The sequence below is a fragment of the Macaca fascicularis genome, chromosome 9 (genome assembly GCF_037993035.2).
Source record: "Macaca fascicularis isolate 582-1 chromosome 9, T2T-MFA8v1.1".
Lineage (NCBI taxonomy): Eukaryota > Metazoa > Chordata > Mammalia > Primates > Cercopithecidae > Macaca > Macaca fascicularis.
Window position 1 is genome coordinate 112507394 of NC_088383.1, and position 498901 is coordinate 113006294.

At 49.4% G+C, this 498901-nt stretch overlaps 4 protein-coding genes and 1 long non-coding RNA gene across 32 annotated transcripts; 1 reads left to right on the forward strand and 4 right to left on the reverse strand.

Moving 5' to 3' along the window:
• Positions 1 to 14139: 14139 nt before the first annotated feature.
• Positions 14140 to 37205, reverse strand: CALHM3 (calcium homeostasis modulator 3). Of its 8 annotated transcripts, none has more exons than XM_074002638.1 (5): positions 36695 to 36873; positions 34566 to 35398; positions 21075 to 22326; positions 17637 to 17790; positions 14140 to 15047 (listed from the first exon to the last, which is right to left on the reverse strand). In XM_074002638.1, exons 3-5 carry the CDS (start codon positions 21359 to 21361, stop codon positions 14556 to 14558), a joined length of 933 nt encoding a protein of 310 aa, XP_073858739.1. In that variant the 5' UTR covers positions 21362 to 22326; positions 34566 to 35398; positions 36695 to 36873; the 3' UTR covers positions 14140 to 14555. The 8 variants fall into 8 exon arrangements, with proteins under 8 accessions (XP_073858739.1, XP_065377444.1, XP_065377446.1 ...); XM_065521372.2 differs by having other exon boundaries at positions 17535 to 17790; XM_065521374.2 differs by having other exon boundaries at positions 34234 to 35398.
• On the forward strand, positions 36158 to 197469 carry NEURL1 (neuralized E3 ubiquitin protein ligase 1). 9 transcript variants are annotated; one of them, XM_065521363.2, is made up of 7 exons: positions 36707 to 36840; positions 109081 to 109204; positions 113899 to 114140; positions 114513 to 114834; positions 127580 to 128269; positions 132912 to 133058; positions 133526 to 135924. In XM_065521363.2, exons 1-7 carry the CDS (start codon positions 36751 to 36753, stop codon positions 133762 to 133764), a joined length of 1854 nt encoding a protein of 617 aa, XP_065377435.1. In that variant the 5' UTR covers positions 36707 to 36750; the 3' UTR covers positions 133765 to 135924. The 9 variants fall into 9 exon arrangements, with proteins under 9 accessions (XP_005566415.2, XP_073858735.1, XP_065377435.1 ...); XM_065521364.2 differs by lacking the exon at positions 36707 to 36840 and adding an exon at positions 98141 to 98437; XM_005566358.3 differs by lacking the exon at positions 109081 to 109204 and having other exon boundaries at positions 36158 to 36840.
• On the reverse strand, positions 137541 to 393402 carry SH3PXD2A (SH3 and PX domains 2A). 6 transcript variants are annotated; one of them, XM_005566352.5, is made up of 15 exons: positions 393049 to 393402; positions 340309 to 340389; positions 306767 to 306842; positions 276004 to 276080; positions 265533 to 265624; positions 234756 to 234784; positions 209835 to 209879; positions 202514 to 202645; positions 168278 to 168391; positions 163661 to 163744; positions 158392 to 158509; positions 154094 to 154431; positions 152820 to 152869; positions 149251 to 149370; positions 137541 to 147277 (listed from the first exon to the last, which is right to left on the reverse strand). In XM_005566352.5, the coding sequence occupies exons 1-15, from the start codon at positions 393118 to 393120 to the stop codon at positions 145304 to 145306; spliced, it is 3402 nt and encodes a 1133-aa protein (XP_005566409.3). In that variant the 5' UTR covers positions 393121 to 393402; the 3' UTR covers positions 137541 to 145303. The 6 variants fall into 6 exon arrangements, with proteins under 6 accessions (XP_005566409.3, XP_005566410.3, XP_015312127.3 ...); XM_005566353.5 differs by lacking the exon at positions 163661 to 163744; XM_015456641.4 differs by lacking the exon at positions 209835 to 209879 and having other exon boundaries at positions 393049 to 393272.
• A 1256-nt stretch (positions 393403 to 394658) lies between these two features.
• LOC141407737 (uncharacterized) lies at positions 394659 to 396159 on the reverse strand. Its single transcript, XR_012418192.1, has 2 exons — positions 396090 to 396159; positions 394659 to 395210 (listed from the first exon to the last, which is right to left on the reverse strand). It is a non-coding gene; the product is annotated as an uncharacterized lncRNA (long non-coding RNA).
• A 30301-nt stretch (positions 396160 to 426460) lies between these two features.
• STN1 (STN1 subunit of CST complex) lies at positions 426461 to 463084 on the reverse strand. 8 transcript variants are annotated; one of them, XM_045361475.2, is made up of 10 exons: positions 463000 to 463084; positions 462360 to 462554; positions 455416 to 455511; positions 450101 to 450166; positions 445089 to 445250; positions 443902 to 444025; positions 442570 to 442741; positions 436850 to 436972; positions 433800 to 433872; positions 426461 to 427236 (listed from the first exon to the last, which is right to left on the reverse strand). In XM_045361475.2, the coding sequence occupies exons 2-10, from the start codon at positions 462490 to 462492 to the stop codon at positions 427079 to 427081; spliced, it is 1107 nt and encodes a 368-aa protein (XP_045217410.2). In that variant the 5' UTR covers positions 462493 to 462554; positions 463000 to 463084; the 3' UTR covers positions 426461 to 427078. The 8 variants fall into 8 exon arrangements, with proteins under 8 accessions (XP_045217410.2, XP_073858750.1, XP_005566418.2 ...); XM_074002649.1 differs by having other exon boundaries at positions 426461 to 427378; XM_005566361.4 differs by having other exon boundaries at positions 462982 to 463084.
• Between the last annotated feature and the right edge of the window lie 35817 nt (positions 463085 to 498901).

The following is a 498901-nucleotide window of genomic DNA, read 5'->3' on the forward strand; positions in this document are numbered from 1 at the left end:
GGAGTTTGGGCCTCAAGAGTGCCTGCAGAAACCTGGCCAGCCCTCCTTCACAGACACATCAAAGAGGAGGAGCTGAGTGTGCTCGCTCTGATGCCCAGGGCTCTCCCTGACCTCCCAAGGGCAGGTCAGATCCAGCTCCAGCGGGATGTCTCCTGTCTGGGAAAAGGAGTGGGGTCTGGGGCTGAGACAGAGCCTGGCCAGGACATCTCCATGGGGCCCACAGATCTGTGCCTCCCCATGTGTATGCCCACGCGTGAGCTCACTGTGCCTTTGGGCCTCTGCATCTGTGTGTCAGTGTGTGTGTGTGTGATCACGTTAGTGGTCTTTGTGTCTGAGGGTCTCTGTATCACTGACCAGAACCAGCAGTGACCCAGGCTTGCCCTGGGTGGAGCCCTATGCCAGGCACTTACAAGCATTGCCTGTGTAACCTTCGTACAATCCCATGGGACAGGTACTACCATCCCCATTTTACAGAGGTGGGGACTGAGGCTTGGAGAGGTTAAGTTATCAGCTGAGAGTTACCCAGCTGGTAGGTGGAGGAGTGGGATTGGAACCCAGGCTAGCCCTCTCGTGGGAGTGGGAGTGGGGGGTGGAGGAGGGGTCAGGAAATGTTTTTTGGCCTTTCTCTTCTGGGCGAATCAGGTTCCTGTTCTGCTGGTCTGGGTGGAGATGCTGGATTGTCACCAATAGGATACAGTGGGGAAGGATGTTGCTCCCCTTGCTGTCAGGCTGGGCTTGGGGCAGTTGGAGCCCCCAGGCTGGGAGCCTCTGGAAGACCCTCGCAGAGGCTCCCCATGGAACACCATAGGTGGATGGCAGGATGAGGGAGGTCCAGTGATAGAGGTGACCTACCCTGCACATCTGCAGTGTTCGTATGCGTGTGAGCTGATGCCAGAGCTGGGGTGGGCTTGGGGTGGTCCAGGAAACCAGGAGGGGTGGTTTCAGGGGGCTACCTGGAATTCTGTCTTGTATATTGCACATAGCTCCCTGCTTGTAGATAGCGTGCCTTTCTAGTAGCTCCCACACTGCCTGCTCTAACCACATATACACATTCTGCAAATTCTAAGTGCAGTGTTATTTTAAAATACTTGAGGCTGGGCACAGTGGCTCACACCTGTAATCCCATCACTTTTGGGAGGCCAAGGTGGGAGGATCACTTGAACCCAGGAGTTTGAGGCTGCAGTGAGCCATGATCACAACACTGCATTCCAGTCTGGATGACAGAGCAAGACCCGTCTCTAAATAATAATAACAATAATAAATACTCAATATAAGACAGTTTGATTAGATTATCAATCAATTGTTCTCATTATCATAAGAATTTTGGTTGCAGGGTGGGCACTGTGGCTCACAGCTGTAATCCCAACACTTTGGGAGGCCAACGAGGGAGGATTGCTTGAGCCCAGGAGTTTAAGACCAGCCTGGTGGCCGGGCGCGGTGGCTCAAGCCTGTAATCCCAGCACTTTGGGAGGCTGAGACGGGTGGATCACGAGGTCAGGAGATGGAGACCATCCTGGCTAACACAATGAAACCCCGTCTCTACTAACAAAATATAAAAAACTAGCCGGGCGAGGTGGCAGGCGCCTGTAGTCCCAGCTACTCGGGAGGCTGAGGCAGGAGAATGGCGGGAACCCGGGAGGCGGAGCTTGCAGTGAGCTGAGATCCGGCCACTGCACTCCAGCCTGGGTGACAGAGCGAGACTCGGCCTCAAAAAAAAAAAAAAAAAAAAAAAAAAAAAGACCAGCCTGGGCAACATAGAGAGACCCAGTCTCAATGCCCGAAAAAAAAAAATATTACAGTTGTCATTGAAAGTAGAGTGAGGGTTAGTTTTTTTTCTGAGACAGGGTCTCACTCTGTCTCCCAGCCTGCTGTGCAGTGGCATGATCTCAGCTCACTGCAACCTCTACACCTCTACCTCCCAGACTCGAGCCATCCTCCCACTTCAGGCTCCCGAGCAGCTGGGACTATAGGTGTGCATCACCATGCCCGGCTGATTTTTGTATTTTTTCCTTATCTCAAAAAAAAAAAAAAAAAAAAAAAAAAAAGATCACCTACTTGGGCTAAGTTTTTTTGTGGGTGGTGTTTATCCAACATTTGAAGAAATCATCATTAAAGAGCCTTCATGAGGCCGGGCGTGGTGGCTCATACCCGTAATCCCAGCACTTCGGAAGACCGAGGTAGGTGGAGCACAAAGTCAGGAGATCGAGACCTTCCTGGCTAACACGGTGAAACCCCATCTCTACTAAAAATACAAAAACTTAGCCGGGCGTGATGGCGGGTGCCTGTAGTCCCAGCTACTCAGGAGTCTGAGGCAGAAGAATCACTTGAACCCAGGAGGCAGAGGTTGCAGTGAGCCGAGATCGCGCCATTGTACTCCAGCCTGGGTGTCAGAGCGAGACTCCATCTCAAAAAAAAAAAAAAAAAAAAAAAAAAAAAAAAAAAAAAAAGGCCGGGCGCGGTGGCTCAAGCCTGTAATCCCAGCACTTTGGGAGGCCGAGGCGGGTGGATCATGAGGTCAGGAGATCGAGACTATCCTGGCTAACATGGTGAAACCCCGTCTCTACTAAAAATACAAAAAACTAGCCGGGTGTGTGGTGGCGGGCGCCTGTAGTCTCAGCTACTTGGGAGGCTGAGGCGGGAGAATGGCGTGAACCCGGGAGGCGGAGCTTGCAGTGAGCCGAGATCACGCCACTGCACTCCAGCCTGGGAGACACAGCGAGACTCCGTCTCAAAAACAAACAAACAAACAAACAAACAAACAAACAAAAAAAGAGCCTTCATGAGCCGGGCATGGTGGCTTACGCCTAAAATCCTAGCACTTTGAGACACCGAGATGGGCGGATCACTTGAGATCAGGAGTTCCAGACCAGCCTGGCCAACATGGTGAAACCCCGTCTCTACTAAAAATACAAAAATGGCCGGGTGCGATGGCTCACACCTGTAATCCCAACACTTTGGGAGGCCGAGGCGGGTGTATCACTTGAGGTCAGAAGTTCGAGACCAGCCTGGCCAACATGGTGAAACCCCATCTCTACTAAAAATATAAAAATTAGCTGGGTGTGGTGGCGGGTACCTGTAATCCCAACTACTCGGGAGACTGAGGCAGGAGAATCACTTGAACCTAGGAGACAGAGGTTGCAGTGAGCTGAGATCATGCCACTGCACCCCAGCCTGAGTGACAGCGCGAGACTCTGTCTCAAAAATATAAATAAATAAATAAAATAAAGAGCCTTGAATAGGAATTGCCTGCAGCATTTCATGCAAAAAAAACCCCTGATATTAAAAAGTGCTCACCAAAGCAAGCTCATTTCTCATTTTGAGAAGTTTAGGAGGTTTCATTTGGATGTTTTACACAAATCTTTCCTAATACTTTATATTTCATTTTTTTCCTATCATAATTATATAAGATAAAGAAACGTAATCTTTTTTTTTTTTTCACCAGGTATCCTACGGACGTCTCCCAGTTCCCTCCCTGTGGCCCAGTGTTGTATATCAATGCCATCATGGATACACCTCCTTTGGGAGGTGATTAGGCCATGAGGGTGGAGCCCTGGTGAATGGGATTGGCGCCCTTATAGAAGGGACCCTGGACCCTGGACCTCTACCCTGCAAGGATACAGTGAGAAGGCAGAACCCAGCCTCCAGTACCCTCATCTCAGACTTCCAGCCTCCTGAACCATGAGAAATAAATGTTTGTTGTCTGTGGTATGTTTTGTTACTGTGGCCAAAGCTGTTGGACACAGGGACACCCCTGGGCTCCCGGGTACCACCCTTCCCTCACGCTGCTGCTCTCCTGGAACACGGTCGTGCCTCACTGCCCATCCAAAGCCACATCCAGGCCCCACCCACTCGCTCCTTGTTTCTTCCACTCGATGGTCAAGTTTTTCTCTTACCAAGAAGCCGGCCGGGTGTGGTGGCTCACTCCTGCAATCCCAGCACTTTGGGAGGCTGAAACCGGTGGATCATTTGACCAATACAGTGAAACTCCGTCTCTACTAAAAATACAAAAAATAAAAATAAAATTAGCAGGGTATGATGGTGTGTACCTGTAATCCCAGCTACTCAGGAGGCTGAGGCAGGAGAATTGCTTGGACCCAGGAGGCGGAAGTTGCAGTGAGCGGAGATCATACCACCGCACTCCAGCCTGGGTGACAGAGTGAGACTCCATCTCAAAAAACAACAAACAAACAAACAAACAAAAGAAGCCGTGTCACAGAGCTAAGAGCAACCCAACCAGTGACCTGGGTTCAAGTCTCAGCCCGGCCACACACTAGCCAGGGACCGTGGGCAAGTCATCTAACCTCTGGGCGCCGCAGCGTTCTCATCTGTGAAATGTGGGGGATGATAGCGCCTGCCTCCCGGGTGGTTGTGAGGATTCAATCAGCTGGGCAGGTCAAGAGTTTCGCAGTGTGCCAGGCACACAAGGAGTGGTCATGAACCATCCTTACAACACTGTAATAATAATAGTGATCATCTCCACACCTGAGCTTCAGTAGTGCATTTTCAAAATTTGTATTAGTATTCTATTACTGCTGTAACAAATGTCCACAAATACAGTGGCTTAAAACAACACGAATTTATTCTCTTGTAGTTCTGAGGTCAGGAGCCTATAATGGATCTTGGATGGCTAACATCAAGTGGCTGTCAGGCTGTGCCTTCTGGAAGCTCTAGAAGAGAATCCATTTCCTCGTATTCTCTACTGTGTAGAGGACACCCGCATTCCCTGGCTTGTGACATCACATTCCTCCAACCTCTGCTTCCCTCATCACAGCTCTTTCTCTGACTCTCACCCTCCTCCTACCTCTCTCTCTTTTTTTTTTTTTTTTTTTTGAGATGGAGTCACTCTGTTGCCCAGGCTGGAGTGCAGTGGTGCAGTCTCAGCTTACTGCAACGTCCGACTCCTGGGTTCAAGCGATTCTCCTGTCTCATCCTCCAGAGTAGCTGGGACTACAGGCGTGCATCACCATGCCTGGCTAATTTTTGTATTTTTAGTAGAGACAGGGTTTCACCATGTTGACCAGGCTGGTCTAGAACCCCTGACCTCAGGTGATCCTCCCCCCTCAGCCTCCCAAAGGGCTAGGATTATAGGCGTGAGGCACCATGCCGGGCCCTACCTCCCTCTTATAAGGGACCCACCTGGCTAATCCAGGATCATTTCCTCATCTCAGAATCCATAATTTAATCACATCTGCAAAGCCCCTTTTGCCATGGAAAGTAACATATTCACAGGTTCTGGACGTTAGGCGGTGGACTCTTGAGGGCTTATGGTTCTATTTAACTTCAGTAGGGGTCTTTGGTGGTGCACTTATCAGTGCTTAGTGTCTTCTCAATCTCTCCCCTATAACTCCCAGGTCACGACTAAATAAATAAAAAGCAGGATGTCACACACATTTTGGAGCATGGTGGCAAACTCAGCCATGGTCAACACTGGGATGTACACTCGCCTCCTGCTTCCTGGCCTTGGGGCTGTTGTCCAGGCACCCAGAGGGCACAGCTGGTGAGTGCCCTCTGGTTTGGAGGAGTTAGGGGTGTCATGAAAAGCAGCATGCAAAGGAGGCTCCTGGGGAGAGCGAGTGCCGTACTTTTAGGAAAATGCACAATTTGCGTAGGAGAGTGTGAGTGTGAGGTGCTCCAATGGGCGCTGCCCTCAACCAGAAGCTGTTGGAGCATCCAGAGATTGGGGCAGTGGAGGAGGCAGGAGCCAACAGCAAATGGGGCTGCCAAGGCATCTCAGGTGCTGGTAGGCTGGGTTATCAGAGGTATGAAGTCTCTGCCTAAGAAAGATAAAATGCTACATTCTCCACCAGCCAAACCCTATGGGGGTGTATGCTGTGGCAAAATGGTAGCACTCACCAAGTCATTCACGTGTTCCCTTATAATTCTCAGCCTCTGTGCCAGGGAGGCTTGGGCCTTGTGCCTGATTTCTGGTGCAGAATCTACCATCACCTCTTACCATCTTCCCACACTTCTCCGAGGGTGGCCCTGGATGTCAGGTGTAACAGACACCTCTGTGCCCCGCCCACTCCCCTCAGCCCTCACCACTATCTTCTTTTTTTTTTATTTTTTGATATGGAGTCTCGCTCTGTTGCCCAGGCTGGAGTGCAGTGTTGTGATCTCAGCTCACTGCATCCTCAGCTTCCTGGGTTCAAGCGATTCTCTTGTCTCAGCCTCTTGAGTATCTGGGACGACAGGTGCCCGCCACCACGCCCGGCTAATTTTTGTATTTTGAGTAGAGATGGGGTTTCACCATGTTGGCCAGGTTGGTCTCAAACTCTTTACCTCAAGGGATCTGCTCGCCTTGACCTCCCAAAGTGCTGGGATTACAGGCTTAAGCCATCACACCCGGCCTTTCACCACTATCTTTTTTTTTTTTTTTTTTTTTGTTGTTGAGACGGAGTCTCGCTCTGTCGCCCAGGCTGGAGTGCTGTGGCTGGATCTCAGCTCACTGCAAGCTCCGCCTCCCGGGTTTACGCCATTCTCCTGCCTCAGCCTCCCAAGCAGCTGGGACTACAGGCGCCCGCCACCTCGCCCGGCTAGTTTTTTTTGTATGTTTTTAGTAGAGACGGGGTTTCAATGTGTTTGCCAGGATGGTCTCGATCTCCTGACCTCGTGATCCGCCCATCTCGGCCTCCCAAAGTGCTGGGATTACAGGCTTGAGCCACCGCGCCCGGCCTCTAAAGGCTGTTCACTAAAAACAGCTCAGACTGTCTGCCTGAGGGCTTTTTTTTCTGGCACTGGGTTTACATTTGGCCCAAGGAAACCTGGAGGTGCCCAACTAGTGCCCCAGCCAGTGACAGCCAGAGATTGGTGGAGACATGCCACCTCCTCCTTCCTGGGGAACGGTTACTCGTGTTGTGCTCTCCCCGAGCTCCCCAGTGGGATCAGGCTCTGGTTGCCCATGGTGGTAACTGGCTGGTGGCTCTACCCTTGGCTGGCTTTCTTCCCTCTCCAGTATCACTTCTGTTCCTTGCAGGGTTCCCTGGAAGCAACTTCCTTAAAAGCTATGTGCACTCATTTCTTTTTCTCAGGACCTGCTTCTGGGAAATACTATGGGTCTTTTTTATTTTTGTTTGTTTATTTAGAGACAGGTTCTTGCTCTGTCTCCCAGACTGGAGTGCAGTGGCACAATCATAGCTCACTGTAACCTTGAACTCCTGTACTCAAAAGATCATTAAGTCTCAGCCTCCAAAGTAGCTAGGACTACAGATGTGCACCACCACCATGCCTAGCTAGGGTTTTTTTTTGTTTGTTTTTTTGTTTTGTAATTTTTGTAGATATAGGGTCTTGCTATGTTGCCCAGGCTGGTCTCAACTCCGGGCCTCAATGGATCCTCCCTTGCCTCGGCCCCCCACAAAGTGCTGGGGTTATAGGCGTGAGCCACTGTACCCAGTCATATCATGTGTCTTTATGGTGGCATCACAAGATGGCAGTGTCAGCTGGGTCCCCAAGTGACTGTGTGGGGCAGATCCCCCTTCTTCAACCTCCCTTCCCTGTTTAACTATATCAGGTTTTGCTTGAGTGAGAAATACATCTTTATTGTGTTAAGCAACTGACACTTTTGTTTTATTTTTACTGTATTTTATTTTATTATTTATTTATTTATTTTTGAGACAGAGTTTTGCTCTCTTGCCCAGGCTGGAGTGCACAGGCACGATCATGGCTCACTGCAACCTCCACCTCCCAGGTTCAAGTGATTCTCCATCCAGGTAGCTGGGACTATAGGCATGCACCACCACCCCCAGCTAATATTTGTATTTTTAGTAGAGATGGGGTTTCACCATGTTGCCCAGGCTGGTCTCAAACTCATGACCTCAGGCGACCCGCCTGCCGCGGCCTCCCAAAGTGCTGGGATTACAGGCTGAGCCACCATGCCCAGCCTAGTGTATTTTATTTTACATTCCCAGCCTAGCCTAATATAATGTTTTTGTGTGAGATTTTAAGCAAGACACCCGGAGTCCATTCTAACTCTGAAATACCTCTAATCTATCGATTCTCTCCATTTCCACCCCAATCCAAGCCCCTTCAGTTCTTGCCTGCCTTCTGCAATTCTATCAAGACACTCCCAGGCTGTGGCCAGGGGGATCTTTTAAAAGTGAACATCTGACAAATTACTATTTAATTCCCTCCAATGTTTTAAGTCCAAAATCCTTAACAGGGCCTGTATGACCGTGCCTGTATGACTGTGTGACAGCTGGTGCCAGGGCCACTCTCCTCCCGATGCCTCCTCCCCAGCTGACCAGTTTGCTTTCAGTTTCTCAAACAGGACAAACCCCTTCCCATCTCAGGCCTTTGCACAGGTTCTGCACATTCCGGCAATACTTCTCCCCCTATTATCACCAGAGAATATTCCTGTGAATCCTTAAGGTCTCAGTGTAATGATTGTATTGGGGCTCAGATAAACAATACCCTGAAATGAAGGTCTCAGAAGCAAACGACTCTTTCTGACCTTCACCTGTGCTCCTGTCTCTGGCCCCTCATTCTCCTCCAAGGTTAGCCATAGAAACCAGACTCCCTCTTCCCCAGGGTGGGTCATAGAAACCAGAACCCCTTTCTCCCCGAAGCCAGCCATAAAACCATAAAACCTAAAAATATTACTCTAGACCCAGCGGGTGGTGGTTCACGCCTGTAATCCCAGCACTTTGGGAGGCCGAGGTGGGCGGATCACCTGAGGTCAGGAGTTCAAGACCAGCCTGGCCAACATGGCAAAACCCCGTCTCTACTAAAAAATACAAAAATTAGCCAGGTATGGTGAGAAGCGCCTGTAGTCCCAGCTACTCGAGAGGCTGAGGCAGGAGAATCGCTTGAACCCGGGAGGCGGAGGGTGCAGTGAGCTGAGATGGCGCCACTACACTCCAGCCTGAGTGACAGAGAGGCTCTGTCTCAAGAAAAAAAACAAAACAAAACAAATTACTCTAATCCTCACCCCCAACATTTCTGCGTGAAAACTCGTCATAAAGAAATGATTTGACCTGCCTTGTTAGATTGCAGGTCACAAGATCCCCTTCTCCCGTCCCATGGGAGAAAGAAGTGCTGCCCAGAGAGGCCCGGGAGAACCTAAACGGAAGCCTTGCTGGGCTCCCCCCCAAGTCTATAGCATCAGCTCAGATCTTTTTTTGTCCAATCGTATTTCTGCGTGGTTGTTTCCATACTCTGTTGAACCTAAGCATAAAAATGGACCATTTCCTCTGTGTCTTTGGGTCTTCATCCTGAAAACTCTGGCATCAAATTACTATGTATGCTTTTCTCCTGTTGATCTGCTTTTTGTCAGTGATTTTCAGTGAACTTTCATTGGGTGAAGGGGAAGTTTTCCCTCCCCTACAGTTCCTTCTTTAGAGAAGCCTTCCTGAACCTTCTGCTGAGACCAGTCCTGTGGACACAGGCTTTCAGAGCCCCTGGATGTACTTCCACTTCCAGCACTTAATACAATTGTAATTACTTTTTGAGGTGGGTGGGTTATTTAATATCTAGGGGCTCCCATTGTACCATAAAGGCTTAAAGTCCTCATCTGTTTTATTCACTACCATATGCCCAATGCTTAGCAAAGTGCGCCTAGTACATAAAGGATGCTCAGTAAGTATGAATGAAGGAATACACGAACAAGTGAATGAAGAAAAGAAGTGAACCTTGGACCAAGATAAATTTGTAGGGAGGCAAGAATTCAGACACAAAAGGGAGACAGCACGCACCTGCACAGCTCCGTGAGAAGAGAAAAGACGGTGCACTTCTGAGACGGTACAGCTCTGTGAGATGAGTGGGGGGCGAAATGCCTGTACAAAGCTCACTGCCATGGCAGCTGCCACCAGATCACCTCCCACTGGCCTCCTCTAGACCCTCAGGGACCTCTCCCCATCTCACATGCCTCAGCCTCCCCATCAGAGCCAGTCAGCACAGGCGGGGAGAAGTCATTTCATGTGACTCCAAAGGGCTGGGCAGAGCTGAGCCCCAAATAGAGAACTCCCTCATTTTCTTCTTCTTTTTTCTCTTTCTTTTTTTGAGACAAAGTTTTGCTTTTGTTGCCCAGGCTGGAGTGCAATGGTGCGATCTTGGCTCACTGCAAAATCTGCCTCCCGGGTTCAAGCGATTCTCCTGTCTCAGCCTCCCAAGTAGCTGGGATTACAGATGTGCACCACCATGCCTGGCTAATTTTGTATTTTTAGTAGAGACAGCGTTTTACTATATATTGGCCAGGCTGGTCCCAATCACCTGACCTCAGGTGATCCACCCACCTCGGCCTCCCAAAGTGCTGGGATTATAGGCATGAGCCACCGCACCCGGCCATCTTCTTTTTTTCTTAAGAGATGAGGTTTTGCCATCTTGCCCAGGTTGGTCTTGAACTCTGGGCTCCAGTGATACACCTGCCTCAGCCTCCCAACATGCTGGGATTACAGGCATGAGCCACCGTGCCTGGCTGGACTCCCTCATTTTCAATGAGAGCCTTGGAAGTGGGAGCATGTTAGTGTGGACATGATTTCTCTGCTCCCATCGTAGTCTTTGGGTCCCAGTGCCCTTCCCCATATGGGGATGCTGAAGGTCTCTCTTGTATCATCGTCACAAATTGGGGCAGGTGCCCAGGGATTTATATGAATCACATAGAAATCTACCCATCTGCTTGGCCAGGACTACCTCCCTGGGAGAGCAGTCCCCCCCCGGGAAGTTGGCAGTGACCGGTGACTTTCCCTCTGTCCTCCCCCGATCAGTTGCTCAGAAGCACCACTGGATTTGTTGGTCCTCCTTCCCCCATCTAGGAATTTTCTCCTCCCTGGCCTGCCTCTGGACTCTGCCTCTGTGATTAACCCTTTCTCTCCCTTGTGGTCTCCTCTTCCCACTCCAAAACTAAAAGTCTTAGTCCTTCCTCTTCTCACACAAGCCCCGCTTCTTGATGGCCCTATCCATTTCTGCAGCTGCACCATCCTATCCACATGGGTGAACCCCAAATATCATCACTCTTCCTGACCTTGCACCAAGCACTTGTCTCTCATCCCCAAATGCCAGCAAGATAAAGTCAAAGTCCTGAGCTAAATCCTGGAGTCTCCTGCCATCTTCCCCTTCTTTTGCAAACCTAGCTGAGATGGCGACTGCAACTGCCCAGGCTGCATGAGGGTGGGGACTGGAACAGCCAATGTCCATGCTTCCAGTACATTCCTGCCTTGTCTGGCTGGCCACTGTGTCTCCTGAAGAAGGTCCACATACAGGACACGGTCAGGGGTTTGAAACCACACTGGGGACAGAAGAGGATGAAAGATACATTTGAAGGCTGTCAAGGACAGAGGATCAAGAGAATGTATTCCCAGGTACCGAGCTCAGGGAACGTGGCTTGATGGGCCTCCTGGGCCCTCTGGCCAAGGTCTTTTACTTTTGCCAGGCTGGACTGCACGCCTCTCCACTTGGCTCTTCGTTCACTTGTTATATCTCTGTCTCCACTTCCAGACTCGAAGCCCCATTAAGACAGGACCATGTGTCTTGCTCTCTGGCCACTCTAGGCATTCAGTGAGCATCTGCTGAATAAATAAATAGAACATGTTCTGCCCCTTGCCCAACTTGATGTCTTTGTTCTTTTTTTTTTTTTTTTAGACGGAGTCTCCCTCTGTCGCCAGGCTGGAGTGCAGTGGTGTGATCTTGGCTCACTGCAACCTCCGCCTTCTGGGTTCAAGCAATTCTCCTGCCTTAGCCTTGCAAGTAGCTGGGACTGCAAGTGTGCTCCACCATACCCAGCTAATTTTTGTATTTTTAGTAGAGACGGGGTTTCACCATGTTGGCCAGGCTGGTCTCAATCTCTTGACCTCGTGATCTGCCCGCCTCAGCCTCCCAAAGTGCTGTGATTACAGGCGTGAGCAACTGCGCCCAGCCTATGCCTTTGTTCTTAATTCTTCCCTTGAGATGCTCTGCACCCTCCCTCCATCTTTCTTTCCACATGTCAAAATCCTTCCCATCCTTAAGACCCATTCAAATGGTACCTTCATTGTGAAGCTTTCCCTCAACCCCCACCGCTGAGAGCCTCCTTCTCCCTGCTAACTCCCCATGGTACCTGGTTTGCCTTTATTAGATCACTTACACCTTATGCTTTGGATTATCATAATTTCTGTACCCACCTCTGTCCCCCAGTAGAGCCTTTGCTCTCCTCTAGGCCTCTGCCCCTCATTGGTGACTCCCTCTCTCCCCAGCCCCTGCCCTGCAGACACCCTGCCATGGCCTCCATCAGCACAGATGTTGGCCCCAGACAGCCGACCCGGGTTCGCCCCATGCTTTTCTACTTCCTCAGCACAAGGAAGCACAGCTCCTTGAGGGCAGGGGCAGGCCATTGGTGTATTCTCTTCCCTATTCCCTGGCACAGTGCTTTCTATGCAGTAGGTGCTCTGTAAGTGCTCAGTATAGGAAGGTAAGAGTCTCGATTGCAGTCGGCGCCTTTTTACTCCAGATGCTGCTTCCTTGGAGCCCAAAGCACCCTTCCTGAGCCTCCTTTCCCCAGACTGGGAGCTCACTCATGCAGACCGGGCCACCTCCAAGGTTTCCCTCCTTCCTCCGCACCCTATCACTGCTACAGCTTTGCCTAAACCAGGTCCCAACCCAGCGCTATTTCAGACATTTGCATGGCCTGACCACAGCCTGTAGGTGGGGAGGAGGCTGAGCTGCAGGGATTTTCTGGTCTCACAAGGCCTCTTGTCAAGAGCCCAGGAGCACAAAAGTTGCCTGATGAAGGGGGCAGGGCTCCAGGGTGGGGGGCATCCAGGGGCCCCTGCACTTCCTGGGGTGCTGAGGAAGTAGAAAAGCATGGGGTGAACCCGAGTCTGCTTCCTGTGGCCACCATCTGTGCTGATGGAGGTGACCGCAGGGTGTCTGGGGGTGGGGGTAGGGAGCGGGGGCTGGATGAGTCATCAGGGAGGGGCAGAGGCCCAGAGGAGAGCAAAGGCTAAATCTTCCCCAAACCCTTCCTGTTTGGGCTGCCAGAGATGGAGTGGCAGTTTTGGTTTTTTTGGTTTTTGACACAGAGTTTCGCCCTTGTTGCTAGGCTGGAGTGCAGCGGTGTGACCTCTGCTCACTGCAACCTCTGCCTCCTGGGTTCAAACTATTCTCCTGCTTCAGCCTCCTGAGTAACTGGGATTACACATGCCCACCACCACGCCCGGCTAATTTTTATATTTTTAGTAGAGTCAGGGTTTCACCATATTGGCCAGGCTGATCTCAAACTCCTGACCTCAGGTGATCTACCCGCCTCGGCTTCCCAAAGTGCAGGGATTACAGGCATGAGCCACTGAACCAGGCCTGGAATGGCAGTTTTTCCAGCAGAACTAACACCGGCATTTCAGGCGTTTTTGTCCCTGAGCTAGACCCCACACCCCTACTTTGCTCTGAGGAAATCCTCACCAGGGTGCCAACCTCTTGCTAAGGGCAGCAGTAGATACCCCTGGGAATTTCTAGGGGAGGGGGTCATCTTAGGAAGGAACCTTGCTGAGCCCAGGGCTCAGGCTAGCGGTGGGGCAAGGGTGCGTGGAAGGTGAAGGAGGAGTGCCTGCCCCCGCTGCAGGAGAGCAGAAGGCTGAGAGGAGCGGCATCTTGAAGGAGGAGGACCCAGGCAGGGCTGCTTGGCCTTGGTTGGCTAGAATTGGTGGGGCCTGGGAAGGCTGGAGCTGGGAGAGTCAGCCCCTTGACATTCAAACACAGAAAAATCCCCTCAACAGGAAAATATAAAAGTAGTCATCTGTAGTAGCCAGCAAGAGGCACTAACTAGTGGTTTCAAAAGGAACTCAACTAGCAGAATTTGCTAGAACTCACTATGAGAACCTTGGTATAAGCTGCGAGAAACCCCAGAGAATTAAAGACAATTACACAGCCTGCACATGGTGGCTCACGCCTATATATCCCAGCACTTTGGGAGGCCGAGGTGGGCAGATCACCTGAGGTCAGGGGTTTGAGACCAGCCTGACCAACATGGTGAAACCCTGTCTCTACTAAAAATACAAAATTAACTGGGTGTGGTGGCGCATGCCTGTAGTCCCAGCTACTCGGGAGACTGAGGCAGGAGAATCGCTTGAACCCAGGAAGCAGAGGATGCAGTGACCCGAGATCGCACCATTGCACTCCAGCCTGGGCAACAGAGCAAAACTTCATCTCAAAAAAAAAAAAAAAAGACAATTACACAAATGAAAGCAGGCAAGAGACTAAGGTAATTATTATTATTTAGAATTGACTTCTAGAACCCAGAACCCATGGCAGATCTATTTAGACTTTTGCTACTCAAAGTTTGGTCCACTGACCAAAAGTACATCAGTATTACCAGGGAGCTTGTTCCAAATGCACAATCTCAGACTCGGTCCTGGCTACGCCGAGTCTGCGCCTGTAGTTAACAAGGCCCTCAGTGAAGCGAGTCCACATTAAAGTTTGTGAAGCACACTGGAGGCCACACCCAGAAACTAGGCAGAGATTGGGCTACTTGAAAAAGGAGGCTAACAAGAGTTAGGGTGCCTGCTGTGGGGTCCCTATGGCCTGGAAAGCCTCCAGACCTTTGTCAGAGCGGCATTTCACCTGCGAACACTGCCGCTTCAAGCCTGGCCAGGACCCTACACGTCGGTGTGTTGGGACAGCCTCGTGCCCAGTGCGAAGGTAGGGGCGCGGTGGCTAAGGCCACCCCCACAGAGCCCGGGGGATGCAGCGAGGTCCAGCGGGGGCTTGCGGGAGTACCAGGTGCTCAGGAGGTGGTCCACCTGCTCCCGGCTGGAGATTGCGCGCAGGTGGGCCTTCCCGCTTCCACTGTCCAGGACTTCCGGGGGCTCAGGCACTGCGGGGGGCTCGGGGCTCCTGCATGCATTGTCCCGGTGCAGCCCCCGTGCCTGCAGCTCACTCTGCATGCTGGCGAAGAAGTGCAGCACGCAGCGGTGCGCGAAGTCCCGCGCATGCTCACAGCAGGTCTCGTCGAAGAGCTTCTGCTCCAGGTCCACGTAGTTGCTCCAGTATCTACGCTGCAGGAAGCCTGTCTGGTCGAAGCAGGGCCTCAGGCAGCGGGCCAGAAAGGCCGCGATGATCAGCAGCAGGGTGACACTCCAGCCGATGGCCTGCAAGGTAAGAAGGCCCGAGGTTAGGTGTGAGTGGGGCCTAATCCTATACATATGTATTTATGAATACGTATGTGAATGTTGCAAATTTAATTTGACCATGTCTACATAATATTCTTCATTTTCCAATGGATTCAAATACTCCTTAGATAATTTAACTGCAGTATACCACTCCAAACATCATAGTTCATTAATCAGAGTATTGAATGAAATGGGAAATAAATTGAGAAGAACGAACACAAAGAAAACTGTGTGATCATCAGATTACATGTCCTCTTTTGTATCCCTGTGGCCTTGTAAAGTGAATTAACTCTTAGAGCATCTGCTACTTGAGGAATTGTCCTGTATAGTGTGGCAAAGGTATTCCAAAGTCCCTCCTTTTACATTTCCCATCCATCCTTCCTCCAATCTATGCACTTTCCTATTCAGTCATCCGTCCTGCCAACCATCCTTCATCCATGCATCTATTCTCCCTTCCATTCATTCTCTCATCCTTGTATCCATCCACCCATTCAACCATCTCTCCACCCATCCAATCATCCATCCTCTTGTCTTACTGTAAATCTGTCATCTTCCCATCCAGTCAAGCTCCTAACTATCCTTCCATCTGTCCATCATCCATCCATCTCTTTTCCCATTCATTCATGCTCCCATATGCTCCTCCTTTCTTCCCTTGATCTATCTACTCATCCACCCCCTATCCAACCATCCATCATCCGTCCTCTCATCTTTTTTAAAATTTATTTTTATTTTTTGAGATGGAGTCTCGCTCTGTTGCCCAGGCTGGAGTGCAATGGTGCGATTCAGCTCACTGGAAACTGCGCCTCCTGGGTTCAAGCCATTCTCCTGCCTCAGCCTCCCAAGTAGCTGGGATTACAGATGTGCACCACCACGCCCAACAAATTTTTGTATTTTTAGTAGAGACGAGGTTTCACCATGTTGACCAGGCTGGTCTCAAACTTCTGACCTCATGTGATCCACCCGCCTCGGCCTCCCAAAGTCTGGGATTACAGGTGTGAGCCACCACGCCCGGCCCCCCTCATCTTTTTATCCAGTCTTTGTCATCCTTGTGTGTGCTTATCTGTCTGTCTTCCCATCTAGGCATCCACTGTGTTATACTTGGTGGGAGGCACTATGCTAGGAAGTGGGGGCTCAGTCATTGCTCTCACAGAGCTCTTACCTTAGTGGAGGAAATAGACGATTAAATAGGCGATGACTGGGTACGTGTCATAGAGAGGGAGTCCAGAGGAGGGACACCCAACCTGACCTGGAGGGCGGAGACTGAAGGCTGAATGACAGTGACACACAATAGGAACAGGGGACAGTGTTCGCAGCCAGGAGTGAGGACAAACTGAAGTAGTTCTCTAAAGCTGGAGCGCACACCTGGCAGACTCCTCTCCCTCCTCTCTACCTTCCAAAGCCATAGTCTCTTTAAGGGCCAGCTTGAGACCTGGGGCAGTTGTGTGGACCTGGAGCAGGGAAGTCACATCTTTAAACCACAGGGACATATTTGAATCCTTATCATTTACAGAAGTGATTTCCACAATTTACAAAGCTCTCTCATTTGGCATTTCACTAGACTCCCCCCAACATCACTAGATTTAAGGTGAGTATTTTATACACGAGAGCAGAAAAGCAAACAACTTGATAAACTTTACATGACTGATAACTTACAGCTGAGTAAGGATTCAAACCCTGGTCTCACTGCAAATTCCATGCTCTTTCCACCGAACTAGGAAAAGCCTAGAGTGTTGAAGCCTGCAGGGACCATCAAGATGGAGGAGACCAAGCTCCTCTGTATTTTGCATGAGAAACTGAGGTCCAGAGGGGTAGTCCCATGGCCAAGGTTACAGTCTGAGCCAGAATCAAGTGCATCCTGCACCCGGGTCCTCCCTCCATTGCACTGCTGGCCAGCCCATGAGCCTGTCAGCCTCCCCAAGGGGCAGGGGCTGTGTCTTTATTATCTATAGGTGGAATCTGGAGTCTAGGCTGGGGGCAGAGCTGGGGTTTGTCCCCCAAGATAATAGAGTTGGTGCCTTTTGGGAAGACCGGCATCTGGAGAGAGCCTACATTGTTGGAAGGTGATTAAGAGGAATGATGACACTCCTTCGGATCCCTGCTCTGCCTCTTATAAGCTGTGTGACTTTGGCCTTACGAACTAAACTCTCAGAGCCTGCTTCCTCACCTGGAGAATGGGAGGATAATGGTTGTTCCACAAATGAAATGAAATAATACATATAAAATGCTCACTGCAGTGCCTGGCACATAAATGCCCAATAAGTGGAGATTAGTATTATTTCTCACGGGTGGGAAGAAGGTGTGCAGTGGGCGCAGGCAAGGCAGAGCAGTGGTCTCCAGCGCTTCCCTGCCTCCTGGGAATGGACTGAGCCCATCATCTGCTCCTCCTCACCACCCCCCACCCCACTCCAGAACCAATGCGGGGGATTGGTGAGGGTGCAAGAGCCAGGGGAGGATCACCCCAGTTACCTGTGACAGGCACCGCAGGTAGCGAGACACTGCCTTCCGAGCAGGGCTATTCCTGACCAGCTCATCCTCTTTGCAGGGAACCTTGGCCAGGAAGAACTGTACCTGGCTGGGGGTCATGTTGGCAAAGTCCAGAAACTTCTCAGGGTCCACAGAGTTGCTGAAGGCACACACGAAGCACTTCCCATCAAGGAGGGCCAGCAGGATCCAGACCAGGGGGGCGGCCAGCGCCCTCTGCAGCACAGAGGAGCACATGTACCTGGGAGCAGAGGAAGGAGGGGGGTCACAGGGAGCAGCTGGAAGTCAGCTGCAGCAGGGGAGATGCAAGGATGGACTGCTGGGAAGTCCCAGGCCGGGTTACATCAGACTGCAGCTCTCAGTGTAGAGGTCTCAGCGACAGACGCAGGGAAGAAGGAAGGCTGGGGCCCCTGGGATCCCCAGGACTGGAGCATTGAGGAGTTGGCATTCCTCCTGCTCTAGGTCTTGCCACAGACACTGCTGGTGCCCTGCCCATGCCAGAGGCATCTGTGGCTGCCGCGTCTGGTTCTATTCACAGGGAGGGCCCGAGGGCCTCCTACCTCGAGCACCTGCATTGTTCTGCCCCTGGGGCTTTGGAGGATTTTTTGCTCCAGAGAGGGGTAGGCTGGAAGCACTGAAAAGTTAACCCCCAAATCAACCTTCAACCCCAGAGGGCTGGGGCCTTGTGGATCAATATCCCAGCTTCTTAAATCCTCAGTGGGACAATTCTGAGATGTGTTCTATGTATGCCCTTAGGGGGTCCCCTGAAGGATTGAGCCCCAGTTGCCCACTCATTATCACATTCCTTCCAGAGCCTGCTTTTGGAGGAGAGCCTAAGCTAAGACAGCCCTGCCCAGTAACCCTCCAAAAGCAGCACCTCTAACACCCCCACCCACAAAGCATCCCAGGAGCCCACCCTCTGACCGGCCTCTGGCGCCTTTCCTGGTCAGCTCTGCCCCTGCCTGCAGTGACTTCGACTGAGTGTTGGCCACAGGACAGGAGTCCATTGGAGCTGTGCCCACTGGACCCCAGAGGAAAAGGCCAGGGACACACCCAGTGCCTGTGACCACCCTTGCACAGCTGAATTGCAGGCAGATGTGATCCCTGAGAACATGGAACAGAGGCTGCGTGCAGGTGCACTGGATGCAAATGTTGTTTCTGAATTGGATTGTACACAAAACATCCAATGGTGTATGCCAGGCATGTGCGTGTGTGACCTATCCAGTGTGAACTGTAAATATGTTCTAGGCAGTGGTAGCTTTAGCATTTTCTTTTCTTTTTTTCTTTTTTGAGAGGGAGTCTTGCTCTGTCGCACAGGTTGGAGTGCAGTGGCACGATCTCGGCTCCCGGGTTCAAGCGATTCTCCTTCCTCATCCTCCTGAGTAGCTGGGACCACAGGTGCACACCACCACGCCCAGCTAATTTTTTGTAGTTTTTAGCAGAGACGGAATTTTGCCATGTTGGCCAGACTGGTCTCGAACTTCTGACCTCCGGTGATCCACTTGCCTTGACCTCCCAAAGTGCTGGGATTACAGGCGTGAGCCACCATGCCTGGCCTTGGCTGTAGCATTTTCTATGGAGGGTAATGTGGTCAGAAGATGCACCTGGGGACTCGTTATGAAGTTACATTAGATATGTTTGACAACACCTCTACCATCCATATCAGAGAATAGGGGAGAGGAGGAGATGGTGAGTGAGTGAAAGCCCACCTAGCCCCTTCCGTCACTGCCTGCACATCTAGAGCACTTAGAGATTTGTCCCAAAACAGGAAAGGCAGCTGTTCCAACTTGGCCTGTTCAGTCAACCTGGGTTTGAATCTGAGCAGTGCCACTTCCTGGCTGTGGGAGCTTGCTTGGTACAGTTACTTAACTTCTCTGTGCCTCAAGTTTCCATCCTTAAAAATGGGTCCAATAAAGGTGCAGCCTGAGAACTCAGGTAGAATTCAGAGAGGCCATGCACTCAAAGCACTTAGCACAGAGCTTGGCCCTGCATGGTATACAATGAATTACTCAACTCCAGCGGACTTTGCTACAGAGTGCCATGCATGTGCTGGGCTCTGAGGACATGGTGTGCAGTAGGTAGGGTCCTCACTCTAGGGAGCTTACAAGAGAGGGAACACAGCCTTTAAGCCAATCATTGCCTCTCACTACATGCAAAAAACTGCTATGCATGTCATGGGATGGCCCTTCAAGCATGTGGTGAATTATATTCCGTGGCCAGTGTGACAGATGTGGAGATGTGGTATTGGAGCACAGAAAACGATACCCCAAAATGAAGACCTCAGAAGCAAAAGTTTTTTTAACCTTCTCCTGTCCCCTCACCTGCTCCCCTTCCCCTTCCCCCAACCCAATCTCTCTTTTTTTTTTTTTTTTTTTTTTGAGAAGGAGTCTTGCACTGTCGCCCAGACTGGAGTGCAGTGGCATGATTTCAGCTCACTGCAGCCTCCGCCTCCCGGGTTCAAATGATTCTCCTGCCTCAGCCTCCCGAGTAGCTGGGATTACAGGCGTGTGCCACCATGCCTGGCTAATTTTTGTATGTTTAGTAGAGACGAGGTTTCACCATGTTGGCCAGGCTAGTCCCGACTTCAGGTGATCCGCCGGCCTCAGCCTCCCAAAGTGCTGGGATTACAGGCGTGAGCCACCACGCCCATTCCCCCCACCCAATCTCTGGCTCCTTATTCTCCCCCAAGGCTAGCCATAGAAACTAGAATCCCTCTTCCCCAAGGTGGGTCATAGAAACCAGAACCTCTTTTCTCCAAAGCTGTCACCATAAAACCTAAAAATATGACTCTAACTTCCCCCCGCCTTTCTGTCTAAAAACTGGCCGTAAAGAAACGATCTGACCTACCTAGTTTCACTGTAGGTCATAAGACTCCCTTCTAGAGGGGGTCCTGCCCGTGTCTGGGAGAAAGGAACGCTGTATAGAGAGGCCAGGAAGAACCTAGATGCCCTTGCTGAGTTTCCCCACTCCGTCTATAGCATTAGTTCATCCCTTTTTTAAATCCAGTTCTATTTCTGCATGGCTATCCAGACCTTGTTGAACCTAAGCATACAAATGGACCATTTCCCCTGTATCTTTAGGTCTTTATTCTGAAGTCTTCTGTGGCACATAAAATGATAATCAAATAAATTTGTATGCCTTTTCTCTTATTAATCTGCCTTTTGCCAGCTGATTTTCAGCAGAACTTCAGAGGGCAAAGAGGAAGTTTTCCCGCAGCCCCTAGAGTGTCCTGGGTAATTGAGAATTCTGTGTCATTCCTATGTTTACAGCACTGGCCATGGAAAGGTGACAAATGATAGAAACAGAAACATGTTTCCGGAGTGGAAACTGGCAAGTGGGTCTCTGTGAGCCGATAATTCCTAGTTGGGGAAAGGAGAGGGTGCACCTGGCAGTACCTATAGGGTGGGTGGAGAATCCCCTGATAATGAGGATAGTTGGGGTTTGGGGGTGCACTTGGCAGTGCCTGTGGGTGGCTGGGGAGCCCCTGGTAAAGCCCATGGGTCACTGAGTGGTGTGGGACCGCACCTGATGATGCCTGGGTCCTTCCTCCGGTGCCCTGCGGGCCGGCGCCACTCCTCGACCATCACCACAGACTGCCGGTTGGCGAGGAGGCCGCAGAGAAACAGGGCGAGCGGGGGCGCGAGCAGCAGACCCAGGCCGTAGAGTGCATTGTAGCGCGCCAGGCAGGGACAGTTGAAGTCAAAGGAGGAGTACAGCTTGACGGTGACCACAGCCAGCAGCAGGCAGATGCCATTCATCACTGACTCTGAGCTTGACTGGAAGTGCTGGAAGAGCATGCGGAATTTATCCATGACTCCAGCCTGGGTGGGTGGGCAGCCGTCGGGTGGGCTCAGTGAAGCTCTGGCCACCTTCCTTGTGTCTGCAGCACTGGGGATGAGCCTGGGATCTGTAAGAGGGTCTCTCTCGGCTTCCAAGGGCCTGAGGGGTCAAGGAGGAAGCAATGTCCAGGCCCCAGCCCAGACTCCCGGGGTCCAGCAGGCACTTAAGGCAGGGACAGGCTCTCTCCACAAAGGCTCCCCTCCCCAACCCAATGGTCCCCTGGTGCCACTCCCGTCCTCTCTGGGGAAATGAGTCACCCTCTGTGACCAGCCAGCTCAAAGCACCTCTAGGCAAATGGGCCCCGCCCTGTCACTCCATTCCTCCCGGCCCATTTCTCTTTGCTTTAGGGTCTGGACGCTCAGGCTTAACAGCTGTCGGGGCTTCCTTTGGGGCACAGGCAAATTCTGGGTGTGGTGAGGCAAAGATGCCGATGGAGCCAAAGTATATTTTCTGGTCTTGATGAAAAGCATGACTTTGAACTTGTCTCAGAGACGAAGTAAAACAACAGCAACAACAACAACAAAATATGACAACTCAGCTCAGCCCAGAGAGATTTCATATTGGCTTTCAGGCTAGCAGGAGCCAGAAGGGGCACCTATTCTTGCCTGAAGGCTTCCTGGAAGAGGAGACCCTTGAGAGGAGTCTTCAACCATGTTCCAGCATTTGCCATGAAAGGGATAGCGGAAAGGGATGGCCTCCCTTGGAGACATGCTAACCATGTGCATTAACCACTGGGTGCCCATGGGAGAGGCTGCTCAAGTGCCACGCCCACACCTGCATGGCTTTCCCCCCGCCCTTCTTCCGTGTGACGTGTGACGGACATGCATTTGAAATCACTGTTTCTCCTAACTCTCCGAGGTCACTAGGTCTCTCCTTGTGTCTCAGTTCCAGCCTCTCTGAAGGATGACAGCCCAGATGTTTGAGGGACTCCTGAAACCTGCAAAATGAATTTTGTAAAGGTTACTTAGCCCATATTTTAAGTCAGATCATCCCAAATAAGTCTTGCAAGTTTCATGACCATCTGTGTGGTCTGTACTTCTGATGAAGACAGCCAGAAACCTGGGTCTTACTTCTTCTTATTATTTTTTTGAGACAGAGTGTTGTTCTGTCACCTAGGCTGGAGTGCAGTGGTAGGATCTTGGTTCACTGCAGCCTCTGCCTCCCAGGTTCAAGTGATTCTACTGCCTCAGCTTCCAAGTAGCTGGGATTACAGGCACCCACCACCACGCCCAGCCAATTTTTGTATCTTTAGTAGAGACGGGGGTTTCGCCATGTTGGTCAGGCTGGTCTTGAACTCCTGACCTCAGGTGATTCTCCCGCCTTGGCCTTCCAAAGTGTTGGGATTACAGGCATGAGTCACTGAGCCCAGCCACTTAGTTTTTTTATTTTCCATATTTGTATGTTACTCTGGGTCCTATGAGACAGATTTCCCTGTGTGAGGGAAACGAGGAGGCACTGGAGAAGATGGGGAGAGCCACCAGTGGTCCTGTGAGTCTGACTCTGAGTGAAGGAGAGGGCGGGGCAGGGGTGAGAAACCCTTCAAGCCAGGAGGACAATCACCACTACCTCTTCAGGTGGGTACAGCCCCAGAGGGGCTGTCGGAGCTCACATACCCTGGTGGGGACAGAGTCAGGGAGGAAGCTGGGATCCTCCGTCTGTGCTTTTCAGCCTTAGTCCCCACCGGGCTGCTGACCAGAAAAGTGGACTGTTCTGGCCCAAGGCCAGACTTCATGACCCTGAACCAGCAGGGCTGGTGCGGAGCAGACGGAGAGCGAACTGGGCTGCGAGGGTCATGAGCACCCCTCAATTCCATTCTAGTCTCAGGGAGGGATAGAGTGTCCTGAGGGTCCCCAGCCACTCTAACCTTGGGAGTCTCCAGAAAAGAATAGACAATGCTTCTGGAAGAACACTTTGAAGAAAACTGGGTCAAAGACTCCGGGCCAACCTTTTCACAGCTCCAGCCTTTGAGAGAGAATACAGAGCTACCAGGTCAACTTGGGTCCCTGGAGCCCTGCAGAGCAACAGGTGCTGAGTGACTGCAGTGGGGCTGGCCCTTGCCAGGTATTTACAGGAAATACTTCAGCAAAGAAACAGGCCAGAAAGAAGCCCACTACAAAAGGGATATTATCTGTCAAAGAGAGGGGATGGCTTAATTTTTTTTTTAATCTCCATTTTCTAAATTGTCTACTTTTATAATAGTAGACATAATAAATCATTATTATAATCATAATAATGATTTTTTTTTTTTTTTTTTTTTTTTGAGGCGGAGTCTTCACTCTGTCGCCCAGGCTGGAGTGCAGTGGCACCATCTCGGCTCACTGCAAGCTCCGCCTCCCAGGTTCGCGCCATTCTCCTGCCTCAGCCTCCCGAGTAGCTGGGACTACAGGCGCCCGCCACCGCGCCCAGCTAATTTTTTGTATTTTAGTAGAGACGGGGTTTCACCGTGTTAGCCAGGATGGTCTCGATCTCCTGACCTCGTGATCCGCCTGCCTCGGCCTCCCAAAGTGCAGGGATTACAGGCGTGAGCCACCGCGCCCGGCCCGTAATAATGATTTTTAACTATTTCTAGTAAAAATCATAAAATATTTTAATTGGAAAAACATAAAAAGATAAAAGGACAAGGCAAAAAGGAGAATCCCATTTTGTTGCCTGGAGCCTGGCCCTGCTGAACGAGTAGGGGGAGAAATAGAGGGAGCAATACATGGAGAAAGGCTTCTTTTACTCACACATAGGGAAAGATATTAAATTGCAGATCTGGCCTGGTGCGGTGACTCACGCCTGTAATCTCAGCACTTTGGGAGGCTGAGGCAGGCAGATTGCCTGAGCTCAGGAGTTTGAGACCAGCGTGGCCAACATGGCAAAACCCCATCTCTACTAAAAATACAAAAAATTAGCTGGGGGTGGTGGTGCATGCCTGTAATCCCAGCTACTTGGAAGGCTGAGGCATGAGAATTGCCTCTCTTGAGACTGAGGCACGAGAATTGCTTGAACCCAGGAGGTGGAGGCTACAGTGAGCCCACCCAGATCATGCCACTGCTCTCCAGCCTGGGTGACAAAGAGAGACTAAAAAAAAAAATTACATTTTTCTTTTTTTTTGAGACGGAGTCTCGCTCTGCCGCCCAGGCTGGAGTGCAGTGGCCGGATCTCAGCTCACTGCAAGCTCCGCCTCCCGGGTTCACGCCATTCTCCTGCCTCAGCCTCCCCAGTAGCTGGGACTACAGACGCCCGCCACCTCGCCCGGCTAGTTTTTTGTATTTCTTAGTAGAGACGGGGTTTCACCGTGTCAGCCAGGATGGTCTCGATCTCCTGACCTCGTGATCCGCCCGCCTCGGCCTCCCAAAGTGCTGGGATTACAGGCTTGAGCCACCGCGCCCGGCCACATTTTTCTTTTTAAATAATGATTTACATCTTAAAAAAAAACAGTTATAAATATGTGTTAATTTGCAATTGGAAGATATTTATAGAATAAATCTTTGGTTCTTTCTTCATGTTATTTTGTTTTATTTTCAAATTGGAGTCTTGCAGATGTATTCTTGGGGGTCCTCCAGATTTTCTTTGATCTTTGCAAAGTAGTCTGGATATTGTTTGAGAAACACTGGCTTCATCATTCTTGGAGTTCCTATTATTGACAGGGCTGTTTAGGACTGGATGCCCCCTATTGGAGAAACTCATTGTATGTGATGTGTGAGAGATGTGTCTATGTACTTGTGTATGCATGTGTGTACACATGTATGTGTATGTGTGTAGTGCATGTGTACATATTTGGTGTGTGTATGCATGTGTGTTTTTATAAATATGGGTGTGGCCATCTTCCTACTTTGTATATGGTGAGTATGCCCTCCCCTGACGGTTCTTTCTCTTCTTTTTCCTTCACAGGGAAGGCATTCAACATTGAATATCCTGCCAAGTCCACTTCTCAGGACTGGGAGACTATTGTTTTGTGTGTCTAGCAGAGTGCGGTGCCTTTTCTGTCTCTCGGTGGCCCGATTCTCTGCTTCCCTGAGGACACAGGCCTTGGAGGGGTCCTGGCAGACCCGGGGAAAGCAACGTGGCACTTCTGTGGGTCCCACTCTGGGGACTCCACAGAGCCGTGTAGCCCTGAGGGTGGAGAGAGGCTGGAAATGAAATGGGGCCTTCTAACAGATGGCACTGGAACAACTGGCTAGCCATTCGGGAGCAATTTCTACTTCATGCTTCATACCAAAATAATTTTCACATGGTTCAAAGATTCAACATAAAAATTAAAATCATAAAAATTCTACAGGAAAATGTATGTGAATTTATTGATAATCAGAGGCTAAGGAAGGCCTTTGGGAACCGACCCCAGAATTTAGTAGCTGTAGAGGAGAAGATGGACAAAGTAAGAGCCATAAAAATTAGAAGCTTCTATGGGCAAACATACCAATAAACAAAATAAAAATAACAAACTGAAAGAAGGGTATTTGCCACACATAAGCCTCTTTTCCTTAATTTGTGGAAGGCTCATATAAATCAATACAAAAGATGAACAATCCTAAGAAAAATGGGTAAAGGATTCGAACAGGCTATTTGAAGAAAAAAAAAAAAAAAGAGAGAGAGAGAAAAAAGTGACCAAACATTCTGGAAAAATTCTAATCCTCATTCATAATTCAATAAGAAACGAAACCACCAGGTGCCTTTAAAAATTTCCAAGTTGTTAGCAACTGAAAGATTGATCATTCCCAGTGTTGATGAGGCTTAAGGAAATAGCTACTTGCATACATGTATGGTTGGAGTACAAATTGGTAGGTTTTTTGTGGAGCAGTTTGGCAATACATTTAAAGCAAAAATTTAAATACACATGCCCTTTGACTTAGTAATTACAAAGTCTGAATTCATCCCGTGGGTAGCTTTGCAGAAGTAGCCACTATAAACAAACAAGAATGTTCATTATAGCTCTTTTAATGACAACCAAACTGGAAACAATCTAAATTTCATCAACAGGGGACTGTTTAAATAAAATATGACACAGTCATAAAATGGGATCCATGCAGCCATTAGAAGAATGAAGCAGGCCAGGTGTGGTGGCTTATACCTGTAATCCCAGCACTTTGGGAGGCCGAGGTGGATGGATTACCTGAGGTCAGGAGTTCGAGACCAGCCTAGCCAACATGGTGAAACCCTGTCTCTACAAAAAATACAAAAAAATTAGCTGGGCATGGTGGTGTGTGCCTGTAATCCCAGCTGCTCAGGAGGCTGAGACAAGAGAATCCCCTGAACCCAGCAGGCGGGGGTTGCAGTAAGCCGAGATCCAGCCACTGCACTCCAGCCTGGGTGCTACAGAGCGAGATTCCATCTCAAATAATAATAATAATAAAATATTATTATTGACGTAAAACAAAATAATCAGGTTTAAATCTTAACATTGTTTCTGACTGAGGAACAGAACATGGAACTGTTTTCCTGGTTGATAATACTTTTTTAATTTTTTCTTTTTGAGACAGGTTCTCACTCTGTTGCCCAGGTTGGATGCAGTGGCACGATCATGGCTCACTGTAGCCTCAGGCTCCTGGGTTCAAGTGATCCTCCCTCCTCGGCCTCCCAAAGTGTTGGGATTGCAGGCGTGAGCCACGGTACCCGACTACAATACATTTTTTACTCCTGTTTCTCTAAGAAGTGACAAATAAACCTGAATTTTAGAATGTTATTTTCTCTTCCCTCTCTTACATGACTAAGAAACTATAAAGGTAGATTTTCTGCCCAAACAGAAATGATGCTCCAAGACCATGAAGAGCGGGGCTGGTGCTCTGGCTAGGAGATCCTGCGACCATCGCATGTGACACTACATGTTGGGCCAAATGCAGAGACCTAGGGGCAAAGACAGGCAGGCTGCTTTGGGGGAAGAGGGCACCTGGATAGTTTCAGCTCTGAGGGTGATCGGGTACACAGAGGGCCAGGCTAGGAAGCACCTCTGTTGTTGACCACACACCCTCAAGCTCTGGCCATGTAGTGACAGATGTTCCCTAGACATCTGCAGAGTGCCAGGGGCTGGGCTCGTGCAGACGCCCGTACTGGGTAACTGGCCACAGTCAGAGGGGGCATCCTGGTGTGAGTAGGGGCGCTCTGGAGGACTGTGACTCAGCTGAAGTTTGGGGACCCTTGGCCTCAGTCCTGGGAGAGTCTCTGCAGGGAGCTTTGGCCTTCTGTCCTATGGTCACCATGACAGGGAGAGCTCCTCTGCTGCCAGAGACCCCATCTCAGGATGAAAGGTGAAAAGTGGCCTCAGTGAAGGGCACATACTCAGAGAGGAGCATCTCAGTGATTGAAGACGGGGCCAGTTTCCTCAATGATATATTTTCTTTACCATGAAGTAGCTGATGGAAACTATAAGGGTATATGTTTTCCCAGCAAAACTCTTTTCATTTTGAAAGAGGAAAAGAGCAATCCGTAAACATGTATTTATTTATTTTTGGTTTTGAGACAGGGTCTCACTCACCTAGGCTGGAGTGCAGTGGCGCGATCACTGCTGGTTGCTGTCTCAATCTCCCCAGGCTCAGGTGATCCTCCCACCTCAGCCTCCTGAGTAGCTGGGTCTACAGGTGCACACCATCATGCCTGGCTAATTTTTGTTTCTTTGGTAAAAATGAGTTCTCACTATGTTGCCCAGGCTGGACTTGAACTCCTGGGCTCAAGCAATCTGCCCACCTCAGCCTCCCAAAGTTCTGAGATTACAGGCATGAGCCACTGCATCTGGCCTCGTAAACTTTTTTTTTTTTTGAGATGGAGTTTCGCTCTTGTTGCCCAGGTTGGAGTGCAATGGCACGATCTTGGCTCACTGCAACCTCCACCTCCTGGGTTCAAGCGATTCTCTTGCTTCAGCCTCACAAGTAGATGGGATGCACCACCCAGTTACTTGGTGGCATGCATGGCGGCATGTGCCACCACGCCCCACTAATTTTGTATTTTTAGTAGAGACGGGAGTTTCTCCATGTTGGTCAGGCTGGTCTCAAACTCCCAACCTCAGGTGATCCGCCCACCTCGGCCTCCCAGAGTGCTGGGATTACAGGTGTGAGCCACCGCGCCTGGCCCTGGTAAACATTTTTAAGGTGTTTTGAATGGCTTGAGGGCTCCCCAAAAACTTTTGTCAGAGACAAAGGGGATTCCAATGGAGTTCTAGTGTCACCTAGTGGTGGCTGGAGGGAGGAACTGGGGTGAGAGGAAGGGAGAGGCGGGACACACAGCAGGTCTGCTCTTTCCACTGAGAGAAACCTTCCTGGGAAGAGAGCTGCCCTTGGGTGTGCCTGGGACTGCTCTGGGGAAGGGTGCGTGAAAGGGAGATGTCACACTGCCAGCAGCAAGTGGAGAAAAGTCTGCTCGCTGTCCTGGGTCTCACGCTAAAGGCATTTGGTGTGATTTAATGCTGCTGGCTTCTTGGAGAGATGCCTCCTATTTGTCTTTCAACTTTGGCCATGAAGGAGTGTTACATTTTTATGTGGTCATATTTATGATACTTTTCCTTTATGATTCTCTGGTCTTTGTAACATTCTTGGAAGAGTCTGCCTGCCAAGTAAAGGCCATTTAAAACATCTGTGGGAGAAAAGAGGATGCTGGGGGTACTGCAGCCATTTCGAGCATCTTTCTTTGATTTTGTTGTTTTTTTACTCTGTTTTGTGTTCATCAGTAGCTGTGTGCTCCCTGGCTAACTTCCAGAAAGCTGAGCTGAAGCCACCAGGCATCTTAGGTGTCCTCAAGCAGGAGGGGCTGGTTCAGGAGCTCAGTGAGGAGGCCTCCTCTGCCATAGGTGTCTCCCTCAGGCTGGGGACGTGAAGGAATTCCACCCTGGTGCATGCACAGTATCAAGGGAATCAGGACTCAGGCTGTCCTAAGCTGTGCCTCCATGCCTCCCCCATCAGCTCCTAGGCAAGTGACTTAACTTCCCCAAGCCTCGGGATTTTTATTTGTAAAATAGGAATAATAATAGTAATAATAACAAGAACAAAATTAGTACCTATCTCACAGGGTTGTTTCTGGAATTAAATGAACTAATGCATCTGAAGTGCTTAGACCAAGGCCTGGGACATATGCATAAGTGCTTCATAAATGTCACCTGTTACAATTATTTGAGCAAGTGGCCCTGGGATAGATCAATTGATGCTGGACTTTGAAGTCAGTACACAAGTTTCTCAGATGGAGACACACTGTCCTCTTTACAACACTGGGCATTATTTTTTCCTTTTTTTTTTTTTTTTTGAGATGGAGTCTTGCTGTGTTGCCCAGTCTGGTGTGCAGTGGTGCAATCTCAGCTCACTGCAACCTCCACCTCTGGGGTTCAAGTGATTCTCTTGCTTCAGCCTCCCAAGTAGCTGGGACTACAGGCATGAGCCACCACACCTGGCTAATTTTTCGTATTTTTAGTAGAGACAGGGTTTCACTATGTTGGCCAGGCTGGTCTCAAACTCCTGACCTCAGGTGACCCGCCCGCCTTGGTTTCCCAAAGTGCTGGAATTACAGGCGTGAGTCACTGTGCCCGGCCAACATTGGGCATTTTCCTTTCTGCTTCATGGAGGAACCTCCTTCCGTCCTTTCAGATACAATCTCGGGAGTGCTTGGCCTCAGGTCTGGATTTTTTCCATGGGTGCTATGGGTACTTAAGCCTATGAACTTTTAAAGCATCTGCTTGAGACCAGAAAAAAAAAATTACTGTCCTCAAATTATGAAAGGAAAACTTCAAACCAAAATTAATAAATGTTCACTTAAATGCTTTTGTAAATGCTTTTGTTGTATCAATGTCATTAATTGCTAAATGTAGTACTCATAAACATTTCATTATATTTGAAGACAAACATAGTTTTTTTCTCAGTTGGCAAGACATCCAACACATGCATGATTGCTTAGAAATAAAACCAGTTGTAAATTCAGTGAGTCCCTTGTTGTCCGGTGATTCCAAAAGCCAAATTTGTAAGAATCATTTCAAAATGTTTACTGCAAGAAAATTATGTTTAATGTGGAATGTGGTATATTTTAGTACATTTGGCCTGACGGGGTTGGGCTCCAAAATAAGAGTTTGGGAGTCTATGAAGACCTCACAATTGATCCTGGATTCAGGGACCACCTCCCAGAGAGCAAGTCTGTCTGTGGAGCAGAGGAAGGGGCTGGGATTCATCCCTGCTACCTCCCTGCACAGTCACCTCTTCCAATAAGTTAGCCCTGCTTGGGTGGCAGCCAGCACTGGCCTGGTCCCTGTGGGGTGTCCAGCTTTCCCCAAGAAAGCCTGTAGGCCTTCTTCAAGCACCATCCTCACAACTAGAACATGTGACCATGTGGAGCGGTTTCCTAATGTGTAATCAATAAACGACCTGTATCAGACTCCACTCAATCTAAGTCTCTCAGGGTGAGGTCTGGGAGTCCGCATTTTAGTAACTTTCTCCCCCTCTCCCCAAGGCCTCATAGATGATTCTGATGCACGTTTAAGTTTGAGAATTATTAGTCTAGAGTGTGTGTGCACCCCAGGAGGAGGGCAAGATGATCCATTTTACGATCTCGTTAGTCTATTTAGTCTATGTTTCATAATATAGACAATATGAATACAGTAGTGCATATATAGAAATTATAAATAAAGAAATATACATATATTGGTGTACACGCTTTAAAAATTTATTACTGCTAGGGGTGTATGATCAAAAAGGTTTGGCGCTCAGAGCGACCTGCCCAGTCCAGCTATGTGGTCAGACCTGCTGCATGTTCAGCTCTGAACCTGGGCCTGGGAGGTGGGGAACTGGGATTGGAGTGTACAAAAAGCAGAGGACAGGCTGCCCCACGGTGGTAGCAAGGAAGCTGCACCTCACTCAGCGCCAGGGATGCAGGTAGTGCTCAATAAATGATCACTGGGCAATGAGTGAAGCTGAATCCCAAAAATACCTGGGAAGAAGATGGCACAGAGCCCATTCCATGCTAAAATGGGCAGCACAGGCTTCCATCCTTCAGAGGGAGGGCCCGACAGGTTAATCCATCCATTCCTTTATTCATTCATTTATTTAATAACTAATTATTGAGTATGCACTAAGTACCAGGCACAGGCACTCAGGGATCTACCCCTCCAACTTGTCCAGCCACCCCCTGAAGTTCAGGCAGGACACCACCCCCTCCCCCAACAGCTTTTCTGATAGCCTGATTAACCATGGGCTGGTGGCTGGGTGGACACGGTGGCACATGCCTATAATCCCTTTAGGAGGCCTAGTCGGGACCTGAAGCCAGGAGTTCAATACCAGCCTAAGCAACAAACTGAGATCTCATCTTTTAAAAAACATAAATAAATAAATAGGCATGCATGGTGGTGCGTGCCTGTAGTCTCAGTTACTCAAGAGATTGAGGTGGGAGCATCGTTTGAGCCCAGGAGGTCGAGGTAGCAGTGAGCTATGATCACGCTACTGCATTCCAGCCTGGGTGACAGAGTGAGACCCTCAGCTCTAAACACCAAAACCAGGCGGAGCGTGGTGGTTCACGACTGTAATCCCAGCACTTTGGGAGGCCGAGGCGGGCAGATCAGTTGAGGTCAGGAGTTCAAGACCAGCCTGGCCAACATGGTAAAATCCTGTCTCTTCTAAAAATACAAAAAATTAGCTGGCCGTGCTGGCACACACCTGTAATCCCAGCTACTCAGGAGGCTGAGGCACGAGAATTGCTTGAACCCAGGAGGGGAGGTTGCAATAAGCTGAGCTCATGCCACTGCACTCCAGCCTGAGCGACAGAGTTAGACTCTGTCTCAAACAAACAAATAAACAAAACCCAAACCAACACAATGGGCTGGGACTTTGGGAATGGGAGGGTGCTACTTGTCGTAGCCAGGGATAGTTGTGGCTGTTTCCCATTTTAAGGTTAGTTTCTCTGCATGGAGCGAGGTGTCATGCCATTGACGAGGGTGATCCCAATTCAGGGGAGTCCAGCTTGGCCTAGAGGCACCCCACTCTTGTCTGCCTGAGGAAGGGTCATCCCTCTGGCTGGTTCTGAACTCAGCATCCAGAGGCTCAGGGAAGGAAGTAAGACTCTCAAATACTCTCAGTCAAAAAAAGACTCTCAGTCAAAATATTATTTTATCAACACGGTGACTCCAAGACTTGAACTGATCTGGAAGCTATGGAGAGAGAGAAAGAGGAAGATAGGTAGAGAGAGGTGAACCAGGCAGGAGCAGACAGCCAGGGTGGGAAGAGCAGAGACTGCAAGGAGAGAAAGTGACCAGGGTGGGAAAAAGCAGAGAAGGAAGGGCAGGGAGAAAGATGAGAAGGGGTGGGAAGTGGGTAGACAGTAAAAGAAACCAGCAAGGGCCAGGCGCAGTGGCTCACTACTGTAATCCCAGCACTTGGGGAGGCTGAGGCAGGTGGATCACTTGAGGTCAAGAGTTAGGGACCAGCCTGGCCAACACGGTGAAACCTTGTCTCAATTACAAATACAAAAATTAGCTGGACATGGTGGTGTGTGCCTGTAGTCCCAGCTACTTGGGAAGCTGAGGCTGGAGAACTGCTTGAACCCGGAAGGTGAAGGTTGCAAGACTGCAGTGAGCTGAGATCGTGCCACTGCACTCCCACTGGGCAAGACTCTGTCTCAAAAGAAAGAAATCAGCAAGAAGAGAGCAACAGGGAAGGAAGGGAAGGTGGGGAAGGTGGGAGTGGAGCTGCTGTTGAAGGAAGCTTCCCCAGGTCCCTGCCCGCGGCCTCCCTCTCCTGCGTGCCTGTGTGTGCACTCAGAACACCGACGCATGCACATACAAGGACACAGGTTTTCGCGAAAGTGCACACGTATGCACTGACACCCACCCCCTCAGGCACTGCTCACAGAATCCGCACTGCTGGGTGTGTAGGTGTTGCCACTGTGACTGGTGCTGGAGCACCACCTTGTGGGTATTAATAGTTTCCCTTGAAGCCATCAAAACAGAGACTTCATCAGCCCCAGTCTCCCTGGCAGTTTCCTTCTTCCTCTTCCTTTCCAGGATGGGTCTGGGAAGGGTCCTCTGGATCAGAGCTACCACCCAGCCACCCCAACTCCCACCCCCATGTTTCCCAGCAGCTGCCTTGGGGAAGGATGGCAGGAAGGCCTCCGGGTTCTGCCCCAGGTCTGGGAATAAGGAGACTGCTGGCCTTCTTCGACCCTCTGAGTTGGGTCTACCCTAAGTCCCTGCCAAGGAAAAGTTGCTGGGGCACAGGACTCTTCAGAAGGGCCGCGCTCAACTTCTCTGAATCCTATGCAGCCACACCAACCTCCTCTAGGTCCCTTCCTGGCCAGAGACCTAGTTGACACTAACAGTGGTGTCCCCTCTTCCAGTACAGAGCTCCCTGAAGGACTAGGGTGAGGGTAGAGAGGAGCCTAGTGCATGAAATGTAAGAGGCCCTCATTCCCAGGCTCGTGTAAGTGCAAGGTTGGTATCTGCATGACCTTGACAGTGGGTGCCTCCTTCAATTTTGCGCCAGGGATGCCTTGGCTACCTCATCCTATCCCAGCCCCACTGATACTCCCATCAGCTCCTCAACCCTTAGTTCCCTGCCTTTGTCCCTGATGCCTCTCACCTTCCTTTGGGACTCCCTGGGATCACGCTGCCCTGAGCTGCAGAACCTGGGCTGCCTCTGGACTCAGATGAGCACAAACCTCTGGCCCTCACTTCCCTCCTTCCCTTTGACCTTCCTCTCTCCCCTGCTTTGCCCATAGCCCCAGGTCTAGGCCATGTGGGGCCTGTGACATCCCCTTGTCAGGCGAGGTAGCTCATGCCTGTAATCCCAGTACTTTCGGAGTCTGAGGCGGGTGGATCACCTGAGGTCAGGAGTTCGAGACATCCCCGCTATGCTCTGCCTTTGGGGCCTCATCCCCTCCCCCATTCCCCTGCCCACACCGGACTTACCCGGAGCTACATCTGTAAATCCTTGCAAGGCCCTTGTACTTCACACACACTCCAGCAGAATGAGTCTCAACTATGCAGAGTCCTCCTATTTGTTCTAATTTGTGAAAGGCCTGATCCTAGCTGCCACTCACAGTGACTTCATTCCAGCAGATTTCAGGGGAAATGTAAGTGTGTGTGCTTGTATAGGTGTGAGTGTGTGATAGTGTAGTGGTATGTGAGCGCATGTGTGAGTGTGTTGCCATTCAGAGCCTGTGGATTTCTGATGCATGAGTCATTAGCTGGGAGTGAGCCTTGGGAAGATACTGCCCATAAATAAGACAGCCATCTCTGACCTGCTGTGGCCATCTGCAGCTGCCTGCACACGTGATCCTGGGCATCTGGGAGGCTGGAGGCCGGGGTCGGAGCTGTCTTTCCCTCCAGATTCCAGAGAGAGAGCGGCTGTCACAGATATTTCCAGCTTGCCTGGAGTCCCAGACATTTAAGGGTGTGATGCCTGGAATGGGGATGGGGCGAGGAGAGCAGGAGAGGAAAATAAAGGGTGGTTCAGGAGGCTCTGCTCCCAAGGATCTCAGTGGAGTCTCCTGGCCCGCAGTGGGAAGCATGCATTCCACAATTATTTTCTGAGAATCTGTCACGTGCCAGGCACTCCCCCAGGGGGTAAGGACACTCTGGTGAACATGACTGACCTGTGCTCTCCCCTCACAGAGCTTATGTTCTAGCGGGGAGGCAAAAGATAAACGACGAAAGGCTACTCGTAAGCAAATTACATATAATAGCTACGAAGAAAATAAAATGGAATATCGTGGAAAGTGACTGAGAGTGGAGGGGTCCTTTAGTTGGGACAGTCAGGGAATGTCAGGACTCGAATTGTACCTAGATAATGAGGAGCCGCCAAATGGAGACTTGCGGGAAGAACCTTCTATTATAGAAAAGGATACATGAGATGTCCCCCTGCCCACCCATGTCTTCACTGGACTCTGGATCAGAGTTGCTGAAGCCAGATCAGGGAGCTAGAGATGACTCAGAGGAGCAGGAAGGCTGATTCCCTGGGGGGAACCTTGGAACGTCTTCCATCCCTGATAGACCAGGAGAGATGCCCCAGGTCCAGGTAGGAGAAGAATGGCTTCCGTTTCGCTTCCTGCAGGCTTCTTGGTGCAGTGCTGATCTACAGGAAGGCAATAGCCACATGAGTAGGGCACTTGCTGAAACCCCCTTCCTCCAGGAAGCCTTCTTTGACTGCCATAGGTTGCATAGGCTCCTCTCTCCCACCTTGTTATAGCTAATAGAACCACTCAGTTCAGAGCTGGTGGTCTTCTGATGCTGTCCCGGAGATCTGTTCCCTCAGCTTGGCCAGAGCTCCAGGCTTGTGGGTCTGGTTCGTGGGCATTTAAAGGCCCTCAGTGGCACCTATGCATCAGTGAGACTGCTCGGGGTTCCAGCTCTGAACCCTTGCCTAGCGCCCCTACCCTGGCTGAGAACGGAGGGTCAAGTGCCAGGGTCCTAATCTCAATTACTTTATCCAAGCATCCGCTCGTCCATTTACATGTTTCCCTGGGCTCTCCACTCTGCGCCAGGCCTGGTACCTGGAGCTAGGGAAACCGAACATGAGCGCTGGCTCGCCCGCACCCGCATCCGGGGAGCTCGGCGTTCTCGCGGCCCTGCTCCCCTTGTTTTCAAGTGCAAGTTCCATGGTTCCGTGCTGGGAATAAGGCCAGCCCCGAAGGCCACCATCCTCGCCTGATGTCTTACCCGGACCCGCGCCGCCGAGAGCTTGCGGCTGCGGGAACGCGGCGCGCCCCGGGGTCACATCTGGCCTAGCGGGCGCGCGCGTGTCACTAAGACGCTCATTCACCGGCGCAGCTGTCACCATAACAACCGGAGCGAGGGAATCCTGGCGACTGCCGGGGCGGGGGGCGGGGGCGGCGGTCTCAGGAGGGACCCGGCGCGGGCGGGACCGCGGCGGTCGGGGGACACCAGCCTCGCCGGGAGCACCCAGCACGCCCCGCGCTCCGCCGAGCCCCGCTCCATGCAGACCCGCGGGCGGGAGGGAGCCAAGCACATCGCCGCCGCGGCCGTCCCCGCGGGGCGGTGACCGAGCCTGCCTCGGAGCCGCCGAACGCCCACGCCGGGGGCCCTGACTCTATGGCCCGGGGGGAGCGCGCCGGAGCCGCCGCGCCGCCCACCCCCAGCCGGAACCCGAGCGTCCCGGGGAGCAAGCGGGGAGCCCCGGGCGGCCCCAGCCCCGGCCCAGGGCCCTGCTTGTGGCCCCCGCTTCCGCCACGGGGCATGGGAGGCAGGTAGCCCCGCTCGCGCCAGGACACCCGCGGCGGGCGGGACCCGCCAAGGACCGCGAAGTCCCGAGAAAGGAAGCAGAGAAGAGGCCCGCCCGCCCCCGGCCGCAGCCCCAGCAGGGCCCTCCCCCGGCGGCGCGCACCCGCGCGCGCACACTCGCACACCGCACCTCCGCTCCTGCCCGGCCTCGCCCCCACCAGCGAGCGCCGAACCCCCTGGGGCCGGATGCCATGGGTAACAACTTCTCCAGTATCCCCTCGCTGCCCCGAGGAAACCCGAGCCGCGCGCCGCGGGGCCACCACCAGAACCTCAAAGGTAGGCTCCCCGGCCGGGCGCAGCTGAAGGACTGGGGCGCAGGTGGAGGGCCAGGGAGGCGTGGTTGGGGAGGACGGGCACACGCCACCTGTTGTGCGGGTCTGGAGGCCGGAGATGCACCTCTGCCTGTGGAATGGGCTGGGGGTGGAGGGCAGCCGGCGATGATGGTGATGGAGGATGGCGTCCCGCGGGGTCTGCGCAGTTCTGTCTGCTGGCACTGGGAACGTCAGTGGAGTCCCCTTAGGCCATGGTGTTAGGCGAGCCTGAAGAAGTGGGAAAGGACGTTTGCCAGGTCGATAGCGGAGTGGGGAGTGAGGAGGGAAGCTTGGGTCGTCCGTCTTCAGGGAGGCACCTCGGTCGGTCTCCTTTTCATCGGCCCTAGGGCTGGAGAGACCAGGCTGGGAGCACTAGTTGCATTTCCAATGGGAGAGTTTTAAAAATTCAGGACAGGCTTACAGCAGACTGGAATAAAGGCTCAGAGCTGCTGGTTCCTGGGGTCTTTGTAGCCGTTGGCTTTTCGCATCCTTTGAATTAGTTTGATTTCTGGTTTTCCCAAAGACCAGATATCCAGTCAGAGCCCTAGAAAAGAGGGGCTGGCAGCCTTGAAACAGAGGGACATTTACCAGGAATGTCCTTGCTCTCCGTCGGCCCAGATCCACTCAGCACCCTCAGGGTGGCCCTAGGCCCAGTCTCCCCGTTCCGAGCCTGCCATTCCTGTCTTGGAGCTTCCAATGCTGTTTCTGACCTCTGGAAGATACTGCTGGGTCCTCCTGGGCCCTCAGACCTACTAAATTCCTTCAGGAAGGATAACAATAGTGCCCTTTAACACAAGGCATCGAACTTTCTCAAACACGTTTTTAGCGAGCGTGGACACTGCTTGGGGTAGTCAGCAGAGCAGACCTAATCACACTATACCCATTTTACAGATGAGGAGAACCAAGGCTGGCTTCAGGTTCCCAAAGCCAGTCAGACCTCGGCACTAGGTGCTAGGCTGTAGACCCGTACCTCTTGACTTGGAATCCTGTCCCTTCTTTTGCTGAACAGTTAACTTTTAAGACCAGGGAAGAGAAGGAGAGACGGGACCACTGTCCTGCATTCTAATACTCCAGCTCTTTCAAAACTTCAGCTCTCACTTGGCTCAGGAAAATCAATGGGTTTGTTGGGTCTTTCTGGAAATTAATATGGCAATGTATGTCAAGATGCTCTAAAAGTATCAATTTGTTGGCCAGGTGCGGTGGCTCACGCCTGTAATCCCAGCACTTTGGGAGGCCAAGGCAGGTGGATCACTTGAGGTCAGGAGTTCCAGACCAGCCTGGCCAATGCGGCAAAAACCCGTCTCTACTAAACGTACAAAAATTAGCCGGGCATGGTGGTGCGTGTCTATGATCCCAGCTACTCGGGAGGCAGAGGCAGGAGAATCCCTTGAATCTGGGAGATGGAGGTTGCAGTGAGCTGAGATCATGCCACTGCACTCCAGCCTGGGCAACAGAGCGAGACTCTGTCTCGCAAAAAAAAGAAAAAAAAATCAATTTGTTGACCTTGTAATTTTACTGAGAGGAATTGATCCTAAGGAAGTAGAGATGCAGGCATATATACTTATGGCACTAGGCTAGGATGTTCATGGCAGTGCTATTTATACTAGGTGGATAACCTAAATGCTCAGTAATCGTGGTATGTACTCTTGGTAGAGTACTATGCAGTCGTTAAAATTATATTTGTGAAGAATATTTGATGACTTTGGAAAATGCTCACAGTATGATGACAGAATACAAAGTTGCGAAGACTGTATGATCCCAATTTTGTTTCAAAAGTGATATGAATGCAAAAAATCCCAACAAAAACAAAACAAGCAAAAATGCTTGTAAAGTTTCCAGAAGGTTAACAGTGATTTCCTCTGGATATGCGATCGTATGGGATTTTTTTTTTCTTTTTTATATTTTGCTTTTTTTCTAAAATTTCTATAATAAGCAATATTATTTTTGTAATCAGAAAGAAGCTTTCAGTGTTAGCAAGTATGAAGACTGTTTCTGAGCATTGGAAACAGATTCCTAATGAACCTATGAATATCGTTCAGCTCAACCTTCTCTGCAAGTGAGAATAATGAGGCAAAAGAATAATTGCCCAAATTAAAGTGGGAAAACTGGGCCCTGTCCTTCAAGGGGCAGGGGTTAGCTGGGGGCCAGAGGGTTGACTTGGCCCTTAATAGTCACAGACTGTCTTCCTGAGAAGGACTTGCTCCATCCTTGTCTCTATGGAAACCCAGAGAGCTCCCCACTAATTGTATCTTTTTAATCTAAATTTGGAATTGTGGGGATCTGAGGTCTCTGTGGCTAGGGTCTTCGGCAGAAGGCCAGGATTGGGGCCCCCATCCACACACCTACTCTAGGTGACCATGGGAATTTTGATCCCACTCCTACTAAGCCTGAAATGAAGGACAGAGTGTGCCCATGAAGGCCACCCGTTGTTGGCTCTGTCCTTCACCCAGGGTCCACTGATCCTCCTTCTCAGCTTGACTTCTAGGGACTGCTTCCCATCTTTCTACTCTAATAGAGCCATCACCTTTATTCTGTAATTGTTTAGTGTTTATTCCCAATTCCCTTCTAAACGTGTCAGCATTGACTTGCGAGTCTTCTCTGATGTATCAGTGGTCAGCCAAAAGTCCATTCTAATTGTGTTGGTGTTGACCTGATAGGCTGTGATGTTAACTGCCTACCCAGAGTTCTGCTGGGATGGTGTCTGTACTTAGCCAGAATTCATCTCTAATTCTTATCAGTGCTCATCCAGAAATTTGCTGGGAGTAGGGGTGGAGTGACTGTCTTGATTTTTTTTCTCTCCTTACATAATTGCAATCTCTTGATTCCTCACCATTTTAATTAAAACAACTGGAAGGGACCTGGTATAATAGGGATCCTGGGACTGATCAGAGATCTAAGATAGGTCTGGCTGTCAGACTGACATGACATGGGACCTCACCATCGCCTCTCGGGTGGTAGACTTTGGTCTTCTTCCTGGGAACACACTGACCCCACTGTGCTGCTGGTGGTTCCCACTGGGTTCTGAACAGCGTTGGTCTGGGAGTGTTCAGGGGAGAGGTCCACGGTGTAGCTCTGGGCTTAGCACCAACAGGCAGTGCCCGAGGAGCTCCTATGTGCCCAGCTCGGAGGTAAGACACCCCTGGCCTTTCCCAGGCTGGAGATCTACTTGAAAGGCATGAATGAGGGAGTGAATGGAATTAAGTGTTTGCTTGGTTGGACTGTCGAAACCCAGATGTGTGGGCAGAGGTCAGAGAAGGGGTATCGGGGAGGATCTGAGCTGGACATGGAGGGAACTGCAGGAACTGGATAGACAGCAAGGGATGCAGCAGAGTCCTAGGGTGTGGGAGAAGGAGGAAAGGCACAGACAGTAAAGGCTTGGAGGGGCTCGAGCGTATATGTATATATTACATGTAATAGAAATTATATGTATATGGAAGTTATGCATATATTTTCAGTGAGGGGCACAGAGTAACTGGGGTAGCGTGCACAGGAGGTTCATGCCTTGTGGAGAAAAATACAAAGAATAAAGATTTTCCTCCTTGCCCAGGTCTTTCTGAGTGCCTGCCTGCTGAGTGCTAAGTGGTGAGGGACAGGCATCCTAGGAAAGCCCATGGAGGGCTATTCAGCCCCAGTGGTTACCCATAGATGGAGACTGGATGGGCTACCTCCCATTTTTTTTATTGTAAAATTTACATAACCTGAAATTTGTCATTTTAAAATGTAGAATTCAGTGGCATTTAGTACATTTACAATACTGTACAACCACCGCCTCTACCTAATTCCGGAATATTTTCATCATTTCAAAAGGAAACACCATGCCCATTAAGCAGTCACTCCTGTTACCCTCTCGCCTGAATCCCTGGCAACCACGAATCTACTCTGTGTCTCTATGGACTTGCCTATTCCAGGCATTTCATATACATGGAAGGATACAATATTTGTCCTTTTGTGTCAAGCTTCGTTTACTTAGCATAATCTTTTCAAGGTTCATCCATGTTGTAGCGTGCACCTTTTTTCCTTTTGTGGTTGAATAATATTCTATTGTAAGAATATGCCACATTTCACTTATCCATTCATCAGTTGGAAGACTTTAGGTTGTTTCTACCTTTTGGTTTTCATGAATAATGCTGCTATGAACATCTGTGTCTAAGTCTTTGTTTGAACACCTGTTTTGGGTTCTTCTGGGTATACACCTAAACGTACACCTCCCATCTTTCAAAAGGTGGTGCTTCTTGAATTGGATACTTCACAAAGTCACTGGTTGTGACAGCTGTAGGAAGGCTGTCCCCCTCCATGTCTGGCTGGGTGTGACGCCAGCAAGACACCTGTTGTTTTCACTCTCTTTTCTATGATGGCTGAGGCTCCTGGGGGGCTGAAGGAGGAGCTGTGAAGGTTGACTAAGGATCTTGATTCTTGTGGTGGGCCAGAGTGAGTCATGAGAACTTGTCTGTAGACCCTGAATTTCTTCACTACTCTTTGGGGATGAGAGCGGGGTGGGGGAAGGCTTATCCGTGCACAAGGTCTTAGCTATTTTTCTTTTCCTCTCTCCCTCTCTCCCTCCCTCCCTCCCTCCCTTCCTTCCTTTCTTCCTTCATTCCCTTCTTCCCTCCCTCCCTTCTTCCTTCCTTCCTTCCTCCCTCCTTCCCTCCCTCCCTTCCTGCCTGCCTGCCTGCCTTCCCTCCCTTCCTCCTTCCCTTCCTTCTTTTCTTTTCTTTTGGCTGGAGTGCAGTGGTGTGATCTTGGCTCATTGAAGCCTCAACTTCCTGGGCTCAAGTGATCCTCCTGCCTCAGTCTCCCAAGTAGCTGGGACCGCAGGCACACACCACCAGTCCTGGCTTATTTTTGTAGGTTTTTTAAAACATCTTGCCATGTTGCCCAGGATGGTCTGGAACTCCTGGGCTCAAGCAGACCTCCTGCCTTGGCCTCCCAAAGTGCTGGGGCCACTGTGCTCAGCCCCTAGCCATTTTTCTGCACTCGCATTCTCGCAGCTACTTCCCTGATCTGGGTCCTCATCTCAGATATTGCCACAGCTGCCATCCTAATTGGCTTCTCTGCCTCTGGTCCCTCCTTTGATGCTGCCGGAGTGATTCTCCCAAAGTACTATCTTCATCATACCCTTCCCTGCTTCAATTACCATAATGGGATATTCAAGGTCTCCATTCTTTGGTCAACCCACAGATCTTCCCTCAGCTCTTGTCTGGGCTCCTTCCTTGGTTGTCATGACGCTTGCAGATTAGGTGAGCTCATCCAGCTCTCCGCCCCCGGGAATGCAGCAGATGGATCTGGGGGGTGCCTGGTGGCCTCCTCAGAGTGACTGGCTGCATCAGCCCCATGTTGAACCCAGAGCACCCATCCTGCATGCCCTGTTGGTTTTCAGTTCAGTTTTACCTTTGAACCTTGTTATGTTAATTATCGTGATAATATTTACAATAGCTACCATGCACTGGGTGGTTACTATGTACCAAGTTCTTACATGTGGATTATTTCCATTAATACCCTCCCAACAACCTACGGAAGGAGGTAGCATTGTCACTGTTTTACCGATGGGGGAAAAGAGGCTCAGAGAGGTTAAGTAACTTATCCCAGTCCACACAGAAGCTGATGGGGCTGGGATTCAAAGCCAGGGCTCTCAGACTTGAGAGTTTATTACTGTGATTGCTGCATTATCCTGCCCCTGTAGCATTTAGTCTTGGGTGGGCTCTATCTTTCATTGTGGGAGAGAGATGGGGGAGTAATTTTTGAGTCTCTGGACAGAGCCCCAGGGCTGGGAAAGGGCACACCATGGGGTTCTTGATGCTTTCTCCCTTGGCTAACCAGAGGATCAGGAGGGCTGTGCTAGTCTGGAATTCCCAGCCTCCTCCCCTTACGCTTTCTTCAGGGTTTTAGACAGTAGATCCATCAGACATTTTGGAGGAAGCTTACAGTTCTTTGGGGCCAGTGTTTCTCAGAGTGAGGTTTTTCTACTGCCTGCATCAGCATTAGCTGGAAGCGTGTCTACCCTGCAGGTTCCCAGCCCCCAGCTCAGACCCGCTGACTCAGAATACACTGGGGATGGGGCCCTCAAACCTGCGCGTTTAACAAGATCCTCAAGATCTGAGAACTGTTGTGACTCTGGGACCTCAGAACAGTCCTACTCTGGCAAGGTTGGAGGAGGTGGGACTAGGCTTCTCAGAGGAGGAGAGCCCAGAGTTGGATGGGGGAGATTTGGAGGGGAGCTAGAAGGGCTGTCAGCAAAGGCACAGAGGTAGAGAAACACAGGGTGTGTTCAGGGATGGTGAGCAGTCCTCTTGCTTGGATGTGGGGTCCCCAGTGGGGACGTTAACAGGTCAATCTTTGAAGGTAGGCTGGGGTCATATCTTGGAAGGCCTATGATATTAGGACGAGGAAGTTAGATTTTATCCTGTAGGCATTGAGAGCCATGGACGGCTTTTGAGCAAGATGCATGTAATGATTTTATTTCAACAACACCAACGGCGGTGGAAGGCAGGCTGGGGAGAGGAGGGGATGAGGCATCTGGAGCTGCTGAGAGGTTCACAGAGGCTGTCAGTCTTCTGTCCTAGGCCAAGCTGAAAGGGCTGGGCGTGACAGCCAAGCTGACCTGCTCATCTGGGGTTCCCATGGGCAAGTCTGGAAGCATTCCCAACCCACAGCTATGGGCAGTAGGACTATTGCTCACAGGCAGAAAAAAGAAAAAACCAGCAATGAAAGGATTTCTAAGAAGCCCAAGTTCTGATGCTAGGAGTATTAATGTAAATAAATTCATTTAATCTCCCCAAAAGGAGAGGTAAGTATTATTCCCATTTTATTATTTATTATTATTATTATTTTGAGATGGAGTTTTGCTCTTGTCACCCAGGCTGGAGTGCAGTGGCGTGATCTCGACTCACTGCAACCTCTGCCTCCCGGGTTCAAGTGATTCTCCTGCCCCAGCCTCCTGAGTAGCTGGAATTACAGGCACCGGCCACCAAAGTCCAGCTAATTTTTGTATTGTTAGTAGAGACAGGGTTTCACCATGTTGGCCAGGATGGTCTCAAACTCCTGACCTCAGGAGATCTGCCCGTCTCGGCCTCCCAAAGTGCTGGGATTACAGGTATGAGCCACCATGCCTGGCCATTATTTATTTATTGTAGCGATAGAGTCTCTCTATGTTACCCAGGCTAGATTCGAACTCCTGGGCTCAAGCGATCCTTCTGATTCAGCCTCCTGGGACTGCAGGTGCACACCACTGTGCCAGGCTCTTATTGTTCCCATTTTATACATGAGAAAGCCGAGACTAAAGGATGTGAAGAGTGCTGCCCAGAAACACTGAGCTAGGAAAGAGCAGGGCTGGGATTTCTACCCAGGACACCGAAGGTGATCAGGGAGGAAACTGATCTTGGGGGAGAATTTCTCCACATTAGGACTCTTTTCCTGGGCCCTCTGGGATGGTGTCTTAGTCTGCTTGTTCTGCCATAACAAAATACTACAGACTGGATGGCTTAAGCAATGGAAATGCATTGTCTTAGAGTCCTGGAGGCTGGAAGTCTGAGATCGAGGTGCCAGCACGGTTAGGTTCCATTGAGGGCCCTCTTCCTGGCTTTCAGGTGGCTCCTTCTTGCTGTGACCTCACATGGCCTGTTCTTGGCGTGTGCGTATGGAACGAGAGTGATCTTTCTCTCTTCCTCTTATTATAAAGCCACTAATCCTATCAGATCAGGACCTCACCCCTCTGACCTTATTTAACCTTAATTACCTCCTAAAGGCCCTATCTCCAAATATAGTCATATTGCATATTAGGGTTTCAATATATGAATATTGAGGGGCGGGTAAAATTCAGTCCGTAGCAGATGGCATGTGCTCGCTTCCAAGGTGTGCACAGGGAGGCACAGGCATTGGTTCTAAATCACAGAGCCCAAGATGGAGGCAGGATGAGCAAAAGCGGTAAGAGAAGGAAGAAGAGTGAGGTTAGGAAGGTGGGTGGGAGCTAGGCACTGCCCAGGGCATGCTAGGTCTGCCTGTTTCCTGTTAGTTTGTGCCTGTCTCGTTCCTGGACCTGCACACCCAGGGGCTAGAGCTGAGGGGCTGCTTCACGCTGAGCCGGTTGCTTTGGCAACCCTGGGCAGGATGCAAGTGGTCTCCTTGGTAACGCCTGGGAAACCTGCCTCAGGGATGGAGGGAAGTGAACTGGCCAGCATCAGGCTGGGTGGCACGGGCAGAACTGGCCCCGGCTGCTGAGACAAGCAGGCGGATAGGAAGGCCAGCTTCAGAAACAGCCTGGGCCGCCTTTTGGCCATTTCCAGCAAGCCTGAGTCCAAAGGCCCTGTGGAGCCTGTGGGTCCCACCTGGCCAGACCAGAGGCACTAGTGGGCCAGCCCAGGAAGTGGGAGGTGGTAGGGGGGCTGGGGAGAGGGAGAATATAGCTTCTGGATGACAGATCCAGCTCCAGAGTTTATTAAAAGATGCTTATCAGGAGTCATTCCCCGGATGGCTTTGGGAAATGAGCAGGTGTTGACACTTGTAGGGGGTAAGAGGGCAGAGCTTAGAGAAAAAGAAGGGCTAAGAGAAGAGGAGGAGGGAATAAGCAGGAGTCACTGGGAGGCAGGTGGGAGGCCTTGGCTTTTTCTCTGCTCTAGTAACAGTTCCAAGGGGAGGCGGGGCTCCGGCACTGGGCTTGGGAACTGAAGTTCTCTGAGGATGAGAGTCGGGGTTTGTGGGATGCACTAATGGGGAGGGTAACAGGTGGGTGGGAGAGCTCATTTCATTGTTTAACAAGCTAAGCATCAGCTGACTGCCATCAGCCATGGGCCAGACACCCTCCTGGGCACGCGGATATGGTGAGAAATGCAATAAGTCAGTGCTCACCATTTCCAGCTTACCCTTTAGTGGGAAGGCAGATGGGAATAAAAATGACAAACGCATAAAAATGAATCTGGAGATGACAATTGCTAATATCTATGTGCTAGAGCTCATGCTGTGCTCCCCTCCCCGCCACCCCCCGCTTTTTTTTGAGACAGGGTCTTGTTCTGTTGCCCAGGTTGGAGTGCAGTGGCATGATCACAGCTCACTGCAGCCTCACCCCCGGGCTCAATGGATCCTCCCTCATCAGCCTCCTGAGTAGCTGAGACTACAGGTGTGCACTAGTATTTTATTTTTTATTTTTATTTTTACTTTTATTTTATTTATCTTGTTGGAGACAGAGTTTTACTCTGTTGCCCAGGCTGGAGTACAGTGGCGCCATCTCAGCTCACTGCAATTTCTGCCTTCCAGGTTCAAGGGATTCTCCTGCCTCAGCCGCCTGAGTAGCTAGGATTACAGGCACACACCACCACGCCTGGCTAATTTTTGTATTTTTAGAGAGATGGGGTTTCACTATGTTGGTCAGGCTGGTCTCAAACTCCTGACCTTGTGATCTGCCCTCCTCGGTCTCCCAGAGTGCTGGGATTACAGGCGGGAGCCACTGCGCCTGGCCTTTTGTCATGTTTTCTTAGGCTCCTCTTGGTTGTGACAATTTCTCACACTTTCCTTACTTTTGATGACCTTGACAGTTTTGAGGATTACTGGTTACGTATTTGTAGACTGTCCCTCTTTTGGGATTTTTGTGGTGTTCTTCTCATGATTAGATTGCGGTTTTAGGTTTTGGAGCGAAAGACCGCAGAGGTAAAGTGCCATTTTCCATCATATCAACGGCACATGCTGTCAACATGACTCATTGCTGTTGATGTTGACCTTGAGCGCCTGGCTGAGGGAGTGCTGGTCAGGTCTCTCCATTGTGCAGTTAAAGTTACACTTTCCTCCCTTTCCATTGCATTCTTTGAAAGGAAGTCACTGTGTGCAGCCCACACTTAAGGGGTGGGGTTTACGCTCCACAAGGGGTGGGGTGTTACGTTCCACCTCCTGGAGGCCAGAGGCCCCGTCATCTTTAACTGTTCTGCTCCACTATATCTTTAATTTCTTACCCAAACAATTATCTCTGGGTAAAGGCTTTGAAGGAGAAACTAGGGAACTATAAGGGGGGAACTTGACTTGGTCTTGGGGTTCAGGGAAGGTTTCTCTAGGAAGTGACCTGAAAATGAGTAGGAGTTGGCCTCAGTTCCCAGATGGGAAGCTACTAGCATATTAGGCATGAACTGTTCATTTCTCATCCTTGGCCCCTGCCGATTAAATGCCACTGGCTGCTCCAAATGCCAATGTGCCATTAAAAATAATAGCTCTCCTGTATCTTTTTGTTTTTTTTTTTAAAGAGACAGAGTCTTGCCTTGTTGCCGAGTCTCTAGAGTGCGGCGGACATGACCTTGGCTCGCTGCAGCCTCAACCTTCTGGGCTCAAGTGATCCTCCCACCTCAGCCTCCTGAGTAGCTGGGTCTACAGGCACACAACACCAAACCCAGCTAATTTTTTTTTTTTTTTTTTTTTTGGTAGACAGAGTCTTGCTCTGCTGCCCAGGTTGGAGTGCACTGGTGTGATCTCAGCTCACTGCAACCTCCGTGTCTGGGTTCAAGCAATTCTCTCTGCCTCAGCCTCCCGAATAGCTGGGATTACAGGCACCCACTACCACACCTGGCTTATTTTTGTATTTTTTAGTAGAAACGAGGTTTTGCCGTGTTGGCCAGGCTGGTCTTGAACTCCTGACCTCAGATGATCTGCCCACCTCGGCCTCTCAAAATGTTGAGATTACAGGTGTGATCCATTGCTCTCAGCCCCAGCTAATTTTTTAATTTTTGTAGAGACAGGATCTCACTGTATTGCCCAGGCTGGTCTCAAACTCCTGGCCTCAAGTGATCCTCCCACCTTAGCCTCCTAAGGTGTTGGGTTTGCAGGGGTGAGCCACTGTGTCCAACCAGCTCTTCTGTATCTTAAAAAGCATCCTAGAGGGGGCAGTACTATCCTAGTTGAGCTGGGTATGGAGACCACATGAAGGGTATTCTTAGGAGGAGGAGCTCAGGACTGGCTCAGAACTGCTGCCGGGTACAACGGGGCTGAGCCCTGGCCAGAGTCACCCCAGCCCTCCTAGCCAAGGAACTTTCAGCAGAAAATCATCAAGTAACTGCTTCCTTGCTTCTCAGAGGTGTCCCACTCCCTTCTCACTCATTCTGTCCATGTAAGTACATTGCTGGTCACAGACTGTCTGTGTGGGGACAGGGGAGGAGGAGGAGAGAGGACACTTCTTGGGATGGGGGCACAGAGGAGGGAAGTATGTCTGCTGGGTTACCTGGATGGCTGCCTTCTTCGTTTTTTTTTTTTTTTTGAGACGGAGGGAGTCTTGCTTTGTTGCCCCGGCTGGAGTGCAATGGCTTGATCTTGGCTCACTGCAAGCTCCGCCTCTTGGGTTCACACCATTCTCCTGCCTCAGCTTCCCGAGTAGCTGGGACTACAGGCACCCGCCACCACGCCTGGCTAATTTTTTTTGTATTTTTTAGTAGAGACGGGGTTTCACCGTGTTAGCCAGGATGGTCTCGATCCCCTGACCTTGTGATCCGTCCGCCTCGGACTCCCAAAATCCTGGGATTACAGGCGTGAGCCACCGCGCCCAACCCCTGGATGGCCTTCTTTAGCCTTGTTGCCCTAGAATGCCATCCTGGCTGCTCCAGCGGTTGGGGTGAGGATGGAAAAGGGAGAATGTTGACAGGCGAAGTTGCTAGGATTAAGATGATGGCAGGTCCACATGCTCTTGGCTTTCACCTTCATCCTTCCCACTTGGCTTGCCCCAGCCCCTGCCTGGTGTCTGCTGAGAGACTGATGTTCTCCGGGGCATGGGGCAGTCCAGAATATGTGTGTCCAAGTGTGGGTGTCCAAGTGCCCCTGAGAGGGAGGGGGGGAGGCACTCTGGCCCAATCAGGGTAGAATGAGGCTGTAAGGATATTCCAGCTGATTCATTTCATGTGTTGGTACCTGCTCTGAGCCAGGCATAGTGCTGGGTATGGAGAATTGAGAGGTGAGTACTGGGCATGGTCTCTTTCCTGACGTACTCACGGCCCTGCCTTGTCCAGTTCAATCGGTCCCTATTGGCATAAGGGTCCTCCCTTCCTCCTCCTCCTCCTCCATGTCTGCTGTCTGCTTTCTTTTTTTTTTCTTCTTTTTTTTCAGACGGAGTCTCACTCTGTCGCCCAGGCGGGAATGTAGTGGTGCAGTCTTGGCTCACTGCAACATCCCCCTCCCAGGTTCAAGTGATTCTCATGCTTCAGCCTCCCAAGTAGCTGTGACTACAGGTGTGCACCACCACGCCCAGCTAATTTTTGTATTTTTAGTAGAGACAAAGTTTCACCATATTGGCCAGGCTGGTCTTGAACTCCTGACCTCAAGTGATCTGCCCACCTCGGCCTCCCAAAGTACTGGATTACAGGTGTGAGCCACTGTGCCCGGCCCACTTTTGCTTTCTTTTCCTTTTCTTGCCATGCTCTTTCCAGCTAATGTTCCTTTAAACACATTCTTTCCGAGGGGAGAAGGTGTGGCAGGTGGTCAGGCCTGTGCTTGGTGCCTGGTGGAAGGGCTGGTGGCCACTGATTCAAACATCAGAACCTAAATGTATCATGGAGATTGTTTTGCCCTACCTGCTTTCTCATCTCAGGTCCCCTTGGCCCCAGACCTGCCCAAGGTCATACAGCTGGATTGGACCAAGCAGTAACAAGATCCCGAGGCTCAGACCTTGCAGGGTGATGCTCTTAGGAGCTGCTGGAAGCTGACTCCAGAGGAACACCTGAGGGGGACAAGTGCTGGCCCCAAATGTGATACAAACGCTCTGCTTGGAGTGTGACACCTGAGGGGAACCATTGAAAAGCCTTAAACAGAAGAGTGACAGGATCACTGAGATGTGCTAGCAGGCTCTTGGGGCAAGAGATGGGGAGGGGTGGAGAGGGGCTAGGCAGGAGTCCACTGCAGTCCTGTATGCAAGGAGAGAGGTGTGGCTTCTGTCAGAGTTGGGCAGGCAAGCAGATTGACTTGGGAGATATTTTAGAAGGTCGACTTGAAGCTTTGGAGGTGGGTCCAGGAGAGGGAGCTGCTGGGGAGCTGCTTGTGCCATCTCTGAATGGCAGTGGTCAATGTGCACCTGGGGGCTCTGTGGAAGGTCAGTGTATGCACACTTGGGACTTGTGCTCCTGCCACGGGTGTGAGGTTTTAGAGCCAGGAAGAGAGACAGGTGACCAGGCTGGGCAGGCCCTGAGCTGTTGGTTCCATCCCTACCCCTTGGGATACCATCAATTATTAATATCCCCTCTGCCTATCACAGGTGGCTTCCAGGAGGGTAGAGGCAGCACCTGCGGTGTGATGTGCACCTGGCTTCTTCTCTGCCAGGGACCTGCAGCCCTGCCCTGGCCAGGCGTTCTCAGGTGGCTCCCCTCCCTGTGGGTGCCAGTTCCCAGCCACACACACACAAGCCCCTGAAAGGTGGCCATAAATCAGCCGGGACAGGCCAAGGTTGCTCTGGCTTTCCCAGAGTGGAGATCAAAGGCCCAGACCCCCACCCTGGGGCTCAGCACTTATTAAATTATAAAACTGTCAAGAGATGGACAAGCAAGAGCGACTGGATGGATGGCCCTGCAGTAAAACAGAATGCGGAAGAGTGGCTCAGAACCAGGCAACAGCTGGGAAAGTGGCGAGAGGAGGAAACGCCTGTTTGTCTCCGCCCCTGGGCTTGGGGACTTCTCACAGGGTCAGGTCCCTCGAATTTGAAAAGCACATAACCAACCCCCTCCTCTCCCATGACAGGATTCACAGCACACTTCACAGAGGAGACACTGAGTCCGAATTTCCACAGGACTGTGAAAGTCCAATCTTCCAAATCTTGTTCAGATTCTTCCTGGGCCTCTTCCTGGGGCCTCTTTGAATCAGCATTAGGGTGACATCCATTCTCGAGTCGCATCCGCAGGATACAGCCAGGACCTCTTTCTGTCTCTGAGCGCCCTGACTTCTCTTCCAGCCCCGAGGGACAAAGGCAGACCTTGGACTCAATGGAGTGCCAGCCCTGTCTGGGTGGACAGACTTCCTCACCCACACCTCCACAAGTCCCATGCAGGAAACCCCCTCTTTGGAGGGTTGAGAGGGGCAGAAGGGGTTTTTCCTTTCTGAGGCTAGCGTTTGCAGATCTGTGGGACTGAGGAGACCAGCCAGACATGCAGACCCTGATGTGGGCCCAGGGGTTGGAGGAAGCGGTTGGGATAGGTCATGCGGGAGCAGAATGCCACTCACGTGAACATTTCGGCCTCAGAGGGCAGCCCGCCGGGAAACTAGGGCTCTGCGTGCATGAGGGAGTCCTGCCTCCTTCACTGCAAAATGTAAAAGAAGCTGTTTTAGGGATCTTGGGTTTCCTCAACTGATCCCCCAAGTTGAGGTTGTGTTAAAGAAACCAAATACAGGGTTGGGCGCGGTGGCTCATGCCTGTAATCCCAGCACTTTGGGTGGCTTTGCCTTAGCTTCACCTCCTTAACACGAGGCTGAGGCGGGTGGATCACCTGAGGTCAGGAGTTTGAGACCAGCCCGGCCAACATGGCGAAATCCCATCTTTATTAAAAATACAAAAAAAAAAAAAAAAAATTAGCCGGGTGTGGTGGCGCACACCTGTAGTCCCAGCTACTCAGGAGGCTGAGGCAGAAGAATCGTTTGAACCCAGGAAGCAGAGGCTGCAGTGAGCCAAGATTGCACCACTGCACTCCAGCAGCCTGGGTGACAGAGCAAGACTCTTGTCTCAAAAGAAAAAAAAAAAGAAACCAAATACGGTTGTGTGTGGCTTAACAATGGGGACACATTCTGAGAATTGTGTTGTTAGGAGATTTCATCATAGGGGAACAGCACAAAGTGAACTTACATAAACCTAGATGGTGTAGCCTCCTGCACATCTAGGCTGTGTGATGTGGCCTATTGCTCCTTGGCTACAAACCTATTTAGCATTACTGTGCTGGATACCACAGGCAGTGGTAACACAAGGGTGAGTATTTATGCATCTAACCATAGAAAAGGTAACGTAATGCATTGCACGATGATGTTATCATGGCTACGACATCAGTGGGTGATGGGAATTTTTCAGCTTCATCATAATCTTATGGGATCATTGTCTTATATGTGATCTGTCATTGAACAAAATGTCATTGTGCGGCTCAGTAGTATATAAGAAGAGGCTGGATTGACTTTTGAAGAGGTAAATCCCTCGCCAAGATTCAGGACTTGTTCTGAAAGTGGAGGTTTTCTGTCTGGTGCTAAGGTTCTCAGTTCCTGAGGCATGAGGTGGTATTTTGGGGTAAAGGTGCTATTTCTGAAGGCAAGATTCTGGGCTGATCTTGAGGCTCCCGTTTGGGCGTGTGGGTTCCAGGTTGAGGTGAGGGTTCCATTCCTGGAGGGCAGGTTTCCATTTCAGGGTCCAGGATTTGTGATTGTGTTTGAGTCTTGTGGCCAAGAGTCCATTTTGGAGCCCAGTATTCTAGAATTGGGTTGAGGTTCCCTCCTTGGGTGGAGTTTGATGATCAGGGTGGAGGTCTTGTACCCTGGGAGGAAGGGAAGAGCTAGACCTCCTTCCTCTTTTAGAGAAGACTTCCTGGGGCCATCAGCAGATGAAGAGGCCAGTAGAGCAACCTCTGAGCTGACACTTGGGAGGCCCAGGCTCCAGCCCTGGCCTGGATGTAAGACTATTTGTGGATAAGTCACTTACAAGCTCTAGGTCTCCGGCTGCAAGCTTTGGCCAGACAGTGATGTTGACTCATAAAGCACCATCCATGTTCACTTGAGCTTCCCAAAATGACACTAATGGTGGGCTCCGTAGACACCCACAGCCATTGCTTGGTGAGTCAAATCCATGGTGACAGGACTCAGGCTGCCCTGGGCACTGCCAGCTTGGTCCAATTAGTGCCAATTGGATCTTAACGTGTGCTGAGCGGCCCCTGGGGAGAGTGAGCACACATCGAGTGGGACATGTTAAATCTGGGTCCCTGGGGGTTGGCGTGTGGCTCTGTGGGGTGGGAGATGGGCCAACAGCCCCGTTCCTTGTAGGCCAGCTCTTACCTAGGCCAGGCAGTGGGCAAAGACATGTGGCAAGCCAGGATCTGAAGCGGTGCGGCTGTCTCCCTTGTGCTGTGCTGAGGGGCTGGGACCCAGAGGGGCTGTCCTTCACCCCTGGCTGGGTTGACCTCTGCCTGAGAAACATCTGTGTCTATATAGGGCTGCCACCCACACCCCTCCTCTTTTTCCCTCTTGCTACCTCCAATGTGGATCCTTCTGTTGGAGAGCTAAAGTTGCTGGGAAGAAAAAATTCCATTCCATTTGTCCTGGGCTTTGAGCTCTGGGAAGCCCTCTTCCTTCCCGGGTGTTCCTCAAGACCCCCTAGAAGTTTCTGAGGCAGGTGGTCTTGGCCTTATTTCCTGGATGTTTCCAGGGCCTCCCCACCCCGCTGTTTCCCGTTCCCACTGCCCTGGTCACACCGTTGCCAGTGGGCCTTGAATGGGGGCGCTCCTGACTTGGCCTCTTAGCCCCCATCCACCCTGCTGCAGGTGGACTTCCCCGTCTCAGAGGTCCTCCTTTGTTTTACCAAAACAGGCGACAGGCAGGAGTGAGTGGCGGACATGCTTTACAGGTCTAGGGCAATCTCTTCTGTGTTCTGAAAGGACATCTTTGGGACAGAGTCCTTTCCCTGCAGCCCAGGAAACTCAGGTGCTTGAGAAGAGGGGGAGCTTTCTCCACCAGCCAGTCTGTCCCAGGGACACACGGGGAGCTCTGTCTGGGTCCACAGGGACCCCCAGGCCCCCTCTCTCGGCCTGGCTATGGAACCTGAGAGGCTGAGAGGCCTGGGGGTCCCACTGGGCTATGGAAACCCAACCCACATGCTGACGCTGGTACAGCCCAGCAGGCCTCTGGAATTCTCCAGCAGCATCTGGGGGGACCTGGAGTGCAAGGAGGGAAGAGGAAAGACAGGCAGGATAGAATGCACTGTAGCTGAGGCATAGACTCTGGAATTGGACTTTGTCTTGGCTCCCTGGGCCTCAAAGCTTAACTTCTCCATGTCCTAATTCCTTATTTGAGGTAATGCTTGAGTACTATGGTTGCCATCGTTGGGCTCATCCTTCAGGTCTTGGCTTAGCTTCGCCTATTCTAGAAAGCCTTCCCTGACCACCAGGTGGGTTAGATGGCTTCTGCTGTCCCTCTCTGGCTGCCCTGGGCTTCACCATCCTCGCACGGATCACACTAGCTGCCAGGCCTGTTTGCTTGTCTGTATCTTTTACTGTCTCTCTTGCCTACTGCCGTATCACTGCCACTAGTGCCTGGCACACACAGTAGGCACTCAACTATGTTTTGAAATTAATGCAAGAATGGGCTGATTCTGGGGAATTCAAACTTTTCTTCTATGGGCTCTTCAGGACTGCCGCAGCCACATCCAATCAGTTCTCTATTGAAATGACATTTTCTGAATACCAGGCTCTGGGGCCCAGACAAGAGCAGGATGGAACCATTGCTTCATTCATTATTCATTGATGGCACAGATGTTCTTTGGGTGCTCTTTAGGTGTCAGGCCTGTGCCAGGCTCTGGAGACAGACATGGTTCTGCCCTCATAGAACTTGTGCTGCTGATCACTTGGGCGGAGGGAGGTCAGAGGTCAGAGGAGAGAGTGGTCAGTTAGGCTGAATGGAATCAGGGAGAACTTCCAGGAGAAGGGGTTTGTTTTGAAGAATGGTGGAGAAGTTTGGGTGGACAGAGAGGGGCTTTCTCTTGGGAGTGGGCAAGGAGCTGATGGAGGAGATGGAGCCACCCGTGTGTAGCCATGAGGCAAGGCTGACCAGTGACAGCGTGGCCTGAGGCTGTGGAGCCAACTCACAGGACTCAGAATCTGTGGGGACCACTGGTCCTGGCTCTGCCAGCCACAGATGGGTGACCTTGGGCAGGGCACTTCCCTGTCCCTCCAAGTGTTAGTTTAGTTGTTTCTAAGATGGGAACTATGGCTGGGTGAGGTGGCTCACGCCTGGAATCCCAGCACTTTGGGAGGCTGAAGTGGGTGGATTGCTTGAGCCCAGGAGTTCAAGACTAGCCTGGGTGACATGGAGGAAACCCCGTCTCTACCAAATAAACCTAAAAAGGATGGGAGCTGTGCTGCTTGGCAGTTCTCCCAGCGCCCGCAGGGTTGGGCTGGGCCCGAGGGCAGGTATGTGTGGAGGGAGGCTTGTGTGGGAAAGGGGACGGCAGTCTTGCTTCAGGTGTCTCTGTTTTGTAAATAATTAAATTCTTATCTCAAGCTAGTTGTGTCCACACTGAGGGAGGCCGGAGGGGGCCTGGGAACAAGGTGCTGTGTTGTCCAGGAAGTGACTGGGTCCCTTCTCTCCCCTCTTCCCTCCCTCCTGGCCTCCCAGTCAAGGCAGGTGGGCTTCTAGGGTCTTCTAGGGTCTGCGGCTGCCTCACTCCTTCCCTGCGTCTCTTTCTCTCTCCCTCTACCTTCTCGTTTCTGGTTCCCTGTCACATTCCCACCTCTACAACACAAAGAACCCCCTGCCCCTCTCCACTTACACCCCCCTAGACCACCGTGGCCACCATCACCATTGCCCACCCCGCTTTGCTGCCTGCTGAAGTCTTGCTCGCTTCCCAGCAGCCCTCCCTAGCAGCCCCCAGGTCTGCCGAGCCTCTCGGGAGGTCTCAGGGGAGCACTGGCCTCTCCCTTGCCCCAGTGCTCCGGAGACAAGCAGGCACGTTTTCATTTTTAGTGCTTACTACTGGGAATGTGAAGGTCTGTTTAGTCTTGTCCAGCTAACATAAACCAGCCGGAACTGGGCCGTGGCAGGGAACTTTGCTGTAGTTCCCTTATTTGGAATGAAATTCATTGTTTTTCACTGGGAGACACTGGGGGCTTTGGGGAGGCCCCACTGGGCCCTGCCCCAGGCTGTGGCCTGAGTGGCCTCTCCAAAGGTCACCAAGGTGCCTGTGCCACAGAGGCTAGCCCTGGGATACGTCGGCCCCCGCCAGGTTCACAGACTGCGACAGACGCGAGCCACGCCTAGTGCCTCAGGAATGGAGAATGTCTGGGGTCATGTCAAACTCTGTCAGTTCACAGAGGAGAAACTGAGGCTCAGAGAGGGGCAGGGACCTACCCAGACTCACAGGGCAAGTTGAAGCAGGTGGAGGTCTAGAACCCAGGGTCCCTGCTTCCTTGGTTCTCAGACCTCTATACTGTGGGGCCAGGGTACCTCTGGCCTAGGAGCTGGTGAAGGCCGGGGGTGGGAGGACAGGGGCGCTGATGAATCTGGTTGGAGTGGTCTGCAGCTTGGGAATCCCCCAAGACCTCTGGGGCAGCCTAGTGTGAGGCCTGGGGCAGTGAGGCCAGGGGAGGGCTGTGGGAGACGAGGAAGGGGAGGTGAGAGGAGAGGGAGAGGTGTCCAAGAGGCTGGGAGAGCTGGGTCTGGCTGTGACCCCGCGGTTGTCAGTGTGACTTTGGCCTTGGTTTCCCCCATCTGTCCCGGAGGCTCAGTCTTTTTTCATTTTCTTTTTGTTTTTGCACCTCTCCCAGGAGGTCTCCTGGATGAACTGAGTTGGGGAGTGTTTCTTTTTCTTTTTTTTCTTTTTTTTTTTTGAGACAGAGTCTTGCTCTGTCGCCAAGCTGGAGTGCAGTGCAACCTCTGCACTCACTGCAACCTCTGCCTCCTGGGGTTAAAGTGATTCTCCTACCTCAGCCTCCCAAGTAGCTGGGACTACAGGCATGTGCCACCACGCCCAGCTAATTTTTTTTGTATTTTTAGTAGAGATGGGGTTTCACCATGTTGGTCAGGATGGTCTCGATCTCTTGACCTCGTGATCTGCCCACCTCGGCCTCCCAAAGGGAATGTTTCTTACCTGCTGTGGACTGCGTCCCTGGGCTAGTTTCTATCCCTCTCTGTGCCCAGGTTCCTCTTCCTTGTCAAGCAGGATGTGGACTCTCCTTGAGGCCTCTGCTCTCTGAGCCCTCCTGCCCCAGCCTGGGCCATCTGCCCCTGGGCTTCTCTTCACTCGAGACTCCTGATTCTGCAGAGTCTGGCCCCTCAGACCCAAAAGTTTGAGGAAGTCCTCCTGCTCAGACCCCCAGCCCCGCGGAGAAGGGCAGGGCTGGTGGGGAGCAGAGGGAGTAGCCCCTGGCACTGTGGCAAGGGAGTGAGCTTGACAGGCAGATCTTGGGTTCAGACCTTGACTCTGACACTTATTAACTGGGCTATTAATTCGGGGCAGCTACTTCAAAACCCAGGGACCCTAAGGGCCCCATGCGTAGGGTAGGGAGTGGGGCAGGAAGCATGCATGCCCAGGGCCACCGACAGGGGTGTGCTAAACTCTAGGTGCCTCAGCCCAGCCTCTCTCTGGACAGCTTCCCCCTCCACCTCACCACCCTGTGGCCTTAGCTGTATCTCAGTCCCCTACTCAAGAAACATCAGGCTGGGCAGGTGGCTCATGGCTGTGATCCCAGTACTTTGGGAGGCTGAGGCCGGTGGATCACCTGAGGTCAGGAGTTTGAGACTGGCTTGGCCAACATGGTGAAACTCCGTCTCTACTAAAAATACAAAAATTAGCCGGGTGTGGTGGCGGGCGCCTGGAATCCCAGCTACTCGGGAGGCTGAGGCAGGAGAATCACTTGAACCTGGGAGGCGGAGGTTGCAGTGAGCCAAGATCGTGCCACTGCACTCCAGCCTGGGTGACAGAGCAAGACTGTTTCAAAAAAAAAGAGAGAAACATCAAGTGTGTGTTTAGATATTCTTTCCAGAGGAAGTTCCCCACTTCACGTCCTTTAAAATAACTTCTCATTTACCCTCTTATTCTTTTCACAGGAAACACACAGCTGGGACGTAGGAAGCTGTAACTGACCAGTGTGGGCTGGAAAAGGAAAGAGAGATGTTAGAAAGTGTGGGCCTGGGGAATCCTGACTAGAAGGCCCCTGGTGCTGGGGAAATTAGGGCAGGAGATGCTGCATTGTTTACTATGAAAATTCCAGTCACTGCTCTTTTAGCAGTCGTGCTAGTACATTAGCCAAGCCTGTTTATACAGGTGTAGTAAACTTTCACTTCTGCAAGGTCAGTGAGACACCCATTTACAAAAGATCATCTTGTTGCCAAGAACAAACCACCACCTAGTGAAACATTTATCTCAGCCGTGAAAGTGAAAGTGGCTGACGAATGAACTAGTGTCCACACAGACCCTAGGTGTCTCTGGGGAGTGGGAGCTATTGAAAGTTTTAGATTTGCTTTTTGGAAAGATCACGCTGGCTACACGGTGGAGGATGGAGTTAAGAGGGACAAGTTGGGAGACAGGGACACCACTTATGAAGGAAGTGAAGTTGTCTAGGGGAGGGATGCTGAAGCCTGAACTACAGATGTGGTCCAAGAGAGGAAGGAACTCCTTTGAAACACATTTAAGAGGCGTGCTTGGGCCGGGTGCAGTGGCTCATGCCTGTAATCCCAGCACCTTGAGAGGCCAAGGCAGGTGGATCACTTGAGTCCAGGAGTTTGAGACCAGTCTGAGCAACATGGAAAAACACCATTTCTACAAAAATATAAAAAAATTAGCCAGATGTGGTGATGTGCGCCTGTAGTCCCAGCTACTTGGGAGGCTGAGGTGGGAAGATCGTTTGAGCCTGGGAGGCAAAGGTTGCAGTGAGCCAAGATTGTGCCGCTGCACTCCAGCCTGGGTGACAGAGTGAAACCCCACCTCAAAAGGAAAAAAAAAAAAAAAAAGAGTTGTGTTTGGCAGCACTGATAACTGAATGATGCAGGTGGTGAGGGTGAGGGAATAATCCAAGATTATTCCTGGTGCCAGGTTTTCAGGTGACTGGGAGGATGGTGATCTCATCAGGACCCCAAGCAGAAGGGTAGGGCTGGAGGGAAAGATGATAGGTTGAGTTTTGGCTGGTGTGTGTCAGAAGAGCCCTGAGATATCCTGGGGGAGACGCTGAGTTGGCAACTCCATGTGTGAGCTTGAATCTCAGAAGAGAGATCAGGGCTGCAATGAGTTGTCAGCAGTGGGTGTCACTTAAACCATGAGAGTGCTTGAAATATCACAGGGTGGATTGAAGGAAACCATGAAGAAGGGTGTGGGAGTGGTACAAGGAGAATCAGGAAAGGTCAAAAGGCCAGAGAGGCCAAGGGAGCAGAGTTTAGAGGTGTGATATGGCACAGTGCAGTGGTTCTCTAAGGACCTACAAATTGCCTGGGGAGCTTGAAAAAATGTAGATTCCTCCTCAGGGACCCGGAATAACCAAAATAATTCTGGAAGAAAGAAAAACCTGGAGGACTTACACTTCCTGATTTATTTCCTTTCCTTTTCCTTCCTTCCTTCCTTCCTTCTGTCCTTCCTTCTGTCCTTCCTCCCTCCTTCCCTCCCTCCCTCCCTTTTCTTTTTTGAGACAGGGTCCTACTCTGTCACCCAGGCTGGAGTATAGGGGCATGATCTCTTCTCACTGCAACCTCCACCTCCTGGGCTTATGGGATCCTCCCACCTCAGCCTCCTGAGTAGCTGGGACTACCGGTATGCACCACAATGCTCGGTTACTTTTTAAACTTTCTGTAGAGATGAGTTCTCACTATATTGCCTAGGCTGATCTTGAACTCCTGGGCTCAAGCGATCCTCCTGTCTTGGCCTCCCAAAATGTTGGGATTACAGGCATGAGTCACCATTGTGTGACCTGCCCTATGCCATTGCTCACCTTCTTCAAAATAATAAACAAGAAATACCTACTGTTTAATGACCTCCTACTGTGTACCAGGCCCTGAGCCCCATGACCCACAGCTCTGACCTCATTTAATCTACACAATGGCTTTGTGAGCTAGGAGCTAGGCGGGTCAGCCTGAGGACCTGGTTTCCTTAGTGAGTCCTCTCCTGCCCACATCTGGCCTTTGCCTGAGCTGGCCCCAAATTTCATCTCCTCTGTGTCTCCTCTGAGTTGATAGGACTGGAAGCCCCTGGCTCTCTGTAATCCACAAGTCCACAAAGATTTATGAATCAAATCAGAAGTCAATGTACTGTTTCCCAAAGAGACATTTTTCTGTCAGATGAACTTCCTGGCACCTTCTCCCCTTGCAGCAGCTCTTTGAGTGCTGAGTGAACTTGCTCCAGGCCTGGCAAGTTGAGAACACAATCTGAGAGTTCAGTGCCCATGGGCTCTGAGCCTTGCCCAGGCCACTTCACCAACAGGGAAATGCCTGCCAGGAGGACCCAACACTCGGGCCTGGCAGGCCACCATTTCCCTGGCTCTGCCCCCATGGGCCTCACTGCAGTGTGCCTCAGTGACATCTCCTTTTTACCGATCTTTGGCATCCAATGAACACATCTTTTCTTCACCTCCAGCCAGGTCTCCTTTATGTCTCTTGAGGGTAACTTTGCATGACCTGATTCACAAACAGTCAATTTCCTAGACTGAAATTTGGGAAAGCTTATTGCCAAGAGCCATGAACTGGGGGTACCTTATTTTGCCCCTTTCTCCACTTACTGCCTACACAGAGTTTCAGGAAGGAAGGAGTGGGTTAAGTAAATGATGACATCTATTCACAGAAATACCTTGCAGCTTTTCGCATTAATGAGGTACCATGGTTTTTAAAAAGTCTGCTATATTATTAAGAGAAAAGAGCAAATTCTGTAATATGTATAGTATGGGCCTGTTTGCATTTAGAGTGCTACATTTTTCCTTCCCCCTCTTCCTCTCCCTTCCCCTCCCTCCTTCTCTCTCCCTCTCTTCTTTCGTTCCTTTCTTTCAACCAGTATTTAGTCAGTGCCTACTGTGTGCCAGGCACTGTTCTAAGTACGAGGATGCAGCAGGGAACAAGTTCTCTGTCTCATGGAATTACATTCTTATGAAGAGAGACAGATTTTTAAAACCCAAAAACATGACATACGGATGTCAGATGATGAAAAATGCCCTGGAGAGAAAGAAACCATGAGTGAAGCAGATACAGGGATTATGAGTTGGGGGGTCTGGGGAACAGCACTTTGAATAGGTTGGTCAGAGAAGACCTGATGGCATTTGCAGAAGGTGAGGGAGTGAGCGGTGCAGGTATCTTGGGGAACAACTCTATTCTGTGGTTCCATACCTTGATATCTGCCTGTGCATCTAGTTATCACTCAACCATATTTACTTTGTTTGTACACACACAGACCAAGGCTGAGTGGATACCCACCCAACTGTTACCAGGGGCTACCTCTGGAGAATTGGCAGGAGTTGAGTAGTGTTGAGGAACAGGATGTTTTACTCCAGACAAATCAGTACTGTTATATTTATTTATTTTTAACAATAAGCACATATTGCTTTTACAGTTTAAATTTTACAGGCGCGGTGTCTCATGCCTATAATCCCAGCACTTTGGGAGGCTGAGGCGGGTGGATTGCTTGAGGTTAGGAGTTCAAAATCAGCCTGGCCAACATGGTGAAACCCTGTTTCTACTAAAAATACAAAAAAATGAGCTGGGCATGGTGGTGGGTGCCGGTAATGCCAGCTACTCAGGAGGCTAAGGCAGGAGAAGTGCTTGAACCCAGGAGGTGAAGGTTGCAGTGAGCCGAGATCGTGACACCACACTGCAGCCTGGGCAACAGAGCAGGACTGTATCAAAAAAGAAAAAAAAAGAAAAAAAAACTTAAAAAAAAATGAACTTTTATAGCCCTGTCCCCTACCAAAAGAGAGTATGGTCAGCAGAGTTGACTGGCTGCTTTGACCAGTTGTATCGAGGAATAAATGAGATAATTGATACATGATTGCCAGTGGTTGTGCCTATGTCTAGAAACGGTTAAATTTTGTTTCCTTCTCATATTCTTCCCTTCAGTGCCCAGGGCAGGGCTAGGTGTCCAGAAGTGCATAATATAACCATAGTGGAGTCCTGGGCTCACCTGCCTTAGGTCCTGGGAGTCAGTGCCTGGGCTCCACATCTTATGCATCTGAGGGCTGGTCGGGTCTGGTTCCCTCCATAGAGATTCAGGAACCCCTTAAGGGTTTATCCAGAAGATGCCAAATCTCCCTTGAGCCTGTTGTTTTGGGCCACCTGTCCTGGAGATCACATTACACCATCGTCATCACTTTTGTCACTATTTTAAACTCTACTACCATCAGTCTTTTTTTTTGGAGACAGGGTCTTGCTTTGTTGCCTAGGCTGGAGTACAGTGGTGTGATAATGGTTTACTGCAGGCTTGACCTCCCAGGGCTCAAGCAATTCTCCCACTTTAGCCTCCTGAGTAGCTGAGACTATAGGCATGCACCAGCATACTCTGGCTAATTTTTAAATTTTTTGTAGAGATGGGTCTTACTATGTTGCCCAGGCTGGTCTCACACTCCTGGCCTCAAGCAATCCTCCTGCTTCAGCCTCCTGGAGTGCTCAGATAACAGGGGTGAGCTACTGCTCCTGGCCCAGATAGTTGCTTTAAAACAGTTTATTGCTTAAATTTTTATAAAGGTTGTCTCATGTGTCCCTGTGAAGAGACCACCAAACAGGCTTTGTGTGAACGACAAGGCTGTTTATTTCACCTGGGTGCAGGTGAACAACTCTATTCTGTGGTTCCATACCTTGAACTGACTCTCTTTTTGGGCTGAGTCCGAAAAGAGAGTCAGCAAAGGGTGTTGGGATTATCATTAGTTCTTATAGGTTTTGGGATAGGTGGTGGTGTTAGGAGCAATGTTTTGTGGGCAAGGGTGGATCTCACAAAGTACATTCTCAAGGGTGGGAAGAATTACAAAGAACCTTTTTAAGGGTGGGGGAGATTACAAAGTACATTGATCAGTTAGGGTGGGGCAGAAACAAATCACAGTGGTGGAATGTCATCAGTTAAGGCTATTTTCACTTCTTTTGTGGATCTTCAGTTGCTTCAGGCCATCTGGATGTATATGTGCAGTTCACAGGGTATATGATGGCTTAGCTTGGGCTCAGAGGCCAGACAAAGGTAACATATACTTTTAGGAAAATCTAAGAACATATGAAGAAAAAAATAGGAACTCACTTATGAATGATTAACGTCAGTGTCACGCATGTCCGTGTGAAGAGACCACCAAACAGGCTTTTTGTGAGCAGCAAGGCTGTTTATTTCACCTGGGTGCAGGTGGGTTGAGTCTGAAAAGAGAGTCAGCGAAGGGAGATGGGGTGGGGCCGTTTTATAGGATTTGGGTGGGTAGTGGAAAATTACAGTCAAAGGGGGTTTTTCTCTTGCAGGCAGGGGCAGGGGTCACAAGGTGTTCAGTGGGGGAGCTTCTGAGCCAGGAGAAGGAATTTCAGAAGGTTAATCGCTCAGTTAAGCTGGGGCACGAACACATCACAATGGTGGAATGTCATCAGTTAAGGCAGGAACCAGCCATTTTCACTTCATTTGTGATTCTTCACTTGCTTCAGGCCATCTGGATGTATATGTGCAGGTCACAGGGGATATGATGGCTTGACTTGGGCTCAGAGGCCTGACATTCCTGTCTTCTTATATTAAGAAGAAAAATAACATAACAGTGTTGAAGTGTTGGGGCAGGGAAAATTTTGGGGGGGTGGTATGGAGAGATATTGGGTGATGTTTCTCAGGGCTGCTTTGAGCAGGATTAGGGGCGGTGTGGGAACCTAAAGTGGGAGAGATTAAGCTGAAGGAAGATTTTGTGGTAAGGGGTGATACTGTGGGGTTGTTAGAAGGCGCATTTTTCATATAGAATGATTGGTGAAAGGCCAGGCATGGTGGCTCATGCTTGTAATCCCAGCACTTTGGGAGGCCGAGGTGGGCAGATCACGAGGTCAGGAGATCGAGACCATCCTGGCTAGCATGGTGAAACCCTGTCTCTACTAAAAATACAAAAGAAATTAGCCAGTCGTGGTGGCGGGTGCCTGTAGTCCCAACTACTCAGGAAGCTGAGGCAGAAGAATGGTGTGAACCTGGGAGGCGAAGCTTGCAGTGAGCTGAGATCGCGCCACTGCACTCCAGCCTGGGTGACAAAGCAAGACTCCATCTCAAAAAAAAAAAAAAAAAAGAATGATTGGTGATGGCCTGGATACAGTTTTGGATGAACTGAGAAACTAAATGGAAGACACAAGGTCCTAATAAGAGAAGGAGAAAAACAGGTATTAAAGAACTAAGAATTGGGAGGACCCAGGACATCCAATTAGAGAGTGCCCAAGGGGTTCAGTGTAACTACTTGCTTGGTTGGTGAGTTTTTGGGCTCTATCCTTGACAGAGTCCTCCTTTTTAAGTTGGAGGCTGAGCTTGGTGAGGTGTGTTTTTAAAAGACCATTAGTCTGTTCTACCTTTCCTAAAGATTGAGGACAGTAAGGGGTATGAAGGTTCTACTGAATACCAAGAGCCCGAGAAACTGTTTGGGTGATTTGACTAATAAAGGCCAGTCCGTTATTGGACTGTATAGAGGTGGGAAGGCCAAACCGAGGAATTATGTCTGACAGAAGGGAAGAAATGACCGCGATGGCCCTCTCAGACCCTGTGGGAAAGGCCTCTACCCATCTAGTGAAAGTGTCTACCCAGACCAAGAGGTATTTTAGTTTCCTGACTTGAGGCATGTGAGTAAAGTCAATTTGCCGGTCCTGGGTGGGGGCAGATCCCCAAACTTGATATGTAGGGAAGGGAAGTGGCCTGAACAATTCCTGAGGAGTAGTAGAATAGCAGATGGTACACTGACAAGTGATTTCCTTAAGGATAGACTTCCACGGTGGAAAGGAAATGAGAGGTTCTAAGAGGCAGGCTAGTGGCTTGTAACCTACATGGAAGAGGTTATGAAATGATGATAGAATAGAATGGGCCTGTGAGGCTGGAAGGAGATATTTTTCTTGGTCCAAGAACCATTTGCCTTGTGTGGGAAGAGATTGATAGGTGGAAGTTTCAGTGGGAGAATAGGTAGGAGTGACCGATGAGAAGGAGAAAAACTGGCCATGAGGGACAGAAGTTGGAATGCTAGCTGCCCGGGTTTTGGCACCAAATGTCACGCACGTCCGTGTGAAGAGACCACCAAACAGGCTTTTTGTGAGCAGCAAGGCTGTTTATTTCACCTGGGTGTGGGCGGGTTGAGTCTGAAAAGAGAGTCAGTGAAGGGAGATGGGGTGGGGCCGTTTTATAGGATTTGGGTGGGTAGTGGAAAATTACAGTCAAAGGGGGTTTTTCTCTTGCAGGCAGGGGCAGGGGTCACAAGGTGTTCAGTGGGGGAGCTTCTGAGCCAGGAGAAGGAATTTCAGAAGGTTAATCGCTCAGTTAAGCTGGGGCACGAACAAATCACAATGGTGGAATGTCATCAGTTAAGGCAGGAACCAGCCATTTTCACTTCATTTGTGATTCTTCACTTGCTTCAGGCCATCTGGATGTATATGTGCAGGTCACAGGGGATATGATGGCTTGACTTGGGCTCAGAGGCCTGACAGTCAGCATTTTGGTGTGTTTTTTTTTCTAGGTCTTCATTTTTATGTTCTTAGAAGTTCTCTTGCCGGGACAGTGGCTCATGCCTGTAATCCCAGCACCTTGGGAAGCCGAGGTGGGCGGGTCACCTGAGGTTGGGAGTTTGAGACCAGCCTGACCCACATGGAGAAACCTCGTCTTTACTAATACTACAAAAAAAAAGAAAAAAGAAAATTAACCAGGCATGGTGGCACATGCCTGTAATCCCAGCTACTTGGGAGAATCGCTTGAACTTGGGAGGTGGAGGTTGTGGTGAGCTGAGATCGCACCATTGCACTCCAGCCTAGGCAACAAGAGCAAAACTCCACCTCAAAAAAATAAAATAAATAAAAAATCCTCTTTGTCTCATGCAATCAGAATGAAGCCTTATTGGTTTGTTAGGTAAAACATCAATGTAGGGAATAGTAGTATAAAATGATACATATGTAAATATTTTCACCAAAACACACAAATTTGCATTTACTAGTTGGTGTCTTGATGTAGAGCCATGATCCCCTGGTTGGAATTCCCTGAGTACCTCTTGTAGGAACCCTCCTAAGGCATGCTCTCCAGTAGTCAGTTTCGGCTGCTTTGAAGTGCAACAGGAGACTAAAGATCCTTTTGAATTATTTACGGGCAAAATCCTTCTAGTTTTTTTTTACTGAGGATTTTATAGTTGTCTTGCCATTATATAATTTGACAGTATTTTTTGGCCTTTATTAATTGTCACATAATAATTGTATATTTTATGCGGTACAGTGATATTTTGATACATATATTCAATGTGTTATAATCAAATCAGGGTAATTAACATGTGTATCAACTCAAACACTTATCATTTATTTATTGTGTATATTCAAATACACTTTCCTAGCTATTTGAAAATATACAGGACCAGGCTTGGTGGCTCAAGCTTGTAATCCCAACACTTTGGGAGGCTGAGGCAGGAGGATTGCTTGAGGCTAGGGGTTTGAGACCAGCATGGGCAACATAGTGAGACCCCCATCTTTACAAAAAATAAAAAAAAATTGCCAGGCATGTTGGCACACGCCTGTAGTCCCAGCTACTCTGGAGGCTAAGGTGGAAGAATCACATGAGTCCAAGAGTTTAAGGCTGCAGTGAGAGACGATGGCACCACTGCACTCCAGCCTGGGTGACATAACAAGACCTTGTCTCAAAAAAAAAAAAAAAAAAAAAAAAAGAAAAAAAAAAGAAAAGGAAAGAAAAGAAAAAGAAAAAAGAAGTACAATAAATTGTTGTTAGTTATAGTCACCCTATAGTGCTATAGAACACTAACACTTATCCCTCCTATCTAGCTGTGCTTCTGAATCTGTTAACCAACCTTTGGTTATCCCTCTCCCCCTTCCTTTTCCCTGCCTCTGGTTACTATGCTGTTCTCTACTTCTATGAGAACAACTTTTTTTGTTTCCACATATGAATGAGAACATTTGATATTTATCTTTCTGTACCTGGCTTATTTCAGTAACGTAATGTCCTCTGAGCCCATTCATGTTGCCATGAATGACAGAATTTCATTTTTTAAATGGTTAAATAGTATTCCATTGTGTATATATACCACATTGTCTTTACTCGTTCACTTGTTGTTTGACACTTAGGTTGATTTCATATCTTGGCTATTATGAAGAGTGCTGCAATAAACATGGGTGTGCAGCTCTTTGACATAGTGATTTCCTTTCCTTTGGATATATACCTAGTAGAAGGATTGCTGGGTCATATAGTAGCTCTGTTTTTAGTTTTTCTGAGGAACTTTGATACTGTTTTCCATAATGGCTGTACTAATTTACATTCCCACCTGCAGAAAGAGTTCCCCTTTCTCAGCCTCCTTGCCAGCGTTTGTTGTTATTATCATTTTTTTTTATAATGGCCACTATAACTGGGGTGCAATGATATTTCACTGTCATTTTGATTTGCATATCCTTGATGATTAGTGATGTTGAACATTTAGAAAAAATGCTTGTTGGTTTTTGTCTGCCTTCTTTTGAGAGATATCTATTCAGCTCATTTGCCTGTTTTTTAATTGGAGGATTTTTGTTTGTTTTTTGCTGTTGAGTTGTTTGAGTCCTTTGTATATTCTGGATATTAACCCCTTGTCAGATGAATAGTTTGCGAATATTTTCCCCCATTCTGCAGGTGATCTCTTCATTCTGTTGATTGTTTCCTTTGCTATGCAGAAACATTTTAGTTTGATATAATTTCTTTTATCTACTTTTGCTTTTGTTGCCTGTGCTTTGAGGTTTTCTTTATAAAATCTTTGCCCAGACCAATGTCCTGAAGTATATCTTCTATGTTTTCTTCTAGTACTTTTATAGTTTTGGGTCTTACATTTAAGTCTTTAACCAATTTTGAGTTGATTTTTATATATGGTGAGGGATATGGCTCTAGTTTCATTTTTCTGCATTTGGATATCCAGTTTTCCTAGCACCATTTATTGAAAAGAGTGTTCCATCCCCAATGAATGTTCTTGTCACCTTTGTTGAAAATCAGTTTTGCTGTAAATACATGGGTTTATTTCTGGATTTCCTATTCTGTTCCATTGGTCTATGTGTCTGTTTTTTTTGCCAGTGCCATGCTGTTTTGGTCTTTTTAATATATTTTGAGGTCTGGTGGTGTGATATGTCCAGCTTTGTCCTTTTTGCTCGGATTGCTTTGGCTATTTGCGGGGTGGGGTCCATACAATTTTTAGGATTGCTTTTTGTATTTCTGTAAAGAATGTCTTTGGTATTTTGATATGAATTGCATTGAATCTGTAGATTGCTTTGGGTGGTATGGTCATGTTCACAGTATTAATTATTTTAATCCATAAACATGGATGTCTTTCAGTTTTTTTATGTCCTCTTCAATCTTTTTCATCAGTGTTTAACAGCTCTTATTGTAGAGATCTTTCACTTCCTTGGTTGAATTTATTCCTAGATATGATTTTTTGTAGTTATTGTAAATGGGATTGCTTTATTGGTTTCCTTTTCCACTAGTTTGTTGTTGGTGTATATAAATGCTACTGATTTTTGTACGTTGATTTTGTATTCTGAAGTTTTACTGAATTCATTAATTAGTTCTCAGAGTTTTTTTGGTGGAGTGAGCTAGCTTGCTTTCTCTCTTTCTTTCTTTCTTTCTTTCTTTCTTTCTTTCTTTCTTTCTTTCTTTCTTTCTTTTCTTTCTTTCCTTCTTCTTTTTTTCTTTCTTTTTTTTTTTTAGACAGACTCTCACTCTGTTTCCCAGGCTGGAGTGCAGTGGCATCACCTCGGGTCACTACAACCTCCTCCTCCTGGGTTCAAGTCATTCTCCTGCCTCAGCGACCCAAGTAGCTGGGATTACAGGTTTGCGCTATAATGCTGGGCTACTTTTTGTATTTTTAGTAGATATGGAGTTTCACCACGTTGGCCAGGCTGGTCTCGAACTCCTGTCCTCAAGTGATCCACCTACCTCCTCCTCCCAGAGTGCTGGGATTACAGGTGTGAGTCATCATGCCAGCAAGTCTTTTGCTTTTCTATATACAATAGTTTATATGCAAACAGGGACAGTTTGACTTCCTGTTGTCTAATATGGAGGCTCTTTATTTTTTTCTCTTCCTTAATTGCTCTGGCTAGTACGTCCACTACTGTGGTGAATAAAAGTGGTAATAGTGGGCTTTCTTGTCTTGTTTTGGATCTCGGAGAAAAAGCTTTCAACTTATCCCCTTTCAGTATGATATTGGCTATGATTTTGTGCTATGTGGCCTTTATTGTGTTGAGATATATTCCTTCTCTACCTAACTTGTTGAGAGCTTTTTATCATGAAGGGATGCTGAATTTTATCAAGTCCTTTTTGTGCATCTATTGAGATGAGCGTGTGGTTTTTGTCCTTCATTCTGTTGATGTGATGTATCGTGTTTATTGATTTGTGTATGTTGTATCCCTGAAATAAATTCCGCTTGATCATGGTGAATCATCTTTTTGATGTGCTGCTAAATTTGGTTGACCTGTATTTTGTTGAGGATTTTTTGCCTCTATATTTACCAGAGACATTGCCCTGTAACTTTCTTTTTTTCTTTCTCTCTCTCTCTCTCTCTCTCTTTTGTTGTGTACTTGTCTGGTTTTGGTATAGGGTAATGCTGGCCTCATTGAACAAGTTTGGAAGAATTCTTTCCCCCTCAATTTTCTGGAGGAGTTTGAGAAGAACTGGCATTAGTTTTTCTTCAGATGTTTGGTAGAATTCAGCAGTGAGGCCATCGGGTCCTGTGCTTTTCTTTGATGGAAGACTTATTATAGATTCAATCTTGTTACTTGGAATTGGTCTGTTCTGGTTTTCTTTTTCTTCTTGGTTCAATCTTGGTAGTTTTCATGTGTCCAGGAATTTCTCAATTCCTGCTAGGTTTTCTTTTCTTTTCTTTCTTTCTTTCTTTTTTTTTTTTTTTGAGATGAAGTCTCACTCTCTCACTCAGGCTGGAGTGCAGTGGCATGATCTGAGCTCACTGCAACCTCTGCCTCCTGGTTTCAAACGATTCTCTTGCCTCAGCCTCCCAAGGAGCTGGGATTACAGGCGCTCACCACCACGCCAGGCTAATTTTTGTATTTTTAGTAGAGATGGGGTTTCACCACGTTGGTCAGGCTGGTCTCGAACTCCTGACATCATGATCCACCTGCCTTGGCCTCCCAGAGTGCTGGGATCACAGGCATGAGCCACCGTGCTGGCTGGTTTTCTTTTATTTTTCTGCATATGAATGCCAGGTTATAGCCACTAGGTTCTCTAATTTGTTTATGTATAGTTGTTTGTAATAGTCTCTAATGATCCTTTGTATTTCTGTGGTATCAGTTTTTTTTCTTTTTTTAAGTAAAAGCAAGTTTATTAGAGAAGTAAAGAAACAAAAGAATGGCGACTGCATAGGCAGAGCAGCCCTGAGGGCTCCTGGTTGGCTATTTTTATGGTTATTTATTATCATATACTAAATTAGGGGCGGATTATTCGAGTGTTCCAGGAAGGGGGCAGACAATTCCTGGAACTGAGAGTTCCTCCTCCCTTTAGACCATATAGGGTAACTTAGGGATGTTGCCATGACATTTGTAAACTGTTATGGCACTGGTGGTAGTGTCTTTTTAGTATGCTATTGGCACTTTCGTTGCTTTCTTGGTTTTGGTGGGTTTTGGCTGGCTGGTTTTTTCTATTGCACTTTTTTTTTTTTTTGAGACAGAGTCTTACTCTGTTGCCCAGAATGGAGTGCAGTAACACAGTCTTGGCTCACGGCAACCTCCACCTCCCAGGTTCAGGCGATTCTCCTGTCTCAGCCTTCTAAGTAGCTGGGATTACAGGTATGCACCACCATGCCGGGCTAATTTTTATATTTTTAGCAGAGATGGGGTTTTACCATGGTCAGGCTGGTCTTGAACTCCTGACCTTAGGTGATCTGCCCACCTTGGCCTCCCAAAGTGCTGGGATTACAGGTATTAGTCACTGCACCTGGCCTATTGTATCTCATTTTATCAGCAGGGTCTTTGTGACTTGTATCTTGTGATCCCCTATCTCATCCTGTGACTAAGAATGCCTAACCTCCTGGGAATGCAGCCCAGCATGTCTCAGCCTCATTTTACCCAGGCCCTGTTGAAGATGGAGTGGCTCTGATTTGAACACCTCTGACATATTTTTCCCTCCTTTTTACAAGGGGACCCTTAATCCTCTGGGTTGTAGACAGATGAATATCTATCTTCTCTAACTTCTTCTGGCTGAATAGGGGTGATGATATTTCTATCTATTAGGGTCTCTTGTATTTAGAGTAGAGAGGCACTCAGTCAGAAAACATTGGTATAAAGGCCGGGCACAATGGCTCATGCCTGTAATTCCAGCACTTTGGGAGGCTGAGGTGGACCAACTGCCTGTGGTCAAGAGTTCGAGACCAGCCTGGCCAACATGGTGAAACCCCATCTCTAGTAAAAAATACAAAAATTAGGCCAGGCATGGTGGCTCACACCTGTAATCCCAGTATTTTGGGAGGCTGAGGTGGGTGGATCACCTGAAGTCAGGAGCTTGAGACCAGCCTGGCCAACCTGGTGAAACCTCATCTCTACTAAAAATACAAAAATTAGCTGGGCCTGGTGGTGGGTGCCTGTAATCCCAGCTACTCAAAGGCTGAGGCAGGAGAATCACTTGAACCCGGGAGGCAGATGTTGCAGTGAGCTGAGATCGCACCATTGCACTCCAGCCTGGGTGACAGAGTGAAACTCTGTCTCAAAAGAACAGAAAAAAAAAAAAAAAAAAATTAGCCAGGTGTGGTGGTGTGTGTCTGTAGTCCCAGCTATTTAGGAGGCTGAGACAGGAGAATCGCTTGAAACTGGGAGGCAGAATTTGCAGTGAGCTGAGGTGGTGCCACTGCACTCCAGCCTGGGCAATAGAGCGAGACTCCATCTCAAAAAAAAAAGAAGGAAAGAAAAAAGAAAATGCTGGTATGGTGAGGGTCATTCATAACTCTGACTTCTGATAAAAGGTGATATCAGGAAGATTAATAAGTGTTCAATTTAAGAAATTGTTGAGTAAGCTTATCCTCCTTTCCTACACAAAGAGTACAACAGCAATATGTTTCACAACAACAAATCAATATAAGTAAAGCATTCCAAGTAAACTAAATGAGAAGTCTTTCCAGGAACTGGGCAAGGGTTGGAACCAAGCTGATTTGGGGTTGCTACCCAATTCTAATATATGCCCAGAATTAGAAGACTGATCCAGATTTTTATATTACCTGTTTCTCTTGTTTCTTCTGAGCAGCAGCCAGAAATCACTAATTGATTCACAGAAATAAGCAGGGTCAATCTAAATTGCAGAAAAAACTTAAAAACAACAGACAAGACTAGAATCTAATAACAGGTGTTCCATAGTTTTTGAAACACAAATTTTCTCTCTCCAGTCTTGCTTTTTATTAAAACCAAATCATGGTTTCGTTTGCAAAATAAGCTTTAGTCATATTATAATTGTCTTGATTGTTTGTAGAAGTGCAGCAAGAATAATTATTTGCCATATAGGCACCTTTTAAAACTGCCTTTGATGGATCTTAGTTCCATAAGGAATCATGGATTAGACTTTTTAAAGCCTTGAGCCAAGCCATGGGTTTGTGACTGCAAATACCTGTATGAGCTTGGTAAATTTCTGTCCTCTCGAGGTCCCAAGATAACTTGGGTCTCCTAAGCCTGTCAGAAAATGACATTCTATACTTACCATAGGTGAGGAACCCTGTACAGGGACTGTGCAGACGAGATATGAGGACAGTTTTCCCAAGGGGCTTTTATTCCTTAAAGGAATCTGTTTATATCTGAAAGAATGCCATGCCAGTCAAAGCCTTGGTAAAAGAGCCAGTCTCCAATTGTGTTCTGTTACAAAAGAAAACAGTTGCTTTTTGCACTCATGTAAATAACTATATTGCCATAAGTTAAGAATACTCACAAATAGTTCCCAAATTCTGGAGAAATCAAGTAGAGAGAAAGAAATATGCTCCAAATTTTGCTTACAGGAGGATTCTTTACTCAATTGCTAAAAGCTATAAATAATTGAAAAGTTTTCTTGACTCCAAAATTGGCCGATTGATGCTGCAATCTATTTTCGTTGGGTCAGGGGTCTCTTCAGTATCATCCCTTTGTGATTCACCATGGAAGATGTTACTGGAAAGCAGTCCCAGTTCAGACCCCAAGAGAGGGTTCTTGGATCTTACGCAAGAAAAAATTTGGGGTGAGTCCACAGAGTAAAGTGAAAGCAAGTTTATTAGAGAAGTAAAGAAACAATAGAGTGGCTACTCCACAGGCAGAGCAGCCTCTGTGGTATCAGTTGTAATGTCTCTGTTTTGATTTCTGATTTTATGTATTTGGGTCTTTTATCTTTTTTTCTTGGTTAATCTGGCTAATGGCTTGTCAATTATGTTTATCCTCTCAAAAAAACCAACTTTTTTGTTGATCTTTTGTGTTTTTTTTTTTTTTTTTTTTGAGACGGAGTCTCACGCTGTTGCCCAGGCTGGAGTGCAGTGGCGCGATCTCGGCTCACTGCAAGCTCTGCCTCCCGGGTTCCCGCCATTCTCCTGCCTCAGCCTCCTGAGTAGCTGGGACTACAGGCGCCCGCCACCGCGCCCGGCTAATTTTTTGTATTTTTAGTAGAGACGGGGTTTCACCGTGGTCTCGATCTCCTGACCTTGTGATCCGCCCGCCTCGGCCTCCCAAAGTGCTGGGATTACAGGCTTGAGCCACCGCGCCTGGCCTGATCTTTTGTGTTTTTTAAGTCTCAATTTGTTTTATTTCCACTCTGGTCTTTACTATACCTCTCCCACTACTAACTTTGCATTTTGTTTGTTCTTTCTTTTCTAGTGCCTTGAGATACTTCATTAGATTTTTTTTTTTTACTGTATTGATTTATTCCTATAAACTTTCCTCTTAATACTGCTTTTGCTGTATCCTATAGGTTTTGCTTTGTTGTGTTTCTATTTTTATATGTTTCAACACATTTTTAAATTTTCTTCTTAATTTCTGTATTGAACCATTGATTGTTCAGGATCATGTTATTTAATTTCCATGTATTTGTACAATTTCACAAGTTCTTGTTACTGATTTCTAGTTTTGTTTAACTGTGGTCAGAAATGATAGTTGATATGATTTCAATTCTTTCTTTTTTTTTTTTTTGAGATGGAGTCTTGCTCTGTCACCCAGGCTGGAGTGCAATGGCACAATCTGGGCTCACTGCAACCTCTGCCTCCCAGGTTCAAGCAATTCTTCTGCTTCAGCCTCCTGGCTAGCTGGGATTGCAGGTGTGTGCCACCACGCCCAGCTAATTTTTGTATTATTAGTAGAGACATGGTTTCACTGTGTTGGCCAGGCTGGTCTCTAACTCCTGACCTCAGGTGACCCACCTGCCTCGGCCTCCCTAAGTGCTGGGATTACAGGCATGAGCCACCACACCTGGCCATGATTTCAGTTCTTTTAGAATTGTTGAGACTTGTTTTGTAGCCTAAAATGTGGTCTATCCTGGACAATGTTCCATGTGCTGATAAAAATAATATGTATTTGCCTGGGCGTGGTGGTTCATGCCTATAATCCCAGCACTTTTGAAGACTGAGGTAGATGGATCACGAGGTCAGGAGTTCAAGACCAGCTTGGCCAATATGGTGACACCCCATCTCTACTAAAAATACAAAAATTAGCGAGGTGTGGTGGTGTGCACCTGTAATCTCAGCTACTTGGGAGGCTGAGGCAGGAGAATTGCTTGAACCCAGGAGGTGGAGGTTGCAGTGAGCTGAGATTATACCACTGCACTCCAGCCTGGGCAACAGAACAAGACTCTGTCTCAAAAAAAAAAAATGTGTTCTGGAGCTGTTTGACGAAATGTTTTGTAAGTGTCTGTACATAGTGCAGTTTAAATTTAATGTTTCTTTGTTGATTTCCTATCTAGATGATCTATCCAATGCTGAGAGTAAGGTGTAAGTCCCCAACTATTATTGTATTGGGATTCTATCTCTACTTTTTGAAACATTTTTATTTTACTTTTATTTATTAGAGGCGGAGTCTTGCTATGTTGCCCAGGCTGGTCTTGAACTCCTGGCCTCAAGCGACCCTCCTGCCTTGGCCTCCCAAAGTGCCAGGATTATAGATGTGAGCACCGTGCCTGGCCCCCACTTTTTTTGAAACAGGGTCTCACTTTATTGCCCAGAGTGAAGTGCAGCAGCATGATCATAGCTCACTGTATCCTCAAACTCCTGGGCTCAAGTGATCTTCCTGCCTCAGCCTCCTGAGTGCATACTACCTTTCCTGGCTTTTTTTTTTTTTTTTTTTTTTTCAGTAGAGATGAGTCTCACTATGTTGCCCAGCTGGTCTTGAACTTCTGGCCTCAAATAACCGTTCTGCCTCAGCCTCCCAAACTGCTGGGATTACAGGCATGAGCCACTGTGCCTGGCCTTTGTTTCTCCCTTTAGATCTAATAATTTATGCTTTATGTATCTGGGTGCTGTATTGTTTGGCACATATAATTTATGATTGTTATATTCTCTTGCTGAATCGATCCCTTTATTATTATTTAATGACCTTGTCTCTATTTACCATTTTGACTTAAAGCCTGATTTATCTGATGTAAGCATAGCTTTTCCTGCCAATTTTGGTTTCTGTTTTCATGGAATATCTTTATCCATCCCTTCATTTTCAGTCTATATGTGTTTTTACAGGTGAAGTGAGTTTCTTATAGGTAGCATATAGTTAGGTCATTTATTTTCTTATCCATTCAGGCAGTGTATATCTTTTAAATGGAGGAATTTAATCTATTTATATTCAAGATTATTGTTGATAGGTGAAGACTTGTCCCTGTCAGTTTAATTGTTTTCTGATTGATTTGTGTATCCTTTCTTTCTTATTGTTTATGATTGTGGTTTGGGTTTTTGTTTTGTTTTGTTTGTTTTTTTGGTAGTGATAAGATTTGATTCTTTTTCTCCTTTGTGTATTTGCTCTACCAGTGAGTTTTACACTTTTATGTTTTCATAATAGTGATGATTCTCTTTTTTGCTTCCAGATGTAGGACTCCATTGAGCATTTCTTGTAAGGCTAGTCTAGTGGTAATGAATTCTTTCAGTTTTTGCTTGTGTGGTAAAGACTATTTCTAACTAATTTCTGAAGGATAGCTTTGCTAGGTATGGTATTCTTGGCCAATGGTTATTTTCTTTTAGCACTTTGACTGTATCATCCCATTCTCCACTGGCCTGTAAGGTTTCTGTGGAGAAATCTGCTCTAGTCTAATAGATATTCCTTTATATATGACTGAATGCTTTTCTCTTGCTGTTTTTAGAATTCTCTTTTTTTTCTTTTTTTGGAGGCTTTCTGTGTGAAGTCTCTTTGTCTTTGACTTTTGATAATTTCACTATAATGACCTCAGGAAGGGCCTTTTTGGTTTAAATCTATTTGGGAATCTTTGAGCTTCCTTGATCTGGATGTCCATATCTTTCCCCAGACTTAAGAAGTTTTCAGCTATTATTTCATTAAATAGGTTTTCTATACTTTTTTCCTTCTCTTCTCCTTTTAAAACTCCTGTAATATAAATATTTGATTGCTTAATAATGTCTCATAAGTCTTGTAATTTTTCTTGACTTTTTTGTTCTTATTTCTTTTTTTCTCTGACTGGGTAATTTCAAATGACCTTTCTTTTTTCTTTCTTTTTTTTTTTTTTTTTTTTGAGATGGAGTTTCACTCTTGTTGCCCAGGCTGGAGTGGACTGCTGGTGCGATCTCTGTTCACTGCAACCTTCGTCTCCCAGGTTCAAGTGATTCTCCTGCCTCAGCCTCCTGAATAGCTGGGGTTACAGGCATGAGCCACCATGCCCAACTAATTTTGTATTTTTAGTAGAGATGGGGTTTCTCCATGTTGGTCAGGCTGGTCTTGAACTTCTGGCCTCAGGTGATCCACCCACATTGGCCTCCCAAAGTGCTGGGATTACAGGCATGAGCCACCACTCCCAGCTCAAATGATCTACCTTTCAAGTTCAGAGAATCTTTCTCTGCTTGATCAAGTTCTGCTGAAGCTCTCTATTGCATTTTTTATTTCATTCATTGAACTTTTTGACTGCAAGACTTCTGTTTGTTTCTTTTAAAATTATTCCTATCTCTGTTGAATTTCTCTTTCACATTGTGAATTGTTTTCCTGATTTTTATCAGATTGCCTATCTGTATTTTTTTGTATCTTGTTGATTTCCTTAAGATTCCTTTTTGAATTTCTTTTCTTGAAATTTGTGGATTTCCTTCCCATTTGGGTCTCTTACTAAAGAGTTATTATGTTCCTTTGGTGATGTCATATTTTCTTGATTTTTGAGTTTCTTGTGTCCCCATGTCCCCATATTGATGTCTGTACATCTAGTAGATCAATCACCTCTTCCAAACTTTTTAGAATGGCTTGTGTAGAGAAAGGTTTTCATCTGCAGCTGGGTTGTAGTGTGCCAGTTGGAAAGAGTGTGATGACTCTGTTTCTGGATAGGTGCAATGGTATAGTCTCTGTGCAGCTTCTTCAGCTGCACTGGACATCAGCAATAACTGTGAGCACCCCCGTGGCCTAGGCTGTAGATGTTTGTGCAGTGGCATCATAGGTTGTTAATGTCCTCGTTGTCAAGGGTACTTGAGGTCCTCCTATTCTCATTTAACCCACAAGGGGAAGACTTAGCCAAGGGGATCTCTCTTGGTATCAAGTCTGACATGGCCTAAAAGCAGCTGTAGCAGCCCTGGGTTCCAGGTGCAGGTGCTTAAGAGTGGCTGTGGGGCGGGGGTTCCAGGGTCAGGGTCTTGCAAGCCTATTATGCCACCTGGGTCATGGGGTGCAGCTTTGCTCTCTGTGGCAGGGTTGGATATATGTTGCCCAAAGAACCAGCATCTGTGACTCCGAAGCACCCCTTATCAGCTCAGACCCACAGGCTGGGTTATACCTGTGATTCTACTGCTGGGAGGGACAGGGCACAGTACTGGCCTGACTCCTGGGAAGAAGTGCTCTGAAGATTTGGGCCTGGGAAACAGGGTATGGCTGCAATTCAGGAACTTAAGCCAATAGGGTTCAGCGGCAACTCAGATCCCAGGGGATGAAGCATTGTGTAGTGTGACTCTAGAACAAGAGATTGTGGAGCTTGGCAATATTCCAGACTGTGTGATGCCAGGTGCAGCGGCAGCAAGTATCCCAGAAAGGTGGAGCATAGCTGTTGTTTGGGCACTGAGGGGGCAAGGAACAGCACAGTGATGACTTTACTCCCCAGGGAGAGGGGTATGTCAGTGGCTCAGACTCTAGAGAGTTAGCCCAGCTCTGGGGAAACAGAGTACTAGGGTTGTTTGGCCTGTAGGGCAGAATGTCAGTTCAGCCACAGCTCTATTTCCCTGGGACAGGGGGTACTGGGTCAGCTCAGTCCTGGGATGCACGGTTGCTCAGCTTGGCCAGGGCACTGATTCCCCAGGGACTGGTATGCTGCTTTGGCTCATGCTTGGGGGTAATAGGGGACATGACTGTCCTGGGAAGCCCAGGAACTATTTCTCTGGGATGCAGGGCACCATTTTAGCTTAGGCACTGGGGTGAGTGACTGCTCTAGGCAGCCAAGGTACTGTTTTCTGGGATATAAGGCACTTCTTCAACTTAGGCACCAGAGAGATGTGACTGTCCTGAGCATCCAAGGTACTGTGTTTAGGAGGCAGGGTGCCTAGGAAATCAGTTAGGCTCTGGCCCAAGGGGGCAGAAGGAGGGGTAGGTGGAGAGGCTCTACCTCTACTGGGCCCTGCAGGGAAGGGTGTAACTGCTGCCGGCAGCTTACCTTGGGGATGTTGGGCCACTGGGCTGGGGTGCAGGGTGACTTAGCTTCAGGGATGAAGGGGACCCATGGCAACTCACCCTGGGAACAAGATGCTCTCTGCCTCTTGTCCCAATTCCAAGATGGCATAGCAGAGTAGCCATGTGGGCACAGGGGGCACGGCACAGCGTTGGCTTCTTCTTTGGAGGAGTACTGCTGTGTGGACTCCAGGCAGCTTCCTCAGCTGAGCTTGGTGTCTGTGAGAATTGCAGGGAACTCCAGAGGTAAGGTCTGTAGGTGGCCAAGGTGTTGATGGGGGTTGCTGGCACCCTCTTGCTTACCTCCTGGTTCCCAGTTGATCCTGGTGGGGGGTTGGAGTGGTAGAGTCCTAGCATTTTCTTCTGTTCTCTGTGTAGCCATCTCAAGTTTCTTTCACCCATCTGATGAACTCTGGCACTCTCGTCAGTTATTTTTGTTAAAATAACATTGTTGGCCGGTGGCGGTGGCTCATGCCTTTAATCCCAGCACTTTGGGAGGCTGAGGCAGGTGGATCACCTGAGGTCCGGAGTTTGAGACCAGCCTGGCCAACATGGTGAAACCCCTTCCCTACTAAAAATACAAAAATTAGCTGGGCATGGTGGTGGGCACCTGTAATTCCAGCTACTTGGGAGACTGAGGCAGGAGAATCTCTTGAACCCAGGAGGCAGAGGTTGCAGTGAGCCGAGATTGCGCCATTGCCCTCCAGCCTGGGTGACAAGAGCGAAACTGCATGTCTCTCTCTTTCTCTATACCTATCTATCTATATACATATATCATTGTTTATTCATTGTTTAGGCTATCTTTGTGATGGGGAGGAGCGCTAGAGGGTTCCAGTCTTGTTCTCCTCCCTAGTGTGATAGCATTTTTGATGGACAAGCCTTTAGGGCATCTTTCTAAAGCTTTCAACTCAGTTTTTGTTTCTGCACTTAAAAAAAAATTGTGGTAAAATACACATAACATAAAGTCTAAACATTTAATTTAACCATCTTAACCATTTGTTAAGTGTACAGTTCAGTGGTATTAAGTACATGTGTTATTTTGCACCATCCATCTCCAGAATTTTGTTCATTTTCCCAAACTGGAGCCCTGTACCCGTTAAACACTAACTTTCCATTTCCCACTGCCGCCATCCCCAGGCAAGCAACATTCTACTTTCTGTCTCTGTGAATTTGAGTACTCTAGGTATCTCAGATAAGTGGAATCATACAGTATTTGTTTTTTTTGTGACTTGCTTATTTCACTTAGCATAATGTCCTCCAAATTCATTCTTGTTTTAGCATATATTAGAATTTCTCAGCCTGGTGCGGTGGCTCACACCTGTAATCCCAGCACTTTGGGAGGCTGAGGCGGGTGGATCACAAGGTCAGGAGATCAAGACCATCCTGGCTAACATGGTGAAACCCTGTCTCTACTAAAAAAAATACAAAAAATTAGCTGGGCATGGTGACGGGCGCCTGTAGTCCCAGCTACTCAGTAGGCTGAGGCAGGAGAATGGTGTGAACCCGAGAGGCGGAGCTTGTAGTGAGCCGAGATTGCACCACTGTACCTCCAGCCTGGGCGGCAGAGCGAGACTCCATCTAAAAAACAAAGAATTTCTTTCCTTTCTAAGGATGAGTGATATTCCACTGGATGGATGTGCCACATTTTGTTTATCCATTCATCAGTCAATGAACACTTGGGTTGCTTCCATGTTTTCGTTATTGTGAATAATGCCGCCATGAACATGGGTTTATGAATTCTGTTCAAGTCCAAGTCCCTGCTTTCCATTCTTTTGGGTATGCACCCAGAGTGGAATTGCTGGATCATATGGTAATTCTATTTTTAATTTTTTGAGGAACTGATTCATCTTAGTTTTTATAGAAGTAACACTTTTTTCCCCCTACTCCCTCCTCTCACACTCTTATATATATTTTTTGAGACAGGGTCTCACTGTGTCACCCAGGCTGGCATGCAGTGGTGTGATCATGGCTCACTGCATCCTCCCAGGCTCAGGTGATCTTCCTACCTCAGCCTCTGGAGTATCTGGGACCACAGGTGCACACCACCATGTCCGGCTAATTTTTGTATTTTTTGTAGAGACGGGATTTCACCTTGTTGCCCAGAGTGGTCTCGAACTCCTGAGTTCAAGCGATCTGCCTACCTCGGCCTCCCAAAGTGCTGGAATTACAGGCATGAGCCACCGCAGCTGGCTCACACTCATATTTAATAGGTTTTAAAATACAGCTTTATTAAAGTATAACTGACAAAAATATACTGCACATATTTAAAATGCACAGTTGATGTGTTTTGACATATGCATATACCTGTGAAATCATCAGCGCCATGAACTTAGTGGACATTTCCATCACCCTTAAAAGTTCCCTCGTGCCTTAAATAATCCCCCTCTTCTACTCCTCCCTGCTGCACCCACTGCCTCTGCCATAATCAAGTAACCTCCAGCTGCTTTCCGTCACTATAGATTAGTTTACAGTTTTTAGAGTTTATATAATGGAAATGATACAGTATGGTCTCTTTTTTTCTCTAGCTTCTTTCACTCAGCATAATTAGTTTGAGATTCATGCATGCTATGGTGTATATCAATAATCTATTTATTTATTTATTTATTTATTTGAGACAGAGTCTTGGTCTGCCGCCTAGGCTGGAGTGCACGTGATCTCAGCTCACTGCAACCTCCACCTCCCGGGTTCAAGTGATTGTCATGCCTCAGCCTCCCGAGTAATTGGGACTACAGGTATGAGCCACCGTACCCGGCCTAATTTCGGCACAAATTTAGCCTCAGTTAGGCTGAGCACAGTGGCTCACACCTGTAGTTCCAGCACTTTGGGAGGCCAAGGCAGGCAGATCACCTGAGGTCAGGAGTTCAAGACCAGCCTGGACAGCATGGTGAAACCCCGTTTCTACTGAAAACACAAAAACTAGCCAGGCATGGTGGCACACGCCTGTAATCCTAGCCACTTGGGAGGCTGAGGCAGGAGAATCACTTGAGCCCGGGAGGCGGAAGTTGCAGTGAGTAGAGACAGTGCCGCTGCACTCCAGCCTGAAAGACAGAGCGAAACTCTGTCTCAAAACAAACCAAACTTTTTTCTAACCACCTGCTGTCCATTGATGAGCATTTTTTTTTCCTTCCTTCCTTCCTTCCTTCCTTCCTTCCTTCCTTCCTCCCTCCCTCCCTCCCTCCCTCCCTTCCCTCCCTTCCCTCCCTCCCTCCCTTCCCTCCCTCCCTCCCTCCCTCCCTCCCTCCCTTCCTTCCTTCCTTCCTTCCTTCCTTCCTTCCTTTCTTCCTTCCTTCCTTCCTTCCTTCCTTCCTTTTTGATGGTGTCTCACTCTGACACCCAGGCTGGAGTGCAGTGGCATGATCTTGGCTCACTGCAACCTCCGCCTCTGGGGTTCAGCCAATTCTCTTGCCTCAGCCTCCTGAGTAGTTGAGACTACAGGGGGATGCCACCTTGCCCCACTACTTTTTGTAATTTTAGTAGAGGCGAGGTTTCACCATATTGGTCAGGCTGGTCTTGAACTCCTGACCTCAGTTCATCCATCTGCCTTGGCCTCCCAAAGTGCTGGGATTAAAGGCGTGAGCTACCGTGCCTGGCCTTTTTTTTCTTTTTCTTTTTTTTTTTTGAGACAGGGTTTTGTGCTGTCACCCAGGCTGGAGTGCAGTGGTACAATCATGGCTCACTGTAGCCTCAACCTCAGCCTCCTGAGAAGCTGGGACTACAGGCATATGCCACCCCACTTGGCTGATTTTTGAGCTTTTTGTAGAGACGGGGTTTTGTGATGTTGCCCAGGCTGGTCTTGAACTCCTGGGTTCAAGCAATCCTCTCACCTTGGCCTCCCAAATTGCTGGGATTAAGGCATGAGCCACTGCACCCAGCCAATGAGCATTTTTTTCATGTGCTTACTTGCCATTTATATATTTACTTTGGTGAAGTGTCTGTTTAAATTTTTGCCCATTATTTTTCATTAGGTTGTTTTCTTATTTTTGAGTTTAAGAATTGTTTATATATTCTGGATTCTGTATTAAATATGTGCTTTGCAATGAATTTCTCCCTGTCTGTGGCTAATCTTTTCATTCTCTTAAAAGAGACTTTTGATACTTTTTATGTCCTATTTAAATAAATCACACAGTTTTCTGGCATACCAACCTGTCATCAAGTTTAGGAACAACACAGCTTCTCATGTTGGGTGTGCAGTTCAGCTGGAGGGAGCAAAGGGGTGTATGGGGACACCAGGGAAGACACCCCCAGCTTTGAAGGTTCCATGTACTAAGGGCATCAATCAGAATGTTCTCCAGAGGAAATGGAGCTCATCATATGGCTGAGGACCCTGTTTTTAACTTGAGAGGGCAATGTGTCCAATGAAAAGACCACACATTTCAGCTTCTTGTCCAGCTTGGTATAGGCATGTGACTACATTCTGGTCAATGAGATGCAAATTAGAATTGTTGGCTGGACTTTGAGTAAGACTCCTTTAAAGAGGGATAGGTAGCCAATGTATGTCCTTTGGTTTTGGTTTTCTGTGTTCTTTCTGTTTCTTGCCTGGAATGTGGGCAAGCTGGCTGGAGCTTCAGCAGTGATTTCAGACTATGAAGCAACTTTGCGGTGTTATGTGGAAGATGGGATAGAAAGATGAAAGAAACCCAGGTGCCTGATAATTACAGAGCTGCCACACTAGCTAGCTATGTCTGTGTACCTGCAGACTTCCTATGTTAAAGAAAACACTTAATATATTTTAAAAGCTATGTTTTTTCTCTTTTTTATTACTAGCAACCAAATGCAATTCCTAACAGACACAGTTGGTTAACACAGCAGTGCATCAGGAGGAAGTCAGCTATACTGCATATATGCTTATATCACTGAGATCATAACATGAGAACATTTTAACCCCTGCTTTTCTGCTTTACATGCTTTTAAAATTTTCTTTTATTTTCAGACTTCTTTTTTTTTAAAATTTTTTGAGATGGAATCTTGCTCTTTTGCCCAGGCTGGAGCACAGTGGCCTGATCTCAGCTCACTGCAACCTCTACCTCGCGGGTTCAAGTGATTCTCCTGCCTCAGCCTCCCGAGTAGCTAGGACTACAGCCGTGTGCCACCACACCTGGCTAATTTTTGTAGTTTTAGTACAGACAGGTTTCATTATGTCAACCAGGCTGGTCTCGAACTCCTGTCCTCAAGTGATATGCCTGCCTTGGCCTCCCAAAGTGCTGGGATTACAGGCGCGAACCACCACACCTAGCCTTCACACTTATTTTTATCACTACTTTTTTCTCCAATACCATCACTATCTTCAACTTTATCATCTTCTGCTTAATGTCATTATCATTATGAATAAGAATCATTTTTGTTATCCTAACCGTTTTTAAAGGATTCTCTTCTTGTTGATGGAGGGAGATTTGTGTATAAAATGTATTTTTTTTTTTATTAAGTATTCCATTGGGGCGAAGGGAGGGGAGGCCAAGGGGGCCTTTGTCATTGAGGAACATCTGTGGAAAGGGATGGAATTGGTACTCAGACTTAGGACAGCTTCAATATTCATTGGGCATGGGCCACATCAATCATTTCTGTGCTGCCAGTGGCCAGGATTGCTCCCACATGGGGATGCCCTGTAGGCATGTAAGTGAAACAACAGGGATGGATTTCAGTCTTCTGCCAGAGTTGGCTGGTAGGGCAGGTCAGGGTCAGTACTGCTTATAAAGAAAGGCAGAAGTAATTGAACTTGATAGTATAAGAAATAAGAAACTGTTGGAGGGTCTTGAGTTGGGGAGTAGCGTGGTTTGTGTAGGAAGGATTATAGATGGAGTGGAAGGGACACACAAGTGGGTAGGCCACTTGGGAGGCTTTCATAGTAGTCCAGGCCTGAGGCGATGCAGGTCATGTGTTAGGCAGGTCATGGGTTAAGTAGACATCAAGAGAGGATTCAACATACATATGTACATGCCTACATACATACATAATCAGGGGAAATGCCTGTGTGGAGAAAAATAAGGAGGAAGCTGGGGGAGTCTGGGGGAGCCATCAGACCTTAGTGCAGATGGGACCCTGAGTGAAGGAGAGGGGTAAGAAAGGAAAGAAGTTTGGTGGGAGCATATCAGACTATAGTGCAATTCTAAGAAAAGTTCTGCAAGACTTTGGAGTGTCCTCCAGCCAGAGCCACAGTCCCTGGCAGTGGAGCCCTACATCTCCCAGGAATGGGTCTGCCTTAATATTCCTGCCACACGTATCACTAGCTGGGGTGCACTGTGGGAGGCATTGCCTTGGAGCAAACATGGGATGGACTTCAGAGCTCCACAGCCGGGGCCCTCAGTCAAGTGTGCACGCTGCAGTGGAAGATCCAGAGGCCCATTTTCCTGGATGACATGGGGATGACTGGGATGAGGGACATGGGAAGGTAACTGCTGTTGTCTCAGGCCTATCTGTTGCAAATAACAAATGCTGGATTGCACTGACTTAAGCAGTAAGGAGCTGTACTATGCAGAAAACAGGATGTCCCAAGGTGGGTGGCTTTCAGGGGTGGTTGAGTCAAGGCTCTAGGATGAGGTACTTCCCATCTCTCTACTCTGCCATCCTTGGGTTGGCTTCCTTCTAGACCAGTAGTGACATGGCCATGGCGGTCCCAGGAATTACAGCTGGATACAGTGATATCTAGAGAAAGGAGAATGACCCCTCTGTTCTGTGGAGCAAGGATCCCTTTCTCAGAGGGGTCGCAGCACATTTCCCACTGCTGGGAAATCTATGCCTCATTGGCCAGAAGTGGGTCACATGGCCATTCTTGACCATGTCACTGGGAAGGGGAATGAAACCATTATGATTGGCTTATGCCAGGGGATGGTACCCTGGCTGCGTGTGAGAACTGCTTGGGGAGCTGGGCCCCAAACTTGAGATTTCTCTATGAATTGGTCTAGCGTGGATACCAATTTTGTTTTTGTTTTTTTGAGACAGGGTCTCTCTGTTGCCCAGGCTGAAGTACAGTGGCGTGATCTCCGCTCACTTCAGCTTTGACCTCCTGAGCTAAAGCGACCCTCTCACTTCAACCTTCCAAGTAACTGGGACTACAGACACGCACCACCATGCCCAGCTAATTTTTAATTTTTTTTTTTTTTGTAGGGACAGGGTCTTGCTATGTTGCCCAGGCTGGTCTCAAACTTCTGGGCTCCAGCGATCCTCCTGCCTCAGCCTCCCGAAGTGCTAGGATTACAGGCGTGAGCCACCACACTTGGCTCTACCAGTAATTTTATTACCTCCTTAGGTGATGCTGATGTGCAACCAGGGCTGAGAACTGCTGTTGTCTTGGGGTGGTGTAGATGTTGGGCATCAGCCACCATGCCCATTACAGTCACTTACTAGTTTTTTGTGGCTTAGACAAGTCATTTACCCTCTTTCAGCTTTGGTTTCCTCATCTGTCAAATGGGGTCTGGCAATAGCTACCTCCTGTGCTTCCTGGTGAGACTGAAACAGTTCATGAGTGCTCATAGGCTTTGCAGACTGTAAATCACTGACACCTGGGGGATGGCTGCTTATCATTCTTATTCAATTTGGAGGGAAAGCACAGCTCCCTCTGCTGCCAAGAACAGCCAGGGCAGAGATTTCTCTTGAGCACAGCTTCCTGTCATTAAAACAAAAAACGAAGGAGAAGGGAAAACGACAGACTGGGAAGCCACAGGCAATTGCAGTGGGCTTTTTTCTTCTTGGAAGGCGTGGGTTTGAAGGCGCTGCTATAAATGGTTTATGCAAATGAGCTGGAGGCGCTCTGTCCCCCGCCGCTTTAATCCGGGAGAAGCTGGGAGGGAGCCAGGCACAAGGTTTTCCACCCCTCCTCCCTGTAGTCCTGCAGTGGGGTGGCTGGGGGCAGGCGGATGCTCTTCTGCTGCCTCCAGGGAAGATGGTCAGATAAGGCTCGGCATTCTGGCTCCCCCATGTTCCAGGACACACCTGGCTGCGTGGCTTCCTGGCTCTTTCTGCTTGAGCGAGCACAGGCTGATGCTGCCAATAGTACTGCAGGAACAAGGAGGGCCCCCACTGGTGCTGCGAGGTCACGGCCAGGCAATTGGTCACCTTTGGGTCTCACTGGGTCCACAGGGACCTGGGGCACTGTGGCTGGGAGAGTGACCTCAGAGCTGAGGCCTAGAGAGGAGCAGAGCGGGGAAGAGTAAAGAGCCCGCACCATCGGCCCCAGGCTTTCATCGTCCATCCCTCCTCCTCCTCTCCCCCTTTCCTTCCTTTCTTCATGAAATCTACTTTGAGCACTACGGAGTGACCACCTTGTCACATGCTAAGGATGTAGAGCTAAAAAGATACCTTTCTGCCCTCAGGGTGCTCCCAGTATGGGAAGGGCCTCCGGCCATGGCTGCAGGGCTGGGGCTGTCCAAGCCTTGGAGAGGGAAGGTCTGGTCTATTCCATCCCGGGGCGTTGGGATGATCTCAGAGGAAAGGCTCTTGTGAGCTGGGGGCTGAAGGTGAGGTGGAGTGTTTGTGGGAGCAGTGCTGGGGAGAGGCACTCCAAGGAGAGGGACAGTGTTCAAAGAGCAACAGACAAGCGATGTGCCATGTTCTAGAACACAACTGGCTTGTGTGCATGGAGCATAGGTACATGGGGTAGGGTGTGGGGGGGTCATGGAAGGTGAGGCCAGATATACAGACTGGGGTCAGTTCACAGAGGACCTTGAATAATCCCCACAGTGGGGGTCAAGTTTATTCTGAGGTGCTTGGGAGCCACAGGAGCTAGAGGGATGAGTTGGACAGAGAGGCCGGGCTGGCAGCCTTGCGGAGGGGGACGGAGGCTGGAATGATTGCCCAGAGCACGATGATGCTGGGGGCCTGAACCGTGGGCAGAGCCAGGAGAGGGAAGGAGGGGATGGATTTGAGAAGGACACAGTGACCTCTTGGATGGGGGAATCTGGGCTGACACCAGATTTCTGGCCTGGATAGCAGAACTCAAGGGGTAAACTGGGCCTCAGAACCTTGGGGGTGCCCATGTTGGGTGGGGCCAGGGGGACTGAGAAGCAGTCACTTCCAGTGAAGAACATGCCACTGGCCCATCCTGGGTTTCCCAACAGACCCTAGTGGAAGGGGGAATGGGAGAAGGAGTTACTTCTTCAGACAGTTTAGAAAGTTTTGATTGCCTCCCCCTAAATGATCCCCATCCCACATTCCTGATGCAGGGAACTCCTGGTTCAGAGATAAAGTGAACCAGAGCAATGCCTCCATTTTACAGGTGTGAAAACTGTGTCCCGAGAGGGGACTGACTTGCCCAAGGTCACACAGTGAATTATGGCAGGCAGTGTCATGGTTATTAATGGACCCCCAAACAAAGTCTAATGAAGCCCACCTCCCTCACTTGCCCTGAGAACAAAGAGCTCTGTTCCCTGGAGGGAAGTGGGCTTGGCTAAGCAGGGTAGAGGTTGTGAGGGGTGCGGCATTTGTTTTAGAGAGGGGAGGGGCTCCCAGGGAAGAGACCTCCTGCCCCTGTTTTCCTGCTGGTGGAGCCCAACCCAGGAGCTGCATTTGCTGCCCACCTTCTGGATCCCTGACTGCCACCACCACGACTGCCACCACCACGAGGGAGAAGGCGCGGAGACCTAAAAAGCCTCCCTAAATTCCAGAGCCTCAGGGCCTGCCTGGAACTCAGGAGTTCTGACTCCCAGGGAAGGCTTTGCTTTCTCAATGTTGACCCTGCACAGTGCTCTGGTCTCTGAAGGAAGTAATCCCGAAGAGGGAGGTGTCAGGGGACAGGAGCCTGAGAGAAGTTACTGGAGAGGGAGGAAAGGAAGGCGGCGGCAATGAGCCACGGATGAATGTGCAAACTGCGAGATGGGGCAGCTGCAGGGAACAGCTAACAGCTACAGCAGTGGGTTTCTGTCACTGCAGTCACCCTGGGGTGGCTCCCCTCCTTGGGTTGTCCTTTGTGCAGGAATCCCACAGTCTTGACAGCCACCTTTGGTGGCCACACCTGAACTCTTGTTCAGGAGGGTGGGGCAGCCAGCCCTGAGCCGGCCACATGCCCACGGTCCCCAGGTCTTTAGGGACTAAAAGTCCCTGTTTGCAGAGCTGTGAGATGTGAGGTTGTCTGGGGTTGGGGTCAGGGGATCAGTCCAGGGCTAGGACTGGAGGCGTAGCAGCAGGGGGCAGAGTTCCTTCCTGGACTCAGTGGGGGTGAAAAAGCCACTGGCCTTTCCTGAGAGGCACTGCATGGACCCCATTACTCACAGGTACCTCTGTGCCTGGGGATCTTGCCTGTGGCCCAGCAGCTGGCATGGCCGGTGTCCTCTGGGCTCTAGGTCATGGCCCATAGTGGTGGGCACAGAGCTGGCATAGTGCAGTGGCTGGACTCAAGTCATCTCTCACCTTTGCTATATAAGAACAGAAGTTCCTGTTTTTTGAGCCAAGCCAAGCTCCCTGCTCCTGAAAGGGACCTGCCACCCACTTTTTCTTTCTGGAGCATTTTCAGGTTTATGCCTTGGGACCTGTGAGAGCTGGCACTCCCTGCCTCATTCCCCACTTTCTCTTTTGGAGACCTCTGTGGTGCTGAATCTCTGACCCCTACTGTGGGAGTGGCCTAGAGCCTGGCTGGGGCAAGGCCTGCAGGTGAGTGCCTTGATGCATGGCGGGGACTCTGGCAAAGTAGGATGGTGACTGTGGGCACACTACAGCCAAAGTCCAGGGCAGTCCACATTGGGATCAAACTTCACTGTTTTTTTTTGTTTTTTTTTTTTTTAGAGACAAGGTCTTGCTATGTCAGCTAGGCCAGGTGTATCATCATAGCCCTCTGTAACCTCAAACTCCTGGGCTCAAGTGATCCTCCTGCCTCAGCCTCCCAAAGCTCTGGGATGACAGACATTTGCCACTGTGCCCAGCTCAAATTTTAGATTTGTGGCTGCAGTAGCCCTGGGTCCCTCTGACTGACGCTGTGTTTATTGAACCGAAGGTGGCTGTTCTCAGGGGCAGCACTCTGCAGTAGACAAAGCCCTGGGGCCTGTGCTCCTGAGTCTGAAATCTGGGTTCTGGCCCAGCTCTGGCACTTTATAACTTTAACAATTAATTTCCACCTCCTTGAGCCTCTGTTTTTCTCTTTCTGTGCAAAGGGATGAGCATCTGTCCTGTGGTACCTGATAGGGTACTTTTGCAGATCCAGTAAGACATTGGTGACATTGTTTCATAGCTTTTAAGAGCTGAGTCATTATTCTAAGAGGCCACATGGCAGAGGGGCAGGTGTTGGGCTCTGATGTCCAGTAGGTGTGTGTCTAAATCCCAGCTTAGCTGAGCATTAGCTGTGTGACCTGGGCAAAGTATTCAGTGTCCCCAAGCCTCAATGTTCCCATCTAGGGTGCTGAGTTCCGCCCCTTCTGGCGGCCCAGAGCAGATGTTTCAAGATGCTGGCAGCAGATGTAATTTTCTGAATTGGTTTGGGTACTTATTTGTCAAGTTCCTGCCTAGTTTTTTCAGAGCAAGAGGTGCCAGGACCCCCTACTGACAGGTTAAAGGCCCTGTAGGGCAGCCAGGTCAGAGGGGGAGGGGGGACACAAGGCCTCTAGGTCTTTTGGGGCTAAAGAGCTTTGAGGGGAAGAAGCTCCCAGATAGAACAGCTCTGGGCAGACCGACTTGAGATCAAATCCCAACTCTGCCATTTCCCACCTCTGTGTCCTGGTTTCCTCATCTGTAAGGAAGGGTAAGGTCACGGCCTTTGTATAGAGGTCAGGAGTAGCTCATCACTAGTATATGGTGCTACCACATACTAGTGCTTCCCATGCATCCCACACTGTTCTAAGCACACTACATGAATGAGCTCATTTTATCTCCCCAGTAGCCCTAGGATCTAGGCACTATTACTGTCAACCCAATTTTTCAGAAGAGGAAATAGACACTTAGAGATGTTAGAACCAAGGTGTGAACCTGGGAAGTCTGACTCTGGAGCCTACTCTTAACTGCCACCTGTACTGTGAAGCCCCCAGTGTAGACAACACTGGTGGCATTGAGTAGTGTTTGCTGTGTCACAGCACTGGGATCCAGCTGCCAGTGGCCATACTGGGAGTACCCCGGCCAAGGGCCTGAGCCCCTGTGGGGTCCTGTACTGTCACTTTGTTGTAGCTACTGACACCCAGTATCTGAGCCCAAAGGTTGGAGTGAGAGGCCCCAGGAGGGGCAGCAGGCAGGGGCAGGGCCAGGGCATGGGAGCAGAAGTGGAGGCCAAGTCAGCTGGTCCTGGGCTTGGCCATCCCTCTGTAAGCTGGACCTGGGAGGGGCAGGAAGCAGGCAAGAGCCAGAGGAAGCAGAATCCCCAGAGGAAGGAGGGGGCCTCCCAGCTTTGGGGTGGCTTCAGCTAGCTGGGGGCCTGACACAAGAAGGAGTGGGCACCAGGAGCGTAGGCTGAGCTGTGGTGCTGAAGATGTGTATGTGAGTGTGAGTGTGTGCGTGGGCTGGAGGTGAAGGGAGGGGTGGATTGAGGGGATCTCTGCCTGTGGAGGAGGGATTTAACCTCCTGTTATCAGCTGCCAGCTTTTCTCATAATCCAGGCAGGCCCAGCAGGGATCAGCAGAGTGCGTTTCCGCATCTCAGATGGACGAGGCCCATGGCTTGTTCCAGCACATCCCGCGCTCCTCCTGTCTCCTGCGTCACCCTGTGTCTCCTCATTTTTCTGCGTCTCCTCTCCCCATGAAGTCTCATTGCCTGCCCCTCCTCACTCTCCCCATCCAGGTTCTGGTGTAGGGAGCAAATCTTGTGCATTCAGCCCCTGCTAATTTATCACTTGTGATTGCTGGGACAAAGGCTAGCTTCCAGTTTAAAATTCATTCTATTCCTGAGCAAAAATGCAGCACTAACCAGGTGACAAGGGACTGTTTAATCTACTTCCTTAAAAGAACTGACAGCTACCCAGGACTCTGAAATGGCATTTGCATGTGAGGCACGCATGCAATCATACATGCAAAGCTTAGAACGTGCCTGGTGCAGGGTAAGCGGGTACTGAGTAAATGTTTCTTATTAAAGCAGGTCTTCTATTTCTCCTCCTTGGGGTAACATGTATTTTTTTTGAGATAGAGTTTTCACTTTTGTCACCCAGGCTGGAGTGCAGTGGCACAATCTCGGCTCACTGCCACCTCCGCCTCCTGGGTTCAAGTGATTCTGCCTCAGCCTCCCGAGCAGCTGGGGTTACAGGGGTGTGCCACCATGTCCTGCTAGTTTTTGTATTTTTAGTAGAGACAGGGTTTCACCATGTTGGCCAGGATGGTCTCGAACTCCTGACCTCAGGTGATCTGCCCACCTTGGCCTCCCAAAGTGCTGGGAATACAGCCACTGCGCCTGGCTGTATTCTTAGCGCTGTACTCATATCCTGCATCCCAAGTCATTCCTTTCCAAGGCTGAGACAGAGACCTTAGTCCTTCCAGTTCTACGTGGATTCCCAAGTTCTCTGACTCTCCAGCGTTGCTGTTATGGATGGAGCCAGGCAGCAGCCCTCACAGGTGTTAAGTTATTCAGTTTTCACAAGTTTCTGGGCCATGTGATCTCCACCATGGAGAAGAGATGGTGGAGGCTCAGAGAAGCTCAGTAGCTTACCTGTCTGACCTGAAGACCAGAGCTCCCACCCTCCACATGGGTGGGGTGGGCACATCCATCCACCCTTCCTGACCTGTGACACAGATCTTATCATCGGCAAATGTTTGCCTCCAGCTAGGGGCTCAGTGGGTGTGGGCTCTGTCTGGCACACTCTGTCCTGGGAATAGGAACCTGGTTTCTTCCTTGTTCTATCCTTCCTGCCTGGCATGGATGGTGACCCTTCTGTCCAGTCCAGGCTGGCCATGCTGGCCCTGAGGCCTGGAACTGGGGAGCATGAGCAGGTGTGTTTGTGTCTCGGAGAGGCAGAGAAAAGGCTGCTTGGCGGTGGGCCTGGGCAGGGAGGGGCCTCAACTTCGTCCAGGTTCTGTTTGCTCAGATTCCCTTTCAGTCTCCACCCCGCCTCTGCACCTGTTGTGTTCCCATCCTCCTGGGCGGCTGGCAGCTGTCACGGCTGGGGCACCTGTCCCAGCCCCTGAGGACGCCCTCTGGGCTCCCTGGCTCCAGTTTCTCTGCAGCACACAGCTTGTGCTCTCCGTCTCTGGGTGCCTTTATCCTCCTGTCACTCCTCATCTCTCACTCTTCCAGACTCGAGGCAGCAGCCTCCACTCTTGTCCTGGCTCTGGCCATAGGAGGAAGCTTTCAGCTGGGGTTCCCTGCTTCCTTTTCTCCAGTGCCAGGCCCAGCCTAATGGGTAGAGAGGATGGGGCCCTGGCAGGATGGCCATACTCCTCAAATGCTGATGAGGCGACTCATCAGCTCAATCAAATTATCGCTTATTCTTGATAAAGGAAACACTATAGCAGCTAGGGGCTGCCTCCCAGCTTCTCCACAGCAGGGTCACCTCCTCTTCCTGGCCTCCCCAGACCCTAGTCACTTCCCCCTACCTCATAAAAAGAAGTTACCCCCTCCCTTGTCCAGTGCTGTCTTCTGTACCTCCTGATGCCCGGATTTGTGTGTCATATTAGGCATAGCAGCAGAAGACATTACTCCTGGGTCCCAGTCCTCTTTGTATTCCACCCACTGTGTGGCCTTGGGAAAGTCTCTATCATTTGCTGGGCCTTCTTTGCTACACCTGTAAAATGGGCTCAGAACTTCTTTGCCTGCCTGAAGGTAGGGGCTGGCCCCATTGCTCTCTGGAGGCTCTTCCCCCTTAGAGAGCTTGGTGACTGGACTGATGGTTTCTATTCCCCAGTGAATTTGTTCCATGTTTTATTCTGGAGTTGCTGGCTCTGCCTTAGACTTTGAGTTCTGAGAGGGCACGTTTAGGCTGGGAATAGGTCCTAGGTCCTAGACCTTGGGAAACCTGGATGAGAGAGGACTTGGTGAGGAAAGCCTTGAGCTAGGTAGACCATCATGGAAACCAAGATGGCACCCAAGGGAGGAGGAGCTGTCGGAAAGGGGTCAGGGGACAGGAGATGGCAGGGAAAGGAGGGACAGCTATAGTAGTGGGGAGGGCCTTGGGAGCCGAATGGGTTTAGAGAGCCAAGGGGTCTAAGGTTCCCTAGATGGCACGAGAGGACAGATGTAGCTGGGGATTCTGTCAGACCAGGCCCCCAAGGGCACAGCCAGCCCTGCTTCCTGTCGGCAGGCTTTGAGGTATTAAGTTTCCAACCAGGCCATATATGAGTCTGTTTTCTTCACAGTTTCCAGGATGACATCTCCAGTGTCTGTCTGGGTCACCTGTTAGCAGATGAGAAGTCCAGCCTTACTGCCTGTCCTCTGCCTGCATTTAGGCTTCATCCCTGGAATGTCACCTTCTGTCCACTGGAAAACGTCTAGGCTCTGCTGCCACACAGAACCCTTCTCTTCCTTAAGGAGAAGGTCCACTGTCCCCTTGTCTTCCCTCCTGTAAGCAAGAGGGGCCCCTGCCCTTTGCCCTTTCCTGGATAGAACATGAGTTTTGATGTCAGGCAGGTCTGGGTTTAAAGCCTCGTTTGTCTTCCCTTCAGAATAACCTCTCTAAGCCTCAGTTTTATAGCCTGAAAATGGGGATGATTATAACTCCTGAAGGGAGGTTTTGGGATTGGCTGATACATGAGATACTTAGCACAGTTCCTAGCACACAGTAAGTGATCAACAAATGGTAGCATTTATATATATTTGCTTATATATTTGCTTATAGCTTCTCCATTCCCCTTTCACATCCTTTCCAAAGTGTGGCTATAGAATGGAACACAGATCATTTACCCAGAGCTGAAAGAATCTCATTCCTCGATCCCAGCCTGGCTCCTGCTGGGATCTGGAACTGCCTGTTTCCCCGTCCATGCCCGCTTTACACCCCTGGCTTCTGCAGGGCAGGTGTTGGGTCCTGCTTACCAGTTGGTGCATAGTGGGCAGTCAGTGAATGGTTGATGAATGAATAAGTGAATGAATGATGTATGTTAGTGATTTTCTCACCCCTTTTAGTAACAGAATCCTTTGGCCAAATGAATTTTTTTTTCTTTTGAGATGGAGTCTCACTCTGTCGCCCAGGCTGGAGTGCAGTGCACGATCTTGGCTCACTGCAACCTCCGCCTCCTGGGTTCAAGCGATTCTCTTGCCTCAGCCTCCCCAGTAGCTGGGATTACAGGCGTGCACCACCACACCTGGCTAATTTTTTATATTTTTGGTAGAGATGGGGTTTCACCATGTTGGCAAGGCTGGTCTTGAACTCCTGACCTCAAGTGATCCACCTGTCTCAGCCTCCCAAAGTGCTGGGATTACAGGTGTGAGCCACCGCGCCCGGCTCCAAATGAGATTTTATGGGATGCTCCAGTGAATAAAACAGAGAAGGGATGCAGCTCTTCTGCCATATCCTGGGGCTGGCTTCCCCTCTAGAGGTCCTGGACACTGCCTAGTGAAGTGACAGGAGAGGGGAGCCTCAGACACAGGACACTGCCACATCCTATTTGGGGAAGTGATTGTGGGAGACAGGCTCATACGTCTGTGGGAAAACCCTTTAGACTACAGTGTCGAAGGCCTGGGGGCCACTCAGGCCACCTCCCAGTTCTCTGTTCTGTTTCACTCAAGTGGCCAGAGTTGGGGCTGCTGCTCACCTGAAGGACTCCCAGCTCGCGGAGCCCCCAGCCTGCCCCTGTCCCTGCTTGTTTACCACTTGGCTGCTTTCCCACAGTCCTGTGTCTGAAAATCACATGATTTCAGGTCTGTTTGTGAGATGTTTTCTGAGTGCCTGCTCTGGGCGGGGACGGGAGTGATGCGACGCCCGAGGGGAGTAAGGCTAAGTCAGGCAAGGCCCAGCCCTGCGGGGTGTGGGATGAAGGATGCTGCTTCTGCTGCTCCCACCCCTGGAGCCTCCTGCCTCCTCCCTCACCCTTCACAAGCAGATAGGACAGTGACTTTCTGAAATGTGGGTCTGGTCTGTTGCCTCCCTGCTGCAGGACTTCCCTGTTGCTCTCAGGAGGAAGGCCAGAGTCTTCACCCTGCTCCTGAAGACCCGTCTGGTATATCCCTGACCCAACCTGCCTGGGCAATGGAGCATTTCCTGAGGCTCCTCCTGCTCACCCTGCTCCATGCCAACCTTGCTTCCGAAACGTGCCAGCTCCCAGTCCCTCCTTGTTCTCCTAACCCCTTCCCCAGACCCACTCAGTAGTGGGAGCTCATTTCTTTCAGACCTTTTTTCTCGGGTTGTGATGATATGCTCCTTAGTGAGGCTACTTGATAAATGTTTGTGTCCCTCTGGACTGGAAGTCCACGAGAGCCAGGACCTGCCACTGAGGACCACCCTTGCACCCTTAGTATCTGACATATAGTAGGGTCATCAATAAATGTGGGTAGAGTTGAGTTAAATGGTTGAGGTGCACCCAGGAGAAGCTGGGGCAAGCAGATAGGGCCCCAGCCAGGCCATGGCTCTCTCTGTATCGGATAGAGTAAGGTAAGGGTTAGGAGATGCCCAGCTCAGGAGCTCAGAGGAAAGATAAGTGCCAAGAACAGGGACTTACTCTTACCTGGGGCCCTAGGGAGGCTTCCCAGAAGAAATGTTCCCAGTGCTGGATGATGGGAAGGGGGCATTCCAAGTGAGGAGAAGGCAGGAACCAAGGTGAGAGGGAGGCTGGTATCTGGGTGTGGGGCCATAGGAAGGCCAGGCTGGGCATGTGCGAGGGGTTGGTGGGCAAGGGGCCAGCTGGGTGTGTTAAAAGGCAGGCAGGGTGCGGAGGCTGACTCTGCTGCTACAGGAACAGCCTCCAAAGCATCTTCTTTTGGCCTCAATTTCCTCATCTGTAAAATGGGCATACACATACACTGATCTCTTAGGGTTGTCGTGAGGATTGAACAAGTTAAATGCGTCACATGATCAGGGCAGTGCGGAGCACGCAGTAAGGCCTCGTGTTTGCTGTTATTATGATCATTATCTGTCAAAAAGAGTTTGGCTTACTTTCTCCTTGTCAGACTGACTTAGCTTCCCGCCCCCATGGGAATTGGGTACGTGTGCCAGGAAGTGTGTGCGTGTGTGTATGTGTGACTGCACAGCCACAAGCTGGCATGTGCCTGTGGAAAGTGGGCTGCCTTGTGTGGACTCGGGTGTCGTGACTTCTCCCAGAAGTCTTGGGCATGCCTTTGGCTCGGAGGAGGTTCGGCAGGCTGGGTTTGCTCTCCCACCCAGATCCTGCCCAGCCCTCTGCTGATGACTCTAGGTCAGGCCTGAATGGCCCTCCTTGTTCTCCTAACCCCTTCCCCAGACCCACTCAGAAGTGGGAGCAGCAGGATCTTGAGCTGTGGGCTCAGGACCCAGTCCAGTCACTTACAGGGCCCAGGTCTCTGAGTTCCATCTGCTGTGGGGCAGCCTCTACCTTTCCTGTGGCTCCTTCCTCAGCCCCTACCCCTCTGTCTTCCCACCTGCCCACTGGCTTTCTCTTCCCTCCCATTCCTTTCCCTGGGGTCCAAGATCCCAGACCTTGAGGACAGGGGCTGGGGTCCAGGCTAGGGCCAGGGAGGAGGGTGCTGTCCTGGTGTCCTGGTAGAGGCCCCTGAGCTTGTGTTGGATGGTGACATTGTCCCTCAGACATGGCCTGAATCCTGGTCCTACCTGTGACCTGCTGGGTAACCTCAGGCAAGCTCCTTAGCCTCTCAGAACCTCCACTTTCTTCTCTGGAAAACAGATATCATCATAGCCGCTGCCACCCACACAGTTCCTGGTGCACAGTGCATGTTCACTGCATGGCAGCTGCTCTCTTGATGATGATCTGGGCTCCTGGCATCCCTGCCCAGGGCTGGAGGGGCCTGCCATCCCAGCCTCCCTCTTCCCCCTCTGTCTGCACCTTTCCCTCTTCCCTGAGTGTGGGGTGCCGTGTCCACCTTAAGATTTCTCTAGAAACTTTGTGAGTCTGTGGAAGCAGGCATGTGTTGAATGTGTACATTGAGAGCTGTGTATGTAACCATGTGAGTACATGTCTGGTGGGCAGTAGATGGCTGAGTGTGCTCAGTGGTGAATGCTCCCAAGTGCCTGTGAGCCCACACTGCACACCTGTGTGACAGGATGCAGAAGAATAGTGCAGGTCTGTGTTGGGGTGTGGTGTGTGTGTGTGTGTGTATGTACATGATTAAAGGGACTGGTTGGTGTGGGGGGAAAAGCCTGGATTCTGGTGCTGTACTGCCTGGGTTTGCATCCCAGCCTTGCCACCTTTTAGGTGAGCAGCCTCTCTTTGTCTCAGTTTTCTCATCTGTAAGACCATCATCATCATCTTAGAGATGGTACCTGTTGATAATGACTGTAATACTGACCTCATCATTCAGCCTGTGAGGACCAAAGGAGTTAATACTTGCAAAGCCTTTGGAACAGAGCCTGGAAGAAGACAGAAACGGTGTTAGCACTTGATGAACAGCTCCATCAGCTTGATTGTGAACCTCTTGAGGGCAGGGACAATGTCTGTTTTGCCTCCCAGGGGGTCTGCTCTCACCTAGCCGGACCTCTGCATATAGTAGGTGCATGAGGCTGGTGAATGAATGGCTGTCGGCCTGGGCGTTCAGGGAGGGGTGTGTGTCACTGCATCCCTGAGATGGGGCTGTGTGTGATGGGGATGTGTGTGCGTGTGCGCGCCTCTGCTCGCTTTCTGGAGCTCGCTGCTATTTCAGGAAGCCTCCAGTCTCCTCCTCCTTATGTAAATAAACATGACAGATCCCATCGGCTGTACCAGCGCGGGAGGTGGGGAGGCTGGAGTGGGTGGGAGCGGGGAGGCGGCGGCCGGAGGGGTGTGCGTGCTGCGTGCGCGTGTGGCCGGCTGGCCGCGGGCGGGCGGCGTGCGCGTGTGCGGGAGGGGGCGCGTGGGGGCGCGTGGGGGCGCGGGAGGGGCCTCGGCCCTGCCATGCCGGTCTCCGCCCGCGGGGGAGGAGACGGGGGAGGAGGAGGGGAGCAGCCGGCCGGGGCGACTCAGTGACCAGCCGGCCGGCCCAGCAGAGGTGGCTGCACTGCCCGCCGCCCGAGATGGGGGGACAGATCACCCGGAGCACTCTCCATGGTAAGGCCCCGCGGATGCCTGCGGGCCCGCCCACCTTAGCCCGGAGACCGCCTGGGGAGGCCCGGCGGAGGGGCGCTGGGGCTGAGGGCTTGGTCATGCCCCTACCTCTTCACTCCATGGGGGTTCTGGGGCTGTGTGAGGGACACCTTTTGGTGGTGGGCACTGGGGTGGGGGCAGCAAGGGAGCTGGGCAGAGCGGGAAGAGGGGTGCCTTCCCTGACAGTGGCGCCTCCCGCTGATGGTGGGAATCAGGCAGCTGAGGCTCCCCACAAAGTCTCCTTGTCCTCTTACCTCCATGTCCTCTTACCAAGGTGCTGACTAGTCCCCAAGTGGGATGCGAGGTCCTGGGTGTCCCTACCCGCCTCTCCCGGGACAGAGGCAGCCAGTTAGATAGCTGGGGGGACCTGCTTGTCGGCCCTGGGATGTGGGCCTTGGAGGTGGTGCTGTGTTCTCTGCTGGAGCCCCGCAAAGACATATGGGCACCCACATGTGTGCCGAGTGTGCATGAGTGTCTTTGCTCGTGAGTAGGCACTGAAGGTGCCTGTGGGTGTGCACCTGTGCTGGCTTGTGCCTAAGCACACGGGTGTGCAAGTGACAGCACCCCACAGTGCCTGACCTCGCTTCTCCAAGTGTGTGCTCTGTGGGGGAGGCCAGCGAACTTCTGAGCCCTGCAGGTCACATCCACAGTCAGACAGACCCACAGCCTGGAGCTGAAGGGGTGAAAGAGAGGGGGCCACTGGCTGGCTCCCCATTTGCAGAGCTCCTGCTTGCTCCAACCCCTGTTCTCTTGTTCCCCTAGCTCTAGTACTGTGGTCTGGGGAGCGCCGTGGCCGATGTGGCAACAGACCCAGAGAGGAGAAGCCTTCCTAGGGACTTGTGTGTCTTCCCTGGGCCCTGGGAACTGGGGTTCCTTTACAAACTGGCCAGAACAGCGCGGGCTGACCTTGGGGAGTCCCTGATGCACTCCCCTATGTCCCCTGCTCGGACGGGGTATTAGGAGGTGGGACAGTGTCCATCTGCCGAGTCCAGTGGGCACTGAGGAACCTGGGAGAGGCTCAGGAAGGAAGGAGGGTGGCGGCAGGAGCGCGTGGGCATCTGCAGCCGGAACTGGTGACCAGGTGGCTTCTCCCTTCCAGGCTCTGGACTTTGGGAGAGTAATTTCTAATTAAAAAAGAAAAAAGACAGGGAAAGATGTAGGAAAAGCAAATGATTGGCTCTCTTAAAAGGAAATGAATTCTATCCTGGGTTTGGAGGGCTAAGTGACAGATGGAAGGCCCTGGAAGACACATAATCCGGAGCCAGGCCAGGGGCACTGCCAGTGGCCTGGGCCTTGGCTGGAGACTTGGATTGGACTGATCTGGGCCTGGTCTTGCCTGTCTGTGGGGTGGGGGTTCTTCTCAGGGCTTGCTGGCCCTGGTGGGGCCTGTTGGCAGAGGGTCTGGAGCCGACTGGCATTTTCCACTGGAGTCAGACTTGGGCAAGCCTGTGGTCTGTGAAGGACAGAGAGGCCCTCAGAGCAGGCTCGGGACACACTACACTGTCCTCCAGCTGGAGCACAGGCTCCCTAGAGGGTGAGGACCTGAGACCACCCTAGCTCATGCTCTGGGAGTGGGTGGATGTGTTTTGTAAGGAAGGCAAATGTCTTCCTGAGCCTCAGTTTTCTCACCTGTCAATGAGACTAGTAATAGCACCCTCCTCCTAAGACTGCTGTGCAGGCCAGGTCCGGTGTTCACGCCTGCAATCCCAGACACTTTGGAGGCTGAGGTGGGAGGATTGCTTGAGCCCAGGAGTTTGAGACCAGCCTGGGCAACATAGCGAGACCTTGTCTCAAGAAAAAAAGAAAACAAGATTATTGTGAGGATTACATGAATCATGTGAGCGGAGAACTCAACATGGGGAAAATCAGGAGGGCTTGGAAAGGCATCCTGGGCCCAGGGTCATATTCCTTCCCTCTCATTTGTCCCATTTCCCTGGAGGCAGGAGGATCACTTGGGGTGCTCTGAGAACTCTAGGAATTGGGCCTCCAGGCTAGGTGGCCATCAGTGAGCGCTCATCAAATGCCCCATCTGCCTTGGCCTCCACCCTTTTGCCAGCACTGCCCTCCCAGGCGGGGCCTCCCGTAAGCTGGCCCTGGCCTTTGCCATTGCACAAGTAGAGGGGACAGGAGTTGGAAGGTCTGGAGAGGGAGTGTTTGCCTGTGCCCACACAGCCAACCCCCACCCCCATCAGAACCCTTGCATATGCGTCCTCACGCATCCACACCCATGTGTGCCCACAGCTGTACACACGCCCTGGCTGCCCCAGCAGCTCTGGTTTCACCTTCTTCTGGGAAATGAGCTGGGGCCAGCGTGAGACACAGGGGTTTGCTCCTTCCTAGGGGTGCCGTAGCCTGTAGCTGGGCTCCTGAAGGCACATTGAAATGGTCCTGGATTGTATTTTTCTTCTCTTTTTTTTTTTTTTTTGAGACGTAGTCTCACTCTGTCGCCCAGACTGGAGTGCAGTGGCACGATCTCAGCTCACTGCAACCTCCGCCTCCTGAGTTCATGCAATTCTCTGCCTCAGCCTCCTGAGTAGCTGGGATTACAGGCACCTGCTGGCATGCCCGGCTAATTTTTTGTATTTTTAGTAGAATGGAGTTTCACCATGTTGTACAGGCTGGTCTTGAACTCCTGACCTCGTGATCCACCCGCCTCAGCCTCCCAAAGTGCTGGGATTACAGGCGTGAGCCACCGCGCCTGGCTGATTGTATTTTCTTTAGGGCCTTGGACTTTCGGCTTGTTTCAGGTCAAACATTTTGGATTGCTACGTTAAAGTGGGTGAGGGGAGGGCGACAGAGGAGGACCCAGGACTCTGTATGTGTGTCGGGGGTTATCTAATTGTGTGTTTTGTTTGTGGACGTGTTTTGGCTCTCTGAGCTTCTGATGTCAACAGATGTGTATCTGTGTTTTAGATCTCTGTGTACCTGTGTGATGTGTCTGTAACTGTGGATTGAAGCGACTGTGTGTTGCCGTGCCTATGTTTCCATGCGGGGGCAGCCACATCTATGGTCCTCTGTGCCTGTGCCATGCCTCTGTGTGTGTGTGTGTGTGTGTGTGTGTGTAGTGCAGCTGGTGGTGAGGAGTCGGGTTCCTCTGGGACCAGCCTGGCAGGACACCCATGGGGAAATGAATTCCCGTTTGGAAAATGGTTTCAGTGGTTACACGCTTGATCTCTTCCATCCGGCAGGTTTCCAGAGCTGCTCCCAGTCTTGAGGGCAGGCTGACAGGGGTGGGAAGGGGAGTGCGAAAAGGGAGGCAGCAGTGACACTGGGAGGCCTCCCTCCTCTCGCCTCTGCTGTCCTCTCTTCTTCCTTTCCCCCCACCTTCCTCCTTCACCTCCCTTCAGTGCTCCCTCAGGGCAAGGAATGGACCCCTTGCTGACGGCTGATGTGTAGGTGACACATGCACATGCACCCAGACATACATGTCACCCTCAGGTTAGTCTCTGGATTTAACAAGCCTGAGTGTCAGAGGATGCTGGTGTACAGGGACCCGAGACATTGGCTCCCACCCCCTCCTGTCACAGAGGGAGAGGCTGCGGCCAGAAAGGGAAATGGCTAACTGAGGCCACACAGCTGGTGCCTCAGTGGGGAAGCCAGGCCTTCTTCCTTCTGCAGCCGGTCCACTACTTACCCTTCTTGGGTTCCTTAATCCTCAAGCAGGCAGCAGTGGAGAAGGCATCCAGTGGCCTTGTGAGATTAGCAGAGGGAGCCACCCATCTCCTGGCAGCAGCTCTGGGGGCTTAGGCCAAGGGGAGCTCCGGAGCTTGAAGGTGCACACCCCCACACCCCGTTCGTGCCTGTGGACTCCAGGGAGGTGGGCATCGGGTCACTCTAGCTCTACGTTCCCTTGCCTCAGCCTGGCGCCTGGCACACAGTGGCTCCCAGCAGATGCTGGCTTAGTGGGTAGGGGGGAAGAGTATGGGGTGGACAGAGGCCCTTGCCTGCTGGGCGGCAGGGCAGTTGGAGCTGAAGGTGGCCTGAGGGGGTGGGTGGGGGAACCATCAGGGAGGGGAGGCCAGGGCTGGGCAGTGAGGCCAGGCAGTATTTGGAGAGGAAGGGAAGGAGGAGCAGTTATTCTCTGGGAGATTTTGAATCCTGTTCTGCTTTTGCTGGCTGTGTGACTTTGGGTCAGTCCCTTCATCTGTCTGCGTCTCAGTGTCCACTTCTGTAAATTGGGAAGGGTAAGTTACATAGTAAGCACTCCACAGAGTGTGCTTTTATGAAGGTTTTTGTGGAGGCTCCTCTAGGCCTGTGTGTGCTTGCCAGCGCATACACACACACGTGCACATACACACACGTGCACATGCACACACATGCGCACACACATGCACACACATACATGCGTGCACACACACACATGCACACGCAGGTGCACACACATACACACATGCATCCATCCATACACACACACATATATACACACATATGCACATGCACACATATACACAATGCATGCACACATTCATGCACACATACACACACACATACAGCCACAAGTGCACACATAAACACACTCACACATATACATACACGCATGCACACACACATACACACTCACCTGCTGCCTCTGTGTCCCCCAGCGCTTCTGGGCCTACACAACAGTGCTTGTGTCTGCCATGAGGCACACCTGCCATCTGTGTGTGTGCACGCATGTACACATGCATGACTATGGATTTTATATGGGGAACTAGGGGTGCTGATGTTACTGGGCTGTGCTTCCCCCCATTCTCCAGGCCTGGCCTGGAGGGCTTTGGGGAGGTGCTGGGAGGACAGGGACAGGGATTGGGAGCTGAGCCCTGAAGAGTTAACATTTGGAGTCCCCTCCTGGGATCTTGAGGTGGGACACAAGAGGGAGAGGAGGAGGATGGTCCTCTTCCCAGCAGTGGGGAATTGGGAGTCACAGCTGTATACACCTCTGGCTGCTAGAAATGTCAGTATGGGGATGTTGCAGAGTGAGTGAGAGCAAGAGGCTCAGTTGGGGATTAACTTGGCTATGAAGGTGCCTGTCTTGCCCGTTCCCTACCACTTTCTTTCACCCACCCTGTCATGATAGGTTCATTCATCTTCCAGGGAGCAGCAGGACCTACTGTTCCCACGCCAGGCGCTCTGTGGGAGGTGCTAGGGTGCTAACATGGCCCCCACCCTGGGCATGCATGGGGGCTGCGGTGTTCATGGAGAAACTGACTTAGGAGGAGAGAGGGGACTGAGCATGCCAGACAGCTAGCTGGGGTCCATGGAGGAACCTCTGCACAGTGCGACAGATCTGAGTTCAGAGCCCAGCTCCGCCACTTACCAGCTATGTGACTTTGGGCCAAGTTATTACCTCTCATAGCCTCTGTTTCCTTATCTGTGAAATGGAACTATTGATACTGTTTTAGTCATCTATTGCCGCTTAACAAATTATTCCAAAATTTAGCAGCTTAAAACAACAAACATTTAATGCTCTCCCAGTTTCTGTGGCTCAGGAATCTCTGTGCTGTTTAGCTAGGTGCCTCTGGCTTCATGTCTGTCGTGAGGTTGCAGTCACATTGTTGGCTGTGGCTGCATCAAAAGGCTTGCCAAACTTACTCATGTGGCTATGGGCAGTCCTTGGTCCCTTGCCAAATGGGCTTCTCCATGGAGTGGCCCTACACCATGGTGACTGGCTTCCCCCTGAGGGAGCAATTTAGGAGAGGCAAGAGAGTAACCAAGATGGGAGCCACAGTCTTTTTATAACCCAGTCTTGGGTGTGACATTCCATTACTTCCTCTGTATTCTTTTTTTTTTTTGAGATGGGGGTCTCACTCTTGTCACCCAGGCTAGAGTGCAGTGGTGTGATCTCAGCTCACTACAACCTCCACCTCCTGGGTTCAAGCAATTCTCCTGCCTCAGCCTCCTGAGTAGCTGGGATTACAGGTGCCCGCCACCATACCTGGCTAATTTTTTAGTATTTTTAGTAGAGACAGGGTTTCACCATGTTGGCCAGGCTAGACTCGAACTCCTGATCTCAGGTGATCCACCTGCCTCAGCCTCTCAGTGTTGGGATTACAGGCGTGAGCTGTTGCGCCGGCCACTTCCTCTGTATTCTATTCATTCGAAGCTATGTGTTAGGCCCAACCCACGCTTAAGGGGAAGGGGTCACACAAGGGCCTGAAGGCCAAGAGGTGGATGCAGGGATTGTTGGGGCCATTGTAGGGGTTGTTCCCATAGACACCTGCCTTGCAGGGATTGGAGGGTGTGATCAGGTTGTGTTTGAAGGGCAAACTCTGCAGCATTTGATACACAAGAAAGAATCAACCCTCATGGCCTTCCTTATCTGATTCTTTTCTACTGCCGGCAAGTGAGGAGCTATTGAAGGTTCTTGAGCAGGCAGGCTGTAGTCAGGCGTGCTAGGCAGGGAAGGGAGCTGCTCCCTTTATTCCATTCTTTTTCTAATTTCTCCACTGGACACCAGAAAGGGCAAGGCACAAAATGGGTGCTGCCTGAACTCCTGCCAATTCATCAGTAGATAGAAGAATCAAACACTAGCAATTCATTCAGCAACTTTTATTGAGGACCTGCTGTGTGCTGTGAACTAGGCTATGGGGAAACAGCAGTAAAAAAGACAATGGGGCTGGGCGCCGTGGCTTATGCCTGTAATCCCAGCATTTTGGGAGGCCTAGGTGGGCAGATCATGAAGTCAGGAGTTTGAGACCAGCCTGACCAACATGGTAAAACCCCGTCTCTACTAAAAATAGAAAAATTAGCCAGGCGTGGTGGCTTGTGCCTGTAATCCCAGCTACTCAGGAGGCTGAGGCAGGAGAATCTCTTGAGCATGGGAGGCGGAGGTTGCAGTGAGCCGAGATTAGGCCACGGCACTCCAGCTTAGGTGACAGAGCCAGACTCAGTCTCAAAAAAAAGAAAGTGGTCTCTGTGCTGGGGAGGCTCCCAGTCCATCAGGGGGAGAGACAGGCATAAATAACCCTGCAGCCTTTCCCAGTGCAGTGCTACTCTGCAGAACACAGAAGCTGATGGGAGTGACTTCTCAGCTCTCCTGAGGATGGCATAGAACCAAACCATTCTGGAGGCAGAAGAGACAAGTCAATGCATTGCATACAACAAGTGCCTTGGGGTATCTGGGCTTAATCTTGTGTAAGAACCAGGGTTGGGAAAGGCTGCTTGGTGATGGGTGCTCCGTTAGGGGGCTTATGGGGTCCTCAGAGGTCCATAGTAAGGCCCCTAACCTAGTCTGGAAAAAGTCTACTTCTGAAGGATGTATGAGAAAGGCATTTTATATAGGTGGGAAGGAGGAAGGAAAGGTTCCCAGCACAGAAGTGGGCTTGGGCCAAGCCTGGAAATCAGAGGCAGGTGTGGGAGGTAGAGGCCCCTTTAGGGAACCCAAAGAAGTTTAATTCTGCCCAGTTTTACAATCATCTCTGTCCCCCAAGTTCCATCCCCACCTGTCCATCTCCCACCAGGAGTCAGGCATCCCCAGCTTTCCAGCCGTTCTCCTAAATCCTTTCCCCCAGAGACCTGTTCAGTTAATGCAGATAAGCGAGTCCAAATCAGGACCACCTTGGCAATCTGAGATTAGGACGTTTGGGGTAAAATAGGACTGAAGTTCCTGGTTTCCCACTGGGCTGAAATGAGCCGATCACTTCCTGCAGTAGTTATGTTTGCTTTTATGTTTTTAAAAAAGACCTTATGTTGAGATCAAGTGTTAAAGTTTGCAAAATTCTTTCACATCTGTAAATTTACCGGGACACCACTACAGCCTAGAGAGGTGGGCAGGGCGGCTATGATGAGCTTCATTTTACAGAGAAATAAATCAAGGTCCAGAGAGGTGAAGCAACTTGTCCAAAGTCACACAGCAAGTCTGTGGCCTGGTCAGGGTTTGAACCCAGGGCCTCTTGCCTCCAATGCTCATTCTCTGTGCCTCGCTCCACCGCCCAGAAAGTGAGACGAGACTGTCTCTTGGATGAAGATGATGATGCCAGCACTGGTATTCAGGACCATGGGTTCAAAACAAGATGATCTTGGATGCAGTGGGCTTTAGCTGGGCCTTGAAAGCTGGGTGGGGTTTGGAGAGGCGCAGGTGAGACAGAGGGAATGGCTTGAGCAAAGGTGTGGGGGTAGAAAGCAGAGTGATATAAATAGGAATAATAATAATAATAATAATAGCAACTACTTACTGAATTTTACGTACACCATCTATCTTAATCCTCACAAGAATCCCATGAAGGCCTGCCATGACCCCATTTTACAGATGAGGAAAGTGAGGCTCCCAGAGGTCTTACAGTTAGTGACAGAGCTGCCTCGTTTGGGGGCAGCCAGCCCTGGGTTCAGATGTGGGTTCCTCACTCAATGTGTAAACCTAACTTCAGAGGATCTGTGCCAGAATGGCGTTGGGGGCATAAATCAAGACACTGCCCTTGAAGCCATGAGAGGCTGGGCACTGGCATCAGTATCAGTGCCTCTGCTCTTGGCTGGGGTGGTGAGCTCCCCCCATCTCTCCTTGGCAGCCCAGCTGAGACCAGCCTAGGGCATCTGGGGCTCTGCCAGTGGTTCTGGGGCAGAGCTTGGTGGGGGCCATGGGGAGGTCACTCCGGAGGCTATGTGTGTCCAGGCATCTGCCCCGGGACCCCGCTGAGAGGCAGGAATGTGGTCCACCAGCTGAGGGTCACCCAGAGGGCTGGCCAGGCTTGTGTCTGGCAGCTCATAAATGCCCAGGAGGAATGGGGCTGTCGGAGTTTCCACCATGTCAGCAGCAGCCTCGCCTGAGGAGGATGCCCCCCCTGGGGCTCCCAAGAAGCCTGTAAACCTGTCACTTGAGGGCCCTCCCTGGGAGCTCTGCTGAGAGCCAGGTGGCACAACTGGGGCTCCATCCAGTTGTGTGTGTCCCTGGTGGAGCAGCTGTGCAGCCCCCACACACCCCCTTTTGAGACCCTTTGCTACAGCTGCTCCCCCAGCCCCCAGCCCCTCCTGCACACAACCTTCCCCGAAGTGCCTGCCGTCTTGGACTTATGGGGAAAAGGAGCTCTAGTACCAGAGGCTGAGTAGGGTAAAGGACCCCAGACGTGGCCTTGGAAGACCAGGGTTCAAGTCTCAGTTCTGCCACATAACTGCTGTGTGACCACAAGTGAGTTGCTTAACAATTCTGAATCCAACTCCTTCATTCATAGAATAGGAACCTTAAAGAGTCATAGTCCCGGTGCTGGGAGGGACCCTGTTGGATAGTGTAGGGAGGAAGCCCCACCCCCTGCTGCCCCCTCTGGACCCTTGGCATCAGAGCTATGTCCAAGGTTCATTCTCATTTTGCTTTCTGCTCGCCACTCCACTCCCTGCCCCCAATATTTTAATGCCAGCCGGGATGGAGGAGGGGGTAGCAGGAGCAGGAGCAGCCGCAGTGGGGGAGGAGGGGGTCACCCTGATGAAGGCTTCACATTGGACACTCGTAGTCCATGAGAACAGCGCCCCCTAGAGGAGTGCTGGGCAGAGCGCATCGTGGCCCCTGCCCTGGTTCAGAAGAGTGGTGAGGCCTGAGTTAGGGCTGTAGCCGTAGGGTGGACAAGAGAGGACAGAACCCAGGTGTGCTTATTCCTGAGGCAGGATTGGTAGATTGAATGAGGGGTGCTCAGGGGCTCCCCTGGAGCCAGGAGCAGGGCAGAGCAGGTCAGGAGTGCTGCTGGGGCCTGCCACATGACAGGAGCCCACAGTCCATGGCAGGAAATGCCCAGCACACCAGAGAGGGTTTTCAAGTGGTCTCCCCAGAGGTGGCTTGGTAGGCGATGATCACACAGCGAGCTGAGTACAGAGAGAAGGGGCTGAGGATAGCTGCTCAGGGCGGGCCTGGCCTCCATGGCTGCCCCGACGACCTGTTCACACTGTTGGCAGAAGACAGGCACGGTAGTCAGTGAGTGGGGCTTTGCAGCTACCAAAGTGCTCTCTCTCCATACCCGGGGCAGGGAACCCCTGTTCTGTTCCATAGCTGTGGAAGGAGCTTAAGGGTTAGGGTGGCAGGCCCAACCAAGCACTGGGGGTCTTCTGGTAGATGGCCACCTCCAAGGCACTGCGCAAGGTGAGCTGATGGCGGTGCTATAGTGGTGAGAAAGTGCAGCCTCTCTTCTCTCTGTCTGAATGAAGATGTGACTTGTTAGTTGTATTATAGATTTTATTTTTTAATTTAATTTAAGTTTTTGTTTGAGACAGGGTCTTGCTCTATTGCCCAGGATAGAGTACAGTGGTGCTACCACGGCTCACTACAACCTTCCGGGCTCAAGTGATCCTTCCGCCTTAGCCACTTGAGCAGCTGGGACTGCAGGTGTGCACCACCATGTCTGGCTAAGTTTTGTAGTTTTTTTTTTTTTTTTTTGTAGAGAAGGGGTTTTGCCATGTTCCCAGGCTGGTCTCGAACTCCTGGGCTCATGTGATCAGCCTGCCTTGGCCTCCCAAAGTGCTGGGATTACAGACCTGAGCCACCGCACCCAGCCAGCTATAGCTTTTAAATTGAGGTATAATATGTATATAGTAAAACTTGTCCTTTTCAAATGTGTAGTTTTGTGAGTTTTGACAATGTACAAGTTGTGTAACCACTACCCCAATCTCAAGATATGGAACATTATTTCTTTCTTTTCTTTTTTTTTTAGAGACGGAATCGTGCTCTGTCACCCAGGCTGAAGTGCAGTGGTGCTATCATAGCTCACTGCAATCTCAAATTCCTGGGCTCAAGCCATCTTCGCGCTTCAGCCTCCCAAGTAGCTGGGATTACAGGTGCAAGACACCATGCCTGGCTAATTTTTTATTTTTATTTGTACAATGAGATGAGGTCTGACAGTGTTGTCCAGGCTAAGAAATGGAACACTTCCATCGCCATAAAAACTTCCTTCCTGCCTCTTTGTAGTCAAATCTCTCCCCTGCTCTCTTTCTCTGATACCTACTGATCTCTGTGTCTCTCTAGTTTTGCCTTTTCCAGAATGTCTTACGGATGGAATCGTACAGCATACAGCCCTTTGCATCTGGCTTCTTTTACGTAGCATACTTTTGAGAGCCATTTGTGTGTGTGTGTGCATCAGTGGTTATGCTCCTTTTTATTGCAGAGTAGTGATTGCATGGAGCTGCCACATTTTTAACTGTTCACCAGCTGAAGGACGTTTGAGTTTTTTCTAGTTCAGGGTTATCATGAATAAAGCTGCTGTACATTTGTGTGCAGGTCATGTTTTCATTTCTTGTGGGGAAATGCCCAGAAGTGCGAGTGCTGGAGACATATGTTAGGCGTTTTTCGCTTCATGAGAAACTGCCAAACCATTTTCAACATTGGTTTTCCAGGTTGTGTCGCGTCCCAGCAAGAATGCAGGAGGGCTGAGGACATGGTTTACATTTCTGTGTTTTGGTGGCATACATATAAATACATGTATCAATGTATTGCCCTGTATGTATGCTACATGAGATGCTTTTGGGTGGTACATGAAAGAACCTTTTTTGTTTTCTTTCTTTTTTGAGACAGAGTCTTGCTCTGTCACCCAGGCTGGAGTGCAGTGGTGCCATGTTGGCTCACTGCAACTGTCTGCCTCCTGGGTTTAAGCAGTTCTTGTGCCTCAGCCTCCCAAGTGGCTGGGATTACAGGTATGTGCCACCCTTCCCAGATAATTTTTGTATTTTTAGTAGAGACGGGGTTTCACCATGTTGGCCAGGCTGTTCTCGAACTCATGACCTCAAGTGATCCACTTGCCTCGGCCTCCCAAAGTGCTTGGATTACAGGTGTGAGCCACTGCACCCAGCCTGAAGGAATCTTTGTTTTTTTTTTTTTCATAGTTTATAGGTTATGAGTATTTTTTAAATTTGCATTTTAAAAATTTATCCAGCACACCAAATCCATGAATTCTTGGCTATTAATGCCTTTTAATTTTTTTGAGACACAGTCGCACTCTGACCCAGGCTGGAATGCGGTAGCATGATCATGGCTTACTGCAGCCTTCAACCCCTGGGCTCAAGGATCCTCCTGCCTCAGCCTCCTGAGTAGCTGGGACTAGTGGGACTCAGTACAGGCACGCACCACCACATTCAGCTAATTTTTAAATTTTTTGTAGAGATGAGGTCTTGCTTTTGTTGCCCAAGCTGGTCTCCAACTCCTAGGTCTGAAGTGATCCTCCTGCCTTGGCCTCCCAAAATGCTGGGATTATAGGTGTGAGCCACTGTGTCTGGCCTCTTAATGCTTAATGGCCAATAACAAAGATTCTGCAGTCAGATTGCTGGGTTTGGCTTCTAGGTCCGTTTCTTACTGGTTCTGTGACCCTGGGCAAGCCACTTAATCTCCCTGAGGCACATATTTGTCGTCTGTAAATTGGTTGATAATAAGTTTAATAGTTATAAGTTTGCCATAAGGGTGAAACCAGTGTGTGTAAAACTAGTTCAGAGTTTGGCAAATGGCTGCCACTATTATTTGATGCATATGACCCATGTGTGATAGGTGTGTGTTTTGTATGTATTGTTCTGCACATCCATGTGTACATGACTGCGTGTGTGTGTCACAGTACATGTGTAAGTATGTGGTTCTTGGTCTCAGGGATACGGGAGACGATGAATGGCCTAGGGTTGGGATTACTTTTGCGTGCTCACAGGTGTATGTGTGTGCCCATGAGTGTGTTTTTGGAGCCCACATGCCTGGGTGCACATGGTACCCCTGGCCCAGAGTCCTCCTGGCCCCACCTCCTCTGTCTGTTCTGCTGCCAGCCAGGGTGCTGGGCCTGTGCTGCCCCAGCCCCACCCTCAACCCCTTACCCAACACTGGGATTGGCAGGGGTCCTCTCTGGAAGGGAGCCTTGGGGAATGTCTTCCAGGGGCTGGGTCTCTGGCCCCTTGTGTCTCCACTATATTTGCCCAGAGTCAGTGTTTTCTGCGCCTTTACCCAGGGCCCCAGGACCTCGAGTAGGATGGGTGGGAAGGAGAGGAAGCATTTTGAAGAGATTGGTGGCCCTGCAGTTGCTCCATGGATTCTGAGTGGAGGCTGGGGAGGGGGAACCCCAGAGGAAAGGCTCTCAGCAGCAGCTGGGCTCAGCAGGGTTTTAAAAACTGCTTCAGGGAGGTGTAACTGACATACACTAAACTGCACATGTTTAAAGCATCCAATTTGATGAGTTTTGACATAGTGTACCCCTATGAAATCATTACCACATCAAGATAAGGAACACATAGACCATTGAAAACCACCCATTAAAAAAAAAAAGATAAGGAACACAGCCACACTGCCAAATGTCGCCTTGTGCTTGTTGGTAATCCTGCCTGTCTCCCCCGACCATCGCAGGCGTCCACTCATCTGCTTTTGTTTTTTTGTTTTGTTTCGTTTTGTGTGTGTGTGGTTTTTTTTTTTTTTTTTTTTTTTTTTTTTTTTTTTTTTTTGAGACAGAGTCTTGCTCTGTTTCCCAGGCTGGAATGCAGTGGAACGATCTTGGCTCACTGCAACCTCCACCTTCTGGGTTCAAGTGATTCTTCTGCCTCAGCCTCACAAGTAGCTTGAACTACAGGTGCCTGCCACCATGCCTGGCTAATTTTTATATTTTTAGTAGAGATGGGGTTTCACCATATTGCGCAGGCTGGTCTCGAACTCTTGACCTCAGGTAATCTGCCCCCTTCGCCCTCCCAAAGTGCTGAGATTACAGGTGTGAGCCATCGTACCCGGGCCACTTATCTGCTTTTGATCATTACAGCTTCATTTGCACTTTCTAGAATTTGATAAAAAATGGAAGGAGAGGAAGGGTTTTGAAGGGAATGGAAGCCCTGCAATTGCTTCAGGAATCGTGTATTGCTTTGTTTTTAACAGGCTAATTTCACTCACATAGTTATTTTGAAATTCACCTATGTTGTTATTCATATCGGTAGTTCATTGCTCTTTACTGCTCAGTAGTATTCTATTGTGCAGATGCACCACAATGTGTTAGCTACCCACACAGCAGGGGTGATTTTTCTCTTATGCTTCCATTTCTACCTCTGGATGCAAACCTCAATAATGTGTGATGTTGCCTTTCACCAGCACATATTTTATGAAACAAAAGTCAAGCTGTGTCTGAGGCTGGCCGGAGCCCAGTGGGCATCTTTTCCAGGCAAGGCACCTGTAGCCAGTGCCACTCTCTGCCCTTCTTCCCAGCGTCCCCTTCCCTGAAATGGCCTCCCCTCCTCTGCACTATCCAGAGGCCATTCAGCTTCTTCCAGGCAGCCTTTCCAGACTATCTGGGTCTCTTCTGAGCATTTCCAGCCTTCATAGCCTGACGGCGTCCAAAGCCCTTGCACTGTTCAGCCGTTCCCGTCTTGTCTCCTTGGTGAGGACAAGGTGAACTCCTCCTCGTACCACCCCTTCCTAGTGAGCCTGGCAGGCAGGAAGCTGCTCTAGAGAGGCCCGGGGGCTCATGCACAGGGTGTCCGGCTGGCCTGGGGCTTTGGAGACTGTTGTCTGGGGCCTCTGGAGAAGAGGGGGATTGGAAATGCAAAGTGGTACAGAGGGATGCAGACCAAAGCCAACACAGCCCGGACTGAGGGCTGGGCCTCTCCCTCTCCCTTCTCTCCCTGTCTTCCATCTCCTTCCTGGAAGCTGCTCCTCCTCCTCTAGGGAGTGGAAGGGTCTGGACAGGCCCAATGCCGAGCTCTTTGCATCATTAAATTCCTGCCTTGGAGGACCAAAATTTGAAACATCCCAGAAGGCCTCTGTCACGTTTTGTGGCTTTCTACGGCTCCACCCACTTCTCCTCCATTCTTCATTGTTCTCTTTCCCCACGGTGACAGGATGGGCGGGCTCCACCTCCTGAAGGACAGGGCGTGGATCTTGGGGGCCCCACCAGAATCCCCAGCCCTTGAGGCTGTGTGTTAATTAATGCTGCCTGTGCTGCTGAGACTTGTCTTGGAGCCACAGAGTAGAGGCCACCCATTGTGCCAGAGAGGGAAGTGTTGTCTTCCCCAAGGTCACAGAGCCAGTTAGTGACAGCCCCGAGGACAGGATCCATGTATGTTTCATGTCTGTGTCTCCAGTGCTCAGGACAGAGCTTGGTTTTCAGCAGATATGTCATAAATATTTATTGAATAAAATAAATAAACAAACCAAGGATGGTGGAGTGCCAGTGAGTGGTGGTGGAGGGCAGTAGTAAAGGCGATGTGCTACCATGGTAGGAGGTGAAAGGCAGAGGGTGTTAAATACTAGTGGGGAGAGGAGGTGGGAGAGGGTGGGGGTGGAAGGTGATGGGGAAGGCTGAGGGGAGAAGTGGTGGGTAGTGAACCAGTAGAGCATGGTGGCAGATGGTGGAGTGGGAGATGGTGAGAGATGGTGGCAGAAGGATGGAGGCAAGGGGTGGCAACAGTGGTGGAAGAACTGAGCTCCGGGTGACTTCTGGTCATGCCCAGCCTCCTCCCTTACCTAGGGGACTCTGGTCTGGCTCGTGGACCCGTCAAGTTCTCTGACACTGTGGCCTGTTCCTTTGCAGACTCCATCGGGGGCCCCTTCCCCGTCACTTCTCACCGATGCCACCACAAGCAGAAGCACTGCCCAGCGGTGCTGCCTGGTGGGGGGCTCCCAGCCACGCCGCTGCTCTTCCACCCGCACACCAAGGGCTCCCAGATCCTCATGGACCTCAGCCACAAGGCTGTCAAGAGGCAGGCCAGCTTCTGCAACGCCATCACCTTCAGCAACCGCCCGGTCCTCATCTACGAGCAAGTCAGGCTGAAGGTGGGCCTGCCCCCGTCCCCGCCCCCGCCCCGTGCTTCCTGCTTCCCTCACGGCGTTCCCTGGGCCTCTGGACTCTGCCTGCTGCCACCCCCACCACCATACCCTGCCCCCGCCTTTTCTCTCTGGTGACCCTCTTCCCTCTTCCTTATGCCTTTCTCAACCTCCCTGTGTGACAAGGAAGGAACCGGGAGGGCAGTGGCTGCGGGAACCCCTTGCTGTCTTCCCAGCAGGGAGGGCTCCTGGGAGGGAACCGTGCTGGAATGGTGGGCAGGCTGCTGTGGGATGCTCCAGGGAGTCCACCCGAGGGGGGCTACCCTTGGTCCGATTGACCAAGTGGGAGAGGGTGGGCTGAGGCCACCCCCTGCCACCCAGATCACCAAGAAGCAGTGCTGTTGGAGCGGGGCCCTGCGGCTGGGCTTCACCAGCAAGGACCCATCCCGCATCCACCCTGACTCGCTGCCCAAGTACGCCTGCCCCGACCTGGTGTCCCAGAGTGGCTTCTGGGCCAAGGCGCTGCCTGAGGAGTTTGCCAACGAGGGCAACATCATCGCTTTCTGGGTGGACAAGAAGGGTCGTGTCTTCCACCGCATCAACGACTCGGCTGTCATGCTGTTCTTCAGCGGGGTCCGCACGGCTGACCCGCTCTGGGCCCTGGTGGACGTCTACGGCCTCACGCGGGGCGTCCAGCTGCTTGGTGAGTGCCTGCCCCTCCGGCCCCTTGGTGCAGGGGACACCCCTCAACCTCTGGGCACTGCAGCCTGGCGCTGTGCAATCCCATCAGGCGTAGGGACCCCTCTCTGACTGGTGCCGAGGGGAACAGGGGCAGCCCTGGGAGCCTTGGCATGAACTGCAGAGAGCTCCTTTCCTCTAGGCCCATTGCTTTTCAGTGGAACCTGGGTGTGATTTCTGCTCTCTGCAGCCTCTCAGGTGGTGCCTTGGGCAGTGTGCAACCTTCACAATCATAAACGGCGACCTCAAAGACCACCACCCCCAGAAGAAATTAAATTAATCATCACAACCACAGTTCATAGAACACTTACTATGTGCAAGGCACTTCATTCTTGCCTGTTTTCATAGCAACCCTGGGAGGGAGACCCCGTTATTGGGCAGAAACTCAAGTCCAGGGAGGTTGCATCATGGTCCCAGGAGCCATGGCGCTTGAGGGGTAGAGCCAGCCCTGAGTCTCCAGCTCTAAAGCCAGCTGTCAGGCCCTGGGCTCTGCAGCCTTCCAGAAGACTGGGTTCCAAGCCCACCCTAGTGCCTTTTGCAGGGATGTTGGATAAAAGGGTAGGATCCAGGGACAGAAGGCACTGGGGGAGCTAAGACTCTTGGCTGCTCCCTGGCCCCCAGCGTAAGTTAGGCTGTTTCAGGAGAGCGAGAGAGCAAGGAGGAGGAGCCTCGGGAAGCAGCCTGGCATGCTCAGGGGCCAGGCTTCCCTGCAATGGCACAAGTACCGGGGCTAGAAGAGGACAGGAGAATCTCTGACTTCCTAGGGTCACACAGCGAGTTGGTGGTTAAGGTAGGACTAGAACTCAGGTCACCTGACTCCCAGACCAGGCTCCTTCCCACCTGGCTCTCGTTGTGCACAGGCACTCAAGTGCACGTGTGCACATGCAGACTCTGGGTACAAATCAGGCCATCAGCAAACCGGCTTTGCTTCCAGGCAGAGGCTGCGCAAGCCTCAGCTTCCTCATCTGTGAAATGGGTTGGTGGGAAGATTAAGTTCCATCAAGGAGGCTGTGAGTAAAGTGCCCAGCACAGTCTCGGGTACCAAGTATATGCTCAAGCAACACTCTTTCCTTCTGCCATCTCTACCCGCCGCTCCCTGCAGAGAAAGAGGCCATGAAGGTGGTTGAAAAACGTTTTTTTTTTTTTTCCTTTATGACTTCAGAGCCTAGCCACAGTGAAGCTCTTCTTTTCCACAACACCTTTATTTGAGCAAAAAGTCAGTGATAGTAAAAACAAAGAAATGAGTCAGAAGCCTGTTTGTTGAGTTCCAAACATCAGGAAGCGGTTTTTATTAGCTAGTAGTTTGGGAACTTTCTGTTTTTCACCTCAACAGAAGTGTTTCTGCATTCACAATGACACGTTCAGAGCCTGGAACTGGGCAGTTCTGGGTCTCAGCAACTGAAGAAGGGAGCCCAGGTGCTTTGCATTTTCTCTGTGAAACGGGTGTGCCTGCAGCCGGGGCAGAAAGAGCAGTGTTCATGCCCCTGAGCTACAGAGACCGGCAGATCCTAGCCTCGCGCTGTACTAGGTGTGGGGCCTCAGTTTCTTCATCTGTAATGTGGGGCTAAATGCTTTCTCAGGGTTCTTTGAGAAGCAGCTGATGCACAGTAAGGGGTCCGTGACTGTCATTCGTCCCCACCCATCCTGGGGAGGGCAGTTCCCCACTCAAGGCTCGAGTGAATGCCGTGGTGCAGCTTTGGTATCCTCAGTGCCCCATACTTCAAGGCACTGGAGTCCCAGCGCTTGAGTTTGAGCTCTAACCTGACCACTTCTGCCTGAGCCTCAGGCTTCCCACCTGGATAATGGTTGTGAAGGCTCTGACTTAGCCCAGGGCTCAGCCACATAGTGGAAGGCGAAGTCTCTGCTCCCAAGAAAGCCACAGTCTTGTTGAGGGGTGGGCGGGTGAAGGTAGTGGGGTGACATTCTTGCTTTTCCCTAAGAAAATGTGCCCTTCCTCACAGTCCCCACTCTGGCTTCAAGGCCAGCCCCAAAGCCCCCTCCTCCCTGAAGCCTTTCTGGGCGGAATTCTCCTCTCCATCTCTGTGTGCCACCAAGTGGTGCTGGCGCTTCTCTCAGTACTGAGCATCGGCAGAGCCTTGGTCTGTCCGTGTGTCCACTTCCCTGCAAGATGGGGAAGAATCCACCTCTCACTCAGTCGGGCTGCTCTCCGGGTGGAGGCTTCTGCCTGACCTGCAGAGGATGTGGAGGAATATTTGCAGGGTGGGTGGGGGAGAGTAGTAGCGGGGGACGAATGAGAGGGCGGATGCCTTGTTAGATGAAGAAAACGGCAGGTGGGTGGGGGCCAAGGGCGACCCAGCCCTGCCCACAGATAGCCCAGGCTCACTGGGAAGTTAGGGAGATGAAGCAAACACTCCAGACGATGCAGGCACTCAGGGCACAACCCAAGAGAAGCCAGTAAATCGCTAACTGCTGTGGTCATGGGATGCCTTCCATCTGCCGAGATGGTTTCTATCCAGTTATCTCATTTAACCCCTCTGAAGCAGGCCCACAGGGAGGGGTTTTATCCCCATTTGGCAGGGAGATAACTGAGGCCCACTCAAGACCTGGCTTGCCCATGTAGGGATGTGGCAGAACCCTGACTTGAACTGGGCGTTCTGATGCCAAAAGCAACACCTTTCCCATTACCCTCCAGCTGGTTTAAACATAAAAGGAGGCAGGAAGTCAGAGGAGACTGAGGTCAGTGGGGGAGGATGGAGGCCAGGAGGCCTTCTTGGAAGAGAAGACTTGGGCTGGGCCTGCAAGTTCCAGGAGGGTCCTGGCACATGGGAATGAAGAGGAACACGCCAGACGGCATGGGGCTTCCCACCCTCAGGGGCTGAGGAGGGCTTGGAGAATAATCTGAAGGGCCCACCCTGGGCCACAGCCCAGGTGGCCTGACCTGGTCCAGCCCCATCCCCCTGTGACTATAAATGGGCTTGCATGCAGTGTTTTCAGTTGCATTTGGAGTTCCCGACAGGCTCCTCTCTGCCTCTCTGCACACCCGATAAGGTTAAGGCCCCAGCTGATTCCGTCCCAGCCGTAAATCACCATAATCCCTGGGTATTTTCAAACACTGATTATGGCCCCTAAATTCAATTGGCAGATAAAGATATCCCTTCATTTTATTCCTCTTGAATTTTTTTTTTTTTTTTTTTTGGTAAAGATAGAGAGGGAGACACAGAGATTCATCCAGAGATCTGCTGAGGTGGGCGTGATCTCTCCACCTTCGTTTAGTGCCTGTCTTCTGAGATACTCCCCTCTACCCCAGGTAGCCTCAGGGTCAGCTTCCTTCCCTGCCTCCTCTTTCCTCTCCGCCCCACTTCCCACCTCTCCCTCTCTCCATCGCTTGCCCCTTTACTGCACCTGTATCTTTCTGGGCTTTTCTCTCTCCCTCGACCTAGATCCTCTCACCCTTTTTGCTTTCCCTGGTCTTGGTGTCCTCCCCACTGCTGTCTCTCCTCTGAAGAAAGTCGCTGTCTGTCTTGGTGGCTCTGAAGCTGGGCCAGTCTTTCCTGGGGTGATTGTCCCCCAAACCAATGTCTGATCTTCAGGGATTTTCTGCCAGGCCTGCCCCTGTCCCCTTTGTCTGAAGCCTGTGGTCAAAGCCCTCCCAACCTTACCTGCTCTGTGTTTGTTCCTTAGACCAGAGGCTTCCCAGGGTAGCTGGCACATGGTAGGTAAGCAGGTCAGGCCATGGGTGGATGGGTTGTGTCCCCGGACAGAGTGGAGGCAGGGGCTGGTGTCTCTCCTCAATGGACAGTCCTCCCTGCCCTGACCAGAATCCAAGCCTACAGTGGTGCACATGCCATGGCCCTAGCAGGCCCTCCTCCCTGTTATGGTGCCCATGCCACAGCCCCAGCAGGCCCTCCTCCCTGTTATGCTGGAGTTCCGCAGATCACCTCTTTCTTTGGGGCGCCCTGGCTCAAGCCCAGGCTGGTATTGTCAAGAATAACAGCTTCCTTCCTCCAGGGAGAAGGGACCTGCCAGCAACTAAATAAACACAGATTTTATTGGGTGATTAATACATGGAGAAAGAAGCTCCTATCCCAGTGTCTCAAGATCTCCTTGCTCCTCTCAGAAATGTCGATTCAGGAAGAGCATCTGTGAGTCCCATCGGGAGGCTGGTGGGCCAAGAGCCCACTTACGAGGGAGCTCCAGAGCATCCCTCAGTGCCCACCACAGCCTAGGTACTATGTGGGGGCAGGTGGGAGACAGAAGAATTGAAAACCCAGCCCCTCTCCTGGAATAATGTTTTCCCTGGGGGACACATCATATAACTGATGCAAGGTGGTCCAAGTTCAATTCTGCAATCAAGTGTGAGCTGAAGAGTAAAACTGTGTGTATATGTGGGAGGGGAGTGCAGCTGGAGAGCAATCCAGGAGGACTTCCTGTAGGAGACAAGTTTTAAGTCAGGAACGGAGTGAGGTGAAAAAAATGGATTGGTTGAGGAACAATTTAGGTCAGACGGAGGGGTGTCCACAGGCACAGAGGTGGGGAATTGGCGGTCAGTAGGGGAGCAGATCCAGGAGGGGAAGGAATGAGGTGGAGAGGTAGTGGGTGACTTGTGGAGGTGAGGGATGTGCACAGGTGTGGGTATGTGTATGCATCACAGGGGAGAGAGCCACGAGAGCTGAAAGCTTCCAGCAGCTTTTGTGCTGTCAAGTTGTTCAGTAAGAGGGACTGGCTGCTTGACAGTGGAGAAGTACGAGACCCAGAGATGAGGAGGGGCCTGCCCAAACTCTCCCAGCTGCTCATCAGCCCCACCAGGCCTGGAACCCAGATCTCTCAGTGTGATCTGGGAGTAAGGTCAGAGGGAGAAGGCTATCAACACCTCTAAATGGTGGGGCTGGGTCCGGGAGGGTTCTAGGAGGGGATGAGGTGGGAGCTCCCAAGGGCTTATGCATTCTATTCCATCCCTTGCCATGCACAGGTTCCCAGGTCTTGGTAAAAGACCTACGCCTGCCTACTGAGGAGAGAGCTGTGTGGAGACTCCTAGGGTGGGCTTCCAAGGGCCACGTGCTGCTGGGTGGGTTCTCCAGGCCCCCGGCAGATAGGGGCTTGGGTCAGGTCCTCTATCCAGGGCGTGCCTCAGCTTGGAGGCGCTGAGCATGATTGATCCCCAGCTGAGGACCACACTGCCATCTGGGCCTTCTGCTTCCCAGGCTAAACCAATATTTACCCTCAGCTGCGGCTGCCAGGGGCCAAGAGGCAAATATTAGTTTAAGGAGCCGGAGCCAGCTCTTGGGCTGGGGGAAACGGCTGAGGCTGCCGATCATGATTTCTTCCTCTTTGATGATTTTCATTTCTTTTTGATTAAGAAAAATCCTGCTCTTCCTTCTGCCTCAGAGGCTCTTCTGGCACTTCCTTTCTGCTTACCCCAAATTCTGCCAGCTATATCACTGCCCCACACCAAACCCTCCCCTCCGCCAGGAAGCTTTCCCAGACCTCCCTCATTCAAAATGACCCTTCCTCCTCCTGACCATCGGCACATGGAGACCTAAGTAGTATAAGCAGCTCTGAGTCATGTATTGTCCTGCTCTTTAAAGATACAGCATATATCCTCTTTGTATATAAAGGAAGGTATTATTGTGCCCATTTTGTAGATAAGGAACAGAGGCTCAGAGAGGTCTGATAACCTGCCCAGGGTCACACAGCTGGCAGTTGGTGGAGCCGGGATTTGAACCCAGGAGCTTGGGCTACATTACCTTCCAGCTTCTCTAGATGTGAGTCCATCTGATCTCCTTATTAAGTCTGGATGCCCGACAAGAGCGGGGACAGTGGCCCTCCTGGCCTTCCAGAGTCGAGCTTACGAGAGTTCAAGGCATCAAGGATCAGCTGTGCATGTTGGGCACAGATAGGCCACCAGGGCCCCCGCAGTCCTGGTACACAGAAGAGGGGCAGTGCCCAGGATGCCGGATTCAGTGGGGAAGGTGGGTCTGCCTGCCTTGTAGTTCCCCGGAGGCTCCCAAGGGCTTTGTCTGGTTCAGTTGTTCCTGTGCACTCTAGTTTTCTACCACAATGAATATATATAAAGTTGAACCACATGTAATCGCCAGTATTGGACTGTTTTTAACTTACAAAATAGGCAATCTCATGTTTGCCCCTAGCATCTGTTGGGCTCAAGAGATTGTACTGGGGGCCTTGGAGAGAGTGGGGGGCTCAGGGTGGGGTGTATGTGGAGGGAGGAGCTGGGGCCTTGCAGTATTGGGGACAATGCCTTTATTTCAGATGCACGAGACCAACTGAATCAAGGCTTGACTTGGTCACTCACTATCTCTGGGCAGTTCTCAGCTTCTCTGTGCTTCAGCCTCCTCATCTATTATTTAGACATAATTATACACGCCCCACTTACCTCACAGATGTGGAAAGGCATTTACACAAATGAGAAGGGCTTTTGTCTTTAGGTTAAAAAGGAATACCTAATTTTAAAACACCACTCTCCCCCGCCAAAAAAAGCAAAGCCAACCCCTCAAACCAGCTCTCCAACTAGAAGAGGGAGCCTTGAACCCAGGTCCCTGTATCAGGCTGAAAGGAAAACCATGCAATCGAAATTGCTCCTTGGAACGAGATCTGTGGTTCTCCAGCTGGGTTCCTTGGAACACTGGGGTTCCACAGAGGTGTCTTGGAGGCTGCAGAGAAGGCCAGAGAGAGGAGGAGGGGACAGGTGCTCTGCCCACCTCCTAGACTTTGGCTAGAGCTTTGGGTTCTGTTGGACAAAAGGATTCCACTGCTTTTTAAAAAAGTTTGAGATCCACTAGACCAAATGATTCTATAAATCTATGAGATCCCATGGCTTGAAGATTCTCTGAATCTTAAAGTCTGTGACTGAGTAATTCTAGGATGTTCTGCCCTTCCCTCTGTGAGCCCCAGAAAACATGTTTGTTTCTCCTAAATTTCCCATGGTTGGTTTTAAAGGGAGAGGGTGGAGGTGGGTGCTGAGATGGGTGGAGAACCCCCTTGCCTGTCCAAGCCAGGCACCCGCCCTCCCCGGCTCCCTCCCATGCCCCGTGCCAGATGCGGACCAGCAGGAGGATGTTTGTGGAGACAGTAAAGGGCTGGCAGCACCTCCCAAACAGGGGCCAGCAGATACCCGCCAGCAAGCCGGGCGGCTGCAGGCTGACCCTTGGTTACAGATTAGCCAGTGCTCCGGATGTGAGAACGTCAACAAATGGGACTCTCAGGCTGATGGCAAGCTCTGCCTCAAAGGAGGCCCTGGCCTGCCCGAGGTCCTCCACGCCCAGGTCCTACCTTGGTTACCCTGCACTGCTGGCAGCGTATGGCAGGCCCGGGTAGCTTTCTGGGCAACAGCTGGCCCTGGGGCCCTCCTCAGTCTGTCCCCTCTCCCTCCCCATCCTGCTCTTCACCAGGTGTTTGCTAACAGTTTTCTCACCTGTCAACCCAAACCCTCCTGTGCTTCAGCCCAAGTCAAGTCAACTCCTGTGTCTTCCAGAATACCTTCCCTAGGCCACTCTGAAACAGGAAGGGGACTTCAGCCTTAGCTGGGGATCTTGATCCTAAAGGGGATATTTATTGTAAAGCAGAGAAGACTCAGAGGGAGCCTCAAGGAGGGTATGTGGGACACAGATGGATTCCCACCAGGAGAGTTTTTCTAAGTCATAGTTGTTCCAAGGTGGAGGGAGCCTTGGGAGATGGTAAACTTCCTGACCCTAGGGCCATTCTAGCTTCCAGCCAGGCTGAGAGATTGGCAGGGGTAAGTGGATTTCCTAGTTCCTTAGTTCCTCTAAGCTTCTGTCTAATCCTAGATGCCAAGACTCTGGTAATCAAATTGTATTCAAATATTTTCCTGACTTCGGGGCAGGCATGGTAGCTCACGCCTGTAATCTCAGCACTTTGGGAGGCCGAGACCAGCAGTTCACTTGAGCTGAGGAGTTCGAAACCAGCCTGGGAAACCTAGTGAAACCCTGTCTCTAACAAAAAATACAAAAATTAGCCAGGCGTGGTGGTGTGCACCTGTAGTCCCAGCCACTTGGGAGGCTGAGGCACAAGAATCGCTTGAACCCGGGAGGCAGAGGATGCAGTGAGCCTAGATCTTGCTACTGCACTCCAGCCTGGGGAACAGAGCAAGACCCTGTATCAAAAAACAAACAAACAAACAAACAAATTCCTGCCCTTAAGCCTTGCCCTTTCCACTGACTCCTGGCTCCTCCCTCTCCCAGACTCCCTGCCCAGGGCTGGGCACACAGTAGGTCGGTGAGTAGGGCCCCCAGCACCACCTAGAGGAGAGGAAACACATGGCCGGGACCTCCCTGCCCTGGCAGTGCCTGCTTATTTCTGCTCTGGCTCAGGGTGTCGGTAGAGCCACTGCCGGCCACCAGAATAGGCAAGAGCTGAAGACTGACAGGTTCTTTCCTGAATGATGGGACATGCAAGGGGAGTCAGCTTAGCAGCTTCTCCTCGTGGCCTTGTGCCGTCTCTGTTCCCATCATAAACACCTCCAAAGTAGGTGGGCACGTGTCCCGGCACCGATTATGTAACTTGTTGCTTCCGAATGTGGGGCCACCCCACTGCTTGGGGTGACAGGTTGCCCATCTGGTTTTTCTAAGCCTTATCCATCAAGTGGTGCAGCCCTGGGCCGAGGTTGGTTCCATGGTGTTCTCCCATGGCTTGGGGCCCCAAACACTGCCCTGACCTCTAACTTGGTATTGGCTCACTCAACTGTGACCTTTGCCGTCCCTTCTGCGGAGGGTGCTCTGACCAGCTCCTGAGTCTCGAGTTTCATCTATTTCAGGGCCTCGACACAGCTGGGCTCACTGATGGGATGGTTATTTTGGAGCTGCTGGCTGCCTGCAGCTGCTCCTGACCCTGAGGGGTGGAGAGGGAGAGAAGACAGACTTGGGCTGGGCACTGGCCCTAGGGATTCGTTCCGTTTTTAGCTGTTTCCTAGCAGCTTTCGTCCCTCCCCTCCCAACTCTAGCAAGATTTCAATCAAGGCTACAGGGATCCACTTCCTACCCCCTTCTTCTCTTTGTACATCCTCCACTGTTTCTGCTTCCTTTCTTTATCCTCTCACCTCTACATTTTAGCTGCTGCTTCTTGGTCTTTGGTGATTTCATTCAATGAATATTTCCTGGGTACCTATCATGACTGATGTGAAGTCCTGCATTAAGGTTCAAAAAGCCCCTGGTCTGAGGACAGGTGTACCTGACTTTTAGTTGAGACTATGCTCAAGCCAAGCAAATACTAATATCTGAAGTTATTGGGTAGCTTCTTGGTGCTGGGGATGGTCCCACTTTACCTCAGCTTTCCAACAACAACTCAAGGCAGGTATTATTACCCCTATTCTCTAGGTGAGCAATTTGAGGCTGGGAGGAAGGTTGTTTACCCAAAAACCATCAGCCAAGTGCTGGGTCAGACATTTAAACCTAGGCCTGATCCAGACCTGGATCACCCAAAGCCCATGCACTTTCTTCTGAATCATGTGGCATTTCACATGCCAATAACAATGGCTTATATTAGCCTAATGACTGTGCCAGGTGTCCTATTTAGGTGCCCTGTGTACCTTACTCCTTTTCATCCTCACAGCGTCTCTTCTAAGGGGAGTATTAGATACAGATTTTATGTAAATCAGTAGATGCTGATTTCACTGCTGAAGAGCCCCCAAGAAGTTCAGCTATTTGTAGCCTTGTCTTACAGGAAATGGCAGGGCCAGGATTTGAACCTAGACTGATGACTTCAAATTCATTGCACTTAACTGTGCTCTTGTCCTGCCTACTAGTATATGAATGTTGGTTACTGAAAAAACCTAATGTACTTTTAGGTTGCATTATTAGAAGTATAGCATATATACCAAGGGAGGTGATGGCCACACTGTGCCTTGAGCTGGTTGGTGCACATCTAGAGTACTGAGTCTGGTTCTGTTCATTGTCTAAGAGGTGGGAAGGTGTGTGGGAAGTCTGAGTATTCCCTGAGAATTGTCTTCAGTACTGGGCTGATAGGCAGCTCAGGAGGTAGTGGGTTAAATACAGGGAGGTAGATTTTGGTTTAAGAGAAGGAAATACTCTTTAAAGACAGATTAACTCCACAGTGGAACAGGTTGCCTGGGAGTTAGTGAGCACCTGGTAGTGTGCATGTTTAAGTAGAAGGGGACGCCTGAAGGGGCAGAGAGACCAGGATAGCTTACATCCAGTCCCATGAAGAGCTTTGTTCTGAGGGTCTGCCCAGCCCCAGGAGCTCTGGACTGATTGTCCTGAGGTGGTGGTGTGGGCCCAGTGACAGCTGTGTTCCTGGAGCTCTGGCTGGACATATCTGAGCGACTTGATTCCTCTTCTCCCTGCTGTTACTGCCCCTTCCCCTCTCTGTCTCCCACCCTCTGTAGTTCCCAAGGGCCAGTGCCTGGAATCCCGGAGGGGTGTGGGAGCAGGGGCTATTCCCCAGGCTTCAGGTCAGCCCACTGGCTTTCCCCAGCTCTGCACCATTTGTCTCCCACCTCCCCCCTGCACAGGCCCTCCTCGCCTCTGCCTTTCCCATTGTCTTTCCCACCTCCCCCTGCACAGGCCCTCCTGGCCTCTGCCTTTGCCTCTCCGCAGCCCCCCAGCCTCTCTGCACCATCACTGTCAGAGTCAATTCCCTGGAATAATCACATTTTCCGGCCGGCTCCCTCCTCCTCGCCAACATGATTCCAGGAAACCCCAATCAGCCAGGCCCCAGGAGGCTTCTCCAGAGCTTTGGGAGGCTTGGGGGGAAGGGCCCACACCCAGAGCTTTCTGGGGGCCAGACAACACAGTTCTGGGAAAGGGTGAAAGAAAAAAGGGAGGTTTAGTGACCATGTCTACATTCAGGTGGAGCTGAATTTTGGCCTCTGCTGTCCCTACCAGAGCAATCCCCCAAGCTTTGCTGTCATACCCGAGAACCCCAGCCATCCTTAACCCAGTTCCTGAGGAGACAGCACAGATTCTCCCTTGGAGAGGTTCAGAGAGAAGGCCTGAAGGAAGGGATCGGGGTCCACGGTGCGGCTTACAGTGGCACTAGGCAAATTTGGAGAGATTGACTCACACAGAAGGGCTTCAATAAACAAGGAGAGTCTGGAAGTGAAGAATGCGGCATTGGGAGTTGGACAGACCTTTTTTTTCAATCCTGGATCTGCCACATGGTGGCTGTCATAACGCCGCTGAGCTTTATCTGTAAAACAGGAACACTTCCACGGGCTGCTCTAAGAATGAATTGCAGGGGTAATTCATGGAACATGGTGATTACTTTTATTGCAAGTTATAGGACTCCATAAAGCAGAACATAACACAGCCATTAGAAGAATATGGTGTTGGAAACGGTTATTGGCATGGAGAGGTGTTCAGGTGCTGGGGATAAGACAGAAGGAGCCCAGGAATTAAACTTTTGAAAATTTTGAAAAAAGCTCCAAGGGTTCTTAGCCTGGAGTCCTTGCCCATGGATGGCTTCATGTAGTTCATGAATGCCGAGAAATTATCTACAGAATTTAGTGAGAATGTGCATTTTTCTGGGGAAATGGGTCATCACATTTTCAATGTCATCACATTTTCAAAGTGATGTAGTACATGTAAAAGGTAAAAAACAAGTGATGTTTATATAGCATGACACAATTTTTGCACTAAAAAAGTTACCAGCTGGGTGTGGTGGCTCACACTTCTAATGTAGTACTTTGGGAGACTGAGGCAGGAGGATCGCTTGAGCCTAGGAGGTGGAGACCAGCCGGGCAACATGGCGAAATCCTGTCTCTACCTAAAAAATACCAAATTAGCTGGGCGCGGTGGTGCATCCCAGCTACTTGGGAGGCTGAGGTGAGAGGATGGCTTGAGCCTGGGAGGCGGAGGTTGCTGTGAGCTGAGCTATCTCCACTGCACTCCAGCCTGGGCCACAGAGCAAGACCCCATCTCAAAAAAACAAACAAACAAACAAACAAAAAAACAAAGACAAAAACAAAAAAAAACGCCAAATAAACACACAAAAAAACAAACCAAAAATACAGCCTTTAAAAAGGCTGAAAAGTCATGCATACAGATATTAAAGATGTTTTTCTCTGGGTGGTGGGCTTACAGGCGATTATTTTTTCTTTTTGCTGAACTGAATTTTCTACAAAATACCGTTTTGTATAACTTGTATGATTTTAAAAAGAACGATGAGTTTGATTCCCTATTAAGCCACTTTCAAAAGGATATCTTGGATAGATCTACTTCTCTCAGCCTGTGTCCTGACATGGCAATGGTAGCCTCAAAAGGTAATTGTTAAGGTTAGATGAGACAGTGTACGCAAAGAGGGTGTCTGTGTGTGTTTGCTGGGGAGTGGTTGCTCCCTGGCTTCCCAGGATGTTAGGCCTTCATCACTGTTTGTCAACAGAGTGCTCGGCGCTGTTCTAGGTGCTAGGGATAAGACGGAAGGAGCCCAGGAGTTAAATTTTTGAAAATTTTAAATTATAAGGAGTACACGTTTACTGTAGAAAATGGGGAAGTACATATTTGCATATAGCAAGCACCTGTGAGTATTTGGAAGCACTCACATGGTTTAAGTTTCTGCTTCCCCCCACCTATTCCTCTGTTTAAACAGATGTTCTGCAAGAGCAGTTTCTTGACTGTGCTCGCTAATTTATGTCACAAGTATCGTGTGCGGCATTAGCCATCCGGGATTGTAACGGTGCGCGCGTAGGGACCGGGCAGCGAGGCGCGCCGGGGCCGCCTCCCGGGAGTCCTGCGTGACACCGCCCCGTGTCTCCCGCGCAGATAGCGAGCTGGTGCTCCCAGACTGCCTGCGGCCGCGCTCCTTCACCGCCCTGCGGCGGCCGTCGCTGCGGCGCGAGGCGGACGACGCGCGCCTCTCGGTGAGCCTGTGCGACCTCAACGTGCCGGGCGCGGACAGCGACGAGGCCGCGCCGGCCGCCGGCTGCCCCATCCCGCAGAACTCACTCAACTCGCAACACAGCCGCGCGCTGCCCGCGCAGCTCGACGGCGACCTGCGTTTCCACGCCCTGCGCGCCGGCGCGCACGTCCGCATCCTCGACGAGCAGACGGTGGCGCGCGTGGAGCACGGGCGCGACGAGCGCGCGCTCGTCTTCACTAGCCGGCCCGTGCGCGTGGCCGAGACCATCTTCGTCAAGGTCACGCGCTCGGGTGGCGCGCGGCCCGGCGCGCTGTCCTTCGGCGTCACCACGTGCGACCCCGGCACGCTGCGGCCGGCCGACCTGCCCTTCAGCCCTGAGGCCCTGGTGGACCGCAAGGAGTTCTGGGCCGTGTGCCGCGTGCCCGGGCCCCTGCACAGCGGCGACATCCTGGGCCTGGTGGTCAACGCCGACGGCGAGCTGCACCTCAGCCACAATGGCGCGGCCGCCGGCATGCAGCTGTGCGTGGACGCCTCGCAGCCGCTCTGGATGCTTTTCGGCCTGCACGGGACCATCACGCAGATCCGCATCCTCGGTGAGTGCCCGCAACTGCGCCTGGGCGTGTGCCTTTCCTGGAGGCGGGGACGATCCGGGTAGGGGACAAAGGGCGAGCTTCCCTTCCTCCAGGCTCATGATGATGTTGCTAAGGAATCACAGACACCTAAGGTGAGTTCTGGGCGGGACTCGGTCATCTAGTCAGTAGCCCGTATATGTCACCTGGGAGACTCACCGGGGGTGAGACTGGGAAAAGCGCGAATTATTGAGTTTGATGCCCAGAATCGGATCAACCCATAGTGTCACAGATACATAAACAATCCAGAAGCACACAACCCAGTGACCGCTTAAAAATGAGAGGAAAAGGCCGGGCGCGTAATCCCAGCACTTTGGGAGGCCGAGGCGGGCGGATCACGAGGTCAGGAGATCGAGACCATCCTGGCTAACACGGTGAAACCACGTCTCTACCAAAAAATACAAAAAATTAGCCGGGCATGGTGGCGGGCGCCTGTAGTCCCAGCTACTCGGGAGGCTGAGGCAGGAGAATGGCGTGAGCCCAGGAGGCGGGGCTGCAGTGAGCCGAGATGGGGCCACTGCACTCCAGCCTGGGCGACAGAGCCAGACTCCGTATAAAAAAAAAAGAAAAAAGAAAAAAAGGTTTCTCTCAGCAGTTAACTCTTTGAGTCTTGGTTACCATTTCTCCAAAATGGAAATAAAGGTCCTCACCTTTAAGGAAGTTTGTGAGTCCAAATGAGAAAAAGAGGTTGGAATGTCAGTAGTCAGGTGGTGCAGGGTGGTGTCTGATTGGGGGACTCTGGGGAATACCTGAGTAGGCAGCCTTGGGGGAAGTGGGGCAGCAGAGTTCTGGACCTGCCTTTTCTGGGGGGCACAGGGTGTGAAAGGCCTGGGGGATGTGTATTGAGTTAAGAAAAGAAGGGAGGAAGATTCTTTATTGCAAGACTTCTCAGAGCCTTTAATATGAAGTTTGATTAAGGAGACGGTGATGGTGGTTTTGGTGTACAGTTTTTACATACTAATTTGACCAGAAATCTTTTCACAAAGTGTCTCCTGGTACCTCTGTACCCCAGAGTGAGCAAGTATTCATGCTTTCCGAGTGCTGGTCTTTGAACCAGCTCTGTGAGACTGAGCTGGTTTCATTAGACTCACCTGGAGAACCTATTAAAGTGCAGATTCTTCGACCCCACCTCCAGAGATTTTAATTCTGTAGACCTTGGACAGGTTCTGGACATCTGAATTGGTTTTCTTTAGCAAGTATGCTTACCCAAGTTTGGAGACCCCTGGGCCTCACCGCCCCTAGCCTAGACCTCAGCCCAGGAGGCTTGATAGGTAAGATAATGTGTGTAGATGAGTGAGCATGAGGTAGTTACTCTATGAGATTGGCATACTGTGTATAGGCACATGTGAATAAATGAATACACATATGTTAATGTTTGTAATGCTGTTGGTTTGTGAGAGCATGCAAAGTCATATAAAAATCATTGGGGACTTCCAACTCTGGAAGGAGACCAAATGAAGATGGAGTGAAACATAAATAAAAAGGGAATGAAAGGGCCAGGCGTGATGGCTCACATCTGTAATCCCAGCACTTCTGAGAGGCCAAGGCGGATGGATTGCTTGAGGCCAGCAGTTCAAGACCATCCTGGCCAATGTGGCAAATCCCCATTTTTACTAAAATACAAAAAAATTTAGCTGGGTGTGGTGGTGGTGATGCATGCCTGTAAGCCCAGCTACTTGGGAGGCTGAGGCAGGAGAATCGCTTGAACCTGGGAGGTGGAGGCTGCAGTGAGCTGAGATGGCGCCACTGCATTCCAGCTTGGGCAACAGTGAGATTCCGTTTCAAGAAAAGAGGGAGAGAGAAAGAGAAACAAAGAAAGCAAGCAAGCAGGCAGATGAATCAGGCTTGGGTGAGAATTCAAGATGGAATAAAAAGAAATTAGGCTGGAATGCCAAAAAAAAAAAAAAAAAAAAAAAGAGTCAAGCTGATTTCACTGACCAGGATATACTATTCCTCAGGGTAAGGAAATTACATAAGAGTAAGGTACTTTCTTCCCTCAGCACCATCTAATAATAGCTAAGTAGCTTTCCAGTAAGGCTTCTGTTGCCCAAAGAGGTTTACTAGACTGGAGCAAAGGGGAGGCTTAAAAAAAAAAAATCCAGATTTCTCCCTTTCAAGAGGGAGATAGGCCAGGGTGGGTGTTGAAGAAGAACCACCCAGAATTCAATAGACATTCAACAGAGTGCTCCTGATCTGTTTGGAAAATTGGGCATCTCAACCAGAAAATTGGTGTTTGAAGATCCTGACTGACTTCAAAGGAATAACTAACCAGTGGCAATGTATGAAGGGTCATTATTAACCTTACAGAGGAATGCTTAGCTTTGTGGCTAGCCTAAGTAAACTAAGAATAGAAGGTTATTTCCTTCACTCATGTGTATCACAAAACATACAGCCAGTTCCATGCTTACTGGTGAAACTTTAGAAATATTCTCATGAAAGTCAGGAATATAATAGAGATGGCTTACAGATGTTCTAAAAATGCTGGCCAATGCAAGAAGGCAAGAAAAGTAAATAGGAGTTGTGAATTCGTGAAAGAAGGAGATGATAATTAACTTGGAAAAATATCAACACAGTAAGAGAAACCCTGTGGGCATCTATTGAATATCCTTAGAAATAATAATATCACTAAATGAATTAGAATTAATAACTACAGATAAAAAAGATCTCTTTGGGCACTTAGGTGTGTGCAGGGCATTATGTTAGGATTTGTGGGAGAGTCACAGGTGAATAAGATTTCCTGTTCTAAGAAAGCTCATGGGCTGGGCATGGTGGCTCACACCTGTAATCTCAGCACTTTGGGAGGCCAGGGTGGGCGGATCACGAGATCAGGAGATTGAGACCACCCTGGCTAACACGGTGAAACCCCATCTCTACTAAAAATACAAAAAAAATGGCCGGGCGCGGTGGCTCACGCCTGTAATCCCAGCACTTTGGGAGGCCGAGGTGGGCGGATCACAAGGTCAGGAGATCGAGACCACAGTGAAACCCCATCTCTACTAAAAATACAAAAAATTAGCCGGGCACGGTGGCGGGCGCCTGTAGTCCCAGCTACTCAGGAGGCTGAGGCAGGAGAATGGCGTGAACCCAGGAGGCGGTGCTTGCAGTGAGCCGAGATCGCGCCACTGCACTCCAGCCTGGGCGACAGAGCGAGACTCCGTCTCAAAAAACAAAAAACAAAAAACAAAACAAAAAAAAAATAAAAATAAAAATAAAAATACAAAAAAAATTAGCTGGGCATGGTGGCGGGCACCTGTAATCCCAGCTACTCGAGAGGCTGAGGTAGGAGAATGGTGTGAACCCAGGAGGTGGAGCTTGCAGTGAGCCGAGATGGCGCCACTGCACTCCAGCCTGGGCAACAGAGCAAGACTCCTCTCAAAAAATAAAAAAAAAAAAGAAAGCTCATGGTTTTACTGGGGAAACAAAGCTGGAGTCCTGCGCACAGAACAAATAATACCCCAGCCTTTGTGGTTTTATAGTCGTGTGTCTGTAGTGCGTGTGTGTGTGTACTTGAGGGAGTAATGTGGTCTGGGGGTAGTCAGGGCAGCCCGGAGGAAGGAGTTTGAGGACAGCCCCCAGAGGCTTCCTGGACAGCCAGCTCTTTGAAGGCAGGGGCTGTTTCCAGCTTTCTGTCTGCACAGGGCCTGGTGCTTGGTAGGTCCTCGGTAAGGATTTGTTGAAGGGAAGAAAGAAGGAAGGAGGGAAAGAGGTAGGCATGGATTGTTAAAAAGGAGAGGAAGGCCAGGCATGGTGGCTGACGCCTGCAATCCCAGCACTTTGGGAGCTGAGGCGGGCAGATCACGAGGTGAGGAGATCGAGACCATCTTGGCCAACATGGTGAAACCCCGTCGCTACTGAAAATACAAAAACATTAGCTGGGTATGGTGGCATGTGCCTGTGATCCCAACTATTCAGGAGGCTGAGGCAGGAGAATCCCTTGAACCTGGGAGGTGGAGATTGCAGTGAGCCGAGGTCATGCCACTGCACTCCAGCCTGGTGACAGAGTGAGACTACGTCTGAAAAAAAGAAAATATATATATATATATAAAAGGAGAGGAAGTGAGTGACAGAAGGAGGAAGGAGGGGAGGAGAGAATCTATGATCAGAACAAGGTGGGAAAGGGTGAAGGCAAAGGCATTGCAGAGGTGCCATGCAGAAAAGGTGGGTGATATCTGGGGACAGTGGTGAAGAGTGCAGGGCTCTGAACAGGAGGGTGAGGTTGCGGGGCAGGGGAGATGGTAACGTACATGCTCCGGCCCAGGAAGCTTTGCAGAAAGCATACATGGGGAGGAGCGGAGGTAGGTGCCAGGCAGGGGCCTAGTTTGGAGCTGCTGTTTTAGCAAGAAGCAAGCAGGATGTGGCCTTCCAGTTCATAGGTGAGAACAGAGGCCAGGCTGGATGCTGACGGGCGTCAAAGTCTTTAGCTGATTAGCTACATTCCACGGCAATAATATCAAATGATCCTCTGCACCAGCCTGCAAAATCCCGCTCTCGGCCCTGTGGCTGGTCTGTGTGGTCAAGCCTGGGAACCCACTGTGAGAGATGGAGCTTTCTCCAGTTTGGCCTGGACAGGCAGCTAGCGTGTCCTTCCCTCCCTCCCCTTTCACAGGCTCCACCATCCTGGCTGAGCGTGGTATCCCATCACTCCCCTGCTCCCCTGCCTCCACGCCAACCTCGCCCAGTGCCCTGGGCAGCCGCCTCTCTGACCCCTTGCTCAGCACGTGCAGCTCTGGCCCTCTGGGTAGCTCTGCTGGCGGTAAGTAGGCTGGCTTCTCTGTTCCATGGTGACTGTGTGGGACTGTGGCAAGGATGCGGCCTTTGTGTCTGGGCTGGGAGTGGAGAGGAGCCGGAGCTGGGCTCAGTGAACCTTTGTTGCGGGGTGATTTCTGGGGTCATCCCCTTCTGTCCCCTAGCTCGGCAGTGCCAAAGGGTAGCTTAGGAGGGACCTACCTTAAACGATTCGGGACCCTTTCCTTTCTCCATCTTGCCGTATTTTCTCTCACTGCCTCCTAGCCACTCTCCCCTCATCTGGGGGTGGAGTGGGTCAGAAGTGGGTTGCTCAGAGCTCAGCCTCTTCCCTTGTGCCCTGGAAGTTGGGTTGTCAGGGTGAACAGGCAGATCCTGATAAATGTAGGGGGACACGAGGCCGGGGAGCTCTCTTCCCATGAATCCAGTGCCAGGTTGGGCCATGTCTCCTCCTGACTGGTGCCCCCTTGTCCTCAGGGACAGCCCCCAACTCGCCAGTGAGCCTGCCTGAGTCGCCAGTGACCCCAGGTCTGGGCCAGTGGAGCGATGAGTGCACCATTTGCTATGAACACGCGGTGGACACGGTCATCTACACATGTGGCCACATGTGCCTCTGCTACGCCTGTGGCCTGCGCCTCAAGAAGGCTCTGCACGCCTGCTGCCCCATCTGCCGCCGCCCCATCAAGGACATCATCAAGACCTACCGCAGCTCCTAGCCCGTTGCGGTGGCCCACCCCGCACACCCATCTCCTCAGGCTTCAGCCCAGCCCCAGCTGAGGAACAAGCCAGTGGGGCCCCTTCTCTTCCTCATTTTGGAAACTTTTCCTCCTCCATTAAACATGGGAAACTGAGGCCCTTGAAGGTTTGGGGAGAGGGGGGTATCAGGCAGGGAGGGGGCAGAGGCAAATCGCCAGGCAGAAGGAGGGGAGGAGAGGAGGCCGCCCTCTCCCTGTCTCTCCCTTCTCTGCACCCAGCTCTTCTCTGCATGCTGAGGGCAATTGGGATCTCAGCCTGCCCTAATCTGTCCCCATCTGGGCAGGTTTCTAGGAGGTGTCTGTAGTCCATGTGGCACCTTTGTGAGATTAGAAAACTTGTACCTTCCTCGGGGCAGCTGCAGCCCTGAGCCAGGGCATGTGGCCTGGCTAGTGCAGTGTGGACTGAATTTTAGGCTCATTTGCCCCCTCAGCCAACTGCCCTTGAGGAGTGTACAGCCTGCTCAACAACCGCCCTGGGCAGGCTGCTCCTGAGCTGCTGTCTCCCTCTCTGACCTATGCCTACTTTCTCTTTCCTCGTTCCCTGCCCAATGGGCATGGCAGCTGGGGGTGAGAGGCTGGTGGATGCCTCCTGTCCTGGGCAGGCTGCAGCCTCATGCCATGTCTCTCTCCCACTGCCCGATGGGCACATGGACAGGCTGCAGAGGGCTCCAGGTTCTGGGCCCCTGGCTGAGAAGGGGAGGACCCTGTCCTGGCTGTAGCCTTCCTGCCCCAATCATCTCTCTGGATGCCGCTGCCCAGGGGTAGCCCTTCGGTATGGGCTGGGGAAAAGGGTTGGTCTTCTGCCATGGTCCCTGAGAACAGGTTTGCAGCTACCCTCTCAGACCTTTTCCCCACATCTTGTGCTGTCCAGGGCCTGGGCTGATAGAGCCTGCGGCAGGCCTGGGATGGGCCAGGGCCCCGGGTGGGGAGGTGTGCGTTCCCTGGGCCAAGACCAGCCCTTTTCCTCAGTTTAATTAATTTATTTATTTGGTTTGTGGTTTGGGTTTTTTTTTTTTTTTTTTTTTTTTTTTTTTTTTTGGTTTGTAGGTGAGTTCCCATCCTCTGGGCCCCTAGAAATACTGCCCTTGTATATGGGGTACCTGGGAAAGGGTGCGGCTGAGGCAGTCATCACTCAGTATCTTCCCCCGACTCCAGCCACAAAGCTCATACCCAGCCCTGCCAATCATGAATTGGAACTCCATAAGGAGGAGCTAAATTGGGAGGCCTTTTGGCAAACAGTGTCCATTTTACAGAGAGGCAAACCGATCCTCCTTAGTGCCGTGGGGCTGGTGGTCACCCAGAGCCACAGAGCACCCTTCCTCCTGGGCCAGAGCTGGGTGATCATGGTTGACTCAGGTACGTCAGGTGGCCCAGGAGGTCCCCCGTCCATAAGGACATCAAACTTCCAGGAGGGCTAGTGTTCCCAGTGTGGGCCAGGAACAGGACAGGGGGACCTTGCGATGGCAGGACAGGGAGCCTGTTCGTAGGGAAGATGAGGCAGGGGCTGCCTCTCACACCTCCAGGTTCTCATTCTAAGTTCTGGGGAGGGAGCGCCCCACCTGCTGAGGTTGGTCCTCTCAGCCCTGCCTGCCCTGGCCTGGGCTCTCCCAGCCTCCCAGCCCTGTGCCCCCTCAGATGGCTTTTTGTTTTTGTTTTTTTGCATCCATCAGAGACTGCTCCTCTGTGTGGCAGGCAGGGCATGGGTTTTAGTCCTGGCCACTAACCAGCTGTGTGTCCCTGGCTGAGTCGTAGCCCCCTGGAGCCCCGGCTTCTACTTCTGCAAAATGGTGGTTTGGGGAGAGAGGGGCAGGCTTTCTGTGTGACTGTCGGGAGTTCTTCCGTGAGGGCTGCCATGGGGCGGTGTGCCAGGACCTCAGGCTGGGCCTTTGTGGAAGTCACCGTCCCACTATGGGTCTCCACTACCCAGTCACTGACCATGGGAGACCCCTTTTGTGGGAGGGAGCGGGGGCTGGCTAGCGGGCCCCCCAGCCAGGGATCCCAGAGGCTGAGGGTTGGGGAGAGGAAGCCATCATCTCATTACCTCTGTCAGTGCAGGGGTGGCTGCTGCTTCCCTTGTGCACTCGGGTCGCTGTGATTGTGAATAAAGGTGATTTCGTACCAGCCTGAGGGCTGTGCTGTGCGCGGAGCACTGGGGAAGGAGGGCCAGCGTGTGTGTGCACATGTGGGGGCAGGCTGGGGTATGGGAGGGCTGGTGTCCTGGGTACTAGGGGAGTCATCAGGAGGTGTGGCCCTTCCCTCAGGGGTAATTGCAGGCCTCTGAGGCTTCAAGGTTGGCTGGGACAATCAGGGAAGACTCCCTGGAGTCAGGGGCTGGAGTGTGACTTGGGGCTAGAATGCCAGGTGAGCCTTGTAAATTGGGAGAGGCCACTGCATCTGTGAGGAGCAGGGTGTGGTGGGGAAGGTGCCCTGGGATTCCACGAGGAAGCTTGGCTTTCCGTTAAGGCTGAGCAGGGCTCAAATCTGCTGCTTGTGGGGGGGGGGGGGGGCGGGCGGGGGGGGGAGGGGGGCGGGCGGGGGGGGGAGGGGGGCGGGCGGGGGGGGGGAGGGGGGCGGGGGGGGAGGGGGGCGGGCGGGGGGGGGAGGGGGGCGGGCGGGCGGGTGCGCAGTGCCACCTAGGGGCTAATGGGAGGATGACAAGTGGTCGACTCAGGTCATCAGGGGCTGTGCTCTGAGCTCCCCAGGAACAAGGCTTCCACCCCTCTCCCCAGGCTCAGACCCCCACATCTGGAGGGAGCTCAGCTGGGTTCCCACTGGTGGGTGCAGAGGCCTATACCAAATGGGTGGTGCCACTGAGGAGAAAAGGGAAGCCTCTGGATAGAGTCCTTTAAAGAAGTGTTCTAGGTGCGCCGAGTGAGCCGAGTGGTGGGGAAGGCTGAGGGGAGAGGGGTGGTGGGGAGGAGGCAGCCAGACTGGCCCCAAGGTCTAGGCACAGTGTTGGAATTGAGCTCGTTTGGCAGCGCCAGGCCTCAGAGGCGTGTGGGATACCTGCCTGCCCATCCTATCCCCGGGAGGATGCTCAGGCTACCCAGCCTCTGCATGGCCTTGCACAGCCATGGCCTGTTCCTACCATCAGGGCTACCCGGTCCTGCTTACTGGGGTCCAGCAAAAGCAGGAGAGGGTCGGGGGCCGTGCTAAAGGGGCAGCTAGGCCTGCTGGATGTGGGTCCTTGGCCCCAAGATCTGCATCTTTCAAAGCCTTGGCCATTGCCCAGAAAGCCTCCCAAAATGGGGAAGAGGCTGGAGGAGCTTGACCATGATTCTCAGCAAGAGTGAGAGCTGGCTCATGTCTGTAATCCCAGCACTTTGGGAGGCTGAGGCAGAAGGACTGCTCGAGCCCAGGAGCTTGAGACCAGCCCTGGCAACATAGCAAGAACCTGTCTCTACAAATAATAGAAAAATCATCTGGGCATGGTGGTGCGCCTATAGTCCCAACTACTCGGGAGGCTGAGGTGGGAGGATTGCTTGAGTCCGGGAGGTTGAGGTTTCAGTGACCTATGATCATGCTACTGCACTCCAGCCTGGGTAACAGGGTGAGACCCTGTTTAAAAAAAAAAAAAAAAAAGCGAGAGCTTACCTACCTGCCCCCACCCTCCAGTGTCCTTTCTTTCAGAGGGCCCTGGGGTCCTGGAGTCCACCTTGCAATTTTAGATAATGGGACATCTGCTATTCAGCTGGATGGGTTTTTTTGGTGACAGGGAGAAGTAAGAGGTGATTCTGTTTGGTTAAAAAGGCCCAAAACTTTATTTAGTTTTCAGGGAAATATAAGATGCATGTAAACATAAACAAAATACAAAACAAAACCCAAATCTTAGTCTAGAAGCATGCCAAGACAGAGCATTTTCTGCAGACCAAAGAGTCCTGTCAAAGTGATAAGGGACACCTGGAAAGTGGCAGGCCAAGGGGCTGGTCCCTTCCCCAAGGGCACTGCATTTTTGTGATGAGATTAAAAACAAACCAACTCCACTATTAAAAATGTTAGAAACATGGAGATAGTTTAGCACCACCATTGATTCTGGAAATATTTCAGCACTCAAATTGACTGCACTGAGTTTAATGTCCTTTCTCCAGTGTCTCTGCTGAGGAGGAAAGAAGGAAAACCTGGAGGAAGGGCTCCTCCTGACCCCACAGAGCCCACTAAGAGCTGGGAGGGGAATTCCATGAGGAATTCTCCAAGGTTCTGGAGCTCCAGAGACGTCCACCAGTCCCCACCCAGCCATGCAGTCCATATGCTCATGCTTCAGGGATTACTGAAGTCTGCCTTGCCCCGGAGTCACTTCCTGCAGACCTCTGAGTACCTGGCCGGGAAACCCCTTTCCCATCCTGTGTCCTGGATTTAAAGAAAACCTGTTGCAGATAATGAGTTGTAAATTCAAGAAGGGTGGCTGTTTTGCTGTTCTCTCTCTGCAGTAAACTCATATGGGGAGTGTGCCTTGGTTATAAGGCACTGCAAAATGGCAGGGTATATCCATGGATGAATGTTCATCATACCCAGTCTAATTCATAGCAGGTGGCAGGCTCAGCAAACTGAACCACCACAGGTGTCAGAGATACTTGAGAATGACTGGTACCAACAGGATGACAAAGGAGGTTGCCTTCCTCCCAGATGTGCCCAATAGAGTCTGAACCCTGGTTCTAATTTGTGGAGGTGGGTCCCTACTGTATGACCCATTGTGGTCACTGGTCTTTGAGCTATACAACTTGAGAGGCTAGCTTTGGATTGGACAGTCAAAGGGAAGTGGGCAAAACCAGCTGAGAACCGGGAGCTGGATGCATGTATTCTGGAATCACGGCCTGCAAACTCCAAGATTGGTTTGTGGCTGGTGACTTCCCCTCTCTGCTAAGTAAATCAGTGACCATTCATTGAGAACCGATGGGGACCCAGCATGTGGCCCAATGAGTGGCAGTTTTTTTCTAGCCAGCTTCTGTGGCCAAATTTGGAGGATTTTCCAACCTGCTGTGGCTGGACCCTTGGGTGTTGAATCACTAAATTCCCTTTCTACCTGCTCTCTTCTTCCTGAAACACTCAGAGCTGACTTCTTCCTTCTTTCTAATCAACAAAGACAAAACTCCGAACCCCTTTTCAGCCTTCACACAACATTTCTTTCTAGAAGACATCCTCTTCTGGAAGCCGCCTTTCCTAGTGAAGGGCAGTAGGCCCCAGCTACCCCAAACATGCACACGCTCTTCTCACCAACGTGCCTCTCACTTGCCTCTAACGTGCTCGAGCCTTCCTTTTGCTCTAAATAATTCTTCCTCCCTCCCTCCCTTTTTCTCTTTCACCTCCTGAGGTTCAGCTTATTGGCCAGGATGGAACTGGGAGCAAAGCAGGGACCTTCAGTGCAGGGATCCCCATTCTCTAAGGCCACTGAGTTCTAGGACTGCAGTAGGAGAGGGTGTTGATTGTCAAGGTTAATTGCAAACTTGAGATTTTAAAAAGACAGGATTGGGGAAGGGGGATTGCGTGCTAATCCCAACCTTATAGACAGGCTGGGATCAAGGCCTTGGAAGGTAGAGCCCTCCACCCAGTCTGTAAGCACCAGTGTGCCCACCTTATGGCCTGGGGACCCAGGTTTGCAGGAGAGAAGTTAACAGTGGGGCTGTTTTTCCCCAAAGCTGTGGGTCACACTCCTGTCTTCTCACTGGCTCTGATCATGCACCTTGGGAACCACAGAGACATGAGACTGCACCAAACAGGGATGATGATTTAGCCAGAAACTCATGAAGGTCTAGCAGAGCCCTCCACACTTCCCAGGAAGTGTTCAGTCTGGCCCTGCAGTTGGGACTAAACTTATATGCACCTGCAGGTCTTGTTGGGTGCACCAAGAGCAAGTTCTCACCCCGACCACCTGACCCACCCTCTGAAACAAGGATGAAGGGACTGGCAGCTTTTATTATAAGGGGCTTCTCATACCCATGGCATGGCTGAGGGGTGGGAGTCAGCCTGCTCGATGACACATCTGTAGGGGTGACCTAACTGAACCAACCCAGTGTTTGCATACCCAGTGGCATCTCTTCATTTTGGAGATGCACATCTTCATTTTGGAGCCTGGGATGACTGCCTAGGCCGCTTATGTTAGACCTGTTAATGCCAGTGTGAAATTTCCAACTACTTAATAAAATAACTACAAAAAGAAAAAAAAAAAAAGACACATTGCACTCTCCAGCCAGAATGATGTGTGTGAATGACACACACACTTGCTGCCAGAAGCTGTGAGTCCCTTGGGACCTGCCCATTGCCAAGGACTTGTTCAATGGAGACAGCTTTGCCTGGTTTTTTTTTTTCTCTAACCCCATGTTATTTAGTTCAAGTGGGATGTTACCAACACTTGCGTACACACACATGCATTCGTACACCACACACACACGCGCACACGCACACATTCTCGACACATGGCCCTCAAAAAAGTGAGGGAATCTTAATTATTTAGCAATGTGGACAGTTCTCTTCCCAGAGAGCTCTGCATTGAGATTCTCAAAGACTGAATATCTAGATGGATATAAGCCAAGGGAGAGTCCCGCACAGGGCACAGTCCCACTCCGGGGCACAGAGATCCGTGTCTGTGCAGAAATTCACCAAATGGGGGTTGGAGCAGCAAGCATACAGTACTGGAGGTGGAGGGAACAAGCCACAGGGACATCCCTGTCACCTTGAGGGGCAGAGCTCTGAGGCTCAAACCCAGAGGAAACTTCCCATTCTGCTGCTTTCTCTACCGGTGCTGAGGAAGGAGGCCAGATTGGTACTTGTTGTGGGAAGTTCTGTCTGCAGAGAAACTTGAATAGACCCCCGACTCTTCCTGGAGCAGAATTTGTACGGACTGTCTGGGTGCGGAGCACAGGCAGGGCTCACTCCTCAGGCTGAAGTCGCTGAGATGAATGGACAGCCCAGGCTGCCCATTGGTGTCTCACTAGGGTGTGCACGGATCAAGGTTCTCACATCCCCCCAAGATTTGGTGACGTCTAGGCTTCCTGCCTAGAAACTGAACTGAGGGCACCCAGTTTTAGAAAGATTCAAACATTACACCAGAAGGATCACAGCTCTAAACATCAGGACACTGGGGTGAGAGAGGGCTGCTGGGAGTCATTTTTAGGCCAGGGCTGAGCAGCTGGCTGCACCACAACAGGAATCAAAACAAGGAACAGTTCCTGAGGGCCTGACTCTGCTCCAGGGCTGGGGCCCCAGAGGTCAGGGGCCCCAGAGGTCAAGGGCCTCATGCCTGAATCCCTTTCTGCTGGGTGGATCTGGCAGGGACCCCATCATCTTCCCAAGGAAGGGGGAGAGGAGAACGCTACCAGATCAAACTCCACCAACCCACCCACCTGTTCCACAGCTAGGATTCCTTCAGCAGCTCGCTCCCTGCCTCTTGCTGCCTGAGCACCACTGGTATTCCCTCCATTGTCCCCAATGAGCCCTGGCATCCATCTTGGTAATATTGCACTTTTCCTGTCTCTCAGATTGTTTCCATTTTTGATTGAGAATGCAAGGTATTTGGAGGGGGTAGGGGAAGTGAGTAACCTTAAAGAAATAATATATTAGTTAAATACAATAACAGGAAAAATAGGGGTTATTTTTATCTTTTTCCCCCTGAAAACAAAAACTACCAAACCAAGGTCTAAACTTAAATAGTCCTATACCTATTCTGCAAACACTAGTAATAGGAAAATAATGCCTGACTGAAATTCCCTTGTCTTTTTTCCTTAGATGATAAAAGTAGTAACATGCCTTGCTGGGGAAAGCAATGGATATAAATGCCTGTAAAATATGCTGCTCTAACATCTGAAAGTGATTACAATGATTCTATATAATGCCTTCGTCAAGATGGAAAATCAAGGAGGAAGAAAGAGAAACCTTTGGGGCCAGGCTGGGGGTAGACGGGGCTGAGGCCTGGCAAGACAGCCGGTCTACAGCCACTGGATGTAGGGGAAACCCACAGGGCGTGGGGCACACCTGCTGCTCAGGGTTGCCCCTTTCCAGCTCTCTCTCACTGCCCCCAAAGTCCCATGGCCTGGTGAGAATAGTGAGGAGGAGAGAGGCAACACAGCCAGGCCTGCTGTCACAAAGAGGGATGAGGTGGGAGGAGATGACGTTTTCCCCCCCCTGAAATACAAGAAAAAGGTCTTGAAATGGAAAGGAAAACAAAGCACCAAATGCTGCATCTTCGGGCATTATATGAACCTCAATAATGACCTCAGAAGGGCTCATTATGGTTAAAGTTGCAGTATACAGCAATACAGTGTCATTTCACATTTTCAATCGCAACTCATGGGAAACTAGGTTTGGACACTGCGGAGATTTTGTTTTTCTTTTTCCTTTTTTAGTCCGATCTGGTTTTCCTCCAGATGGGTCAGAGCCCTAGGCCCCCTCCCTCCTCTGCCTGCTGCTGGCAGTATCCTTCAGCATCACAAAGCAGCTCAGTAGCTCTAGGGAAAGGCCCTCTTGCCCTGGCTAGGGCTAGGAGTCCAGGGGCACAAGGCCTGGTATCCCCTGGCCATGTCTGAGAAGGACTGGCATGCACCCTTCTTGCTTCAAGTATTAATATTCTCTTTGGGTTTGCAGCGTTTTTGCTGTGAGTTAGGGGGTGAGGGGGCGAGGTGCGAAGACTGGGGCATGGCAATCCCTGTTCACTGCCCAAATCTACATGCTGTCACCAGGTGGCAGCATTCCCCACTTTTCCTGGATGCCTGAGCAACTCCCAGCCATCCTTGGGGCTGGATGTCACAATGTAAACATGACCACACAATAAACTATAATGGCGGTGAAGAGGAGCACGGAATTAATGTAGTGGGGAGATCTGCCATTAACTAGCTGTGGGATTTTGGAAAAGTCATTTCCTGTCCTTGGGCCGCAGTAACAGGAAGGGATGGGATAGAGTGACCTCTGAGGTCTCTCTCAGTTCTGAATTTTAATGACTATCACTTACAGCACTGGGGATCAAGGAGAGGAGGTCCTTGGGGGAGCTGGGAGGATGTGGGGGGCAGTGCAGGTGGTGGGGAAGGGCAGGAAAGGCAGGCTTTGGGGAGCACTGTGGTCCAGTCCAACTGAGATGCTCTGTGCTTGGCAGACACGCTCTGCACTCCCTCCTGGCCTGGCTGGCGCACTAGTGACTGAACTGGCTCAGTGCAGACATCTGAGGAGCGAGGCTGCAGGGCCCTCCCCCTGGAAGATAGCTACATTGAAGGTTCTTTACCTGACAGTCACTCTACTTTTAAATTTTATTTTAAATAGTCATAAATTACTTTTTTTCTCTTAATAAATATGTGCTGTTTAAAAATGAGAAAAGTATATACTGCATCTTTAAGTAATGCACTTTGCTCTCTGGGTTTTTTCCATTCTACCTTATTTAAAGTGCATTAATTAAAAAATAATGAACCACTTCTTTATCATTATTGTTCAAATAAGTACAAATAATATTAATATGAAGACACTAAACACTACCATTAGTACTGCAATCTAGCAGATTAACTCAACATCCTGCTCTATTTAATACTGTCCAGCAGAAGAAAATAACTAATTTCAATTTTAAACAAACTCACAAAACAAAAGGAAACAAAACAGTCTCACCACAGGCCTTCAACAAAGAACACGAGCCATTTGCTCTAGCTGCCAGGTATCAGTGTATGGCGAAGGACAGGGGCTCGGGGTTGCCCAGGCAAGGCCTCTGGGATGGGGTGTGGTAGGGTAGGGGTGGGGGTGGGTTTTGAAGGCACTGAGACGCTGGGTCCCATGCTGCCCTGCCTGGGTGGGGAGTAGGGTGAGGGAGGGCCTTTCCTCCTCTATAGAAAACACGAACCCCCAGTCCAGGGACCCTGGCAGCTGAATCGGTGGCTGTGAGGCCCGATCTGTCCAAAATCAAAGGCACGTGTGGAAATCCACTCCCAGCGAAGGGGGAGTCCTTGGGGGAAGCCGGCTAGGCTTCTGGAGGGTCCCCTCTGAAATGTCAACAATTGAAAAACACAACCCAAAGGTGACAGAGGACCTGCAGGGAACTTTATTCTCTTACTTCTGTCTTCACTGGGGCACTGCCCCTCGGGAAGACCAGGTTGGCTCCTGGCACAGGGATCCTCCATCTTCTTGGGCACCTGTGGCATTGCCAGCAGGCCAGAGGGGGTGGCTGGCAGTGCTGGCTCCAGTCTGACCCAAGGGGCCAGCCGGGTCCCCTCTGCCCATAGTGGGGGCAATGGCTGCTTCTCCACGCTTCATACGTAAGGCTTCCAGCCCTGCCCAGCTGGGGAACACATGCAGAATGGCGGTCACCCAGCAGACTGGGAGCTGCCTTCTCTCCAAAAGTGTGACTCCTGAACACCCTCCTCCTTCCTGGGGAGGGTTTTTGCCCCTCTGAGGTTGTGCAGGAACCAGAAGAACAGTTTCTCTGCTTCATCATGTCTGCAACCTGGGGCTTGCCTAGCCCCCAATTTTTCTGGCAGGCGCCAAGCTCCAGCACAGTCCACACAGTGGAAACCAAATGAAACAACTTTGGCTTGTGGAGGGGGAAGAATGTGAAACAAAAACAAAAGCAAAATCACCCGCCCACAAGATACAACAGAAACCCCATCCACTACCCATCCCCTTCCCGTGTGAGGCCGACCACCCAGGCCCCCAAACAACCCCTAAAATAAGACGCAAACCAAAGGCCTGACATATAAGCCCCAAATCAACAAACCTCTCCCGAAACATGCAAAGGAACTGCCCGCCCGGAAATACCCAAAATAGTCTGTGCAGATTATCAAGAGACCGGTGGCTTCGCCCACCCTCTGTAAACTCTGGTACTGTGTCCTCCATGGGGTGCCCCGCAGAGAGCGGGCTCTCTTCTCAAGGCCAAGACAGTGACAGCTATGGAAGATGGTCCTTGCTGGCACCTGGGAACTGCTTTTTCTTCAACTAACAGTGACAGTGGCCTGGCCCAGGAGCAGGCTTGAGCTCACAAGACACCCCCAAGCCCCAAAGCCAGTGGTGGCTTCTAATGTACCCACCTGTGGTATGCAGTGGCAATGCCTGGGAAACCAGCACAGTTCACAAATACAGCTTAGGACAATAGCAGGGCTACCTGGAGTGGCACGATGCCAGCAACCAAAACTGGGCCAAGCAGGGGCAAGACACTGGAGGCCCCCATGACCACGTCTTTTCCAGATCTGTAGCAAAGGCACAACTGGGGTCTCCCACATGGCCTGTCCCAAATGGCATGTAATCCATTGGTGAAGTCCCCATGGTGCACAGGGGATCTCAGCTTTCTTGGCCCTGGGTCCCAGGCCTGGGACTCCCTGGTCCATTCCCTTACTTACTCAGTGTGGGCACCCCCATCCTCTACTTTCCAGCTGTGGGATGGCTTGGACGGGGGGCATCTTTGAGGTCACCCATTCTGTAGGGTTGAATGTTGTCCACCCCCCACCCCTCCCGTTTTTTCCTTTCCCTTTTGTTCGTCTCACCGCTCATCCAGTGGGCGGCCAGAGAGGCACACTGAGGCTGCAAGAACCCAGGCCCTCTGCTAGTTCTTTTTCTCAAGGTAGTTGGAAGGCACCCAGCCTTTGAAGGGCTTCACACCATCCAGGATCTGGCAGTACCACCAGCCATTAGGGTTCCTCTCCAGAACCTCCATGGACACTCCCTCCTGGAAGCCTGCTGTCTCCTCATCCCCCTCGTAGTCCGCGATAGAGACATACACGTCTTTGAGGTTGTTGTGGATGAACTGAGACTTCTCAATGGGCTTGGGGCGCACGGGGGACACGGGGATGCCGTTGCGCTGGGCGGGCAGCAGGGGTGAGTCTGAACCCTGGCTGGCGGCCCGTTCGGCCAGGCGGCCCTTGGCCTCGGCAGCAGCGGAGCGAGCAGTGCTAAAGGAGGAGTTCCGTCGGACGCCTCGGAGGCCATCGGTGGCCGTGAGTGACTCATTCCTCCGCAGGGCGCAGGACAGGTTGTTGTCCTTGGGTGGTGGGGACACAAACACCGACTGGGGCCTGACCGCCACCTGCCGCACCCCGTTCCTCATCTTCACTGCTGGAGTGCCTGAGGTCTTGCCGAAGCCCCCGGGAGGTTTGGAGGGGATGGGGGGCGTGGCCTTCTTGCTCTGGTTGACGGTGTTCAGCGCTTGGACGCGCCTCTCGATCTTCTCCAGGCTGTCCGACTTGCCTTCGTTCTGCCTGCCCTTGGCGGGCACTGCGTCCGGCTCTTTGCCAGAGGGGTCAGGTTGCTCGTTCTCATCCAGCACCAAATAGTGGGAAGGAGCCCAGCCCTCCAGCTCCCCAAACCTCACGTACCACCACCCGCTCTCCTGCTTCTCTAGCACCTGCACCTCCACGCCCGCGGGGAAGCTGATCTCTGAGTCCTGGACCTTCTGGTAGGCACTGCATGTCATGTACGAGGTGGCTGGCCCTTCCCATTCCTTCTTGGTGGGACACGGGGGAGTGGTGGCCGGGAGGGTGATGAGGTCAGATGAGCCTCGCCTAGACCCCTCACCGGGAGCCTCGGAGGCCGTCTGCGGGGGTAGCTCTGAATCCTCACTCTTGGAGCCCTTGAGCCCTCCGCGGAGCTGGCCCGTGGGTCTCAGCTGGCGCCGTAAAGTGCTGATGTCCATCTTCTCTTGGCTCTGTGACTCTGCTCGGTTCAGGAACGGCTTGGGCCGGACCGATGGCTTGGCCCGGGCACAGGAGGTCAGCCCAGCATTCGCATCAGCATCCTTCTTTGCCCTGACCTTGGGAGTGCCGCGGATGCCTGCGTCCGAAGCAGAGCGGGGCTTCAGGTCGCCACTGGTTTTGGACAAGGAAGAGGAGGAGGAGGAAGAGGAGGAGCAGCAAGTGGTGTTGATGGTGATGGATGAGGAAAAGGAGGCTGAGGAGTGGTTCTTCCCCAGTTCTGCCTGGGCATTCTTCTCTGCCTTGAGCTTTAGGAGTGATGATGACTTGGGGGAGCCTGATTTGGGGGAGTTTTTCCTGGCCAGGGACAGCGAGGAGCTGCCTGGGGAGTCACTGTCCCCAGAGGAGCCTCTGGCTGACAGGGTGTCCTCTGCATATGGCCGGAAGCCCTCATTCTCATAGATGGTCTCCTCTTCCAGGGCCACGTCCTCAGAAGACTCACCCACCTTGAAGCGGGCCCGCTGCAGAGAAGAGGCCGGCGAGGGCCGGTGGGGCTGGGCAGGCCGCCTCTCCCCTGAGGCTCTGTCCTCCACGGGCTCCTCGCTCAGCTCGGGCTCTGAGTCAAAGCCGAATGCAGGGATGTCATACTCAGGTTCCTCATACTTGAGCTTCCGTGGGGAGTCCTGGCTCTCACTGGCCCCCGTAGGGCCCTCCTCAGCCTCCTTGGGCTTGCTGGGGGGCGCTGGCGGGGGCACCTTGGGCCGGGTCAGCGTGCTTGTGCGGCGGCTCAGGTTGGGCTTCTTGCGCTTATCGATGTATGATGCGGGGGCCCAGCCCTCCTTCTCACCGATCTGCACGTACCACCAGCCGCCTGAGTTCTTATCAATGACCTGGGGGACGAGTGCAGACAAGCCAGTGATTTGGGAGCATCTGGGACCCTATGACATCCCAAGGTAGGAGTAACATACTTTGGCTCTGGGATAAATTATCTCCATTATACAGATAATAAACCAAGCCACTGAGTAAGTGGCCCAAGACCCAACATAGTAAATAATGCACCAGAATTCAAACCTAGGTCTCTGTCATCTCATGATTGGTGGGTTCCCGCTTGCCAAGTTCCCTCCCTGGTCCTCCACGTCTGTGTTAACAGCCGGGTTGAGCTGGCCCACTCCTCCTCCCCATAAACTGCACTCTTCTCAGTCCCTACCCTGCCAGTACACTAAGGACACGTATGAAGAAAACACTGCCCTTCGCTGCCCCTTCCCTCCTCATACCCTCGATGTTGCTAGGTCCTCCCTTGGAGGTCCTTGAAAGGGTCTCTAGGGTCAGAAGAGAATGGGAAGATGCAGATGAAGTGACCTGGGAGGTACAGGCCTGAGGCCAGAGCCTGTCTGCAGAGCCTCTCCCCAGGGTCCATCCCCTGTGGCTATTTTACTGGAATCCCACTAGCTGAAGAGATTTCTTTGGGTTGAATGGTTTCCTGTAGGAAGGGCAGGGGGCTTTCAGTCATTTCCATGTTAGTATAAACTGGTTTAAGGAGCTTCTTCCTTAACTTTGGAGATCAACCAATGGCCAAAAGTGTGGCTGCTGGTTGTGCTGGGGTCCATTTGGACTGGGGAACATAAAGGGCACATAATTGGGGATTGTGGGACGCTCCTGGAGGAAAAGGTCCTGGGGTGGGGAAGGAGTAGTGTGAAAACACTGGCAACTTGGGAAGAGGGCCAAGGACGGAGGGAAAGGTGGAGAATGCAAAGGTAAGAAGAGACCAGTTCTCTGCATCCCCCGCCAAAAGAGAAAGATTTTCTCCTCCTTTGGGTCCTACATTCTGTCCTTCACCGTGCCCCAGCCCTGCACTTACAGTTCAAGCACAGGGGGCTCTTGAGCCTGACAGTTCTGCCACATTGTGCTCTTTACAGACTCCTGGAAATCTCAGCACTGAGAATGATTTTTCTGGAAAATTTAGTTCCAAGTTCCAGGCATGTGATTTAAAACATTCACACTGGAAATGTCACCGCTTTAGAGGCAGAGACTGCCCAATGAATCTGACAGGTTCACTTGTATTAGATGGAGTTAACTCAATTACTACACAAAGCCACTCAGAGAACTGACTGAGTTACAGCTCTTCTCTGCTGCTGGGAATGCCATGCTAAGCCCCAGCCACAAAACAGAGTGGCATGAATGCTGGAAGACAGGCTGCGGGGAGCGTCCCAGGATCTATCACCCCATTTTGCAGAGAGAAATGCTTAAAGTTGGGGGTGGCAGATGGGAGAAGTGACTGCATCAAAGGCCAAGGGTCATGTGGTGTGGACTTGGCCAGAGCCCAGGTCCCCAGTATCTCAGTCTACCTGCCTGGTCCACATCCTCCTAACAACACTTCCTAATGGTGGGTACTGCAGGATACTGGCCCCGAGGCGGTCCTGGGAGAGAAAGCTTGTGGGACGGGCAATGCTGCCTATTCTAGACCCCTTGTAGATGACACTCCCAGTGACATTCTTGTATCCTAGGCTCTGGGAACATTTAAAACAACAAATGGGTTGGATTTTGTTTAATCCACCGTCCTGCAAGCTCATTTGACCACAGAAGCCCTTTGTTTCAAGGCCCCCTGTCACAAGCTCCTGCACATGCTCTGGGAAATGTTGCTGTGAGACAAGCCCTATGAGCTCAGGGTGGAGCGTGAGAGCTGGGATCTAGTCCAGGCCGTGGCACTGGCCAGCGCCAGGCAGATGCTCATCTTTGTGGGGCTCGTTTCTGTACCTTTCCTGCCTGCCCTTCAGGAATCTTACTAGCAAGGCCTAAAATGGGAAATGCAGTAGGTCTTCCACCATGATGAGTAAAACCCTCAGCCTCATGGCCTGAGGCTTACCTCTGCCTTCTGTCCACCTCGAAAGCTGATGCCATCAGAAATGCACGACTGGAATTCAGCAATGGTGTAGTACTCCACCTCAACAGAAGGGGGCTCTGGTGGCTTTGGCAGTTGGAACCCCTAAGGTTAAGGAACACACAGTGGGCAAAACCCGCCCAAATCAGAAGAGTAACATGGCCAAGGGTTGGTTGCCACTCAGTCCCAGGGGGTGCGGATGGCTGTTTACACCAGCTGGACAGCAGCTGGCCTGAGTACGTATCTATCACCGGAGTCTCAGGGTATATATCGCCAGGGGACTGCTCTGATGAGGCTTTCTAATAATACTCAGGATTCATGGGAGACTTGTCTGAGCTATCAAAATGCTCACATTACTATTACTACTATTGTTATTATCATCATCATCATTATTACTCTGAGACAGGTGTCTTGCTTTGGGACCCAGGCTAGAGTGCAGTGGAGTAATCAGAGCTCACTGCAGCCTGCGTCTCCTGGGCTCAAGTGATCCTCCCACCTCAGCCTCCCCAGTAGCTGGGACTACAGGCACACACCACCACACCTGGTTAATTTTAATTTTTTTTCTTTTTTTTGGTAGAGATAGGCTCTCTCAGGATCTGGAAGAATTTGATAAAAAAAGAAAAGAAAAGAAAAGAAAAAAAAGAAGTAGAGACAGGGTTTTGCAATATTGCTTAGGCTGCTCTCAAACTCCTGGGCTCAAGCAATCCTCCTTGAGGATTACAGGCATAAGCCACTGTGCCCAGCACAAAATGCTCATTATTAATACAGTAATTTCTAATCTTACTTCTCTGGAGGTCAAGTTTTCAGATGCCTCAATAGCTGAATCTCAAAATGAGAACTAAAAAGCAAGAAATCTCCTGTAATCATAGTGCTTTGGGAAGCCCAGGTGGGAGCACTGCTTGAGGCCAGGAGTTTGAGATCAGCCTGGGCAAACAGTGAGACCCCATTTCTACCACACACACACACACACACACACACACACACACACAAATTAGGTGGACATGGTGTTATGCACCTGTGGTCGCAGCTACTTGGGGAGGCTGAGGCGGGAAGACAGGGTGAGCCCAGGAGTTCGAGGCTGCAGTGAGCTATGAACAGACCACTGCACTCCAGCCTGAGTGACAGAGTGAGACACTGTCTCAGAAAAAAAAAAAAAAAAAAAAGCAGAGAAATCATTCTAACAAAGCCCTTGCACACTGCCCAGTGGGAGAGGAAGGAAAGCCACTGTTCTGGAGTCTAGGGGCAAGGACTGCAGGTGGGACTTCTGGCAGCACAGGCAAGGCAATGGAGCACAACTGGTCTCTAGTCTGGGGGGGTGTGTAAGGAGGCAGTGCGGTTGGGTGAGCAAAGTCTTTAGCTGGTCATCATGACAAGGCCAGATAGGCAGGTAAGCACTAAATAAAACTCGCAATATTCTGTGGGCAGGGTAGAACTCACTGGAGATCCTCAATGCTTTTCAGACACTGGCACAGCAGCATCTAAGCATGACATTCAAGGACATTTAGAAGCTGGCCTTGGCCCATGGTTTGTGAGCCTCCCCCATTCATTTAACAACTGTTTGTTGTGCGTCTACTGAGTGCCAGACACTGGTCTAAGGCACCGAGCACTCACTAGGAAACTGAATGGACAACCCCTTGCTCTTGTGGATTGTACACTTTTGCTTCAATGGTCTTCTCTCTACTCTGCTAAAATATACTTTGTACACCGCTATTTATGTCCTCCCTCATGCAAAGGGATTCAAATAAAGCAATTGAGAAAAAAAAGTGGGAGGGATGACGGGACGGGAAGAAGCTTGGTGTAGCAGGAAGACCTGGAAAGACCTCAACCTTGGGGCTGGACTCCAATCACAGCAATTTACCAGCTGTGTGGCCCTGGGCAAAGCCCTTGGTCTCTCTGAACTTCAGTTCTCTCATCTGTAAAATGGAACTAATGCCAGCATCCTGAAGAGGATCCCTGAAATAACATACATCACTTTGGGCCCAAAGAGGGGCATAGGGAGAGCTCAATAAATAGAAGCTGGAGCTCAGCCCTCCTTCTGAACTTCTCCTTTTCTTCCCAGCCTTCCTCATCCTTCAAGGCTCTGCATGTCCTAACCCCACCAGTTGAAACTGAGCTGGGTCAGAGTGAGTGAGGTGTGGGAGGAAGCTGGTTTTGAGGGATTGAGTGAGAATCTGCCACCTTTCACGGCCCCAGGGCCTGGCTGTGCAGCCGTGCATGTGAGCAGACACAGCCCAGGCTCAGCCCAGAACACATCTCTGGCCAGGTGGGATGCAGCTGGGCCTAACTGGAAACAGCAGTCCTGCCTCAGCAATCCCCGCATTTGGTAAGTGTGGAAGGAATTACCCCATTCTTGCCAAAATCAAGTCTGCCTGAAAATAATTAGCCGTGGCTAGAAGAGATGGTCGGGAGGGAGAATTCAGTGTCTGGGTTTCCTCTGAGAACTCAGGAGGAAAAAGAGAAACTCCACTGGGGTCCACGGCCAGGGCAAGGAAGGTCTCATCTCCAGGGATGAAATCTTTAAAAACCATATTTTTATGGAGGGCCCACTCTTCCATAGACTGGTGCCATCCCCCCTAGCCAGGGCTGATATCACTGACCACAGGAACTCTTGGTGCTGAGCCCAAATGTGACTTCAGAATCCTCCTTAACCCAGTGCACCAGGTAGTACTACCAAGCCGGCAAGAGCTGACATAGGAAATGGAAACCCGTGTGCTAGCCCACCACATACATCATCTCATTTCATCCTTGCAACAGCCCTAAGAGATGGCTAGTACTATCCCATCTGATAAATAAGGGCACTGAAGCTTGTAGACGGCAAGTGGCTTACCTGCAGTCTCTCTGCCTCTAAGTGTCAGAAGTGGAATCCGAATCCATGCCTGGCACTTGAAGACCCACTCTTTCCACTACATCCCACTGCGCCTACTAACAGTTCTTTGTTCCAGGGCTCTTGGCCTGCCACCAGCATCGCAGGCACCCCAAGCCCTGGCCCCTGATGCCTATCTGCCTGCCCGAGGGTCTGGACACCAGGAAACCCCACCCACATGAGCCAGGGACCCTGGCAGTGTTAACCTCTTGAAGCTAGGGCATGAGCCAGTCCTTGCAACTCACACTCCTCCCTGGAAGACGTTCACTGATCTGCCCTCTGCCCTCCCAGACTCTGTCATCCACCACCTCCACTGGGCATTCCTGACCAAGGAAAGCTGAAAGGCTTCCAGGCTAGTATGGACAGCAGCCCCATTTCCAGCCCCTGGCAATGCCCTGGCTGGACACTTTTGCCGGGCAGTCTAAATGTTTATGTCTGCCAATGCAGTGGCTGGGATGGATTTATTTAGCTTTGGAGTGCAGTGTGTTTCCGATTATAAACTGTCCAGCCAGGCCCCCAGGAAGACCGGGATCTGCAGGCTTCCCTCCCTGCCCCCAGCCCCACAAAACTAGAAGCCCCAGCAGGGCCCTGGAAAACCCCTGGATCAAGAGGCTCTGCAGCAAGATAGCCAATTGATCGAGCGGCTATAAGTGCATCCACAGAAAAGGGAGAAGAAATTCAGTACGCATACCAGGCTGGATTCTCTGCGTGGTGGAGGTCTTGTCCGTAGGTTCGGGGAGCCTAAAGGAAGAGACATGGCTTCAGAAATCCCAGTCAGACGATGGGCAACAGTGCCCATACCTGCCTTCCCTAGGTGAAACTAACTCCTGATCCTTCAAGTTCATGCTTTTGCTCAGCCTTCATGAAGGCTTGACGCTCTAAGTCACTGTGGGCACTGTAGTTGGGCTTCTTCAAGGGGAAACTATAGACCTTTATCTTGGCTGTGCTTCCAGGGGATCTATGAACCCTCTAAAATTATGTGCACTTTTCAAAATGTGCAGCTATATGGGCATTTTTCAGGGTAACGGGTGTATAGATTTATCAGATTTTCAAAGTTAGAAGCAGAGACCATGTCTATTTTTTGCTTACTATTAAATCCGTAGAAGCTAGCACAATGCCAGGCAAGAGAAGGTGCCCAATAACTGTTTCCCAGCTGTTCCCTAAAAGATTTCAGGCACGAGAGCTAACTTAACCCAGTGGGGCTAAACTAAAGAAATAGCTTTCCTCCAGATTTTAAGAATGGCTGGACACAAACAAAAGCTAGGCTCCTATAACACAGAAGTTTTAAGCCTCAATAAAAGGCATTGTTGGGCCAGAGATGGAGGGTGCCAGACTGCCCAGAGTCTCCTGTAGAAATGAAGGTGATTCTTGAATAATGCCCTGTTGAAACTGCCTGTGCAGAGTGGTAAAGCCTTAGCTCCTAGGTCTTTTAGGTTTCCAGTAACCAGTGGAAAGTCACGGGAAAGGAGCTGCTAAGGCCCAGAAAGACGTTTCTCTACAGACTGTCGCTCTGTAGGGCAGCCCTGCATATAGCACCCACATTCAATAGCCCAGGGAAATGTGTTTTTCTGATTTTTTAAAAAAGTCAACTACACATCATCTATCTTGATTTATAAAGCCTTTACCATAAGGAAAAAAAAGCATTTCTTGCTCTTGGAACGCATGTATCTGCAGAGTGACCATTGCTGGCTCTCCACTAGAGAAGGAGGGAACGCTACCACCTACATCCTCATGTGATCTAGCTTCCGTGGAGCACCTGGGAGCAGTTGAGTCATCATACTCCTCTGTCTTCTCCACTCCTGTGATTAGCATGACACAAGTTGACAGAGTGAGGGTCAAAGGCCAGTCTGTAGCCCAGGAGGAAAACGCCATGGGGGTCCTATGCACCCCCCTGGCTTTCATGCACCCATGCCCATTCTCTAGGGAGCTTTGCAGTGAGGACCTAGAGGTCAGCGAAGTTCTTACTGATCTGGGCCCGCTGAGGGGCAATCCTGGCCACAGCTGGAGAGCCCTGGGCCAGCCTGGAGACAGTCCTGTCAGGAACGCCCACGGCGCTGCCATTGGAGGCATTGCAGAGGATGGGCAGGCTGATCTCCTTCTTGGTGATGGGGGCCTCGTGGCCCTCGCCTTCAGCTGGTGGAGTTTCTTTGTCCCCAGACGCCTTCTTGTTCAGTAGGTTGCTGATCTCCATGATGTTCCCGATGATCTCCACTGGGCCGGCTAGGTTCTTCTTCCGGGTTGGGAGGTCATCCTTGGCCTTCTTCAGGTAGGATGCTGGCGCCCAGCCCTCTTTGCCCAGGTATCTGTGGGGAGGAGCGGATGTGCTATTGTTAGAGCACTCTGACCTCACACGCCACTTCCAGGCCCTAGGATCCATCTGGCCTTGCCCAGTGGAGCCTTCCCTACCATGTTCTGCAAGGCTTGGCAATCCCACTACTCTGGAGAGAAATGACACCGAGGGTAGGTGGAAAAGACACCCAGAACACCAATTCCCATTGCCCCCCCCCGCCCCCACCCACCATGCTCCTTTTTCTTTGCCTGATCCCTCTTGGGGTGGGCTCTCACTCTCTGCAAAGTCAGGCAAATGTGGGAGCTTGGGATCAGATTTATCAACTTTTGGGTTGCCCAAAGGAGGATTTCATAATGGCCTGCTACTTCCCAGTCAGTTGAGGATAATTGGAAAGATAAGAAATGAGAAGGTGCGGATGTGGTAAGTAGAGTTAAATGGCCTGTAGGAAGGGGAGGTATTAGAGAGGGAATTGACTCTAGAAGGTGAGAGTCAGGCAGTCTGAGTTCTAGTCTATGGTACCTTGCACAAGTCCCTTCCCTGGAGCTCAGTTTATGTCTCTTCTGCAAGATGCAGAGATAGAGTCGCTGCTAAAAGTGTACCCAGAAGGACAGACACGTTGAGATCACCTAAGATGTCTCCAACATCTTAGTTGGAATGGCTCCTCCATGCCAGATGACTGAATGGGAAAGCTGTGATGCCACTGCAGGGAGAGTAGGTGGATCCTCTATAGACTGTCACAGACCAAGTTCACAAACCAGGCTAAACTTACTGTAGTGGAACAAGGATGCATTGTTCAATAAGTGATTTGGGGCTAGGCGAGGCGGTTCACACCTGTAATTACAGCACTTTGGGAAGCTGAGGCAGGAGGACTGCTTAAGGCCAGCCTGGGCTACATAGCGAGACCTCATCTCTACCAAAAAAAATTTTTTTTTTTTAAATTAACTGGGTGTGATGGCGCATACCTGTATTTCCAGGTACTCAGGAGGCTAAGGTGGGAGGATTGCTTGAGCCCAGGAGTTTGAAGCTACAGTGAGCTATGATCATGCCACTGCACTCCACTCTGGGAGACGGAGTGAGACTCTGTCTCCAAAAATGTAATAAGTGATTTGGGGAAAACTGATGACCCAGTTAGGAAAAATAAGACAGACAGACACTGGCTTTATACCATATAGCAGAATAAAAAAATATAAGATTGACATAATGTTGGGGGTTGAGAAAGTCTATGTGGGGCTCCAAAAGCAGAAACCGTAAGTGAAAAGACAAAAGCACATGACTAGATAAAACTAAAACCAAAGCAAAACAAAAACAAAACAAAAGGAAACAAAACCAAAAGCTCATAAACAAAGGCAAAAGGCAAATGATAGGGCTGACTTAATTTCTGGTGATTCGATGACTTCTGAAAACAAGCTTTTCCTTTTTTCCTCGTGGTGTTGAGTTTTCACCCAAACCCATGGGGACTTCACTTCCTGGTCCAGTAGTCGCTGACCAGTGCCCCCAAGTCTGGGTTGCAATGTCCCCGTCTGCTCTCTGGGATACATCTGGCTCTTTGGAATGGCTCCTCCACACCAGATGTCTGAAACTCCCCCCGCCCCGTCTTCCTGATCTGACCTTGTTCTTGGGCACTCTTTAGGTGGGAGAAAAGGAATATGAAAGCTGAAGTTTTGCGAGAAAGCTCAGGTAGGAGGTGGCTTCTTATGTTCATGTCACAGAAACATGCAGGCAGGCTGAGCCCAGCTCGCCTCCCCAGGGATTGGGAGGCAGATGTGAGTTAACACATGGGTGGGAGTCAGGGGCCTGTCTTGGCTCCCTGATGCAATGGGTGCAAACAGAAGCACAGAATTTTAAGAGTGGATGGCAGCAATGAGTAAAAATACCTAATCTTCATGTGAGCCAACAACTACGGCTCAGAAAAGCAAGGGGGTCACACAGTGAGCGCTTAGCAGCATCTGGCCCAGAGCCTGGTGCTCTTGCATCTCAGAGAAAAGACAAAGATGAGCCCACTGGCCCTCACTGACAGTTTTTCTACATCGACACTGTAGAGCTATGGCGAGAGGGGGCTCATGGAGGTGAAGGTCAGGCCTGCTTAGGGCCCCGAGTGCTCCTATTTGTGTTCCTTCCGTGCTATATGGGTAAAATTAGATTCCAGGAGGAGAAACGCGAGGGAATCAGGAGTGGCTGTGTGTGTCTGGGTCCAGCTCTGCTCACATCTGCTTTCCAGCTCTGGAGAATGAAATGACTCCAGCGGGAAGCAAGCTGGAAAGGGCATGATGGAGAGAGTGCAAGAGTGTGTGTGTGTGTGTGTGTGTGTGTGTGTAGGGGTGGGGGGAGAAGAAAGACAGGAAATGAGGATCAACGTAGAGCCTGGAATGTTGGGAAATGGCATATTTAAGGGGGTGTCTGGCAGCCTTTTTAAGGTGGAATCTTTTCAGCTGGGTTTTCTCTGTCTGAGCTCCTGCTGGCTGTAAGACTAGGCCATGGGGACAGGAGCGGACTAGAAGCAGCTCAGAGTGACTCTGTTGGTCATTTTAGAAAACTAAAACATAATAATAAAGCAGCCTTGTAGATAAGCTCCAGGCAAGTGAGCTAGGCCACCAGCCTGCCGGAATGTTTCCTGACTTTCCCATGTCAGACTCATGGCTGCTGGATTATTGGGTTGGCTCTAGTTTCCATTGCTCAGAGAACATAAAAGTCTAGGGGCAGTGGCTTTGGACAACACACGTCCAGATGCACAGTCCCATCCTGCCCAATGGGACAGAAAGGGACATATCAGCCCTCCTGACTGATATGCACTAGGGCTCCAGGGTGGGGTGGGGTGGGGGCAGGGTAGGGGTGGGGGGTGCGGTGCATGCCATGGAGCCGTGTTCCATCAGGTCAGACTAAGGTGCAATCTCCGCATGGCCAGTGACCTCAGTATGGACTAGCCTTTAATGCCATCATGTTGTGCCATGTTCTCAGCAACTGTCCCATGAGTACTCGCATCACCTGGGGCACATTGGTGCCACTGCACAATCCTCTGTGGGAGACCACCTAGAATGCATGTCCCGCCCACAGTGGGTCTGGGGGCCCCAGAGCCCATGGATATAGGACTATCCCTGTCAGCTGGGTAACTGGCAGAGAAGAGAGAAGGTGGGCAAAGTCATCACAGTGGAGCCAGTTCTAAGGACACCAAAAGCACTTCCCGAGATCGAGTCTGGAGCATTTCCTGAGAGCAGGGGTCTTGGAAGGGCAGGTCTTGGCTAGGTAATGGTGAGTGAAACCCACGGGATTGTTTGCTTCCAGAAAGTCAGGAAAGACCCCACTTCCCTACCCACACCATTCAATAGGATTCTAGGCTGAGAACTGTGATTAGGCCTGGGAGAGGAAGGGGCAAGAGAAGGAAGAAGCCTCTGATGGCCTGAGCCGAGGCCTGACTTCTGCTCCAGCCCTTGCAACCAGCCCTGCAGATTGGACAGCCAGTCCCCATCCACCAGGGACATGGCTGCAAGAGGCCTGCATCTGCGCCCGCGCCCGCCCCCGCTCCCAGCCCACCTCCCTGAGTGCTGAGCCTGGGCAGCAGAGGTTGCCTGCTGGGACTTCAGCAAGGCCTGCGGACGCCAGTGCTCCAGGCAGCCCTCGCTGTGGAGCAGGCCAGGCAGCCAAGGCCGGACACACAAAACCAAATTCAGATGTGCTGAACTCTCTTGGCAGATACGTGGGAAGGGATTGCACCACAGCCTGCAAGCTGAGCCGGGGCCTCTGTGCCCCGCTGGCTGTGACTCAAGCTCTGCTTTACGCGTCCCAGGAGAAAATTTGCGAGATGAGCACACTCTGGTTGAGCTGTTCAGCTGTGCAGAGGTGCAGCAGCCCAGCCCTGTGCCGGGGGCACAAAGCTGTCAGTATCTACCTGCCATCAGGTGGCTGCGGCCACTTTGCACTCTGCCCAGGGCCCAGGTGGGCGAGAAGCATCTCGTTCATACATGTAAGGGTTCCCTACCTGATATACCACCAGCCTTCCAGATTCTTCCGGATCACCTCCACTGTGACGCCCTTCTCAAAGCCAATCTCGTCCTTGCTTTGGCTAGTGTAAGGCTGCACGGTGACATACTTCTCCTCTGGGGGTGGGAGCAAGAAAGCAAGATTATTTGAGGTCAGGGTGCAGGTCCTGCTTCCTGTCCCCTCCTCCTGCCCTGGCCTGGCCTTTGTTCAGCTGCTTGCCAAGAAGGTGCACTAGGTCGGCTCTGGCTTCTCCAGGGGAGGGAAGGACCAGGCCCCAGAGGTAGCAGCAGGGAGACCATGGGAGCAGGGGTCACTGCTGCTCCCAGTGTGTGCCAAAGCCAGCCAGGACCCAGGTTGTCAGGCAAGGCCCTGGGAGTGGGGAGTCGGCTCTCCCAGCCTGATAATGGCAGCCAGGCTGCCGGGACCTTGAAGTCCACGGGGCTGCAGAAGCTTGCTGGGCCGAGGGCAGGATTAGGAGAAGCTGGCTCCTCATGAGGTGTCCTTGCATGCCTTGAGGCCCCATGGCATACTGCCTCCCCTCGAAATGTGCCGATTCCATCTGTGTCCCAGACGAACTCTCGTATCCCTGCCCCCAGCTCAACCTCTTGCATCCTTCCTCTGTCTGACCTTCAGACGCTTTAGGGACACCTTGGTGAAGCCTTCCCTGAGCACCCAGTTCATCCATTAACAGCTGGTCATGTCATCTCCCAAGAGGAGTCCATGGAACCCAAGTCTTATGGGAGCAGTTTTATGTGTTTTGTTAAGACAAGGGTTCACGGCCAAATGAGCATGGAAACACCAAGCACAGCACAATCAGGTAGCCCCCTGGGGCCGTTATTGGGCCAGTGCGCCCAACCGGCTTCTGCAGGAGAACATGCTGTGCCAACCACACAGCCGAGGCCCAGCCCCTCTGGAGGGCAGCCTGCTCTATTTTCAAGGATGTCACTTCAGGGTCTTGCCCAAGGTCTTCCCTAGGCACTGGGAAAGAAGTGCCTTGTAGACTCTCAGGAAGGCTTGGGAGGACAGGTGTTGGGAGAATGGGGTACCACGGTGCCTCCCCTGGTTTTTCTCAGCCTCTCTCCTGGCAGGAGACCTGGGTGCCTCCCGTTTGGGTCCTTGATCAGGCTTCCAGGAGGGTGTTTCTTCCATGCCTGCTGGGGTCCAGCTCTCTCTGTCCCAGGAAGCCCCTGATAGGCAGACCCCACAGCTGAGTACTCCCTGGCTCTGCTCCTAGCTGGCTGGCTAGAGTCCCTGCCTCCTGGCTGAGACACTCCGTAGAGGACTGCTCGGGGTGGAACACTCCCCACCTCCTCCTCTGGGGGAACAGGAGCTCAGACAGGAGGAGGAAGTGGCAGTCTGGCCATGCCCTTCCGGAGGGTCACCCTGGGCCAATGTTGTCCTCTCTAGTGTGGGTGCTCCCTAGGGGCTGAGACAGTGCCTGGCAGACAGCGAGAGACTGTTGACTGCATCACGACCAGGCAAGGCTGAGCAAGGGTGCTGATGGGAAGCGCTGTGAGCTCAAAACAGCAGGATGCTGGTGCAGACTACTGGCCTCTGGTCTCTGGGACACCCGCCCCTCCTGGCTCCCAGCTGTGACAGCCACCCCCTGGGCTCCTTGGCTGGACACTGACAGGCAGCCTGCCTAGGACTGGTGGCCGTGGGGGTGGGAGGCAGCTGCCACCCCAACCCCCAGTTGTGGGAGGGCCATCTGTCCACTCTCCCCTGGATTATCGGGGTCCTGTCTGCAGCCCTGTGCTGAGCTGAGATAGCAGCTCCCTTTGGGGGTGGTTGTGGCTGCCCTGCTGGGCTGTGAGGACAGAACAGATGGGCCACTAGCCAAATTCAAACGGCTGCCCAAAAGCAGAAGGAGGGTGATGACCCATGGGAGCCGGCAGGATTTTTCAGCACGCCCTTCTCTGCTGCAGAACTTGGTCAGCATCGACTCAGGGAGGGCCTTACTCCTGGAGGCTTTCAGATTCCAACCCAGCCATGCTTCGAACTGCTGCCAAGGCGGCCTGAGAACCCTGCCCAGCCAGATTCTGACTCGGCCCTTTGAGAAGTTCAGGGCCCCACAGTCCAACTCTCTCCGCTCTCCTGCCTGCTCCTGGTTCTGCTCCATTTTCCAGTGAGGCATGGCAAATCCCGGCCCAGCAGCGGCCAGAGGGGCAGCGCCAGGCTTCAGGAATCCAGGATTCTGAGGTTAGGATGAGGCGAGGCCTGGGCTCCACATTTTGCCTTTGTTCAGCTGGGCTATTTTTAAAAGTCTGTGGTTCGAGCAGGAAGCCATCATTAAGGTTTTCCTAGGCAAGGTTGCATTTGCAGGGAAAAATGACAGCCCTTCTCATGGGAAGATCAGAGGCGCCCTGCTCTGCCTCATGGCAGAGAACAGGGTCTAGACCATCACGCGGGCTCAGCCTCCTGGGCCACCAGGGCCCAACCCCAGCCTTCACAGCCTCCTGGGGTGCGTGGAAGACAGAATCCCGTGGGCCATGTAAGCTCAGGCTTTCTCCTGAGCTCTTGTGGGTGGGAGCAGAACCAGGGATATCAGTGCTGGCTGGTAAAGCTGAGCTGCTCCTGAAAAAGGTTCTTGGGGACTCTGGGGCTACAGCAGCCACAGATGTCCAGGAGTTCATGTGCTGCTGGTGAGAGCTCCTGGATGGGAGGCTCGTCCTGCCCCGGTCACTGCCCAGGTTGCAGGGATGAGAACCCAGAGCCCTCTTCCCTGGCAGGGCGAGGCAGGCAGACCAGGTCTTCCCAGCTCCTTTCCACCCAGTTGGCTCAGATGGCAGAGGCATGGACTTTCCATGTGGACATGGGCCTTGTGGGTCTCAGGCCTTCCAACTCACAGGTGTCCCGAGAGAGAGACTTGCTTGGGCCACAAACCCCATCTGGGGCTGCCAGACAAGAGAAGGCCCTCAGCGGGCAGCAGTGTGATTCAGGGTGGTCAGGGGCTCGGGAAGAGATTTCCCGTTGGAAATGGGGTTGAGGGAAGGGAGGCTGTGAGCTCCAGTGGGATCCTCAGGGCTTCTGGGAAGCACTGGGGCCGTGGGCACTCTGACCACGCCACCAGGAGACGGTGGCAGCCTGCCCTGGGGAGGGCTAGCCAGGCGGTCAGCCGGGTGGGTGAGGGGGACAGGCCTGCTTTGGTTTTGGAGGCAGGGGCTGGATGCCCTGCAGTTTCCAAACCACAGAAGCCTCCTCTTCCCCAACACTTTCCCCTCTGTCAGCAGTCTCCCCGCTCCCCTCCTGCCCCCACGACTTACCCAGCCCCACTGAGAGAGGCCTTTTGGTTCCAAGGGCCTGGCTGGCTGAGGGAATGGGGAGCGGAGGCTGTGGGGAAGCTCCGCTTTTCTCTTGTCTAGCTCCTCCACAACCTGCAGCCTGCTTCCCCCACCAGCTCTGCTGTTTGCAGCAAGCGTCTCCAAGCCAACTCTCTGCAAGTTTTTCTTGGCTGCCTGGTTTAACTTAGCCCGTCAGGCTGAGGCTGGGAAATTATGTTGTTTAGGTCTCTTATTTAAGAGAGAGAAAGAGAGAGAGCAAGAGCTGGGGGCTTATATTTGCTTAGGTATGGGTGACCAAGAATTAGGCATTTCATTGCATATTTGTGTCTCCACATATCACTGTATGCCTGTGACCGGGCTATATGTGGTGCAAGGCGTTGCGTGTATGAAGCTGTATGTGTCCTTGTGCGTGTTGCTGTGGAGGTACGTGTGGCGTATGTGTGTATGTTGTGTATATGTGTGTGTGTGATGGTTTTGTGACTGTGTATGATGCATTTGTGATTGTATAAACAGAAGACACATGGCACGGTGTACGCGCGGCTGCATAACTGGAATTGTGTACGTGTACTGTGAGTGGCTGTGTGCCTGGGACTGTGGATATGTGGGTATCGGGGAGGCTGGATGTGACAGGGCGTACAGTCATATCTGTGGCCATGAGGGCTGTGCATGTCTGTGGGGTTGTGGAGATGGTCGTGTTTGGGGCTCAGTGTGCAAGGGTGTTTGGAGCCAAACCTTCATCCCTGCTGCGCATTTCCAGACCTACGTCCCACTCTCTTTTGCCGCCAAGGCTTGAGCTACGTCCTAGCTTTAGCATGGCCTTCACTCTATGTCCGGCCTGTTCTTGCTGTTTCTACAACTTGGCCCCCAGCCCTGTGTCAGCTCACTGGGTCCGGCCCAGGCCCTGCCCTCAGGACAAGCTGGACTCCTCATGGCCAGTGCTCTGTGCCTGACGCTCAGCCAGCCATAGGCTGTAACCACCTTGTCCAGGCTTCCTGCTGCCTTGGGCCTGGGGCAGACACCAAAACATGCTCTTATGGTCATTTAGAACCAAGCTGTGAGGGTGGGGGACACTGGGTGTCCCCGCTTCCAGAAAGGCCAATGTTTTTGACATACCCCTCTCTGTGCTGTCATTGTGAGAAGCACACACACCCTGCTCCATGTGGGGCTGGCCAAGCCCTGGCCCAGGAGGTCTGCAGATGTTTAGGGGTTTGATCAGCGGCCCAGCCCTGGGGGTTTGTTCCACTTCCTTACCTCCCAAGTTCCTGGATGCTAGAAAGATCCTGGGTGAGAAAGCTCTAAACCCACAAACATCTGATCAGCCCATGTGCCAGGTCTGGGGGGCTCCCTGGACTCCCCTGGATCAGGCCCCTCCTGAAGCCCAGCAGTTACTGCTCCTGGCTGGACCTGACCCTCAGCAGAGCCTGTTGGGCTGCACCCTGGTACCAGGCTGGGTCTGGCTTTGCTCCCTTTCTAGTTTCCGTGGAGCTGGCGGGAGGAGCGTGAATGTGAGCCGGTCCTTCTTTCTGCTTTGTTTCCAAGCAACTGATAGAAGAACTTTGGCTGAGGGAGCCTTTTCTCAGAGGACAGGGGCCATGAAGGTTGGGGGAGTGGGATGGCCCAAACAGGGCTAGACATGCTTAGCTCCTTTAATCTGCAGCTTCCAGGGCCAATGTGGACTTTCTTAAAGACTCGAGACCCCCTTGTCCCCCTCCTCAAGCCCCTGTACCTTTTCAGGGAACCCACAACTGTGTTCCATGACCCTCATACCCAGGATGTTGACAAAAGCCAGAGCCACCCCCAGTGCCACCCCAGTTCCCAAGCAGGCCCACCCCACACCAGCTGCAGTAGCTGAGAAAAAAGCCTGGCCCGTGAATCTGGGTGAATGAGGAGGCCACAGGGCAGAGAGCAGAGCCCGGAAAGAAAGAGCAGTGTTAGCGAGAGACAGGCGGTCGCTGCGAGGGAGGAGAAGCCAGCTCCCGCAGTCACCTCGGCTGTGCTGCCTGTTGACCATCCCGCCCAGGGTCCACCGGCGATCCAGGCGCCGCAGATGGGCCTTGCGTCTCTTGGACACTGGTGTGGGAGATGGCGATGGAGCATGCGGCCAACAGCAACCGGCGGAGAGAATGGAGATGAGGATGAGATGGGATGGGGGCGGGAGGAAGGGGCACAGGGAGGGGAGGCCCACACTTCCAGGTCACCATCACGTGGACTGAACCAAAGGCACGCCCCTGTTGGATGGGGCAGTTATGACAGGTCATGGTTGGCACACAGGGAAAAATTCAACCAAACTCCCCAGTGTGCGCCCCTGAGCCTAGGAGTGGGTTAAAGCCTTTAGAATCCCAGCACCTTAGAGACAAAAGAGGGTCCCTAGCTCCAGCCCAGTGCAAGGCAGCCCCTCAGCTGCAGCCTCCAGGGATGGTGAGATCAGTGTCCCTCACTGCTGGGCGATGCTGATTCCCAGGAGGGTTTGGGGTCCTGCAACATCTGAGCTTATGTCCACTCGCTCACTGAGTACTGACTGTGAACGTGCTACCTTGGACAGGCACCACACTTGGAAGAATCGGTGTGCCCAAGAGAGACTTGGATCCCTTCCTTGCGGAGCTGAAAGCTCTTGCCATTCTGGGAACTTTGCCCTATGTCTCTGCATTCCCAGGGCCTAGCACAGGGCCAGGCACATAGCTGGGTCCCAGCAAGCAGCTGTTGAATGGAATGGCACAAGGGTGGGTGCCAGAGGCCCTGGCTGTGCTCCTCCTCTCAGGCCATGCATTGGGACGTCTGATGACAGGGGCCCCCCTCCCCAGCTTCTCACTGCTCCTGACCCCGCGCACTGGGCAGCCTCCTGCACTGCTCCTCTGGTGGCTGCTGCTCGGCTCTGAGCCCCCTGTGCCCTCTGCTCAGACCCCAGCTCCAGATGCCTGTCTTCCTGTGGGACTCCCAGATGAAATGGACACTGAAACAGGGCTACAGGGTGCCAGCTGGCCTCACTTCCTGGCACCACAGAAAGAAAGTGCCAGGCTGCCTGGGCCTGGGGATGGGAGGGGGGCCAGTGGCTGGAGTGAAAATAAAACCGTCCCGGACCACTGAGGCCCTGGGAAAGCATTTGCTTTCCTGGAAGGAGAGGGACCTGTCTGACCTGCCTCTGATAAGGAGGAGGGCTGGACAAAAGGCTAGGAGGTGTGGATTCCAGTCCAGGCCCCGCTGCCAGCAACCTGTGTCACTGGGAGGCTGGCCATTCCTCTCTAAGCCTGTCTCTCCTCATCTGTCTTAGAGTGACACCACCTGCCCTGGCGTGAGCCTAGACAAGGGGCTGAAAGGCTCTGGGAAACATGAATCAGGTCCTGTGCAAGGCCTCCTGGCGGGGCGGGGAGAGGTGGAGGAGGTGTGTAGGGCTTCTCTGTAGAGATGGATGGGTTCAGCTGATGGCCAGACCAGAGGCCGCATTCACAGTAAGGTGTTGATGTCGGCATTTACTCTGTGTGCCAGGCCCAGTTTAAACCACGTACAAGGATCATCTCACTTGGGCCTCACAAAAGCCCTATGTGGTTAGCATCTTACAAATGGGGAAACAGAGGCACAGGGTTTTAAGGAACACTCTGTGTCAGGCAGCATGTGAATCCAGGCAGTCTGGCCCCAAAGCCCAGACTCTTACCACAGACTCTACACCCCGAGTTATTGTTCTTCCCCTAACTCTGCTGCCCCTTGGGCTGCCAAGCCCTGGGAAGAGGGGGTTGTGGGGAGGGGACAGGGTCTGGGTGTTGGGGAATCTGCTCACTACCTGGGTACACGCCCTTGGTACAGCAGCACAGAAGACCGTGGTCTGTTCCGCATGGCCCACTATGCGCCCACTCTGGAGAAGCAGGTCCATACTGGTAGGTGTGGGACGCAGGAGCAAAGGCAGAGACTTGGGTTCTGGTCTTGGCTCTATCACAAATGAACCCGAGGGCTTGACAGAGGTGACACACCTCTCCTGGTTCACTGAAGCACCCCGCGAATGTCAGGCTTGGACCCGCACCTCTATCAGTGGTCAAGAAAGTCTCAACTCCCACCCTTACCACCATACTGAACTCCCACAGCATACCTGGGTTCAAGAGTAGCATGAACATACACCGGAGTGTCCCATGATAAGGACATACCAGAACAGCCAATCATCTTTTCTTCCCAAAGTAATGAAGCATGAGTATTAGGAAAGCTTTGATAGGATGCAGGCTTCCAATTTCTGTCTACAGGGCTCAGAGCACCTATGATGGGATGGCCATAGTGCTGGGGTAGAGATGGCTGCAGAGGGAACCAGGGTTGGCCAATCTCTTGGCCATGTGGCTGCAGGTGCAGAGAGACTAGTGGACACACCACAGCAGCTGGGGCCTTAGGCTCAGGGGACCCATCCCTGAGCCCTTCTGTAGATCTGGGTGGGAAATGCCCAAGATGTGATGGTGGAATCCACAGCTATCCAGAAGTTGCCAGGAGTATTGGCACACAGGCCCTGTCAGAGGAGTGCAGAGGAACCTATTTTAGGAGAATCACCCTGGGCACGCACGCACACACACGCGCGTACGCACACACACGCGCACACACACACACACACACCCTCTGAACGCAGAACCTGCACTGGCAGCCTGATTCTTCCTCCATCAAGGTCAAAATCCTGCACAACCCACTACTACTTGTTCTGCACGCAAAGCACCTGCTGTCTGTTCCAACCAGGCTGGCATCTGTGCTCCACGCCTCTCAGGCACTTTCCTGCCTTGGCCTTCTCCCCACTCAGTGCCTAAGTCCTCCATAATCGACCCAACAGCTCCGCTCTGACCTTCCTGGTGCAGCCTTTTCAACTGGGGCTCTGATTCATACACGCACTGCCCTAGAGCTGCCTGTACTACTTATAAGCAAAATGCCTCACAGAGAGGTGTGTGGCACAGCAGTGAGGACCACGGGACAAAGGAGGTGGACTAGGGTCCAAACCTGATAAACATCTTGAAGCCTCAGTTCCCACAGCTGGAAGGATGGGGGTGGCCATAGTCACAGAGTCCTCCCAGGGTGCGGGCAAGGACATTTCAGGACCTGGTCTAGTATCTGGTACTTTGCGAACTCCTGCTGTTTTTGAGAGGCCCTGGCATACCTTGTAGAATGTAGAACTAGGGGCTGGGCACTGTGGCTCATGCCTGTAATCCCAGCACTTTGGGAGGCTGAGGTGGGTGAATTGCTTGGGGCCAGGAGTTCAAGACCAGCCTGACCAACAGGGTGAGACCCCATCTCTACTAAAAACAAAAATTAGCCAGGCGTGGTGGTGGGTGCCTGTAATCCCAGCTACTTGGGAGGCTGAGGCATGAGAATTGCTTGAGCCCAGGAGGCAGAGGTTGCAGTGAGCTGACATTGTGCCACTGCACTTTAGCCTAGGAGACAGAGAGAGCAAGGCTCTGTCTCAACAACAACAAAAAGAATGTGGAACTAGGTAGGAGGCGAGGCTGGGGACTGCAGGCATATGAGGCCAGACCTAGCTCAGGGGCCAAGACTCTCCCCTGCTGTAGAGGTGCAATGGAACCAGAGGGGAGACGGGTGCAGGCTCGGCCCCAGGGCTCAGGGAGCAGCCCAGCCTGGACATGCGGACCCTTCCCAATGGGGCCTCGTCCCTGGAAACCTGTCACACAGAGGAAGCACATGGCAGGGGCCGAGGCTCTGGTCAAGGGGTTGAAATAAAGCCTCGACATAGGAGGAAGGGTGAGGCCCCAACCGCCTACCGAGTAACCGACATTTAGGGGAAGGATGAATAAGGAGCTGGCGCTTGGTGGCTGCTTACTTTGGCCTGGCAGCAGGAAGCAGGCCTGGAGGTGGCCGGAGCGCCGGGTGACGGCCTTGATCCCTCTGGCTTTCAGACACATCCATCTGGACCATCCCCACCAACCGTTAGGGAAAGAATTCCTGCAGCCAGGCCATGGGAGGCTTGGAAGCCACTAGAAGCAGGCAGCCAGGAACTGGGGGTGGCTCAAATGGACTGGGCTCAGGCAGCCTGCTCTGGGGAGTACAGAAGCCACAGATGGGTCCAGGCCAGTGCTGGCTTAGGGGGCAGGGGCAGGCTCTTTGAAATGCAAGGAGAAAGACCCTGAAAAACCTCACTGAGTAGTTTTTAAGTGTTTGGAATTTAAAAAAAAAAAAAAAAGAAAAAAGAAAAAAAGGAAGAGCTGGGTGCAGTGGCCCACACTTGTAATTCCAGCACTTTGGGAGGCCAAGGCGTGTGGATTGCTGGAGCCCAGGAGTTTGGCCAATATGGTGAAAGCCCGTCTCTAGAAAAAAATACAAAAATAAAAAACAATAAAAAAAAGGGGAGTGGATAGGAAAACAAACCTCACAGAGTTAAAGCTAATCAGAGAGGCTGACTGTGTAGGGGTCTGAGCCACCCCTCAGTTCCTGAGCCCCTGAGACAGAGCAGCAGGGGTCGGACTGGGGTGGGAGGTGAGATTTTGGGCCAGCCTTACTGAGATGGGATCCCAAGGGAGGAGGCTGGGATACGGCTCAGCTCACTTCAGGGGTTCCGTTGGTTTTAGGGAAGAGTGGGAGAGCTGCCTCCAGAGGCCGTGTTGCTTCCTGCCCCTTGGACCTGCAAGCCCTCACCTTCTCCAGTCTTGGAGGTGTTGATGTCGGAGTCATCCCGAGTACCATTCTGGGCCTCCAGGTAGGTGGCAGGGACCCAGCCCTGCTCCTCAGAGGTGCTCACGAACCACCAGCCTGCAGGGAGGACAAGAAAGAACAGGACTGTGAGAGACTGCAGGGTGACAGGCGTGGCTCGGGGGCCAGGACGAGGAGGGAAGGAGAGGCGCAAGAAGTGGAGCACGGAGCCAGATGGCCTGGGCACCCAGCAAATGGCTGGCCCAGCTCCAGCCTTGAGGAGCCTGCATCTGTTCTAAGGCAGGAAAGACCAGCACACTCCCTGAGAAGTGGGACGAATAAACTGCGACCCACACTAACAAATGTCTGATGGAAAATGAAATAGACATAGTGATATGTCCAGTGTGTGAAAATTCATCTTGTAGGAAAGGCCAAGGGAGCTCCGGCCATACAGAGAGACCATTTATGGTCTTTCAAACCCATTAGGATGCTGGTTTGCCTGGAGCTTGGCTGCCTTCTCAGCTTTCAAAGGCATCCAGACTAAGTGCCTCACAGACAGTGTCTAACAGTCAATGGTTGCCTTTTCCCCATCACGGGTCAGTGGTACCGTTGCATTGGCGCCACTCACAGCTGCCCTTTAAGTGTGTTGACGTTTCGGTTGCAGTCACACTAAGTGGGCACTGCATCCTCACACGATGCTTGAAGATCATGGCCAAGTGATAAAGCCTCATTCATACAAAGTCCTCTGAGCACCCAGGTCTTGGACTCCACTAACTGCCTTTGGTCCCTTCCGAGAAGGTCCTCTTCACACGGTCCTGTCTTCCTCCTCATCCCTTCTTCCCTGACACTTCTTTGCCCCCAAAAGTAATTTGGTACTGATTCTCTTTTCTGCTCATGGCCCAGTTCTCCATTTCCTGTCTGGAGAACTCAGGGCTTCTCCCTGGGCAGCACTTGAGGCCCTGTCACCATCCACTGCAGCGAGTGACCACCCAAGGATCTAGGAGGCATGTTGGTGGGGGGAGGCTCTCAGGTACCCCCACATGGGCTCAGCACTGGGAGGTGGAGGAGGCTCTGTGATAGCTGCTGTGAAAACAATGGAGAGGAGGGGAAAACTGCCAGGTACCACTGCACAGTCGTGGGGAGACCTCAAGGACTTAGAACCCCAGCTCATCTTCTAGGTCTTCAACTAGGTCCCCACCGTCCCATATGACAGGTCTGGGCTTGCAAACAGCCAGCAGTCTAGTCCTGAATGCCCTCTGTCTCCTACCCTTTCTGGGGAGTTCCACAGCCCTCTGCTTGCAGCTCTGCGAAGCCCATGAAACGCCCTGGACCAGGAGTCTGGACTCTTGAGGTCCAGGCCTCTGTGGCTCTGGCGCCTCAGGAGGGCCACTGCCCTTTTAGGGTCTCGGTGTCCTCTTCTCTGGAGAGGGGTTATCTCTGAGCTACTGGCTCAAACACCATGATCCAGGGCCCTGCGGGCTGCCTGGGACAGCCCACAGACTCTGTCCCTCTCTGCCTGGGACAGCCCACAGACTCCTCTGTCCCTCTCTGCCTGGGACAGCCCACAGACTCCGTCCCTCTCTGCCTGGGACAGCCCACAGACTCCTCTGTCCCCTCTGTCTGGGACAGCCCACAGACTCTGTCCCTCTCTGCCTGGGACAGCCCACAGACTCCTCTGTCCCCTCTGCCTGGGACAGCCCACAGACTCCTCTGTCCCCTCTGCCTGGGACAGCCCACAGACTCTGTCCCTCTCTGCCTGGGACAGCCCACAGACTCCTCTGTCCCTCTCTGCCTGGGACAGCCCACAGACTCTGTCCCTCTCTGCCTGGGACAGCCCACAGACTCCTCTGTCCCTCTCTGCCTGGGACAGCCTACAGACTCCTCTGTCCCTCTCTGCCTGGGACAGCCCACAGACTCCGTCCCTCTCTGCCTGGGACAGCCCACAGACTCCTCTGTCCCTCTCTGTCTGGGACAGCCCACAGACTCCTCTGTCCCTCTCTGTCTGGGACAGCCCACAGACTCTGTCCCTCTCTGCCTGAACAGCCCACAGACTGTCCCTCTCTGCCTGGGGTGAGAGAAGACAGGTAACAGGATCACTTCCGGAGAACCCCGGGTCAGGCCCTCTGGTCCCTGTGCCCATCTCCCTCCCCTAGGCTCTGCCAATCCTGGTGACCACAACCTTCTCTTATGACACAACCCATACACGTCTGAAAAAAGGCAAACTGGGCCAATGAGTCACAAGCCATCAGAGTCAGGAAGATCTGGGGATATGCCCCCACTGCAGGTGAAGCAATGCCACCGGTCCGATTCCTCTGCCTCCTGCTCTTGCTCCAAACCCTGTGTCTCCCAGATTGCCCGCTTCTCAGACTGTCTGTGCCCGGGCCACGTACTGCCACATTTATTTCATAAACATGTACATAGGTGAATGAGACACTGTGGCACCGAGGGGCTGTAGAGCCTTGATTGGAGCCTAAGCAGGCTGGCCTCTAACCCCTACACTCTGCTGTCTGTGCAGGACCAGGATAGGCAGGCAATCTCCAGGGTGAGAAGCCCACACCAGTTCTCAGGTAAACTCTCTACCCCAGGGCCCTGAGACCTCCTGCACTGGGACATTGGTCTGAGGCTGGAAGAGGGCAGGTGGGCATCATGGGCATGCTGGATAGGTCTCTGGATCACAGAAAAAGGTAGGTACCTCTTTGGAGAGAACAGCTGAAGTTACTGAGCAGCTTGTGGTTACAGGCAGGTGCTGGAACCCACTGGTTGGGGACAGGGCAGCAGCCACCGGCAGGTCAGAGACTTCTGGACATACCACTAAAACTTATTGTCATTTCCCTGGCCGCCGGGGCTGGAGGTGGTTATTAGAGCACCAGACATCTCTACTCACTCAACTTGTGGGTGATGAGACTGCTTCCAGGTGGGCTGTAATTATGGGAACTCAGGAAGGGTCCAGACCATGCTTGGGGCATGCAGTACCCTTGAGAGCTAGCTGTAGTGGGCAATGGATGCCCACACTGGGGCCAAAGTCAGGCTGGAGGAGGTGGACTTTGGCACCTAGGGAGCCCCCACCTGACCTCTACTTGCACCTTGGCTGTTCCGACATTTGGATAAACAAGAGGCACCATTCCTTCCACATTCGGCTATTGGGAGGAAAGCCAGTAGGACCCATTCGCTGACGTGGTGGAAGGGGTTTCACTGTCTACTTCCCTTGACCCAGGAAAAGCCCAACCTCCACTAGCTAGTCAAGGAGTCCCAGGGCTCTGTCTCCATGAGAATGCCCAACAAGCTTTCCATGTCTACCCTTTACAGAGACGTCCAGCAGAGGCAAAGGGCCTAGGCCTGTCTACCTGGGGAGAGGAGGGGAGAAGCAGCAATGGATGCAGGGAGCCTTTCAGCTGCCTTATGGCCCCGGGCCTGGAGTGGATATCTGCCTTCGCTCTCTCTGCCCGATTCAGGTTGGGAAAATATTACAGAGGCTTGCATGTCAATTCCCCTGCCTTTTGCCTGAAGGTGGCGGGAGGTCACCCTCATCTTGCCCACAGCCACTTGCACATTCTGAACCCAGCATGGGGCACTGAGAGGGCTGCCTGGAGAAGCACCCCCGTCCTCCCTGATGCTCAGGCCAGCATGGTTTGGTTGCTCAGAAGCTGTGGCTGATGGAGGCCCCAAAGCAGCCAGAGGGCATGGACTTCGCAAGGGGCTCTGCCTGGGATGTTTTTCCCCCTTCTTGAGCCTCTGGGGGAGCACTCTCAGGAACCCCAGCGGCCTCTGCCAGGAAGCACCAGTCCCAGCTGTTGTCCCACAGACACTGGCTGGAGGTCACAGAGCAGGGCTTTCCCGTCTCCCTGGGCTGTCATGTGACCCTGCCTCCTTTACCACAGACGTGGGCACATCTGGCCACTCATCTCCTAATTAGTCTGTCATCTCTCTGGACACCATTGATGGTTCCAAGCAAAGCTACTCAGGGGATTTTTTAGGAGCAAACATGGGTGCTTTGATGATCTGAAACCTGAGTCCCACAAAACTCAGGAATTGCAGGGGGCATAGGGGGTGAGAAGGCTTGAGAATTAAGTCAATAAAGCAGCAGCAGAGTCAAGAGATAAAGAGCCAGAAACGCTGGCTTGTGCCTATAATGTCAGCTGTTTGGGAGGCTAAGGTGGGTCACTTGAGGCCAGTTCAGCCTGGACAACATAGCAAGACCCCCACCCCCGTCTCTTAAAAAAGAAAAGGAAAAAGATAAATCCCCCTTATCCACATGGGATACATTCCGAGACCCCCAGTGGATGCCTGAAACTGCAGATAGTACCAAGCCCTTATATATTCTATTTTTTTCCTATACATACATGCCTATGAAGAAGTTTAACTTATAAATTTAAGGCCAGGAGTTCAAGACCAGCCTAGGCAACAAAGTGAGACCCTATCTCTACCAAAAAGTTTAAAATTAGCCAGGTGTAGTGGCATACACCTGTAGTCCTAGCTACTTGGGAGGCTGAGGTGGGAGGATCGCTCGAGCCCAGGAGCTTAAGGCTGCAGTGAGCTATGATCGTGCCACTGCACTGCAGCCTCGGTGACAGGGCAAGACTGCCTCTAAGTAAATAAATAATTTATAAATTTAATAATAAATAGAAATTTACAAGTTAGGCGCAGGAGATTAACAATAATAAAATAGAACAATTAAAACAATATGCTGTAATAAAAGTTATGTGAATGTGGTTTCCGTCTCTCAAAATACTGTAATATTTTCTGACCATGGTTAACCTCAGGTAGCTGAAACCATAGAGAGCAAAACTGCAGACGGTTGGGGGGACTACTGCATCTGGAGCTGGGTTTCAGTCATTTGAACAGAGACAGTCCTCGCTGATGCCACCCCTAACAATCACTAAGCATCAGGACTGAAGATCCCCCATCACGAACTAAATCTGAGGAACAAAAGTCAACCAGGCACCTGCCACAGACCTCAGGAGGGAAGGACAGAGCCCACCAAGCCATTCTGGGCATGTGGTCACCCCCCAAATTTCTGCTCACCAGGATGTAACCCCCAAGAATCCCAAAGAGCTGACACCACAATTCCCAACTCGGAGTCACTTATAGGAGGCTCTTGAAAGCTGAAGCTCTCACATGCCTTCGCAGGTCCAGGTTCTAATGTCAGTAGTGGTCAGGTGGGGGTGGTTCATGCCTATAATCCCAGCACTTTGGGAGGCCAAGGTGGGAGGACTGCTTGAGCCCAGGAGTTCAAGACCTGCCTGGGCAGCAGCATAGCGAGATCCCATCTCTTACCAAAAAATGTTGATAGCGCACAGTTCCGGTTCCCATGTCTCATCCTGACGCTTCTCGCACTAACCACCCTAGGTGGTGGTATGTATCTGTGGTCCCTGCTACTTATGAGCCTGAGGTGAGAGGATGGCTTGGGCACAGGAGGTTAAGGCTGCAGTGAGCCGTGATCACACCACTGCACTCCAGCCTAGGTGACAGAGCGAGACCCTACCTTAAAAAAAACCAACCACATACCCTTGTCCACACCTCCCCCAGCACACTTCCTGTCCACCACTGCACTCTCAGATCCTGTGGGAAAGAAAACGGTGTCTCTGCATGCGTTGGAGGGGCTCACTAGCTGATGCCTGAGCCCTTTGGGGGAGCTGGGCCACATCCAGGGGTTCAGGTTTTGCTTGCTCCTCAGTGGCGCACCAGTGACTTTGGTCAGGAGCCCTGGTTGCCACAATTGACGTCTGAGCTGCTGGCACCTGGCAGAGGCCTGTCAGCAGCCATGGGTGGGGTCAGCCCAGGAAGTCTTTCCAAGACGGCCAACAATGTGACTCACGCCAGGCTTCCTGGAGGTCTGCATAGAGCTGGGGTGGGCGCCTCTGCTCATGTTAACCTGTGCCCACCTAGGTGGTATTTGAGCCTATCTTTGCTCAGTGGAGTGCCCACAGCCAAGTTGGTGGCAGGCTCTTCTCTGCAGCTGTCATCTCCCCTAGCATCAACAGAGCCTGGGCCGGGCGTGGTGGCTCACGCCTGTAATCCCAACACTTTGGGAGGCCAAGGCGGGCAGATCACAAGATCAAGAGATCGAGACCGTCCTGGCCAACATGGTGAAACCCTGTCTCTACTAAAAATACAAAAATTAGCTGGGCATTGTGGTGCGCGCCTATAGTCCCAGTAACTTGGGAGGCTGAGGCAGGAGAATCGCTTGAACCCGGGAGGTAGAGGATGCAGTGAGCTGAGATCACACCACTGCCCTCCAGCCTGGCAACAGAGTGAGACTCCTTCTCAAAAACAAACAAAAAAAACCAAACCTCCCCCGCCGCCAATAAATAAATAAATAAAACAGAGCCTGACACAGGAAGGACCTGAGACCTGAAGCCACACAGCCCCACTCTGCACATGCTGGAGCTGGCACGGCAAGCCCAGGCTGTTGAGGATGCAAGTCTCAGCCCCGGCCGGGTGCGGTGGCTCAAGCCTGTAATCCCAGAACTTTGGGAGACCCAGGCAGACGGATCGCTTGAGGCCAGGAATTTGAAACCAGCCTGGCCAACATAGTGCAACCCTGTCTCTACTAAAAATACAAAAACTAGCCGGGTGTAGTGGCCCATGCCTGTAATCCCAGCTACTGGGGAGGCTGAGGCACGAGAATCACTTGAGCCCGGTAGCTGGAGGTTGCAGTGAGCCAAGATCATGCCATTGCATTCCAGCCTGGGTGACAGAGTGAGACTCTGTCTCAAAAACAAAAACAAAAACAAAAAAACGCTGGGCGTGGTGGCTCACGCCTGTAATCCCTGTAGCACTTTGGAAGGCCGAGGCAGGCAGATCACTTGAGGTCAGGAGTTTAAGACCGGCCTGGCCAACATGGTAAAACCGTGTCTCTACCAAAAATACAAAAAAATTAGCCAGGTGTGGTGGTGGATGCCTGTAATCCCAGCTACTCGGGAGGCTGAGGCATGAGAATCGCTTGAACCCGAGTGGTGGAGATTGTGGAGCCGAGAGTGTGCCTGGCACTCCAGTCTAGGCAATGGAGCAAGACTCTCTCAAAAAAAAAAAAAACAAAAAAAACAGACTGAGCTCAAGTCTTGATGGCACAGTGGGGGAATAGGATTCTAATAGGATCCTAAGTTGCTATTAAATATCTTAGGGTGAGGAGCTCCTGGTCAGCAGTTAATGTGGTCCAGCCACTGTAGAAGCTTCTGGTGCAGCAGAAATGCTGAGGTGGGAAGAACTCAAGAGACAATCCTGGGCACATCCCTGGGCCACCCACACAGTCTGAGAGGCAGACTGCCATGCTGCCCTGCCCAGTGGGCCCCTCTGCCGTACATTCGGCTCCACAGCAAGTTTTTGCCCAGCCAGCTCTCCTTGTGCGCTGAGGCCTGTGTGGCAGAGATAGGAGCGGGGGCCAGGCCTGCTCCACCCCCGGGAGCTTCCAGCTGCCTGTGAATGCAGACCCACCCGCCATCCCGGATCCCTGGCTCCTGGGGAAGGAAAGGAGCAGGACTTACATGGAAAGCTTGCCCAAGAATGAAGAAGAAGAGGAGAGGATGCCTCCAGTGGAGAAGAGACCCAGATCCTGGGATCAGGAGGCCTTTGGAGCCAAGGAGAAAGGCCTTGTGTGCTTGGACATGATATGCACATAGCACCAAGGCCATGTCTGTACATGTGTGTATCACACATATTTACAGCTGAACACTGAGCAGGGCGGTCTGTGTTAGGCACTTGCTCTACATGTATTACTTTATTCACACTTCAAGGATCTTGAGAAATAAATGTTCTTGTCATCATCCATCCCGCTTTGCAGATGAGGACTCTAGGCTTCACAACCAGGGAGTCCAGCTGCAGAACCCAGGTTCTTAGCCACCGTCAGCAGATAAGGTACAGGTCTGTTGCACGCACGAGGGTAAGGTGACTCCTTGAGAATGCATGTCCCTGAATATTGGTACTTTACACAGATACCTGAGAGTGGACACGTCTCTGAGCAGGAGAGATGCCAGCCTGCATGTACCTGGGTGTCAATGTGTACAGTTGACGGTCCTCTGGGAACAGAGGCAATAATTAGGGATACTGAGTCAGAAAGACTCGAAGTCAGGTCCTGGCTTGCTGTTTCCCAGCTGTGTGACCTTAGGAAAGTTACTAAACTTTTCCGAGTCTCAGTCAACCTCTTTGTAATGACAGTAATGAATGGAGCGTATTTCCTGAGGTTGTTGAGGGGAATAAAGGAGATACTGCAGGGCGGTAGCTTAGGTTGAGCTATTATCCACATGGCGGTAGTCGTTAATCACTAGAGGGTCAGCACCCATAGGTGGCCAGGTGGTGTCTGTGCCACGCACAAGCATAGGACAGCCTGCGCATATCAGGAGGCACTCGCTTATCTCGGGAAACTGACTTGAGCGTGTGTAGGCGTGTGCCCACGCATCTGCTCTAAGCTGGGGTTTTAGGGCTGTCTTCAGGGGTTTCAGAAGGATGGAAGGAAGTGGACTGAGAAAGTGGCCCTATCTGTGCCCAGGTTTGGGGGCAGCTGTTCTCTGGCTGGCTGCCACACCTGGCTTCTTCCCTGAGAAGTCAACCCTGGTTTCCAGGTACAAAGGAAGCAGGATGTTTTTGGGAGGTGGGGCAGGGAGCTTGGTGGCAGCAAGAGATAATGGGGACCCTTCCAAGGGGCCTGGGCTGGCTGGGAGCCCCCTTAGTGCACCCTCCAGCCCAGCCTGGCAGCCAGGCCCTCTGATGCCCACCAGGTCGTTTGATGCCTGCCAGGGCCTTGCTTAGGCAGGTCTTCTGGCCTGGAGTGCCTTTATGCTGAGATGACCCCTGCCAGACAGGGGCCAGGGAAGGGGCTACCACACTCATTCCCTTGAATGGGAAACTGCAGCCTGTTTTAGAGGAACCCTGAGAGACGACCCCAGGTACACATGGTGTGTGGCGGAAACCTTTATTCTAGAGTCTCTTGCCCTGGTCTTCAGGGCTAAACCCCAAGACCGGAGAATTTGTTTAGGAGAATCCCAAACTGGACAATACCCCGAAGCTGCCTCACTTGGCCTCTCCTCCCATCGGGCCCTGTCTCTGCAATGCCAGAAGACCAGGGCCCAGCCCTTTCCAGGTGGCAGAGGCCCAGAAAGAACGAACATGTACCCTGGCATTTGCAGCCAGCCCTGCTCTGTGGGCCTCAAGTAACAAGCCACTTTGCAATGACCCAGGGGCTGAGGAGAGGAGAAGGCAACATGGGGGGTTCTGGCCAGCACTTCCAGCTCAGGGCAGGGAAGGGAGGATGTCCTAGCCCCAGGAGGGAGAAGCTCGGGCCCAAGCACCAGGTCCTCCCTCTCTCCAGGCTGAGCATCTTCAGTGAACTGGCCCAGCAGAGCCCACCTGTTTGGCCAATTTCAAAGCTCTCTCAAATTGACTGATGCTGACACCAGGGGAGGGAGGGAAAGAGTAGAGATGGAGCCAGGCGTGGTGGCTCACACCTGTAATCCCAGCACTTTGGGAGGCCGAGGCAGGCCGATCACGAGGTCAGGAGATCGAGACCATTCTAGCTAACACAGTGAAACCCCGTCTCTACTAAAAATACAAAAAAATTAGCTGAGCCTGGTGGCAGGCGCCTGTAGTCCCACCTACTCAGGAGGCTGAGGCAGGAGAATGGCGTGAACCTGGGAGGCGGAGCTTGCAGTGAGCCGAAATCGAGCCACTGGGTGACAGAGCAAGACTCCGTCCGTGTTAAGAAAAAAAAAAAAAAAGGTAGAGATGGAAACTGAGGCAAAGATTGACACACACAGAGAGACAGAGGGAAATGAAAGAGTGAGCCAGACAGAGCAAGAGGCCAGGAGAGGGACGGGGGCCTTAGCCTCTCCAGGAATGGGGGAGCCTGGCTGAGGGCGGCAGGAAGTGACGGACACTCCGAGGCCACTGCTGTCCCCAGGGTGACTAGGCCACAATGGCCTCCTTAAGGAGGGAGAATAATGAGCTCGTTAGGGCCAGAGTGAGGCCAGCTGCACACAATTAGGATGTTAATAAAGTCCTCTGAGGTCAGGGCTTGGCCTAGGACAAAACAGCTGGTGTGGGGAGGGGAGACCCCCACTCCTTCCTCTCCCTCTGAAATCCTCTCGTCCTCCCGACTTCCCACCCTCCAGCCCTGTTCAGCCCAGGATTGCACCCAAGGATGCTTCTTAACCCCTTCTTTCTAGACAGACCTCGGTTAGGATCCTAGCTTTACCATTCACTGTTGGCGTGACCTGGGGTAGGTCACTGGCCCTCTCTGAACCTCACTGGCACACCAGAGTAATATTAAGTACCTGGGGATGCCCAGTGGCATCAGGAACATACAGTGTATGCAATACCCAGAGATTTTCGCCAGCGAGTATTTCCCGAGCACCTGGTATGGGCCAGGTCCTGTTCCACGCACGAGGACACTGCAGTGAACAACACCCATCCGGGACTCAGGCTCTCCTCCCCCATCACCCAGGCACGGCACATGTGGGGCTCGATTGCCACCTGTGCCCTGGCCCTGAGGCCTGCTGGAGAAGGCTGGACTTCAGGCTCTGGGCACAAACCCAGAGGATTTCGAGGCAGGATGAGATTCAGAGCTTGGAGTTTGGAAAAACCCAGGAGGCTTTAGGTGACTTCCAGGCTTCATGTTTTCTTTCCCCATGAGTTACTCTCACTCCTTCACATCTGGCCTAACACCAGGTAATTCAGAGCTCAGAATGTGGGCTGTGCTCATTTCATGCCCAGACCTATGTAGGGTTTTGGTGTCCAGGTGGGGAAGGGTGCATGGTGGAGCTAGGAAAAGAGGAAGAGAGGCCCTTCCTCAAACTCCTCCTCATACGGGCTCGGGGTGGGGGAACAGCAGCAGCCCGCTTCCAGAACCCTCAGCCAGCACCCTGACCAGCTTCCCAAAGTGCCTCTATTTATGATTTAAACCTGAGCTCAGACCTTGACCCTTTGGAAGGGTGATCTTCCTAGGCATTCCAAGTTCTTTGCTTGGTGCAGGTTTGGAGAATGGAACAGGGTATTTGCGAGCACCAAGTAGCGGAGGGCGGGGAGACACTGAGAGGAGGAAGGGGCTGAGGGCATCCTGGACAGATGCATAGCACCAGCACTGCCCACCTACCCATACCACACCTGGCACAAGGCTGGGTCCAAGGCAGTGCTTCTGTCCTGGACCCAGCCTGACCCCTTTCTCATGACCTCTGGACAGATCTAAGGCTTCTGCCTTTGTGGGACCAGATAAGCTGGAAATGCAGGCTTTCTGTGGGTGCTGTGCCTTTAAGACCAGCGAAAGGCCGCCCACCCTCGGCCAGGCCTCCCCTGGTCAGAAAGCCCCGTCACTGCAGCTCTTGCCAAGACACGCGCCTCCACGGTCCAAAGCAAACAGGAGCGAGCGAGAAACTCCCCCAGTCCCTCCTGTGTGCACCCACGCAGCCCCTGCCTTCATGAGCCACTCAACCGGTTCTACCTGATGCCCACCCTGCTCCATTGCCCAGGGCCTTCCCTCCCCTAGGTGGGCTCTGAGGCCACCAGGGACCCAGAACCTCCCCTGGGCGCCTGGGGCCTGGATTCCAAGACCATTAGCACAGGCTGCTACGTCACCATTTGGAAGGCTCCGTGGAGTCCGTGTCAAGACAGCCTGGGCTGCTGCCACCTCCCCACTTGGCTCCAGCCTGCCCACCTCACCGAATAGGCCCAGAAGCCAGTGCTAGGCTAGGTCCCTGCCAAGCCCACAGGGCTCTGGTGGGTCTGAGCAGACCGAGGTCATGGGTGAGGCACCCAGAAGAAGGCCTGACTGACAAGCATCACAGGCAGAGAGGGACACATGGTTAAATGACAGGTAGCAGAGAACGGTTTCCAGCGAGGGCTCCAGAGCCAGGCTGCCTGGGATTGAGGCCCAGCTCTGCTACTTGCCAGCTGCATGAATGTGGGCAATTGCCTCAATTTTCTCATCTGCAAAACCGACCCAAAGTACCCACATCTCAGTGTTGTTATGAGGATTAGAGGAGCTAATCCTTGAAAAGCCTTCAGAATAGTGCCTGATTGGAATCAGAATAGTGCCTTCAGACGAGTGCAAGTCACAAAGTGCCAATATGAAGTGGAATTCTAAAGAAGGAACCAAGACCTCAATGCACCTGGATGACTGGGGCTGGGGCTGGGCAGGGAAGTAGGTAGGTCTTAGGTGTCTGGAGTCTCAGGGGGAGACAGAGACCCTCGTGGTGTCACTGTCATTTAGCCTTGACCTCAGAAGGTCTCTGCTGACAACATGTGGGTCTGATTCTGTGCCTGGCACGGGTGGGGGTCGGAGACAGGTTGAGGTGGAGATTACAAGATGGCATGAGGCCTCCCCAGGAGCTGCAGAGCAGTGGAAGGATGAGAAGGGCGGCTGCTCGCAGGGGGGACTCGGCACAAGACTGCTTGTGCTGGGTGCAGCAGGGTGACCCAGACAGCCCTGTGCAGTGGACATGGCAGTGGGTGATACAATGCTTGCCAAAGAACTGGAGATACCCAGAGATGAGACTGACTAGACAGGGAAGAATTCTTAGAGGAGAAGAGACTTGAATTGAACCTCAGAGTGACAGGCTGCATGGGCTCACTCTAATGGCTTCATAGGGGATTATTCCAGATGAAAATGAGGCATTCAAGGCCGGGCACAGTGGCTCACGCCTGTAATCCTAGCACTTTGGGAGGCCGAGGCAGGTGGATCACGAGCTCAAGAGATCGAGACCATCCTGGCCAACATGGTGAAATCCTGTCTCTACTAAAAATACAAAAGTTAACTGAGCATGGAGGCGTGTGCTTGTAGTCCCAGCTACTCGGGAGGCTGAGGCAGGAGAAACACTTGAACCCGGGAAGCGGAGGTTGCAGTGAGCCAAGATCGTGCCACTGCACTCCAGCCTGGTGACAGAGTGAGACTCCGTCTTTAAAAAAAAAAGAAAAAGAAAAAGAAAATGAGGCACTCACCTCAAGCTGCTGCCCTCTCTCAGTCCCATTATTAAGCAGAGCACAGAGGTGTGAGCCCGCGCCCAGGTTCCAAAACAGAAGGTGCTCAGGAAAGATGGAAGATGCAAGAAGGTAAACTCTAATGTCATGATTGTAAATGATGTGGATGGTGAGAGAGATCTGCTGTCAAGGGTGAGACGATGGAAGATGGCAGTCAGGGAAGGAGAGTGGGACGGGAAGGGGTGGCCCGCTAAGAATCCATTCAGGACACTTACATTCCCAGAGGTGGAGCCCTAAAGACATGCTCAGGGGAACAAAAAGGGTGTTTTCCCTGCTGTTCCAGCAAGAGAAAGATTAAGAAAGGGTGAAGTCGGCCAGGCACAGTGGCTCACGCCTGTAATCCCAGCACTTTGGGAGGCCGAGGCGGGCAGATCACCTGAGGTCAGGAGTTCGAGACCAGTCTGGCCAACACAACAAAACCCCGTTTGTACTAAAAATACAAAAAGTAGCCAGGTGTAGTGGCACATGCCTGTAATTGCAGCCACTTGGGAGGCTGAAGCAGGAGAACTGCTTGTACCCGGGAGGCGGAGGTTGCAGTGAGCCAAGATTGCACCACTGCATTGTAGCCTGGGTGACAGAGCGTGACTCCATCTAAAAAATTTTTTTAAAAAGAAAGAGCTAAGTCTCTTTCCTGAGGAGGGTGTGTACAGGGAGGAGGGGTCTCCTGGGCTCCTGTCCGCTGCTCAGCGTTCACTCTCAGAAGGAAGGTTCGCTCTCAGAAGGGTCAGCCTGGCACACTGACCTGGAGAGGGTAAGTGGACCCCAGGCAGAGGTAGGGACAGCACGGACAGGCGGCCTCAACACACTCTCACCAGCTGGCTGCGCGGAAAGGTCCCAAGAGCACTTGACAAAGAGCCCTGCACTCCTCATCAGCAATCGTGGGAGACATGGAGATGGGAGCAACACCCAAGGATACAAAATGGGCAACGGTCCCAGCTTTTAAAGAAGAAGGCAGTGAATTCCAGAGTAGAGAAGGGCAGCGTCATTGCTGGTCATGGTTAAGTAAAACATGGACTCCCTGAGGAATGCTGGGAGAGCCTGGGAAGGGGCTCTGCACACTCGCCCAGGCAGTGTCGGACAGAGGGGTGCACCAGGAAGAAAGGGGGCCTGGCAGTGAGTGAGCTACTGGACCGGTAGGCCCGGGATGTGTCACAGCTGAGACCTCCAGGCCCTTGTGTCTCTCATGATCCCCCAGGGCCCTGGGGGCTACAGGGCGGCACTGACAGATCCACAGCTCGAGGGCCAGCACAGTCCAACAGGGCGGAGTGGCTCCAATGCGAACCTGTCCTGTTGGATGTTTTAATCAACCCAGGATAAGGACAGAGACACAGTACTGGCAGCACGATCTCATTTAGCAAAAGCTGTGCCAGGATTAGGAGCCAAAAAAGAGGTCTGAACAGATGGTAATGACAGCTCAAATCTGACAAGATGCAAAGTCTTAAATGGAGAGACAAAAGGACATGGCTTAGTACGAGGATCTTAAAATTCACTGTTCAAACTTTTTGGAGAAAATGGAAGGGCAGTATCAATATTAACAGCCATGACGCCAAAATCTTAGGTGCAAGCCGGGAGGGTCCAGGCAGCCTGAGTTGTACAGGTCCCCCTCCTGGCAGTGAGGATGAGAAAGGAGTTCTGAGGACTGTGTGTTCAGTATGTCTTGGGGCAGAAGTCTGTCCCCAGATCTGTGAAATCTTAGGCTGCCTTAGGAAACTCAGAATAGGGGACTTACCCAGGGAGTGTGGCTAAGAAGGGGAGGTGCCAGGATTGGCACTCAGGTCTGATATGCAGCACAGCATTCATTCGGCGACCCTGAACCACTCCAGCTCAGCTGTTCATTGCCTTCCAGAAGGAAACCAGCAATGCCTGCTCTATTATGCCCCAAATTCCCATCTGACAAATGAGCCAAGAAACCCAGTACCTCATCTGCTTCTCCTCCACTCCACTAGTGTCTACCGAGCCCTGAGTCTTGGAAGAGTCGAGGACGTGGCTTTTCCCACTCCTCGTGGAGAGGTGGTTTGCAGGCTTGCCTCCAAGTTACCTCTCCTCTAAGCCCACATGGTAGGGCAAGGCAGGGTCACCCAGGTTGAAAGAGCGTTCTGGCACGAGATCTCACCCAAGGGCTTTGCCAAGCAAGAGTGACTTTGAATCAGCTTTCCTCAAACCTCAGGTATTTCTACACCACACACAACCTTTGCTATATCCTTGAATTACATATACTGTGGTTCATATAACATACACAGATGTGCCTTGACTTACAACGGGGTTACGTTCTGATAAAGCCATCGTTAAGTTGAAAATATCCTAAGTTCAAAATGTACTAATACCCCCATTGACCCATCATAAAGCTGAAAAATTGTAAGTCACACCATCATAAGCCTGGAAACGGACTGTATTTTTAAAGCAATTTGCCTTTTTTTTTTTTTTTAACTTTAAGAAAAAAATTTGCTAAGGAAACTTCTGATCGCCACCATGAATAAACAACGAGGACCACTGGCTCCAACAGAAAAGCACACACGATGAAAACAAAGCTATGTAGCACATTTGAACTGTGCCACAAATGAAGAGGCTGAGTCTGTGGCCCGCTCCCTCTTTGCTACAAAGATTTACTAGACAGGGGTTAAAGATCATCGAACATCAAACTGCAACAAGTCAGAAGGCTTGGAAGAGAACTGCAGGGAGACAAACTTTTCCCACTGTGTGACGCAGAAGGATTGATACTGCCTCTCTGCCACCTGAGATCCTCCCATGTATCATGGTGTTGGGTGGACTACAGCTTTAGGAAGCCAACATCAGACTAGTATGGTGCCTGGTCCTTCACAGTGGCTGAAGGAAGAGGCTGAAGAATGAGGCTTAAGTTCCCGTTGGTGAGATGGGAATATGAAATAGCATGCATATACTACCAGTGTTGTGGTGAGAAAAAGAAAAGAAAAAAATGGAAAGTACCCAGCAATGTGCCTGGTGCTTAATATCTCTATTTGCAGCCTGGAGAAGAGAGCTGTGGTCACTTGAAATATAAAGGTTATCCTTATCCATTTAACTGGCTTACTCCAGTGCCTAAGATGCGTACATGTATGAGTTTGTATTTTTTTTCCCTTTCTCTATTTGCTAAAAATGGAAGCTTCTTGGCCCCAGAACGGAGTTGGTTTCAACTAAAAGCTGTAGGCTGACAACCATCCCCTTCCTCCCAGCTGAGTTCAGCCCCTCTTCAATTGGGCAAAAATAAAACGGGGACAATTTAGACTTTAAAGACCATCTCCATAAACAAAACAAACCCACTCCACAATTTGTCTAGGGCATTCCTCCCTCCAAAGCCTCCTTATTTAATTTCTGGGGAATTTTAAATAGAGGGCTTGCAAAAATCCAGTACCGCCTGACGTCAGCAGCTCTCTGACAACGTGGATTCTTCTGCTTGGTGTGGGGAGTAGCCACCACGAATGCCGATGCTTTTCCAGGCTCCTTTCCCAGTTGGAATTTGGGAGCCACTGGTGTCACCCTAGGAGACAAGAGACAGAGGGCACCCTAGGTGCCCAAAAGACAGAGTCCCACTTGGGGTCATTTAACTCTGCATTCCCCAAGCCCTCTGGCCAGGTGAACCAATGAACCTGAGTAATGCCTACACTAGTGTCATCTTAGTGTGTTTATTTAAATTGCCTTTATTTTTAAAAACTTAAACATGTATTTCAAAAAGACATTTTCCTATGCTACAATGGATGGAAAACCAGCATTCCTAGGTATAGATGGGAGATTCTGGAAAAACACATACAATGAAACAATGCCATGAAGTTCAACAAGAGATCAAGGCAAGTTCTAGCAACACTCTAAGCCTGGGTCAGATTTACTCTTGGTCAAACAAACAAATGACATCAGCCAGCGTTTGACAGATGTTAACAGCACAGGAGCCCCAGATGGAGATTTTCCCTTTGACCCAATGTGTAGTGAAAGAGAACTGAAAGGAAAGAACCTTCTCGTGACAGGATGCAATGCCACTCAATTGTGTCCACCCAGCACGTGTTTATATGACCTGCTCTCTGGGAACCACCGATCTTCTTCAGGTGAAGCCTTGGATAAAGAATCCACAGACCAGGCCGGGCGCGGTGGCTCACGCCTGCAATCCCAGCACTTTGGGAGGCCCAGATGCGTGGATCACAAGGTCAGGAGATCGAGACCATCCTGGCTAACACGGAGAAACCCCGTCTCTACTAAAAAATACAAAAAAAATTAGCTAGGCATGGTGGCGGGCACCTGTAGTCCCAGCTACCTGGGAGGCTGAAGTAGGAGAATGGCGTGAACCTGGGATGCAGAGCTTGCAGTGGGCTGAGATCGTGCCACTGCACTCCAGCCTGGGCGACAGAGTGAGGCTCCGTCTCAAAAAAAAAAAAAAAAGAATCTGCAGACCCTTGGTTCAAATCCAAGCCTGGCCACAAGCAAGCTCTGAGGTCTCAACTGTTTCCTCTGAAAAATGGAAACAAAGCCACCTGCCCTGCTTACCCCTAGAGTTACTCTGAGATAATAGATGAGAAAAGTGCTTTGAAAAGGATAGGCCAGGTGTGGTGGCTCACACCTGTAATCCCGGCACTTTGGGAGGCCAAGGCGGGCGAATCGTTTGAGTCCAGGTGTTCAAGACCAGCCTGGAAAACATGGTGAAACCTTGTCTCTACTAAAAATGTATTTTAAAAAATTTAGCTGAGCATAGTGGTGCACACCTGTAGTCCCAGCTGCTAGGGGGCTGAGGTGGGAGGATCACTTGAGCCCAGGAGGTCATAGCTGCAGTGAGCCGTGATTGTGCCACTGCACTCTATCCTGGGCGACAGAGAGAGACTAAGTCTCAAAAAAAAAAAAGTCTCCAGGCTATAGGCTGGTGGGGGCAGAGGGGTTACTATTCCAAGCAATGTCAGAAACCCAATGGACTCCTAACCATCCCCTAATAGAACTTACTGCCTAAACTGGATGGTAGCCCATCCCTGTCTATCAGAGAAAAGGAAAGGAAGGTGAATATGCCACTTGACAATTTTCTTTCACAGTTGGCCTTTCCCAATAGCCACATGGGTTTCAAATATTATGCTCATGTTACAGATATGGAAACTGAGGAGCAGAATGGCCACATGCTGGCCACAGAGTGGCTATTCAGTGGCAGATTTGAAGCCTTTCTTGGGGCCTGGGGCAAGTGCCCTCTATCTTGCTTTTTGACTGCACATGCAGCAGGGTTCAGAAGCCCCCAAATGTGTTGATATCTTTGATTCATTGCTGTATCCAGGTCCCGTCCTTCGAAGCTACCAACTTTGTGATGCTCCTCTGACTCCCCTGCCAGCCAGCGTTCTGCTCTCCTAACTCACGGCTCCCTCATCACCTTGACCTTAGGTTTGGATTGGCCAGTCCCCCAGCGAGATCAAGAGCTCTCTGAGGACATACGCTGAGTCTTGCTCATCTTGGCATCCTGTCAAGCTCAGGCTCTCTGCAGCCCAGCTCCTGGGGTCAATGCGGGATCAGCACCGGGCATCTTCCCTCCCGCTGTCTTCCGGCCGGCCTCCGCAACTTCTGCTCTGCAAGAATCCTGCGCGGTGACTCAGCCCCTGGGCAATGTTCCTTCCTCCAGTTCCCCACTTTGGGGAAATGCCTTTCACCCACAGCAAGCACCTCTAGCTTACCCAGGAGGATCTGCCTTCACGGACCCAAGGCACAGAAGTTTTTGTTGCTTGTTGCATAATTTGCTCAGGATCATCCAATGAGCTAATCCTTCCAGTCCTGAGAGCTCATGTAGTCTGCTTGGATACCTGACCTGGCCATTTCCATCTGGGCCTCTCCCTTTACAGGAATGGAAGATCAAAGCTCAGGGAGGCCCCACAGGCTAATCACCAGGAACAGGCCCACATTCCTGGAGGAATGCAGCCCACTGCAAGCTCTTCGTCCTGTGTTCACACCATTCTCCTACCTCAGCCTCCCGAGTAGCTAGGACTACTACACTAGCAGCACCTCCCAAGCCCATTCAAGGCAGCCCCCCAGGTCGTTTGCAGGCCTCTACTGGGAATCTTGGTGGCACTGCCTCTCATCCAGGGACCACAAACGAAGTCCTCCTAGGTGCAACTCAGGGCACTGGAATGGGCAGCCCCAGAGACCTGTTCTCCCCAACTCCCAGAGGACAGTGGGGAGACAGCTATACCAAAAATAGTTCCCCAACTAGGGCACAAGCCTCCAGTGGATTCACCAAGAGGCAGCAGAGTGTACAGGGGAGAACTGTGGATGACCTGAACCCTCTGGCCCTTGGCTTTCTTATCTGTAAAATAGGCATCACGATACCCATACTTTACAGGGCAGTGGTGATCATTATAAGAAAAAAGGTGTTTCGTTCCCTGCCTGACATATAGGAGGTGCTTCAATAACCTCTTTCTTGCCTTTCTCATCCGTTTCATCGGTTTCTGATATTAAGTCTCCAGAAAGCAGCAAATGGGTCTAACTTGAGCCCTAAATCCCCTTGTTCTGGGATAGCCATCCTGGGGCCTCAGCTAGGTTTGTGGTGACCTAGGATTAGGTTCTCTCACTGAGCGCCTTCCTGCCCCATTCCCTTCCTGTTTCTTTTACCTCTGGGAACCATCTTGTCTTCCTGGTTCCCAAGAATTGGTCTAGTACAGATCCCACCCCAATCCAAGGAGAAAAGGCCACACTAAAACCAGATACTCCGCTAGTCCAGATACCCCCCAAGACTGGCCCAGACCAGGTTTCTCATTCTAGAGATGACTGGTCAGGCCGTGGTGACTGACACCTATGAGTACCGGTGAGTGATACAGCTCTTCCCACACTGACCTGTCAATCTCTGGTGCCTCCCACCCCCAGCACCCACAGGGGAAGGGCCTGCAGAGAGTCAACCACCTTGTCCCACAACCAACCAGCAACCATGTCCCCTCAGCTGGGTCAGAGTAGGCAATTATCTGCAACCCCTGTAGACTGTGCTCCATAGAGATGGGGATCACGTCTTTCCTGTTCACCTCTGTGCATCAGTACCTGGCACACAGCAGGAGATAAAGGCTGGGAAATGAGTGAATTGCATGAACAAACGTCTGATTTCTAGCTCCTGACTATACACTTGCTTGGTTGCTGGGTTCTGGTTTTCTCCACTCTGAATAAGGCCCAGCCTTTGATCAATATCCTACCACCGTTTAACAGGAAGATCCCACTATCTGAGCGCAGAGAGATGGGTAGAAAGCTGGAGGAAGTCACTGACCTGGCCTGCCTGCCACACCCCCATCTCCCAGCCTCCATGGGGTCCTCCCACCACCTCTGGGGGGGCCCTTGCAGGGAGGCCTCTATGGGGAGGTCTAGACGGAGTCAGATAATATAGGAGTCAGTGGGGCATGGAGGTAGGGGACGGCTGTGAGTATTCTGCCCCTTTAAATATACCCTGGCTGTGGCAGGCCAGGATACCCCCGCTGAGTCCCAGCTGTCAGCCATGAGGAGCCACAGCTTCGCTCCCCAGGAAGTGGGCAATATTGCAATATCATGGCATCAGCTCCAGCTCTCCAGCTCTGGCATGGCCCTTAGATTGGATTTGGATGTCTCCATCTCTCAAATCTCACTGTCCTGTCTCTGGGTCAGGGTTCCTGCCTAACCTGGCTATGATTCCACCAGCCCCTTACCCTGGAACCACTTCTAGAATGGATTTTCTCCTTCAAGGGCCTTGAGGTGGTAGGATGATCTCTTGGGGGTGGAGAGACCAGGGTGTGGAGGGCAGGTCAGGCCCCTGAGGTCCAAATCCTCCTCTCACCTGGCACATGAGCACCAACAAGATGTTCTAGCTCCACTGAATGCAGAGGCCTTTTAAATCCAAGGAGGCAAGTTTGTGTCTGGTTGTGCAGTGAGGCCTGGGACATGGAGCCTCACTGGTGCTTGCACTTGGTGCTTAGAAACAGAAGAATAGGGTTAAATACTCCCAAGGGAGCCAGCAAGACAGGAACCCTGGATGCTCATTCTCCCCATGCAAAGCCCAGATGCTGAAGTAACTGTCCTTTCTCTCCTACAAGGAGCGGCCAGTTAAAATCCCACCCTGTGGGCAGTAAGGTTCAGGCCACCCCGGTTCTGCTCCAGTTATCAGCGCCGGGGAAAGCACGCCCCGCATAATGCCAGTGCTCCACAGCAGCGTTGTTCATGCCCAAGCAGGAAAGAGTCAGTCAGATGCTTGCCTAGGAGGCGCTGGTTAAGGCAGGGGGAGGGGAGGAGAAGAGGGTGCCCCAGGGGCGGGTTGGAGCCCCGAGGGATGAGAATCTCCTGTTCTGTTATCTTCAGGAGCTGGTTAAGGTCTGCTCCAATGTGCTGAGCCATCTCTTCGCCATCCCCGCCCAACTTCCTTCCCACCCACATATCCATGCAGGAAAGATGCATGGCAAGCACTCAGAGAATGCCAGGACACGGGCTGGTGGGCACGACCCAGGTGAGGCAGTGAGAAGGTCCCAGGTAGACAAGAAAGAGTCTGGGAAAACAGGATTCCCCAGTGCACACAAGGAGAAATGGGGCAGTAAAAGGGTCAGGCAAATCCCTACCCCGATACCAGTGGGGGTCAGGGGAGCCCTCCAATGTTTGGCTTTTGAGACCCCTGCACCAAGCCTCTCTTTAAGCGCCAGAGCTATTGCTTTCATGGATCTTGTTTAACTTGAGAAGGACGGGGGAGGGGGCCAAATAAAACTGCATTCTTCCCCATCAAAGCCAAGAGTCTAAAGTAATACTTCTGGTTGTAACTGATCCTGGCCTGTTTGTGATTACGGGCCCTTTGCTTGCTTTCTGGCAGGGCGGCCCTGGAACCCCGCAGCCCAGCCGACAGGGAGAGAGACACCCTCGCTCACTTGGATAATCTTGTCCTCATCTGACATAACCAAAAACGTCCATCAGCCTCTCTGCTTTCAGCAGTTCTCCAGGGCAACTCTTCAAAACATTACTTTATTTTAAAAAGGAGGGGAAGCCACCCCAAACTCCTATCATGAAATTCCATGACATTCATCATATTCTTTCTGTTCCCGGCACTGTCCTAAAAACCACGAAAAGCACCAGCTGGCCCACTGGCTATTGCACATTACAAGATCAGATCGTCTTTTGCTTCTGCCCTACCTCCTACCCTTATGTTAGGGGAGAAAACACAGATCCCCCTCGCACGCACATGCACACCCTTTCGCTGCCATAGTACAGAAGTGGCTCAGGGAAGCTCGAGACTATTTCTCAGCTGTTCCTTCTCCAGAAATTTAATCTGTGATGTATTTGGCTTCACAAAGCCCATTCCAAAGGTGTTCAGGAGTCCACGATCCCTGTGATCATCATTGCAAACCCAAGGACGTTTGTAGCCAGTGACCCATTTGGCTGCGGGGGAGAGCTGGCTGAAGGCTTGCCAACATGGTCAAATTCCCCTTGCCTGCTCCCTCTGAGCTGAAACTGGCTTGTTTTCAGGTCCCTGGGGGTAAGAGGGAATCTTAGGAGCTCCAGAACGACAGAGATAAAGTTGGCTTCTTGCCCAGCTTGGTAACAGCACAATGGTCAGGGGAATGGGGTGGCTTGGTGTCTGGAAAGCAACCATGGCCGCTGTCTCCACTCCTAATCACCCTTCCATGCTGTGGATGAGCAAAGCTGTGCTCAGAGAGGTGGAGTGGCTTGCCTGAGGTCACTTGGTTGTTTGGTAGCTGAGCTTAGAGTCTGGGTTGACCAAGCTCCTCTTAGGCAAAGCCTGGCCTTCCTCCCACGATGGTACGCCACTGCTCTGCCCATTAACATGACACTCTGAGCACCATGCCAAGTGGCTATTCCTTGACCCAATGCCTCGAGCAAGAAGTGAGTGTCTAGAACTGGCAGAAAGCCCCACCAGCGCACAGAAAGGTCATTTGGCCAAACCAAGCATGGGAGACTCAAGTAGCCAATGCTTCAGGTGCTGGCTTGCGGTCTCAAGTGCAAGACCCCAAGCCCTGTATCCTCGCCACACCTGCACGCTACCCCTGATCACAGCAGCTCAAGATCCTGCTGTAATCAAAAGATGGTGAGCACGCTGAGCAGAGAGAAGGCTGGGGCCTGTGAGAATGCCACTTAAAAGTACAGAAAACAAAAGAGAAAGACATCATGTCCAGAAACACCAGAGCTGGATGCCTGGCCAACCTCAACAGCGACCTCACCCCCTTCCTGGGGGAAGGGAGGAACACAAGGGGCTGAGGAGGCAGAGCCTCTGGACCTGACAGGGGACTCACAGCCAGCTGTAGGGCAGCCCCACCTTCCCTGGAGCGCACCATGCTTCCCTCCCAGCCTGACGCCAGCCCCCAGAAGCTTTGCTAGATGGGGAAGTCTGCATTCTCCAGTTGGGGCATGTGAAGCTGATCTTGCGGGGAGAGGAGAGGGGAGTTAGAAAAACAAAGCTCTTTAAATGCACAGGGGCGGTGCCTTTGCCTGGCTCCAGGCTCTAGCCCTAGTAACAGGCCGAAGGGACCAGGCCAGGTGAGCAGCAGCTCAGCAGTGGCAGCAGCTGGAGAGCCCTGCTTCCCCTCCTCCCATCACCTGGCACCTGCCACATCACTCCAGGCCTCCTGGGACCTCAGAGACAGCCACCACTGCACCAGCAGCCTGCAGATGTGCCACAGCCCTGCCTCAAACTCACTACGATGCTGGGCACGTGGCTTCACCCTTCCAGGCCTCCACTCTCCCTCAGCCCCTCAGCACAGTGGGGAAGAACAGAGGAAAAGCTTTCTTTGTCTATATTTAAGGCCCTTCAAAGCCCTTGACCAGCTCCTCCAGCTTCTCTCAGGCAGCCCCCAGGCACTGTGGCTGGATCACACCTGTCCACTTCACCCTCCACACCCCTGCATGAATCATTCAGGTTTACTCTGCTTGAAGCACCTTCCTCCTTCAGCTTTGCCGTCCACCTGAGGCCTGCCCCTTGTTCAAGGCCTACCTTCTCCAGAAGTCTTCCCCCACCCACCCAATCCAGGCCCTGTCCCTGTCTCTGAGCAAGCTTGACAATATTCATGAAAGCTCACAGTACCCAGAGCAGACTATGCCATTCTTCTGAGTCCTGTCTCCAGTCTTCAGCCACACCTTGCTTTCTGCCTTGCACACTGTAGGTGCAGAGTGAAAATGACTGACTCACTACATCTGGGCTTTTTACCTTGCAGGTAAAGAGACAGCCCTAGGATGCTGTTACCTTCAGCAATGGGAAGACAGGGACAGCTGCCTCTTGTCCACGTGCATCCTAGTACTGGGCATGCCACAGGGCACACAGTAGGTGCTCATGTTTGTTGACTGAATGAGCAAACCACATCCTGTGGAAGCAGCCCCTGCATGTAGGATTTCACTGAGGGCTGAGATGTGATGAATGCTGGGGTAGGGTGCAGCATTCATCACATGCAGAAAAGAGAGAGGGTGGCAGGTGCAGAAAGAGAGAGGGTGGCAGGTGACAGGTCTTCCTTAGGGGGCGTGTGTTTGGGGGAGTGGCCAGGATGGGTCTGCATAGTGAAAAGAAGAAGGCAGTGTAGGCTGCAGCGCTGACCAGCACCACCCTCACACCCTTGGTGCTGCCCACCAGGTAAGCAGGCTGACCCACCCACGTAGACCAGCCCCTCCCCAGGGACCTGGTGAGCCAAAGGTGGGAACACTCATGCAACTCTCTTGCGGGAAAATGAGTCAACATGCTTCTCTTTCCTTTCAGATTCCCTCTGACCTGCTGCCCCTGGCCTTTCTCCTGCCCCAGTGGGGCTTTTAGCACAACTGACCGCTGCTTTCCTGCTGTCTGTGGCCGGGGAACTCATGTGGTGAAGCATACTGCAGTTTGGCTTTGCAAAGAAGTGAAATCTACAATGCAAGCATCCAGATCTCCAAACCCCGGTCAGATGGCAATGACTGAAGCTCATGCCCCACCTCCCAGCTGTGCAACCTTGGGGCAAGTCACTTCACCCCTCTGGGCTTCAACTTCCTCCTTGGAAAGACAGAATGCCAACATCCATCCTGCCTCTTGCCAAGATGTTTTATAGACTGCATGGTTTTATATCTTGTAAAACATAAAAATACTGTGATTCAGAAAGAGATCACCTTTTAAAAAGTCCAAAATTCCCCCCTCTTAGCTAGCACAAGCAGGCATCTCTCCAGGTGGCCATGACCTCCTCAGTAACCCTCCTGGCAGGAGTGTGGGAGAACAGAACATGCAGGCTTCTGGCCACTGTCCTTAGAGCTTTCCAGGACGTGGGGATCCCAGGGCAGCCTGTGGCACTGCCAACGGGCCCTGTCACGAGAGGAGAGAGGGATCTGCTATCACACACCAGTCTCAAAACCCACCCACAGTTCACTCGCTTTACGGACAGTCCTTGGCAGACTTACTCTGAGTTTGGCCTTTGCTCATTTCCCATGGTGCTCCTGGGCCACTTCCCCACAATCTGATCCAATAAAAACTCAGGGGAGGCAAATGAACTTTAGCCTGAGCCTGAGAGATGCCCAGCTAAAAAGGGGAGTGTGGAGCTGGGGCTGAGACAGTTGGATGAAACAAAACCAATGATAATCATACACAGCATATTTCAGAGGGAAATGAACTCAGGGCTCCTATGAGCCAGAAGTTTCCCTCGGTTTCCTGGGATTCCACAGCTCAGCTCCCAGGACGGGGAGCCCTGCTGAGCCCTGGCTCCCCCAGACTTTGCAGGCCATCTGGGTAAACTGGGTCACCCCAGCTACGCCCCCACAGTGAGGCCAGGATTCTAGGTCAGCACTGGAAACCCAGAGGATGAGGTTATGGAATCTGAAAAGATGCTGAGAGGGACGAGGGCAGCCGTCCCCCACTCCCACCAGAACAATTACAGAAAACCCAACTGCTGAAGGGTGTAATATCACACGGCCACAGGATAAGCTGGGGAGAGAATGAGGAAGGGGCATTTTCCCAACCCAAATTCCCCAAGGTCTTGAAAAATTATACTCCCCAGAAAGTGTTTGCTTTACACTTTGCCGAAATCTGTTATGTAACAGTGGAGAAAATGTGTGGGGTGATCTTTTTCCCTGCACTTCAGCTGGGGAGGAGGGTGAGAGACCTGTCATTTCTACTGGGGACAAAGGCAGTGTCTGTGTGTTGGGGGCAGGCAGAGGGTCTCCAGGGCTGCCCACTCACAGGGTACCTGCGCAAAGGTACACCTGAGTCAGAGGCGGCAAGGCACCTCTGTCAGCTCCGCTGCAGGGCTCCAAGTAGGCACGCAGTGACAGCTATACCTAGAATAACACTCCTTGGCCTGGCACCCGTCTCTGCCCTTGCTCACTCCTGCCCTCCCAGAACCAGTGAGCCTTCTGCTGTTTCCTGCATTCACCAAGGCCCACCTGTCCCCAGCTTTAACAACACCTCAATGGCGTCTTTCCTGACCACACCCCCACCGCCTCCCTGCTGCTGACCTCTCCACAGCGCCTGCTTGTTTCCTGACTTGTGCTTGTCAACATCTACAATTACTTCCTTGGTTTACTTGTTACATGTCTCTTCGCAATATTTGAGCCCCATGAGGGCTTTGTTGGCCTCTGTCACTTCTGGATCCCAGTCTAACACTTAGTCAGCTCATACAGATTTACTGATGGCCGACCAACCAGCCATTGGAAGACTGGCTTCAGAGGCCCCTCGGTGTTCAAACTTGGAAAAACAACATTTTGGAGATGCTCACGGGCTCAGTCAGTAGAAACCTGTTTGTCTCCCAAAGGGAAGGCGGCCAGGTGTTGCCCTGAGGCTACAACTGGGGTGAGCAGTGGTTGTCACTCTGGCACTTCTGTGGGACTTCCAGGGCTGCATGCCACACCAAGGCCATCACTGACCCATATATATTGCTGAGAAATAACTATTCAAGGAAAATGGGCTTGGAGGAGTTTGGGACATGAGAGGTCCAGAGAGCCAATAGGTCCACAGAGTCAGGCCACAGCAACTGGACACTAGGCCTGTCCAACCTGGGCAGGGTGACAGTGTGGTGGAGGGAGCACCCCCAGGCTCACTGCCCCACCTGCCTGCCGGGCAGCTGGCTCCACGCAGGTGGCTGGCAGCACTCGGCGTTGACAAGCCCTTGGATGCCTTCCTGACAACAGGCCCTGTGGATCCAGCTGGAGGAAAGCACTATTTGCAGAGCCGCCCAGCCCCTGCCACACCTGTGCCTGCCACCCTCCTCCCCACACAGCCTGGAGGGCTTGCCTCAAGGCTTACTCTTCTCAGGGAGCTCTCCTGCTCACCAGCTTCCCAAGGCCCTATCCTCCCACCTCCTGCTGCCCAGCTCCCACTTTTCTTCTGCTTGGGGCACCCAGATGCCTGCTGTGCAGTCGCAGCCCCACCACGTCCCATACTCTTCACTCTGCCTGTCTAATCCCTTCATTCTCCCAGCCCTGCTCAATGCCTCTGACTCCTCCAGGAAGCCTTTCTCGACTATGCTTGTCTTCACCCCCCACACTTCAGCTCTGCACCATGCAACAGGGCTACTGAGGGACCATCAGTGTGGGGTTGTCACGAAAGCCCCTGATCCCATGAGGCCACCAATGGGACCCTGACTTCTGTCGCCAACCCTTCTTCCTGCTGGACTCTGTTGATTAGGCTGGGACAAGGATAGCTGCCCAAGCAAGAACTCCAGGGGAGTGAGTCTGGCCCCAGAACGGGTTGTCCTGGTCTCACTACCTGACAGTAAACCCTCTGCCACTATAGCCACCTCACAGACCCTCAGGACTGACAGTCCTCAGATACCACCAAGTCAGTTCTATGACCAGACGGGGAAATCGAGGCCACAAGAGAGAAACTGGCCCCCTGCAGGCCCCAGGGTTGATCTGTGGCAGAGCGGCCCCAATCAGTGGTCTTACTATTGGCTGTCACTTATTGAGCACCCACTGTGTGCCAGGCCCTGCATGAAGCACTAAATTCTTTTTGTGTTTATTATTATTATTTTTTATTTTTTGTAGAGACAGGGCCTTGTTATGTTGCCCAGGCTGGGCTTGAACTCCTGGCCTCAAGTTACCCTCCCACCTCAACATCCCAAAGTTTTGGGATTGCACGCATGAGCCACCATTCCTGGCCCTGAATTCCTTTTGAATTAGCATACACCAACCCCATAGCTGTGGGTACAATTATCCCCATTTTACAGGTAAGGAAACTGATGCTGAGAGGACCCAAGAAACTTTCCCAGGATCACCACAGGAAGTAACCAAATCAAGATGAAAAGCAGGCTTCTCTAACACAAAGTTCATGTTCCTAACTGCTAGGCTATCCTGCAATCTCATTCTCAACATAATCTTGATCCTGGAGTGAATAAAGCTGAGCGGAAGGGCCCGAGGCTGGGCTAGCATGCCTGCCTCTGCTCCTGGCTTTATCCTCCTCGGGCCTTTCCCCTCCAGCCAGCTCTGTGAAGTGGGTAACAGCTGTACACTAGAGATCGTCTTGGGCCAAAAGGGACTCTGCTGATGAGACTGATATAGCAAGAACACACACACAGGCTGCACTCCAAGAGAAGGGCTGTCGGTGCACAAGGCTTTCTGATGGCTAGGACAGGACCTCGTGGGCCAGGCACCACCTCTGTGGCACCACATCTAAATGGAGACTGGTTCATTGGAGCCAGCATTCTACTGTTGTAGAAATAAGCATGTTAGTTCAGTAATAAACCTGCCCTTCTAGAAACAGCCTAGCCTATCTTTGTTGGGACACTTCTTTTCCAGGAGCAGGCGAATGTGGAAGTCTGAATTATAATAGTAATCAGGTGGTTACACAGTAAGCACAGAATCTAAGCAAGATGTAGAAGATACACATAAAATCCATTTAAGACAATGCAGGCTGGGCGCGGTGGCTCACATCTGTAATCCCAGCACTTTGGGGGGGCCGAAGCAGGTGGATCATTTGAGGCCAGGAGTTCAAGACCAGCTTGACCAACATGAAGAAACCCATCTCTACTGAAAACACAAAAATCAGGCAGGCATGGTGGTGCATGCCTGTAATCCCATTTACACGGGAGGCTGAGGAAGGAGAATCACTTGAACCTGAGAGGCAGAGGTTGCAGTGAGCTGAGATTTGCACCACTGCACTCCGGCCTGGGTGACAGAGCAAGATCCTATCTCAAAAAAAGAAAAAAGCAAAGTCTGTAAGGCTATCCCAGGCTCACAATACAGTATACCAGAATAAGCACATCAATTAGACTCTAAGCTCCATAAAGGCAGGAACCTCATGGATGTATACACAATTAGCACAAAGTATTCAAGTATTCAAGAACTGTGAAATAAATGCATGAATAAATGAACCACTCCTACATAGAGTGTATTTCATCCTTACAGAAAGCCCATGTGGTATGTATCACTACCCACTCTTAACCATCAGAAAACGGACTGATTTCTACTTATATCACACAGTATAGACTTAGATCTTAAATCCGGTATTGGAATTCTGGATTCTTCACCCTCCCCACCACATGCACAGGTACTGAACAAGTAAAATGGCTGCAGCCACCATGTTTTTGGGTAACTTTTCTTTAAAACGTGCCCACCAACAGCCTCTGCTGAAGAGGTTGGTTAGGTAACCATGTTTATACTCTGTGATGCATCTCTGGGACACAGCCTATTGGACCAGGGCTGGACACCTGATCTAACATTTGCCAATCCATTGCTGGTGAGGAAACAATCAGATTCACACTTTGAATTCTGAACTCAGAGAACCAGAGGTCAAACTCAGTTGTTGGGAGAGATCTCAACTGAAAAGTCATGCAAGTCTGGTCCTGAGAAACCAGTGCCACTCAAACAAGCTGCTGTCATGGTCGGGCGAGAGGAGAAGGCAGGCTGATCTGCAGTTGGAAGAGCACAGCTGTGCTTTAAATCTGCATGGTAGCTGGGTGCGGTGGCTCACGCCTGTGATCCCAGCACTTTGGGAGGCCGAGGTTGGTGGATCACCTGAGGTCAGGAGTTTGAGACCAGCCTGGCCAACATAGTAAAACCCTGTCTTTACTAAAAATACAAAAATAGCCACCCGTGGTAGCAGGTGCCCATAATCCCAACTCCTTGGGAGGCTAAGGCAGGAGAATCGCTTGACCCAGGAGGTGGAGGTTGCAGTGAGCCGAGATCATGCCACTGCACTCCAGCCTGGGCAACAAGAGTGAAACTCCATCTAAAAAAAAAATCCACATGGTAAGTAAGACAGACAGAGAAGCTGCTTTGGCTTGTGCTGACTTTTGGTTCCCAGTCCCAACCCCCTGAGGCTGATTTACTTCTCACCTCTGGGTTTGGTGAGATTTTCCTTTATTGCTTCAATAATCTCTTGAGAAAGTCTGAGTGAATTTCTGTCCTCCACTCACAACTCAACTGGGACTAAAGCATTGACCCTAGAGGGGAGTAAAAATTCTCAAATTCTTCCCAAGGTTTGGTTTTCTCCCTTGTAAAAAAAATTATGGACCAGGAGCTCAAAATTCTTTGCTTCCATGGAAGTATAAGAACTCCCAATGTATTATGCTGGCGCAGGAAGTAAGCAAAGACTCAGAGAAGAAAGGTGAGGCAGGAAAAATTTTGTTGACTCATCTGCCCACTTCTTCCCCTCGCCTGCAGTCCTGAGAAGAAGGAAACAATCCTAGGAAGTTAGATGCAGCTTTGCTCAATGCAGAAATCAGAGTGACCAGGACCCTGATGTCATCGCGCTGCCAGAAATTATGCCTGCTGGAGAGGGAAGCCAATGCAGTATTTGAGGCATATGAATGTCCTCAAGAGGACATTCTTTAAAACCTGCCCACCAACTTACGCACTGCTGCTTATGTCAAGGGTAGAGGGGTTTCCAAAGACAAAGTAACAATGGCGGCTGCATGCCCTGGTATGGCTTGCTTGGTGGCAAAGCTACCAAAACTGTGAATCTTTCTGCTCTATGTATTCCTGTTGATCAATGGAGAAAAATAGTCCTTTTCTGATCTGGGCTTAGGCCCACTGGTTGATCACAAATGCTTTCCTTAAAGCTACTGAGGTCCCACTTTGGGTTTCTTTGACTCCTGTTCTCTGGAATAGGTTTGTTCTCAGTCCTAAGTACACATCACCTTCCTCAGATCCTCTCAGCTGTTTCCTGTCCCCAAGTTCAATGGATCAATGAACAACATGAATTCCCACTAGCTGGAAGGATGGATGCAGAGACAACCTTCCCCACAGATGTTCCAGGGAGCTCTGCAGCTATCTCACCCAGCCTGCGTCTCTCCTCAACCTACAGCATCGCCAACTTGGGCTTCCACCCTTCCCACCTGGGATGGGTCCATTCTCAGCCTCCCTGCGTGGCCTCTGTTGAGGGGAGAGATCTTACTCTTGGACTCTAAGGCAATTACTTAGCCTCTTAGCCTATTACTTCAGCCACAAATTGGTGAAACTGCCTTCTACTGCATGGTGTTGTTTCATGATATCCCAATAGAATGATGTATGTGAAGCATGTGGCCTGCCACTTGGTGTTTACTGACTCAGAATCACCTTCCATGCACATCTCTCTTTAGACCAGTGAGAGCACAGAGGGGCTCTGATGAGCAGGCAGAGTCAGAGGTGGCTGGGTCCCCCTGTGGACACTCTACTTGAGGCACTCCCAGCCAAGTGAGAGGGGACACCAGCAGAGTCCTGGCACCCTGTGGGCAAGGCAAGGCCCAGGGAGGTGAGGATGGTGCTGGCTGGGGGCCACTGCCCAACAATGCAAATGGAAATGCCTCAACACACCCACTGTGTCCCAAGGTCAAAGGCTTCACAATTGGGTCTTTGTTCCTGAGTTCAAAAGCCTCACTCACCACTCCTTCCAAAACCAGCTTGCAGGACGCACAAGACGCCTCCTCTCCCCCACCGTCAGGCCTCCAGCTTCCCTGAACGGGGAAACCACCCTCCCAGAGATCTGCAGCTTGGCTCTCTTCCTTTCTCCCCTCCACCCACTTCATTTCTCTGGTTAGGCTGGTTGTATACTCCAGGCCTCCTGGTAGATAGCAACAGATGGGTTTGAAGAGGCAGGCACAGCAGTCCAGGTCCTGTGCAAACATCTGCAGCTGAGCAGCTGTCTCCACCAAGGGTAAAGATACCAAACTCCCAGAAGTAGAAAAGACACGTTCAGGGAAGCTCTATCCGACACCTAGGGTCCCACCACGTTTCCCAGCCATGGAATTCAGACCCGAGAGAGAGCTCAGGGAGGTCATTTGCTCCAGCGCCTGCTTCCAATCAGTCACAAGCTTACCTCCATTTTATGGAAGGAATAACTGAGGCCCAGAGAAATTAAGGGACGTGAAGCCCCCAAGCAGGTAGTGGCAGGTAGAATGCGGCTTCTAAGAACAGTAGCTCCCTCACACGGTCTGTGTGCCAGACTGGCCTGCTCTGGCCACAGGTGGCCGTGGGCAGCTGGGGTGCCTGGGCCACCTCTAACAGCCATTGGCAGCTCCTCGGGAGAGCAGGCGTCTCCCCCTTTGTCAAAGTTCCTTCCCCCAATCCCAGGACTCCAGCGTCCCAGGGTCCTGTAGATGGGACAGGAGGGGAGAGGGCACACACGCCCTGGGAATCCTGGAGTCTTCCAGCAGGATGACTTCCTCTTGTGTGCTGTCTCATCTTCAGCCATCCTGGCCAGTGGCTGGCGGCCCCCAAAGACATGTGGGCTCACTACCTCCTGCTGCTTGAGGGTTAAATAGCTATGGTGTGACAGGCAGGCATGGTGGGAGAACCATGGTTCCTGCAGAACTTCCCTAGCCAGAAGTTCTGAGAAGAACCAACCACCTTTCCTGATGCAAGCTCTACAACAAACATCCCCCTCACCTGAGGTCTCCCATGTCACCATTAGAGATCCATTACTTTGGGTCTTCAGGTGCTGGGGGTTTCCAGAGTCAGACCCCCATGACATTGCCAGCTTCCTTTGGGGGAAGGGAGGTGGCGCCATGAGCATGACAAAGGCTGAGGACAAAGCTGCCCAGGGAGGAGCCCAGTGTGGGCACCTGGGACGAAGGGTTGAGGCCTCACAGCAGGGACATGGCTCTGCCAGGGAGGACTGTCGCTGCTGACCACCTTGGTGATGACTCCAGGCACAAGGGCAGACACAGCCTGACCTGAGAGGAGAGTAGGCACTTCGAAGACCTCAGAGCAGGAGGGCCACAAGTCAGGCCCTATATGCATATCACAGCCCTGCTCCCCGGAGCCACCGGTGGCAGGAGCCTGCACCCACCTCCCCCAGGAGGCCCACTGGGATTTCCTCAGCATCCCCACAGCTCCTGGCCACCTGGAGGCACAGGGTTCTGCTTCGGATCTCAGGAGACTCGCTTCCCCGCAACCTCCCTGTGTCTCGGTTTTGTCTCTACAGAGCAGGCACTGCCGTCCTAAGCATGCTTTGTCTTTCCTTTGGGGTTTAAACACTGGCAAGGCACAGAGTGGGACTAGGAGAGGAGAACAGGCTCCTGCCCTCTGGAAGTATCCACCAAACACCATTCAGAGAGGCTCTGAGCACAGGGGCCTTCCCTGCAGCAAACTGAAACTGAAACAAAACACCCCAGAAACCCATGCAAGCCCTGGGAGGCTGTGGGCTGATGGCTGTCCTGGGCTCGAGTCCCATGCCTGGCTCTGTTGGGGGCCGAACAGGCCTGGACTGACAGGCTTGGGCTCTCCTCTCTTCACCTGCCACGACTCCTGCTGCCAGGGACACCAAGGTACCTTTGCACCCTCCGTGGCACCCTGAGAACCAGCTGCCCTGGGCAGCTGTCCGCACAGCCCCTGTCAGTCTGGGACCTTGCCCGGCCCCGGCTGGGCCTGGCTGCATCCCCCTCACTGCGCTTGCTTTCCAGGTCCTGGGGCCTCCAGCTCGGCAGGGGGCAGTCAGCTCCTCAACCAGACCCCAGCCAACGCCCACAGGCCTGGCCCTTCCTCAGACAACACGCCAGGGACCTGGAGACCCTGGACCCCACGTTGACAGCAGGGCCTGCCTTCCCCATCAGCTGTCCTGCCCCTGCCTGGACCCTGGCTCAGAATGTGGCGTATGGAGGATGCTGTTGTTGGGCATTCCTGAGCTGAGAGCACACTGCCCCACGGGCCTCTGAGGGCACAGGGACCCCAGCAGGGCTGGTCACTTATTCCTGCGCTGTGCCTGAACGTGCATTAACACAGGCTGGTTAATTACCCGGAGCAAAGGAGACATTCTTCCACCACCAGGCAAACTGCTGGCCTGCAGCCCAAACCAACAGGGGGAAACTTCAACCGCCTCGGCCCTCTCTCTGCCAGATGGAAATAACGTATAGCTGCAGCGGTGGGGGAGGAGGGAGGAACAAAAACCAGCTTGGCCAGGGGGCCAGACCGGAACCCCAGTGGACGGCCAGCGGCCAGGGCACTCACCGCTTTCGTTCTTCTCGATGACATCCACCACCTCCCCAGCCTGGAGGCTCAGCTCCGAGTTCTCTTGCTTCTTATAGTTGGACACCACCACATACTGTTCCAGGATCATGGGCTCGGCGGTGGCGTCGGCACCTGGCGAGGGCAGAAAGCACGCGGTGAGCCAGCGGCCGGCCATGGCCCCGCGGCCGGGGCGCCCCCTGTCCATCGGCCTCCTCGGGGGTGGCTGCTCTGTCGCCAGCGCCGCTCCCAGGGGCAGCCCGCAGCCGGGGCTCGCAGCTCACAGGGCGCCAGGGACAGGCCATATAGCAAGGCCCCACACCGGCCCGCTGCACCGCGGGGTCCGGGGGACATGGGGAGCCAGGGGGCCGGGGAAGGGACGGGCAGGAGGAGGAGGAACGAGAGAGGCAGAGCGGAGGCGGAGGCGGAGGCGGAGGCCAAGGAAGCTCAGGAAGAAGCCTTGTGCTGCGATGAGTTAGTCACAGCCCGGCATGAGGGAGCCTGCGGGGAGGCCTGGGGCCCACGGGGTCTCTCCGGCCTCCCTCTCGGGCCGGCAGGGGCATCGGGGAGGGCGGCGAGCCAGCGGGTGGGCGGCCCATGAGGGCTGAGGCCAGAGGCAAAGGAAAGGCAAGCAGGAGGCTCCAGCCTCTGCCCCCAACCCCTGCAAACCCGAGAGAAAAGGCAGCCCTGCTCCCTCGGGCGGGAGAGGGAGAGGAGAGAGCGGGAGAGAGCTTCTCCGCAGCCCAGGCCCAGGCGAGGAGTCAAGAGGGTTTGAGGCCGCCAATCACTGGGGTTTACTCGCAACCCTTAAATAGAAACACATGAGACCCGTCAAATGAGGAGCCGGGGGGTGGAGGCAGGGGAAGGGGAGGAGGCCCAGACTGTTTACTTGAAACCCAAGAAGAAAGTCCCCGAGCCAGCGGCTGGCGAGCCCAACCCGCCCCCCGCCAACTTTTCTTCAAGTTCGCTCGGTTCCTACCCCTCGGACTCACCCAGGCGCTGCCACTGAGCCCAGGCCGGGTGCAGTCGGACCAGGCTCAGGCCTGCCCCCAGCCCTGCTTCCAGAGAGGGCCCTCTGGCTGCAGAGACTGACTCAGTTTCTCTCTGCCTTTCAGTGCCGGGGCTTGTGGTCAGGCCCCTGGCAGTTTGAGGGGCTTGAGGGGTCAAAAGATGGGTGCAGCAGAGGGAGGGCAGGCGGACTCCAAGGAGCAAGCAGTTTCTCTGTTCTCAGCCACCGGACCAGCACGACATTCACTAAGCAGGCACCAGGCAGGAAGGCAGACAGGCTGGGTGCTCTCTTAGCTTCCTAGCTGTATGGCATTGGATGCTGCTTAAACCTCTGCACTTCAACTCTTCCCATCACCATTATTAGGGTGGGCGTGGGGATAAGACACTTAAAATATGATGTGCTTTTAGCTAGGAGTGAAAAGGATCCACTAGCCAGAGATGGACTAGTCACCTCCTACAGGAAGCCTTTTCAGACCACCCCCAGCCCAAAGGGAATTCCTAGTACTTTTTTTTTTTTTTTTTTTTGATACAGGGTTTCTCTTTGTCGCCCAGGCTGGAGTACAGTGGTGCAATCATGGCTCACTGCAGCCTTGACCTCCTGGGTTCAAGCAATCCTCCCACCTCAGCCTCCCATGTAGCTGGGACCAAAGGCACACACCACCATACCCGGCTAATTTTTTTATTTTTTGTAGAGATGAGGTCTCACTTTGTTGCCCAGGCTGGTCTTGAACTCCTGGGCTCAAGTGATCCTCCTGCCTCAGCCTCTCAAAGTGCTGGGACTTCAGGCATGAGCCACTGCAACTGGCATAAACTATATGTCTGCCAATTTCCTTGAAGGCTAGGGGGCTTCATGTCACTAGCCTGGCTATAAAAATTGCTGAGGATCTCCAAGCTCCACAGAGCCCCCTTGGTGCTTCAGCCTACAGCCACATTTCCCACACGCCTGAGTTTGATTTGGCAAATGTGATGTGCCAGGCACATTAACTGCCCCATTTCATGCCCACAACATCCCCCTTATCTTTCCATTTCACACAAGACTAACCAGAGGTCCCTCTAGAGCAGGCAGGAGATGACTCCAGCTCCTACAGCTGCTATGAAGAACAGCACATTCACTCAGTATGATTTTGTTCAGGCCCAAGCCCATCTGTCTTTCCATTGAGGAATAACTGCCTCTGATTTGTTCCCATCAGTCTGGTTCTTCTAGCACAATAATCCTCAACTTGGTAGCACAGAATCACCCAGGGAGCTTTTTAAAAGTACTAATGCTGGGCTCCAGAGAGACAGGTTTCTTTGGTCTGGGACTCAGGCATGAGTAGTTTTTGGACATCCCCTCTGTGTCCCTATGGTGCTTGTGGGCACCCTGGAGCAAGAAACACTACTTAGATCTTTGGGGTCCTTCTGTGGGGGGAGGCTCCCTCCAACCTAGGGCAGACGGCAATGGCCACAGAACTCTAGGAAATCCCAAGGGGAGGCCTCCTTCCAGGGAAAGAAACCCACTGCCCCCGGCAGTTTTCTCCCATGAGGTGTGGGCCCTGCAGGGCCATCTCAGCCCTTTGGAGAAGCAGAAGGGACCCTGCACAGCTGAGTGTGCCACATACATTCGCACGTGCACAGTCCCGAGCAGCCCTGCTAAAGCAGGGATTATATTTCAGGCAGAAATGCAACCAACAGCCGGGCAGCAGGGCCTGCCCCGCCTCTGTACTTAGGCGTGCCAGCTTCTGTGCCTGCCCCTGCCAGCTGGGCAGAGGCAGTGCCGGGTGCTGCACTGGCGGACTACCTCCCACTGTGCCCCTAGGGGGACGGGCAGTGCCTGTTCCATGCCTGGAGTCTCTGTGGCCAACAGCACTTCTTAAGTGCACCTGGCACAAAAATGGCCATCCCTGCCCTATGAGAAATGGGGCCCCCTTTCCCAGTGTGGGGGTACTGGATGAGAAGAGTGGGAAAGAAAGGCTCCAGCAACAAACAGAAGAACAGAGAGTTCTGTGGCATGTTAGAGAGCCCGCAAGGCCTGAATGTGCCCAGATCATAGCAGGAGTGACAGCAAGCCTTCATCAGTGCTGACTTGGAGGCCCCCGACAGCATGTAGCTGCCTTGTCCAATCCTCAGAGCAACCCCGTACAGTAGGTCCTGTGATGGCCCCATTTTACGCATGGGCAAAGCAAGCCTTGTGAGGGTAAGTGAATTCCCTAAGGTCACACAGCTGGGATTGAACCCAAGCCCACCTGACACCACTGCTGTGATCTTAACTTCCGCACTGTATGTGGCCTACAATGGGCCACTGGCACCTGGTTCCCAGGGAAGGGCCCATTACATCCCAGATACCTGGGACACAGCTGCTGCTTAATAAAGACTAGAGTATGGGTTTCTTTCTCTTTTTTTTTTTTTTTTTGAGACAGAGTCTTGCTCTGTTGCCCAGGGTGGAGTGCAGTGGCACAATCTCGGCTCACTGCAACCTCCGCCCCCCGGGTTCAAGCAATTCTCCAGCCTCAGCCTCCTGAGTAGCTAGGATTACAGGTGCCCGCCACCGTACCTGGCTAAATTTTTTTTGTATTTTTAGTAGAGATGGAGTTTTACCATGTTGGCCAGGCTGGTCTTGAACTCCTGAGCTGAAGTGATTTGCCTGCCTTGGCCTCCCAAAGTGCTGGGATTACAGGCATGAGCCACTGTGCCTGGCCTAGAGTATGGGTTTCCAGTTGACTCTTGCCACCTCTACTGACCAGACCACAGTGCCTGTTAGGTGGCAGGCACTCAGTCAGTGTGAAATGAACCAGTGAAACGCGTGAACTGGCAGAAAGATGAACAGAGGGACTCACTGGTTTGTGGAGTCAATATGAATACCTCGACTCTGATATGGAAATACAGGAAAATGAGACAGCCAAACTCGAAGGGAGAAAGGGAGATGGGGAAATCGAGGTAAAGAGGAGCAAGGAGCCCCAGCTTTGTGGCCAGAAGATGCTAGGAGGACGAGCAGGAGGTGCTGGGGAGTGGACAGACATCAGCTCATTTTAATCCAAGCCAAGAAAATCTGAGGCAGGGTTTCAAAGTTGAGTTAAATCCACACCCCCACACCCCTTCCTCCAACCATTTTCCTGGAAAATTGGCCTGAGCTTCCTGAAGGCTGACTCTCTGGGACACAGGTAGAAAAGTTAAGGAAACGTTCTCTAGGTATTGGAAAGCACAGACAGGCTTTGGCCCCTCTCAGGAGCTGCTCCAAACGCTGTGGAATGGACACACGGATACTCTGTCCTTCTGACTGCCCTTCCCTCCCCTGCACAGGCAGGCTCCCAGCTCTTCCCTCTGGCAGCTGCCTCTTAGGGTGTTCCCTGGCCAGGGCAGCCGGGCGGGCGGGAGCTGCGAGCAGGTATCCAGATGAGAAACCACTTGCAGGCCAGGCAGGCAGTGGGCGATGATGTCATCCCACAGAGGCCACTCTGGATCCCCTTCCAGCCAAGGCCTGCAGAACTGGGGGCTGGAGGAGTCTGCCTGAGTGGGGAGGGGGCAGTGGAGGGAGCCTGGTGTCTTTAGATGAGGAGTGCTTGGCAGGAGCATGGAGAAGGGGTGTACCTCTTCTAGACAGCAGAGCCTCTCTGGGTTGGAAGGGGCCTTTGCATGAGTCTCATCCAGGGATGGAAGCTTATGCTTTATTACAGAGCCCCTAGTTGGACCTGCTGGGGTCCTGGGGGTCCCCTGGACCCCTGCCCCACCCTTGCCTCACATCTGCATTCCTTTAACTACCACCTGGATGGAACTCTGGCTGCCAACTTAAACCTCTCAACTGGGCTTTCGCCAAGTCACTCCCATGCTCCAACGCCTTCCATGGCTCCCTGGTGCCTATAGAATAAAGGCCAAATTCAAGCCCAGTCTTTCTTGCCAATCTGAGCTCCCCAAGTTCCTTGACCCCCGTCCCCCACACCACCATTCCCTGCATCACTCATGATTCAACACACATGTATCGAGCACCCACTAGGTGCCAACACCCAACACCACTGCTCCAGGCAGCTTCTTACTTTCCAAGTCTTTGCTCTAGCTGCTGCCCCCTGCTGGAATGCTTTCCCTTCTCTCTACCAATTCCAATTTCCCAGTTCTCCCCAAGCATCTCTGCCCTCCAGGAGGCTCCTGATCACTCTTGTTCCCTCTCTTCTGTTCCCTCCTCAACTTTATGTTGGGCATTGCTCCCCAACCAAACCATGTGCCTTGGACAAGAGTCTCTCGACACCCTAGGACTAGTGCCACAGGACATGACATGGGACATAGTAATTACCTGAAATTCATGATGGAAATGCTTAGAATTAGAATCTAAAGATCTGAGGTCCAGTCCTGCTTTGCCCTTACTAGCTCTGAGATCCTGGGGAGGACACGTAACCTCTCTTGAGTTTTAGCTTCATCTGGAAACAGGAACAATTAGCAGTTCCTACCTCACGGGAATTGTTCTGAGCGTGGAATGAAGTGATGGGGCTTCAAGTACTATGGAAACCACAAATGGTCATTTTAAAGCAAACGGAGGGAATGGGAGATCTGGGGAGCAGCAAAGGTGTTGGTTCCTTTGTGGGCTCAGAACCCATAGGTTCAGCAGGCAGCTCGGTGCCAGGGCTGCAGGTGCCAGGAGAAGGGTGGGGAAGGGAGGCCTGGGGTTGTGTCCCTGCAACATGCCCCTCCCAGACCCCACCTTCAGCAGGCAACGGGTACTTGCCAGCTGGATTGAGAGGCAGCTCAGAGCCCCTAGGCCTACTCGGGAGGGATGCCAGGCTAAGCAACCTGAGGCCCCTGATCTATAAGGATCTCCAGCATCAGCCCTTACCTCTGAGTTTCCTGTCTCATATCTCAAAGAACCCTCCAACACTCCAGATGGAGAAACCAAGGCCCAGAGAGACTTTGGCCCTGGACTCGCAGTCTGGCTGGGTTTTCCCCCAGCCCACACTGCCTCCCCTGGGCCTCTTGCTCCAAACAGCTGGGACCATCTTGAGACATGGTTAAGTGTCCTCCCCAGGGTCACAGAGCTAGTAAGACCCTGTGCTGGCCTCCACCCCAGGTTCCCCACGACTCCCCAACCCTGGGCATCCTACAAAAGTCCCTCTAGCCCCTTACAACTGGTTCCTCCCAGGCTGGACTGGGACTGCTGGCCCCTCCGCTATACGTTTGGTGAATAAAATGTATTGCTGTGGGCCAAGTGGGCTCTGGCTCACTGGCGCATGGAGAGGGGAAAAAGGGACAGGAGCCCAGTGATTAGCTCAGGCCCAGGCCCTTGTCACAGGAAACTCCAGAAGGACGATTGCAACGCCTCCGACCCACTGCCTTCTCTTCTCCTCTGGACTCCTCCCAACACGCTCACCTCCCATTCCCCGCCCACAGCAGCAGGAGGGGCTGAACTTTGGGCTCTAAACCCTGGGGCTGGCCCAGCCCCACCACCCCACTCAGTTCCCACCCTTCTGCTTTGTCCCCTATTCCCCCAGCCTGAACCTCTGCTCTCAGGTTTGGGGCTAGAGGGTTAGGGTGTGTAACAGTCTCAAAAACGGAGGGGCCCCATAGAAGACCCTTCTGGAAATTCCATCCCTCCTCCGACCATCTCCATCCAGAAGCTGAGAACTCTGCTGTCCAGGATTCTCTGCCATGGTCCCGTAAGACCAAAGGCTGAAGGCAAGTACCTGACTCCTGCCCAGCTCCTCCCAGACACAGGCCAAGGCCCTAGTCCCTGAGGGCCATCTCAGCCAGGCAGGCCAAGCTCTGGGCATGGGGGCTGCGACCCATCTTCAGTGAGTCACAGACCTGCCCCACCCCCTGCCCCAAATCTCCAGCTCCCCAGTGAGATCACTGGAAATGAGGCGTGGGTGCCAGGGCCCTCTGCTCTCAGCCTCAGTTTACCTGCCTGAAGTGAGATGAACTGTCTTTGGCTTGGCTCTCTCACTGGAACGGCCAATTGAGATAAGGCTGAAGATGGCGAAAGCCCCACCACTGCCTGAGCACTTTCTGTATGCCAGGCTCCCCACGAGGTGGGATGGCTTCCCCTTAAGGAGGTTACACACCCCACCCAAGGCAGCATAGCCAGGACGTAGCAGAGCTGGAATTCAAACCCACACAGCCTGGGTCCAGAGCACATGTGCGTACACGCTGAGCTACGTGGTCATCACTCAGCAAAGGGCCCCGCGTTCGGATCTGACCAGGGAGGCAGAGGGCACAGCAAGTGGAAGGCCCCCTGCCATGCTGGCAAACAGCTGCTGCACATCACAGGAAGCATGCACAGGGCCTGAAGGCACCGGCTCCCGCGCACATGGGCCTGGAACACACATGCTCACACACATGCACATACGCTGGGCAGTACCTGTCACGTCCTTCTTGGGCGACTCAGCCCAGCTGGACAGCCACACTTCCGAGTCCCCGAGAGCAAGCGGCAGCAGGAGAGGAGAACCAGAGAGAGAACGGTTAGGCAGGCAGGAGATCCACAGCCAGTGGCTGCAGGCGCTGCGCTCGGCCAGCCGCAGGCGGAAGGCGGAGGAGGGAGGAGAGTGATTTCCTGGCCCTGGGCTGTCTGTTGGGCGTGGGCCCGTGTGATTACAGAGGCGCTGGGACACAGCCGGCTGGGACAGGGATAATGAGGTGTCCGCCGAAATGCAGGACTCCTCTGGAGCACAGAGAATCCTACACGATCCTCCCTGGAATGGGGCCCGTGGTTATCACAGCCCTGTACAAGGCAGCCTGACCCTTCCTTTCTGGCCATGTGGGTGGCTGGGTCCCACGGGGCCTGGTGGTTGCAAGGATCCTCAAAGGCCAGCGGGCTCAGTGGCCTGGACCCGGAACCTCAAATGTCAGGGTTGGAGTGCCCAAGACCCATCTCTAGGCCTGGGGGCACCACACCCACTGGACCCTGATGTGTCATCCAGCCCTTCCTGCAGCCCCACCCACTGAGGAAGACAGATTGGCCCCAGCAGAACAGAGAGAACACTGTTTTAGGGAGTCTCACTCCCCAACCCCAATGCAGAAGGATGGGGACCTTGAGTGACCAGAAGAGATGAGGGCTCTACTCCAGGCTCAGACAGTGGTGTCCAATCTGACCCTCAGTTTCCTCACCTGTGAAATGGGATTTAGAGTTGTCTTCCTGCCAAGAGGAAGGAGGAAAATCAAAGCAGCATAAAGAACATATGATTGAGATGTGATACCATTAACATCTGAATGAGGCAGAAAGCTCTTGGTCTAATCAATGGTTTGTGCATTTCTAGAATAGAAGAGAAGAGGGCTACCATGTCAAGAGCACTGACACAGTTGAACTACAGTGACTCATTTAGTCCCCACGGCAACCCCATCAAGTGGGTAGGCATTTTTAGCCCCATTTTACAGGGGATGACTCTCAGACATGGAACCAGGTCTGCCGGCATCCCCAGGCTGCTGCTTTCTCTGCTGGGCTGCTCTTCACCTCCAAAGGAGCAAAGCACTGGCTGCAGTGGGGACAATTAAAAGAACGCTGGATTGCAGGTCTGAGAGACAAACCCTGGCACTGCCCACCAGGCGCTTGCCAGGAGAGGGGCCTCACCCATTCAGAGAGTACTGATAAACAGCAGCAAACACTTCACAGCATTTCCCCTCTGCCAAGCATCCGGCTGAGCACTCTGCGTATAGTAACTCGTATTTTTCCCAATAACCCTATAACGATGAGTTCTATTATCCCCTCCATTTTGCAAATGAAGAAGCTGAACCAGAGAGGTTAAATAACTTGCCCAAGGTCACACAGCTAGTACAGCAGTGTCCATCTCTTGCAGGGACACACGCCTGAGCTAATCAGAGCTTGACGCTGCTCTCTATTTAAAGCACCTGACTCTTTCCCTCACTCAGCAAGCCACCTTCCAATTGCAGGTTGGCTCCTGGTGTAGAACTGGAAAGCCTGGCCCCCTTCCAGTTCTATTGTAAATTAGCAGAGTGGGGCTTTGGTGGAGAGGTCTAGCAAGGCCTTTGGGGTCTGACTGCCTGGATTCAAATGTAGGCTCTGCTCCTTTGAAGAAGTGACTTACCCTCTCTAAGCCTGTTCCTGAACTTGTAAAAATCTGGATGACGTGATATACTTACCTTCTGGGTTGCTGTGAGAATTAAATTAGATAGTATGTAATAGTGCCCAGCGCAGTGCCTACTACATAGTCAGTGCTTGATAATGGTTAGCTGCCACTAGCAGTAACTCCCATGAGTGTGGTTAGCATGAGTTTGCCTCCCTGGGTTCAATCAGCTCTGGGGACACTCAGAAAACCATGCCCCAGGCCTGCAAGGACAAGAACTAGGCAGTGTTTAATACTGGATGCACCAAGAAAAAGCTGGCACCCTGTTAGAGATACTGCCCTACGGTCACTCTCAGACACCGGGTTATCTGGAATGGAAGGTAGAGGGACTCCAGGGGACCTCACTCAGAGACAAACAGGGCAAAATCTGAGGTTAGAGCCCCTCCCCAGGTTCAGCAGTCAGTAGCCTCCTTGGGGAGCAGAAGCAACGCTGGCCCAGCTTTCAAGCCCTGGTAGGGCTGAGACAAGGTAGACACACCAAGGGCCTCCACAAGGATTTAAGCTGGTATGGCCAAAGACGTCTGGGTTCAGAATGTGGGTGTTGCTGCCTGGTGCCCACATCTTGCTGAAGTTTCAGCTCCCTGCTGCTGCATCCCAGAGATGTGGCCAAGTGGGCTGCCTGCTGCAAGGCCCTGAAATGCCCCCGAGCGGGCCTAGTACCAGGCCCATCCCAGCCCCATCTCGCCCTCTCTCCACTCCACTCTCCACTTCAGTTTGCTTGACCACTTTGTCTACTTTGGGTTCCTTTTGGGTTCTTCATAAGGAGACCTGAGAAGTGCTAACCTCTTTCAGTGAGCCAAGGAAAGCTGTTTTGCCTGGGCCCGGAGAACCCAAGAAGACCTGTTCTGCTGGACAGGTGCTTGCAAAGGGCCAGATAATAAACACTGTAGGCTTTGGGGGCCAGATGGTCTCTGTTGAGACTACTCAACTCTATTCTTATAGTACAAAAGCAGCCAAAGGCAATACATAAAAGAATGAGTGGGCTGTGTTCCAATAAAACTTTATTTATAAAACCACAAAGGGGGCCGGATGTGGCCTGTGGGCAGACAACCAGAGCTCACACCTGTCGCCTTTAGTCCCCATAAGCAGGCCTCTCTCTCCGCAAAGGAAAATAGGAAGCAGACTAGAAGTAAGCCTGTCTTTTTAAAAAGAAGCCTCTCTCTAAAACATGATTTATTTCCCAGTCCCCTGACCTGCAGAATTAATCCAGTTCTGCTGCTCCCACTCAAAGTCCCTCCCCCTTCTCTCTAGCCCACTCTAGCAAGTTCTCAAGGGGTGGGAAGGACCCCTTCTTCCTCATTACAAGGAACAGAGAAGAGCCCCTGGCTCATAAACCCTAGCCCTCTGGGCCAGGAGGCAGACAAGGTTGTTGGCTAAGGGCTGGGAAGATGGGGAGTTGGACAGACAGAGGGATAGGGGTGAAGGAGCAGTGTGGGGGCACAGCCAAGTGAGCAGCTGTGACTGACATGAACCAACTACTTCCTGTCTTCCCCTGTCTCTGCCTCCTTCTCTGGTCACCCAGAACCAAGGGTCCTACAGAGCAGGGTCACGGGCCTGCTGGAAAGTGAAGGGCATCAGACTGGAAATCTGTACCCTGGCTCTTGCTGAGAACACACTGTGTGGCCTTGGGCAAGTGGCTTAAATACTCTGGGCTTCGGCTGGGCGGTGGCTCACCCTGTAATCCCAGCACTTTGGAGGCTGAGGTGGGTGGATCACTGGAGGTTAGGAGTTCGAGACCAGCCTGGCCAACATGGCGAAACCCCGTCTCTACTGAAAATACAAAAATTAGCCGGGCATGGTGGTGAGCACCTGTGATCCCAGCTACTTGGAAGGTTGAGGCATGAGAATCGCTTTAACCCGGGAGGCAGAGGGTGCAGTGAAACAAGATTGCGCAACTGCACTCCAGCCTGGGTGGCAGAGTGAGACTCTGTCTAAATAAATAAATAAATACTCTGGGCCTCAATGCTCACATCTGTACAGTTAAGCATTTGGGCCTATTGCTCCTGTCTGATGGCCTGCCTGAGGCAGTTGTCTGACATTCTAGACCTTCCCGGCAGAAAACTGGTAGTCTCCATAACGCAAGTGGACCACAGCAGAAATGAATCTTTCCAGAGAAACGGACTGTCCTTCCTGGGAAAACCACTTGAATGCAGGCTCAATGGAGGCAACCCAAGTCCAAAATAGCAGATGATTCAGGAGGCACAGAGGGCAGAGATCTGGAGCAAGAATAAAAGCAACCTTGGTTCTTGTGCTGGCTTTGCCACTTAGCTCGCTGACTCTGGGATAGTTGGCAAATCTCTGAACGTCTGTTCCTTCTTTTGTAAACGGTGAAAAAACTCCTGTCCTACCTTCTTTGCAGGATTAAGACTGAAATGGCGTAATGCCTGGGGGAGGTTTTGGAGGGCTGGGAATTAGGCCTCTGGACACGAAGAGGAGTAAGTGCTAGGGACGAAAGCAGTAGTTTCCTGAGAAATGGCAGGCATGCCATGTCCCTCCCTCACACGGCCCACAGTGCTCATGTCCCTGCCACGGCTGTCCCTCAAGGCATTGCTCGCAATACCAGCAATAAGCCAGGCCAGGAGAAAACCAGGGGACTGCAGATTCCGGCCAAATACAGGGACCCAAAGGCACTTAGATGCTGAACCTGATCCTTGACAGGCCCAGGTGATGCTGAGAAACCAAAGAACAACACTGCAGGTGCCCCTGACTTTAAGGACAACCTACCCCACCCAGCACACATACATCCAAGGACTTCATAGGAACACCTGGATAGGCCTAGGTTAGGAGAGGGTCCTTGGCTGCTCTGAAGATGGTGAGTATCTCAACCGTTCCCAGTCAGTTACATGTCAAACTTCTTCCACTCTTTCTCCCTGTCTCACTACTGCACTTGACTGGTCTTAAAAATAATAATAATAAAGGCTGGGCATGGTGGCTCATATCTGTAATCCTAGCACTTTGGGAGACCACTGTGGGAGGATTGCTTGAGCCCAGGAGTTGGAGACCAGCCTGGGCAACATAGTGAGACCCCATCTCTACAAAAAATAAAAATCTAGACAGGCATGGTGGTGCCTGCCTGTGGTCTCAGCTGCTCTGGAGGCTGAAGTGGGAGGACTGCTTGAGCCCAGGGCGATCGAGGTTGCAGTGGGGCATGATCATGCCACTGAAATCCAGCCTGGGCAACAGAGTGAGACTCTGTCTCAAAATAAATAAGTATAAAATAATTTTTAAAAGGGCCCTTATAGATTCATAGTAAGGCTTCTTTTAACCTTGAGTAACTCCAGAGCAGTGAGAATTGGGTTGAATTTATCCAAATCTAGTCTGAAACCATGCTTCCAGGAATGCTTCCCTGGTGTAAAGCAAGTTCCATCCATCCAAACTAATAAATCCAGAGCGGGCCATGAGCCCAGGTGGGAGAGACCGGAATGAATACAGCCAACAGCACAAACTCCATGGAGAATGAAAGAGAACCACAGGCTCAGGGGACCAGGGCTGGGTCACCAGCCTTGTCAGTTTCTTTCCACAGCCCCGCCCTGGGCTCCGGGGAGGGGAGGGGTGACAGGCCGGGGGCCCAATGGAATGAACACCTCCCTGTCTTCTCCATGCCCTTCCATCCTTCAGTATCTGCACACACTGGAGCACTCAAGCCCTCTCCCTCTTTGGGAATACTGTTCTTACCTCACTACAGCTTTGAACTGGTTTCTAAATAACTGCTGCAGTTTAGCCTTTCCTCTCCCATACAACTAAACTGCACAGGACTAGATTTCTTCGGTTTCCTGCAGACTCCACGTTTCTTTTCCTTTCTGGTTAGGACACCAGGAAATTTAGCCACCACTTTCAGGCCATCAAATAATTAGGGCCTAAGAGCTGCTAGTCCTATTATTCAGTAGTAACAGTCACTGTCATTGTTGCCATGAACAGGGCACTTTCTTGTGGTAGGCACTACTGCATAGGCACACAGCAACTCAAATCTTTTTTTTTTTTTTTTCTGGAGACGGAGTCTTGCTCTGTCGCCCAGGCTGGAGTGCAGTGGCCGGATCTCGGTTCACTGCAAGCTCCGTCTCCCGGGTTCACGCCATTCTCCTGCCTCAGCCTCCCGAGTAGCTGGGACTACAGGCGCCCGCCACCTCGCCCGGCTAGTTTTTTGTATTTTTTAGTAGAGACGGGGTTTCACTGTGTTAGCCAGGATGGTCTCGATCTCCTGACCTCGTGATCCGCCCGTCTCGGCCTCCCAAAGTGCTGGGATTACAGGCTTGAGCCACCGCGCCCGGCCTACAACTGAAATCTTTACAACAGCTCAACAGGGTTATCATTCCTTTACAAAGAAGTAGTTTGGCCTATGTGATACTCAGTTTAGAGGACCTAAAACAGGTTGTCATGCTCAGAGCAGCAGAAACTGAGGGGCAACAGTGAAAACCATGTGAATATCATCTGGGAAAAACATGGATGGCCAATTCGTAATTCTTAAAAAGTCTTAAAAAACATGGCACCAGGCTGTGTGCAGTGGCTCACGCCTGTAATCCTAGTACTCTGGGAGGCTGAGGCAGGCGGATCGCAAGGTCAGGAGTTTGAGACTAGCCTGGCCAAAATGGGGAAACGCCGTCTCTACTAAAAATATAAAAATTAGCCAGGTGTGGTGGTGTGTACCTGTAATCCCAGCTACTCAGGAGGCTGAGGCAGGAAAATTGCTTGAACCCGGGAGGTGGAGGTTGCAGTGAGCTGAGATCACGCCACCACATTCCAGCCTGGACAACAGAGCAAGGCTCCATCTCTTAAAAACAAACAAACAAACAAACAAAACAAAAAAACCAAAAAACAAAAAAAACATGGCACCAATTAAGATGATAGAAAACAAATAGTTCAAGTATGACTTCCAATCCAAGCACACCTGGGTGGAAGTCGTGTTTAGTGTGTGAGCTGCTTCTGACATGGGGAACTCTACAAAGCTTGTTCCAGGGTAAGCAGCAGCCAGCTGGTCAGAGATACCCACGGCGTGAAGAAAGAGTACCCTTGCACTGGAGGGCGAGGGGTGAATGCTGCTAATGCAGCAGCTTGGACCCCAGGCCTGCTCCTACACTCAGAGCCTCCAAGGCAGAGCTGGCTTCACGGAAGTGTGATCTGGGCAGTGGCCGAGGGTCCTAGGTTTAGAAGGGTCCCTGCAGCTGATTTAATGCTCTTCTGTCAGGGATTTCATTAATAATTTATGAATGAGAGAGTCTTCATTTTCATGTGGATCCTGCAAATTATGTAGCTGGTTATGCCCAAGGCCTGAGGGTTTGGGGCCACTGAGCTAAATAAACAGAAGTACTCAAGAAGAAATCAAGTAGAGCTGAATTTCTGATGGATATCTTCTTAAAGACAGAAAGCAAATCCCAAATGGAAAGCCAGGCCATTGTTTGTCTCCAGGTCCCCTCTCTCTGCTACATCTTTGGCTTCTTGGTGGTACCCCACAGGCTGGAAGGACTATTTAGGGACTCAGAACCAGAAAGGAGAAGAGACTTGCCTAAGATTGCACAGCAAATAAGCAGTAGGGCTGGAGCTAGAATAATTATACCAGTTTCCACTTACTTAACATTCATGCTAGGTGCTGTGCTAAACATTTATGAACATTTTCTTGTTTAATCTTCTGTAATTTACAGATGAGGAAAGTGAGGCTCAGAGAAGTTAAGGCTCTGCCCGGGCACGGTGGCTCATGCCTGTAATCCCAGCACTTTGGGAGGCCAAGGTGGGTGGATCATCTGAGGTCAGGAGTTCGAGACCAGCCTGTCCAACATGTTGAAACCCCATCTCTACTAAATATAAAATTAGCCAGGCGGAGTGGTGCATGCCTGTGATCTCATCTACTTGGGAGGCTGAGGCAAGAGAATTGCTTGAACCCAGGAGGCAGAGGTTGCAGTGAGTCGAGATCGCGCCATTGCACTCCAGCCTGGGCAACAGAGTGAGACTCCGTCTCGGGGGGAAAAGAAAAAAAGAAAAGAAAAGTTAAAGTTCTTTCCCAAGGCCCTACAGCAAGAAGTGATGGCATCAGACTTAAGCCCAGGCAGGCTGGCCAGGAATTGGGAACAAAGGGTCCTCATGGGGGATGTCATTTTCTGATCCTCCCTGGCCACTGGCCAAGGCTTTATTTATTTCTGCTGCTTTTTGTAAATGTAGCCATATTCCTATTCCTTTTGCTCTCAGCAAGAAAGGACTTGCCTCTGTTCCCCGGAATCCAGAACATGTGTGGGGGCAGCCCAGCCCAGAGTAGGAATGCACTATTGACCCTCCGGCCCTGGGTTATGCAGTCAAGGAGCAGTTTCCCTGCTCAGGAGGGGGATGGGGTGGGATGGTGTGCAGTGGGGGCTGGGCCTGGAGACCCTCCACAGCCCCTTAGGGACTAAGTCCAAGGGTGCTGGCCTAGGCCAGGCCTGGGGCCAGAAGGGTCAGCCCAGCCTAAGTGGGTGTGGATGGAGAAGCCAAGGACGCCCTAGGAGCACTGCGGCTGCCTAGAGGGGGCTGCCCTGGCACGGAGTAGCCGGTAGTTCTGTCACCTCCCTCCACCCTGCTGAGAAGACCCAAGGCTTCCTGGTTAAAGACAGGTGCTGGGTTAGTGAGAGGTGCTATGGGTGGAGAGAGGGGTGCTGGCCAGGGAGGCTGGCAGGTTCAGAGCCTCTGCTCCCAGCAGCTGCTGCCGCCCAACCTGCGGCAGCCCTTTGGGTTGCGGCCTCCCCCTCAGTTCTCAGGTCCTCACCTCTCCCCACCCCAGGGTATTTGTATGCAGAGAAGAGACAAACTCAAGTTTGTTCTGAGTTCCAGGATCCCAGCCACCCGCCTCCCTGGGGTGGCCTGCCTTGGTGGTCCTCCCCCACTTACTGGGAGATCCTCCCTCCAATTCCCCCACCCACCAGCTCCCCCAGAAGCCCGAGCCAAAGCCAGTATCTGCATTCACACTGAGAAGGAGCAGCAGAGAGGCCGGCAGCGGGATGAAGTCAGCAACCGCTGGTCTCCAGCCCCCAGTCTTGCAATCCGCCTCCTCCCTGGCTCAGTCTCCCTGAGAGCCGCGAGTGAGTGATGGAGTCAACAGCAATGGACTCAGGACAGACATTCCCCTCCCTGGACAATGAAATGTGGAATGTCTCCTTCTCTCCAGACTGGACTCTTGCTATCGGATTATCAATGAATCAACCGCCAACTATTTCGGGAGCATCAACGGCTCCTGGTTGAGACCATCTGACTCTCCACCCTCTGTCTAAAAGCATCAGACACACAACCACAGACACCCTCCCCAGCGTTCCTGTCTGCTTCTGGAGTCATGTAGGTTTGGGGAGACAGGCTGGGTCCCGGAAGGTCTGAGGGAGGAGACGGCAGGGCTGAGTCCTGGAGGCCTTGAAGGTATAACTGGACCCATCTTTGGGGGTAGGGCTTACAGAGCCTCGGGGACATCTGGCTGGATGCTGCCATCCACTGGTGCAAGACAGGGGTAGGGATTGGGGGTCAGGGGTAGGAGGAGAATTCATTCCTGGACTGAGGTTGAGGACACCCACTTTTCGAGGTTTGCTGTCTTCCTCATCATGCCCTGAGCAGGATCTTTGTTCACTGACTGTTCCCACTGGCTCCAAATGTCCGGTTAGGGCTGTAGTCCTAGCAAGCGCATAACACATAGTAGGTGCTTAATAAAGATTTGTTATGAGTCTCTTCAATCAGACCTTTAGTTCCTTCAAGGCTAACCCCGTCAGCACCCCAAACACCTTGAATGTAGGAGATGCCCAATTAACCCCCAGTGGCTGATGGAAAGATGAATACTGATTGCTCTCCAGCCCAAGGGCTCATGGAAAACTGAGGCCCAGCTACCCCACTGCACTAGGACCCTCTTGGTGCCCACGGCTCTGCCCTCTCTAGTCCAGGCTTGGCCTCTGGAACCACATACGGGCATACAGGCCTGGCTTGTGCTGGGCACAGTGGCTCCCATGCAGGCCTCTGAGCCTGCAGAACACCCTGAAGGGCTGCTGGCTCCCAGCATCTGCTTCAAAGCCCTTTAAAGAGATTTTTAGAAAAATTACCCCTAACCAGTATAGTCTCTGGCAGGATGGACGCTACAGGAAACAGGAGCCCGAACAGGAACAACCCGCTCATGTGGAATGTCTGGGGGGAGCAGGGCTTGGTGCAGCCCCCCATGGTGTTTGCTGGGAGCCCCTGAGCCTTTCCTTACCCCATCCCTCCCCTGCTCTGCGTGGGTCCAGGCCAATCCCCTGAGTGCTGAGATGCCACGTAAACAGAGCTGTGCATGCACGCAGTGCGCACGCACACACCACTGCTTGGGAAATCCCCACATCTGGCTCTCACGTGACCCAGCTATGCCCAGAAGGCCACAGCTGAGAGGGCCTGGAAGACGGGAGGGTCAGGAGTGTGCGGCTCTCTGGGGAGCGCCGAGTTAACCCTTCAGCACCACAGCTCGGGGGCTCTGTCTAATGCTAAGCTTCCAGAGAGGGGAGAAGCCAGGAAGGAGGCCTGGTGCTCAGTGCTCAGCCCTGGCCCTGGCTGGCTGTCCCAGCGTGGGAAGGCTGGAACACTTCTCTGGGCCTCTATGGTCTTGACCTGGGATGTGAAAGGGCTGCTCTTTCCCTGTCCTGTCAATCCTGGTCAATCATCAGCCTCTCGGGAGTTCTCACTGGAGGGAGATTCCTTCCCTGATGGAGGATATTTCATGCGCATCTCCTAGGGTCAGGAACCCGGCTGCGGGATGGTGATCTTGGAATCACAAGGAGTCAAGATTCATGCCCTCCTTTGTCTCCCAGGAAACTGCTGGGCTCTTCCTAACAATAAGGAAAAGGTGGGAGGTGGCTCCTGGGCCAAGTTCTTTCCTACCCAGGCACACTTATTAATTAGAACTTTTTAAACTTCAATGATTTTGTTGAACAAATAGCAATATGCAACAGCTCCTCTGAAACAGAACCACACAGTAGGTACTCCAGGGCTATGAAAGAGATGCCCACACGGAAGACGTGGCACCTGGGGACAGTGGCTGCTACCACTGAACAGATGTCCTCTGCACAGGTGCTGTCCTCTTCACCCAGCTGACCCAATTAGAAAGCTCAGTAAATTAGGCTCAGCAGCCACGGCAGGTCTGTGTGCCTTGCTCAGAGACCCCTATGTGGCGCGGCCCCAGCCCCGTGCAGCACTGCTTTAAAACTGCTGTTTCCTTGCCCACCTCCCCCATCTGGCCAGGAGTCCTCTGAGGACAAGGACCCCATTGTTTCCATCTTGGTATCACTGAAGTTCCATCACAAGACCTGTCAGATGTGCAGTAGACAAACCTAGAAGGCAGCCACAGCCAGAGCCAGAAAAGCCAGCTTTAGGTCTGGCGGGAGCCACCTCATCCCAGAAGGAAGGCCTAGTACCAGTGTCCATTCAGACACTTGCTTCCTATCCACTCAGCCTTCAGAGTACCCGCCCTGTGCCCCAGGAGAGAGCTGCCTAGTGTCCACTGAGCCATGGGCTTGGAGCAGGAGTGAGCCAAGTCATGGAGGAAGGGTAGGGGAGAGGGGAGTTCCCCTGACCAGAACCCTGTGGCCAAACGCAAATGAGCAACTCAGAGCCACCAGGCTCCAGGACTGTGTATGGCAGGAGCTGACAGGCCAGAAGAACTTGTCCCTGACAGATCTGAAATGAGGGATGTTAAAATCTGCATATTTGCAAGGTTCCCCTGGGGGTGCCATTGCCAACATACAAAGACAGGCTTAGTTTGGTCTGTTATCACCAGCCTGTCATCACTGCTTAGCATAGCAAGGATCTAACCCTCCCGCTGGGAAGTTATGCACCCAGACCTGATCCCCTTCCAACACTCAAAGAGTCTAAGGTACTTCAGGGCAGAGCTGAGGACACCCTCAGTCACGGGGATCTAGAAGCAGTGACGAGGGGGACGGTGGTGAAGAGATGGCCAGCTCTGCCTTCTCTTTTATTTTATTTATTTTTTTTGAGACAAAGTCTCGCTCTGTCATCCAGGCTGGAGTGCAATAGCGCCATCTCTGCTCACCGCAACCTCTGCCTCCCTGGTTCAAGTGATTCTCCTGCCTCAGCCTCCTGAGTAGCTGAGATTACAGGCGCCCACAATGACACCCAGCTAATTTTTGTATTTTTGTAGAGATGGGCTTTCACCATGTTGGCCAGGCCAGTCTCAAACTCCTGATGTCAAGTAATCCGCCCACCTCGGCCTCCCAAAGTGTTGGGATTACAGGCGTGAGCCGCCACGCCCGGCCTACCTTCTCTTTTCATGTTTTATTTTGAGACAGGGTCTTGCTCTCTTGCCCAGGCTGGGGTACAGTGGTGCGATCATGACTCACTGCAGCTTTAACCTCCTGGGCTCAACAATCCTTCTGCTTCAGCCTCCCGAATAGCTGAAACCACAGGTGTGTGCCACCACACTGGGCTAAATTTTTTTTTTTTTTTTGGGATGGAGTCTCGCTCTGTTGCCTAGGCTGGAGTGCAGTGGCGCGATCTCGGCTCACTGCAAGCTCCGCCTCCCGGGTTCACGCTATTCTCCTGCCTCAGCCTCCAAGTAGCTGGGACTACAGGCGCCCGCCACCACACCCGGCTAATTTTTTGTATTTTTAGTAGAGACGGGGTTTCACCGTGTTAGCCAGGATGGTCTCGATCTCCTGACCTCGTGATCCGCCTGCCTCGGCCTCCTAAAGTGCTGGGATTACAGGTGTGAGCCACCGCGCCCGGCCTTTTTTTTTTTTTTTTGGAGACAAGGGGTCTCAGTAGGTTGCCCAGGCTGGTCTCAAACTCCTAGGCCCAAGTGATCCTCCCACCTCAGCTTCCCAAAGTGCTAGGATTACAGGCGTGAGCCTCCACACCCAGCAAACTCTTCCTTCTGAGCACAAGGAAGCAAAGGGACTTTCTGATAGGACCCAGCTGTCTTGGTGCAAGACTTCATTCTAACAATAATAAAATACATCTTCAAGCCGGCTGCTTGGGCCACACGTGGCAGTGATGAAATCCAGGGGGCAAAGCAGAAAGAAGAGTCAGGGAAAAGCATGTTTTTCCTGTAAACTTCTAAGTTTTACGGAAACTCAGGAAAAAAATATTTTTTTCCTTCACATTTCGAAACAGACCAATTCTAAAAATGCCACATGCTGACTAAGTTACACACACCACTTCTCTGTTTCTAAACAAAGTAACTTTAGATTAGAAAAAGGTGCTAAAACAATAAGTAATGCACATTTCCCCCACATCTTTGTTTTTCCGCCGGCTTCGTCATCACTGGAAAGGTCGCCTCTTCTGTCACGTGTCTATAAACCAAACGCTGAAGTGAGGAACCAGTGACTTTCTGGCCATGGGCCACGGATTTTCTTTGCCGGACCACAATTTGGGTGTTTCCCCCTCAGGAACAAAATCTTCTGGAAATGAAAGGCGGACGGTGTCTCTCATCAGGTCAGGGCTGGGTAGGCCCCTCAGAGAGCCGTTCTCCAAGGCTCCAAATGCCGGGCTGTGTTTCAGGGGTAAGAGACTTGGGGTCCTGTCCTCCATTCCTGCCCCCGTAGCCCACCCTCCCATCTCAGGAGACAACTGAATGTTCTTCAAGGAGCAGTCCCATCCAGGCGTCATCCAGGCACCATCCATCTCGGGGATGCCAATCCCTCTGCCATCTTGCTGCTGGTCTACCCTGAACACGGCCATCAACCCACAGGATGACCCATCCAAGACACAACCCTGGCTTGATTTCAGAGGCCCTGGGAAGCCTGTGAAAAATGCAGATTGGCTGGGTGCAGTGGCTCACGCCTATAATCCCAGCACTTTGGGAGGCCAAGGCAGGAGGATCTGCCTGGCCAACATGGTGTAACCCTGTCTCTACTAAAAATACAAAAATTAGCTGAGTGTTGTGGGAGGCGCCTGTAGTCGCAGCTACTCAGGAGGCTGAGGCGGGAGAATCACTTGAACCCGGGAGGCAGAGGTTGCAGGGAGCTGAGATCACACCACCACACTCCAGCCTGGGTGACAGACTCCATTACACACACACACATATACACACACACACACACACACACACACACACACACACACACACTGCAGATTGGCCAGATGTGGTGGCTCATATCTATAATCTAGCACTTTGGGATGCCAAGGTGGGTGGACCGCTTGAGGAGCTCGGGAGTTTGAGACCAGCCTGGGCAATATGGTGAAACCTTGTCTCTTAAGAAAACGAAAGAATGCAGATTCCTGGGCGTCACTCCAGACATGCTGATTCAGTAGGTCTGGGCAGGCCCTGGGAATCTGTATTTCAATGAGCAGACTCAAGATTCTGCAGTTCACCTTTGCCCATGCAGTTCCCTTTTGGACCAGCTTCCTATTTTCCTAGCAAGAGAAACTGGGTGATAGCAATGAGGGGGCAGAGGCAGCTGTGCAAGCAGGGCTGAGGGAATCGAGGCTTCCAACTAGCTGCCTCCTTCTGGGGATTCCAGGATCCGGGGAGCACTCACTGCGCCCCTGTCCCCGCCCCGCCACGCTCTGTGTGTCCAGGCCAATCGGGCAGTGGGGCTCAGCCACCTCGGGCCAGGGAGCGTGGCGCAGACACACACATGAGCAGCACTCACTTTCTCCATAGCATCACTGCCATGTGGGCTGGCTGCAGAGCTGCCAAATCAATCAGGCTCCTTTCATTTCCAATTAGATAGCTTTGAACTCCAAGGGTAAAATCAGGCTGAGGACCCAGAGCCATGAAAATAAAAACTGTTTAAAAACACCAACCCAGAGGTCGGCCACGGTGGCTCATGCCTGTAATTACAGCACTTTGAGAGGCTGAAGTGGGTGGATCACAAGGTCAGCAGTTCGAGACCAGCTTGGCCAATGTGGTGAAACCCCATCTCTACTAAAAATAAAAAAATTAGCCAGGCGTGGTGGGGTGTGCGTCTGTAATCCCAGCTACTTAGGAGGCTGAGGCAGGAGAATTGCTTGAACCTGGGAGGCAGAGGTTGCAGTGAGCCGAGATCGTGCCATTGCACTCCAGCCTGGGTGACAGAGTGAGACTCCATCTCAAAAAAAAAAAAACAAAAAACAAAAACCCATGAGCCAGAAGCCGAAGCCTTCAAAATAAGACATGCTCACTTTTGGAATGGGCCATTGGAGGGCAGCAGGAAGATCTTGGCCACGTTCTCTAAGTAGCCTGGGCCTTTCTCACTGAGTATGGGTAGCTCAGGAGGACAAGAAAACCTCGGAAATTGCTTTAAAAAGTCTTGCTTATGATACACTCTCCATGATTTCCTTTCCAGACTCATCTCCTGCCCTACCCTTGCTCCTGCCAGGATAATGGGCACCTCTCCTTCCCTCAGACTTCTCAAGCTCATGCCAGGCCAGGTGTGGTGGCTCACGTCTGTAATCCTAACACTTCAGGAGGCTGAGGCAGGATGATCACTTGAGGCCTGGAGTTCAACACCAGCCTGGACAACAAAGCGAGACCCTGTTTCTACCAAATAAATAAATAAGTCAGTAATAAAAAATAAATTAAGGCTAGAAGTGGTGACTCACACCTGTAATCCTAGCATTCTGGGAGGCCAAGGTGGGTAGACTGCCTAACTCAGGAGTTCAAGACCACCCTGGGCAACACAGAGAAACCCCGTCTCTACTAAAATACAAAAAAATTAGCCAGGCATGGTGGTGGGCACCTGTAGTGCCAGCTACTTAGGAGGCTGAGGCACGAGAATTGAGAAGCAGAGGTTGCAGTAAATCGAGATTGTGCCACTGTACTCTAGCCTGGGTGACAGAGCCAGACTCTTGTCTCCTACATAAATAAATAAGCCGGGCATGGTGGCACACCAGTGGTTCCACCTACTTGGGAGGATGAAGTGGGAGGATCCCTTGAGCCCAAGAATTTAAGGCCACAGTGAGCCCTGATAGCACCACTGCACTCCAGCCTAGGCCACTGAGTAAGACCCTATGCTAAAAATTAACACCAGAAAAACCCACCACAACCACAACAACAAAGCAAAAACTCATTCCAGTTCCACATCCTCACTCATGCCTGGCTGTCCCTCCTGCAGGGTGCCCTACTCACACCCTTCAGCCCATCGCAATCTCCTCTGTCCTTCGGGGCCATCTCCAGCCTCTCCCACAGTGGCCAGCCGCCCCCCTTCCACCTTGCAGATCCCAAGCCCTCCTGCCTAGTATTAGTTAATGAATCCTTGAAAAGGTCCCGCCTTCTCAGTTGAGCTGTGCACTCCGTGGGGCCAGGAGCCAACAAACTATTAAGAGAGGTGAAAGCCTCACAAAGCCTGTGCTCTGGGGGGAGGAAGCCTGCTGCCACTGCCTTGTCTCCCTCCGTCTTCCTCTGCTGCTGGTTGGGCAGGACAGGCCCAGGGAGGGCCAGAGAGCCCAGCTTTGCTAGTGGCCTGCTGAGGTATTTACCTTGCGGGGAAGGGAGGTACCAGAGGCCTCACAGACCGGCTTCCTCTGCTTCAGAGCAGCCCTCCTCACACCTCCACCTGGTTCCAGGGCTTGGTGGCAGTGCTGACCAGCAGAAGACCAGGTTCTGCCCACCCCATACCCTGGGCAAGTGGCCATCCCTCTCTTAAAATCTTCCTCTATAAAAGGAGGAGAATAGAGGAACCTTTTCAGGTAGACTAACTTTTTTTTTTTTTTTGGGATGGAGTCTCACTCTGTTGCCCAGGCTGGAGTGCAGTGGTGCCATCCCGGCTCACTGCAACCTCCGCCTCCTGGGTTCAAGCGATTCTCCTGCCTCAGCCTCCTGAGTAGCTGGGATGACAGGCATGTGCCACCATGTCCAGCTAATTTTTTGTATTTTTAGTAGAGATGGGGTTTCACCATGTTGGTCTTGAACTCCTGACCTCAGGTGATCTGCCCGCCTCTGCCTCCCAAAGTGCTGAGATTACAGGAGCAAGCCACCACGCCCGACCATAGACTAACCCTTAATAGTAGCCAGAACTTATGGTGGGTCTCGCTCTGAGCAACTTCACTTTATTAAAAACCAAACTAAAATAAATAAATAAAAACCAAACTCATAAAAAGAGAAATTAGGCTGTGTGCGGTGGTTCACACCTATAATCCCAGCACTTTGGGAGGCCAAGTCAGGAAGATCACTTGAGTCCAGGAGTTCAAGACCACCCTGGGCAACATAGCGAGACCCTGTCTCTACAAAAAATACAAAAATTAGCTGGACGTGGTGGTGCATGTCTGTAGTCCCAACTACTCAGAAGGCTGAGGTGGAAGGATTGCTTCAACCCAGGAGGTCAAGTCTGCAGTGAGCTGTGGTTGTGCCACCACACTCAAGTCTGAACAACAACAACAACAACAAAAAGCCCGGTCATGGTGGTTCACGCCTGTAATCCCAGCACTTTGGGAGGCCAAGGTAGGTGGATCACCTGAGGTCAGGAGTTCGAGACCAGCCCGGCCAACATGGTGAAACCCCATCTCTACTAAAAATACAAAAAATTAGCTGGGCATGGTGGCAGACGCCTATAATTCCATCTACTTGGGAGGCTGTGACAGGAGAATCACTTGAACCCAGGAGGTGGAGGTTGCAGTGAGCTGAGATTGTGCGACTGCACTCCAGCCTGGGCAACAGAGCGAAACTCTATCTCAAAAAAAAAAAAGAAAAAAAAAAAGAGTATTCTGTGTCTGGCTGACCTGGGGCAAGTTCCTTAACTTCACTTTCCTGGTCTATAAAACGGGGACAAGACCACCTACCCAAGGCCACCTACCCGGGTTGCTGCAGGGAGGCTCCTGGCAATGACGAGACAGTGCATGCCCCACCTTCCTTCTGTCTGATTGAGGAGTCACGCCTGAGAAAGGGCAAAAGCCGACCAGTGCTCTCTCCTGTTTGAGATGAACCCCTCCGGTGCAGCCTCCTATTCATAGTAAAAGCTGCTTCATCCTTAGTGCTTCCTCTGGGCCAGGCACAGTGCTGGAGATATCACTTCAGGAACTTTCACTCAATCCTCAACCCAATGAAAAAAAACCTGATTATCCCCATTTTACAGGTGAAGAAATGAGGCACAGAGAAGGACTTGCCCAAGATCACACAGTGAGCAGAGCCAGGACAGGAAGCTGGGCATTCTGGCTTCAGAGTCCGCAGTTTTAACTCAACAGAATACTTAGTAATGGCTAAGTCTACGCCCTGTTGTCTCCTCCTGGGGCTCACAGAATGGAAATAAATGTCTCAACTCAAAGACCAACTTCTCCCCTTCTTTCTTAATCTATCAATAATTAAAACGGCAATAACAAATGGCAGAGCTGGGGTTCAAACCTTGTCTGCCTGTTCCCAAAACCTGGACTCTCAACCCCAAGCAACACTGCTTCTCTGCAATGAAACTACATTAATGCTGATCTCACGAACTCAGCCAATAATACAGTTTCATGATCACTGAGATAGAGGCGGGGCTGAGCTCACTACTTTTCCAAGGAGAAGAATAAAGTAAACAGGATTTCATGAGGAACAACACTTGCCTAAGAGAACAAGCTTGCAGCAACACTCTTGAGCAACCTCACTGCATGTAAACGAGCTGGAGCTTCCACAGGGCTCCTGGGATGGATGAACCATCAGGCTCTCCTGACCACAGCCCCAGGGCCCTGACCTGACCATCCCGGAGGCTCCGTGGCCACCTGCGCCCCCTAGTGGCGCACCTCAGAACTTCCCGGCTAGGCGCCCTGGCGAAATGCAGCTTCCTAGAGAAGTGGGTGAGAGGCATGACATCTTTGCAGGTCTCAAGAGAATCCCTTGCTCTGGGGAGTCTGCTCCAGCCCCGCTGGGGCTCCTGGAGCAGTGCCCACCTTGGGGAAGCAACAACAGCTAACAACAACGGGCCCTTCCTACTGCCAGGCACAGCCCAAAACCCCTCAAAGGGCATCACCTCGAACCCTGTGCACCTTGGGGCAGGCCAGGTCGCTGCTACTATAACAACCCCATTTGACAGGTACGATGGTCAGGTGGTACACATCAACCTGGCTAGGCTACTGTCCCCAGTTATGCAATCACACATGAATTTAGGTGTTACTGGGGAACTTTTTTTTTTTTTTTTTTTTGAGACGTAGTCTCGCTCTGTTGCCCAGGCTGGAGTGCAATGGCATGATCTCAGCTCACTGCAACCTCCGCCTTCTGGGTTCAAGCAATTCTCCCTGCCTCAGCCTCCCCAGTGGCTGGGATTACAGGCACCTGCCACCACGCCCAGCTAATTTTTTGTATTTTTAGTAGAGACGGGGTTTCACCATGTTGGCCAGGCTGGTCTCAAACTCCTGACCTCAGATGATCCACCTGCCTTGGCCCCCCAAAGTGCTGGGATTACAGGCATGAGCCACTGTGCCCGGCCGGGAACGTATTTTTATAGTTATTAAAGACCATGACCGGATGACTTTAAGGAAATTATCTAAAACACTCTGGGTGGGCCTGAGTCAATAGTTGAAAGGCCTTCAGCAGGGTGGAGGTTTCACTGAAGACATTTCATCTGTGGACAGCAGCTCCAGCCTGGGCCTGGGGGTCCAGCCTGCCCCCTTTCATGGCCTGCCCTGTGGATTTCAGACTTACCTAGTCGGCCCCCACAATTGTGTAAGCTAGTTCCTTACACTACATTGCTTAATATATACCTCCCACTCGTTCTGTTCCTCTAGTTGAACCCTGGCTGATACAACAGAATAGGTGAGATAACCTGTTCTCAGAGGGAAGGGATTTGCCCAAGGTCACATGACTGGCAAGTTGTTGGCCTAAGAGTGGGACCCCAGCAACTTGATGCAGGTGTTTCCCAGCTTCCACACAAACTCTCCCTTGAGGCCCACATCCATCATCAGAGTCTGTCCAACACCCTCAGCGCCTTGCCCCGTCCACTGCTGCCGGAGGCCCCATCCTATCTCACCTGGCTAGCCGCCCCCTGCGACCTTACACATCATAACCCATTCTGCCTAGTCAATCCCCATCATTCTATGATTGAAGCCAGATCATGTCCCTGCCTTTACTTACAACCCTTCAGTGAATCTTTATCTCACTCAATGAAAGTCAAAATCCTTAGAATGTCCAGTTACATCTCTGCTCTCACCTCCTTCCACTTTACCCTCCACTATTCTTCATCCCAGCCACAGGCCTCCCTACTGCATCCTGAGCAGCCAGCACATGCCGTCCCCAGGGCCTTTGCACTTGCTGTGCCCTTGGCCGGGACTGCTCTTCCCCAGGTAACCATGTTGCTCTCTCACTTCCCTCCATCTAATAGTACATTCTCCTATATAGCTCATCACCCATAGCAGACTGCAAACTTCTCTAGGGTAGAAAGACACGTTCCTATAGCCTCAACACCGTTAACAGTGCTTGGCATAGTTGATGCTCAGTTAGGTCAGTCTCCAAACAAGCCACACTTAGTCCTATCCCTCTACCTTTGTACATGTGCTCCCTCTGGATTACCAAAGCCTCCCATTCTCTGCTCCCAAACGAGAAAAATGTCTCCTCTTTCCAGGCAATGATCCCCAATTTGAAGCCACAATGACCTTTCTTTCCTGACCCTGCACGAGGTTCACTCATTCATGCATGCTTTCTTCCATCCACCCACCCATTCAAAAAGTACCAGTGGACCCTGGTGCTGGTGCAAGCCCTGTAGCCAAGGTCCTTGCTCTCGAGGTGGTGGGAGACAGAGAAGAAGCAAGCAAACACAGGATCACTAGTGTGTGGGAAGTGATGAGGAGGGAACTAGAGGGGTGATCCGCGGGGGCAGCTGGACAGTGCAGGATCAGGCAGCTTCACTGAGAAGGTGACCGTTTTAAGCAGAAATCTTAAGAAGGAGCCAGCCATGTGAAAGACCAGGGAAGAACATTCCAGGCAAGAGGGAAGAGCGAGTACAAAGGCCACGTAGAAGAATGTGTTTGATGCGTTTAAGGAACGGAAGGTGACTGGTGTGGCTGAGCAGAGTGTGATGGGTGGGGACGAAAGGGGTAAAGCCCAGGTCAGGAAGGCAGCCAGGGGCCAAGTCACACAAGCTCTGTGAGCCGGGGTAGGGAATTAGTTCTGGGTGGGATGGAGTCCCTCGGGGAATTTAAGCAGGAAAGTATGTTATTTTTTCTTTCTTTCCCTTCTTCCCTCCCTCCCTCCCTCCTTCCTATTTATTTATTTAGAGATAGGGTCTCTCTCTGTTGCCCAGGCTGTAGTGCAGTGGCACAATCATGCCTCACTGCAACCTCAAACTTCTGGGTTCAAGCGATCCTCCCACCTCAGCCACTTGGGTAGCTGGGACTACAGGCGTGCACCACCACGTCCGGCTCATTTTTTATTTTTTGGTAGAGAGAGGATCTTGCTTTGTTGCCCAGGCTGGTCTCGAACTCCTAGGCTCAAGTGATCTTCTTGCCTTGGCCTCCCAAAGTGTTGGGATTACAGGGGTGAGCCACTGTACCCAGCTGATGAATATTTTTTAAGAGCTCACTCTTGCTGTGGTGTGGAGAATGTCAGATAGAGGTCTAATAGAGAAGCAGGGAGACCAGGCAGGAAGGTGGGGTCTTCTTGGAGAGATGAAGGGGGCTTCTAACGCATGTGATGGTGCAGGTGGAGAGACAGGTGGTTCTGCAGCTCGAGTTGGCAGGTAAAAGAAAGGGAAGAGTCGAGAATGACTTCTCGGCTGGGCGCGGTAGCTCACACCTGTCATCCCAGCACTTTGGGAGGCTGAGATGGGTGGATCACTTGAGGTCAGGAGTTTGAGACCAGCCTGGTCAACATGGTGAAACCTTGTCTCTACTAAAACTCCAAAAATTAGCCAGGTGTGGTGGCGGGTGCCTGTAATCCCAGCTACTCAGGAAGCTGAGGCAGGAGAACCACCTGAACCCGGGAGGCGGAGGTTGCAGGTGAGCTAAGGTCATGCCACTGCACTCCAGCCTGGGCAACAGAGGAGAATCTGTCTCAAAAAACAAAAATCAAAAAGGAATGACTTCTGGCTGTTGGGCTTGAGCAACAGGGTGGATGGTGACAGTTCCTGAGATGAGGAAGATGCTGGAAGGAGCAGGTTCAATGGAGTGAAGAAAGATGCAGATAAATCCGAGGCCAAACTGTCCTTCAGTTTTCAAGGTCACCAGCCTTGCTTCCTCCAGAAAGTACCTGAGAACTTTCTTCTTCTGTTGACTCCACCATCCCTAAACCTTGCCTTAAGTCTAAGCTCTATGCTCAGTAAGAGATTTACAGTGAACCCCAGAATGGCATCCATTTCCTCTGTGCAAACGTCCCTGGCTGGAGTGACCCTGGCAAGCTTCGTGAGGTTCATTACAGAGCAGGACAGAGCCCCAAACATGGACTCCAATCCCCAGTTTGCCAAGGACTGTGTGTGGGCAGTCACCCCACCGGAGCCTCAGCTTCTCATTTGCAAAATGGGAATCCTACCACCCATCGTGTACTGTGGTTCTCATCAGCAAATGAGGAAACGTGTAAATTTCCTAGCACATAGTAGATGCTCATTCAACAACAGCATCTAGCACTTACGGGGAGCTTTCTAGGTGGCAGGCAGTGTTCTAAGCATGCTTAAATATATTAGCTTATCTAATCTTCATTATAACCATATGAGGTGTGTATTAGTCAGGGTTCTCCACAGAAACAGAACCAACAGGAGGTGCATACAGAGCTTGAAGACAGAGGGAGGCTTATTTTAGGAATTGGCTTATGTGATTGTGGAGGTTTGAGAGTCCAAAATGTGATGGGGGAGACTGGCAGGCGAGACTAAGGGAAGAGCTGCAGCTGAGTCCAAAGGCGGCTACTGGCAGAACTCCTCCTTGCTGAGGGCGGGTGTGTGTGTGTCAGTCTTTGTTCTATTAAGAGACCTTCAACCAATTGGATGAGGCTAGCCTGCATTATGGAGAGTAATCTGCTTTACTCAAAATCTACTGATTTATTTAAATGTGAATCTCATCTAGAAAACACCTTTGCAGAAACATCTAGAATAATGCTTGACCAAATACATGGGCACTGTGGCCCAGCCAAGTTGACACATAATAAACCATCACAAAGTGGGTATGAATATTATCCCAAATGCACAGAAGAGGTAATGGGCACAGAGAGGCTAAGACATCTACCCAAGGTCACAGAGGAGAGAAGCCAGACTCTCAACTCCAGCTGTCTGGCTTCAGAGCTGGCATTTTCAACCACGACACTAAGTGGCCATTATCATAAGCACACCAATGTAAATTAAATTTCTCCATCCATCCTTTTCCTGGCCTCAAAGTGAAAGGCAGAGAAACTGGGGTTTGGCTTTCCCTGGGGGAGGCAGCCTGGGTGTGGCCCTGCATTGCTTAGGAAGCAGCACCGAAGCTGAGCCTCAGAGATTGTGGCAGCGGACCTGAGAGGTTATCTAGTCCAGCTCTTGCCTTTATAGGAGGAAAATGAGGCCCAGCGTAGAGAAGGAATTTGCCCAAGGTCACACAGGGAGAAAAGTGGCAATGGAGCCAGGACTAGGTCCCAGGCCTTCAGAAAGTGCTGCTGCTGCTGAGAACTGATACTTCTATAGTAGTTATTCAGTGCCAGGACTATTCCACATTAACATCCTTAATCCTCTATGTGTGAGGCAGATACCATTAGCATCTTTGTTTTAAAGAAAATGAGGAAACTGAGGCACAGAGGGGTTATGAAACTTGCCTAAGGTCACACAGAGCCAGAATTTGAGTCCAGGTTCAACCACGGACACTATACCTCTGAGGCCCAGGGCAAGCTTCTTGTTGGGGAGGTGACAGAACACAATCCCCATTTCGCCCCTCCTTCCATTCTCCCACCTGAGGCCTGCCTAGAGTGACAGTAGAGGAATGCTCTTCCTCAGTCTCACCCCGCAGTTCACAGGAGGAAATGGCCTTCTGCACCAGTGGGCATGCCTGCCTGAGACACTGCAGACCCAGGTGATAGGCTGCACACACATCTCATCCCACAGCTATACACGTCCCAAACTGGTACACAAATACGAGCACAGACTCCAACCCATAACCAGATATGTCTCAACCACACACACGCTCCCAGCCTCTGCACCCAAACAAGTAAACACGCCCTCACAGCACACAACTATCATGACTCACACATGTACACAGAACCCCACAGCCACACATGCCCCCAACACATAAACCAGGACACAACTGTCCCCGTCCCAATAGGCACGTGAGCAAGCACTTGTACACACAGAAACAAACATATCATACAGTTACATTTACCCCACTCTACATCCATCCGCCACACAGGGGCACTCCCCTCAACCTATCCACAGGCCAAGGCACCTGGGAGCCATTCACAGGAGCCACGCATTACCTCCTACATCCCCAAGGGCCAGACCCCAGGATGACTGTCCAGGTACAGCCACCCTATCAATATGGCCAATCCACGTGCCCGCATGGATCGCTGCAGCAATCTGTCCCCGCCCCCACTTCAGCACACACACAGCCCTAACTTCTAGGGACCACTCTCCCCCAGTTAACTACAGCCCGCCCACATCCAGGCATTTGTCATTTGGGGAGCCCAGCCTCCCCCTTCCAGAGAGAATCCTGCTCTACCCTCAGCCCACAGCTCCCAGGGCTGGCCCGCCTCTCTCCCTGCCTCCACTCCCTTCTGAACTCCAGGCGGGCCCTGGCACCTGTCGACCAATGTGGGGGACGGGAAGGGGGTTGGGAGATCAGGTCAGCCCCCTCCCAAGTGCGTCTCAGCTGCCAAAACGCAGAGCCCCCACCTCCGCAGGGAGGAAACGCTCAGAGTTGGGGGAGGGAGGAAGGTCCGCGGTGCAGGCGCTAAAACTCAAGTCACTCAAGGACGACCCCTTTTCAGTCCCGGATCTCAATCTCACCTTCTCGCAGGAAAGCCCCGCGTCTCTATTAACCCTTCCATCACGCTGCACCGGAGGGACCGGAGAAGTCTTAGCACTGCGCAGCAGTGGCCGCTGCAGCCCGGGGGTGAAGGACCCGGCTGCCCACGGTGCAGGGGCTTAGCCCCTTCACGAGCCACCCACGCACTCCCCATGCACCCACCCCCACTTCCACTGGGGACAGCGAGGTAGCGGGAGCCCAAGCGACTCGGTGGGAGGCGAACGAGGGTTCTAGGACCAAAGGTCTCAGGGGCCATGGACTGAGGAGGAGCAAGTGAAGCGAGTACCCCTGGCCCCGCAGGACCCCGGGGCTGGCGTGCAAGGACAACCCCCCCTCCCCGTCCCCAAGAAGTCCTCTGCAGGATCAGAGGGGCGCGTGCACGGAGCGGGAAGGAAGGCTGAAGGGAAAATGCCCAGAGGCTCCCTTACCTGATTTCCTCTTGGAACTGCCATAGTCCCTGAAAAAGAAGCAACAACAGATAGACATGGTTAGGGCCGGGCGCGGGCGCGGGGCTGCGGCTGCGGGGGCGCCCTCGGGCTGGCTGCGGTCTGTCCCCGGTGCCGCTGCTCATGTGATGCCCACGGCCCGCGAGCCGCGCGCTCCGCAGTCGCACGCACTGCGCGCCGCGCCCGCCCGCGGGCCCCCTGCCAGCCCGGCCCCCGGGCGCGATTAGCCCGCCCCGCTCCGCCCCGCCCCAGCCCGCCCCGCTAACGGGGGCTCACCTTCCCTCAGCCTCGGCGGGCAGGGGAGGGCAAGGCAGGTTCTCCTCACGTCCCAAACTGGGAAACTGAGGATCCGGGATGGCACTTGCCAGAACCCGGGCCCTACCCGGCGCTGGGAGCCCGCTCACCCCGCCACCGGAGCGGTTCACCTCCCAATTCTTTGCATGGCTTGCCCTAGCGATGCAAAGAATTGGGAGGTGAACCCAGCCCACTCAGTCCGTAAGTCACTACTGAAATGTCACCTCCTCAACGTGTCTTCCTCAACACCACCCGCCAGGTAATCACAGATTTGTGTGACTCTTTGATTAAAGTCTGCCCCTGTCCTAGACCTGAGACTTGCTGGGGGCCACTGTGGCTGCGTCCTCTCACTGCACGCCCCGAGGCTGGCAGAGGCCATGGATAAGGCCCTTCTCAAAGGCTACAGCTGGGGAGTCGGGATGGGGAGTGGGGAGTGGGGAGTGGGGGAACAGAGGATACTGCAAGGTTAACTGGGAGGCCAGGAACGGAAGTCGAGCTTCTGAGGAAGTGCGTTCAAATGCTGTCAGAGAAAGTAACTGCTGTGACCTTAGGCACTGAACCCTCCTAACCTCCGTTTACCTGCCCTGCCCTCTAGCAAAGAGTCCAAACTCAAGGATGGGCAGATTTCCCAAATCCTGCCCTTGCTCCTGCCATCCTTATCTCCCCCACTCCTCCCGCCCCGCTCCATTCACCAATCCTCAGGGGAGTGGGAAAGGTGAGCTGGCTCCCTTAACCTGAGCCTCACATGCCCCTAAAGACTGAAGGTTCTGTTCAGTGCTCAGGCAACAACAGCGGGGCTGGCTGGGGCTCTCTCTGGAGTCCAAAGGAAATGCCTTCCATTTTCCCCAGGGGCCAAAGAAAATGCCAATTGCTGCCCATCTTTGGTCGAAGCAAACTAGCCCTCCAGTCTGCCACTGGAAAGGCAGGGGTGGGGGGGTTGGGGGGGTGCAGTGGAAAGGGGTTCTCTTGGAGGAAGAGGCAGCAGGCTCCCAGGGAAAGAAGCAGAGTCATCCTCATGGAGGCTCCCCAAGTTCCGATCTGGGAGGTCTAGGGGTGGCCTCCAAGATTGGAGTGTTTATTAATCTTCAAGGTGATTTGCCTGCACAGCCAGGAGTGCGGAGCTCCCCCTCTCCTGGGCATCCACCTTTCCCAAAATTTAGACTCAGAACCCACTTAATCAGAATGCTGGGGGCGAGGTCCGGGAATCTGCATTTCTGACTGTCTCCCCTTCTTTCCCCATCTTGTTTGAGAACCCTCTTCGTATTCCATGTCTCCTTCAATCCTCTAATCCACGCTAAGAGGAAGGTCCTATCATCCTAATCCATTTTATAGATGAGGAAACAGAGGTTCAGCCATTGCCCAAGGTTGCCCATCTGGGGAAGAGCTGGAAGGAATAAGCCCACTGGAAGGAATACAAACTGCAGCGTGGATGGGGTGGAGGAGAATCTGGGAAACTGTTGCCTTGGAAAGGAACTACAGAAAGGTGGGAGAGCTTCCATTTGCCTCCTCCCCTGGCTCCCACCAGTCAGTCCAGGGAAGGCCTTAACAAAGGCATGCTTGCCCCCCTTGCAGAAGGGAGAGTGGGCACAGACTGAGTCCTAGCTGTGCCCCCAAAAAGCTCAACTGTGCAGAGAATTCCAGAGAGCAGGAGAAGAGTATTAGATGGTAGCTGCGTCCTACCCAGAAGACTTTCCACTCCCAAGAAGGAAATTAGCTGTTCAGACCTTTTCACTGAGGGCTACTGGGGAAGGGCAGGGAGTGGAGGGCACTGAGGAGCTGCCTTCTGCTGTCCCACAATTTTCCTGCTGGTCCTGGCAAGAGAAGCCCAGGACCGATGGCCCACTGACATCCCCCTGGCTGCCAGTAGCCCAGGCAGGGGTGGCTGCCTCACAGGGATGGCTACCTTCTCCAGCTCTGAGCAGCTTCAGGCTACCCAGGCCGTTCCCATGAGACAGGGAGTTTGAGACCAGCCTAGGCAACATAGTGAGACCCCCCATCTCTACCAAAAATAAATTAGCTAGGCATGGTAGCAAGCACTTGTACTCCCAACTACAAGGGAGGCTGAGGTGGGAGGATTGCTTGAAGCCCAGGAGGTCAAGGCTGCAGTGGGCTGTGGTGGCACCACTGCACTCCAGCCTGAGTGACAGAGTGAGACTCTGTCCCAAAAAAAAGAAGAAGAAAAAAAAAGAGTGGGAAAGAAACTAAACTCACATGCGTTGAGGGCCTCCTTTGTGCCAGGCCCTGGCTGCTGATTCTCAGCCTGCCATTCAATGGAATCATGTAGAAAGTGGTTAAAATTCAGATGCAGGGCCCCACCCCAACCTACTGCATGCTCTGCATCTCCAACAAACTCCCCTGAGGATTCTGAGGCTGCTCCAGTGTTGCATAATCTCCATTAGGCCTCCAGCCACCCCTAAGAAACATTTATGCTCAGTAAGAACAACGTGCTGAAGGAGCCTCTAGAAAAATAAAATCTCCTGGTCTGCCTGTCCTTCAGCCAGAGTTCAGAGTCCTCCCCACCGAGGACTTCTGGGTCCCTCCCTGCAGGGGGTGTGGACTCTCCTCTTGCAGGTGAGAAGAGCAAAGCTTAGAGAAGCCAGACAACTTCCTCAAGGATACAGTGAGTGGGTGAGGCCGGGACTGGGGACCAGAAAACACAGGCCTTGCTCTGAGGCTCAAGACAAATGCCCAATCACCAGCCCCTCCTGGAGTAGTGGGTGCGGGAGTAGAAGACAGAGCCCGGCCCTGATCAGCACACGGGGTTAATGGGGTAGAGGCTGAGGTCCTGGCAGTGGAGGTCGCCAGGCTGTGACTGAATGGTGGGAATGAAGAGGAATCCTGAATCCTTCAGGGTGTCTGGCCTCCTGCCCGAGCAGGCGCTGCCCTAATAGGAAACCTTTTGGAGTTTCTGGTTGGGCATCCTTTAGCAAAGCCATTTCATATTTTTAGCTGCTGAATAGGGTGATAAGCAGTTTAGGTATCCAATGGCTGGGACTCCCCCATCCCTCACATACGAAGGCAAGAAGCAAAGGCAGGGATCCCCCTCCATGCCACGACCACCTCCCACTGCCCTACAACCAGTCCCAGCCTGGCAGGACAGAAGGGCCCTCTGCTGGGGCTCAGTTCCCTAACAACTCAAGAACCCCTCCACCTCCCATCAGTCCCCTTCTCCAATCCACACCCCCTCCTTGCTCCAATTCTTGCCCTGAGCTGGTGCTGACAGCTCCAACCCTGCCGGCGACTCCACTCCTGGTAGGTCACAGTCTAGCCTGCTTCCGACTTGCTGCTGAATCACTATGGGCCAGGGAGCCACAGGAAGAAGGGGAGGGGAGGAAGGGCGGGTCTAGCATCTCCCTCTAGCGTTGCCAGAGGCTAATGTGATTGAAAAGGCCTCCCAAGCTGTGTCCTGAAACAGCGCCCATCAGACCACTCAGCCATTCATTCTCTGCAGCTGGTCCAGGGGTGACTCAGACCACAGGTACAAGTGACCCACAGTTCTAGGAAAATGGGGACATGGGACTTTCAGGGCTCAAACTGGACAAACTGGGATGGGTGATCTCCTGTGGTCCACAGGTCTGGCCTGTCTGGGAAAGAGGGGTGGAGTTCCTTCACCCCGCACGCCATCCCTTCCCATCTAAACAAGGACTCCTGCAGCTTCCGCTCCCGCCCCATCTCCAGGTGATACGGTTCATCTCTTAGCCCCTCTCCGTAGGATGATGCAATCTGTGTCTGGATGAGGGAGGTTCTGGAGACAGAGGCTTCCAAATCCCTGCTGCTTCCTGCGGGAGCAGGGGGGTGCCCTTGATCTACTTTCTTGGCCTCTTGAGCCTCTACTTCTCTATCTGTAGAATGAGGACAATAATAGCTCAAACCCTCGGGGTTTGGGGAAGATGAAATGTACAGTATGTAGAAAGGGCTTCACACAGTGGCCAGCACAGAAACTGCTATAAATTGTCTTTGTCATTATTCTTTCATACTTGGGCCCATCTGACCCCACCTCAGTTGCTACGCAGGTGGCAAAGGCCTATTGAAACGTGGGTCCTACAGAGCCCCCTGAAACAAAAGGAGATTCTCCTTAAGGACCTCATCACGATGTTGGCAGACAGTGCCAGGAGGGGGTGATTCCAGCCCCAATTTCAGAGTTTTGGGCTTTCCCAAATGCCGGGACAACCACTGGTCTCTGTCTAGTGCTGAGCACCAGAAGCAGGTTCATCCCCACCCCACAGGAATGGACACACGCCTCTGGACCCATCTATTAGGTCACATTTAACCTCCCAAGGAGTGGCCAACTCTCAGAGCCCCAAAACCAAGAGATGTAAAGGGCTTGCATTTTCATGCCAACGTGGACCCTAAAGGGTTTTTCTTTTTTCCTTTCATTTATCTTGGCCAGACACGCTGTGCTCCCTCCCAGGATGCTCTAGTGAAGTGGCTGGTGTTGGAGACTGCACAGGGAGAGGCTGGAGGGCGCAGGAAAGGCACTGAGCAATTCACATGTGTTGTCGCCCTGTTTTGACACATGGCTCCCCACACTCTGCCTTCCCCTTGAAAACTCCCAGGATTTAGTTTCTAGTGTTCTGAAGTTGGCAGAGGAGGAGCTCACCCATTTCATGGATGAGGAGACTGAGGTCTGAGGCTTCAGTGGCTGGCCCAGGCTCCTGAAGCTAAACGGACAGTCCTGACCCACAAAGCTCCCAAGGGGCCACGCTGAGGCCCACTAGGGATTGGGCCACAAGAAGAGGTCACACCAGTGGTGGGCAGCAGGCCCTTGCTGGGGAATGGAGATTGCAATCCTGTCGTTCAGGGTTCCCAGGGTGAGAGATGAAGCCAGGAAGAGCCACTGAGGCATGGGAGAGAGAGGAAAGGGAGCTGGGCCTGGCTGGGCCGGCTCTGTGGAAGGGTGCTGAGTGCCTGCCAGGTGGAGTTCTGACGAATGCTGCAGGGTTGTACCCTCCACTGCCCGCCACACTCCTCACCACTCTTCCTCCCATTGGCAAGTGCCTTGGCAGAGAAGGACACACGCACGAACTTCCAGCCTGATGTTCTCACCCTTCTGTCTGCTGGCTGACATTGGCTGCTGGGCCCAGGATTCCTGTCTGCGGGACCTACAGCCACTGGGAACTGCTCAAGAGGCTGGCTGGGCTGCCAGACAGCTGACTTGGGGGTGACCTTCAGAGTCCAGCAGTCACTGGGGACATGGGCACTATCTAGAATATGAGGGCTGGAGAAGATGCAACCTTGGCCAGAGGAGTGGGGCCCTTGAGGTACATAATGATTTTGACTGCTGTTATCAACCTAAAAGCACTTTTTAAGCTCTCACTGTAGGCAATCTCATTAAGGCCTGTGCTGGCAGGCAGAGGAGATATATGTGACATAAGTCCAGTGAGAAAGCCAACATTCTCAGACAATCCAGGCTGAGAATTACAGGAGGGGTTACACTCAGCGCAGAGAAAAGTGAGGTCCTGGGGGCTATAGAACATCCCAGGTAGCTTCCTGGAGGAGGAGACCTTAAAGGACAAGGGGTTTAGATCCATAGAGGGATGGAGGGGGAAAGCTCTAGAAGCAGGAACAAGCAGCTCCAGACAGTTGCGGACTGGGCAGTAGGGGTAGTGGGTGGACATGCCGGGAAAGTCCAGGCTGGGCAGGGCTTTGATGTCTGGCTGTGAAATCTAGAAGTTTGCAGAATCGGGGAGTGATTCGGTCAGATCCTGGCTGGAGGAAAATTTTTGTTAAGAGGAGAGGTTGACAGCTGGGGGTTGGGGGCAGGAGAGGGGCTGTCAAAGTCCAGTCCTGAATGTCCACAGACCCAGGTTCTGGCCCCAGCTCTGCCTCCTCAGGGGCTGGTGGCCCTGGACAAGCCACTTCAAACCTGTGCTTTTCAAATGACAAGCAGTGACCCATTAGTGAGTTCCAGAATCAATTTAGTGGTCCCAATGAGCATTTTAAAAAGAAGAGACTAGAAATGATCAGCGAGTCACTCCTGGCAAGGCTGTTTTGTGGCACCTGCATCAGATGTCTGTCTGTGTATTGAGTTGCAGTGTGAAATTTCCTACTGTGGCAGGAAGGTTTTAAAAACACTGACAGATTCTCTGGGCCTCGAATTCCCCAGTCCCAGTGGGAGGCTACTCCCAGTGTCCTCACAGGGCTATGTGAGAATTCGAATTATCTGTGAAACCACCACAGTGAGATGGAGCATGTTCTTCCAGAAATCAAGTGAGGAAGGTCTGAGCGAAGGGGCTGGGAGAAGGGGCTTTGGGTCACTGAGGTCTGGAGAGTTGGGTTTTCTTTTCCACCCCCCTTAGCCCCTAGCTGAGTTTTTGTTCTGGCTTTTGAGAGCCTTTGCACGGAATGGTCTCCAGAGGCAGCGACCTCCAGGCAAGACAGACAGAGGGGCCTGCAGGCCATTCTCTGCCCCCATTTGCTCCCTGATCTAAATGGTGGCACTGAGGGCCCTTGTGTTTAACAAGAATCCGTCCTTTCTCCGCAGGGCCTGTGTTTTCCAGGGTTGTGAGAATGGACCCCATTGTGACCGTGTGGCTTGTCCAGAGGGGCCGGAATTCCTGCCCTGGGTGAAAAAGCTGAATTCCTGCAGAGAGAAGGGGTCTTGGGGCTCCCCAGGCCGTGTCCCAGAGAAGTCAGATGCTATGGCCATCACAGACCCCAGAACCCCCCAGGCATTTTGCTTGTCTCCTGAACATCCCAGAGGGTCTCTGCTGCTGCTCTGTCCACACAAAAGAACAAAGCACTGTCTGTCTGTCTCCTCTGACTTGTTCCACTATTCTGGGCAAAGCCCCTAAGTGTGTCTTCAGCCACAGGACAAGCTTTATCATGTCCAGGCCTCCGAGCAGGGAGTTAAAAGGGCGGGTGGGTTAGAACCCTGGTTCAGCTACCTAGAGCTTTGTGATATAAACAAGTGACTTCACCTCTCTGTACCTTCGGTTGTAAAAGTAGGTTAAAATAGTTGCTATCTTACAGAGCTGTCATGGGGATTACATGGGATAATGTGCAAAGCTCTTAAATGGCATCTGGCCCATGGAAAGGACCCGTAGCCCAACAACCTGGGTTCACAGGGTCTAGACTAGGAGTGTGGATGGTGGCTGGAATACAGGAGGTACTGACTGCCCACCTTCTCAGTATGGCCTGTGTGAGACCCTGGCTCTGTCACTCAGGGCACTGATGCAGGACCATGACGACAGACAGGCCTGGGTTCCCATCATGTGCATTCCAAGGAGTCCCACCTAGATGGTGACACTGAGGAGCAGTCCATGGGAGTGGGAGGAGGCAGGGCTAGGGGAAGTGGGGAGGACGGCAGAAACACACAGCTGATTTCCTAGAGGGCGAAATGGGGCAGGGGAGTTGCCAGTTCAGCCCACTGCCATGGAGTGCTGGGAGCTCCTCCACAGGCCACCTGAGATCCTGCTCTCTGTGTACATGTCAGACTGCTCTTGGCTATAGGGGTTCTCTGGACTTCCAGGGGCCACATGCCAGACCTAGGGAACCATGGAAGGGGGAGTGACAAAATGGGGTGATGGGGTTCAACAATGAAGTCCATGAGGAGAAGGTCAAAGAGGATATCCTATATTTAAAGACCTTACTTGCCTCTCTCCAAGTCCATCCATCATCCATCCATCCACCATCCATCCATCCATCCATCCATCCATCCATCCATCCATCAATCCATCCATCCATCCATCCATCATCCATTTACCATCTATCCAGCTATCCATCCACCATCCAGCCATCCATCATCCATCCATCATCTATCCACCATCCATCTATCCATCCATCCATCCATCATCCATTTATCATCTATCCGTCCACCATCCAGCCATCCATCATCTATCCATCATGCATCCACCATCCATCCATCATCTATCCATCCATCTATCCATCATCCATCTATCCACCATCCATCCATCCATCCATCCATCCATCCATCCATCATCCATCCATCCATCATCCACCCATCATCCAGCCATCCATCATCCATCCATCCATCATCCACCCACCATCCATCCATCATCCAGCCATCCATCATCCATTCATCCATCCATCCATCATTCATCCATCCATCATCTATCTACCATCTATCCATCCACTATCCATTTACCATCTATCCATCTATCATCCATCCATCCATCCACCATCCAGCCATCTGTCATCCAGCCATCCATCATCTATCCACCATCCATCCACCCACCATCCATTCATCCATCTATCCATCCACCATCATCCATCCATCCATCCACCATCCAGTCATCTATCATCTATCCACCATCCATCCACCATCCATCCATCCACCATCATCCATCCATCCATCTATCCATCCATCATCCATCCACCTATCATCCAGCCATCCATCCACCATTCATCCATCATCCATCTACCATCCACCCATCATCCATTCACCATCCATCCACCATCCATCCATCCATCATTCATCCACCATCCATCCATATATTGACTGAAGGGCTGTTGTGGACCTAGTCTTGTGTATGAAGCAAGAGAGTGGCAGAAGACACATTGTCCTGCCCTCAAAGAGCTCACCATCTAGCTGGAAAGAGATGGCAAACACCCACAAAAAGACAACATACACATTCCCTTGTGATCAGGTGCCCCAAAGCTTGGTCAAAGGAAATATTGTGTAGAAATTTCCAGGACAGAGAAATCAGAGTGGTCTGGGGTGGCCAGGGAGAGCTATGTGGAAGATGGGGCACTAGAGCTAGCCCTTGAAAGATGAAGAATATTTAGAAAGAGCAGAAGCCGGAAGGAGATTTGGGGTGGAAGGGATGGTGTGAGCAATGGTGCAGGGGCAGTGTGTGTGTGTGTGTGTGTGCATGCTGTGTGTGTGTGTGCATGCTGTGTGTGTGTGTGTGTGCATGCTGGGTGCGGAGGGTGAGAGGCTGTATGTCTTTGGGGAGCAGGACAGGCAGCTGGGGCTGGACTGAGCCCCAAAGGGAGCTGGCTCAGATTTTAGAAGGAAGTTGCTGAGAACAACCCAGCGACAGTATTCCTAAAGACAGATTTTCCCTGAAGGTGGCGGCACCAGCTCTGTGCCTGAGGATCACATTTCTAGCTCCCTCTTGTTTTCCCTGTTCAGGCGGTGGGGTGAGGACTTGTTTTGGGGGAGCCAGAGGACTGCTTTGCCCCTCAAGCTACACTGGCCCCGTCTGCAGATGTGTGCCTGGTCTCTGTGTCGCGTGTGTGTGTGAGACACACAGGCAGATACCAGGGCCCCACTGCAGAGCACAGACCTCTTGGGTCACTCCTTGGCTGATGGCCCCTCACTCCCCAGTCCTCACCTAGTTTCAACCTGAGACTGGGAGCTTGGGCCGAGGAGCTCCCTATTTCCCATGGAGGCCAAAGGCCCACCCAAGGCCAGGCTGTGCTTGTTCCTGCCTTGGCCTCTGTGGGAAAGAGGACTCAGAGGGCCCCACACTCCTCCCACACACCTAGCCCACCTGCATGGCCCTGGGAGGCCCGGGTGATCACCTCTTACAGTGAAGGAACCTAAATCTCCCAGACTTTCTTGGACACCATGTGACAAACCCACAAGCACCAAGCACCCAGATGTGCCCAGCCCAACAGAGGCAGCTGCGTTAGCCCCATTTTACAGATGCACCTCAGTCAGCTTAAGTCACTTGCCTGGTGTCACACAGCTTGCAATGGGAGGCAAGGTTGCAGACTTGGGTTGTCTGTGCTGCGACCAGCACAGGCCCCCTCCTGCCCTGTCCAGTGTTTCACAACTTTCAAGGCCTAAGGAGGGGGCACCTCCTCCAGAAAGCCCACTCTGATTTTGACCCCCAATGGCACGGAATGTTCCAATTCTGTCCCCAACACCTAGTGGTGCCCTCAAAGGAGCTGTCCAGTAGAATTCTCCAGGGTAATGGAAATAGTCTCTATCTGCCCTGTCCAGTATGGTGGCCACTGGCCACAGTGGCGCTGAGCACTCAAACCCTGAATTGTGGCCAGTATGACTCAAACACTGAATTTTCCATTTTGTTGAAATAAAACTTAGATTTAAAGAGCCAACATGGCTACTGGCTACTTTATTGGACAGTACAGTCCAGACTCTGACATGGTATGGCCAGAAGGTTTGCTTGGCTCCCACGGTGCGTGCGTGCGTGTGTGTGTGTGTGTGTGTGTGTGTGTGTGTGTGTAGCTGCCTAGGTTCAAATCCCAGCTCTGCCAGACAGATTATTGAGGGTCTCTGTCTTCGTTTATAAAGCACAGAGACTGAAAGGATCCACCTAATTGGATTGCTGGGGGATAAACGAGTTAATACACATAAAGCCCCCGTGCACAGTCGGCTCACAGGGAGCACATGCACAGATCCTCCACCTGCTCCAGCTCCACCTGCCAGTCACAGGGCCCTGCGGCCAGCGCTGGTTCACCCTGGAGAGGGGAGAGGGGAGGAGAGGGAGGGATTCTGGAAGAGCTGTCACTTGCAGGGGAAATGACAGAAACAGCTAGGACAGAATAGGCTTGGCCAAAGGAGGGCACTGAGAGAAGGAGCCAGGGAGGTGGGGGTGGAGGCCACTGGAGGAGGAGCAGCATAAGAAGAAGCAGGGACATAGGCCTGGCTGGCCTCAGTGGGGTGGGCCAAGCCTTGGGGTGTCTGTACAGAGATGAAGAAACCCAGGCTCTGCAGGGTAAAGCCACTTTGCTGAGACCACACTGGTGGCTGGTGGCTGGCAGCACTGGGGGCGACACAGCTGGGGACTTCCAGCCCCATCTGAATGACTGTTATCACTTTCACATTCCCCCAGAATCCCTTGCTGCTGCCAGGCTGATGGGTCTCCCCAGAGGCAACAGGAGTGACAGCTAAGCCTGGTTCCCCCTCGCTGCTGGACCAAGAGGCTGATTTAATGAGGCTGTTCCACAGAGGGCAGTGGCTGCCCTGCTCCTCACAGCAGGCACTCAAAATGCAGGACAAAGGGGCTCCTGGCCAAGGGCCTGTGTGCCCAGGGATGGGGTGGCTCCCGGGCCAGCCTGGATGCAGGGTGGCCTGGGGGCTTCCCCAGGGTCTGCCAGAGCATACATGTAAAGGACGGGGTCTAGGGAGGAGTCCTGCAAGATGCCAAACCGGGTCCAGCCCAGCCTGTGGGGCTCGAGCCATGGGTTCCAGGCCTGGCCGTCTGAGCAGGCTGCATGACCTGGGTATGGCAGCCCTCTCTGTGCCTTAGTTTCCCTAATTGGGCTTCTGCAAAGAGGCCTCCAGCTCCAGGCTCAGACAGGCCTGTGTCCTACTTGCAGCAGGGGGGCCATCCAGGAACCCTAGGTAATACCTAGGTAATACCTCCATGCCCCCAGCCTCCTCCAGCTGCCTTCCTGTCAACCCTGAATGCTCTTGGGCCAGCTCAGCTGCAATTACAGTAAAGGCCCTGCCTGCTGCCCACCAGCCTGCCCATTACAGGTCCCAGCAGGCCAGCCCTGGGCCGCCACCTCCATCCTCCACCAAGCAACCTCCCCTGAGCTTCTGCACCAAGAAGCCTCCCAAGGTCCCGGAGCAGGCTGATGCCCATGAGCCCCAAAGTACAGTGGCAACCAGGGAGAGGGAAGGGCGGGCGTGGGCCAGGCCTTGGTGGGAGTCACCACTGAGCAGCTCTCCCCACTCTGAGTGGGCTCTTCTTTCCCAAAGGTGGGAGTGGGAGTGCTGCTATTATTATTAATACTATTATTGAGAAGACCACTACATTTGTCAAGCATTTACATTATGCCAGGTGCCAAACTAAACCCTTGACACACATCAGCTCATTGTATCCTCACTACATGCCTATGTGGTAGAGTCCCTTATCATCCCCATTTTACAGACAAGAAATGGAGGATCAGAGACAGCATGTGACTTGCCCAAAGTAACACAGTTTGTGAGGGATAGAGATGGGATTGGAGGCCAACTTGGCTCAGTCTAGTGCTTAAATCCTAACCACCACACTGTTCATTTACCACCTTGCGGCTAAGAAGGACACATAAAATCCAGACAGAGAAGCTAAATGAGGAGTAGGTGGTGAAGAGAAAGGTAAAACGAAGGCAAAGACTCAGGGTCAGAAATACGCAAATGACCAGCCTGGCCAACATGGTGAAACCCTGTCTACTAAAAATACAAAAATTAGCTGGGTGTGGTGGTGTGCACCTGTAATCCCAGCTGCTCAGGAGGCTGAGGCAGGAGAATTGCTTGAACCTGGGAGTTGGAGGTTGCAGGGAGCCAAGATGGTGCCACTGCACTCCAGCCTGGGTGACAGAGCAAGACTGTCTCAAAAAAAAAAGAAAAGAAAAAGAAAGAAAGAAAGACCCAAATGACACCACTGAGTTCTAGACTATTCCTTAGGGAGGTCACAACTTCAGGTCTGGCAGGATAATGTCCAACAGGAAGAAATCTGGCTAGTGACCTGCACAGTAGGTCACAGTGTCACAGTGTCCATGACCACATGCTCAGGAGATGCACCCTGGTTTCCCATGGTAACAGAGCATCCAGCCCCTCTAGAGCACCCGCAGCTACCAAGCTTCCTGGGCTGCCTCCTGGTGGTTCTGCCACTGGTGTGGCTGCCCAGTGGGTCAGTGCCTGGACTGCAGCCTGAGGATGGCCTGGCTTCACCAGGGCCGGTTTTACAGCCTCCTCTCGGCAGAGGTTTTTTAAGTTCTGGGGACAGTGATGCCGGACCAATGCTGTCCCCAGCTGCCAGCCTAATGCACTTTCTGGCACCCCCCACAAACCTTGTTCTAGCACAGCACTCGGTTATTTCCTGTGTGGCTCCCATCATTCCCATTATGTCTTTGTCATTGCTTTGTTTGTCTTTCTTGCTCTCAACAGTAGGCTCCCTGAGAGCATGAACTGTGTGTGTCTTGCCAGGCCCAGCACAGGGCTGGTTATAATCTTGTTTCCTGAATGAATGCACGAATTCACTGACAACCAGTAACCAAGCTCAGGGCTGCTGGATGGTCTCGAGAGGCTGGTCAGATGCTGCGTCCTCCACCTGTTCTCAACCCCTCCCTGACAGGATAGGCAGACCCTGCATCTCCACTCTCCCCTCCTTTCCCCCGGAGTAGAGCTCAGTGGAAGTGCCACTTCTTCCGGGAGGTCATCCCTGATTGTCACAGATGGGTCAGCAAGTGCAGATGAGTAGGTTTCCTGCCTGTTTATGAGGATGGACTTGGCAGCAGCCCGTGGCCTCCTGTACTCCGTCCTCTCTGACATCATCTTGGGTTGTCATGGAAACCACCCTGGCATCACAGTGGAGCCCGCATGCTCTTGCTAATGTCCTGCACTATTGCCTCACGTGTGTCTCTCTCCTTTGGCAGTTGGACTACACTGTCTATGGCCTCCTTCACCCCTCTCCCTGGCAGGGCTAAACTCTAAGAACAGAGTCTCGTGCTTAGGAAGTGATATTCCCTGGATGCTTACTATGTGCTAGCCATGGCACTGTATATTTCATTTTTTTTTTTTTTTTTTTTGAGACGGAATCTAGCTCTGTCACCCAGGCTGGAGTGCAGTGGCGCGATCTTGGCTCACTGCAACCTCCACCTCCCGGGTTCAAGTGATTCTCCTGCCTCAGCCTCCTGAGTAGCTGGGATTACAGACGACTGCCACCATGCCCAGCTAATTTTTGTATTTTTAGTAGAGACAGGGGTTTCATTGTGTTGGGCAGGCTGATCTCGAACTCCTGACCTCGTGATCCGCTTGCCTCAGACTCCCAAAGTGCTGGGACTACAGGTGTGAGCCACCGCATCAGGCGGTATTTCAATTTTTTTAAATTAAAAAACATTTTTTTAGAGACAGGGTCTTGCTATGTTGCCTAAGCTCATCTTGAACTCCTGGCCTCAAGCAATTATCCTGCCTCAACCTCCCAAAGTGCTGGGATTACAGGCGTGAACCACCCGGCCCAGCTGCTCACTGAACTTCATGTACATTATTTCAGTTAATCCTCATAGCCACCCACCAAGAGGAAAATGCTATCATTACTCTCATGTCCCAGAAGAGGAAACTGAGGCATAGTTGGTTAAGTCACTAGCCCAGTGGCAGAGCTGGGATTTGACCCCAGTGCCAGCTGACTCCTAACCATCATGAACTTTTGTGTCTCTCTCTCTACCTTCCCACCCTCCTGCCCTCCTCTGCTAGGAAATCTCCAAGCCTGCACTCAAAGCCACCTGGCCCAGGCTCTCTCCCTCTCCTTTTGCCTCCAAACCCTCCCTCAGCACCCAAGTCCACTTGGAGGCCCAGATCCCCGGCAGCCTTCCCTGCACACCCACAGCCCCCGCAGTCTCTCTCCCTCTCCAGTGTCCTTCTGTGCTCCTGCCTTGAGCACCTGCGTGGGACCTGCCTGGCCTCCTCAAGCTCAATGACTGTCCCTGGTACCCTGGGTCAGTCTGGCTGTTCTGGGACAAGGGACACATGAGCTGGACCTCCTCCATGCAGGCCTTCCTGATAACCTTTGCCGGCACCGACCTCAGGCCTTGAGTGAATCATGGTCCTGTCTCCACACTCTTGTTACAGAAACTCAACTAGTGACAAAGAGCCTCAGCCAGAGCCCCCAGGCTGGGGTGCGGGGTGGTGGGGACTTCCTGAGCTTCCCTGTGGCTGCCAGGCTCTTTCCTCTGGTTCCTGCAGCACCAACCAGTGGCTCCCTCAGTGGCTGCCTCAGTGGGAGGTTGGAGCCCAGGCCTCCCCAGGCGAAGGGCACCAGGAAGCCCGGGCAGTCACCTAAGCGCAGTGGGAAGCACAGGCTTTTTGGAAAGCTCCCTCCGGCTATTGTCTGGGGATGGCCTGGAGGGAGGGGAAGGGGTGCATGAATGTCCCAGCACCCCATCCCCGGGGAACAGCCTGCAGCCAGGAGCCGGTCCCTGCGAGATGAAGCTTGATGACACCGCACTTGGCAGCCCTGTCTTCCCTGCCCTGTGTCACCTTACTGATGCCTTCTGGTGTCACCTCCAAACTGCCTGAGCGGCAATCCTCAGCCTCAGATCTGCTTCTGGGAAATTCCAAACCAAGATGCCTGCCTTTCCTTGAATTATTTCCTGTCTCGGGCAGCACAAATTGTCCCCTGCTCCTGCCTATTAAGATCCTTGTGGCTGCCAGGACCTAGCCCAGTGCCCAGCACATGAGAGGGCCAGCATGGGGATAAAGCATGTCCCCCATCCTCTGGCTCCTGAGGCAGCACTGCAGTTCTCCAGGTGTCTCAGACCAGGTGACAGGCTCATGGGTGCCCTCTCCTGCTTGGGGTGGGGGCCAGGAAGAGGTGCCCCCGGTAATTAACCTTGAATTCCCTGGCTTGCAGGCACAGCCTGGTCTAATCTGCAGCCTGCCTCTGCCAAATTAAATCAGACCTGGCCACAGTCAAGCTCCCGCTTCTGAGCCATTCAGAGGAGCCAGCCCCTTCTCCCTGTCCATCAGCCAGGCTCCTACAGGAATCTTTTCAAGGGCTCAACTCAGGCCTCCAGGCACCCTCCCATGCCCTGCACCAGGGGTGCTCCAAGCCTGAGGTTGCTCTTGAAATCAGATGGGAAAGTTCTGAGAGCCAGAAAGAGCACTGGACTTGGAGCCAAAAAACCTGGTGCTAATCCAGTTTCTCTGACCTCAGGCAAACCATTTCCCTTCTCTGGACTGCACAACCTGCAAAGGCTGGGCTGGATGATGTCTGGGGAACTGAGCTCCAGAGGCTGGGACTAGGGGCAAACCCTCCCACCTTGTCTCTCCCTGGGACACAGCAAGGATGGAAGGAGAGGCTGCTCCGACGACCCCAGAAACTGCAAACCCATGTAGCTGCAAGCGGAGTGATGTTTTGTGGGCACTGATGAGCCAGCCTCTGGCACAGCCGCTTCGACAACAATGATAGTAACAACTGGTACCATTCATTAAGACTGCATGCTGGGCAGCATGCTAAGCCCTTGCCAAGCTTCACTGAGGGCTAGGATAGGTAAGAGGTTCTAGCCCATATTTGCCAGTTGTTGGCATTGCAAGCCACATGACCTCTCTGTGCTTCAGTGACTTAATCTGCAAACTGGGGAGAAATAACTGTACCCACTTCATAGGATGGATGCAAAAACCAGAGAATTAAAACATGTAGGTTGGCCGGGCTTGGTGGCTCATGCCTATAATCCCAGCACTTTGGGAAGCCAAGGCGGGTGGATCACCTGAGGTTAGGAGTTCAAGACCAGTGTGGCCAACATGGTGAAACCTTGTCTCTACTAAAAATATGGGCATGGGGGTGGGCACCTGTAATCCCAGTTACTTGGGAGGCTGAGGCAGGAGAGTCACTTGAACCCGGGAGGCGGAGGTTGCAGTGAGCTGAGATCACGTCACTGCATTCCAGCCTGGGTGACAGAGTAAGACTAGTCTCAAAAAAAAAAAAAAAAAAGGTAGTCTGGGCACAGTAGCTCACACCTGTAATCCCAGCACTTTGGGAGGCCGAGGTGGGTAGATCACCCGAGCTTAGGAGTTGGAGACCAGCCTGGGCAACAGGGCAAAACCCTGCCTTTGCCAAAAATACAAAAAATCAGCTGGGCATGGTGGTGTACACCTGTAGTCAGGAGGCTGAGGCAGGAGAATCACTTGAGCCTGGCAGGTGAAGGCTGCAGTGAGCCGAGATCGCACCACTGCACTCCAACCTGGGTGACAGAGTGAGACCCCATCTCAAAAAAATAAAAATAATTTAAAAAATGTAAGTCACTTAGAAGAATGTCATCACATGGTGAGATACAGTAATCAAGCTCTTATTAGCTTTCCAGACCTCATAGTAACCCTATGCTGCCACTTCTATGGTCCCTATTTTACTCCTGGGGGGAACATAAGGCCCAGAGAGAGTCATCCTCTCCATTTATTGCATTTACTGTGTCCAGCCTTCAGCTACCACGAGGGATACGGTAGATGCCTGGCGGTAATGTCTCGGCCCTCAGGGTGTGTGCAGCCTCTCAGGGAAGCCAGATGCTAAGGATTTAATTACCTCTGTGGTATATGCCACAAGTGAGACGTCCCAGTATTGGGGTGAGAGGTGGGGATGGCAGGCCCAGGTGTGGTGAGTAAGTGATGAGTTTAGGTGGGGTTAAAAGATTGCCTGGGAGGCCGTGGCAGGAGGATGGCTTGAGCCTAGGAGTTCAAGACCAACCTCAACAACATAGCAAGACCCTACGTCTACAAAAAATTTAAAAAATAGTGGGGCATGGTGGCATGTGCCAGTAGTCCTAGCTACTCGGGAGGCTGAGGCAGGAGGATTGCTTGAGCATAGCAGTTTGAAGCCACAGGGAGCTGTGATGGTGCCACTGCACTCCAGGACTGGGAGACAGAGAGAGACCTTGTCTCTAAAGATAGTAATAATAAAAAACGGTTGTCCCACCTGGCACATAGCTGGTGAGGGGCAGAGCCAGGATCTGAAGTTACACCTGTGAGTCCAAGGCCACCTCCCTTAACAGCTCTGCCACCTTCCTTCCCAGGAGCATCCCAAGAGGGAAAAATGATTATAAAAAGCCAAGCTGACAATCAGCAACTCATGCACTTTCTGTTGAACAGCTGAGCTACCAGAACACCTGGCATTTCCCTGGGTAGAAAGCTGGGCATCATTGTAGTGCAGCCTCTTGGCCTGTTGCCTGCACCTACTGGCCTTCTAAGAAGTTTTGGGGGAAGTAAGCATTGCATTTGAGGTGGGCTTCCCATTGACCTGGGGCACCTAACTACCTGGGGCTGGGGATGAAGTTCAACGTGAACACCCAGCTGGGCCACTGGAATCAATAGGCAGGGAACGTGCCCACTGAGATGAACACCATCCCCCTTCACCCTGGGTGCCAACTCAGGGTTAGTCCACTTCAGAGCTGCACTGGGAAGGCCAGGCGGGCCTCGTCCCTGGGCTACTGAGCAATCTGTGCAAGAGCAGTGCAGCAGCTGGAACTACCAGAGGGCCCAGAAATCACAGCAGCAGCAAGTGGGGCAGAGACTCAGTCCCTGGGAACATGCATTTCCTCCTCTCACACAGGAGCAGAGGGAAGGGATACCAACAGGTCTTCAAAACCTGGAGTTCAGCAAGAATATAAAATGTCCCTCTGGTTGCCAGGCATGGTGGCTCACACCTCTAATCCTGGCATGTTGGGAGGCAGAGGCGGGAGGATTGCTTGAAGCCAAGAATTTGCGACTAGCAGGGGCAACAGAGCCAGACCCCGTCTCTATAAAAAATTAAAACAAAAAAATTTTCCTGCCATGGCGGTATGTGCCTGCAGTCCTAGCTACTTGGGGGCTGAGGTAACCTGGGACATCCAGGCTGCAGTGAACCGCGATTGTGCCACTGCACTCCAGCCTGGGTGATGGAGAGAAACCCTGTCTCAAAATTAAAAAACAAAAAAAAAAGGAAAGAAAATAACCCCAAAACCTCCCTCTGGGATCTTTTAAGGGAGTTGGAAATGTTCTAAAATTGGATTGTGGTGATGGTTGCACAACTGTAAAAGTATTACTAATCAATGAATTAATTGTATACTTAAAACAAGTACATATTATAACATGTAAATTATACCTCAGTAAAGCTGTCTGGGGGAAACGCTCCCCTGGCTCTGACCACTGAGCCAGGCTCCGGGCCGCGTGTCCTGGGTGGGGTTTTGCACATAGCCATCTGCGTGCCCTCTGGACTCATGACTCCCCATGTGCCAAATGGGCCATTCATGACAGAGGGTGTGGGGGGCTAAGGGCTTAGTCTGTGGTTTGGGAGTGGGAAGCCTGGTTTTCTGAGTGCTTCTAGAACCAGCTTCCCTGTGTCTGTTCCATCAAAGGAGCCTGTACCAGCCAGGCAGCACCCCTCCTCAGAGGCCTGAATCCTCCTGGGACAGGAAGCCCCTCCTTGGAGCTCCTGAGGCTGGGGAAGGGTCTCGACAGGCTGCCCTGGGAGGCCTGGACCAGACTTGGCAGTCTCAGTAAACCTGGTACCTTTTCAGGGATGTGGCCCAGCAGGAAACCTGGGTTCCCCTTAAAAGATCCTAAATGTGGCACATGCCCTCAACTCTACCTTCAGCCCCCGTGGTGACCATGGCAACCACAGCGTCCTGATGCAGTTATTCTGCCCTTATGTCCGATGAAGGCTCCCATCCTGAAGTTTGGAGCTAGTTGCCCCAGCCAAGTTCAGGTGCTTCTCACTTCATCCTCAGCTCACCCACATTTGGGTTGTGGACTTGGAGCTGAAGGGCAAGGGCATGAATCCAGCCTCTGACACTTCCTAGCTGAGAGGCAAGTCAACCAGTCTCAGCCTAAGGTCCCTAATCTGCAGAAAGGAGCGTGGACATCCCAGGATTGTACGGATGCTCAAACAAGATAAACCATGCTCAAGGGTCCAGCACGGCTTTAGTGCAGCATCGGCCAGAGGCGGGGAGCTGTAGTATCCGATATGGCCATGGGGTGGAGCCAGATACACATGTATCTCATGAACTGCGGGATTCAAAGTGACCCAAAGTTACAGGCGTGCCCAAACTCCAATCACCCTCAAGATCCAACTTATAGAGCCTGTGAAGGGGAAGGAGTCACAAGGTCTCTGGATGCTTGTCCCTTTCATCTCAAACTATATCTATGAATATCTCCCATTCCCACAGACATCCAGCCCCACTCTAGAACCTGGACTATTGCCATAGCCAACAGGTTCTGCTAGGATCTCAGAATATCAGAGCCAGGAGAAAGCCCAGAGACGCCTAGGTTCTGCCCGTTTACCTGGTGCTGAAGTGTAGCAATTGTTACTGACCACCTCAGTCCTATCTCCTCTTGGCCTAGCCCTAGCCAAAAATCCCTTACTGTCACGGAAGATGAAATTTCTTTCAATCCTTGAAACACAATCTCAGGGACTCCTTTTGGCCTGGACGCCCTCCTCTGCCACTCTCCTTGAGTAGTGAGCTCTTGCTTTAGTCTCAGCCTGAATGCCACCTCCTCAGGGAGCCTTCCTGACCACCTGAGCAGGCTGGCTTGTTGCTGTGCAAGGCCCTGCACTTATTACAATCAGTTGTTCTTTTTCTGCCTTCCCCATTATCAGCAGCTGTTATAAGCCCTGTTTTATAGGCAAGGACATTGAGGTTTTGGGATTTTAAATAATTCCCAGGCCACACGGCAGGTGGGGGAGGAGCCAGGGCTTGCAAGAGCCTATAATGATTTGCCGCCTCCTACGGAAGCAAGCCAGGCCCATGCCATGCTACCCTCCCGCTTAGACCACCAGGGCCCCGAGAGCGGGGACTGAGCTACTCCTGCAGTCCTGGGCCTCACGTCGAGATGATCTAGAAACACTTGCATGAACACACACCTCCCACGAAGATGCAACAGAGGAAGCCTGGTCTCAGTGGCCGAAGACCCAGGTTCTAGGTTCAGCTCTGCCTTAAGCTCCCCATGGTGGGGTAACTACCCAGGGACTAGGAACATGGAGGGTAGTGATAACCAGGCAGGGGAACCAAGACCCACCTCGGACACAACATAACAGCAAAGCAGGCCTCGGCGCCGAGGCGCCAAAGTGCTCTGTAGGCCTTCCTTGGGGGTGAGACAGTGGGCATGTGGGGGCCTTGAGGTTTCAGAGAACATAGAAAGCACAAGCCCAAGAAATTAATGGGGGACCCAGTCTACCCCCACACACTCCCGCACCAGGATACCCTTCCCTGCCACCTTCCTCCCCACCCTGCAGAAAATACTGTGCCAGGCCTGAAAACAGAGTCATCCTCTCTCCCTGGACACGGGCCTCCCAGGCGTGTGCTCTGTGAGCTGGGCCGGACTGGGGCTGTTTGAATCTGCTTCCCTCCAGCTCGCCGACCCAGCATGACGGCTGAGCCTGCAGAAGTCCTTGTTCCCCACGGCCAATGCCCCTTTCAAGTGGGTTGGACACAGCTTCCTGTGGGCACTTCCCTGCCACCTGCCCACCCAGGTTGAAAGGGGCATAGCAGGGGATGGACAGGGTTTATTTATCTAACGTTCTGTTCCCTCCCTCAGCCTTCCAAAGCTCTGAGGTCCAGCTGGCCCTCCTGCCCATCAACATAAAGAGGCTATTTGTGCAGTAGCCAGTGGCAGGGGGCTGCAAGGACAGTGTGGCCCATGTCCCTGGCCAGATGGGAGGTGGCAGGGCTTTACAGAGTACACAGAACCATTTTGATGATGGATGTCTGACCAGAACGCAGCCAGGCACATATAGGTGGGCTTTCTACCCCAATCCCCCAGGAGAGACAGGGACATGGGATGCCCTGGAGTTTCCAACAGCCTGCAGGGTGGTGGGGGCAGCCTCACTCCACAGGCAGCACCAGCCCTGGCCAGGACTCCCAGAGCGGAGAGGCACTCAGTGAGACGCTCCTCTCCCAGCTCTCACCTTCAGCTCAGCCAACCCCATTCCATTCCCCCAGCCTTTTCAGGGTGGCTACTCTGTACCCAGGCCTGGGCAAATGGAGGAAACGGGAAGAAAAACAGAAAATCCCATTTCCTGAGCTTCCGTGATGGGCCAAGTACACTAGGGGCACTTTTTACGCATTTGCTCCCTTGAACCTCACAACCATTTTGCCATGTGTACCATGGGGGCCTTGCACAGATGGGGAAACAGACCAGAAGAGGAGAAGTGAGCCATTCAAGCTCACAAGCAGAGCTGGGTGTTCCCACGGTTGCCGCTGCAGTTAATTTAACTCAATTCACAATTTCAGCTTTAACCCTTGAGATGATTAGCCTATGCGGTCCCTGGCATACAGCTGGCACTCAATAACTACCTGCAGAGTGAAGGAAGGCTGCTGTGGAGACACTCCAGTGCTCTGTCCACAACCTTCCATTTGCCTCCCAGGAAAAGGAGGGGAGTGGGAGGGTGTATGACTCAGTGCCCAGTTTGTGATCCACACACATCCCAATTCATTCTCCCCAGTGCGGGAGCAGTGACTCCGTGTGACTTACAGAGAACGGAAGGCCACACTGTCAACCCACAGCAATGCTGCTGGTGAGCAGGAAAGCCTGGACTCTAACTCAAGAGGCTGGCAGCCAGACACAAGCCGAGCAGTCGCCCTGCCTTCCCGAACAGGCCAGACCTGGCATTCGACTGGGATTGGGGACGTGGGGCTCCTGGAGGAGACGCCCCACATTCTCAGTGCTATTCCGGCTGCACTGCCACACACACCACCTTGGCCCTCATCTTCCTACTGGGACCCCGAGGCAGGGCTGGCAGAGTCCGTCTGTCCTCCTGGGCTCTGCTTCTGCCAGGCGAACGGCAGCAACAACCTCTGTCCGCCTCACTGGACTCCCCACAATTTTACCATCACTCCGAGATGAAACAACCATCCCCAAAATACAAATGGGAGGGGAGGGTGAGAAAGCCGTGCAGAGGAGAGTGTCTTCTCGAGTCTGACCTCCTCCCACCCCAGGCCCCAAGCAGCACCTGCCCCTGCCCTGGCCCTCCTTCCCTGGCAGCCTCCCTCAGCGTCCTAAGCCAGCCCCTCTGCCACCTTAACCAGCCTGGCCCAGTTCCCAAATCTGTGCTCTGGCTGGAGCAGGCCTCCCGCAGGATGGCCTCCCCTTTGGCCTGCCCTGGGGTTCCCTGCAGGAGGCAGGGACACTGGGGGTGGACTCTGCCCCCTGGGGAGTGATGGGGGCCCCTGACGGGCAGGCTGAGGCAGGGATGGTTCTGGCCTGGCCTTGGCCCATCCGCCTCTCACCCCAGGTCCCTTGGAACATTAGGGCATTGTTCTACTGTACGACAGAGGGTGACTCTGTGGCCCTGGGATGAAGAACAGAAACCAGTTTAGCAGGGCTCTCTGCTCCTCCCATGCAATGTCAGGAATTTAACCAGAATTCTGGCTGGCTTCAGCAGGAAGAAACAAGCCCAGGCCAAGAGCAGCAAGTGGGAGGTGACCGTCTACCCACTGTGTGGGCCCACTATGTGTCCCATAGTGGGTAAGAGGTGGTACCCAGGCCAGTGGGCTGGTAAGAGGCCTGAGAAGAAGGATACTAAGTAAGTGACAAGAGCAGGGCAGATCAGCTCAGCCCTGGCCTCAGTGTTCCCCTCTGTGATACGGGTGCACCAAAGGCATGTGTGCCCACCCTGCCCACAAGCTTGGACCACCAGCAGCGGTCAAGGAGGCTGCAACCTCAGCCCTGAGGTTGCAAAGGCAGCCTTGCATCTCCAGAAGCGGAGAACGTGTGTGTGTATATGGGGGGAGGTGATGTGGGGCCTGCTGCTGCTGTGCCCTCCCACCTGGGGCCACCATGATGGGGACAGGAAACACTGGCCTTGGCGGTGCTGACACCATGCCAGGTTTGTTCGGCACTTTATGTGTGCAAAAGCATCATCCTAACATCTACCTTCGGAGGCAGCAACGATTCCCACTCTACAGGTAAAGGAAACTGAGGCACACACAGGCCTTGCAACTTGCCTGAGGCAAGTGGCAGAGCTGGTCTCTGACCCCTGGCCCCCTGACTCTGGAGAGGCTGAGAATCCTCCTGGCTCTGCTCCCCTGAGGTGGGCAGTTCAATGTATAACTCTCTTAAATGGCCTGGCTTTATTCTGGCACAGTTGGGCAATCACCCAACACATTAGGTGCCAGGTCCTGGGGGTCCAGAGATGTGGGTTCCTTGGTGGGGAAAGATGCATAAGCAGATCTCAAGGCTGCCAGGCTGCCAGCTCTAGGGAGGGCTTTCTGGAGGAGAAGCTCAAGCTGAGTCTGGAGACAGAGTAGGATGCAGTCCCAGAGCGAGTGGGGAGGAGGGGAGGGTGCTCCTGGTAGAGGGAACCATGGGGCAGGGCATGGAGGCTGGAGACAAGCTAAGAAAAGAATGAGGGCATGGCCACTGGGCCGGGAGGCTGCAGAGACGCAAAGGTGGGTCCCAGGGCCCTACGGTCAGATCTTTCTCCCACCAGAACTGCATCCTCCTGGGGATCTGCAGACAGAGTTCCTAGTGTTCGCTTTAAAGACTTTTCGATTCCTCATTTCCATTGGATGAGAATTTAAAACGGAACACAAAGAGGCATTTCTGGGTCACGCAGTTGACCACGTGGTGAGTCCTGCCGGGCCAGCTTGGGCCTGCCTTTAGCTCCTGTTTGCCCTTGTTGACACCATATGGGAGGACTGCATCTCGGGGTGAGATGTCTTGCCTATGGAAGCAAGGGATTCTCAGGAGATCGGGCAGAGTAAAGCGAAGGGGAGCTGAGTCAGTAAAGTGGCCTCAGGACACTGCCAGGAGGCAGGTCATGCTCACAGCGGGGTTATCTCAGCTACTACGGAGGGTGTCTCTTGGTGTGGCTTCCATGTGTGTGTTTTTTTTTTTTTTTTTTTTTTTAAGATACAGGGTCTGTCTCTGTTGCCCAGGCTGGAGTGCAGTGGTACAATCATAGATCACTGTAACCTCAAACTCCTGGGCTTAAGCAATCCTCCTGCCTCAGCCTCCTGAGTAGCGAGGACCACAGGTGTGTGCCACCCATGCCTGACTCATTTTTTTTTCTTTCTTTCTTTCTTTTTTTTTTTTTTTGTAGAGATGGGGGTCTCACTATGTTGCTCAGGCTGGTCTCAAACTCCTGGGCTCAAGCAATCCTCCCGCCTTGACCTCCTGAAGTGCTGGGATTACAGGCGTAAGCCACCGCACAGGGCCAAGAGCATGTCTTTATCTGCCTTCTTTAGGATTTGGTGACCAAGGGTCTCCTCATCCCAAGCTGTCACATGGCTCCCCAGAAATTCACACAGGAAAGACCAAGAAACTACATCAAGCTTCTCTTGCCCACCCCTGCCCATTGACCCCTCATGACTGCTGGGCAAAGGGCTGGGGGCTGGGGGAGCTGGAGGGGCCTAACAGAACTGCACCCAGGCTCCAAGCCCTGCCTCTCCACTTGGCTGCATGGCCTGGGGAAGCCAGGTAACTGCCAGCAACTTTACTTCCCCATCTGCTAAACAGGGATAATAACACCACCTTCGCGGGCAGCCTAATATTTAAATGAGTATTTAAATAAGCATTATGTACAGTACAGAAGAGGGGACCAATACAATAAGGCAAACACTCTTCCTTTTTCTTCCTTTCCCTTTCTGCTCCCCTCCCTCCCTCCAGTCAGGACACACACACACACACCCCCCCCTATTCAACTGCTGGCTTTCCAAGAACACACTGCTGGAGACCAAATGTTTGTGTCCCACCTAAATTCATATGTTAAATCCTAATGCCCAAGGTGATGTAGTAGGAGCCAATGAGGCCATGGTCACTGGCCCTCATGAATGAGATCAGTGCCTTATAAAAGAGAACCCAGAGAGCTTGTTTCCCTGTCCACCAGGGTAAAGATAACTATCTATGAACCAGGAAGCAGGCCCTCACCAGACACGGAATCTGCTGGTGCCTTGGTTTAGCACTTGCCAGCCTCTTTCATAAGAACTGTGGGAAATTTATTTCTGTTGTTTATAAGCCACCCAGGCTATGGTATTCTGTTCCAGCAGCCTGAACAGACTAAGACACACACCATCCTCAAAGGATAACATCAAATGGGCTGAGGTGGGTACCCACCTGCTCTGGCTGGGGTGGAGGTGGGGAGAGGTGCTGCTGAGGAGGTTGGGAAGGCACAGTGGGTGTGAGCTGAGTGATGGGTTGGGTCAGGGCTGTGGTTAGAACCGTAGGTCTGGGGCCAGCCTGCCTGGCTTGGATCTTGGCCCTGCACCTGCCAGTTGGGTGACTTTAGGTGAGCTGCTTCATGTCCCTGAGCCTTCAGCTCCTTGGTAAAATCATGTCACAGTCATACTTACCATGTAAGACCATAGTGAGGACTGAATGACAACAATCATTCATCCAGCAGAGACCCTCTGAGACCCTGCTCTGGGACAGGCACTGTTCTGGGTGCTGGGGATACGCCTTTGTTCTGTGAACAGAACAAAGACAAGTTCCCACTCTCCTGGAGCCTGTGTTTCAGTGGCAGGGACCAACAGTAAAAACAGCAAGTGTCTTAGTCCGTTCAGGCTGTTACAGCAAAGTACCCTACACTAGGTCATTTCATTTGCTTTTTTTTTTTTTTTTTGAGATGGAGTCTTGCTCTGTCACCCAGCTGGACTGCAGTGGTGCGATCTCAGCTCACTGCAACCTCTGCCTTCTGGGTTCAAGCTATTCTCCTGTCTCAGCTTCCCGAGTAGCTGGGATTACAGGCACGTGCCACCACGCCTGGCTAATTTTTATATTTTTAGCAGAAACAGGGTTTCCCAAAGTCCTGACCTCAGTGATCCACCCGCCTTGGCCTTCCAAAGTGCTGGGATTACAGGTCTGAGCCACCACGCCCGGCCACACTAGGTAATTTCTTAACAACAGAAATTTATTGCTCACAGTTCTGGAGGCTGGAAAGTCCAAGATCAAGGCGTCAGCAGATTTGGTGCCCAGTGAAGCCTGGTCCCCACAGATGGTGCACTCTGGCTGTGTCCTCCCATGGCAGAAGGGGCAAATGCTGTGTCCTCACATAACGGAAGGGGCAAGGGCCTTGCTGGAGCCTCTTTCATAAGGGCACAAATCCCATTAACCTTCCTGGGGGTGCCGCGTGAGGAGGCAAAACCACCATGGCTGCTCTGTGCCAAGCTCATCAAAGGTGTCCATGAAGAACATCCTTTCTGTGCAGGGCCAGTGGTCTGGAAGAGCAACTGCTAGCCGACTCCATGGGCCTGGCTTTCTGCCTGCAGAAGCCAGCGAGCGGCCTGGGATCAAAGCCGAGGCGCTTGGGCCTGTTGCCCACCTCCCCCACTGAGTCTGGGCTGTGACAGACCTTGTCTTCTCTGGAAGATGGAAAGGGAAGACGGTCCCCCGCCCCAGCCCCCATGAATTCTCAACGGACCCTGCAGCAGCACACTTGAAAGAAGCCAGGGGTTATCTGCAAAATTCCAATTAAATCCACCGGCTTTGATAATTTGATAAGCCACTCCACAGTCGCCCCAGAGTCAAAATACGCTGTTACTCGATCCTGTGTTTATGTTCTAGGCTGGAGGGAAGGGAGGCGCACAGTGGCCTGGGAAGGTCCAAGCAGCCGGAGTGGGAGGAGTTGCAGGCACTAGTCTGACACATCGGCAGCCTGTCAGCCGAGGGTCACGGGCAAGGTCTGGCTCTTTTGTGACAGGCACACTCTGCAGTGGAACACAGGTCTCTCTTGGTGGGTCCTGGAGGCGGAGCAGAGACGGGCCGGCCCAGGGGAGGGGAAGCCCCTCAGAACTGCCTGGCCACAGCTGAGCTCACTTCCTGAGCCTCAGACCTGTCCTGGGGTTGGAGGCATTCCTATTCCCAGGCCCCTAACTTGCCAGACCAGTGGTGACCTGGCCCACGTAGCCAATACCACCTAAAGAAAGAGGCAGATAACCTCTGCTGGCCTGGTGGTGGAGCGGCCAAATGCTTCACAGCCCCTCCCTGCAAAAGTCAGGCAGGGGCGGAGCCCGCACGCGTTCCATTCTGTTCCCCAGCCGTCTATGAACACAGGCGTGGAGCACTTCCTGTGCACCAGTAGCACCTGGCCGGGTTATTTGAGTAAACCCTCTTGACCAGCTCATGAGTTCTGCATTATCTCGTTTCAGGGAAACAGAAATGCAGAGACGTTGAGCAAATGGCCAAAGATCACCGAGCATTAAGTGGCAGGGCCTGACCCCAGAGCCTGACCCCACAAAGCCATGGCCTGCTGCCTCACCAACAGCCAAGAGTCTCGCTGAGCCTGGTTTCCACTGTTCCTCAAGGGCCTCCTAGAGGTGGGCAAAAGGCTAACTTAATGCTATGAATGAAGTGAGGCCAATGGATTCAGGTGACTGGCAAAGAGCAGGTTTGGAGGCATGGATCACAGGCAGGGTCAGCTGCTTTTGTGGCGATACACTTGCTGCCTCCACCATCGATGATCCTGATCCTTTTCCCCCATGGCGGGGTACACGATCACGGGGGATTCCAACGGCCACCCACCTAGGGAGGAGCATCTCCTCTCTCCCCATGCAAGGACAGAGAATGAGAGGCTTGGAGAGAACATCACAGCTGGGCACAGGCAGGGTCAGGTGAGGACCCAGGGATACTGCTGCCAGGCTCAGAGCCTTCCCTTGCCCTGAGGCAAGGCAAGGATAAAGAAGGAAGGGGCAGGAGCGCAGAAAGGCAGGGACAGAAAGGAGACACTGAGGAGCTTCAGACCACAGTTCCCAAACCAGCGAAGCAGGCAGGAGAAACAGAAGAGTGGGGGCTTCTGCTTGCAACCTGGAAGTTCTGGGTTCAAATTCCCGCTCTAGCTGTGAGCTCCTGTTTTCTAATCTGTAAAGTGGGGATAAGAATATACAAGCCCTGGCCGGGCGCGGTTGCTTATGCCTGTAATCCCAGCACTTTAGGAGGTTGAGGCAGGCAGATCACTTGAACTTAGGAGTTCGAGACCAACCTGGTCAACATGGTGAAACCCCGTTTCTACTAAAAATACAAAAATTAGCCGGGTGTGGTGGCATGGCCTGTAATCCCAGCTACTAGGGAGGCTGAAGTAAGGGAATTGCTTGAACCTGGGGAGGTGAAGGTTGCAGTGAACCGAGATCACTGCACTGCACTCCAGCCTGGGCGACAGAGCGAGACTCTGTCTCAAAAAAAAAAAAAAAAAAAAAAAAAAAGAATATACAAGCCCTGGTACAAACCTCTCCTACCTCTCATCATCTGAGTTTCATGGATAACCCTTGGAGGTAGCAAGAACAGGGTTTCATCACTATTCCCTTTTTACAGATGGTTCCCTATTTCTCACTATTCTTTCTTTTTAAATTTTTATTTTTTGTAGAGACAAGGTCTCGCTATGTTGCCAGGGCTGGTCTTGAACTCTTGGGCTCAAGAAATCCACCTGCCTTGGCCTCCCAAAGTGCTGGGATTACAGGTGTGAGCCACTATGCCTAGCATCTTTTTTTTTTTTTTTAAATCAGCTGAATTTAAGATTCATCCCCGTTTCTCTCTAAATGTAGAAACTTCGGCCAGCACTGAGCCACTAGGGACCACAGAGAAGCTCGGGGAAGTTACGAGGGATCTGCCTGGACATCACACAGCTAGTAGCAGCAGAACTGGGATGTGAACTCAAGACCTTGCATCCTATACCTTGTGGCTTTCCACTGCTTCACACTGTGAACCAAGTTACTGATAAGCTCCTGATGGTTCACAGTGCTTGCTTCTTGCCTGAGGCAGCCATCAATGAAGATGGCCTTTGCTAGGCCAGGTGCGCCTCGGAGCTGCATTTTCCTCCCTCAAAATGCCCAGGCCATTTCAGGCTATTAGTCTTTTAGCAAGCATGAAGAGAGAAGGGTCCCTTTAGGCAGGACTGCCATGTGTGGGTGTGCAGGCCACATACTCTACAACCTCATGGGCATATTCACAGAAAGTGCAGTGTGAATGGCACCTCCAGAGCCATGCAATGCCCACCTTCATCTTCAGGCTTTCTCCTCCCCATCACCAGTTTCCACCTGCCTCTCCCCACCTGGCCCAGAGAGTTTCTGTGTCCTACTCTGTCCTTTCCCTCTGTAGTAGCCACCCCGTCTGCCTCTCCCTCACCCATCTGGTACTTTAAGCTTCCAGGGGATAGCCATGGAATGAGGTGATTCATCATCATCCCTTTAAGTCCTCTCCCCAACTCTCTCTCTTAGCCAACACCCCTCCTTGCCTTCTGCCCACCAGCTCCTAGGTGGGAACTGGACTTTTCTCTCCAACGAGAACCTATGCTGGGGACTGTAGGTGAGCAGAACACTCTGAGCAAGAGAGCATGGCCGTCTGGATGGAGTTGGGTCCTGAGTGTGAGAAACCAGCATGGTTGTGTGGGCCATCTTGACCACCAGCCCAGAGCATCCCAGTTGCAGAGAGAAAAAAGACCTGCATGGTTCCCCGCTTCTCTCCAAACATGGAAACATTAGCCAGCACTGGGCCACTAAGAACTACAGACTTAGGTTCAGGTCTTGGCCTGTCTCCTGTCAAACCATCTGCATGACTTTGGGGGAAAAGCACCTGACCTCACCAAGCCATGGTTTTCTCCTCTGTAAATAGGACTATTGAATATGATAATGCCTATCATAAAATGCTATACATAAAAGACACTGGGTAAATTCATTATGATTTTTTATGATGATTATAAAATCTGTTGGAGCAGCCCAGGACTGCTGTTATTCGGCAGGTGAGTTTTCAGCCTGGGCAGTGCACGCTGGGAGCTCTGCAGCCATAACAGCAAAGAGCAAGGACTGTGCTAGCCCTGAGCAGTCTCAATGGCATGTCCATTATATTTTGGGTTATCTCATCTGCTCCTTGTAATAACCCTGTAAGTCAGAAAGAGTTTGTAGGAAAATCTGCTCCACAAATGCAGAGACACTCTCGCTTTGCAGCCCTGGGGTAAAGGAAAATGAAGAGTGGGCTCTGACACTAGGAGCCTGGGGAATAATGTCCCCCATTCATTTGGACCACTGTTCTTTAGCTCGGCTGGCCCTGCTAGCTCTCCTTCTGCTTGTGTTCCCACAGCCCCAGCCTCCCCAGGCTGACCACCGCTTTAGCCCACGCCTCCCTAGCACATGGGAGAGGCCTGAGTTATTACTTACTCTTTTGGAGGGTTGACATCCTCGGGTCGAGCCTCAAAGAACCGGAAGACTTCGTCACACTGTGAAATGTGTGGGGGCAGCCGGACAAGTGCCTGTGGAAAGACAGGAGGAAAGGGCATTAGGTGTGATGAACTTGGGAACAGGGAAACCAAGACAGTGTCACCTTGCACCAACAGTGACAGAGAGGATCAAGAACTGTGCCATGGAAGACATGGTCAACCAGCCACCCATCTGTCCACCCAGAAAACTAATCAACAAATCAACCAATCAAATAATGAATGAAACAACCAAACTTCCTTCCTTCCTTCCTTCCTTCCTTCCTTCCTTCCTTCCTTCCTTCCTTCCTTCCTTCCTTCCTTCCTCCCTCCCTCCCTCCCTCCCTTCCTTCTATCCATTTCTCTCAACTAACTAGCCAGCTAACTAACTGACCAACTAACCAACCAGCCAATTAATCAACAAACCAACAAGACAACAACAAAAAAACTCTAACCAGCTATCCAATCAACCTACCCATCAACCATCCAGTCAACCAACCAACCAACCATCCAACCAGCCAGTCAACCAGCTCAAAAAAAAAAAAAAAAAAGACCACTGAACCCTGGAACCCTGGGTCTTAGGGTCCTCAAGAGCTAGTCATTCTGCTGGAACCCTGAGGGAATTCCCTTCTGCACACAGAGTAAGTCCAAGATCCCTAACCCAACAGTCCAAGGTCATATCCTCCCAGCCTTGTCTCCCACTAGCCATGCTCCAGCTACACCAGGCATTCACACTCCCTAAACACTGACCACAAAATTAATTATTTCATGACAAAGTTGATAATTGCTGCCAAGGACAACACAGCACTATGACGGAGTTTGATAGAACCCAAGAAGATGTGGAAGATGGGGAGCCAGTGTTTCACAAAGGACTCTTTAAAGCTAAGTTCTGAAGCATGGGTAACAATTAACTGGTCAAGGTGGAGGTAGAGCGATCAAGCATGTTGGTTCCAGGAGATGAATGAAGGCCAGTGTGGCCTGAGGGCCCAGAGCAAGGGAGAAGGGCCACAGGAGGTAGGCTGGGGCATGACTAGCAGGGCCTTGTTTCAGGCCAAGCTGAGGATACCTGGAGAAACAATGTAAACTGAAGAGTGTGGAAAGGTTTCTTAGAAGAGTGGGCATGAGCATGGCTAGTGGAGTTTGCAGGGTTTGGACAAGCAGAGAGGAGCAGTGGGCATTCTATGGGAAACAGTAGTCATGGCAAGTGTGTGGGCCAGCTGGGAGCTTGTCATCCAGGCATAAGGAGAGTCTGCAGCTGGAAGGTGATGTACTAGGTCAGGAGGTAGTCAGAGTTAGGCCGGGCGCGGTGGCTCATGCCGGTAATCCCAGCACTTTGGGAGGCCGAGGTGGGCAGATCACTTGAGGTCAGGAGTTGGAGACCAGCCATGTCCAACATGGAGAAACCCTGTCTCTACTAAAAATACAAAAAATTAGCCAGGTGTGGTGGAGGGTACCTGTAATGCCAGCTACTCGGGAGGCTGAGGCAGGGTAATCGCTTGAACCCAGGAGGCAGAGGTTGCAGTGAGCTGAGATCACGCCACTGCACCCCAGCCTGGGCGACAGAGCAAGACTCTGTCTCAAAAAAATAAATAAATACAATACAATCAAATAAAAAGAAGGTAGTCAGAGTTCATGCTGCACACCAGCATGCAGCACCCTGACCTGGCCAGGTCTGACATGGAGGGGTTGGGGGTGTAGGGTGAGGCCAGGTATAGCCCCGCTTTCTGGGCCCCTCAATTTAGTATGGGGAGAAATGCTGGGGCAAGGAAGGATCCCTTGGTCCAAACAGACAGGAGAGAACACTGCCAAAGCAGGGCTGAGGGACGGGGGACAGTGAGACAAGGGCTAGAGCCAGGAGAAGACAGAAAAACCCAGGACTGGAGGAGTCAACAAACACAGGGCTTGTGAGACACTCCTGATGAGAAGTCCCCCGGTGTGTAAGACACGACCCTGTCCCATGCCCCTGCCTCCCGAAACCTCACACACCACGACCAGCTTCAGATGCAATGTCTGGATCTAGCAGCTCCTGGGCCAAGTACAGTGAGTCTGTGAGTGTTGTTCCAGGAAATCCTCATGAGGGCACAATTCCCATCCCCATACTACAGGTGAGGAGACGGAGGTGCAGGGAGACCACGTGGCCTGCCCACAGGCACCCCTGGAGGGTGGGGAAGACTCACTGGAAGGTAAGCTCCCGGCAGGCAGGGATTTTAATCTGTTCGGTTGACTTCTGTGTCCCCAGATCCTAGTAGGGTACCTGACAGAGCAGGCACTTGATTAATACTTGTTTAAAGAAATGAATGAATGAAAAGTGGATAAGGTAGTGAAGGTTTCCATGTCTATAAGCCCAATATCCAGTAGCCATGGGACATGATAGTGGGGCAAAAAACCCACATATAATCTTAGGTTGCACCCATAGAATGATAATATTGAGGAAGAGGAAAGTAATGGTTTAGCTGTCCTCTGAGCTGGTTAGATAACAACGCAAGTGTGCCATCTAGCACCAGGCATCCTATCAAGATGGGCCCTTCTCGATGCCAAACCCACACCCAGGCAAGATGAGACAAGACCAGACCATAGCAGATAGGAGAGCACGATGTAACTCCCAGTCATTCCTTTCAGGGTTCATGGCTCTCCAAGGGTCTCTAACATAACACATCTCCATCAACAGGCAAGAAACAGAAAAGGAAAATTAACATTAAATGAGCAGCTACGTGTCAGGCCCTGCCCTTGGCCCCTTGACTCCTCCAGTCATCCACCAAACAGTGAGGGCTTTGCAATGTGTGCTGCATATGGGGCTGTGCCTGGTTTTACAGGGATGAGAGAGAGCAAATCTAATGACATGTCACCCCATTTTGTCCTGGAGGTAGACATGGATACTGAGGCTGCTGGGGGTGAAGCCATAAGTGAGGAGAGGGGCAGAATCCAAGCCCAAGCTGTGAAGGTCAGATGGGTGGAGCATGCCCCCAGAGTGTTCAAGTCCTCATTTAACGCACACTGTCTATGCTGTGTTCTCCTTGGGAAGGTAGAAGGAAAAGGAACTGAAAAACTGAGGAAGGAGAGAGACAGACAGGGAGTGAGAGGGAGGGAGAGAAATTCAGGGAGGACAGGGGGCCTCAGGAGGGAGCACCAGTAGGGTCGGGATGGGCAGAAGGCAGGAGGAAACTATTACCAGGAATCCCAGCTGTGTGCAGAGTCATTGCCGGGTGACCACCCTGAAAGGGAGAGGGAGGGACACAGGGTGGGAGAGGGAGGGTTGCAGCGGCCCAGAGCGCTAGTGCCCTCCCAGCTCAGCGTGCTGCCATCCACCCTAAGCGCGGACCCTGGCCGGCCACGGCTCACCCAGCCCTGGCAGGGAACAGAGGGGCTCTTCATGACGACAGAGACCACATTCCGGAGGCAGAGGACGCGTGGGCCACGAGGGCCTCAGACAAAGAGGCCTTTTGGTGGAACAACCATGGCATCTTTATTTAACAGGGAGCCTTGAGGGGAGCCGCGTGGAGGGCTCGTCCTGATTTCAGGCTGACAAGAGGCTCTCAGCCCAGAGCAGCTTCCATCAGAGCTGCTGCCAAAGCTCAGCTCTGGCCAAAATCATTTGGCAGGAGAGGGTGGTGCTGAGCAGTGAGTCCCCGCAGCCTGGGCTGATGATGGCCAGGGCCAGGGCACCCCCAAGCCCAGATGTTCTGAGAATAGCAGGGTAGGGGCCAGATAACAGGCATATCAGGGTTAGCAACCCCAGCTTAGGTCTAAAATTCTGCCATGAGACATTCATATGTATGCCATGTGGTGGTAAAGTCAGGGCCTCAGAGCCTCAGGACCTCAGGGCTGCAGGCAGATGCGCGTTTGGGTCCTGGCTCTGCCGTTTATGGGCTGTGTGAGGCTGGATGCATTACCTGCCCTCTCTGAGCTCTGGGATGCGATGTGGCACCTACCTAGCTGTTAGGAAGTTAAGTGAGATGAATACGAGAAGCCTAGCACAGTGGCTGGTGAAGAGTACACTCAGTAACTGTGTACTTAGTAAACTGTGTACACAGGGGTCAGTGAGCTGGCTGAGAGCAGATCTACAGAAATGGCACGCAGAAAAGGGCTGGGGTAGTGGGTACCTGGGTCAGGGGGGACTAGTAATGAGGTGCTGAAGAGCCATTCAGGTTTTGTCATCAGTTAACCCTGCCAGCTTCCCCTCTTCCAGTCCTAAACTGTCCTGCAGTCTCCAGCTCCTACCCGTCAAGACCATTTTCTGGGGGCCATGACATGAGCTACCACTCAGCACCGAGTGTCATCATGGCCAATGGTGCAGGTGTAGACAAGGGAGGGGGTGGCTGCATTGTGTGTCTCTGAGACCTCCACTCAGATTCGGCGGGCACAAGTCTGGTCTTTGTACATACAAGTGGCACAGGAGGGGGCCCAGGCAGACTGTGCTCAGACCCTCTGCTTCGAAACGGTCATCCTCCACAAAGCCCACCACTCTGGGTAATGCCTGCGTCAGGACAAAAAGCAAAGCTCTGCATTTGGCAAAACACCACGGGAGTCCACTCTTTACACAGGCTCGATTGCTCCTCTCTTTTCAGCAGCATCACTTTATTTTCTTGTTTTTTTTTTTGTTTTGTTTTGTTTTTTTTGTTTTTTTTTAAATGCTTCTTCCTGCACACTGATTTTTTTTTTTTTTTTAAAGCATCAGTTTCTAATCCCTGGAAATCTTATGGGTAAAAGCCCAGCCGCTCTGGGTGGAGTTGGACGTGTGGCACAAGGGGGCTGGCATCCTGCCCCTTTGGCGTCCCACCCGTGTCCTTCCAGCCCCACCTCTGGGGCTGCCTCTAACCTGCCTGGACTGTTCTTCCTAGGTCACCATCTAGAAAGCTGGGGTTTCACTGAACTTCTGAAATCAGAGTATTCAAAACACATGGGTTTTCTTTGTGACGGATCTGAGCAGTGACTCCCCTTGAAATGTAAATGGTGTCTAATTCTTGGTAGTAGTTTAAGCCATTTCACAAGGGATCTTAGTACATCAGGGCCTGGGGGATATGTCACTCTCTGAGGAAGTTCTATTTACTTGTGATCTTTCCATCTTGTCATCAGGCATTGGCTGGACACCCCCTTAGGGCTGGGCTTCCTGTTTATTAGTGAAGACACAGAGATGACAAATGTGGCCCTCAAGGAGCTCGCAGTCTGGGAGAAGACGGACACACAGAAGTCACCCTCCCGCAGAGGAGAAATGCGCAGAGTGGGGGTGGGCGCAGTCCTCTGGGGGCAGAATGGCAGGAGTGATCAGCTTTTCCTGGGGAGTCATGAGGCTTATGGAAGAGCTCACTGTGGAAGCTGAATGTGCACCCAGGCAGGGGACCAGCGCAGGCTCAGGGGCGCAGGCCTGGCTAGTCGAGGATGGCCTCGTGTCTGCTGAACTAGACTGCGGGGTATGGAAGAAAGAGGTAGGATCTGAGGCCCCAGCAGCACTTGGAACCAGCCCACAGAGGGCCTGGCTGAGGTGTTCACATATTCTCAGGGGCAGCAGGACTCCTCTGAAGGAGGCCCGTTTTTATTTTGAAATAGGGTCTCACTATGTTGCCTAGGCTGGAGTGCAGTGGTGCAGTCATGGCTCACTGCAGCCTCTGCCTCCCAGGCTCAAGTGACCCTCCTACCTCAGCCTCCCCAATAGCTGGGACTATAGGCATGCACTACCATGCCCAGCTACTTTTAGTATTTTTTGTAGAGATGGGGTTTCACCATGTTGCCCAGGCTGGTCTCGAACCCCTGGGCTCAAGCCATATGCCCACCTTGGCCGGCCACGGTGGCTCACACCTGTAATCCCAGCACTTTGGGAGGCCGAGGCAGGTGGATCATGAGGTCAGGAGATCGAGACCATCCTGGCTAACGTGGTGAAACCCCGTCTCTACTAAAAATACAAAAAAATTAGCTGGGTGTGGTGGCAGGTGCCTGTAGTCCCAGCTACTCGGGAGGCTGAGGCAGGAGAATGGTGTGAATCCCGGGAGGCAGCACTTGCAGTGAGCTGAGATTGTGCCACTGCACTCCAGTCTGGGCGACAGAGCAAGACTCCGTCTCAAAAAAATATATATATATATGCCCACCTTGACCTCCCAAAGTGCTGGGATTACAGACATGAGCCACTGTGCCCAGCCTTCTGAAGGTCTTTAAGGAGAAAAGGGACATGATCTGCTTTATCTCAGCCTAGAAACTCCTCCTTCTCCTGGGTCTGTCAGGGAGATGGTGAGATTCTACTACCTGGGTTTCCCCAGAGCACCAGGCCACTCAGGAGGCCCCTCATGAACAGATCGGCCTTGGCCTCTGCCTAAGTCTCCCCATTGGCAAGGCCTCTCCTGGGCCAGGTCTGCTTTCAGAACAAGGACCACAAGAACAACGTTACTCTCCCCAAGGGGAGAGCCAATGATTGGCTGTGGCAGAAAATCCCAGGTGGAAGGGAGAATACCTGGGACTAGGAACCACTGCCATGCAATAGCCTCAGTTTTCAAGTCTGGGAAGTGGGAATAAAAATGAATGAGTCTGTGAGGTGCAGGGGGGAGGGTCAGGGGATCCTTACCCTTTAGTGCTGACCTCTTGTTGGGCTCAGACTTCCTGCCCCTAAGTCTGACCGCACCCAGTCCCTCTTCCCTCCTACAAAGAAAGCCGTTGATCCCTGAAATCAAATGTGTCATAGACAGACAAGTAATAGAAACAAGCTCAGCTATTTGAGCAGCAAAAAAATTCTAGTCGTACCAACCAGGAAGTGGAGACTTGTATAAATGCCATTAACATGTCAAAGGGTGAGTTGATCATTCTCGAACACTCTCCCACACTCCTCTCTGAACCCCTCCCTAGAATATTTATTTTATCCCCTGGACAAATACTGCAAACATGTATTTCACCCCTAGGAATGGGGTAACTAGAGCCACTTAAAAAATTGTGAGTCCAAGCCTCTATGGTGGAGCTTACTTTTGTTAGTCTGATGAAAGTCTTCAACTTGTTGAGGTCCCAGACCATTAAATATTAACTGCATTACCATGTTGTCCTTTAAATTAATTTATGAAGTTAAAGAAATGCCTTTGGAACCCCTCTTCACAGACACCTGACCCTCAAGTGCCACATAAAACGATCACTCAGTCGGCATGTGGTAAATTTTCCGTGATTCCCATCCAATCTGCTGCTTATATGTTAAAAATTAACACTGAGATTGGGCTGTGAAACCGCCATTAGGTGGTGGGACTGGCTGGCCAGCAAGGGCAGGGAGCCCGAAGTCTGGGGAGGTCCACTGCATGGTCAGACTTTCCATGTCTGAGTCCTTGCAGGGAGCTGGCTGCTCGGTGTGCAGAGCCAGCTGCACAATTTTGGGTGCATGTGAATTCCTATCAAACCCCAGATTCTGAGCCCACATTGTCTAGCAGGTCCAAGGAAGATGGCCAGTCAAGCAGGTGGGCTATGCAGGGCACTATAAGTAGAGACTCCAGAGGTTCCAGGCAGTATGTAGACAAGGGCAGGTAGAGACAGGGGAAGGGCTGGCCGTGGAGCGGACTGCACACGGCACTGGCTGTGAAGCTGGCTGGGGTCGGCAGTGATGCTGAGTGCCCTGTCTGGAGGCAAGCTGTGAAATGCAAAGCTGGGTGGCAGTGGCCATGGACTTGTCCCTAAAGACCATTCCAAGGTCAGTGGGTTTCTCAGACAATCAGACCACAGATCCCAGCTTCCTAGTTCCGCAGAATTAAAGGTCACTCTGTACTGCCCCACCCCCGCCATTCTCAGAGTAAATCACTGCCTGTGAGATAGATGGCTGTCTGCTTGGTGGGCCCATGGCCCCGTTCCTTGTCTGGCTCTGGGCAGTTTCCATCTGTGCTAATGAGGTTAGGAGGCCCCTCCTCTTGCAGACCCCACTTCAATGGCTCCCCCAGCTACCCACGGCACACTGGAGCTCCAGAGCCCCTCTGTATCAGAAGTCCTGTTCAAAGCCTGATCCCAGGAGATAAGATGCTATCACTTCCTCCTCCGGATGATCCAGCAGACAATATTTCCAAGGAGCCCAGCTGCAGATGCCTTGGGCTGGCTAATCGGAGCTATAAATCCCAACAGGAAAAGCCTTCCTCCCGTCCAATGCCCCCTCCTCCATTAGCTTTGCCCATTTATTTAACTTCTTGAGAAAGGAATAAAGAGAAATAAAAGCTCAGGCTACAGCCATCAATTTAACCAGAAACAGTGAATGCCTGTTAAAGAGAAAAATGAATATTGGTCTGAAGCAGAGAAGTTTCTAGCTTAAGGGAATCCAGCATTGGGGCATCCTTTTAAAACAAGGCAGAACATGTGATCCAAGTATAACGTGCACAGTCACGAAATTCAAACTTCAGTTTAATGGAGACTACATTGTCTTTTCTTCCTATAGGCTTGGGAATACCAGTTAATAAATTTAGCATGTTGGTTCTTATTTAAACATATTTATTTATCTATTTATTTATTTAGGGACAGGATCGTTTCCTGTTACCCAGGTTGGAGTGCAGTGGCATGATCATAGCTCACCGTAGCCTTGACCTCCTGGCTCAAGCAGTCCTCTCACCTAAACTACAGGTGTGTGCTACCATGCCTGGCTAATTTTAAACTTTTTTTTGGAGAGGTGAGGTCTCGCTATGCTGCCCAGGCTGGTCTTGAACTCCTGGCCTTCCTGCAACAGCTCTGTATGAGGACACTGTGATATACATTCTTCCTACTCAGTCCCCATGTGAGATAGTGTTTTTATATTCATTTTACAGCTGAGGAAACTAGGGCTCAAAGAGGCAAAGCAGCTTGCCCAAGGTCACATAGCTAGTAAGTGGGCACCGGGATTCGACTCCAGCTCTTCTCCTTCTGACACTCTAATACCAGCACTTGTGAAATTTTATACATTTGCCACATTATAACACATTATACCACATCTTCTCAAGATTTTTGAGTCAGGAACCACAGTGGGTTTCATTTAACTACGAAATTCTAGCTCTACTAAAGCCAATGGTGCCCAGTAGAAACATTAAATTATTTCATGTTTGCTTTTTTATTTGCTTGTTTTTATTTTTTATTTGCTTTTTAACTTTTTATTTGCTTTTAATAAAGCCTTTTCACCAGCCTGGGCAACAGAACGAGACCCTCTCTCAAAAACGTGTTAAAAATATGGCTGGGCGCAGTGGCTCACGCCTACAATCCCACACTTTGGGAGGCCAAGGTGGGCAGATCACTTGAGGCCAGGAGTTTGAGATCAGCCTGGCCAACACGGCAAAACCACATCTCTAATAAAAATACAAAAATTAGCCAGGCCTGGTGGCACGCTCCTATAATCCCAGTTACTCCGAAGGCTGAGGCATGAGAATTGCTTGAACCCAGGAGGTAGAGGTTACAGTGAGCCAAGATGACACCACTGCACTCCAGCCTGGGCCGCAGAGCAAGACTTTGTCCCATCAAAATAAATACATAAATACATAAATAAATAAATAAATAAATAAAATTTTAAAAATAATAAAACGTTTTCATTTGCTAGTTCATTTAATACAAATTGTTTGCCCTTTGTAAAAATAATAACAAAAGCATCTGCTGAATGCTTCCTCTGAGCCAGACGCTGTGCTGTTGCCCCTACAATGTGCCAGCTCATTCCATCCTCCTGACCACCATGTGGAGGCACCCTGTGTGTTCTTCTCCCTATTGGACGGATGTGAAAACAGAGGCTCAGGGAAGTTCAGCAACTTGCCCAAGTTCATGAAATTAGTCAGGGCTTCCAACCCGGGAAGTCTGGCCCTCCAGAGGCCATGTGCCAAGGAAACTGAGGGCTGCTCATCCCCTGGTAGCCACTCATGCTCACTGCAGGAGCGCTGGGCTCTAATCAAAGACAGACAGGTGGGCTCTGGCTCATGACACTGCTGTCCTTCTCCTGCCTGCTCTTTGGCACTGGCTGTGTTAATGTGCATGTGCGTGTGTGTTTGTGTGAACACCTGCATCTGTAAAGATGTGTATATGAACATTTGTAGTTACCAAGATTTAGGTGAATAAACAAATGTGTACTGCTGATGCTATTGAACTGATCCCAACAACATCCCAACAGGAATTCAAAGAAATAGTTCTTCTATGTCCAGCAAAATCTTACATAGAGAAGCAAGCAGCCCTTTGGAAGGAGGCTCTTTGACTTAGCTCCCGAGCTCAGTTCACTTCCCAGAGGAAGTGACTTCAAACAGTGTTTTGGAAACATGGATATGTCCTGACAGGCACAGAAGCTTAGCTGTGAACCCGAGGTCCTTGGGTCCCAGAGGGTGGCCCAGCTACGGGGTGATCCCATACCCACCCCTCTGGCCAGGAAACACCAGGCCTCAGGAGGGTTCTGTACAGCAACCTTTCTTCACAGATGGACACTCAGGCAGATGGGCCCCTGCCCCCGCCCTGAAGCCCTCCCCGAGCCCCTCCCCCAGCCCCAGACACACTCTTACCCGGCAGTATTCATCGATAGGCTTCAGTCTCTTCACAGCTACATCCCGGATGTGGCTTCTGCGGAAGAGGATCTTGCCTGGAAGAGAGATACTCATGAGTGGGGGATTCTGGCTAAAACTGCCACAGCGACCTTCTTATTTCCCTCTCCCTTGGCTTCTCAGCATCTCAGTCCAACACTACCTGCCACCATCTCAGTCCATGGTCAAGGAAACAAGAGAGAAACAGTCACCTTTCCTGGAGGGTAAGAGGCGCCCTAGGCTGAGAGCCCAGGACCTCTCTGGCAGGTGAGGAGCCCTGGAGGCTGCCATCTTGGGATTCAATGAGCGACTTGGCCAGGCCACCTCGCCTGGATCTAATGGCAGGATCAATGAATGCCCGGAGTGGGTGCGGCTCTCAAGTGACCTTGCAAATCAACACAAAGTAGAGCCCAGCCCACATGCTACGCTTTGTTTTCAGGCCCATCCCTCCTTGAGAAATCGGCATTCGTTCCTGCCAGCTGGGCAGGAATTCCTATTCTTAGTTTAGGTGGGTGGCTCCTTCCAGGGCGGGCACAAGGCAATACCAAGGGAAGCATGGCTGTCCCAGCCTGACTGTTCCCTGGCCTCTCTGCGCACAAAGCCTCCAGTCATACGGGCTGCTGCCAGCTGGGCTGGGACACCCCTCTACAGGTATGGGCAAGGCTTACAGGAAATGCCAGCCCCTCAGACCTTCCCAACTGGCTCTCCCAAACTGGCCACATTCAATCATAACAAATGCATCAAGACATAGTTCTTTTCTAGTCTGAGAAATTTAGAATCTGAACTCCTTGGTCTGATGTTCAAGGTCTTACACAACTGACTTCTGTGCCAGGTGGCTGTCAATGTCTAGGGCCAAAGCCCCCTTTTCAGAAGGTGTTCCTTGATTGGCTGAGCGGGGAATAATGTCCCTCTTTCCAGAACATCCAAAACACGTTATCCATTCCTAGGCTACCTGCCACATTCTGCTGTGAGTTATAGCACTTGTGACTCATTTTGGGGCCCATGAGCTTGGCACATGATGAAGTGCTCACCTGTAGCTGTAACAGGCATCTGTTGCCTCAGTCTACCTAATTTTCCCCTGGAGAAGGCATCTTCCACTCCCAGTCCTTGTGGTGTCAGTAAGTCTAGCCACACCCCCTAGCAACAAAGGTAGCCACAGGATGCAGCCTAGTCAGCCACAGTCACAGTGATTGGCTCAGCGGTGGGGAGGGACCTGATCCGGGCCAATGAGAGTCAGCCCTGAGACTGCTTTTTCCCACGGTTGCTAAGCTGGCAGGACGAAAGGCTGGCACCTCTAGTGGCCTGAGAAGCAAAGGAATGAGAGAAAGGAAGGGTGCCTGGCACAAGACAGGTGCTTGGTAAAAGCTTCTTGAGTGACTGAAAAGCCAAGTGGAGGGAGGGAGCGACAGAGCCCTTTGACATTATTTCAGCAGCTGGATATGGGTAGCTGTTCCTAAACTAGGGTTGACCTGGTCCTTTTCAGCTACATAAAACAATACCATTTTCTTTTTCATTTAAATGAGTTGAAGATGGGTTTTCATAACTTGAATTAAAGGAGACCCAATTAAGATCATTTCCATTGCATGTGAGCAGACGGGCAGACTGCTCACGAATCCACGCCAGCTGCTTCTGTCAAGGTCTGAGTCTCGGAAAAGCCATCACCTTGATTTAGATTATTCCCCTAGACGCAGCCCCAGAAATAAGGATTTGACTTGTTTTGGAGGCGATCCCAAGAAATATCGTTAGGGGAGTGGGACAGTAAGGGCAGGGAGGGGAAGGAAGTGTTATCAGGCCAGTTAGTCGTGGTGGGCAACTAGAGCTCAATTCTGCTGGGGGTGCTCCAGGAGATGACAGAGAAAGTACCTGACACGTGGAGGCTAGAGATCTACCCACCAACTCCCTGTTTGTCACTGAGGACTGCCTCTGAGGGCGTTAACTCTAGCACGTCTGGCTGAGTGTGTGCCCATGGCTAGACAAAGCCCTGAGGTGGAGAGCCCCCGTGGCTCCGGTGAGCAGCCTTTGGTAGGCAGAAGTGAACAGACAGGGGACCCAGGGGCCATGAAAACCACAGCTGCAGCCATCCCCGACTTCCCTGCCACCACAAGCATTGGTCGCCAGCCCTGCCGAAGTCAGACAGTGGAACGTGTGACCACGTCCTATCGCATGTGACCTGCTTCCTGTGGGTGTCTCTCATCTCTCCACAATGGCTCTGCAGCTCACCCCTCCTGTCTGCCCCTACACTCCATGTAGCACTAGGCTTTGCATTCAGCAGATGCTCAAGAAGTGCTTGCTGGGTCATTCTTGTTCCTCTCCTGGACTCTTGCTCAAGCTCTCCGTCGTCGTCTTCTCTCTGAAGCCAGAGAGCCGGGCCATCTCCCTGTCAGATGGACGACACTGTGCAGACAGACGACATCATCAAGATGAAGCGGCTCTGCTTTGCGTTCCTCTCGAAAGGAGATAAAACGTGATTTATCCAGACACTGGCGACGCCGCTGTTCCTTGGGGGAAGATGTCACAGATTCGGTATTCCCTTGCCTCTTTGCCTCCTACCCTTTTTTGGTTGCCTGTCGCTTGATTGCTCGCATGCCACAGGCTACATGTGTGAGGCCAGGGGGAGGCTGTGTAAAAATAAAAACATGAGGAGACTTAAGCTCAGGACTGCCAAGAAGATGGGTGGTCCTGGGGCTGGAATTCTGGGCCTTTCTAATGAAGGCAGTTGTCTGTCAGAAGCTGAGTGATACTCAGACCCAATGACACCTGGGGTCCAGCCATATGAGCAGGGCCCTGAAGGACCGTCTGAGATACAGAGGAACCCGGGGGACCACAGGAGGGTGGGGGCAGGGCCCACAAACCTGCATGGATCAGGGCCTCAGCCTCCAAAAATGGCACTCCTGCCCTTTCTCATCCTGTTGAGGGACAAAAAAGAAAAGAGGGAGATGGGAAGGTAAATGGGGTTCCCCTCCCAGCCCCCAATCTCAAGGTTAGCCAAAGCTCTGGCTGAGGCTTAGATCATTCCTGTCCTAGTTGCAGAAAGAACTCTAGAACTCTTTTTTTTTTTTTTTTTTTTTTGAGACGGAGTTTCGCTGTTGTTGTCCAGGCTGGAGTGCAATGGTGCAATCTTGGCTCACTGCAACCTCCGCCTCCTGGGTTCAAGCAATTCTCCTACCTCAGACTCCCGAGTAGTTGGGATTACAGGCATGTGCCACCACACCCGGCTGATTTTGTATTTTTAGTAGAGATGGATTTCTCCATGTTGGTCAGGCTGGTCACGAACTCCTGACCTCAGGTGATCCGTCCGCCTTGGCCTCCCAAAGTGCTGGGAAGAACTCATTTTAAAAACTAGTTAAGGAGCACTGAGGCCTCCACAGGTGTAGGAGATCCAGAGAAGGGAGGGATAGGTTGGGGTGGGGAGGTAGGTGAGAGGATGCTGCCTGACCCCTCCCCATGCTGGCCCCAAGCACAGGACCCCGCCCTGCCCCTCCAGCCTGCAATCTGAGTGAGGCCGTTAGGCCACTGCACCTGGAGCTGCCCAGTCCTCCCCACCAGGCTCCTGGATCTGCTGCTCACTTGCAAGGTCAGAGGAGAATTTCTGCACAAGCCAATTCCCAGTTGAGTTTTTGGAAGCCCAGTGGGGCTTCCCTCTTTTTCCCCGCTGAAATCCTTTAGAAGCAACGTTTTCTTTTCCCAGGGCTTTGGCACAGTTGGCCAGTGGGGGAGAGAGGGAGGGAGGGCCTGGAAGGGATTCTCCGGTCTTGACTTCTCTGTTAGGAATCCAAACCACACTCTGAAAGCCAAAAGGGGGAGAGAAAAAGGAGGGGGAGGAAAATCCCCATTAAGGAAGCCGAGACCACAGGGCATTAAAGGCCTCTTGTAAACGTAGTGCAGCCCGTTGACGGCGGGGCTCAGCTTCTGCCAGAGCCTTCGAAGCCATCCAGATGCTGCCCTAGGAATCTTATGAGCATCGCAAGGAAGATTGCACGGGGCCTGAAACAGACCTAACTCATCAGGATTAACTCAGTCTTGAAAGCGGAGAAGAAGCTGTGCAGCTACTTCCAAGCAGTAACTGAAGGTTCTTCTTCCTGCCACTCTGGGCTGGGCTGGGGTGAGACCAGCGGAGGAGTGGGGGCCTCCGGTAGGAGTCCTGGGTTCAAGTCCCACCCGGGCCACAGGCTGGCTTTGTGACCCTGAAACAGGCCCTTTCACTGGGACTGCTGTGTGCTCATGGGGGCCTGGGCTCTATGGCCGCTCCCTCTGGAAGCCCTAAGACTGATTTATAGTGGGGATGTTAGCGGGCAGAGGAGGAGGGAGGAAAGGGTTAATGGTACCTAAGAGCTCAGCGCACACCAGGTGCACACTAAGAGCTTTTCACTGAATTCCCTCCCTTCATCCTGACAACAACCTTGAAGCAAGTACTTTAACCAGGCCCATTTTGTCCTAGAGGAGATGGCAGCTCAGAAAGGTTGAAGGACCTGTCCAAAGTCACACAGCTATCTAGTGGCTGAGCTGGGATTTCAACCTGGGGTTTTAAAGCTTAGAGAGTTGGGGGGAGCCGTGATCTTTGCACTTGGATCATGTAAAGCCTTGAGAGCCACCGCGAGGACTTTGGATTTTATTCTGCACGTGAAGGGAGATGAGAACAGTTAAACCCCTAGACCAACCACAGCCTCCAGGGCTCTTCTTGGGAAAGTGGTACCTAAGGGATGGACTCCCATGACAGCCAGGGACTGGGGCCCTTGACAATAGAATCACCAGACACAGTACCACTGGCCAGGGCCCCACACCAGCCATGAAGAGTTTGGGAGCTACCTCCATGAACTAGGACCCATTTGTAGAGGTAATAAGAGGGCATTGATTATAGGCGCCATAAGAGAGGGCTGGCCTCGGGACCTCTTCTGGTCTGAGCAGGCTGATCTATTCCTGGCAGCCTCTCCTCTTCACACTCACAGTGTCTATGCATGCGTGTACAACTCCTTCCCTGTCTTTCTGCCACCTGGAAAACCATTCATTCTTGGAAGACGTCTCTTGCCTTTCCTTCTTTCCTTCCTTCCATCCTTCCTTCCTTCCCTTGATCCACCCAGTACTGTCTTGATGGAGGCCTGCTGTGCTGGGCTCTGTTCCAGGTGCTGGGAGCATTGCAGTGAACCAGACAGATGAGGGCCTTGCTCTCAGGAGTTTACCTTCCAGTTGGGAAGGGAGTGGGCATGGGAAGAAGGCAGTACACATTTTCATACCTAGTGAGTAATTTGGTTACACTTCCACGTCTTCCCCCACCTCTACAAAGATAATAACACAGGGCAATGTGAAGAGGGGTGCCTGGAGGGAAGAATTCAGAGAATCGTCAAGGAATCTTCTCTGGGCTTCAGTGGAGACTTCAAGGAAGAGAAAGAGCAGCTATGCAAAGCTCTGGAACAAGCGGGCTTAGCCAGAGGGAACCACCACAGCCAAGGCCCTGGGGCAGAATGAACTGGACATGATGGAAGACAGAAAAGAGAGGAGCCTGCAGCCACAGAAAAGAGTCTGGTTTTATTCTAAGTGTCCTTGGGCCTGCCTACTCAACCCTCATTCTGTCCTTAAGGCACCGTTCCATGCTGCCTCCCCCATGAAGCCTTCCTTGAATGCTTGTCTGGCCCTTCCTTGCCAACCTCTAGGACCCTCTGGCAGTCACCCCACTCTGGCCCTCTGGCCCCTGCTGTCCTAGAGAATTTGTCAGGAAGCGGCCCTCCTCAGGGCCCCTCTCACCTTCTCAAAGGGTCCCCTGATTTATAGCAACAGGGTCAGCAGCCCCTTGGGCTCAAGGAGGGCCAGCGCCTCCCAGCCACCCTGTCCTCCAAGGACACAGATGCTCACAACCCCCTCCCCTCAGTGCAGCCCAGAGAGGCCAGGCTGTCGAGGGAGACTTGCCTAAGAAACAGGGGAGAGCACAGGCAGGCCTGGAGTCCACAGACCGCACGGTGCAGAGGCCTCATGCTCCAAGCACAACCCTCCTGCCCTTCTAACTGGGTCTGAGAACAGAAAGGAAGGTGGGATGCAGTTGTCACCTAAGGTCGCTGGCACAAATTACCACAAACCCGGTGGTTTAAAACAACAGGAATTTGGCAGACCATGGTGGCTTATGCCTGTAATCCCAGCTGTTTGGGAGGCCAAGGCTGGAGGATCACTTGAGCCCAGACTAGGCAACATAGTGAGACCTTGTTTCTACAAAATGCTAAAAAAAAACCCAGCCAGGCATGGTGGCGCACGCCTGTGATCCCAGCTACTCAGGAGGCTGAGGTGGGGGGATCGCTTGAGCCTGGGAAGTTGAGGCTCCACTGAGTTGTGATTGTGCCACTGTACTCCAGCCTGGGTGACACAGTGAGACTGTCTCAAAATAAACAACAACCCAGGAATGTATTCTCTGCCAGTTCTGGAGGTCAGAAGTCTGAAATCAAGGCACCAGCAGGGTCACACTCCCTCTGGAGGCACCAGGGAGCATTTTTCTGTGCCTCTTCTAGCTTCTGAGGGCTCCAGGCATCTCTTGGCTCGTGGCAGCATCACTGCAATCTCTGTCTCAGTCTTCACATGGCCTTCCCGTCCCATGCCTGTGTCTCATGTCTCCTTCTGCCTTTCTCTTATAAGAACACCTGTCCCTGAGTTTAGTGCCCACCCTAAAGCCAGGACGATCTCATTTCAAGATCTTTAATTACATCTGCAAAGACCCTTTCTCCAAATAAGGCCAGATTCACGGGTTTCAAGGGGTTAGGACTTGGACATACCTTTTTGGGAGCCGTTATTCAACCTACCGCAGGGTGGTTATGGGAGAGTCACAGGGCAGACCAGTCACCTGACAGGGCCCTATAGCCCTAAGTGGACTTCAGTGGCCCTGAGGACAGGGGTGGTTTCTACACTCCCTGAATCCCTGGAAATGTCTGGCATGGCGCTGGGTGAAATGGATATGGGTGCAGCCTGAAGCCCTCATGGGGCACAGGGGAGTGTCTGGACAGAGCAGCTCTGGGGTCTCTGAGCCTGAGAGGAGAGAGGCAAGCTGTGGGGACCTGAAGCCAAGGGAATGGGGGAGGCGGGTCCTTCTCTGGTTTTGAGGGGTGATGTGACACCCAGGAGAGAAGAGACGAACAGATTTCCCAGATGAACTGGAGGAAAGTAGATGTGAGGATTCCTAGAGGGAACCTCCCTCCCCCTACAAGGGTAACATGCATGCTCGTGGGGTGGTAAGACACAGGCAATGCATCTGGGAGGAAGGAGGAGAGGTTCAGTTTCCTACTCCCACAGCTCTCTGTGGTCCTGAGACCTGACCACGTCCCTGTGCAAAGTGGGCTGGGCCAGCCAAGGACCCCATGTCCAGCTGCTCTCATCAGGCGCCTCCGTCCATGCTGTTTGCTGACAGATTGATGAAGACAAAAGCTCTTAAATGAAGGGCCCTGGGCGGAGGAGGGGAGAGAGAATATAACCATGATTCCACTAATGGGGCTTTCTTCGCCACGAAAAACAAAACACAAACGACCCCTCTTTCATTCTCCGTCTGTTTGATTTCAGAGAGGCTGTTACCAACCCCCAACTCACAGAGTCACTGAGGCTCGGTGATCCAAGCTGGTCCAAGGAGAGGCAGACTGGGACTCTTTTTTTGTTTGTTTTTGCGACAGGATCTCATCTGCCCCCCAGGCTGGAGGGTAGTGTCTCTATCGTAGCGCACTGCAGCCTTGAACTCCAGAGCTTAAGCAATCCTCCCACCTCAGCCTCCCAAGTAGCAGGTGCACACAACACCCAGCTACAGTTTTATAGCGATGGGGTCTTGTTTATGTTGCCCAGGCTGGTCCCGAACTCCTTGCCTCAAGCGATCCTCTTGCCTCAGCCTCCCAAAGTGCTGCGATTATAGGCCTGAGCCACTGCACCTGGCCCAGGCTGGGACTTTTGATGGTTTAAAGCAAGCAGACACCAAGAGGGTGTGCCCTGGGCCATAAGAATACCCAACTCTAAAAACAAGCAAACCAACAAACTCACAACCTACTTCTTTGATGTCTGAGACTGCAGAATCAGAATTTAGTTTCTTCAAGATTTTGGTCAAGATATATAAACTTCTTCCTGGAGAATGGTACAGTGAGCCGTATTAACCATTCACACCTAAGTATGAGCAGGCACCGGCTTCTCACTCAACAACAGGGTCTCGCTAGGGAAGAGAGCAAAGAGCACAGAGGCCTTGATGGAAAAGGATGTAATGGGCAGGGGAGAAGAATGGCGAAACAGCCTCTGCTGGCTCCCCTGTCTTCCTGAAAGCTGGCCCTGCCCTTGACGTTCAGCTGTTTCCTGACCATGGGGCCACCCAGCTTTCAACTGGGTTAGCCCTGCCTAGGCTAGGGTGGGAGTGGCTGATGGGCAGGCCCCTGCTTGTCTTTTTAAGTGCTGCCCCTGAAACTCACATGTCACCTCTCACTCTCTGCAGCCTGGGGACTGCAGGTCACCTGCTCCCCTGCTGGGCTGCCTCCAGCTTCTGGTGCAGCTGAGATGACATTCCCAGAGTCTACAGCCTTGTATCTGGCTCAGATCACACCCTGACACCCAATCCTGCTTCTCCACTTGTAACATCTGGCTTTGTTGCCATTTACTTGGGCTGGGGGAAGGCAGGAGTGAGGCCTAGATGCTGAAGCTGGAAGCAGTGGGCACATGCAGGTTCCAGAAAGACACAATCTCCATGACGAAGGTCAGCAGCCCGAGGCATACTGACGCCATGCCCTGAGTTCTGGCTCCCATGAATCTCTCTTTAGAGCCAAGATGCTGCCTCTGGCTTGAAGTCTAGCATGGTAGGCATTGGTAGGTTTTTGCCTGCCAGCTTTTAATTATTACAGTGCCCTAATTTTCTTTTGGGAAACAATCCCTCCTTCATTCTCAGTCCATGGGATTTCAGTGGGGCTGATCCCATCCCAAAATCTGGGGCTGATCAGTCAGTACAGTCCAGCCATGGGCATGCGACCCACGCTGGTCCAGTGGGAATCGGCCTGGGACTACTGCTGGGACTACCAGGAGGAGACGTGTTCTCTCTCTACAGTTGCTGCTAACTCATAAATGCCAAGCCCCAGGCTGCTAGGAAGCATCTTTATGTATCTCTGTTACCATCTGGGGGAAGCCTATCGGAGAATTAAGTCAACAGAAAAGAGAGCAAAGCTGAGGGCTTAAGAGACACGTTTTGGTCCCCTAGATCCAGCTATGCCTGAAACCATTACTCTTGGTTTTCAGTTATGTGAACCAATAAGTTTCCCCTTTTTTCTTAAGCCAGATTGAGATGGGTCTATTTCTTGTCACCAGGAGAGCACTGACTGGTACATCTGGCTCTACCAGTTACTGTTATGTGACAGGGGATGAGTCACAACCTATTTGAATCTCAGTTTCCTCAAACTGCAAAATAGGGGGCAGTAATGTCTAATGCAAAGGACTATTGTGAGGAGCCAGTGAATGAGTCTGTAAAAGCATTTAACACGGAGGCCAGCCCATGGTAAATGGTGGACAAATGGGATCTCTTATGAGTTGACACTTCCAGGTCAAGTAAGTGGGATGGGGTGGGGTGGGCCCTGCCTGTCTCCTTGCTGGCCACGTGGAATCCAAGTATCAGAAGCATTTCCCAGGCACCCAGTCCATCCACCTGGCTTCCCACCAACGCCAAACATGAGCTCCCCTCAGCCTGTGGCTGCCCTTCCTGATTCACCCACCCCATAAACACATCTGTGTCTCCCACACAGCTTCCGTTTCTCCAAGCCCCAACTCAGAGGGCAGAGGACGTGACACAATGGTGAGGAGGTCGATTATTCATTCCACCCGCCTCCTGGGGCATTCTAGGGTGACTCACACAGGTGTGTCTCCCCGCTCCAGCACTCCCCACCCCCTCTCCCACACACCCAAGGAAACACACTTGCAAAAGCCCACTGCGGTTCACGACAGAGCGGAGCCTTCACCCTCCTGCAGCCACGGCTTACTTGTAGAAAGCATCAGCGCACCTTGGAGGGAAGAGCAATCTCCCAAATTCTGGTTCGGAGGTTCCCACACCCAGCAAGCAGAGCCAGGCTGAAGGGAACAGTATCTTTCTCTCCCTCACCCCAGGTGGGTCCCCTGGAATTTTATGGGTGTCTGCCAGTGATAAAGCACCTCGTCCCGGGCCCATGGAGGGACTAACACATCTTTGCTGAACCAAAGGGAATGGAAGTCTTTTTGAGCAGCATTCTAGAGCAGTGGGACCAGAACCATTTCTTTCTTTTTTATTTTTATTTATTTATTTATTGAGACAGGGTCTTGCTCTGTCACCCAGGCTGGAGTGCAGGGGAGTGAGTGATCTCGGCTCACTGCAACCTCCGCCTCCCGGGTTCGAGTGATTCTTCCACTTCAGCCTCCGGAGTAGCTGGGATTACAGGCGTGCGCCACCACACCAGGCTAACTTTTTGTAGAAACTGGGTTTCACCATGTAGCCCAGGCTGGTTTTGAACTCCTGGGCTCAAGTGATCCTCCCAGAGTACTGGGATTACAGATGTGAACCACTGTGCCTGGCCTCAGAATGATATTCTCAAACCATAACTCTTGCTTAACCCTTTCAGTGACTGCCCAGGGCACTGAGCATAAAATCCAAACTCCCTTCTGCGGCCCTCAAGGCCGGGCAGGATTCGTCTCCTGCCTCTCTCTCTGCCTGCCCATCTCCTGTCACTCCGCCCACGCCACAGACACATCCTGCTCTTTCTTCCCCACCTCAGGGCCTGCGTGCTTGCCGTCCCTGTTCCTGTGCACGGTTCCTGCTGCCCTTTGCCCAGCCATTGCCGTGCACCCCTCATCGGGAGGCCTTTGGTGACCACGTGCCCTCTCTCCCTGGCCTCTGTTGTTTTCCTCTGAGATTCTGCCACCATTGCTAATGATCTTCTGAACCTGCCTCTTTACAGCATTCCCTCAGGACAGAATGCAAGCTTCCTGTGGCCAGTGAAGCCCAGGAACTCATCCTCAGGGCCCAGCACAAGGACTGGCACACCGCGACTTGGTGAACAGCGAGTGGTGGGACCCTGACCGCGCCTTGCTGAATGGTGAGTGTGAGTGTGTGTTCACACTGGCTTGCTCTAGGCTGTCTCTCATGTACCCACCCCTTGACTCCTGGCAGACCAGCAAATACAGCTCACCCCGTATATCAGGGACGGCAGCTTCAGCCAGGGCTAGGGAGAAGGGTGGATTCGCCCTCCAGGACCCAGACAGAGTGGGGCCAGAGTGTGGTTAGTTCAGAGGCCGGCATCAGGGCCAAGCTGTCCCCCCTCCATGTGGGCGTGGGTGTGGTGGGCGTGGTGGGCAGTGGCTCTGCACCCTCCCTGTGGGAGCTGGGAATAAAGGGCCCCATTCAGCCTGTGCAGTCTTGGCTCCTCCCTCCAGGGGAGGCTGCCCTCAGGAAAGACGGTGGGACGCTGGGCAGAGCTTCCCGGCAGCCTCTCCCTGTGGCATGGCCCACAGTGTGGGGTGCTGGGCGAGGGGCACAAGGCCTCTGGGGCTCAGAGAGACACCGCAGAATGGCCCACCCAGATGAGGAGGCTGTGGGGCAGGCGGATGGAAGTCCTGGGTTGCAGTGATGATGCTGAAAGACGCCCACTTACTTCTGAGGCTCTGAGACAGAGGAAAAGCCGCAGGATGCAGAGGCCCGTCGGTAAAGGGCCCAAAACCACAGGCCTGGTCTGGGCAGCCACAGGGGAGTTTGCCTGGCTCTCTTGGGATGGACACTGTCCACTAAGGCCTGCTTTCACTTTATTTATTTATTTATTTATTTATTTATTTATTATTTTTGTAGAGATAAGGTCTCACTATGTTGCCTAGGTTGGTCTCGAATTCCTGGGCTCAAGCAATCCACCCACTTCAGCCTCCCAAAGTGCTGAGATGACAGGTTTGAGCCACTGCGCCTGGCCCAAAACCTGCTTTTCTTGAGCTTTGGCTCTGTTGGCAAAACTGAGCCCAGACAGTCAACTCTCTTCATCAACCTCCCACCAGCATTTTCTGTGGTTCCAACCCTCTCCTGCAAGGATGGTGACAGTAACATTAAGAGGACGTAACATTCATTGAGCCCTTGGTATGTGCTAAGCCCTGTGCCATGTACTTTATATTTATCATGACAGTTGATCCTCATAACAACCTCTGAGCTACGTACTGAGTGCTGTTGTTATTCTCACTTTACAGATGGGTAAACTGAAGGTAAGAAAAGTTGAGTGCACTGCCCAAGGTTGCACAGCAAGGAAGTGGGAGAGCTGGGATTGGGTGTGCCACAGTCTCTTTCTTTGGGCAGACTAAACGTGCCTACACTCCTAATGATTCTGTTATCTTCCTTCCTTTCTCTGAGCCCCGGGCTGAGCAACCTGTGGCCAGCCTTCCTGACAGGGTACATCTCAACCCTACCCCATCCCCAAAAGAAGGGCCAACACGCAACATCCATTCACTCCCTCCCAAATGCTGGCACTGTGCTGGGGGCTGGGGTGTGATGGTGACGGTCCCTGCCCTCGCAAAGGACACTGTGTGTGGGTACTGCGCTGTGATAGGCACATGCAGGAGGGAGACAGGTCTGAGGAAGTGGTGAGAGTACGCTGGGCAAAGGCGAGCGGGAAGAGTGTTCCAAGTAGAGGGAGAATCTGAGCAGAGGCCCAGAGACTGAAGAGACAGGCACATCTGAGAAGCTGAAGGGAGTCCAGTGGGTAAGTGCATCAGGACGCATGCCGGGAGGTCCCTGGGGTGGGGTTATAAAAGGTGCCAAAGAGACTGAATGGCCACACAGAGCACACCAAAGCCACTACAGTTGCATATGCAGAAATGTCTGAGTTCCTGGACCTCCAAGGCCGAGGACCATAATGTTCACGCTGAGAAGACATCAGAACCTTCAGACCCTGCCTGAAGCCCTTCTTCCTGAAGTCTTTCTTCTTCCTGAAGTCTTTCTTCTTCCTGAAGTCTTTCTTCTGCTTCTTCTTTTTTTTTTTTTTTGAGACGGAGTCCCACTCTTATCGCCCAGGCTGGAGTATGGTGGCATGATCTTGGTTCCCTGCAACTTCTGCCCCTGGGTTCAAGTAATTCTCCTGCCTCAGCCTCCCAAGTAGCTGGGACAACAGCAGCGTGCCACCACACCCAGCCAATTTTTGTATTTTTAGTAGAGATGGGGTTTCACTATGTTGGCCTGGCTGGTTTCGAACTCCTGACCTCAGGTGATCCACCCGCCTTGGCCTCCCACGTAGCTGGGACCACAGGTGCACGATGCCATGCCCAGCTAATTTAAAAAATTTTTTGTAGAGATGGGGGTCTCTATGTTGCCCAGGCTGGTCTCGAACTCCCAGGCTCAAGTGATCCTCCCACCTTGGCCTCCAAAAGTGCTGGGACTGCAGGCATGAGCCACCGTGCCTGGCCTTTTATTATCGTTTTAAACTGCTCATTTTGGGGGAAGATTTGTTACCCAGGTAACTACTACAAAGCCTAACACTCCTCTTGGGAGGACAGGGTCCCTGCGTTACCTCAGTTAGAGATATTTGGAACATTGGTAATGAATGAAGTTCCTAAAATTTGCCCAGACACTCTGAATTCAAGTGGAAGGGGATGGACAGGGCGAGAGTCTGCCTTTTTCATGAGCCCCCTGAGCGATTCTCATGTCCTCTGAGGCTGAGAATTACTGAGAATCTAATACCTTCCAGACCTGGGGAGGCTCAGAGAGTTGATGGGATGGTCCCTATTCTACACACAAGCTGAGGCAGGCCTGAGCCTAGAACCCAGCACCTGACTCCTGGGTCAATGCTCTTTCCGCCGTGTCCATTCAGGTTGCTTAGTTGAGGGACACGGGCTTTTTTTTTGGTTTCTTTTATTTATATTTAAAATCTGCATATAGCAAAATGCTACACAGCCAATTGTTTGTTTGCTTAAGAGCTTGCTTTGCTTTGCCTGTGAACAATTTTGTCAGCACCACCCACAATGAGGGCCTAATGCTAAGCAGGGTAGGGCAGTGCTAGGCCATGTGGAGAGGCTGGCACTGCCACAGAACACTGCAGCAGGAAAGGGACTTTTTCTACCACTGAGATGTCTCAGCTCCAGGCATTTCCCCCAGACCAACAGAATGCAGAGTATGTAAGGCAGAGAAGATGAATGAGGATAATAAGGGAGAGTATCTTTAACCCTTGTCAAACTGTCACCCTAGTAGGTAAGAATAATATTCCCACTTTCATTTGTATAGAACTCTGTGGCTTAGACAGAATTCATGCATGATCTTATTGAATGACTTTTGTAGACTGCAAGATAGATAGGTCATTCAGTCTCATGCTACACATTTATTGAGCAGCTACTACATACCAGCTAACACTGTAGGCACAGGGGATATATAGATTTGTTTCCTTGCTTAATAAATATTTATATATGTCTACTATGTGCCAGACTATTTTAAGCATTTTACAAATATTAACTAACTTATTCTTCCCAACAGCCCAACAATATAGATACCATTATTCTTCCCATTTAACAAGGAAATTGAAGCACAGAGAGGTTACGTAACTTTTCCAAGGCCAAACAACTAGTAAGGAGCACTATGGGGATCTGAATCCAGGCAATCTGGCCCTAGGTTCCACCCTGTTAACCAATATAAAATGAGATACAGTTCTTGCTCTTCAAAATCTCCAGCTTTAAAAATCCTCATGGGCACAGATGAAAAAACTAAAGCTCAGAGATATCTTCTGAATTTCCCCAAGTCACATACTGCTGGGATTAAACACCAGATCTAATTCCAGGCAGTGTTAAGGAAGGTTTAGCTAGAGATGGGTGCAAGAGAGGCAACAAAGAGGGCGTTTCTAGAGTCCAGAAAGAGACAGGATTTCTTCAAGCTCACTGGCAAGTTGGAAGCATCCCAAGAGACACCAAAGCAACTGAATAACCCGTACTCCCTGTCCAGGCCCTCGTGATCTTTGACTGTCTGCTGCCCAGCTGGTATTCATGCCTCCTGATATTTTGGGGCACTATTATTTATAGACCACGTTTCTATTTATATTTTCATTGAATTCCTACTAACCCTAGCTGATTCCCCGCCTCCCTAAACCTAGACAGGGGAGGATAAGAACTCTTTTTCACTAAGTCAGTGAGGGTCAAAGGTGAAGGTCAAAGTCTTGGCTGTGTATGCAGTCTTTCAGCAGGAGCCCTTTGCAGGGAAACATTTAGGACAAGGGGGCTTTCTCTGCCTTCCAAAGGAAATGGAGGAGTGGAATAGGGGAGTGGGAAGGGCACAAGCCTGGCCTTATACAAAGGCAGCCACGTTCTGCCAGTACAGTGGGATTTGAGGCAGGCCTACAGGACTCCTGTTCTCCTAAAATGTTTTCCCCTTTGCATGATATTCCATTATTAGGCGTTTATCCCTTTGGTCTTAATAGCTATTAGATCACTAAATGTTGGGACTATGAGAAAACCTAGACAGCATCGAGTCCAATCCTTGTATTTCACAGATGATGGAACTCAGGCTCAGAGAAGGGCTGTGACCTATCCTTATGGGGGATCCTGAACTAATAAATACAAATCTATTACAATGCACAGAAGAACAACCTAATGTTGGATAAACTGCTGTCAGGCACAGCAAAAGAAACGGGACAGCAAAGCAGACCCCAGGCCCAGAGTTCCTCCCTTGCCAAGTTTTAGGAATGAATAAGTAAAACCCTGAGACTTTTCCTAAGGTTATATCTGGTGCCTCAAAGGAAAACTTCTCAGTTTTAGCGTCACATAGAAAGATAACAGTAAAGTCGGACATCTTTCTTCCTTGTTTTCAGTACTCTGTTGAATCATGGTTTAGGAAATAATATCTGTGATGATTATCATTACATAGTTACTTCATAGGTTTGAGTTTCCAAAGCCAGCTTTCCAGAATTCAGTTATTTCCTTCTGGACACTATGCCTGCAATTCCAGCATCTGCCACTAGGTGGCTGGTAGCAGTTGATAGATCAAGTGAAAGGTGACTGAGAAAATAATGTAATCTAGCTAAAACTTTTACCGTAAGAATGTGATACGTTATTAAAAGGACAACATTGATCAACCTCTTTTTTTTTTTTTTTTTTTTTTTTGTTTTTTGAGACAGAGTCTTACTCTGTTGCCCAGGCTGGAGTGCAGTGGCTCGATCTTGGCTCACTGCAAGCTCTGTCTCCCGGGTTCATGCCATTCTCCTGCCTCAGCCCCTCGAGTAGCTGGTACTACAGGTGCCTGCCAGCACGCCCGGCTAATTTTTTTTGTATTTTTAGTAGAGATGGGGTTTCACCATATTAGCCAGGATGGTCTCGATCTCCTGACCTCGTGATCCACCTGCCTCGGCCTTCCAAAGTGCGGGATTGCAGGCTTGAGCCACCACGCCCGGCCAGATCAACCTCATATATATATATATAAACGAGATAATACTTGAAACAAGGTTTAAAGATATGCGAACACCCTGATGCAGGCAACATACTCACCATTTTATACCAAATCTTAACTGTTAATCTCCAGACAGTACATCTTTTGTCCATCCCACTCTGTGGCAAGGACATAAAGAATAGTGGTCAAAGGCCGGGTGCAGTGACTCACGCCTGTAATCCCCATACTCTGTAATCCCAGCACTCTGGGAGGCCGAGGTGGACAGATTGCTTGAGGTCAAGAGTTTGAGACCAGCCTGGCCAACATGGTGAAACCCTGTCTCTACCAAAAAAAAAAAAAAAAAAAAAGAAAAAAAATTATCCAGGCATAGTGGTGGGTGACTGTAATCCCAACTACTTGAGAGGCTGAGGCAGAATTGCTTGAACCCAGGAGGCACAGGTTGCAGTGCATCGAGATTGTCCTACTGCACTCCAGCCTGGGCAACTGAGCGAGACCCATCTCAAAAAAAAAAAAAATAGTTATCAAGAGCTTGGACTTGGAAGTGGAGGGAACTGGGTTTGAATCCCAGTTCTGCCTCTTAGTAGCTGAGTGGCCTTGGGTAAGTCATGCACCCCTTCTAGCCTGTGAGTTTTCAAGTGCCAAGTAGAGTTGTCATTAAATGAGATAACATAAGCACATGAATCCTTTGCACAGTATCTGGCAGAAGTATATGCTTAATAAATAGTAGCCATAATCCTTAAGCAGACATTCTCTCTCATTTATGATAGTTTAATTTGTTAAAGTTCCAGGCCTCACACAAAGTTCCTAGAAAGCTGTTTGCAACTTTTTCCCTACAGCCAATTCAATGAATTGTTATCTCTGGACCACTGGGCTCGTATTGTGAACAGCTGCTCTATCCTCTGTCTTTCACCAGCAAGTTTTTCTGGTAAGCAAGACCACATAGGTCTTACTTAAGCCATCTTCACCAACTATCAACTATTAAACTGGTTAATTTGTCTTTCAGATCAGAAACAAGAGGCCAAGAGTAAAAAATGTGCCAATCAGAGAAGAATTACCTGGCCACCAAATGACCAGTCACTCACTCAGCTTAACTCTCCTCCCTGGCTCCTTTTGAAGCTTAAGTCTGCAATGGTTATTTTATATAGAAGAGCAAAATATGCTCCTTTCAAATTTCACTTTTTTTTTCTTTTTTGAAATTAAAACAAATTTTGTTTAGAGACAGGGTTGCACTCTGTCACCCAGGATGGAGTACAGTGGCATGATCATAGCTTGCTGCAACCTCGAACTCCTGGGCTCCAGTGATCCTCTCACCTCAGTAGCTGGGACTACAGGAGTGTGCGGCCATGCCTGGCTTCACTTTATTCTGTTGACTTAACTTTTTCCAGAGACTCCTTACAAGAGCCTGTTTTCCCTCCTAATAGTACGACATCACTCTGGACATAGGCTTTAGACGTTCTCATGCCACACTATCTTCAAAACCACAGAGAGTTCATGAGCCAGTCTTGCATCTCCAATCAGGGAACTTCTGAAATAAAAACCTGAGCAATCTCCTTGGCCCAAAACTTCACCCCATCTTGGAAGGGAGGGGAGAGAGAATGTTCTGATCTATATCTGATGAGGGCGTGTGGTTGGGGCCTCAGCATCCTCCTGGTTGGGCTAGTGATGGGGAGAGAGGACTGTTACACTCCCTCCCACAGAATACCAGAAACAGGCGGGCAGCTCAGGTGTATGTAAGGATGTGAAGCCAAGAAACCAGCCCTCACCAAGTTACCTCTGTAAATCCTCGTCTCCCCATGCACCTCTACCTTGAGTCAGAAATGGATTCATTGCAGGCTCAGTTGTTTGCATTATGTGAATGAACTGAACGTAACCAAGCACCAAGAGAGCCCTCAAAACACGGCAGACCTCCCGTAGAAGGGCTCTGATGGACCTTAAAACATTGCTTTTCCAACTTTACGGTGCATACAAATCACCTGTGCACGTTAAAATGCAGACGGTGACTTACAGGTCTTGGGGGAGACCAAGTGTCTGCATTTCCAACAAGCTCCCAGATGATGCCCACGCTGCTGATCTGAGGACCACATTTCAAACAGCAATCCTTAAAACACACAAGGTTGTGGGACCGCACCCCTGAGAAGAGACCTCACTCTTGGAAGGGATTCTAGGAGGCTGCATTCAAACCATCCCAGAGACAGCTCACAATTTTGTTAGGGACCTGATACTAAAAATCACCAAATAACAATCGTGTGCTGAGGGCTTACTTTGTGCTTTTCAGATGACATTTCATTTGATGCTGTCAATAACCCTGGGAGGGATTTCAGAGATGGGGATTGTGATGGAAGTTCAGAATTAAACTGATTAAAACTGGCCCAGAGTCACATAACTAGGAAGAGGCTGAGTTGGGATTTCTAATTTTTATTTTTTTAAACAGGGTCTCACTATGTTGCCCAGGCTAGTCTCGAACTCTTGAGCTCGAGCAATCCTCCTGCCTCAGCCTCCTGAGTAGCTGGGACTACAGGTGTGAGACAGCGTACCGAGCCTGCTGAGTTGGGATTTGAACCCTAGGTTTGTCTGGCTCTAAGTCCTCCAGAGTGGAAGTACAACAGTTACCCATCTCAGCCATGGAAAACAGCAGTTTTGGTTCAGGCAAGTAGTACCAAGTAGAAAACCCACGTATGAACCCAGATGTGCAGGAGCCCAAAGCCAGTGCTCAAAACCCACCCCCTGCCCCCTGAGAAGTTCTTCCTGTCCCTGGAAGTTCTCTCTGAGATCCACCCAAATGTGTCCTCCACTAAGGCAAAATCTGGCTTCTCCTGTTTGGGCCTGAGGAGAAACAGAAACCTAGCCCCTTTCCTTCACACGAGCTTCGATCTTGACAGTTGAAGTCTGTAGGGGTGTCGCCAGGCCACCCTGTCCCTGACAGGTAGAGAAAGGCGAGGCTGCCAGCCAACCCCCACCCTCCACATTTGCCTCCTCCCTTCCCTTCTGAAGGTACGTTCAGATGAACAGGCCCCATCTTCAGGCCATGCCAGTTCCCTGGGGCCGACTGTGGTCTGGAGGCCAGGCAGCCTGGCATCCTGGGGCCTCCTCAGTGGACATCAGTCCACTGAGGTGAAGGGGGAGGAGATATTTTCAGGGCCCAGAATGATGGGACTGCCGGGTGCCAGGCAGCTCTAGATGAATGATACATCAGTTCACACAGGTGATGCCTAGAGCCAGCTCAGTCCTGGCCAGGGAAGAGCTCTGGCTTGGGGCTTTGTCTCTGGGCCTGCGTCCAGTTGGGGTGACCCTGGAGGGCAGTGTGGGGGATTAGGCCAGGGACACTGTGGGGATTTATCTCCTCCAGTGCCCCTCACCTCCTAGAAGTTATGGGGCGGGGGGGCGGAGTTCCCTCTCAATGCGCCTCAGTGTTCCCCTCCACCACCACCCTCTGCTGCCCCTCCCGACCCCCCAGTGAAACCTGGACCCGGAAACCAGAGTGCCCAGTGCCCAGAGGCTCCTGCAGAGGGAGGCTGCCCACCACAAAGCACCTTTCATATGCTCCAAAGGCCTCAGCCACCTCAGGGAGGAGGGAGGAAGTCCTTTCCCTTCACCCCACGGATGCAGCCCACAGGCAGGAGTGGGGAGTGGTGGTGCTGTGAAAAGCTCCTTCTGCCATCTTGGCCAGGGCTGCCCAGGCAGAGCTGCGGGCAGTCATTCTCGACCCCACCCCACCACCCCCAATCCATCAGCATGGCCTCTTGGCTGTTCTTCTAAGACAGACCTGTCTACTTCCCTCCACCCAGGGCCCTGCCTAGGCCGAATCACCTTTGCCCTCTCACCTGTCTCTGCAGGACCCCAGCTGGTCTCCTCTGCTCCATGCAAGCTCCCACCAGCCCCTTCTCCAGACTCCACACAGGCCTTTGAGGCCTAGCACCTTCTTCTGTCTCCAGCCTCAGCTGCCCACTTGCCCTCTCACCTCTATCAAGCCTGGTCTCAGTAACCGTCCAGTCAGCCATCTACGCTGGAGTATGAGTTGGCTGGAAGCACCATCCCTGGGGACACCAGGGTATAACTGTGCTCTCTCAGCATGGAGGGAAAGGATCCGATCTTGTAAAAGGACATTTAGGCATCAGGTAAGGAAAGGATGTATTTCCAGGGGGAGGGATTAGAGGGGAAAGGACAGGAGTGTCACTGAGCCCTGAAATCATGCCTGTCACTTTCTGGTGACTTTGCCAACAAGCAAGGTGATCCCTGATTGCTCAAATTTAACTTCTTCAATTTTGTGCCGTGGTGATTAGCATGGGGTGAACTAGAATCCAGGACTCTGGAGGCCCAGGCCCGGGTGCATTTTCCACACCTTAGATGACACAGACCGAATGAGACCATGAAAAGAAACAGGCTTTTCTGCCCAGATCAGAAAGTTCCTGGGGAAGATACCTAGGGTACAATCCATCCAGGATGGAGGGTTTGGGGTAGGAGCTGATTCCCTTCTAAAATGATTGGGAAGGCACACAGCAAGTTGTAATAAGGTGGCCGGGCTCTTTTCCTGGCCTTGAAATGTGGGGATGTCATGAGGGAAGGGCTTGGGAGACCGATCCACATTTCAAAAGTAAAAAAGGCCTTGTGTGGCTGACCCCTGCAAAGCTTGTTACTCCCCGCAAGACCTGGAGGGTCTGCAGCTGTGAGTCTGGAAGGTAGTGACAGTGACACTGCCACGTGATCAGAGGTCGGGTCCCCACCTTTCATTCCAGATCAGCCATCTGGGTCATCTGCTCTTTAGAAACAAGTTCCGGCCGGGCACGGTGGCTCAAGCCTGTAATCCCAGCACTTTGGGAGGCCGAGACCGGCGGATCGCGAGGTCAGGAGATCGAGACCATCCTGGCTAATACGGTGAAACCCCGTCTCTACTGAAAAATACAAAAAACTAGCCAGGCGAGGTGGCGGGCGCCTGTAGTCCCAGCTACTCGGGAGGCTGAGGAAGGAGAATGGTGTAAACCCAGGAGGCAGAGCTTGCAGTGAGCTGAGATCCGGCCACTGCACTCCAGCCTGGGTGACAGAGCAAGACTCCATCTCAAAAAAAAAAAAAAAAAGAGAGACAAGTTCCTTGCTACTTTGCAAGTTACCACAGGCCAGGAAAGAACTGCAGGAAGTGAGGCTGTGTCTGGGCTGTGGCCTGGGCTGTGGTGGGAAGAGCTGACTCAGCAAAGAGTGGGGAGGGCAACCAGAGGGCAGAGCAAAGGAAATCCCACAGCTGTATCCTGCGGCAAAGCCACCACGAGCACAGACAGGTTTGCGGCACCAGTCCTCTCCCGTTGCACCCCACATAGCGCTTTCTGTGCATTAACTGCTTGCAACATCACCCCAAACCATGATCAACCCATTTGACAGATGAGGCAGCAGAGCCTGGAGTCCATATGACTGGGCCACATGGCACAGCTCACAAACACACAGGTGGAGCTACTCTGGAGTGTCTTGGCTCCACAAGTCCTGTCTGCCTAGCTCTCTCTGGGTGACTCAGCACTTCTCACTGTTCCAAACACTTCTTACTGTTCTTCAAACATACACCAGTGGTCCCACGAAGGTTATTGCTCTTGCTGTCCCCCAAGCCTGGCACCCCTGGGCCTTGATGATCCCAACCTACTCAGTGGAGATGTCACCTCTGCAAAGGAGCCCTTCGTGATCACTTAATCTCAGATGTCTTCAGCTGTAGCACCTGCCACATGACCTGGCTATTCTTACTTCTGGCACTCATCACTCTTGGAAATTGCTCTTCTTTCTAACTCCCACACTGGAAGGCAAACTTCCTGAGAACCACAACTGGGCCTACTTTGTTCTCAGTCATATCACCAGTGGCCACAGCTGGCACACAGTATGTGTTCAATAAATATCTGATAGAAAGGAATGAATGTAGCTATTCCACGCTGTGTTCAGAATCATCTGCTGACAGCAGGCCCTGAGAACTGCCCGTCCAGATTACAGAGTGGGAGACTGATTTTTGGGGATGGGAAGCAGTAATTACAGCAAGAGAAGACAAAGTACCTCCAGTGGAGGTTGGAGGAAAACTGCGTTTAAGATGGCATATGGTGCCTCTCAGGCCTATAATCTTGTTGACCTTTTCTAAACCCCAGAATTACCAACGGACCTTTTCTCTCTCCATCACATAGTTTGTCTTTTACTGACATCCCAGGTCACCTAGGGGCCCAGAAACTTCTCAACCTCTCTCCCTTGGGGGTTGCAGTCTGGTGAAATCTCTGAGCCACGACCTCCGTCATAGCATCTGGGGCCCTTCAGGAAGGGCTTTCTCCGCTGGCGCCTGGTGGAGACACACACAGACACCTACAGCCCAGGGAGGGGGCCCAGGACCAGCTCTAGCTAAAGACATCCCTTCCCCCTGCTTCCTTCTATGCTGGAACAAATACCGGATCTGCTGCACAGGGCTCTGGGGCTGGGAGAGGAAGGCCCTGGAGAACATGCTTGCAATTCACGCAGCACCCTCTGCACTGTAGCTCCAAACTGCCTCTTCATTATGGGGCCATTACATAAACTGGCGAGTCAGTACAAAAGAACCAAGCATGTCTGCCATCTAAAAATATACCTCTAAGCTCGTAAGGTCACAAGGCTGTCTGCAGGCTGGCAGCGCCTGCCTTGATTATGGTTATAGATTCACTTTTCTCCCTAAGCAATCTCACTTCTCCATGACTCATCAACCTGGGGATATGGATAGTGATGCATGGGTCTAACTCAGCTATTAGGATGAAGGACTTTCTGGAAGCCCAGAGGCCCAGTGCCAGCCAGCACAGAGAAACAGATGGCTTGCTAGTGGGAGAGGACCTCGCACAGCCTTTGTAGAGGGAGTGTAGCTCTTTTTGCTCCACTGCCTAGCTTCTGAAGTCCCTCAGTCCCTGGCTGCAGTTGTTTGCTTTTTACATCAGCAGCTACACACTCTACTTCATGTCGTAATGACCATTTCCTCTCAGGGAGTCTCCTCAGGCCAGCAAACTCGGGATACACAGGAAATCTACTCCAATCCCAGGATGGGAAACAGGAGATGGATTTTCCACAATCATCTTCTAAAACAAGGCAGAAAATTCCAAGTAAACAGTAGGCTGCCCTGAGAGGCTGATGACCCCACCACGCTTGGCCCAATGTCCTAAGGAACTTGATTTCTGCCCACCTCTCCAAAAAGCAAGAGACTTCAGAAAGCTAAGGCACACTTCTGAGTCAATTCTCCCTGGGCCTCCTGCTGTTGCACATGTCTTGTAAACAAGGCACTAACTGCTTTTTGTTTTGGATGATCTTTTCAAAGGTGCTTGCATAGCAAACAGCCTTAGAAGACAGAGGTAGTGCCTTGCTCTGGGGCATACGGCAGGTTTGCATATAGTCTTGGACTAAGGATAGTGTCTATCTTCGGAGCAAAAGGGCAGGTTTGTTTACCATCCATTATTAAAAGATGTGGGCTCCCCTCCTATAAAGTAACTCACTCACTGCATATGCAGGCATTCATCTGAGCCCGTCTTGTCAAACCTATGGAACTTGGAGGAACAGGAGAAGTCCCAAAGTATAAAAATATATGTAAATCAGGCCAGGTGCAGTGGCTCACACCTGTAATCCCAACACTTTGGGAAGCCAAGACAGGTGGATCACTTAAGTCCAGGAGTTCGAGGCCAGCCTAAGCAACATGATAAAACCCCATCTCTACAAAAAAATACAAAGATTAGCCAGGCATGGTGGCATGCAGCTGTAGTCTCAGCTACTTGGGAGGCTGAGGCAGGAGGACAGATTGAGCCTCTGAGGTGGAGGCTGCAGTGAGCTGTGACTGTACTACTGTACTCCAGCCTGGGCAACAGAGCGAGACCCTATCTCAAAATATATATATATTTAAAAATATATACATGTATATAAAATATTAAAAATATACAAAACAATATATGTATATAAAATAAATATATATATGTAATGAGGAAAAGATGAATACTTTTTTTTTAATCAAAAGAGAGCTGAAGTAAAAATATGTTTTCTATTTGTTTGTTTTAGAGACAGGGTCTTGCTATGTTGCCCAGGGTGGTCTCTAACTTATTCTCAACTGATCCTCCCGTTTCAGCCTATTGAGTTGCTGGGAATACAGGCATGAGCCACCATGCCCAGCCAAGAATACTTAAAAGGATATATTTTTTAAAAAGTTCCTTGCTTTGCAACAGGATTTATTATATGCCTCTTTTGAATAGAATAACACTTTGGACACCTAAAAGATCATGCGATTTGTTCCAAAGAGCTGAATTTGCACAGGTTTCTGGAACATGCCTTTTTGTTGAGGATGGGAATGCTGAGAGGTCGGGCCTAGGAGTGGAGTTTCTCTGGGACTATTATCAAACCACTGCCTCCTTTCTAAAGACCAGCTGGCATGCTTGTTTAACAGCACTCTCCACCTCCATAAAATAAAAATCAATTACTCAGGTCTGTGGTCTAGTTAGTTGAGTTATGCCAATATTAATTTCCTGGTTTTGATAACGTACTGCGGTTACATCAGATGTTACCATTGGGGGGAAGTGATGTGATGATGGAAAGTGATTTGACCTCTCCTTAAAATGGGAATAATGCCAGCTACCCTGCAGTACAGTGGTGGAATTGGAGGGGGGGAATGTAGAGTGCCTAGTATTTTTGCAACCTCTTGTGAGTCTCTAATTATTTCAAAATAAAAAGTTTAAGAAAATGCTGTGTTAGGAAACCGAATAGCCAAACTTGTTAGATCATAATTAAAGGAAGATAGCGCTCTGAAAGCCTTGGGACTATCTTATTTGTGATCATTAAAATAATAATAAATTAAATGGTCTAATTGCAAGAAAAATATCAATTACTCTGTGCTGGTGAGTAATTACCTCGGCCACTCAATGGAATGAGAGAGCCCTTACAGGTCCCCTGAGTCCCTGTGAGGTTCCAGCCCCCTGCTGCCCACACAGGGCACTCCTGAAACATGAGGTAGCAATGACAGCCTGAGGGAGGGACTGGACTGGCCGGTGCTCTGTCTCAGGCAGAACCTCTCAGATCCCTAACCTGGGAGGTGTGCAGGCAAGAAGAGAGGGACAAAGACAGAGTCTAGCTGAGGCTGTTGTGGCAATTTCTTCTTTCCCAAGGAAAGACATACGGCCCCATAGGAAGAATCGCGGCTCTGCCACCGTATGGCTAAGTGATGGTGGAGAGTGATTTGACTTCTCTCTAAAATGGGGATAAAGCCACCTGCAGTGAGACTGGAGGGAAGGTATGCAGAGTGGCTAGGATAATGCTAGGCACACGCTAGGAGCAATCAATACGTCTTTTTTTTTTTTTTTTTTTTTTGAGACAGTCTTGCTCTGTCACCCAGGCTGGAGTGCAGTGGCACAATCTTGGCTCACTGTAACCTCTGCCTCCCAGGTTCAAGCAATTCTCCCACCTCAGTCTCCCAAGTAGCTGGGACTACAGGCGTGTGCCACTATGCCTGGCTAACTTTTGGGTTGTATTTTCAGTAGAGATGGGGATTTCACCATGTTGTCCGGGCTGGTCTGGAACTCCTGGCCTCAAGTGATCCACCCATCTCAGCCTCCCAAAGTGCTGGGACTGCAGGTGTGAGCCACTGTGCCCAACAAGTCTTAACAAAGTACCCCCCATCCAGTCTCATGATAGAAACATGACGGAAGCAGATAAGGGCCTTGTCTCAAAGGAAGGCTGCAAAAGGCAGCAAAAGAGACGGGTGTGTCTCCCCAGTCTCACATAATATGGGGTTTGCAGGCATAGGCCTGGAGGAGCTCCCTTCCCTTCTCTCTACCCCTTGCCTCCACCACCACTCTTCAGGGTGTCTGGGCTCTGGAGTAACTCTCTGCCCCTTTCTGCCCATGAAACGTCTGGGTTTTCTTTCCCAGGATGCCTTGCTGGAGAACTGCCAGTCCTACATGGGTCCATAGCTTCTCCTTGCCCTCCCAAGGCTCCACAGACTTCATAAAGGCGGGTGGTCCCAGGCACAGTGGATTTTCACTTCCAGGGTCTAGAAAGTAGGTTCTAGCCCTGGTGAAACAATTCGGGGGCTCTCTTACGGGCAGTTCCCCTACAAAATTTTCTATAGGATTTGATGGATATGCCAATGTCAGCCCCCTGGGCCAGCAGTGTACTGGCTCCCCACTCTACCATCTTGTTGGCCCTACTCACAGACCCCCAATCCTTACCCCCAACCACAGCACCACTGCACAACACTCCATCTGTCCCCCAAGAGCCAATGGGCACTGTCTGGGTCAGCTTCTCCAGGGATGGAGCTTCTGCCTTTGACCACAGGAGCCCCAGGCACTCCCCACTTTTCAAATCTACAGGCTGACCCTGAACTCTGACCATTACACCACCCAGACATATCACAAGCCTGTGTCCTAGGTCCCAAGACTTATAGCCCATGTGTGAGATTTTCTGCCAGGATTTGACTGGTATCAATGGGCAAGCATGTAACCAAGCCATGGGTTCCTTTCTTCTCTAATTCCACTGCTTTCTCTGTCAGCTCCACCAGTCAGTCAAAATTCTATGAGCCCTCAGCCATCAGCCTGCAGCCACATGGGCCAAAGCAAATCAGCTGGCCTAACACTCTAAGCATATCCCCCAGACTCCACACTTGGGCAGCAGAAATGCTTATCACATCCCAGCATCTCTGGAGCTAAAATTGAGACCCTTCTGGAAATAATGGGTGCCTTCTGCTTCCACCCCTTGGGATTTCCTTGCTCTGAAATTTCAGGTGAGGCAAAGGGCTGGCAAGGCTATTCCCAAGGCTGGCTGCTAACCCTTCCTGGGGTTGAAAGACTGTTAAGTTCTCTGGGGTTCTGCTGAGTCACTGCTGCTGGGGGTGAGCCTGGGGGAATCAGCAGGTAGCTTCAGACACCCTCCCTAGAGGCAGGGAAGCAGAAGCAGAGCCTTGAGCTGGTGTTAGCGTGTATAGCAGATACTGCCCCAAGCCCCTGTACCAGCTGAGGCTCCTCCCCTCAGTGTTGTGAGTGTGGGCTGCTGCTAGGGGCTCCCAGCTGCCCCCTTCTTCAGATGCATGCCCCCGGCCATCAGAGCCATCATGCCCATGCTCTACACCCTTTGGAGGAGGAGGCAGCCCACAGACAACGGGTGACTGATTGGGGGGGGGTGGCTATAAAAGCTGTCCCCTAAGATGGAACAGTTCTGTGGTGCCATTCACCCACCAGAGCTCCCCGTGGGATCAGGCGGAGGTTGGGCTTAGCTGAACACACATCTCTGCCTCACTTCCTCCTCTGCCCCATCCTGTTTCCTTCCCTGCCACAGGAAGTTCACGTGACAGCATACCCTCAAAAGCCACATGCATGCGAATCCTCATCTCAGGCTCTGCATTTGAGGAACTTGACCTAAGATAGGCAATGTTCATCACTGCCCTTCTCTGACACTCTCTCCTCCTGTGCATCAGGGCAGTGGGGGTGGATGGGGAATCCTCACACCCACTCAGCTTGCCCTGGCCAGGTTCTGATTGTGTTGGGTTATTTTTCCTCCATCTTTCTCCTTCATGTCCGAGCTAAGGAGTGAGCAGAGCATAACAGGGTTAAGGTAGTTTCTAGTGAGCAGGAGGAAGGCCAGGGACAGGGCTTGGGAACCCCAGGGTAGGATTCCAAATGGCCAGCAATGTGTATTTTGAAGTCCTGGAGAACGAGTGAGCTGAAGAGAAGGGTCTAAGAGGGAACCCTGCTGGAGGAAGGCAAGAAAAGAAGCCAAGCCAGGAAAAAGAAGGGCACAGGGTGGGGGCAAGTCAACCTCATTCCTCCTGACAATATCACCCGCTATGCACGGTCACATTTGCACAGGAGCTGGAAGGTGTCCCCATGCTTGACTTTTCCCAGTAGGTGGTGGTGTGGGGGCAGGTGACTTTCTTGATTAACAGCTGCCATTTATTATTTACTGTAAGACAGACATTGTGCAAAGTGTTTTGCGTAAATTCTTTTAATCCTCACTGCAATCCTGCAAGTAGAAACTGAAGTTCAGAGAGGTACTCAGTCCCGTGGCAGCTGCTGTGTTCTTGGTTCCTGGGCAGCGGATATGAAAGTGAGCCTGGCCTAGGAGTCAGGAATGACAGCTCTGGTGTGGGCTGTACTTCCTGGCTGTGTAGGCTTGTGCAAGTCTATTAGCCTCCCTTGGCCTCAGCTTCCTAGTTAGTAAAATGGGGATGACCACCTTGTTGGGAGGATCAAATCAGATTATATATGTAAATGTGTGGTATAAAATGCTAGGCATGCATGGAACATTAGTAATTATAAGGACTAACATTTATTTGGCCCCCACTAGGAGCTGCCATAGTTCTAAGCACCTGAGATACACTCATTTATTTTATCCTTGAAACAGCCCCATGAAGTACATTCTATCATCATCCCCATTTTCCAGATGAGGAAACTGAAGCACAGAGAAGTTCATGCAACCGGTAACCAGCAGAGCCAGGGTTTCCAGGGTGAACCCCGGCAGTCTGACTCCCGAGACAAGGGGCTAAGGTAGCCGCAGTACACAAGCCGTTGCCCTGCGTTCCACCCTCCAAGCCTATCCATCCTGTGGGGGCCAGCTCCAGGCCCCCCCTTGTTCAGGAGGTCTCTGCTGACTTCCTTAGCTCACAATGAGGTCGCTGTTCTCTGAGCTCCCTCTCCAGTCACCCTCAAATTGCACAGTGGTAGAGTCACATCCTGCCTTAAATGGTCCTGGGATGATGGAGCAGATCTTCTCTCCCACTAGCCTGAGGGTTCCATAGATGAAGAAAACAAATCAGATCTCCCTTTAATTCACCAACCCCATGAGCTCTGACAGGCTGAGCCCCGGTAAACAGCCACTGATGGAATGGTACTGGGGTGCTCTTTCTCTGGAGTGCTAGCTGAGGAAGAAGTGGGAGAAGCCCATTCTTCTGGAGCAAACTGGTGACCTTCATGCCCCAAGGCCAGGCTACCACGCTGTGGCCTCAGGTTGCCTCTAGGACGCTTGTGCCCACAGCGTCCCAGCTGGGCTACCAGACCCTGGCACTGAGCTTCCAGACTGTACTGGAGCACCATCTAAGGTTGTCACCAACCTGGATGCTGGACATTCCATTCAAGACCCAGTGCAAAGCCACACAAGGCACGCAAGTCACCCCATATGAACTCCTAGGCCAGGGATGGAGAAGCAATCCTGTGCCTCCGTGGAGGGAGGCCAGGGGCTGACTAGTTCCAGTCTTGGGTGGACACCCTCACTGACTAGTTCCAGTCTTGGGTGGACACCCTCACTGACTAGTTCCAGTCTTGCCCAAACTGTGGGATTTAGAAGTTCTTCCTTGTAACTAAACTAATTATCTCCAGCTATAGCATAGGACTCCGAGGACAGGAGGTCATAGGGACTCACATCTTTCGCTGCTTTTGAGGATGGAGGAATGCAGGAGAAATGCCTTTCAGAGAGGAGTCACTCTCTGAGGGAGGTGCCCCTACATTTGTTTTCAAGTCAGCAAGTAGGCACTGGCTGTGGGCTGGCAGTGTGCCAGGGGTTAGCAAGATGCAGGCCCTGCTTCTTGCCAAGGTCTGACTGATCACTGTGGTCCCGACCTGTGCAGGTCCAGGGCCAGCCTGAGCCCGGGGGGGAAGCCCACTGTGAACGGAGCTCTTCTGGCAAACGGTAGGGGTTCTGGAAAGCCAGGGGACAGCATCGCTCACCTGGCACAGGGCAGAGCCAGACATGGACCAGGAGGCCCGAGTTTATGCCTCAGCTCTGCCACTTTTACGGACAGTTCTTTAGCCTGTCTGAACCCCAACATCTTCACCCATTAGGGGAGATTATACTACACACCTCGGTATGGAGATGTGCATATGATAACAAATAAAAAAGCACTCCATGGCTATAAATCTCTATACACACTTAAGACATCATCAAAATAACAGGTTCCGATACACCTGAGAAGTTTTCCTGTAAATTACATAACGTAACTGATTGCCTTAAACACACTCCAGAATGGTGTAAGCCGCCTCTTCCATATAAGGAGACATGAGGACTGGAGGAGATCAGATCAGGGAGCGTGCTCAATTTAAGGTTATCCATGATTAGAATGGGAGTCAGCACAAACAGCTCAGCCTGCAGCTCTTCATCCGTTCACAGGAGAACTTGGTCTCTCTGTGCTTTTTGTGAAAAGGAAACCAAAGTCCAGGAGCCTGAGAAACTCCTCAGAAGCTACAGGCCAGGAGCCAGCAGAGACGGTCTTGCAATGGTGGGAGAAGCCACTTGGAGGACAGTGGCCTTCACGGTCTGGAGCTTCCAAATCCCCTGGGGGAATTGTTCGTATGCAGATTCCCAGGCATGCCTCCCCCAGAATTTGCCACTTAGTAGCCTCTTCTCAGCCTAAGGGAAGGACCGGTCCTTCCCCGGTATCCTTATCCCTGGGTGGAGCCACACAATGCTTACCTGGGAGGAAGGGGATGATCCTTTGCTTGGGGTCCTTCTGGCCACCTTCAATGGGAAACTTATCCAAAAGCTGCATCTGAGAAGCCAGACAGACAGAGGGATAGGATTCAGAAGACCAGAACATTCCTCATCAACCCTTCCCCACTCCACTCCACTTCTCCAGGGCCCCAGTGTCCTCATACAGATGAGTGATGCCTGAGATCCCTCATTTCACAGATGATTAACAAACCACATGGGGCATGAGAGGGAGGAGGCCAAAGCTCTCTCTGCATTGAAGAGGGCATCTGATCAATCTCAGCGAGCGGGTAGGAGTGCAGGGGAAGGTGTCAGGAGATGACCCCAAGCAAGGCTGGGGTAGGGACTAGAGGCTTTCAGGCCAGGCTGCCTGTAGGGTTTCCAGAGGCTCCTTTGGGCCTGGTTTCTTTCATACTTCGTCTGTGGGGTGAATCCTTCAGCCACTGGCCATCCCAAACCCTCTTGGGCCAGGATGGGGGACGGCCCCATCTGATACTTTAGACAGACCACCTACCTTCCAGAACCATGCTGTGGAAACAGACCCAGCTGTTATTTTAATTGCAAAACCAAATCCATCCCATTGCCCCCGCTGCCGGAAGACCACTCCTCCACTTCCTACCTTCCCACCCTGAGATCGCTGCTGTTTTTCCAGGGACAGACCCACTGGAAGAGTTTCCATGATTCTGGAGGAAAAACTGTTTTTTCTTTGCTATTCTGGGCTAAAATTCTATGTAAACTGGAAAAACACACAGAAGACAGGATGGATGAGGCCAGGGTCCCTTTGTGTGTGGCTGATCTCCTTTCTGAGGCGTAGGCAGGAGGGGAGTCATGATCTAGTCCTGCTGCCCAGCTGTGTGACCTCAGGCAAGGAATGGAGCCTCTCAAGGTTAGGCCTCAGGCCCCTCCTTGGTAGAATGAGAAGGATCAGTCACATGATCTTTGAAGTCCAATCAGTCCTTCAAATATATATTGAGCATTCACTTTACAGCACTGGGCACTAAGGAAAGGGCAGTAAAGAAAATAGACAAAGTTCCTGCCCTCAGGGAGTTTACACTCTACTGGAGGGAGACAAACAGCAAACAAATAAATATGTCATGTGCCAGGGAAGATCAGATCAGTGCCGCGGAGGAAAATCGAGTAGGATACAGCACCGGAACAGAGCAGGAGTTGTCATTTTATATAGGGTGGCAAGGAAGGCCTGACCCCGAGCTAGCAATTCTGCAGAGACCTGCAGGGGGTGAGGAAGCAAGCTACACTGGAGAGGGAGAACCTTTCAGGCAGGGAAGCAGGACGTGCAAAAAGAGCCTGGCAAGGCCAATGTGGCCGGAGTGGTGTTAGCCAGGAGCAGAGGGACAGGCAATGATATCTGAGAGGCAGGATGGGCCAGAGCACAGAGGGTCTGGTGAGGCTGCGGTGAAGACTCAGGGCTTATCGTGATGGAGGAGGAAGTCCTGGAGGGTTCTGTGCAGAGGCAGATGATCTGCTTCACACTTAGAAAAGACAGCTTTAGCTATGGCGTAGGGAATGGACCACAGGGTGGAAGCAGGGAGACCAGTTAGGATCCTACTGAAGGCGACTTGGACCAAAGTGTTAGCATTGGAGGTGGTGAAAAGCGGTTTGTCTTTGCCTGTTTAGTGTTGCTATAAAGAAAGACCCAAGGCTGGGTAACTTATCAAGAAAAGAAGCTTATTTAGCTTAGCTCACAATCTACTGGGCATCTGGTGAAGCCTCAGGCTGCTTCCACTCACGGCATGGAAGGGGAGGGGGCATGTGCAGAGATCACAGAGCGAGACAGGAAGCAGAGGGCAAGGGGGAGGTGCCAGGCTCTTTTAAACAACCGGCTCTCATGGGACTCATTCATTACCATGAGAACAGGACCAACTATTCATGAAGGATCAGACCCCCTGCAACCCCAACACCTCTCATTAGGCCCACCTCCAACACTAGGTATCAAATTTCAACATGAGACTTGGGGGGAACAAAGCTAGGCTAGATTGTGTGTGTGTGTGTGTGTGTGTGTGTGTGTGCATTTATTTCCATCCATCCATCCGTTCGTCCACCCATCCAGCTCTAACATACAATTTTAGGATTGTCTCTTGCATAATCATTACCCAATATACCCAGGTTATTTAGATCCCACATAAGGAAGGGCAGGTCACTGGTGATTCCATTCAAAACAAGACAAAGACTACAGCATGATTAACTTTCACTTCCCTGAATACAGATGGATATTTAACAAAAGCTGGCTCATGAATTTTTCTTTTCTTTTTTTTTTTGAGACAGAGTCTTGCTCTGTCACCCAGGCTGGAGTGCAGTGGCACGATCTCAGCTCACTGCAACCTCCGCCTCTCGGGATCAAGTGATTCTCATAGCTGAGATTACAGGCGTGTGCCACCACGCCTGGCTAACATTTGTATTTTTAGTAGAGATGGGGCTTCATTATCTTGGCCACGCTGGTCTTGAACTCCTGGCCTCAAGTGATCCGCCTGCCTCAGGCTCCCAAAGTGCTGGGATTACCGGTGTGAGCCACCACGCCTGGCCACATGAGTTCTCAATGTTTTAAGTCAAACTCTCAAATATTTAATAATTGCCTGCTATGTGTAAAAACAGCAACTGGGCCATAACACTAAAAACAGGATTTTTTTTCTTTCCTACATCTTAACCCTCAGCAAGGATTTTAAAAATTAATACATTTTCAAACAAATTCTATCTAGATTAGGACTCCTACTTTCTCTTTTTCCCATTTTCCTCACCCATATTCTGTTTTTGTAAATTTCATTTCTATACTAACACTATTACATAAGTAATTCATGTTCGCTAAGGGAAAAAAACTAGAAGTTTTAGCAGTGGGTGCTCAAAAAGAGAATAAAAATCACTCATAATCTCTCTCCCTGACATTAATATTTTGGGATACCTATCTTTGCTAGGCATTCTTCCATCCATGTAAATAAAATGAACCCATCAATACTTTTACACTACATAATGAACATTTTTTCCATGTCAATGAATACTTTCATATCCATGTTCTTTTTTCTTAAGAGACCAGGTCTCACTCTGTTGCCCAGGCTGGCGTACAGTGTGCAATCATAGCTTGCTGCAGCCTCAAACTCCTGGGCTCAAGTGATCCTCCCACTTCTGCCTCTGGTGTAATTAGGACTAGGTGTGTGCCACAATGCCCAGCTAGTTTAAAACATTTTTTTGTAAAGATGGGATCTCACTGTGAGGCTAGTCTCAAGATCCTGGCTTCAAGAGATCCTCCTACCTCGACCTCCCAAAGCACTGACATTATAGGCGTGAGCCACTGTGCCTGGGCCACGTCAGCATTCTCAATTGGTACACAGAATTTCAGTTCTGGATGAGCCATAGTGTATTTACCCACTCCCCTACTGTTGGATATTTAGGCTGTTTCTGATTTTTCACTACTATACAAAGCACTATAGTGAACACCCTTGTTCACACATCTGCACACTTCCTTAATACCAATGTATTCCTTTTTACTTTTTATCTTGTTGTATTCTATGCATATTTATAAGTACCTTAAATCTTTTCCATAAGAAGAATGAGAATTCATAAATGGATAACTAACATGTTATTGGGGCCTCGGAGAAATGGCTCCATAGGTTTCTGATGAAGAGGTACGGAGATGTCTGAGGAGAGAGGTGGGCCCAGCAACACACACCCAGGTATGGAACACTTTGTCCTGATCTCAACAACCTGTCTCCCGAAACAAGGCGACCAGCTGTTCCACCACAGGTGGTGAGACCTCACCCAAGTTGCTATGACTCTCTGGGGCTTGAGGGAGTTAGGCTACAAAAACTTGACATTTTTTCCCCAGCTCTGACATGCATGTTCTCCGACTCCTCCATCTCTTTCAGACCTAAGAGACTGAGATTCTCACAGTGCAGAGGGAATGTGGTGCTGTGGGGAGTAGGCAGGGGCAGGCAGGACTCATGCATTCATTCCTTTCCTCCAAGAACAGTTACTGTATGCCTTCTCCAGGTCAGGCTCTGCCTTAGGTGCTAGAAATAAGTTAAACTGTAGCCTTGCGGCCAGGTGCAGCAGTTCATGCCTGTAATCCCAGCACTTTAGGAGGACAAGGCAGGAGGATTGCTTGAGGCCAGGAGTTCGCAGACCAGCCTGAGAAACCCCATCTCTACTAAAACAACAACAACAAAAACACAATAATTAGCTGGGCATGGTGGTGCACATCTGTAGTCCCAGCTGAGGCAGGAGAATCGCTTGAACCTGGGAGGAGGCTGCAGTGAGCCAAGATGGCGCCACTGCACTCCAACCTGGGCGACAGAGCGAGTCTCCGTCAAAATAACACACACACCCTGCAGCCTTCACATCAAGGAGCCAGGCTTCACAACCTTCAACATGCATCCACAGCTCTTGGCAGGTTCTGATTCAGCAGGTATGGGCGGGACCTCAGGTGCTGAGCCCAGCCACACCTGTCACCTAATCCCACCACCAGGCTAAGCCAGCAGAGCCCCGGAGCTGCTCTCCCCGTCAGTCATCCCCCACCCCCATGGACCACTGGCCACGGAAAACGGAAGCACAGCTAACCAGCTGCCAGGGACACTTTTTCTGCCCACAGGTCAACTTTCAACGAAAGCAAATCTCTGGGCTCAGACTCCACAGCAAACCAAGTAAGAGTTCACTCTGTGTGACGCTTGTAGCTGGCAAAGCTGCGCAGTTCAGCATCTTGGTCCTCAGTACGTCAGACTGGCGGGCGGTGAGAGACAGTGAAAATGTCACCCCTCCCAGAGGGCCAGGCAGGCTGCAAAGCGGGCTCTGAAGCCTGGTCACTACCCAATTTGCAGGGCTGGTTTTCACAGATAAAACAATCGGTGCTGAGCGGGGCTGTCTCCTGAACCTGCTGCCCCGCCCTCTGGGAGGAAGGAGGAAGCCTGGGCGCGGGGGCGGTGAGGCAGGAAGGCCCCGCCCAGCAGAGAGTTCTGTGGGACCACCTTTGCAGGCAGGAAGTGGATTCTCCTGTCACTCCAGCACCGGCCTAACTCAGGCTGGAGGAAAAGCAGGGCCCATCGCAAGGGTCCTGGCTGGAGTGAGAGGCGTTTGGCTAATGGAGCCCCTCGCAACCACATCAGAACCTCGCAGTGTGTGGAGGAGGCCAGGCAGTTTATCTAAAGGGTGGATCCTGTGAGAGATAGGGGACAGCTGGGCTCCACGCGCTGGCTCCAGCCAGGGAAAGCTGATTCAGCAGCTCTCCCAGGGCAGGGCTACGCAGCAATCCACGGAGGGGAGAAGGGAGGACGGACGAGCCCAGCTGGGGCACATCTGTAACCCAAGAGGCCGGCTCCTCGCCCCTCCCAGAGGGTGGAGCTCCCAGCGACTCAGGCTTTCAGGCCCAAATCCTCAAACCTTCACCTTCTGCCCTTTCTGTCTAGCTCAAGAAAAAAGGGTGCATTACTACAAAAAGCTGGTGGCTTTCCTGACCCAGAAATTCCCCTTAAAAAGAGACAAGGACAGCCGGGCGCTGTGGGTCAGGCCTGTAATCCTGGCACTTTCGAAGGCCGAGGCGGGAGGATCACCTGAGGTCGGGGGTTCAAGACCAGCCTGACCACATGGTGAAACCCTATCTCTACTGAAAATACAAAAATTAGCTGGACGTGGTGGCGGGCGCCTATAATCCCAGCTACTCGGGAGGCTGAGGCAGGAGAATCGCTTGAGCCCAGCGGGCGGAAGTTGCAGTGAGCTGAGATCTCAGGATTGCACTGTAGCCTGTGCGACAAGAGTGAAACTGTCTCAAAAAAAAAAAAAAAAAAAAAGAGAGGGAATGAGACAAGTCCACCCAGTCTCTGTGGGGACCATGCCAGATTGCGGGAAACCTCAGAATTCATTTGTTCATTCTACTTAGCTGAGGACTAAGCAGTCCCTGTGTTACATGCAGGGGACACATCAGCGAATATCACAGAAAAAGAGAGGGACAATAATGATCAGTGTGGTTTTTCTTTTCTTTTCTTTATTTTTTTTGAGACAGAGTCTCGCTCTGTTGCCCAGGCTGCAGTGCAGTGGTGCAATCTCGGCTCACTGCAACCCCCTCCTCCCGGGTTCAAGTGATTCTCCTGCCTCAGCCTCTTGAGTAGCTGGGATTACAGGTGTGTGCCACCATGCCCGGCTAATATTTTGTATTTTTAATAGAGATGGGGTTTTGCCATGTTGGTCAGGCTGGTCTCGAATTCCTGAGCTCAAGTGATCTGCCTGCCTCAGCCTCCCAAAGTGCTGGGATTACAGGTGTGAGCCACTGCGCCCAGCCTTCTTTTCTTTTTTTGAGACAGGGTCAAGCTTTTGTTTTCCAGGCTGGAGCACAGTGGCACAATCCCAGCTCACTGCAGCCTTGACTTTCTGGGCTCAAATGATCCTCCCACTTCTGTCTCCCGAGTAGCTGGGATTACAGGTGTGCACCACTCAGCTAATTGTCTTTTTTTTTTTTTTCCTGTAGAGACAGGATTTCACTATGTTGTCCTGGCTGATCTTGAACTCCTGGCATCAAGTGGTCCTCCTGTCCTGGCCTCCCAAAGTACTGGGATTACAGGCATGAACCATCATGCCCAGCCATTTTCTTTATGTTTATTCTCTTTGGGAGTTCACAGGGCTTCTTGAATCTATAAGTTGGTAATTTTCATAATACTTAGAAAATTTGTGGCCATTTAAAAAAAAAGTTTTGTTTCTACTCCATTATAATTTTCTTCTATTTCTGGGACTATTAAAACACGTAAGTCAGAAGACTGCATATTGTACTACATGTTTCTGGAACTCTGTGTTTCTTCATTCTTTTTTCTCGGTTATGCGGATTGGATCATTTCTAATGATCTATATTCAAGTTAAGTGATCCTTCTGCCATTTCCATACTGGTGGTAAGCTCATCCAGTGAAATTTTCATTTCAATTATCGCACTTTTAAGTTTCAAAAGTTCTATTTGACTCTATTTTTTATAGTTTCCATTTCTCTGCTATCTGCTTACTCATTAAATCCATATTTTCCCTTAGTTATTTAACTGCCTTAAAGTCTTTCAACATCTGGGCCATCTCTGTGTTAGTTTCTAGTACTTTTTTATACCTATGGGTCATATTTTCTTATTTCTTTGACCACTTAGTAATGTTTCATTTTAGACTTGTCATTGTGGCTAATATGCTGTAGAGACTCTGGATTCTGTTATTTTTCTCTGAAAAGCATTGATTTTTGTTCTAGGAGCCAATTCAAGTACTGGTTAATCACCTTAAACTTATGTAGGCAGAGTTCTCTGCTTTCTTAGGGTGGATCTATGGAAAGTCCTAGGGATTTTCCAAGTACCTCTAACTTGATGTGACTCAACCTCCAAATTTTGTCTCCTCTGTGGATATTGTTAGGACTTATTCTTGGGTTTCATTAGGGTGAGTTTACAGTAGGCCTTACTTTAGGGTCTTACTTAGGTCCTTGCTCCTAAAACGCAGCCCTTGCGGTGTCCCAGCTGGTTGCCTGGAGTGTTATGCAGATTGGATAATTTCTAATGATCTATATTCAAGTTAAGTGACTCTTCTGCCATTTCCATACTAGTGGCCCCCCAGATAGGCCTGAAGGAACAGCCAGGAAGAGGGAGAGAGGAGACAGAGAGGACCTGTCCACCCTGGCAAGGAGTTGGGATGCATTTAGCTGGGACGTGGCTCATGCCACGCTGAGGAAGCACGGTGCCAGAACATACCCCGACTTTGAAAGGGAGCCCACTCCAGGTTCCAAAGTTCCTTAACAAGTCAAAGAAGTCTTCCTCGACCATTTTCTAGAAAACATGCGAGCCTTCACTACTTCAGGTCCCTTCCCAACCAGGCCTTTACCACATCAGCAGGATTCAGGAGTGTCAGTCATGGTCCGTGATCTGAGTGGGAGCTGGGACACCCACATGGGCACAAGGGACTTACCTAGCAGCATTAGGTGAGTGTCAACCTGCTGAGTGGTATGAAAAGCCAGGTGATGGGAGTTTAGGAAAGGACACCATCAGTGTGGCTGCAGTGAGCAAAAGGATGTCTCAGAAGAGACATCAGAGCGAGGCCTTGAATAGAGAGCTGGGAAACGGGAGGAAGGCCTTCCAGAGGGAGGAATGGCAGGGACTCATGCTCGGAGGTGGGACTGTCAGGATTGCTACAGGAAGCAGCGGGATGGGAGTGATTTGCCTTGCTCATGGATTCCATGAAATGCTGCCGTGTGTTAGAGAAAGTGCTGGGATCCGGGGTGGAGGCCCCTGATCATTTATTCCAGTGACCTGAGGATGACCACACAGCTGGCACCAGGACTGGATGAGGGCAGATGCCTGATGTGCCACTCTCAGGGGGAATTAGGGCGCCCTAAAGCATCACCAGCAGTGTGACAAGATGGAGAAGTCATTTTCAGAACCCATCTCAAGGACGGCACTGCATGTGGCTGGAGTCTCTGGGATGGGGACTGGCAGGTGGGAGGTCTCACATGCCCGTTTGATAATAACACACACTCACTAAGCTGCTGTTTCCAGTGTCTGGGTTGCGGAAAGCAGAGCCATTTCCATTCCCAGGCTCTAGGGGAGCATCTGTTTCCTTGCCTTTTTTAGCTTCAAGAGGCCGCCCATATTATTTGGCTCATGGTCCCTTTCTCTGTCTTCAAATGATAAGTGTATAGGCTGGACACTGTGGCTCGTGCCTGTAATCCCAGCACTCTGGGAGGCCAAGGCAGGAGGACTGCTTAAGCCCAGGAGTTTCAGACCAGCCTGGGCAACATGGTGAGACTCCACCTCTACAAAATATATAGATTTAAAAATTAGCTGCATGTGGTGGTGTGCACCTGTGGTCTCAGCTACTTGGGAGACTGGGGAGGGAGGATCACTTGAACCCAGGAGGTTGAGGCTGCAGTGAGCCATGATCATGCCACTGCACTCCAGCCTGGGTGACAGAGCTAGACCCTGTCTCGGGAAAAAAAAAAAAAAAAAAAAAAAAAAGGGTATTGTGTTCATGCGTGTGTGTGTGTGTGTGTGTATTCTAACTGTACTTAATTTGCTAGGGCCACTGTAACAAAGTACCACAAACTAGGTGTCTTAAAGAGTTTGATTGTCTCACAGTCCTGGAGGCTAGAAGTCCAGTATGAAGGTATGGGCAGGTCGGTTCCCTCTGAGGGCTGTGAGGGAGGGTCTGTCCCAGGCCTGTCCCCTGGCTTCAGGGATGTAAGTCATCTATGGCTTTCCTTGGTTTGTAAAAGCATCACCTTGATGTCTGCCTTCATCTCCACATGCTGTTCTCCCTGTGCGGGTGTCTGTCTAAATTTCCCCCTTTAACAGGGACACCAGTCGTGTTAGATTACGGAGCCACCCTACTCCCACATGATCTCAACTAATTACATCTTGATGACCCTGTTACCGAATAAGGTCACATACCAGAGGCTAGGACTTCAATATGTGAATTTTGGGAGGAACACATAAAAACTTCAACCCATACCATTAACACACATTAAAACGAAGCATAACCATTACAAGATAAATACCTGCCCGTATACTATGAAGAGTCTCTTCCTGAATCACAGTGGTGCTTACACAACATTTTAGAAAATGTGAAGAAGAAAAATAAATGGTGCATAGCTAGGCAGCTCTGCATTCAAATCAGTTTTCTCATCTGCGAACTGGGGACAGGGACAGAACCTGATTGGTCAGGTGGGTGAGAGGATTAAATGAGATAATGTAGGTAAAGTGATTAGCACAGAGCCTGGCACTAAGTGCTCCATATACACCAGCTATTCTTATCATCCCTGTCACCATTACTCTTGTTACGACACCAGGCTGTGTCCCTCATGCCAGGGAAAGTGCTTAGGAAACTACAACCCTGAGGTCAGGGAGGCAGCAGGGAGACTGAGAGGGGCGGACGGGTCTGGGAAGTGTCTTGGCCTGGGCCAGCTTGGCTCTGGGCACCTACGGGCCCCAGGGGAGTTGCGCAGCTGGCATGCGTGGGCCAGGGTTGGGGAGGAGGCGTCTGGCTTTCCCAGCAGCTCATTCCGTGCGTGGGGGCTGATGTGACATTTAACATGCTGGGCCTGGGAGGACAGCCCAACACCTGCAGTGAGATGTACACAGGGTGAATTAAGCAAAGACGTGCCGGAGGATGCAATCCCAGGGGAAATCCTCAAGCCACAGAAAGCCTCTCTGATGCCCAAAAGGTGCCCAAGGAGGCTGGCTACCCATGCCTGTCCCCAAACCTACCCCAGTGGGCTCATTCCACACATCCCCACCTGCTGACCCATGGCCTTTGTGCAGGAGAGAAAGAGCACTAGGTTGGAGTCAACAGAGGAAGATTCTAGTTCTAGCCTGCAAGAAGTTGCTGGGCAACCAGGGCAAGTGACTTGACCTCTCTGGGCAACCACAGCCTCATCTGTGAAATGCTGGACCTGCCTGTCTCCACAGGTGTTGTGAGGATCCAAGGAGAAGATGCAAGCAAGTGCTGCCAAATGCCAGAAGTCATTATTCCCATTTAACTTCTCTGAGCCTCAGTCTACTCATCTGTAAAATGGGGCCATGCCTGTTTTTCCCCTCCATGGTGGCTGAGGTTAAAAAGGGAAAATGAATATGTAGGGTGCTTTAACACAGGCCAGGCAGAGGAAACCCCCAGAAGGAGGCACCTCTCTTGGCACTGTTTTACCGTTATTAGTGGTCTAGTTAGTAGTGGAACGCTTGAGGGCTGAAGTCAGAACTCCAGCTTATTCTTTCCTAGCTACATGACCTTGGCCAAGTCACTTAATCTCTTTGTGACCCCATTTTCTCATCTGTAAAGTGGGAGTAGAAACAGCGCCCCATGGCACTGTGCAGATGAAATGAGAATACAGGTGAGCAGGTGTACTTGCCTTACTGTGAGTGCTAGATGGATGGGGTCACCAGTTTTAAGGTAAAGAGACTCCAGTGGTGTTTCCCTGATCTCTGATGCCCTCCTCCAGCCCTTTCTGCTTTCAGGGAGCCGCTCAGGGCCATCTGTCAGGCCCATCTAACCCTAACTGCCAACGGCTGTAAGGCCTTCTGGGTTTTTAACCTATAATTTCACACCGTTTCTCATCCTAAGGCTGTTGAGCTTCGTCCCAACGCAGATCGCTCAGGTGACTTCAGCTCCCCTTGGCCAAGAGCGAAGAGCATAAGGCCAGGGTGGCAGAGCACCTAGGGAGCTAGTAACGAAAGCAGTCAGATCAGATATTCTGCATGTGGCCAGCTCTGAGCCTGGCTCCTGGAGGAAGGAATAGAGTCTCCCCAGGAGTCACAGAATCTGAGGCATGGCTTCTTACTATGTTTTTGTTTTTGAGACAGAGTTGTTCTGTCGCCCAGGCTGGAGTGTAGTGACACAATCCCAGCTCACTGCAACCTCCACCTCCTGGGTTCAAGTGATTCTTCTGCCTCAGCCTCCCGAGTAGCTGGGATTACAGGCACCTGCCACCATGCCCAGCTAATTGCGGTATTTTAGTAGAGATGGGGTTTCGTTACGTTGGCCAGGCTGGTCTCGAACCGCTGACTTCAAGCGATCCACCCACCTCAGCTCACAAAGTGCTAGGATTACAGGCATGAGGCGCCGTGAGGGGCTGGCTTCTTACTATGGATGGGAGCTACACCCCAGCATCCTCCTGATACCCCAGTGTGCCACCCTGGCTGCTTGTGAACTTCCCACCCTTTCATCCCTAGGAAGTGTGGGAGCTGTGGGAGCCTGGTGCTGGGGCAGGGAGGATGTACATGGGGCAGTGTGAGGGGCAGGGCTGCGAGGGTCATCTGAAACAGAGGAAGAACTCAGACTTTCTCCTCCAGGCAACAGGCAGCCCCTGAGGCTGCTGGGCAGAGGAGGAACACTGCTCCACTAGAAGTGGAATTCTAGGAAGACACATCTGGCCAGTACAGAGGATGGAGAGTGGTGAAAGAAACATCTGTGTGTGGGACAGCCAGCCAGAGGAATCCTGGCACCAGCCCAGGGCGCCGGTGGTGACACTCCGCAGAGAAGGAGGTCTGCCCAGATTCGAGGTGTTTTTTGGCAGGCTCCTCGCTGTGGTCACCCTGTTTCCTCCTGGGGATCTCTAGCCATCCCCTAGCCTTGCCAGAGACCACTCACAGGTTTTTGAAATTCCCTCTAAAGCTGCCTGACACTTTTCTCTCTCACACAAACTCCAAGGACCATCCAAAATACGAGGAGGTCCTGAAGAAGAGGGGAGGAGAAGGAAGGCAACCGGCTTTAACCTTTTCCCGGCTGAACCACACCCCTAGCCTCAGTTGTTCTTGAGTCATCCTCCAAATGGCCTAGAACTGTGGTACCCCAAGTGCCTTGGCCACTATGGGATCAAATTCAGAACGAAATCTGGGACAAAGAGAGCAGTTTTTGGCAAAGATGAAGCCAAAACAGACCCTCAGCGGTCCTGGGCCCAGGCCGCTGCTCAAGGCAAGGAGATTCCAGAACAAGCTCCCAGTGTGCAACCCTGATGGGCTTCCTGGAAAGGGAAGCCAAGTGGAACACTTCTAAATGACAGTCTAACATCCTAGCCTTTCTCCTTCCCTTCCCCAAGCATCTCCATTCCTCATTGTTTTCTCTATTCCAAATGGGTCAAGATGCCCATAGGTCTCAGAACCTTCTTCCCCCAAAGTCTTGTCAAAAGGAAAAGCAAAAGAGTAGGCTACTGCAGAAGGCTGGGGTCAAGCAGGCAGAGTTCAGCTCCTCCCTGCAGCCTTGCCTGGTTAATAGGGAGCCCTGGGGCTGTGAACCAGCACCAGCCTCTTTGGCCTTCCCAGGAAATAACAGTGGCTGGGCCATCCTAGAACTCAGGAGAGGGCAATGAAAGCATCCTTGAAGACACTGGAAGCCACCACTGAGGCCCTGTGTTGCTGAGTGGAACCCTCAAAGGTCAGGCAGGCCCAGCAAACTCCAGCCAGAAGCACTGCCTGCACTAGGTGACTTGGAGAGTCACCTCCCCACTGCCACCCCTTCCTCCTCTGTTAGAAACTTCCTGGCATGAGAGACCAAGATACATGTGAAACCTCTTCAAAGGTCCAGGCAAGAAGAGTGCTAAGTTCGAACCAGTCTCTAACGTTGCTACAACTTGCTCCCCGATCTACAGATTTCATCTCTGGCTTCACACCCTTTGTTGGCTCTCTGCTGCCTGTGGGACACGAGCCTATTCATGACCTCTGCTCGACTGACCTCTCTAGTCACATGCCCTGCCATCCTCGCTTGTCCGTCCCTGCACACTGCCTGGCCTGCCTGAGGTCTCCCCTAGTAACCTGCTGTTCCACCGCTCCTTCCTCCCCATCACTCCAGCAGATCGGTCACACTTCTAGAACTATGCTTACCATACTAGATTTAATGATTTGCTTATGAAACTGTTTCCTTCCAAAAGCCTGTCAGCTTCTTGAAAGTCATGTCTGTGCCTTGATATTCCCATTGTCCATCATGGTATCCAACACACACCTGGACCTATGACTAGAATACATTTCCCAGCCTCCCTTGCTGGGAGGTACAATCATGGAACTAAATCCTGACCAGTGGCTCGGGAGCAGGGTAATGTACCCCTCCCTTTGGCATAACCCACAGAATCTGCCTGCAATCCTTCATATTCTCTCTTCCTTTGCCTGCTGGCTAGATGTAAAAATCCATGCAGGATGGGGTCACCAGCTGGGGGAGTCTGAGTTCCTGAATGACTGTCTGGAGCAGAGCCCTCTAGTGACTTGTTTTGGTCTGGGACCTGTGCAGAAAATAAGTCTTTATTATGTTGAGCCACTGAGTTTGTTATACAGCAGTTAGCCTGCCCTGACTCATACAGAGGAGCTCAATCAAGGTCTATTGAAACAAACTAAAAGAGGGAAGGCAATAGAAAATGTAGATTCCTCCAGCGGGTTCTAATCTTAGATCCAATCAAGTCAGGCATCACATTCCCTACATGACTCAACTATTGCTGGAACTAAACCGTCACCCCTCTCCCACAGCCCTATCTATCAAACCCGCATGCACAGTGGTTAGAATGCCATGCTTTCCCCAGGAAGGACTGAGAAGGGTGGAGGACTTGCCAGATGGCCTCTGAAAGTCACTCCAGGTCAGTGAGCCACACCTCAAGATCCTGGTTTCACAAGCTTGTAGAAAGCACACAGAGACACAAAGCTGAATTGCAGGAAGGGGCCTCCTCCTTGCCACAGGGGCATCAACAGGCCCGACACATGACCCTCAAGCTCAGAGGAACCAATGATGGGAACCACCACCTCTCCAAGGCAGCACACGCCATTGCTGGGCAGCCTCTGGGAAGTGCTGCAACAGGGCTCCTCACAAAGCCCAAATTCACCAGATCAGATCCCCACCTCGTCACGAAGGGCTATGACCTAACAAGGGAAAGATCCCACTGGAATTGAAAGAAGAATAAGAGAGGAATGGAGAAGAGGGACTTCAAACATAGCCTCCCAATGTTCCACGCCAGTGCTACTCAATGCAGACTGTGGCACTGACATCACCTCAGAGCTTGATGGAAAAGCAAAATCTCAAACCCCAGGCAGACCTGCTGAATCAGAATCTGTCTTTTAGCAAGATTGCTCAGTAGTTCATGCGCACATGAAAATTTGAGAAGCCCTCATTGTTCTCTGCCATGAAGATTCCATCTAATCCTTGACAAGTGGATCCCAATAGTAAATGTAGCCCATAGGCAAAGATGGGCGCACAAGAGGAGGAACGGGAGCTAAATAAAACGTGCCTTTAAAGCGGAGGAGGAGGACAGCAGGCCTCTTTCTCCCATTCCTTCATGCCCAGCAGCAGCTCACTATGCATTCATTTATTCATTCCACAATGATTTCCCGAGCACACATATATGGCAGGCACTGTTCTAGGCATCGGGAAAACAGAAGCTATCAGCAGGCAGCATCCTGCTCTCTGAAAGCTCACATTCTGGGGAGAAGGGGAGGGAGGTGGGGAATGACACAGTAAACGACAGTTAAGAAGACAATGGGCTGGGCATGGTGGCCCATCCCTGTGATCCCAGACTTTGGAGGCTGAGGTGGGAGGATAGCTTGAGCCCAGGAGTTCAGCCTGGGCAACATAGGGAGAGTCCATCTCTAAAAAAAAAATAAAAAATAAAAAAATAGTAATAGGTTGCAGTAAGTGTTTTGAAGACAGTAGAATGTGACAAAGTGACCACGAGTACATGAATGCATGACTGGGGGAGCTCTCGGATTCTGTGAGAGGTGCCATGTGAGCTGAGTCTGACTGCGCAGGAGTCAGCTCCTTGGGGACCTAAGGGAAGGGACTAGAGGCAGAGGGAACAGCAAGGACAAAGGCCTGGTGGCAGCACTGCGCTTGGTGCCCAAGGAGCAGGTGAAGCAAGTGAGCTGGGGTGCTGAGAACAAGCAACAGGAGGGTGGCAGAGACGGGTCTGGAAGGGCAGGCAGGGCCATCACCCAGGGCCTGGGGGCCGGGCAAGGAGTTTGGAGTTCATTCCAGAAAGAAAGGGAGTCTTCAGAAAGGTTCAAGGCCATGGTCTGCTAGGATAGGGTTTATGTTTTAGGAGGGCTCTGATTCATGGGAAGACTGGATTACGGAGGAGGTGACAGTGAGAATGTGGAGACCCCTGATGAGGCTGTCTCAGCTGCCCAGGTAAGAGGTTGATGCGGGGCTGGACCAGGGTTGGGGCAGTCAATGGAGAGGAAGATGGCAGATCCGGGCTGTCTCTGGAGGGAAGTCTGAGAAGATGAGCTGAGTACGAGCTGACTTGCTGTTGGGCTGGACATGGGACATGACTGGCCAGGTATGGGGTGGTCCCAACTGGGTTTGAATCCCTTTTGGCACCATAGATGCACATAGCAGCTGACCCAGGCACAAGTGTGCCCCGCACAGGTCTGAAGGTGTCAAAGCTGGCATCTGCTGCGTGGATGGCTTCCTCCCTGGTCACTCAGGTCAGGCATTTATTTTGCCCATAGACGTCTCCTATAACTTCTTTTTGGAATCTCCTTAAGCCAAGGACTTCCCAGTGTTTCTTCACAGTGGGGAAAGGGGAGAACAAGGTGGAGCCCAGAAGGAAAAAGAGAGGAATCCCTACAGCTAAAAATAAACCTCCGGCAGTGTTGCCAGGGAAGCCTTGTAAAGCAGCCCCGCAGCGAGGCGAGCCACCGGGGCAGCCTGTGCTTCCCAGGCTCTGCTGCCAGACCTTCTGATGAGGCTCTCCTTGGGGGAAAAACTGCCTCCTGCCAGGGACCTGGGAAATGCAACAGGAAAAGTCCCCCCGCAAAGCTTGGTGTCTTCCAAGCCCACCCTGGTGCCCAGCTGCAGGCTGCTTCTCCAGGTGGCAGCCCAGCTGCTGACCCAGGTGATGGGCTCCTTTCAAACAGGGGGAGCTGCCCACCTGGAATGAGGTGCAGGAGGAGGAAGTGCAAGGAGAGAAGGTGCTGGCTACTCGGGGGTTGCTGGGGCACCTGTGTGCAGGCCTGCCCTTTTCCAGGCCCCACCCTCCCTGGACTCCAGACCCCAAGAGGTCACAGAAGCAGGGGTCGCCCTAGCCTCTGTGCATGCCCAAGGTGGTCCTGTCCCACACCTTACCCACGTGGATGCCTGTGCCTGGAGCGCCTTCCCAGCCTACCTGAACCCCAGCCCTTCTCCTAGACCCACCTCTAGTTCCACTCCTACACACAGACCCGAGGCAGGAGGAAGGGAATGTAGTATTGACCAGACACCTCTTCTATCTGCACCATTTTATTTATTTAAAAAAGACGTATCTGAAGCAAATGTGGCAAAATATTCACATGTGTTAAATCTGGGCAGTGTGTCCTCTCACGCCTGTGATATTATTTTCTATAGGATTGAAAACACTCATAATTACAAATAAACACTGGAGAGAAGCTGCAGCACAGAGAAGCACTGGCAGCGGCTGGCTGGAGGGCAGGGCAGTCCCAGTAAAAACTCGGGGGGTGCAGTGAGGAGGCAGGAGGATGGGTCTGCTGGGGTGGAGGAGGAGGAAGAGGAAGAGAAAGGGGAGGAGGTGGAGGAGGAGGAGGAGAAGTAAGAATGAGGAAGGAAGGGGAGAAGGGGGAAAACGAGAAGAAGGGAGTGGGGAGGATGTGGGGAGGGGTCCAGATGGCCGCTGGGTTTGGAACACACTGAGGTGGAGGTACACGTGTGGCTTACGCGCAGAGACACCTGGGAGCGCAGAGACACTGGGAGCCGCAGCCCACTAGGTGTGTCTGCTTAGATGGGTAACCAGTCTGCAGGTCAGCTCGGGTTGCATCTGTCTCCAGCCCCTCAGCCCCACTCTGGACACCATGACTTACCCTTAGCAGATGCTCAACAAATGTGTTGAGGTGCTCACTCCCAACCCTTCCTTCCAGTTGATGGCAAAGGCTTGGACCAGAGAAAATGGTTGTTCGCTGAGAGAAGATATTCAAGGGCAAGCAAAGCCCTGCCCCAAGCCTGTTCCTGACACCTACCTGACCTGGATCACTGACAGCTTGGGGGCCAGCCTGACCCTACAAGAGCCACTCCCTTTCCTGGGCACCTGCCCACTGCTCAGCTATTTCTAGCAGGAACAGCAATGGGGCAGGTGTGGCCTTAGAGGAACAGTTAGCACAGGAGTGGGCAGGGATTAGGCTATGGAACAGACAGATGAGACCCAGGGGACCCTCTGTCCAGAGAAGGGGAAGAGCTGGCCCAAGACTCCTGCCCTCCGTGCCCCTAACCCCACCCACAGAGACTCCAAACTCCATTCTCCGGGGGTAGCCTGAGTGAGGGCTGAGGCCACTGCCAGCCCCTTGTACTCATAGGGCCCCCCTGGCACAACATGGCCCAGGGAAGGGAGGAAGCAGTCACCGCTCTGCTGGGAGGGGACAGAACAACGGCCGGCCATCATGGCTGCCCACAGGAGGCAGGGCAGCCTCCCCATCAGGTGCCAAGACTGCCGCCTGATTCCAAAAGGCACGAGCCACTCTCGGGACAGCTGCCTCCCCTTCCCCACAGTCTCTTGAGAGGGCAAGCAGCTTCCCTCCCCTGCGAGGGCTTCTGCCTTCACTAATCCCAGCTGGAGACTCCCATGCAGACCAGAGCAGGCTTCCACCTGCTCTTCTCCCAGACTCTGGCTTGGGATGCAGCCGCATCCTGGGATGAGACATGCAGACAAGACTGGCAAAGACAGAATCAGGGAGAGAGAAAAAGCCTCTGGGGAGGCTGACATGACAGCGTAGATGGAGGTGCAGGGAAAGGTCACAGGAACAAACAGAGTCACAGTCAGAGATGGGCTCAGAGACCTCAGACGGACACACAGAGAGAAGCAGAGAAACTGAGGAAAGAGAGACAGACAGAGAACACCCCAGGGAGAATCCAAGACTCCTGAGCAGAGAAAGGAAACGAACATACAGAAACTGACCATTTCTTTCTATGCCCAGCCCCCACCTGCCCCTCCTGCTCTGTAGGTGAAGAAGGCTGGAGCCTTCTTGGCAAGGAAGGGAAAGGACTCCTCTCCTCTTCGAGGTGTGGGGCCTCCCAGGCTGGCTCTGCAGCACATCAAAGTGGCAGCAGAGAGGAACGGCTTAGCGCATGGATTCCAGCACCGGACTGCCCAGTCTGAATCCTGGCTCCTCCACCTACCTATGGTGAGACCTTGACATCCTATGTGACCTGAGTACCCTCACCCTCCTTTTTTAAAAAAGGGGGAATGTTGGGGGGTGGTGGCTTGCACCTGTAATCCCAGTTACTAAGGAGGCTAAGGGAGGAGGATCACTTAAGGCCAGGAGTTTGAGACCAGTCCAGGCAACATAGCGAAAACCCCCATCTCCACAAAAAATTTAAAAATTAGCCCAGCATGGTGCTCGGGAAACCCAGAACAAAACGAGCCTGTCTCCCTGGGGAGCAAGGCAGGCTGGCCTGCACACTTGCAGTCCCAGCTACTCAGGAAGCTAAGCTGGGAGGATTGCTTGAGCCCAGGAGTGAGGCTGCAATGAGCTATGATTGATTGTACCACTGCACTCCAGCCTTGTGACAGACTGAGACCTCTTTTTATATATCTATATTTTTATATATAAAATTATATATATATAAAAATAAATTTTTAAAAATGGGGGAGAGTGGTGGTGCCTACATCCCAGGGTGGGCTGTAAGCAGTTCAGGGGTGATCATGGAAAGGATGTGGGACAGGGCCTGACACAAAGCAAGCACCAACACGGTTCCTGCGGAGAGTCTCCCCAGTCTGAGGGGCCACCACTGCTCCCCAACCTCCCCTGCCTGAAGAGGAGCAAGTCAGGTTTGTCCCTAGGCTCTTTCCTTCCTTCTTGCCCTTCCTGAGCTGAGGAGAAAGTGCAGAGGTGAGAGAAGCCCTTGGCCGCTGGGACTGAGGTCGCCTGCAGGCACCACCAGCAGCTGTGACAGGGAGCTCCTCAGGCCCCAGTGTCTCCTTATCCCAACACTCCACAGTTCTCAGTCTGGCTTTGCATCGGATTCACTTATCAAGTCAGTCTGAACTCCAGACACAGGGACCCAGCCCTAGACAGTCAGATTCAGGAGGCTGGTGGGGAGCAGGAATCTGGATGCATTTTTAATCTGGCTCGCAGGTGAACCCAGATCACAGGTGATTCTGACACCCAGCCAGGGCACAGGCCCATGGCTCCAGCCTGCACCCTGGTTCTTGACTACACAGCCAAGAAACCCAGGTGTTCCAAACTGTCCCAACTGCCAGATTCAGGCAGCAGCTAACTTTTCTCAATATGCACCAAAAATATATATAAAGTAATGGATAGAGTCCCCATTTTGGAGTCCTCCTACACATTTTACTCAAAACTTTGGCACTCTGCCAGATTGCCTGGCCCAGTCTCCTCTGTCTTGGTCCCCACCCTGTTGCACTGCTGGATGGATTGGGGGCAGGCACACACAGAGGGGTTTCCCTCCACCCTCCCACTGAGGATTCCTCCTCAAAGGTTCCACGATGAGCAGTGAAGCCCTGGAAAACCCAGAACAAAACAAGCCTGTCTCCCTGGGGAGCAAGGCAGGCTGGCCTCCACCAGGGCTGCCCTCGGGAGGGGCAGTCGGGACTGTCTCAGCAGGAAGAATGGCCGGCTTGTCATCCACCCAAAGACCCTCTGCCAGCATCTCAGCTCCAGCCCAAACACCAGCCTCATGCTTCCCGTTTGGCAAAAAAACAAAAAAACAAAAAACCTTTTTGAACAAGGTATATCTAAATGGACACATTCCTGGGCTCTTCCTGAGCCCCCCATCCAGCACTGAGCACAAGACTGCCAGGGTGGGTGAACTGGCCACTTTGTTTACTGAGCACCAGATCAACGCTCCGTCATTAGCAGATAGTGCCAAACCCTGGTGGCTTTGGGGTCTGTCTCCTCGCCAGCCCCAAGCATTGATTTACTGCAGCTTGGAGGTACCCAAGACCCTTTTGTGGCTGGGAAGAATGTTCCCCTAATCCAGGCTGGGCACGCATTGTGTTCACAGGGAGGATTGTGGAGCCCCTTCTCCTCTCCAGGGGTACCAGAGGCAACACCAACAATCTCATAATAATAATGCTTCACAGCTGCTCCAGGCATGACGGCAAGGCTTTCCTGAGGCTCATCTTCACATCCCACAAGAACTCCATGGGACGGGTTCTACAAGTACAGCCCTTTTGCAGATGGGAAGGTGGGGACTCCTGGAGGGCAACTCAGGTTCACACAGCTGGTAAAGGGGCAGGCCAAGGCGCAAACCCAAATAAGCCTGGCTGATAACACAGCCTGAACCTTCCATCTCTGGGAGATGCTGCCCTTACTTGGAAAGTTGGCAATTTGGCACCAGGACTCCCACAAGTCCTTTGGAGAGCCTGATGTCATCCATCTGTGGAGGTCTCTGGGAGATATAAAATCTTTTTTCCTTGGCTTCAGCTAAATTGAGGATATAAAGGAAAAAGCTCCAATTTCCCAACTACTTCCACAATGTTCTAATCTAAACTAGTGTCCCTGAGGCCGGGTGCAGTGGCTCATGCCTGTAATCCCAGCACTTTGGGAGGCCAAGGCAGGCGGATCACCTGAGGTCAGGAGCTCGAGACCAGCCTGGCCAACATGGAGAAACCCCATGTCTACTAAAAATACAAAAATTAGCTGGGCGTGGTGGCGGGTGCCTGTAATCTCAGCTACTTGGGAGGCTCAGGCAGGACAATTGATTGAACCCGGGAGGCAGGGGTAGCAGTGAGCCGAGATCATGCCATCGCATGCCTGGGCGACAGAGCAAGACTCTGTCTCAAAAAGTAAAATAAAATAAACTAGTGTCCCTGAGACACAGGGATGGCAGCCCCTAAAATCATCAGGAAACTGAGGTCCAGCCTGGGGCGGGGGCTGCCAATGAGGGAATCAATGCAGCTCACAACCCCTGGTCACTACGCTGGTAGCAGATTGCCTCCCAGAGGGATGAGTAACTCTATCTTCCCTCAGAAAAGCCCACAGCTCAGGCTCCCATAGCTTACCTGACTATCCCACATGCCTCATTCCATAAGAGTCAAAAACAAAACCAGCTGCTGCCATTGCCAGTGGGGGAGGATGTGGGGGGGTGGGAGAATCAGGATGCCAAGACCTTCAGGCCCTAGATCGAAGCTGCCCCCACAAGCCGAAGGGAATGCCCAGAGCATGCAGGCATGATGCAGGTGGTCTACATCCCGGGCTGCCCACTTAGTGCGGCAACACCCGTTCTGTGCATTCCACCCTCATGCTCTGCCAGCTGAGGGTTCTTTCACCCAGGATGACCCTGGATTTTCCCCGTGGGGTCCCCAGCACCATGCGTGGAGTCAGGCACGTAGGTAGTGCTCCTCCAGAGGTGCCAGGAGGCACTTGAAATTCCCGCCAGCAGGAAGAGAGTGGCCTGGTCACGCCTAAAGCTTCACAGCGTGTGTATACACACACGCACACACACACACATGCACATACACATGCACGCACACACAACACTCACCTGGCCACCACCAAAGATCCCCCTTCCCTTCATTCTCCAGTTTGGAGGGGGGCACTGTCCCCCAACACACTTCCCAGATAACTTTGCTGTTGGTTATCCAAAGAGGGGTAAGATGGGGGCCCGGTAGGGGCAAAGTAGAATTTTCTAAGTCGGACCTTTGGGCCTCGGACCAGAGGAGGAAGGAGGTGGCAGAGGCAGCAACTGCATTCCAATGCCTCCCTGACGTGACACCCAAACACACCCTGACATGTACACCAGGAAAACAAGGTGTGCAGCTCTGAGCAGTCATGCAGGTGGTGTGAGCTGACTCTGACACTGCCCCTGGCAGAGATGGGGTTTATTATTCAACAATGAGAGAGACAGGTGACGGTGCAGGAGAGGTAGGCTGAGCTCCAGGAAGCAGCTGAGGCTGGGAGGGAGCCATGAGCGACCTTTCTGGGATCTAGAGAGAAGTCTTCAGCTCTTTGCAAAGGCAGCTTCTGTCTAGGGAGAGTGAATAGTTCCCCATCCCTCCCTCCAGGGGCTCTCAGTGAGGCAACAGAAGCTTCCTGCCTCCTCAACCAAAAACACAAAGAGGACTTCTGAGTGGAAGGCTAGGAACCCAGATTGGAGTGAGCTAGAAGCGAGAGCATCGGAGTTCTAGTCCTGCTGTCACTTGCTGTGATCTTGGACAATCACTCCCCACTTGGGACCTCATTTCCTCATCTGTCAAATAAGGGAAATGGACAAGATGAGAGGGTGGCCAGTTAGTTTCATCTCAAGGTGCCATTGCCAACTGATAGGTAGTGACTTCCTAAAGATATTCGGTTTTGTTTTTTACAAAGACTCTGAGATCACATCTGGGCTCGTAATCAATTAACAATGTCTGCCATGGGTACAGGATGAGAGAATGCCACGATCAATTAGTGATGTCTGCTGTAGGCATGAGTGGGAGATGGCAACATGAGTGTCAGATACTTGTCATCCCACTAGATAATCTCTAAGGGCTTTCTGGTTGGAAAACTTACAGTTCCACCACTGATTTCCCAGCGGACATAGTTAACATCAGTTGACAAACATGGACCTCCCATATTGTGCTATTTGCACACAGCTGATTTCTCTCCCTGAAAGGGACATTCTCAGCCCTGCTGGACAGTCACTGGGGGAGCAGTGACATCCCCAAGACTCCTAGTGCTCACATTCACAAGACATCACCCAGAAGTTTAGAGTCAATGAACAGTGCCAAGGTTTGACACCCAGAGGACATCATTCCAGCTTCTTACAATTTTCCCCAGTTTACAAAAGAGCTTCCCATGCTCTATGAAAATCCCACATTGATCCCATGGAGAGGCTGGGGGTGCAGCAAAGGGCAGAGATGACTTTTGATTTTCTAGTGCACAAATGAGGGTCTGATCTGACAGGGCCTTGGGTCCATCAGGAACAGGATTTGGCCGAACACCCTGTGAATACTCTGTGAACACCCTGGGCCTGGATCAAATGCACACAACCATCCAAAATGAGGCTCACAGAGTGAGTCCTCGTCTGTATAGCAAAGGCGTGATTTCCCGCGCACACCTACAGCACGGTGCGTATCTGACAACTCCCAGCGGCTTCAGTGTCACACAAGCTCCCCAGCTCTCTTGATGTCCACAGGCTCTGGCTGGGTGGCAAGTTCTCCCGAGGGCAGGCCCTGATGCAGTGGTTCTCAGGGCCCCAGTTCAGCCCTCTGGGTCTTATTTTCCTTTATGCACAGATATGCAGAGACCTCTCCTAGATGCTTTATCCCCGCTGCCACTACCTTCCTTCCGTACCTCTCTCCATCTGTTTGGAACCAGGTCCCGAGTTGCTCTGGACCTGAGAGGCCCCCACAAGCATAAGGGTCTTCCTAAACCCACAAGGTTGGGAAACTGCATGAGAAGTTGCAAACTCCATCTGCTTAAACGGCAAAAAAGATCAACCCAAACTTTTCCTAACACCCTCCAGCCGGACCCCAGGTTACCCCAGGATTCAAACTCAATGGTAAGTGGCTTTCCCATCCTGAGCCTGCCCAGAGGTGCCAGTTCACCCTGGTCTTCCTCTCCCAATATTCCACAACCCCCTCACCTGCCAACACCATCTGCCAAAGGAGAACTCAGGAGAGGCAGGAGGAAGCTGGAGTTCATACTCAGGCCACAGGCACAAGTTGAAAGGGGCGCTGGAGCCCAGCCAGCTCCCAGGTGGAGCGGAGCCAGCCAGGGAATCCCCAAGAGCCGATGGAAGCTCCACAAGGCTCCCCTGGAACCCCTCTGTGTTCCTTCAGGAATCAAAGACGCCTCTTTCCAGGAGCCAGGGAAAGCTGTCAACTAATAATTACTTTTTAAAAAACAATGTTTTCCTAACAGCACTGTTGGAAGGTAAATAGGTTTGTAGTTAAACTTTGGAGGTGAAAAGCATTTATCCAGAGAGCCGTTAACACTGCCTTCTGCCTCTCTTGCCTGGAGGCAGACCGAGCTATTTGGTGAAAGTGATGTCTATATTAACGGGGCACAGGAAGAAACCTCTGTCTCTAGATGGAGTGGGGCTCTCTGGCTTTTTGAAGTTTTAAGCTTCTGAGGGCCTAATTGGTGACATTTCAGCTTCCCTGTCTACAGTCTCTGTGCCAGTCCTATCCTAAGGGCTTTCTTTATATGGACTGTGTCATTTTATTTTTCCTGTTACCCAGTGAGGCAGTTATTACTATACACCCCATTACACAGATGAGAAATCAAGCAGAGAGAAGTTAAATCACTCATCAAAGCTTAGACAGTAAGTGCTGGGGCTGGTCTTGAAACCCAAGTGCCCTGGCCCCGGGGCGCATGCTCTCAGCCCCGGTGCCCCAGCACCACACAACTCTGAGTACAGTTTCATCATGACACAAGAACCCCCGCCCAAGTGCTTCCTGCCTCAATATGTAGCTTGCAGATTTTGAGTAATATCGGAATACAAGATTCCAGTTAGACAAGATAATTTGGACAGGTCCCTGGGGTTGGTTGTAATGGGATCTAACCAGTTTACATTCCACAGGAATTATCTAGAATGATGGTCCAGGAAATATGAGGTAATGTGATTTTTATAATGAGTTTCATGTTCTCTTTGTTAGATATGTTCTTATGTTTATTTTTTTCACCTGTGCTTTCTGTCCTATTATACCATAATGAACAGGAAAGACATATTTTATTTTTTACTTCCCACCTACCCAAACTCCCCCCATAGGCGTCTCTTTAACTATTCAATATTAATGTTGCAAATAATATATGAATACATTCTCCTTTTCTTAAAAAGTAAAACATTAAGATAAGGTTCCTCCTTGATCAAGCCCTTCCTCCCACTGATATCTCTAACCACCCATCTAGAGATGACTCTGACACCAATCTGGAGTACAGCCTTCTAGATTAAAAAATTTACATTCATATGCTATATATGTACTTGCAAAATATATATCTTGTTGTTGGGTTTTTTTTTTGTATAATTATTATCATACTATAAATATTGTTTTGAAACTTGCATTGTTTGTTCAGAATGTTTCTTGGAGATCCACCCATGGATCAGTCTCGTTCGCTTTGACCCCATTTTTGCCCCTGCAAACAACATGAGGCTGTCCGTGCCTGCCTGGGACCAGTGACTGACCTCAGTCAAGGCTGATGTGAGCATTCACCATGACCCATGCTCACCTCATTCTGGAGCTGGCACTGCCACACTAGGTGTGCTGGAACTCTCTGCAATCCTTGGTACAAGATCATTCTTACAACTTAGCAGGTTACCTCCCCGGGCTGTGGCCTCATCGCTTTAGTCTAGGGTCAGTGATGTCGAACAAATTCCCTCAATGACTAAAAGGCAGAGTGCCTGCAGAAGAGACACTTCCTCCTCTTCTCTGCTTTTGGGTTGGTTCTTGGCACACACTGGGATCACCCCAGGCTGATCTCAGCAGAGGCCTGCTCTGGATATTAAACCAAATGAAAGCCTATATAAATTTAATGAATAGAAAAATTAACACAGTTTGTTACCTGCAAAGTGAGGCACTTGGAATAAGGACCCCTCTAACTCTAAAAATGCAATGATCCCATCAAGCTCCATAAGTGATATCAGTACACACTCACATCCATATACACATTCATTCCAAGGCTGGTTATTAGTGATTCAGGAATTATAATTTTTTCACCCATCATGAGGTGAGCTATTGGAGAGCTGGAAAGTGAGTGTGATCCTGGGGTGGGGTGCATGGGTGGAGAGTCTGGAGAGATGAACAAGGAAGAGAGAGAAAAGCTCGTCAAAATAGGTTAAGTCCTTCAGAGCCAATGAGCAAACCTGAAAACCCCTCTTAACTCTACCTTCCAAGTGGTGCGGGGGAAAATAAAGGGCCTCTCCCAGCTCTGATCAAATATTGACCCTGTGCACTCGCTGGCCAGAGTTCAGACTAAAGCACCAGCAGCATGGTGGAGTCGGTGTTTGCAGAGCAATTACTGTAGCCCAGTGCCTTGTAGGTCAGGTTGTGAAACAACCGTCTATGGAGCCAGGGCTTCAGAGAGCCTTCCGGCCCCTCCTCAGGGGGACCGGGAAGGAGCTGTGCAAGGAAATAGACAAAGGCTGGAAACGTGGTCCAGCCACCGGTGAGAAAGCAACTGAAAAGGGCATCTGCCACCCCTTCTCCCACCTCAACTGCACCTCCAAGCAACCCAGGCCCTTCATCACCAAATGGGCCTCGACATCAGGCCCTGTCCTGGTCAGCTTCCCCTGGGACAGGTCCTTTTCCTGGTCAGATAGGGCTGAGTGGTGAGTTATTTTTAGAAGAAATCAATTTCCACTTGGAGACTAAGAGCCTCACCTCTTCCCTGTTCTTCACTTGACATCTGAAAGGCTCTTAGAAGCCCTCTCGGGAAACCGACCTGGTTTCCAGAAGAAGTGTTTGGAATAGCTGCTGAGCTGAAATGCTCTAAGGATGGGCAAACTGTGCAGGAGAATAATCTCCCTCTTCTTGCCAGGGCCCTAGAAGATTTCAGCGGACAACTCGGGGAGGGGCTGGGAGGTGACAGATCACTATAAGGTGGCCAGAAAGCTGGCTCAAGCCTGTTGTGTGTTCAAAGTTTTCTAAACTACCAGTCTAATAGAATTTTCTGTGATAATAGAAATGTTCTATATCTGCCCAACACACAACCACTAGCCACGGCCGCCACTGAGTACTTGTGATCCAGCAAGTGCAGCCAAGGAACTAAACATTTACTTTTATTTCATTTAAGTTTAACTTTAATATAAGTAGCCACATGTGGCTAGTGGCTACCTCATTGGACAGTACAGCTTTAAAGTCTCCGTACCTGGGGGTTCTGAGTGGGCAGCCTGTGTGTGTGTGTCTGGGTCTGAAGGCTCATGGCAGGAGATATGGGGAGAGAAGAAGGTCTGGGGAAGAACAGAGGGTGTTATCCTGGTGCTCATGGGTGGATTTCAGGCAGGGTATGAATAACCAAAAAGATTATTAGAATTATAGATGCACATTCATGCACTTGTCTGGGGAGAGAGTCTTTGGCTTTCATTAGAAGCACAAAAGAGTCTCTGATCTCAAAAGTAAAATATGATAAAATAACTCACTGATGTTTCAGATAAAACTCACTGCTTCAGGAAGCCTGCCCTGATCCCAGAGTGTAAGGTTTCCCTATAATATGTCTATGGCACCTTCCTTTGTTACATCTGGAATGGCGTAAAACAATATTGTTTGTCTTTGTTTTTTAACTAAAATCTGTCTTCCCTCACTAAGCTGTGAGACCCATAAAGGCAGGAACCAGATCTGCTTTGGATCATCAATGTGTCCCAGAGCTGGCACACTGCCTGGATTTACAAGGCAGACACTTAATATTGGAAGGATGGGAGGAAGGAAAGGAGGGAGGGAGAGGGAGGGAGGGAGGGAGGGAGGGAGGGAGGGAGGGAGGGAGAGGGAGGGAGGGAGGGAGGGAGGAAGGAAGGAAGGAAGGAAGGAAGGAAGGAAGGAAGGAAGGAAGGAAGGAAGGAACGAACTAGAGACATATTTTACCCTGATAAGGATTCTCAAAAAATAACCAAATCCCCCCCAAACTAGAGTGTGGGTGTTTGGCTATGTCACCCTAGGCTGCTGTCACTAATTAAGACCATATGGGGGCTGGGTGTGGTGGCCCATGCCTGTAATCCCAACACTTTGGAAGACCGAGGCAGGAGGATCACTTGAGCCCAGGAGTTTGAGACCAGCCTGGGCAACATAGTGGGACTCCATCTTTACAAAAAAAAAAAAAAAATTAGCTAGGCCTGGTGGCATGCACCTGTGATCCCAGCTACTTGGGAGGCTCAGGCTGGAAGATCTCTTGAACCTGGGAGGTCGAGGCTTCAGTGAGCCATGATCACACCACTGCACTCCAGCCTGAGTAACACAGCGAGACCCTGTCTCTAAAAACTAAATAAATAAATGTTTAAAAAAAAAAGAGAGAGAGAGAGACCATATGTGCCTGGCCATGGGCATGTTCTTTGTTCCCTCTCCCAAGAATGCTCTTTCCACCTGGGTGCGGTGGCTCAAGCCTGTAATTCCAGCACTTTGGGAGGCGGACTCACGAGGTCAGGAGATCGAGACCATCCTGGCGAACACGGTGAAACCCCATCTCTACTAAAAATACAAAAAAATTAGCCAGGTGTGGTGGCGGGTACCTGTAGTCCTAGCTACTCGGGAGACTGAGGCAGGAGAATGGCATGAACCCGGGCGGCGGAGCTCGCAGTGAGCAGAGATCGCGCCACTGCACTCCAGCCTGGTCGATAGAGTGAGACTCCGTCTCAAAAAAGGAAAAAAGAAAGCTCTTGCCTTCCTCTTCATCTCATAGCATGTTGCTTATACCTCAATCTAGTATTTTTTTCATCTGCAGTGGACTTAACTGCTTCCAAGTTTGCCTTCCCCACGAGATGTAGACTCCTGCAAGGAAGAGATCTCGTCCTTCTCAAAAGTGTGTTCCTCGGCCTGCGCCACTTCTGCTCTGTACAAAAGCTGCTGCCTTGGGGGCCTTAGCACAGGCCCATCCACTCTTACCTGAAGCCTGGACTATCTTTCTACTTCCACCCTCGCCTCTCACACTCAGCCAGGCTGGGACTCCCAGATTCAGCAAGTGAAAATACAGGATGCACAGTTAAATTTGAATTCCAGATAAACAACAAATAACTTTGTTTAGTGTAAGTATATGCCATGCAATGTTTGGAACATTTTTTTTTTTTTTTTTTTTTGAGCTAGGGTCTTACTCTGTTGCCCAGGCTGAAGTGCAGTGGCGCAATCACAGCTCACTGCAGCCTGGACCTCCCCGGCCTCAAACAATTATCCCAGCTCAGCCTCCTGAGTAGCTGGAACAACAGGCGCATGCCACCACATTCGGCTAATTTTTTTTATTTTTTGTAGAGATGGGATCTTGCCACATTACCCAGGCTGGTCTTGAACTACTGAACTCAAGCAGTCCTCCCGCCTTGGCCTCTCAAAGTGCTGGGATTATAGGCATGAGCCACCATGCCCAGTGTCCACCCTTATTCTGAAAAAAGCATTTGCTGTTTATCTGAAATGTAAATTTAATTGGACATCTCATATTTATCTGGCAGCCCTAATCCAAGGCCTCACAGGTAGCAGATAAGCTGTGAGTGAAGAAGGTGGGTGGTGGGATGGGAAGGGGATGCTGAGATAAATGGCTCTGCTCTGCACGGTCCTAAGGCTTCAGAAAGCCCGGAATGAGCAGTTACCAGGTGATCGGGGGCGGGGGGGTTCTCTCCGTCTCTCCCAACCCTCAGACTTTCCCCATTCCCTGTGAATAGCTCCTCAATGCACCACCAGAGTTCTAAGTACCCGTCCTTAATGCCATGAGTCACCCCAAAGGGACAATGAACCTTCTCCAAGGACAAGCCTCAGGCTCTTGGCTCCCTCCTGCTTGATGTTCTCAGGGCTGCTGTGTGCTTGAGACTGTTCATTTCCAAGGATCTACTGAGAGCTTCACATGCAGGGCAGTTAGGTCCAAGCAGAAGCTTTGAAGATAATAACCAGAGAAATGTTCTGCTTCAGATCTTAGAATCTGGGAGGGGGTGGGGAGTGTGGGGGTGAGGGAGTGGGGAAGGGCTGTGCTGATGTGGAAGCTGCTGTGGAGAGAAATGGAAAAACCGAAGAGTGTGGGGTTTCTGTTCAGATGACAGAGCACCCTTCAAGTACTTCCTGGCCTTATGGCTGCAGAGCATGAAGGGCAGGGTGCAGGTGTCCATCTCCCTGTGTGCCCTCAGAGGGAGAAACAGAGGGTCCGTGTGCTGTTCCGAATGAAATTGGATCTGCACATACCCTGGGGCCCTCAATTCACGACCAGAGAGGGTCAGGGACCGCTTGGGATCGCTTGCACGTGGTTCCCAGGCTGTGTGACAGAGGTAAGAACCCAAGGCCGCCTGGTGGGTACCTGGCCTTTGGGAACAAAGGAAAACATCTGAAGAGGGAGAGATAAGGGAGGGGAAGTACAGGGAGACCCATGCTGGGGTGCAGGGAACTGGCTTGTACAGGGGGGAACCAAGGGTCTCTCAAAGGGGTCAAAGGGGTGTCCAGGCCTCCTGCTGTTACCTGAATAGACCCCCAAATGCTGCCCAAATAGTACTGGGTGTGAATGTATGATTCACGATCTAAACTGGTTTAGCTCAGCAGTTCTTTTTTTTTTGAGACAGGGTCTCACTCTGCCACCCATGCTGGAGTGCAGTGGTGCAATCATAGCTCACTGCAGCCACGACCTGCCAGGCTCAAGTGATCCTCCCACCTCAGCCTCCTGAATAGCTGGAACTACAGGCACTCCATCACACCTGGCTAGTTCTTCACTGGGGGTTCACAGGGGGTCTGTGAACACTTGCCACTGTAAGTAAAATTGTATGTATCCGCTCTTTTCCTGGGGAGAGGGCTTCCATCAGATTCACAGAACGGTCTGTGGCCCCCAGGAGGCTTAGAACCATGAGTTGGTGAAACCCAGGGAGCGGCTCCCTGGAGATGGGCCTGGTGAGCCTGGGACTTTCAGGGTCAGCCAAAAAGGAAAGGAGCAAAACATGTCTGAGAGCTGCCCCTGGGCCGCAACCCAGCTCCCTGCGGCTCCCACCCTGCCCCCCGGGGCAGCTTCGGAGAGAAGCCTGAGGCCTACCTGGCTCTGAATACACTGGCAGGGACTGGGCACAGGGAGCTCACCACAGAGTGACGCCAAGTGAGGGAAGCCACAAAGCAACATCAGGAAGTGGGTCTCCAGCCCCTAGACCCCCCTAGCCATGCAGCCCAACATCCCTGCGACCTGGCAACACCAGGCAACTCACCAGGCAACTCAGTGCTGGGAGAAAAGTGGATTCACTCATTCATTCCTCTTAACAACCCTACTGGGCAGGCACTATTTGAACCTTCACAGTACAGATGAGAAAAGCAAGCCTAGAGAAGTGAAGGAGTCTGTCCGGAGGTACGTGGTGACAGCCAGTAACCAGTCCCAGGCAATGTGTCCCCGGTGCCTAAACTCTAAGCTGCTCTCTTACACAACCCCTCAGAGACATGAGTTCTGAGGTGCACCAGTGACCAGAGATGGAGTTAGCAACTCCCTTTGTTCTACCTCTATAGGATCCGCCATACCAAAATCAGCGACCTGATAAATAAACAAGGCTTTTCAAAATGAACGCCACTAAAACTCATCACAGCAGGTAAAATGCATTTGTAAAGATGCTATGCTTGACTCCTAAGTTAATTTTCAAAGAACTATTCCAACCCCTTCCCAAACTGCATCTACAGCTCAGCAATGACCCACATGGACACGCCTGGCCAAGCGCTTGGCCATTGCTAAGCTAGAGCCAGCACACTGCACTAGCTGCTCCCTGCTTGCGCGTCCCCTTTCCACATTCAGGGAATGAGCCCTCCAGGCAAGGGAGGTGGTGGTGGGGGAACAGCATTCCTTTCTCCTGAGATTCTGCAGTGCAGGAGGGGGTGGGGGATCATAACGGAAGAGGGGGAAGAAAAGTTCTGATTTGGAAGTTTCCACCGGCTTTCAGGCCCCCTCCAGCTCATCAATGAGTCCTTTCAGGGTTCACTCTCCCCAACTGAGTTATCACTTCCTGTCTAGCACACTGTACCCATTGATGGGGTATCAGCAAACCCCACCAGATTACACCAAACCTAAGGAGACTGGACATGAACTGAGGAGGGAAGAGGAAGAAGGCTGGAGAGTAAGAAGTAGCTTTCAATCCCATATTCAATGGGATATTCAATCCCATATTGTTGGATTAAGAGAGAATTTGTAATACAGGAAGCTAGCTCACCCTTGGCTTGTCTCATAGGTAGGGCAATGAGGACAACGAGATAGAATCAGGTATTGGGGGCAAGCACACGGTGCCAAAGATGACCTCTCCAAGATGACTGACAACCAAAGGCCTGCCAAGAAAGGAGTGGACCCTGGCTGTGAGGGTAGAAGTGGGTGTCTCTTTGTGTTTTTATTAGCCTAAACCAGTCTCACAGCCCCAAGAGGAATCTAGAACATCTTGGCTCTACCTGAAAGGGCTGCTGCTCAACTCACGACTGATTCTCCCTTCTCTAGTATTTGCCTGTGATCCACAGAGGTGGGCTCCCTAGTGGCCATGTCTGTGCTAAAAGACCCTCAACTCCCGGCCATACTGATTGGTCCAGAGAGGGCACCTGACCCAAGCCAGACCAATCAGAATCGTCCCTGGGATTTTTCAACTTGGAACTGGGAAAGAGTCAATCTCCCCTCTGTTGGGAGCCAAAAGATATAAAATTCTAGAGCTGTTGACAGTCATGTTCCTTGGGGTGTGAGGTAACAGAAGTTGAGGGCAGTGCCAGAGGGAAGCAGAGACAAGACAGAGGGAGAGCAGATCCTGGTTTCAGGTATTCCTAAAGGCCTCTGCCTCACTGCTCTTCTCACCATGTGGTCGGCTGCACAAGCTTCCCTGGTCCCTCCTTCCAATCACGTCTCCTTTGTGCCTAAGCCAGTGCAAGTGTAAAACTATCACTTGCAACCCAAAGAGGCCTGACTAAATTAGTTGGCACCAAGGGGGTGTCTGCAGGGGTAGCTGTGGGATCCATACTACCATCCCCCTTGTGAACATGCCTATGTGTCTTAGAGACACACACCTACCACGTACACGTACAAACTGGGTGGCAAGTGCCTCATTCAGTTAAACAGACACCGTGGTATGTATGCATAGTTTGTGCCTGTAGTTGAAGAAAATGCTTATTTTCTGTTTCGGTCTTCCCTGTATGTTTGCTTTTCTTAGGCTGCAATGATGTGGTGGCTTCTGTCTCACCCTGGATGTTTACAGACACACGTCTGGTCAGGCACACAGCACCTCCCACCATCCTCCTGCCTCTCCACCACAGTTTCCTACCCTGCAGGCAAGAGAGGGTGACAAAGCATGACTGTTAAGATCATTGGAGGAGGCCAACAAAGCTCCGAGTGTCTGCCTGCAGTATGCAAGATTGAGACAAGCCCAGCTCCACCTTCGAGCTTCCCTCCTCTGTCCCTCTGCTCCCACCTGGACTCTGACCCTGACAGCTTGGCTGGGGGCTCCCTGGATAAGCGAGGGTATGAGAGAGGCCAGCCCACCAGACTCGGGCCACTGTCTGAGCTCTGACCAACTTACCTGCAGGTCAAAGAACTTGCTGTACCTCCGGTAGATGGTCTGGGAGGTAGAGTCAGACCAGGTCACATTGATGATGTATACCTGTGGGAAAAAGGTAGGAGCAGGTGAGCAAGGCTGGATTTCAAGCTGTCTGTGCCAGGTATCATGTAACATGACTGCAGGTGTTCCAATGGCCAGGACCACTCTTTTTCTCATCTCATCTGTCCCTAGGGGATAGCACAGCATCAGCTACCATGTAGATGTCTAAACACACACACACACACACACACACACACACACACACACACACACACACACACGGACACCCCCAGAGGGATATTTCATCAAATGCCAACAATGATTATCTTAGGAAAGTAGGATCAGAATAAGTGGTTTTAATTTCCTTCTTTTTTATTTGTATATATTTCATACAATAAACATAAAATTGAAGTCATTACATTTTTGTTTGTTTTTGAGACAGAGTCTCATTCTGTCGCCCAGGATACAGTGCAATGGCATGATCTTGGTTTACCACAACCTCCGCCTCCCCGGTTCAAGCGATTCTCCTGGCTGAGCCTCCCGAGTAGCTAGGATTACAGGCGCCTGCCACCATGCCTGGCTAATTTTTGTATTTTTAGTAGAGACAGGGTTTTGCCATGTTGGCCAGGCTGGTCTTGAACTCCTGACCTCAGATGATCCACCTGCCTTGTCCTCCCAAAGTGCTGGGATTACAGGCATGAGCCACCACGCCTGGCCTTTTTAGATAGCTAATTTCCACTGGTTCACAACTTTAGAGTGAATGAGATTCTACAAGAGGCCTTCCGAAATTGCAGGTGGACCCCGCTCTCTGAAATTCTGCAGACATGGGTTTTGAGAGCTCGGACGTTTATACTTTTAACAAACCCCAGCTTATTTTGCTGCAGTGGATCCTCAGAACTCACTCTGAAAAGCCCTTCAGGAGACCAGAAGCGCTCAGAGATGTGTGATTCATCTCAGCATCCCTGTCTTTGCTCAGTGCCTGGCACAGAGCAGGTGCTCAGAAAACACTTTGCTATGTTGAACAAACACACTGGTCTTCTGGATGAGAAACGGATTTGAAGAAGAGGCGTTAGCACGTGGGAGACTGGAAACCTTTTCTCTTTGGAGCCTCACAATGAAGGCATTTTGGGGCCAGGCTGTCACCCCAGTTCCCAAGTCTCCATCAGGCTCTGCAAGAGCTCATGCCACTCTGGAAGGCTGAACTCACTCAGCAATCCCTGGGGAAGGAGAGAAAGCCCCTGGTCCACACAGTCTGGCCTGCTCTTCCCACTATTCCTGTCCCACCTGGGAGAGGCCTGAGTCACAGGAATGGGTGCCCTCCCACAGCCTCAGGGCTATTCTGTTGACCTTCTCCCTGGAAGGGACACCTGCAGGGGTGTCTCCAGGAGGACAGGTAAGGGAGGGCACCGATAAGACACAGGTGAGACCTCTGCCTCCCTTCTTCCCTCAGGAGAGAGGCAGTGGCTGTAGGTCCCGAATGGTGGTTCCCAGGCCAGGGCGCCCCTTTAGGATCACCTGGGGCCAGGGGCGGGCTTCATAAAAATTCAGATTCCAGGGACTCTGTCTAGTCACTCTGTCCTGTAGGCCTGTGGGGGTGGGGCTGGGGGGACTCTACCAGTAAGAACAAAATAGCCAGTGAGGCCAGGGATCTGGGCCATGATGAGAAGGAGGAACGTTAGCAAAGAGAAGTGACATTTAGACACCTTGCCATCAGACTGGCCCAACTCCCCGATGCCCGGAACAGGGTTTGCAACAGGCGTGGTGAGGCTTTGTGCTTGGCTGCTCAGGTAATACACAAGAAAATGAGCTGAATCCAGTCTCTTCTCCCTTCCTATCTCTATGACACAGAGGCAGCCTCATGCCATGGCGAGGTTTTCTGAAACACAACCAAGGAGAGGGCCATAAAACCAAAGCAAACAGGCCTGAGTGCTGCCACCCAGAGATGGGGCATTTATGACATGTGACCCTGATACAGAACATAAGGTAAAAGGCCACCCCTATCTTCATCAGCTCAAAATAGACTATTGGCTATTATCATAATAAATGGGTGTATGCTTTGCTTTATATCATATGTAAATAGGTATCACATGATACATTGTAAAACCATTTTGATAACTTAATGTTACCTAATGTTTAGGCAACTAAATGTTACTGGATACCAGTACAGCATAAAGCATTTATATGCATTAGCTCATTTAATCTTCAGCCCAATGAGTTAGCTACCACTGTTATTCCCATATTGTACAAGAAGAAGGTGAGGCTCAGAGAAGCTAAGTAACTTGCCTGAAGTTACACAGCTAATAAATTACAGGGCAAAAATTTGAACCCAGGTCTAGCTGAGTTCTAATACCTATGCTCTTAACTGCACTGGACTACCTCCCTGTATGTAAATTTATCTAAACTGAACTACTTTGATCAGGACTGAATGACATGGTCAACCAAAAAGTATCTGAAACAAGTCTCAATCAATTTAGCAAGTATACTTTGCCAAAGTGAAGGACACACCTGCGATACAGCTTCAGGAGGTCCTGATGACACGTGCCCGAGGTGGCTGGGGTACAGCCTGCTTTATACATTTTAGGGAAATACATCAATCAATACATATAAGATTTACATTGGTTCCATCTGGAAGGGCAAGACAACTCTAAGTAAGGGACGAGGGGCTTCCAGGTTATAGGTGGATTTAAATATACTCTGATTGGCAATTGGTTGAAAGAGTTACTACCACTAGAAAGGAGTGTCTGGGTTAAGATAAGCGTTCATGGAGATCAAGGTTTTATCATGCACACGAAGCTTCCAGGCCGCAGGCTTCAGAGAGTACAGATTGTAAATGCTTCTTATCAGACCTAAGGTCTGCATTGATATTGATGCTGGGGGAGTGTAATGAAGCATGTCTGATCCCCACTTCCCGTCATGGCCTGAACCCGTCTTTTAGGTTCAATGTTAGGGTGCCTGGGCTGAGGAAGGAGTGCATTCAAATGGTTGCAGGGGGCCTTCAAATTTTATTTTTGGTTGATACCATCTTTTTTTTTTTTTTTTTTTTTTTTTGAGACAGAGTCTATCTCTGTCACCCCGGCTGGAGTGCAGTGGTGCGATCTCGGCTCATTGTGACCTCCACCTCCTGGGTTCACGCCATTCTCCTGCCTCAGCCTCCCGAGTAGCTGGGACTACCGGGGCCCGCCACCACGCCCAGCTAATTTTTTGTATTTTTTAGTAGAGACGGGGTTTCACTGTGTTAGCCAGGATGGTCTCGATCTCCTGACCTTGTGATCTGCCCACCTTGGCCTCCCAAAGTGCTGGGATTACAGGCGTGAGCCACCGCATCCGGCTGGTTGACACCATCTTTTTAAATAAAGGTGTGGGTGGTCTGAGAAGCCTGCGGTGCCCTTGCTGAGGGAGTGCGCCTAGAGGAACATGCGGGAACAAAGGCGACTCTGAGACCTGAGACCAAGAAGACCCAGAACTGGGGGCCCAGACAGAAGCAAATGGTTAGGAATGCTACAAAACCGACTGACGCCGAGGACCCCCTCAAACTCAATGCTGTGGGATTTTCCTGGGGTTTATAACCTACCGGGGTCTGCCTGCTGACTCCCAGCTCCACCTCCCCTCCTACCTTCATCTCTGCTTCCCACAGGTCCTGGGGCAGGAGCAGAGGCTGAGCCCTCACCAGGTGCTCTCTCTCTGACCTCCACCCCAGGAGCTAAATGTGAGGAGGGCCCAAGTGGCCAATTCGCCCCTGGAGAGAGGGCTGCACTCGCCTGCAGGGCATTAGACATCAGCCTTTCTCTGGAACCAACCAAGCGGAGCCCAGGGGAAGGGCTTAACTGAGGCTTAACACACGTCCTCCATCCCACTAGCAATTAGGCTTCTCTTCACCTCCCAGAAAGAATCAATCACAGGCTTACAGCCCCTGGCAGCTGGGAGGATCCAGGGAGGCCTCTCCTTGAGCAGAGGAGAAACCCAGGTGGTGATTTGCCAAGGAAGGGGCATGGCCAGGTAGGAACCAGCAGACTCTGGAGTTAGCCACACATGGGGGCAGCACCCTCCCAGCACCCTCCTTACTGGCTGCAAGACCCCAGCCCAGCTGCTCAGGCCTTCAGACTCCTCCTTTATACAAAGGACACAACCTTCAGGGCTGCCAGGACTGATGCAAACACGGTTATCACTGGAGTGTGCTCACTCCCATTGGTGGCAGAGCCGGGACAGGAACCCAGATGTCCCACTTCCCAGCCTGGCCTAGGACTACTCTGCACGTGACTAGAGCATCCCCCCTCGGAAAAGTCCTTTGCCCTCTACTCTACAGAAATGGTGAAATTTGGCAGGGCTGGTGGCTCGTGCCTGTAATCCCAGCACTTTGGGAGGCAGAGGCAGGAGGATCACTTGAGCCCAGGAGTTTGAGACTGGCCTGGACAACATAGTGAGGCTCTGCCTCTATTTTAAAAAATAAAAGGGCAGGACGCAGTGGCTCCTGCCTGTAATCCCAGCACTTCGGGAAACCAAGGCAGGAGGATCGCTTGAGCCCGGGAGTTCGAGATTGGCTTGGACAACATAGTGAGGCTCTGTCTCTATTTTAAAAATAAAAGTTGAAAATTCACATGAAGTCATCTCTGTTTAACGCTTGGTCTAAAATCATACTAAAGGTACACCCCGCTGGAGAGCCAGCCAGAGGGAGGGAAGAGCTGACAGAGAGCTGTCCCTGAGGCCTTGTCAGCCACGGCCTCCTGGCTAGGATATAGCCATGCTTCCCCCCAAAAAGCAGTTCTTCCCTTGTTTGGCAAAGGATTGTTCCTGCTAGCATCTTGCACCCCACTTTCTATGCCCTGAGCAGCCATGAATGTGACTCAGTGTGAAGGGTGGGGAAGCGAGCCCCCATTCCCAGGTTCTCCCAAACTTCGGGGATTTGCCAGAGGCCCTCCAGCCTACCCCACTGGACAGGCTAATTCTTGGGTTGAGGAAATGGCAAGAGACCTCCCTGGAGATAAGCCCAGAGATACAAGGACAATCTCCAGACCCCTCTCTCTCATCTGCTTTCTTCCAAACCTTGGACATCTAGATTATCACTCCAGACAGGTGATGTACACAAAAAATTCCACCCCAGCCCATGCCTAGCTCCCTACCTCAACACCAGGGCTTCTTAAGTCTCCCTGAACTGGCCTTGCCAGCACTGGAAACTTCAGAGAAAAACTGCAGAGAAAGAACAGGTGACAGGGAAGGGGGACAGGGCAGAGGTCATCCAAGAAAGCCAGTTCTGTTTACAAGCCTGCATCTGGGGCCCAGATAGACTCTCCTCCAGCCTCAGGAGCAGTCAGGATAACATTACCCGGCAGCTGGGTCTCAAGAAAAGTTTGGCAATTAAACATCCTGCTTCCAAATGCTTTACTTGGGGTTACGTTTCACGGGTGGAGTTTCTCTTCCTTCTGGATTTTAAAAACCCATGGATTCTATTTCCCCTGTCTCCAGCCATTTCAGGCAGATGGTAGGCGTCTATGAAGGCTCGCAAGAGACTAGCAACTGCTTCCAGCTTCCCCTGGGTCAGCCCAGACTGAAGGGACCCAGGGGCTCAGGCCCTCCCAACTGCTCACCCTTGATGGAGGAGTGGAATCATCACCACAGACACCGTGTGGAAACTCTCGCTACACACCCAGCATGATGCTCTGGCCCAACCAGTCCCACCCATCCGGAGGTCATCTTGGGTTGCCTTCTGTCTGCTCAGCTCACGAGGCCCACCAATGTCTGAGACTTCCAAACTCGCCTTCCCAGTGGGTGCTTCTGTCCTCTATTAGCCTTGCTCCTTTCAACAAGAAAATGGCCTTGATGCAAACCAGACTTACCGCGCAGCTCCAGAGCACTGAGAATGCAGCCCAGCCCGGTTTCTGTGGGGGATGTCCACGATTTGATCTGGTCTGGGACCAATTAGCAACTGCAAATGTAGAGCCCAACCATTCCTAGAAGGCCTAGGACCCGCCTTGTGTTTAATTAGAAAGTGCTGGTAAGTACCTGTTGCCCCCTTGGCTACAAAATGTACAATGAGAGGCAAGGAGTTAGGAGCTATGGAGGGAACTGCATGTCTCCGTGGTACTGTGGGCCTTACTTTCCCTGGACTCCTACCAGCTGCCCCTGGCCCCTGGCCCCAGGCCCCAGGCCAAACAGAAACTCAGTGGCAATCTTCCTTCACCTGCTCACATGACCATGGGGCTGGGATCAGCTGGCTGCACTAGGGCCACTGCATACAGTTGGGCAAGTTGTTCACTGCCCAGTGGTTGCCTGGTCAAGTGGACAAGTAGGTGTGAAATCTAACCTATACTTCACACCCTAAACTGTGCACCCTGGCTCAGGACTGCAGCCACACCGAGAAAAGCACACCTTATTCTGATGTACACACACCGTGTTCCCTGGGTGGGCTGTCAATGCTCCCTAGGGTCCTCGAGGGCATACGATCTCTTCAGAATCCCAGCTCTTTAACTTACCCAAATCTTTGGAGTCTGGGGATGCAGGAATAGCTAACGTTTGGGACTGACTGCTAAAGCATATGGTCCCAGAAATCAAAATGAAGACGATCGAGCAGCCAGAAAAAGGGAGTTCACGTGCGGGGACACGATCACTGCTCTGGCTACCTGGGGGAGTTCATCATTGTCAGGCTCTTACCCAAGAAGATGCCGCCAGCCTGTCTAAGGTACTAATAGGCTCTAATTTTCCATTCAAAGCGCCCCATGTACAAGGTTCTATCATGGGGGACTGGTAAGAATGAGGCACATATACTCCAAATTAGTCTAGGCTGCTCCCCTAGATGCAGACCACCCAGCACAGCAGAGGACTCCAGGGCTGCTGTTCCCCATGAGAGTGCCTACACCAAATGCCAGCCCCGTGCCCCATCTCCTCCCTGCTGTGGCCCACTGCACCCCACTGGGAAGCAGTAAAGGCCCTGGTGTTAAAGAACCCCCCTTTTCTTTTGATACAGGGTCTGGCTCTGTCACCCAAGGTGGAGTGCAGTGGCGTGATCTCAGCTCACTGCAACCTCTGCCTCCTGGGTTCAAGCGATTCTGCTGCTTCAGCCTCCTGAGTAGCTGGGATTGCAGGTGCACACAATCATGCCTGGCTAATTTTTGTATTTTTAGTAGAGATAGGGTTTTACCATGTTGCCCAGGCTGGTTTGTAACTCCTGGTCTCCAGTGATCCGCCCACCTCAGCCTCCCAAAGTACTGGCATTACAGGTGTGAGGCACTGTGCCCGGCCTAAAGACCCCTCTTGACATGGCTGCACCCAGATAAAAATCTCCCCAGAGTTCCGACATCTGATCTGGGCCCCCACTAGCCTAGCGAGTCTGTGACCACCCCTTGTGGTGCTCATAGTATGCTTTCCACGATTAGTCAATTATTACATCTGCCTTCCTTTGCTAATTGTTGGCTCAGAACACCCAGCTTGACACAGGCTGTGTTGGTCTCTATTTAACACGGGTGAGTCGATCTTCCTCCCGGGTTTCCCTATCCGCAGAAACTATCTTCCTCTTCTCCTCCGAGGCTCACTAGGCCTGCCAGTCTGCTGGACACACTGAGATAATGACTGGCTGATCTAATGCCAAACGAATTCACTGATTCTGAAATGCCAAAGAGGTGGCTAGTGGCAACACTTGGAGACTGTCTCCATTCCCAGAAGCAAATCCCTGGTGGCCTAGGAGCAGAGTACAAACACATCTTTGCCAACCCAAAACCCTGTCAGCAAAATCACATTTAACAGCCTGTGGCCACTTGGCTAAGGTTTCTGAGCTCAGCCTGAGAATGATGAGGACCCTCAGGGTAGGGCCCTATTAAAATTCCAACCCCTCCTCTAGAGTGGGTGTTCATTCTTAGGGCGGGGAGAGAGGCAAAGCTGCAGATTCGGGGAACAACCACCACTTAGAAGCCTGGATGTGGTGGAGGGTGACCTCCATGGTGGTGCGCACTCACAGGTTGACTATAGGGCTAATGACCAGGCAGCAGGACTTTTCTAGTCCTGAGACCATCTGATACTAGGACTTTGTATTCAGAAGCAGTCACAGTAAATGCAGCAGAAGCGAACCCCAGAAGGGCTCTGGGAGTTGGAGGGCATATAATGTGCTAAGAGAAGGCTCCTCCCAGAACCACACATCCACCAGTCGCCTCCAAAACACAGAAGCTTCCACTGCAGACCTGGCCCAGATGGACCTTCTCTGGGGAAAGGGGGTTTTAAAAGAGACTCAGAGGAAGGGACACTGGCAAATGCCCTCTACAGTAGGGAGCATCATTCGAGAGTGTGTAGCAGGTACCCATCACACCCAGTGCCCGCCTTTGTTTGCAGGAATCATGGGTCTCTTTTATTCCTTCCTTCCATGGGTCTCCCTCCCTCCCTCCCTTCCTTCCTTCCTTCCAGAGAGAGTCTCGCTCTGTCGTCCAGGCTGGAGTGCACAGGTGCCATCTCAGCTCACTGCGACCTCTACCCCCCGGGTTCAAGCGATTCTCCAGCCTCGGCCTCCCAAGTAGCTGGGATTACAGGAGTGTGTCACCACACCAGGCTTTTTTTTTTTTCCTTTCTTTCTTTTTAGTATTTTAATAGAGACAGGTTTCACAACGTTGGCCAGGCTGGTCTTGAACTCCTGATCTCAGGTGATCCGCTCGCCTCAGCCTCCCAAAGTGCTGGGATTACAGGCATGAGCCACCTCATCCGGCCCCACTATTTATTTAAATGGGAGGGTAATGAATAGGTGAGACGGTCTGGAGGAAGCCTCCCTACTGGTGGAGCCTCTATTTATTACCCTGCAGAAGTGAGATCACAGTAGTTACCTTTTGGAGGCTATTGTGAGGATTCAGGGAGCTGACCCTGTGTCTCCTTGTTAGAACGGAAGCCTCCTGAAGGTGGATCGTGGCATCCTAGTGCCCAGCACCACACTTGACACCTAAGAGATGCTCACTTACTGTTTCCTTCATCAGTGAAAGAACAAAGCAACCAACAAATACCCAGTGAGTGCTGACCTCATGCCTGGTTTCGAGACAAGCTAAAGAGAAGATGAGGCAAAGCATCCAACCTCCAGCCTGTAAGCCTGTAAGCCTTACACCCTCCAGGCTGTAAGCCTCCCCTTACAGCCCAGCAGGGGCAGCGGAACTCACACTGACAAATCACGGATCGAACAGTGCAAGATGTGAGTAATGGAGTGCCAAGAAGTGAGCCTCAGAAGGGACCAGAGGCCGTCTTGGCTTCACAGAGGAGGAAGATGACTTGAAATTCAAATCTATCCACTTGATGAATTTGAATTTCAATCCACACATGTCCCTGCTATGTGGGCTTAGGCAAGTGTCTTAGACCCTCTGAGTGAGGGTTTCCTTTGCTGCGAAGTGTGGTTTCTAACGGGAGCGTCCCATTAAATGTGATGATACACATGGGGCACTCAGCACAGGGCCTGGCAATGTGCAAAGTGGCCCAATGAATGTGGGCTATTTAGACACCCAGGAAGGGAACTGACTTCTTCCCATTTGCCATGAGACTTGGATCATGACGTTATGACTAGAAATAGGAGAGGAGCAGGAAGTAGGGCACAGGGACATGGACACACACACACAGGGACACACACACACAGGGACACACACACACAGGGACACACACACACGTACACACACACACAGGGACACATACACATGGACATGGGCACACACACACACACACACACACACACACACACGGCAGTGGTGGAACCACTACTAATACCAAGGCAGCCTGGGAGAGCAGAGGAGCAAAAAATAGCTCTGCTGCCCAGAGCTGGGAAAACAATGACAGTCCCCAGGAGCCTCCGCTGAAAGGATGAATGTGCTGTGGCTGGCCCCTCTGGGGCTGGACGCTTTTTCTTTTCTTCATGTTTCCTGGAGGGGAAATGAGTATATAAACTAGGAACTCCCAGGATTCACAATCTTACATGGGCCTTTCAAAAGTTAGGCAGCCACAGCTCTGTCCTTACAGCCCCTAGAACGAGAAGAAAAACAGCCCAAAGAGTCAGCTCTGCCAAACCTTACACACACAAAACAATGGGATTGATCGATCAGGAGTAACAGAAACACTAATGGCCATGCCAATATACTGAGTGCTGACTATGTTCCAGGCATTGCTAAGCACTTTGTTCGAATGATCTCACTTACTCTTTTACAATAGTCCTATGAGAAAAGTGTTGTTATCATCTCCAGTTCATAAGTGAAGAGACGAGGGCCCAGAGAGGTAACTGGTCTACTGGAGGTCATCATAGTTGTAGCAAGTAATGAAGCTCAGATTCAAATGAAGCCATTCACTCTATATTTTGAACACTTTGTCCTCTTTAATAATAACAGCAGACTGCCTGGAGCAAAACAGAGTCCCTGCCACAAGATTTGCCTCGGTGGTTTAATCAGCTCTGTCAATTGGTGACAGAGACAATGATCTATCTGTCAATACTGAGGCCGCCCATGAGGCAGGTGGCTAGGGATCCTTGCGTGGGGCTCAGCATTCTATTTTGTACAGCTTAAACTCAATCAGATCAGTGTCATGAAAAGTTACTATTCTCTCTGAGCCTCCACACCCCCTCCATAAAATAGTGTTAAGAATACCTGCCTCACAGTGAAGATTAATGAGAACACAAGAACAACCACAGTGCCCCTGGGACACTGTAGGTACTTAATAAATGTGACTTCCCTTCCCCTGCAAAGTGACTAGCACAGTCTTTTGCACTCAATGAATTTTAGTCTCTTCCCCTAGAAGATTCTGGGGCACCAATAAGTGCTGGGCCTAGAAAGGAGCCCAATTTGCAATCACAGAGTTCTGGGCATGTCCCCACTGGGATGTTCTCCAGAGTATCTAAGAGCATGTGGTTGGACCTTTGTACCTTCCTCCTTCCAATTCTGCCACCACCCTCTGGTCCCAAGCCAGCTTGGCAGAGCAAACACATCTGACCACCTCGAGCCAGGAGGCACTCCAATGGAGAGGCCCAGCAGTGGGCAGCGGACATCTTGGGTAATGCCCAGGAGCCCAGAGAAGGCGACGGTGTGTCTAGGCTGGGGTGATAAGGCTCACCTTGCAATGGAAATCAAGGGGAAAAGCTCAATGCTCACGGACATTCAGGAGCTAGAGTTCTAGAAATTAAACCTAGAAATTAAATAAAGTCCTAGAAATTAAATGTGTCCTCTCCTGAGCCATCGAAAAAATTACACTCCTGGGCTTCCAAGGGGCTTGGAAACAACCCAGTGGGTCTAGGAAAGGGTCAGAAAAGGGGATTCTCATTCCACACACTCCCAAATCAATGACTGACCCAGGACTACTGACCCCGACACACACATCCTGAAAATGTGCCCCACTCCATCGTCACACCCTGGAGAGAATGGCAAAGGTTAACACACACAGCCTGGTTTCCTTTTCCCGGGAAACACAGCAGTCAGAGGCCGGCAGCCGCCTCCACACACAGCCTGCAGGGGAAATGACCCCTGGGCTTCCTCCCCACCATCTGACACACTCACACCTTCCTCTCTGCTGTGCTCAGCAAAGCTCAACTTCTGACACAAGGCAAATAGCTGTCATTAGGAATTTCGTTGCTTGAGAGAGACAAGAACAATCTTTTTGGAGAGCTTTTCGGCAATTTCTATCGCCAAACTTGCATTCCCTCTGACTCAGCAATTTGATCGCTAAGAATGTATTCACACAATTGTGTGTATGCATGTATGTGTGTGTATATATGTATGTGTGTATGTATACAAAGATAAGGAATACTGAGTGTCTATTGATAAAAAAGGTCAAATAAATTATGGTTTATATACCTACTAAAGATAAGGTGGACTTTTCTTTTTTTTTTTTTTTTTTTTTTTTTTTTTTTTGAGACGGAGTCTCGCTCTGTCGCCCAGGCTGGAGTGCAGTGGCCGGATCTCAGCTCACTGCAAGCTCCGCCTCCCGGGTTCGGGCCATTCTCCTGTCTCAGCCTCCTGAGTAGCTGGGACTACAGGCGCCCGCCACCTCGCCCGGCTAGTTTTTTTGTATTTTTTAGTAGAGACGGGGTTTCACCGTGTTAACCAGGATGGTCTCGATCTCCTGACCTAGTGATCCGCCCGTCTCGGCCTCCCAAAGTGCTGGGATTACAGGCTTGAGCCACCGCGCCCGGCCTGGACTTTTCTATATCATGGGAAAAGGTCCATAGTATATTGAGAAAAGAAGAAAAAGATTACAATGCTATGTATACCATATGATTAAATCTATCTGGGGGGTGAATTGTATGGGGGGAAGTTTGCATATGTGGGTGTCTATGCACACTAAAAAGAAAACAACAACAACAAACTGATAATCATGGTTATTTGCACAGAATGAGAGAGAGGAGAAATGGGAATAGTTTTGCTTTCTACTTTTTCTTTTTAGAGACAGGGTCTCGCTCTGTTGCCCAGGTTGGAGTGCAGTGGCACAATCATAGCTCATAGGTCAATGCAGTCCTGACCTCCTGGGCTCAAGCAGTCTTCCCGCCTCAACCTCCCCAGTAGCTGGGACTATCGGCATGTGCCACCATGCTTGGATAATTTTTATATTTTTCTGTAGAGATGGGGTCTTGCTATGTTGCCCAGACTGGTCCGTCTCAAACTCTGGGCCTCAAGCAATCCTCCCACCTCAGCCTCCCAAAGTGCTGGGATTACAGGTGTGAGCCACGGTGCCCGGCCAACATTTCTATATTATTTCATTTCTTTTGAACATGTATAGCTTTCATAATTTCCATCTTAGAAAATAACTGAGTCCTCTTAGCCAGTCCTCTGGCTCATGCCAGCTCCTGGATGTTGTGCTGACATCCAGCATTTGCGCATTCTTGTGGGCTGTAGGGAATTTCAGGTTCAATGCTGAGCTCTTGAAGCCAAGGTCTACAATCCTGGCTGTACATTACAATCACCTGGGGGGCTTGAAAACCACGACAGGATTTAAATCAGAATCTTGGAAGGTGGGGTAGGCACTGATAGTTTTAAGAGCTCCCCAGGTGGGTCTACGGGTTGTTCCATGGTTGAGAACCATTAAGCTGAACCAACATCAAAAAGACCACTGGACTAGCTAAAAAACACACACACACACACACACACGCACACTCTTTTAATAGGAAGAAGTATTACAGAGTAATTTGTTCTACTAAATGTCAGCTCTGCCTTTAAGATATCTAGTTAGGGAGTTTGTACCGGGTGCTTTTTCTCAAAGTTCTGCTTCCAGTTTTGGAATTCATCAGCTCAAAGTGGGGAAAACAAACAAGAAGACTCGGGTTCCTTCGTTCTGAGCTGTGGCTGTGCTGGGGCTTTCTTTGGCAGCCTGTGCCCACCCCATGTCTGCGGGCCTTCATCAGCGACTAAGGGGTCAGAGTCCAGCCCTTCTTGGCTCCAGGAGGAACAGCTGAAAGAACTAGAGGCACTCAGCCCAGAGGAGGTATTTAAGAGACATACGATAGCTGGTTTCAAATATTTAAAGGACTATGAAAATGTGAAGTTCAACTCCAGTTGTCCCTAAAGGCAGGCAGTGGATAACGAGTGCCAGTGATGGGGAAGCAGGTCTCTAACCAACATCAGGAATAATTTTCCAATCATCAGAGTTGTCCAAGGACGGAAGGGCCTGTCTTGTGAAGTAATGGGATTGCTGGGGCAAGAGACGAGTGACCACCTGTGACTGTGATGCTGGTAGATCCCCTCCCACTCAGCCCTCCAACTTCCAACTCCATGAGGCCAGAGACACTTACAAAGTCTTAAGCAAAATCCACTGGGAATACAGCTCCTTTAACCAAAAGAAGCTTTCTGCTCTCAACAAATAATAGTCTGAGCACGGGCTGAGCGTCAGGCACTGCATTAGGTGCTAGAAATGAAGGCAGTAAGCTAGACGGGGTCTGTTGTCATGGAGCTGATATGGGAGGCAACAGATAACACATAAGATAATTTCTGACAGCCCCAATAAAATGGGGTGCAGTGACTGAAACTGCAGGGAAGCAGCTGCTTTAGAGACTGATGGTCAGGGGAGGCCTCCCTGGAGTGAGGATGTTTGAGCTGAGACCCAAATGCAGAGGCAAAGTGCAGCAGACCAACTGGGGAGGTGGGGAGCTCTTCAGGTTGACTCAGTACAAAATGCGACGGACCTCAGATCATACACAAAAATTCACTTGAAATAGATGAGAGACCTCAATGTGAAAGATAAAACTATTCAAGTCTTACAAGAAAACATAGCACAAATCTTCACGACCTTGAGTTAGTCAAGGGTTTCTAAGACATGACACCAAAACCACAGCTCAAAGACAAATAAACAAATTGGACTTCATCAAAATAAAAAACTTTTGTGTTTCAAAAGACATCAGCAAGAAAGTAAAAGGACAATCCCCAGAATGGGGGAAAATATTTTTAAGTCATTTGCAAATATTCTAGACAAAGGATTTATATCTGGAATATAAAAAGAACTCTTAGAAATTGTGGTATATATATGTATAATATATATAGTATATATAACATATATGTATAATATATATAGTATATATAACATATATATATGTATACACACACATACACAGTGGAATATTATTCAACCTTAACAAAAGATATCCTGCCATTTGACAACATGAATGAACCTGGAGGACATTATGCTAAGTGAAATAAGCCAGATACAGAAAGAAAAATACTGGGCTGGGCATGGTGGCTCATGCCTGTAATCCCAGCACTTGGGGAGGCCGAGGTGGGTGGATCACGGAGTCAGGAGTTCGAGACCAGCCTGATCAACATTGTGAAACCCCGTCTCTACTGAAAATACAAAAAGTAGCCAGGTGTGGTGGTGCACACCTGTAATCCCAGTTATTCAGGAGGCTGAGGCAGGAGAATCGCTTGAACCCAAGAGGTGAAGGTTGCAGTGAGCTGAGATTGCACCACTGCACTCCAGCCTGGGCGACAGAGTGAGACTCCATCTCAAAACAAAAAAAAGAAAAAGGAAAACATTGTACGATCTCATATATGGATTCTAGAGCCAAATATATAGAAGCAGAGAAAAGAAGGGTGGTGACAGGGGTGAGGAGGCGGGGAAAATGGAGATATTGGTCAAAGGATACAAATTGGCAGTATGTAGAGTGAATATGTCTGGACATCTAAGGTACAGCCTGAGGACTACCATCACTAATACTGTATTGCATACAGGAGGTATGCCAAAAGAGTAGATTTTAGTGCTCTCACCCCACACACACACACACACACAAAATAAAGAAATATGTAAGTTGATGGATGTGGTCATTTGCTTGACTGTAGTCATCATTTCATTACATATTGTATATTAAAACATCATGTCATATGAAATACATGCAACTTTTATTTAAAAAGAACTCTTACAACTCAATAATAAAAAGATATAATCCACTTTTAAAATGGGCAAAGGATCGGAATAGATTTTTCTCCAAAGAGGATGTACAAATGGCCAATAAGCACATAAAAAGATGCTCAAAGTCATTAGCAATTAGGGAAATGTAAATCAAACCACAGTGAAATATCATTTCACATGCACTAGGATGGCTATAATCAAGCTTGCAGATAATAAGTGATGGTGAGGATGTAGAGAAATTCACACCTGCATACACTGCGGGCAGGAATGTGAAACAGTGTAGCCACCTTGGAAAACAGTCTATCAGCTCCTCAGATGGTTAAACATAGCATCACCGGATGACTCAGCAATTCTATTCTGAGGCACCTACCCAAGAGAAATGAAAACTTACATCCACACAAAAACTTGTATGCAAACGTTCATAGCAGCATTACATTATAAAATATTATATACATTATGTAATGTTCTATAATAACTAAAACATGAAAGTAACTCAAATGTCCACTACATGAGGAATGGACAAATAAAATGTGGCTTATCTATACAGTAGAATATTATGCTTTTTTTTTTGAGACGGAGTCTTGCTCTGTCGCCCAGGCTGGAGTGCAGTGGCGTGATCTTGGCTCACTGCAAGCTCCACCTCCCTGGTTCAAGCAATTCCTCTGCCTCAGCCTCCTGACTAGCTGGGATTACAGGTGCATGCCACCACACCTGGTTAATTTTTTTTTTTTTTTTTTGGTATTTTTAGTAGAGACGGGGTTTCACTATGTTGGCCAGACTGATCTTGAACTCCTGACCTCAGGCAATCCACCCACCTCGGCCTCCCAAAGTGTTGGGATTACAGGCGTGAGCTACCATGCCTGGTCAATTATTATTATTTTTTTTAAACTTTTATTTTAGGTTCAGGGGTACATGTGAAAGTTTGTTATACAGGTAAACTTATGTCATGGGGGTTTGTTGTCTAGATTATTTCATCACCCAGGTATAAAGCCCAGTACCCGATAGTTGTCTTTTCCGCTCCTCCCCCTCCTCCACCCTCCACCCTCGATTAGGCCCCACTCTCTGTTGTTTCCTTCTTTGTGTTCAGAAGTTCTTGTGCTCGGTCGCTCAGGCTGGAGTACAGTGGCGCCATCTCAGCTCACTGCAACCTCTGCCTCCCAGGGTCAAGCAATTCTCCTGCCTCAGCTTCCCAAGTAGCTAGGATCACAGATGTGCACCACAACACCTGGCTAATTTTTGTATTTTTAGTAGAGACATGGTTTTGCCATGTTAGCCAGGCTGGTCCTGAACTCCTGGCCTCATGTGATTTGCCTGCCTTGGCCTCCCAAAGTGCTGGGATTACAGGTGTGAGCCACCATGCCCTACCTGTGTTCACAAGTTCTTATCATTTAGCTTCCACTTACAAGTGAGAACATGTGGTATTTGCTTTTCTGTTCCTGGGTTATGAAATATTATTCAGTTATAAAAATGAATGCATTTCTGATACATGCTACGACATGGATGAATCTTGAAAACATGCTGAGTGAAAGAAGCCAGACACAAGCAACCACACATTATATGATTCCATTTATATGAAATGTCCAGAATAGGCAAATATATATAGACAGAAAGTAGATTAGTGGTTGCCGAGAGCCGGGAGTGGTTGAGTGGCTGTCAGGGATAAGGAGACTGCTAATGGGGCCTCTTTCTGGGATGATGAAAATGTTCAAAAATGACTGTGGTTGAGAGTTGCACTATCTGCGAATGAACTAAAAACCATTTAATTGTACAGTTCAAATGGATGCATTGTGTGATATGAATTCCATTTCAACAAAGCTATTGTTTAAAAAATTAGAAGGGAGACAATGTACCTCTTGGTTAAGGGGTTCTTGTCAGAAAGAACTCTATTTCTCCATCTTCTCAGCCTAATTCCTGCAAGAGCCAATCAAGACCCACCACCTCCTAGAAACCTCCCTGGATTGCCTCAGCCCTGGGACTCCCTCTGCCCCCTCCTCCGGTGCACAGCATGCTTGTGTGGGTAGAGATCATGCTATGTCCATTAATCTTGGGGAAATGTATGCTGAACCTCTGCAATCATCTCTGCAGTGATCACATTGCTCATCACCAGCTCTGGCACACAGCAGCAGCTGTGCCTGGCTGGTTAAGGAGAAAGCCTGACTTTTAAGAGAACACACCTGGTTCCCCAGGCTCAGCAAGAAAGAAACCGGCTCTTTAACAATGAGAATTGGAAAGAACTGATTCCTGAAACATCCTGCTCTCTTTGCCTGGAGAGATCACTGGCCCCGGTAGACTCTGACATGCAGTAAAAGTTTCCCAATCATGCGGCAAAACTGGGAACGCCATCAGCTCCTGTTTGGCCTCCAGGATAGAGAAACTGCACTTAAAATTCACTAACCCTGTTCTGACATTGGAAGATCCTATGACTAGGTGAAATCGGCTCACCTTCTCTGGAAACATATTTCTCCCCCAGTTCCCAGTCCTGATTGTGGGTTTGGCCCAGCCTTCTTCCATGTGATCTCACCCACCCTCCACCCCTTCCCCAGACCTCACTGGGTCCCCCTCTACCCACAGTTCTCCCCTTCTCTGAAACCCTTACAAAGCACCTGTAACCACAGCGCCCACTGCAGCACTGGAGACTCAGATGGTCAATTTCATGCCTGACCGTTCCCCCAACCCATTCCCAGAATCATTCTCAACTGGATTACAAAGTCCTTGAAAGCAAATATTTGATCTGGGCTTCCTTTGTTTTTCTCTACAATGTCTAATGACATTGGTAGGTCCTCAGGAAAGCCATGTTACTTGTCTGATAAAATTCAGTCCAGTCCAGTAAAGAAGGATTTGGTGCTTACTACGTGCTGGGCTCTGTGCTAGAAACTGGCAACATAAAGTCAAATAAAATACAGCTCCAGTCCCGGGGAGCTCTGGAGTGGTGAGAAAGAGCAGTACTAAGGGACAATGTGCTGTAAGGCTAGGTCGAGAGCTGTGCATGTTCCCAGAGAATCCCAGGAGAGGCGCCACGCTGGAGGGCTTCCTAACAGAGGTGATGCCGGAGTGACAGATAAGGAAGGTAGGCTGGGTGAAGAGGTGAGGGTTGTGGTAGTGGAAAGGTGCCCTAGGCAAAAGAAACAGGAGAGGCAGGAGGTAAACTGAGTCCCAGCTCTGAGGCTTGAGGGAATGATGGGGGCAGAAGAGGGAGGAGGGCGAGGGGGCGAAGAAGCACGAGGTCAAAGCCAGCTAAAGTGTTTCTCCGGTGGAAAACTTGGCATAGTTTGGGACTGGAGAGAGAGGAGAGAACAGGCGTCAGGGAGATCTAAGGCTGAAGGAGGAAGAGATGAGGATGAGGGAGCCCAGAAGAAGCCAAAGGGCCCCGGAGCAGGGGGCAGGCAGGACAATGAAGCAGGCTTGGCAAGGAGAGAGAGTGTGGGCAGTGAAATGTGTGGGGTCCCTAGAGGAGGAAGGGGAGATAGGAGCCCAGGAGGGGCTGTTTGGAGATGGAGAAATCCCACCCCAAAGGCTCTGGACCCCCAGGTGGTCCACAGTCAGGATGCAATGGAGTGACTGGAATAGATCTCAGAGTGGGAGTGCGTTCCCCAGGGAGACCCCAGTTCCTGGAGGGGCACGAGGTGCTTCACCTGCTCACTTTTGGACAGTTCAGAGTGACTAAGACCCTGAGGCCTTCAATGCAGGGAGCGTTGGCGACTTTTGGAAAATGAGAGAAACTAAGTGGCAGAAGTCAATGACTTTGTTTCATGCTCAATTCGCTCCCAGGCACCGGATCTGAGAGCAAACCTTTTAAATCTCCCCTCCTGCTCCCAAACTTGGCTCAAAATGCGGAGCAACTGGAACGCGGGAAGGGGATTCTTTCGAGCCCCCAATCTGCTTCTCCCTGCCCCTTCCTGCCGTGTGGCCAGAGGAGACCCTCCTCTTCGCCACAGCCAACTCCAGGACATCATCTGCTCCCAGGTCCCCTCGGGAGGGGAGGAAGGGACCTGCCAAGCTGGCTGGAGAAGAGCCCTGCGCAGCGGCCAGGGCAGCCTGCCAGGGGCTGCATCTGGTCAGGCTTCCCGCCCCAATTCCCCGGTTCCTCATCAGGCTGAGGTTGAGGTGAGAGGAGAAACACACAGCCGGCCCTCCTCCCCCAGCGCCCACTCAAAGTCACGTCATCCAAGCATTCCCTGGGGAGGGTGGCCCCCTCCCTCTGACCTCAGCCTGTTTCGCTTGGCCAGAGCCCACCCCCAGTGAGCCTGCCCCCTCCCCACACCCTTGCTCACACCCAGGCCCATGCAGGGAAAGGCATGAGCTATAGATTCCAGCCCTCCCAGGCTGCACACCAAAGCCCCCAAATAAGGGGCAGGGGGGTTGGGCACCCCTCCCAGCCATGTCTTCTGAGATGCCAGCTGGGCTCCAGAGGGTGGCTGGGGGCTGGGGCACATGGCCAGAACTTCCCTTGTCTTCTACCCTCTAAGTGGCATCTCCCCCAGCTTTAACCAAGGGGTCAGGGCTGGGGAGAAACACAGGAAAGCCCAATGTGTAGAGCCAAGCCAATTCAGGGATTAAATCCTAGCTTTGCCTCTTAACTGGTGTAAGATCTTGGACAAACCAGCTAATTTCTTTGACCCTGCATTTCCTCACCTAGACAATGAGGGTAATAAGAGGGTATGCCTCTGATGGTTTGAGTGAGGATTAAATGGGATAATGCATCCAAAGCACTTAGCACGTGCCTGGCCCACAGAAAACACTTAATGTATGGTAGTTCATTTTTTTTTTTTTTTTTTGAGACAGTCTTGCTCTGTCACCCAGGCTGGAGTGCAGTGGCGCAGTCTTGGCTTACTGCAACCTCCACCTCCTGGGTTCAAGTGAGTCTCCTGCCTCAGCCTCCCGAGTAGCTAATTTTACACACCCAGCTAATTTTCATATTTTTTAGTAGAGATAGGGTTTCACCATGTTGACCAGGCTGGTCTCGAACTCCTGACCTCAAGTGATCCGCCTGCCTCAGCCTCCCAAAGTGCCAGGATTACAGGCGTGAGCCACCACACCTGGCGTTCATTCTTTTTATTTCCTAGATTTCCTGGGAATTCTAATACCGGTAGCAGTGCCAAGGGAGGCTTAATCCCCACCTTTGCAATCTCCATCGGCCAGCTCCAGACACAAGTGGGAAATCTGTTGTTCTTATTATTATTTGAGGCAGGGTCTCGCTCTGTCACCCAGGCTGAAGTGCCATGGCATGATCTGCCCTCACTGCAGCCTTGACCTCCTGGGCTCAAGCCATCCTCCTGCCTTAGCTCCCCTGCCCCCACCACCAGTAGCTGGGACTACAGGGGCGCATCACCATGCTGGGTTAATTTTTTGTAGAGATGGAGTTTCGTCATGTTGCCCAGGCTGGTCTCAAATTCCTGGAGTCAAGTGATGCTTCTGCCTCAGCCTCCCAAAGAGCTAGGATTACAGGCGTAAGCCACTCCACCTGGCCCTGTTGTTATTATTTTATCCTTTTTTTTTTTTTTTTTTGAGACGACGTCTTGCTCTGTCACCCAGGCTGGAGTGCAGTAGCACAATCTCAGCTCACTGCAATCTCCGCCTTCTGGGTTCAAGTGATTCTCCAGCCTCAGCCTCCCAAGTAGCTGGGATTATAGGCGTGCATCACCATCCCCAGCTAATTTTTGTATTTTTGGTAAAGACAGTGTTTCACCAGGTCTCAAACTCCTGACCTTAGGTGATCTGCCCGCCTCAGCCTCCCAAAGTGCTGGGATTACAGGCATGAGCCACCGCGCCTGGCCTTATTTCATCCTTCTCATTTGACTTATTTGTGTAATTATTTCTCTTGAGTAATAGGCCACTGATCTTTTCTAGATGTTATATATACTGTGCACAAAAGCAACTTTATTAAACTTGCTATTTTTTTGTTATTTGGAATAAACACTCTAAGCAAAGACAGGGTGCTTCCTATGCAGATGTAACCCCTAGCCGTCCAAGTCCCCTGTAGAAATTCTGGAGCTCGCAACACATACACAGGTTCTTCCCTGGCATCCTGCCACGGCCCCCCATTCCTTAAATCTAACACCAAACTCATCGTTCAGCCTCACACAAGCTCTGCCCTGATGCACTGATCAGCCATGAGGGCGTGGGGCGGGGAGCAGCACTTACATGCCTGTTAACGAGGACCCTAGGAAGCCTGGAGCAAGCTCAGGGCAGCCCCTTCCCCGGGAGGGTGAAGAAGCTTACTTCTAACTAACTCACAGCCCCAAAGGAAACTGATCCGAATACCACCACCAAGCCCCCTTAGAGAATGCCCCCTCCCTCCAGGGAACAATCCTCTAAACCCAAAGTAATGAGCTGAACCACCCAAAAGAAAAATTTTAAATGGATCAAGAATATAAATAAGCATTTACCAAAGAAGAAATACACATGGTGAACCCATACATGCAAAGATACTCCATCATCTCATGTGCAACTGAAAAAAGCCAAATCAGAACGACAAGATGTTATTTCTTTTCTATCTGACTGGCAGAAACAATCAGGTTTGGTCAGATCAGTGCTGAAGTTATGAGGAAATAGATAGGTCTCAGACTTCGTGGGAGGGATCTGAATTCTTTCAGGAGGGCCATTTGCCAACATATATCAAAATGAGAAATGCAAACTGTTTGACCCACCAATTCCCCTGCTAGGAACTTATCTTGGGGAATAAATTCACAAAAGTGTGTCGAGTTATATGTTCAAAGATGTTTTTGGCAGGATCCATCAAGTTGTCCTGGGAATCCTCAGAATAAATACTTTGCAACTATCTCAAAATCTCGGTAGCCTAAGTTTGCTGACAGGGAGGCACGATGTGCCGCGGATGCCATGAGAAGAGCGGGGTGCAGAAAAATCCGTCTCTTTTGCATAAGTCATCTTGAAGGCAATGCTGGCTTTGTGTAAAAAGGTGGCATTCCTGATTCAGGCCAGAGTCAACCCTTAACCCCCACCTTGATTGAGACTAGCTTTAACCACTGCCCTTACCGGGTTGGGAGCATCATTCTGGCTGGCCTCATCACAGGGCTCCACCATTTCATGGCAACCAAGGCACAGAGGGAGGCCACCCTAGCAAGTTCCATGTGCTAGGCTCTGCGTTGGAGGCAGCTATACATCACTGAGCCCATGTAACCCATATACAAATCCTCGGGATGGGTACAAGTCCGTCTAACAGAAGAAGATGCTGAGGGTGCGAAAGGATCAGTGACTTGCCCAAGGTCACACAGCTGGGATGTATTAACAGTAGAGCTTGGATTCCAATCCCAGTGGGACAGAATCCAAGCCCTGTGTTTTGTCCCTGCCTCACGGTGTGGCCTCACACTACAACTCATAGACTTTGGAAAGCTGAGGGAGCTTGGTGAGCCTGGGGGGTGGGAGGCAGGGAGGTGCCTGCAGACAAGGCTGAGATGAGGGAAAGAAGGGCAGCGGGCAGGGGACAGGCTTCAGCTGGGACAGCCATGCCAGGCCAGTCAGCGTGTCAAGGCCACACTCACTCCTGCAGAGCAATGAAAAGAGACATCTCAGCACCCACACTCTAATGCCTCACCCGAGAGTGTCCCCTGGGATGTGTCTCTCATATTGTCCCTCGCCAGCTGATGGCCACTCCCTGACCCCTGGGAGGAAGGGTATTGGCTTACGGGGCTGTTTTGAAAACGTGAAGCTCTGAGGAATGTGCCTGACCTGGCACTCCCCTGGGAAACCCCTCATCCACTGACTGGCTCAGACCGAGCACCCTCCTTCTGCAGAAACCTCCAGGCAGCCCCAAGGGGAGAGTGGGCAGGCATGGAGTTTGGTTCTGTCAGTGGTTTGGGGCTTTGATTTCCTCGTCCATAAAATGGGAAGGCAGGAGGAAGGGCAGAGTTGGGAAATGACTGCAGGCTCTCCCTTAGCTTCCAATATTCTCTGTTCTCTGGGCTTTTCTGTGGCCAGGGGAGGTTTATTTGGAGGAATGCTGGAGCAGTCTCAAACTCAGCCCTTGCCCAAGCAAGTTCAGCCTCCAGCACAGAGGCTGGGTCCACCCAGAGGGCAAGCCACGCAGCGTCCACCAAGCCTCTGAGAACATTTTCCCTATCCTGATCTGAATCTACTTCCTGCTAATGCCTGTCCAGACCCACTAGTTCTGCCTCTGGGGCCCCAGAGAACGTATCAAAATCCTCTCCTGAAAGAGGACATTTCACATAGCCTCTCTCCCGGCATCTCCTCGGCTTGAGGATAACCAGCCCCACTTCCTGTGGCTTCTGGCGACAGTCCTGTGTCTCCACCATCCAGGCTGCCCTCCCACCCTGCTCTCATAAAATGTACACCAGAAGCTGAATCCAACCTTCACCTGTGTAGACCAGGTGTAGACAGGCAGAGAGGGCAGAATGGAAGCAGATTATTCCATGTCTGTCTCTCTAAACTTTCTTTTTTTTTTTTTTTTTTTTTTTTTTTTTGAGACAGTCTCACTCCATCACCCTGGCTGGAGTGCAGTGGCACGATTTCTGCTCACCGCAATGTCCACCTCCTGGATTCAAGTAATTCTTGTGCCTCAGCCCCCTGAGTAGCTGGGGTTACAGGTATGCACCACCAAGCTTGGCTAACTTTTGTGTTTTTGTAGAGACAGGGTTTTGCCAAGTTATCTTGGTTGGTCTTGAACTCCTGGGCTCAACTAATCCACCTGCTTTGGCCTCCCAAAGTGCTGAGCCATTGTGGCCGGCCTCTCTCTAATCTTTCTAAATCCTAAATTTCTACAAATGCATTCTAAGAAATGTGAATTCTGTGAATGCATCCCCAGGATTTGGAGAGGTATTTATACTGCTGGCTTCTGTGGCTCCCAAACAACCCCAACCCTGACATCTCACACACCTGCTTCCATGAAAACCAAACCCCCTGCTGCCTGCACTAGAGCCGCTGATTTCATCAGGGCCCATTACATTTTTTTTGTTTCCAGGACAGCATCGTTTATTGAGAATTTACTCAAGGTATAATGGCTGTTAATAGGCGTTGCAGGAGCAGGGAAAGGGAAGTTATTATTTAATTGATGCAGAGTTTCAATTTTGCAAGAGGTGGGTGTTTTCTTCTTTTTGATGCTAATAAAAATGGAATTGTTTTCTTAATTTCCTCTTTGGATTGTTCATTCGAAACTCATTATATTTATACCTGTTCAGTTCTAAGCACTTTCTCTCTTTCCTTCCTGGTCACCTGTAAATGTGAACAGGATGCCATCAAAATCTCATCCAAGTCACTGACCAACATTCCAGGTCAGGGACAGAGGACAGAGTCCTATGGCACACCCCTAGAGACTCTCCTTCCGGACAGCGCTGACACACTTGGCTTAGTTCTGTATGAAGCTGAGAACAGGGTGCTCCTGGGTAAAACACAGCATCCGTAACAAATTATTTTATTTTTCAAACCATAAGAGGAGCTCCCCATATGAAAGTATTGTCAGCAAGTTTTTTCATAAAATGAGAACTCTTATAAATGAAACAAATCACAAATTGGCCTGCTTTGCACACCCAGAGTTTCATGACCTCTAGCTAATAAAGATGCCCATGTTTGCTCAGGTCACTATGTGCTGGGCTCCTGGCTGGGCATTTCAGGCACATCCATGCTATCATCATCCCTATCCTCCAAGTGAGGATACTTGGGCTCAGAGAGGTTCAGTGACTCGCCTAAGGTCACACAGATATAAACCCAGATGTATGTCCAGGTCTGTTGGACTCCAAAACTGTTCTTTCCACTGTGTGGTGCTGCCTCTCAGGTTTCCTTAAGGAGCCTGCACTTGTTTACATATTGTCTCCAGACTGTGCCCAGAAATCCATCTCAGGCCTCCAGAAGACTCCCCCGCTCCTGCAGGTGATCAGACAGCTTCAGGTCTACTGGGAAACATGCAGACCCTAGGAGACACAGAAGCCCAGGATTCTGATGGAACCAGCTCTCAATGCTAGAATTTTCCCCCTAGTGAGTGTAATTACTTCCAGGTCCCGGAGGACACTTTAGAGCCGGGCACTTTGAAACTCTAGTTAATGTCAGTCGTCCCAACTACTCTGTAACCTTTCCTTCTCTCCAGACATGAAATTGTTTTGGTTCACCCACGAATCTTCAGCACCTGATATGGTGTGTGGCACACAGTAGGCACTTAATAAATGCTGGTTGGAAGAGCAAAAGATCAGATGAGATAACGGACATGGCCATGCTTTTCATAAGGTTGGCAAGAGGTAGCATGGTCACCATTAGGTAATTAGGAACCCCGGACTGGAGGGGCTTCGGGGCTAATGGAGGGGTAATTTGTAGAATGAGCAAGAGGCAGGGAGACGCACAGGGCATGGAAGTGATCAAGGGATGAATCCATTTCCTTCCACAGGAGGATGTCCCAAGGCAAATCTGTCATCCCGGCAGGTCCACATCCATCGCAGATGACCACACTGAATAAGCTAGCCAGGGAGCTCAGGGTGGACGAGGGATGGGAGGGAGATGTCACCTCCTCCAAGCTATGGAAACTAGGCCCTCAGCAAGTTCGTGTACACCAAGGCAATGTATTTGGGATGGTAATAAAAACTGGGCCACTTGTGGGAGGGGCTGGTGTAATTCCTGCTGCTCCCCAGGCCTGCTCCTCTTCCTTTCCCTCAGCCTGGAATGCCCACTTCCTCCTCTCTCCCTTCTCACCTCTCACCCATCCTTCAAGGCCTTCACTCCCTGGTAACTCTACTGAAATGGAGTGTCCATCACCGTATCATGCAAAGAGAATGTGGTTTGGAGTTAGAAAGACGTGTGGGTTCGGGCCCAGCTCCACCAACCAGGAGCACTGTGGTGTTGGGCAAGCTACATGCTCTCTGAGCCTCAGTCCTGTATTTATAAAGTGAACCTCACAGGAGTGCTTTGAGAATTAAAGAGATCATGGACACATAGGTACATAGCACACCACCTGGCACACCACATGCTCAGTGTACCATGACTTCCTTCCAGCCCCTTCCTAGACTTCCCATGCGGTTTGTGGTACCCAGTTTTGCTGGGCCTGGTGGATTATTTGTCCATGTAAGGAGCTCTGCTCTCTACAACTAGACTATGAGCTTCTGAAGGCGGGGCTGTGCCATCTCTGCACAGTCCTCAGATAGAGCAGTACTGAAGTCACGGGGCCTAGATTTGAATTCCAGCTCTGCCACACAGTCTACGTGACCATGGGCAGATGTCCCAACACCTGCCAGAGCCACTGGTTCCTCAGTTGTAAAACGGGGATGACAAGAGTGGATGAGAACAGTCATGCCCTGCAGAGGACCGCTGTGAGGCTCTGGGAAGGTGCACAGAGCCTGGCCTGGTTCCCTGTGCAGAATTACAGCTCAGTAAATGCTGGAGACCATGATCATCATCCCTGCAGGGCCTGGCATGGCAGGCAGGGGCACTGGCGTATCTCTGGGGAGAGAGGGAAGTGTATGTAATAAGATGCTATGGTACTCTGTTTTCGCATTTTGGGTAATGGAGATGATGGGTAGGTAGCCAGACTCCGGGTAGGAGGAGAAAGCTTGCTTACACTAGGGAGAGAAAGTTATTAAGGGAGTGTGAGTGCCAGGTCCCAAATCAGCTGAAGGAACAAGAGTCTATTCTCCACACCTGTGAGTTCTTCCTGATGATTCATGAACAACATTCTCATGTTGCAAGTCCGGTGAGTGATTTTACCACCACTCCTCAAATGAGCTTCCCCAAGCTCATTAAAGCGGGCAGCTCAGCAGCTCAGAACTTGGTCAGCTTGGAAGCATCACCCTCCCTGGGGGTGGCCCTGAGATAACCCAACCTAACTTTTTAATTAAAACCAGTTGATTCCTGGGTCTCTTTCCATGAAAGTCAGGCTGCCTGTCCCTACTGACTTTTCAGGCTTCACAAGCTCTACCTGGTGGTGGAAAGTGGGTGGGAGAAGCCAAACTTCTTATCACTCAGATATTCCACTTCCAGAGTCAGGGAGCCCTCCTGGCTGAGATGCTGCCTAGATCCCAAGGGCAGGGCCTCTGCTAGAGCAATCAGCCCTATCGCCAAGTGTCTATCTTCATTTCAGACCAGGATGAGGAATCTCTTCCTGTGAATCTGCCTTTCGGGTCTTTGGAGAACAAAGAATGTTTGTGTTCTGTACTTTGTCCTCTCTCCTCCTAACCTCATCCCCAGCCCGAGACACAGTTGGACGATTGCTTGGGTGAGCTATGATACATACATTGGTGCATTGATTTATTTCCCGGGTGAAAGGTGGTGTTGCAATTTCTGCAGCTGCATCTGGAATACACACACACTTGCTTTTTCAAATGGGGCAGTCACCCATTGCAGCTCAAGCTGTCTTGATGGTTCTTCCACCCTTTTGAAGTCTCCACCACATCTTTTACCTACTGAGTGGGAAGTTCCATGCTGCCGCGTTCTTATTTTCTTAACATAGTGGAAATATTTGGCCTTTTCCATAATATTTGGCTCTCCTGGTACAATACATAGACAGCACTTTTTAATGTTGTGATTTCAAGGGACTGTTTATTTAATAATGATCTGTAGGATGCCACACACTGCTGTGGGAGGCCAGCCCTGCAGACAGGGTGGAGTGCAAACAAAGGAGCCATCTAGAATGCTGTGCTCCTAACCCACTTCTGGGAGGCACGCAGGCATCCAATCTTCTCTTAAAGACTGTAATTTATTATGCCTCTTTTAAGTTAAAGAGGCTCTCAGAGTTACTCCCTTAAGACCCCCTACCCCAGAAAGCAATAAAGGAGACATTACATTTGTGAGGGTAAGAAGGTAACGCCACTTTTAAAAGGAAGGATTTTGTTTGTTTTTTTAAATAGGTCTGGTTCTAGCCTTTGAAGATGATGGATTAACATGTAATCCTGTGTCAACCACCCAGCAAGTATTTACTGAGCACCTGCTAAGTACAAAGCTCCGTGAAGCAAGGCAGTGGAAGGACGGAGGGAGGCAGGCCCTGGGAGACGGGGCAGAAAGATCGTGATGCTGCCTGTGCAGAGTTTATAATGTAATCGGAGAAATCAGACAATCACATAATATGTGCATAACATAGGACCTAAAACTATGCTTAAGCCTTGATGGAACAAGGCAAGGTAAAAGCAAGGACAAAAAAGGTAAGACTTCAGTAATGGTCCACTCCAGCAATACACGACATCATAGAGCAGTTAGGATGAATTATCCGTTGAATGGCTCAGGCCAAAAGTTGGGTTGCATTAGGTAGGATTCTTTTTCCTGTCATTATTCCCAGCAAATAAGACCAACTTATGTCCATTTGCAAGCAAGGCTACAGGTCCCAATTTAAACAGAGCTAAATCCCAAAACTGGCTTCTGTGATAGGGTGACATCCAGGGAAGATCTGCAGCTCCGCCCCCACCCCGTAGACTCAGGTGAAGCAATACCTCTCAGGGGCCATTCCTGGAGCAATTCACAGGAATGGCCAATGAGGCTTCCAGGCCCTGAGCAAAGAGGGGAAAACAAGATAAGAGAGGTTTAGTTCAGATTAAGTCAAAAAACAAAGGAAGCTCAGTTTTGAAAAGCTGGCTGAGTTCTTAAGATAATGGAGGAAGGTTTTGGGTTTCTGGTCCTATTAGTGAGAACTGGGTAGGAAATTATACAAAGAACTTTCATTCCAGACAAGGGAGACAGGCCAGGAAGGAATGATAGGAAGAGATTAAAATTCACTATGTCTTCCAATGTAGGCTGAATCGGTCTTTAGGGAGAAGTGCCAACAGCCTGGAAGGTCTTCTGGGTATTACCAAGTGTTGATGAGGATGTAGGAGAGAGGTGAGCCCTCATGCACACACAGACTTCATTTAAGTAAATACTGTCATACTGCCTTTCAGTAGCAATCCCACTCCTGGAGAAATCTTTGTGGAGGTTTTAAGGGCTGCAGTATATAAGGATGTCTGCTGCTGCGATGTTTGCAGTAGAGGGTGTTAAAGGCAACTTCAGTGTCCATCAAGAGGGAGAATGAGTAAGTGTGGTGGACGTGGGTATGGAATATCATGCAGCAGTCAGAAGCAATAAAGTAGAGGCATACAACCACTTAAATTGATCTTACAAATATAGTATTGAGTAAAAAGGGAAATTGTCAAACAAAATCAATAGCATAACACCATGTATATAGATTACCAACCACACAACACCAACAGCACAACCTATTTTCTGAGGACACACAGGCTTAGGTTAAACAAATTAGAGAGGATGGCTAAGAGGAAAAGGGATAGGAGGGAGGATTAGGGCTAAAAGAAAAAATAAAAATAAGTCAGGATGAGGGTTTGCAATGGTGAGAATATGCAATAAATTGAAAAATAGGATGAATTTCACCAGTTGGTCAGAAGAGCCAGTACGTGACCTACATTTTCAGGGGGGAACAGCCATAATACAAGACAGGTGCGAAGCATCCTTCCAGTCTGTGTTTACATGCTTTTACTACAAACATATGTAACCATACATTACACACTATTGTTTTGTGAATAACTTTTAATTTACATAAATTGCTCAATATTTCCATAAATGGTATCAGAGATAATATTCTACTTCTTGCTTTTTCATTCAATATTGTTTTGGAGATCTTTTCATGTTGACACTTATAGATCTTATTCACATTAACTGTACAGAATTCCTTCAGTGAATATTCCATACTTTATTTTTCCATCCATTGGCATTTGTACTGTTCCAAGTGGTGACCATTAGGGCTGTTCACTGAATATGCCAATTCTTTTCCTTCCCAGGCCCATGGTAGAATTGTGCTTCCTCAACAACCTAAGGTGTGTGTGGCCAGGTGACTTCTTTGGCAAATGGAATGTGTTACTTTCGGACAGGAGTATTTTTTAAAAATTGAGGCATAATTCATATGCTATTAAGGTCACCATTTTAAAGTGTACAATTTGGCTGGGCAGGGTGGCTGAATAATCCCAGCATTTTGGAAGGCCAGTGTGGGAGGACTGCTTGAGCCCAGGAATTAAAGACCAGCCTGGGCAACATCATGAGACTCAGTCTCTACAAAAATAAATTTAATTAATTAACTAATTAAAGTGTGCAATTCAGTGTTTTTTAGTATATTTACAGAATTATGCAACTAATACATCACCACTATCTAATTCCAGAACATTTTGAACACCCCCAAAAGAAACCTCATGGCAGTTAGTAGTTATTCTCCATTCCTCAATACGTCCAGCTCCCAGAAACAACTAACCAATTTTCTGTTTCTATGCATTTACCTGTTCTGGACGTTTCATATGAATATAATCATACAACCCATGGCCTTTTGTGTCTGACTTCTTTCACTTAGCATAATGTTTTCAAAGTTCATCTAGGTTGCAGGATGAATTAGCACTTCATTCCATTTTTATGGCAGAATTATATTTCATGGACAGAAGTATTTGATTGCCACTTCCAGACACTGCTACACTCTCTCCCCATGCCCCAGGGACCATGGAAGCACTCTAGGCCTTTGCAAGTCTCAGTCTCCAAGTGCCTACAATGAGCAGGAGCCCCTAATGACTCCAATGGACAGGGAGTATGAGCAAGAAATAGAATTTGGGGGCTGTTTGTTCCTGTAACATAACCTATCCCATCCTGACTGATATACCAATTTGTCTGTCTTACAAATACATAGCAATAAAAATCATTGCATGTCTTCTCATGTGCACTTGGGAGATTTTCTCTATACCTTGGAATCCAAGATATACACTTAGAAGTAGAACCACCTGGTCACATGATAAGCACACCTTCAAGTTACTAGATATTGCCACATTGTTTTCCAAAGTGGTTAAACCACTTAAACTTCTACCAAAAGTACGTAAGTGTTCCCACTTCCCCGTATTCTCACCAACAGTTAGCATTATTAGGCTTTTCATCCTGTACTTTCTAACAGAGAATCACAAACTCTCTTGAACAAAGTTGCTAACTATGGCACTCAAGGGTATAGAATATTCCAAATATCTGGTGGTTAACCAGGCAGCCCTTTATGTTACATCTTTTCCATCTAAACATTATTTTAGCCTGCTGCCCAGCCATAAACGGGAAAAAATGCAAAATAATACAATGTCCATGAAGTGATTCCATAGGTATGAGGGATCCACAAAAGTCTTCATTGTAAACATCACTTCTCATTTGATGGATTTAGATACAGATGGTATAGGAGAATGGATTAAATGTGAACTGACCTATCTGACACAAATCCTAACCTGTCTTATCTATTAATGTCACTTCAACAATTTATCCTACAAAAATAGTAGCTCAAGTTCCCAAAGACATACATATATATATATAAAATTTATATTTATATATGGATGTTTAGAGCAGCATTGTTTGAAGTGGTGAAAAAAGTTAGAGACAGTCTAAAATGTTCATTAATAGAGGAATCTTTTTTAAAAATTATAATTCCTTACTATCTACCTGAACTGCCTTGAAAGTGAGACGATAAAATTTCCACATGGCTTGAGATTGTTTCAGCTGGGATTTTGTTACTTGCAACTAACGATTGAATCCTAACGATTCACTGGTTTTGCACTGGATCTGCTTTGCTAGACGAAAAGCAAATGCAGCCTGACTCTGTGTGCGGAACGCTTGGCCACTTCCCTATCAGCTGCCCCCAAGAGAAAAGTCCTATGACCCTGTGTTTTGAGGGAAGAGAGCGTGGCCAGGAACGCAGCAACTTTCACCAGAACTTGGTAAGGGGGCTGGGGAGTTAGTCAACATCAAAAACAAATAAAGATGCTTTTTTGTCTCTCCCTCCCTTCCCCCTCCCGGAAAGAGAGTCCCTGGGGGACAGTTCAGTAAACGCTCTGCCCTGTTTCCACCCCTCCCCCACGTCTCTGACCAGGCCAGAGGAAGCAATGGGAATAAACTGCAGGAGAGTTCAACATTTCCTGAAAGACCCAGCTCTGGCCAGCTTTAAGGTGCTGGGGCAGGGGAGAAAATTCACACACTCTGCAAGGTGGCAAGAGGAAATGCTCTCATGGAACCTGAACTCAGGAGCAGAAGCCAGCCCTGCAAGGGCCATGGGGAGTGGCTGTGTCCAGGACCCCTCGGCCACCACATGGAAGGAATCCAGCTCACCCTAGAAGCCAATGAAGGAGCTGATGGTAGATGAAAACGTTATGCTGGTGAAAGAAGCCAGTCACAAGAGACCACGTCGTGTATGACTCCATTATATGAAATGTCCAGAACCGGCCAGTCCACAGGGACAGAAAGCAGGTTCATGGCTACCTAGGGTAGTGGTCACAGGTGATGGCTAAAGGGTACAGGGTTTCTTTGGGGGTCATGAAAATGTTCTAAAATTGACTGTGGTGGCTAGGCAACTCTGAATATACTAAAACTCCTGAATCATACTCTTTAAGTGAATTGGTGCTATGGTATGGGAATTATATCTCAATAAAGCTGTTCCAAAAAGGGAGGGCGCCAACTGCTTCAGCATGGGCCACCACTCAGGGAGCAGAGTAGGGATGCCAAGCACCTGCTGTTTCTGGTGTTTTTATCATTAACATTGCTTTTATGCCAGCCACCAACTCTAGGAGTTTGTGCTATTTTATCATCTTCATTTTAAAGATGAAGAAACTGAGGCCCAGGCAGATTAAGTAATTTGCCCAAAGTCACAGGGTCAGTGGTGAACTCCAACTCTCTCCAGCAGCAGCCCTGTGGCCTGTAACCACTGCGTGGGCCACTACATCGTAATCTGAGTCAATAGACAGCTGAACCAACATGCAAGTTAATGCTGTATTCAGTTAACACTTATCTTAATAGTTCCTGGCCTGGGAATTTATTGCAGGATAATTTTTCAACATTTGTGCTGCTCAGGCTGCCTTGAGTGAGTCCGCCTGCCTCCCAGAGTTCACCTTGGCCGATGCTGGAACACACAGGTGGGGCAGAGGTGGCCCTTTAAGGTTCTTGAGGACACCGGCAGAAGCTGTCTGCTTTCAAGCAGTTGTTTGGAGCCACAAGCTGGCTAGGTACCAGGAAGCCCTCTCCCAGCAGCTCTGGGAACCAAAGGGTATGAAAGGCCCAGGCCGGGAGTACATCCCAAATGCCCCATGCAGAGTCCCATCTGGAATTGCAGCTTCCGTGGGATTTCCCACTGCTCTGACGTGAGCTCGCAGGGGTGGGAGCAGCCAGGCAACTCGGGTGGCCCCATTGCCTCTGTCTGCCAAGAACTCACAATGACGAAATGTCCACCCGTGATCCCTTCCAGGAATCCAGACTGGGAAGGTCTGTTTCTCTGCCATTCCCTTATTCGAAGTGAAATCGCTTAGCAGACAACTGACCGATCTGCACCGTCCCATCCTCACACACCTGAATACGGAGCCTCCGCACAGTGGAGAAAGCAGACCACGTAAACAAACAGGTTGACAGATGCTCACAGAGTATGAAAACTAGACATAAAGTTCCTTACTCAGCTAGAAAGTTCTACAGACTTTTCTCCCGGAGGCCCAGGGGGGTAAACTCAAGGACATCCTAGGCTTTTGGCCGCTCCCCCACACCCCCCACCACGTCTTCCCTGATTTTCCACAATTCCCTTGCAGCTCTGCCCTCCTCTGGGTCACAACAACTTTTTCCTGAAGCAGGTCCTCACAGCACGCCTGCACCGCTCTATATAGTTCATGCAGCCGGGCCTCAGAGCCTTCTGCTCCCCACGCTTCCTCCTTGGCCTTCACTGAAGCCAGAAATCACGTTTCCAGAGCAAGTGCCCCGGGTGGAGAGGGAGGTGCCTTTCAGTATGGGCAAAGGCTTGGCTGAATCTCACCAAGCTCCCCCTTCACTGGATGAGGAACCAATAAAGGGTGGAATAAAGGTTGGTCGAATCCCAGTACCGCGCCTTCCTAGTTGTGTTACCTTGAGTGAGTGACTTAGCCTCTCTGATTCTCAGTCCCCTCATCTATAAAGGGGAGAAACACAGTCTCTTTTGAGAGTATGAAATGAGGTCTATGGGCACCTGCCTGGCACCAAAGAGGCACTGGAGGAAAAGATCAAAGGTGGTTATTGTAAGTATACACAAGGATCTATAAGACCCTTTTATACTAAAATCTAAGTATTCTTGGACCCCCCAGCCTGATCATAGGGAGCTCTCAAGGACAAAAGATTGCCCCAGGAATATGCCTGGTGGACAGTGATCCAACAGCTTTTATTACACACACACACCCCCGCAGCACACACATGCACACACACGCCGCACTAAACCTCCCACACAGACATGTCCATACACATGCAACATTCCCCAACACACAAGTGCGTGCACACTCCAGTCACAGACATGTACACACACACCCCTTCTTTTCTCCCTTTGTTTTCTTAAAGATGTTCTCACCGTCTAAAGACACACTAGTGTCTCCACAATTTGAAACTCCGTCACAAGAAGCTTTCATGTGCATAATGTCCAATGCTCTGCCAACTAGCCCGATTCTACAGAGGGGATTTTACTACAAACAAGCAGAGTGTCTTGCTCATGTATGTCACCTTGCACCTGGGCACAGGAGCCGGCAGCCCCTCTCCATTTCCTCAGACACTTATTGATGCTGCTCCTCCCAGCCTGACGAATGATGGAAGAAGATACTAGATTTCTATCATCCTTAAGTCTCTCGTTTGTTTGTTTCCTGAGGTAAGTCTACACAAGGCCAGGTTCCCTTGTTTCCAAGGCCCGCCTGTCATGTTTGCACTGACTGAGTCCTTCCCTGGTGGGCCCCTAGAAGCTGTTGTACTTACCAAGTATTCTTCAGTCCTCTATTCTTTTACCTACTCTGAAAATGGCCCTCTTATTAGCAAGAATGCCTCATCAAACAAGTTTCTTGTCTGACTCTTCTATAACGAGAAGCCATAAACCTCCAGACAGGCAGCCTGGTGTGGGGACCTGGGAGTCCCAGACAGAGGTTTTCAGTCCTAGCTCCACCACTTGCTAGCAGGAGAAGTTTGCTATCCTAGTTGGGTTTCTAGTTGGGTTCCTCCTGAAGCCAACCCTAAGACAAGGCCTTGGACCCAGGTTGATAACTCCCATTCCCCACCACTTGAGAGCAGGTTCCAGGGATGACAATTCGCCCCCTACCTTCCCCAAGTCTTCCTCAGGTGCACCCACCTGGGCAGAGCAAGCTTCCCGGGGGCCATGGCCCAGGAGCGAGAGCTCAGACAGACGAGTGAGGTGGGGAGCTGTCAGTGTGCTGGATGCCACAGCTGGGGCACAGCAGGTGAACTCAGGTGAGCCCGGGGGACATGGGGGGGCAGGCATCAATAGTGCCCCCCATACTTTCAGGAGTCATGGACCCTCTCTGAGCCTGTCCTTGTCTATGAAACAGGCAGGAGACCTGTAGCACTTCCCAGCAGCATCCCTCAGAGAAGGTGAGGATGTGAGGAGCTCTGCAGACTAGGACACAGACAGTACCTGCAGAAGACACCGTCACCTGCCGCACCCACAGCCCTGCACAACTCAGGGCTGCTGCTCTCGACAGGAGAGTGAGGGAAAGAGCGGAGAGTGCAGGAAACAGTGGGAAAGGCCAGAGCCCACTGAGCCGCCTCTTGGGGCCCTCGCCAAGCCTCACAGCTGTTTGAATGGCCATCGTGAAGGAGACTGACTACCGGATGCTTCGTGGTGTCTCTGGTTCTGCAGCCAACTGACAAGGGAGGCATGGGCATGGTTAGCTGCGGAAGCTGAGCCTCCAGGGTGAAGGACTCCTCACAGACACTCAGCTAGGAAATCCCTTGCTGGCCTGAATCTTTACACTCGCCCTTCCTCTAGAACATGCCACAGGCTCCAGCCAAGACACCACTGTCACAAACACTGTGCGGCCCTCTCAAGGGCTCTAAATATATACCTGTCAGGCCCCAGGGGCTCTGGGCTGATGGGAAGCAGACTCACCTGCGGTGTGGGTGCAAATCACGGCAGGAACATGGAGCACTGACTCTGCACCAGGCACCTTAGCAGGGCTTTCGCCATCATTGGCATTTAATCCTCCTAACGACCCTATGGGGAAGGTACTATTATCCTATTACAGAAGAGGAAATCCAAGCACTGAGAGGGTAAGGGACTCACTCAAGGCCACACAGCAATAAATGGCACAGCAGAAATTTGAACTCAGGCAGTCTGGTTTCAGAACCCCCACTCTGAACTACTTTGCTGCTTTCCTCTCTAAGGTTCAGACCATTCTCTTCACTTATGTGTCAGAAGGCAGCACCCCAAATGTTGGGAATGGAGCTACCATTGCCCACTCTCCTTGGACAAAGACTGACAAAGGCCAGGGAGGCAAAACAGCACGGGTAGCCACCACTCCTACAGGACCAGGCTCCTGGGGAGACCGTGTAACAGCTCATTCCTAAGTGGGGGATCTTTACCAGGCATCGGTGTGCCAAGGACTTTTTTTTCTTTTTGAGAATAAAGATTTTTCCATTTGGATGTTCTAATGGGGCTTCCCAGTACAATCTTTCCAAAATGGAGAGAAAAAGCAAGGAAAAACCAAAGATAGCAAGAGTTTCCCAGAGTACAGAGCCAGGAAGAGGCCAAAGTGAGCTGGCCCCAGCTGCCAGCCCACAGGGAGGGTGTCCAGAACATCGACATACATACAGGTCTAGAAGAATGTCTTGGGGCATGCACATCAGCACAGATAAATGGTCAACCCCACGTGGGATCTGCTCACCAGCTCTGAAGGCAGCCCTCGGCCATGGACATAATCTTTTTTCCATTTCTTACATTACATCAGCAGAACCACTAACAAGTAGAATAGAAATCCCAACTCTCTTTTTTCATGCCTCCATCCTCTTTCATTACCAGCTCCACCACCACCCCTAAACCCTGAAGGAAGTTCTAATCACAAGTTCAACACGAGGCCAAGCAAATTAGCCTGGTAGTACAGACCCGAAAGTCAGGTCAGGAGAACAGCAATTGTGTCAGCTCTGGACATGCACATGCGAAGGATTCTTTCGAGGGGTGCTCTGCCTTCTCTGACAGGGAGAGCATATGCTATTCCAGTCTCCAAGCTCTTGCTCTGTGCCTGGCAGTATTCTGAGTGTTTTCTGTGTTTTACATTAATTAACCCATGCCATCCTCATCACCAGCCTTTTGCTTTTATTATCAACATTTTACAGATGAGGAAACAGAGGTGCAGAGCTGTAGCCCCTCCCCCAAGGCCAACAGCCCCTCCCCCAAGGCCACACAGTCCCTCCCCCAAGGCCGCACAGCCCCTGAGTGGCAAGGCTGGGATTCCCATCAGGCAGTCGGCCTCCCACTGGCTGCCTCCACAAAATCTTCACAACATCCTGTGATACAGATACTAATAGCTGCCCTTACAGAGAAGGAAATTGAGGCTCAGCATTAAACTGCCTCCCCAAAATCACCAACTAAGCAGCAGAACCAGGGGGCAAATGGATGTCAGATTCTGGAGTCTGAGTTTGCAACCGCCATGCACACATGCCTCATTACAGGGCCAGAGGGGACAGTGCCAGTGGGCACCAGGCCTGGGAGAGGGCATGCCAGGGCACACCAGCTGGTCAGCAGGGCAGGCTCCGTAGGGCAAAGCTAAAGGGCCCCAATGCCCAGTGCCATCAAATCAAAAAGGGCAAGGCCAGGCAAGAGCCCGGGGCTGCTGACAGACTGGCAGAGGCAGAGATGATGGCGCCAGCAACAGCTGCTGTTTATTTTGGGGCCATAGAGAGAAAGGACTGGTTAGGACCCATCTCATTCCAACAATAAACTGAACAGGGCAGGGTGGGGAGGTTGCCCCGCTTCCAGCTAAAGTAACAGCCTGGCCACCTGTTGGGTTTCACTGAGTGGAATGGTCTAGGTGTCAAAAACATCTTGCCAGACACCCTAATGTAGCTTCCACCAATAAACACATCGCCACCCCAGCCCAGCCCCCTCCCCAGCCCCATGTGCTGCACTTGTAAATGGCCCAGGAAGGCAGCCACATACACCGAGCCCACCCCCTGCAGTGTCAGGTTCCAGAAACAAATGGTTTTTCCTGTCTGGGAGAAGAAAGAGAAACTGCTCATACTGGCCACCCGTGGCTTTTGTTCCCTCACTCTGACACTTGTTAACACCTAATGACAAGTGTCCTGCACATAAGGTCTAAGACAGCCACCCTGGGCTGCAGCAAGGCTGGCTGGTGGGATTCCCAGAGGGCCAGGAAGCAAGAGGTTTCACGAAGGACTCTGGAGTCCCACTGCCTGGCTCTGAACCCCACTCTGCCCCTTCCTAGCTTGTGACCATTGGTAAATGCATCTCATGCGTCTCTCTCTGCCTCTGTTCTCTCCGAGTAAAGGAAGGACCCTAATAGTGCTTTCTCATAGTCTGTTGCAAGGATTAAATGAGTGATGTGCATAGTGGCGGGCACATCATTCATGCTGCTGTTGTTATGGTTGTTATTGTTATGTAGCCTTAGAGTTTCCTTCTCACTGTGAACAATGGAAGACAGTTTCCCCGGATGTTACACACAGCGTTTAGGCTCCCAGGTTAGCCTACGCTGTAGGTGAACTAGAGATATCTAGTTGTCAGGGATACAACTCAGAGTACTCTGAGGATGAGAAAAGTTTTGGTGAGCCGACTTGAGAATCTTAACACCATTTACGATATAACGCTGATAGGAACATGTGTTTTGAGTTTCTAACAACCAACTTCAGCAACTGTAAGTTAGAAGCTTTGGTAAAAATAGGAGTGTGAGGTGGAGGCAGAAGGGATTTTAGTAGAATGAAGCCTTTGTCCAGGGATTTATCACACTGATCCAGGACGTACCTGAATCTAGACCCTCTGCTAGCATGAGGAGGGGGCGTTAAAGATGAAAGGATGTGGTGGTCGCTGCTTTTGCAGGAATTCACGCCCCTCCCCCCACCTCCCGGCCCCCAGCTGGAGGACTGCTTTCAACACAGTGCCTTGCACACAGTAGGCACAAAACTAACGTTCAGCCGGTGAGGCTTCCTGGTGTGTACCGTGCCTTTGGGGCCCTGGAGTTCCTAACCATGACACTGATGGAAACTGTGTTTCCCCAGGAGGTCTCTTTTAGGGGGTCAGGGTCCAACCTCAAGCAGTCCTTGAAGCCACCTCTCTGGCAGTGTTTTGGCCAGTTTCAGTCTCCAGTAGGTCATCATGAGTCCTCACTGCTGAGCAGAGCATGCTGTGTGGGGCAGCGAGGGATACAAGGCTCGACGTGACCCTTTTCCCTATCTGACCCCATGACCTGCTGTTCTCCCCTCTCTCTCTCCACTCAGGCCACACCAGCTACCTCGGAGCCTTGGTACCTGCTGTTCCCTCTCCCTCAACCACTTACCCCACAGATGGCCACAGGGCTCACTTCCTCGCCTCCCTCAAGTCTTACTCAAAAGCCACCTCTACAGTGGGGCTGTCCCTGGCCACCCTCTATAAAATAGCACAGTGACTCCCACCATCACCAACATGCCTGTCTCCCTCACCCGGTTTTAGTTTTCCCTACGCCATTCATCCCCATCTCACAGACGATGTACTTGACCTATTTTGTTTATTTTATTGTATTCTTATTTTTAAATGATATATAATAGTTATACATATTTTGGGGGTACATGTGATATTTTGATACCTGTATACAAGGTGTAATAATCAAATCAGGGTCATTGGGATATCCACCACCTCAAACACTTATCTTTGATTTGTACTGGGAACATTCCAGTTCTTCTAGTTATTGTGAAATATGCAAAAAATTATTGTTAACTACAATTTCCTTATTGTACGATCAAATACTAGAACGTATTTTTTCTACCCAACTGTATTTCTCTATTCATTAATCAACACCTCTCTTTATCCCTCCCACCTGGCCTCTGGTAGCCGCCAGTCTACTCTTCTCTACCTCTGTGAGAGCTACTCTTTTTAGCTCTCACCTGTGAGTGAGGACAGCAATATTCGTCTTTCCACACCTGGCTTCTTTCACTTAACATAATGACCTCCGGTTCCATCCATGTTGCTGCAAATGACAGGGTGTCATTTGTTTATTGTTTCCTTTCGCACACCAGAATGTAAGCTCTAAACGACCAGGGATTTGTATCTGTCCTGCTGTGTTCCTGGCGCTTGACACATAGTAAACATTCAAATACTGACTGAATGAAACAATGAATGAATGAACATGAGTAAGTATCAGCTTGCCAAAGGCTGAACAATCCAAGGTCATTCTTGGTAAGTGTTCAATGAGATGTAAAACAATTAACATTATAAAAATTCATAGACGGAAATGTCATTGTAAGATGACAGGTCAGGGAAGTTTCCAGGAGATGACAGAAACGGAGCAAAAACAAGAAGGATGATAACGATGGTGATAGCAATAGTGCCATTTATGGAACAGTTATCATATGAGTAACAACCATATGGGCTAGGTAACAGTATTACTATACCCATTTTACTTAGGAAACTGAGGCCCACGGAGGTGAAGAAACTTGGCCAAGTAAAACAAGCTAATGAGTGGCAGGGCTGTGAATCATAGCCAGCTTCAGAGCCAGAGCCCATGCCAGCAGCTGCCGATGCTCTGCCCCCATCCTCTTGCCCTCAACTTCCAACTGCTGGCACTCAAGTCCCTCTCTTAGTGCTTACTCTGGTTTCCAGAGCCTGGTTTTGCCTAAGCAAGCATGGGGCTGAAAATACCAGGAAATTAAACCCCTCCATGCTCCCTACCACACAATGCCATGCTATCCACCATCCCCAAGAGGAGGATGTAGAGACTCTGGCAGCTGAACTCTCTGAAGGGCCAGGCCTTCAAAAGTGGCCCTGGGCAAGAGTTCAAGGGGAATAAAAATTTGAACCTACAAACAGAGGCCAGACCTTGGCACAGATCTGTTCCTATAGCAAGCTTGTTATCATATCCTAACATCTGCTCCAACCACATCATGCTTTCAGGGAGGGGCTCAGAGGGAGGGTCACATGGGCAGGTGACCTGGGGTTTAATCCAGCCCCTTGGAGTTTTATCTAGGACCTATGTGACGAGCTCCCTAGCTTCCCATCCCCTAGAGAAGCTGTCAGACAAAGCCATCTGCAGCCATGGGCTTTGTTCCTGAAGAGATCTGGGATGCAACTCTGGCTCCCACCCATGTTGTCAGTGACGGGGCAAAGATGCTGCACCTCCCTAAGCCTCAGTTTCCTCTCCTATAAAACACAGATGATGACCAGGGTTTGCTGTGGGGATTAAATAAGACAAGTGCCTGCATCTAAAATGGACTCCACCCATACATTCTCTAACCTGACATCCCCACTTCCCCTGCCTGGGAGCTGCCATGTTCAGAAATAACAAAAAACATCAGGCTGCTTGCATCAAGTTGCCAATGAGTGATGACTAAAGTCAGTAATTAATCCCAGCTTGAGACCAAAGTGCAGACATTGTTCTATTATGGACCTTAACTCTGCAAGAGAAGCATCCGTTTGCCGAACCACTGGGGCTCCGACCAGCAGAAATCCCTGGGCTGCCACCTCTGGGAATCTCACACTCATCAAGAAGTGATTCTATCCCTTCTGGGTGCCAGGCACTGTGCTGAGGGCCCAACTCATCTGTTCCAGCCCATGAGGCAGAATTCAGAACAGAGTTTCACCCTCTCGGAGCTCCACTGCCAGCCCCATGCCAGGCCAGCCAGGCCTCCTTCTCTGTTGTTACAGAGAAATTCTCCCACACAGGCAAGTCCCTTAAAATAGCCTTTTGGGTCTGGGCCATCAGGAAACGGGATAACGCTGGGTCAGAATTGGGCCTACCATGAAAGAGTTTACAAAGCAGCCACTTCAAAGGACAGGGACAATCCCTTTACGCTCTGAACACTTAGATGGGCAAAAGCAACCAGGGCAAGTTCCCCACGAGGAGCACCTTCTCACAGAAGCCCCTGTAGCCCTGGGTGCCCTGAAAAGGGACCAAGTGTGTAAGACACAGTGATGGCGTAAAACCAGGCACAGACTGGGGAAGGGGAGGGAGGTCACATCTGCCTGGGTTTGTGCTTTCTTAACAATGCTACCTGCCCTCTCCAAACCTCAGGTTCCGTATGAGTCAAATAGGGTTAAAAATACATATCTTAATGGCCGCACTGGGGCCAGAGGTTCTAAATCAAAGGCCAGGCAATGCCTGGCACAAAATGGGAATTCAATATGTGGTAGCTGTGTCAGAGGCATGTGAACCAGAGCAACTCCATCTTGAATAGGGGCTGGGTGAAACAAGGCTAAAACCTACTGGGCTGCATTCCCAGATTCCCAGATATCTAAGTCACAGAATGAGATAGGAGGTCAGTAGAAGATACAGGTCATAAAGACCTTGCTGATAAAATAGTATGCAGTAGGCTGGGCGTGGTGGCTCATGCCCGTAATCCCGGAACTTTGGGATGCTGAGCAGGGCAGATCACCTGAGGTCAGGAGTTCGAGATCAGCCTAGCCAACATGGTGAAACCCTGTCTCCACCAAAACAAAATACAAAAAATACAAAAAATTAGCCGGGCACAGTGGTGAGCGCCTTATGGCTACTCGGGAGGCTGAGGCACGAGAATCACTTGCACCCAGGAGGCGAAGGTTGCAGTGAGCCAAGATTGCGCCACTGCACTCCAGCCTAGACGACAGAGTGAGACTTGGTCTCAAAAAAAAAAAAAAAAAAAAAAAAAAAAGGAAAACAGCATGCAGTCAAGAAGACAGTTAAAACCCACCAAAACCAAGATGGCAACGAGAGTGATCTCTGGTCATCCTGACTACTACACTCTCACCAGCACCATGAGAGTTTACAAAGGCCATGGCAATGTCAGGAAGTTACCCTATATGGTCTCACAAGGGGAAGCATGAACAATCCACACCTTGTTTAGCATATCATCAGGAAATAACCATAAAAATGGGCAACTAGCGACCCTGGGGCTGCTCTGTCTATAGAGTAGCCATTCTTTTATCCCTTTACTTTCTTAATAAACTTGCCTTCACTTTACTCTATGGACTTGCCCTGAATTCTTTCTTGCTCGAGATCCAAGAACCGTCTCTGGGGGTCTGGATCGGGACCCCTTTCCTGTAACAGCTCTATGATGATGGTGGTGCTATAATACGGGCCAAGGTCTCCTTTAGTGAGAGTACTCCTCAAAAAAGGAAAACAACGTGGGTTCTCTACAAGGGACCACACAGTGATGGGCAAAAGTGCAAACCAGCCCACATTCCATCAATCCCTACCCCACCTGGTACACCCTGCAAGTTCATTCTCAACATGGGGCATTGCTTCCACTCCTGACTCCCTGAAGTTGTGGTCAGATCTGATAAGAGTGATCAATTTCCAACAGGTCTGAAGTTCATGCTCCAGGGATCCCAGAAACAGGCTAAATGGTCCCACACGCCCCACCGCATAATTTATGCTGCACTGACACACACACACACAGTCTACTCCGACCCAGCCGTGGGCCTCCACCCAGGCTTGGGGAGGGTGGCTTCCTCACCAGCCAAAGGGAAATGACAGCACAGGGACAGAGAAAGCAGCCCAATGGAGGGGCAGAAACCACAGCTGTTTCCCCTTTGCTAACTCAGCCACTTAGATATCACTTCCTCCGCTCAGGTAACAGCAGGGAGAGATGGGACTGGGAATAACTCTGTCTTTTCCTGTTCACAAAAAATGATTGGTTTGGAAACAAGGAAAACCAGAGGCCGTTTTCTAGAAGAGATCGTCACTAGGAGCCTAAGTATTCCTGAGTCAACTCTGTCTATGAGGCTTCTCAGGAGAGGTGGCTGGGCAGGTGAACCTTGTTTAAAAATGCCCTGGGGTCAGGAAAAACTTTTTGTATAGCATCCCTGCCCTAGATAATTAAGAACCCAGATTGGGGGATCAGGGGACCCCCTCACACGGCTATCATCTCTGGGCTCAGTGCTTTCCAAAGCAGCTTTTATACCCACCCTCCCCTCTGCAAGGCAAGCCTGAAAAGAAGCAGTTGCCCCATTTTCTAGATGGGCAAATGTAGTTCTAGAAGGGGGAGGTGAAATGTAAAAGATCTCATGGCTTGAGGAGCCAACCAACCAGGCCTCAGGTGGAAGCGTGGCGCCCAGGCACCCTGGGTGTGTAATGTGTCATTAAGGGGTCTCTGTGGGGACAGGGCAGGCTTTGGAGCCAGCAGACCTGGGTCAGTGCAGGCCTCTCCACATGCAGCTTATTAGCTGAGAGGCATCTGGCAATTCATTGGAGCTCTCTGAGCCTTTGTGCTCTCACCTGCACAGTATGGATGCTGGTGGGAGCTACACGCTGCATGGGGCTGTTCTGAGAACATCCATATGAAACGCTTAGCACATAGAAAACATTTAGAAAGGTCAGCTGTTATTTTTATTATTACATTTTCCCTAAGAATAAGGCTTACTAGACTATCTGGGAGTGTGGTAGAGGTCAAATAAATGAAGAGGTAGTTTGAAGCATTGCATTTATTTATTTGTTTTTAGAGACAGGGTCTTGCTGTCACTGAGGCTGCAGTGCAGGGGCATAATCACAGCTCACTGCAGCCTCCAACTCCTGGGCTCAAGTGATCTTCCCATTTCAGCCTCCCTAGTAGCCAGGACTACAGGTGTGCATCACCATGCCTAGCTTTTTAGAATTTTTTTTTTTGAGACAGGGTCTCACTCTGTCACCTAGGCTGGAATGCAGTGGTGTGATCATGGTTCACTGCAGGCTCAACCTCCTGGGCTCCAGCCATCCTCCCATCTCAGCCTGCTGAGTAACTGGAACTACAGGCGCATGCCTCCACACCTGGCTTATTTTGGCTTACTTTGGCTTATTTTAAAAATTTTTGTAGAGATGGGGTCTTGATACATTGTCCAGGCCGGTCTGAGCTCCTGGCCTCAAGTGATCCTCCCCGCCTTGGCCTTCTGAAGCACTGGGATTACAGGCATAAGCCCCCATGCCCAGCTGAAGCACTGCATTTAAAACTAAAACAAGTGCAGGCCAGGTGCAGTGGCTCACACCTGTAATCCCAGCACTTTGGGAGGCTGAGGTGGGTGGATCACCTGAGGTCAGGAGTTCGAGACCAGCCTGGCCAACATGGCAAAAGCCCATCTCTACTAAGAATACAAAAATTAGTCAGGTGTGGTGGCGCATGCCTGTTATCCCAGCTACTTGGGAGACTGAGGCACAAGAATGGCTTGAACCCGGGAGGCGGAGGTTGCAGTGAACCAAGATGGCACCATTGCACTCCAGCCTGGGTGACAGAGTAAGACTCTGTCTAAAAAAAAAAAAAAAGAAAAAACTAAAACAAGTTCAGAGAGATCCTGAAGTAGAAGGCAACATTAGCATGGATGGTTCAGAAGACATAGACATGCTGGGCTCCCCTCAGGCTGTGAGGTATTGGCCCCCAGACCCTACGACGATAGGCACGTTCTCTCTCTTGCCACTGGGGGAGTGTGGATGGAAATTACTCCACCTGAAACACAGCTGCATCAGGCCCTCCCATACAGGGCCCTATGCTAGTTAAGACCCAAAGCAGCTGACACCTCACTTCCTGCTGCTCCCTCTTCTCCTCCTCCTCCTCCTCAACCCTTCCTCCCCAAGAGCCAGGGTGCAATCAACTTTTTATGGGGAAGCCAGGTCTCTAGCAGTGAGAGCTGTAAACAGGAGGGGAGGGACCCTGCTGGCCAACTAAAGAGTCCCCCAGGCAGAGCTAGAAAAAGGTTCCAGTCCTTACCTAGCTCTGTTCCAGACACAGTCGCAAAAACAGCCCTGGAGCCCACCAGGAGGACCTCAAAGTTACTATTTAGCTCCCTCTCCCTGCCAAGCCTTTGGGAGGGTTCCGAGGTGTCTTCAAAATAAACTGAATTCCCTCTGCTGCCATCAGAGGCTTCAGAGCTGGCCCTGAGCTTTCCTGTCATCCTTCTCTCCCTCATCCACCCTCGGTTTTGCCCAGCTTTTCCTTGCACATTCCACCTCCAGCACCTTTGCTTTTCCCTTTCTTGGAATGCCCTTTCCCAGTTTTTCCCATCTATATCCTACTCTTTCCCAGCCAAATCCTAATTGCACCTCAAGGCCCATCATGAAGCCTGCCTTCTCCAGTCAGTCTTCCCTGAAAACTCCAGTTCACAGAGCGCTCTCCCTCCTCTGAACAGCTTCAGGACTTAGTGATTGTGATAGCAAATACTTACGCTGCTCTTCATAAGGCACCAGGTACTGGTCTAAGCTCTTTACAATTACAAACTCATTTCATCTTCATCATAACCCTAAGAGCTAGGTCCTACTTTCCCCATATATTCTTTTTTTTTTTTTTTAACTGATGAGGAAACTGAGGCTCAGAGACATAAGTAACTTGCACTGGATCCCACACAGTGAGTGGTGGGGCCAGGATATCCCAATGCTCAGTCAAGGGATACAGCACACAGGTGCTCTGGGATAACACAGCCTCCCAGGTGCACCCCTCATCCTCAGGTGGTGCAGCCTGGACTCGCTGGTTATTTTCTCTCTCAGCAAGCCAGCTGTGCTGGGGAAGAAGTGGCATTCATAGATGAGGGTGTCAGAGACCAGGGTGAGAATCCCAGCCCTGCCTCAGAATTACTCTGAGTAGAATGACACGAACCCTCCGAGCTTTATTTCCCCACCTACAGAATGGGGATAAAAACACCTACCTAACCATGTGGGGTTGTTATGAGGTTCAAGTAAAATCGCCTCTAAAGGCATCTTCTGCATTGCCTGGCACATAGTAGGTGCTTGTATGCTAGTTCTCCCCCTTCTTATGGCATCTTAACAGCCTTGCTGGACTCTGACTAGCACCATGCACACAGCAGGGGCTCAGTCTCTGTGGGCTGACTGGTGACTTGCCTGGGGGTTACCCAGAGGCATAAGAGGGATCCTCCTGTGACCCCCATCCCCTTCACAGCTAGGCTCCTGACCTTTCCATTCACCTGCCCGCCTGTGACTGGCTGCACTACAGGCAGCAGAAGCCCGGGCCAGGCAGGAAGCAGCATGCTGCTCTGGGAATCCGCCTCTGGAAGCCCTGATCACTCTATTGGGCACTTCCATTATTTTTGGCAATTGTCATGGCAGAGAACACCTCTGGCCCTCATTCAGAACCTATTTCCAAAGCCAGAATCTCCACCTCATTTCCCACACACACCCCTTGTCCTTCCTGTCCCCTGGGTCCCTATCCTAATCCACTATCCCTTTCCTGGATTCTCAGAACTCAAGAGGAGTAAGTGGGACTACCATGTGTATAACTCTATTGTTTGTTTCATTTTGTTTAATTAAGAGGTAAAAGAGAATACAGTTGCCTGTTAGACTTTTTCTGGCCAAGAAATAGTCTGGTCAGTGACTCAGGCTGAGGCAATTAGAAGGCAATTTACAGGGAACTGCTGTGCAAACCCAAAGTCAGAAGTCCTAACAACACTTCTGTAATTCATAGCCTCCACGGTCAGTTAACTCATGCTGGCCCCGGAATATCTCTTTGGAAAATGCAGCAGCTGGGGCTTGTATTTCTGGGCTGGAATCGGTCTCCTCTGACATCAAATAGGTTTATTTTTCCCTTCTCTTCCCTTCCCCTCTGCCTGCCACCACACATGGTAATTTCTACCCTGGTTTACCCCCCAAAAGCACTCACTCAGCTCAACACAGGGTTGCGATAAATGGCTGGCTGTGCTCCCTGTTCCAACGGCCTTGAAGGATGTGGTCGGTTGTTCCATGAGCAGAGAGCCTTGTCAGACCTGTGAATCACCCCTCGATCACTTCCCTCCCCAGAGAAGAAACCGTTCCCATGCTTGTGCATGTGTAAGAGAAACAGAGAGACAGAGAATGCAGGCAAGAGTGCTAACCCATGTGTGGTGCTGACCTTGGGGCTAGGATCCTATTTGACTTTGCCCTTACCCAGAGCAACCTATTTCCTTCTCTCCTAACCTCTGTTTCTTCCCAGCTCACCAGAAAGCTACCACCAGATCCCAATGCTCAGCTCCAGGAACCCCTCCAGGTCTGAACAGCTGCTCTGTGTTTATCTGTTCCTCTTGGAGGCTGGGTGTTTTCCATGGGGCGTGTAACCCACTTCCCCAACAAACTATGAAAAGCTGGGCTGTTCTTCTTGCCTCAGTCTTTCCTTTTCTCTCAGATTCACTGACTGGGTCCTAAATCACCTGCAGTGCCTTGGTGATCAGGAACAGCAGATGGCAACTAGTATATGGTACATGTCCATGGTGGGGTCAGGCACTGGGTAGACACTTTACCCCAAATTATCTCAGGCCAACTTCCCAAAAGCCCTGTGAAGTTACAGATGAGGAAACTGAGGCTCAGAGTGACATCCCAAGGTTGCACAGCTAGGAAGTGCCAGAGGTAGGGTTCAAGCACTGATCTGCCCAATACCATACTCATTCCATAATGGAACTGGTCCTGAAAAAGACCGTTGCAGGCTGTGGCTGCACATTCTCATTCCTGTGGGGCTGGAGTCACAATTAAGGGCTGAGAAAAAAAAAAGAAAGGTGGAGAAATGAATGAGTTTGGGGCCAATTCCTAAGCACGTCGCTCCCAGGACCAAGAATAAAATCTGGGATGATCTAAACAGAGGAAGAATGTATTATTTCCACAGGGTCAACCCTTAATTTATCAGCCCAAGCGTTACTGGGGACCAGACACCAGCCTGAAGTTGCTCTATTCCTCCTGCCTCACAGTAACCCGCCTGCGTTGCCCACCACGAACTCACCTGCAGGGCACATGGTAGATGTCTCCACAGTGAGGCAGTCCTAAATACAGCCCTGCACTGCTCTGTCACCATGGAACAGGGCTGAGCCTGGCCTTCCTGCCCGGATTCTAATTGAGGAGAAGGGCCCCACCTTATATCCACATCCTCCTCTGGAGCTAACATGACCTGCATTGCCCCAGATCTGCCCTGTGCTAGCTGCGAGACCCTAAGCAAGTTGGTGAATTGCTCCAAGTCTCAGTTAATTCATCTGTAAAACGGAATCCAAAAACCTACCCCACATTAGGGTACATTCAATGACCTGCAGGAATCACATGAAAACACAAGTGCTAAATATGTTTCACCATCGATGGTAACTGCTAAACTGGCTATTATTTGCATTCCCTAAAGAGTCCTGCAGAGGATCAGAACATTCATGATTGGTATTTGTCTGAAATAAACAATCAGGAAGTAAAACAACTGTGAAAGTGCAATACCTCCCAAATCCAAATAGATATAATTTCTTGTTTGTTTTAGATAAATGAGCTTTTCTCCACCACCATATGAATTGATATATACCTATACCTGCCTGTGAGCACAAAGAATCAAGTGGACCTGAATTCAAATCTTTACTGAAAAACTTTCAAATGAAGGAATGTGCATTCTGCATCCAGCATCATCAGGACCATTTTCAGGACAAGCGGTCAGAGGTCAAAGCCAGTTTACCTAGGGTCTCCCCAGGCAGAGCTCAGAAAGCCAGGAAAGGAGCCTAGCTTCATGCCAGAGAGCCTGACCTTAGTAGCAGCTGCCTGCCCTTCTCAACCCCACCCCAAGCAGGGGCCTGGCAGAGAGGAAGGAAGCCAGGGCTGACAGTGCCATCCACATGATGGAGGCTACTTGTGTGCCTTCATGAACAGACTGAACGGACGGGACCCTTGGTGTTCAGGCAGCTCCTGCTCCCCGTGGGGATGAGCAAACCCTTTGCAGAATGTCCTGAGAGAACCTTTGCAGTGTGTTCTCAGCACTCTGGAGCCAGCAGAGCTCCTCCTGCATGGGCCCCAGGCCTCTCATCGGCTAGCTCTAGCTGACTCGCACATCCCGTAAAACCTCTCTGCTCTGCAATTTACCAAACCACAGACTCAGAATTCACCATCAGCAGAGGAGAGGCTGGAAGAAGGCATGCTCCTCCAGTGTAGAGGGTTTCCAGAACACAAAGGCGATGGCTGCAGCATGATCTGCCAGCTGACCACACCAGAGAGCCTTACCCACAATACTTGAGCTTCTGGTGTGTGGTATCCACCGTGCAAGGGCCAGGAGAGAAAGAGGCTGCAGCCTCCCCCAACCCGCTCCTCCTGCCCCTGTCTGTCCCACCAGGCCCTTTCTATTACTTTCTTTCCCCCTTCCTATTATTGGAGATGCTTATGTTATGTATTAATATATATACAATGCCCCAAATGGGTAGAGACTTTTTGACCACCAGATATTTGTCCTCTTAACCAACCCTAACCAGACTTAGGGTACATGCAGTGAAAAAAACCCACACGACGGGCAAAAGGCCAGTTAGACCGAGGTGCTGTGAGTAGCTGTGTTGCAAGTTACTTTACCCAATCTGGCTCTCCATTTCCTCATCGGTAAAATGAAGGAGTTGAGCCAGATGAGTCTTCGGGTCTCTGCCCATTCCACAATTCCACAACATGTAACACTTTCTCCTCTCAGTGTTTTCCAGAACCCCAGTTCAGAACTCTGTATGGCCCCATCTGTTCAGTGACATCACTCCCTGCCCCAAACATAATGTCATCGATTCTTACTCGGGAAGCGGAGATGTCCCGGGAAACACTTTGTCTGTAAAAAGGAAGGAAATGATCATTTCGAGGGAACTGGACAGGGCTTCTTGTGTGTTTTTCACATAGAACAAGTTATTGTCAATCTTAAAACCCAAAATCTTTCTTCCTTTTTGCCAGACCATTAATAGATGCTTTTCAAAAATACTTTCTTAGTCAGAATCTCACCAATAATAAGCTACCATTTAATAAGAGCTTACTGCGTGCCAGGAACTGGGCTAAGTGCTTTACATAGATGATCTCATTTAACTCTTCCCACAGCCCTAGGAAGTACATACTATTATTATCCTTACTTGAAATTGAGTAAACTGAGGCTGGGGGAGGTTTAAATAACTTGCCCAAGGTGGCACAGCTAGTTAGTGGCTGCGCGCCAGGCTTTGAGCAAGACCGTTTACCTTCAGAGCCCCAGCACATAACCTTGCCTTTCAATCCTGTCTGCAGGGGGCCCCAGTTCTAGTTTGTTACCAGTGTGTCCTGCATCTGCAACCTTAGGCACCATCGGTGGGAGCTGAAATGTGATGTTTCGTCTAAAATCCAGAGTTGGAAATGCACCTGCCTGGGTCTCAGAGCAGAGAGTGCCATCTGTTGAATGCAGTGCCAAGCTCAACCGAGGACTATAAATGAGAACCCTTAAAACTTAGCCTGCAACATTTGAGAAAAATGAACCCTGGGATATACAAATGGACATCTGTCCACAGAGCAGGTTGACCACCTGGTGACCCAAGCCCTCCAAAAAGAGCTTTCTTGTAACAGCAGAGGAAGAAGCTTGCTGGACCAGATGACACAAAAGAAACAACTCTCTAAGGGTGTCAGGGATTGGCCTCAACAGGCACCCACCTCCCTGCCTGGTCAGGAACTTGCCGCCACATTTACCTCCTCCCCATCTGAGCCCAGCCACATTTGCTCAGCTGTAAAGAAACTCAAAATTCAGAGCTACACTGGTGACAAAGGCAGAAAGAGTAGCCCGAGGCTGACATTGCCACAAACCCCAGTCCCTTTGCAACAGTGGAAGAAAAGGCACTTCAGAGATCTATGTGCAATTCAGGGCAGCAATCAGCAGCCTGTTTTAACTGTTAAGATTAATGCTTTGAGCTTTCAAACTGCTCCTCTAAATACCCAATTTGCAAATAACATGCAGTCCTCTGTGCTTGGGTTTCTTCTATCTCAAGCACAGGAGCACAGACGCTCAGAGGGGTCAAGGACACCGTGTTTACTTCCTAAGGTGTGAGGGATGGGAAGACAGGACCGGCTGAGATGAAAGGGGAACTGTCACATAGGCTCTGGAGCTGGCCCAGTCAACCTTAACCCCTTCTCATTAAGTTTGGAGGAGGAAGGGGGAGGGGCAGTCGGCGGTTCCTCGGAGACCACAGCAAACATTCGCCTCCTCGTGTCTGAGTTGGAGCATCACTTAAGAGGAAATGAACCCGGTTAAGGGTCACGTCCAGAGGAGGGATAAAAGGAAAAGCCACAATTCTCCTCACACCGACGGACACAATGGCTTTAAGAGGGAAATCAAAGCTCAGCGCGGAGGGTGGAGGTTGGGCGGGGGGGCGGCGGCTTCCTTCTGCCCCTGCCCCAGGCCTAGGAAGGCAGAGACAGAGCTGGCGTGGGAGGCAGGGCGCGAGGCTTCCCTCTCCAGGGCGCGCTCTGAAAGCATCTCGGGCTGTGTGAGCGTGAGCGCCCAGGGCCCCTGGGGAGGGCCAAGGAGATGCGCTTTCCCGACGGGGCTGCTCCGCGAGGGGTTGACGAAAGCTCCCCCCACCATCCATCAAACGCGGACAGATGACTTCACCGTTGTAACAGACAAGGGCAGCCACTTGCCAATTCCAATGCCAAAAAAAGAAACCGGGGAGGGGAAGGAGGAAGGACAGAAGAGGCTTCCCTGGAGATCACAGCCCTGCGAAGAAACTCCACGGCTGCGGGCTGCCCAGTGGGCGCTTAGCTCCGGGACCTCACAGAGGGGAGGGGCGAGGGGCCATCCGGGGCCCTCCGGGTACCTCGGGCCACCCCCCGCAGGGTCGGCGGGGGCTGTACTCACGTAGTGCTTGGAGGGGTTCCTCCGCTTCTCCACGTCCACCACGGTGGCATCCTGCACGCAGTAGGCGAGCATCGTCCCCCACAACGCGAGTGGCGCCCCCGGCGGCGTCACCTTCTCATCCCGGCCGGGCTCCGGCTCCTTCTCCAGCTGCCCGGGTCCCGGGTCCGCCCGCCACCCCGGCCCGGCGCGCCGAACGCTGCCCGGACTCCCGGCGCCCACAGATCCGGGCCTGGGGACGGGGGAGGGTCCCGAAGGGTGCGCGGGCTCCGTGCGCCCCGGGGGTCTCCCCGCCGGCCTGCCGCGCGCCCCTTCACTCCCGCGCGGCCGCCGCGCTCCGCTCGCCCGCTCGCTCTCTCCGCCGCCCGGTGGGTCCGGCGGGAACTGGCGGAGCACAGGAGGGGCGGGGGTGTGTCCCGCCGGCTAGGGGACGGGGCGGGGGCCCCGGAGCCTGCTGTCAGCGCCCTGGGGAGGGGCCGGCGGCGCCCCTTCGCCGCTCTCCGGTTCGGGCTCCGGGGGGATCGGCGCTGGCGGAGGCTGTGGGCGCAGGAGGCGGAGGCAGGGCCTGGCAGGCAGGGAAGGGAAGGGAAGGGAGGGAGGGGAGCGAGGGGAAGCGCGCGGGGAGGGGCTCCGGGCCGGGGGAGGGGCTCGGGGCGACGGGGAGGGGGCTGCAGCCCGGCCCCAGTGGCAGGGGCGGGCCGACAAGCCCCCACCCGAGCGCAGCGCGCAGCCTGCGGCCTGGTGCGGCACGGGGCTAGTTCTCCGGGCACAAAAACTCAAGGTGGCCTCACGGGGAGAGGGAACGGGGAAAGTGAGCCCAGCGCGCCCCCATCCTGGCTTTCGGCCTGGGAGCGGATTTGTGCCTTTTTGTCCCCACTTTTATGTCCCCCTACCACTTCCACCCCCAGATCTCTTTAATGAGAAGTAGTTTATTACCCTGCTGTTACTGCCCAGGCCCCCGAGGAGGAGATGGGAATGGGGAAAGGGCCAGCTTTAAATCCTTCAAGCCAAAGCCTCTTTGGACAAACCACCTGACCCTCTGAAGGTCATAAAGGGTGAATTCTCCCCGGAAATGTGATCGATTCGTTGCCTGGGTCATCCATCGATCTGGGCTTGTGTACCTACCCTGTGACATCATTTACCAATGACAAAGTTACAGACTCTGCATAACACTACTGCCTTAAGCCCAGGGCTCCCCTGGGGACCCTCCCCAGGCTGGCGACAGGGAAAGAAGCATACAATGGTGGGAAAACCCACCCGGTTGGAGGCCAGCTCACCATGAGTCCCAGGCTCTGGCATTCTCACCCCTCCCTATAGTCTGGAAAACCCACTTTCCAAGCCATTTGTCCGTGGTCCTTGGACTTGGAGCACAGTTACTACTTAATTCAATGTAGCTTCCCCTCTTCTGGTTCAATATTTTTTTCCCATTCTGCTTTCAAACATTTAAAGGGGTAGTGTTTTCACAACTACTCCAGTTGTTTCACAATCACAATAAAGCTTTGTGACTGTGGACCAATGTGAAACATCTGAAATGAGGACAAATAATTTTATGACCTAATTGCATTAATACTTTCTTCTGTGAGTCCTCTAGACTGTCAGAACCCAAGCACAGATCTAAGGCTTTATTTATTCACACATTTGCTCCGTACAGAGTAACCCAGTATTCCTCCAACCTTCCTGGGGAAGGGTGCCAGGACACCAAACGATGGCACAAGACAAAGAAAAATAAAAAATAAAAAAAGATGGATGAGCCTAGGGTGCTCAGACTGTGAGAGATCTTGGCACCAGGCCAGAGCTTCTTGGTCAGAGAAGATGATAGAAAACTTTTGTGAACGTTGGAGCAGGAGTCCTGGGGAAGGTGCACCTGGTAATGTTGCTCAGTTGATGGGAAAATGGGAGCACAGGGCATTACCTCCATGAGCAAGGCTTATTCCCTGAAAGGATGAGAGGTACACCTGGCACGAGTCCTCTGCATTGAGCTCCAGAACCTGGGAGGGTGCTGGCCAGCTCCAGGTCCTCTCTGATGATGGATCAAGACAGCCTGTGAGTTTGTGATATAGAGATTCATCATGGCTCTTGGGTAACTCATCTTCTGTGGATGGCAAAGTCTTCTGGAAGTGCTAATATAGCCTGAAAAGTCATCAGTGAGGGGAGCTGGTGTTTAGCTGTTGTAGGGGGAAGAAGAGGAGGGGGTTTAGCTTGCCTTGGGTCCCCTTGTGAATCAAAGCAGTCAGCTCACCTAAAATAGCTCTAGTGGTTTCCTTATCACCCTACTTTTGGACCCAGATCCACAATGAACACGAGAAATTTGTAGGAGAGAGGGCCCAATGCTTCCCCTCATCCTAGTGGCCTACAAGGTGGTAGCCTTTCTCCTGCCTAAAAAACTCCCTGCAACTTGACATCTTATAAATTCAGGCCTTTAAGCCTGACTTGAGCATACTCCCAACTTCCCCCTTTGTTCCGCAACTACCTCAATTGGAGGGAGCAACTGAGTGCTCCCCACTCAACCCCATGGTGCCAAGATCTGGGCAGAAGTTATTTCTTCCTGTGGGAGAAAAATGTCTTCTCTGTACTGGGGCTGTATGTCCAAGGGGATTTAAGCATGAAATGGTGCAGGCTATCTCTTCTCTGGGTACATTTCAACCTCATGCAGATTTGTTTCCCACAGTGCCTTGGGAATTCCTTTCTGTTCAATACACATTTATTGAATGCCTCACATGTGCCTGGCAATGCCCCAAAAATGACAGAGACTGGGGGAAGTTTCCTTGGAAACAGGGACTGTTCATCATTCATTAAATACCCCAACTATGCATGGCACACAGTAGGTATATAGGATGGCCTATGTTGAAAACATCTGCTCAAAGAGCTAGTGCTAGAGAAGATTAGAGAAACCCCTATTTTGTCACCTCCACCCATGAACTGGGGATGACTCCAACCCAAGGACATTGTGTGAGTTAAAAATGACAAAATATAATTGCAAAAAAACTTTTAAGTTTAGGATAAGTAAGGGAAAGAGAAGGCAAAATAAAGATGCAAACTGATACCTGAAAATCTGATTTTTCGAAAACAGGTCATTGTAGACTGCTTAGAATCAAAGAACTTTCCAACTAGAAGGGACAAGAGAGGTTATTTATTTCTCTTATTTTACAGAGGAACAAACCAAGGCCAAGAAAAACTAAGCAAGTTGCTTGATGCCACATAGTCAGTTAGTCCCAAACCAGCTGTCTTTCCCCTCCACATTTATGTGCCTATACTAGGGCAAGAAGAGCTCATTTAAAGAGCACACTTAGCACACCTGCAGGTCTAGAATGTTGCACTCACTCAAACCCTGGAGTCCTTGGTTCCAGTTCTCCATTCACACAAGCACACGAACTCGTGATGCCTGGACTTTCCAGTAAAGAGGACTGTACACTCCTCTAGAGCAGAGGCCGTGTGTGTCTCCATGGTCCTCTGTGTATGTGCAGATTCCATTAGCTCCCTTAAAACAGAACCCACCCTACCTCCTCTCCCATGTAGGGCCTTTGTGACCACCCCAAAGAAGATAACATACAGGAAAGTACTGGAAACCACAGCCTGCTATATGAAAGCACAGTTTAACCTCTTCCTCTTCAGAAATTGAATGACAATTCCTAATCACACATTTGTTTACTAATCATACATCACCCTAGACAGCTCAGCCTTCACTGTATTGACCCTTATTTATATCTTTTATTGTTATTTAACTTTCCTGTGTTTTGGGTTCTGCCTTCTAAACCAGCAAGAAGCCTTTGAAGGCCTTGAGGACAATGAACTTAGACTTGGACACCACCCTTTCCCTCCCCACCCCCATCATCCAGCACCTCTGCCGCCTGCCACCTGCCACACACACCTGCCCACCCAGCGCAGGGCTTTACACATGCCAGGCCCTCAATAAATGGTTGTCTTTTTAAATTACTGGGATCTCAGCAGATATTTGTAGATACTGCTGGGACTAAGCAATGCCTAAGAAGAATTGGAGGATAGAGTCTCAGAGCAGGAATTACCCAACCTGGGTTCTGGTCCTGACCCAACCATAATCCAGCCTGTGACCTTGAAGTTCTTTCCCATGTCCAGGTCTCTGGTGCTCTTTCTGGCCCTTTCCATGCTGTACAATGGTGGATAACTTACATAAACAGGTCTAGCCAGACTCTTCCCCAGAGTTGTGTAAATTTGAGTGAAATTTGGGGCCCTCTTCTGGCCAAGGTGGTTTTAGCACTTTTACCTCCTGCCCCAGGGATAGGCAGGAGGGCCTGGGATGAATAACCTGCCATTCTACAGACGCTAAGCAGTCCAGCGCTCATGCTTCTCTCTCTGTTTCTTCTCATCCTCTTCCTCCTTTTTCTTCTCCCCCACTCCCTTTCTCTCTCACATCAGCCCTGATATATTTATTGACTTATGTTTGGGGAGTGTCTTGAGGATGGTCCCTCCTGAATGTGGAGCAGACAGCAAGGCCAACTGCCCAGGGAAGTAAATTGCTTGTCAGATTTCTCCTCTCCTTGCTGGGGAACAGGACCAGGATGTGGCCCCAGAACTGCCCCACCACCCAGCCCCACTGTTCACGAATTCTAGCCATAGTAACAGGCCCCTCCTGTAACCACACCACCAGATGGTGGAAGCCGCCTCCGTCTGACACCCAGCACAGTAAGTTCATCAGTGAAATCTCAACATGCTTCTTTACACGGTCCCTTGAGAGTCTCACTCTCCTGTCTTAGCCTGGATTCCGGTGAGGGTCCGTGTACAGCAGAAGGTTTTGATAGAACCACTTGGCATTCCAGCCTTAGCAAGTGACCATGCCCCTGGAATACCAGAGGGAAATCTGGGAACTTGCACAGCCAAAGAGGCCAAGGACATAATTAGATTCACAGAGGAAAACAATATTATTCCGTAACTCCAGGCTGCATCCCTAACCCTGACCAGACATCTGGCCCCCAAACTAGTGCATTGTGTTTTAAGACCTTCAGGAATGAGTGTGGATGGTTTCATACTGTCTATCTCAATCATTGAACATACCTTGAAGTGTATTCCTGGCTGGGAGGGGGTTGCCAGCATCATCTGGGTATAAGAGATCAGCCTGTATGGTTCCGTTTTAGTGATAAACCACCACAGACTTTCTTTTTCAAAATCCCCTGGATTTTCCAGAATCCAGCAAACCCTGAGTTGGCCTCTGGAAGACAAAAAGAACAGAAAAGAAAAATACCACAGGGAATTCAAAGGCAGTTTCTTTAAAAATAGCCTGAAGCCACAAATAACCAAAAATATGAGTCTGGTTTTGGTTTTATCCCCTCTTTTTTTTTTTTTTTTTTCAGTTCTCTTCAGAAATGGCATAGAAATTACTGTTCTTTGTCCTGTTTGAACCTACATGTCTCTTTCAGGTGAAAGATTTAAGACTCTCATAGTCAAGTCCAGCTTCAGTTCAAGCCCTGTCCTATCTAAAGCAGAAGATATCCCCCTAGTTTGTTCTTTTCATACCCAATGCGTGAGAGACAGAAAGCCTTAGCAGGCTGGGTTTTGCCTACATGGGTGAATCTGGCTGGGATTTGGATGGTCGTTAACAAGGTATTGCCCTAGGCAGATTGCTGTGATCTTACCTCCTAACATATGAACAGTGTATGTCTTAGTTAAGACTCGTTGGTTTACAAATACTAAAAATTGAGCTAAGCTAGCTTGAAAAGGGGGAGGGGGGCTTATTTCCAATATATAGTAATGTCTCATGGAATCACACACATCCTGACTTCTTGAAGTAGTAGAACCAGGAAGTATCAAATCTTTAAGAACATGAGTAATAATAATTTTCTTCATCTCTTATCTCTGCTTAGCACTGTGTGTCTGATTTACTTTTTTGACTGCAGACTTTTACTCATTTCTTCACTCATGTAGCAGGAGCCTCCCACAACACGTAAGGGTCTACCAGTCTCTCAGTTCCAGACACACCTAAAGACTTGCTGGCTGCCTTTGGAGTCCAGTTCCTAGTCTGTTGGGAAAAAAGAATCTGATTGGCCAAGCTTGGGTCATGCGTCCACCCTGATCCAGTCAATTTCCATGGGCTGGAGTCCTGTGAATTTGATCATAAACCAACACCTTTGTTTAGTGAATTAATTCTAAGAATGAGGGCCACATTGGGGCCCCTTCAAGTTACTATTCTTTAAATATTTATTCAGCATTAATTTAATGAAGCCTGGGAGAAATAAGTGTTCTATTAATTGTGTGCCTCTTCATGTACACTTAAAGTAAGGCATTTATTTATTTGTTTTTGAAAGCTAAAACAGTTTTATTGGATAGTCTAAAGTGGATTATGTATTGCTACCAATTAATGTCAAGACCAGTACTTATACAACAATAGTGATCTTTGTAGATACTTGTGTACTCAAGAAATAATAGTAGTTCTAAATTTGTGCTCAGATGTGAATAGTAGCACACTTGTAAGTTGACTTAAAATTCTGAAATGATGCTTCATCAGACAGGTTCCTATATCAAAGACAAGAGTCATGAGCCTAGAAGGGAATAAATAAGGGACAATGACGCAAAGATTAGCAGTACTGTTGAGTCATTACCATCCTCCAGGCTGACCAGTCCAAAGAGAATTGGAACCATGAAGGAGAGGTTATATGGAGGAGCTATAGTTTTGGGGGATGCAAAGACTTAGGATGGGGTGGGTGGGTGTAGTTAACATCCAAGAATGAGTTCCTCCTTAAATTTCAATGTAAAATAAGGCACTTATTCATGGACTGAAAGCAATGTTTTCTGAATCATTTTTTACTTCATGGTTTTTCACACCTGGATAACGTTACTCACATGCTTACCATAGATAGATGTAACTTACATGAATATAGCTTCAAAGTCTTTTAAAAGATATCTTAAGGGGTTTTGTTTGTTTGTTTTTACTTTCACGGAGGTGAGATGTTTCCTGCATTTTTGGAGTTATTGCTTTTTATTTTTTATTTGTATTTTTTGCAGGGGAGAGGAATCAGTTTTCTGAATAGTTAACTTCTTGGGAGGCATATTAATAGGTCTGAACTTACTTAAAACAAATCATTCCTTCCAAGTAAGCAGCACTAGCCCATGCATTTTTGCACATGAGCCTTGCAGCTGAGGTGATTGCTGCTGATTTAAAGGGCTATTTGGGGCAGGGGTCAGAGCTGATGGTCCAGGTCAGTCTATAAGTACAAAGTATCCTGCACATGCACACTGCAAGAATATTCCCTAGAGCCAGGCACAGTCACACACACCTGGACTCCCAGCTACTCCAAAGGCTGAGGCACGAGGACTGCTTGAGCCCAGGAAGTTGAAGCTGTAGTGCGCTATCATTGTGCCTATGAATAGCCACTGCACTCTAGCCTGGGCAACACAGTGAGATCTCATCTCTAAAAATTAAAATAAATTAAAAAAAGGAAACTCCCTGGAGATGAGAGGCGCTTGTGAGGAAAAATTTTATATTTCCACTTAAGAGTATTGTTTACTGTGGTAGGAACTAGATCATTTGTGCCAGGAGACCTTGGAAAAATCCCTGTCTTTTAGGCCAAGACTCCTGGCCATTTGTCTATCTTGCCTAACTCATGAGAGGTGGCCACTGCTCAGAAGTTTAGAATTGAAATAGAAAAATCTTGCCGATGGAGAGCCAAGAAACCATGTAGACAATGTCCGATTATTAATTAATGATTTTACTAAAACATAAGAATGCAAACTCTATAAGCACAGAGATGTTGGCCTGGTTTGCTCATCATGGCACACCTCCAAGTGCTGAGAACAATGTCTGACACATAGCCAGTTTTCACTCGATATTTGTTAAATGAATGAATGACTTAAATAGGACATAAAGATAATTATTGAAAAATCTTTCAAATGAAATCTGACTCTTAGAGTTCTGAATCTTTTGCTCATTGCCTTATAAAAAGTGCCAATAAGCCGGCTGCGGTGGCTCATGTCTGTAATCCCAGCCCTTTGGGAGGCTGAGGCAGGTGGATCACTTGAGCTCAGGAGTTCGAGACTAGCCTGGCCAACATGCTGAAACCCTGTCTCTACTACAAATACAAAAACTAGCTGGGCATGGTGGTGGGTGCCTGTAATCCCAGTCACCTGGGAGGCTGTGGCAGGATAATTGCTTGAACCCGGGAGGCAGAGATTGCAGTAAGCCAAGATCGTACCACTTCACTCTAGCATGGGAGACAGAGCGAAACTCCATCTCAAAAAAAAAAAAAAAAAAAAAGAAAAGAAAAGAGAAGAAAAAGAAAAAGAAAAAAAAAAAAAGCGCCAACTAATTACTTCTAGATTCTGTAAGAAGAGAGTGTCTCCTGATCTCCTCCCAAATCTCTGCAGCACCAATGTATATTTCACCAGTTACATAGAAGTACATGTGTGGAAACTCGAGCCACCTGCTATCATACTTCCAGCTTATTTATCACAGTGGTGTTTTTGCAGGCCTTGTGGATTGATACCGCAGGCAACTGACCTGGTTTTGTCCAGTTCTGATGAGTAGTGCTCCAGAAGAAATACAGGGAGCCTCAGGAACACAGAGCAGAGGCTCCATCCTAGGCCGAGGGCAAGAAAGACTCCCAGTAGGCATGACCAGCAGCATGGAAAATGAGCATGCGGCCCCTCTCCTCTTCTTGGATATTAAGGGTGAGCTGAAAGTCCCAACCCTCTAATCCTGCCTTGGTCTTTCCAGTGACCAGCCCCCATCCTGAAGCTACCCAGAGTTACTAGCCACCAGTCAACTCATTTGCATACAAAAGGACACATCACTTTGAAGATTCCAAATATTTTAGGACTAAGGCCAAATATATTTCACAGTATCACAAATGTTACATTCACACAACAGAACACTATATACCAATGACAAAGACAGAACTACTGCTTCATGCAAGACACTGGATGAAGCTCACAGACACAATATTGCACCGAACATAAAAGACACACTCAAGGGTACATAATGTGTGATTCCACTTATATAAAGTTCAAGACAGACAAAATTAATTGATGGTGCTAGAGGTCAGGACAGTGGTTGCCTCTGAGAGGTGTGAGCTAGGAGAGGCACAGAGACTACAGGTTGCTGGAAATGGTCTCCACCTTGATCTGGGTGGAGTTTTTGAGCTGGGCACTGGAGTTGTGTATTCAGTGTATGGATGTGATACCTCAATAAAAGAAGAAAAGAATGAATGAAATGAAACTAAACAAATAAGCAAGGATAAACCTCTCAGATTCTGGTGAGTAAAAACAAGGCATGTTGCAGAAAGGTATGGACAGTATGTAAATGTAAATGTTAAACATAAAGAACAACACTATACATAATATACATATTTTAGGGATACATATATCTGTGGTCAAAGTATTAAGATGGACAGGAAAAGCTGGCACGGCAGTGAGCAGCTGTAATTCCAGCTACTCAGGATTGCTTAAGTTCTGGAATTCGAGACCAGCCTGGGCAATATAGTGGGATCCTGTTTCAAAAAATGAAATAAAATAAAACAGACACACCAGCTTTAAGGTAGTGCTTACCCCTGGTGAGAGGGGGCAACCGGAGAATTCTATAATTATAGTATTATATGTCCTTTGAAAAAGGAATTGAATTTGATAAAATGTTTTTTTTTTTTTTTTTTTTTTTTTTTTTTTGAGACGGAGTCTCGCTCTATCACCCGGGCTGGAGTGCAGTGGCCGGATCTCAGCTCACTGCAAGCTCCGCCTCCCGGGTTCACGCCATTCTCCTGCCTCAGCCTCCCAAGTAGCTGGGACTACAGGCGCCCGCCACCTCGCCCGGCTAGCTTTTTGTATTTTTTAGTAGAGACGGGGTTTCACCGTGTTAGCCAGGATGGTCTCGATCTCCTGACCTTGTGATCCGCCCGTCTCAGCCTCCCAAAGTGCTGGGATTACAGGCTTGAGCCACCACGCCCGGCTGATAAAATGTTAATATTTACTGTTAAATATTAGCATTATTTAAAATTGTTAAAACTGGGTGGTGAGAACTTTTTTTTTATATTGCTATCTGTACTATGAAGTGTTTGAAATATTCATAATTTTAAAATAATTTATTATTAAGAAAAATATAAAATCAATTGGAACAATTTGATAAGTATAGAAATCCAAAGTGGGTGGTTATGGATGTCAGTTTTATGTTGGTGTCAGCAGTCAATTTCCATATTCTATTTTAGGTTCACAGCATCAAGGAACTGGACTCCCACAAAAGTCCTTGCAAAGAGCAAGGGTCTTTAAGCAACTTGCTTTGCAGTCTTCTGACACTCTCCATTGAACTTATACAGAAGCTTGAAAAAATAGTAATAAGAATTTTCTCTTTCAGAGTTATATTAGTAATAATGTCTAACAACTGCTCATGTCTCACATTTATTCCATTTCAAGGGAGTCAATGAAGGGTTCCTCTGCTAGCTTTTACCTTCATTGTTTAGGGAAAAAATACCTTTCAGATACACTTTGTTGCCTTACCAATTATGCCATTTTAATAATTGGGTATCTTAGAGTCATAATGTGTCAGATAGCTTGCAAAATTTCAAATCGGAATTATTATTTTTTAATATGGAATCCAGTCAGTCGCAGTGGCTCATGCCTGTGACCTTAGCACTTTGGGAGGCCAAGGCAGGTGGATTGTTTGAGTCCAGGAGTTTGAGACCATCCTAGGCAACACGGCGGAGCCCTGTCTTTACAAAAAATACAAAAATTAGCCAGGCATGGTGGTGCATGCCTGTGGTCCCAGCTACTAGAGAGGCTGAGCTGGGAGGATCCCTTTAGCTTGGGGGGTGGAGGTACAGTGAGTCGTGACGGTCCCACTGCAATCAAGCCTGGGTGACGCAGCAAGACCTATCTCCCCCTACCCCACACAAAAGTCAGTATCTGCAGAAGAAAATTAAAAAAACATAAAAATAATATGGATTCCAGACTTAGCTTTGATTTTATTGCCAACATTTTATCTTAAGTTGTTAATAAAATTTCAATACTGCAACTTTGGCTGGCTTCAGTTTGTAAAACTATCAGCTGAAGTATTTAATTTAAATTTAACTCATTTAAATAGTAGAAAAATTTAGCTAATAAAAGGGCATTTTTAAAACCAGATAGAGAGTAATTTCTTATAGTAATTTCTTTCCTCATTTGAAATGGCCACACCAGCGTGTTGGTTTGGCCCAAAAAGTAAATTGTGGATCTCACTGCCCATATTATTAATATTACAATAACTCTAAAACACCTGAAAAGTCTGCAATGTGAAGACTGCACCTCAGCATCATTGAAATGCCATATCCCACGCATTTTAAGATGTCATCTTCTTTCACAACAGCCAATGCTTAATGTGTGTATTATACAATGCACTTTAACCCTGCTTGGCACAGGTACAACTAAAGAGGAGTCACTGCTCCCTTACTTTCTTCCCTCCTTCTTTTCTTGCCATTTGAACACCACCGCTACTTTTTTGCCAGCATTTCAGGGTGTGGTAAAAAACTTCCTCTTAATAGGTTTTGTGAATGCATAGTGGCAGAAGAGTAGAGTGGGGAAACGTGGGCTTTGGCTTCAGACTGTCTGGGTTTGAATTCCTGCTATCTTGGCAAGTTGTTTAAACTTTCTAAACTTCAGTCTCTTGTGTATAAAATGAAGATAGTCAAGCTTCCCTTATGGGCTGACTGCCAGGTGAACATGAGGTAATCATGTCAAATGGTCAACACAGTGTAGGCACATGAGGAATCCTCAGTAGATGTTAGCCATTATTATTCTTCTTCTTATGAAAATAAGTACTATTTGTTCTCTGCTTTTGCTGAACTGTAAAGATTGAACATGAATCTTCAATCATCAAGTTGGCATCATTCATTTATTCAACAACTATTAAATGCCTATTCTGTGAATAAGGTAGACCAGAACCCCACTCTCAGGGAGCTTGCATTGTAGTGAGATTTGTGTATTCTTCTCTGGGCTGAAGGATCAGGCAGTGTTTCTTGTTGCTCCTTCACAACAGCATGCTCATTCAATGTTCTTATTGCCCTGAGACTACCGGGTCCTCTTAATAATAGCTTGAAGCCTATGCAACACAGAGAGACCTCAGCACTACAAAAAAATAGAAAAATTGGCTGGGCATGGTGGTGCACACCTGTGGTCCTAGCTGCTCAGGAGGCTGAAGCAGGAGGATCACTTGAGCCCAGGAGTTCCAGGCTGCAGTGAGCTACGCTTCTGCCACTGCACTCCAGGCTGGGTGACAGAGCAAGACCCTGTCTCTAAAAAAATTATATATATATAATAATAACAATAATAGTTTGAGGTTTCCTAAGGTTTTTCTTAGTAGTATTTTCTTCTTCACGTGCAATGTGTTATTTATGCACGACACTCTAAGTGCATTTTCATTGCCAGGCTTCTTTACATATATATTTTTAAAAATATTAAGCTGTTCATTTTCCATGGATAGAAACAGAAAGCCTTGTTTCCATGCTCCACTGTGTTTAGTCTAAAATGGCACTGCAACTTGGCAGGGTGTATAAAACTAATTTGCACATTTTACTACACAAAACATTGAGGACTTGGGTAATTTTTATTGCCATAAAAAGTGACTTACACAGAGGTTCACAGAGACCAGGCAATAAGAAAAAAAAAAAAAAGGTGAAACAAGTCAACATCCTCATTCTCTTGTCTTTGAGTGGCTTTACACGAGCATTTCTGGAACATTGCTTCATAAGCTATTGTCATTGACACTGATATTTTGAAGAGCTTGCCTGAGGCAGAGATATTTGCTATTTTGTTCTTGATCAGACTCATCCTACCCATCATTACATTTTCTTCTTAAATGTCCCAATTTTCACCCAGAGAAAGCCATCTTTAGTTTTCAAGGTAATTGTTTAAGGCCACTTGAAGACAATATTACATTAATATACATTAACTACAGCTGGGTGCGGTGGCTCACGCCTGTAATCCCAGCACTTTGGGAGGCTGAGGCCAGTGGATCACGAGGTCAGGAGATTGAGACCATCCTGGCTAACACGGTGAAACCCTGTCTGTAATTTCAGCACTTTGGGAGGCTGAGGCAGGTGGATCACGAGGTCAGGAGATCGAGACCATCCTGGCTAACATGGTGAAACCCCATCTCTACTAAAAATACAAAAAATTAGCCGGGCATGGTGGCGGGTGCTGGTAGTTCCAGCTACTTGGGAGGCTGAGGCAGGAGAATGGTGTGAACCCGGGAGGCGGAGCTTGCAGTGAGCTGAGATCACACCACTGCACTCCAGCCTGGGCGACAGTGTGAGATGCTGTCTCAAACAAACAAACAAACAAACAAATATATATATACACACACACACACATTAACTACTGACACTCGTATCTAATGGCTATACAGCAGGACCTCAAATACATCATTTTGTTCAATGTCATTTGGTTATAACATTGATGAAGAAATGAATCAATTCCAGGCCAGGGCCACTGTCTGTGGAGTGTGCATCTTTCCCCATATCTGTGTGGGTTTTTTCCAGGTCCTCCTGTTTCCTCTTGCCTCCTACAGCTGTGCCCGCAAGGGGACTTGGCGTGTCATGGCCTCAGTCTGAGTGAATGTGGGTGTGAGAGTACGCCCTGCCGTGAGATGGCATCCTGTCCAGGGTTATTCCTGTTTGGCGCCTTGAGCTGCCTGGATAGGCCCGGCCATGCTTGACCCTGAACTGGAAAACTTGAGTAAATAATGATCTTACTTGTTTTTATGAATCTTTCTTAAATATAAGTATAGCTCACATTTATTTCAATGTTTAATATTAGAAGTGTTTTGGTCTTTATTTGCAAGTTTGGTGATGTTTTTGTGATCTCAAATATGCCATAGGAACTTTTTCTTTTCTTTTCTTTTCTTTTTTCTGAGACAGGTTCTCACTCTGTCACCCAGGCTGGAGTGCAGTGGCACAATCTTAGCTCACTGCAACTTCTGCCTCCTGGGTTCAAGTGATTCTCGTTCCTCACCTCTCAAGTAGCTAGGGTTACAGATGTGCACCACCATGCCTGGCTAATTTTTGTATATTTGGTGGAGATGTGGTTTCACCATGTTGGCCAGGCTGGTCTCGAACTCCTGGCCTCATGTAATCCGCCCACCTTGGCCTCCCAAAATGCTGGGATTACAGGTGTGAGCCACTGCACCTGGCCCCTGCCATAGGAACTTAACTCCTGTTTGTATCAATTAGCCTATGGTTAAATTGGTTTTGTTATTTGTTCTTCTGCTTGAAGTGGCAGTTTCCAAGAATCTGTTGATGACGTTAAGTGAGGATTACTGTAGTTAGATAGTGCCCCAATGAGAAGTGTAAAAAACAGACTAGTTCTTGCAGGACTGTTGAACTGTGATGAGTGCATTAGTCCTGTTGTCGACTGTTGAACTGTGATGAGTGCATTAGTCCTGTTGTCACCCATGTGTTCCCATTTGGAACTACAACACATTTGGATGTAGGTAACGTTTGGGGGTGTTTGTTTTTGAGACAGGGCCTTGCTCTGCAACCCAGGCTGGAGTGCAGTGGTACAACCACAGCTCACTGCAGTGCTGACCTTCTCGAGCTCAGGTCATCCTCCCGCCTCAGCCTCCCAAGTAACTGGGACCACAGGCTTGTGCCACCATGCCTGGCTAATTTTTAAATTTTTTGTAGGAATGGGGTCTCAACATGTTGCTCAGACTGGTCCAGAACCCCTGAGTTCAAGCGATCTACCCACCTTGGCCTCCCAAAGTGCTGGGATTACAGGCGTGAGCCACCATGCCTGGCCTTGTTTGAGTTTTACACATAGCATGTTTAAACAAGCATGTTTAGTTTTGAAAAATTGATTTTTACCATAATAATATGTAACAGGATCCCGTTTGTGTAAAGAGATTTATGGACATGTATCAGGTAGTGTCCTGCCCATTCCCCCTCGGCCCAGCAGCCCAGAGAACTGTGGCTTTGGAGGGGTTTCCTTACCCAGTGGGGGCCTCTGCCCTCAGGAACCTGTGTCCGCTGTCATGGTTTTCTCTGGCCGTAGGAGTATGTTCAGGAAGCTGTGTCTCAGGAGCAACTCACAACCATGAGGGATGAGTTGGTGCATACATTTCCCAACTTCTTTGTCCTCTGGCAGGACAATACTGAGGTTTCTTCTCTACCGTCTCTCAGAGGGTCACCATGGGATTGAGCCCTGGTTGCCTCAAGTGCTAACCTTCACTGGATCTCCCCTTTCCTGTCTCACCTCTATCCCTCACCATACTTCTTTACATCATGGCCCCACAAAATTACTTGCATCCAAATCATTGACATGGGATTGCTTTGATGGCAGCCCACAGGTAGACACTATTTAATACATATACAAATAATGTGGAAGGATTCCCAGTTACTGCTAATGGAGTAGCAGGCACATGTTTGGCTGTAGTTCTCCCATTTACCATGTATAGGCTACTCTCTCCTTTTGAAGAATTGTTCCCCTACCAAATAGGAACTGTCTCCCTGACCATAGTGATTGGTTGGGGTTGGGCATTTGATCCAAGCCATTAATAATACCCCCACCTCAGTCCGGACACAGTGGCTCATTTTGGGAGGCCGAGACAGGTGAATTGCTTGAGCCCAAGAGTTCCAGACCAGCCTGGGCAACATGTTGAAATGCTGTCTACACACACACACACACACACACATACACACACACAAAATACAAAAATTACCCAGGCACAGTGGCGTGCGCCTGTGGTCCCAGCTACTTGGGAGACTGAGGTGGGAGGATCACTTGAGCCCAGGAGGTGGAGATGGCAGTGAGCCAAGATTATGCCACTGCACTCCAGCCTGGGTGACAGAGTGAGATCCTGCCTCAAATAATAATAATAATAGTAATAATACTCCCACCCCTGGCAATTGTAATTGGTCCATAGAGAGACTATAACACATACTGGACTAATCAGACACCCTCCTTGGGACTGGTGCTGTGGGAAGAGAACCTCTTTCCTCTCAGAGCTGTGAAGCTATGAGCCCAGAGCTGACCCCAGCCATCTCTCTGACCACACAGAGGATAATGTTCACAGTGGGAGAGGATACAGCCAAATCTCAGAGGCAGGAAGAGAGAGAAACAAGAGCATCTTCCCAGCATTTGGATTCCTAGGGCCAATTGACTCTAAACTAGTGCCACTCTGTCCCTCCCCACAGTTTCATTAGGTATTCTCTCCTACACCTTACCATCTTGTCTTAAGCTAGAGTAAGAGCTTTATCATTTATAACCAAAGACTCCTAATACAGATGTTTAACTCCAGGGCAGAAGGTTGGATTGGGAGTGAGGATGGAAGCAGGAGATTCACTTTTCAGATATCATGTTTTTCAGTTCTAGGATTTCCATATAGTTCTTTTTTACAGTTTTCCGATCTCTTCTAAATTTCCCATCTCTTTACTCAGTATCTGCATCTTTTCCAAAGACTCTTTAATACATTTATCAAAGGTATTTTAAATCCCTTCTCTGCCAGTTCTGACATCTGAGTTGTCTGTGAGTCTGTTTCTATTGACTAGTATATCTCTTGATTATGGGTCACATTTTTCTCTTTCTTCACATATCTAATAATTTTTATATAGTGAACATTGTAAATGATATGTTGTAGAGACTGAATTCTGTTATCTTCCTCTGAGATTCTAATACATGCTAAAGTTCAAGAGTGGTTGCCCTTAGGGGAAAGTCATACAAGTGTGGATCTCACCCGGAGTGTCTTCCTTCTTTCAAGGAAAAAGTCCCCTTCCTTTAGTCTGGTTGCTGTCCAGTGGCATCAAATAGGTTTTTATTTTTGTCTTGTCCAGAGTTTGTAATTATGATCTGTAGGGGAGGGGCTAGCATTCTACAAATCACTCTACTCTGTTAGACCAAAATTTGGATATTCACTTTTTAGTTCAAATACTGTATTAAATATGGTTTGATATTGTTTACATTCTTTGTCATTTAAAAATAAATTTAAAACGTTTTTAATTGTACTGGGCATGGTGGCACACATCTGTAGTCCCTGGCTACTTGGGAGGTTGGGGTAGGAGGATTGCTTGAGCCCCAGAGTTCAAGGCTATAGTGTGCTATGTTAGAGCTTGTAAATAGCCACTGCATTCCAGCCTGGGCAACACAGCAAGACACATATATTTAATTGCTATTTGAATAAAATGTTTGTGAAACCCTGGAAGTACCTTACAGTTTTATGAGATGCAGCTTGAAAATCTCTAGTTTAAACCATATGATTGACTGTTATGGGTATGGATTAGCTTCAACCAGGCATAGGAGTATCTCTACGACAACTGTCGCCATAGCATCAGGCCTATGACAGGTGGAAAATGGGCTTGTGAAGACTGAAGAGGAATGCAGGGTAATACCTTCTGGTCCCCATTCCAGGAAATCCCAGAGACTTGCTTTGCACCTTAAAAGTGGAAATCTACAGATGGTGATTAGGTAAAAATGAGCTTTTTGTTAAAAGCAGCCACATTTCCAGTATTCCAACCTATTTTCAGAAGGAGGCTCCTCTTAGCTCCTATGCGCCAATTCATACCCACTTGGTTCATCAATCCTTACCTGTTAACCTGCTCACATGCCCCAAAGTGCAGAGGGTCCCTGCTCTGCAACGAGAAGCAGGGACTCCCACTCAGGGGGGAATTGGCCTCAAGTTTCCCAGTATTTCCACCCCCTCAGACCTATGGACTGGAGAGAAAGTTCATCTAAATAAATCATTGCAGCCTCTCCTTTCTCTCCTCCCCATTCCTAGTCAGACCCACTAGTGTTTTATTTACCAGGGAGCAGACCTGGACCAAGCTTCTCCAACTTTTTGTTTATTTGTTTTTTGAGACAGGGTCTTCCTCTTTCACCTAGGCTTCAGTGCAGTGGTGTGATCTCGGCGCACTGTAGCCTCCACTTCCTGGGCTCAAGTGATTCTCCCACCTCAGTCTCCTGAGTAGCTGGGACCACAGGCATACACCACTACACAGAGCTAATTTTTTTCTTTTAGAAATGGGGTCGGCCGGGCGCGGTGGCTCAAGCCTGTAATCCCAGCACTTTGGGAGGCCGAGGCGGGTGGATCACAAGGTCAGGAGATCGAGACCATCCTGGCTAACATGGTGAAACCCCGTCTCTACTAAAAATACAAAAAAAAAACTAGCCAGGCATGGTGGCGGGCGCCTGTACTCCCAGCTACTCGGAGGCTGAGGCGGGAGAATGGCGTGAACCTGGGAGGCGGAGCTTGTAGTGAGCCGAGATGGCGCCACTGCACTCCAGCCTCGGAGACACAGCGAGACTCCGTCTCAAAAAAAAAAAGAAATGGGGTCTCACTATGTTGCCCAGGCTGGTCTTGAACTCCTGGGATCAAGCAGCCCTTCTGTCTTGGCCTCCCAAAGTGCTGGGATTCCAGGCATGAGCCACAGTGCCTGGCTCTTCTCCAACTTTAATGTGCACACAAGTCCCCTGGGGGTCTTGTTAAAATATAAATCCTGATTTAGTAGTTGTCATGGGCCAAACTGTGTCTGCCCCTCATTTTTTTTTTTTTTTAATTTTTTTTTTGAGACAGGATCTGGCTGTGTTGCAAAGGCTGGAGTACAGTGGCAGGATCTCGGCTCACTGCAACCTCCACCTCCTGGGCTCAAGCAATTCTGCCACCTCAGCCTCCTGTGTAACTGGGACCATAGATGCACACCACCACGCCCAGTTAATTTTTGTATTTTTGTAAAGATGGGGTTTTGCCATGTTGCCCAGGCTGGTCTTGACCTACTGAGCTCAAGCTGTCTGCTCGCCTTGGCCTCCCAAAGTGCTGGGATTTCAGACGTGAGCCACCGTCCCTGGTCATGCCCCTCAAAATTCATACGTTGAAATAATAATCGCCCTACCTCAGAATGTGGCTGTATTTGGAGACAGGGTCTTTAAAGAGGTAATTAAGGTTAAATGAGGTCGTAAGAGTGGGCCCTAATCCAATAGGACTGGTGTGCTTATAAGAAGAGGAGATGAGGCCGGGCGTGGTGGCTCATAGCTATAATCCCAGCACTTTGGGAGGCCGAGGTAGGTGGATCACCTGAGGTCAGGAGTTCAAGACCAGCCTGGCCAACATGACAAAACCCTGTCTCTACTAAAAGTACAAAAATTAGCCGGATGTGGTGGGTGCCTGTAATCCCAGCCACTCAGGAGGCTGAGGCAGGAGAATCACTTGAACCTGGGAGGCAGAGGTTGCAGTGAGCTGAGATTGCGCCACTGCACTTCAGCCTGAGTGATAAGAGCAAGACTCCGTCTCAAAAAAAAAAAAAAAAAAAAAAAAAAAAGAGATGAGGACAGACACACACAGAGGGAAGACCATGTGAAGACACAGGGAGAAGGTAGCCGAAGAGAGAGGCCTCAGAAGAAACAAACCCTGCTGACACCTTGATCTTGGACTTCTGGCCTCCAGAACTGTGAGAAAATACCTTTCTGTTGTGTAAGCCGCCCAGTGTGTGATACTAAGTTATGGCAGCCCTAACAAACTCATACATGTGTGTGGGAGGGCACTGAGCTTTCTGCGTTTCTAACAAGCTCCTGGATGCTGCTGATACTGCTGATTCGAGGACCACACTTTGAGTAGCACGGACCTAGAGAATCTGATTCCTTTTTATTTTATGACATTCTCAGCAGCTTCCTAAGTCATTAGCAGGTGGGGAGGAGGACACTTTTTCTCAAACTCTGCCTTCCTAAAGATAGGCTAAGGTAATTGTTCTCTACATTTTTATTTGTGGCACTTTTGAAATTTTACAAATAGAGGGGCACCTTTCAGGTTCTGTAAGTGAATGCAGTGGGCTGGATATACCCACAGGGCATGGCAGGCATAGTAGGCAAATTGGGGCACTCATGCTGGGTCTACAGTGGGCAGCTGCCACTCTGTCCCCATGCTAGAATGTGAGCTTAATGTGGTCATATTTTCCAAAACTTCAGGAGCCAGAAATTTGATTTTTTACATTAAATCCCTAGATTTTGAAACTTTTAAATGTTGGCACCTCCATCTGCTTATTTTTGAAATAATGTGAAGCAAAGGAGCTCTCTGAGGTAGTGCTGGACATGTTCAATATCTTGACCTCTATCTTGTTTTGGGTGTATACATATACAAAAATTCATCATCCAGGTATCGTGTAAGCAAAGTCCATCAAACTGTATCACTAAAATTTGTACAACTTACCACTTGTAAGTTATGCCACAATAAAAAAGAAAAAAAATCTGCATGGGAATGATACACATAATAGTTATTACCTCTGGGGGCAGAGGCCGGAAAGGAACAGGATTGGCCTTATGTGTATTTCTAACATGTTTCTTTAAAGAGATAGAGGGCTGAAGCATATAGGGGGACTTCTTCTTTCTTTCTTCTTCTTTTTTTTTTTTTTTTTTTAAGACAGGGTCTTGCTCTGTTGCACAAGCTGGAGTGCAGTGGCACAGTCATAGCTCACTACAGCCTTGACCTCCCAGGCTCAAGTGATCCTCTCACCTCAGCCTCCCAAATAGCTGGGACTACAGGACCGTGCCACCACATCTGGCTAATTTTTTAAAATTTTCAGTAGAGATGAGCTATCACTATGTTACCCAGGCTAGTCTCGAACTCCTGAGCTCCAGCAATCCTCCTGCTTTGGCCTCCCAAAGTGCTGGGATTACAGGTATGAGCCACCTCGCCCAGCCAGGGGAAAATATTAACAGCGGTTTCATCTTAGTGGTAACTAGGTATCTGCTTTATTATTTTCTGTGTGTTTGAAATATTTCATAATTAAAATCAACTATTTTTTAATATTAAAAAAATAAAGCCTGGAAAGACCAACACTGTATGAACCAAACGAAACTCCTCGGAGGCTACTCCGCCATTCTCTTGGTCTCCCCGTGGGACTGCACAGTTGTTTAGGTAGGAATGCTTGCTGCCCTGACCCAGGGTTCCTGCATCTTCAGTAAATACCTGCTCCCTCTTTGTCATGGGTGTGATGTGATGTCACCCCACCCACTCAGCCCAGCGCCCTCACATGCCATTCATCACCAGAAGTGTGTCCTTGGTGCAACCTCAACTGTGGCAAAAATAACGTTTATATATCAACCCAAATTTGAAGGCACTCTGTATTGGGTTCATAGTTTAACGCTGCCAGAGAACAGACTTCTCTGATCCTGAAAGCAATTAAAGCCTAGTGGTTGAACTCACCGGGTAAAAGCCTCGGTTTTCCGGTTTACTAAATATATGCCCCTGGGAAAGTTAGTTTCTCAGCTTCTATTTCTTCACCTGTAAACTGGGAATGACGATAGTATCTACCCATTTGGGCTTATGTGTAGATTTAAATTTGCTGGGTGATTGGTGCATAACTGTTCATTAGTTATTATTAAGTAATTAATACTGGGTTGATTTTACTTTAACTATCTTTCTTACATCATAGATTGTCTGAGGCCACGCCAGTATCAAATCAACAGCTGGTCACCAACTCTCAAAGGGAAGATATTTTCAGCTGGGTGTGGTGGCTCATGCCTGTAATCCCAGCACTTTGGGAGGCTGAGGTGGGCAGATCACTTGAGGTCAGGAGTTTGAGACCAGCCTGGCCAACATGGTGAAACCCCCTTTCTACAAAACCTAGCTGGACATGGTGGTGTGCTCCTGTAGTACTAGCTACTCAGGAGGGTGAGGCAAGAGAATCGCTTGAACCCAGGAGCCAGGAGGCAGAGGTTGCAGTGAGCCGAGATCACGCCACTGCACTCCAGCCAGCCTGGGGGATGCACAGCAAGACTTCCCAACAGAAGAAAAGGAAGGTATTTTCAACTCTGATTCAAGTGGCAAATGTAATTAAACATTGTCAAGTGCAGGGGCAGTAATACCTTCTTTCTGCCTTCAAGGAATGGACCTGTTTCTGTCCTTCATGAAAAACCCTAAACGGCCAAAGCAACCTTAAGAGAAAACAGAATTGCAGAATCTCCAGGTTGGTTCTCTTCCTCTGGCCTCAAACCTCAGGGGTAGGGCGCCGGCCTCTCCCCTTGGACAGCAGTGTTGCCAGGACAGCCTCCCTGCTGACATGCCTGCCTGGGCTGCTTTTTGGGGCTTATTGCTCAAGGTAATCCTCCAGGAACAGCACCCTGCTGGCAGCTTTGCAACCGCCAAAGGGCTTTCACAATGACTAATAAAGCCATAAAGGATGAACACAGATCCAAGAAAATTCATTCCCTGAAGGCATATGATTTCAGCTACTTTTCACTTGGTGCTTCTTTGTCTTTTAAGCCACATGCATTCAATTCCTGTCTGAAATGCCAGTTCTCTCACGTTGCAGTCTCCGGAAGCCATTTTCTCTGGTAAACCTGCGAAACACTCTCAGAGCCTGGAAAGGGGTAGAGGAGCCAATTACTCAGAGAGCCCATTTTCTCTGTGGGTTTTCCCTTACATTTCGGGAGATACATTCCTTTAGCATTTCTGCTGGCACCAGTTCAGACCCCCAGAAATCTCCTGAGCCCCCTTTTCTCCTCCCATTAATTTAAAAATCCTGTAGCCCTTACTGTGGTCTGCCTTGTAGAACCTGGCGGTTCACCTGGCCTTTTCCACTCTCCCCCAAATTGGTTACCTACCTGTTGGTTTTCTTACACGAATATCCCCTGCCACTGTCCGTTCAGGCCTTCCCCACCCCTCTCTGGATGATGGCAGCAGACGTGTCTCTCTGGTCTACCTGCCCCTGACTTCGCCCTCAAGCAGTGCTCCTCCACTCTGCTGCTAAAATACTTCCTAAAATACAAATCTGAGCCCCTCTCAGCTGAAAATCCTTTAATGCTGACCTCCCCCAACCCGTTTCCAGACAAAATGTTCCCAGTCCTGTAGAGCTTCTGCTTTGTCAAGAATAGCCAGACACCTGGATTTTTATGTGAATTCCCCAATCCTTTTTTACTTGTAGTTATTACATTTTACATTAAAAAAAGTATAAACCGTTGCAACAAGTCTCTCACCCATTCCTGCTCCCCGATTCCCTATTTGAAGAGGCCATCACTGTGACCGGGTTCTTCTGCAGTGCTGCCTTACACACACACACACACATGCACACACACACACCCCCTACAAACATACACATATACAAGCACACACTGCCTTTTTTTCCATTTAGATGGTAGCCAATTTTTAAATGTTGGTATAAAGTTTTAAAACCCTGAGGGTCAAAAAAAACCACTTTTGTTCCCCTGAGGGTCAAACAAAACACAGGCATGTGCCTTATGACCCACCGGGTTATAGATCACTCAGGTATGTGTCTTTAGATCCACTTGACTGACAGTTCCCTGAAGACAGGAAACTTTGTCCTGGCCTCCTTTTCAGTACCTGGGATGATGCCCTGCACACGGGTGGCACTCAATAAGCACACTGCCTGTCCATGGAAACTTTTCTTAAGCACCAGCACTGTGCCTAATGCTGAGTCTACCACAGACGATGGGGTGAACTGTGGCGTGCCACCCAAGAGGGAACATTCAGGAGAGTTAGTTGTCTGGTTAAGTCTCAAGTCCTGTGGAAGCAACCAGAATCTGCCTGCCTCCCATATTTCCTGGTTACCTGGGTCGACAACAGATGGACAGAAATAGCAGATGACAGTCCTCGTTCTCAGTTCTCAGGCCCACCCTAAAGGGGCATCTGCTCGTGCTGACGGCCTAAGCCGCGGCAGAGTGCTGAGACCAGCACCTCCGTGCCAGCTGTCATTCCCAGGAGCGGAGCTTCTAGGTCTCACCCTCCACCAGGACAAGTCAAGTCGGGACAGGACCGAAACCACAGGCGCAGGCAGAGCTTGCTGACTCTTCCCGAGGCACTGGGCTGGGCAGGGCAGGGCTGGGCCAGCTGCTGCGATGAGTAAGGCGTTCAAGCTTCTTCATGTCGGGAGAAGACTCATTGCTAAGGTGGTTTTTGGAATCTCCTAGAATAGATTCTATTTGCTCACCCTCCTGAGTCCTCTGCTTGCTCCCACACAGCCTGGCAGGAACAGGGCCTGTGTTCACAGGTTGCTCTTCCCCTCTGGCAACAGGTGCCATGGTTGTGGGACAAGGTGGCATTTTCATTCATGATGAGGTGGATCCCACTGAGGAATCCCAACAAGATCTTACATATCTCTCCCCCATCCTCAGAGGCAGCGATGTCCAATCCTGTGTCAGCAGTGATGCAAGGACAGGTGGTTCCTGTCGCAGCACACTCCTGAGGGAGGGCCATAGGCAATGTCCCTGGAGCTGTACGGTGACATCCTCCCCTTCTCCCTCACTGGAGAGCCTTTTGGCAGGGAAGGGAGTGGGGAGCATGACCTTAAGGTTCACCTTGAATGTTATGTGAATCGTGGTGCAGTATGAATCTTATCACCAAAATGCAGGTGGGCGAGACTTGCCATAGTCCTTTTTTTCTTTTTCTTTCTTTCTTTCTTTTTTTTTTTTTTTTGAGACAGAGTCTTGCTCTGTCACTAGGCTGGAGTGCAGCGGCGCAATCGTGGCTCACTGCAACCTCCGCCTCCTGGGTTCAAGCGATTCTCCTGCCTCAGCCTCCCGAGTAGCTGGAACTATAGGCGACCACCACCACACCCGGCTAATTTTTGTATTTTTAGTAGAGATGGGGTTTCACCATGTTGGCCAGGATGGACTCGATCTCTTGACCTTGCGATCCACCCACCTTGGCCTTCCAAAGTGCTGGGATTACAGGTATGAGCCACCACACCCGGCCCCTTTTTTTCTTTATTTCAAGTTACCTCAGCTTTGGCACCCTCACCCTCGAGCCTGGAATGAAAGTTAGATTCGTGGTAACAGGACAGAGCACGCTCTTCCCTTCCCTGGAGATATGTGAAAATCCACGAGGTTAGAGGGTACCTGGAAAACAGGGACAGGCCCACTCTTCTCCCGAGACCAAGACTGCTGTGGAAATCCCCGGGGCTCCAGCCTGCGTGCACCTTCAGGGAAGGGCTTGTGGCTGCTTCATTTCCAAGCTGATGCACAGGAATCTTGCTGAAAATGAGAATCCTAGGCTAAGGCTCTGACCTTCTGAGAGACACCACAAAACCTCTCCACAGAAGTCCTGCCACGCTGGCACCTGCCACAGGACTGTCACAGGGAGCACATTCCCATCTGGGATGCCTGGGGGCCACCAATCTCCAATCCTTCCCCAGGCTTCAGGCTTCCAGAAAACATAAAGCAGATTGTCAGGTCAGGCGCAGTGGCTCACGCCTATAATCCCAACACTTTTGGAGGCTGAGGCAGGCGGATCACCTGAGGTCAGGAGTTCAAGACCAGCCTAGCCAACATGGTGAAACCCCGTCTCTACTAAAAATACAAAAATTAGGCAGGCCTGGTGGCACATGCCTGTAATCCCACCTATTTGAGAGGCTGAGGCAGGAGAATCGCTTGAACCCAGGAAGAGGGGGTTGCAGTGAGCTGAGATTGCACCATTGCACTTCAGCCTGCGTGACAGAGCGAGACTCTTGTCTGAAAAACAAAACAAAACAAAACAGGTAGTCCATGCAAACAACTTCTGAATTCAGCCCCCAAGCCAAACCTCCCTGAGACAAGGCTGGCTTCCAGCTTAGAAAGAAGAAATAAAATACAAGAAAAACAAAACCCACACCAATAGCTCAATATATTATTCTGCCATCTAACTTATATTAGAATAATCATTCACAAATTTCAGGACAGTGTAACATTCAGCCCTTGTCACAAATGCCTGTGCCACACATCAGAGCTCATGCAACGCTGTTGCTGCTGTGCTCTAAAGCAGAGCTGAAGAATTGAAGGATATTCTGTCCTCACCCTGCTTTATTTCCTCCAATCACAGATTGGCCTCAGAATAAAAAATAAATGCCCTCCTCCCCAAGGGAGCAATTTCTAGCCAAGAAGATGATAAAAAATGGTGTTACCCAATGCCCCAATTAACTGTACCAAACCCAGCAAGTGATGAAAGTGAAAGCATCAGCTTATTATGATAATTAAGCTATGTTGAGTCAATGGCAGCTGCTGCAAGACCACTCCTATTACTAAAACTACCTTCTCCACTTAATTAGCACTTTCTTAAAAACATCCTTAGTTTTTCACATTCATCTGACCGGGGACAGTTTCACTGAACCAGAGCTAAACGGCATCTGGTCTATGAGAGGTCTGAGTCAATAATGTGGTGTCTGGTTTTAAAAAGATTGCTGCCTTTTCTTTGCTTGATGACTTGTGATATAGAAAAAAGAAAAATAAATAAAACTACTGTTGTTGTAATATATTATTATTTTTAATATTTGGGTGGGCATGTGATCAAGCACTTGGAGTGGCAGGTTTGGAATTTTGAGTTTTGAGTTCTTCCGGATGTTTATTCCAGCTGTGTATTAACTGGCACCTCAGCAGCCGTGCTCTGGGCTGGTTCCACAGTAGATACCACTGCTAGAACACATGCCTGGCCGTCTGTAGCCCTTGCTGGAAGCAATGGCTACTGTCCAGGGTAGAACTTTATCTGAAGGCTCCCATGATGAACAGATGCTCAATACTACTCATACTAAAGAACCATAAATACAAACAGAAACCAGAAATCATTTTCACCTATCAGATGGACATGGACTAAAAATACTGATAATACAAAGTGTGGGCGAGCTCATGGGCAAACAGTAGACGCATAAATCATTGATAGGAGTGTACAATGGATCAGTCTTTTTACTGGGTAATTTGTTAGTGCCTATGCAAATTTTAAAATGCTCATGCCCCTTTTCCTGGCAGTTCCATTCCTAGAAATTTACCATATAAACATACTTGAAACGTATACCAAGAAAAGAAAAATGTTTCCTGCAGAATTGGTTGCAATAGCAACAAATCAGAAACGAATTAAATGTTTTTCGATAGGGCCCTGGTTAAGTACATTATGAAACGGCAATACAATGGAATTATGTCACCATTTTAAAAGATGCTGATTTTGCATGCTAAAGTGAAAAAGAAAAAAAAACTTCCAAAATATAGTATTAATAAAAATGTGAAGTGCATATAAAATGCTGACTTTTTTTCTGGAAGGATACACAAAAATATTGTTAACATGGTTATTTTCCTAACAATATACATATAATCGTAAAAATATATACAGTAAGCTGGGCTTGGTGGCTCGCGCCTGTAATCCCAGCACTTTGGGAGGCTGAGGCAGGTGGATCACCTGAGTCGGGAGGTGGAGACCAGCCTGACCAACATAGAGAAACCCTGTCTCTACTAAAAATACAGAATTAGCAGGGCATGGTGACACATGCCTGAAATCCCAGCTACTCAGGAGGCCGAGGCAGGAGAATTGCTTGAACCCGGGAAGTGGAGGTTGCGGTGAGGCGAGATCACACCACTGCACTCTAGCCTGGGCAACTAGAGTGAAACTCCGTCTCAAAAAAAAAAAATATATATATATGTGTGTTTGTGTGTGTGTATATGTATATATAGATATAGATACACAGATATATATATACACATAGATACAGTATTTGGGAAGTGGTAAACCATTCTTTCCCCTTCTTTGTACTTTTTTGGTATTTTTAACACTAGCTCTTTAAAGAATGATGCTGTATTATATAAAAGCTGAAAGATATCTGTGAGAGACTGTATTTCCCAACATGGCCAGGGTAATATTCCCGGACCTATGTGCCCTTCTAGAACCTCGTTACTCACCATCAAGAGGTGGAGTTTATTCCTCTTCTCTCGAACCTGCATGGGACTTTGTGATAGCCTCAACAATTAGAAGGCCATGGAAGTGAGGCTGTGGCTTCTGGGGCTACACAAAAATGGCCATGTGGCTTCCATGTGGCTCTTGCTATCTCTTGGAATGCCTGCCCTGGAAACCCAGACACCATGATGTGAGGAATCCCAACCTAGCCCATAGTTCTGAATCTGTTCACAGAGTTGTGCACACATCACCACTATCTAATTCCAGAACATGTCCATTAACCCCAAAAGGAGCCCTGTACCACCCAATCCCCACCCTCCCCATGCTTGGCAACATTCATCTCTCTTTTTTTTTTTTTGAGACAGAGTCTCGCTTTGTCGCCCAGACTGGAGTGCAGTGGCATGATCTCGGCTCACTGAAAGCTCTGCCTCCCGGGTTCAAGCAATTCTCCCTGCCTCAGCCTCCCGAATAGCTGGGATTACAGGTGCCTACCAGCATGCCCGGCTAACTTTTGTACTTTTTAGTTGAGACAGGGTTTAGCCATGGCCAGGTTGGTCTTGAACTCCTGACCTCAGGTGATCTGCCCACCTCGGCCTCCGAAAGTGCTGGGATTACAGGTGTGACCCACTGCACTCGGCCTCATCTACTTCTCTGTGGATGTGCCTGTTTTCTGGACATTTCATATAAATGGAATCATACAACATGTGGTCTTTTGTGTCTAGCTTCTTGCACTTAATTTCTTCCAGGTTCACTATACTTTAGTATATATTAGTACTTCATTGAGTAATGTTGTATTGTACGGATAGCCCACTTTTTGTTTATCCCTTCACTGACTGATAGACATTTGGGTTGTTTCTACTTTTTGGTTATTAGGAATAATGCTGCTGTGAACATTTGCTTACAAGTGTTTGTGTGGCCATGTTTTCAATTCTCTTGTGTTGAAGTACTTTTACATCACCTAAATATTAAATGATAAATACATAATAATTAAATGATACTAGTAACTGATACACAATTAGTTCTTATTAAAGCAAATTCCCTAAGAGCAGAAACTGGTTCCTTCATGGTAATTCAGGTTTAATAAAGACCACTGGGTAGACCGGAATTAATAAAACGGCACTATTTCCAACCCAGATTTTTCACCAGTTCACACTGACATTTTCTCAAATCTGTTTGAGAACTGATTGTCTCTTTATTATCTCTATCCAAAAACCCCAGGGCTATGCTGTGGTCTTCAAAATCCCTCTCTTTATGTTCCAAAATGAAAACCTATCATTTAAATTTGACATATAGGAAACGACTAGGGCCTCTTCAGGAATTTGGAGTTTGATTTAGAATTCTGGGGAACACAGAACCTTTTGCTGTACTGTGATTTACCTATTTAGGTTTATTTAATAAATATAGTAGAGGCTAACAGATGATAGTGCAAGTTCAATAGAAGTAGGCTGATGTTAAAGAAATTCTGGATTACAATGAAAACTCACTTACGTGGGAGTTTGAGCTCATATTTAGAGCCTCCACCAGTGGAAGTCATGCAAATAAGAACCACTGCAGAGTTCTTTGTCCACAGACACCATCTCCCTCCAGGATGGTCCTGCTTTTCCCCCAGCACCTGTGCAGGCATCTCTGGTGAGTCTTATCACAGTCTTTCTGAGTTTGCCTGTATGCTTCACATAAATGTAGTAAGAAAACAATGAGACACTTCTTTGGGGTAACTGCTGTAAAGGCCACTAATGAGAAAGCGTAGATGTTTCCATCATGGAAAATTACAAGTTTACTTGGTTTCAGTCCTTGGCACTAAGTCTTAGGTTCCTCGTCACTGAACAGCCTTCTTTCCACTTGGCTTCTCTCGGCCAGCGTCCTGGCACACCATCAGAGGAGAAAGTAATGAGAAAGAAGTGTCTTACAGGGATGCGGAGCACTGGTAGCTTACCATATGGGGATAATCATGGCTCTTCAAACAAATCCTTGACCAGACAGTAGCACTATTTGTCTTCCTGCCTACATAAGCTACATGTGGGGTTCACACCTCCTGAAACACGTGCACACCAAGAGAACTGGAGAATGTTTGCTCAGTTTCCCTCCTTTTCAGGGGAACCCTCTGGCTGGTCTTCAGTACGTGAGCTGTGACCCAACTGTGGTTAGCTCCAGAGAGTTTTCTAAGAGTCCCTCATGTTCTTAGAGTTCTGATGCTGCTGTAGAAGACAGAGGCCTACCTCATTTTTGGTTTACTCATGTTTCAGGTTACATGAGTGTGGCAGAAATTATGTAAGGAGTCAGGAGTTTGAGACCACCTGGGCCGAGTCTGGCTTACACACCGGTTGAATTCTTGTCCAGCACCCAAGAAGAATGAGAATGTACTGACGGTGGAAGGGTGAGCATTTGCTAATTATAAAACTGCCAAAGGATAGCTATGTGGGGTAAAAAGCACCTGAGATCTCACCATGCAGAGGTAACACGTGCATCCCTTTGGTGAACATTTCTAGTAATCTGTCTGATGTGTATAATTATTCATCCAGCATTTCCCAAATACATTTGTGAACACAGTGTTTGTGTTCATCCAGGAGCCAATCCTGAGACAGAGATCGGAAAGCAAGAAATGCATTTGGGAGGTCAGCATGTGGTAAAGAGGAACAGGGAAGTAAGGCAGGGAGGGTGAGGCTGGTAGTTATCAGGTTAGCTGCTCCTGTGGGTGAATGGATGGTGTTCAGTCTCACAGAGGAACTCTGGAAAAGAGTGTGGAACATGTGCTTTGGCAATGCTTACCTGAGGGCGAGGGAGCTGGGGCATTTATACCTAAGGTGCTGTTGGCTGAGGCTGCTCCCTGGGGGTGTGACTTCTGAGCACTTCCAGCCTGCCCAGCCTACTAAGACGTGCGAGAAAGCACCTTCCCCAATCGCTGCCCTCAGGAAAGAGGCAGACACTGGCAGCCAGGAAGCAGACACTGGCAGCCCAGAGGCAGACACTGGCAGCTGGAAGGCAGCCAGACACACACACACTTATTGGTCGCATTGCTTAGGAGATGTGTCAGGCACTGTTCTAGGTGCTAGGGACATGGAAGGAAACAAAACAGAGAATTCTGCCGTCATGGAACATTCTGTCTATTGGGGAAAAATAATAAATAGGGCAAGTAAGAAACCATGGAGTGTGTTAGGCAGTATCAAACACTGCGAAGAAAAATGAAGTAGGAAAGGGAGTTCTGGGAAGGGGGACAGGAGGCAGGTTACAAACAACGAAAGAGGAATGAGGGCAGGCCTTGCTGAGAAGGTGACACTCAAGTAAAGACTGGAAAGAGGGCAGAAGGAGGTACTTCACTTGCTTACCTGGGAAGAGGAAACAGTGGGAGCACCGGCCCTAAGGCAGGAATATGCCGAGGCGTGTGTGCAGCAAGGCCTATGCAGCTGGGCTGGGAGGGCAGGAGGGCAGGGCAAGCGGGGCTGTGCTGACCTCTGTGCAGCCTCAGGCTCCTACCTAGGGCAAGACCAAAGGCTGTAGGAGAGTGGGAGCGTAACAGGGTGGCAGCAGCTGCTGTGCTGTGAACAGCCCAAGACGGGCCGGGGTGGAAGCAGGGAGGACTGTCAGGAGGCCGGGAGGAGGGAGAAGCAGTTAAGATTCTGGAGATATTTTGAAGGTAGAGCCAAATTACTTACAGACAGATTGGATGTGAGGTATGATAGAAAGAAGCGAACGGATTCGGTTTGAGCAACTGGATGATGGAGCTGCCTCTTCCTGAATCAGGGAAATTTTCCAAAGGAGTGGCACAGCATTTTTTTCTCGGTTACTTTGCAAGCCAGGGACCTCTGGCTGGTGACACCCCGCCTGGGCCTTGCTTGATAATGCTACCTGCTGCAGGAGACGGCCCGCCCACTTCACCCGCCTGGGCGAAGTATGGCTTACACACTGGTTGAGTTCTTGCCCAGCGCCCAAGAAGAATGAGAATGTGCTGACAGTGGAAGAATGAGCAAAGCTGGGAGTTTTATTGAGTGATGAAACAGCTTTCAGCAGAGAGGGGACGGGGGTGGTCCCCCTACCCAAAGGCGGGAAAGTCCCCCTAATACAGTTGAGTCCGGGTCTTTTTATGGGCTCAGAATGGGGGAGGGGCAGGCTATAGGTATTATTGGAAAAGGCAACATTCGATTGGTTAAGGCGTTTATTCAGAAAGAATCGATTGGGAAAGGGTGGGCAAACAGGAACAGAAGTTCCCACTCTGGGTGGTGGGTTTCATCCAGGACCAGCAGTCTGGTCTTTTAGCCTTCAGGCTGTTCTTCACTTGAACGTGGGGTTTCATTTGGGACCCGCCCCTCTCTGCCTAGGCATTTGGCTGCCTCATGTTGCTATCAGGAGCAAGCCTGGGGTCAGGAGTAATTGGGAGCCTGGCTTTGGGCCTATGAAGTTTGAGATGTCCATTAGAGACCTAAGTGGATATGTCAGTAGCAAACTGGATATAGGGGTCTGCAGTTTAGGGAAGAGGCCCATTTTGGGTTTAAATTGAGGAGTTGGACAGCATGTAGGTGGTATAATCCATGTGGTTGCTGGAGACCCCCCAGGGAGCAAGCCAGATAGAAAAGAGGTCTGGGACTGAGCCCTCAGGGAGGCAGAGCACTGAACAAAGGAACCCGAGAAGGAGCAACCAGAGAGCTCAGTGTCCTGAAAGCCCAATGCGGAAAGTACTTCCAGGAGAAGGGAGTGGTTGACTGTATGTATATATACACATGTGCTACATTTATAAAGACCTCCATGCAGAAATATACATTCTCTCTACGGATATATACATACACACAGGGAGCTGTAGATAATGGTGTTATCCTATAGAAACAGATCTATAACTCTATCTACTTCCCACTAAATCTATTGGGGACAGTATGCCATGGCAACACTGTCTGCATTCATTTTTTTCATGGCTGCATAGCATTTCATTGTGCCCAAGAACTGTAATTAACTTTTTCCCTATAGATATTTTCCCCAATATATAATTCTAGATTACACAGCAATGAGCATCTTGTGCAATCATCCTTTCACACTGGTGTGGTCATCTCCCTGAGATAAACCCTTAAGAGCAGAGTTGCTGTAGGCAAGGGTATGCCCTTTTTACCTTCTGATTCTGGACTTCTTGCTGGGCAGCCCCACTAATCAAAGACGCATTCAACGTGGAAGAGCTGCTGACCTCAAGGAAGAACTGCCCAGGACATCATTCCAGGCAGACTCTATTCTAGGGACCCTTCTGGACACAGAGAAGATGCAGGGCAGCCACATAATCACTTTCAGAAATCAGCACAGGTTTGCCAAAAGTCTATGACAGGAGGCAATCCACTGGTCCTAGCTCTCAGCCTGACATATCCAGCTGCAGCGGACTTCTGTGTATAAAGACTGTCCTGTTTCCATGGAGAGAGGAGCAACTCTCCAGGCCTAAAGGATCTCCAGCTGAGCCACGAAGAGCTTATTACATCAAGAGCAAATGCGGCAGACGAAGGCAGTGCCTTCTGTTAAATGACTGTAATTAACTCCAAATCTTTCTCCACACTTTATTTTTGCTGGCTGCATTTGTCATTTTGCTGTCAGAACAGGCCTACAACATACCTCAGATGTTTTTCCTTTACCTTGTCATTCTGAGCAAAAGCATGACTCCATCACCTGTCTGGGCACATACCGAGTCTTTGTCTGGATGGTGTCAGCACATCCTGCACACTCAGCGGCAACCCTGAAAATAACATCTACTGCCTGCCAGGCAATTGGCTGACTGTCTCTGTGATCTTCAGGGGCATTGAGGGACAATGTATTTAGTCATGCACCTCTGCAAGTGCAGGGAAATGTACTGGGACACCTTTCGATTCCCAAGGAAATAAAAGGAAAATGACAAACATATAGTCATGCCGTGGATCTCTGTTTATTCCCATCTCTGGGCAGGCTTGTAAATAACATCAACCCAGGTCTCAACCCCACTGCTGGTACTTGAGTCACAGAAACTGTAAGCAAGTGACACTCATCCAGAGAGAACTACTCCCCTAAACTGGTTCTTAGCCATCAAGAGAGGCCCACAGGAAGGTCTCTGATAACCTGAAGTTTTGAAAAGCTTGGAACTGTGTGATCAGGCCATATGCCCTTCAGTTCCTGAATGTTCACTACCCTGTGGTGTCCCTTTGCCATGGTAGAGACTCCAACCACACACATCAGTTAAGCTGCCAACACTGTTTCCTCCCCATTCTGCCCTGCGAACAATGCGCAGTCCAGCCAGGTCAACCGGGAGGGTTTTCTTGTTGTGTCATGGCTGAGATCAAAGTCATTGTACCCCAAGGACACAGCAGACAGAAGGCAGCCAACCACATTTATGCCAAATCCCATTCCCAAAATGACCATATTTTATAGTTTATTATGAGCAAACTGCCTCCAGACAGACAAGCCCCTGCATGATGTTGAAAGTCAGAGCCTGGGAGTGAACGCCACCTTATCTTTGTCCTCCTCAGCTGGTCTGCGTGTCTCTGCTCAGAACGCCGTGTAGTAGTGCTCCATTGTGCTGACGATGTCACTCTGGTCCTCCAGGAGCTCCAGAACCTGCTGCAGCACAGCCTCACTCAGGCCCGGGCGAATGCTCAGGCGAGCGCAGGCCAAGATGTGCAGGAAGTGACAGCCCTTCTCCATGTCTGCAGGAAAAAGGCGGGTGGCTGAGCGCGGTCACAACTGTCAGGCCCTCCTCTGTCCTCTCCATACCTCCTGTCTGGGCACCTGCATTCTGACCAGATCCCCAGATGATCCTTATGCACATTAAAGTCTGAGATGCATTATCTATATGATCACAAAAACAAAACAGAAACACCTGTTCTCAGGCCCCTGATGTCACCACGGCGACGTGGAGCCACTGCTCAGGGACTCTGAACTTCAACCTTCAAGGATTCCCAATCAAAGATTTTTTTTTTTTTTTTTTTTTTTTTTATCCATAACCTAGTGGATTTTTAGTGCTTGATAAACTTTTTTCTCTGGGGTAATTACATGTATAAGTGTAACCTATTCAGTGCCAAACCTCTAGCTTCTCAGGGGGGAGCCCTCTTGAGACTCACAGCAGAGCTGGTTTGCTGCAGCCTCCGTATGCTTCCCTCTAAGTCCTGATTTGATGGGGCTGCCTGGTGAGAAGGGATTCCTACCTTTGGCCTGTTCTCATTCTTCTCTTCCTGGCTTCCAAAAGTCTCATCTGTGATAGTTGTATTCCTAGTAACCTCTTATCCTCTGCCCAAAACTAAGACCATCTGGCACACAACAATACAAACTCAGAGTTAACAACCTCTTTCCTAGTTGAAATCAATGACCCAAACACTGGTAATGAGAAAATAAAATAGGAAGAATGCAAGTCCTTTTAATTATCAGGCCCTGAGAGACACGACGATGAAACGGCAATCACGCTGTACTCCTCACTATGCATTCACCTTGGAAACTGCTTGCTATTGGCACAAGTAGTTATAAATTAGCCTAATTATGTGAAATTGAACACTATAATCCACACTCTATAGCTTAACAATGTATAGCCAGTCACCAATCAATGTTATCTATAAACCAATGAGAATTCCTGACAAACAACTTTGTATCAACTCTGTCCTCCTTTTTGGCTTTTAAAAATCCACTTATGGGCCAGGCGCATGGCTCACGCCTGCAATCCCAGAACTTTGGGAGGCTGAGGTGGGTGGATCACCTGAGGTTGGGAGTTCGAGACCAGCCTGGCCAACATGGTGAAACCTCGTCTTTACTAAAAATACAAAAATTAGCCAGGTGTGGTGGCGTGCACCTGTAATCCTAGTCAGTCAGGAGACTGAGGCAGGAGAATCACTTGAATCCGGGAGGCGGAGGTTGCAGTGAGCTGAGATTGCACCACTGTACTCCAACCTGGGTGACAGAGTGAGACTCCATCTCAAAAAAAAAAAAAAAAAAATCCACTTATCACTGCTGCTCATCAGAGTGTATATTCAGAAAAACCTGAATCTGTGCTCCCCAGCTGCAATCCTGAAACTTGGCCCAAATCAGCTCTCTACTTGTATTAATTTTGCCTCAGCTCCTTCCTTTTAGGTCGGCAGTAGTCAAACTGAGGGTTGTGCCTATTAGGGGATCATGAAACCAATTTTTGTAGGTTGCGATCAGCATTCTTTTTCTTACCAAACTAAAAGAGAGCAGAAATAGAACATTACAGAATATCTTGCATTGTAATTTGGATACATATTAATTCATGAAACTTTATTCCATATATATCTTATGCATTAGAATTATATAATTTATTGGGTCATGATGTAAAATATATTTCTAACTTTGAGTCAAAGTCAAACTTCTTTACCAAAAGCAAACCCCCTCCAGTTGTCACAGTTTAAAACTCCATGGTAGGGCCAGGTATGGTCTCTCTCTGCTGTATACCCAGTACCACCTGGCACACAAAAGGTGCTCCACACAGTCAATGAAAGTTGTTTTCAGATGAAAAATGCTTTAGGCTTCAGGAAGGTGCTCGAAGAGGTGTTGCAGTGTAAGGCAAAGCATGGTTCAACGTTTGGTGCACTTCTGTAGCTTTGGGCAAGTCATCCCTAGGCCTCAGTGTTCTCAGCTGTCGTGAAAACCACTTCCAAGGCCCTTTCTAACCCTAAGGTTCAGAGACTGCTCCTGGGCTAACAAAGATTTGCTAAATTCTGACCTCTAGTGGCTGTGTCCACTCATTACTCCTCCCGATTGGGATTGCTGGCGTCCACACTTCCAGGCTGTTTCTTCAACATTCACTCCATAGACTTCCTGAACACCTACTATGTGTGCAGTGCTGAGCAAGGAGGAGCAAGTAGAGCTCGGCAGACTGAGAGCTGCCACTGGAGTCCACCATACCTGAATTCAAGTCCTGGCTCTACAACTGGTACAAAGTCATTCCCGGGAACAAAACCACCTCCTTCTCAGGGTGGCTGTGTGGATGAGAGACCAGGGGGAACTACTATGATTTGGTTCATCATATCCATAACCCAAGAAGATGAATGTAACTTAGTTCCTGCTCTAGAGAAGGAACTCAGCCCTTCCCAAGAAGAAAAGCCTCTCAAGGAGGAAGAGCTGACCAGCAAGCGAGGATAGGTTTGATGATGGAGGGTGAGGGGCTCCAACCACACAGACCTGCACACGGTAGGGAGAAGCACAAGCAATTTAGTGCTGCTCAGCCTTTAGTTTCTGCAAGGCTTGGATGCTTGGACCCAGGGCTCAAGATGACTTACAGGCACCCGTGGGGCCCGAAGCAGTGATGCTGACTGTCTCAGAGGCCTTCAACTATTTATTCAGAAAGGCTGTTCTGCTGAGGGTTATCTGGTGAGGCTGTTCAAAAGTGATTTCCAGTCACATGGGTAATGTGAACTTAGACTCCTCTCTATTTTTAATTTTTATTTTTTGTAGAGACAGTGTCTTCCTATGTTGCCCAGGCTGGTCTCAAACTCCTGGCCTAAGCAATCCTCCCAAGCATTGGGATTATGGGAGTGAGCCACTGTGCCTGGCCTTAGATTCTTCTCTAAGTGAGAAATTATTAGAAAATAGTAAAAGTAGGAAAGGCCAGCAAGGAGGTCCCCAGTGGTTAGTTCAATTACGTAATTCAACTCTTCTGGAACAAACCCACAAGCCGAAGCAGACTTTTCTGAAAAGTGTTTGCCTGGCAGACATAGTTATCTCATGATGGATCTCTATGAGCGGTGATAACTGCACCTTATATTTTCCCAAGAACTTTTGCATGCAGCCTGATTCATACTATACCCCATCATACCTCCACCAGATAGCACAAATGCTGATGTTCTAGAGACCCAAGTGACATAAAGATACATTTTAGATATAACCTACTACTATAACTACAAAAGGTTAAACTTCTTTAATTCTTTTTTAAAAGTTTGTCGTAAGTTAAAAAAAAATCCTCCAGTATGAGGAGTGTCATATGGTACTCAGTTTCTACCAAAAGCAGCACTTCTCTCCAGCTCTGGGTTAGTAAAAAATGAACCTGAGCTAAATACACGGGAGATTTTTGGAAAGCTAATGGTATAAAGGAACATTTAGTGAAAGGCTGCTGTTTTGGAACTCACCAAATGTTCATTTTCTTAGGTGTGAAATGATTTGGTGATCAAACAGGAGAAGGTCCCCATGCTCAGCAAATACAAACTGAAGCTTTTAGTCAGTCTAGGTGAAGGGTATATCAGTGTTTAGTGTAGCAGTCTTTTAACTTTTTTTGATAAATTGGAACATTTTCAGGTAAAAAGTTAGAGATAAAAGGACATGTTCAGCATAGAACTCTTTCTTTTTGGATAATTTGCCATTATTGTACCCATACTGAAAGCCAAAATCCAGATTTTGTCAACTTTACTCCAACAATAATAGAGCAAAATCCACATACAGATTATCTCTGAAACTGCTTCCTTCCAGATCAATAAACCAAGTAGAAGGTGAGCCTTCAGGCCTCCAGGCTAGAGAATTAGGGGCTACCACTTGTGCCATTAGAAAAGAACTTCATTTTTATTTAACACTTTTTGGATCTCAATTATGCACTGAGTACTCTTCTAACTTTCTAAATGCCCATTCATTGACTTCTTATAAAAACCCATCGTGTAGGTACTATTATTATCCCCACTTTGCATTTAAAGAACCCGAGACACTTGCCCGATATTACACAGCTACCAAGTGGCACAGCTGGGATTCAAACCTAGGCAAGGTGGCTCCAGAGCACAGCTCCTCACAATGCCGCCACACTGCCCATCTTCAGAAAACAAATATCAATCCTTCAGGGACTTAAGACAGGCTTGATGTTCACAGTCCTTTCATTATTGAAGGGTGAGCCTTTGTGAGACACTCATAAATGACTTCGAGTCCTTCTACCAATCATCCTGACAAGGAAAAACTCCAGGCTATATTCTGTATGAAAGGTTAGAAAGGAACTAAAGGCACAGTAGGAATGGTTAGATCGAGGGTTGGATATTTACCTACATGTATAACAGCATACTGTCCAGCTAATGAAAAGACGTAGACACTTTTATGTGTACTGTTGGCAAATGACCTCTAGAAGGCAATGTTAGATCTAAAATACAAGGTGTGGGACAATGTATATCATCGGCTAAACTTCCCTTGTGTTTTCTCTTTTTTTTTTTTTTTTCTTTTTTTTTGAAATGGAGTCTTGCTCTGTCGCCCAGGCTGGACTGCAGTGGCCGGATCTCAGCTCACTGCAAGCTCCACCTCCCGGGTTTACGCCACTCTCCCGCCTCAGCCTCCCGAGTAGCTGGGACTACAGGCGCCCGCCACCTCGCCCGGCTAGTTTTTGTATTTTTTAGTAGAGATGGGGTTTCACCGTGTTAGCCAGGATGGTCTCGATCTCTTGACCTCGTGATCCGCCTGTCTCGGCCTCCCAAAGTGCTGGGATTACAGACTTGAGCCACCGCGCCCGGCCTTCCCTTGTGTTTTCTATCAAGGATAAATAATACAGATATGTTTGTAAGTACATATCTGTATAGTTTATCCTTGATAGAGAACACATATCCAACAGGATATACAAGTAACTAATAACAACCACTGCCTTTGGAGAGGAGAACACAGAAGCTGGGGCTCAGTGCTGGGAGGGAGTCTGACTTTTTGGTGTGTATTTTTGCACTGCTTGGCTTTTTATGAGGCACATATATTACTATTCTGAATTGCCATGTTATGACATTATGAAGTGGGGTGCAGGTTCCAACACAGTTCTTACATCTTTTATCAGCATTGTCACTAATTCAGGCTTCAGATTTCGGCTCCTGGGAGTGTAGAGGGCCAGGTGATTGGCTAGTGGCTTTTAGAGGCTCCCATTCACAGACTGAGTGGCAGGGCCTGTCCACTTGATGAGCTATGGGTAGATGTAGATGTTAAACCTGCCACTTTCAAGACACTTCAGAGAGCCAAGTCCAAATGAAATGTGAATTCTTTTCATGTGCTTTACTAGCCCTAGGAGCCCTAGGGTTCAATCCATTCTATTCCTAATGCCAATGAAAATAAGAATCTGGCCAGGAGGCCCATGACTAGGGTGACTGCATCGATGTTATCTTGGGAGCATCTTCTCATCCCTTCTTGGCTGAGGAATCCCACATTGCACTGCTCTCAAAAGCTCCTTCAATTGTGGACAGATGGACTTTTCCCTCAACTGAAGGATATTTGTTCTTATTGTTCTGAATGAAGTGAACAAAGTCCATTCACTTGCATTGAAATAATACATTGCTTTGAGTTTAAGAGCTGCTGTTACACCACTCTGGGATCCGACCTCATGGCTTCTTAAAGGTTAGCTAGGGCTGTCTACCATAAATACTGGGGCTGGAAACCTGGCCCAGCTTCACCCACTGACTCAACCTGGCACAGGGCCAGGCCCCAGGGATGTATGGGCCGAAGGACTGGAGGTGGAGTTCACTGGCAGATCAGGGACTTGGGGTCATCAACAAACCTTTTAAACACTTCTTATTATAGTACGTGTTTGCAAAAGCTAGACTTTGAAAAGTCACCTTTAAGATCGGTCAGTTTACATAGCATTTAAAGATGGGACTAATGCTTTCTTCTCTTTCTAACTAGTGTGGAAATGGTATTATTTCTTGTCAGACTAGCTACAGTTTCAGAGTCTAACCACTAGGGGCTGAACTAACTCTACTAAAACCATGTTCTAAACCATTTCTTTTGCAAATTATCAGTTTCCAAGATGACTGAATTACACCGTTCATAAACTGTCATGTCTAGAACCATTCCTTCCAACACTGAAAGACTTTGATGTTAGAATAGAGGGAAATGTCAGGTTTGTGTTCAAAGAAAAGGGGCAAGCATGAAATAGGAAATAATACAAATCAGAGAAAACATGAGAAGCAGAATGACATCAAAACGTCTTAGTGTGGTGACCTTACCTCACTGTATCAGAATTCCCTGTCTAGCCCCCAGCTCATCCTCTATAGAAACAGAATCCCCAGGGTAGAATCTGGGCTCTGAACGTTGAGAGAGCTCCAAGGCTGAATCTTATGTATAGCCAAGGTTACAACAATTGTGCTAGCCTAACACTCATTTAGAGAGGAGATGGAGGCTCAGGGAGGGCAGGTACTTTGACTATCGCCTTTCCAAGTCATTACTGGGAAAAGTCCCAGGTCTCCTGACTCTCCATCCAGTGCTCCCTGGGAGACAGTATCCCCTTCCAGGGCACCAGGGTGTCACTTGTACATTATATGCCACTTACGATTTGGTTTCTGGCAGTCCTGCTGAATGATCTGGTGGATCTTTCTGTGCAGGTCTTTGTCTTCTCTGGTTACCTAAATAGGAAAAATAGTTGAGAGAGAGAGTGTTCTTAGGTAACACAGCAGTTGTGTCATCCAGACTCCCAAATTAGTATTCAGGATAGCTTCTAAAGATTTCATAACAATCATCCCTACACCATCAATGTGGTGTTTGATACTTGGCCTAGTGTCAAACCAGTTCTGCCCAGAGGACACGTCCTTGGGAGTTGGTTGGTTCACTGGGGCAATGAGGTTAAAACAAAAAAAAGCTGGAATTGCATACTTTTAAGGAGCAACTAACTTTCTTCTTCAACACTCATAACACATTTCTCTTATTTGTTGTTATAGTTTTGAGCAAGGCACAGTGATCAAGGCCTCCGATCTTCACCCCATGACCTCTTCTTCTGAGCCGTGACACCTGTCTTGCGTTATATCAGTTTTCTTGCTTCTCCCAACCACAAGGAAAAATAAGAGAAAAAAACCAAAAACCCTGGAAGGGCAAGCTAGCAAGCTAGCATGCGAGTAAAGCTGGCCTATCCACCGAAACACATTCTGCTCTCAAAGGCAGACATAACTTAAGTCTTTTTCTTTTTCCATTTTTTTTTTTTTTTTTTGAGATGGAATCTCACTCTTATCGCCCAGGCTAGAGTGCAGTGGCCTGATCTTGGCTCACTGCAACCTCTGCCTCCTGGGTTCAAGTGATTCTCCTGCCTCAGCCTCCCAAGTAGCTGGGATTACAAGCGTGCACCACCACGTCTAGCTAATTTTTGTATTTTTAGTAGAGATGAGGGTTTCACCATGTTGACCAGCCTGGTCTCGAAGCCTGACCTCAAGTGATCTACCCGACTTAGCCTCCCAAAGTGCTGGGATTACAGGCGTGAGCCACTGCGCCTGGCCAACTTAGTCTTTTCCAATCAGCTCAGATAAGAGGGAAGCAGCATGCAACGGGTTTCACCTTCACGTTCCACAGTGAATCTAGTAACAAAAAGAGAGAGAAAGAGAAAGAAAAAAAGAAAGAGAAAAAGGGAGAGGAAGAAAGGAAGAAAGAAAATAGACATGCAAACAAATAGCTGTAAGTTTCCTCCTTAAAGACAGCCCAAGAATGCCTGTCTGACCTGCTTTACTGGAGGGGGCATCCTGAGAACACCTGCCTTCTCTCAGCTCACGAGGTTATGACGAAGATTAAACAAGGTCATGTGTGAGAGCTGCTGAATGCAGGAAAGCACTAGGCAAACAGAAGTGTTGACTTATTTTAACCATTTCCCTAAGGCAGGGCTTCAGGAGAAAGGTGATCACAAAGCAGTGGAGGGGTGAAGTCACAGATGGCGAAAAGAGATCTATTTGTGCTTGATCACAATGATTCACACGAGGAAGTGCCCAGCCCCGCCACGCCTTGCCCTGGACTGCTGCTCCTCAGGAAGGGCTGCTCTCTGAAGGGCTGGGAGGAAACGTGTGTCCCAGAGCGGGGCTCGAGGTGAGCTGCCCCCATGAGCTTCTCCAGCTTCCAGGAAGCAACTAACTCCCACCCGGCCTTCCCATGCCAGGACTCCCATCCTGGGATGGTGTGGGAGGCACTCGCCCTTATGTAGACCGGGATACCGGTTTCAAAAGTTATTTAAATGGTATTGTTAATTTCTAAAATTCCTCTAAAGTGGGGAGTCACTAGGGTAAATCAACATCAGGAAATGACATATTAAGAAAAGCTCCCCCTCGGGACTCTTGCCTGTAAATAGTGAGACTTCTGGAATTTGATCAGTCTCTGGGAGAGCTGCACGTAACTGAGTCCACACCACTGATGTCAGTGGTCCTGAGAAGGCCCATTTCCAGCTTAGCTCCTCCAATATTAAAAGTATGCAGAAAAAGGTGAACTTTTAACTTGGAAAGAGTGAGGCAAACAAGCACCCATACTCCTGCTGGGAGTCAACTGGTACAGCCTTCAGGTAGGCCCACCACACTGTGTCAACCAAAAGCTTAAATGGCCATGCCATCTGCTCCAGCAGCTCTTCTTTTAAGAGTCAATCTTACAGAAATACTGACATGAGTTCACAAACATAGTTGTGCAAAAATAGTCATAGCAACACTATTTGTGACAGCAAAACTTAGAAATACCCTAAGTATCCATCAAAAAGGAATGGCTAAAAAATACACGACAGGTACCCATAGTATGGAATACCCTGAGGATATTAAAAATAATGAGGTAGATTTATAACTACTAATGTGGAAAGGTGCCTGTGACGTGTTATTTTGGTACCAAAAAAGGTGTAGAGCATTATTTAGAGTAGCAAGTCTCAATGGTCCCAGGAGACATTTGGCAATGTCCAGGGACATTTTTGGTTGTCACAATTGGGGTGCTGCTACTGGTCTCCAGTAGGTGAAGGTCAGGGATGCTGCTAAATATCCTGCAATGCACAGGACGGCTCCCACGACACTCAATCACCTAGCCCGAATAGTGTTCAGATTGAGAAATGTTGATTTAGAAGATGATCACATGTTTTATAAAACAAAAAGCCTCTTGCATAAGCCAGGACTTTGAAACAATTAAAAAGCCACAGGAGCATATATTTATATGTACGCATTTGTAAATGTACAGATAAATGTCTAGAAGGATATACAGTTGTCTCTCGGTATACTCGGTGGATCAGTTCCAGGACCCTCAGGTATACCAAAATCCACACACACTCAAGTCCTGAAGTTGGCTCTGTGAAACTCGCATGTACGAAAAATTAGACTTTCTCGTATGTGGGTTTCACATCTGCAAATACTGTACTTTCCATCTGCATTTGGCTGAAAAAGTTTGCATATAAGTGGACCCACACAGTTCAAACTTGTGTGGTTCATAGGTCAACTATTATTAAAAGAGATACCTTGGGGAAGGATAAGGACCAACTTTGACTTCTGATTTTATGTACCTCCTTAATGATTTTTAATAATAATTAAGTAGTTATTAATAAGTAATAAATATATTTGTAATTGAAGCTACGAAGGAAAAAAAGTTAAGTTGTAAGTGTCTTACATAGTACAGGTTATCAAAACCATCATCCTTCTGGAAAACAAGTCCTTTTTCCCGCAGCAGTTGTATAGCATTCTTAAATATACTATGAATTGCCTTGGAAGTGGTGTCCTTCTTAAAATTCACCTGTGTAGAGAGGAAAAAGAAAAAAAGAAAAGAAATAAGTCTCACCTTACAGCACCTGAGAGTAACTCCCTAGACCAACTGGTTCATGAATTTGTCCAACAGGCCTTTTAATTGCTGAGTCAAAAAGATCCTGGTATGTACCACCGTAGCAGGATGGTATTTAAGGAGGACTGAGAAGTGGGCCCTGGTAGGTCACCTTTCATAACTGTTCCATAACTTCGTTGTGATGTTTTTTTTTTTTTAACGAACTCACTCTGTAGTGCAGAATAAAAAAAGCTACCCTCACTGTTGGACAATCTTTGACTTATTTTTTACACAAAACCAAAACACTGTACATATATCTTAGCCCCCTTTTCCATTAAAATTGAGGCTGTAACAATCTCTTCCTAGGGACTTCAACGATTTTTATGTAAGTTGGAATAATCTGGGGACTCCAGCATGAAGTATTAAATAGCCTCATTATTTTAGCTGGAGGAGAATAGAGGCTGAGCAGAGATCCACCAAGGGGAGTCCACAAGGCTGAAGGTAGAGAGCAGTCCTGGTGAAGCACAGTCCCCACCTGGAAGGGACCTCTGCTGCTGTCAGCTCTCCCCCTCACTTTCAGTGTTTCTTCCCTTCTCTAGAGACAAGTTTGCCTGGAGAGGGTCATCCAGGTCATCCGGCTTCTTATCCCCGGGGAACCTAGGCTATCAGCTAGTCCCCCCATGCTTGACCAGATGGGGTGCTTCTTGAGTCAGGGACTTTGTTTCATCTTGGCCATCTACTCCCTAGCACATGTTAGGTGACTGATAAAGTAAATGTGAGACGAATGGAAACAAATACACATTAGAGAGTATCATTGGGGATTTTCCGCTCCTTCCTAAAACAAAGAAAATGGCGAACAACAATTGCCCTTCAAAGTACAGATTCTTTTTTTTTTTTGAGATGGAGTCTCGCTCTGTCACCCAGGCTGGAGTGCAGTGGCGCGATCTCAGCTCACTGCAAGCCCCGCCTCCCGGGTTCACACCATTCTCCTGCCTCAGTCTCCCGAGTAGCTGGGACTATAGGCGCCCGCGACCACGCCCGGCTAATTTTTTGTATTTTTAGTAGAGACGGGGTTTCACCGTGTTAGCCAGGATGGTCTCCATCTCCTGACCTCGTGATCCGCCCAGCTTGGACTCCCAAAGTGCTGGGATTACAGGTGTGAGCCACCGCGCCCGGCCTACAGATCTACTTTCAATGTGACAGAAATTTGTCAAGATATTGAAAAGATCAGAGTTCCAAACAAATGTGGCAAAGCTCCCAGTAAAGCATTTGAAGGCCAAGTCCTACCTCTATTGAAAGGTACTTACAAAGGCTACGTGGGGCAGTACCCAGAGGTGCTGAAAAAGCGTGGCTGAGATTTGCTAATGACATTTCCTCAAGGGGAGAGGGAAGAGCCTCCATAGAGTCTCAGGTGTTCACAGGTCCATCCCAGAGAAACCTTCTCCTTCTAAAACAGGCCTCCCAAACAGGCACTCTAAGAGATCCTGGTGATGTTTCACAAATGTACTCTCCTGGGCTAACGATAACAGCCTAACACTCTAATTGAATTAACAGTGTAAGTTTTCCCTTAAAAGAACAAGCTGGAGAACCTCATCATTAGGGCCCCAAAACTGACAAACATTCCAGGTTAGGACAGCTTCCATTCTGAAGGGAGAATAAGGCTGAGAAATATTTGACAACTCCCACAGGCAGAAAAGCTCTCTGGGTGTGTTTAGAATAAACACCTCACCTAGCAATCCTCAGCCACACATCTTTTTATTCACAGAGGCTTAGGGAAAAACTGCTTTTAATTTCATACCTGAGTGCTCTTAGGGGATGCACCATCAGCGCGATACAGACTCCTTTGCAAACCTTCAAAACTACTTAATCTTTATAATTCTAAGGAGATCTATATTCTTTAGTCAATTTAACGTAAGGATCCTAAGGGTTCGGTTTATTACATCTCTTAGCAAGATAGAAATAAATTGGAAACTAACTAGAGATGATTGTTACATGATTATTCCTGTCTTTAAAAATGACTTTTGGTTATCCCAAAACCATATAAAAAGTCTAGTTCCCCCTCCCAGATTTCAGTAAGATCAAGTAGCAGGAAGAGAGAATGCTAGGCCTGGGAGATTAAAAACACAGTTTCAGCTGTGAGCAAGGAGGACTCAACAGAAATGTCTCTCTGTAAATATAAACAATACTTGAAGCTTCCTTTCCAAAAACATTTGCCTCAGCTGACCTTGGGACATATTTCCCTGGCCTAGTTATAAAGACCATAGTCTCAAGGGTAAAGCCACTAATCGTCTCTTCCAGCCAGCAGCTTTTCCTGGGCTGGGATCTGTGTCTTTCTTGTCTTTTTCAAAAGAGTAATGACAGACTCATCAGATTTAGGAAACCGAAATTGCTCACAGACAGAAAACGAAAAAAACAGTGACTAGCTAAACGTACTGAGCCTTACCAAGCCTCTCCTCATCTCAGGTCAGGAACTGGGTGGATCCCTGAAATATATATAGTCTTCATTCCCAAACAAACTCAGCAGTCATCCAGCTGTCAAAGAAACAATGGTTTTGCAGGCCCTGCTTATCATGTTTCTGGATTTGCTAAGAAGGACCACTATGAAAAAAAGGAGGAAACATTCAAGCCTGCTCTCTCTCTGCCTCTAAACTATAACACCATCACAATGATTTGTTTTTGTTAAGCTTTCATCTGTATGACAACAGAAAGTGCCAAAGGATCTAGGGTTTCACTCTCATTGTAAAGCACCTTTAGTCTCCCAGGAATCTATTAAACAGAACTCAATTTAATCACACTGACCTCCCCCAACCAGAGCAATGTGGGGGACTAATTCATAATTGATAGAAAAAAGAGTTTTCAAAGACAAAACAAATATAGTACCATATGCAATTCTTTTTAAACATATAGCACTAGGCAGACACAAGTTTCTGCTGTAAGCATTTTCTTTTTTTTTTTTTTCTTTTTTTTTTTTTTTTTTTTGAGACGGAGTCTCGCTCTGTCACCCAGGCTGGAGTGCAGTGGCCGGATCTCAGCTCACTGCAAGCTCCACTTCCCAGGTTCAGGCCATTCTCCTGCCTCAGCCTCCCGAGTAGCTGGGAATACAGGTGCCCACCACCTCGCCCGGCTAGTTTTTTGTATTTTTTTTTAGTAGAGACGGGGTTTCACCGTGTTAGCCAGGATGGTCTCGATCTCCTGACCTCGTGATCCGCCCGTCTCGGCCTCCCAAAGTGCTGGGATTACAGGCTTGAGCCACCGCGTCCGGCCAGCATTTTCAAAAAGATATGCCAAAGGTTCCCCACAGATCATTTTGAATGGAGGAGTCTTTTAGTCCTCAAAGAGTCCTTAAGTCTCTCTCTTTACTTAATTATAGCTATCACAGAAGAGCTGGCTTCACGTGAAAAATATGGTCTTCGCTAAGCTTTAAAGTTTCTTTCCAAACATGCTGATAGAATCATCCGCAGTCCTAGGAGGTCAATTTGGCTTTGAGCTGCCTCTAAATGATTAAGTGGGAAGAAGGTCAATCTTGCTGTCAGCCGACAGCTGGAGCGGTGCAACTGTTTGAAGCAACCTTGGCAAAGAACAAAGCAGCCAGTCGTGACCCTTTCCACCTTGGTGTTTTCTGAAACGATATCCCTCATCTTCCCGTATGAAACCATGGGTCACTGGGCACATCAGGCTGTTGCCCAGAAGAGATAATTAGGACCACAAACAAAACTGAGAAGCAGTGGTCATGCCTGGGAGGTCAGGATGTGACTCAGTATCTGTTCCACCAAAATCGAGAACAACTTATGTTATCTAGCAAGGGTGTTCACAGCAGCCTTGTTGGTAATGGCAAGATTAGAAAACATCTAAACAGTCCAGGAACGGAGAGACTGGTCACATACATGATGGTACATGTGACAAAAGACTGTAGGGGCCAACCTATATGTACAGCTAGGAAAGAATCTGTAAGACACACGTCAATGAAAAGTGAGGTGTCTCATAGTATACTACGCCATGCTAACATCTGTGTAAAACAGAAGGGGTTACAATGACTTCGAGTACATGTAAGCACAGACTATCTCAGAAGGATATTCCAGAGACCAGTACTGGTGCTTGTCTCAGGGGAAAGGGAGTGAGAGGGAGGATGGGAAAGAAATTGACCTTTACCTTTACACTTTGTGGGACAATTTGAACTTTTAAAAATCATTCATTCCTTCAATCAGCAAATAATTACTGAGAATCTGCTTTATGCCAGCCCTGTTCTAGGCCCTGGGTAGACAGCAAAGAATAAGACAGACAAGGCCTCTGCTCTCACAGAACTTAAATTCTGATGGAGGAACAGGCAGGCAAACAAAGACAGACTAGTGATGTCAGATACAAAAACAGGGTGTAAGAGTGAGGGGCCACATGGCAATCAGAGCAGCTAGACGGCCAGGGAGGGCAAGGAGGGACATTTAAGCTGAGATCATTCCCTGGTGGGATAAAGAATATAAATAAATGAGTCATGTTACAACAACAAAAACAAACCTAAGACCTGTAATGAAAGGGAAAGCCTAAAACCAATGTCTCAAATAATTCTTAATTCCAAGCAATACGTCAACACCAAGCAACCAAACAAGTTACCTGAGTAACACTAGGAGTAAAAACATGGAGATAACTTTCTCTTTTTTCTTTTTCTTCTTGGGACAGGGTCTCACTCTGGGTGACAGTCAGGGGTCAGGGTCACCCAGAGTGAGACCCTGTCTCATTTTTGCATTTTTAGTAGAGACAAGATTTCACCATTTTGGCCACGCTGATCTTGAACTCCTGGCTTCAGGTGATCTGCCCACATTGACCTCCCAAAATACTGGGATTATAGGTGTGAGCCACTGCACCCAGCCCCTCCTTTCTTAATCTTATTATGCTTAATATTTGAGTAGAAAAAAATAATAATAGTCTAAGGTCCATAGTACTAGGTTGTTAGTATTCATTGAGATGGATGTTTAATCTCAGCAGAAGCCAAGTGACAGGGAAGTAGATAAGAGGAAGTAATTATCCATCCAAGATGATTTATTGATCAGCAAAATGATTCTTGAACTTGAACCATGGTTTTTAATGACTTGCTCTGTCTTTTTCAGAACAAGACTAACCTATTGTGTTTTAGGAGTTTAAATAAAGACCGAGCTGTATTCAGTGTCGTTTATGAGTAAAATTTCAAGGAACACTTAAGTAATTTTCTATTTTTTAATTTTTTATTCCTCTTAGAAAAAGTTATCTCAGTTAGCCAGGCAAGATGGCACATGCCTGTGGTCCCAGCTACTTGTGAGGCAGGAGAATCATCAGCCTGGGAGACAGAGTGAGATTGGGTCTCCGGAAAAAAAAAAAAAAAAAAAATTAAGGAAGGGGTAGGGGCAGGTCCAGCCTTATGCCTCATTTCAAGTTCTTAGTGGTCAGTGACCTTTCCACAATAGAAACAATGTGTGACAGAACCATCCCCTCTGTTCCCTGGGTCAACTCTGTGAATCTTCACGCCACAGTCACTTTCACCCACACCTGCAGTTGCAGATCTAGGGCAGGGAACCAGAATTCTCACGCGGGCATGCTGCACTCACTTGGTCGGAGCAGGCACTGTGAATCACAGGCTGATTGGCAAGGCACAGCAAAGACTCCACCATTTCCAGCTCCTGCTGGTAAAAGCTCTGCACTCTGTTCTCCATGAGGAATTCTTTGGCTTTTTCACTCAGCAAACTCGTGAGACTGGGGAGGTCCAGGGCGCCTGGATTGCTGCGGAGGGAAAGTTATTAAAGAGCTCTGCAGAAAACCATCACCTTTGTTCCTTTTTGGTGTATAAAAAACAGAAAGTTAGCTAGAAAATGCAACACTATATTGGGGTTTGTTTTTCATACAGAGTAATTCATATAGTGAACATTATGTGGTTGTTTAAAATGATGAGGCAGAACTACAGGAACTAAGATATTCATGACAGATTAGGAGAAAAAAAGTCAAACTGCAAAACAGCATGTAAGGTATGGTCCTATTTTTATAAAAAAACAAATGGAAACCCACTAAATCTATGGGTGAATATTCACGCTTGAGTAAGCACAGAAGAAACTAATTTAAAAAGACACACATTGGCTTATGAACATCGGTAATCTCTAGGGAATGGTGCTGAGGCAGGAAAGCGGAGACAGGAAAATGGAGAATTTTCACTTTTTATAATAGTTGTGCTTTTAATATACTTTTTTGAATAGATAATATATTCATGTTAAAAAACATTAAAAGATAAGCAGTGAAGTCTCCTTTCTATCCCCTTCCTGTTCTATCCTTTGGTCCCCACCCCCCAGGGAGCTGCTGTTACTGGTTCTCTGTGTCTCCTCTCACAGTTCTTTTATGCATGCATTAGCAAATATGCACACATTCTCATTCCTCCTGGGTTGTTTTTCTCCCATATAAAAAAGTACAATCATCCCTGGTTGAGAATGACTGGTGTAGGTTTTTTTAGAACAGGTTTTTGATTATGACATGCTATGGTATCATATTTTGATTATGAGGTGACTTGCTACAGTTTTCTTCAGGTTTCTTGCCTTGGAGTTCATTAAGCTTCCTGAATCTGTGAGTTTAAAGTTTTTATCAAACTTGGAAAAATGTCAGGCATTATTATTTCTTCAAAGTGTTTTTCTCTGCTCCTGCCTCCACTCCTTCAGTGACTCCAATTACACACATAATTTCCTCACAACCACCGTAGGACATCTGTGCTATTATTCCCTTCATGTTACAGTAGAGGAAATTGAAGCACAGAGCGGGTTAGAGGGCTTGCTCAGAGCTCCACAGTGCATAGGTGGATGATTCGGGATTTGAACCCAGGCCGACCCCAGCATCTGGGCTCCCGCTGTTTCGCTTTCCTGCCGTAGTCACGTGCTCAGCAGTGATAAGGCACCACTTACCTTAGTGCCTCTTCTTTCTCTAGGGCTGAGCTGCGAAAAGGCTGGTCATAAATTTTCCTGTAGATAGTGGGCAGCTCAAGCATCCTTGCAATTTGAATGTTCCACACTGGGTCGTCCACTTTATCTAACAAGTGACCAGAAAAAAGATGCCACAAAAATTGCAAATTACATTGAGATCAGTTCTTTCCCAGGCCCAAACTCCTGCTAGGACAACAGTAAATGAGGTGCTGGGTGGGCCTTCTTCCTTGTGAGTGCCCAGGGATCACAGTCTAGATGCACTAAATAGCTCCCAGTCATCCTGCATGAGGGAATGCGATGCCCTAAGTGTCATGGGCTTGGCCAGGGCCAAGGAACCAGGAAAGCACATCAATGTATTGATTTGTCTCTTCCTCTGGTGGACAGCAGGGGTTGTCCTTGAGATTTCCAACTGAAAACCAGCTAGCACAGTGCAAAGGGGAGATGATGGGGAACTGTCATATTTCTGATTAGTTGTTTTCATTTCAAGTTAATGGACTTAATGGTGTTCAAGAAATTTCCGGCCAGGCACAGTGGCGTACAGCTGTAATCCCAGCACTCTGGGAGGCTGAGGTAGGCAGATCTCTTGAGCTCAGGAGTTTGAGACCAGCCTGGGCTACATGGCGAAATCCCATCTCTATAAAAAATTAGCTGGGTGTGGTGGCGCATGCCTGTAGTTCCGGCTACTCAGAAGGCTGAGGTGGGAGAATCTCCTGAGCCCAGGAATTTGAGGTTGCAGTGAGCTGTGACTGTGCCACTGCATTACAGCCTGGGCAGTAGTGTGAGACCCTGTCTCAAAAAAAGAAAAATAAATAAAGAAAAAATTTAAAACTTTCCATTATTTTGAAGAATGTTCATATTCTGCCCTAATGCACTGACATTCTGAACTTGAAAGTGCTTTGGAAACTCTACTATGTCATCCAAATAAACTTGCCAACCATATATAAAGTAAATAATTCATTTTCTTTCCCAAATTATAATTAGCTGTCTTCAAAATAAAATTAAGAAATGCTAATTTTCTAAAGAAAGCATGTTAAACGATGTAATTCACTCATTAAATAGAGTTATATCTTAACTGAACTTTTTGAAAGTTTGACTTCCAGCTGAACAAGAGGTTTACTGGATGCACATCCAGAAAAACCACCAATTTGGTAGAAATATCTTGTGCTTACAGTAAGCGGTGGCATGAATCTCTCGCTCTTCTCTGTATGTACGGATACTGCCTCTGACTCGGATCGTGTCCCCAATCTCTATCTTTGTTCTCCGCTCAATGGTCTCTTGTAGCTTCTTAAGTTGCGAGGTTAAGCTGAGCTCTCTTGCTGCACTTGGAACAGCTGTAGTTGTTTAGAGCCAGAGGGAAAGAGAAAAAGTTATAACACAATCACTCTACCACATCTGTGAGACAGTTTTAGGGTAAGACCAACACAATATGCTTATTTATTCTACTTCTGAGTAATTCTTCTACTGCTGGAAATCCACATAACCTTTTGGAGTCTTCCACTGAGAAAAAGGTATAAACTGTAATTATTCAAGAGTGGGGTGAAGGGAATAGAGTCTAGACTGAGGTCCAGAGGGCAAGTTCCAACAGACTCCAGGGCCTTCTTTCCTGCCCTGCATCGCCAGTGCAGTCAAAGGGCACTGCATGGCCTTGACACGAATTCTGTACAATGAGTTCAGCTAGGCGTGGTAGCAATAGCTTTAAACAACCTTTCAAATGTCCTTGTGAGGAGACTTGTCCCACCTGAGTGCTCAACATCCCAATTTCTCACCTCTCATCTCTGTTGGGAAACTAGGCTAATCTCTCTGTCTCTCTCTCAAACACACACACACACGCACACTCACACTTTCTCTCTCTCTGTCACCACTTAAAACTATATACTGGAGCAACTTCATGATGAAAAAAACCCAATGTACACTCAATTCTAAATAACTTCTATCACTATTTTACTTCCAAATTGTATTAAGTAAGAAGAATTGTCACGAATATCTGGGTACTACAGGTGCTGTTCTAAGGACTTTACAATGTATTAGCACATTTAGTCCTCGCAACCACTCCTGCTTATTATTAGCCCCATTTTAGAGATGAGGAAACTGAGTCACAGAGAGGTCAAGCAACTTGCCCAAAGTAAAACAGCTAGTTAGAGACAAGGCTGGGGTTTGAACCCAGGCAGTCTCTAGCTCCAGAGCCATCCCACTTATCCCTTACTCTCTGCTGCCTGCCCCAGGAAGATACTCACATTTCCCAGTTACAGCTGGTGGGTGCAAAATACTGTGTGTTCTGTTTTCTTCTAGCATAATTTCAAATACACATATGTATCCAAAGAAGCTACACAGCCAAGCATTTTATGTTTATTAGAGACGGGGTCTTGCTATGTTGCCCAGGCTGGAATTGAACTCCTGGCCTCAAGTGATCCTCCCACCTCAGTCTCTTGAGTAGCTGGGATTATAGGTACAGTTTTATAATTTTTTACTTTGGTTTTTTTTCACTAGCACCGTATAGGGACAGTACAGCTTAGCCATTGGCATTTGGCTATTGGAGTCGGAAATGAATCTCAGTTTACCTCCTACTAGCTGTGTAACCTTGGACAGGCTGCTTAACCTGCTTCACCTCACTGTGCCTCAGTTTCCTTTCTACTCTTATACTTCAGTTTCCTCAATTATGAAATGGAGGTAACAGTAGAGTCTACCTCATACACAGAGTTGTTGTGCATGATCTAATTGAATACTTACATTCTGCACTTAGCACAATTCCATATTTATAGGAAATAATTAAACGTAAGCTATTTGTGATGATGAATAATTAAACCTTCTAGAAAAAGTATCTTGTGTTTTGGGGGTCTTTCGTTAGAGACTATTACTGGATAAAAAATTACAAACTGGTTTACAGTTCATTACATACTGTCAGAATGCTTGCCAGAATAAACTGATCAAACCCCTGTTTTAGACAACGTTGTCAGCAATGCATGCATGCTCACAACTCCTACACCAGCTTCAGTCATTTGGATTTTTAATACCTTAACAAATTCATAATTATTCCATACATCTTATTTTGCTTTTTAAATTGCAAAAGAGGCTGTTTTTATACAAGATGATCTACTCTCTGTATTTCTTCATAGAGAAGCCCTTCATCAAAATCAACCTAATACAATTTTGACAACTGTGGCTCTGTAACGTGCAGAGGCATTAATTTTCCTTGAACACACCTACTATACCCAGGGAAACAGCAACGTAGGGAGCACAGAGAACTCTGTGCATTCAGTAAGTGATAGGTAGGAACCTGGATGCAATCAGCATTACTGCTGCTCAGAGCTTACTGGGTTTCTTCAAAAAATTCCCAACTGCTACTTTTTCAAAAGGCTGTCCCATCTGCATCCCTATCCCCAGGTCCTCTTCTACTTAGGCTGAATTTTAAAGGTATTTATACATCTCATTGCCATTATGCAAACATTATAGGTGATAGTAAATGCTTCACGTAGCACCACTGAAATGATCGGACTGATGGTTGTCCTGAGAACAAGAGGCCCACCTTTCACTTAAAGGGTGAGCCAAATTGCCGAAAGGAGGTTCAAGCTGTGTAATTTAATGAATATAATGAGAAGACTGGAGCCTGACAGAACTTCACTTTCAGCGTCTATTCCATCATGAAAGAGAAATCCCCTTTAACATTCTAATACTCAGGGCCAGGAAATCTTAACTTTGCTCATAGGCCAAGTCCAAATGGTACATTCAATGTGACATTTATAGGAGCTAATATTATATTCTTTCACTTTAATGGACTGGAACATGATTTTGACTCAGACTAAATTTTGTTTAAAAAATTAGTCTTTGCTGGCCACCTTCCAATGGAAAGCTTTTAAACTAAGGGCAATTAAATAAAAAGGAGAGAATGGGCTAGTTGGGAACAATTCAAAGACGATGAGAATCATTTTTAGGTTTTCTCCTTTTCTCCTTGTACTCTTACCTTCTCGTTATATTTGCAAAGCAATCTTAAATTAAGGCTACCCACTGTGATTGTTCATTCATTTATCTACTTATTGATATTTTAAAAATCTGACTCTCAGTATTAATAGCCATTTTGTTGATCTAAAAAATTACTAAGTATAAGAATTATATATTCCTGATGATGCTATTTCTTTAAAAAGAGTTAATTTTGAAAACTGAAACAATGACTAAAACAGGGGTCTCCAAACTATAGCCCATGAACCAAATCCATCGACAGCCTGTTTTTAAAAATAAAGTTTTATTGGAACACAGCCTGCCCATCTGCTTATGTACTGCCTGTGGTTACTTTCCGCTATAATGGCAGCATTGAATAGTAGAGACACACAGATCATAGGGTGCACAAAGCAGAAAATATGGCCCTTTACAGAAAAACTTCGCTGACTCTCCATCTAGAACAAGTACGCATATTCAAACTACACCTTCTGACTGAAGATTGTGACAACAACCAAAAATCTGCAAATGATTTTAATACTGCTACAGTTTGATAAAAACAAGTTTGAATGTTTTTGTCCCCTCAAAATCTCATGTGTTAGAAATTTCACCCCTAATGCAACAGTGTTGGAAGATGGGGTCCAACAGGAGGTGTTTAGGTTATGGGAGCTCCACTCTCATGAATGAAGGCCACTATAAAATGGGTTTGCAGAAGTGGTTCTCATTCTCGTGCTCTTCTGCCATGTGAGGAACAGTTCTCCTCCCTCTGGAGGATGCAGCATTCAAGGCACCATCTTAGAGGGGGGACCTGGACCTTACCAGACACCAAAACTTTGATCTTGGAATTTCTGACCTTCAGAATTATAAGAAATAAATTTCTTCCTTTATAAAATCACCCAGTCTCAGGTATTCTGTAACAGCAGCACAAAACAGATTAAGAAAAACACCTCAGACATACATAAAAATCCAGATACCTGATTGTCTCACAGGTTTATTTCTTGCCTATCAGATATCTGCCTAAAAACATGTGGTCTCCCTTAAATCTACCTACAAACCTTCCTCACCAAACCAATGCCATTGATTTAGATGTTCCCAAATTAGGGATTAGAATTCCAAGGTTACATGAAACTGACGGCCAAATTCTAAATGTAAATACATCAGAAAATTAAGCAAATGAGCATTCCATTGATCAGTACAGTCAAAGTACAAAGCTGAGATTCTGACACATTACGGCAAAAAAGAAGAAATGACCCCAAGCATTAGATATTCTTATCATATATAATGCAAGTAGATAGATACTAGATGCTAGATATTAGAGCAGACAGTGTTTACTGAATAACCCCACTGTGTATGGCACTATACTGTATATGTTGTAAAACACAGAAAAAACAAGCTTCCAGTTTTCGTAGCTTCTCTAGAACCAAAAACCATCACCAATATTGCATGATATTCTTTCATATTATGAACTCAACTTTAAAAAGTATCTAAAAATTGGGCCAGGTGTGGTGGCTCAAGCCTGTAATCCTAGCACTTTGGGAGGCTGTGGCAGGAGGATCACTTGTGTCCAGGAGTTTGAGACCAGCCCTGGCAACATAGTGAGAACCTGTCTTTAAAAAAAAAAAAAAGTATCTAAAAATTATGAAAATATATTCAAGCAACACCAAATGTTTCAGTTATAGTCAATGTGTTCACTATACAATTTTAAAGTTCTTTTAATTTATATTACTTACTGGATAACTTCCAAAGGAATCCTATCTTACCTTCTCAATCTTAGAATTCCTGGTATTATTTGTTTGAACACAGAGATTTCAAGAAATCTGGACCATGGCAGCACAGAAGTTAGTGGCAACCATGTGAGAGAAACAGTCATCAAAATGTTCTTTGGTCAAGTGATATGGCTGGGACAAGGGGAATCAGACTTGGCTAGCAATTAGGCTAAGACGCCTTGACTTATGTAATAACGGGCATGGTAAAAATGAACTGCTGAAATGAACAGGGGTAACCTACTCACATTCCTGTAGGCTTAGGAAGAAGTGAGCACCAAAGAGATGGGAGAAAGAAAAGCAAGTGGCTTTCCTATGGCATCAGTTTTCAGAGCAGCCAAAGCTCTGGGTATAGTGCTTCAGGTAGATCAGTGTAACTCACCAGCAGATAAATGTGAAAATTTAGTCCTGTAGCTGTTTTGATGAACTACGTTGAGTAAAATCCATTAGTTAGGTGAAAAGTAAAGGAATGTGGCAAATAAAATTACCTGACACAGACTCAGTATTCAACTTTTTCCAGCAGATGCAGTTTATAACTCCAGTGCTGTCATCCACTGCAAGAGAAAAGTAAAAGGGTAGAAGAGAGATTTGGGCAAGGCTGGTGATTTAGCATACTGTCATTGCATTCAGCCATACTGAAAGATGACCTCTTTCAATAGCCTGGAGAAGCAAATCCCTTATCAAACTCTCCTTCCACTTTTGAAACAACCTCTCACTGTATATGAGTATAAACTGCTTGTCTGCACAACTCAATGTAATACACAAGCCCAATGGGATATGGTCAGCATTTCACTTATCCTACCTCAAGGTACTAATGATTAGTACCCTCAAGGGTACCCTCATGATGCTTGTCTACACCTCTGTACTAAAAATGGTGGCCTTGGGAAGTTAAGTGCAAAAACTGAATGACTGCTCACATACAAAATCAGCCTTTCTCTCCCACCCTGAAACAAGAGAGCATCGTGTGGTTTGTGGTTAGAGGCACACGCACTTAGGGTGCAGCCTTCTGTCACAGTCTCTTTGCTAGCGTGCTGACTTACCAAGACAAAGCGTTCCAAGTCATTTGGCCTGGGTTTCTCTTTGTGAAAGATCTTTTGCCCAGTCCTCACCACTGCAGGGGATGTAAGGAAAGCCAAGCACATCACAGAAGGGTACCGTTTTATTTTCATAATAGAAAATAATTATATCCTGGCCACAAAAACAGTACTAGTCTGGCTTATGTTATTCCTGGTTTATCTAATTTTTGCAAAAAATCAAACAATTCCCATTGCAGTTATATTTACAACTATAGAGGAATTTGGAGATGTTTGCTAGGGAATAACAGGCATTTCTCTTTGCTTAATTTCTGACAAACTCAGAACAGAGGTTGCTAAGCATGGGGTCAGTGGATCTCATAATTAAAAAAAAAAAAAAATCCACTAGACTGTTGTAAAAGCACACATAATCCTGAAGAAATCTAAGGCAAAATTTTTTACTGCTGGCCTAAATCCACGCTGAAGAAAAAGCCAAAAAGAGTACTTCCTATACTAAAATAAATCCTAGATGGGTTTCATTTCATTAAATACAAAAGAGGTAAACTTAAGATGAGAAGACGATATGGGTGAATACCTTTAACCCCGGGTTTATAGTGGGTGAGGAGAGGCTTCTTTAAGCAGACTCTTAAAATCAGAACTCATTAAAGAAGTCTGATAAGTCTGACCACCTAAAAACTAATACTGGATAGCAATATTCCAAATGATAGGGTCAATGATTTAATATAGGAAGAGCTCATGGGCTGGACATGGTAGATCATGCCTATAATTCCAGCACTTTGGGAAGCCAAGGCAGGAGGATCACTTGAGCCCAGGAGTTTGAGACCGGCCTGGGCAACACAGCGAGACTCCATCTCTACCAAAAAAAAAAATTAAAAATTAGCCAGGCATGGTGGTATGTGCCTGTAGTCCCAGCTACTTGGGAGGCTGAGGGGGGAGAATTGCTTGAGCCCAGGAGTTTAAGGCTGCAGTGAGCCATGATCATGCCACTGCACTCCAGCCTGGGCAACAGAATGAAACCCTGTTTCAAAAAATAAAAAATAAATAAAGAGCTCATATAAACTAATAAGAAAAAGATCAAGATCACAAGAGAAAAAGTGGCAAAGAAAAGAATATGTGATTCATGGAAGATCTATAAATGGCCAATAAAAACACGTCACTATGCTAAGTTCACTAGTTACCACTAAAAAAAGCAAGTATAAATAATTTATCAACAATGAAATTGACAAATATTAAAAATATTGATACCCTCATATGTTGATAGTGGAAGTATAAATTAGTAACAAATTTCTAAAATTTAAATCTTAACGAGCAAGTTTGGAAACATGCATCGGATTGTGAAATGTAAGCCAGATGCGGTGGCACATGCCTGCTACTCGGGATGCTGAGGCAGGATTGCTTGAGTCCAAGAGTTTGAGGCTGCAGTGTGCTACAATTGTACCGGTGATAGCCACTGCACTCCAGCCTGGGCAACACTGTGAGACCCTGCCTCTCAAAGTTGTTTTTAAATGTACATGTCCTTTGACTTAACAATTACTTCCAGATAAAACAAAAATAAGTACACAGATACACACATCTTATGTAAGGCTGTTCACTGTAGTATTCTTTATAATACTGACACTTGGAAATACCTAAATGTTTATAAATATGGTTAAAAAAATTACAATGACGTACTATATGAGAATAAAAAGATATACATGGCTCATTGTAAAACAGAAATATATAATCCAATTTATGTGCAACATTAAACAGTGTATTTTCACAGAAATGATTTTAAGACATTAAATACTAACAGCAGTTTCTCTTGCAGTGTGGGGAAGGAACCCCACATTCAATGTATACGTTGACTGTTAAGCCTAATTTCAGAAACACTGAGAAAGAAACATGTACAATAGTACTAAGGAAACAGGCATTTCTATATTTCTTTGATACTGGGAACATGTTTAGAATGAGGAAGGATGTTCACCCAAACACTGACATTGTTTTGCCTGATTTATAGTGTTTCACATGATTTTTATATACTTCATTAAAATTGTCTCTAGTTTGAAATTTTATTTTATAATGAGGAAGCACCATTTTAAGAATCCAAAAAATGAATAAGGACATTTTGCGTTAAAAAAAATGCATGACACTTCCAGGCACACCACTTCTCTGCAGTTGAAAACTTGATTTATAATAGAAAGCTAAAAAAAAAAAAAAAAAAAAAAAAAAAATTAGCAGGCCAGGAGCAGTGGCTCATGCCTGTAATCCCAGCACTTTGGGAGGCCGAGGTGGGCAGATCACTTGAGGCCAGGAGTTCGAGACAAGCCTGGCCAACATGGTGAAACCACGTCTCCACTAAAAATACAAAACTTAGCTGGGCATGGTGGTAAGCACCTGTAGTCCCAGCTACTTGGAAGGCTGAGGCAGGAGAATCACTTGAACCCGGGAGGAGGGGGTTGCAGTGAGCCAAGATCACACCACTGCACTCCAGCCTGGACCACAAAAAAAAAAAAAAAAAAAAAAAAAAATTAGCACATGAACATTTGTCCTAGAGAATGTGAGGTTATTCTGTTCTTGACTGTAGCCTTCCAACATTCTAGGTCTAAGCTTGAGCTGCTACCAAGTGTTCTGTGCACTCTGGGCACTGTCACCAATCCCTGGACTAACCAGGTTTGTGATCTCTCCCAGCAGACCGAGTGCCTTGGTGCCCAGAGGTCTGGCTGCTGGAATGCCCCTGAATGGAGGCACCCTTGCAGTGCTGCACAACGTACTCCACAGCTACACAGCACCGCCTGGGCCACTGGCCTTTTGTTTCAGCTGCAGGATGAGTCAGTGTGAGCAGGAAGCACCCCCAGCACAGGCCTGCGGTGAGTCAAGGGAAGCAGAACCCAGACCAGCAGGGAGTGGCCACCTGGCAGCTGGCCCAAAAGCCATGTTCTGCCTGAGGACAGCAAGGAGAGGGGCAGCTCTCCACAAGAATTAAAGTTGCAAAAGCCTCTCTGCTCTCAATAATTTCAGCAGTCAGATGCTTTTTATTTTCCCGAAGCCCACAGATATGTCATGCTCCTCAGACACTCACTCAGAGGGAAATGCTTACTGGAGAAGAGGCAATCATAGTGCATTCATCTTTTTATAATGGGAAAAGGGGTTAAGCGAAGCTCCTTTAGGCGCAGGCTTAATATCTAGCCTGGTTCTAGGGCCAGGATTTTAAAGTCCTCAAACGGCCTCATTTATTTGATCTGAAAAACAGAAAACTAAAAATCAAATGCAGTTATTTATTTATTTATTTTTTGGTGGGTGGGGGATGGAAGAAAGAAAGAGGAGAGAAAAATCAAACTGAGTTATATGGAGACCACTGAACACACTGGAGTCAGTAAACAGAATGGACCCACAAATCTCCATCAGTGGAATCTTGAGCAAGTTACTAAGCCTTAGTTTTCTCATCTACAAAATGAGTACCTGTACTTTCTATTGAAAAAGACTAGGGGTAGAATAATATGAAATCATGCATATAAAAGTGCTTTGCAAATTGAAAGACGCTATTATTTCATCGTTGGCATTTCGAGAGGAAGCACTCTCCTATACTACAGTGTACTGCCCACAGCTGGATACACTGTAGGAACTTAGTAAATATTTGTTGAGTTGTCTGGAGAAAAACAGGACCAATATCTTTGGCAAAATAAAGCAGAGAAGAGATTCAGTTTGGGAATGTCTGACAAGGTGATCCTTTTCAGAATTAAAAACAAAAAAATTATATATATATATATATATATATATATATATACACACACACACACACACACACATGCTGGGAAAAAGCAGAAAAAATAAGAGCTTTTATTTTTCACATTATTTTATTAAAAGCACAAGATAATACTCTTCAGGAAAATGAGTACATGTAAAGAAATGTAATGAGATTGTATCTACAAATTATCAATCATGCAGGGACTGCCAATGAAATGCTCTTGGTCACAAAGTTCAACTGCCTTCTATCTTTCCTCAAGAAGAGTAAGAATACAAATCCAAGGCATAGCACAAAAAGTGACAACGTCAATTTCAGCAAAGGTATGGAATTTAAAGTTAAGTTTTCCACAAAATATCTATCTTGGGCTCTTGACTACAGAGAAGCTTGGAGTTGTACAAGGCAATATCTTAAACGCTTAAAAATCAACTCAATGAAAAAATAAGGACCTATTACACTAAAATCACAAGTGAGCAATTCTCTAGTGTCCATAATATAGAAACCCTTTATTAAGCTTCTGTCATCATGAGGGAAAATAAACTTTCTGATAATGGATATTTATCCCTTTGAGTATCAAAAGGCTTTTTGTTAACTGTTCTAGATATAAAGATTTTAAAATTATTTTTCACACCTTCCTGTGTTGTTAAAGAATCTACTTTAACATTAATCTGGTCGTTGCTTTTTAAAGTGATCCACATAACCATATATTACCACCCTTTGCTATTTACAGATATACCCTTGGGCATCAGGTACCCGCCCCCCCGCGCCCTGTCCATCGGTGCTCCTAGGGGGCTGTATTTTAATTCTTCCACGTCCTAGTGCCTCAGCAGCTGTCACCTCACTGAATTCATCAGTATCATTCCTATCTGTTGCCTCATTTTATTCTTAGCCCATGTCTGGGGCTATAAGGGGTACCCCATAGAGAAAGTACATGCCCTTAGTGAGGGTCCCCAGCTACTCTAAACGGCTGGGGCTGCTAAAATCCAACTTTCAGCCCAGAAGGGTCAGCCTTCTACATCAACTTCATTTCAGACACAATTGTTCTTACCTCCATAACTGTAGAAAGCATCTCTTTCTCTCACTCCAACGACGGTTCCCAAGACATCTACCTGTTTTATTGGATGTCCATTATACAAAAATACACCTAAAATTTAAAAAAAGCAAAGTCAACATAATGCATGATCACATTTTCTGCTTCATTAAATGTTAACTTGTAGGGGGCAAGGGGTGTAAAAAAAAATCAATGCCATGCTGTTTGCTGAAATTCTAGACTTAAGAATCAGTCCTTGACAAATGACAATGCCCCAAGAAATTCCAATGTCTTTTCCTCACAGGTCCGAAGTAGAAAGCTTGACATTAAAGCTTGTACTAGTGCAGACGGGAGAAAACCAGTGCTGTCCCACTAGATTTGGTGAATACCCCTCTGTGCAGAATGCTCACAAGGGGCCTGAAAACAGTCATTATAGTGGGGACCAAACACAGGACTATATTTGAAGCAACTAGAAGAAGGAAAGCGAGAGGAAACCATGAGAAAGGCTTATTTGTTTTTTTGTTTTTTTGTTTTTTTTTTTTTAAACAAGTGCTTTTCTAAGAAATCAGCTGCCATTTCTTTGAACTGGCAATAGCATTTTTTTTAAAAAAAGACAGTAAGTAGATTACAAAACACTACCCTTTGGGGCCAGGTTACAACTCCAAAACTTCTCTTTTTATAACTCTGTTTTCAAAACCTAGGCTACAGATGGCGGCAGGCAACTTCCTGCCAGCGGAGAAAGCTGAGAGGGAACCTACCCACTGATACCCAGAGGCTTTCTTCTGGCGTGGGGCCAGGACACAGAGGGGCTGCTCAGAGCAGGGAGTCCCTGATGGTCCCAGGGCTGTCCAGGCTCCTGCAGGGTTTCCCTTCTGCCTGTCCCTCAATAACCTGACCTGAGCTCCCTGGTCACCTTAAGCTGCGTGCACTGTGTTCCTGTCACCTGCAACTAAAGAGTCCTGTCCAATCTCTTTTCCTGCCTCTTCCCCCCACCCCCATGATGGCTAAATTCTTTACTTTCAGAAACAGGTTATAAACTTTTATGTGGTGATGTCCTTTTTCTTTTTTTAAATTAGACATGGGCATCTCACTTTGTTGCCCAGGCTGGTCTTGAACTCCTGGCCTCAAGCGATCCTCCTGCCTTGGTGTCTCAAAGTTCTGGGAGCCACCACACTCGGTCAAGTCCTTTTTGAAATAAATACATGAATTCTAAACTAAGAAACAATGATCACCTCAGGCATTTGGCCATTCTTCTCCTCACCATGAAGCCTAGTCACAGCCTCTATTCTCTCCATTCATGGGGGGACCTGTGGCCTGAATCCCGATGCCCCTTAGAACGCCCAGACTGGCCTCTGCTGATGGTTGTTTCCCTTGTAGACAAAGGGACTGAGGAAGAGTCCAAAGAATGGACAAGGAGCCTCTAAGCCTCAGTTACAGAGAGATACTAGGGGAGTGAGATGTGGTTTTAAGAAATAAGAGGTGGCAAATTTAGCCACAAGCCAGACCCCCTCCCTCCACAGAGGCATGCTTCTAAAGATAACCTTTCAGCTCAACCTTGCAGGCATGAGCTGAAGATGGCAGGAACAAGGAGGGAAGGAGCCTGGGTCACTGTGTCACCCCCAAAGGAGAGTCACCCCCATCCAGGAAAACTTGAATTGAATGGAGACAAAGTGGTTCCACTGAAAATCCATGTTTTTGCTTGTGATTTTTTTAAAGATTGGGTCTCAGTCTGTTGCCCGAGTGGCATAATCACAGCCTACTGCAGTCTCAACTCCTGGTCTCAAGCAGGAGCCCAACTAATTTTTAAACATTTTTATGGAGGTGGGGGTCTCTCTCTGTTGCCCATGCTGGACTCAAACTCTCGGCCTCCCAAAGCACTAGAATTACAGGTGTGAGCCACCGCACCAAGGCCATAAAATTCTAAGATGTAGCCAGTTCCAACCGGCTTCTCCCAAGTTTTCACAATTGAAACCTAGTCTTTTCCATACCACCACTGATGAGATCTTCAGTCCTCTGCCCCTGCCTGCCTGCACTGACCAAACGCAAAAGGACAGGGAGCCTGCAGAGAAGGGAGATCCCTGTGTCCTGTGTAGTCAAGGGCAGGCTTCCTTACGGCAGAAGCAAACTTTAAACCAGGAGAATGAACCTCACCCAGGGATGCCAACTCTACCGCCATACGCCCCACCAATCTGCCTTGGAATGCCTGTGTGCAGAGCAGGGCTGAGGCATGGTGCTGCTTTGGTGGTCTAGGTCTGCTGCAGGGCCAGGTGGCCTGAGCTCCAGGCTGATCTCTGGCTGCACTCAGCCCTTTCTGCCTCCCCAAATGCTCTGTATCACTATTTGTACACTGAGCAGAGTAAAGTTAGAGAGAATTGTTTTATAGAACAGGGCTGGCCTCTCCCTCCCCTGGCCTATGTGATGATCTATCCTGGCTGCCAAGTACTTGTTTGTATTAGAGATAGACACTCCACAGGGTTTGTTGTGGCCCACAGCACAAAGGCAATCACAGGCAGAAAGCAGAGCCCTTTGGACCCACAGAGGGCCAGCTGTCCGCCACCAAAATGTCTTTCCAATTGGTCGAGAAGCAGCAGGATGCTCTGCTGGTGATGTCTGAAAGTCCCAGGATTCTTTGGGTCTCCAAGGAGATCCTAGCATGTACCACTGTCGTGGTTTTAATAAAGAGCAAAAACACTTTCAGATGGGGAAAAGAGTGGAACAAAAGGTATTCTTCCTGGGTTGAAGTCTATGGGAAAGGCATTGAGAAGACTGGGCTAACGACACAAGCCAATGAAGTCCTCAAGTCACCTCTGATGGAGGCCAGTCATCCAATGCTACAAACTTTGTGTGTGGCAACACTTAATAAAAATCTGAACAGGTCTTCACTTGTGGACACAGTAGACTTTCTTGAAAAAGGACAGAAAAGTGGGTCCTGTGAATTTTCACCTCACAGACTGACAACAATGACTTGCCTTTAAGGACAGACACGGTCACTCAAGATGAAGATGCGACAAAATCTTTCCAGTTCCAAGCGGCTGATGCAAAAAAAAAAAAAAAAAAAAAAAAAAAAAATCTTAAAACCATCACAGAACAATGGAGAAAAAGATCAGAAGAATTTAACAGACAGTTTGAATTTTAAAACTCAGAGAAAAGCAACTGAGGAGGAAATACACTGCTTAGAAAGAAGAAACTTCTTCAAGTATATAGAAACATGAACTACACGTATCAGATGCACAGCATCTACAAGAAGACGACTGAAGACATGGAAAAAAGAATTAGAGAGCCATTTTCTTCTATCAAAGCAATCTTCTATAAGAAGAGAGCTCAAGAAAATTGGACGACTGCTCTGTCAACTGAGAGAAAGCTCAACGAACTAAGAAAAGAAAACAGTAACAAATACTAGATAACAGAGTTTATGTTCCAGCCTTTCCCAAGTGGCCCTTGTGTTCCTGCTGTTCCACATGCAGCCCACAGAGGCCTAAAAGCATCAGAGGATCCCCTGGATCATCAGGCCCCCAAGAAGGAGGAGGGTCAAGCTATAAGGGTTCAGGGATCTAGGGTCACAGGCAGGTTGATTCAGATTTCAAGCAGCCAACCCTGAACGTCTGCAACCACAGCAAGACATTTGACTGTTTTCTCTTTTTAAAAGTACTTTTGATTGCTCTCTTTTTAGTTTAATTGCTGTTATTTAATTGATGCTATGTTATTTATGTTTGACAGCGTTAAAACACCTAAGATAATCTTTTTCAACCAGATTTAATATAATTCTTACAGATATATTATTTCCACTTCATTGTACCCACTAGAATAGGATAAGTATTATATGACGATTTAAATAAACAAGTCACTATTATTTAATCCATCATTAAAGTCTGACACAGAGATATTTAAAACAAGAAATATGACTTCTGTATGTTATCAGCTATTATTAAAAATACATTTTTTTTTTTAGACAGGGTCTTGCTCTATTGCCCAGGCTGGAAGGCAGTGGTATAATCACAGCTTACTGTAGCCTTGGTACTGCTTTTCAAAAATTAGACACGAGGTCTCACTTTGTTGCCCAGGCTAGTCTTGAACTCTGGGCTCAAGTGATCCTCCCGCCTTGGCCTCCCAAAGTGCTGGGATTACAGGCATGAGCCACTGTACCTGGGCTACTTTTTTTTAATGCCAAAACAAAAAACAAAAAAAATCCACAAATCTAAATACCACCACAATCAAATTTCACAGTATTTTTCTTAGTTTAACTCTAAATTCAAATTTTGGGGAGCTGACATTTTGCAATCATTTTGCAATACAATTCTGATGGTAACTACTCAAAGTTAGGTTAAATTTCACAGGTGAAGGGCACAGTCCCCCACAATACTGCCCTCACTTAAGTTATGAGTCCCAAATTTTGTGAGGGTCCTCAGGATATCTGTACTTCTGACCAACTGGTTATAAATTAGGGGGTCCCCAATACTCCCTCAGGTTTGATAATTCACTTGAATGACTCACAGGCCTCAGAAAGGTGCTATACTTATGATTATAGTTTTATCCATGAAGGATACAAATCAGGGCCAGCCAAACGAAGAAATGCCCAGGGCAGGGCATTTCTGTGTCCTCGACACATCACCTCCTGATACACCAACACGTGATTATCAGCTAGGGAAGCTCATCTGACCCTCAGTGTCCAGAGTTTTTACTGAGGTCTCATAAGGTAGGCACAATTAACTGAATTACTGACCACATAACTGAACTCAATCTCCAGCCCCACTCCCCTCCCAAAGAGTCAGACTGATATGATCTAGCTCAAAACCCCAACTCTCTAATCAAACAGCTGGTCTTTTGGGCATAGACAGCCCCCATCCCAAACTATCTAGGGATCCAGCATGAACCACCTGATTCGCATAAATTCAAGTGTGGTTAGAGAGGCCACGATGAATAATGATGATGCTCCTGTCACTCAGGAAACTATAATTTAGATGTTACCCTTCAGGAACCAATGGCAAAGGTCAGCGAAATTCTTTATCATACAACACATTCATATCATATTTTATCATTTTTGGGGTTTGTCTTTGTTATTTTGTTTAAGATATTCTTTGCTGTTTAAACAATCCTAAATTTCACGTAGTCAAAAGTTTTGTCTTTATAGTAAATGAAACCAGACACAACAACAAAACAAAAACCTAGGAGTGGAATTCCGCACCCCCCAGAACACTATGGTATGGTCTAAAGCAGTGGTCCCCAACCTTTCTGACACCGGTTTTGTAGAAGACAATTTTTCCGAGGATGGGGGTTGGGGGAACAGTTTGGGGATGAAACTGTTCCACCTCAGATCATGAGGCATTAGATTCTCCTAAGGAGTGCACAACTAGATCCCTCACACGTGCACTTCACAATCAGGTTTGCGCTCCTGTAAGAATGTCATGCCGCTGCTGATGTGACAGGATGTGGGGCTCAGGTAGTAATGCTCACTGGCCAACCACTCACTTCCTGCTGTGCGGCCTAGTTCCTAACTGGCCATGTACCAGTAATGGTCTGTGGCCCCAGGGGTTGGGCACCCCAGGTCTAAAAGTATCCACTCTGTCAGTTGATGTCTGCTTTAACCATGAGGTTTCATTTTTAAAACACCTTGGAAACATTCTCACCAGTGATAAATCAAAGATCACTGGTCCTGTTTTTGTTGGTTTGTTTTCATTACATCATAAAGTCTTTTGCCTACAGGGAGAGTTAAGCCCGTCATGTCCTTGGTACCTGTTTTCTCACCTGCAGAAGATCATTAAGCAAGGAAGCCTAGAATTTGGTGTGAATTAATTTCTTCCTGAAGAGATGAGCTATGAAGAATACCAGACTGGAAAATGGAAAACTGTGGAGGAGGCTGGCTGCCTTCCAAGGGAAAAAAACCAGACCATTTCCAACAATAATTAGGAAATAAAGGCGTGGCGAAAAATCTGTACAAAAGTCATTAGCATAAGGTCATCCAAATATATTTGTACATTTAACTGGAAACAAACAAAACCTTATCTCATTAAAACTGTGGATGCTTGAGATTCTTGACTACTTCTAACTCATAGTTTTTTATTCAGAAGGCCCTTGACTGGAAAGCTTCACTCAAAATAGCACAGAAAGTTTAACCAAACTTCTCAAATAGCACAGTAAACACGTGGCTATTTGTGAATTATTAGACAGCTACGTGAATTATTTAAATCCACCCCAAACTATTTGTGAATTATTAGACAGCTACGTGAATTATTTAAATCCACCCCAAACTACATTTGTTATATTTTTAGTTATGATAAGCCTATCTCTAGTAGCCACTATTCTAATACAAAAAAAAAAAAATTTAAACTTTACATGTATAATGCCTTTCTGCTTCAACAGCTATTTCTATTTGAGGGCGCACTATATGCCAGGCACTGTTCTAAGCCCTGGGATTACACAGGTGAACAAGACAGATGATGTCCTTCCTCTCAGGGAGTTTATAATATTTTGATTCTGCTTAATTCAAAAGAAAACAAACCCCCATTACATATCAGGAATCAAAAGATTCCATTACACAGGGTTAAGCTCCATTTTTACAAAGAAACCCAAACTTTGCAGAAGGTCAGTCACAAGCCCGGGCCAGGTAAGTGGCACATTTAGGAAAGGAGCCAGGCCTAAGAATATCTGGCCCAGCGATCTCTCCAACAGGAGCAGGGCCAAAGAAAAACAAATGAGCATTTTCAAGTATGAAAGACCCTCAATGGAGGTAAAAACCTCAGTACAAATGTTACTCCCCCAAACACCTACTTAAAAAAAAAAAAAAAAGATTTAGACTGTTTTTTTACCTTCCAAATAAACAAACTCATGCGAAGGCCCAGGCTAGGTCACTTTCAAAGCCTGCAGCAGGGAAGGCTCTCCTAAAAGCCTCTAATCCCAGCTTTCTGAGACTTTGGGAAAGGGGGGCAGACGCAGCCCAGGGCATCCCAGGGTGGCCAGCCACATACCTGGCACCTGGCGGGACTCCTTCATGTCCAGGATATCCCTGATGTAGAGTTTTGCAAAGGCTAGAAACACAGGATCCAAACCCCACAAGAGGGAAGGGGTCTCCTCTTCACACCGGCTGGATCCAGGCTGCATCAAGAGGCTGGGCTGTGGCTTCCAGCTAACCCTGAAAGGTTCTGCATCACTGAGTCAAGCATCTAGACAGAACACAGAAATGAGGATGCAATGCGTTTAACGTGGGTCAAAGTGGCACGGCCCTGACGCTGCTCCTAGGTGGGCGTCCAGGACTCCAGGAGGGGTGAACGCAGGGATCCAGGGCCCTGTCAAACTCCATGTCACGGGGCGTGTTAAGAGGCGTTCCTCGCGTTAAGACGCCTGCATTCCTTACGGCTCTCCCGCTGTTCTCCTTCCCACAAAGCACCAACTTCGGAATGGCTAAACATCAACTTTCACTCTGGGAAGATACGTCCATATAGGCGTACCAGAAACCGCTTGGGGTCCCGGGAGGAACGGGCGCCCTCGCAGCCCTGCACGTGTTGGGGCACAGTGGATGGGTATGATTGTCGCTCTGCCCTAAACTTTCCGCTTTTGGGGATAAGCCAAGAAAAGGACGAAAAATGATACCAAAAAAAATGGACCCACTTGCAGCCCCTCCCGCCGCCTGTAGCTCCAGGAACCCTGAAACTCGGGGCTTCCGGCGCTCCGAGCCGCTGGCGGCGACGGCCCCGCCCGGCGCAAGAGCAGTTGGCTGAGGTCGCCTCTGAAGTTCCGGCCCGAGCCCGCCCCCGGCCCCGCCGGGGACCAACCCCGGTCTCCCCGCCAGCGCATTTCCTTTCTTCTGCAGCGCCTCGCCACGGCTCCTCCCCATCTCTCCCGAAGTCCCGCCCCGTCCCACCCGAAGCCCCGCCTCATCCCGCCGCGGCCCAACCATCCGCTCGGCCCTATCAAGCCGAAGCCCCGCCCCGTTCCGTACCCAGCCTCAGCGCGGCGTACTTTTGGCTCAGACAGCGCTGCAGCCCCCGCCTTCGTCCTAGCCTCCACCGCTGAGGCCTGGGAGCCGACCTTGAAATTCCTGCAGTTCTGACGCCGCCCTTCTAGTCACCTTTCACCCCTCCTCCCGCTGGTGGCGGGACCCTGAACCTGGGCCTTCTAGAGGTTGGGGCAGGATCAGACTATTTTTCTTTTTGATACCTGATATGTAAAACAGACAAAAAGTAAGCCGTGCCACGAGTGCATTGTGACATATTTTAAATGTTCATTTCCAGTTGGCAAGTGACCTGACACACACACTTAGGACTCTGTAGTTTCACTTGGAGATGTCACTATCTAAATTTGAGCCCTCAAGTGAATGTGAGGTCTTGACTCTGCCAGAGACTAGCCGTGCAAAATCATGACAATACATTTTGTCTCCTTTCCCCTTGTTCGGTCTACAGTCTGGAAGGTTGTGCACTTAAGAACTTTGAAAAGCTGGCATTTTGGTAAATCATGGCTACCTTGATGGTGCTTAGTCTCCAGAATTTCTATTTGAAAGTGAGGAAAGAGCGCCACGTTCCACTCCCATAAAGAGCTACGTTACTCGAGACATCAGGAATTCTTCCTAATTTACAGAGACTCTGGAAAATGGCAGGGGAGTACAGATCACCCTGGCAGACCATTCCCGGGGGAGGCAGGTAGTGGCCAAAGAGATAATTGCTAAACTATTTATCAGAGAAGGAACTTGGAGCCGCTAGAATGGAAAATGTGTGTGTCATTAGACCCATGGGATTTAATTACCTCCCCGGCCATTTAACAAGCTCAAAAAAGAGTCCTTGGTAAAATACGTTGCCCAGATTCTACTGCAATGAACAGTAGGGGATGTAGGGTTTAAGATTCAATAAGAGAAGACACCGGCTGGTTGCAGTGGCTCAAGCCTTTGTGAGGCCGAGGCGGGCAGATCACGAGGTCAGGAGTTCAAGACCAGGCTGGCCAACATACGGAAACCAACCCTGTCTTTACTAAAAGTACAAAAATTAGCCGAGTGTGGTGGTGTGTGCCTGCAATCCCAGCTACTCGGGAGGCTGAGGCAGGAGAATCGCGTGAACCTGGGAGACAGCGGTTGCAATGAGCTGAGATTGGGCCATTGCACTCCAGCCTAGGTGACAGTGTGAGACTCCGCCTCAAAGAGAGAGAGAGAGAGAGAGAAGATACCTGCTCTTATAGGAGGGTGGCCCTTGTAACAAAAACATACCCAGTAGGACAGGTGCTTCCTGCTGACCTGCCAGATGGGGAGAGACAGGTTGGGTGACATTTTCCTGACTGTACACATCTGCTCCAGCGTGAAACCCAAAGGAGGAAATCACTATTGGGTGTCAGAGCCTGAGATGATTTCAGGAATAATGCTCATGGCTCTCCAGAGTAGAGTGTTGGATATAAGAGCCCTTCTGGACACCACACTTACTGCCAGCCTTGGGAAGGACCACACCCAGGTGGTACAAGCAGAGCAGAATGTCCCAACGTCATCTTTTGCAATGAAGGGAGGATTCCTAAGGGGTGTTCCTTTTGATCTGAGCCCCAAACCTGAAGGAGTAGGTTGGAACCTAAGATGAAATGTAGAACAGAATTTCCAGGCTGCAGAAGCATTTAGAGGAATTTGGGAGGATCCTCTTCCCTTTTGTCTCCATCAACACAGATTTCAGGTTCCCCAAGCCACCGCCTGGACACGTATGAAGGGACTCCTAAAATCCTCAACACTGCAGGGCTCCTCCAACTGGAATTCTGCAACACTGCAAAGCAGATATTTCAAAACCCAGCAGTTAAGATGTAATGGTAGGAACCCATTCTTATAGCTTCTCAATGTGAAACTTGTGAACTTGGTTTTGAAGCATTTGTGACAGAATGGACAATTCTTTCTAAAAAGTTAAGGTTTTAAACAAATTCTTCTGGAAAATGAGGGGATTGAACTGGATATCTCATACCTCAAAGCTCAAACTATCATGTTTTAAACATTTTTGACATCTTTACAGGTGGAATTGAGTTTGTCCACTTGCAAAGTGGATTAGATTTTCTGTTTGGAGTTTACAGTTGACAAAAGATTCTCTCTTTGACCAAACTCTAGTTGGGCTCCTTGAGTCCTCTTCTCAATTTGTCCTCAACTTTGGCCTATAAAGACATGAACAAGTGCTACATAGTTTCAAACAGCTCAAGGCTACATTCCTGGAATGACCCTAGATCCCTTTAAAGTGCCTGCCTGAGAAAACTCAAGGCTGCCAAAAGAATTTACTGTTTGTTCCAGCGAACACCTGAAGACAAGGCCTTGTCTCCTAGCCTCTGTTGGCATGGTAGGAGCCTAACTCCAATAAGCACCAGTTAGCAAGCCTAGATGGGTCTCATATGGACTGGTCCCCTCCCTTCCCATTTTTTGTAATTTTTTCACTTTGCAGACTCTTCTTAAGCACCTGCAATTCTTCCCTGCCCCACTGCCCTCCAGTTCATTTTCTCTTTAAAAAGCCTGGTGACCTCTCTATGAATCTGAAGGGAACTCAGCTCTTTCCCCTACTGTCAATAGTTATTCAGTAGTGTTTTCACTGCTTTAACTAAAGTCTGACTGTGCTTATCTTTGACATGATAAAAATAATCTCTCAACATTTTTTTATGTTACTATTATAACCCCAGGGATGGCAGGCAGGGGGCGGGGACATCTTCAGTCATTCAGCATATCTTGAGCTCTCTCTGTGTGCTTTGGCACTGGGCTGTGGAGGAGCAGTAATTATGCCACCGGAGTAAAAAGAGTGATGCATGTAATATATTAAATAGCAAAGTAAGAGGCTAAATTGTGATTCAATATGAAAGGAGTAGCATGGGTAATTACTGTATGAGTTACAGGAGGTAAATGGAGGGGCCTCATTAAGTGAGATAATATATGTAAACACTGGAACAAGGTAAGCACTAAATAAATGTCAGCTATTATTCATATTTACTATGGAGGTGGGATTTAAGCTAGGTGTTGAGATTATGGAGGAGCTGTTCATTCATTCATGCTTCATTCATGAAGCATATTTTAAAGGCATTTGTCAAGCACTGTAATAGACATTGAGGATAAGAGACAAGACAGTGGGGTTGGGGTTCCAGCACTTATGGAGCTTCCATTCTGTCGGGGGAAAGTGGAAGGACAATAAACAAATTGTTCTCAGTGCTTAGATGAAGTGACGTCAGGTTGAGACCTGAAGGGTAAAAAAGCCAGCCACACAGAGCTAAGCAAAGAGCATTTTAGGCAGCAGTCAAAGCAAGGGCCACTGTGTGGAGACAGCAAAATGCTTTCCTGTTCAAGGAATAGAAGAGAGAGTGGGGAGAGTGGTTGCATATGCAATGGAGAGATAGGCAGGAGGCAGATCCAAGGAACTTTGTAGGTCATGGTTGGTTTGGATTTTAGTCTTAGTCTTACTCTATGTGAAAAGGATACTGTGATACAGTGATGGAGTGGGAGCAGGGCAAAGGCAGAAGGATGGGCGAGTCATGTTCCTGGGCAAGCCAACACAGCAGAGGGAGCCAACACTGCCAACACAACTGACTGGAGAGGGAGGCTGCAGTGGAAGCCAACTGGAGGCCAAGATTTTAGCCAAATTCTGAAGGACTTGAGCTAGCTTCTACCTGTATTCCCTGTAAACAACGGGGGTTGTTAATTATTCATCAGAGGAATGATTTAATGAATTTAAAAATTGTAGTCAGGCTGGATGTGGTGGCTTACCCCTATAATCTCAATACTTTGAGATGCCAAGGAGGGAGGATTGCTTGAGCCCAAGAGTTCAAGACCAGCCTGGGGAACATAGAGAAACCCCATGTCCACAAAAAAGAAAAATATCAGCAGGGCGTGGTGGTGCACACCTGTAGTCCCAGCTACTCAGGAGGCTGAGGTGGGAAGGTCGCTTGAGCCCAGGAATCCGAACTTGCAGTGAGCTGTATTTATGCCACTGCATGCTAGCCTGGACAACAGAGCAAGACTCTGTCTCAAAAAAATAAAAGAGAATTGTAGGTATACCTGCCACATCTAACGTACTATGGTGGGGGGTACAAAAATGTGTAAGAAGTGTTCTCAATCCAATTTACTAAATCTATCCTAAAAATTGTGTCTTACGGATATTCATCAACTGGTGGTGAAGAAACTAGAATAAGAAAACATTTCTGGGTCTAATGCAGTGGGCCTCATCTGTATCACTTGTCTTTCTGCCTCCTTAGCAACCTTGCTCAATCCCCTATGATGTCATCCTCCCTCTCTCTCTGGCTTCCCCTTGGCCCATAAGCATGCTCTCCTGCTCTCTTTAACCTCATCCAAACTTTCCAAAAACAGCTTCTCTGAAGACCCCCTTCTCCCCTTTAACTACTGCCCTCCAGCTCACTCTCATCTCCTTTCAAAGAAAAGCTCCTTGGAAGAGTCCTAAATGCTTCCCATCTACACTCCTCTGTGGTGGGTCTCTAATTCAACCTACCATAATTTGGCTTATTTTGGTCTTCAACCCACCCCACCACAGCCCACCACTTGACTGACATTGCTTTCCTAAGACTCACAATAACCTTAGCAGATTCAAATTCAATGAATACTTTTCTTTCCTTATCATTCTGTATCTTTTTTTTTTCCTGATTTACTAGTTTTTGATGTTGATTTGACATATTTTCTCTCTGTCCCACCTTGGCTTCCTAATGGGTTTTTTCACCTTTAAGGTTTCCCTTCTACTACCTCTGTTTCTTCCTTCTCAGTCTCCTCTTCTGTTGTTTATCTCTTACATGTTGATGTTCCCCAAGGTTCAATCTCCTGCTCATTTCCCGCCTTACCCTATGTACTTTCTCTGAGTGGCCTTATCCAAACCTATGACTTCAATGGAAACAATCTTCTTGTGACTCTCAACTCTTCACATCTAGCCCAGAACACTGTCCTGAGTCCCCCATGTGAATTTCCAACTGGACTCTCCTGGGTACCTCAAAGTAAACCTCTTCCCCGTTTCTCCCTTCTCAGTCAGGATGAATGTCACCACCACCTGCCGATTGTCTAAGTCAGAAACCTGGAATGTTTCAAGGACACCTCCCTCTCTTTTGCCCTACAATGTAATTAGTCATGAAGACCTGTCAGTTCTGTTTTCTAAATGTGTTTTCTTAATTTAGCCTCTCTTCCCTGTTCCCATTGCCATAACTTGAGCCCAGGCTTTTATCATTTATTACCTGGGTTACTGACCCTACCTTCCAACTAGTTTCTCTGCTTTCTTCCAATTCATCATCTATGCTACTGCCAAGGTGAGCCTTATAAAGTGAAAATTAAACTATGTTACTCCCTTGTCTGAAATACTTCAATGGCTTTATGTGGTCTGCAGAACAAAGTTCAACTCTCTCAGCATTTCCTACCAAGTTCCTCCTGGCCTGGCCTCTCCAGGCTCATCTCCCATCAGCCCCTCATAGCCATCCTACACTTCAGGCCATCATCTCTCCAATGCTGTCCTAAAGAATACATCCTCAAAATATCGATGAAAGTTCGGCCAAATAAGTTTGGACTTAAATCCAATGAATAGTTTAAATACAGTAGTTCACATTGGAATACACAACTGAAGTTATTTGGAACAACTTACAGTTCCTACAATATGCCACGCTGTCTTTTGCTTCTCCCCGTCTGCCTAGGATACCATTCACTTATTAATTAATTGATTACAAAAGTCAACTGTTCTATATCTGCTGGGCAGACTGAAAACATTACTTTATCCTGGGCATACAGAAGGAAAAAAGGCTCCAGGTGAGCCAAACAAGTAAACAGACAATTACAATATGTCATGATAAATGCTGTATAATTTAGCAGCATCAAGTGGGGGCCCTGAGTTGGAGTAATCAGAGGACAGCAACTTTTCCCCCTCCTTCATATGAGTTATCTCTGAGATAGGTGTCAGTTTTACTTTATGTATTTTGAGCTTCGTTGTTAAAGGCACATATATTTCTAATTGTTACGTCTTTCTCATGTACTGACTCTTATTGTTACGAAATGTTCCTCTTTGTCTCTAGTAATATTTCTAGTTTTAAAGTCTGTTTTGTCTGATATTAATATAACCATTTCAGTCCTCTAATAGTTACTCTTTGAATGGTGTATCTTTTTCCATCCTCTTACTTTCAATCTAGTTGTGTTTTTGAATCTAAGCCTCTTATAGATATCATATAGTTGGCTTTTGTTTTTTTATCCAGTCTAATAATCTCTGCATTTTGATTGGGGTATTTAGACCATTCATATTTAATGTAATTGTTGATACGGTTAGATATATATTTGCTATTTTTCTATTTGTTTTCTATATGTCAACTTTCTTTTTTATTAATTCGTTAATCCTTGATTGCTTTCCTTTTTTCTTTTCTTTTGTATTAAATATCTTTAGGGTAAAATTTGAATTACTCTGAATTTTGAAAAAAAAGTTTTAGTTATTTCTCAGAGATTGTAGTCTAAGAATTACAATATATATCTTAATTTACAGTAATGTACTTCAGATTAATACTAACTTAATTCCTGAAAAACATAAAAGTTTTGCTTCACTATTCTTCTATCCCTCCCTCCTTCTTTGTGCTATTGTTTTCATATATTTTACATCTATATGTTATAAACACAGCAATACAATGTTGTACTTATTGCTTAATACAATCTCATGTGTTTGAAAAAAGTTAGATAGGAAATGAGAAGAAAATTATTATAGATGATTTTATAATAATCTGTATAACTATTACTTCCGTGCTCTTCATTTCTCCCTTTAGGAATGGGTACTCCAAATTGAATGAGCCCCTTTGACTGTGGTAGAGGTGCTTGCACTGACAGCTTGCCCTGCCCAGATAGAACATCTACATTAATCAAGCTGGGGGCAGCAAGAGGAATGAGAGAAGCCCCAGGTCAAATGCATTAGATGCTCACTGTTCTTACCTGGAGTTCAGTCATTTTTAAGCATAACTGCTTTTCAGACTGTCGTGTGCCTTTGATCTCAGAGTTCTGCAATGGTTGTTTTGATCAGTTTTGTCCAGTTTTATGTTTGCATTTTGGCAAGATGATTTGCTGATCTTCACTATCACCCACAACTAGAAGTTATTAATGATATAGCTTTTAGTTAATAGCAAGTCCATTTGGTCAAGGGAATTAAGGTGGCTCAATAATTTAAGGAGTGAAGGACTAAATTGTAGAACAAAGTCACAAACTGCCTAGTTGTAGATAACAGTTACTCACAGCCCAGCTTGCCTCATAGACTTTGAAGGAGATTCCTATGTCAGCAGAAGGCCCCAGGTGAACCAGGGTGCAATTTGCATTCTTGGAATGAGAAGAAGCAGACATGAAAGGGAGAGATGGCTGAGGTTGAGATACCATCTAGGTCCTTACACTTATGAGACTGACAGTGCTGCCCGCTGCACCAAGAGGGCTACTTGGGTCCTTACATGTAAGTCAAATAGCTCCTTCTTCCTGCCCAAATGGCAGGAACTTGACCAAAGGATAATGACCCTTGCAAAGATGAAGAGGACAGGAGGTAATGGGCTAGGGTTCATTCCAGAGAGCAGAGAATGACTTTAATTAAGGAAAATTTGTGTCCCAAGAGACTGGATTGAGTACACAAGAGAACTCTGCATTTTGTGCTTTAAAAATCTGCATCTTGAAGAAAGTGGAAAAATGGTTGTCAGGGGCTGGGGTAGTGGGGATGAGGAGTTACTGATTAATGGGTAAAGAGTTTCAGTTTTGCAAAATGAAGAGTTCTGGAGATGGATGGCAGTCATAATTGCACAATAATATGAATATACTTAATACCACCGAACTGTATGCTTAAAATGGTTAAGATGGTAAATTTTATGTTACATGTATTTTAACACAATTTTTAAAATTAAAAAGAAAATCAAAGAATTTTTTTAGAAAGCCTGTATCACAGGGCAACACTGGGCATGGTTTCTGGAGTTTATGGTGTAAAAATCTATGTGACAGTTGCCTGCGTTCTACATTATGCCTGGTCATTTAAGTCATAAATCACAATGTCTTGCCAACTTTGGAATTTCCCATGGTTACTAGTGGTTTATGTGATGGGTGATCACTTTTTTTTTAAACTGGACCCTTTTTTTAAAAAACTGGACTCAGGCTTATAATTAAGTGAATGGAAACAATCAACCAAGTCTTGATGCACATGCACTCTTCTGAGAAAGTCCCAGAGTATTGCTCTGACAGATGACAGATGTCCTTACAGTGGCAGAGCTGGCAGCACATCGACCTCCCTAGTGGCCACCAGCTGCTAGTGAGTCCACCAGCTGGAAAACACCTTTGTGTTATTCTTATATTTCTCTTCTCATAAAGATGCTACAAAGATTGTAAGGCATTTGGAGCTGGGTAAGGATTAAGTTTTGGAGAAATTGGATTAATAATCATTATAATAGGCCAGGATAAACGAATTAATAAAAATGTCAAAAAGAAAAAATAACTTTTCTTTTTAGGCAGGACATTTATAAAAGTTTATAATTTTGGTCAAATAAATTGTGTATAGATATGTATACAATTTTTTTTTTTTTTTTAGATGGAGTCTTGCTCTGTCAACAGGCTGGAGTGCAGTGGCATGATCTTGGCTCACTGCAACCTCTGCCTCTTGGGTTCAAGTGATTCTCCTGCCTCAGCCTGCCGAGTAGCTGGAATTATAGGCGCCCGCCACCATACCGAGCTAAGTTTTGTATTTTTAGTAGAGAAGGGGTTTCACCACCACGTTGGCCAGGATGGTCTCTATCTCTTGACCTCATGATCTGCCCACCTCAGCCTCTCAAAGTGTTGGGATTACAGGTGTGAGCCACCACGCCCAGCCCATACATACAATTTTAAAAGTAATCTAAAGTGATGTTTTCCAATTTTTTTTTTTTTAATTTTGGTAGAGATGGGGTCTCACTATGTTGCTCTGGCTGGTCTTAAACTCCTAGGTGCAAGTGATCCTCCCATCTTGGCCTCTCCAGGTGTTGCAACTACAGGCCTGAAACACCACACCCAGCTCCAGTTTTTTAAATGTTGAGTATATATTAATTACAAAAGCTATATCTCTTAAATCTCTCAACTGTGTTGTGGAATGAAAGAAGGCAAACACAGAAGACAGTACATATCATATGATTCCATTTATATGAAGTACAAAATCAGTCAAAGCTGTTCTATGCTATTAGAAGTCAAGAAATCAATTACCCTTTGATGAAGGGTGTTGACTTCAAAGGAGCATGAAGAGAGCTTGTGGGGCTACTGGTTATTTTGTGTTTCTTGATCTGTAGCTATATTATATTTCAATAAAGTATTTTTTTCAAGTTTGCATTCTTCTTAGTATTTACAGTTACATTTAAAGTTGAGAGGAATTCAGAAGTGAGTGTGTGAATGTGTAAGACCCCACATTTTGCCTTCTTATCACTTGTATAGAAAAACTGATCATTTTTCACGAGGTCAGGAGATTGAGACCATCGTGGCCAACATGGTGAAACCCCGTCTCTGCTAAAAGTACAAAAATTAGCTGGGTGTGGTGGCACATGCCTGTAATCCCAGCTACTCGGAAGGCTAACGCGGAGGAATCCCTGAACCCAGGAGGCGGAGGTTTCAGTAAGCCGAGATCGCACCTCTGCACTCCAGCCTGGCAACATAGCGAGACTCCGTCCCAAAAACAAAAACAAAAAACAAAAAACTGATCATGTTAAATGTTAATGTGATTCCAGAGAAGACACAGAGCATCATTTTGTACTTAGCTTTATTTTTCAACACGTGCCTTGTAAACCAAAGAGTATCTGAGACAAGTCTCAATCAATTTAGGAAGTTTATTCTGCCAAGGTTAAGGATGCACTCGTGACATGGCCCCAGGAGTCCTGAAGACATGTGCCCAAGGTGGTTGGGGCACAGCCTGGTATTTTACATTTTAGGATGACACCGAACATCAATCAATATATATAAGACGTACATTAGTTCGGTCCAGAAAGGCAAGACAACTTGAAGTGGGGTGGGGGCTTCCAGGTCACAGGTAGATAAAGGAAAAATGGTTGCATTCTTTTGAGTTTCTGATGAGCCTTTCACTGAATACAGCAATTTACAGGAATAGTCACTTGGGCCTTAGTCTGGCTTAGTGAAACAATAGGCCAAAGGTAGCAATCAGATATGCATTTGTCTTACATGAACAGAGGAATGACTGAGTTCTGTCGGTCCTTTGTCCACAAGGAATTTCCTTGTGGGCAAATTGTAAGGGATGTATATACCTTTTTCATCTTTGCAGCTATCTTATCGAGGAGTAGAACTCGAGGCAGGTTTGCCCTACGCAGTTCCCAGTTTGACTCTTCCCTTTGGTTTAGTGATTTGGGGGTCCTGAGATTTATTTTCCTTTCACATGCCTATAAATTCAAGTAACCACGATGTTTCATGAGCATTAGCATAAAGCTGCGTGACTGAATGAATTTTCTTTCTCTTATCAACTTATAATTTTCCCCAGGGCTACTTTCAATCTAGGAAAAATTTAACTCCCCAATGATGTCAAAGACAGCATATTTCAGAGGTTAATTAACGAGTCACCCAGAGAAGATCGAAGCGCTATTATGCTGACATGTTCAAGAGCTAATCGGTTCTGATGATGTAATTTGCAGTAGTGCTTGATGTATATTAGCCTGATGGGTGACAGCTGCTCTGGGCCGAGATGATTAAAGTGTGAAGCACAGGGGTGGGGTGGAGGGTCCGGGTGCGGTAAGTGCTTTCAAATGGAGAGAGAGATTTTTTTTATAGAGCCAGAGTGAATACAGCCTGGTTATCCTGGTTACCTCATCTACCACCTGGAAAGCCTGCTTAATCATCTCTTTATCTACACAGACTTTATCAGGCCTAACACAATCTCCACTCCCGCCTCCCCTCAGCCAAGACCACCCCAGTCAACACTGGCTGATGCTCTCTTCCCCAAACTCCTGTGGAACTTACAGTCAGCGTCATACACTTCAGCACCTATTTCTTCAATAGTTATTTCAGGAATGTGGACCATGTTCCCCAACTTAAGGATAAGCTACTTAAGAACATCATTTTTTTCTATGTCCTCCACAGCATGGGGGATAAGCATAAAAGTTCAATAAAAAATAACTGGAGCAAAATGTTGATAATTATTCAAGCAGAGGGATGGTTACATGTGGGTCTATTCTACTTTCTTTCTATTTTTGTGTCTGTTTGAAAATTCCCTTGATAGCAGGGCTGGCAGATTTAGCAAATCAAAATGCAGGAGGTTCAGTTACATTTGAATTTCAGGTAAACAATGAATAGTTTCTTCTTACCAAATGCTTCTATTATATTTATTATAATTACTTATTTATGTCTATTTGATGTGATCATTTAATTTATAACAGTATTATTCATATTCTAGCATTACCTTACTATTATAGCATATTATGTTTTTGTATTATTAATATTTTATGGTTCCATGAGACATACTAAAAAGCTGTTTGTTGTTCATCTGAAATGCAAATTTAACTAGGTGTTCTGTATTTTTTCTGGCAACCTAACTTGCTAAAACTTAAGAACATAATTGGTGATTAATCAATGGGCTAAAAGAAAATAGATGGTAGAAACACTGCAGTGCCTCTTAGAGTGAGATGTGGTGTCACTTGCATTAGTATCTTCTACGGAACTTGTCAAAAAGGAAGCCTCCAGTGGCCCCCTGTCCCGATCTTGGAGCCACCAAATCGGGTTATTTCTGCTGGTGGGACTCTGCATTTGCAGTAAGAGACCCAGGTGGTTCTGATGCTGTTGCTAGCCAACCTGATGCCTTTGGTGCTTCTAGTTTTTTTGATGTTATCTTTTATTTCCTTGCAACTTGTTTCTTTGGCCTTGTTTCAGCAACTTCTACTCCATTTTTATGTCAGGGACATAATCTAAGACATGTTAATATTCCTACTCAATGATTCGCTAAATATTACAAATCAAATATAGTCAAATAATCACAAATCTTCTAGCAGCATTTTTTAGTTGAGCTACTCCTTAAAATGTATCCAGTGGCCCAGCATCTTAACTACTGACGTATATTCTATTCATATATATTCATTTTGTTGTTTGTTTTGCTTTGTTTTTTAAGAGACAGGGTCTTACTCTATCACCCAGGCTGGAGTGCAGTGGTGCAATCACAGCTCACTATAACCTTGACTGGCTAGGCTCAAGAGATCCTCCCACCTCAGTCTGCCCAGCAGATGGGAGTACAGGTGTGTACCACTATGCCCAGCTAATTTTTCAATGTTTTGAAAGGATGAAGTCTTGCTATGTTGCTCAGGCTTGTTTTTAAGTTCTGGCCTTAAGTGATCCTCCTACCTTGGCCTCCCAAAGTGTTATGATTACAGGTGTGAGCCATCACACCCAGCCACATATATTCATTATTATTGATAAATTATAATTGACAAAATCGCAGCTCCCTATAGTGTATTTTAAGGCCAGGGCTTATGGACAGATGTTCTAGAGTGACCAAACATCCTTGTGTGCTTGGGACTGTTCAGTTTTAACGCTGATGTTCCCACGTCCTAGGCTGTTCCTCAGTCCTGGTTGCTCCTGGTCATCCTATCTGTAGGTCGGGTTCCCCACTCTCAGACTCTGAGGTTCCTCTGTAGGGGAATATTAGGAAACGCTTTCAGAAGCTGAGCCCTGGGTGGGTGAGGGAAGCAGGATTGAGTAGAGGAAAAAGGGGCTTTTACTGGCCACTTTCAAGGTTGGGTGATCTCATCCAAAATTATGTTCTGCCCTCAGGGACAGTAACCAGTTGACACATTCCCAGACCTTAGTGCATGACATTTCTGATTAACTATCCCAGCTCCAGAAATTTCTGTGGGATCAGCTGAGGCCTCTATTGTAACTGCCCTTCAATTCAACTTCTCCCTCTGTGCAATCCTGCTTCCCTCGCGCCCTCAGGACTCAGCTCCTGAAAGCATTTTCTAATATTCCCTATCAGGCAAATCTCAGAGTCTGAGAGCCAGGAGGAACCTGACATACAACAGCAGGCACAGGGGTAAAGTGGTCCTAGGAAGCCGCCTCTAACATAGGATTTTGAAGCTGGGTCGCTGCTGACTGGCTGGTGATGGGAACCCTTCCCTAGTGGTAGATGGAGTCCCTGGTGGGGCGAAACTTTCACCAGTGGTGAACTGGAATGGGTTGTAGGCCCATCCAGAGGTTTGGGGAAAGCAGTGATTTAAGGACAATAAAATGGCATGGTTGTTACTGGCCATTCTCGATGCATTGGAGAGAGACAATGAAAGGTTGCCGGTGATAAACTACCAATTTCAAGCTGAATGTAAAAGCCAGAAGATCTTGGCAGCACAAGAGACTCTCTCTCATCTCCTACAGTCAGAGTTTGGACCTCCTGAAGATGAGACCCAGAACTTAAATTAGAAAGCCACGGCTGGGCACTGGGGCTCATGCCTGTAATCCTAGCACTTTGGGAGACGGAGGAGGGAGGATTGCTTGAGCTCAGGAATTCCAGATCAGCCTGGGCAACATGGCAAAACCCTCTCTCTACAAAAAACACCAAAATTAGCTGGGCGTAGTTGTACGTGACTGTAGTCCCAGCGACTTGGGAGGGTGAGGTGGGAGGATTGCTTGGGCCTTAGGAGGTTGAGGCTGCCATGATCCGTGATCGTGCCAGTGCACTCCAGCCTGGATGACAGAGCAAGACCCTGTCTTAAAAATGAAACCAACCAACCAAACAAACAAAAGTCGCAGAGCTCCAGTGAAGGCAGAATTCTCAATCCTAGTGAGCTGTCTATGTCAAAGTCACAATCCTAGCTGGGAGGGAGTGGGATCCTGAGATTTGGGGTGAGGACATATGGGCAGGGGTCCTTATAAATTTTGACTTCCCAGATTTCCTCTGAATTCTCTGGGCCTGCAGAAGGGGTCCATTCTCCTGGTTGGTTAAAGGTTAACACTTCCTACTTTTGAAGTCAATACAGAGATTTTTTGCCTTGAAAGAAAACAACTTCTTTCCCTACAGAATCTCAACGTCTCCCTTCATCCTGCCACCAAACCAGTAATGAGGGTGAAGTTACAACATAATTGAGGAGCTGCTCAGGGAGAAAAGAGACCATTCTTCGAAGGAGCTGCAGGACCTGAACAACATGTGTTGTCAGAAGCTGGAAGAGTACATAGGGATCATGTTAAATTCAGTTTAGCCTAAAGCTGCCTTCTCTCATATTTTAAGTTCTGCCTAAAGGTTTTTCTGTACATAGTGAACTGTAGCCTAACTGGATGTGTAAACAGACTGTAACCTACTCTTGTAACAAGTAGCTGAGTCCCAGCCAATCACAGAAACCACACTTCCACCACTCACAGGCAGCCAACTGTTTGAACAGTATTCAAATAAGGCAAACACTGAGCTGTAACCAATCCATCTGTTTCTGTACCTCATTTCCATTTTCTGAACATCACTTTCCTTTTTCTGTCCATAAATCTCTCTGGTTGGCAGGGGAGGGAGACGGAGTTGGGGAGAAGTGGCTGTCTGATTTACAAATCATACTTTGCTCAATTAAACTCTGTTAAATTTAATTTGTCTAAAGTTTTTCTTTTAACAATCCTGAGTATGCATAATCGAGGGAGGTAGAGCATACAGTTAGATAAAGAAGAATTCATTGATAAGAGAACGCTTTCCCATGATGTAGGAGTTCACCTTGGCAAGGACCCAGGAAACACTAGCAGTTGCACTGCTAGAATACATTTTGGAAGTTAGAGAGAACATCACATCAAATTGATCTACTATGTCAATAATATCATGTTAATCATACTGGGTGAGCAAGAAGTGCAAGTACATTGGAGGCCTTGATAAGACACTTGTGCTTCACAGGCTTGGGCTCTGCCATGTCTGTGAAATGTTTAGGCCACACAGTGCCACATCAGTACAGAGCCTGGGTTACCCCGGGACATCCCCTTCAAAGTAAAGGACAAATGTCTGCATTTCATGCTTCCACTACTGAAAAGGAAGCACAATGCCTGGTAGGGTTCTGGAGGCAGCATCTTCCACACTCAGAAATACTGCTTCAGCCCTTTCGCTGGTAACTGGGAAGACATCCAGCATTGATCCAGGCTTTGAAGCCGGTCCAGGATGTAGTGAGAGCAGCCCTGTCACTTGTTGTCTTGTAGCCAGCAGGCCTATGCATTTGAAGTCATTTGCGTTGCCATGTAAACTCCTCCATCACTCTCCCCAAATCTTTTTGGCTGTTGTTTTGAGACGGAATTTTGCTCTTGTTACCCAGGCTAGAGTGCAGTGGCACAATCTTGGCTTGCCGGAACCTCTGCCTCCCAGTTCAAGTGATTCTGCTGCCTCAGCCTCCTCAGTAGCTGGGATTACAGGCATGCGCCACCACGCCCGGCTAATTTTGTATTTTCAGTAGAGACAGGGTGTCTCCATGTTGGTCAGGCTGGTCTCGAACTCCCGACCTCAGATGATCCGCCCGCCTTGGCCTGCCACTCTCAAAATCTTTAGTGAAGAGGTACCTCCCATGAAGGGTGGGTGTGAGAGGCAGTAGAGTTTCACATCCAGATTTACGTGCTGCAAAAACAGAGACTAATATGGACGTGTAAACTCCAAGACCATGGAGAACTTAAGTACATCTGGAAATTTTCAGAAAACCAGAGAAACTCAGCCAAGGATGGAATGTGCAGGGAGGCCCCAGCTGATACCTGGGTCGCATATCTAAGTCATCACCATACAAATTAGGAAGGTGGGGAGGAGTTGTTAAAAAATGAGAAAAATGAGGTTTTTTCCCCACAATTTTTTGAATCACTTAAAATATGATTTTATTGTTTTTTTTTTAGACTTTGATTTTAAGTTCAGGGGTATATGTGCAGGTTTGATACATAGCTAAACTTGTGTCACGGGGGTTTGTTGTACAGATAATTTCATCACCCAGGTATTAAGCTTAGTATACATTCGTTATTTTTCCTGATTCTCTCCCTCTTCCACCCTCCCATCCTTCGGTGAACCCCAGTGTATGTTGTTCCCCTCTTTGTGTCCATGAGTTCTCATTCATTTAGCTCCCACTTATAAATGAGCATATGTGGTACTTGATTTCCTGTTCCTGTATTATTTTGCTAAGGATAATGGCCTCTAGCTCTATGCATGTTCCTGCAAAGGACACAATCTCGTTCTTTTTTATAGCTGCATAATATTCCATGGTGTATAGGGACCACAATTTCTCTATCCAGTCTATAATTAATGGGCATTTAGGTTGATTCCATGTCTTTGCTATTGTGAATAGTGCTGCAACAAACATATGTGTTCGTGCGTCTTTATGAGAGAATGATTTATATTCTTTTGGGTATGTACCCAGTAATGGGATTGCTGAATTGAAGAGTAGTTTTGTTTTTAAGTCTTTAAGAAATTGCCCCACTGCTTTGCACACTGTTGAACTATTAGGTTGGTGCAAAAAGTAATTGTGGTTTTTGCCTAATAATTTACACTCCCACCAACAATGTATAAGCATTTCTTTTTCTTTGCAACCTCACCAGCATCTGTCATTTTTTGACTTTTTAACAGTACCCATTCTGACTGGTGTGAATTAAATCAAGATGGATTAAAGACTTAACTGTGAAACCCAAAACTATAAAAGCCCTGGAAAACAACCTAGGCAAAACCATTTTGGACATAGGGACGGGCAAAGGTTTCATGATGAAGGTGCCAAAAGCAATGACAACAAAAGCACAAATTGACAAGTGGGATCTAATTAAACTAAAGAGCTTCTGTACAGCAAAAGAAACAATCATCAGAGTAATCAGACAAGCTACAGAATGGAAGAAAATTTTTACAAACTATGCATCTGACAAAAGTCAATATCCAGCATCTATAAACTGAAACAAATTCATAAGAGTGAAACAAAGAACCCCATTAAAGAGTGGGCAAAGGACATGAACAGACACTTTTTAAAAGAAGATATACATGCAACCAACAAGCATATGAAAAAAAGCTCAACATTACTGATCATTAGAGAAATACAAGTCAAAACCACAATGAGAAAAATGAGTTATAAAAGGCAACAAGGCCAGGTGCAGTGGCTCACGCCTATAATCCCAGCACTTCAGGAGGCCAAGGTGAGTGGACCACTTGAGCCCAGGAGTTTGAGGTTACAGGGAGCTCTGATCATATCACTGCACTCCAGCCTGGGCAACAGAGCAAGACCCTGGCTCTAAAATATATACATATACATACATACATATGTACAATCCTGTTTGTTTGGCTGTTTCCCCAGATACCAGGTGGCATCGCCCTGGTCCTCCTCCTGCTCTGCTCCAGCTCCCTGGGAATCTGTCTGCTGTCGAGGCTGCCAATGTCTGGGCCAAAAGTGCCCAGTGTCTCCTGCAGATGCCTGTGCTGAAGCTGACAGCATACTCCTCACCACCACAAGGGCAGTGGAGCCACCGTCAAGGCTGCCAGCCCTCACGCCGCCACTGCTGCTGCTGCCCTTTGGGCTCTCAGCACCCTACAGAGAGTCCAGTGAACGCTGCCTACACAGCCTCTCCCCAGGACAGGAGCTGGCTGGGGGATCCCCTGGGTAGTACACACTTGGTTATACTTGGCAGTGGCGTATCTAATGATTTGATACCCAGAGGGTATAATTTTTAAACAATCTTCTACATGACAAAATAATTTTCAGTAATAATTATGAAAAAAATGAATGCTAGTAACGGTCAGAAATGAAATGCAACAGGAAAAATTTTCTTTTTAAAACTTCGTATATATAATCATGCCCATAAATAAATAAGGAAAAAAGAAAGATGATGTTGCAAAAAGAAAAACATGAGCAACATTAATAACTCTGAATTATATTAATATTCTTTTTGCCAACATTTTATTGTGCATATTTTCAAATGTACAGTAAAGTCAGAGAAATTTTACAGCAAACACTCGTATGCCTGGCACCTAGATCTTACCAATAATATTTTCTTATACTTTATCACACAGCTATCTACCCATTCCTCTATCCATCTACCAATCTTATTTTTTAAGTTTTAAGCTTTTGACTTTCAAGTAGTGTTAGTAATCCTAGCACTTTGGGAGGCCGAGGTGGGTACATCGCTTGAGCCCAGGAGTTCGAGACCAGCCTGGCAACATGGCAAAACCCCATCTCTACAAATAAATACAAAAATTAGCCGGGCATGGTGACGTACTTCTGTAGTCACAGTTACTCAGTAGGCTGAGGCTGGAGGATCTATTGAGCCCAGGAGGTCGTGGATGCAGTGAGCTGTGATCGTGCCACTGTACTCTAGCCTGGGAGGCAGATGGAGACCCTGTCTCAAAAATAAATAATGCATTTATTTTTATTAACTCAGCTCTCTGCTGTGATCAGATTTATTAATATCCTTTTTTCTGTTCCAGTGTCTCATTCAGGATATCACAGTCCATTTAGTTGTCATGGTTTCTTTCTTTTTTTTTTTTTTTTAAGATGGAGTCTCACTCTGTTGTCCAGGCTGGAGTGCAGTGGTGAGATCTCGGCTTACTGCAGCCTCCGCCTCCCAGGTTCAAGCGATTCTCCTGCCTCAGCCTCCTGAGTAGCTGGGACTATAGATGCCCACCACCACGTGTGGCTAATTTTTTTTTTTTTTTTTTGTATTTTTAGTAGAGACGGGGTTTAACCATGTTAGCTGGGATGGTCTCAATCTCCTGACCTCGTGATCCGCCGGCCTCGGCCTCCCAAAGTGCTGGGATTACAGGCGTGAGCCACTGCGCCCGGCCTGTCATGGCTTCTTAAGGCTCCTCTGGGTTGAGACAATTTCTCAGACTTTCCTTCCTCCTAGACTTTCCTTGATGACCTTGACAGTTTTCAGGAGGGAGTGTTGATCAGGTATTTTGTAGAATGTCCCCTAATTTGGATTCATTTTCTCCTGGTGAGCCCAGTGTCAGGGGTCTTTGGGAAGAAGACCACAGAAACTAAGTACATTCTCAACACATCATATCAAAAATACATGCTATCAACACAACTTACCACTGGTGGCCTTAACCTTGGTTACCTGGAGAAGGTGGTGTTTGTCAGGTTTCTTCATTGCCAAGTTACTTTTCCCCTCCTTTCTGTATTGTGCTCTTCAGAAGCAAGTCACTAAGTGCCGTCCACACTTAACACGGGGTAGGGAGTTACCCTCTGCCTCATTGCAGGGCGATCATCTACATAAATTATTTGGGTTTCTTTTGTATGGAAGAGAGTTGTCTCTTTTCACCCATTTACTTATTTATTCAATAATTTATGCATATTAGTATGAGCTGGTGATTATTTATTTTATATTTTGGATTATAGCCTGATACTTTTTTTTTTTAAATCCCAATTTTTCCAACTTTGGCCACTGGGAGCTGTTCCAGTTGGCTTCTGTGTTCCTTTGAAATATCTCCATGGTTTCATTTCTTGAGCATTTCCTTACTTTCTAGCAGTATAAGATGTGCCAGCATCATTTGGTATACTCTCTGACCTGGTCTTAAAATCAGCCATTTCTCCAAGAAGTCCTGGCTCCTTTTGTTGGGAAATGGCAATAGAAACCAAGATATGGGCACGAGATATGTGTGTTGCTACTGGAGTATTGTTGTCTCTAGGCCCTCTCAGTGGATAGGGATAAGAAATATATGACTGTATGGCAACCTGTATATACACTCATATTCATCATTATTTCTATATCTATCCATTAATATCTATATTAATCTAAACATGAGTTCATATTTCTGTTTCTGGTTCTAATCCACAACCACGCATGATATTAGAGCCTCTTCCCCTTGTTTACCTGTGACCTCCCTCCCTGAGAGTGAGCATGTGCCAGCCATTTACTTATTTGTTCAGTCCCTGCATACATGTACAGCAGTCTCAGAATTGTTAAACGGTACCCCTTGAGAAACAACTTTACCAACTAGAGTACAGTGCTAAGTACAGTTCCTTGTCTTCAGTTTTCCAGTTTCCAGTATTTCCACAGTTATAGACTACCAGTCCTCTTCGGTGCGGTTATGTTATAAATGTGTAATATAGTTAGGCTCTTTTGTCATTGCCTGTATTTCATCCTGGGATCCTCCAACCTCCTAGTTGATTTTGTAAAATTTTGCAGACATTAAGGTTCACTGTTAGTTTTGTAAAGTTCTATGGTTTTCCACAAATGATAGTATCATGGATCCACGCCTACAGTAGCATATGTAGTTAGATGCCCCCCCAAGATCCCTTGTGCTTCACATAGTCAACATTCTTCTCTCCCAAACCCCAGCAACAACTGGCTGATCTGTTTCTGTCTCTGTAAGTTTTGCCTTTTCCAGAATATAAATTTTTCCAGAATGTAGCCTTATCATTCTGGCTTCTTTCACTCAGCAACATGCATTTAATATTCGTCCATGCTGTATGAATGAATAGCTTGTTCCTTTTGAAAAAGGGAAAATATGCCAATGTTAGTTTTCTCTCAGTGATAAATAGTAATATTTTATGACTTAACTTTTGCAAATTAGGTAATGACTTCATCAAAACTGATCTTCGTTTCTTCGTATTCAAAAGACCGTACATTATCAATCAGATTTGATAATCTATCTTTACTCACAGTTGATCAAGAAAACTTTTTATTAATTTTCATTTTGAAAAGCTTCTTTCACATGAGATAGCAGATGTGCAAAGTTTACAGAAGGGGTATAATCTTAGTGCTGTTACAAAAGAAAAGATGTTCAATCTCACTGTGAGATAAATGCAGATCAGAATTGTGCAATAATATTTGCACTTCTCAGATTGGCAAATATCAAAGAGTTTGATGACATAATGTGTGAGTGAGGAGGTGGGAAAGCAGGAACTCTAACACATTTGCAAGTGGAAGTGTAAATTGGAATATACTTTAAAATTACGGCAATAGCTATCGAAATTACAAATGCACATCCCTTTGCTTCCACATTCTGCATATAGGAATTTTTTCTATAGAGGTGCTTTCATATTTGTGAAATGAGGTACATAAAAGATTATTTATTGTAGCATTGTTTGTAAGGGCCTATGATTAGAAACAATGAAAATGTTCATTGATAAAGGGCAGAATAAACAAATAAAATTAGTTAAATTAAACTGTGGCGGGGCACAGTGGCTCACGCCTGTAATCTCAGCACTTTGGGAGGTCGAAGCAGGCAGATCACCTGAGGTCAGGAGTTCGAGACCAGCCTGGCCAACATGGTGAAACCCCATCTCTACTAAAAAAACACAAAAATTAACCAGGCATGGTGGTGGGCACCTGTAATCCCAGCTACTCGGGGGCTGAGGTAGGAAAATCGCTTGAACCCAGGAGGTGGAGGTCGCAGTGAGCCAAGATTGCGCCATTGCATTCCAGCCTGGGTGACAAGAGACTCCATTTCAAAATAAAAATAAAAATAAAAAATTAATTAATTAAATTGTGTACGGTTATAAAAAGATGACATGAAAAGATCTTCCAGATACGTTAAGTGAAGATTGCAAGGTGTTGAACAGTTCCATTTGTTTATAAAATATTCATTTGCATATGCAAAAATGGTCTTTTGGGGGACAGTTAAGAAATGTGTAATGGTGCTTGACTTTGGCAGAGCAGATAGACAACCTGGGGTTGAAGGAGGTCTACATTTCATTGTACACCCTTTTGTGTATACATCCTGTGTGCACCATGTTAATGTACATGTGACTGCAGTGTAAATAAATGAAATTTAAATTTTAAATTACTCTTTGAGAATATAGACTAACCACAGAGAGTAGGAGAGGGATGAGAGCCCATATATCTGGATTTAGCAACATCCTGCCTATAGGACAAAAGGACTAGTGGCATTGAATACAGCAAGGTGAAAGGTGGTCAATATCCCAATCATCCTTTGGTCAGGTAAGGAAATATCTATGTTTAAGGATCAAACGTGTGCAAGGAATGCAACATACAGATGAATTTTTTTTTTTTTTTTTGAGACGAAGTTTCGCTCTTGTTGCCCAGGCTGGAGTGATCTTGGCTCACTGCAGCCTCTGCCTCCTGGTTCAAGCAATTCTCCTGCCTCAGCCTCCTGAGTAGCTGGGATTACAGGTGCACAACTCCTCACCCGGCTAATTTTGTATTTTTAGTAGAGACGGGGTTTCTCCATGTTGGTCGGGTCAAGCTGGTCTCGAACGCCCGAAATCAGGTGATCTGCCTGCCTTGGGCTCCCAAATTGCTGGCATTACAGGCATGAGCTACCGTGCCTGGCCAATATGTTTTTTTAAAACAGATAAGAGAAAACATTCTAACAAGGCAAGGGAAATATTTATATTACTGATTCAGGCCTAGGAGTCACCCCGGATTAGCTGTCTCCTTCCATCTACTTATGTATGAACCATCAAATCCTGTCTATTTAGCCACCAGAAAATATCACAAATATCTAGACTTTCCTCTACCAGTTCCCTAGGCCAAGCCACCACCAGCCTAACTTTGCATTCCCTAACCCTTCCATTCTAAGTTAGCATTCCTAGTAGCAACTATTCTCTTTCACAACACCTTTTATTTTTCTTCATAACTCTTATTCACATATAAGAAGTTTAATGGCATACCTATCAATGTCTACTTCCCCAGCTGGAATATAAACTCCATGAAGTCAGAGACTGTGTCTGTTTTGCTAGTTACTATATTTCCTGCTCAAATATTTGTGTTGAATGAATGAATAAACTAGAATATGGAACTCCCTGGAGAAACAGAGTTGTGTGTGTAATGGAAATTTTTAAAAATCACATTGAGGAGACTATCAGGAGATAAATTGTCAGAAGCAAATTGTGATCATAGAAGAGTCTAGAAAATATGCTAGGTCTTTTCGTCTCTGACCTCCACAGATTTGCCACACATTGAGAACTGTCAGCTTAGGCGTTTCACCAACGTGGCCCAAGACTTTAGTACTAGCAAGCTGAGCAAGTCTCCTCTCCCTTGGGAACTTGGTTCTCTCAATTCTGCTTTGAGATAGATGAGCAAAGAACTTCTTATCTGAAGACATGAAGCCTAAGAAGACTGTATTGTTCTAGCAGCATCTCCCTAGCAAGTCTGTACAGGCTGAGTATGAATCAGGCGGAGTTTATGACAAGGTTTTACTTGAGGCATTTTCTAAAATCACTCCGCAAAAGTTCAGCTCTCATAATTGAAGATGGCATTGACCTCATGCACTGCTAATGTACATTTTAAAACTCTCAGGGAGTCAGGACCATCATGAGGAAGTCTCCGGTGACTATGTTACCAGGTTATAATGGTCAGGAGCACTTTGTATATAATTTGCTTCATGTTCCATTGTATTGTAATAATTTATGTGTCTGTCTCTTCTATCATTGCACTGTACACTCCTCAAGGCTCAAGGGCGGGAATATAACAGGAGCTCAATAAATATTTCTGTTTTTTTGGGGTTTTTATGAGACAGAGTCTCACTCTGCAGTCCAGGCTACAGTGCAGTGGTGTGATCTCAGCTCACTGAAAACTCTGCCTCCTCGGTTCAAGCAATTATCCTGCCTCAGCCTCCCAAGTAGCTGGGATTACAGGCACTTGTCACCACGCCCAGCTAATTTTTGTATTTTTGGTAGAGATGGGGTTTTACCATGTTGGCCAGGCTGGTCTCAAACTCCTGACCTCAGGTGATCTGCCCGCCTCAGTCTCCCAACGTGCTAGCATTACAGGCATGAGTCACTGTGCCCAGCCAATAAATATTTCTTAAATGAATAATCTGAATACAGTACGTGGATTTGACTCTTGAAGGAAGAGAGTTTGTATAGAGACAGTTATATTCAATCCACCACTTATTAGATCTATAAACCAGAACAGATAATTTAATCTCTCTTCATTTTCCCCCTTTTTGAAAAATTATGAAGTATTTAAATATGTACACAAACATAAAGAAAGGTAAAATTAACGTTTATCTGCTACCTAGCTTTATGTTATTTTGTCAGATATGGCTGAGAGAATGCCATGTGTTCATCAAATCTTGTTTCATTTTTCTCTTTCCGGGCACACGAAAAGATTGCATTTCTCATCCTCCTCTGCAGCCAGATGGATATCATGAGACTAGTTCTGCCAATGGACTGTAAGTGGATGTGCTATGTGTTACTTCCAGGGTAAGCATAGAAGAATGACTGAGTTCTCTGTGCTCTTTCCATGCTGCAGTGATCCTGGAAGCCACGTATGAAAACAGTGGTATCAGAAGACCCTGGAGCCTCCATCAGACTATACTCCTGAATATCTGTGATCAGTGTATGAGAATCTCTCTTGCTCTACGTCTTTATCAATGCTGAGTTTTCCCAGCTTTAAAAACTTTTCTGACAGTTTGATGGTGTGAAATCATTGTTTTAATTTGTGTTTTGTTGATCCTGCACGATGCTGAACACGTTTCCAAATGCTTGTCATTTGGGTTTTTTCTGTGAGTGCCTGTTTGTATCCTTTGCCCATGGTGGATGGGGGAGTTCATTATTTTAGTATTCTGTGGGTTGATTTTATATATTTTGGAAATCAGTCTCAGTTGCATTCATTGCAAATATTTTCTCCAAACGTGCAGCTTATCTTTTTACTTTGTTTAAAGTATCTTTGTTGTACAGAAATTTAAATTTACCAGTCTTCTTATGTTTTGTATAAGAATTTTTTCCAATCTCAAAATTATAAATATGTTTTTCTATATTTCCTTTTGAAAAAAAATTTTATTTCTGCAGTGATGTGTATTTGAAAGTTTTAAAGACTTGATTTTCATTTGTAAGTCTTTAATCTACCTGTACAGTAGTAGTGTGTGTGTGTGTGATATAATGTACAAACATATTTTTTTTCCATAAAATAGCCAATTTCTCAAGGCCATTTATTGACTAGTTCATCATTTCCATTGATGACAATACAACTTTGCCATATATCAAGTTTCCATTGATGCACAGGTCTGTTCATAGTCTCTCTAACCTGTTTGACTGGTTTATTCATCTGTCCCTGGGCCAAGGACATGTTGTCTTAATTGCTATAATTTTATAGTAAGTTTTGATATGTGGTAGCATGAGTATCCCTCCATTTCGATCTTCATTATTGTCTTATCTTTTGTTGACCTTATGTATTTCAATATGAACTTTAGGATGAGCTTGTCAAATTCTACAAATAACTAAGTTGGGATTTGGTTGAAATTGTATTTGCATCCTGTTGTTACTGTGGTTGAGAATAATTATTTTTTACTATTACATTTTTCAGTTAATACTAATGATGCATAGAAATGCTGTTGATTCTCATACACTGATTTTGTATCCAGAAATCTTGTGCCCTTATATTAATTGTGTCTATAGAGTCCTTGGAATTTGTCCACAATGTATATTCTTTAATAAGGGTAACTTAGATAATACATTTTCAGTTCTTATGTTCCTCTTATACAGTGTTGAATAAAAGTGGTGAATCTTATTGAATCTTTTTCTTATTTTAATAAAAATGTTCTTACAGTTTCACCATTAAGTATTTTGTTTGCTCTATGGGCATGCTTCAGCTCAGAAAATACACTCAGATTTTTTTTGCCTTGGTCTCTTCACCTGCAATATGTAGATATCACTACCTGTTTTATTTATTTTTCCAATCCATTGTGAGAATTAAATAAGGTATCATACAGGAAAGATCACTGGGAATAGTGAAGTACTATGTTCAAATGTCAGTTAGTGTTTGTATATTGTTTGTTCACTTTTGTGTCCCAGTACCTAAAACATTTTCCAGAACCTAATTCGTGCTCAATAAGTATGTGTTGGATAATTATGGAAAACATTATTAATATTAAACAGATGTTTCATGTAAAGTATTATTTCCTTACATCTTAACAGGGATGGCAACACTGAGATATTCATGCTGCTGTTCCCTGCATTGCCTGCCAGTGGCAAAAAATCACTGAATTATCTCAGAACTCTTCTTCTGAGCTTGGACTGTCAACCTCAGAATCCATTTCAACTTAGCGTTCTAGGCAGCTGTTTCCAATCTACTATAATTGGAATACGAAAAGAAACTTATTTACTTATTTACCAGTTTACTACTCGTTTGGTACCAAGCCAATGACATTGAATCTCTACTCAATTGGGCATATGGCACTGTTATGAAAGAGAAATTTAGGAATCAAGGGTTTCTCATTCCCAAAAGTAAATATCCACAGCAGGGCTACATAATCACCAGCATTTAGGAAAGCTCAGTCTGTTTAATTGGTTTATTCTTCTTGTGTATTTCTTCATAAATTGAAAACACAATGATATCTGTTAAGTAAAAAGGCAACATCAGGCCTATGAAAATATTTCCTCCTTATTAGTAAAGTGCTTTGTTCCTATGTTTATCTTTGTTATTATATTGCAGGCTGGAAATGAGAACTGTGAGCATCATTTTAATAAGTGGATTAAAGATCTTTATTTCTAAAAATTTTCCCACACACCTTGCTGAGTCTTCATTTCTGACAGCTAGAAATAGAGGTGAATCATGTCATCCCCTTATAAATAAGAACACACAGGCACTAAATTTACAGAGTAATTGTAAAGCACATCATTTTATGTTGTACATTTATGTTGCTTCTCATATTCTATTTGCTATTTTCACATCTTTTCAGGTTATTAATTTATTATTTCCTGTAAAAAGGGACATTACTGAATCTCTCTTCCCAAGCATTTCTACCTTCCCTCCCACATACCACAAACCCCTGTCAATTTTTGCCCTAGAATATACAAAATTTAGAGATTAAAGATATAAATGCAAGGCCCACCTCACTGAAAGGACTTGTTCATTTATTGAGAGCTGGCTGATTGTTTCATTAAGTAATATCTCATATAAAAACACAAATACCTGATGCCTGAAAATATTATGCATGCCCCTGTGGCCCTTGATACTGTCATTTCCCATTCCAGCTCCTGGGAGGTGGATGAGCTCCAGTTCTGCACCTGCATTGCTGGGCTTTTAGGAAATGTGTCTTAATTTTAAAACAATTCAGATGCTATATTCTCCATCAACCAACTTTGCCAAAATCAAGCCTTGAGACTCTTATAAAAGATTAAAATTTCAAAGCTAGTACTTTTCAGTGAAGGGCACACATCATTATTGTGTTCTAATCTGCAAACACCTGACAGGCTCAAGAAGCAAACATGGCCAGGAACCAGAAATCCAAATATTGCGAAGTCATTGTTGCTTTTCAATTTTGATTCAGCCTGTTCAAAAGCTATTAAGTAATGAAATGTACATGATATAATACTGTATGAAAAATGGAGTTTACAAAACAGTTTGAGATATATAAGATAGATGTATAAGATATATGTATAACGTATATGGCATTAGATATAATATAATGTATTATATATAAAATACTAAGTTTGCTAAGATCTCTAAGCCTCAATTTCCTCTCCAGTAAAGAAGGTAATCATATCTATCTCGTAGAGTCATGATATTAAATGAGTTAATCCATGCTAAGTACATAGTATAGTGCCTGAAAGGTATATAATAACATATTGTTTATATTTTATTATCGATATTTTAGAAAAAAGGCTAGCTGGATATATACCTAAATCCTAAAAATGATTATTTTGGGGTTGTGGAATTGCAGGTGGGTGCTATTTTCTTTCCTTTGCCTTGACAGTATTTTTAAAACTTCTCTCATGAGTCAATATTACTTTTTTTTTAAGTAAGAAAATTCAGAAGTTAGCCTCCTTTGACCAAAAGTACTCAGGTGGTTCTCACTCGCTGAATGATGAAGGGTAGAAATGGGATGAGCAGTGTTAATGACGTCTGTAGAGCTTCCTGTGATAGAGCATTAGAAAGGCCCCCGGTGAATCCCACCTTTCTAGTTCATATCCTTTTGCTGTTTGGCTTTGCTGCTCTTCCCATCAATAAATGGAATCTAATTTTCCATCCTTTGAATCTGGGCTTGCTTTGTGACTTGCTTTGTCTAATGAAGAAATGTCTGACAAAAATGATGCTGTGTGAATTCCAGAACCTGGGTTTTAAGAGGCCTGGCAGTTTCCACCTTCACCATCTTGAAATCCTGAGATTTTCTCTGCTGTGAGAAGCCTAGCTTAGTTTACAGGAAGGATTACTGATGGGCCTCAATAAACAGCAAGCACCAACAGCCAGATCTGTAACTAGACCATTTTGGACCCTCCAGCTCTAGGCAGGAGGTTGATGACCAGAGCTGTATAAGTGACCCCAGGTGAGATTGAAAAAGAGGAGCCCAGGAGTGTGAGACACAATATAACACTGATATTTTAAATGACCACTTTTTGGGGTGGCTTGTTATGCAAGAGCAGATATCTGAAACACTGCTCTTCATAGATGTCAGTGCTACCCAAACAGTGTCTATGTCACAGGGGCTGCAGAAAGAAGGGATTTCTCTCCAAAGACATTATTTATTGTGCAATTTGTAGTGAGTAAAAAAATGCTTCCTTTTACTCTTGCTTTGTGACCTGAACTTAAATGTACACTATTGTAAATCTATATGGCTGGTAAGTATGGAATTGAGGGTCCTCTAACCAACTACTCCAGGGCAAGTGTCCTTATATCAAGGAGCCCATTAGCCAGGCGTGGTGGTGGATACCTGTAATCTCAGCTACTTGGGAGGCTGAGGTATGAGAATTGCTAGAACCTGGGAGGCAGAGGTTGCAGTGAGCCGAGATCGCTTCACTACACTCCAGCCTGGGCGACAGTGACAGAGCTAGACTCTCTCTAAAAGAAACAAACAAACAAACAAAAAGGAGTCCAGTGTTTAAAACTTTTGAGATACAATGCCTCACTCTCACTTTCCTGTTGTATAGCCTTCATTTTCTGGGGCTACTCTGGCTGGGATATCAAGGAACCAAACATTCATTTATTTGTTGATCTATTTCTCAGATGTATATTGAGCACACAGTATGTATGAGACTGGGCTAAGCAATGAAGCATAAAAAGACTTCAAGACATGGTTACTGCTTTCCACAACAGGAAGATAGGACACACAGATAATGTCAATAGGAAGTAATGCATACTAAACCATTAGGTGAATGCACAGGCAACTCATAAACCATATGAGTTTCGGGGAGGAAGAGAAGCCTTCCAACCAGGATGACAAGAGTTGACATTATAGTAACCACACAATTTGGTTTTAGTCTTATAGACTGAATTAAGAATTTGGTGGAGGTGAGATGGGGAGAGGCCATGCGGACAAGGGAATCTTCATGAGCAAAGGGCAGGAAAAGACACAAGACATATTTGAGAGAGGCATCTAGGAGACAAATTTAACTGGAGGGTTCATTCACTGACTCATTTATTGCTTCAGCAAATATTTACTGAATCCCTAGTAGGTGTCAGAAACTCTGCTAGTCTCTGAAAATGCTGAAATATAAGTGACACAGTGCCCATCTTTAAGGAATAAGTAATCTATTGTATAGGCAGCGAATAAGCCATTGCAGAGAATGGGATGGTAAATTCATGATTGAATACCAAGGAAGATAAGCTTGGAAAAGTAGGTTAAGGCCAAATTGTGGAAGGCTTTGAAAACCAAGATTTCTCTCCCGCGGTTCAGAGAAACTTCTACTTTAAAAAAAAAAAAAAAGTGGAAACTTTTAAAATAACAAATAATATTGTTATTGGAACTGCAGCATAAAAGACAGATACAAGTGGATCTGTTTGGATTGAAGAGGATGGACCTGGAAGGCTTACTGGCCTTACCTCGCTCTCTCAGTGCTTTTCCCTGCAGCAATCCCTAGGGCACCTCTACAGTTCTAAGGAACACAGGGTCAAACATAATCCTATTGTGCTGGCAATGGAGAATTGTTGAAGCTTGTTTGTTTAAATCAGGAGAGTTCCATAATGTACATAAGATGCCCTGTCAACATAACTCACAATTGTTGAGCACTTACTAGGTAGCAGGTGCCATGTTAAGTGACATATTGTTTAATTTTTACCATAACCCCATCAGGAATGTATTATTAATAATAAAAATAATGATAATAATAACGTTCCCACTTCAGAGATGAAGAAGCTAAGTTTCAGAGAGGCTAAGTAAATTCTCCAAGCTACACAGGTAGAGCAGGGATCAGAATAGAATTGATCAGACCACAGAGCCTGTTCTGTATGTTAGGCACAGCTGGTGAGGGTATGAGGCTTCTAAGCTCTCCTGCCTCCTAATCGGCTTACCATATATTAGATGCTTGATTAATTGTATCTATTATCATGACCATTATCTTTATTACCATCAAAAGAGGACCACTCTACAGGAATTACATTATACATTTGGATATGAAATTTTAGTTGAGGCTGATGAACTAGTGGCCTAAAATCACTAATTTTAAAGATGACTTGTTTCAACATACTAAATAAAGTACCAAATATTTTCATTTACCATTCACTCATCTTATTGGGATAGTGTACAGAGTCATGAAAATATTGCCTCAATGGATTTTCAGCTACTCAGAATAGCTCTCCATAAAGAAAAACACACACACACACACACACACGCACACACACACACACAAATGGCCAATAAAAAATGCTAAAGGATGTTCAGACTTACTCATAATTAAAGACATATCCTTCAAAACAGTGAGGCTCTAGTGCTGACCTGTGTAGTTGTTCAGTTTGAACACTGTGTAAGGTGGCTGGCCAAAGGGCAAGTGGAGTGGAAATAGAGTTCTGAAGGGCGGACTCCATGTTCTGTCATGGTCTCAGTCCACCTAGAAGGTTATAGGGAGCAAAGAGAGGAGGGAGATTTTTAAATTCATTTGCCCAAAGGGGATTTGAAAAATATTAATGCAAAGGCATGTGTCTTAGTCAGCTTATGTTGCTATAAATGAATGCCTGAAGCTGGGTGATTTAAAGAAAAGAGATTTATTTGGCTTATGGTTCTGCAGGCTGTACAAGAAGCATGGTGCCAGCATCTGCTGCTAATGAGTGCCTCAGGCTTCTTCCACTCATAGTAGAAGGGGAAGAGGAGCCGGAGTGTGCAGAGGGCACATTGCAAGAGAGCAGAAGCAAGAGAGAGAGAAGGAGGTACCAGGCTCATCTCAACAAGCAGTTCTTTTGGGAGCTAAGAATGGGAACTCACTCATTACCATGAGGCCAATCATGTGGATCCACCCTCATGACCCGAACAACTCCAACATTGGTGATCAAATTTCACATGCGATTTGGAGGGACAAATATCAGCACCCCATAAATAATATTTTTCACCTCTTATTATGGACAAAGGTTTAAAAATTTTGTTACGTCCACATCTAGTGAGGGTGCAAGGAAAGGGGCATTCTCTGGCATTGACTATGGAAATTTTTGGAATTTAAATTGGTGCTGCTTTTTTGGAAAGCAATTTGACAATTAAAAAAGAGTTTAAGTTCTCACAACATTTGATCTAGGAATTCTATGTCTATGAATCTATCCTATAGATATACTATACAAAAGGGCAAAGAGGATATTTGAGAATGTTCCTTGTAATCTTACTTGCAAAAGTGAAAAACCAAAACCCATCCACATATTCATGTAGCAAAGTCTGGTTTAAAAATTAAAAATTACGGTACATCTATGTAGTGGAATAATATGAAACTACTATGAAAGTATGTATGCACTGATATGAAAAGACATATAGAATATGTTAAATGAAATCAATCAAGTTGCAGAGCAGTTTACATGTGATACTCTTACTTCTGTAGCAAAGTGACATAAATGTGTGCATATGGTTGTGGATTTATTTTCTGGAAGGATATACAAACAATAGTTAACAGTGATTCCTCCCAGGACATGGTACTAGGGGAATAGAGGTACAGGATCTTAATCTTTTTTTTTTTTTTTTTTTTGAGAATGGAGTCTCACTCTTGTCACCCAGGCTGGAGTGCAGTGGTGCAATCTCGGCTCACTGCAACCTCCACCTCCTGGGTTCAAGTGATTCTCCTGCCTCAGCCTCCCAAGTAGCTGGGCCTACAGGTGAGCATCACCATGCCTGGCTAATTTTTGTATTTTTAGTAGAGATAGGGTTTTGCCATATTAGCCAGGGTGGTCTCAAACTCCTGACCTCAGGTGATCTGCCCGACTTGGCCTCCCAAAGTGCTGAGATTAAAGATGTAAACCACCATGCCCAGGCTTGGGATCCTAATCTTTAATTTTATATGTTATTTGTTCAGCTATTTTTAAAGAATAAGATGAGAACAAATCAATGGGTTTTGGGAGAAAACAGGTGTGAGACAAGAGTGTGCTGAAATGCAAACACCCTTGGATTTAATACCTATGGAAGGGAAGCGAGGGGAAGGAAGCAGGATTGGGCAGGAAGAAGTTGGATCATGAAACAGTCTCAGTGAAGGCCTCAGTTAACCCCACTGAGATATCTGAAGCTGGAACAGCCCTTCAGGGTTGTCCCGAGTTGAGACAGGAGGGCTAGACCTTGACAAGACCCTGGCATCAAGCAGTCAGTGGACGAGGGCTGCTTCAGGAAAAGGATGTGGCCTAGGGAGAGGAGGGCCTCAGTTGGGACAGTTCTGAAGAGTCCTGAAGGTGGCACATTGTAGCACCACTTCTGTAGCAAAATTGTTTTCCACAGGTCCAACGACAATTTAAATTTGTCAAAACCCCACTTAGACCTTTCCAAGGCAGCTGCTGCAGCTGAGAACGGCACTGGATTTTGGCTCTTTCTCCTTGGCTCTGGCTTCCCGTATTAAAATATTGACATGTCATTTGATTGCTGGTCTCTTTGAGTTCCTACCCCCAATGCTCAGCAAACTGTAAAAAGACGAAATGCCTTCCATATCAGAAGCATCACTGTTCTTTTTCTTTTTTAAGATGGTGCCTCCACTCATTATTTAAAACTCCAATAAAGGGGGTTTATATCCACTAGTTAATTTCCTACATGGTCTCGGGAATTAAGGGGATACTGAATTTTTCCTTCTGTGTAGCCCATGAGTAAGTAATACTTTGACTACACAGAAACTCTTGTTCCTTAATAAAATGATGTTTTATTGAAGCTGAAGAAGCACATCATCTTACAATGCTTTTATATCAAATACTTGAACTAGTTTGTTTTGCCGGCTCTAAGAAGGAGTGTATAATTTGAAAACAACTCAGTTGGCCTGGTTTATAGGAGTATAACACATTGTAAATCAGCTTATCTGGAGAATCTGGATACTATCTAACCATAATGGAACATAGCCTCCCTTGGGAAACTAAATCATATGGTTTAAGGGGTGGACAAAGGAAAGCTCTCTGGAAGGGAGTAAGTGCTTCTGAGTTTGTTGGTTTAGCAGGATTGGTTCTGGTGCGGGATGGCAGTAATATTTGGCTTCAAAGCAGTCTTTATCCCTTAATAATTCCCTAATCCTTGCTGTTATGTGAACCAGCAAACATTTGAAAGGCAAAGCTGGAGAACAGAATTAGGATGGTCTCCTGAGTGAGGCAGAAAGATTCGGTGAGAGGAAAGGACTTTCAGGGTTCCAACAGAAGCCTACATTTTGTGAAAGTTAGTAAATATCAATTATAAGCAAGATGCTCAACAAGTCTCAGTATGATTATCGGTGCTAATCAGGTATAAAAACCATTGCAGTGGCTCCCTATTATAGAAAGAATCACAAAAAGGGAGAGGCCTCCCCCAGTGCTTGCTCAAAATCGTATATGGAAGAGGTTTAGGGAGGTCTAAACTATTCGTTTGGAACTGGCAGACTTACCTCTAAGCTGTGTTTAAATATCACTTTACCTAACAATGAGAAAAACTATATCTATAATATTAATACTTGTCCATGTCAAAGAATGAAGGAGGTGGTTGTCAACGGTAATGATGGGGACACCAAAGCCCATTCACATCACCCCTGCATGCTACTATTTTTCTTTCCTATGAAAATGAAATTGTAATGAACAATGTGACCAATGAAGGGCGATTTCTTAACATTTTGCTTGGGGTCTTTGAGTGTAAAGCTATGTTAACTGCAGAACAGTAACGTAGATTTGGGTTTATTAATATCATTAAGGTAAACCTGTGAATTTGCCTTTGAACAAGATACAAGGTCATAAAATTGATTGTAATCAAACAAAACTATAGTGACAGAAAGCAGATCAATAGTTGCCTAAAGATGGAGGAGGGAGGAGGGAGAGATTATACAGGAACACACAAATTTATAATTCACAATTGTAAAGTTATAATTCAGCTTTATAATAAAGTTTTGACATATATATTGACTTGTAATCTCTCCTCCTTCCTCTCTCTACAGGAAACTATTGATCTGCTTTCTGTAACTATAGTTTTGTTTTCATTTTAGTTTCTGTTTACTGTATAAATGGAATGTACTCTTTTTAGGGGGGCTGACTTCTTTAACTCAGCATAATTATTTTGAGACTGATCCATATTGTTGGGTGTATCTATGGCTCATTCCTTCTTATTGCTAAGTAGTATTCCCTTGTATGGATATACAGCAATTTGTTGATCTGTCCACCTGTTGATAGATATTTGAGTTGTTTTGAACTTGGGCTATTATACACAAAGCTGCTATAAACACGCATGGGCAAATATTTGGACATATATCTGCTTTTGTGTAAATACTTAGCAGTGAAATGGCTGGATTATATGGTAAACATATGTTTGACAGTTTGAGAAACCATCAAACTGATTTTCAAATTAGTTGCACATATTACATTCCAGCCAGTGATATATGAGTTTTTCCAGTTGCTCAGCATCCTTGCCAACACCTGATGGGGAGATCCTTTTTAATTTTGGCCATTCTGGTGGATGGGGACTGGTATCTCATTGTGGTTTTAATTTACATTTCCCTTATGATTAATGATGTTGAACATATTTTCATATGCTTTTATGCCCTCCGTATATCTTTTTTGTTGTTGAAATGTGTGTCTAAATATCTTGCCAATTTTTAAATTGGGTTAGTTGGCTTGGAAAAAAACACCCCAGGCAGTTAAGACACCTGAGTTCTATTTCTAGATCTGGTCCCAGTGTTGCCATAGTATTTGACCACAGATTTCTCCCCTCTCTCGACCCTTTGCAAATGAGGTTAAGCCCACTGCTCTATAAGTCTTCCTTGAGTTTTAAGAGTCAAGTTATTTGTTGGGTATATGTTTTGAAAATATTTTCCCTGAGTTTGTGGCTTGTCTTTCTTAGTAGCATTTTTTAAAGAGAAAAATTTTAAAATTTTGATTAAATCAAATTCACTAATTTATTTCTGTTATAGTTTTTGCTTCTTGTGTCATATTTAAGAAATCTTTTCCAAAGCCAAGATCACTAATTTTTAAAAGATGTTTTATAATTCTATAATTTTTAATTTTAGCTCTTACATTTAGCTCTATATTCCATTTAGAGTTACTTTTTGTATACGGTATAATGTGGGGGTTGAGGTTACTTTTTATTTTTTCATGTGGCTGATTGTTTCAGCATTATTTATTGAAGATATTATCCTTTCCTCATTGAATTGTCTTGGCACCTTTGCCAAGAATCAATTGACTATATGTATGTATATACATATATATACACACATATACATGTATATGTGTTTATATATATACATGTATATGTGTATCTATGTGACTATATATATGTGTGTATATATATGTATATATGTCTAATGCTGGATTCTCTATTATGTTTCATTTTTGCCCATCTTTACACCAGAACCTCAACTGACTACTATAGCTTATGATAAGTCTTGAAACCTCGTA

Excerpts from the sequence above, each read along its gene's own strand:
- STN1 (XM_074002649.1), bottom strand. The coding sequence starts at position 462,492 with ATGCAGCCTGGATCCAGCCGGTGTGAAGAGGAGACCCCTTCCCTCTTG. Across the intron at positions 433,873-436,849 it reads GTTTTGATAACCTGTACTAT|GTAACCAGAGAAGACAAAGA; the intron begins GTAAGACACTTA and ends TTTCCTATTTAG. Across the intron at positions 427,379-433,799 it reads GGACTGCCAGAAACCAAATC|ATAATGCATCTCAGACTTTA; the intron begins GTAAGTGGCATA and ends GTGATCATATAG.
- NEURL1 (XM_065521363.2), top strand. The coding sequence starts at position 36,751 with ATGCCATGGGTAACAACTTCTCCAGTATCCCCTCGCTGCCCCGAGGAA. Across the intron at positions 114,141-114,512 it reads ACGAGCAAGTCAGGCTGAAG|ATCACCAAGAAGCAGTGCTG; the intron begins GTGGGCCTGCCC and ends CCTGCCACCCAG. Across the intron at positions 114,835-127,579 it reads GCGGGGCGTCCAGCTGCTTG|ATAGCGAGCTGGTGCTCCCA; the intron begins GTGAGTGCCTGC and ends TCTCCCGCGCAG.
- SH3PXD2A (XM_005566352.5), bottom strand. The coding sequence starts at position 393,120 with ATGCTCGCCTACTGCGTGCAGGATGCCACCGTGGTGGACGTGGAGAAG. Across the intron at positions 306,843-340,308 it reads GCAAGTTCTTTGACCTGCAG|ATGCAGCTTTTGGATAAGTT; the intron begins GTAAGTTGGTCA and ends CTGGCTTCTCAG. Across the intron at positions 209,880-234,755 it reads CAGTTCCAAGAGGAAATCAG|TGTGGCTGTCCAGCTGGGCT; the intron begins GTAAGGGAGCCT and ends GGGACTCGGAAG.
- CALHM3 (XM_065521373.2), bottom strand. The coding sequence starts at position 21,361 with ATGGATAAATTCCGCATGCTCTTCCAGCACTTCCAGTCAAGCTCAGAG. Across the intron at positions 17,791-21,074 it reads AAGGACCCAGGCATCATCAG|GTACATGTGCTCCTCTGTGC; the intron begins GTGCGGTCCCAC and ends CTCTGCTCCCAG. Across the intron at positions 15,048-17,534 it reads ACCTGCGGTGCCTGTCACAG|GCCATCGGCTGGAGTGTCAC; the intron begins GTAACTGGGGTG and ends CTTACCTTGCAG.